This window comes from Leptinotarsa decemlineata, unplaced genomic scaffold (assembly GCF_025532065.1).
Source record: "Leptinotarsa decemlineata unplaced genomic scaffold, Ldec_3_MD MMD2_tig00026358_RagTag_RagTag, whole genome shotgun sequence".
NCBI classification, from domain to species: domain Eukaryota; kingdom Metazoa; phylum Arthropoda; class Insecta; order Coleoptera; family Chrysomelidae; genus Leptinotarsa; species Leptinotarsa decemlineata.
Genome location: NW_027412703.1, coordinates 2,760,047 through 3,336,762, shown reverse-complemented (window position 1 = coordinate 3,336,762; position 576,716 = coordinate 2,760,047). Strand labels below are relative to the sequence as shown.

General features: G+C 35.2%; 13 protein-coding genes and 4 long non-coding RNA genes across 27 annotated transcripts in view; 7 read left to right on the top strand and 10 right to left on the bottom strand.

Moving 5' to 3' along the window:
* Positions 1-182,850, bottom strand: part of LOC111515788 (uncharacterized) — a 221,525-nt gene extending 38,675 nt beyond the window's left edge. The window contains exons 1-3 of one of the 6 annotated variants that reach the window (XM_074184636.1): positions 182,718-182,850; positions 20,163-20,259; positions 8,418-9,010 (exon numbers count right to left, since the gene is read on the bottom strand). In XM_074184636.1, coding sequence (XP_074040737.1) covers positions 8,418-9,010; positions 20,163-20,259; positions 182,718-182,734 — 707 coding nt within the window. In that variant the 5' untranslated portion in view covers positions 182,735-182,850. Of the gene's footprint in view, positions 1-8,417; positions 9,011-20,162; positions 20,260-67,555; positions 67,600-88,442; positions 88,565-95,827; positions 95,971-182,717 lie in introns of those variants that run through there. The other 5 variants (XM_074184635.1, XM_074184637.1, XM_074184638.1 and 2 more) reach the window with 5 other exon arrangements.
* Positions 29,542-30,712, top strand: LOC141486518 (uncharacterized). The gene has a single exon (XM_074184648.1). It carries the CDS (start codon positions 29,903-29,905, stop codon positions 30,710-30,712), a length of 810 nt encoding a protein of 269 aa, XP_074040749.1. The 5' UTR covers positions 29,542-29,902.
* LOC141486516 (uncharacterized) lies at positions 41,865-47,961 on the bottom strand. Its single transcript, XR_012467903.1, has 2 exons — positions 47,565-47,961; positions 41,865-43,769 (listed from the first exon to the last, which is right to left on the bottom strand). It is a non-coding gene; the product is annotated as an uncharacterized lncRNA (long non-coding RNA).
* LOC141486514 (uncharacterized) lies at positions 67,468-205,556 on the top strand. Of its 4 annotated transcripts, none has more exons than XM_074184643.1 (2): positions 67,468-67,534; positions 205,260-205,556. In XM_074184643.1, the coding sequence occupies exons 1-2, from the start codon at positions 67,483-67,485 to the stop codon at positions 205,505-205,507; spliced, it is 300 nt and encodes a 99-aa protein (XP_074040744.1). In that variant the 5' UTR covers positions 67,468-67,482; the 3' UTR covers positions 205,508-205,556. The 4 variants fall into 4 exon arrangements, 2 of the variants coding, with proteins under 2 accessions (XP_074040744.1, XP_074040743.1); XR_012467901.1 differs by lacking the exon at positions 67,468-67,534 and adding an exon at positions 112,953-113,195; XM_074184642.1 differs by lacking the exon at positions 67,468-67,534 and adding an exon at positions 125,544-126,028.
* On the bottom strand, positions 117,497-127,550 carry LOC111513020 (uncharacterized). The gene is made up of 2 exons (XM_023169181.2): positions 126,178-127,550; positions 117,497-117,783 (listed from the first exon to the last, which is right to left on the bottom strand). The coding sequence occupies exons 1-2, from the start codon at positions 127,413-127,415 to the stop codon at positions 117,723-117,725; spliced, it is 1,299 nt and encodes a 432-aa protein (XP_023024949.2). The 5' UTR covers positions 127,416-127,550; the 3' UTR covers positions 117,497-117,722.
* A 7,408-nt stretch (positions 205,557-212,964) lies between the features above and the next one.
* On the top strand, positions 212,965-217,685 carry LOC111511462 (ankyrin repeat domain-containing protein 27). Its single transcript, XM_074184616.1, has one exon. The coding sequence runs from the start codon at positions 213,103-213,105 to the stop codon at positions 215,656-215,658; it is 2,556 nt and encodes an 851-aa protein (XP_074040717.1). The 5' UTR covers positions 212,965-213,102; the 3' UTR covers positions 215,659-217,685.
* A 3,560-nt stretch (positions 217,686-221,245) lies between these two features.
* On the top strand, positions 221,246-245,644 carry Sce (E3 ubiquitin-protein ligase Sce). Its single transcript, XM_074184647.1, has 5 exons — positions 221,246-221,935; positions 234,913-235,139; positions 235,194-235,379; positions 240,897-241,077; positions 245,084-245,644. Exons 1-5 carry the CDS (start codon positions 221,393-221,395, stop codon positions 245,147-245,149), a joined length of 1,203 nt encoding a protein of 400 aa, XP_074040748.1. The 5' UTR covers positions 221,246-221,392; the 3' UTR covers positions 245,150-245,644.
* Positions 245,645-253,331: 7,687 nt separating this feature from the next.
* On the top strand, positions 253,332-260,012 carry LOC111515261 (uncharacterized). The gene is made up of 2 exons (XR_002723503.2): positions 253,332-253,585; positions 259,579-260,012. It is a non-coding gene; the product is annotated as an uncharacterized lncRNA (long non-coding RNA).
* A 1,390-nt stretch (positions 260,013-261,402) lies between these two features.
* Positions 261,403-266,272, top strand: LOC111515262 (ankyrin repeat domain-containing protein 40). 3 transcript variants are annotated; one of them, XM_023171489.2, is made up of 4 exons: positions 261,403-261,420; positions 261,876-262,057; positions 262,115-262,410; positions 265,499-266,272. In XM_023171489.2, exons 2-4 carry the CDS (start codon positions 261,933-261,935, stop codon positions 265,804-265,806), a joined length of 729 nt encoding a protein of 242 aa, XP_023027257.2. In that variant the 5' UTR covers positions 261,403-261,420; positions 261,876-261,932; the 3' UTR covers positions 265,807-266,272. The 3 variants fall into 3 exon arrangements, with proteins under 3 accessions (XP_023027257.2, XP_023027256.2, XP_023027255.2); XM_023171488.2 differs by lacking the exon at positions 261,403-261,420 and adding an exon at positions 261,481-261,573; XM_023171487.2 differs by lacking the exon at positions 261,403-261,420 and having other exon boundaries at positions 261,658-262,057.
* Positions 266,273-273,875: 7,603 nt separating this feature from the next.
* On the bottom strand, positions 273,876-278,781 carry LOC111515260 (uncharacterized). Its single transcript, XM_074184767.1, has 2 exons — positions 277,386-278,781; positions 273,876-274,467 (listed from the first exon to the last, which is right to left on the bottom strand). Exons 1-2 carry the CDS (start codon positions 278,698-278,700, stop codon positions 274,016-274,018), a joined length of 1,767 nt encoding a protein of 588 aa, XP_074040868.1. The 5' UTR covers positions 278,701-278,781; the 3' UTR covers positions 273,876-274,015.
* A 5,524-nt stretch (positions 278,782-284,305) lies between these two features.
* tous (testes of unusual size) lies at positions 284,306-376,778 on the bottom strand. Its single transcript, XM_074184766.1, has 16 exons — positions 376,477-376,778; positions 349,273-349,549; positions 344,662-344,927; positions 332,521-332,811; positions 323,746-323,909; positions 320,682-320,886; positions 314,543-314,660; positions 309,203-309,497; positions 306,805-306,896; positions 303,271-303,582; positions 302,925-303,209; positions 294,260-294,718; positions 285,217-285,450; positions 284,844-284,972; positions 284,542-284,781; positions 284,306-284,452 (listed from the first exon to the last, which is right to left on the bottom strand). The coding sequence occupies exons 1-16, from the start codon at positions 376,680-376,682 to the stop codon at positions 284,351-284,353; spliced, it is 3,675 nt and encodes a 1,224-aa protein (XP_074040867.1). The 5' UTR covers positions 376,683-376,778; the 3' UTR covers positions 284,306-284,350.
* A 13,322-nt stretch (positions 376,779-390,100) lies between these two features.
* LOC141486580 (uncharacterized) lies at positions 390,101-563,136 on the top strand. Its single transcript, XM_074184768.1, has 2 exons — positions 390,101-390,375; positions 562,412-563,136. Exons 1-2 carry the CDS (start codon positions 390,362-390,364, stop codon positions 563,007-563,009), a joined length of 612 nt encoding a protein of 203 aa, XP_074040869.1. The 5' UTR covers positions 390,101-390,361; the 3' UTR covers positions 563,010-563,136.
* On the bottom strand, positions 404,858-413,094 carry LOC141486582 (uncharacterized). The gene is made up of 3 exons (XR_012467934.1): positions 412,916-413,094; positions 405,606-405,711; positions 404,858-405,413 (listed from the first exon to the last, which is right to left on the bottom strand). It is a non-coding gene; the product is annotated as an uncharacterized lncRNA (long non-coding RNA).
* Positions 444,871-445,220, bottom strand: LOC141486616 (uncharacterized). The gene is made up of 2 exons (XR_012467951.1): positions 445,174-445,220; positions 444,871-445,047 (listed from the first exon to the last, which is right to left on the bottom strand). It is a non-coding gene; the product is annotated as an uncharacterized lncRNA (long non-coding RNA).
* LOC141486605 (uncharacterized) lies at positions 465,134-466,751 on the bottom strand. The gene is made up of 3 exons (XM_074184833.1): positions 466,231-466,751; positions 465,950-466,171; positions 465,134-465,892 (listed from the first exon to the last, which is right to left on the bottom strand). Exons 1-3 carry the CDS (start codon positions 466,399-466,401, stop codon positions 465,491-465,493), a joined length of 795 nt encoding a protein of 264 aa, XP_074040934.1. The 5' UTR covers positions 466,402-466,751; the 3' UTR covers positions 465,134-465,490.
* Positions 516,445-517,967, bottom strand: LOC141486587 (uncharacterized). Its single transcript, XM_074184786.1, has 3 exons — positions 517,449-517,967; positions 517,168-517,389; positions 516,445-517,110 (listed from the first exon to the last, which is right to left on the bottom strand). Exons 1-3 carry the CDS (start codon positions 517,497-517,499, stop codon positions 516,463-516,465), a joined length of 921 nt encoding a protein of 306 aa, XP_074040887.1. The 5' UTR covers positions 517,500-517,967; the 3' UTR covers positions 516,445-516,462.
* Positions 563,137-564,314: 1,178 nt separating the features above from the next.
* On the bottom strand, positions 564,315-565,500 carry LOC141486581 (uncharacterized). The gene is made up of 2 exons (XM_074184769.1): positions 565,352-565,500; positions 564,315-565,295 (listed from the first exon to the last, which is right to left on the bottom strand). The coding sequence occupies exon 2, from the start codon at positions 565,281-565,283 to the stop codon at positions 564,720-564,722; it is 564 nt and encodes a 187-aa protein (XP_074040870.1). The 5' UTR covers positions 565,284-565,295; positions 565,352-565,500; the 3' UTR covers positions 564,315-564,719.
* Between the last annotated feature and the right edge of the window lie 11,216 nt (positions 565,501-576,716).

Sequence of the window (576,716 nt, the reverse complement as noted above, 5' to 3'; positions counted from 1 at the left end):
TTTGTTCACTCTGTGTATTATTTCAGTTTTGTTTTTTTGACAAACAGAAATCGAAGAAAATGATATTTGTTGGATATGATGGTTACAGTTCTAATTATAGACTTCTTGATCCCCAATCGAAGAAAATTTCAATTATGCGAAATGTTACCTTCAACGAAAATATAGTCGCAAAAACCGGCCCCAAATATGGATACCTAGAACTTCAAGGAAGAGACAGTACGAACCCTGCAGCAGAACGCAATGAAATGGAAACAGAATTTCATCAAGATCACGAGCAGGATGATTCAATCATTGATCCAATCCAATCCATCAAGTATTCAACTTCGAAATCGAGCCTCCATTAATATACCATTGAGATATCGTGAAAATTATGACATAGCAATGGTAGCTGTCATCGATGAACCAAAAACAACGTATTCAGAAGCAATGTCTAGTGCTTTCAAAACAGAATGGAGAAAAGCTATGGAAGAAGAAATTACCTCATTGGAACAAAACAACACCTGGTGTCTTGAGAAACTGCCCACAGATCAAACAGCTATTGGTTGCAAGTGGGTTTTTAGAGTCGAATATAAACCAGACGGCACTATTTTCAGATTCAAAGCAAGAATGTGCGCTAAAGGTTATTCACAAACAGCTGGAATCGACTACCACGAAACGTTTTCTCCAGTGATTAGATATGACTCAATACGAATTTTTCTTGCACTGGCGGCAGCTGAAAACATGGAAATGAAGCAGTTCAAGACGGCATTTTCAAATGGAGATCTTCAAGACAATATTTACACGTGTCAACTAGAAGGATTTGAAAGTAGTGATCCTTTCTTGGTCTGCAAGCTAATAAAAAGCCTATATGGTCTGAAGCAGAGTCCACGTTGCTGGAATAAAAAATTTGTAAAATTTATGACCATATTCTCGTTTGCATAACTGAATGCAGACAAATGTGTTTTTCGCGCAAAGTTTCAAGAAGAAGAGATATATATTGCTCTTTACGTAGACGATGGACTGATCTTATCGAAGTCAACTGAAATTATTGATATGGTATTGAAGGAACTTGCATTACAATTCAAAATAACTACCGGAAATGGAGATTACTTTGTGGGAATTGAAATACAGCGAGAAAGAGAACTAAACCAGATTTTCATTAGCCAGCAGGGATATTTATCAAGGATCCTAGAGAGGTTCAATATGTTCGACTGCAATCCGAATTCAACACCAGCAGATCCAAATGTAGTCCTGGAAATCGGACAACCACGACTAGTGAAGAACAGGAAATGGAGTCTATACCCTACAGAGAAGCAGTAGGATCTTTTTTGTTTTTGGCAACTGTAACAAGGCCAGACATTATGTATGCAGTAAGTCAAGTGAGCAGATTCTTGTCAAAGCCAAAAAAGGTACATTGGGTTGCTGGTAAACGAATATTTAGATATTTGAAAGGAAGTCGTGATGTTGGTATCAAATATGGAAAAGAAATAAAGAACTTGCAAGCCTTTTCTGTTGCAGATTTCACCGGGAATATTGATACTCGCAAATCAACTACGCAACTATGATGAATGGAGGTATCGTAACATGGTCTTCACATCAACAAAAATGTGTATCGAGATCAACAACCGAATCAGAATACATAGCAGCGTCTGATGCTGCTCAAAAAATTGTTTGGTTACGCTCATTTCTACATGAATTGAAAATTGTAGTAGAAGAATCGAAAATATTTTTCATCGATAATCAAGGTGCTATTAGTTTGGTTGAAAATCAAGAACATCACAGGAAAACCAAACATATCGACATAAAAGTTCATTACATAAGGGAACAAGTGGAGAATGGATTGCTATCTCTATCGTATGTCTGTTCAGAGGAACAACTTGCAGACATGTTCACCAAGCCACTTCCAAGAATGAAATTTATGAAAAATAGAAATGCATTATTCATCTCTTCAAGAACGTAAACAAAGAGTGGGAGTATTGGAAAACAGCTTTGTTCACTCTGTGTATTATTTCAGTTTTGTTTTTCCGACTCATTGAAATATGTCTTATGTTTTCATAGAAACGATATGCTATTGATTAAAAAAATAAAAAACAAGAAATTTAGGAAATTGTTTCAACTGATTTTTCAATTGCAAAACTTGTGTATTTCTGCTAAATCCAAAAGATACCACACACTTTCACTTTATTTTCTCTATTTTTCTTAATAATTGCAAGAAAGTTGCAAATTAGTCCATTAAGGTTATAAATTTTCTAAATGGCCTCCTCCTTGATCACGGCAAAGTTCAACAATTGTTGCGCGCATTACATTGATTAGCTATTATTCCTCAGTGATGTTCTGGAATGCCACCCTTACTTCATGCTTCAGTTCTTCACCTACACGAGTAGTTGATGTATTATAAACCTGATTCTCAATTGTTCCCCAGAGAAAAAATCTAGCGGAGTAAGATCTGGTGATTTAGAATATAAAAAAAAAGAATACATTCATGTAAAAATATGAAAACTCAAGAATGTACCCCGCAGGCCACTGAATATTTCCATGAATGCCAATCCACTTTTCTGGGAAGGTGTCATCCAGATATTCTCCTACGACTTGAGAATTATGAGGTGGCGCTCCATCTTGTTGAAAATAGATATCAACTTGGTTAGCCAGTGGCAAATCTTCAATGAAATCATTAATTTGATTTCTAAGGAACTGTAGATATCTTTCCGCAGTCAGTTCTCCGTCGAAGATTATTGGCCGATAATACCCATCCAGCAATTAACACCAAATCGCTCTTGAAAATTTCCTTCTTGCATCAGATGTTAATTTGTTTGAGACCAGTAACACCCAAGTTGGTGAATCGGGTGTCTTCTGAATAAATAATTTTAAATGGACAATGTACATCTTCTCTGTATTTAGTCAAAAACGAGTTGCAATAAGTCAATTTTCGGTTGTGATCGTTATCGTGAAGGTGTTGGTGTAGTTGGTTCTTGAACGATCGATAATTATATATGTGAAGAATTCTCCAAACGGACGAATAACTTATATCACACTCAGAAACAATTTGGCAAATTGACGCCCTACAATTCACTTCAAAATAGGCCAACACATCTACTTCTTTTTCTTCACTGACGATGAAGTTATTGGCACTGTCTTCTGGTTCATTTCGCATTTTTCTTTCTAGTTTTGGAAAATAATGCCAAGTGGGATGGCGACGATTAGGGAACCTCTGAACATAAATTCGAGCTGCATCAGTTGCATTCTGTTTTGTTTCTCCGTAAATCAGTAACATGTCAATTTTCTCGTTTCTAGTATAATTTGCCATATCTAATTAAGAACTATACTATAACAATTTTCAATTGAAGGTAACTTATATATATATATATATATATATATATATATATATATATATATATACAGGGTCCTGCAACAGTGGCGCGGTGTTCCATATCTCTATATAGGAAGCAGATAGGAATCTAATTTTCTATAATATTACCTTATTGGTCGAGCTCGACAAAATAAAAATATTGGCGGTCACACAGGGTGTTCGATTTTTTCTGGGCGGATCCCAACTGTGTCTTTTTAAATGGCAACCTATATTTTTTATCGCTTTTTCGGTTTCTTCATAGAAAATAAAATAAACTTTATGTATATCTGCACTTCGAAAATATTGATGGTTTTCGAGATATCTAGCATGACAGGTTTTTTTTTCCAATATTCGTCACTCAGAATATTTGAAATTATAAAGTGGTGCCAAGTCCAGTTGAAATTTTTTTTTGGTCGAATATTCTACATTGGTAACTCTCTCAAACGATATATCTGAAATCGACCTGTGATATACAGGGTATGAAAAACCGCTTGCCAAATATTGTAAATGAAAATTTGCAAAATCTTCCTTATATTAAATGGAACACCCTATATATTATTGATCCATAAGAAGCGCCAACGGAACCTCTACAAATTTCATTGAGTATTTCCTATGGCTAAGTTCAATAGTTTTTCTTAAATGAGCATTTCTTTCGAAAAATGGTCATTTTTTCAAAGCGAAATCCATTTGACGACTGATAAAAATATACGAAAGATATCTTGTTTCAATTTTGTACATTAGAAGGTGTCCAAACAAATATTTTTTTACGAAATAAATGTATGTACCTATCACTTTTTGCTAAACGGAAAATTATTTTTTCATTGGATGCAGAATTTCACTCATAAATCGTGCAATATCAAACCAAACAAGTTAAAAGAAAGAAACATTATTAATAACTATTTTTTTCATGTTACTATATTCATTCAGAGCTTGAGTTCTAGATATTCAAATTTGTCAACTGGCAAATTACAAAACTACAAAAGGGAGAGTTTAATTAAGGTTGATAATGAAACTTTTATAAAATATGTTCAACATGTCTTCCATTTTCTTGAATGCAGAGCTGAAGTCTATGTTTGAAAGACTGTTCTACCCTGCGCAAGACAGCTGGTGTAATGCTGCGAAAAGCATTCGTTATTCTAAGTCGCATATTTTCGAGAGAAGTTGGTGGCTCAACGTAAACCATATTTTTTATGTATCCCCATAAGAAAAAATCTAGTTTCGTCAAATCTGGTGATCTAGCGGGCCACCGTACAGGCCCATTCCGTCCTATCCATTTATTGGGAAATACTTCATTTAGATGATCTCTCACTTCTGCCGAATAGTGAGCAGGTGCACCATCATGTTGTAACCACATTCTATTGCGGAGGTCAAGAGGAATATCATCTAACAAACCTGGTAAATCATTTCGTAAGAAATTGAGATACATTGCACCATTCATATGTCCCTCAAAAAAGTATGGACCAATTACATATTCTCCAATGATGCCTCCCCAGACATTCATCGACCACCTATGTTGATAATCCACCTGTCTCAATGAGTGAGGATTTTCTGTCACATAATAATGGTAATTATGTCGATTTACAAATCCATTTTTATGGAATGTCGATTCATCCGACCATAAAATATTATTGAAAAAATATTCGTTTCGACGAATTTTGTTCATGGCCCAATTGCAAAATCTCACTCTTTTCTCGAAATCAGCATACAGTAGTTCTTGATGTAACTGAACGTGGTATGGATGCAAGCGATGTTTCTTCAATACTCGTTGCACTGATCTCTCACTTATATCCACTATTTCCCCAATTTGTCGTTGACTCCTACTAGGATCTTCTTCAACAGCAAGAAGAACTTGCAATTCATTATCTTCATTAGTAGCTGGCTTGATGCGCTCATGTTTGGAATAATTAATAGATCCAGTTTCAACGAATCGTCCCAAGACCTTTCGGAAAGATCTTTCATCTGGATGCCTTCTATCTGGATACCGTTGAGAATAAATTCTACTTGCCAATAAACAATTCCTGTCTGATTCACCTAATATGAAAATCATATCAATCAAATCACTTTTTGATAACAACATTCTGATGAAATTATACCGACAGTTCAACTTCACGATTGACTAAAAATTTCAATATTCATTTGCAGCCAAATATTTTGTTCTGTCATTTGCCAGACTACTTGATTTCCAATAAATATTTCATTCGCTGAAAGGTTGTTTTAGACCGAAAGAATATGGCACAAATTCCGAGATTTTTGAAATTATTGTAACTATTCAAGAACGTCCATTTTGTGGTGTAATTCGCAACTTGTTTATCTAGCAACAGGTAATTTTAGGAATGGGCGATATTTTAAGGAAAGGGTATTTTTTGTATATTCTTATCAGTCGTCAAATGGATTTCGCTTTGAAAAAATGACCATTTTTCGAAAGAAATGCTCATTTAAGAAAAACTATTGAACTTAGCCATAGGGAATACTTAATGAAATTTGTAGAGGTTCTGTTGGCGCTTCTTATGGATCAATAATATACAGGGTGTTCCATTTAATATAAGGAAGATTTTGCAAATTTTCATTTACAATATTTGGCAAGCGGTTTTTCATACCCTGTATATCACAGGTCGATTTCAGATATATCGTTTGAGAGAGTTACCAATGTAGAATATTCGACCAAAAAAAAATTTCAACTGGACTTGGCACCACTTTATAATTTCAAATATTCTGAGTGACGAATATTGGAAAAAAAAACCTGTCATGCTAGATATCTCGAAAACCATCAATATTTTCGAAGTGCAGATATACATAAAGTTTATTTTATTTTCTATGAAGAAACCGAAAAAACGATAAAAAATATAGGTTGCCATTTAAAAAGACACAGTTGGGATCCGCCCAGAAAAAATCGAACACCCTGTGTGACCGCCAATATTTTTATTTTGTCGAGCTCGAGCAATATGGTAATATTATAGAAAATTAGATTCCTATCTGCTTCCTATATAGAGATATGGAACACCGCGCCACTGTTGCAGGACCCTGTATACAAATTGAACTGAGAGCTAACGGCAACAATGTTAAATGTTAGAACTAAATTCTTACCGGGGTCATTTTCATTGTCTATGCATCGAAATTGTGAATAATTGAAAAGTAAGATGATTCCATAAAATTTGCCCCCCGTAACAAAATAGCTTCTGCATATCGATAGGATGTACGAGCGAATAAGTGAACCAGTTCGTTAAATACTTTGAAACATCGGTAAACTGATCAACACTTCGCAGGTCTATTATATTTGCGTCCTTAAAATTCCATAACTAGTCATTCGGTTTCTTCATTATCAAGCGTCCTCATCTGCATAGGCGTAGTGCGTTCTGTTTCTAGTGAAGGTGACTTTGTTTTGTATCTATTAAATATATTTTATTATATTTATTAAATAGTCTTTGAGGTATAGTTTTTGAAGTAAGTAAACAACCGACAAATAGCTGAATAATATCATTGAATTTTATTATGTAGCAGGCCCAAGTAATGTACAAAGAAAGCGGAAGTTTATGTCGTTAGAAGAAAAACAGAATGTCTGTGGAGTGTACGAAAATTTAAAAAATACACTCCGTACAGTGGAAGCTGTAGCCCATTGTTCATTTTTAACGGGAATATCCGTGTTGACAACTGAACGCATTGTACGTGAAAAAAGGTGACTGGGATTGTGCAAGCTCCAAAAGTACATTGTCGTGGTAAAAAAAATTGAATTGGACGAGTACCAAGAAAATTTGGTACGCTATACCAAATAAAAATAATGAAAGAAGATTTAAAATGTATATATGCCAAACGATCCCGTAAATTTGTCTTAATAGAAAGAGAAGATATAGTCTCATAGCAACGGAGATATCTTCGCTCTATTAGAGAAATGCGTTCTGCTCACAAAAATATTTATTATCTGGACGAAAAGTAGGTGAATGCTGGTCACATAGTATCTAAGATCTGGCAAGATACTACTGTAACAAGTTATCGTTAAGCATTTGTTGACGGTTTATCAACAAGGTTACGCGGACCAACGGGTAAAGGGCAACGAATAATTGTCGCCCATATAGGTAGCGAGGGTGGCTGTGTTGGAAAATGTAATCAGTTTTATCATTGACACCAGGTAGCGCCACCTACTATAACAATTTTTACGTAATTACCTATGTGTTTAAATTAATAAAAATATTATTTTGGTACGCTTCTGCAGAGTTGGTAAGAGGATTATCCGTTGGTCATTAGCCTATTTGTTTAGGTAGTCCCAGCAACAGCTTCAATAGTTTGTCACGGATAACTAGAATAACAGGCATGAGTAGGTATACCGAACACGTATTATTTGTTATTAGCTATGATCGTTTCTTGCAATTATTCAGAAGAATAGAGAAAATGAAGTGAAAGTGTGTGACTGTGAAATAATTCTTAAACCGACTGTGAAGTCATAAGCCTCAAAGTCATAGTTTTCCCATGTTACTTGATCAAGAATGAAACGATCTACACGATCCATGGCATTCTAGATCAAAACATTGAAATTGAAAAAAAAATATTTGTCAAATTTTGACAAATGAATTATTGTTGGATTTAGAATGGCATTCTCCATCGAAATAATTAAAAATATATAGGATGTTACATTTAAAAATCGAAAGTTGAGGTCATTTCCGGTCAAACCGGAAGTACGGCAAAGTAAATAAATATGCCAAAAAATGTAAATTGAACAATAATACACAACCCCCAAATTTCGTTTTTCTATTTCCAATAATAAAAAGTTATAAGGGTGAGCCACCTTAAAGATTCACCCGGTAAATTTATATACAATAAGAATATAACAATAAGAATATAACATATAAATATACTTGGTCAGTATTATATCCATTTCGTAGAAATAAATCAATCAATTTTTTCATTCCCATAAGAATATACAGTATCGGAAGTTATCAATTTAGGATGAATATGAAAGAATAAATGGATAAATAAATAATTGAAAAAATAAACAAATATAATCATGAACAGTGTAAAAACACAGAACAATCAAGTATCTCTGTGACGGACTGAATATCATTTCCATTTCTCTGTAACTCTACTGACAGTTCAATCTTACCCATTATATGGTTCAACAGATGGAGACTTCTGGGGAGGCGTTGGAGGTGATCTTGGACCAGGTGCTTGTTTTCCTCCTTGAGCAAACATTTTATCTACAAATGTATTTCGTGGTTGCGGCCCTCCCGTTTTTCTCAGCAAAGCCATTGGATTATCTGGAATAATTTTGGTCATATCTGGTCTTTCTAGAACTTGATCTCCTGCCTGGATTTTCTGGGTGGGTAATGGTCCTGTCGGTGGAGGAGGCGGTAGAGGTACGGTATTGTTTGGTGGTGGCGGTGGGGGAGGTACTCCTCCTCGCATTGGCGCCGGAGGAGGAGGTCCAGAAGGAAAAACTTGAACCTGGGGTTGGGGTCTCATAGCTGCTAATGTCGAAGGTGGAAGTGAATCGTAATTTTGGGTTTGCGGAGGTCGCGGCTTCGGAATGTCTCCGGCTCCTGCCAGGTTAGCATTCTGTTCTATCCTTCGAGCCATTCGAGGTGATCTCACATCAGATAAGTTGATACCTCCGGGAGTATAAGTGAATGGTTTTTTATCTTTAGTCATCATTGCGTTCTGTACACACGGTGGAGGATCCATGGTTCTATTTGATATCTAAAAAACAGTATTGAGTTAAGTACCAAATCCAAATATTTCCCAAATGTAGTTTTATGAGTAGAAGAACAACAAATTAGCACTTGTGCTAACTGAGTTGAACTTCGCCTTTTGTTATGTCAGCAACTAGCTCTCATATTTATTTAAATATTTGTATGTAACTACAGCTGGGTAACAATAAAGACGATTATTATTATTATTTTTTTTTCCCGTTGTGTGTGCTGGTCAGGCCCTATCTCCCGAAGCCCCGATACATTCAGGAGGACGCGCCAGCATTATCAACCAATGACCACTCCCCACACCGTGGGGTGAGTGATCATTGGGTCCGAGAATCATGTGCCCTGAGCAAGCGCAGTGAGCCAAGAATGACAGCCTTTTGCATCTGTGCGGCTAATATTTCTGTCTCAGTGCGGCAAGCCGGAATGATTTTGAGATTCGAGAGTAGAGAGGACATCATTCCACCAAGGACTCCAATAATCAGAACAACCATCTTGACAGAGTGATCTGGATGGAGTCTGCGGAGTTCGAAGAGAAAATCTCGATATTTTATCCGTTTTTCCTCCTCTTTTCTGACGATATTCGTCTCGCCAGGAGCTGAAAACTCCACGACACGTTTTGGTCTGGTGGTCGAGAAGTAAGGTGATCTCTGCGGCTTTTATCTGAGCTTTTTGCTGAACGGGTTCCAACTCGCTGACAGAGTTGTAGTCACCTCGTTCAGAGTCGAAAACTATACCGAGTTCATCAGCTGCTCGGGCAGCTGCCCTAAGAAGAAAAGCTCCAATGCCCGCTCTCTCATGGTCACGCACCATGCAGAAAAGGGGATCCGAACTCCTGACGACTTTACAGGCTGTATCCAGTACTATTCTGTCATATAGACACTCCAAAGTCAAAAGTCCACGGCCTCCCTGTTGTCGGGGGAAGTACAACCGTGGAACGGACGATTTGGGATGCAAACTCCTATAGAGATGCATCATTTTTCGGGTCTTTACGTCGAGTTGATACAGCTCCTCCTGAGTCCACTTCACTACTCCAAACGAGTAGAGTTTGGAGTAGCAACTTTGTTCTTCCCCGACAGTTCCGATGACCAGATCTGTCGAAGTTTGTACTGATACTTGCCGCGGAGACAGTTTTTGACTGCATTTACCTCATGTGAGTGGCGTTGTTCCACCCCGAGGTAAGTATACGTCTATCCGGCATGCAGATGGTGTAGGATGCTTGTATTTACGAGCTGCACATCCTCTCCGTAGTCCCCGCATCGTCCTCTTTTGAGATGAACCATTGCACATTTGTCTATCCCGAATTTCATACCGATAGCATGCGTGTACTCTTCCACCACCCTCAAGGACTGATGGAGATCCTTCTCTCCAGAGGCATAAAGTTTAAGGTCATCCATATGAAACAGATGGGTGACCTTGTGCCTCCGGTTTCCGGGGGTGCCACAGTTATACCCTCGAGTATTTCTGAGCGCAACGGATAATGGTAATAGTGAGATGCAGAATAGAAGGGGGCTGAGGGAATCACCCTGAAATACACCCCTTCTGAAAGTGACCCACCCTGTTTGAACTCTTGCTTGACCAGATGTTATGGTGAAGCGAGTTCGCCAAAGTGGTATCAGTTGTTCAATGCATCTCACTATGTTGTCGGGTACCGCAAGGCATCTGAGCAAATGCAAGATGAGCTCATGCGAAATTATATCAAATGCCTTACGGTAATCGATTCAGGCCATAGAGAGGTTACGCTTATATTGTATTGAGTCCTGCGTTATACATCTATCGATGAGCAGGTTCTCTTTACATCTAGTGACTCCTCTCTTCGACCCTCTCTGCTCATATATCCGTTCGAACACTCGGTCAACTGCGGTGAGTATTCGTGTGTATAAGATGCTTGTAAACAACTTATAACACGAATTCAAGCATGTTATCGGTCTGTAATTCTTAGGAATCGATAAATCTCCGCTTTTGGGGATGAGAACGGTCCGCCCCTCGACAAACCAATCCAGAATCGGCTGCTCTCCGTCCAGCCATGAGTTGAAAACTCTGGCCAGATGGCGGTGGGTACTTGGTAGTTTTTTCCACTAATAAGTATTCAGCCCATCTGGGCCTGGAGCAGCAAAGTTCTTGGAACCAACAAGGGCTTTTCGAACGTCATCCGGGGTTATCGGGTTGCGCAGTTCATTGGGCTCACGCTGTCGAAGCTCTCTGTTGAAATCTTCGAACTGCGCTAGGGCTGGAGTGTCTAAGTTGAGTGGCTGCGGGTGTTCATAGATATCCTTCCAGAAGGATTTCACCTGATCAGCGGTCGGCGGATTATCCACAACACGTGGAGGCTCTTAGAATAAGCGAGAAGGTTTCTTGCGGAACCTAAGGTTTTCCGCGATACTTCTCGCTCGCCTCACTAGTGACTTCTTAACAGCCACTAGCATTCGTATCCTATCAAGGCAGTGCTGTTTGGTGGTCAGCAGCACGCCTTGGCTTAAAGTGTGATGGATACGTCGTAGATTGGCGGCTATTCGCCGCACTGCGGGCGTGAAAGGACCCTAAGGTTTTGGGCATGCAGAGCATGCAGAGCATGCAATATCGCCATGTACCCTCTTCGTGCAGGCTCATTACTCTCGTAGCAATGCATAACGCTATCTCTTAGCTCATGCGTCCACTCAAAACGTCCGTTTTCATTGCCAGGGTTGTCATCAGTAGGCAAATCATCGTTATGGGCCCCACCATCTTGCCTCTGACCCCTCCGAGCGGATCGATTGTGGGGGCCCCTTCCTTGATTATTGGGAACCAAGTGTTGGGTCCATCGGGTGGTTAGCCCTGTGGACCCACGGCCGGCACCGGAGGGAGAATAGAGTTCTCCTTCCCGGGTGCGCCTGGGCTGCCGGTCCGGTTTTGCACCAGTTGTCGGGTAAGTGGTGTTAGTGGCCATCCCTGTTTATTATTATTATTATTATTATTATTACATGACAATATAATCAACTTGAAATTAGACTAGCGCATGATCATTAAAGTTCACATACGTTATATGGATTCTAGAAATTTGGTTCAATCATTCCAACAGTTCCTTTTTTGTCCTTCTAAATTGTTTATATCTGTTTTCGTTCAAAAATGTTACATTTTATCGAGTTCCTGTTTATTTGATGAATGAATTTTATTATTATTTTTAATTACCTATTCATTCTGAGATGGTTTTTTTCACTAAGAAAAGAAGTTTATTGGGCTTTAAACCTCCCGAAATCTTCCAAAAGCAAAATAAACTTCTCTGAAGAGGTGAAATCCTTGGTAGTATCCTCGACAGGAAGCTAACATGGAACTCTCACCTAGAGAGGAGAGCAAAAAGAGCATATGTGGTTTATGAGCAAAGGCGGGGGACAGTGGGACGGGCATGGGGTCTATCACCCCGTGGGGTCACCTGGATCTACACTGCAATAATAAGACCTATGTTTACGTACGGAGCCATTATATGGGGACCGAAAGTTCTACAAGCAACGGTCATGCAAAAGTTATATTAAATACAGCGACTGGCTTGTTTAAACATTACAGGAACCATGAGAAGAACACCAACCGCGGCAATGAAATTAATTACGAGGTCTGACTCCTCTGGACCTGTACGTTAACGAGGTTGCGTTAATGGCCATGGTACGATTACGCACGGCTGGTGTAAACCTCGAAGTAGGAATGGGTCGATTGCGCTGAGCCTATGGCGAGAAGCACTTACTGCGCAACCTCTGCTGCAAGCAGCCAGTAATGCAATTGAACCCAAGTTTGTGTTTATTAAAACCTACAAAATATAAATTGAACAGAACACAGAGTCAGATGCTACAAATGCAATATGCATATATTGCATTTGTAGCATCAGTGGGGAATGGGAAAAATACCAGCGTAGTTCAAACAAAACTGGCTGGTATCTCAATCGCCACAAAAGAAATAACCAGGATAGGAATTTCTGGCCTTTGTGAAGGAATTGACTTGGTGTCTTGACGTGTCATGTCCTAAAATAGGATAAATGTAAAACAAAAACAGAAAGTGAAAAAAAGTTGGGTTACGAGAGAAGTTAAGAATGAAAGCAGTCAGTTAAGAGAATTGCACAAAAGAATGATAGATGGAGAAGTGAGTGACGAGATTTACAGAAGGGAAAAAAGAGAATATACAAATAGAATAAAGAAGTTAAAAACAGGATATTACGCAAATCAAATAGAAACAGCTGAAAACAAACAGAAAGCTACATGGGATATTGTAAATAGTTTCAGAGGGAAAACCAAAATTGACAATAAAAGGGAGATTCATCTTTAAGCAAAAGGTATCCGGATCAATAATGGAACAGAAGTTGCCAATAATTTTGCCTGCCACTTTGCCAGAGCAGCCTCGGTAGCTCTGTTAAGACATGTAGGTCAGAACATGTCACTACCACATACGGTCTCGGAATTTAACAAAAACTCAATGTTTTTTGAAGAAGTGCTAGAACCTGAACTAGTTTCGACAATGACCGAACTAAAAAATAAAAAATCGAGTGGCCTAGACGATATAACGATGAAAGTTCTGAAATATGTCATTCCATCTATATCTGAAATTCTATTGAATCTTATGAATCACTCTATAATGGAAGGCGTGTTTCCGAGTGTTTTCAAAACAGCCAAAGTTACTCCTATTCATAAAAAGGGTTCACATGAAGATATAGATAACTATCTCCAAATGTCATTACTGAGTATTCCATCAAAACTTATTGAAAAAATAGTGGCAAATAGAATTATTACGTTTCTCGAAAAATACAAGATTCTAACCGATCATCAACATGGTTTTAGAAAAGCTAGATCATTTGAGACTGGCTATTGCTAGAAAATTCGAGTTTATCTACAATGAAATCGATAAGGGGAAGTACGTAGTTTCAATATCATTCGACTTGGCTAAGGCGTTTGATTCAGTAAATAGTGACATAATAGTTAGTAAGTTATATAACATTGGCATTAGAGGGTTCCTTCAGGCCCACTGCTCTTCTCTATCTATATAAATGATCTTCCGAAGTATATAAAACAAGGTTTCATTATCCTATTCGTAGATGACACTAACATAACAGTTTCTGGAAATACTGCGGAGGAGCTAGAAGACAACATTAATTCAGTTATGGATGACATGATTTCTTGGTGTGATAGAAAGTAACTAAAACTGAACGAAAGTAAAATAGTACATTTAAGCTTCGCGTTAAGGAAAACAGTGAACCTCAACAGCATCCAACTCTTGGAAATAGCCAAACTCCTTGGTATGTTTATAGATAAAACCTTGTCTTGGAAGCCCCATATCGATGATGTCTGCAAAAAATTTAATCGAGCGTTATTTGCAATACGACAGATCAAAGGCGTGCTTAGTTTAGATGGTATCAGGACTGTTTACTCTTCATTGGCGTACTCACATATGGCTCAAAATGTATTAATGTGGGGTTCTTCTGTGGGAGCAAAACGTGTTTTTATTGTTCATAAAAGAATAATTAGAACTATCTTTAATATTGCACCCAGGGATAGCTGTAGACCTGCTTTCTGTAAGAACAAGATGCTAACGTTACTGTGTATCTATATATATATATATATATATATATATATATAAAGCTCTGCTTCATGTGAAAAATAATGTACCCAATCTGAGAGATGAATCAATAGTTCATACCTATGCAACACGAAATATACATTTATTAACTATCCCAAAACATAAAACATCGACATTTAAGGAATCATTTACATATAATGGCATAATATTATTCAATACGTTGCCTCAAGATATTGAAGATTTGCATGTTATACCATTTAAAAAACAAATGAAGGAGCTATTAACTAATAAGGGATATTATAGCGTAGAAGAATTCTTATAACGGGATACTCTGTTATCATGATTATTGCTTTCACTGCATTCCTTTCATCCCAGTTAAAGATAAATTCACTTTTATTTATATTTATGTATATATATATATAGTGTATGTGTATGAGAGTTTGTTTTATTTTTTATATATGTATATAGTTAAGTAGCTGTTTCAAGTGTCCTATCTATGTTATACTGTGGACCGTTATTATTGTTTTATATAATTTTCATATTTTTATTTATGACATGTCTTAAATCATGTAAATGATCGAAAAGACGAATAAAATTATTATTATTATAAAACATAACAATCTGCACTGGTAGCAGACAAGCCCTATTAGCCTTGAACAGACAACGTGTTACCTCAGGGTTACTACTAGAGTGCCACCAAGAGCCAAAGCCTCGGTAGGTGATAACATTATCCTGAGGTGGAATGAAGGGCACGACATGCCGATTCTTTGGCCAAGGAAGCCGCTGGACTAAGAATTTTAGGACCCAGTGGCAGCTACGGCCTGATAACTTCGACAATCGCGGAACTAGCCAAAAGTCACACCCATGCTCAATTCCTAAAGACATGGGATGAAATCAAAGGATTCAAATTTGCCAGGATCACCCTGAGCGACCCTGGGAAGCTGGCGCCGAATAAATATCTGACTTGCAAGTTAGAGGTCTGAGATGAAAGTCAGAATTATAAAAATCGAAAAAAATATTTTTGTGTGGCCCTTCAACGCTTTCGTAATATCCGAAGTCCGAACTGATAAAATATTATTTACCTTCAAAAAAGCACTCGATCTATTAAAAAAGGCATATTCAAAGATTTTTGACAGGGACGTAGAAACTGTAATTGGTCTGTAATTAGACATTTCATTACTGACTTTGTTTTTATAGAAAGGGGTAACTTTACCAACCTTCAAACTATCAGGGAAACTTCTTGAACAAAATGAGAGATTGATGTTCATTTACACTATCATTGCCAAATGCCTCGTTAATTTTTTCGGCTGTTTCGTTATCGCTTTCGTTCAATTTGAATCCGTAGAGAAAAATTGTTCGAAAATCGCATAAAATCCGTAGAGAAAAATTGTTCGAAAATCGCATAACGATATCATATAACCTGACCTAACAAGAATTTATAATATGTGCATCATGAATGGAATATTTTGTATGAGCAATAAAACACTTACAGTAGCACTTGAATCAGTGTCTGCGTTTTTAGGGGTTCTAGTGGATTTTTAAGTACTGAGTGGTTCGTTTAATGAAAGTAGCGATTGAGTGCTTGTAATTAACAGAAAAAAGACATAACCATACGAGTAGAATAATCATTTATATTTTCAGCGGATATTATTCGCAAACATAATAAATAGTTATATTCAATACTTCATTCTTGTGTCCTAAAATAATGTAAAAATCTAACTGATTCTCACAGAAGTTTTGTCGGTTTCAATGTCATGTGTTTTTGTAGCTCTATATGTCAATAAATATTTATTCTACTGATGTGTCGTGATATACAATACTAATCGCTTGAGAATTTTATTGATGATGTTAATTATTTAATAAATTGAATTCTTTGCCTGTTTTCAGTGATTTTTTCAATCGATTTTTGACCAATTTCCGTCAACTAATTCAACCGGAGTGCTGCCGAGACAGTCCGAAAAATTAACCAGTCATTTGGCAATGATGGTGTGAATGAACGAACTATCCGACATTGGTTTGCAAAATTTCGTTCCACAGATTTTAACCTCGAAGACAAGCTCCGAAATGGTCGACCTTCAGTAATTTAGTATGAGGATTTATGGTTATTTGAGGACCCAACACAAACGGTGCGTGTGATGGCGGAAGAACTAGGCGTCAGCTCCCATGCGGTTTTTCATGTTTTAAAAAGTATTGGAGAGGTAAAAAAACTTTAAAAGTGGGTGCCTCCCCATTTGAACGATCGACAGAAGTTGATACGTTTCAAGGTCTGTTGTCTTTGCTTTTGTGTAACTAAAACGAACCTTTATTGGATCGTATCGTCACGTGTGATAGAAAGCGGATCCTCTACGACAACAAAATAATTGAACACTCCAAGAATAAACAAAAAGAAACATGGAATATTATTATGAATGAATTGAGAGGAAAGCATATGGCTGAGTCAAAAAAGTCAACTCTCAACTAAGATGAATTGAACTCATTCTGTTGTTCTGTGGCAACTAATCTGGCTGAAAAAATCATTGTGAAAAATGACCCGATATCATACTTGAAGAATATTGCAGTACCTTCTACTTTCTTCTTCACACCTGCAGATATCTATGAAATAAAAGAAATGTTTGGTGAAATCAAAAATAAAAAGTCGGTGGGATGGGATATCCTTGAAAATCCCATCGTGTCTGGAAATTAACACAATTATTCCTCTACATAAAGGAGGCGGTCTTGTCAACCCAGCTAATTCTAGGCCAATTGCTTTGCTACCCATCTTGTCTAAAGTTATAGAAAATCTGGCAAAAAAAAAACGGGTAATATCCTTCCTCGAGAAAAACAGTATAATAAATTTATTCCAGGTTGGCTTTCACAGGTACACAAGACGCCATATTTTCACTCCTGGGAAACTTGTACACCAATCTTAATGGAAGAGGATCCGCGGCGGCCATGTTTTGTAACCTAACCAAGGCCTTTGATTGTGTAGACCACATGCTACTTCTTTGCAAGCTAGAAGTTTACGGATTTAGAGGATCTGCATTACCTTGGTTCAAGACGTACCTTTCTCATCGGCGGCAGAATGTTCTATCAGATGGAATTTCATCAGAGGAACGTTTCATTGGCAGTGAGTCCCACAAGGTTCAGTTTTGGGAACGGTATTGTTTCTCATTTATGTCAATGACTTAGTCCATGTTGACTCAAGCGGTAAATTCACATGTTTCGCTGACGACACCACTATCTTTGGCATAGCAATACCGCCTCAAATTTACTTGATCAAATCATCGTCGACATAAGACATTCAACATCGACAAAATAAATGTGGTCACGTTTAGATGTAACATAGAGGAGGTACACTTTGAAAATGTAAAAATCGAAAATTTGGAAAAGAACAAATTTTTAGGACTCTTCATTGATGAAAATCTAAAATTTGATTCCTATGTCGACTACTTATGTAAAAGACTAGCAGCAGAATGTCATGCAGTGAGTTGTTGCAAGAGAGTTACATACTACTATTACAGTGGATTTGGCACAAATTAAGTCCTATTTACGTTATAGAATTTGTTTCTGGGGGAATTGTGCACAATTTCGTTCCAATATGGTATTCTCTCTACAAAAAAGATCCATCAGATATTTATGCAAGGCTAGCTACAGGGATTCACGCCACCCATCATTTGTGAAGCAAAAAATTCTGACCTCAGCATGTCTTTTTATTTTGGAAACAGTGTGTCTTATCCACAAAAAAATATAAAAACCAATTTAATACACCTCAACTTATAGTACACATCAGTCTCATTTCATTTCCCTTCCAACACCTATTCTAGCCCTTATAATATTGATATAATATAATATTAATATAATAAATAATATTATATTAAAATAATATAATATTATTTTTAATAGCAATTAATTTAGGGCAAATATATAATGAAAAGAAATTCAGAAAGAAAGTAAAAGAATTCCTTGTTGGGAGGCCCTATTACAGTATGCACGAATTCTACCAAGGCTGTATCGAGTAATTGGCATATAGCTACCAAGGCTGTATCGAGTAATTGGCATATAGCTTTGTGTAAATGAGTTACTGAAATAAACACAAAATGGCTATCAATGTTCATTACGTAGCATTATATATTTACATTTACTCAATATTCATGTACTCATATTTCTATATGTTCAGCTGGACTTAATATTGTTCTGTCCATATACTCTGCTCTTGTCTCTGAGCATTATTTTATAGCCTATATTTGTTAATTTAATCTCCCATATACACGTTTTAATTTACTGGACTCTGCCAATAAGATGTTCAGATCTTGGGTAATGCCGGGTCCAGACCAAGCAGACAGACAAGACAAGACGACAAGACGACAAGACGACAAGAACATTCATGTTTCGCGACAAAGTGGCGACAAATCCGATACATTTCTGCAACATTTTTGACTTATTTGGGTTTTGTTTCCAAATTCTGAGACTGTTGCAAGTCCCGTCGCCAGTCGGTAAAGATCAAAGGGTCTCTGTTTTGTCTGCATTTATCGGCGCAGTGTGAACGGTACGCGCTGACAAAATCAGGTGACCAGGTAGTAAATCAGTGAAAAATCACACAAATTTAGTTCGGTTGTGTTGTTGTGGCGTGTCTTTGCTAAAATGTCGGGGGAAAAGAAGTGGAACACGAAAAATACTTGCAAATTGATAGAATTGTACAGGGAGCATCCATTATAAAGACTACAAAAATCGTTACAAGAAAGCCGATGCACTGAAAGAGATTTCTTTAGAATTGAATATAAAGTCAGTGACTGATGTCGAAAAGAAAATAAGGAATATTAACAGCCAGTATACGAGAGAAAGAAGAAACTATAAGAAAATGAAGAAATCGGCTAGCAATAAATCTTCATTTTTTGAATTTTCCTCCTGGTGGAAACGCCACATGGTCAAACAACGAATTTCCATCAACTAAATTTTGTTGCACCTCTGTCGTTGTGGTGTGGACAGTTTGTCTCAATTTTGTCTTGTCTGAATACCTATATTTTGTTGCAATTTTGTCGTGTTTTTGTCTCAAAATCTTGTTCACTTTTTGTCTGCTTGGTCTGGACCCGGCATAACAAAGCAAAGGATACCGATGAGCCACACGGGCACTTCTCTGCAGCGAAAGCCCAATGGAAAAAAAAGCTTAGTATATAGTGGTTAGCGGCTGGTGACATTCACTATAACTTTTTGCAACTGGACCAATCCATCAAAGCAGAGTCCATTTGTGAGGAAATCGACGAAATGTGTCAAAAATTGCGTCAGCAGCACCTGGCACTGATCAACAAAATAGGTCCGATCCTGCTTTACGACAACGCCCGTGCGCACGTTTCATAAAACACCGTCCGAAAATTGAACGAATCGAGCGTCGTTACCATACTCCCCAGACCTCCTGCCCACCGACTGCCATATTTTTGAGCTTTCCCCAATTTTTATGCTAACGGAACCAATCGACTTATGTTACGTTGAATAATTATTCACGGATAAATTACTGTTCAAAGTAGACTCATAAAAACGGACAAAACCTTCGAAACAACCGATAATAATTCAAAATACACCAAATAAGAAATATTTCATAGCAGGTACACGTTATTTAGTCAAGAGCTGCTGAATTTACTGCTTACTTCTCTTTTAAGATATGCTGCAGGAATACGACCAACTGATGATGGGAGAGGGGATGATCCAAATCCTGAGCCTGTACCAGGGAGCTGTGAAGACAGTCTGTAAAAGAAGAAAAATAATGTTTTGAATATATGTTGACTTCAGACTAGTATTTTTGTGAATATTTTTTGGAGTATAAGAGAAACAACTGATCTGCCTCATAGAGAGAGGTCCAACGACAATTTTTTTGAGTACTGACAATTCAAAGGGAACTCCTAATATACGTATACTTTCATTCATAAAATGATATTCTGATGTTCTATTCCCTCTAAGTGTCAGCTATCTAATAATAATAATTTTGTTTGAAGGTGATTGACAATGTTTCATGATGAATTTCATTAGTTCGGACTTCCATTGTCTACTATATAAAATGATTTGAAATACCTGAAACAACTAAAAAAGAAGAATTGAAAATGAATAGCTGAAAATAACAATTATATTAACCAAAATAAACCTGAAATGGAATAATAGTGAAATAAAATACAAGTAAAAATAGAACAATTGAATAAATAAAAATGAAGACCGATCATCAGCTCCAGAGATTCGACTACTCAAAACTTGTCTAGATTTTTACTTCCCTTAATACAACCATTACAAGAAAAAATATCGTCTTTTGTGAAGAATTCAAGGCATTTTGTCGAACTACTAGGGTCAATTGAGGTCACACAGGAAGATCAACTAATTAGTTTCGACGTGGAAAGCCTTTACACCAACGTTCCGGTCGAAAAAGCACTCCAAATCATACAGAGAAAGCTATCCGAAAACGGGAACCTGAAAGAGAGAACGAATCTACCTATAGAAGTAATCATGGAATTACTAGAATGCTGTGTACGAAACTGTTATTTCCAACTGAAGGACGAATTCTTTACACAAGATGAGGAACTGCCAATGGGATCGCCACTTTCACCAGTCATAGATTTGAAACTCTGGCCATTGAAGAAGCCCACAAGAAACATCGAGTCTGGTTGAGATATGTTGACGACACCTTCATAATATGGAACCATGGGAATACTGAACTAGACGCCTTCCTGAAACACATCAACAGCGTGAGACCTTTCATCAATTCCACAATGGAGAAGGAAATCCACAATGAATTGCCATTCTTAGACATTTTGGTGATGAGGACCGACACTAAGTGGGAAACATCTGTATACCGAAAACCCACTCATACAGGACAGTATCTGAACCACGAATCCAACCACCATCAATCGACTAAAAGAGGAATCATCAAGACTCTATTAGACCGTGATTTTGGGCTTTGTAATACGAAGGAAGGTCTCCAGAAGGAACTAGACATCATCAAAAATGATCTTCAACGGAATGGCTACTCCAAAGCGATGATAGAAAAGACTTTGGCTAGAAGACAGCAGGAGCCTTGCAAGGAAGAGAAGCCGTCACAATCAGTGCTTGCACTTCCCTACATCAGAGGATTATCGGAGAGGATAAGAAGAATTGGTTCCAAGTACAACATCAGAACCTGCTTCAGATCCGTTAACACTATCCGTAGCAGCCTCACGAAAACCAGGCCACCAAACGCGCCTGCGATTCCAAGAATTGCATTTACCGGATACCCTGTGAGTGCGAAAAATCCTATATTGGTGAAACTAAGAGGCCATTGAATGTTCGCATTGACACACACACAGCGAGGGGAAACCAGCAAATCAGGAATAGCAAACCATGTTTGGACCCATCAACACAACATCGAGTGGTCCCAAGCTGGGATCTTGCAGAGAGAGGAACATTGGTTCAGGAGAAAATTCAAGGAAGCCGCATACATGTTGTCCAACAACGTATTCAGTCAAGCCAGCGTAGAAATACGCAACATATGGAAACCCATCACCAAGCGAAAAAAGGCCAACTCCCGCCAAAACGGCCATCTCCCACGGAACCAGTGAAGCGGAAAATGGAAAGCGGGGATAAGTGAAAGTACTCGAACGACCTATAAATAGTCATCTCTCGGAGGAATCAGTCCAGTCATCACCCGAAGACGATACTAACAAGTAGATACTAACAATCGAAACGTCGTGAACTAACGTGACTTGGAATCTCTCCACTTTTTATTTTTTTTTTTTTTTCATTTCTTTATTTTTATTTATTCAATTGTTCTATTTTAACTTGTATTTTATTTCACTATTATTTCATTTCAGGTTTATTTTGGTTAATATAATTGTTATTTTCAGCTATTCATTTTCAATTCTTTTTTTTTTAGTTGTTTCAGGGATTTCAAATCATTTTATATAGTAGACAATGGAAGTCCGAACTAGTGAAATAATAATTTTAATAATAATAACCCAATTCAGAGTAAAATCAAAATAAATAAAACTAAGAGGCTACATGATTGATCTGAATGAAATAATGTGGAGATAAGTGCAAGATTTTGTTTCTCAATAACAATGTACAGGTAAATTTACCTTTTCTTTTCTTTTCTCTCATTTTTATTTTTTGTATTTTATTAATTTTTGTACTATTATTTTTTTCAATTTTCACGGCTCAAAATTTCCCAACTTTTTCCCAAGTCGGAAAAGCAGGAGGGGGAGGCTCTTCCCCATCCCCACATGGCGACGGCCCTGGTTCTGTCCATTTGTTCATAACAGAAATAACACTACAAGTATTCAAGGTAGTATATTCATGAACTGTGCATCATATAATAGTAGTTTTTTGAGGGCGCGTATTCGTTATCTGCAACGGAAAATGATACCTTTGTTTTCAGTTTTCATCATGATTACTCAATAAATATTAGCGTCGAGCCTATTACTGAAATTGAAATTTTACAAGCTGGTGAGAAACTATAAAACAAATCAACTTCATTTCTGATAAAGGACTGCTTGATTGTATGGGCATCCACTACGAATTATTTTCAATTTCATTCTAAAGACGACAGTTTTTCCAGTTTCTAGTTTTCTTGAGGCGCAGGATCGTAACGTTTTCAAATTCATTTCTCAGTAACATTGCTGAGCTCTTGGAGGTACAACTGCATCAACTTGTCAACCAAACATATTATTTTCGATCATCATAATGGTTTCATGAAATATAGAATAACATCTAGTAACTTGGCTGTTTTTGATACACTTTTATGTGAAACACTGAATCATAGGAGGTAGGTTGATGTGGTGTACACTGACCTCTCTGAGGCTTTCGATGCAATTAGTCATGCGATTCTTATTCATAAACTTTTTGGTATGGGATTGTATGAAGTCTTTAAACGTCTTTCGAAATCATATCTTGATCTCCACTAGTGGAGTCCAGTGGAATGGAGTGGAATCCTTGAGGGACTCCACTAGTGGAGTCCCTCAAGGATCTAATCTTGGGTCATTACTTGCCTCACAATACATAAATGATTTATGCAGCTCATTATACTGCAATCGATCGATGTTTACAGATTTTATTGATTTAGATTGCAACAGCATTTGAACACTTTGAATGACTGGTGCCGCAAAAACCGTCTCAATTTAAATATCTTCAAGTGCCAAGTTGCGTAATTTACCATACATCATCGATTCAAATTTTTCAGATAGTACTATGTTTATTAGCGATATAGGTTATTGATAACTCTGCTTATCATGTCAGGTCGGGTTAGACAATTTCACTTTCTGCTTCGATAAGTTTGTTGGGGATTAGAATGGACACCAGTATGTCACAATCATGTCGCTGATATCACAAAGGCTGCTTCTCAAAAGTTTAGAACACTGTTCCGAACCAGAAAACTGTACACACCTCAGCCACTTTTGGTGTTTTATAAAGTTCAGATAGGACCTTCTTTGGAGAATTGTTCTCATGTATGGATCTCCATCCCTAATCATACCCTGAAGCTGCTAGATTCTATCCAGAGAAGAGCCATCCGCCTGATTGGAGACGCGAACATCACTTGCAACCTTGATAGTCTGGAACATCGAAGAAAGGTTGGAGATTTGTCTTTCACGGGAAGTGTTCAAGTGACTTGGCACATTTTATTCCACCAAGAGCGGTATATATTTTATCTTGTACTTCTTGAATGATGAGGAAACCAAGCATCTGTTTTTTTTCATAAGTTGTTAAATGGTATAATTGATTCTCCAGAATTAACTTTCTGCTATAGATTTTCTTATACCAAGATCAACATCTAGAAATAATACGACTTTTTTGTGCAAAAGAGCTCTAAACAATTTATTAGTGCTGTACTGCAGACCAGATGTCTACTTCATGTGATATCTTTGATTAACACGCTTTTATTAGTTTCACTTGTATGTTTGTTTGTAACCGACTCTTTTGGACTCGATTTTGACTAACTATGAAGAGATATATTCATTTTAAACTTTGTGCAGTTAACAATAATCGGTGACAGTACTATAACTTGATGAGTTTATCTCATTATCCTGATCAGGATTAAATGATTTCCTCTCACAGTCTCTGTGTGTATATACAGGGCTATTCAAATTCGTTTCTGTACATGGGGATCTCGTAAACGATAAGAGATAGAGTATCGGTTAAATTGTGGCAAAGTTGCGTATTTTAGAGACCTATTCAATGATGTGAAAAAATCGAGTATAACTTTCTTGTTTCTGGAGATATATTCGAAGACATATTGAAAATCTGTCTACATTTTGCTATTGGCACTTGATATGGGCTCTCAGAATATATCCATGAATCTTTTATACAGGGTGGCATCTGACATGAGCCACCCCTATCTTTGAATTTTTAAATACGGACCTGTATTTTTTGTTGTAGTTTTTGGATCGTAGACGTTCACTTCATACTGAGAAATTGAATTGAATTTTATATTCCGGAAGTTTTTGGTAATATTCGATTATAATTGTTTGAATTATTCCCTTTTAAATTACGGTCCTGGAAATTGGTTGACTGAGTTGAATAAAAACACAATAGCAACTTTCACGTCTCCCTATGTACCGTAGAGTTTTTCGAGAGTTTTTTTTTTCATTTTTAGGTACCTATTCATATTTTTTCCATTGCTCTGAGCGTTTTTTACAATGAACTTCGAATAAAAATTCTTTTTTGATTATTTGAAACATATCCACCTCAAAAATATATTATATTATATTATATGTGTTTTAATAAGCAGACAAAGAAATGATAGCAATAATAACATCCGAAACGAATACTATAATTATAATGAAAATTGAAATGAAGTAAGTAATTTATATACACAAAAAAATTTATTGTTCGAATTGGAGTCCTTCCATTTCGAGACAAATAATAGGACAATAAGATGGTCTGCAAGATCATCAGATCTTACTATTTTGGACTATTTTCTATGGGAGACAAAAATAGGATTTACGCTGGCAGAAAGAAAGGAAGACTCGAGATTGAGGATTTTGAATGATTTCGCAACAATGCAGCAAATAAGTGTATTGAGGGCAATAAATAATATGGAAAACCGAGTTTAAAAATGTCTCGAAATGGGAAGACTCCAATTCGAACATTTATTGCGCCAATAATTTTTTTGGGTACCTATATAAATTACTTCATTTCAATTTTCATTACAATTATAGTGTTCGTTTCGGATGCTATTATTGCTATCATTTCTTTTTCTGCTTATTAAAACACATATAATATATTTTTGAGGTGGATATGTTTCAAATAAATAATCATAAAAAGGTTTTCTTATTCGAAGTTCATTGTAGAAAACGCTCAGAGCAATGGAAAAAATATGAATAGGTACCTGAAAATGAAAAAAAACTCTCGAAAAACTCTACGATACATAGGGAGACGTGAGAGATGCTATTATGTTTTTATTCAACTCAGTCAACTAATTTTCAGGGCCGTAATTTAAAAGGGAATAGTTCACCCAATTATAATCAAATATTACCGAAACATCTCGAAATATAAAATAAAATTCAATTTCTCAGTATGAAGTGAACGTCTACGATCCGAAAACTACAACAAAAAATACAGGTCCGTATTTAAAAATTCAAAGATGGGGGTGGCCCAAGTCAGATGACACCCTGTATAAAAGATTCATGGACATATTCTGATAGCCCACATCAAGTGTCAATAGCAAAATGTTGAGAGATTTTCAATATGTCTTCGAATAAAGAAGATATAGGCCAGAACCAAAAGAGCTATATTCGATTTCTTTATGTCATTGAATATGTCTCTGAAATAAGCAACTTTGTCACAATTTAACCGACACTCTATCTCATATCGTTTACGAGATCGCCATGTACAGAAACGAATTTAAATAGCCCTGTATTTCATTTTAAAACAAGTGGGCTTGAAATAGCAAGCCAAAGTAAAAGGAGGAAAATGAATAATAGTTTGGAAAAAACTGAAAAAAACACGCTTTAATAGCAACACAAACTAAAAAATAAACTAATTCAAGATTGTGTTCAACATCAATAAAGAGTCCAACGGCTTGATGTAACTAATGACTTTAAATAAGTCTGAAATCAAAATAAATCTATTAACAAAAAATTTAATTTTGTTGTGAAAAAGCGTGAGATGCTGAATATCAATTGTTGTAAATACTTGGTTAGGAGCTGTTTGCCAGATTTCAGCCATAATAAAAAATAATTCAAAGCATCCCACGCTTTTTTACAAGAAAATTGATTTTTTCATGAATAGATCTATTCTGACTTCAGACTTATCAAAAGTCATTAGGTACATCAAGTCATAGGACTTGAAACTATTTTTTTGTAGTATAGACGGAATGAAAAATAAATTTCGTGCACTTTTGGAAAATATGAATGATTATTATCGATCTACAGTTCATTTTATTGTATTATGTGTAAATTATTTGCTTTTGCTTTTGTATCTGAATGAAATAGTGTCATCATTTCTATAAGTAATTGAATTAATAATTTTTACTCTATGAATGAAAAAAGGCGGGCAATAACGTCTATTATTTTTTTACCGTAGTAAGCCCCGATACATTCGAGAGAGCACGCCAGCATCAACCAACGACTACTCCCTACACCGTAAGGGGTAAGTGATCATTTTGTCCGAGAATCATGTGCTCTGAGCACGTGCAGTGAACCAAGAATGACAGCCTTCTGCATCCGTCTTGCTAACATTTCTGCCGTAGTGCGGCAAGCCGGTATGATTTTAAGATTCGAAAGTAGAGAGGGCATCATTCCGCCAAGGACTCCAATGATCAGAACAACCATTTTGGCAGAGTGGTCTGGATAGAGTCTGCGGAGTTCGAAGAGAAAATCTTCATATTTTATCCGTTTCTCCTTCTCTTTTCGGACGATATTCGTCTCGCCAGGAGCTGAAAACTCCACAACAAATATCGTCTTGCTCTGGTGGTCGAGAAGGACTACATCAGACTTATTAGCTTGTATGAGCCTGAGGGTGGGAAACCAATAAATTCGGCACTTCTCGTTCCCCACAACGGATTCAATATCCTCCGGAGCGTAGGGCTACACCGGTGTCTGGTCAATACCGTACGAGTGCCGTAGATGGTAATATAGCCCTCTTAGGGCCGCGTTATGTCGATAGATATAGGCCGATACCGCATATGAGGTAGAAGTTCTGGTTCATATTTTTTCAGTTCAGTGATTAATTCACTGAAGGTCTCCAAATGTTCAGATACCTATGAGCTCAATAGTCGAATACTAAAGGAAACCTCGTCTATTATAATCCAACCTCTTACTAAACTGATCAATTTATTCTTATGTACTGGTATCTTTCCAGATATCTTCAAGTCTTCTAAAGTAGTGCCCCTTTTAAAGAATGTGATGAAAAAGCCATTGATAACTACAGACCAGTAAGTATTATTTCAATATTCAGTAAATTGGTTGAAATTATAATTGAGACTCAGCTTTATGCCTACTTTGAGAATAATAAATTTTTTAGCAACTCACAATATGGTTTCAGAAAGTCGCGCTCAACAATAGATGCAGTGTTCGACGTCGCGTCTGGCGTGATTGAGGAACTTGAGCAGGAGAATCACACTGCGTTAATACTTTGTGACCTGTCGAAAGCGTTCGACTGCGTCTACCTCTATACCCATCACGCGATTGCGGTAGACTAAGGTGTTGAAGACACCATCCTGGCAAGCCATGATGAACCCGACTTCAGCCCACTCGACCTGGAGTCAGGCGCTTTGATGTTATTGAAGAAGACCCCATGCATTGGCTTATCGTTGTGTTTCCGCAGAAGTGCGGTGATCTCTGCAGCTTTTATATGAGCTGTTTACTGAACGGGTTCCAACTCGGTGACAGAGTTGAGGTCACCTTGTTCAGTGTCGAAAACTAAACTGATTTCATCAGGTTCTCGGGCAGCTGCCCTAAAGATAAATGCTCCAATTCCTGCTCTCTCATGGTCACGGACTATGCCGAGAAGGGCATCCGAACTGACTCAAAAGTCCACGGCCTTCCTGTTGTCGGGGGAAGAACAACCGTGGAACGGACGATTTGGGATGCAAACTCCTATAGACATGCATCATCTTTTGAGTCTTCACGTCGAGTTGATACAGTTCCTCCCGAGTCCACTTCACTACTCCAAACGAGAGAGTAAGATTGGAACGGTAAGTATATTTATTGCAGCAACTTTGTTTTTTCTCGACAGTTCCGATGACCAGATCTGTCGAAGTTTGTGCTGATACTTGCCGCGGACAGAGTTCTTCACTGCTGTTACCTCTTGTGAGTGGCGTTGTTCCACCTCGAGGTAAGTAAGCATCCAAATGGTGTAAGATGCTTCCATCTACGAGCTGCACATCCTCTCCGTAGTTCCCGCATCGTCCTCTTTTGAGATGGACCATTGCACATTTGTCTATACCGATTTTCATACCGATAGCATGCGTGTACTTTCCCACTATCCTCAAAGACTGATGGAGATCCTTCTCTCCAGAGGCATACAGTTCAAGATCATCCATATTAAACAAATGGGTGACCTTGTGCCTCCGGTTTCCGGGGGTGCCACAGTTATACCCTCGAGTATTTCTGAGCGCAACGGATAATGGTAATAGTGAGATGCAGAAGAGAAGGGAACTGAGGGAGTTGCCCTGAAATACACTCCTTCTGAAAGTAACCCACCCTGTTAGCACTCTATTATTATTATTATCATTATTATTATTATCATAATTATTTCCTCAAAAAAAAAGATCAGATTTTGAATACCTTTTGATCATTGCCTCATATTTCACAAAGTTTTCAATTCATTTAAAAAACAATTTTGTAACTGAAAACTGGTCTATTTAAATTTTTATTGGAATAATATCTTAATGAATATGGTGTGATTTTCTCACAATTTTATTGAAGACGATAGTAGTAACACCTAATTTCACTTCTATTTTCACTTTCCTTGCATCGAATGAAAATCATTGTTATTCAGCTATAACGAGATCTGATAATTGATTCATTAACCAGTCAATTAGATCTGTAATTATGTGTTACAATGAACTTGCATGGTTTTCTACCCAAGACAATTGAATCAGTTCATCGAGAGTGGGACTATTTTTTTTATATAAAAAAAGACAGCTTAGGAAAAGAACAACTAAGTATACTCCACATCTTACTATGAATATATGCTAACGATATGGGAACCCAGGTATGTTTTCTCTTTATAAACTGAAATATTTCTGATTTTTATTATTTACCTTCAGGTGTTAACAAGCGTATTTTGCATCTGTTTATTACCTTCATCATTTCAAGAGCGAAATGGAAAAATTTCGGAAGAAAACCCTATTTTATCAGAAGATAAGGAATTGAAACTGCACAACACCGTTCAAGGAATCGTGTCCGAATTACCGTTGGGAATTCCAACAATGGATCATCAACCTTATGATCTGCTTCTGTATAATTTGGAAGGATTGAACCAATATGGTGAAATAAAAGATATCCAGATGGTTCCAGGGGGTTTCCAAGGTACCTATTCCACCAACGGGGATTATGAACAGGAGGATTTTGAATCATCGGAAAATGATGACTATCTGGAGACTGATGACAAAACAGCAACCAGTACGAATTCAAAGAATCCACAACAGATTGAAACAATCCAGACCGTAACGACCCATAAGGAAGTTGAACCCTATCAAATTAACGATTTTCAGGAACACCAATTTTCCAAAGACGAACAAGAGCAAGCAGAGGTTCATTATCACCAACATAAGCATTTGCATAAACACAATCACGAACAAAATCACTTACACAAACATAGACAAGAACACAAACATGGCCACACACATGAGGCGCGTAGCCACCACGAACATAAACACGAGTCTCAACATGAACATAGCCATTATTCTCAAAATAATCATCACCACAAAAACGATCACGGGCACAGACACCATCAGGAACATAAGCATGTTCACCAAGCGTGGCATAAACATGATCACAAGCATCATCAAGATCATAAGCATGATCAACATCATGATCACAAACATGAACATCACGCCTCTCATAAACATTCTCATCACGATGAACACAGGCATGGTCATCATCACAGCCACAAGCACGAGACTGAACGCGAGCATAACCATCGTCATCATGGTTATCACAAACATCAGCATTCCAAGAAAGATAGGCAGCATCACCGAGGTCACCATAGCAGCAAGCGTTCGAATCCTAACGTCTAATGTAATTATTTCTGCATATTATTATATATATTTTTGTAAACAAAAGTGTATGTTTTTTTCTTCTATAGAACTTACTCGAAATTAAGGGAATATTACAGAACAATTTTGTTTGTGAAAATATTCACTTCTTTCTACAGATTGCTTGGAAAACTAGTAATACACAAAGAAGCTAAGATGTATCAGACTATGAGAAAGTGTGATGTTACTTCATACTCAAGATTCAAGATTCAAGATTTTATTTATAGGTCATCATTTTTACAGTTTTTACACTTTATATATATACAGTTTTATTACCCTCAGTGTGAGGATAGATGCACCTAAGTAACTAAATTACTTGTGTTGCGCTTTCCATCTACCACTCAAGGTATTCAATTAAATGTCATTAACTGTCTTATATCTACACACATCGGAAAAGTCTAGGGATATTCTTAAAAATGGCAATAATTTTTTTTTAGATCGCTTTAGGGAAAAAAAAGTTGACGGGTGATTATTAAACGAATGTAACTTACAACAAAATTTATTAAATGGTCAAAAATACTGAGTGCGCATATAAGCAAAACTAAAAAGAAATATGGCTCTTCTTTGGCACCCCGAAAAAAAATCATAATACAAAAAAAAATGGAATCAGTACAAAGTATGGCCTCCACGCTGGTTTATTACGGCCCTACATCTATCGTGCATCGACAAAATGAGATTGTCAATGTCTTGTTGAGGTACATTTGCCCATTCAGCGATTAAAAGCTCTCTCAATTGAAACGTTGTGTGAATGTTCCCCATATGCGGAGTAATTCTTCGTTGAAGCATGTCCCACACATGCTCAATAGGATTCAGGTCCGGTGATTGTGCTGGCCATGGCAATACATCAACTCCTTCGTTGGTGAGCCAGTCAGTCACTAGACGCGCGACATGTGGACGAGCATTATCGTGCATTAGGTGGAAGTTTTCACCAACAGCACCAGCAAACGGACGGTAGAAGAATGGTGTCGAGGTACTGTCAAGCTGTGAGGGAGCGATTTGGAAAAACGAGATCGGTTCTGCCGCCGATCATGATTCCACCCCATAGCATTACTGTACCACCTCTGTATGTGTGGACTTCCTGGACGTGTCTCAAACGTTCATTATTTCCAGGTCGTCTCCACAGTCTTACTCGACGAGAATCTGGATGAAATCTAAATCTGGATTCGTCTGTAAACAAAACTGTGGCCCAATCATTTGCATCCCTGTTTTGATGTTCTTGACACCACTCTAATCTTCTACTGCGATTGCCTCTCGACAAAGGTGGACATCTAAGTGGCCTTCTGTTGTGGAGATCTGCTTCATGCAGTCGATTTCTGACAGTATCACGACCAATGGTTACCTGGTGCGTCTACTGCAACACGTTAACCAACTCAGGTGTTGTGATTGTCGGTTGTCTTCTTGCGGTTAAGACCAAAAATCGGTCTTGAACTGCAGTTGTAGCGCGTCCTCGCACTGGATGTTGTTCGGCTGGACTGCCAGTTTCACGGAAACGCCGCCACAATCGACTGATAACACTTTGGGAGACCCCCAAACGAAGAGCTACATCATTTTGTCGCATGCCACCTTGAAGAAGCCCTACAGCTCTATTCATCTCAGCCAATAGTAAGTGATGGCGTTCCATGTTAAAGCACAATATTTCCAGTTTAATTGCTGAGCAAGAACTGCATAGAATGTACAAACTCGACACTTTCAGATTATTCATTTTAGCCGAAAACCTACAGTTTGTAAAAAACTTGATAAAAGATTAGTTACCGTTTTTGCAGGCTTTGTTCAACCCATAGAAATCTACAGGGTGGTCGAGTGTACCAATTTAATCGAAATTAAACGACCTCATGCATTTATTTTCATGATATTTAGTATGTTATAAAAATATCCCTAGACTTTTCCGATGTGTGTATATCTATATACATACATTTCGATTAATTAAATTACAGAATTGATGAATATTGGGAATGATAGAGAGCTTGCTCTCTCGGTATTTAAAATAATGAATGATTTGATTGATTTTTTGAACGTATTGAGAGAATTGTTTCTTATGTTAACTGGCAGAAGATTGAATAATTTTGGACCGTGATAGAGAATACATCTCTGTATGTGACTTTTATTAAATGTTGGTATGTTTATGGAAGAACTAGTAACGAATATTGTTTGTTTTTCTTTGTTTGTTGATTGAAGTGTAAGTTTGTTTGTGTACACCCAAGTTAAACATTGGTGGATATAGAGTTCTCTCGTTTTCAGTAACTACGTTTCCTTATACAGACATTCGGTAGAGTATAGTTAGTTTAGGTTTTTCGAATAATATTTTCAAGATCGTATTTTGAGATATTTGGAGGGTATTGAGAGAATTGTTAAATGTACCACCCTAGGCAGCAATACAGTATCTTATTACAGATTCTGCTAAAGATGTTGATAAAATTTTTGTATTCCAGAATATTTCTCAATTCATAGATTTTTTTTTGTTAAAAGTCTGAGCCGTTTTTAAACATAGTTTATGTGGTCATCCCACCTCATATGCCATTACACAATAACTCCCAGATATTTAATCATTTTCGTTCTTTCTATAACAGCACAATTGCAATTTGTTGTATTAGTACAGTCTCTGTCATGTATAAGGATTATGTTATTTCCAGGTTGATCGTTCTGTAATAGGGTGAATGTAATAGATTTTAGTTTTTTTCACATTCAGACTCAGAAGGTTGTGATCAAGCCATATCTGGATATCTTTCAGTCCCTTTTCTAATTTTTCAAATGCCTCCTACCAATTACTACCTTTGAATATGAATGCTGTGTCGCCCGCATATGACATGAGATGACCCCCAAAATTGTTGATGGAACAGATACTATTGATATAAATAAGAAATAATATGGGACCTTAAACTGTTCCCTGTGGTACTCCTGTTTTAACTTTCATTGCTTCACTCAGGCTATTATCAACCTTGAACTTTTGTGTCCTATGTGATAGATAGTCTTCCAAAATATTGTATGTTGGGCCACGTATACCATACCGATGTAATTTTTTTAATAGCATGTCGTGATCAACGGTGTCGAATGCTTTAGCTGGGTCTAGAAATGAAGCTAAATATTTTTTAATCTATCCAATGCCCCGATTATTTTTTGTACAAAACCTTGTACTGCTTTTTCGGTTTTGGAGTTGCAAATGAAACCGAACTGTCTGTTACTATTTTTTTGCATTGAGGTAATTTACAAGTCTACTGTATAAAAGAGAAGAAGAAACCGATAGTACTTGAAAGTGACACATGAGTTCATGTATTTATAAAGGAAAAGGGTACATTCGGATAACATTTCAATGAGAGATTTTCACTGCACTGTTGACAAATCCGCAATATACGTTTTTCGCGATATAATAGCTTGCTCAAGCAAGTAATAAACACGTGATGAGGTTATGTGAATTTTCCAATGAAAATATCACATCGAAGAGTTACTTGAATATCTGGATTCCTGGCCATACTGGCCTGGAAGGCAATGAAGCTGCTGACTCTCTTGCAAAGGAGGGTGCTGCAGGCAGTTTCATCGGACCAGAATCTGTCATCGGCATCGCTTTAGGCTTTGCCAAACAAACATTGAACACCTTGATGGCAAGAAGATATATGACCTTCTGGCAGAATCTTCCAGGATTTCCGTTTTCAGCACTTATAATTGAATTCCTATTTGAAAAAATCAAGGACTAACATGTGCACTTGCCTCCGTCCGTAAATCAAGAGCTAATCGTTCTTTGCTCTAAATCAAAAAAATATTAAGGATTAATGATACGGTATAAAAATTTGGCGCCCAAAGTGGGGCTTTTCCGGGCCACTGAACATAACCTCGTAGCACCTAATTACTTTTTTTTCTGGTTCCCAGTTAATTCTCGACGACAAAATTATTATTTTCTAATATAAACTAGAAAAATATTTTCACTTGTAATACCACTAGAGTTCAAATTATTTCCGGAAGTTTATTCGAGCTCATGGAATTTTCTAAAAATATTCATGAGCGAGAAAAAATTTCCGGATTTTAATTTGGCCTCGCGTGATATTCGGTAAGGAAATTCCACATCGAACTGTGGTGGGAAGAAATATTTTCAAAATTTATTTTTCCATTTTCAAAAATACCTGAAAACTGTTGATTTCTACTGATTGCAGTAGCTCAAAAGTGCCATTTAGGGACAAACTATATAATATTCTTTCAATTCATAGTTACTTGAGCTTACTACAAGTGGTAGGAAATTATAATTTCAGAGGTTTTTCAGGAAGTTGCATAAACCAATTCACAGCGCGTCATAACTTTGGCAGCAATTATTTAGGCCTTCAAATTGGTAATTCCTACTCATTGTAGTTGCATGGGAATACCATTTCAAGATAAAATAGTATATTCTCCAATTTTAAAAAAGTTTTGAGTAACTACAAGTGGTAGAAAATTATTTTTTTTGCGTTTTTATTAATGTTGGTTATGCGCACTTTAATGGTATGCAATTCATAACCAGCGTCAGCAAGCATCAATCATAGGAGGCTGTGATCATTATATTTTGACAGTTCTGAACATAAAAAAACTCATGTTTTGTTGCAATAAAGAATGTTGCACAGCCAGTAAAGCCAACAAATTTTTTTTTTTAAAAAAAGATTCGATTTGAAAATCATACTATATGCAAGATATGCGTTAAATTGTCTGATGTAATGATCAGCCATCGTACCATGATTTATTTACTCGCATTATAGAGGACTGTGGCTCCAACTTGAAGAAAGAAAATTTGTTCTGATTTGTCGACGAATATTTGCATTTAAACTACAAAACATTGAAACTACTGAATGGAAAAAAGGTGAAAAAATTTGTGTCTAAATGGTTATTGTAAACGTCAAAAAATTAGCACTATAATTCGCTGTTTGGTATCCCACGAGACAAAAATTTCCATTAAAATACCTCCATTGCCATGGTGATTTGTCAAAATAACGTATTTTGATTGGTTCAAAATTACAGACGTGGAAGTTTGCCCGAAATTTATTTGTAAATGATTTTAACACTTCAAACACATTATTTAGAGTAGAGTAATTGCCATAGCTGCATTGAAATTTTATGTCCTTATGTATCCTTACCTTATGTCTTCAGTTATAATATTTATGTAAAATTTGTGACCTGTAAAAATTGTAAATAATAAAATCATTATCCGCTAGGAAACGATGAGAATATGAGTGTAAAAAATATTAAGTATAGATATGTGAACAAAAAAGTAAAGTAACATAACATCAAGTGGGCTCAAGCTGAAATCATCCACAAGGAGGAACACTGGTTTGGAGAAAATTCTAAGAAGCCGCTTATATGTTGTCCAACAATGCATTTAGCCAAACTAGCATAGGGATACGCAACATATGGAAACCTCTAATCAAGCGGAACACGATCAACTCCCGCCAAACGGGTCAGCTCCCGCTAAAACCGATGAAGCGGAGAGAGGGGATAGGTGAAAGCACTCGGATGACCTATAAATAGTCAGATCCCGGAGAAATATCACCCGAAGACGATTGTGGATACTAACAATCGAAACGTCGTGATGTAACTTGGTTTGGAATCTTTTAATTTTTAATTTTCATTTCTTGTTGATATTTTTTCAATTTTAATCTCGTGTTAATAGTTCAATTTTTTGATTTTTTGGTTGTTGCTTGTTTTTATTTCATTTAGACTTCTCGATATATAATGTAAATCAACAAGATACATGTAAGAAATTAACAAAAAATAATTATTAATTACACAAAGAAACTTTCCCTTGGTTATCTTGAAGGTGCGATTTTGTTCCATCCTTTACATAAAAGAGAACGTATGCTTCTCCACTCACAAGCGATTTTGGTGAAATTAGTGACACGTGTGAATCGTTGTATTTGTACCATGCACCAGTATACGGGTGTCTGCTGTATGCTGTATAAAGCCCTCTGTTAGTAGTCCCACTGTGATTCAAAAGTGCATATAGATCATAACAACAAGTAGCCACATTTTCTGCTGAAACATTGTTTATATCCAATCCTTCTAGAGGAAATTCGATGACATCATTCAATTTGCCTCTACTTTCCGTTGGAGAGAATCTCTTTGAATGTATTACTAAAATATGGGGAAACTTGTGAATTGATAGGGACTTTGTGCATTTTCTCCTTTCCTTGTATTTCGAACACGTCGGTTTTATATTTCCATCCAAAGTTTCATCTCTTGTAAACGAATTCAAGCATTGCCACAAACTATGGAGAGAGACAAATCCCAGAAAGGATCAAATGTTACTGATGAGTGTCCACATTGTGTGCATTTCATCGTGGATTTCAATTGGCCAATAACATAACATAACATCAAGTTATGTTATGCAAAATCAATACCCCTGACCGCTCTGGACTGAATGATTCCGTAAAACCCATCTCGTCTTGTGTTTGTAAATCTTTTTCTGGAAAAATCCTCACTGGTTTACTTTGTGGTAAATGTTCAAGAAGTACCGAAAACTTATGAGAATTTCTGGAACTTCATCTAGCTTTTCCTAATACGACTAATACCCAGTCCGTGCAAAGCTTATTGTTAAATCATCTGAAAAAGAAAATTTTAACAGGTAATGATCGACTGTATTGTCAAACATGCGCCAAACTAACTGACTGTTATAAGGAAACAAGTATAGCTGAGGCTCCAGTCAATCTAATAATAACACTGATGATTTTCAAACAAGACTCAACCTCTAACGAAAGCAAGAAACTCTTTGGAAGGTTCGAAATAGATGAACATTTCAACCTAGCAGACCAGTATTATAATATTCATGCAGTCATTGTTCACTCTGGTTCTGGCGTTGAATTTGGTCATTATTACGCCTTGGTCAAAGAAGAAACGGACTGGTTTTGACGATAGTCATGTCACGAAGTGTTCTGGTGATGCATTGAATTTATTGGAGCCTCTGGAGACACCCTACATTTTGTTTTATAAGATAGAGGACATTGTTAGATCAAGATCTTCAGATGATGTGGTGCTGCAGGTTTTTCCGGGTTTTCCTGCAGCTGAAAAAGCAAATGCGCCACTGGAGTCAATGAAGTCGCCCCGGAGCGCCAATTAATTTTTATTGTTGTTTTTATTTTATTTTTACAGAGAATTGAAAAAAAATTGGCCAACAAAATTATCTACAATCTTAGAGTTATGCATCCTCAAATATGTGAGCCATGACTCTTGTGCACATCCGCTGTCGCTCAATTTTTCGTCAATCCCCGTTAAAATTGGTTTAGGTTTCTCATCAGTTATATTAACGTCTTCATGTAAACCTTCTAAAAGATAACAAAGAAACTCCTGGGCGTCTTGATGGGAATTACCCATGAATCGAGGAGCAAAACTTTGAATCAGATTTTTTAAGGAGGCTGTATTTACTACTTTATCAAATGAATCTTCTGACCACAACTCCTTGATGACTTCTGTAATTTCAGTTTTTTTGCTCAATATAATTGTTTTTTTCAAGCTAATTTTTTTAATTTTCCACAGATTCTTTCAGAGATTTCAAACCAATTTATATCATATTAGACAATGGAAGTCCGAACGCAAAAAAGTAGTATTCAACTGCAAAAAAGTAGAGATAACCAAGTATCAAGTTGGTATTGTGTGGAATTGTCTATATCTCTAAGGGACAAAATCAAGAGAACAATAAGTGATAGTGATATGATAACAGATTTTAAGAATTTTTTCTGTAAAAACAAATTTGTTGTATATGTACCTACCTACAATCAACTTCTATAATAGGTGGAATCACCACAACGATGTTTCCTACATCCGTTAATAAGAACAAATTGATAAATTTCCAAATAATTATTGGTTGACTAATTGATTCAGTGCAACGTGTGATTCAGAGAACACTCTTGTCTATTTTTATTGAAGTGTATCGAAGTAAGTGAATTGGCGTAATAGCCGACTATTATAAATCAAAGTAAAATTTCATTCAGGAAGAAAGTATATGTGATTTCAGGGACGTAACATTCGACATAACAGTGGCAAATTTAATCCACATATTTGAATTTTTGAAATTGTTTCAGCGTTAGCTAGCATTAGTTGTCTTTCCCTACTAAAAATCAGTACACTTGTATAACACATGGGGTGAGGAGTCCCGGGGATAACAAAGAGAACGCTTTTTGTTTGTTCAAAATTGGCTTTATTTACCAACGTAATCTCCATCAGGTTTAGCGTCGCTCTAACTGTAGAACGATTTATCTTTTGCCTCAAAATAGATCTCAGTTCCAGCAATAACCTCTTCATTAAAGCAAAATTTCTTACCGGTAAGCATTTTTTGAGGTCTGCGAAAAGGCAGTAGTCGCTGGGAGCCAAATCTGGTGAATACGGCGGATGTGGGGCAATTCGAAGTTCAATTCATGTAGTTTTGCCATTGTTTTGATTGACTTGTGACACGGCGCTTGTCTTGATTGAATAAATTCTTTTCTTCGCCATATGCGCTCGTTTCTTTGCATTTTTATCATTCAGACGCTCCACTAACGCTAAATAATATTCACTGTTGATGGAATATCTCATCACAAGATAGTCGATGAATATTACACCACGCACATCCCAAAAGCTTTCCAGCCGATGGTTGTGCTTTCGGGCCCTTTGAACGAGGTTCACCAGTTGCTCTCCAATAAGATGACGATCGTTTTGATTCCAGAGTGAAGCATGTTCCATCAATTTTCACATATCGACGCAAACACTGCTCAGAATCATCAGGACGTTCTTGTTTTTGGTCAACAGTGAGCTGGCGCAGCACCCACTTTGAACAGAGCTTTCTCATAGTCAAATGCTTATGCAATATAAAGCCAGCACGTTCTTTTGATATCTTTATAATATCAGCTAAGTCATGCAACTTGATTTTTTGATCATAGAGCTACCATCGGTGGCTCTACCACCACGTTGAAGTCTGTTCGTTCTCAAAATCTTCCTATGGAAATTATTATGTTTTTCAAGTGAATCCTAATTTTTCAGTATTCAGCCTAAAGTTGCCAGCTCTAAAATTTGTACAACAAAACAGATTGTGTTATGGCATCATTTTATTTCATGTATTGTTAACTAATCTTGTTAAACTTATTTAATTTTTCATTATTACCAATCGGGATTTTCCAGTTGGTCTTCTAATGTACGGGTCTTTTCTAACTTTTCGAACACTTATCCTCATAAAATTCAATATTTCCGAATATATTTTCCTAAACAAACCGAATATTCAAGCCTATTTCCACGTAAATATTGTAAAGTACAAATAGTTAGATTTTCAAATCTTTCGTTTCTTGTGTCCCTTATCCTGGGATTTGCCCGCTATTGTGACTCTTCCTACATATGTTAATCCAACCCTCTGTCATTCCTACAGTGACGAATCTGACCCCTTCTCTAACTACCGATGTGAATCATTGCATTTTGTAAAAGCATTCATTACGATTCAAACTTTGTAACAGTACAGTTAGAATTAAATCTTGTTTTGTCTACAGGACATCTTATCCTATCTTTTCACAAGAGTTATTGTAATTCTTGTGTGCATTGAGCATTCATACTCACGATAAAATAATCGTGAGTCAAAACAAAGTCAGCTAACCAAAGTTTAATAGTTGTTTCTGAAGGAGTGGAGTCCTAATAACACTTTTCAAGCCATTGCTTCGCTTAAACGGTATTTTTCCCATCAAAAAGCAATGTGTAATTAAAGCACGAAATTGTTTATGCTCCAATGTTTTGAAAATAACAAAAGTAGTGTCACTCTTAGCACAATAACTCATAAACTAGCGTTGTGTTGGGCCCGAGAGTTTTCAGCCCATGTAGTAAGTATAGCATGTAGTAATATCAAGCTATAAAATCTAATTCGCAGTGTATTATATTCGGTATCTAGAAGTTAATTTGTATGTTTCATATTTGCTCAGAGATGTTGCCATTTGCGTTAACTCCAAGAAAAAGTGCTCCAAAGAAGATTCCCAAAATATGTCAATCTATTCATTTTGAATAGAAGGCAAAAAATTCTCAGAGAAATGTAAAATTAGTGTGACAATAAGTGTATCCACCTGAAATATAGCCTGAATTGGTATTAACTCTCTCACTACTCAATCTTGCACAAACAAGAAACGACCATTCCATTTTTGGGAAAGAAATGTTTTGGCCTTTTACTTTTTCATCTTCATACAACAAAATACAGAAATTTTACAAAGAAAAAGAGGAAGCAACCAATTACAAAAAATCAACTCAATACAATCATGCAAAGAAGTACCTTTCAGACACAAACTGGAAGAAAATCTCTCTCGAAACAACTATTTTCCTATAAACATTGAATCAAATGAATAAAAAATATCTACTCTATTCAGTTTGTATTATAAACAATCCGTATGGAATTGCTACACAATATAGTGAATGAAAGAAGTGAAATTTAACTTGAATGGAACACTGTCATCGTCAATGGTGAACATTCGATGTTTCGGCATAGGACACTTGTCTCATCGCCTCTTCAGCACCAAATCTGGATGGCATTATAAAATGAATCACTCAATTCATTCGTAAAATTACGATTTTATTTCACGGATGAATTCAATCTACTCAGCAATGTTTTCTGATGTTCAATCGTATTCGAGCGTGTATTAAAAACGATTCGTAGTGACGTCAATAATAATAAGATTCGCCAGAATGGAATGATTCAATTTGTGTCAGATGTCAAATTCAGTAATGAAAACATGAAGGCAAGTTACTCGAAAATCCCTCAGATATTCTTGATGGTTCTGCAGATTTTTTCAGTGATTCTTATATAGTACCAACATCAAGTGACCATGCGAACAACAGTAGTGATATTCCCAGCCTAGTAATCAAAAACGTTAGTAGTGGAGATGTTTATCATACCCTGAAAAATTAAAGCCTAAATTTACTGCGGGACCTGATCATATTCGAACATTCATCATTGAAGATTGTGCCTCCGCTCTAGTTGAACAACTAACAATTCTAATCAATATATTCCTGAAAACATTAACTGTACTATCAATATAGGAAATTTCGGAAGTCTGTCCAATTTTCTAAAAAGGAGATAAAAAATTACAGACCAGTTTCTATCACATGCAACTTTTGTAAAGTGTTTTAGAGGCTTCTTGAGAAGAAGCAATATTATTGGCCAATTATGTTTTCCAAACAATGGAAAGACTTTTTAAAAACGTTTATTTACACTTATTCAATGAGCTTTAGGACAGAGCCTTCGGCTGCACAATAAATGGAGTCAACTTACTAACTGACTAATCTTGAGAATATCAGAGTTTATATATAAAAAGGAAAAGTGCATTAGATCATTAACATAAAAGCATTACATCGTTTAGTGTACTTATCTAAGTAACCTATGACATATTTATGAGATTAGTAGTACAATGCGTTATTCATAAGGCTACATAACTCCTCCCTTGCCAAGATCGGAAAATAAGGGTTCCTTGTTTTGCGATGATTGGGTTTGGTCTTTGGAACTTCTTTGCTTCCTTGGTTTGATGAATTTGAAGTACATCGTGGCAGCTATTCCGATTGAAAGTATTAATATCATGAGGCTGGTATTCGTCCACGCATGGCTATCGTTGATTGGTTGCAGATTTTCCACATGGAAATTCTGTGCGATCGTCTCAATATGTTTCAGTTCATTTCCGTCGATGGATTTTAGTTTCATTGGAGGCAAAGGCTGGTTGGATTCTTCTCTAGTGATGTTTAACTTAGGAAGTTCGAATACTAAACTATCATGTAGTGTTTCCTCCTGATTGAATGCTTTTCCATCTATTTCGACATGGCAATTTTCGAGAGTGATTATAGATGGTTGTGTGATTTGGTATATCCCATTCGATTCGCAGTTGGCTTGTAGAGTAACTGTTTGCACTGGTATCACAAGTACTTGATGTGCGTTTATCTGGGTTATTCTTGTTTCACTGAGAGTAACTGATATTCCTTTGCAAATATTTTTGCCTGATTTGATTATGTCGGCAATGCATGGTTGTGTTCTCTGAAGTTGGGAAGTTGTGCAGTAGTAGAGGTTCTCAATTTCCGGGCATCTTGTTGCAGTTGTCCAATACTCATTTGAGTTGAGCAAAAGGAAAGGTTGTTGAGGTAAAATCATGAGATTGGATATGGGGACAGGATACATTTGGAAATATTTGTAATTATTTGCTATTATAGGTGCATGAATTTTAAAAATTATGAAACCTTCTCGTATAATTACTTGAGTTGAAAATAAGTTGTAGTAGTTCATGAAGTTTTGCAACGTAGGAATTTGTCTAGTCTCGTAGATTTTGTTCAATTTTGTAATAAGTAATTTCAATCTCTGTGGTTCTATAATTGAACTATGCAATACGTTGAGTCTAGCAAAGGATATCGCATTTTCTATATTCAAAATCAAGTTTTGAATTGAGTTAAGTTGTATGATAAGATTGTCGATCGTATTTGCGAATGAGAAAGCTTGCTCTAAATTGATAAGTTCTTTCATTTCTTTTGATAAACCTTTTATTTGGCTCTGTAGTATATTTTGGTTGGTTACTAGTAAGTCAAAGTCTTTGGTATATTTAGTTGTCATTTCTTTGAGGATTGTGTTTTGATGTATGTCATTAGAAAGTAACTTTTGTTCATTTTTATGCAGTGCTTCTAGATATTTTGTGAAATACTTTTCGTCATCGGAGTCAAGAGTTCCGAATAACCATTTCGATAGTTTTCCAACTCCGTCAAAAAGTGATCTTTGTTTTCTAGAGTTTCGTGAAAATGTTTTTAGTTTACCTAATATTATTTCACCTAAATGTAAAGCATGATTTATTTTATTATTGATGATAATAGAATAATGATTATTACTAGTATTCAAAATTTGCTTAAGGTTATTTAATTCTAAGTTTATATTTGAAGTTAATTCTAAAGGTTGACTTAAATTAATATGATACAGGAATGAATGTTTTGAGGTAATAAGTTTAGCGTATCCTAGTTGAACTGGGAGTATTGGATTTTTTATTTCCATTATTTTTAAGGTGAGTAGCCCAGGTAGAAAGAGGAGAATCGTCGTTAGGGAGTTCATTTCTTTCTCTTGTCTGGTCTGTAACAAAACGTTGGGGTTTTAAAGATTGCAAATGATATAATTTGTTGTTGGTTTTAAATTTATTGTCTGATATCAATTCTATATTTTCTAGTTTTTTATAAGGTTGGGTAGCTTTATTCTGAGTTTTGTTTGGTGGTTTCATTTTATATGTCGATTTACTAGTATCAATGTTGATTTCCCTCTGTCTATGTCTATTTGCTCTTTCCAAGTTTTGTTTTTGAGTTTTTGTTAATTTATTATAAATGAGGTCTGAGAGAATTTCCAGATTTTTCGAATGTTCTTCTATATATTGAGTAATTCGTTCGTTTTCGTCCATTTCAAATGGGTTTTTATAGTCTAAACGTCCTCGCAATATTTGAAAAGGGGTGTATCCAGTAGACGTGTGGATACTATTGTTATAAGATAAGAGGGCATAATTCATTAAGTGATTTAATGGGAGGTCTGGTTTTTCTTCACGTAGCGTTCTAAGATTTTCAATTAGGCTTGAGTGGAATCTCTCAATGGGACTATTACTGTTGGGGTTATAAGCTGTAACATAATGTATATCAATTTGGTGTAGTAAACAAAAATCTTGAATAACATGATTTTTAAATTCCAGTCCATTGTCACATGTGATTTTATTTGGTATTCCATAATGACTGATATATTGAATTAGTTTATTGGTGGTTTCTATAGCTGTTAATGAATTAACAGGGTAGGCTTGTCCGAATTTTGAAAAACTATCAATTATTGTTATGAAATATTGACCGGCATATTTGAATGAGTCAATATATAAATGTTCGAGTGGACTTTGTCCTATTGGTGTGGGTTTGAAGACGAGCGCTGTGGGGTGACGTTCGTACTTCGATTTTTGACAGATGTCGCATGTATTAATGTAATTTCTCACGTCTTTATCCATATCAGGCCAATAAAAATGTTTTTTAAGTGCGGTGAGGTTTTCATTTATTCCTCTATGTGTTGTCTTTGTTTCGTGATAATATTTTAACTTTAGTTCTTTTTCCGATTCATCTGTGACGTCTGTTACCATTTTAGTAGAGATAATTAGGTTGAATGAATTGTTTTTGAAGTTTTCGGTAACTGATTGAATAAATGGTATTTTCAATTCTTCAGATTTAAAAAGCACGCAATATGTAGTGTTAGGTTTCAAATAGTTCTTAATCAAATTTAGGAAGATTTCATGAAAATTTGAGTCTTCTGGGATTTGCCAATGTATGCGGTTTTTATCAAATATCTTTTCGTGGTTTGATTTTACTTTAGCGATTTTGTTGAGCGAAATGATGATCTGATTTTTGTAGGTATTTATGGTTTTTTCAGTATAAGGTATTGTTAATGTGGGTTCTTCATGACTAGTATGTACCGTTTCGTTATCGCTTATGCCTTTCTCTTGACTATTCGCGGGTTTTATTATTATATCTGATAATATGTGTATCTTATCGTTCTCTTTGGTACTAATACTTTCTTGATTTTCTTTAGGATTGACCGATTTTGAAGTAGGTGATTCGTTGAATTCTGAAAGTTCTAAGTCAATAATTCTATCTATCTCTTCCGGAGATATTTCAGGGATTTCATCTATGTTATTCATTATAGAGATGTTATCTATGTCATCTAATATATCCAAGGGGTGAATTTCGACACGAGATAATGCGTCTGCATTCGTATTATGTTTACCTTTTTTATAAATTATATTATAATCATATTCTTCCAGTTTCAAGCGCCATCTTACAAGTTTAGAATTAGGTTCTTTTAAAGAAAATAACCATTGAAGTGGTTTATGATCGGTTATTATATTGAATTTTGTTCCGAAAAGGTAAGGTCTAAAATATTTAGTAGCCCATATTACAGCAAGGAGTTCTTTTTCAATTGTACTGTAATTACATTCTGCTGGATTCAGTGTCCGTGATGCATATGCAATTGGTAAATCACTACCGATGGGTCCTTGGGATAATATGGCCCCAATAGCGAAATTAGAAGCGTCCGTTGTGACATTGAAAGGTTTCGAGAAGTCCGGGTATTGTAAAATTGGATCATTCATTAAAATTCTTTTACAACTTTCGAAGCTTTCTATGAATTCGGGTGTTTGTTTAATTTGTTTGCCTTTCTTTAAACACTGAGTTAGAGGTTTTGTTATTTTCGCAAAGTTATTTATGAATTTTCGATAATAACCGATTAGTCCTAGGAATGATTTTATTTCTTTCGCTGTTTTAGGAAGTGGAAATTTTTGGATAGCCATTATTTTCTTTGGGTTTGGTTTAATGCCTTCTGAAGTTATTACATGACCTAAAAACTCTACGGTTTTACACAAAAATTCTGATTTATCTAGTTGAATTTTAAGTCCGGCTTCTTGTAATCTTTGGAATACTAAGTTTAGGTTACTAATATGTTCCTGTAATGAAGTAGAAAATATTATTATATCATCCATGTAAACAAGGCAAATTTTATTTTGTAGATCCTTCAGTATATTGTCCATGGCACGTTGAAATGTAGCTGGAGCATTTCTCAAACCAAAAGGCATTCTAGTAAACTCGTAGTGACCATTTTCTACATTAAATGCTGTTTTTGGGATGGAATCTGGGTGCATTTCGATTTGGTGAAATCCGGATGCCAAATCCAAGGTGGTAAAGTATTGACTTCTGCCAAGCTTGTCGAGAATGTCCGTTATGTTCGGGATGGGGTATCTATCTTCGATTGTTTTTTCGTTTACTTTTCTATAATCAACTACTACTCTCCATTTCTGCTTTCCGCTTGCGTCGATTTTCTTCGGTACGATCCAGATCGGTGAGCTCCACGGCGATTGGGATGGTCTGATGATTCCGTCTTCCAACATTTTGTTGATTTGCTTTTCTACTTCTGGTTTATGAATGTAAGGGTACCTATACGATTTTGTGTGAACTGGGATTTCGTCTGTTGTTTTTATTTCATGTTTCACTTTGTAAAAGATTTATCCTTTGTTCATTGTGAAAATATCTATAAACGACTTCGCTAGCTTGTGCTAAATTTTGTGGGTTTCTAATGTCAAGTAAAAGTCTAAGTTTGTCGTCTGAATTCGCCATTAAGACATCGAGAGCATTTCCTTCTGCTTGTTCCATCAATAAAACTTTACGAGGTTCGGGAACTGATGTATCTGACGTGATTTTAATTTCAAGTCGCGTTTTCATTTGTTTTATTTTTTCGAGAAAATCTAAAATATTTTCATTTTTGTTAATCGTTAGATGGAGAAAATCACGAGTTAGTGTTTGTCTGTCAATTCTATCTCCGTAATGTTCTCTTAAAGCTGTACGAACTAAAGGCCAGGTAGTCAAGTCAGGTCTACACATAAGAAAATTGAAAACGTCATCTTTCAATTTTGAGCAGATTGCATTAAACGTAAAGTCATTCAAATTATTGTCATTTGTACGACCATAATTATTGAAAAAATTATCACACCTTTTAATGAAGCTTTCTAATTGATAAGCATCACCTGAAAATATAGGTAAAAAGTCTGCGATAGCTTTTGCCGCTTGAATTGTGGGAGTTTGAATATTTACTTGTCCTGGTGTAATGGACATGTTTTCTAAGAGATTGGACAATTCTTCCGTTTTAGAGAATTAGTTTTAAACTTCAGTTAAATACGAGTAGAGCGTTTTGAAAAATGATTTTCGCGTTGAAAAGTCACTATAACGCTATGAAATGTTTCAATATTATTTTGTAAAAATATGATTTTATACGAAAAGTTTTCAAAAGTAATTCAAATTCAGCACTTTTTGCAAATATACAAGGTGAAATACAGGAAAATAAAGGAAACTCAACACTTACTCAGAGTACCTTCTTTGTCCTGGGATTTGTAGTGTTCTTGATTGGAGATGAATGGTTGGAACCAACGGTCAGGAACGGCGATTTTGCTTCAGTTCTGCCTTCTCCAATCCTACCGACTGCGCCAATTATGTTTTCCAAACAATGGAAAGACTTTTTAAAAACGTTTATTTACACTTATTCAATGAGCTTTAGGACAGAGCCTTCGGCTGCACAATAAATGGAGTCAACTTACTAACTGACTAATCTTGAGAATATCAGAGTTTATATATAAAAAGGAAAAGTGCATTAGATCATTAACATAAAAGCATTACATCGTTTAGTGTACTTATCTAAGTAACCTATGACATATTTATGAGATTAGTAGTACAATGCGTTATTCATAAGGCTACATAACTGGCCCCAATCAACACGGTTTCATGAAATGACGTTCAACCATCACCAATCTTGTAACAATCCCTCAATGTATTGCAGAGGGTATTCATTGTCAGTCTCAGACTGATGTCTTCCACACTGATTTTTCTAAAGCGTCCGACAGACTTGACCATAGTATCCTGCTCAACAAGCTTTCGACTTTTGGGTTATCCAATGACTTAATGACTCTCTTCGAATCGTATTTTTTCAGCCGTAAGCAGTATATCCAACTCAATGTCCTCAAGTCTGTCGAATATGTAGCCACATCTGGTGTACCACAAGGGTCAAACCTAGGACCCCTACTGTTCAATATATTCATCAATGATATCGGAGCTGAGATTGATGTCAGTTTCCTTTTATACGCAGATAACTTGAAACTCTATAACAATATAACATGTTCTAATGATTGCGAACGTCTCGCCCTGAATTTAAATCGTGTTGCTACATGGTGTCGTAAAAATAATCTATCTCTCAACATATACAAACATAATGTAAAGTCTCACTCACTGAAAACGAATCTGACATTACACAACTACATCATAAACAATCAAGTTCCGGAGCGTCGTGACACACTCACTGATCTAGTTGTTACTTTTGAGTCATTTCTCTCTTTTAATGAAGATATTGACATTACTCTGACAGCTGCTTATCGCATGTATGGATTCACAACACAACAAAGTTTTTGTTTCGGGGTTGAAATTAGAAGATTTTAATGTATTTCCACGTGTTAAAACCGATAGTGACCATAAAAATTATATATTAGCTCTTGTTTTCAAGATATAGTATCATTATATTATATATATGTATATTGAGTTTTCAACAAATGAAATATTTCATCACCAACAGTTGGTACACATGTTTGTTTACATAACACCCCTCTCATCAGCTGTTCTTGAGTAGTAAACATAACCTTTGTGATTTTGTCAATTGTACGCACGTGGTTGCTATTGAAATTATCGTGTGAAGTTGATTTTTAAATTAATTTAAGTGCTGATCTGAAATGCCTCGAAAGTGTGTGAATTCTGTCGATAGCTTTTGCTATATATGTGGTGAAATAACATTTAAGGCTCAGAAACGTAAAATGACACCTATCGTTAAGACAGCCTATGAACATTATTTTGGTGTGAAAGTTGGGGACCAAGATAAATCATGGGCTCCTCATATATGTTGTAATTCTTGTTCCGTCATATTGCGAGAGTGGCTGAAAAATAAAAACCGGGCAATGGCTTTTGCAGTACCTATGGTTTGGCGTGAGCCTACCAATCATACAGACGACTGTTATTTCTGCTTAACTCCTCCCATTAAGCAAGGTTTATCTATGAAGAAAAGAGGAACGGTTAAATACCCTAATCTCCCATCTGCTCTTCGGCCTGTACCACACTCAGACAATTTGCCAGTCCCTTCTCCACCCCAAAACTATGAAATTTTAGAGGAAGGTGATGAAGACTGTTTAGAAGGAGCAACCCATCCTTCTACATCCTATGACCCTGATTTTGAGGTAAGCGATAGGTCTAGTGATCCGCACAGAATTAGTCAAGCAGAGTTGAGTGACCTTATAAGAGATCTTCGCTTGTCTAAGGAAAAGGCTGAGCTGTTAGGGTCAAGACTACAACAGTGGAACCTTCTAAAACATGATGTGAAAATATCTCAGTACAGACAGCGTCAAAAAGATTTGATTCCTTTTTTTGAGAAAAAAGAAAACCTCGTAGTTTGTTCTGATGTTAATGGTTTGATGGACTGCTTGAATTTGGATCACACTCCATCTGAATGGAGACTGTTTATAGACTCTTCAAAACTAAGCTTAAAAGCTGTACTTCTGCATAATGGAAATCAGCTACCCTCTATTCCTATAGGTCATGCAGTTCACATGAAGGAAACGTATATAAATATGAAAACACTTCTCCAATCAATCAAATATGAAAAACACAAGTGGCACGTCTGTGGTGATCTGAAAGTCATTGCTATACTCCTAGGAATGTAATTAGGGTTCACCAAGTACTGTTGTTTTTTGTGTCTGTGGGACAGTCGGGATAGAAAATCTCACTATAAAAAAATGAACTGGCCTACATGAGACCTAAACCCTAATGAGAAAAATGTAGTTTACGAGCCTCTTGTAGATCCTAAGGATGTTCTCCTTCCCCCATTACATATTAAGTTGGGACTAATGAAAAACTTTGTGAAGGCCATGGACCAGGAAGGACAAGCTTTTAAGTACTTGAGAGCAAAGTTTCCCAGGTTGAGTGATGCTAAAGTCAAGGAAGGCATCTTTATTGGGCCTCAAATCCGTGAAATCGTGAATGATCCTGCTTTTGACATGATTTTAACAGGAAATGAAAAAAGAGCCTGGGAAGCCTTTAAGGGGGTTGTAAATGGGTTTTTAGGTAACAAAAGAGATGATAACTTCACAGCATTGGTTAAAGAGCTTCTTCAAGCTTACCACCAACTTGGATGCAACATGTCCTTAAAAATTCATTTTCTTCACTCTCATCTTAATTTCTTCCTACAAAACTGTGGAGCTGTGAGTGACGAACATGGAGAAAGATTCCATCAAGACATTGCCTTAATGGAACAGAGATATCAGGGCCGTTGGAATGAAGCAATGCTTGCAGACTACTGCTGGTCTGTGTGTAGGGATGCTCCAGAAGTGTTTTATAAAAGACAAGCTAAACGACAGCGATCTTACAATGAATCGGATGGACTTAATTGAAATTTGGTGGAACAAACTTCTTTTATTTGTCAAAACACTAAGAATAATGTTTTTTTTTATTAATTTTGTACTTAAAATATTCTAAAAGAAACATAACAATATTGTTTTATGTACTTTCACTTTTCAAGTATAGTAAAACTACTCTTTAAGATTAAGTACTGTGTATCTCAAAAACCAGAGCTAATAAAAATTTTTCATTGTTATTTTCGTTTTTATCACCCCAAAATTAGTAGAAATTGACTAATTTAGTGTAGGAAACATTCAAAAAATATTTTTTTGTTGTGTTGTGATTAGTCAGAAACACAAAAGACTTTGATAAAGCTTCAACATTGAAATTACTTTATTTCACTTCTGTTGGATCTAGGCTGGAATATGCATTTGTTGTGTGGAGTCCCTGTTTTCCATTTCTTTATGTAGATTCACAAATTATATTATGTAAGTACATATTTGTGAATGCCACTTCCTATTCTGTAATTGGGTTTATTCTGTAGAATATTGTATGAAATAAATATATGAATAAATAATTGAAACTTTTCAATTTTCTCCAACCTCACTTAGAATCGGATTGTGCAAATAATAATTTCCCAGCTTTATTTTGTAAATCCTAACAACATATTTGATAAAAAGTTTTCAGCACTTTGTGAACTATAACGATCAAAATAAAGTAGAAACTGACAACTGACGTAACGTAACGTTAAAGTCCGTCCCAAAATCATCATGAATACGTTTCAAATCATAGTTTACGCGACGTCATAGTTTCAACGCCAGAATGAATGTATTTGAATCACAGACGAATACGTTTCGGATACATGAGCGCCAGAAAACGCTGCACGTCATCGATTACACTACGTAATAACAATCATGGCTTTCTTTCTTTCTCCGGAATATTCCCGCTTTTTTGTATGAAGATGGAGAAGAGAAAGCCGAAACATTTTTTTCCCCAAAATCAATCTCTTCTAAAAATAAACCTTTTTTAACTCATTCCATTTCTGTTTCAAACATTCACTATTTTTCAAATCATGTTTTTGTTTAGATAAAGCACACTTTTTATAACAATATGTCAAAATTACATTTCCCATTTTTTTGTACATCGAAATTTCAATACGCAACTTTTTATAATTCTCTAGTCTATCCCAGCAGAAATATCACAACGGCCGTTTTTGTTTTATTTTTATTTCGGAATCTACCTCCATGACAGATACACTTATTCAGATTCCAACAGCCAGAAGTTTCTTTTCACGCATTTTTTTACACGCTTCATATTGGTTTCACCTGTATGTATGTATGTTTGTTTGTTTGTTTGTAACTCTCAAGCTCGAGATCTGTATTTGACAGAATTATCAACATTATTGCTCGATCTTATCGCCAAACCACTTTGTTCACATATTTTGTTTTAATTGTACTCTAATCTGTATACGTTGTGAATAAAGTTATTATTATTATGATTATTATCTATTCGCGGGCATATGGCGCTGTACGTAATCTCCTTGATATATAGACATTATTGCTTTATCTATTCGCGGGCAGATGGCACCCGCGATTAGATAAAGCGCCTGCTGCCTGATTTGTAACCCTCCTTTGCGCGCCTGCTGCCTTGGTTATAGCTGATTTTCAGGCTCCCTCTACGGATTCGGAAAATATCAATGCTCATTTTTCTAAATAATATACGGCTGATTGATTCCAAAGTTCAGATAAAATAAATATAGTTTAGAAAGACTAAAAAAAACTTTTTATAGCATACGAAACTAAAAAATGAAAAATAAATATAGTTTTAAAAACTAAAAACACGCTTTTAGAGAACATCGAATTAAAAAGTTAAAAATATTTTTTTTAAATAAGCTTGAAACAATAACCAACGAGAAATACTTGAATTTTATGAAAAAAGCGTGGGCGTTTTGTGTCATATTTTTTTATTATCAAGCGACCGTCGCTTTTCTCACAATAACACTAGTATTTTTCGTTCGTTATTCTTTTAAGCTTATTTAAAAAAAAAATTTTAACTTTTAAGTTCGATGTAATTTTAAAAGGGTGTTTTTTAGTTTTTTAAACTATATTTATTCGTTACTGCAGCGTTGTTTACTGTTGAACAATAATCATATCACCTCCATCCAGCATTCAACATAAATTGACAACAGAAAAGAATTGTATATGATACCAAAAATATTTTGCTGGCACTGTTTGAGGCAATTTTTAAATTCCCAATTTTCATTGCATCAAATTATTTCTGCAGCCTACGCTCATGAAGAAGAACGAATTTCTTTCTATAAATATATATAATAATCTCAGCTGAACGGCCATCAGACAATACTTAACAAAGCACTCGTAGAGGTGGACCAATTATTTTTATATGAAATATAAATGCTGTTAGTGATAACTCTCATCCACTCATAGCGTCGGTGGTGATGCTTGAGTTATACACCATGAGAGTTTGGGTGAGTATTTATTCTTGTAAAAATAAAAAGACACATTCCTTGTTTACTCTGTTATTCAATAATTATCTTTACATTCTCCGTTATTCAATAATTATCATACTTTTTTTCATCAATGACTGTTTTCTTATTTTCAGATACTGGCAACTTTACTCATGATTTACTGCATCGACCAAAGTAAATCATACTTGGTTACTGATGCTTCTATTGAAGAATTGGTCACAACTAGACCCGTTGGAAATAATAATAATACAGCGGTGAGAGATGAAATCGATAAAAGAGCTTTCAAACCTTCAAAACAGCTCTTCACCAATATATTGCTCCCAGACGACGAAAATGAAAAACTTCATAGATATAACAAGATGTATGATCCACTGAATTTAATTGCCAGTGTTTCCGAACAAACAGACCAAATCAATAAACCTGAACAAGGTTTCTACGAATTTCCAGAGAAAATACTAGATAATAATGAAGGAAAACAACCTCAAAATGTAAATATGTACTTGGAATCTGGAAAAGCATCATTTCACGAACCAGTTGACGTTGAGGACCAAACTGTCAGTCAAACACTTGTTAGCTACACTGATCCTGTTCCATATTCACCGGAAAAACAAGAGGTGAACGAGGTATTGAACCATCAAAAACGGAAGGAAATTCATTATCATCAACATGAACACCTCCACGAGCATGAGCACAAACAAGATCATCTACACAAGCATCGTCAAGAGCATTCACACGACCATGGACATTCCCATCAAGACAGCAGTAAGCATGACCATCATCATCTAGGACACCATGCTCATCACCACATTGGTGAACACTTCCACACCCATGAAGGTAGTCACCATCATGAACATCAAAATTTCCACCAGCATGATCATCAACAGGATCATAACCACGATCACTTCCATCAGCAGAAACATGATCATCGTGGGAGGCACAGTCATGGACACAACCATAGAGGAGAACATTCTCATGTTCACAGTGGTAATCAGAAACAGGATCATAAACATGGACATGAACACCATGATAAGCATCGTCATTCGCAACAAAACTGGAATGAACACTATCACCAATATAAACATGAAGATCATCATCTTTATGGACACCATAGCAAAAAAGACTCTAAGGCTAAAGTGGTTCATCAGAACATATACATTAAAAAAATTCATTAGTTCGTACATCTACCAGTGATGTGAATAAGTGAGTTTTTTTTTTCAAAGTGAGTATTCTTGTACTGGTTGAAGATGACTATAATGAAGAAATGTTTTTACCACTTTTATTTGTGACTAACGTTACTGCAGTTTCATTCTATACGGACATTTTCAAACTTATACAATAAAATAACAATGATAGGTACCCTGTAGGTACTAATAGAGGTAGTTGGCGTGATTGATCGTCTACATATCTGTACCAGAAATGAATATGTTTTCTACTCAAGTGGGAATTTACTATAGTGGTCTCCAAGTTGTTCATAAATATGTCTGCTAAAAGTGGACTGAGGGGTGAGCCCATTGGTAAACCTGAATCCTGTTTATAATATTTGTTGTTGAACTGTAGGTAGCTCTGATTTAGGCACACATAGAAAGCTGTTGAAACTTCAAAGGAAGTGATATGGTCTATTTTGGCTTGATCTAATATGTCTAAAATGAGGGGCTTACACTTGTTGTACGGTATGTTGGAGGACATACTCTTTACATCGAATGAAAGTAAAATTGGTTTGGTTCCTTATGTTATCTACTAAAGTCAGTGAATTTTCAATGCTCTGAGGTGGGGCGAAATTGGTAATATTTTTGAACAACTTGTTAAGACGTATTCCTAGTTCTCTTACCGGACTGTTTATATACGAAACTACCGGTCTTATGGGGTTATCCTCTTTATGTGTTTTTATCAGGCCATATAGTTTAGGGCAAGAGGGGTTCATGTTGGTGATTCTCCGTTTCTCTGATTCCGTGAAAATTATTTAGTATCTAAGAGGAAAATTTTCAGTTCATTTTGACTATTTTTCGTTGGGTCTTTCTTGATGACAATAAGGTTTTCATTTCAAATGACTGACTCAATTTTCTGAACATATGTTTCTCGTTCAAGAATAACAATGACATTCGATTTATCAGCTTTCGTGAAAACAAGATCATTATTTCTTATTTTTTGTTGTATAGTTTTTATTATGCATGTTTCTCTACTGCTTGATTCAGAACCATCCATTATCTTTACCAAGCAGATAGGTTATAATAATCGTTTCAACGTAGATACTATCCAGAAGTTTGTCAGGAAAAAAAGTCGAAAATTCACTTACAGATTAATATACCCTCAGGTCACACGACCAGAAATCAAGAAATGGGAAACGCTTACATATTTTGGAAAAAGAACAGAGATAATTGCGGGTTTCTTCAGAAAAAACAATGTAGAAGTGGCATTCAGTCTACATGCCAGGTTATCTCATTTCCTTTGCAATGCCAAAGATAAGGTGGACAAGTTGGAGAAATCTGAAGTTTATAAGCTTGAGTGTCCGGAGGTGAATAGTGTTTATGTGGGACAATCTGGCCGAAATTTCCAAAAACGGTATGCTGAACATGTAAGATCCTTAAGACTGGGAAAAAATGATTCGACGTTTTCAAATCATTCACTGGAATGCAACCACAAGTTTCCGAATCTAAACGATACGGAAATTTTTCACTAGGCATGGAAGGGTTACAAACTCAATTATTTAGAATCCTTGGAAATTCACAAGCATAAACATTGCGGGTGCGAGTGTGATCAATCGATTTACTTTACTCGCCGGTTTTTAAATTGGCAGATCCGTATTGTAAACTGTAAATTCAGGTACTCAATCAAGCCAAGTACCTCTATTAGTACCTACAGGGGTGGTATATAATGGTTAATGAAATGAATAATTGTTAGTTTATTGTATAAGTTTGAAAATGTCCGTATAGGACGAAACTGCAGTAACGGTAGTTACAAATAAAAGTGGAAAAAACAGAAAGTTTCATTTCTCTTTTTTCATTATGATTTCCTACCATGTAATAACGGCTACATCCATCAATTTAACGACTATAATAACTTCTTCAGCTCGCAAGCTGGTTCTCCACAGTATCCGTCTAATGAAGATGTCTAGCTTATCAAGACAAATCATTTGGAATATTTCCAAATGGGCAAATTTGAGCATTATCACTGAACGTTTGATGAATTAAAAAAAAATTTGTGATGAAAATTATGCAACTAGATGAAACAACAGATGAGAATTGTAAAACTCGTGATCGGCTACTATGAACTGAAATCTTATCAGCTACTCGACTGGATCACTGTTTTCAACTTTCAGACCCAGAATACAGAATACGGTGACATAAGTTCAAGATACGTAACACCACTTTCAAATTGTTGTTTACAACTCAACAATATGTATCACTTTATGGTGATAATTATCATCTCTACCCTTCTTTGTAACTCGGGAATGACATATCATACTCAGTTAAGTGTGTTTGTAATTTCTGTTTAACTACATATTTTCAAAGACTATTTATTCATTCACTATCGAACAGTTCTGTATCTCAAGGATATAATATTTGATCTTTAAGTTTCTGTTGATGTGAATGATGATTGATATCTGAAATTACTTCTTTGTTGCTAACATATATAACAACGAAGAGACATTTCTGAGGGGATATTGTAGGAAATGGATAATGGTGAATGTAAAAGTGCAATGGTAGATTATATAATTTACTGAAGTGAGCTGATTTCAATATGTGACCCATCCGATTTCAAAATGGTGAATTGTTCAGTGTAACTGTTAATTCAAAAATTGCTTCTTTGTGAGATTTTCATTAAACAGTTTTAGAAAAACACAGCATGTGTTTAGCTATAGAACAGTATTTTCAGACGAGTCTTTACTCGCCTTTTTTGTCGTGATATTTCGAAATAAATGTTGAACTAATTCAATATTGACGATTGATTTATATCCTCTATGAGTTATGTTTCTGGTGAAATAATAAGATAAAGATCATTTTGCAAATTCACTCACCACGAAAATAAAAAAAAATTGTCAGTGAATTTCGACAAGTTCACGAAAAAGAGGTTTGAAAGTAACTTCATGGTTTCATTGAATATTTTGCACCAATGGTATAACAAAAGTTTAAGTTTATAATCTAAAGAACGAATCTCAAATATATATATATATATATATATATATATATATATATATATATATATATATATATATATATATATATATATATATATATATTGTGATGAAAAAATGAGATTTGAAATTTTCTATGTTTTTTACCACTTTTATTTTTAACTAACGTTACTGCAGTTTCATGCTATAAAGACATTTTCAAACTTATATATTAAATTTAAAATAATTGATTACCTTCATTAGCCTTTATATAACGCCACTCTAGGTACCTAATAATAGAGGTACTTAACTCAATTGGGAACCTGAATTTTGTTTACTTGTGACAATGTGGATTCGCTAATTTGAAAACCGGTGAGAAAACTAAATCGATTTGATCATTTAACAGGTTGCAACCGCAATTTTATGCTTGTGAATTTCCAAGGATTCCAAATGATTGAGTTTGCAACCTTTCCTTGCATAGTTCAAAATTTCCGTATCGTTTAGATTCGGGAACTTGTGTTGCATGCCAAATAATGATTTTAAAACGTCGAATCATTGTCCTACATTGTCCCACATAAACACCCAGGTCGGGAAAAAACATATTCATTTTTGGTACAGATATATAGACGATATTTTTGCCTGTTGATGATAAGTAAAAATCAAAATGAAAGAATTAACATAAAAAACCCAAGCAAATGGATTTTGGACGGCTGCTCGATAATGCAGTTATGAAAAGTTAATTTCCTAACAAAAATGTATAATACAAAATAATCAATAAAGAAATAAAATGTTTCTAAAGTAAGTAGTTGTAGGAAAAACCCTACAATCCAAATAGCATTTACTGAGATATTACAGTTCAAAATTGACCCATAAAAACGGATGAAACTTTCGAGATAAAATAACTTGAATTCGTAAACTCCACAGAAAATATTGTCTTACTTCGATGATTGACAAGAACTGTATCTAGCTATCAGGGGAGTGGAAATCAGCAAAGGTCAGAGGGTTTGATAAAAAGATGTCGTCGATAATGTTAGAAACGTACAATTTTCTGTGTATGTTGCTTTGATATAAGCTTTATGATAGGTTCCTGATGAGTTTCGATCAACTCGTTCATTTCCAAGAACGAAGCTGAATTACAGTACACTCGGTTTCACTTCCTCATGGTCATACATCACTACGAAAAAGATCATCAAAATCATTTTTTATTAGTATACCAAGTATAAATTATTACGTAGATAAGGCATACAATACCTTTATTAAATAAAACAATATTTTTAAGCCACATAGAATTTAACTTAGTACTTATTTTATTTTGAATTTCTTAGCTAACCTGTTTTACAAGTACCTACAACTGATATGGTCTGATTAGTTTCCCATCTAGCCTGGCTAATTAGGCTAATTAAGAGCAAGTAACCTGCTTCTTGCAGAACTTAGATACGCAGAAAGCCAGAAAGAACTTTGAGTTCATAACAAACAAGAGCAATATGCTGGTTGTGGCTTTCCTGAAAGATATTTTGAAATATTTCAATGCGCTCAACACAGAGTTACAAGAAAATGTTAAATTAATATGTGATGTGATACAAAGAGTGTCTGCTTTTCATCGCACACTGGATATCTTTGAAAACGATATTGCAAAACAAAAATTCATTAATTTTCCGACAATTCTCGAATATAAAAAGAACTATCGAGAAGACATTGTTCAGTTATTGAGAATCTGGCCGATTTTAGGAACGATGTAGCGACAGAATGGACAGATGTGGTTGCAAAGTTGTTTAATCTGTCAAAGCCATCACTTCAAATAAAGGAAATCGGTTTTCAAGAAGGTATGTCTTTGCAAATGTATGAAACTGTATCCTAATGAGAATTGTGGACCAAACATGTCTCGGAAAAATATGAAAATTGTAAGAAACTGGCTATAAATTTGTATGTGAAACATCTTTCTCGAAGATGAATTTTTTGAAAAACAAATATCGTTCAAGATTAACGGAAGAACCTAAGTCTAAGTCTCTAAGCAAATTTTCAAAAATTATAGTGAAAGCAGCGGAAATATTCATCGGAAAGACAATCCATATCAATCACCATAAACCAGTACCATGGTGGAACGCTGAATGTGATCAAGCAATCAAATCGAGTAAAAGGGCCTTCAATAAATTCAAAAAGAACCCAAGCATGGACAATCGACTGGAGTATCAGAAACTGAGAGCTAAATCACGACTGATAATAAAAACCTCCAAACGTAAATCCTGGAACGACTATATCTCGACTATCAATAGCTCGACTTCCATGAATGAAATTTGGACAAAGGTTAGAAAGATTTCAGGATTGAATACATGCAGTAAAATAAAGCAACTCAGAACATCAGGAAAAATAGTTTATGATGACCATGAAATCGCAGAAGAGCTGGCTAAAACCTACAGAGAAAGATCTTTTGTAGATGCCTCACATGTACAAAACCAGGAAAAAAATGAACCAGAAAATAAAAAACTCGACGATATTGGAAAAAGATTCCTGAATTTACCAATCGCGGAGAATGAATACAAGGAAGCATTACTAACTTTTCGCGATACTAGCCCAGGACCAGACGACATTCCTGTACTATTCCTTAAAAATTTACCAGCTAGTGCCCACCAACACCTACTTCAACTCTTCAATATAATCTGGACGGAACGTAACTTCCCAACAATCTGGTCAAAATCAATCGTCATACCCATCTTGAAACCGAAGAAACCTAAAACGAACCCTGACTCATATAGACACATATCTCTAACATGCGCAATGAGCAAATTGTTAGAAAAAATCATTAATAAAAGATTATTGTGGACATTGGAAAAGTACAACTTAATCATACCAGAACAGAGCGGATTTAGAAAACAAAGATCAACAATGGATAACATAATAGACCTGGAAAGCGATATTGATGAGGCTATTGCTATGAAACAATCTTGCCTTGCAGTATTCTTCGATATCAAGAGAGCATTCGACACAGCACTGCGAGATCGAATTATCCATAAGCTCCAAATGTGGAACATTGAGGGAAACTGTTTATCACTCATCCAAAACTTCATTGGCAACAGATCTTTCAGAGTTAGAACAAACGGAGTATTATCTAATGAGATGATTCTTGAAAACGGCATACCTCAGGGTTCAGTCATTAGCCCCACCCTTTTCATCATTGCCATAAATGACATTCTCCAAAACCTAAAACTTCCTTCAAAGGCACGTATCTATGCAGATGATCTTGTGATATACACAAAAAGTAAAAATATAGGAAACCTATTCACCATGACACAAAAAGCTATCTCAGATCTGGAGCAATGGTCGAACATATCCGGCTTCACGTTTTCATCCGACAAAACTAGATACATATTATTTTCAAAGAAAAATACTGAAAATAGGGCAGCAGACCTTGTACTGAACCAGAGCTTGAAACAGGAAATTAGTATAACTTTTTTAGGTGTGACATTTGATCAAAAACTGGATTGGAAAAGCCACATCAGAGATCTCATCAACTCATGTTACCAAAGGCTCAATTTATTAAAAACCTTGACCTACAAAAATTGGAGCTCGGATCGACAAACATTACTAATGCTATATAGAACTCTTATACGATCAAAACTAGATTATGGTTCAATTGCTTACAGTTCTGCAAATAAATCACTACTGAAAAAACTTGATGTAATACATAATACTGCACTACGTATAGCATTGGGAGCTCATCACACAACACCTATAGAAAGTCTATACAGTGAGGCCGGTGAACCATCACTAGAAGACAGAAGGACATACTTGAGTCTCAAATATGCAGTGAAGCTGAAAACTCAACCAGCACATCCTACTTATGACAATACTATAGCTAGCAGATTCAGTCAGTGGTATGAGAGTAAACCAAGATCCCCAAAACCTTTCTACGAAAGAGTCAGACTCAATATCAACAAGCTGAATCTTACCCTCCCGGAATGTTACCCATATCCACTCAACCTTCCTCCCCCATGGACCTTACCTGAACCAACATGCCTCACAGAGCTTAGTCATCTCCCAAAATATGAAACTAACTCTACATTATTCAAAAACAATTTACGAGCTATATTGGAGAATCACCAAGGCTTTACACAAATATATACCGACGCCTCCAAAACAACTGTGGGAACAGGAGCAGCAGTTGTAGGACCACATTTCTTTCTCCAATTCAAACTACCTTCCACTAGCACGGTATACACTGGTGAACTCTATGCTATATTCCGAGCTCTCTTATTTATCAACTCAACTGAAGACAAAAATTGCAAATACCTTTTTCTGACAGATTCGCTGAGCTCACTGCAAAGTATACAAAAATTATATCCCCCCAATTCATTAGTAGCTGATGTAAAACTACAACTTCATGTAGCACAACAGAGAGAAACAGTTATTAAATTTATATGGATCCCATCACATATAGGAATAATAGGTAATGAAGAACCTGATAGAAATGCAAAAGAGGCTATAAATAGTAATAACGCAGAAATAGTTCATCAAGTAGCTCTGAGTGACTTACAGTATGCCATTAAAAAGAAGGTGGAAACGGCATGGCAAAATCGGTGGAGTGAATCAATTTCGAAACTTCGGGAAGTGAAATCATCGATAAAACCGTGGACAAATTTACCGAAAAAACGTAGAGATCAAATGATCATCACACGTCTACGTCTTGGTCATACACGATTAACCCATGATTATCTTTTTAAAAACACCAACCAACCGATGTGTGAAACCTGCAATGAACAACTCACTGTTAAACATATCCTGACAGAATGCCTAAACTTCGCCCCTCAAAGGAATCTGCACAGGCTGATAGGAACGCTAGAAACTCTTTTAGGAACAAATTGTAATACAGATAATGTACTTTCGTTCATAGAAGCTATTCATATCAAAAACAAATTGTAAATATGCTTGTAAAATACTGTTCGCTAATAACCAAAAGGTTGATGCGATTAAATAAAAAAAAAAAAAAATTAACGGAAGAACCACTTCGAATTTGCTGTTTCTCTCGAAAACCAAACGGGCTCAAGAACGTCGGTGTAGTTTCTCACGTTAATTTCAGGTCTTGTGCTCTATAATTCAGAATTTGATTTGGAACCAAAATAATACATAGCTAGCACCTCATTGTTATCAGTTGTTTTTTTTCTGAACCTTATTAAATTTTTTCCATAGTATCCGGACCCCACCTAAAACTACTTGCCGACCCCTGAGTTAGTTCTTCAAACCTCCAGTTTTACAGTTCTCAATAAGTGAATTTTCAGTGAACAACAGAACTAAATTGTTAGACTTCAAGCACTCGCACACTTCCAAATTAATGTTTCTTTTTCCAAATTTAGCAGGGCCACTGAACTGAACATGTCAAAATTTCAATCAATTTGTTAGTGAGGCGATTATTACTGAAGGCTAATATTAAATCTCTCCCAAGGAAAATTATAAACATAGCTTGTATTCGAACGACTAGTCAGTCCCAGACCGCGTGGGTTGGATAAAAATAAGAATTTGCGTGCAACAAACTTGCTCGTATTCTAATAAAGTTTCTGGAAGTATTAGTCACCTTTGAAAATAAAGAGCTGAATATAATTACTTGGTATATTCATGGTTATTGTGACTAATGCAGCCGTATGGACCGAGTAAATATTTAAATATTTGGTCTCTTTTTGAGAAACTTAGACGTCAGAGAGACTAAACACGTCGTTAAATGGATGATGAATTTGCGGATAAAACATGTAGAACTTTCCAAGTTTAGAATCTTGAAGGGCGTGGCTTTAGTTTAGAGGTTCTAGATGCATGTTGGGTTATTAGGTATGGTGTACCTAATAGCTCAAATACAGGGCGTTGCATAACTACGGTACGAAACTCCAGAGGGTTAGGTCGTTTTGAGAAAAATAGTTCCTACGAACATATATCCGGATTTGCTTCGTTTCTGAGATACAGGGCATATAAGTTAAAAAAAAACGGTATTCATAAAATATTATTTGCTATTTGGCACTGATCAGGAAGTGACCTCAGCAAAGAACATAATGACAATAAGGGTAGGAGGAGACAAGATTGAAGTGGCTGATTATTGTAAGAATCTTGGACTGATTATGGATAATAAGTTACGATTCAAACACCACATTACCCAAAAATTAAAAAATGCATATATGTCATTGAAACTTATTCACAGTCAAAGACATTTTCTGAACTACAAATTGAAAATCAAGCTGTGTGATAGTATGGTTCTCTCCCATTTCAATCATTGTGACGTAGTTTATGGACCTTGTATCGATAGTTCGGATATAAGAAAAGTACAGAAGGTTCAAAATTCTTGTATGAGAATGATATATGGAATACGGCGTCCTATGCGTATTTCACATAAATTAAAGGATGCTGGGTGGCTAAGTATGTTCAACCGTCGAAAGCATCATATGGTATGTTTTTTTTACAAAATTTTGAAAAATAAAATCCCCCAATACTTATATCAAAAAGTTGGATTTAGGACTGACGTGCATCATTTGAACTTGCGACGGAGGAACATGCTAACTATACCCAAGCATAAAAAAGAAGTATTCAAACGATCTTTCTCTTATAATATAGCGACTTTCGGCGATGTCCTGGATGTACCTAATTTTTCGTTGTCTTGTGATGCATTTAAATTTAGGTATAAACGAGTTCTATTTAGTCAACAATAGTTTGTTGCCTGTATCAGTGGATTATGTATGAAATCCTACTCAACAATCATAGTTGTTAACATAATATTTGGTTAGAGTTCGAAAATATATAGTTTACTTTTCTTATCGTGTATATGTATTTATTGGCTTCTCAAGGGGGCTGTGGAAGAATTGGCTGCAGAGTCTAACTGCTCTCCTTTTATTTACCTGCATTTGATACTTTTGTTTTGTAAAGTTATTTTGTATTATTTTTATGTACTGGTAAATAATAAATGTATTATTATTATTATTATTATTATAATTATTTGAAGTAATGAGGCGCTTATTTAGCAAATGAAAATGCGGACGAAACACGAAGAATTTACTAGGACAGATATCTCAACAGAGATATATGAAGCATATAGAAACGCTACATGCAAGATTATGAGAAACTGGGAGTTTTAATAACAGAAGAACAGAATCTGTAACAACGCCTGATCTAGAAGAAGTTATACTTGATGCGATAGAAGAAAATCCTTTGAATAGTATGGATAGTTCTAAAAAAACCTTCTATACCCATATCACACCCATATTCATCAAAAATTATTGTTTTGCAGGTGGTTGTTTCAATCGATGGCACACAATGATAATTTGTTACCAAATACTTTATTTACGGACAAAGCAAGTTTTTCACGAGATGCTATTATTATGAACTTTCACAATTACCATTTTTAGGTCGACGAAAATCCTCCTTACGTTATTAGAGAAAGTCATTTTCAGCAACAATTTTCGCTGAACGTTTGGGGAGGAATGATTGGTGACTATCTAATTGGCCTATTTTTTCTATCAGCAAGATCAACAGTTGATGAAAAGAGAAATGAAAATTTCTAACGTTACTGCAGTTTCGTCCTATATGGACATTCTCAAAGTGATACAATACAATACAATAATACAATAAATTAGTTTGTATTAGTTTGAAAAATAGAGAGCATGGGCCACATTACGCATCAATTAAATTCTTCAACCATTTACCCTTGAGTATGAAAGAAGATCAGACAGTACAAATTTTTAAAAAACGTTTTTTCCATCTGTTGTGTGACATTGAGAGCCATATTCATTACAAGAATTCATGGACAAATAACCATTTTCAGTCTGTAACAAATTTAAGCTTCCTAGTAACTTCAATATTACATATTACATTCTACTCATCAATCTTTATCTGTGATATTTACTTATTTGCTCCTGTCATTTTCATATACTTATTGTATTTACAAAATGAGAAAAAACCAAGAAAGTACTTGATAAAAATAGCTGCGTAAACGCAAGCGAAACATAAGTGGAACCACCTATTGGTGTGACACCCAAGTCAACTTGCCAAGTTTTTATGTCAGTGTTGGTGGTTTGACCAATCAACCGACAACTGCGGTAGCAGAAATTCGGAAGCTAACCTAAAATGTCATCGGAAAACGAATCCACATGTTTCTAGAAATTAAATAAAATCTAGAGAAGTTAATGCAGTCAAGCTGCTGGAAAATGATTCCATGAAAATCAAAAATAAATACATAAGTACTTTTTAATCATTCCCATATTGATTTCAATCTCAGAGCCACCGGTAGACAGTTGTTTCAGCCTATTGGGCACCGTCAGTACCGGGCAGGCGGTCCTCGATTGAAGAGAAAATGAGAATGCCATCATCGTCACTTCTTCCAGGTTTGGAGACCAGCTTCCCTACCCTTTTGGCTGATTATTGGCCTTGAGAGGGACCAATTGAGAAAAACCAAGAAAGTACTTGATAAAAATAGCTACGTAAACGCAAGCGAAACATAAGTGGAACCACCTATTGGTGTGACACCCAAGTCAACTTGCCAAGTTTTTATGTCAATGTTGGTGGTTTGACCAATCAACCGACGACCGCGGTAGCAGAAATTTGGGAAGCTAACCTAAAATGCCATCGGAAAACGAATCCATATGTTTCTATAAATGATATGAAATCGACAAAGGTTTGCAGTCAAGCTGCTGGAAAATAATTCCATGAAAATCAAAAGATAAATAGATAAGTACTCTCTGATCATTCACATATTGATTTCAATTTAAGAGCCACCGGTAAACAGCTGTTTCAGGCTATTGGGCATCGTCAGTACCGGGCAGGCGGTCTTCGATTGAATACAAAATGTGAAAAACCAGCTATTTTTATCAAGTACTTTTCTGGTTTTTCATATTTTGTATTCAATCGAGAACCGCCTGCCCGGTACTGACGATGCGACGATGCCCAATAGGCTGAAACAGCTGTCTCCCGGTGGCTCTTCAATTGAAGAATGATCAAAAAGTACTTATCTATTCATTTTTTGATTTTCATGGAATTATTTATATATATATATATATATATATATATATATATATATATATATATATATATATATATATATCTATATGAAATAATTCGTGAACACAACACTCAAAAAATAGGGGCAAACCGCGGACACCTGTTTCTGGCTATTGGCCTCATCAGCGCGGTGCAGCCAAGTGTAAAGATGGGCAACACTTGTTTGCCGAAAGCAGGAAACAACACATACGCACGGAGTCAACAACAGAAGCCAACCGCACATTTGTGGTTCCAGTTAGAAGACCTAGAATTCCTAGGCTAACTGAAACCAACCGCACATTTGTGGTTCCAGTTAGAAGACCTAGAATTCCTAGGCTAACTGTAACGACAAATGTGCGGTTGGCTTCTGTTGTTGACTCCGTGCGTATGTGTTGTTTCCTGCTTTCGGCAAACAAGTGTTGCCCATCTTTACACTTGGCTGCACCGCGCTGATGAGGCCAATAGCCAGAAACAGGTGTCCGCGGTTTGCCCCTACTTTTTGAGTGCCCCACACTCGATAAAATCTCTATCTATATATATATATATATATATATATATATATATATATATATATATATATATATATATATATATATATATATATATATATAATTGATATTACATGCCTGTCCTCATTGCCCACCCATTCACGCAAAAATAGCAATGAAATCCAATCAGAAATTATAAACTTCAAAACAACAAAATTTATGGATCGACTCCAGCCAAATATTTTTCAATTCTAAATATTACTTCTATTAAATGATGACACTGATACATCGAATCCAGCCATTTGGTGCGTTTTTTACGAATTCTTTCAGTTATTCATTTCATTTTCCATTATTTAATTTCAGATACAACATATGTGGTCAAAAATAGACAAAAAAATCGAAAGTACAGACACTTCTGCTATTCTTACTATTGTACGTATACTACGATATATTTTATAGGTTATTTTCACATACACGTGGAGAAATTCAATGAACCCAAACTTGTTACTTCGTTCAAATCTTTTCAATTGTGATGGTCAAAGAAAGGTTCACAAAAACCGCGTGTATAAATATATTTCAATTGAAATATTGGGAACACACTGAGCATTCAAAAATAGATGTGTTTGTTTGTACATGAATAATTTGCTATTATTAACTGGGTACAGAAAAATAGCTTCATTAGTTCAGTTTTAGATGTCGTTTAATATACAATTGTTAAAAGTTTAAGTGACCTAGAAATGTAAAAGTGAGATATCCAGTTAGTACAATGATAATAATAATAGTAATTGATTATCAAGAATTGCTGCCTAAGTCCTCTGGTGAGTTGCGTCATCACTTACCCCAACAACTGGTGCAAAACCGGACCGGCAGCCCAGACCCCTGTAGACCCACGGCATCGGCATCGCCGGCCGTGGGTCTACATATCTCACCACCCAGTAGATCTACAGTTCGGTTCTGTTAGTCGAGGAACGAGCAAAACAACCGACCCGCTCGATGGGATCAGAGACATGATGGTGGGGTTCATAACGATGATTTGTCTCCCAATCAAAACCCTATCGATGACAACAGACGTTTTGGTACAAGAGTAGTGAGTCCGCGAGAAGAGGGTACATAGCCCATTGTGGTACTGTGATATGAAATAAATCCGGAGCATGCCGAAGTGTCTACATGACAAAATGGTACCGGGGGCAGGTCGCTTATTCAACATGAGCCCAGAAATTGGGTAATTTCTCTTTAGGGCAGCTGCACGAGTGAGTTATGAACTTAATTTAGTTTTCCGCAGTGAAAGAGGTGATCACAACTCATATCACCGAGTTGGGACTCGTCCAGCGAAAGGCTCATAATAAAGCCGCAGAGATCACACAAGAATGAGCCAATGTACATGGTCTTCTTCAACAACAATGAAGACATTGGCTTATCGAAGTATCTAGCTTCCCTCAGGTCGAGTGGGCTGAGGTCGAAAACTGAAAGGTTTATCATAACCTGCCAGAATGGTGTCTTCAACACCTTAGTCTACCACAGCCACGTGATGGGTTTAGAGGTTCCTGACATGAGGTGCAGAGCCTGCCGCTGGGCCTCTGACACCCTAATGCACTTACTTGCTGTCAGCACATCCAGCTTATGCGGGCTTAGCCTATATTCATCGACACCGGTGTTGCCCTTCGCTAAGGTAGATATTGAATGCGTTGTATTTAATAGGAGGTACCAAATTCATTGGAATTATTCATTCACCACTCAAGCTTGATGAAGTTCAAGCAATCAGAGAAATTTTAAGACAATTGATACGCAGGAACCTAGCCGATGTATCTATGGTATAAATAAGGACAACATTGTATGTAGATTTAGTTTATTCTTCTTCTACAAGATTATCATTTGCTGATTGAAACACTTATCGAGGTGCAGAACAGTGGCATTCTTGGCTCACTGCGCCTGTTTGAGGCACATGATTCGCGGACCCATTGCTCACAATTACTCCACAGTGTGGAGAATGGTCATTGGTTGATAATGCTGGAGCGTCCATACAAATATATCGGGGCTTGGAAGATGGGGATCGACCAGCGCAAATAATAATAATACTCATAACTATAATTTTTTTGGGATGATTTCGGACGAAAAGAGATTGCATATTTGATTTACCTATTTACTACGGGAAGCAGTATCGGTCTTCGAGATTACCAACTGATACAATTTCTATTGCAGCTCCTGTACAATATTTCACAAAATAAAATCAACTATGTACATTGGGTAAGGTGAAACCCCGTTAGTCCTTAGCTCGCGCAAGTTTCGACTTCTGAGGGTTGTCGTTTGTATCGTAGGGGTGCGATGGCTGGTTAACGGAAAAACCGGTTTTTTTTAAACAGATGTACATTGGGAATGGAACTGGGAATGAAATCAGTAACTCCACATGTCGTCAGTTACTCAATTTTAAATAAAATTCTACTCTAGAAATTTTCATTGTCTCTTATAGGAAAGAAGTAAGTTCGGGTATTTCCCTCTAATTCGAAAATGGTGAGTAATATAATTATTTCTAAATATGTTATTTAAATTGAAGGGGTTATATTTTTTTGTAGTGATTAATTTTTGGGAAAGAAAGTTTTTGGCTTTTTTTTTTTGTATCAAGATGGAGTAGTAGAAAGCCAAAAACTTTCTTTCCCGAAAATGTTATTTAACTACCATGTATTGGAGGAAATCTGCAGCACCGCGGGCTTGAATAAGTCGAAGATATCTCTTGCCCATTGAAAGAAACAGCTATAATAATAAATATAGTTCAAAACACTGAAAAACCCGCTTCTAAAGAACATCGAACTAAAAAGTTAATTTTTTTTAATAAGGTTAAAAAAATAACGAACGAAAAATACTAGTATTATTGTGAAAAAAGCGACGAGCGCTTGATATACAAAAAATATGGCACCAACGCTTTTTTCATAATAAAACTAGTATTTTTCGTTCGTTATTGTTTTAAGGTTATTTGAATTTTTTTTAACTGTTTAGTTCGATATTACTGGAGTTTTTTCACAACACCAAATCGTTATTTTTACCATCTCGACACGTGTTTCGATCACCAAGTGATCATCTTCAAAGAGGAAACACCGTGTCGAGGTGTTAAAAATAACGATTTGGTGTTGGGAAAAAACTCCAGTAATATTTATTACTACACCAAAGGTTCCAAACAGTGCATCATAAGTTTTAGTTCTATGTTCTTCAAAAGCACGTTTTTTAGTTTTTTAATCTATATTTATTTTCATTTTCCAGTTTTATATGCTATAAAAGCGTGTTAGTCTCTTTAAACTATATTTATGTTATCTAAACTTTGGGTTCAATCAGCCGTATATTGTTTAGAAAAATAACTATTGATATTTTCCGATTCCGGAGAGGGAGTCTGAAAATCAACTACCAAGCCCAAGGCAGCAGGCGCGCAAATAAGGGTTACAAATGAGGCAGCAAGCGCGAGTGTTAATAAAAAAATACTTTTTTCAAGTGAGTTTGTAAAGTGAGTTTGAATTATATCAACGAGGTTACTACAGCGCCATCTGCCCGCGAATAGATCAAGCAATAATGTCGATAATTCTGAAGTTACAAACAAACTGACAAACAAACATGCATACGTACAGATGAAGCTAATATAAATCGTATAAAAAAAGGTGTGTAAAAGTGTGTAATGCGAGTCGTGCCAAAGGATAAATTTTGTCTGGACATTACCAAGTATCACCACCAGAGCATCTGGGATATCAGGTGACCTCTCAGAATACCTAACCTGCATCCATGGAACCTACTTGAATGGAAGGGGCCCCATGAACATGGACAATTCTTTCTCTATACTCTTGGCAACTGCATGGACCACAGTTATGAATAGGAGAGGGCATACAACAAAATATGCGGACTTTGGGTGTACTTACCCATATACAGGCTGATTCACGGTGGATGGCACATTAGACGTTTCTGGTGAACCAGACAACGGATCACTTTGAAAATTTAATGGGGGGCATATTCGGACATTCTCTAGCCAACTGAAATATTTTCGACAATGCGGTGTTGCCGCTTCTATTAGAAAGCAGTGGCAAGTTTCTTGGTGTTTTTAAAGTTGATCCAAATGCATTGAAATTGTTCTGAATTCGTATAAATTTCTTGAGGTTCATTGGCGGTAGATTCGGATACATTTCATTGAACTAATAAACAAATTCATAAGAACTTCGTTTGAATAGTTTTGTTCCATCGTTTTGAAGGTATTTGCAACTTCTGAAGTGACGAAAATGTCGATATTATTAGGAGAATGTCACAACGCTACTGTCAAATAGTAATCATGGCCTGCTTACCAAATGCCGAATGGAAATACCATTCTGAAGGGACATTTTCACAAATAAATGTTAATAAGTCCGAAACTTGACTAGTTAGGTATAGGTATGATATACATAGAAAGAAAGCAAATTTCAGCAGCTTTCCGAATTTTCAATAATATACAGGGTATTCCATTTAAAATAATCAAATTTCAGCAACTTTTTCAAGCAAACGAAAAAACTCTATTTTTTTACTACCCTGTATTGAAGTAACGGAGATTAGGCTGACGTGTGGGAAGTGTCCAAGTATCACCTAACTCCAAACCAAATTTCGATATCATAGTACTTCTTAACTAAAAGATATCGGCATTTTTAGAAGTCATGATTTTCGAAGAAAAAAATTGAAATTAATTTTTATTTCGAAAACGGTAACAGATAGGTATAGGGAAATATCAAGAAAAGTTGTCGGGCAATTGTTGGAGATTCCAAAAATAATATTATATACAGAGTGTTCCATTTGAAAAATCAAAGTTGCTACTGCTTTCTAATAGAAGCGGCAACACCGCATTGTCGAAAATATTTTAGTTGGCTAGAGAATGTCCGAATATGCCCTTCATTAAATTTTCAAAGTGATCCGTTGTCTGGTTCACCAGAAACGTCTAATGTGCCATCGACCGTGAATCAGCCTGTATGAGGACCCATGGGTTACAGGGGAAATATGGGATTTGGAAGGTGTATCACTGACACTTGCTTACGGGTTAAGTACATTATCATTCACACGTTTCGGAAAATGCAGAGTATGCTGGCGATATAGGCTGCAGATACATAGATGAAGAAAGATAAGTGTGAACAACCATTATGAGAGAAACAATAGTGGCACTGTTTCAAGTCCCTTCTGTTCAGGAAGCTTATAATGAACAGATGTCACGTCGACTAGACTAAATAGATAAACTATAATAGATAGATAATAGATGTACTAGGCTAGGCAGATAGTTAAGTTAAGCCGGAATTATATTATTGTGTCGTGGTGTGTTGTGATGCTCTCTGACGTAACGGCGAGTGTGTAGACTATTCTGTCGTGTCGAGGCGCGTTTTGACGTTATTTCGAGTCAATACAGTGGTTGCTTTTGGAGTAAACGCATGCGAGCATCTACAATGTGTTCTTCCGATTCGGATAGTGATATATTGAAAAAAACCTTGCTTGTCTGCAAATGTGAAGTTAACTTAAAAAGAGAAGAGAAAATATTGGGTTCATCCAGTAAATGATCTGAGAGGTAGTCGAAGCGAATATCATTTACTAGTGATGAAGAAAGATTTCATCAATATTTCAGAATGTCAAAAAATAAATTCGAGATATTACATTATATGGTAGAAAATTATATTAAAAAATGCAAACCCGTATTTTCTAACAAGTTCAATAAGTTCGTCCAACATCTTGTGCACAAATAAATGCAAACCACTATTCTCTAGCTATAGTAAAACCAATAATGATTGAGAGTAAAGCGCGTTGTCATATCTAAATTTTACGTTACCAGTTTATAGCAGAATCAAAATATAGTAAGCAGTAGAGTTGTAGGTTGTAGCAAATTATAGATAATACACACTACCAGTACGATTAAAAGGTATTATTTATGACAAAAATCAGTAATGAGCTTGTAATACTTATACATTTCCTGATTACTGATCAGTTAAAATTCATTATTTTCTGTATAGTGTTAGATATTTATTACAACTAGTGGCAACGCTGTACGCAACGATATTTCTGTGTTCGTCACTTTACTGTAGCTTCCATCTCATCGTTGCAGTCTTCACTAATGTACTTGCAGCCATGAGCGTATCATTGGTTTGTGAATTATACAGCGTGAATTGTACGTTTTACAGTTAAGTTAGTCAGCAATCGACATGTTGTGATAACAATTGGTGAAAATAATAGTGCTAATAAGTGTTTAAGCGTTACATAATTATATTTCTATACCGTTCTCAAACTTCTCAAAAAATGGGAGACATGGTCGGGCCTTCCACGTCGAAAACGGTAAAACGGTCGAAGTCTCGGTCAGTAAGAGAAAAACAAATTGAACTGCGAGTATTTCACTGTCTTGAAAGAGATCATCAGCCACCAAAAGATGACTTTGTGCTGTAATTCTACGTGTTTACCTCCGAATAACCAACCGGGCATTTCTACATCATTAAGTTCCACAATTACAAAAGATAAATTAGTTGATATGTGCTCTGATTATACCGGTGTACCAAAATCATCGATTTACAAAATACTAAGAGAAGCAGAAATTCATGGGGACGTACAAACGCCAAAAACTAGTAGCGGACGAAAAAAAATCACAGTTGATAAAGAAGCCAAAACCGGTATACGCAGAACTATTCACAGTTTCTTTTTCAAAAATGAGCTGCCCACACTACAAACAGTTCTGGAGGCACTTAGCGATCATGAATTGGTCCCAAAAATGGGTAAAGAAACTTTTAGGAAACTTGTACACGAAATGAAATTCACGTACAGAAAAGTTGACAGGAAAAGCATTCTCATTGAACGTCAAGAAAGGAGAAGAAACTATCTAGCATGGAGAAGAAACTATCTAAGAAAAATTGACGAATTTCGGAATCTCAAAAAAAATTGTACTTCATGGACGAGACATGGGTTAACCAAGGACATACGGTCAAAAAAGTATGGCAGGATGGTAATATAACAAGTGCACGACAAGCCTTTATTGGAGGTTTGTCAGTTGGGTTAAAACAGCCATCTGGAAAAGGTAGTCGTCTGATAGTTACGCATATAGGAAGCAACAGTGGATTTTTACCAAATGGTGAATTAATATTTAAATCTAAGAAAACAGGCGACTATCATGAAGAGATGAATGCGGAGGTGTTTGAAAAATGGTTTGAAGGCATCATTCAACTTGTGGAACCTGGGTCTGTCATCGTTATGGACAATGCCCCATACCATAGTCGATATTTAGAACCATTACCGAAACAATCATGGAAAAAAGCAGCAATTCAAGAATGGTTAATTAATAAGAACATCCAATATAACAAAGATAGTTTAAAAGCAGAACTACTTCGGCTAACAAAATTACACACAGACAAATATAAAAAATTCGCAGTGGATGAAATGGCGTTAAGTCGTGGAATTACAGTTTTAAGGTTACCACCATACCACTGCGAATTAAACCCAATAGAATTAATCTGGGCGCAAGTAAAAGGATATGTGGCACGAGAAAACATTTAAATTAGTGGACGTGCAACATCACCTACAAGAAGCTATTCGAACTGTTTCTGCAGAAGACTGGAAGAAATGCATGCAGCATGTTTTAAAAGGGGAGCAAAAAATGTGGGACGTAGACAACCGTATTGAACACAATATTGAACCAATCATAATTCACTTTGATGATAGCGGTAGCAACAGTATATATATATATATATATATATATATATATATATATATATATATATATATATATATATATATATATATATATTGTGTTATTTATTAATATTGTTAATTTATTTGGACCTACTATAATTACCACGATTATTACTCCGTTTTCATAAGGCCTACCTAATGACTACAACGATTAGGTAAATTACGATATTGCAAAGTTTTATTGAAATAAATAAAAAATGTGTATGAATATTTTAACTAATTGTACTAAGAATTTTTCTTTCATTCTTAACCCTCTCAAAAATTAATAAGCACGCCCCCGATTTGCTGTCAACTGGGCTTACTTCTACTCTCAATCATTATTGGTTTTAGTATAGTTAACGCGTCAGATTAGAAACATACTAGTGTGGAGTGTTCTGACGCATCAGAACCCCACCATTGTTCTGACGCCGATCGGGAATCGACCGATCGCCGTCACGACAGATCGCGTCCCGACACACTGCACTTTATGCACACAATAATATAATACCGGCTTTATAATAGTCCCGAACAAATTGAATAATATCGTGAGGAAACGTATACAACAAGATAGACCAGAGAAGAAGGGTTCAACTTACGCCCATCCAAATCGACCGTAATAGTATTTACTAGGACTAGGAGTTCCTAGAAAGGGAAAGACGAATACTCTGATGTGAAGAGATAAAACTAATGAGCAAGATTGAAGAGAACAAAATACGAATTGGTAGGCCTCAGTCCAATAGAAGTTCAATAGAATTATGTCTCGAAGTTTTGACTTAGTCCAGGTTAGTCAGAGATCGAATATCATCCGCAGATATTTAACTTTTTGAGTCAGTATAATAACATATAATTTCACGGCCGGAGTCACGATTAGAGAGAACAAAATCGGAGCTGATAGGTCGAAATTGAATTAGACTTGTTATACCAAACAGTAAAAAATGTCGAGTTGAGCTCTTCTTATATGCATACTTGAGAAGATGGGATGGGATGAAAGTTTTTGAATGTTTTTTATTATTTTTAATATAATTCATTCAAATGAAAAATGTTATAATTATCAAATTATATCATATATCAAGAAATTACCAATCATAAATTCGAAGATATCACTTGGAGTCAAGCTAATCCCCCAGTTAACTCTGGTGGTTTAGGTATTCGATTAGCCTCATCCCTCTCACTGCCAGCATTTCTTTCCTCTCATAACAGTTCTCGTCATTTGATCAACTCCATTCTTTCCAAATCTTTGTCTGGAATTTCTGATGCGTATGGTGAATGGTGAAAATAAATGGTTATCTCAAACGAAAAATACCCTTCCCGAAAATAAAAAGTGTCAGGAAGCCTGGCATTATCCAATGATCAATTTGGTTCACAATCAACTTCTTGAGTCAGTTGAGCGTTTCGATATTCAAATGGCTAGACTCAGAACTGTTATGTCCAAAGAATCTGGTGCCTGGCTGAATGATCTTCCCCTGGCGTCTTTGGGTACCCTCTTAGATGATGCATCTTTTAGGATTTCGATAGGTCTTCGGTTAGGTTCTTCAATTTGTGTTAGTCATAAATGCAGTTGTAAATTTAGTTCTGGCAGATTTTCAAGACATCATTTCATTAATGATCTTATAAAAAGAGCTCTAGCCACTGCAGAGGTTCCTTCAGTTCTTGAACCCCTTGGTGTTAGTCGAGATGATGGTAAGCGTTCAGACGGGATGAGTCTAATTCCTTGGGAATTTGGAAAACCTCTGGTTTGGGATTTCACCTGCGTGGATACAGTTGCAGCTTCACACTTTGCCGCTACGTCTGATTCCACTGGTGCAGCTGCTATGATTGCAGAAAAATCAAAATTTCGGAAATACTCCACTTTGCTAGATTCTTACTATTTCTTTCCTGTTGCTATTGAAACCTTTGGTATTTTTGGATCTCATGCTTATGAATTGTTGAAAGAAATTGGTAGAAGAATGATTAATTCTACCAATGACAACCGAGCCTATTTATTTTTGATTCAAGGAATCAGTATCGCCATTCAAAGTGGTAATGCCACATCGATTTTGGGTAGTCTTCTGTCTACTCAAAAATTAGATGGAATATTCCTGAACCCACAAATCGAATCAAAATTTCCTATGAACAACACAATATGGAGTGAGCAGACTGATCATTGCCCAATTGTCTCAGAAGATGCAGAGGAAAATGAACAAGTTTTGAAATTTTCTTTCTTTCACAAATTGGAAAAAACCACCATGAACATTTCTGATTCAATTTCAAGAAATTTGACTTCAAATTCCTTATTCTGTTTGTCCAATAATGGGAAGAATCATTACATCCGTGATTACTGGAATGAAAACAGCGGTGCGAACGTATCACCAACAGCCACAACATAATTGAATCAGTGAGACATTCCTCAGTCAAAACCCTTTTGCTTAATGGGTTGAAAAATATTGGCAACACCTGTTTCATGAACAGTGCAATCCAATGTTTATCAAATACGAGATGGTTACTGGAATATTTGGAAAAGGATGAGTACCTACATGAAAGATATCAATACTAATATTTCTAATAAGGAGGTGCTTCAATCAAAACTTTCGCAGAAGTTATCAAGGAATTGTGGTCAGAAGATTCATCTTAATTTCATTCTTAAAAAGTCATATTCAGAGGTTTGCCCCTCGATTCATGGGTCACGCGCATCAAAACGCCCATGAGTTCTTTCGTTATCTTTTAGAAGGCTTACATGATGACGTTAATAGAATTATTGAGAAACCTAAACCGACCTTAACGGAGATTAACGAAAAATTGAGCGACAGCGAAAAAGCGCAAGTGTCATGGCTGATTTATTTGAGTACATCTACTAAGATTGTAGATAATTTCGTTGGTCAATTAAAATCCACGATGAAGTGCACACATTGTGGAGACTCATCTGTAACCTTTGATCCTTGGGATTTGTCACTCCCCATACCACAAAGAACTGGCCAATTGAATTTATCACAGTGCTTGGATTTCTTCACAAGAGAGGAAACTTTGGATGGACATGAAAAACTGACATGTTCAAGTTGCAAGGAAAGAAGAAAATGCACAAAAGTTGAAAGATTTTCTCAAACAGAAAGATTTAGAGGCAAGTTAAATGTTGCCATCGAATTTCCTCTAGACGGATTAAACATGAACAATTATGCAGCAGAAAATGTGACTCTTCGTCGTTATAATCTATATGCACTTTCGAATCACAGTGGATCTACTTAGAGTGGACCTTATACAGCATTCTACAGACATCCTTGTACTGGCACGTGGCACGAATACAATGATTCACACGTGTCACCAATTCCACCAAAATCGCTTGTGAGTGGAGATGCATACATCCTCTTTTATGAAAAGGAGGAAACAAGTTCGCACCTTTGAGCGTTTAGAAATGTTATTTTTGTACTGTTGTTTTTAATGTTATAATGAATTAGTTATGTGAGATTTATGTTATATTATATGTAAAGTAATTATCAAAGAAATGTTTGTTTTATTCTAATGTCCTATGAGTTTGTTTATTTTGCCAATATGTGAACAACAGAAAAAAGTACGTCATAAAAAGAGGCAACATTTACCGATATTTCTGTTGAAGCAGGAAGATGATTTTTAACAATTTAATCCTTCCTTCTCGGAATCTGTTTTCTAAAAGAGGATATGTTGTTTTTCAACTTTACTTTGTGTATGAAATGCGAATTGAATGTCATGACTTTTTTCAGAATAGGTTGCCAAAAGGATTATTAGATGTCTTTGCTATTTTTTACGAAAGCACATATTTTGTTATGAATAGGATTTGAGTGTGACTTGGGCAAATTACAGGTTTTCCAGTACACTGAAAATTAAAAATAAGATAAATTCGAAAATATATTATTCCTCTCAGAATAAACTGAATGACTCGGGAATTCTGGAAGGCCTGGAGAAAATGATGACAATGAAACAAAAATTCCCACATGCTCGGCAGATGATAGGATGGAGAAGAAGAAAACAAGTAATACTTTTGTCCTTTGATAAATGAAAGATGTACCTACATTTTCACTCCATTTCAATTCAGATTGTAAGCATTATATAGCTAGTGGAAGAAGATACTGAAGAAAAATTACAGTATATTTACTCTTTTCGTCTCTACTTAAAATTTACTTTGAATAAGGTAATTAAAATAGATTTTAGATACAAGTATTCCATCTAATGAGTTCATAATCACAAAAGCAGGTGGATATTATTGATTGAAAATATTATTTATATGTGCAAACTATTATCAATTGTAATGTTTCAACTAATAAATTATACAAATTATCCATTGTTAATAATATTGCGGTCCATATGGACCGCAAGGATCCATTTGGGGCCCACTACTATTTATATTATATACATCACAATTTTCAAATTGTCTTCAATATTCATCTGCTACGCCGATGATACTCAAATCTACATAGAATGCGATAAAGATACTTTTGACATAACACAGAAAAAACCTAATGATGACTTATGTTCTCTGATGAAATTGTCAACCAAACATTGCTCAACTGTCAATCCCTCTAAGTCAGTAGTTATGCTCTTTGGAAGGACATTGTCACGTAAACGCAATCTTGACAAGGTTTCTATAACTGCAAACTGAGTCGAGTTACCTCTTAAGGATATTTATAAAAACTTAGGACTATACCTCGACAGTTTTTTAAGATTCACACGACATGTATCGCAAATTCTGAAACGAGGGTACAGCAATCTCAAAATGATATATTCCAATAGAACACTGTTGAACAAAAAAAACAATTTGACCTTCTGCGAATCTTTAGTGTTGTCACATGCTTATTTTGCGGACGTAGTATTCAAGCTAACCAGAATAGATTACAAAAGCTACATAATTCATGTGTGAGACTGATAACTGGAGCAAAAAGACGCGACCATATATCATTCTACATTCTACTGTCTTGTTTCATAAAATAATCAATGTCAAGAAACTAAGTTATATTGGCTATAGAAAAATCAGTTACAGGACGGACGTACATAACCTCAGTCTTCGATTCCGAAATCAGCGTACCACATCAAAACATAAAAGCTCACAATTCAGAGGCTCTTTTTAATTTTTTCTACCCTGGCTATATAACTGGTTACCGAATGGAAATATGCATATTTCTCCTGGTGCGCTGAAAAAAAAACTTAAGAGAGATATTTTACTGGGTATTTTCACTATATCTTGAGACATGTCAAGTAGGCATTTTAATATCTATATCATATCTGATATACTATATAGTTATAAATTGTTATTTATTCATTCTCACTCAATAATTATAATCTTCATTTGTATTTACGCATAATTATTATTTTTGAAATCAAATTGTAAATAGGAATAAGGTTGGATGAAAGAGCAAGTTTGGTCCATGTGTGAACATGGGCGAAAAATTAATTCTGCCATTTGATAAGAGCTATGTATGGACTGTATGAACTCATCAATAAAACCATTTATTATTATCATCAATTTATACAAGGTATTATTCAGTGAGATTCACGGTTGACCTTGTTTTACAGCGACTATGGGCGAGCGCTGCGGATTCTCTGCCCTCTACATCGAAAACGGTCGGGCGTATGGAAAAAAATTCCAAAGAAATTGATCGAAATTTCATGCTCTACAACTTTTATAATAAATGTGAAGCTACTGAAATCGAGATGATCGCCAAAAACTCATTTTTGTGACTCTGACCTTGAATAACTTTTTGCAAAAACACGGAATTTCATAAGACTTTTGAGACAACTTTTGAAACAACAAAATGAATATGTTTACGAGTTTATAGCTCATTATCTTTCATTCCGTGAAGAATTTCCTGATATGACTGGACTATTACTTCCAATAAGGTCAAGAACAGGTATGTTTTGTTAAAAAAATCCGTTTTTCCGCTAACGAGCTGTTGCCCCTCTACAAACGACAATTATCAAAAGTCCAAACTTGTGCGAGCTAAGGACTAACGGGGTCTTACCTTTTAACTTGTGATTCCTACCACGTATTTTCGTAATTCGAATTGACTGAAAAAATAAAAACGTAAAACTACTTCGATTGAATCGTGAATAATTGAAAAATGAAATGAAGAAGGAAAATGAGGTGATATTGTTTCCACAATGTCTGTTGTTTGTCTAAATAAGCGAATGCTGGAAACATTTTATTTTGTTTCTTGTCATACTTTTGTTGAATATCAGTTGTTTAACAGGAAATGTATATTTATAGAGTTTGTGGTCGAGTTGAAGGATTAACACATTGCCAGGAAACTTCAAACATCATTTACTTTCCTTGAATATAGGTATGTATGTCAGTATCTAGTCTATATTTATTCGTGATACACTATTTCTTCTACTTGAAGCAGGAATTTCAAACAAATATCATAAATAGGTTATTTTTCAGCTTTTCATTGAATAATACAGAGTTGCTAACTTGATTTATCTCTACTCATAGTAGAGCTTTCAAAACATCATTCGACTAACGTAAATGAAAAGTTTCAGCAAATCCCGAAAAGGTTTTTATTTATAAAATATGAAAAATGAATAAAAGTTTCAGATACGTCTAGAATTGATAATAATGTTTTTCACCAAAATGTTATGCAATTCATTTTTATTTTCAGTAAATTTCCATAAATGATGCATCATTTGCCTTCAAGAAAGCGCTAGCAACTTTTTTTCAAATGGAAGGAGGGGTTTAATGATGAATCATCTGATAGGTATTTCAATTTTCCATCCAACAATGTTTTTCTTTGAAAATTAGAGAAGGAGTTCATGGCTGATTTGAAAGTCATTATTCGTTTCAAAAATCTGCAAACAGATGATAAATATCATAAATTCAGGGAAAATAACTTTACTCACTCACAAATAAATTTTCAAAATGTTCACCATTTATTTCCAGCAGCAATGACGTTTGTTTACAAATTAATTTCTCAACAGTGCTCTATTTTTATCAAGTAGATAACGGGACAGTGTGGTCAAAATATTGTTTACGCTCTGGTATAATCTATTGGTTCTGAATGTCCGACAGAAAATTGAAACATGGGTTACAGAGAAATCCTGCTGAGCAGATATAAAGAAGAGGATATTCCCAAAATGGAGATCGTTATCAAAGAAGATTTCTGTATTCTAAACTATGAAATAACAATAGATTCACCCGATAGGTACATACCAAGGAAATTAACTGCAATGATAATATCTAACATTCTTGCTTTGAAATGAGTGTTTCAGAATTCCTTCCACGTTCATTCAAGTTGCTGTCAAAAGGAAACTTACTAGAACTAAACAAAACCCGCAGAAAAACAGTCACAACCTATGACGTAATAGAGGATAAATCATTATAGACGTATATGACATAGAAAATTGAAATATAATCAACATTAGATAGAGGAATCTAGAAAAATAATCTGTTTGCAAATCAGAAATTGATACAAAAGCTTCATAAAAACAAATTCTGAGGGATATATTTTTATCTATCATATTATTTATCAGATGACAATCTTGCTGAAGTACCTATCAGTAGTTTGGGGTCCACTTATAAGAGTGGATTCCAATGTTCTCCACTCAGGACACAGGACACTCAACCAGGGCGGGAAAAGGACCGTAATTTTTGTTATGGTGTTGAGAAACTGTTTTCAATATATTAACTTTATGCCAGAGCTTCCAGTACGAACTATCAAGTTGGAAATAGTTGTTCAGGGAGGGCTTTCTCTTCCAGTTTGTGTGTGGAAGTTTCTTCTTTGCATAATCTACACATTCCAAGATTTGGAAGCATACAGAAAACTGAAATGCATATATAAAAATAAAATAAAACAGTCTAAACTTGAAAGTAATTCGGAGTATATCAATCAATCTAAAAATAAACAGAAGGCTGCCTGGAATATAATAAATGCCAACAGAGCGACTAAAAGGACTAGCAACTACAAATCGGACGTGACTTCGGATGAATTTTCAGAATATTTTGTTAATATTATTGAAGAACTCTTAACAGATTTCGTTGGTGTAAATGATCAAGATTTTCAAAATTTCTTGAAGTTTGCCCCATTCACACAAAAATATTTTTTCCTATTTCCTGTTACTGTCAGTGAAACTAGAGATATTATTAGTAACCTCAAAAAATCACCAGCAATGGATGTGTTTAATTTGAACAGCATATTATTAAATCTGATAAGGGATTTTCTGATCGAGCCACTGACAAACCTGATGAATTCCTGTATAGAACAGGGTTTATTTCCAGAAATTTTCAAACTTTCTCAAATAACACCTATACATAAAAAGGGAAACTTTGAGGACACAAGCAGCTATAGACCAGTCTCAATCATTCCAATATCAGCAAAAATTTTTGAAATTATTTTAAAAAACAGACTTACAAATTATTTTGAAACAAATAGCTTGCTAACAAAATTCCAACACGGTTATAGGTCAAACAGATCGACAATTACTGCTTTGTGCGAAGCCTATGAAAAAATATTAGACTCATTCGAGAATCAACAATGTTGTATGGCAAATCTCTATGACCTTTCCCGCGCATTTGATACTGTAAATCATAAAATTTTGATAAATAAAATGGAGTACTATGGAGTGCGGGGAAACGAACTGGAATTATTTAAATCCTATCTTATGGATAGGAAATCAAGAGTCAAGTGGCAAGACAATATCTCGGATTTTGTTGTAATGAAACATGGAGTTCCGCAGGGCTCTGTTTTAGGTCCTCTACTTTTTATAATCTATGTTAATGATATGATGTTCAATTTGTCCAAACCAACTAATATACATGTAACTAGTTATGCTGACGATGTCTCCATCATACATTGTAACAGGGACAAATGTATTGTCGAACAAAATATAATGGAATCTGAAGAATTACTGAAAATATGGAACAAAAGCAACTACCTGACATTGAATCTGGACAAAACACAAAGAATCTCTTTCACACTAAACAATACGATAGCTAATAATGATATTAAGTTATTAGGAGTGCATCTAGACGTCAGTTTAAATTTTTTGTCACACATAAACCATTTATCCAAACGGTTATCAACGGCAACTTTTATTATTAGACAATTGAAGGGCAAGCTAACTGAAGAATTCATCAGGGTATCTTACTTTTCAATATTTCACGCAGCAATGACGTATGCTATAGTTGTTTGGGGTGCATCAAGTCATACAGCCAAAATTTTTGTCTTGCAGAAAAGAGTTCTAAGAATTATGGCAGGGGTTGATTATAATGATCATTGCAAACCACTATTTAAAAAATTTAAGATACTTACACTTCCCTTTTGTTTCATATGGAATATATAACATATATGAATGTTTGATTTATATAAAAAATAAAAATATTCGTGGTGATACCGTCAAATATGAGCAGGTACATGAATATTTCACAAGAGGAAAAAGTGATATAAGACTGCCAAAGCCTAGAACAACTAAGATCAAACAATCATCTCTGTATCTATCGATAAAATTTTTTAACGCTCTTCCTAAGAATCTGAAAAACGAAACGTTGAGTTTGAGCAACTTCAAAAAGAAAGTAAAGAGTATTCTGATCGAGGAATGTTTCTACTCCTTTGAAGAGTATTTCAATTACTTTTCATATCAGATACCCTATTTGTAATCAAGTAACTGAATTTATGTATTTATGAAGTATACAAAGCTATACATATTTGTGTTTGAATATGTTTTTATTGTCTGAAAAATGGTGTTGATTGTAATGGATTTTAAATAACTTAATTATTCGTTGTAATTTTCACATTTTTACTTTCTGTTGTAACTGTTTTATGTGACGTATGTATAAACACTTTTGTGTAACAACATGAATAAAGTATCTATCTATTTATCTATCATCTTTGTGATCATTTCATTTTGAAATTGATTACTTTCTCTCCCATTCAATTTAAACAAGATTTCTATAACTACCAGTGGGGATGACAGTGTCCCATTTGAGTGAAATTTTACTTCTTTCATATGCCATATTGTGTAGCAATCCTGTGAATGATAACTGATTCAACTCCATAACAAATGTTTGGAGTACAAACTGAATAGGAGAAAGTTTTTTTTTGTAAATTTCAATGTTCATTCAGAAGTAATGGATTTGAAAATGTTTTTCACTTCGTGTAATTTGTGTTTTCATAATTTATGTTCATGTCGATAACGTTTATAAGAAAGTAGTTGTTTGAGAGGGCCTGTTTTCTTCCAGTTTGTGTTTGAAAGTTACTCATTTGCATGATATCGGAATTAATTGCTTTCTGCATTCCTTTGAAAGATTCCCACATTTTTTTTTGTATAAAGATGAAGTAGTGGAAAGCCAAAACCTTTCTTTTGCTAAATAAACAATATTGAAAGGATTTTCATTTCGAATATTGATGATGTTAAATAATTTTGGTTTGAATAATGTCCTTTCAGTAACCTATTGAGGAGCCAATTTAAAAAAAACTTCTTTCAATTTTCCACCTTATGCATCACCATGTGTTCGTATTGAATAGGTTCACTCTATTTAAATTTTTTTCGCAAAGAAAATGGCCTACGTATATCTATTTACTTCATGCACTACTCTACAGGATGAACCAAATTATCGAATGGGGAGTAACAGTGTCATTTACAAATATCTACTTACATAATAGAATTTGTGAATCTATATGAAAAAAAATAAATAAAAACCGAACGGTCAGTTAGCTAAGAAATGTCTTTTGATCTGTATAATCTGGCAGTTGAATATATTTAGGACATGACTAACAGAATGATATGTATCGCACATTGTATAAATTTGAGATTTTTTCATTATATTTGTACACGGAGTGTTGGTATAAAATGTGACACTATTCCTAAATGACCGTTTAGGAACCCAAAAATATATGTAACAGTTGAGAGCAGGTGATGATATTATTTATGACCTTGAATTAAAAAAAATGAATAATGTTTACGCCTCACCTCGAGACTACAAACATTGTGACCGTCAAACAATTCATAATAGGGTACTCCTACAATAGGATACGTGCCTTCAATTTTAGGAAGCGCCTCTGTAGGGCTTAATTCATGTGAACCTGATAGTAGGGACTCCACACAACAGATGCATATTCCAGCCTAGATCGAAAAAAGTGAAATAAAGTAATTTCAATGTTGAAGCTTTTTCAAAGTCTTTTGTATTTCTAACTAAGAATCCATACATGCGATAAGCTGCTGTTAGAGTAGTGTCAATATGTTTATTGAAAGAGAGGGATGAATCAAAAGTCACACCTAGATCAGTGAGTGTGTCAGGAGGCTCCAGAACTTGATTGTTTATGACGTAGTAAGTCATCCGCGTATGACAGGAAATTGATATCAATCTGAACTCCGATATCATTAATGAACATATTGAACAGTGGGGGTCCTAGATTTGATCCTTGTGGTACACCAAATGTGGCTATATATTCGATAGATTTAATGCCATTGACTTGAACGTACTGCTTACGGTTGTAAAAATACGATTTGAAGAGGGTAATTAATGCATTGGATAACCCAGAAGTCGAAAGTTTGTTGAGCAGGATACTATGTGTTAGGAGATCGACTCCGTGTTTCAACCCTTTGGCAGAGTTGCCTGTTAATGCATATCAAAGGATAAAAAGTAGATGATTCACGAGTACGAACTGATAACTACGTTTATTATATATTGGTTGTGGTTGCGGGATATTTCTATTAAAATATTATAGTTAATAGCTTACTGTTATTTTTATTATTACTACAAGTCAGAAGTGGGATAGTGATATACGTGAGAGAAGGTAGCAAAGCTGTTAGAGGCCGAAAATTTACAATGCCGAAAGAAAAATAAAAAAAAAGGAACCGACGTATTTCCACATCATCATCCGGTGATTCTTCGTCGGAAGTAAGGAGGTTGAGAGAAAAGTTAATAACAACTCAAAGAAAATGGAACAGAAAAACTGTGAGTAGAAACATTTATAGTAGTCTGAGTATTGAAGAATCGTTGATTCCCGAATTCGATCCGGCATGCTAAGTCATTGACTTTATGAGTTTGATAGGAAAAGTTGATAAACTGAAAAATATATATCCGCCCGATATACATATATTGGGACAATATGTTAACTGTAAAATTAGCAACTAGCAGATTACGAGGGAATGCACGAAAATGGTACGATTCTTTAATACAAGAGTTTTCTTTGTGGGAGAATATGAAAACATCTCTTATCGAAACTTTTCCTAGTGATGTTGAATTCGGAAAATTGTTTATTGAAGCTACAAACTATTCACATGAGAAAGGATAAAAACTGAGTGATTATTGTTTCGATAAACTTGCCAAAATTAAAAAACTCAATTAAGATATCAACGAGACGAATATCATTGATTCGATTATTGAAGATATAGAAAATGAACACATCAAACTTTCCGCTAGGGCGGCTAAGTTTACATCTATAGGACATCTGGCTAATTACCTGGACCATGCAAATAGTATAGGTATCTGTGACTGTTGAGATGGGTACAATATATGTACAAGGCTCAATCACATATGAGATTGTGTGACTGTTGAGATGGGTACAATATATGTACAAGGCTCATTCACAGACGAGTAAGTGTGACTGTTGAGATGAGTACAGTATATATACAAGGCTCAATCACACATGAGAGTGTGTGACTGTTGAGATGGGTACAATATATGTACAAGGCTCATTCACAGACGAGTAAGTGTGACTGTTGAGATGGGTACAGTATACGTACAAGGCTCATTCACAGACGAGTAAGTGTAACTGTTGAGATGGATACAAGGCTCAATCACATATGAGAATGTGTGTCTGTTAAGATGGGTACAATATATGTACAAGGCTCATTCACAGACGAGTATGTGTGACTGTTGAGATGAGTACAATATATGTGCTCAATCACATATGAGAATGTGTGACTGTTGAGATGGGTACAATATATGTACAAGGCTCATTCACAGACGAGTAAGTGTGACTGTTGAGATGAGTACAGTATATATACAAGGCTCAATCACATATGAGAGTGTGTGACTGTTGAGATGGGTACAATATATGTACAAGGCTCATTCACAGACGAGTAAGTGTGACTGTTGAGATGGGTACAGTATACGTACAAGGCTCATTCACAGACGAGTAAGTGTAACTGTTGAGATGGATACAAGGCTCAATCACATATGAGAATGTGTGTCTGTTAAGATGGGTACAATATATGTACAAGGCTCATTCACAGACGAGTATGTGTGACTGTTGAGATGAGTACAATATATGTGCTCAATCACATATGAGAATGTGTGTCTGTTAAGATGGGTACAATATATGTACAAGGCTCATTCACAGACGAGTATGTGTGATTGTTGAGATGAGTACAATATATGTGCTCAATCACATATGAGAATGTGTGACTGTTGAGATGGGTAGAGTATACGTACAAGGCTCAATCAAATATGAGAATATGTGACTGTCGAGATGGGTAGAATATATGTACAAGGCTCTTTCACAGACGAGTAAGTGTAACTGTTGAGATGGGTACAGATTATGTACAAGGCTCAATCACATATGAGAATGTGTGACTATTGAGATGGGTACAATATATGTACAAGGCTCATTCACAGACGAGTATGTCTGACTGTTGAGATGGGTACAATATATGTACTAGGCTCATTCACAGACGAATATGTGTGACTGTTTCGATAGGCACTAGGCTCAATCACGATAAAAAAAAAGTAATTTCGTATAGATGAAACTACTGAGAGTTCGCCTGAGGACAGGCGAATGTTAGGAGATCGATTCCGTGTTTCTACCCTTTGGGAGAGTTGTCTGTTACGCTAATGCATATCAAAGGATAAAAAGTAAGTGATTCACGAGTACGAACTGATAAAAAAGGCTACGAGGCGACAATTGGAATTGGAGAGTGTGGTATGGTCGATCGTACTGAATACGTTTATCAGATATTGGTTGTGGTTGCGGGATATTTCTATTAAAATATTATAGTAAATAGCTTACTGTTATTTTCATTTTTACTACATATGGTCAAGTCTGCATATTACTGAGACCGCGACTTTCACTCAACATTTCAAACTTTTCGAAAAAAACATACCTTGTATTTCATGTGTTATTTAGATGATCATCTGGGCGGTTGCAATTCCTATCCAATAATTGTTTGTTTATTCATTGCATTAATTGAAGCACAAACTCGAACAACAACATGCCCATATATCACCAGTTGAAAAAATATTCAACGTTTTCTTCACAACACTCTTCTACGGCGCATTATCTGAATCTGGACTTGTTCAGAATCTTGCCGTTTTTTAAAACGGGCCTTGGCAACTTGAATATGTGTTTCCATATAAGGCCGAATCAAAGTCGAATAAAAAGTAACGCTGTTTATAATTGCATTGATGGGATCTTTTAGATTGATACTAATCGGAAATATATTATCAATGACCCTTTTACATTGAAGTTGTGCTGAATATGGTAGATGGAGGATTCAGTTTCTTGAAATGAGATTTTAATATTCATGACGTATTGAACTAATGGTGACTTATTCAGGACACACTCAGAGGGACAGGTAGGTTATAACCTTGCCGAGAAACTCAAAATTCAGAGGTGTTTCTGAAGAAATTGATAAATGTTGAACATACAGGCAGGGCCGTAGCGAATAGAAAAACCAGAGGGACAGGGAATCCAAATTTTCCCAACCCCACCAGCAAAATTTCCCAACTTTTGAAAAAATGAAAGCCGTGGGATTAGTTACTACTATAATATATTAAGTTTCTCACTTAGCTATCCAAAGATTGGCTAAATGCTTATGCCCGTTAGGTTATGCACAAACAAAAATAAATTTTGGTAATTATAAAAATAATAATGGGAATTATTATACTTTGGACCAAGGTCCTTGGTGTTCCACCATATCCACCATGTATAGGAATATTCAATACAAATGAAAGGAAACAACACTTAAAAAATATTGTGCTCATTGTTTTATACTATTATTTTTTCTATCTTCACAGCCCGAACTTTCCCAACTTTTCCAAGTCGAATAAACAGCGAAAAGTTGGGAATTTTGTAAAATTGTCACTTCAAAATTTATGGACTGTTCAACTGTTGGAAATTGCAACTCAGAATTTCAAAGTATGGAATCTCCAAGTTATGCATGTTGGGAAATCCCAACCTTGTCCTGGTTCTTTCTCTTTCCTTATTACCTCCTTTCATTTCTCTCATTTTCATGTTTTTAATTTTTATTCATGTTTTTACTATTATTTTCTTCTATCTTCACTTACCAACTTTTTCCCATGTCGAAAAAGCAGGGGGGAGGCTCCTCTCCACCCCCCATGGCGACGGCCCTGCATACAGGGTGTTTCAAATTCGATCCTCACCATTGGGATCTCAGAAACTATGAGAGATACGAAGATGGTTAAATCAGGGCAAAGTTGCGCCTTTACCTGACTAATATGCCGTTGAGAAAGTTTTGAAATTCCGAGTATATCCAGAGATATCCGGAAAAAACAAAAATTTAGGAGAATGGTTTTTATTTTTTTCTGGCTTTATTTTTCGAAGTATTCGAAAATGAATTGCACTTCTACATTGCCACTTTTTTCTGCTACATAATGGTGTTTTCAGATTTGCTATCCGACGTTTCGTCTTCCGGCCACCATCATCAATTTTTTTTCTCATGGGCGCTACATTGGATTCTTTCTGTTTTGGATAGAACCAGATTTTACCTTTTCGATGATGTATCATAAGTTATCATTCTTTTTCGAAAAATTGGAGATATGGGAAAAAAATAATTCTCATCATAATATGTTTCTAAATTTGACTTTCAATTTGTTACACTCAATGACATTTTGTTATTGTCCAAGTCATTGAATTTTTGGCGAAAAGTGGCTTTCACGAATGAAGAAAGAATCTACAAATTTATTACAAATACGATAGAAACAGTGTTAGGACATCGGAAATGTATTTGAACTTGTATCCCGAAGAGCAACAACCACATCAAACTATGTTCACGTTATTGGATCAAAATCGCACCGTTTGAAAAACCAATGAAAAAATACGGAGACAGAATTAACAATCAAAATTTGATAAATGATAAATTTGAACGAATAACAATAATTAACTAAATTGTAAAGACGAAAGTAAATCACAGCAAATGCTCAAAATTCTGGCCTTCTTCATGATAACACAACTGTGCCCTTCTTCGAATATTATTCACTGCACAATTAATTTCACTCCTCCTCAATCTTCCAAACTCTCTAACAATACTGTGTTGAAGGTCCTCAATATTTTGATATCCCCTCTGTTCATAAACTCTATTTTACAGTGTACCCCATAAGAATGTATCCATAAGACTTAAATCTGGAGATCTTGCTGGCCACTTCACCGGGCCATTATTCCCTATTCATTTATCACTATATCTCTCAGTTAGGTAATTAGATACTCATCTGGTAGTGTGCGGTGGAGCACCATCATGTTGAAGCCAGATGTTACAGTTAGCCGAAGATAGATCATCCAAATGGTCTTGGAAAACCGTTATCAAAAACTGGTGATAAGGTTTCTCTATTCAGAATTCCGTCAAATAAATCAGGACCCAAAATTCCATTTTTGTAAATTCCTGCTCACACGTTAATACTAAATCGCACTTGAGTTCGAATTTCTCGGAACTGCCTGGGGTTGTTTATGCCCCAAATGTGTTCGTTATTTCGGTTGAATATTCCACAATTCGTAAAAGTGCTTTCATCCGACCAAATTACATTTTCCAGGAAAACAGGAAAATCAGGTCTGCTTATTAGCCAATTACAAAATTCTAATCGCCTTTCGGGATCACCTGGATTCAATTTTTGAGATATGTGTATTTTGTAACATTTTCAAATGCTTTTTTTGAGATGTCTTCAAGCTTATATGACAAATATTCATTGCAGAGGAAATTTGACATGTAGATTTTCCCGGGTTCATGTTTATCTGGAACCTATCAATTTTTATTGAAAAGGACACAATGTCTAAGTTACCTCATACATACCTCATTTATCAAATTTTCTTTAGTATCCTGGTATATTCTGCCTCCGTATTTTTTCCTCGGCTTTTTAAATGAACCAAATTTGAAGAGATATGATCCAATAACTTGAACATAGTTCGATGTAGTTGTCGTCTTTCGGGAAACAACTTTAAATACATTTCCGATGTCCTAACACTGTTTTTCTATCGTAATTGTAATAAATTTGTATGAAACCTCTATTTTCTTCATTCCTGAAGACCATTTTTCGCAAAAAATTCAGTGGCTTGTACAATAACTGATGATAACATCACTGGAAAGGTAAAATCTGGTTCTATTCAAAACAGATATAATCCAATTTAGCGCCCATAAAAAAATAAGTTGATGATGGTGGCCGGAAGACGAAACGTCGGATAGCAAATATGAAAACACCATTATATAGCAGGGAAAAGTGGCAACGTGGAAGTGAAATTTATTTTCAAATCTTTCGAAAATAAAGCCAGAAAAAAATAAAAACCATATTCCGTAATTTCTGTTATTTCCGGATATGTCGGTAAATGCGCGGTAAATGCGGTAAATGTCAGGTAAACGCGGAACTTTACTCTTCGTATCTCGCATAGTTTCCGAGATTCCAATGGTGAGGATCGAATTTGAAATACCCTATATTTATATCTTTTTGAAGTGAACCTTCTTTGCGCGCGCTCGACTTGTGGAGTAAGCTGGCGAATGTATGACAAGAGCGTTACGAAAAGTGTGATCGGGCGAGACGAACGGAAGTTGAGAGGTATAAGTTAGTGAAGATAGAAATAGTTTCGTTTCGTATATTATTGTAGGGAAAAGAGAGAGAGGTGCGAGCATACATTTACGGTCGAATCCATTCTGAAGAATCGGGAGATTCCTATAACTGAAATCATAAGGAAGAAATTAAATACTTCCGGCCATAACGTGAGCTACTGTTACCAAACTTTTCAGAACTGGATAAAAAAACTAGGATTTAGATTTAAAATAATAAACAAACGTCAAGCAGTTATGGAAAGCAGAAGAAAAGTGGAATTGGGTAATAAATACTTAGAACATATAACTAAATATAGACAAGAACATATATTCTATTTGGGCGAAACAATTTGTATGACACTCACGACACAGTCACAGGGTAGACTGATGGTTCGAAAATGTGTACGCCTAACATGCCTGCAAACAAAGGATCGCGACTAATCATTGTGCATTGAGGAGGAAATAAAGGATGGGTTCCGAGTTCTTTGAAATTATGTGTAAAAAATTTGAGGACCGCAATGTTAACTATCATAAGAAGATGGAAACTAATACTTTCGAGAAATGGTTTGGAAAAGCATTGATCCCAAATTTTAATGCGAATCATTCGCGACAGCTCATCAAAGTACCGAATAAAAATTCGAGAAAAGATGAAATACAAAGTTTTTTAATGGATAACGATTTGTATTTTGAAGATTACTATACCAAAAAACAACTACTTGAAGTTTTACAGACAAAAACATTTGAAAAAGTGTATGCCCTTGAGAGTATTGCTGAAAAACAAATCATCAGGCGTAAAAATAATTTTTCAAAATTTGATAGGAAGGTAATAGAGCTAATTAAAAAAGAAGTATCTGATATTACTGAAGAAGACTATCATTTTAACTGTAAAAGTAATTTTACACTTCCATATTAATGGTGGAAAGAAATTCATTATTGATTTAAATGAGGACAGTGATAGTGAAACAGAGAATATGGAAGAAGAATTATCGGTGAGCTTTCGAAGAAAATTAGTGAAGTGTTTTTGGAGCGATCGATTGTATATACACATCGGAAAAGTCTAGGGATATTTTCATAACATACTAAATATCATAAAAATAAATGCATGAGGTCGTTTAATTTCGATTAAATTGGTACACTCGACCACCCTGTAGTTGAATTGGGTTGAACAAAGCCTGCAAAAATGGTAACTAATCGTTTATCAAGTTTTTTACAAACTGTAGGTTTTCGGCTAAAATGAATAATCTGAAAGTGTCGAGTTTATACATTCTATGCAGTTCTTGCTCAGCAATTAAACTGGAAATATTGTGCTTTAACATGGAACGCCATCACTTACCAATGGCTGAGATGAATAGAGCTGTAGGGCTTCTTCAAGGTGGCATGCTACAAAATGATGTAGCTCTTCGTTTGGGGGTCTCCCAAAGTGTTACCAGTCGATTGTGGTGGCGTTTCCGTGAAACTGGCAGTCCAGCCGAACAACATCCAGGGCGAGGACGCGCTACAACTGCAGTTTAAGACCGATTTTTGGCCTTAACCGCAAAAAGACAACCGACAATCACAGCACCTGAGTTGGTTAACGTGTTGCAGCAGACGCACCAGGTAACCATCGGTCGTGATACTGTCAGAAATCGACTGCATGAAGCAGATCTCCACAACAGAAGGCCACTTAGATGTCCACCTTTATCGAGAGGCAATCGCGGTAGAAGATTAGAGTGGTGTCAAGAACATCAAAACTGGGATGCAAATGATTGGGCCACAGTTTCGTTCACAGACGAATCCAGATTTGTATTTCATCCAGATTCTCGTCGAGTAAGACTGTGGAGACGACCTGGAAATAATGAACGTTTGAGACACGTCCAGGAAGTCCACACATACAGAGGTGGTACAGTAATGCTATGGGGCGGAATCATGATCGACGGCAGAACCGATCTCGTTTTTCCAAATCGCTCCCTAACAGCTCGACAGTACCTCGACACCATTCTTCTACCTATCGTCCGTCCGTTTGCTGGTGCTGTTGGTGAAAACTTCCACCTAATGCACGATAATGCTCGTCCACATGTCGCGCGTCTAGTGACTGACTGGCTCACCAACGAAGGAGTTGATGTATTGCCATGGCCAGCACAATCACCGGACCTGAATCCCATCGAGCATGTGTGGGACATGCTTCAACTAAGAATTACTTCGCATATGGAAAAAATTCACACAACGTTTCAATCGAGAGAGCTTTTAATCGCTGAATGGGCAAATGTACCTCAACAAGACATTGACAATCTCATTTTGTCAATGCACGATAGATGTAGGGCCGTAATAAACCAGTGTGGAGACCATACTTTGTACTGATTCCAATTTTTTTTGTATTATGATTTTTTTTCGGGGTGCCAAAGAAGAGCCATATTTTCGGAAATACATTTTTAAATGGTAAACAAATGATAAGGCAAAAAGTTACATTGGAAATAAATTTTAGGGGTTCCGTTTTCCACCCATTACAACCATGGGGTAAACCAAATAAATATCTGGCTAAGTGTCTGTTTGGTAGTACAAAACTTCAGGTTAATTTCAATATTGTAACTTTTTTAGTGCTTGTGAAAAAAATTGTTATACAAATTTTATGTACCCCCTTTAAGGGGATGTATCTTAACAAGGGATGCTCCAATGAAATTTCTTTATATGAAAGATCCTATATTTTTTTCGATGAGGAATCACCTCCCTAAATGTTTTACACTTATTCAGTTACACCCTGTATTATTAAAGGGAAACTGTTGGAAGGTAGTTGCACTTTATCATTTACTTGAACTATACAAGTATTCATGTAGACTATCGCATATATGACATCTGGACATTTCATTCTTTTGATGTATGTCAAAAGAATTAGTTATGTCAATTAATTATGTTAATTAATTATGTCAATTTAAGGCGAAACTTTTAGTAATTTTCAAGTTTTTAAAACGAAAAAAAAATCGTTTACCGTAACGTCAACCTTCAAAGAAAGCTAAGTATGAATATTTAATTTTTTCCAATTAATGTTTTCAATTTGTAGGCGAAATGTATGAATACGACAAATTACTGTCTAATTACACTCCTTCGTAGTTTAAATTACGCAGTAACTTTACGCAGTCACTTTTGGAGTGAACTTTTTAGTTGGCCCTTTATTACACATCAGCAGATTCTCTATTGATTTAGCTTTGTTCATTTTTCAAAATGTGGAAGGTTATAAACCCAAAAAACTATAGAAAATATTCATAACGTTTCAAACAAATATTTCAAAATCAACGTAAATATTATTTCGGGTATCAGTTTTACTACTGAAGAGAAGTGGAATATTAAAAAACACAATTTAATCTTTAAACCTATTTACCGAAGTAAATAATTGATTTGATCTTGATCTTGTTGGGTTATCAAGGCGTATGGAAAAGCAAATTAAATTCCTCCGAATCAATTGCAATTGAGATGATCAACAGACAATCAACCATCACAATTTTAGATTCAGTATATCAATAATATACTCAATAAAACCAACAGCATAAATTTATAATCGTGCCCGATCAAAGAGCTACACAAAATCGAAAAAAAAATGGCGGAGATGCAGGGACAATTACTGCGTCACACGTCCAACAAATTATCGTGATGTCCACTTGTCCAAATATTAGTTGCGTGAAAATGTAGATCACATTTTCTCAAGATGCCAGCAATAAAACGGTTAGATTGATAAGCCTGATACTCACTCAAAAAATAATTATGCCAGTGCAAAAAGTTTTAATCTTAAAACTAGACTTAAATTTACAAAACTGACAATATGAGTCAACGCTGCAATTCGGACCGAAGATTCCCGAATACATTTGAAACTCAAGCGTGTCTAAAAATGGACACAACTTCAGCGTCGGGACGCCAATTTTCATAATATGGAATATACGCAATCGGTACGTCACAAAATCAAAATTTGCCACAACGATCATTCCATCTATGTGAATAATTCTGGAACAACTGCACATTGCATTATTTTGTTATAAGTAATGTACGAGGGGTATTCAAATTTGTGCGAATTTTAACTTTATAATAATAACAGCATGCTCAAATTCGTGTTAAAATTTGTTTAGGACCATATTATACATACGAAAACTCACTGCAGCTGTGTATTTGAACGGATATACAGTTCATTTCTTTAATGCCTCTCCTCTTATTTTTTGAATGATTCAACTCAAAAAAAAGAAATTTGGGGTAATGGAATGAATGCATGAATACTTTATTTTCAAGATGGCGACTGGGAGCCATCTGGGGAAAAAATTAAATGGAAAGGAGGGACTAGTGATACATCATTTTGAAGCTCCTGACGAATACTTCACAACCCTAGAATATGAAGACAATATCTTTTACTTACTACAAAATGGCGGAACATTTAATAATTTCCTGAAGACAAACACATTGATATCGATATTTCTAGAAATATTTCTTTTTATCTGACATATGGCAATTCCAACAACCCGATAAGGTTTGTTAAGTTATTTTTTGTTTATAGAAACGACAAAAATGTCAGTACGACAATGAACATCGTTGTTCAGTTAGAATATTCTCATTTAGTTTTCGGTTTTACAAGTAGAAAGGTGACACGTCAACATTCTCTAAAATGCTCAATTCTCGTCCATTGGAAGAAAAAATTAATGCGATTTTTATTTACGGTGCGACGCGGTGTTCACGAGAACAAAATGATTTTCAATGAACGTTTTCCGAATCGTCCTATCTGTAGAAAATATTTGAGAAAGTTTATATCCAAATTCACAACTACCGGAAGTGTATATAACAAAAAGCACCCGGGTCATCCCCATGGATGATAGAATCACTTCCGTGACTTCAGAAGCACAAGTTGACGGATCTTTAGAGCTGAAACAAACATCTAGCCAGGGAAGATTTCGAAAATAGTCTTGAAGATCCTTCCATTAAGCTGAGCTGTAATGCCAAACTTTGGGCGGCTTAGATTTTTCCTAACATTCATCGGTAATTCTGTGATAAGCTCCCCTACTCACGGAGATATGGAAATTGTTCATCCTATATACAGCTTTTCACCGAAACGTTTGTCATGTTATTGTGTTTATAAGATATTTTTCAAAATCGTTCAAAATACTTTTTGAATTGTCAAAGTGTTTTTTGAAAAGTTGATAATCATAGGGGAGCCCAAGCGGGGATTTCAGGATTTACTAAAGCGCGGCGGATTATTATACAGGATACCTTGTATAAAAAAAATTGATCATCAGAAATTCTCGAGCGTGTCAGATTAAGGTAGGGTGAGTTAATTACATGCTAAAAAGTGTATATTCTAGTAATCTGACAATTTGAGAATGACGTAAAGGAAGGGGAGGGCATCAAAGTTTTAAAAAAATAACGTCATTTCAACATTCTCGAGCGTACCCAATTTTTTTTATTTCGAAGGAAATAACTCAAGGATAACGCAAAATATATTCAATCTGACGATTTCCGCAAGCTGAAATAACAAAAATTCGTCGATAAACTTTAATGCGTGCAGCTGTGTGATACCTATATTTCCCTCTCCGCGTTTCTATTCCTCTTTCACTTTTTCTCTATCTATTACTCTCTTTCTCCGTCCCCACTCTGAATTCTGCTGCCATGACGCCATCACAGCTGATCACAAAGACTCGTTAGTGATGAAGATGATGATTAATCAATCAATTGATTACATAAAATTGAATTTTTTTGAGCATATTTTTTTAATTATTTCCTTATGAATGCAAGTATTCTATTTGAAAAACATAAAATTATTCATTTGCATGCTATTTCCTGAGCTTTTCAATTGATTAAGTTCAATGATTTAAACATTTTTTTTTGACAGATTAGGCGAATCCCTCTAGATAATCGTTAGATTATGAAACAGCACGTCTAGAACATAAAGATGAACCATATATTATATCTTAATCTGATGCGCTTGAGTATTTCAAAATGACGAATTTTTTTGCACATTATAATAATGGCCGCGAGTTCGAAATCGAAATCGTCAGATTATTGAATGAGTGCTTCTTTTTGTTGCGCTTAACACCCCCTTAGAAAATCTGACGTACTCGATTATTTTTTTTTCTTTTCACTTTCAACCCTTACGTACAACCACCCGCATCATGCATACGATCAGATTAACATACGAATATTATTAAAAATACGTTGAACATTGATTCTATCAATATCTAACGCGCTCGAGTATGTCCATGCAACAGTATTTTTTTACATAGTCAAAAATATATAGCAGCTTGCCCCACCGATGAAAAGGTATATATTATATAATATTTTTTTCTTCTTATCTTCTGAGCTTTGCAACCTAATATGTCTTGTCTCTATAACGCTCAAATAAATCCCCATTTTGCATCGGGGGCCCCCTTACTATAAACAGTTCATTTGCATTCATATCACGCCTAAGTTTTTTCCATTTCTTACAAATAGTAACCATCCAAATAGTAACCATCTACGTGACAAACTCCCAATTACCGATACATGTAGTCATTTTTATCTAATTCTGAATGACGCACTCTGTAGAACTATTTATTTAGTATGCCACAGCGTGATATAATATGACTAATTGAGTATTTCCTGAATCATCACATTTTGCCTTGAAGAAGTGCACTTCAAACTCATTCCTTACGTCTAACATTTCTATTTTGATGTAAGAAATGGACAGTGCTTATCGATGTCGGAATTCTTTCATGTTTATATTCACTAGTAAGATGATAACTGTTTCGGTAATTTTAGAAATTTGTTTTTCATTGTACCATATAGGTACCCATTTTCATTGTTTTTCCATTACCGAGAAAGTGATGTTAAATTCATGAGAAATCTGTACCTCTTTTTATCCAGAAGTTTGAATAGTTGTTCTAAAAAAATATGAATCAGTTTCACCAATGAAAATTAGAAATTGGTAATTAATTTTTAATGATAGTAATCTTTCAGTTTAACATTCATTAAACTTTTTAAAGAGATACTTAGTTTTTATAATAACATAGATTGTTTGAATTGAAAGGGTTATATTTTTAGGAGTGATAAATTTTTTGGGAAAAAAGTTTTTGGCTTTCTATTACTCCATCTTGTTGTTTGAAATACAAACTGAGTAGAGAACAGTGTATATTTCAGTGTTCATATAAAACTATTTGTTTCGAAAGAAATTTTCTTTCGTGTAATTCAATGTTTACATAGAAGTAGCTGTCTAAAAGACCCTCAAAGGACAGCTCAACTTCCCGAACCTGAAATAATTGGGTTCAATGAGTCCCTGTTTCTAGCACCCTTTTCAGAACCTGAATTACTACAGTTGATGTCGATTAAATTGAAGAATAAAGCCTCGTCGGGGACAGATGAGATTCCGTCATTTATTTCGAAGAAAGTGTTACGTCACATTATTTCGCCTCTATCTTATCTAGTTAATCTTTCTTTCACTTGTGGATGTTTTCCATCTTTATTGAAAATCGGCAAAGTCATTCCAGTATACAAAAAGCAAAATCCAGCAAATCTTAAAAATTATAGGTCCATTACTGTCACATCCTGCTTTTCTAAGGTTTTTGAATATTCTTATCTCCGAAGACTTATTAATTTTGCATTAAGTCGTAGCATCTTCTCAGATAACCAACATGGTTTTCTGCCAGGACGCTCAACTCAGAGTTGATTTTATGACAAATTGATCAAAGCAATCGAATCAGGTGAGTGCCCTGTTGGAATCTTCTGTGATCTCAGCAGGGCATTTGACTGCGTTCAGCATGAGGTACTCTTGTCTAAATTATACAAATATGGTATTCGTGGAGTTCCACTCGACTGGATACGGAGTTTCTTAACACACAGAAAACAATTTGTTAGTATATCTTCCACTAAATCTGCATATCAAAATATCTCTATGGGCGTTCCCCAAGGCTCTGTTTTGGGGCCAATTTTATTTTTATTCTACACGAATGACATGGATAATATCGAATCTTCTGCCAGCTTTATTAGATATGCAGATGACACCAATATATTTGTCTCTGACAAATGTGAAACCTCATTTCATGATGTGATCAGAAGTGTCTCTATTTCAATAGTAATAAGACAAATATAATAACATTCCAAAACTACCAAAAACAATGTGAAACTGTAACAATAAAAACTGATGAAATCTTGATAGAGCCTACTTTATCAGTTAAATTTCTTGGAATTACTATAGACTCTGGTTTACCTAAACTGGAAAGAACATTGTACCAGCTTGATCTCAAAATTGAACTCGTTATGTTTTATGTTCCGAAATCTTAAGAACATTTTGTTACGTGAACAATTAATCGTAATATATCATGCACAAGTAGCCTCCCGATTACGATATGACATATGTTTCTGGGGTGTGTCCACTCGAACACCAGACGTATTTATTGTACAAAAACGCATTTTAAAAATTATTTGCGATACCTCAAGCAGAGCATCCTGTAGACCGATTTTTAAAGCATCAAAAATTTTAACCATGACGAGTATTTTCATTTTAGAAATGTGTATACGTATACACAAATAATAATAAGTTTACTAGAATCCAACAAATCCATAGTTATAATACGAGGAATTGCGCTGATTTCCACATTTCCTACTGTAAATATGTTGTATCTTCGAAATCTTCTGAATATTTGAGTCTGAGGATTTTTAATAAATTACCTGAAGAAATAGTTAGTCGCGCCAACATTTCTATTTTTAAAACTCGCTTGAGGAAATATTTACTCCACAATGCTTTTTATACATTGGATGAATTTTTTATTTTTAAGATCTTTAGATTATAAGTGACTATTCCCATATGTTTTATCATCTTTGGGAAAATAAATAATAATAATAATAATAATACGTTTATTGGTCCTTAATATGAGCATACAAGAAGCTATAGGGCAAGTCAAGGTATACAAAATTGTAGTAAAATATATTATTATAGGTATATATATATATATATATATATATATATATATATATATATATATATATATATATATATACATATATACACACACATACATACATATATATAAATATATATATATATATACATATATACATATATACATATATATACACATATACATACACATATAAGTGAATAAAATAAAATAAATAAATGCTAGTGGACAGCACAGTACATTTGAAGACATAACAAAACTAAATACTAGCATAAAATAAATATATGTATACAAGTGAATAAAATATGTAAATGCTAGCGGACCGCACAGTATATTTAAAGACATGACAAAAGTTAGCACTAGCAATTGCGACAATATTCAAAATACTCATTCAGATCGTACGGTGTAATATGAAGTAAGAAATCTTTAGTTTTTTTCCAAAAAATGTGTGCCTGATTTATTAACTTCAATTCATTGGGGAGGACGTTATATAGTCTCAATCCCATTACATTGATATTGTAACTATGAAAGTCAGTACTTGTGAGAAACGTGTTTTTCTTTTTATGAATATATGTTAAGACTTCCAAAATATAGAGGCCGTAAAAAGAAAGAATACCGAATTTCTTGAAGAGATTTCGACATGACTGCAGCTTCGGTGCATTTGTTATGCAACGAATTATTCGTTTTTGTGCAATAAATATATCTTTAGCGGCTGGAGATGTACCCCAGATACTGATTGCATAACTAATTCTGGATTGAACTTGAGCATAATAAAATAATAGTAGACCTTCAGTGTTCAATACAGTTTTTAACATTCTGATTTGATAGCATTTAGAGTTCAGTGAGGCGGTGAGACTTTTGCAGTGTTTTAAAAGTAAGGTCGTTGTCAAGAGAAATGCCCAAGAATTTAATAGTGGTACAGGGTTCGATAGAGATACCGCATAGGTTCAGGTTTAAGGCAGGCAAATTGAGGTTTTGACTGGTATGGAATGTCATGTAGTTTGTTTTGGAAGGATTGAGATATAGCGAGTTTTTACTTAACCAACCGTGTAGGACATCAGTGGTGTTAGATATTTTATTTTGGAGTTCTAATTTTGATTTATCTGAGAGGAGTAGAGTATTATTATTATTATTATTTATTATAGTGTTCAATATTTATTCACCTCCATCACGTTTATATTATACTCAATTTTATAACGCAACTAACCTTCAATAACCCAACCGGCAATGAGATCATAAACCCAGCAATGTCATCTGCAATTGAAGGTGTTTCTATATATGGAATAACAGTATTCAAAAAATATACTTCCTGGCCATAACATTTCAATTTATTTTCGTGATAACTGGAATGTTATAGGCGCCAGTGTAGATTACTCTCACCTTCGAAATTAACATTAACATTTTAATCAGCACAATCGGTTCATTTGATTAATTGAAACTTTTCATAAGATTGCTTCTTCATTTAATTGTTTCTTTTATTGAAATTCAAACCAGTTTTTTTAATGTTGTATCAATTTTGTTTCAGATTTTGATGAAATTAAATATGATAATTGACTCAACCTATAGAACGCCGTTTTACTTTTTATTGTCACGAACATTCATTCCTCAATTTATTCAACTAATAATTTATTTGTTTGAATTCAGTTGATTCATGCATTTGTTCGACACATTGAAAACGATTGTTCGCAAAATTTGTTCTATTTTAAATGACACTTGATTTGAAATGTTACATGAATAAAATTGTTATTTGAATGAAAAAGACTAATGAAATAACTTGAAGCTTTTATTGATTACGAAAAAAAATATTGTTTCAGAGTATTGGAAAATGGAACGCCAATTTACTATATATTATGCTTAAATATTACTGGAATTCTTTTCCAACACCAAATCGTTATTTTTAACACCTCGACACGTGTTTCGATCACCAAGTGAGCAATTTTTTACAGAGAGAGCAATTTATTTTTACAAATATATGTAGGACATACAAGAATAAACAACAGTAAATCACTTGTGTATATAAATAACTGTGAAATATGAAAGATTTGACGATTATTCAGTTACATGATTTGTTTCCGTGCGATGTACAATTCAAATGTCTTATCATATAACCATATATTACACACCATATATTACCATATATTACACACACCTAAGCTAGGCTTGTGTCGTGGCTACAGACTGATATAATGTGTGTTATATAATGTATAATAAAATAAATACAAAAAAAAGAAAAAACTAAAATAGGTCGTTTGGTTACATAATACTATCCACCTCACTAGGTTAAAAACCGCAGTTGGAGAATGATGGCTATAGTGAGGAAATAAGAAGAGAGAAAGAGAGAGCAGGTAATTTAGCTTAAACATTTTCAAAGATATCCTGCAATTGATCATAATGATTTCTGATGAAAACTTTCAGTTCCTTCTTCAATTTATGATAATTATTAATATTCTTCAAATGGAGTGGTAGCTTATTGTATAATTTCGGGCCAAAATATGTCACAAATTTCTGGTCATGACTCAATCTACAGCGTGGTATGGTAATTGCTTGGTTGGAGGTCATTCGCGTATTATATTTATGTGAAATGCTGTTAATGGGGTTCCTACAAATCCATAATAAACATTGATGAGCGTATAATTTTCTGACTTTGAACAAACCACTTTGTTCATAAAGTAACTCTGTAGAATATCTCCTATCCTTTTTCAATACGATTTTGATCAATGTATTTTGTATAACAACAAGATTATGTAGTGATGTTTTGAATAAGCCACCCCATACTAAGATGCAGTATCTAATCATCGACTCCACCAAGGCACCGTACACCGTCAGTATGACATCTCTACTTAGGATACTTCTTAGTTGGTAAAATTTCCGAATCAGTTTGCGGAGTTTTTTCACTATGTGATCTATGTGATCATTCCAGCGTAGAAATTGGTCGATCATGACACCTAAATATCTGATAGAATTTGTTTTATATATTCGGGAACATCCACAGTTTTGGTTTTCTGTACACGTAAATTTGTGAATCTTAATGAAGTTTTCGTCAGGTTGATCTTTTCTTGTTGAAGTGAAAGTTATAAATTAAGTTTTATCTATATTAAGACTCAATAGATTATTACTTAGCCAATTATATATCGATTTCATTCCTTTGTTTGCGTTTTCATATGTTTCATTCCAAGTTCGTCCCACAAATACTACCGCAGTATCATCGGCGTAGGATAATAGTTTTCCTTCAAAATTGCTGATATTAAAAATATTGTTTACATAAAGCAAAAATAAAATAGGGCCTAATACTGTTCCCTGAGGTACGCCCATGCTGACGGGTAGCGGATTACTATATGAATCATTAATTTTAACTATCTGAATTCTGTTAGATAAGTAATCTTTGAAAATTTCGAGAGGCATTCCTCTAACTCCAATGTCCTGTAACCGCTGGAAGAAGATATCATGATTGACGGTGTCGAATGCCTTGGCTAAGTCTAAAAATACAGTGATGCATTTTGCCTGATCCTGAAAACTATTGAAAACATTATTTGCCAATTCAAAAACTGCTCCTTCAGTCGATAAATTTTCTCTGAATCCATATTAGGATTTGGAGAGGATCCCATTTATGTTACAATAATCAACTAGTCTATTTTTTTAAATCTTTTCAAATATTTTAGCAAAGTTATTAATAACTGTTATTGGTCTGTAGTTATTTGTTTTATGTTTATCCCCAGATTTATAAATCGGAGTTGTGATAAAATCTTTGAAAGCGGAAGGAATTTTACCAGTCAAAAAAATTGAGTTGAAGATATGACATAATGGCTTTAATAGATAGATTTGAAATGTTTTTACGAAGAATACTGAAATTTTATCTGGACCAGGTGAAGTATTGTTTTTCAAACCAGAGATATATTCATTCATTGATCATCTTCAAGAGGAAGTGATCATCTTCCTTTTTTTTGAGGGCACCAATGGTGAGGTTTATCTAGATTTTTTGATTAATTTTTCGTGCCCACATTACAAATACATTTTCCTGATGTTATTCATCCATATGAGATAGATCGCACTATTTTCTACCAACAAGACGGAGCTCTATCGCATTTTGCACGTACAGTTAGAAATTATTTAAACGAGGATTTTCCCAATAGGTGGATTGGAAGACGTGGAACGATCGAATGGCCGGCTAGATCCCCCGATTTGACTTCTCTCGATTACTTCTTATGGGTTATTCAAATTCTGAAGTATATTTCAATATACCAAACATTATTGCTGATTTAAAAGTTAGGATAACGGAAGAAATTAACAAAATAACCCCCGAGGCCATACAAAATGTTGTACGAGAATTCCAAAATCGCCTCGGTTATTGTCAAGAAGTTGATGGTGGTCTTTTTGAACATTTAATTTAATTGTAGAGTACATTGAAAAATACATTCTAAATATTATTTGGCATTATTATCTTCATTCTAGGTAAAGTTTTGTGATACCTGGAGACATTATCAAAATTTTACATCCTAAAAATCAATTTTCTCAGTTATGACTGCACCAAACTTAAAAAACTTTATATTGCTGAACAGAGGACTTCAATCCCTTTCCAACAAGGTGCCACACGACCTTCTTTGCTATTTAAAATGTTCGAGGGGTTGCTTATATTTCAGAAGGGGTGTTGGAGGAGGATAATATTTTCATACTGTAAATTGTCATATTGAGAATAAAACTCGACATGTTTCAGGTTTTTTTTGACATAGTACATAAAAACGCTGAAAATGAATTTATTCAATATATATGGACTACACTGTATAATATATACAGTGTGTAAAAGCCAAATGAAATAAATTCATTATTTCGCTTAAGGTACATGTTTTAACAATATCCTGAAACACGTCAAATATAAATTATAATTTAACATACTTCAAAGGAAAAATGCTACCCCTACCTTCAACCCCCGGCGAATGACAAGTACAACCTCAATTTTTCAAATGGTATAGGCTTGTATAGGTATAGTATAGGCTTGTGATATATCTTTTGGTAGGTCTCTTCACTTTTTAATCAAGTTTCTCTTTCTCTTCAAGTTTATTGCAACAATTAAGATAAAATAAATAAAAATAATGTGGCAACCGAAATTTGATAAAATACACTCAAAACATATTGCAATATACTCAAAACTAAATTCATGTTGAGGTATTGATAATAAGAAAGTAAGCAAAAACAATAGCAATATTCTTTTTAGATGGTATTCTTTAAAAAAAACTGTAAATAATTTCCGTGACAACTTTAGTTTAAAACGCTTCGTCAACTTGTTTTGTATGTTACAACATTAGTTGTCGGTATTTTAATTTAAGTTCAAAGTTCGTTAACTTCAAGTCTGACAAATGGTGTTCTTCCTTACGAATCAGTAGAGAGTTGTCCTAAAAATCTACAGAAGAAAATTGGATTGGATAATTTAGGAAACACTTGTTACATGAATAGCATTTTACAAGTGTTGTTCATGACGAAGAATTTCAAGAACGAAGTTTTAATGATGAACGAGAACGGGAATGTTTCCTGCTTATTCATCAAACTCAAACAACTGTTCATGCAGCTGCAGTTTCGTAAGAAGGTATCATCTTTCCCTCCAACCGATTTCCTGGAGTCTTTGAAGTCCACTAAATACTCGTTAGGACAACAAGAGGATTGTTCCGAATTCTTGGGGTTCTTGTTGAATACTCTTCGTGAGCAAAACAATAGCAAAATCAATACTCCCAGCCGCTCTGGACTGAATGATTCCGTACAACCCATCTCGTCTTGTGTTTGTAAATCTTTTGCTGGAAAAATCCTCACTTGTTTACTTTGTGGTAAATGTTCAAGAAGTACTGAAAACTTATGTGAATTTCTGGAACTTCATCTAGCTTTTCCTAATACGACTAATTACCAGTCCGTGCAAAGCTTATTGTTAAATCATCTGAAAATGGAATTTTTAACAGGTGATGATCGACTGTATTGTCAAACATGCGCCAAACTAACTGACTGTTATAAGGAAACAAGTATAGCTGAGGCACCAGTCAATCTAATAATAACACTGATGATTTTCAAACAAGACTCAACCTCTAACGGAAGCAAGAAACTCTTTGGAAGGTTCGAAATAGATGAACATTTCAATCTAGCAGACCACTGTTATAATATTCATGCAGTCATTGTTCACTGTGGTTCTGGCGTTGAATGTGGTCATTATTACGCCTTGGTCAAAGAAGAAACGGACTGGTTTAAGTTTGACGATAGTCGTGTCACGAAGTGTTCTGGCGATGCATTGAATTTATTGGAGCCTCTGGAGACACCCTACATTTTGTTTTATGAGAGAGAGAGAGGACATTGTTGGATCAAGATCTTCAGATGGTGTGGTGCTGCAGGTTTTTCCGGGTTTTCCTGCAGCTGAAAAAGCAAATGCGCCACTGGAATCAATGAAGTCGCCCCGGAGCGCCAATTATTTTTTATTGTTGTATTTATTTTATTTTTATCGTTGTCTTGAAATTGTGTATGAGGTAAAAAGTACTTGTTATACTATATAATAATAACAAATGGTTAGATTAACGAATGATTGGTTACGGAGATTAAAACCTGAACACAACAGGAAGTAGCTCGCCTATTCCATGAAAAATTTCTTCATTTACCGCCCATATCTCAATGAACAATAAGCAAGTTTGCTCATGAGGGGAAGATAAAAAAAGCATCTGCCAATACAATGAGTGATGAACTCAAATTAAATGTGATGCTTGAGTTTGTCACTTTGTCCCTTAACGGTCATGCTGATCGGCAAAATTGCCGCTACTGGTCAACGGAAAATCTTCACTGGATGAGAGAAACACACGCAATACCCTCAAAAGGTTAATGTTTGAGCAGGCATTGTAGGAAACCATATCACTGATCCCTTTTTCGCAATTTGAGTGGCGATAATTATTTGGCACTATCTCAAAATGATGTCATTCCAAAATTAGCAAATTTATATCCTGATCCAGGGAACTCCTCAAATTCCAGTGAATACGATATGGTTTCAGCAGGATCAAACACCACCATTACCAAGTTAATGTCCGATGTAGGATGTTGAACATCTACTTTGTTAACATCCATAGTTCTTTTTCATATGCTACATGTAATTACGTTTTGCATTACATTTTAGTTTTTGAGTGTATTTTATCGAATTTTGGTAACCATAATATATGATTTTAAATGTATTTTATCTTAATTTTTGCAATAAACTTGAAAGCGATAACAATTTTGAACAGAGAATGAAGATGTTTTTAAAACTCGTCATCACAAACCTATACTTCCATTTTAAAAAAAATTAGGGGTAGTACCTGTCATTCAAAGGGGGTTGAAAGTAGGGATGGCATTTTCACGTTGAAGAATGTCAAATTATCATTTACATTTGACGTGTTTCAGATTTTTTTCAAATATGTACAGTAACCGAAATAATGAATTTATTCAATTTGACTTTTACACACTGCATATACTATATACATAAATATATGTCTTCAATTTTATTTGAAGTCACTCCATGTGTGCTCAACATGTTCGAAAATATTTATATACCTTTGAAAACAAACAAATACAAGTAACAGGTTTTCCCACTGGATTCAAAACAGATTTCTTTATAGTATAGTCAACGGAGATTTTTCATTGTCACAATCTAAGAGCTGCTCTTGATCGATCATATGTTCCTTTCTTCCGTAAAATAAAAACACTAATCATTTCGTATGACTCCCAGTGAAGTTATTCTGCTAAAAAGCTATACAAGTGGAATTGGCTGTAGTTGGCTACAACAGTATAATAATATAGGAGAAATTATGTACTGCAAAATCAACAAATAATACAGTACTTGACATTGGGATGAAACAAGACCAGTTTTCTCTTTGATACATTGCGTGTAGGTGAGGTATCCGTTATACAGTGCATTTCTTTAATGTGCCCCCTTTTATTTTTTGAACGAGTCAACTCAAAAAATTGAAATTTGGGATATTGAAATTAATGCTTGAATACTTTATTTTGAAGGGAAATTGAAATTTCAAGATGGCGACTGGGCGACTGAAAAAAAATTAAATGGAAAGCGGACTCTTGTGGCACATATTTTTGAAGCTCCTGACAAATGCTTCACTCCAGTGAAACTCCAGTATATTATGTCAATATCATCAAGTAGTACAAAATGGCGGAAATTTTAATAATTTGACATTTAACTACATACTATGAGGTAATAAGCTTGAGGTCAGTTCAGAAAATGCTCGAAATGGTTGCCTTGAAATTCTTGACATATGAACAGCCTATCCGACATTTCACGCCGAACATTTTCGAACACAGTAACGCCAAATCTCTACAAATATTTATTATTCTCTGCCGTATATCCAATATTGAAGCAGGTTCAGTTTCGTACACATTTTGCTTCAAATAGTCCCATGAAAAAGTCCAAAGGTGTCAAATCTGGCAAGCGGGCTGGCCATTCTGTAGGACCTCAACGACCGGGAAAAGTAGTATCCAAATAGTTTCTTACTTGTCTGGAGTAAATGTTGGTGCTTCATCTTGTTGGAATACAATATCCATATCGAATTCATTTGGATTCTCTTCGACGATTTCAGTGATCACAGGGTCAACAGTAGTTTCCAGCTTATTCAAATACAGTTTCCCTTGTACCTATTCCTCTTCCTATTCCTATTCCTATTCCCTTGCACCTATTCCTCTTCAAAATTATCCACACAGTAGAAGGAGACACCTCACAAACATCCGCTACGGAATAATTAGACTGTTCAGGATTTACTACCATCTCACCAATTATTTGCACTTGCTGTTTTTCCGGAATGGACGGATAACCTGGGTACACTACCGGTAGTTGTGAATTTGGATACAAGTTCCCTCAAATATTTTCTACAGATACGACGATTCGGAAAACGTTCATTGAAAATCCTTTCGGTCTAGTGAAAGATACGTGTCGCACCGTAAATAAAAATCGCTTCAATTCTGTCTTCCAAAGGACGATAATTGACCATTTTAGGGATTGTTGACGTGTTACTTTTCTAATAGTAAAACCGAAAACTAAATGAGAATATTCTAACTGAACAATGATGTTCATTGTCGTACTGACATTTTTTGTCGTTTTTTTAAACAAAAAATATCTTAACAAACCTCATCGGGTTGTTGGAATTGCCATATGGCAGATAAAAAGGAATATTTCCACAAATATCGATATTAATGTGTTTGTCTTCAGGAAAGTATTAAATGTTCCGCCATTTTGCCGTAGGTGAAAATATTGACTTCATATTCTAGGGTTATGAAGTATCCGTCAGAAGCTTCAAAATGATGTGTTACAAGAGCCCCCTTTTTATTCAATTTTTTTTCCTGATGGCGCCCAGTCACCATCTTGAAAGTTTCATCTCTCAATTTCACTTCAAAATGAAGTATTCATGCATTAATTTTATTATCCTAAATTTCTATTTTTGACTTGACCCGTTCAAAAAATAAAAGAGGGGGAAGACATTAAAGAAATGCACTGTATACACATAGTTCAAGTGCCCTCCAAATGAAAAGTGTTCAATAAGTAGCCCCTTCTAGTCACAACTGTAGTCGATAAAATAATATACAATATAGAAACATTTCTGCTCTGTTGAAGCAGTTCTTTCATCAGGTTCGCAATATTTTTCTCGTGTATGAATCTAATTGATTCTTCTTCTTGCTTCAAGGACAACACAAGTACTACAGGAAACTCCTTAAAGCATTCTAAGAGCGATGCCTGTGCGAAAATAGTGATTCACATTGGATTTGAATTGCTGGAGATTAGATCCATTTGGAAAAACGTTCTCAGGAAGTTTATTCCACATAAACGCAGTTCTCCAGATGAAAGAGTTTTCAAACAGTGAATTTCGAGGTGTACTGAGTTGAACCTCAAAACGATAAGCATCGACAGTTCGTCGCGTATATCTGATATGTACGGCTCTTGGTGGAATCAAATGTGCGAAGTCACTTGAACACTTCCCGTGAAAGTATCTATAGAAGAGAGACAAATCTCCAACCTTTCTTCGACGTTCCAGGCTATCAAGGTTGCACGTGATGTTCACGTCTCCAATCAAGCTCTTTTCTGGATGGAATCCTGCAACTTCAGGGTATTTTTGGGGGCAGAGCTCTATACATGATAACAACACTCCAAAGAAGGTCTGATCTGAGCTTTATAAAGCATGAAAAGTTGCTGAGGTGTGTACAGTTTTCCGGTTCGGAACAGTGTTCCAAGCTTTTGAGAAACAGCCTTTGCAATTCCAGCGACATGATTGTGCCAAGATATATTGGTGTCCATTTAAACCCCCAACAAACTTATCGAAGCAAAAAGTGGAATTGTCTGACCTGACATTAATATATCCAGTTCGGAGACATTTATCTTCTTGGAGACAACCGATGCCTGGGTTTTTGTGGCATTGAATAGAACCTGGTTACTTTCACCCCAATTCGAAATCACTTCTAGATCCTCAATAAGATATGCAACCTCCTGCTGCTGAATAACTTTTTTCGAGATCAATTGCCCTAACACCAAACTGATATTTTTGCACTCGACGCGCGTTTCGCCAACAAAGTTAACATCCTCAGGAGAAGAAAATTGATACCTAATCTAGTCTGGTTAGTCCTTATATACTAAAATTTGTTACCTGAGGTTGTATACCTGAAGTCCAATATGGAATTTCTCGGTAATTAACCTCCTGCAAGTTCTTAGTAATTATTCTCTTCCTAACAAAAGATTGAAAAGCGGGCTAAACGGGATGGGTCCTTTATCGCCATTCATGCTGTTTTTACATTCTGCAATTTCTAGACTCTCACATACATCGAGTAGCCTGGTGTCATGCACATGCTTAATCAGTTTCAGATTGTTTTCACCAATTCTGTGGTCCTTGTCTAGAGCATGTTGGGCGACACTGCATTTTTCTATCCTTTCGTATTTCATGTGTGCACAATGCTCCTTGAAGCGAGTTTCAATCGCTCGTCGGATCTGGCCGATGTATTTACTGTTGCAATCTTACTGCTTTCGTAAACCCAGACCTTTCTGTGTTTTCTAGTCTACCTTTTGGATTACCAAGAAGCTGTTGAAATTTATGAGAAGTTCTATATGCAACTTTCATATTTACTTTATCGAATATCTGTTGAAGCCCTCTCGTGTATTGGGGTTCATATGGGATTACTATAAACTTGTTATTACTCTCCTCTTTTTGAAACGTTGAAGATTTACGAAGCGCTCAGATTGTGCTATTTTCAGTTCTATCAGATAATAATTAAAAGAATCATATATTATGTACTTACTGAATACTATGTACAAAAAATTTCAAATTGTTTATTGTATTTATTTCCTAAAACAGTTAATTTTTTGTAACACGTGATGTGGTAACCAACAAAATCGAGTACTGCTTTCGTTAGTTCAGCTTCATGAAATTTACAGTTTTTTTTTAAGAAAAGCTAGCTTTAAAGAACAATTTTTAAAAGTTCCATCAGTAAAATCACTTAAAGAATCGTCCGAGCCACACAAAAAACACTTTTTTAGTCATTTTTTATCACAAAGATACAGAATAACACGTGTTTTCAAAGCAATATAATATTAAGTCATTAGCTACTCCAAAATAACGCGCACTGTGGTCCCATTCGAGGCGATACGATGTTGGGTCCTGTATCATTACACAGTATACTTACCTCGGATCTCTCTGTCAAATATTTCCACGCGCATTGAAATTCAAATCTTTAAAGTTTGCAAACCCCTAACAGGACCGAATTTTCTGGAGACAACCCTATATCAACGTGTTCGCAATGAAACAGCGCTTATGATGATATAATTTTTTTTTATTATCTAATCTAGTGAAAGTAACTGGCATGGATATACCTGTTTATACCTGACAAACCAGTAGGACAAAAATTTTCATATTCTCTTGATGTTGCAAAATTTAATTAAAAATCATTTGTCAAAAAATAATTAAAAATAGTCTGTCCATGATTTTTTAGCGAACCCATTTTTAACATATTTTCTAATATACAAAATTCATTATAAAATATATTTCATTCTATTATCAGCTCGGTGAAGGTTAATTTAGGTTCGGATCTTAGACTATCCCAAAATACTGATCTCTTCTAAAAATATTCTCTTTCCAATTCAATTTGACAAAAGTTGTGTACATGAATAAATGACTTTTTCTTTCACTGCGTAATTGAGTGGATGCAATTTACTTCAACAGTATACGATATGGTGAGCCAACGTTGGATTTAATTTGAAAACTTAAATTTCTTTTGGCATCTTCACTTGCGTTCTCTAAAATCCAATAATCCAGCTTCATGCGATAATTTGGCGTGCTTGGTTGTGTGAAATTTTGTTGGACTGAAATAGTTTTATTAACCTTTACCCGCACCCGGAACAGTAAGAAACTCATTTTAATACGTAACAGCCAGCCTTGTTCAAATTAGAATTCAAAGTGTTTCTTGCTGTTATTTGGGTGCATAACCTTCTACATTCTAAAAATAAACGAAGCAGAATCAGTAGAGAATCTGCTGAAGTGTAATAAAGGGTGAACTGAGAACTTCTTCCCGAAAGTCTCGAATATGTAGATTCAGTTAGTGAAGACACGTCTGAAGAAACACTTGACGAAACACGTGTTGCGTTTGCGATATCTTTCCTGTTTGGAATAGAAACCATGATGACCTGAACACTTTTTTGAGTTATATCAACGAGCGGGAATCAACAATGAAGTTCACAATAGAGATTGAACAAGATGGTCGACTCCCTTTCCTTGATGTAATGTTGGAGAAGTCACCAGATCAATTTGATAGAAATGTTTATCGTAAAAAAACACAAACAAATAGATATCTTCATTATACATCGAATCATCATGCGAGTGTAAAAAAAGGTATAATAAATTGTATTTACAACAGAGCCAAAACGATATGCAATTCAAACTGAAAATTTCAATAAAGAAATACCCTTAATTAAATCTGTTTTGAAAGATAACGCTTATCCAGATTCGTTCATAAATTCAACGATGAATGCGATAGAAAATAAAGAGTCAATTAAAAACTAAACGACCATACAAACAGCTTCACAAATTCAACAACATCAGGTGCTGTTTTTTTAGATCTTCAGAGGGCATTTGATACTGTTAACCGCTCTTTACTTATTAGAAAACTAGAAAGCTTTGGTATTATTGATGATGCTTTAAAATGGATGATGGAATATTTAGATAATAGAAAACAGAAATTAAAATTAAATAACATTTTATCTTCAGAAATTATAAACGAGTGTGGTGTACCGCAAGGTAGCGTGTTAGGTCCTCTTCTATTTTTATTGTATATCGATGATATTTCATTTATAATTGATAGATGCTTTGTTCATCTGTTTGCAGATGATACTTTAATATATTATGCATCAAATGATCTGCTTGATATAATTAATGTAATAAATGAGACACTAAAATCTGTATATAACTGGTGCTGCTTCATCTCGTTAAAAATTAATAAAAATAAAACAAAATTCATGATTATAGGAAATGACAATCAGTACCATGACTTCAAAAAATATAATTACGGTATTAAAATATCAAATGATAAAATTGAGTTAGTAAGAAAAATTAAATATTTGGGTGTAATTGTAGATAATAGAATATTTTTTAAGGAACATGCTTCATATATTATTAAAACAATAGCATTCAAAATTAATTACATAAGTAGGCAATCTAAGCACTTAAACCAATGGTCGCTTTTACTTTTGTATAATAGCTTGATTTTACCTCATTTTACTTATTGTGGAACCATCTTGTACTTACTAAACCAAAATGAAATTGGAAGACTTCAGAAACTTCAAAATAGAGGAATGAGAGTAATATTATCTTGTGATAGAAGAACACATATAACATTAATGTTGAATACATTAAAATGGTTATCAGTAAAAAATTACTTTCGTTATTTAGCATTAATATTTATTTTTAAAATTAAAACTGGTGATGTTCCTGTATATCTACGTGACAAATTAAAGTATAACTTTGAATATCATGAATACAATACAAGAAGTCGCAATAACTTTCATATACGTCAGACTAGTAATGTCAATTCAAATAATACAGTTTTCATTAAAGGAGTTCAAGCATTCAACGAACTACCGGAGGATATTAAGAATGCTACCTCTCTAAATATATTTAAAAGAAAATTAAAAGTGCACCTTTTAGACCTACAAAGTGTTTAGTATAGGAACCTGCTAATACAGTTTTTTTTTCTTCTTTTTATTTTATTTATTGTGCTGTTTTTATTTATATGTTTCAATGTACATGATTTTAAATTTTAAATTTTAATTGTGACATTTAAATTTTTAAATTAGATTAAGACTAATATTGTAACTGCATTAGCTTGTGCTAAATAAACGATACATAACATCCAACTCAACAATTACCGACTCAACATCCACCGACACCTTTCACAACTAACGTTATACTTTACATTCCAAGACTATCTGAAAAAATAAGACAAATTGGAAATAGGTATGATGTTAGAACTACTTTCAAAACAAAAAATACACTGAGATCTATACTCATACAGACAAAACACAAAAACACTGAAGAAAAAACAAAAAAATTGTATTTACGAGATACCTTGCTCTTGCGGTAAAACATACAGGTGACCTAGTGAATAAATGCTTGTGTTTTTAAATAGTTTATTTGGTGAAAAAGAAGGCTGAAAAGTTGCCCTTTTCTGAACTTTGAAGGGCCGTAACTTTTTAAATAAGGGAGTCAAAAAATTTTTCAAAATCGCCGGGTGTCCACAAAACGAAAATTTACCCTTTTTCCTATCTTTGGAAGATTTACACACTGTTTTTTTAATAAAAATAATGAATTGAAAAACCAAAACCTTTCTTCCCCCAAAAAATATATATCTTTCAACACAGGTCAAAAAAAATATAGCAGTTTTCCCTTCATAGGTACACTTCCCCAAATTTTCTATTGAGTTAGTTTTGTTCATTTTCTATACTGTGAACCATTAAACACTAAAAATAGCAAGAAACATTGACAAAAAGGGAATTCAAATATGATTACGGAATTAGCCAAGGAAACCACTGAAACGTGTATACTTGAAGTACCTAAAAAAATCCAAATTGTATTATCAGTACTACTAATTGTACTATCAGTAGTATAATTTGGTAGGACGGTAGCCTGGTGGTTTGACGTGGGTAATTTGCTCGACTGACTCGATCGAACTAATAGAATATTAAAAAGTATAATAATATTTTTCTACACCCGTACTCTAACAATATACTTATATGACCATAATCCGTTTCATAATGATATCCATTATCAGATTTTTCATAACGATACAGATTATCAACCAATAGAAACCCATAATTTTTCAATCAAGAATCCTGTTCCTTTGTTTGTCCTAGATTCTAACCTAAGTAACTAATTGCTTTATTTGTCAAAATCAGTTTTCATATTACCTACCTATATTATCAAAATGTCTGAAAACACTGATATAGAAGGAATACCATCGACTCCAATATTTTTAAAAGATCAGATTAATTACAGTTGTTATATTCAATATAGATATAATTAGAATCTTTATAGTTTTCATATATCCATGATAATACCATTAAGTTTGTGTTTTTTTTTTAAATATGAGTTAATCACTGTAAATGTGTTCAATACAAATATAATATTTATAGTTTTTCATTATTTATCGGGTTTAGAAAAAATAGCGTATGCAACTCTCATGTAATGGTTATTAATACACTCGCATATACCATACAAAACTCGCCTTCGGCTCGTTTCGTATCCCGGTTAATGCTCGTGTCTTAATAACCATCATTACATGATCGTTGCATAATATACTATTTTTGGGAAAAAAAGTTTTTGGCTTTCTACTACTCCATCTTGATACAAAAAAAAAAGAAAGATGAGGGAGTCTTCCAATATATATAATGTTATCCAATTTGGTACTGAAGAGCCTTAGGGCAAGTGTCTTAAGGCGGAACATCGGTATATACCAGTGAAGATGGCGGTGTAAGTGCAATTTATTACCATTCATTTAAAGTAGAACTCATGTGAATGGTATCTGATTTTTATTCCATAACGAATGTTTGGAATTCAAACTGAGTAGAGAAAAGTATCTTCTGTATAATTCAGTGTTCCTATAGAAGTATTTGTTTCGAAAGAATTTTTTCTTTCGTATAATTCAATGTTTATATGAAAGTAGCTGTTTCAGGAGGACTTTTTCAGTTTGTGTCTGAAAGTTACTTCTTTGCATGATCTACACATCCATGTATAGAGTTACTTCCTTCCTTTCTTTGGAAGACTCCCTCATCTTTTTTTTGTATCAAGATGGAGTAGTAGAAAGCCAAAAACTTTCTTTCCCAAAAATTAATCACTCCTAAAAAATATAACCCCTTCAATTCATATAATATGTGGTGATATATTGGGATAGATATTTATCATCACGAATCGTGATTTATATCTTCGATTCCATTCCAGAACACCACAAAGGCACGAAATAACAATGAAATTGAAAGTAGACGTGCATTATTTCAAAATAATATGGTTATATTACTACATCACGAACAGTCTCATTTATGTAAGCACTAAATCGAATGCACAACAATTTATGATAAAACACAGAGCTATTATAGTAATCACTTAAAAACAATGACTCATATACAAAATATTTCACTCCTAATTATATACAATTTTCATAGAAAATAAAAGTTAGGCCATGAAGAAGAATTCGCCATCGGAATTCTCAATCTCTATTCGGCATCAACTTTTGGATTTCCCCTACCAGTTAACTTTTCCAATCCACCTTGGGACCTGAAATTATATAAAAATTCATCATTTTCAAAAAAATATATTGAAATTGATATACTTATAACGTTCACAAAAATTTCGATAAAAATACTTCCAGATAAGGCATCTGCCGAGAAACCTATGCGACTGTATCTCAAGCGGAAATTTACGCTATTGAATTGTGTACAGAGAAATTTGAAGAATCCATCCTCATACACAAGTCAATAAACTATTTTTGGCCAATAAAGAGCGTTGGAAGCTCTTGGCTCCTACCGAGCAACTTCTAAATTGGTAGCAAATTGCCAAAAAAGACTCCTCGATAGGATGAATTAACAGATTGTCACTGGTCTGAGGCTGCTAACTCCTTTGCAAACCACTAGAATAATTTATCAAACCTCAATATATCCATATTGAAAGCCGCATCAATGAAAATGATGCTACTTCAATGTTACTTGAAGTACAGATTGAGAATCAATGTCATCCTTGACTGATATATTTTTGAAAACTAGAGCCCAAACACAGCGCATTTATGGTTCAACGCCAGACAGCGGTGTTTCGACCCGCCGTAGGTCTCATCAGTGGTACTAGGCTGAACCACTATTGCATTGCTAGACTCAACTGCCCTTGAAGAACAAACCTGAGTAAACAAGAGAGATGGAGACGCCATCTATACCACCGACAGGTAAAACTTGTTACATTACAGTGAAAGATACAGGACGAATTACATCCGAGGTCGATTTCAAAGCTTGGCTTTTCAACTGCCGCCTTGGGAAGCCTCGTTTTTTTGATATCGATCCCATAGACGGCGTTGTCGTGAGAAGATATGTCGCCCTTATTACAAAATATTTTGGTTTCTATTACACAGGACGTATTTTAAATGATGTGATTACTTTCAGGTGGTGATTTCTCGTCATATTTAATGAAAAACATTCACATGAACGTCTGTCCTAACTTGCTGTGTGTCCACTGTACTGTAGTGCTTGTGTTTTATCTTTTAAATAAAAACGTTACTGGGAAATGAAACAAGTTAGGACTCACGTTCATATGAACCTTTGCAGAAAATATGACAAGTAATCACCATCTGGAATAAATAACATCATTTAATATACACCCTCTACAACCTTATTTTTCACTGTTTTCGTTCTCGAAAAGCAAAGATAGAAATAAAAATAGAAAACCTATAAAGTAAGCACTACAAATCTGTTTTTTTTGACTGGAAACTTGATAAATACTTTACTATTGTTTCAATTTGTTTTTTGCCCAAAAACAAAACTGAATTCAAAATTCATACAGGATAAACTTCTTTTCATTAATATGAATCTGGTTGATCGTCGTATTTGAATTAGATGCCTACTGAAACTTATAATATTGAGGCAATCACTTCATTTTGATGTGTGGTCAGGTTACAGTATTTTTGTATTATACGAAATCTCTTCAAAAAATGAGGTGAATGTGAAATTTCACGGTTTAGGTACATTCGATACACTATTTCTTTATTATTTTACATTGATATACTCGTCTCAAACATATGTTCACATCTTACATATAGTCAGTGGGCATACTTGAAGACTGGCTAGTCTCAACTCCCTACACTGTAGGTTAACGGACTGACACCTATCAGAAAACAAATACCACCTAGCTAATACCACGAAGGGCATTGGATTATATCCGACAGGTGTCAGTGCAGGATTCTTCTCAGAAGTTATTCCTGCATATGCTGTTGGCGATTCAACTGCCGCAATAGATTTTCAATCATTAGAACACACTTGCAAACCGGTTTCGGACTGATAGACACTATCATGCACTGACGAGTGGCCAAAAACGGTGACGTTTTTGACCACTCGTCAACACCGTCAACACAGTGATCATGCTTCAGCCATCGTATTCACCAGATTTGCCCCACTACGACTTTTTCCTGTTCCTAAGATGTTTTGCGACGATTGAGGGGATAAAAACCGGGAAAATTAAATTTAACCTCATTTTTAAACAGATCTCGTATATTCCACTTCGCGTTATACGAATATTCGTATGACATCATTGCATATACTAATATACTGATATGTCTCAATTCCTATACATCAACAAACTGAAAGCTTTTTTATCATTGTAGTATCATGACAAAGTGATTTTTTTTAAATTTAAATACTTAACTGATTAAAATTCTTATCTTACGCTCCATTGAACAAAAACGATTTTCAAATTGAAACGGTTTTTTGAAGATGATATCTAATCTCAGATGATATGGACATGTACATCAACTGACGCTGAATCCTGAATAATATACGAGCTACCTTCCGAAATTTATACAGTTACTCAATTTTGGTATACAGGGTGTAACTGAATAAGTGTTAAACATTCAAGGAGGTGATTCCTCATCGAAAAAAAGGATCTTTCATACAAAGAAACTTCATTGGAGCACCCCTTGTTAAGATACAGCCCCTTAAAGGGGGTACATAAAATTTGTATAATAATTTTTTCACAAGCACTGAAAAAGTAACGATATTGAAATTAACCTGACGTTTTATACTACCAAAAAGACACTTAGCCAGAAATTTATTTGGTTTACCCCATGGTTGTAGGGGGTGGAAAACGCAACCCCTAAAGCTTATTTCCAACGTAACTTTTTGTCTTATTATTTGTTTACCATTCGAAAATTCATTTCGAATAGCCTGTTTCAATCTGAACAAAAAATATCTCTTGGGTTTTTTGCCCAAAATGAACCAGTTCGCAGAAAAAAATTATTTTACGAACAACTACAGAGATACATCGTCATGAATTCGAACTGGATTTATTGTTGTTTTGTAGTTAGTAAATTAAAAATTGAACGTATGCCTTACTATTCAATCGAGGAAGTATAAAATGAGGCCCAATTAAATCATCCCCAATAACTCCGAGCCACACGTGAAGAGAAAACTGTTCTTGATGGTTAGTTTCGACAATAGCGTGAGGGTTTTCATCAGCCCATATGTGGTAATTATGAAAATTAATAATGTTGTCCCAAAAAAACTACATTCATCTGTGAAGTCCATCGTCTTCAGAAAGTCACAATTTCTCTTCTAATCATTTTCAGCATCGAATTGCAAAATTCAAGACGGTTCGGAAAGTCTCGCGGTAACAGTGCCTGTACTCGTTGCAGATGGCATGGGTATAACAGTTGTTCCTTTGAAATTCGAAATATCATCATATGATCAACATTTAGCTGGAAAGCAATCTTTCTAGTACTGGTAGTAGGTTGTTCTTCAATCAAATTAAGTACTGCTTCCTCAAGCTGTGGCGTTCGTACTTCTCGATGGCGACCACAATCCTGCGTTCTTTTGTCGAATGAACCATATTCTCCTAATCGTTGATGAAGTCGAGCAAATATTCTATGTGAAGGACGCTGCCGTTGAGGATACATTTCAGCATATCTTCTAAAAGCTTCTAACCCATTCCCATGCGACAGACCGTTAACGTACCTAATGCTTATCAGCCATTTCCTCATTTGTGTATGCCATTTTAATAACAAGTGAATTATTGAAGTAACAAATTTAGAACAGAACAAAAACACACAATTAGTAATAATTCAATTTCGAAAATTCACAAACTGACAGCGTCATACCAATTTAATTGTCACTATCGCTAATAGCGACCTACTAGATAAATTATTTTCGCATTTCCGCATTTATGACGAAGTATGTCTGTAGTTGTTATACACCCTGTATAATAGATATGCATGTTCAATTCTGTTATTAACATTAATTTTCTATAACTTCACGACGGCGACGTTCAGATTGTTAGTAGGTATCCACAATCAAAACGTCTTAGGAGACTTGTTTTTTTCATTTTCCATAACTTTTTTTTGTATATACAGGGTGTGTACTAAACATGCGGCAAAAAATCAATAAACTATTCCTTGGACTATTCTAAGCATATTTTGATTTGGTTAAAATTTGCTACGAATTATATTGGAATTATGAGGACCAGTGGCGTCCCAGTGGGTACCACAGCCAACAATATTGAAAAACCATTTCAAAAAACTATCCCTGGACAACATAAAATAAAAACAAAAAGTAAATAATAAACAATTTAGACCTTGAAGAAAATGACCTTCTGATAAAATACACGACTGCAATCGATTTGTCATTGATTACCGAATACGTTGAAAAATACCTCAATCGATTTATCATTGATTATCGAATACGTTGAAAAATACCTGGAGTATTCCTTATGGCACTGCAATTGTCAATTATTCGATTCCTCAAGTCATTTACATCTAGTACAGGAGTTTTGTGAATAAGAGCCTTCAGATAACCCCAATTATATAAATCTAGAGGATTCATATCAGCAATGCGAGCTGGCCAATTTTGAGGTCCTGCACGTCTAATCCAGCCTTTAGGGTAGGTGATGTCGAGATGCTGACAAACGAGAACACTAAATTGAGCTGGAGTTTCGTCGTGCATAAACCACATGTTGCCTCTCACAAGTACCGACAATACTTCTAACAAAATGGGTACATGATCTCGCAAAAAGTCCGTGCAGGATTCACCTGTTGATCTTGCTGGTAGAAAAAATGGGCCAATTAGGTAGTCACCAATGATTCCCACTCAAACGTTCTGTCGAGAACGAGAGACGAGATTTGTTTAGTCTACTTAGAAATTTATCAAAGGCAGGACTTCTACGCAAGTCACTAAGTGGCCTCAATTATATTTTTAAATTAAATAAGTTTAATTTGTATCAATAAAAGGGAATAGACGCATGCTTTCATAAAGCAGTGTTTAATTTCAAGTCAAATAGCAATATTAGAAAAATTACGGACTCTAAAGTTCATCAAGTCAATACACGTTCAGCCAAAATTGTCAGTGTGAAAGTTCATAATAGCATATCATGAAAAATTTGTTTCGTCCGTAAATGAAGTAGTGAGTGCCATTGTATGAATCAACCACTTGTAAAACATCAATGTTTGGTGAAAATTCCGAGGCAGTACAGCTTGAACCCAGTGTATATGATAGGGCTATAGGAGTTTTCCTTTTAGAACTGTACACACGGTTTTTGGGCTGACTTCCAGCTGCAGTGCAATCTTCCTGGTACTATTTAAAGGTTCTTCTTCTATTCCGTGTTAGGAATCATACCTTAAAAGGTAAAACCTCGTTAGTCCTCAGCTCGCACAAGTTTCGACTTTTGAGAGTTGTCTTTCACCACCTGAAATTTATTCAAACTCCCAGTAACACATAATCCTGCATGATGTAGCGTTCTAAATGTTTTAGCACATGGAATTACTGTTTTTTTTTGTACCTTGGGAGCTGTCTGACTTGTCCATTTAGTCCAAGTCTCCAGAAAACACTACAGCCTCTTGGGCTTGATGCGTTTATTCTCCCATCTTCTCATGACACCCACTTCATCAATCTCGTTCCCTGTACTAGTTTGTACAGGTCCCGTGTTGGATGTTCGTAATTTTTTACGTCCATATATTGCCTGCCTCCTGTGATTCAGTGCCTCACATTCGCATTAGATGTGTGGAGCTGTTTCTATCCCTCCGTTACATAATCTGCAGCTGAGGTCTCCGTCGTACAGCCCCATTTTATTCAGGTGTCCTCTAAACAGACAATGATCGGTTAGTAACCGTGTAATTATTCTGAACCGATCCCTACTATATTGAAATAGCTCTTCGGTTCTTTTCTTGGACGGTTCCCTAATGAAGGTTCTACTGTGTTTGTTGCCAGGTACTTTTGTCCAGTACTCTGTGTGCTTCTTATTGGTCCATGTCCTAATCTGGTTTCGTACCAATGATTTTGGTACCCTCAGAGCTGGTTCAGGACCTATATATGAAGTTGATGATCCGCGTGTAGCGCATTCATCAGCTTTATCATTACCTGTGATTCCTGAATGCCCTGGCATCCAGTTCAAAGTTAATTTGTTCCTATTTGAAAGTTCATTCAGTTCTTCATGGCATTCCCAGACCAGTTTTGATGTCACCTTCAGGTTTGTTAGAGCCCCTACTGCGCTCTTGCTGTATGTTAAAATATTGATCCGCTCATTTCTTTGAGGTCTCAATTTAATAAGCCTTGCACACTGCAAGATAGCATACACTTCCGCCTGAAAGACGGATGTGTATAGTCCTAGCGGATAGCTGTAGTTTAGATTTCTATCCGCTCGGTATATTCCAGCTCCCGTTCCATGTTTGGTCTTCGATCCATCTGTATACCAGGTGTTTTTTTTTCAAACATGTTTTCGGGGTGACTAATGGTCTTTCACTCTTCACGGCTTATGATTTTGGCCGTGAAGTTTGTGTTAAAGGTGTACTTCGGTGTCATGTGGTCCGTGCACATATTCAATATGTGCTCCTCCACTTGTTCCGAAATTTCTATTCGGTCCAATTTTTGTAGTTCGGTGAGTTTTCCAGTCTGAATTGGTCCATCCTGGCCTCCCCCATTATCACAAAATTACTCTGTTAAGACATCTGTCCTGGTAAATTATCCGTGCTTCTTCCGCATTTCCATTTGCTAATCCATTAATCAAGTGCAGGTCAGCCATTCCAGCGTTAGTAAAATTATCCATGATGGAATCATTGCTAATTAACAACTCTGACATTTACTGATATGACAACACTATCACTGTCAACTGGTCTCAAAGCAGGTGTTTTTTTCTTGAAAACAAAGCTAGATATGAAGACAACACAAGTGACGATAAAGTTGTTATTTTTAGTCGATAAATCTAAAAAAATAAAAAACTACAACAACATGTCAGTGGCGTACTTTTTTCTTCCAGTTTTGTTGGCTGTGGTCCCCACTGAGACTCCACTGGACCTAATAATTTCAATCTTGTTGTGGCTAAATAAGCGCCTTATTACTTCAAATTTCAACCAAATTTGTAAAAGGATATTTACGATATTTACGACCTAACGAATCACTCTTTGAAGTTTCATGCCATAGTTGCGAAAGAACCTGAATATTAACGAATTATTAAATCATTCAAGAAATGAATAAATTAAACAAGAATCTGTTTTCAAAAATTATTATTTTTGTCAACGATTAAATTCCTAGTTTTTCAAACTCTTTTGAAATACGTATTAACTATAATTTTTGAAAAAATAGGCGTTGAAACTTGAAGAAATGTAATTATAAAGCTTTTATCAATGAGAAAACAAAATAATAATATTTTTAACCGGAAAAATAATTCTTTATTTTCAATTTTGTGCTATTTAAACAGTGGTTTCGAAAAGTGAAAAAAATTTCAGGTTTTTCATTCAAAAATCAACTTGCAATTTGCAAAAATCAACAAAAGCATGGTTGCTTAGTGGTGGAATTTTCATATGTCTGCATAATAATCATTTTTCGACCTAACGAATCACTCTCTGAAGTTTCATGTCATAGTTGGGAAACACCCTGTACATTAACGAATTATTTAATTATTACAGAAATGAATAGATTAAACAAGAATCTTTCTTCAAGAATTATCATTTTTGTCAACGATTGAATTCCTAGTTTTTCAAACTCTTTTGAAATACGTATTAACAATAGTTTTTTTTAAAATAGGCGTTGAAACTTGAAGAAATATAATTATAAAGCTTTTAACAATGAGAAAATAAAATAATAATATTTGTTACTGGAAAAATATCTCTTTATTTTCAATTTTGTGCTATTAAAACAGTGGTTTCGAAGAGTGAAAAAAATTTCAGGTTTTTCATTCAAAATTAACTTGCAATTTGCAAAAATCAACAAAAGCATAGTTGCTTGGTGGTAGAATTTTCATATGTCTGCATAATAATCATTTTTCAAGCCCAATTTTCACCTCCAAAGTAAAATTATAAATATTGTGGAAACAGATCCAGGAGGCGAACTTTTTTGCAGTAAGTTTTCTGCTTTTTGAGGATTCTTCTTCGAATCGCAGATATCTCAAATAGTTTTTGAGATACTTAAAAAACAATATTTGCCTTTCCCTTTTCAAAAGTGATAAAGTTGGGTAACAACTTTTTGATCATAATTTTCGGTTTCGGGGGTCAGGTTAATGGATAAAACGAACTTATAAACCAGACTATATTCTGATCTATCAGTATGCCCTTTTTTGTCTATAAGTTTTGTGAAGGCACTGAGGATAAATAGTTTTCTAGTGGGCCTTGAACAATGCTGTGGAATTTTTTCTTCATAAATCGAGACAAATTTGTTAAATTAACAAAGTGGTAATTTTTTATTTGAGTTGGACTAGCCTTGTAGAAATTGTCCCGAATAAATGTATCCTCATCAACAAAGTACGAGTCGTCAAAATTCCATTGACCCTACCCTTCGAAAACAAGGTAAGACAGTGACTGAATTCAGTGAAAAATATTTGTCATCCTATGATTTCATTGATCTCAAAACCCATTAGGTTCTTCCGCTGTCGTCACACTTTCTCTATTTGTTCGTTTAATCATGTAAATAACTAGTTAGGAATATATTTACTTACGCAATACTATTTATGATGCTGTCCAGCCCATTGTTTTTCTTCACTCGGTTTTTGGGAAGAGTAGCCAAATAATCGTTTGCTTTATCGTGGTAAGATCCGTACATTTCCCTCAAGGCACCATACACCAATTTTTTCACCCTGGGATCATTTTTATCCAATGTGGGGGCTGCACTCCCGTCCGTTGTGTCAGGTTGCCTAGTATTTTGCAGCTTTGGCATGGTACTATAAATATTTGGTGGAGCCTTCGAAGTGGAAAAAGGTTTGGGAGAAACCTTCAATTTTTGAGAAGAAAAGTTGGAAGCTGGTGGTGGTGGAGGTGGAGGAGGAATACCACATGAAACATTTTTCGGGGGTGGAGTGCCAGAAGAAATAATTTTTGAAGGTGATGGTGACCCCGTATCTGTGATAGATATTTCTGTCTGGAATTGATTTTGTTCACATTTAGTTGAGGTCATTGCGGCAAAGTCCACATCATTTCTGCATGGCTTTTGTTTGATATTATTATCGTTGCTTAGTATCTGAGCAGGCATTCCTTTATTGAAAACTGGTTTGGGGGATGGGCACACATTTTTCACTGGTGAAGTTGCTTTGGTTGCTGATTCGATTCTGTAGTCTGTTTTGTCATTCGCTGAATTTTTTTCGAAAAGCTTGGATTTCTCAGTAATGCTGGGTGTCTTTTTCAGTGGGTGCCTTTTTATTTCTTTAAAAGAAACGTTGTTTTCCATTTTTTTCTGAGGATTTTCATCGACACGAACTTTTCCTTGTAATAATTCAGTGCCTGTTTCAAACTGCAATATATGTTTTCCAATATTTTCCTGGCACTCTTCAGTGGAAACTTTACATGAGCTAACATTTCTATCCTGTATTCCATCGACGTTCAATTGAACAGTTTTGGATATTTGTTGTTTTGAATTTTGTTCGTTGTTGATTTCTATAAAAACCTCAGTTTTTACAATCTTTCCTTCTCCATTAGGGCTCGGTTTTTTCTTGAAATCGGTTTGAATTGGATTATACTTTTTATTGTTATAGTTTTCAAGGTACTGTTTAAAACTTTTCGTAGGCATTTCATTCAAATCGGAATTAATGCTTGTTGATGAATTATTAGACGGTGGAGAACAAAGGACTCCCTTCTCGCCATTCTCGTGTTTCTTTCCTTGTTTATAGTTTCCAAGAAAACTCACATAATCCTTATAAATCGGTTTTTTGTCTTCTTTGTTCGCTACGGCTGCAGACATCATGTACCGCGAGCACTTAAAACTTAGCACGGTGAGAACACTAACGTCAAACTTGGTCACTGGGTAACTCGAGAGACTATCCTCGACTTTGCAGTGTTGCAGTTCACTGTACTATGGTTTTGTCGGTAGACTCGGAATCTGTTTAGCAAGACCGGAATGATATCATCGTTCGTCAACGTGGAGGGGCGGTGAAATGTGAAATACTTGAATTGCATTAGGAGTGGAAATCTATCATAGTATAAAAGTATTATCAATCATCAAAAATATGGCTGCACTTGGAATATTAGAAACAATTTAAAACTCTGACAAGAATCGGTGAAAATTTTCAAAATACACTACACGTTTTGCCAAACTGCATGACACGAAACAGTATTTTTCTATAGTCCGTTCATAATTTGTTGATAGCTCATTGCAAGTTTGACCCTCATTAGAGAACTGAAATACAAAGAGGACAGCTAATATGATATAATAACAAAAACCAAACTAAAACTGGCAGTTTAAGATGTTTTCGACTAACCCACCTTGTATCTGAAGAAATACAATACAGCTATAAAAACTTTTAATCCGATTATGTAGGTATTTTGAGTGGAAATGAGTGACCAGTGTCGTAGAGTATATGATTAAAACATTAGTTACTTTAAATAAATAAATATATTAATATTCTTAAACTGTAGGTACCGTAAACTGTATTTTTATTTTAAAAAAATTTCTTTATTTTATTCAAAAATAATAAGTTACTTGCAATTTGTAAAAGATACATTTATTTAATTAATACCTATTTTTAAATGATATAAACTACGATTACTTACACTATTCAACTATTCAAATTCAAAATAAACAGGATCATCTTCGGAATCCGAGTTGTCTTGCAGGTTAATAATTAGCGGTTGTGTCTCTACAGTCGCATCAATTATATTGTCAAGATCCCACATTTTTTGTTCTTCTTCTATTGCATGTCTTACTGCATCTCGCCAATTTTGTTCTGTAATATGTTGTTGTCATATAACAATTCACGTACAGCTTGTATTTTATATGACGTATTTTTTCTAGCCACATAGCTTTTCATTTGTGCCCAAATGAGTTCAATTGGATTTAATTCGCAGTGGTAGGGTGGAAGTCTAAGGACTGTGATGTTTCGTCTTACCGCCATTTTGTCAACTACGTATTTCTTGAACTTAGATTTGTGTTGCCGGGCAATTTTTAAAAGTTCTGCTTTAACCATTCCATCTTCGTAAGGCAGGGACTTATTCCGCAGCCAGTCAATGATATCCTGTTTCTTCCACGCAGTCGTTGGAAGTCTTTCAACTAGTCGTGAATGATAAGGTGCATTATCTAATACCTGCTCAAAATACTCTTCGAAAACATCAGCTGTCATCTCCTCGTGATAGTCTTTTGTGCTTTTGGATTCAAATTCCAACAAACCATGCTTAGCAAATCCTTTTTCACTGCCAATGTGAGAAACTATTAATCTACTGCCTTTACCAGAGGGTGGGGAAATACCAGTAGACCAACCTTCCATAAAGGCTTGCCTGGAGCTTGATATATTTTTATCTGTCCAAATTTTTGTGAGAGTATGACCTGCGTTTACCCACGTTTCGTCCTGATAGTAAATTGGCCTTCCTTCAGCCCGAAATTTTCGTATAGATCTTAGATACTTTCTTCTCCAACATATCATCTCTTCCCGGTCAATCAAAAGTGATTTTCGGTCTGATTTCTCCCACCGGAAATTTAATTCTTTTAAAACTTGCCACAATTTGGTTCGTCCGACATGAGGCAAATCCGGGTCGTCTCTAACTTCTTGTAAAATTTTGTTTAAGTTGGGTATTTCTTTTTTGTAAAAACATTCGTGAATTTTCCTTCGAATACCATTTTGGCAAATTCATCAATTTCAATAGGTTTTCTCCCCCTCTTTAAGTATTCGTTTGTATTTGGGTTAGCTATACCTTTTTTTTTCTTTCTGATAGCAACCTATATATTGTTGACTCCCCTACGCCCGTCATGTTGGCACAACTCTTGATTATATTCTGAACAGTGTTTGTGGGATTCTGAGAAACCAGAGCATCGTGAACGTTCAAAACAATAGTCTTCTCTCTTGGTGAATAGACAGACTTACTGACTGTACGCAACAGTACCGGTGTAAAACTTGACGATGTTGATGATGGTGACGAAGCCATCGCAAGCAATCAAACAAAACAAGCAGGAACGAAAGGTACGTATATGTTTGTAGGAATATGAAAAAAAGTTACTCACGCACTGCACAAAATTCGCAAAATAAATATTAGAGACACCAACGAGCCGTAAATTAAATGCCATTAAAAAATGTACTAAACCAATAATTATTTTCGTTCGTAACAACTTCACCCTTTCAAGGCAAGTTTCGAATATAAACTGAAGCTTTATATTTAATGAATAAACACCTCAGGAACCTCCGCCTATGATTTTACGAGTTTTACGACTGTTTTATGACTTGGGCCCTCATTTTGTGCTATCGACAAATTATGAACGGACTATAGTCAGTTTGTAAACTGCGTCCTGAAAAAGATTCATTTATTCATTAATGTATTAATCAAACTGGCCTACGAGGCTTTAATTCATCAATAAAATATTTTAGATGTAAATCAACTTTGATACATTACATGGCTCAGAGTCTAATATCTAATACATCTAATCAGTGTACAAGGTGTGAAAAATCGATCAATAACACTAAAACAGGGTGTTCCTAAGGATCCATAATGGGACCACTTTTTTTATGCTTACGGTCTAAACTTATCTTTTCGAGTACATATAGTTGTATATGCAAACGGCACTAACCTTTTAATTAAAACAAATAATCCAATAGTACTTTTAGAAATAACTAAATTGGTCTATAAAAAAGTAACTACATGGGCTACTAAAAATCATCTACCACTTAACATCAATAGTACACGGAAGCGTAGAAGGGCCAAAGATTATTGGTTTATTTGATCCACCATAATTTCGACTTAAAAGTCGAAATTTCGAGTTTTATCTTGTAATTTCGACTTTCATCCCGTAATTTCGACTTTTATCTCGTAATTTCGACTTTTATCTCGTAATCCCTATAGTCAGCTCAAATGTTATCTATCCTCAATCATCAATTATTCAAATCAAATAAATAAAAAAACATCCTAGCAAATAGCCCAAACAGATTTCCACATGAATGCGCATGAGCAACGGGAACAGTTCTCAACAGTTCAGCTTCGAGAGCAAGGACGATTCGGGACGGTTCAAAACAGTTTAGGATCATTCCGCAGTCGAAACCAGAACAGTGGATTCATCAGTCCGAAATTATCATCAATAAACCAGAACGCTCTATATCAACTGCGCATGATCCTGACTTCCTAGAACCTGAATTTCGCAGAACCACAACAAACCTGATAAATGTGTCCGAACCGGATATGTCGGGTCAGACAATTTCTTTTTCTGCTTCGATAAGTTTGCTGGGGGGTTAAAATGGACACTAATATGTCTTGGCACAATAATATCGCTGGAATTGCAAAGGCTGCTTATCAAAAGCTTGGAACACTGTTTCGAACTAGAAAACTGTACACACCTCGCAAAATATGCTTTATTTAGTTTTTTACAGACACTATCGATGTGTTGATCCCAACTTAATGTTTGATCCAAAATTGTTCCTAAAAATTTAACTTCGTTTGCTGCAGTGATATTGATATTATCGCACTGAGCTAATTCACTTATGGTACCCCTACTTCTATTATAAAATCTCATCGATACCGACTTTGAGGTATTCAGAACTAGACGATTACGATCACACCAGCTTGTGAACTGGTCTATAATCAGTCTCACTCTTGTTAGCAAATTATCTGTAGTAGGTCCAGCGACTGTAATGGTGGTATCGTCAGCAAACATAGTTCAATAGCAATCACTCATATATTCCGACAGATCATTGACAAAAATTTAAAACAATAGGGGACCAAGAACAGAGCCTTGGGGAACCCCCAATCTAACCTCGCGTTCATCAGACATTGAATTTATTTGCTTTACAATTATGCTACGACCACTCAAGTAAGACTTAAACCATAGTACTATGTTATTAAGCAAACCAAGCACACTTAATTTGGTCAACACAAAATTAGTTGATACCGTGTCAAATGCTTTTGACAGGTCAAAATAAGAGAGTGTGTGTTTTGCGAATCTTGGCCTACACCTATAAAGGAGATGTCTCCTAGTGACCTGTCCACCTTCCTGGAAAGGACAGGATGGACGAAGACCTAGAAGGACAACTCCTCGGGAGGAATTGCAATGGGTCACATGTGACGTAAGTGCTGTGGGTTATACAGTCACCCTCCCTACTCTGCAGATACAGAACTGAATCAGATTTTGTGATAAGTAATAAGAAAACTCAAAGTTAGTGATCGAAAATGAACAGTAAGCCTGTTTTGGAAGTTAGAAGATGGGGATCTACGTTGAAGTTTACTCAACATTTTCCATCGTATTAAAAATATTCTCTTATGTGAGACTTCCACTTGAAAGTTCACAAAACTGCGATACTGACGTAGGTACTTATCGCGGTTTTATAAATTACTAGTACTATGTTGCTGTAACGCTGCTGTTCCAATTTTTTGACAGAATCAGAATCAAAGAACTTAGGCGTGCGCAGCGTTATAATAATAATAATAATGTTTATTTTCGATAAAACACAAATTACAACACGTTTATAAATTAAAACAATTTTTGAAAACAAACATACTAATCACTGAAGCAAAAATGCTTGTGCGTGATACATAAAAGTATAAGAAAATATATATAAATACAGAGAAGTAACTTTGTAACATAATCTAGGTGGGAAGTCCATATCGAGTAAAGGGTCACAATAAGATAAATGCGTCAAATTAGTGTAAATGTATCAATTCCGTGTTTCTAAGTCTATATTGGGTAAGTGTGACAATATCGGAACGTTTCAGCAAAAACAATCATAAGCTATTTCAAAAATTTCAGGTTGATAACATTGTTGAATATTATTCTACCAGTTCTGTTTATCCATGTTTTTACATGACGCTTGAAAGAAAAATAAGTTTTAATAACTTTTATTTCATCTGGTAGCAAATTAAATATTTTCGGAGCCAAGAATTCTACGGAACGTTGCCCAATATTCTTTTCACACAGTACTTTCAAAAAATTGTTCTACAGCGCATCTAGTGGCAAGTTACAGAAAAATTGATAGCCTAAAAACCTTCTCTATGAACATTTACTTATACATGTCAAGTTTCATCACGATCGGTTGAGCGATGTAGAAGTTTATCACTTAGCAACCAAGCAACCAACTAACCAACAAACATCCAGTTTTATATATCAGACTAGTCGTGGCCCGCGGCTTCGCCCGCGTAGAATTTGGTAATTGTAGTACTAATTAGTACTATGTTGCTGTATCGCTGCTGTTCCAATGTTTTGACAGAATCAGAATCAACGAACTTAGGCGTGCATAGCATTATAGAACAGTGCTTTCAAAAAAGTGTTCTACAGTGCCATCTAGTGGCGAGTTACAGAAAAATTGATAGCCTAATAACCTTCTCCATGAAAATTTACTAATACATGTCAAGTTTCATCACGATCGGTTGAGCGATGTAGAAGTTTATCACTTAGCAACCAACCAACCAACCAACCCACAAACATCCAGTTTTATATATTAGACTAGTCGTGGCCCGCGGCTTCGCCAGCGTAGAATTTGGTAATTGTAGTACTAATTAGTACTATGTTGCTGTATCGCTGCTGTTCCAATGTTTTGACAGAATCAGAATCAACGAACTTAGGCGTGCGTAGCATTATAGAACAGTGCTTTCAAAAAAGTGTTCTACAGTGCCATCTAGTGGCGAGTTACAGAAAAATTGATAGCCTAAAAACCTTTTCTATGAAAATTTACTTATATTTACATGTCAAGTTTCATCACGATCGGTTGAGCGATGTAGAAGTTTATCACTTAGCAACCAAGCAACCAACCAACCAACAAACATCCAGTTTTATATATCAGACTAGTCGTGGCCCGCGGCTTCGCCCGCGTAGAATTTGTTAATTGTAGTACTAATTAGTACTATGTTGCTGTATCGCTGCTGTTCCAATGTTTCGACAGAATCAACGAACTTAAGCGTGCGTAGCATTATAGAACAGTGCTTTCAAAAAAGTGTTCTACAGTGCCATCTAGTGGCGAGTTACAGAAAAATTGCTAGCCTAAAAACCTTCTCTATGAAAATTTACTTATACATGTCAAGTTTCATCACGATCGGTTGAGCGATGTAGAAGTTTATCACTTAGCAACCAACCAACCAACCAACCAACCCACAAACATCCATTTTTATATATTAGACTAGTCGTGGCCCGCGGCTTCGCCCGCGTAGAATTTGGTAATTGTAGTACTACTTAGTACTATGTTGCTGTATCGCTGCTGTTCCAATGTTTCGACAGAATCAGAATCAACGAACTTAGGCGTGCACAGCATTCTAGAACAGTGCTTTTAAAAAAGTTTTCTACAGTGCCATCTAGTGGCGAGTTACAGAAAAATTGATAGCCTAAAAATCTTCCCTATGAAAATTTACTCATACATGTCAAGTTTCATCACGATCGGTTTAGCGATGTAGAAGTTTATCACTTAGCAACCAACCAACCAACCAACAAACATCCATTTTTATATATTAGACTAAGTCGTGGCCCGCGGCTTCGCCCGCGTAGAATTTGATAGCTGTAGTACTAATTAGTACTATGTTGCTGTATCGCTGCTGTTCTAATCTTTTGACAGAATCAGAATCAACGAACTTAGGCGTGCGCAGCGTTATAGAACAGTGCTTTCAAAAAATAATTCTACAGCGCCATCTAGTGGCAAGTTACAGAAAAATTGATAGCCTAGAAACCTCTATGAAAAATTACTTATACATGTCAAGTTTCATCACGAACTGTAGAGAGATGTGGAAGTTTATCACTTACCAACCAACCAACCAACCAACAAACATCCATTTTTATATATTAGATTAAGTAGAAATCTTGTCATCAAGTATGGGTCAGTTTTATCATATTTTATTTAATTCACTGACATTGAAAGTTGTCTTGATTTGTCAATTTCGAAGTGAACGACCTGTAGCAGCCGCTTACTGTTCCAGAATCTACGTTTTGTTTATTTCGCGTTATCTCCGATTGGATTGTTTGAACTAATTACCGTATCCTATGAACCATGACTAATAAATTAATAACACATATTCATGGATCAAAAACAGATCGATTACTCTATTGTTTTTCCATGTGAAGTTTTATCTGTTATCAAACGTATCATTTTCATATCTCGTCAATATGAATTTTAACAAAATGCAAATATGTGTTTGTTTCCTGATAGTGTGAGATCAAATGGTTCAAATTAGTCATTAGGTTGAGTTTGAAATTGGTGTTTTCGCTAACCGCTGTCATTCCCAAACGATCGACAACATTGAAAGTCTAAACTTGGTGCGAACCAACGATTAACGACGTTAATGGACTGACACCCATCAGAAAACAACTAATCCCCTGGCTAATACCACGAAGGGTGTTGTATTTTATCCGACAGGTGTCAGTGCAGAATTATTCACTGAAGCTGTTTCTGCATAAGCTGTTGGCAATACAACTGCCGCAATAGATTTATTTAAACACACTTGCAGATCGGTTTCGGACTGTTTGGTGACTCGTCAGTGCAAGGTAGTGTCTATCTATATGAAGTCGATTATTTTCGATAATTGAAAATCTAATTTCTTCAGAATATCATTCCTCGAACTAGGACAACAAACAACAGGTTTATCATCGCCACATCTGCCTGTGAACGAGGTAAACAAATTTGCCCAATTCTGCAAGTGTGTTCCAATAATTGAAAAATCCGTTGCGGTAGTTGTTTCGCCAACAGCATATGCAGGAATAACTTCAGTGAAAAATCCTGCACTAACACCTGTCGAATATAATCCAACGCCCTTCGAGGTATGAGCCTGGGGAGTAGTTGTTTTCTGGTGGGTGTCAGTCCATTAGTCAGTCTTCAAGTATGCCCACTGACTATATGTGAGAAAATTAATAAGGTCTTAATTTTCAACGTGCAACGAACGGATATCCATCCCGCATTCACAATAGCAATTCAATGAGTAGAACTGAACCATTCACATTATTTGTTATTAGTATTCAACTTCAAATTCAGAATTTGAGATATCGAAAAGTTCTCAAAACATCACATCAATGTGCTGAATTTATTTGGGAATGCTGCCAAGCAACAATCACTTTATAAGAGTTTTTGTGATGTACTGTTTGGAACCTTTGGTGTAGAAATGAATATTACTGGAGTTTTTTCCCAACACCAAATCGTTATTTTTACACCTCGACACGTGTTTCGATCACTGAAGATGATCACTTGGTGATCGAAACACGTGTCGAGGTGTAAAAATAACGATTTGGTGTTGAGAAAAAACTCCAGTGATATACTTTATAAGAGAAAAATAAAAATTACAGAAATTTGAATATGAAAAATTACTCCTATTTGAGTCATGAAAAAATATAATGAATGATGATATTATGAAGTCATTGAATATCATGCAAAATGCATATACAAAATCAATATCTCAATTGATATTTCATATCATCTGAAAGAACAATTTGTTCAGGCCAGTCTCAACTTTCTACATTGTAGGTTAATGGGATTGAAAATACAAAAATGGGGGGGGAAGGCTCAGTATGGTGTGCCCATACTTTTCAGCAATACTCTCAAGGGCATACACTTTTGCAAATATTTTTGTCTGTTAAACTTCAAGTAGTTGGTTTTTTGTATATGATAGCAGCGGCGGCTCGTCAGAGGAGGCAAGAGAGGCTTAGCCTCCCCAAAAATTTGAGGCTATTCATCGCAATAAATTAAAAGATATTGACAAATAATTATGATTATTTTTTTCTAAAAATGCTTGGGTATCATTACTTCACCATAAATTTTCAATATAAATACATAATATGCTATCACTCACTACGTAGTACGTAACACACTGTATCCTGCATCAACAAACCTCAAACGCACTCCACACGAACGAATAACGTGCAAGAGAGCCAAGCCTTCGACCACTTTGAAAAACACAAGCCCCGCGAGACCGATCCAGCCAGCGACATACGTCCCGATTTGTAATTTTAGTTGCAAAAATTATTGCGTTAGAGGAGGCTAGCCTCCAGTTAGTCTTTGTTAGTGTACGACTGCGTTTGTTTTTGATTTAATCATTCGGACGGAATGCCATGACGGACCGACTGAAAAATATGTTGGTAAATCGTTTTAGTGTTTCTTGATAATATTTGTTATTTGTGTATAAAACAGGCAGTATTGTATTATAGCAGTGATTTTTGGTAATATTTTTAATGTGTTTTTAAGTGTTTTCTTTCAATTACAAGGTGTTTTCAGGTTTTCACCTGAAAACACCTTTTATTATGGATAAGTTGGGCGAAATTGAAAAATCTGACGATATAGTCGATTGGTTGCTGACAAATAATTTTAAGTCTTTATCTTATGATAATAAATTTTACATTATTAGAACTCTGGGAAGGCCTCAACCAAATTTGATTTCAATTAAATCGTCAGATAATCGACAAAATCGAGGATTTAATACTAGTTGGTATAATAAATGCGATTGGTTAACCGGCTCCATTGAACGAGAAAAACTTTTTTGTTGGCCCTGTGTTTTATTTTCTGTACAAACCGAATACCAAACGTGGTCTAAAATAGGATACTCCAATTTAAAAAAATTACCTCGTTCTACAGAAAGACATTTTAAATCAAAGGAGCATATAATTTCGTATTGTGAATTAAAATTATTTAGCAAACAAAATATAGCAACAGCTTTAGATAAAGCTCAAAAAGAGGCCATAAAATCTTTCAATAATCAGGTTAGGGAAAATCGGTCGAATTTAAAAAGACTTACTCTCACCTCTCCGTTGGTTCTTGCTGAACAATAAAATTTACTTTTAGACCTGTTTTTATAAGCATAATTAAGTACTTGTGCTTATGAAATATTTGTAGCAATTTTTAACAAAACTCCCTTTTTCCTTGTTTTTGTTTTTTTAATGGTCAGTTTTATACGTATAATTTTCGGCAATAGACAATTTTTGTTTGCATTTATGCGAATATTACGTATTTTGCTTTAAATAGGTGCGGTACCCCAAAAAATGTTCGTGCCATCGGCGGGCTTTTCTTTGTCTATATAGTCTTTATGACGTTAGCCTCCCCTGTTCTCCAATGCACGAGCCGTCACTGCACGAGCCGTCAACATTGCAGTCCTCAAGTTTTTTTCCACATAATTTCAAAAAATTCGGAACCACAATGCACAATGATTAGTCGCGATCCTTTATTTGCAGGCATGTTTGGCATACACATTTTGGAACCATCTGTCCACCCTTTCGAAACTGTGTCGTGAGTGTCGTACCAAGTTTCGTCCAAATAAAAAAATTGCCGTTGTTCTTGTCTATATTTAGTTATTTTGAGTATTTGTTACGCCATTCCACAATTCCACTATTCTTCTGCTTTCCATAACTGCTTGACGTTTGTTTATTATTTTAAATCCAAATCCTAGTTCCTTCATCCAATTCTGAAGAGTTTTGTCACAGCAGCTCACGTCATTACCGGAAGTATTCAATTTCTTTCTCAATTTCTTTCTCTCTCTGTAACAGTCGTATATTGTTTTTTTTCAATGATTTTATTAGATGAACATCTAAACGTTTAAGTTATCCTATATCACATCGCATCTTGCGCTAATAAGTTTTTGATTATTTTACGTACAGTTGAGAAAGGAATTTCGATCAAATCTAATGTTGCTTGTAATAGTTTGTGTAAAGTCTGCATTGTTATCACACTCGTTATTACTACTAATACTAGTTCAAGGACGACACATTTGAAACAGATAACAAAAACTTTGAGTAATTATAACTGCACCAATATCGAATTTCAACACTCAAATTGGAATCAGTTCCTGAACTGAACACGACGGCGATAACCATCCCTGCATTCCCCGATTTCTATTCGTCAGCGTAACATAACTTCAAATTCAATTTTATGTCTCTTCAGCCAATCATAAAACTCAGTTATGGTCCGTTCATAATTTGTTGATAGCTCACTGCAAGTTTGACCCTCATTAGAGAACTGAAATACAGAGAGGACAGCTAATATGATATAATAACAAAAACCAAACTAAAACTGGCAGTTTAAGATGTTTTCGACTAACCCACCTTGTATCTGAAGAAATACAATACAGCTATAAAACTTTTAATCCGATTATGTAGGTATTTTGAGTGGAAATGAGTGACCAGTGTCGTAGAGTATATGATTAAAACATTAGTTACTTTAAATAAATAAATATATTAATATTCTTAAACTGTAGGTACTGTAAACTGTATTTTTATTTTAAAAAAATGTCTTTATTTTATTCAAAAATAATAAGTTACTTGCAGTTTGTAAAAGATACATTTATTTAATTAATACCTATTTTTAAATGATATAAACTACGATTACTTACAAAACTATTCAAATTCAAAATAAACAGCGGTTGTGTCTCTACAGTCGCATCAATTATATTGTCAAGATCCCACATTTTTTGTTCTTCTTCTATTGCATGTCTTACTGCATCTCGCCAATTTTATTCTGTAATATGCTGTAAAGACTCATATAACAATTCACGTACAGCTTGTATTTTATATGACGTATTTTGTCTAGCCACATAGCTTTTCATTTGTGCCCAAATGAGTTCAATTGGATTTAATTCGCAGTGGTAGGGTGGAAGTCTAAGGACTGTGATGTTTCGTCTTTCCGCCATTTTGTCAACTACGTATTTCTTGAACTTAGATTTGTGTTGCCGGGCAATTTTTAAAAGTTCTGCTTTAACCATTCCATCTTCGTAAGGCAGGGACTTATTCCGCAGCCAGTCAATGATATCCTGTTTCTTCCACGCAGTCGTTGGAAGTCTTTCAACTAGTCGTGAATGATAAGGTGCATTATCTAATACTATAATTGAGTTTGGTGGTATATGTTCAATCATCTGCTCAAAATACTCTTCGAAAACATCAGCTGTCCTCTCCTCGTGATAGTCTTTAGTGCTTTTGGATTCAAATTTGCTAAACATTCACATGTTTAGCAAATCCTTTTTCACTGCCAATGTGAGAAACTATTAATCTACTGCCTTTACCAGAGGGTGGGGAAATACCAGTAGACCAACCTTCCATAAAGGCTTGCCTGGAGCTTGATATATTTTTATCTGTCCAAATTTTTGTGAGAGTATGACCTGCGTTTACCCACGTTTCGTCCTGATAGTAAATTGGCCTTCCTTCAGCCCGAAATTTTCGTATAGATCTTAGATACTTTCTTCTCCAACATATTATCTCTTCCCGGTCAATCAAAAGTGATTTTCGGTCTGATTTCTCCCGCCGGAAATTTAATTCTTTTAAAACTTGCCACAATTTGGTTCGTCCGACATGAGGCAAATCCGGGTCGTCTCTAACTTCTTGTAAAATTTTGTTTAAGTTGGGTATTTCTTTTTTGTAAAAAAAATTCGTGAATTTTCCTTCGAATACCATTTTTGGCAAATTCATCAATTTCAATAGGTTTTCTCCCCTCTTTGAGTATTCGTTTGTATTTGGGTTAGCTATACCTTTTTTTTCTTTCTGATAGGAACCTATATATTGTTGACTCCCCTACGCCCGTCATGTTGGCACAACTCTTGATTATGTTCTGAACAGTGTTTGTGGGATTCTGAGAAACCAGAGCATCGTGAACGTTCAAAACAAAAGTTTTCTCTCTTGGTGAATAGACAGACTTACTGACTGTACGCAACAGTACCGGTGTAAAACTTGATGATGTTGATGATGATGACGAAGCCATCGCAAGCAATCAAACAAAACAAGCAGGAACGAAAGGTACGTATATGTTTGTAGGAATATGAAAAAAAGTTACTCACGCACTGCACAAAATTCGCAAAATAAATATTAGAGACGTTAATTACAGCCGTAGACGCCGAAACACCAACGAGCCGTAAATTAAATGCGATTAAAAAATGTACTAAACCAAAAATTATTTTCGTTCGTAACAACTTCACCCTTTCAAGGCAAGTTTCGAATATAACTGAAGCTTTATATTTAATGAATAAACACCTCAGGAACCTCTGCCTATGATTTTACGAGTTTTACGACCGTTTTATGACTTGGGCCCTCATTTTGTGCTATCGACAAATTATGAACGGACTATAGTGAAAATTATCCAATACGAACAGATTTGTTTTCAGTAATTTAAGAGTGCCGCCAACTTCAGGAGTGCAGAATATCGTTTACTTCGACTATACTTTGATAACTTTCTCACCGGTAGATCCTTTACCAGTTAGTGCCAGGCAGAAACGGCCTTCGTCGACTTCATCGAATCACGAGAACACAATTTTTTGCTGACGGAATTAACCGACTTATGTTACGTTAACAAAAGTGCACTAATTCAAATGACGCTTAATGCGATTGAATTAAATGAGTATTAACTGAGATATTACAGTTTAAAAGAGACTCATTAAAACGGACAAAACTTTTCAAAACAACCTAATGCAAAGTACTACAATTTTAGAAATATCTTCTTTGAATATATGTAAATATGGTAAATGAATATCCAATACTTCAAGTCAATATTTTGTTTGGAACAAATGATTATTCATATACAATAATCACTCTAGCAAACAAACATGCATCCAATTTGTCCTTGTTTATCTCATATCAACCCAAAGTCATAAATTATTTGAATATTTTTATTCACTTGCAAAATTGTATGCAGTAATACACACTGATAAGGTTATATGGGTGTTATTTATTCTAGGTCAAAATATTTATTCCAGTCCAGAAAATGTATTGATCAAATTCTCTAAGTGAAATATCTCACTAAGGTTGCAAAGATCTCTTTCATTTTCACGTCTGTCTATCTGGAATTACTAAATTAAAATAATTTTGCTCTAATAATATTGTATTACACATGCAATTCAGTGACATTTTTGGTGAGATTCTAAGCTTTCTACTAGAAAAAAAAAGAGTAAAAAAATTTCATGTTGAACGATTTTTTTGCAAAAAAAAAGATAATAATGATTTAGATAATGTAGATAATTCGGAAGGTCCTAGGTGGCAATCATCACATCACCCCCCTGAGCAATCTACGCTATTGATCAGATTAAACCATAATAAAATCGTTGGCCCCTAGTATTTACATATTTACTCAGGTTACACTAAGCCCAACGATTTTATTATTTTTTTATCTGATCAATACCATAGATTGCTCAGGAGACTGGTGTAATGACTGCTACCTAGGACCTTTTGAATTATTTTTGAATTTTTAGTACATCATCTACAGGCTGATTCACGGTGGATGGCACATTAGACGTTTCTGGTGAACCAGACAACGGATGAGTTTGAAAATTTAATGGAGGGCATATTCGGACATTCTCTAGCCAATTAAAATATTTTCGACAATGCGGTGTTACCGCTTCTATTAGAAAGCAGTAGCAACTTTGATTTTTCAATTGGAACACTCCGTATATAATATTATTTTTGGAATCTCCAACAATTGCCCGACAACTTTTCTTGATATTTCTCTATACCTATCTGTTACCGTTTTCGAAATAAAAATTAATTTCAATTTTTTTCTTCGAAAATCATGACTTCTAAAAATGCCGATATCTTTTAGTTAAGAAGTACTATGATATCGAAATTTGGTTTCGAGTTAGGTGATACTTAGACACTTCCCACACGTCAGCCTAATCTCCGTTACTTCAATACAGGGAGGTAAAAAAATACAGTGTTTCGTTTGCTTGAAAAAGTTACTGAAATTTGATTATTTTAAATAGAACACCCTGTATATTATTGAAAATTTGGAAAGCTGCTGAAATTTGCTTTCTTTCTATGTATATCATACCTATACCTAACTAGTCAAGTTTCGGACTTATGAACATTTATTTGTGAAAATGTCCCTTCAGAATGGTATTTCCATTCGGTATTTGGTAAGCAGGCCATGATTACTATTTGACAGTAGCGTTGTGACATTCTCCTAATAATATCGACATTTTCGTCACTTCAGAAGTTGCAAATACCTTCAAAACGATGGAACAAAACTATTCAAACGAAGTTCTTATGAATTTGTTTATTATTTTTGGACAGTGTGACAAAATTATCAGCAGAACATGTAGAAAGTTCAATGAAATGTATCCGAATCTACCGCCAATGAACCTCAAGAAATTTATACGAATTCAGAACAATTTCAATGCATTTGGATCAACTTTAAAAGCACCAAGAAACTTGCCTCGACCCGTAACTTTCGAAGACAACCAGATTAATGTCTTAGCATATTTTCACGCATTTCCCGAGTCATCGATAAGAAGTGCTGAAGAATATTTGGGTATAAAATATTCATCGGTTCAAAGAATCTTGCGAAGACATAAAATGCATGATTATAAATTCACCAAAATTCAAACAATGAAGCCTCAAGATCCTCAACAGAGAGTAGAATTTTGTGAAATGTTGTTGACACGCATTCAAGAAGATCCACTTTTTTTAAATAAAATTATTTGGACTGATGAATCGAAATTTTCGAGAGAAGGGATTTTCAATAGAAAAAATCGTCATTATTGGTCCAGTGAAAATCCTCACGTCACAAAAGAAGCCGGATTTCAAGAAAAAATTAGTTTTAATGTCTTCTGCATGTTGATGGACAACAAATTGAGGTACGTGATATACGAGGAGTCATTAACATCCAGAAGCTACCTGAATATTTTGGAGAATACTGTAGACAGTTTCGTGGATAATCTGCCACTCGAAGATTATCGAAACTGTTGGTACCAACTAGACGGAGCTCCTGCACATTGCACAAGAGAAGTGAGCGCAGAACTGGATAGACTATTTGACGATCCGTGGATGAGGCGCTTGGGACCATGGAATTGGCCAGCGAGATCACTCGATCTTAATCCATTAGATTTTTATTTGTGGGGAATGTTTAAAGAAAAAGTTTACAAAATACCCGTGCGTTCGAGAGATGAATTGTTAGAAAGGATTGCCCAAACATTTGAAGATTTGGATCCCAATGAAATCAGATCTGCCACCACGAAAGCAGTCAACACCCGCATTTTAAAGTGCTTGGAAGTGAACGGCCAGCGATTCGAACATATTTTGAAATATTCCACATGATTGTTTTACTTTTTTATAATTATTCATATCAATATTTCCAATTTCAAGTTTCTTGGTGCTTTTTTAAAGTTTATCCAAACATATTGAAATTGTTCTGAATTCGTATAAATTTCTTGAGGTTCATTGGCGGTAGATTCGGATACATTTCATTGAACTTTCTACATGTTCTGCTGATAATTTTGTCACACTGTCCAAAAATAATAAACAAATTCATAAGAACTTCGTTTCAATAGTTTTGTTCCATCGTTTTGAAGGTATTTGCAACTTCTGAAGTGACGAAAATGTCGATATTATTAAGAGAATGTCACAACGCCTGCTTACCAAATACCGAATGGAAATACCATTCTGAAGGGACATTTTCACAAATAAATGTTCATAAGTCCGAAACTTGACTAGTTAGGTATAGGTATGATATACATAGAAAGAAAGCAAATTTCAGCAGCTTTCCGAATTTTCAAAAATATACAGGGTGTTCCATTCAAAATAATCAAATTTCAGCAACTTTTTCAAGCAAACGAAAAAACTGTATTTTTTTACCACCCTGTATTGAAATAACGGAGATTAGGCTGACGTGTGGAAAGTGTCCAAGTATCACCTAACTCCAAACCAAATTTCGATATCATAGTACTTCTTAACTAAAAGATATCGGCATTTTTAGAAGTCATGATTTTCGAAGAAAAAAATTGAAATTAATTTTTATTTCGAAAACGATAACAGATAGGTATAGGAAAATATCAAGAAAAGTTGTCGGGCAATTGTTGGAGATTCCAAAAATAATATTATATACAGAGTGTTCCATTTGAAAAATCAAAGTTGCTACTGCTTTCTAATAGAAGCGGCAACACCGCATTGTCGAAAATATTTTAGTTGTCTAGAGAATGTCCGAATATGCTCTCCATTAAATTTTCAAACTGATCCGTTGTCTGGTTCACCAGAAACGTCTAATGTGCCATCCACCGTGAATCAGCCTGTATACTATAACAATTTTCAATTGAAGGTGATTCATTAGCAACGTCGCACTTGAGGTGAGCAACGGATAATCCTCTTACCAACCCTGCAGAGGCGTACCAAACTAATATTTTTATTTATTCAAACACATTGGTAATTACGTAAAAATTGTTATAGTAGGGGGCCCTACCTGGTGTCAGTGGTAAAACTGATTACATTTTCTTATTATGCCTAATACAGTGCTTCAAAAAAACTGGAAAATTCACAAAATAATTATTATGTTCCTTTTATTTAGGAAGAGAACTTCAAAGCAAAGAAATAATTACCTATGTTATGGTTATGAAGTTTCAGAATCCATTGACATGCCGGAAGAGGAATCCCCAGTCACACTTAAATCCGTTCCATTGCGAGTTCTAATAAACGTTGAACATCAGAAATTCAATGTCAGGTTCTCACGAGCTACGTCACCCTTAATTTGAGCCCAGATTAATTCTACCGGGTTTAACTCGCAATGATAAAGAGGAAGTCTGAAAATGGTGATGCCTTCAGCACGAGCCATTGTATCCACCACATGCTGGCGATATCTGTCACGATGGTGTTCAATGACACTCATAAGATCGGCCTTTACCAGGTCCTCGAAAAATGGAATTCCTTTTTGTCTTAACCAACTCTGCATGTCTGCTTCTCTGGTGGTCATAGTTGGCAGCTGTTCTACTAATCGGCTGTGATAAGAAGCGTTATCCATTACTATTACCGAATTTGGCTCGACTCGTGAAAGAAAGGATTCAAACCATCCAAAGCATTGGGCGTCCATGTCTTCGTGATAATCCCCTGTTTTTTTGATGAAAAAATTAGTGCACTATCATCTAAAAAGCCACTCTCGCTACCTATATGGGTGACAATTAATCGTTGCCCTTTACCCGTTGGTCCACGTAACCCTGTTGATAAACCGTCCACAAATGCTTGACGATAACTAGTTACAGTAGTATCTTGCCAGATTTTAGATACTGTGTGACCAGCATTCACCCACGTTTCCTCCAGATAATAAATCTTTTTGTGAGCAGAACGCATTTCTCTAATAGAGCGAAGATATCTCCGTCGCCATGAAACTATATCTTCTCTTCCTATTAAGACAGATTTACGCAAACGTTTGGCATATATAAATTTTAAATCTTCTCTTATTATTTTCCTTAACTTCTCTTTGCTCATTTTTGGAATGAGATCATTATCCATTACCTTTGTCCTAATGAATTCGAGGGTTGGCGCTTTATTCTCAAAAAAGAAAGAATGAATGGTATAGCGTACAACATTTTTCTGGTACTCGTCCAATTCAATTTTTTTCTACCACGACAATGTACTTCAGGAGCTTGCACAATCCCAGTCACCTTTTTTTGTCTTGCTTCGTAACTCAATTCGTCTCATTCTGCTTAGTTTATTTAGTGCCTCAGTATTACAACGTAATATGTAAACCGTCATTTGATACCCATATTGGGGAATTGTGAAAAAATATGTAATTTGCCATTTTGTAGCTGCGCCCATCTTGAATTTGCATCTTTTTCAAAGTGTACTACTATTCTACTGTCATTTGATACCCATATTAAGAAAGTTGTGAAATTAAATATGAAATCCGCCATTTTGTAGCAGGGCCCATCTTGAATTTGCATCTTTTCCAAAGTGTATTACTATTCTACTAGTCATTTGATACCCATCCGCCATTTTCTATCTGCGGCCATCTTGGATTTATGATACAGAATATTGTCATCAAAACTGAATGTTTGTACCAAACTTCAGATCAACTAAATTTAACCCAAACAAATAAATAAACAAACAAAAGCGACAAGCTGAATTCAACCATTTAAAAATGAATGACCCATGAATCCACAGATATACGAATAAGAGCATTACGAAAAAGCATTATTTTTGTTAAATTAATATTGCAGCAACATTTTGAGAATGAACATCTGTTTTTATTTTTTACTGAAAAATAACCCCTCGTATACAGCGGTCTGTGCAGGTGAAATTAGTTCGGTTCAGACTGGGAGGTGATTCGGATGACTCATCCTTTACCATTATATTTGAACAAGTCCAGTATAGTTATGGTTTTTGATCCGATGGAACGTGCACATAAATTTTACAAAATGAAATTTCAGGAATGTTTGTCTTTTGTGTTTAAACTATTTTTATTGCGCAGAATGATAACAGTCTGGAAACCGTAAGATGAAAAGATTGAGATTCTCGAAATCGATCCATAAAGTCATAAATGCCATAAGAATTTGGTATTTGTCAAAAATTTGTCAATACAGTTTTATTCAAGGAGCCGTAGTCATTTTGAACAAATTTTATGAATACCTATAGCTGCGCTTTTGAAATGAAATGTTGCCATAACCACAGTATCCTTATACATAGTAATCCCACTTAGCGTCGGTCCCTTTGATGTTGGTGTCCAGGAGTTTCAGTTTTTACAATGCTGACGTATTTGACACTAATGACATTTCTCCCTGCTACAATCTCAACCAAAGCGTCTATACACTGCTCAACATAACAACTATTCATATAAACTGCTCAAAAAAATACAGTCGATGAAAACCATGTTGGGCACGTGAGAAAATTATACAAATGATAATTTTGCATTTGTGTAATATTCAAGTAACCCAGATCATTTGGACAATGATGAGCTATGTTTCAAGTAGATTTTAAAAATTCATGGGATTGGCAAATGTTCATATTTGGATGTGACAAAATATATTTTCATTTCAACAAGAAAAAAGACAAGATGAAGAACGAGTTTTGTTATTCATGAACCATGGTACGAATACATGCGAAATTTCTTTGTAGTGATTTTTTGGGCCAAATATAGCATAATCATTTATTGATTTGAGAATTCAAGATGGCGGACGAGTTTGCCGATTCGATTATTAAAAATATTCCTAATCGAATTCATCACTCAAGATTTAAGAATCTGTAGAGCCTAGCCTATTCTTTTTGAATTATGTAGTAAGTACTATGTAGGACTTTAAAAAGTAAAAAAGTAATTGTGTAGTGTTCAATCATACAAAAATAATTTTTTTGTATGTATGTACTAACTATGAATGTATGTGAGAGTTTTCGGAGTGGGAGTTGGAAGTTATGAATTATCTACACCATATGATAATTGATAGATTGTTTTGCTGTTTTCAGCTTTTATCCAAGTAAAAATTGACAATAAAATCACTAACAAGCCTGAATGCATTTTGACTATACTTTTATATATGTTTTCTGACAGAAAACAACTACTTCTTTAGCTAATAACTCGACATATGTTGAAAAATTTACAATTGATATTGGAATCTATACAAGTGTAGATGTCTAATCAATCCCGAAAAGTTGCTGCGTTGATTAAAAACAGTTATTCTAAATAAAACATGTCCTATTAGTCAGCAACTTCTTATATAATGTAAATTCAACTATCAAAAATACCTTACGACTGTTAACGTTTCGGAAACCAAGTCTCCTCAGACATAAGTGCAAAGATTCCCACTTTGGAGAAACAACTTTGCAAGAGCTCTCTAGGAAAAATAGTGGTACTTCGCCTGATTCGAACAAGGAACCAACTGCGGACCGTTTTGAAGTGTTCCTCATCAGTGCAGACCATGCTATCACGGTTGTATACACGCGAGTCGGTATTCCACTAGAGAGCTCTTTCAGAGTTGTTCCTTCAAAGAAAGGATCTTTGCACATATGTCCGAGATATAATTCAACATCTGTTGGGATAGTTGCCCGAGAAGTAATTGTTTTGTCAGACACATGCCACACAATGCATACAAAGGTATAGACATTTCCAAAATGAATGCTTGCGGCTGTTCTACAGTCCCTAAATAATTTTAAGAACGTTTTTCCTCCTGGTCAGACTGATAAGTACAGTAGAAAAAAATGAAACTGTATAGCCTATAGTGTATCTGGAAAAGCGTTAGTGGGGTTGCAGTCAGTGTGGTACTAGGTAGTGGTACTAGGTCAAGCAGACTCCTTATTTTCGTGAAGCTTTCGATAGTTCAATTCCACCTTCCTTAAATAAGAAACCACCTCAGGCTTTGAATACACTTTATTCAGAAAACAAACAAATTTTTCAGTAGGTTCGGTGAAACCCATGAAATTCGAAAACTATGGAAGAGTTGCGTGCTTGTCTCGAACTCGTCGTTTGCGCAGACCTGAGACTGCAAGTCTGGCAAATGTTTCTCGTTCATCCACCATCAGGATCAAATATTTCCTACACCTACAGTCCAGTTTCAAGATATTATCTCTCATCAGTGCAGGAGAGATCCAACCCAATCAGCAAAGTACCCGGGACTCGATTAATTTCAACGCGGCTTGACTGCTTGTATGAAACCTTTATCTAAGAGACAATCGTCTGAAGAACGGACAATACTAGGACATTGAAAAATGCCCTATAAACATGAACTTGCAATTTTCCACAAACCATCTTACACGGACATTATCCCACATAATTCCTCCACACACCCTTACTAGCATGAAGTTGCTGCATTCAATAGTATGCTTCACAGACTACTGAGTATTCCACTGTCTGAGAGTAATATCCAGAGAGAGCTGAGTTTGATCAAACAAATCGCCGTCAACAACGGTTATTCTTTCCAAAAAAACTACAAAAGCAAGTCATGGATCTGGTCTACCCATATTCAAGATGCGATGACGTCAGTTATAGGACATTGTCATATTTGGGTGAATCAACCAATAATATTGCTCATTTTTTGAAGAAAGAAAGCGTGAACGTACCTTACAGAACAAATAATAGTCTGAGTAAATTTTTTGAAAACAATAAAAACAAACCTTCGGTGTCAGATAGATCAGGAGTATATAAACTGACTTGTTGCTCTTGCTCAAAAATATTGGCCAAACAGGGAAAACATTTTCCCAAAGAATTGAAGAGCGTATAATTAGTTTTGTAAATAGAAAGACCAATCCCACATTTGCAAACCACCTTTTAGCAGAAGGACATGAGTTCAATCATGAATACGACGTGTTACATTTGGAAGCGAAGAGTTTGAAACTGAATCTTCTAGAATGTTTAGAAATCAATAGATTCAGGAATTCGGGTAATTTACTGAATTATCAATTAGAATTGAATAACTCTAAGTTACTGAATATTTTTTTAAATGTGAAAACTGGGACATGAGCTCAGGTAATTTAATTCATTACAAACTTAGATAAAACTCAGGTACTTGAAATATAGGTACTTCAAATGGTAAAATTAGGTATATGAAGCATTGAATATGTAGAATATAGTTAGTGAAGACACGACCGAAGAAGGCAGTATATGGCGAAACACGTGTTGCGTTTTTATGAAATTGTTTAGTGAAAATCTCAAAAAGTGTTTTTTTTTAATTTGTTATTTATAAATGTTCATCAAGTATCATCCAATTCCATCATATATCAAACAGTCAATAAACATTGAAACAAATGTCATCAATTGTAAACTAACATATTGGAGAGTATTTATATTTTCCACTTGGTAGAAACACTTTTACTCTTACCTAGCAAGAAATACATTAAATTACACAGAACAAATGAATTTCAATTCGTATTCTTACTCCAACTGGCTGTTATTAATAATCGCCCAGTGTATTACAAAACTTTCTATCACGACTGCCCCTCACCGACCAGACCTTGCAGATATTTGATTTGAAACATTATTTAAGATTTTCGAATGGTATTTGAAGAATGTCTATACCTGTATTACAGGATACCAGAGAAGCCGTTGAATATTATAAGTCGCTTCATCCTTTTGATAAGCAATCTTTTAGTTTGGCCAACCGTAATTTCTCCTTGAGTGCGTAAATTCCGGTTATTTCCGATTGATATTCATCTGCTTACTTGTGACTCATTTGGGGCGACTATGAGTAATAATGAATGGTCATTATTGTTTATGTGCCTCGAATAACTTTTCCAGGAGAATGTATTAAAATTATGAAATTATACAAGGAATATGAGAAAGCATTTGTCAACATGTTGTTTTCAGAAGTTCTGCTGACATCGAGAAAATTTCACTCAAATTAATAGGTATAATAACGATCAGCATTCATTCAATACATCTATCTATACTAATATTATAAATGTGAAAGTTTGTGAGGATGGATACATGTGTGTATGTATGTATGTTTGTGTGACGCCTAAACGGCTTATACTTCAGAATAACATATAGGCTAATATTTACAATTTTTTTGTGTGAATTTGGTCATAATGAAACACATGGATCAGCACACTCTAATGTGAATGCATTTGCAACACATTTCAGTGGTGTATATAGTCAAGATGACAAAGACACCAATTATGATACGTACAGTCAGATAAATCATCCGTACTTAAACTTAACAACAATTACAATTCAACAAATTATTGAAGCTACTAAAAAACTAGAAAAATAAGTTATCATGTGGTCCCGATGGAGTTCCAGCAAAGACAGTTAAATCATTAATAAGCAGCATTTCGGTGCCGCTAGAGATTATATATAACTCCATTATAAAAAAAATCTTCATTACCCTAAATACTGGAAATTATACTATTATACATGATTTTAGTAGATTGGACAAAGTTACGGAATCATACGCGTATTCACAGTATAAGGATATATTAACGACTCTTCTACTTCAAGTCACAAACGGTAATGAATCAATACTACATTTCCTATCCTATAACATAATGTATAGTCTATCCATTCCCAATTGGAACGGCAATAAAAATAAGTGTACATTCATAAACATTGCCCCTAGTCGCCCAGATAGTTAGTAAACGTGCTATCAAATGTATTTGAGGAATAAAGGCTTGGCTAGCTGGACTGGCTGAATACTAATTTTTTGTCCGTTTCACAATATTTCTTTATCAGTGCCGAGTGTTCGTGGTGTTAAGTGACGTAGTGAGTGGTTTTGCAAATCGTTTAAAACTTTTTCTAGAGATCAATTACTCTAACACCAAATTAATATTTTTGCACTCGACGCGCGTTTCGCTAACAAGGTTAGCATCTTCAGGAGAAGCAAATTGATACTGAATCTAAAGACAAGGGTTAGCTGTTTATATACCTAACGTTTTTTGGTCCGATGTGGACTTTGTTAAATGATAATTATCCCAATTGATTTTTCGTTAATTAACTAGTGGAACCACTACCTGCAAATTAATTTGTCGAAAATAGATTAAAAAGCCGACAAATTAATTTGCAGGTAGTGGTTACAAATTACCGAAAAATCAATTAGGATAATCATCATTTAACAGATAAAGTCCACATCGGAACAAAAAACTTTAGGTATATAAACAGCTAACCCTTGTCTTTAGATTCAGTATCAATTTGTTTCTCCTGAAGATGCTAACTTTGTCAGCGAAACGCGCGTCGAGTGCAAAAATTTCAGTTTGGTGTTAGGCTGATTGATCTCTAGAAAAAGTTTTCAACTTTTACACCAAAGGTTCCAATCTCATCGTTTAAACCGATTTTTGTGAAAATGTTACCTAGTGTTTTTGGGTACTTTCATCAATATGGCTTTCTGGAGACCTTTTGAAACAAATGATAACATTACGTGTGAGGAATCTGTGTCAATCGACAGGGATCCGGAATTTGAAAATAAGAACTTACATGTTCAAGTTCAGCGAGTAATTTTAAATATTCATGAATGCTTGAAGAAGGAAAACTGTCACATTTTACAGAATGCTATTGTGAATAGAATATGCGAGTTAACGAAACTATCTCGTTCGACAGTTCTTCGAGTCATTAAAATAGGGGATGTCATTGACCATGCAATAAAACGAAAACAAAAGAATAAAACATTCGGAAACGTTGACGGTGCTACAAAAGATGTGATTCGGCGAACAATTCATAATATATACCAAAAAAATGAAGTACCAACTTTGGAAATGATTTGGTATAAATTACTCGGCTATCCCAATTACAATTACAAATCTTTAGAAACTCTACGAGGTGTCTTATTGTCTTGCGGTTTCAAATATAAAAAATTGAACAATCGGATGGTCATAATGGAATCAACACGGATTGTTCAACTCCGACAAGAATATTTGAGGCGAATGAAAAGCTACCGACAATCCAGCAGACATATAATCTACCTCGACGAAACTTGGTTTGACATCCATGATGTTGTGAAATATTGCTGGGTAGACGAAACCAAGTATTGTGCTTTGAACACATCTTCTTCAAGGGGAAAACGTGTTATAATTTTGCATGCCGGAAATGAAAGTGGTTTCGTACCTAACGCTCTGCTTCTGTCGGCCAAAAATATAAAAGATTCGTCTGCTGATTACCACGAAGACTGCGGCTTTATTCGCAACCTGGTTCAGTGAGCAGATTCTCCCAAATATTCCTCCAAACTCGGGTATTGTTATGGATAACGCTTCGTATCATTCTCGGTTATTGACTACAATACCAAACAATAACACAAAAAAAGCAGATATTGTTGATTTCATGCGAAATCATGACATGGAAATACCCGAAAAGATTTCAACGAAAAAGGTATTACTGGCGACCATAAAACAACGTAATTTCAAAAAAGAGTATATTATTGATTCGATGTGTGAAACACGTGGTCATATTCTCTTACGTTTGCCTCCATACTATTGTGTGTTCAATCCAGTTGAAATGGTTTGGGTCACAATGAAAGAAAGCTTGCGGAAATGTAATCAGTCACCGACTTTGAATGCTGTAGTGCTTGACAATATAAGGCTAGTGGTGAATGAAATAGGTAATAGTGATGTGTGGAAGAACTGTGTGGCCTAAGTTATAAAAGAAGAGAACAAATGTTATGTGCAAAGTTCCATAAATCTAATCGTTATTCAACCCGATGATGATTCCACCTCATCCGAATATAGCGAAGAAGAATTTTGATTTTTCTAGCAATTTTGTTGGCCTCTATTATTTTGTAAATATAAGTTTGACGAGAATTCGGTGTAATTATTTGTGTTTTCATTGTATTTTAGAGTTTTCGACTCGGAAATCAACTACCTTGAATTCCGAAGTTTTTCATAATCACTCATGGTGGAAAAATTCCATTGAGATAACTTTTTCATGGGGTGATCAATTGCTATGATTGTGAGAATAAGTAACTGAAAAACTACCACTGAAAAATAATATGCCGACGCCTATGTCGAGGCGGGAATTCCTTCTCTGTGCTGTTCCTATTTGTATTGGAAATACTATAATCGGCACTGTCACACTCATCCCAGTGACTAATGCTTAGATAATATATAAATCACGCTGCTCCGTCACTATTTCCATAGGCGGGTACTGCATGATTTATAACCATGTCCGTTCCTCGCTGTCAATTTTTCAACATAGCTTCATCAAGGCTCGTGGTACTTAAACTAATCTCTGTACTTTCACTCAATTTAGCTCTGATGTACTTGATAACAAGCGTCAAGCGTTTGATCGAGTGTCACATCAACAGCTGCTGAGGAAACTGTCAAATTTTGGTACATCATCTAATATTCACTGGCTTCTGAAATCATATTTATCTGACCGACGTAGTTATGTTGAATGTGATGGTATAAAATCGTCCTGCTTTTTAGCGAATTCAGCTGTCCCACAAGGGTTTAATCTTGGACCGTTATTATTCATACTATTTATAAATGACATTGTCCATGATATCACTTATCATAAATTGATATTTGCAGATGACATGAAAATATCCAAGATGAAGCAAACTGTTTCGCTTTGCAGGAGGACATAATTTTTTTGACTAATTGGTGTATTCGTAATAAATTGCACAAATAAATGTAAAAGCATGATATTCACATATAAAATATTACCTAGATGTACTAGATGGTGAAAGTTTAACGCAAATCACGGAATCAAACGATCTGGGAGTTTTGTTTGATCAAAAACTTACTCACTTCCAATCATTTTCAGAATGTAATGTCAACTTCAATGAGAAATCTGGGTTTCTTGATATGCAACTGGAAAGAATTTAAGACCTTTCATTTTTTTAAAACAGTTTACTTAACACTGATAAGGAGTGAATTTTATTGCAGTGTCGTTTGAAATCTAGTTTAGAAAATGTTGAAAACAATTTTTTGAAATATGCATATTTCAAACAACATGGTGCTTATCTCGTGAGGGGATGAATTAGTTTTTTAAATCGCTGTCAAATACAGGATGTTTTATTAAATCGGTCCATATAAAAAAACAAAGCTGATAATGATTTCTAAAGAACGAAACGTCAGATTCAAAATCTGAGCCCTGAGTGTTGTAGAACGTAAAAAGTTGCAACAAGAAAGTGTCTTTTGCTTTGAATAGCGCTTTAAACAACGGCAGAAAAAATAAACCGCGCATCCTCGTTTTTTTCCGGATATTTCCGAAATTATTCGGAGTTTTAAACATCATTTTGGAGAGTTCCAAATTTCGTAACTTTGCCTCTATTAAACCGACCCTGATTCTTTTACGTTTTCCGAAATCCAAATGGTCACCTTCGAATTTAGGACACCCTGTACTTCAATTCTGAGGTTGTTTCATTCACTGTAGTTTTCACATGAACATTCAACTCAATGCGTTTATAATTTAACAAATGATTAACTGAAGAAATGTGACCATCTTGAATTTGAAATAATTGAAATTATGTGTACAACCGTATCCAATAACAAAATAATGAAAAGAAGGTTAAGTCAGAAACCGAAGAAACATAATCACAAAGTTAACGGATTGTGATTATACAATATTTATTTTTATGACCGTGATATAAGACCATCGTCTTGTCAGTCGACCGGAAACGGGGTATTTCCAGGGATTTGATTCGGTATCTTAGAAAGTCATCAATTATATACGATGATTTCCTGAATGTGGGAAAAGTAATTTTGTAAAATATAAATCATTACCTACGAAACAGTATATTCAAATTTCTGAACTATTGTGTCCAATTCAGAAAGAGTTTGAGTTCAAGAATTTGAACTGTTCACTTCTTTCATTCCGAACAAGCGTGTCATATTAAGTCAATTCACAAGAAAATCAGAGAAAGAAACACATTGGTAGATTGTCTGGGGAACTTTCATCAAAAATGCTACCAGATATAATAAAATAAATCACAATATAATGTTTGTTCTACTTTTATATGTTTAGAGGAAAAAAAATATTGACAAACATTTTATTTATTTATTTATTCAAAATTTGGGATACAAACAGGTAAATACCTATAGAAGCAAGCATCCATTAATAGTAGTGGTTACAGAGATAATCGGCGTCAGCAAATACAAAAAAAATAAAAATTAATGAATTAATAAATTTCGTACATACTAACCAATTATTCATTATTTTGGCTATGAGTTGAATATTCTTTTCATAGTTATTTTGAAGGAATTCGACGTAATAAAAAAACATCTACGTAACTACAGTATTTTTTTTAATAATTCGGCCGTTACTTGATGAAGATCCATAATAATTTCATAATCTACACCTCGCGATTTGATCTCCACAAACTTTATTTGAAAAATATATCACATGTTTCGCTAACACAGTAGCTTCTTCAACAGTAATTCAAATCACTGTTGAAGAAGCTACTATGTTAGCGAAACATGTCGTGTGTGAATCAGATCACTGTTGAAGAAACTACTATGTTAGCGAAACATGTCGTGTGTGAATCAAATCACTGTTGAAGAAGCTACTATGTTAGCGAAACATGTCGTGTATGATTCAAATCACTGCTGAAGAAGCTACTGTGTTAGGGAAACATGTCGTGTATGATTCAAATCACTGCTGAAGAAGCTACTGTGTTAGGGAAACATGTCGTGTGTGATTCAAATAACTGTTGAAGAAACTACTATGTTAGCGAAACATGTCGTGTGTGAATCAGATCACTGTTGAAGAAGCTACTTTGTTAGCGAAACATGTAGTGTATGATTCAAATTACTGCTGAAGAAGCTACTGTGTTAGGGAAACATGTCGTGTATGATTCAAATCACTGCTGAAGAAGCTACTGTGTTAGGGAAACATGTCGTGTGTGATTCAAATAACTGTTGAAGAAGCTACTGTGTTAGGGAAACATGTCGTGTATGATTCAAATCACTGCTGAAGAAGTTACTGTGTTAGGGAAACATGTCGTGTGTGACTCAAATAACTGTTGAAGAAACTACTATGTTAGCGAAACATGTCGTGTGTGAATTAAATCACTGTTGAACTGTTGAAGAAGCTACTATGTTAGCGAAACATGTCGTGTGTGAATCAAATCACTGTTGAAGAAGCTACTATGTTAGCGAAACGTCGTGTGTGAATCAGATCACTGTTGAAGAAGCTACTATGTTAGCGAAACATGTCGTGTGTGAATCAGATCACTGTTGAATAAACTACTATGTTAGCGAAACACGTCGTGTGTGAATCAAATCACTGTTGAAGAAGCTACTATGTTAGCGAAACATGTCATGTGTGATTCAAATCACTGCTGAAGATGCTAATGTGTTAGGGAAACATGTCATGTATGATTCAAATCACTGCTGAAGAAGCTACTGTGTTAGGGAAACATGTCGTGTGTGACTCAAATAACTGTTGAAGAAACTACTATGTTAGCGAAACATGTCGTGTGTGAATCAGATCACTTTTGAAGAAGCTACTATGTTAGCGAAACATGTCGTGTGGGATTCAAATCACTGTGGAAGAAGCTACTGTGTTAGGGAAACATGTCGTGTATGATTCAAATCACTGCTGAAGAAGCTACTGTGTTAGGGAAACATGTGTGACTCAAATAACTGTTGAAGAAACTACTATGTTAGCGAAACATGTCGTGTGTGAATCAAATCACTGTTGAAGAAGCTACTATGTTAGCGAAACATGTCGTGTGCGATTCAAATCACTGCTGAAGATGCTAATGTGTTAGGGAAACATGTCGTGTGTGACTCAAATAACTGTTGAAGAAACTACTATGTTAGCGAAACATGTCGTGTGTGAATCAGATCACTTTTGAAGAAGCTACTATGTTAGCGAAACATGTCGTGTGTGATTCAAATCACTGCTGAAGATGCTACTGTGTTAGGGAAACATGTCGTGTGTGACTCAAATAACTGTTGAAGAAACTACTATGTTAGCGAAACATGTCGTGTGTGAATCAAATCACTGTTGAAGAAGCTACTATGTTAGCGAAACATGTCGTGTGTGAATCAAATCACTGTTGAAGAAGCTACTATGTTAGCGAAACATGTCGTGTGTGATTCAAATCACTGCTGAAGAATCTACTGTGTTAGGGAAACATGTCGTGCGTGATTCAAATCACTGTTGAAGAAGCTACTGTGTTAGGGAAACATGTCGTGTGTGACTCAAATAACTGTTGAAGAAACTACTATGTTAGCGAAACATGTCGTGTGTGAATCAAATTACTGTTGAAGAAGCTACTATGTTAGCGAAACATGTCGTGTGTGAATCAAATCACTGTTGAAGAAGCTACTATGTTAGCGAAACATGTCGTGTGTGATTCAAATCACTGCTGAAGAATCTACTGTGTTAGGGAAACATGTCGTGCGTGATTCAAATCACTGTTGAAGAAGCTACTATGTTAGCGAAACATTGCGATAATTTTAATCTGAAAAAAGTCTACAGGGATTTGTTGAGTGATTCTTCACTGGATGAATCAGTTTCATTAGGATGGATGACAACTGGAATATTTTTTTCTGATAATGAGTCTGTGCGATCATCCAGATCCCACATCTCTGCTTCGATTCTGATTGTTTTAAGGATACATTTTTCCCAAGCTTTTTGGTCGACTACTTTCAGAGCACTGTATAGGTATTTCTTTGCTTCACACAGGTTGAAGGTCTTATCATTCCTTACGATGAATCCTTTATCTTGAGCCCAAACCGACTCTATTGGATTCAATTCAAAGTGATAAGGCGGCAACCGAAAAACCAACATGCCTTTAGTCTTCGCCATCTCATCGGTGACATACCTGACGAATTTTGACTTATGATGTTTAGCCAAGTTGAGGAGCTCCGATTTTAACATGGTCGATTCAAAAGGAATAACTTTCATTTGTAACCACTCAGTAATATCTGCTTTCTTCCAACACGATGTCGGCAGCTTTTCGACTCGTCTACTGTGGTAACTTGCGTTATCCATTACTATTACAGATCCGTGTGGAAGTTTTACAAGTATATTTTTAAACCATTCTTCTATTCAAACACCATCAATCCATCTTTCACTGTCACTGCTGCCTATGTGAGTGATGATAAGACGACGACCTTTTCCAACTGGAATTTTCAAACCAGTGGACCAACCTTCCATAAAGGCTTGTCTTCCACTTTTAGTGTTCTGATCTTGCCAAACCTTCGAGACGGTATGACCCTCATTGACCCATGTTTCATCCAAATAAAACATAGATTCACCTAGTGCTCTGGCTTTCTTTATTTCTCTTGAATAGTTTCTTCTCCATTCTACAATCTCTGATTTTTCATTTAACATGCTCTTTCTATCTTGCTTTCTAAAAGTGAAATTCAGCTCATATAAAATCTTCCATAATCGAGTTCTTCTTATATCAGGAAAAAACTGAACATAGTAGCACATTCTAGTAATTGGGGAGTTTTTGCCCAAATTTGTGGTGAAATTCGGACTGGTAAGAAATTTTCCGTTTCTAGTGTTTCTTTGAGGAAAATGATAAAAATCATTGATACTAGATTGGATGAGTCATAACGGTTTTCTATAATTTTATAAATAGAAACTAAGTCGGTTATTATTCTTCGTTGTTCTAGAACCTATATTTTGTAGTGAGATCAAATTTCGCTAATGCCAAGTGTTACATAAGTCTTAGTTATTTTGAAATGCAAGAACCTCACAAATCTGTTCCGAAGTCTTTCTAATCGTAATTTATGTGTATTTTAATGTGGGCTTCATATGACACTATCGAAATTGATTTTGCTATAAACAAATGCATAGTAAATAGATTTGATTGCTGCCTCGTTGTTGTCTTTGCATATTCTGCAGAAAAATCCCAAGGTTTTGCTGCAGGAATTTATTACATAATCTAAATGCGGAATGAAAGTCATTTTTGTATCAAAATAGATTCCAAGATCTTCAATTTGGTCTACTCTGTTAATAATATTATTGCCCAGGGAGTATTGAAAATCTATCGGTATATTGTTTCTGCAAAAAGATGAACATGCACATTTATTGATATAAGGTTTTAATTTATTGAGGTTACAGTATTCTTAAAAAGTATTGAGGTCTTCTTGAATCTCTAATCGTCGTTACTTTTCTGAAGATGTTTAAGTCATCAGCATATAATAGTACTTGTGAACGCTTGAAGCAATCTTTCAAATCATTCATAAATACTAGAAACATATCTCATTACATGAGGTTCGAGCAAAATTTCAAACCGTTGAGCATTTTTTCGAGGTCTACAAACAGAAAAAAGTCGCTGGAAGACATACCTAGAGAATACAGTGGATGCGGAAGCAATTCGAAGCCTAATTTATTCAATTTTGCCATTGTTTTGATAGACTCGTGACACGGTGCGTGGATATATAGCCAACACCTTCTTTTGATATCTTCACAATGATTTACAATGTCAGCTAACTCACGAAACTTCACTTTTCGAACATTCAAAACGATGTTGTTGATTTTTTTTGTTTTCTGCCACCTTTGGACATCCACCACATGCAATTGATGCAAGAGTTGCATTATTATGCAAATGAAAACCGCCATTCACAAACTCCACAAAAATTGAATGTCTAGGCCGGCATTCTTGGTGATCATATTGTTGAACCATTCTTCATTGATGGAGACATGGAGACACATACTCAAATCTATTACAAGATTGTGTAGTACCTATGATTACACAAATTTTAGAAAGTGATGACAATTTAGTAGAAAATGAAATAACATTCAAGTAGGATGGTGCACCCCCACATTTTCATGTTCAGGTGAGACAGTTTTGGGATGATCGTTTTCCAAGAAGAAGTCCAGTGGAATGGCCAGCTAGATCACCTGATCTTACACGGATGGACTTCTTTCTGTGGGGATACCTGAAGTCGAAAGTGTACTCTACTAAGCCTACAAATCTAGAAGACATGCGACAGAGAATTGTTCGGGAATGCCAATTGCTGACTCCAGACGTCTTGAATAATGTACGGAACGCTTTCGAGAGTAGACTGTATTATTGTAGACTGAGTGCAGGTCATTTTGAACAATTTATCCGTTGATTTTGTTTCTACTGATATTATTTGTTGTTGATTTCCTCATTAAAATCAACGACAGCAAATTTTCTGTTTTCTCCTAAATGAAACGTTCATTTAATTTCTCAATAACGAATGAACCAATTGCGAAAAAAACTACAGAGGTAATATAGGGACAAAAGACCTTTCAAATGATGTATCACTCGACCCCCCATGCCATTGAAATAAATAGGGGGGATAGTTGCTGACCGTAGGGGGTGAAGTTTCGGGTATGATTTCCATATCAGAATTAGACCCCTAGAAATAAAAATTGACGTGTTCTTTGACATTTTCGACAATACGTCTGTATCTGACTTACAGGGGGGTCAAGTTTTCGTTGGAAAGCCCTGTATTTTTATTGTCAAGCTCTCCAAAACGAAAAAGATGAGGATCTCATTAACTGTAATAATCTAATATCCAGTTGGTTGATATAATAAATCATGGTAGATTGATGAATGAGTAACATAATTTAATATTCAATACAATACAGTTGATAAGAACTAATGGACTCCAGAAGATATTTACATACTCGTATTCACAAATAATTTGATAAGTCGAACATTTCATTATCAGAAATATTAGCGTTGACAAATCGAGAAATACAAAAAAATATATCTTGGATTGAGAAACGTTTTTTGAATATCAAATTGATGTTGTAGTTTCTTTCAACAACACTGGAGTTCTCATTCAACGAAAAAGTGAATATTGAAATTATTTCCTCATAATCAGTTTCATAATTTAATGACTGTTCTTTATTATTCATTGAGCTCTCATCAATGAATTATTTATAATCATGCCGTTTCATTATATTACTCACCTCATTCCTCAACCTCATAACATTATTCAACAACGCGTTGAATACAATGATACATGTTTATACCGAAACCACAAATAATTGTTCTTCGTGCATATCACTGCACATACTGGAGACTAACACCCAAGAAAAATGAGAATATTGTCATTAGAGTAAGAGTAGGTACTTCGTTGAATAAGTGAAAGTAGAAATATGTTTCCTATATTAGGAAACCGTTTTTCAGGAGCAAGTGTTCCATTAGGTGCCTTCTTTGGTCAATGAAGTTGAAGTGGAAAGTTATGGACATTTCTACTTAATGTACGTTTTTGTCGAAAGAGATTGCTAGGCAGAAGACTATGAGATTTTACGAATTTCCGAGTGATTCATGTCTCATGCCGAAAATGTTAAGAACCATTTCTCAAAAACTGGACATTGATGAAGGAGTAAAAAGGCAGAAGTAATTCCCGAAAACTGATTTGAAAATAAACCTTCTCAAAAAAAACTGAAAAACTTACAGAAAGCGGTGTATTGCAGTCAAATTTTCATTGTATAAATTGAATTTTTATGATAAGACCTTGAAGACAACAAACAACATTTTTAGTTTATACAGTGTGACTCACGGTCGATGGTAGGTTAGACGTTTCTGGAAAACGCAAAGCATGATTTTTCTGAAAATTTCAATGCTCACATTTCCTTACCTGTTTTATCGATCTAAAATATTTTCAGCATTGCGGAGTTGCCACTTCTATCAGAAAGTCCTAGCAACTTAATTTTTTCAAATGGAACACCCCGTATATTAATACATTTTTGGAATCGCTCTGGTATTTTAATACTTTTTTGTTAATAATATTCTATACCTATCTCTATCTGTTTTCGAGATAAAAAATAAATTGTGCTAAATATGGTCCAAAACATAGCCTTAATTGAAATTAAGTACATCAGTACTCTCGATTCATGAAAAGTTGATATTTTCATGATAGTTTGGACAAACTCGAAATATTCAAATAACACCAAGAAATCGACTCCATATCATACAGGGCGTGCTAAAATTACTATTATTTCCATTGTGCATAAAAGTAGTCAAAAGTTCATTTTTTCAAATGAAACCCCCTGTATATTACTCGGTAAATTGAAAGATGGTGAAAAATGCTTCAAGATGATATATCATGTCCCTATAACTAAATCGTCAAGTTTTCTCAATAAAGTCGCTTCTTCTAGAAACATTATTTTTTTTAGAATTTGGATTTAGGTAGTAGTGGAATTATCAAGCTTACAGCAGTTCGGTTTCTTTATAAATAATTTACAAAAAGTTATCGACGGTGTTTCGAATCATCTTCCAAAATGAATGCAAATATTGATTATTCGAAGTTCTTATGAAATTATTTATTATACACATGAACAGAGTGATCACCCCATAAAACATACACCCCATAAAAAAAGTCAAGTGACGTGAGATCGGGTGATCTCGGTGGCCAATCCCATGGCCCTAAACGCTTAAACCAACGATCGTCGAAGAGTTCGTCAAGTTTCCTGGAAACTTCCTGGGTGGAATGAGCTGGCGCTCCGTCCAGTTGAAACCGCGAATTCCTATAATCCTCTAAAGGCAAATTTTCAAGAAAATCGGTTCCTGTCGTCCTTAATATTTGGAGATATCTCTCTGCATTCAATGTGTCTTCATAAATGAAAAAGCTAATTTTATTGTTCTTCAGAATACAGAAAACATTTAGGTCGAATTTTTCTTGAAAACCCATTTCTTTTGTAACATGAGGATTATGATCAGCCCAAAAATGTTTATTCCTTCTATTGAAAATACCATCCCTCGTAAATTTTGATTCGTCGCTCAAAATTATTTTTGACCAAAATTCCCGATCTTCCTGTCTATGAATCAAAAGCGATTCACAAAAATGCATTCTACGTTCGAAGTCTTCTGCTTTTAGAGCTTGAACTTTGGTAAATTTTTACGGATGCACTCCGTGATTTTTTAAAATTCGTTGTACTGAAGCATGTGTGTGATACACCTAAATCTTTTTCTGCACTGCGAATGGAAGCTTCTGGATATGCATAAAAATATGCCAAAACGTTAACAGTATTGTCTTCATTTGAAGTAACAGGTTTTGGTAATGTTGAAGGCGCTTTTAACATGGAGCCATAGTTAAGGAAATTATTTTGTAATCTTGCAAACTTCCTCTCGTTCATTGGTGTTAATTCAGGATACATTTGGTTGAATTTTCTACAAGTTCTGGCAATGATTTGATCACACTGTCCTTGTATAATGAATAATTTCATAAGAACTTCGTTTGAATAATCGATATTTGCATTCATTTTGGAAGATGATTCGAAAAACCGTCGATAACTCTTTGTAAATTACTTATAAAAGTAACTGAACTGCTATAAGCTTGATAATTCCACTGCTACCTAAATCCAAATTCTAAAAAAAATAATGTTTCTAGATTTTATTGAGAAAACTTGACGATTTAGGTATAGGGACATGATATATCATCTTGAGGCATTTTTCACCATCTTTCAATTTACCGAGTAATATACAGGGGGTTTCACTTGAAAAAATGAACTTTTGACTACTTTTATGCACAATGGAAATAATAGTAATTTTAGCACGCCCTGTATGATATGGAGTCGATTTCTTGGTGTTATTTGAATATTTCAAGTTTGTCCAAACTATCATCAGAATATCAACTTTCCATGAATTGAGAGTACTGATGTACTCAATTTCAATTAAGGCTATGTTTTGGACCATATTTAGCACAATTTATTTTTTATCTCGAAAACAGATAGAGATAGGTATAGGATATTATCAACAAAAAAGTATTAAAATACTAGAGCGATTACAAAAATGTATTAATACACGGGGTGTTCTATTTAAAAAAATAAAGTTGCTAGGACTTTTTGATGGAAGTGGCAACGCCGCAATCCTGAAAATATTTTAGATCCATAGAACAGGTAAGGAAATGTGAGTGGTGGAATTTTCAGAAAAATCATGCTTTGCATTTTCCAGAAACGTCTAACCTACCATCGACCGTGACTCACGCTGTATAATGGCGATAAGATTGAACCTTTGGGATTTATTAATTGAATACAAGGGAAAACTGGGCAACTTGAATTTTTATGTTATTGAAAATGGCGGACCTCCTTTACTGTGACGTGATTTTTTCAATTCGTTCGATCTGACAATTTTTAATATGGAGAATTCATCAAAATCACCTTTAGATTTGAGTTATTTGGGTGATAAATATAAGGACTTGTTTGCTCCAGGCATATGTAAATTTAACAAAGGGACAATATCAATTAGACTGAAATCAGGTATGGAAGTGAGTCCGAAATTTTTTAAAGCACGGCCTTTACCATTTTCGATGAAAGAGAAGGTGGAAAAGTAGTTAGATCGACTTAAAAATTTACAAGTTATAGAGCCAGTTGTTTTCTCTGTGTACCCGTACTGAAAGGGGACGGTTCAGTACGCATTTGCGGGGACTTCAAAGTTACGATAAATCCTTTCATAGAAATTGACCCTTATCCATTACCAAAAATTGAAAATTTGTTCAGTAAACTAGCTGGTGGTGTCCACTTTACTAAACTAGACATGTCCAATGCGTATCAGTAGATATGTTTACATGAGACTTCTAAAAAGTATGTTACCATTTCAACACACAAAGGCTTGTATCGATATAATCGTGCTCCATTTGGTATTTCAAGTATGCCATCCAATTTCCAAAAAATTTTAGATTCTCTATTATTAGATTTGGATGGAGTGTTTTGGACGACATTCTTATCACGGAAGAAACCAGAGAAGAACATCTTTTTCGTTTAGAAACAGTGCTTTCACGTTTACAAAAGGCGGGACTTGAATTATTTTTCAACAAATGTAGTTTTTTTGAATCCAAAATATCGTATCTTGGACATGACATTAGTAAAGAAGGTTTGCATGCTTCTGATTCTAAAATTTCCGCTGTTATTAATGCACCAACTTCATTCGATGTAACTTCATTACAATCTTTTTTAGGTTTAGTGAACTACTATGGCAAATTTATAAAAAATCTTTCCATTTTGTTACAACCACTTTACAATTTACTGAAGAAAATTACGGTATGGAAATGGACAAATTGTTGTCAAAAAGCGTTTGAGGAAGTGACAGAAAAATCAATTTCTCCTCCTGTTTACACCCAGAACTACCTATAAAGTTAGTTATTGATTGCCTAATGGCGTAGAAAGGGTTATAGCTTATGCTTCGCGTGGTCATTTCCCGCTAAAACTAATGAAGCGGAGAGAGGAAAGAGGGGATAGGTGAAAGCACTCGAATGATCTATATACCGGGTGTCCCACATTTTATGTGACAGGCAATATCTGGTTTGTTGAAGGAGATACACAAAAATGTTTCATACAAAAGTTTTAGGAGTTCATGAGAGCTATATTTTGATATAATTTTTAAATATCCAGGGTGTTTGGTGTAGGTGCTACAGACCAAACTTCCATTTTTTAAAATAAAACGCTCTGTATATCATTACATATTCAGATGCTACGTCAAATTCTGATATCATTTCATGTTTGGTTTTGGAAATTCGGTTACGGCGTTGTTGAGTTATTGCTTAAAATGTAAAGTCTTGAGAACGACTATTATTTTTAAAAATATCTCATACAATTATTCTCTCTGCATCGGATCACATGAAAATTAGTCAAAATTTTGGGTGTTCGAAGTAATGGTTTCAATTTTGAGTTGTGGAATTCAGTCAGGAATCATTTTGAATATGAAACAATTGCGAAATTGAAAGAGGTGTATTCGAAAACAAATCTTTAATTAACAACAATGAAAATAATATAACTTGATAAATCATTTCATAAGAATGGTAGGTACCTAAAAATAAGTCATAAAAATTGTTCAAAGTGATGCCCATTAGATATTATACAGGCTTCGAAACGTCGAATCACTTCTCTCGTACAAGTCGCTCTTATAATATCAGGCGTGATATCACTGCACGCTAGTCGAATTTTCATTTTCAGATCATCCACATTCAAAGGGGGAGTAGTGAAAACAATATCTTTCAAATAACCCCATAGGAAAAAATCAAGCGGTGATAAATCTGGGGAACGAGCCGGCCACCGAATTGGACCCTTATTACCAATCCATCTATTTGGGTACGTTCTATCCAGATATTCAGTAACAACCTGTGAATTGTGAGGAGGAGCACCATCTTGTTGCCACCAAATTCCTTGTCATTCTGCTATGGGAATATCTTCCATCAACTGGATCAAATCATTTTCTAGAAAATGTAAATATCGCAATCCATTGAGATTTTCATTGAAAAAGTAAGGTCCTATGATGCGGCCATTGAACAATCCACACCATACATTAATACCCCAAGTAGTTACTTTCGCGGACCCAGTGGGGATTTTCTTGAGACCAATAGTGACTGTTATGTCGATTCACAACTCCATTATTGTGGAATCGCGATTCATCGCTCCACAAAATTTGACTGAATATGTTAGGACTTTCATGTAATATTACCTGAATACAAGCAATGAATTCAAGTCGTCGTTCAAAGTCCGTGGGTTTCAAACCTTGTACCAACTGAATTTTGAATGGGTGGTATTTATTTTCTTTCAGAATTCTCTGTACATTAGATTTACTCACACCGACTTCTTCTGCAAGAGTACGGATAGAAACATGTGGATGACTAATAATATAAGCCAACACATTGATCTCTAAATCTTCAGTTCTAACAGATCTCGTATGATGACGATGCTTTATAGTAGAAGGAAATGACCCAGTTCGCAATTTTTCTACAACTCTCGAAAAAGTCATTCGTGACGGAATGGGTCTGTCTGGAAAACGTTCTTGGTATAGACGTTGTGCTTGACGGCAGTTTTTCTGACATTCCCCAAAAATTAATAACATATCAATGCAATCACTTGGACTAAACGCGAAAGGCATACTGGAGTTTTCGCACAAAGAACACAGTTACTGTTTTGCAAAGAATCACTGAATCGAACTGACAAGTAGATACAATTCAACAACATTTGTTACTATGGTATCAACAAGCATAAGCTACTTGATGAAATTGTGCAATATAAAGCAATTCACCCTCAAGTTAGTCACATTCTCAAGAATTTCAATATTATATTCAACTGATATCGATATCGTATCGTAGAGGTGAGAATAATGGTTTGTATTCAGTAGTAGTCTAGTTCAATTTAATAAAAGATATAGACTGGATTCGTGTACGAGTAAATAAGTTTTTTTGAAACTTTATATTTAAGGAAAAGTGCAACAACTCAACAACGCCGTAACCGAACCAAACACCCTGTATATTTAAAAATTATATCAAAATATAGCTCTCACGAACTCCTAAAACTTTTGTATGAAACATTTTTGTGTATCTCCTTCAACAAACCAGATATTGCCTGTCACATAAAATGTGGGACACCCGGTATAGTCAGATCACGGAGGAATAAGTCCAGTTATCACCCGAAGACGATTGTGGATACTAACAATCGAAACGTCGTGAGGTAACTTGGTTTGGAATCTTTTAATTTTAATTTTTCATTTTTTGTTAATAATAATTTTTAATTTTCAGCTTTTATTAATATTTCAATTTCTTGATTTTTTTGGTAGCTGCTTATATGTTATTTCTTTGCAATTTCAGTCTTTTGTTTTAATAAAATTGTTACTTTCGGTTAATCTTTTTAATTTTTTGGGGGGGATTTCAAATCAATTTATATTATATTAGACAATGGAAGTCCGAACTGATGAAATACACCACGTAACATTGTCAACCACCTTCAAACAAAGGTAGATATTGCTCTTCCATCGAAAGAGTGCTCTTTCATTCAATGTTCATAATCGAAAGTAGCTGTTTCGTATACATTTTTTCTTCCATTTTGTATCTGAATGAACTTGACCTTTTCATTTTTTGGATATAATTTGAAATAATGAATTAGAAAACTATTTGTGTCACTTTCTTTCAACTGTGAAGGAGGTGGTGACATAAATCGTTATTACAGTTGAGAATTTAAATAGTGATATTTTCAATGTGGTTTATTTTAATTCACAGTTGAAAGTGAAGGCCAGCGTGTGGAAGATATATAAACAAAGCAGATAAAATAAGTTGTCAAGTCTCAGCCAGAGAGAAAATAAATTTTGAATAATATAGAAATGAACATGGAGTTCAAATCTTTGTGACGCTTCTATTGAACTATTTTTGCGATATTTCAGAACACGTGCCTGACTTTTACTGACGGGTCTGATTGTTACGAGAGTTTTGCCGTTTCAATGTCGTGTGTTTTTGTAGCTCCATATCTCAATACGTATTTATTCTGGAGTACTTTGTATTCTATTCATCGACGCTGTTCATTTTTTCCATGTTTGATTTTATTTTTTCCCTCCTTCGATCCGGAGGTTTTAGCCTCGAAGATAAGCCCCAAAGTGGTCGACATACAGTTATCCAGAACGAGGATTTGAGGACCCTGGTGGAGACTGACCCATCACAAACAATGCGTGGGATAGCGGAAGAACTGGATGTCAGCCCCAATGTGATGATGGTTTAAAACGTATTGAAAAGGTCAAAAAGCTCAAAAAGTGGGTGTCTTCAGATTCAAACCAAGTCAGAAATTGTCACAGGTATATTCTTGTTTGCTTTTGCACAACCAAACTGATCCTTTTCTGGATTGGATCGTTACTTTTGATGAAAAGTGGATTCTCTACGACAACCGGAGACAGTGGACAGTGGTTGGACACTGATGAGTCACCCAGGCATTTTCCAAAAGCGAAAACCCACCAAAAAAGACTATGGTTACACCATGGTGGTCAGCGGGTGGAGTGATTCACTATTACTTTCTGCAACCGTAAGTTTTTAGGAGTCTACTTCAACTTGTAATATCTCAGTGGAAACTTTTTTTTTTTATTTGTAAGCATATAATTGGCCAGGAATAAGAATAGATCTGGTGTTATGGCCTACAAAGTATTCTTTGATTATTATAATCTTGTAGTTATTTTTATCAATACCATAATAACAAAATAATAAAATAAAAAGTATGTTTCATACAGACAAAAATTCAAAAATATAAAGATGGACTTTGAAAGTGAAAAATGAATAAAAAAATGAATGAAGAAAATAAAATAATAAAATAATGTTCCACAACTACATGTTGGTGTAACTCTTATTCAACATGGAAAAAATTATACTCAATCAGCCTACTTTCTAAACAGTTATCTGCATGTTCGAATACAATTTTTGTAAGCTTTTTCGAATTCAGTCATAGAAGCATCGTTTGTGAAGTCTACAGGAAGTTTATTGTATTGATGGATTTCTCTATAGATGGGTGTATCCTGATTTCTCTTTGTTGTCATGTATATTTGTTTCTATTACAGCATTTCTTGTATTGTGATTATGTGTATCTTCTTCTGTTTCCGTGCTGGTATTATACAGAGTGTACCTGAATAAGTATAAAACATTCAAGGAGGTGATTTCTCATCGAAAAAAAGATAGGATCTTTCATATAAAGAAACTTCATTGGAGCATCCCTTGTTAAGATACAGCCCCTTAAAGGGGGTACATAAAATTTGTATTACAATTTTTTTCACAAGAACTGAAAAAGTTACAATATTGAAATTGACCTGACGTTTTGTACTACCAAAAAGACACTCAGCCAGTAATTTATTTGGTTTACCCCATGATTGTAAGGGGTGGAAAATGCAACCGCTAAAATTTATTTCCAATGTAACTTTCTGTCTTATTATTTGTTTACCATTTAAAAATGTATTTCCGATAGCCTGTTTCATTATAAACAAAAAATGTCTCTTGGGGTTTTTTGCCCAAAATAAACCAGTTCGCAGCAGAAACTTATTTTACGAACAACTACAGAGATACATCGTCATAAATGCGAACTGGATTTATTGTTATTTTGTAGTTAGTACCTGCATTAAACGATCAAAGGGTAATGAAAAAAACTTATTTATTAATAACAAAACACACAACATGTAGAAATCATAGTAAATGTTCAATATGTCTACCTTCAGACATTACGCATGCGTCTAGACGTCGGTTCATTGAGCCACGTATTCGCTTAAATATTCCTGGAGTCCCTCTGATTACCCTGCACGTATCGATGATGCGGTTTCTTAAGTCCTCTACATCGCGAACAGAAGTACGACAAACCAAATTTTGTAAATGGCACCAAATAGAGATATCGAGAGGATTGAGATCCGGTGATCGAGCGGGCCAGTTCTGTGGTCCTCCTCGACCAATCCATTAATTTGCATATGTTTCAGTTAAATGCTGACGTGTTACTTGACTAAACTGGGCGGGAGCCCCATCATGCATAAAAAAACATATCCCTTCTGACGCCCAAAGGAACTTCCTCCAGCAGTACTGGATGCACTTCTCTTGAAAATTGAACGTATGCCTCACCATTCAATCGAGGAGGTAGAAAATGAGGCCCAATTAAATCATCCACAATAATTCCGAGCCATACGTTGAGAGAAAACTGTTCCTGATGGTTAGTTTCGACAAAAAAGTGAGGCTTTTCATCAGCCCATATGTGGTTATTATGAAACTTAATAATATTGTCCCGAGAAAAACTACATTCGTCTGTGAATTCTATCGTCTTCAGAAAGTCACAATTTCTTCTAATCATTTCCAGCATCCGATTGCAAAATTCAAGACGGTTCGGAAAGTCTCGCGGTAACAGTGCCTGTACTCGTTGCAGATGGTAGGGGTATAAGAGTTGTTCCTTCAAAATTCGAAATACAGTTATATGATCAACATTTAGCTGGAAAGCAATCTTTCTAGTACTGGTAGTAGGTTGTTCTTCAATTAAATTAAGTACTGCTTCCTCAAGTTGTGGTGTTCGTACTTCTCGATGGCGACCACAATCCTGCGTTCTTTTGTCGAATGAACCATATTCTCGTAATCGTTGATGAAGTCGAGCAAATATTCTATGTGAAGGATGCTGCCGTTGAGGATACTTTTCAGCATATCTTCTAGAAGCTTCTAACCCATTTCCCTGTGACAGACCGTAAACGTAATGCATATCAGCCATTTCCTCATTTGTGTATGCCATTTTAATAACAACTGAAGTAACAAATTAAGAACAGAACAACAACACACAATTAGTATTAATTCAATTACGAAAATTCACAAACTTACAGCGTCATACCAATTTAATTGTCACTATCGCTAATAGCGACCTACTAGATAGATTAGTTTCGTATTTTCGCATTCATGACGATGTATCTCTGTAGTTGTTCGTAAAATAATTTTTTGCTGCGAACTGGTTCATTTTGGGCAAAAAACCCAAGAGATATTTTTTGTTAAGAATAAAACAGGCTATTGGAAATAAATTTTCAAATGGTAAACAAATGATAAGGCAAAAAGTTACATTAGAAATAAATTTTAGGGGTTGCGTTTTCCACCCCTTACAATCATGGGGTAAACAAAATAAATTTCTGGCTAGGTGTCTTTTTGGTAGTACAAAACGTCATGTTAATTTCAATATTGTAACTTTTTTAGTGCTTGTGAAAAAATTTGTAATACAAATTTTATGTACCCCCTTTAAGGGGCTGTATCTTAACAAGGTATGCTCCAATGAAATTTCTTTATATGAAAGATCCTAACTTTTTTTGATGAGGAATCACCTCCTTGAATGTTTTACACTTATTTAGTTACACCCTGTATAAGATATATTTATTCAAGATTCCATGTATAAGTTTAACTTGTTCAAGAGTAATGATTTTTTCTATTTTCAGAAGTAAGTGCCATTTGATGCAGTGCACTTTTTGCAAAGATAACAGAAGTCGATCTGGAATCGATGAAATCGACGATGGCCGTTTATGCTTGGTCCTGATTGACGAAGGTTCTTCCGGTGAGAGACTTATCGAAGTGCTCGAAAAGATGATAGTCGGTTGGCGAGAGGTCTGGGGAGTATGGAGGGTGAGGCAAAACTTCGCGCTCAATTCTTTTAATTGTTGGACTGTGATTTGTGAAACGTGCGGACGGACGTTGTCGTGGAACAGAATCGGATTTTCTGTTGATCAGTGCCGGCTACTGCTGAAAGTTTTGATGTGGCAAGTTTTTTAAGAGATGCCATTATAAACTTTCATAACAATCATTCTTGGACCTAAGAGAATACCCATGCTACTGTAAAGAGAAAATTTCAGCAGGATGTTTTGGTGAATGTTTGGGCGGAAAGCTTTGATGATCACGTAGGGTCGCATTTTCTTCCTCTTCGACTCAATGGTATAAAGTATAGACAATGGGGAATGTTCCTCCTGACGAAATTTAAGTAATTTTCATGAAAGAGCTCTAATATGATGCATTTTAAACTTATCATTTCAACCTTTTTCTTAAAAAAATTATTTGAATACTTGAAAAATGGGAATGAAATAATGCATTCAACATTTAAAGGGATTCGATACTATTTCACCATTTGGCAACATCGGTTATAGCTAATAAAGGATAATGAATCTGTTACCTGTATGAGACAAACAAAGATGACATATTTCAGAGGCGTGCTGTTCTGTTTACTTATGTTCCGAGTTCCGAGACATTCTGTGACATATGACACTTTGTGCACTCTTTAAAAATTAAAACCCAACATTTGAAACATCAATTTGTATACTTTTCGAAGTGAATTTGAAAAACTCATAAATCAAACTCAACTTTATTTTGTTCAAACTTGCATTTGCTGTAATAACCCGAATTGAGGAACATTCCCTATTGCTAGAATTGATAGAGAATGTACCTACTGTTACTAGTGAAATTAAATATGTGGTTTATGCAGGACAGGGTACCAGCTAATTTCGGTGTAATCTCTCCACCGCAACCCGCAAGGGTTTATTGTGGCTCACACCTATTCATACTCTACCAAATGAACCCAGCTTTTTAACGAAGCCGATTAATTTGTATGGTGAGTGATCTTTCAGATCAGATAGTAAGAGGGTGGTTCTACGAGACTCTGAAAACCTGATTTGGTCCGCAGCGGGGCAGATACAAAGTATATGCTCTGCTGTTTCATCATTTCCCAAACAGAGGCAACACACACTGTCTTCCGACAGTCTGATTCTCTACATATGATTGTTCAGACGACAGTGACTTGTAAAAAGGCCTGTTAGACATCATAGTTCATCCCTACTTCAGTCCAATAATTGTTTGGTTTCAGGCTTCGAAGGATGAATGAACGCCTTGGAGTGAGAAAATCCTGAAAGATTTTGCCAGAAGTCTTTAAATCTTCTTGTCATCCAGGTGTTCAGTGTTTGTTTGGCAAAGTCGAAAGCGATGTCGATGACAGGTTCTGGTTCGATGAAGCTACTTGCAGCACTCTTCTTTGCAAGGGAGTCAGCAGCCTCATTGACTTCCAGCCGGTGTGGTCAGGAATGCAGACGAGAGACAATTGATCACGTCTTCCTATTGAGGAGAGTCGTTTTTGACAATTTGCCACCAATCTAGACGTTGCTCGGTACGAGCCAAGAACTTGCGACGCCGCTTAATTGTCCGAGAAAATTTGTATTGACTTGTGTGTGTGGTTAGATTCCACCAATCTTTCCGCAAACAATTTCCGCTTAAAATACAGTCGTTTGAATATCTTACTGATACTTTTGCTCATCAGTGAATAGGTCGTGAAGGACCTCAACCATGTCCACCTAGATCTCCAGATCTGTACCCTTTGGATTATTCCTTTTGACGATATATTGAATTGCTGGTTTTTGCAGCACCAAATGTCGAATAAAATAACTAGAAAAATATAATCACGCATTATTCCAATGTCATACGCAACACCCCAGGAATTTTTTAACGTGTGCGGCATTTGATCAGTAGAAGACTCAATGCTTGTATTGCAAGTCAAGGTTCTCATTTTGAGCATTGAATTTTCAAGAAGGCGACTGGAAAAAAAATTAAATGGAAAGGGGGTCTTGTGACACATCATTTTGAAGCTCCTGACAAATGCTTCACAACCCTAGAATATAATGTCAATATCTTCAACTACTACAAAATGGCGGAACTTTTAATAATTGCCTGAATACATTGACATTTAACTACATAATATTTAGTAATAAGCTCGAAGTCAGTTCAGAAGATGCTTGAAATGGTTGCCTTGAACTTCTTGACATATGAACAGTCTATCCGATATTTCACGCCGAACATTTTCGAACAATATCTCTTCAAATATTTATTATTATCTGCCGTATATTCAATACTGAAGCAGGTTTAGTTTCGTACACCTTCTGCTTCAAATAGCCCCATAAAAAAAGTCCAAAGGTGTCAAATCTGGCGAGCGAGCTGGACATTCTGTAGGACCTTGACGACCAAATCATCGACTGAGAAAAGTAGTATCCGAATAGTTTCTTACTTATCTGGAGTAATGTGGTGGTGCTTCATTTTGTTGGAATACAATATCCATTTCGAATTTATTAGGATTCGCTTCGACGATTTCAGTGATGAGAGGGTTAACAGTAGTGTCCAGCATATTCAAATACAGTTTCTCTTTTAAATTTTGATCAATAAATAGAGGTCCTACAATATGATTTCCCAATATTCCTGCTCAAACATAAATATTTTCTGGAAATGTGGGGGTTGGTGTCACTCCAATAACAGCAATTTTGTCTGTGAACATTGCCTTCAAAAAAAATGTACATTCGTCACTAAACCAAATATTGTGGAGATAGGTAGGATGCCTTGCAATGGTTTTCGATATGATATTCTGTTTTTCGACCAGGGTCTTCGTCAGTTAATTGGTGTACCATTTTGATTTTGTATGCATGATACCTTTTACTCTTCAAAAGTCTCCACACAGTAGAAGGAGACACCTCACAAACATTGAAGACGGAATAAGTAGACTGTTCAGGATTTACTACCATCTCACCAATTATTTGCATTTGCTGTTCTTCCGGAATGGATGGATGACCTGGAGGCTTTTTGTTATGTACACTTCCAATGGACGAGAATTGACCATTTTAGAGATTGTTGACGTAGTACCTTTCTACTAGTAAAACCGAAAACTAAATGAGAATATTCTAACTGAACAATGATGTTCATTGTCGTGCTGTTTTTATAAAAATAACTTAACAAACCTTATTGGGTTGTTGAAATTGCCATATGGCAGATAAAAAGGAATATTTCTAATAATATCGATATTAATGTGTTTGTCTTTAGGAAATTGTTAAATGTTTCGCCATTTTCTAGTAGGTGAAGATATTGATTCCATATTTTAGGGTTGTGAAGTATTAGTCAGGAGCTTCAAAATGGTGTGTCACAAGACCCCGTTTCCATTAAATTTTTTTTTCCAGATGGCGCCCAGTCGTCATCTTGAAAGTTTCACCTGTCAATTTCACTTCAGAATAAAGTTATCATGCATTAATTTCATTATTCCAAATTTCAATTTTTTAGTTGACCCCTTCAATGGAAAATTAAAGGGGGGGAACTGTAGAATATTTTTAGTGACACTGTGAGATTCTGTTACTAGGAAACGAAGCAAGTAAAGAGACACCATCACATGAACTTTTTATTCATAAATTATGCCATGTAATCACCACATGAAATTAACATCATCATTTGAGATGTACCCTGTATATATTCTTAAGTCTTTCATGTGACACACTGATCAATATTCCCTATAATAATTTTGATACGATGTTCCAATTTTAGTCCGCGGCTTATTTATATGTTGATTTTGTACGTTAACCACGGATTGATGCCAAGATATCATTATTTATCATGGGTACAAGGTAACGGAGAGGAAAAATGATACAAAAATAACTTATCACCTTGAATTAACACAACAATTGCTGCCCGAAAGTTGAAAGAGTAATTAAAAAAAATTGATTTCCTGAAAATTACACTATGGATTTGTAACCTTCCACAATATGAAGAATAAATAAATACGGGCCAACATGCAACTTTAAAATTTGAGCAGATTTTGTACCTCATTCAATTATTTTTGAAATTGTGGGAGGTTAGAGACCCAAAAAATATCAAAGGACATTAACTCCTTCACGAAAAATGATGCATTTCGAAGAATAATTCCACTAGGGCCTTTCCGAATAGAATATTGAAATATAATCATGACATATACGGAATCTGTTCGAAAAATAAGGTGAATGTTTCTCTGAGTACAGAGTATAATCACCGTATGCCACTGTCAACATTTCAAGTATTTTTATTCACTCACTTTCATCCTTTACACAAAATTTGATGCAAATTCTTTGATCCATTTCTATCGATAGCAGAATATCGCCGAACCCGCAAAACACCAACAAACTAAACATGCTTAACATCTGAAACGGTGGACATATCTTCGAGACGAGTGTAACAACATTAAAAATGAAAAATCGCTAATCGAATTCACGTAGCCCGCGAAATTTAAACATACACCTTATTATTTGAACAGCCGGCAACTTGAAGAACAGTAAAATGATGATTTGAAAGGGTTATATTTTTAGGAGTAAAATGATAACTTGAAGTTTGATTTCTACCGAAGTTTTAACTAAGTCTAGCTTTTTATCCAGGCTGGATTACTTCAATGAATCCTGAGAAACCTATTTTAGTTATTGAAAATATCCCAACACTCGGAATCCTAATGTCAATTCATTGTCGAATTTCAGTTTACTTCTTTTCTGGTATGAAAAAAAAACACATATAATCGTCTTTTTCCCACTTATAAATTTTCTTTTTAACAATACATATTTTTCATTTAATGATAAGATGTATAAACAAACTTTTGGTACTCCAATGGGAGCTAAGATTAGCCCCATTGTAGCAGCATTTGGTCTCACAGGTACTTTCCGTTAATCTCTTTTTTATACTAAAATATGTCGATGACATTATCATATCCCTTCCTCAAGATGGAATATCTAATATTGTGGACATCTTCAATAATTATAACCCTTACATACAGTTCACCATTGAAACTGAAAACAACAAACAATGGATTCCTTTCCTCGACACTAAGGTAATCATAACACCAGATAATACTCTACTCATAGATTGGTATCGTGAGCCTATCAGTTCTGATAGGTTATGAACTATTGGTCATACCATAAGCAGTCGTCGAAAATTAATTTGGTCAAGCGAATGAAGAACCGCATTCTGCAGATTTTAGATCCTTCTTTTCATAAAAAAATGTAAATATACGTTTCCAATTATTTACCAATAACTCTTACCCAGATCCTCTACTTGAGAAGATCTCATTTAGTACGTCAACCATTGACCTCCAAATCAACAATAACAACCAGCTGGATAAAAATCCTTTACAGTCTGAAAACGTCACAATTGGGGCTGATCCACCTTTAGTTCCTATACTCTTCTCTTCTTTACCATATATAAGCGACATGACACCTAAGTTATACAGAATTTTTTTAAATTTTAATGTAAAAATAGCTTTCAGAACCATATTAACCATCAATGAAGTATTTTCGAAACTTAAAGATAGAACTCCTATTAACTTTCAATCTCAATCAATCTATTCAATCCCATATTTGAATTGTGGTAGAGAATATTATTGGTTAAACGTGAAGACAGAATCAGTTCACATAAAAGTGTAATCATGTCTCCAAAGGAGGTCATATAATGAGCTTTAATTCAACTAAAATTTCATCAGTTGAAAGAAATATATCTAAAAGGTTGTTTTTGGAAATGTCATTCATATTACAATCAAATAATTTTCTGATTGATTCGGCCGTTACTTGATGAAGATCCATAGTAATTTCACAAACTACACCTAAACGATTTGATCTCCACAAACTTTATTGAAAAAATATATCACAACATGTTTCGCTAAACATTAGCTTTTTCAAGTGATTAATACGTCAAATTATCCTTACATTCTTAAATTATCCAAAATTCCTCCAACTCTATACAGAAAACTGATACTTAGGCCGATTCTTCATTCATTAGATGAAAGAAACAAATATCATTATTCAACATACAATAAATATCTTGAAGGTCCATAGAAAATTATCAGAATTGAATGTACTGACGGTGTAATCCATGTTATTTTTGGTTCTTTGGTAGTTGGTAGTTGGTGAAGTTCAGAAAACAGCTTCCATAAAAAATTCTGTGCATTGGAGAAATGATTTATAATATTTGAAAGTTAACAAAAGATGCCTCGCCAGCTGGCTGCTTTCTCTAAATAATCGACTAGCTTTGCCTTATGTTTCAGTGTCACTAACTATGAAAAATAAACAGTGATCATGCATTTTTTATCGAATAGAACACAGTTACAACTCAAAAAACATTTACATTAACAAAGTTCACACTTTTCAGGAATTTTTATAATTTTCAATTTCTCCACTTCAATATAGAGAATGGATGTCTTCAAAAAAATATTGGATGAAGACGGATGAATAGAAGATCGAATCATCGGAATACAACTGAAAAGTAGTCGAAAACGCAAACGTCCTGAACTCACGGTTAGGTATTATTCCAAATGACTGGAGGCTGAAAAGTCTCGGGACTAACACATTATAGATGGTGCTAGTCTTACTTCATTCACCGCTTTTTCAGTTAGTACTAACCTCCAAAGGAAAGCTTTTTTAATTTTACACTGTTTCTTGATGGAAAAAAAATACCGTTCAAGCGAAACAATGACTTGATAAGTGTTATAGGGACTCCGCTCCATGAGAAACAACAATTGTACGTTGGTTTCCTTACTTCAAACGTGGTTGTAAAGACACCGATGATGCAGAACGCAGTAGACGTCCATGAGGTAGTAACACCAGAAAACATGAAATCGTTTTGAATGATCGATAAGTGAAGTTGCGTGAGTTAGCTGACATTGTAAAGATATCAAAAGAACGTGTTGGCTTTATTTTGCATGATTATTTGACTCTGAGAAAGCTCTGTTCAAAGTTGGTTCAGCGCGAGCTCACTGTTGACCAAAAACAACGTCTTGCTGATTCTGAGCAGTGTTTGGCCTTGTTCAAATATAACAAACCGGAATTTTTGCGTCGATATGTGACAATGAATGCAACATTGATCCATCACTTCACTCCGGAATCAAAACGATCGTCATCTGAGTGAACCTCCTCGAAAGCGAGCAAAAGCACAATAATCGGCTAGAAAAGTTATGGCCTCGGTATGGTACGACCGCGTATGACAGCCATATGCCGTCATCATCAAGATAACGAGCCGTGTCACAATTCAATCAAAGCAATGACAAAACTACATGAATTGAACTTCGAATTGCTGCCACATCCACCTAATTCGGCAGATTTGGCTCCCAGCGACCACTGGCTGTTCGCAGATCTCAAAAAATTTGCTCAACGGTAAGAAATTTCGCTCGCATCGAGAGGTTTTTGCTGAAAACTGAGGTCTGTTTTGAGGCAAAAGATAAATGGTTCTACAAAAGTGGTATTGAAATGTTAGGGCGACACTGGAATGATTGTGTGGTTCTTGATGGAGATGACGTTGATAAATAAAGCCCATTTTGACAAAAAAAATGCCGTTTTCTTTCTTAGACCATGTTATGTAGGGAAACGTTGATTCGGATGGACCGCTCATTCATGACTATTTCTGAAGTAACCACTTTTATTGTGATTTTTGTCGATTCTCATCAAGCAACTTCAATTTTTTTATAGCCTATTATACGTATCAAAATAGACGTTGATACTGATTTTTTTTTAAATGAGCTAGTTTTCGGATAGAAAAACGATTGGAGTAAAACTAAATTCTTGAATACAATTAGGTTAATGATCACAGCACGCTGTACTGCAGCTATACAGGGTGATTCAAAAGTACTTTGACAAACTTCAGGAGGTGATTCCTCACAATATTCTAATGTGAATTGTCCAAATGAATAAATGTCCGGAAACGCTTCGTTTCCAAGATACAGGATGTTGAAGTTTTATTTTTATTTTCGTTTTTTTCAAATAACTTTTCAAAAACTGAACTCAATTAAACGAAACTTGGTAATAGGAGGTTTTTGAGGTGTCGAATTCGAACCTGATGTTCTTATTGCTCCTACTCGTAGGGGGAGCCACCTACACGTCTTTTTCTCTTTTAAAGATTCATAACTTTTTTGGGCGTACTTCTAGCACATTTTTCAGTAAAAAAATCGATTCCTCTATCATATCTACGTAAATAAGCTACCTTTGTTACTAGTCGCTGTGAGCAACCGTTTTCTAAATATTTGGACTTGAAAACTTCAAGTCGATTATTTGATAATCGACGCATGTTGAAGTTATTACGAATATTTTGCAGTTTTCACAAGAATGCTTTGGAAATAAATTTGACGTTTGTGAGTAGTTCTGGTAATTACATATTTTGTGACGTTTTGTTGAAGTTTTCGCAAGTAGAAGTAGAAAACACTTATTTTGAAAAAATGGATTATTTAAACAATAATGCTCATTTAGCCGATATGCATTTCGTTTATGGCAAGACGTATTTACCAGGAGCGATTTCCTAATCGAGTACTGCCTTCAGCTCCAACATTTGCTAGTCTCCACCGTCGTTTGGCAGAAACAGGTAGCTTTAAGAGGGCAGCTGATATTATTGGAAGACCACGAGCAGTCCGAACCCCAGAATTGGAAGAAGCTGTTTTGAACGCTCTCGAGGAGAATCCGAAACAAGCACAAGAGTAATTGCTGAAGCTGTCAATTCTACTCAGTCTACAGTTTGGAGAATTATCCACGATCAACAGTTTTATCTATACCATATTCAAAGGGTACACGCTCTTTTGCCACGAGACTTTCCCCAACGCATTACTATGTGTCAATGGTTTTTGAGAAAATTGGCTGGAAATCCTCAATATTTAAGATATGTACTCTTCACGGACGAGGCAAACATCTCCCGAAATGCTATCACAAACTTTCATAACAACCATGTTTGGGCTCTCGAAAATCCGCACGCATTAGTGAAAGGCATTATCAGTATCAATTTTCTGTAAATGTATGGGCGACAATAATTGATAATTACTTGATAGGTCCTTTCTTTCTTCCGCTCCGACTGAATGGCGCAACTTACAGACACTTTTTAGAAAATGAATTGCCGGGACTTCTTCAGAATGTACCATTAGAAATTCGTATCCGCATGTGGTTTATGCATGATGGGGCTCCGGCCCATTTTGGTGTTGTAGCCAGGGAATTCCTTAACACAGTCTATCTAAATCGATGGATCGGTAGGGGTGTAGAAGAACGTAATCAGGCGTGGGCACCAAGGTCCCCAGGTCTAAACCCGATAGATTTTTATTTTTGGGGACATTTGAAGTCACTAGTTTATAAGACTCCAGTAGTGAACGAGGAAGATCTAAGAAACCGAATAGTAGACGCCTGTGAAACAATAAGAAACACACCAATAATTTTTGAGCGGGTACGAGATTCAATGACTAGACGACTGACTGCCTGTATCTTCGCTGAAGGTGGACACTTCCAACAATTTATTTGAATACAATTTAGTTTTGTTTATTTTAGTTTATTCTACATATTCAAAATTTCCTGAAATAAAATGTTGACATTTCTTGCAAATTTTATTTAAACAAATACTGATTATGCACCCTTGATACAAAAATAAATATTTCGCTTAAGGATGTCATGAAGGAACGTACCCAACAGTAATGACCTCTTCAAACGAGTAAAACGTCAAATTCATTTCCAAAGAATTCTTGTGAAAATAACAAAATATCCGTAATAACTTCAACATGCATCGATTATCAAATAATCGACTTGAAGTTTTCAAGTCAAAATATTTAGAAAACGGTTGCTTACAGCGACTAGTAACAAGGGTAACTTATTTACGTAGATATGATAGAGGAATCGATTTTTTTACTGAAAAATGTGCTAGAAGTACGCCCAAAAAAGTTATGAATCTTTAAAAAAGAAAAAGACGTGTAGGTGACGCCCCCTACGAGTAATAAGAACATCAGGTTCGAATTCGACACCTCAAGCACCTCCTATTACCAAGTTTCGTTTAATTGAGTTCAGTATTTCAAAAGTTATTTGAAAAAAACGAAAATAAAAATAAAACTTCAACATCCTGTATCTTGGAAACGAAGCGTTTCCGGACATTTATTTATTTGGACAATTCAGATTAGAATATCGTGAGGAATCACCTCCTGAAGTTTGTCAAAGTACTTTTGAATCACCCTGTATATACTCAACAATACTTAAATTTTCTCGAGTAACTTCAGTTTGATCTATCGAGTACACGCAGGATTTCAGAAAGTGAATCAAAGTGATTTTCAGAATAATTTCAATTGAAGCAACATGTACATACCTCCAAGGTGCAGCCATACCAGTCGAAAAATAGTTATATAAACTTCCCCGAAAACATTAACGAACACTGAACCTTATGTCATAAAAAACACTTGCGAGACTTGCGAGTACCAGATGGAAAACTAGAGTTCATGCGGACGTTGCCTCACACAATCAGATCGCGACGGGCGAGTTGCCAAAAAAATCATATCCTAGATGCTAAACACCAATAAAAGGTCGTGCCAATTTTTCCAGATTTTTTTATAAACAGACAACTCATTTTATATCATTGAACTTATCACGTGGAAAATCGCAAATGCGTCTCAATATCTAAGGGAAATATGAAGAGCTGCTTGAAGAGAAACCAGTCGAATGATTGCTTGAGGTGAATGCGTTTTTATCTTATTGACAAATCCCAAGAATTACAATGTCGATAGAAAAAAAAAATTAAAAAATATATAAATGCAAATATAAAAAAGGTCTAAAAATGTATAGATAAAACACCACCATGTATAAGGTGATAGTACAAAGAATAAATTGTTAATTTATTGTTAAAAATATTCGCTAAAATACTCCAAATATACTCCAAATATTCCAAACTAAACTACTCAAAATGAATATAGAGACACATACTTAAAATCCAATAAGTAAAAAAATATGTATTATTTCATGATAAAAACTTCTGGTGTGTACTCCATACTAATTCTTATAATGTTCCATTCGGTTGTGGTTCACTTTTTTTATTTATTCAGGTAATTCAGGTAATTTATTCAGGTAATTCAGGTCATTTACAGAGAAAATTTTACAAAAAGAAGAAAGAGGTAATAAACCACTGTGAGTCACCTAAGCAAGCTTGTGATGTGATTCTCACAGCGGTATTACGATATATATATATATATATATATATATATATATAATATTTATATAGTACAGTACATATAGTTAGAGGCAACCCTGTGCAGGTCTAGAGGATTTGTTACAAAATCTACGTTGTTTAGGTCAATATGTATTTAGAAATAGGTCTTTTATTTTTTCATGATTTTGTTCTATAAAGCACTTTAGTTCTTTTTTCAACTTAGAGTTCTTAGTGATATTTTTTATATGTGGAGGCAACATATTAAAGAGTTTGGGACCGTAGTAACTCATAAATCTTTGAGTATGATTTTTTTTACATAATGGTACCACTGTGTTTCGCTTGGCTTTAGCACGAGTATTGTGAAAGTGTGGTAAAGCTGGTAATTGAGATTTCATCATCCATAGTAAGCAATGGTAGGTATATAGTTTTCTTACATCAAATAATCCTGTCTCCCTATAAATTGCTTCCGTGGAGTACCTCTTGTTTTTCTTAAGTAATATTTTTAATAACGTATTTTGCATGACTTGTTGGTTATGTAGATAAGTTTTGCTCAAGCCTCCCCATGCTGTAATGAAGTATCTAATAATTGATTCTGCTAAGGAATCGTATATTATTAATAAAAGTTTATTATTTAGTACATTTAATACAGTCTTTTAACGGTATAGTCAATGTGTCTATCCCAACGCAAATATTGATCCAGCATTACACCAAGATACTTTATGTAGCATGTTTTTTGTATGGTAGGACAGGAGCAACCAGGAAAATGATCACACTGGAATTTATGAATCACAATTTTATCACGGACTGGTTGGTCTTTTGAAGTTGTAGTGAATGCCACAAATTTAGTTTTACTGATATTCAGACTGAGACGGCTAGCATTTAGCCAGCAATATAGAATTTTTAAACTATTTTCTGCTGTTTCATAGACTGCATCCCATGTGTCACCAACAAAAAGTAGTGCCGTGTCATCAGCATAAGAAGTTATTTGTGCTTCAATATTTTCAATTTTAAATATGTTATTGATGTATATTAAAAAAAGTATGTTCCCTGAGGGACGCCAATGGCAACGGGTAGTGGATTACTAAATGAGTCGTTAATTTTCACTATTTGGTTTCTACCTGATAGATAATTTGAGAATAACTTTAATGCGATACCTCGAACTCCTATTTCTTCTAATCTATCTAACAAAATGTTGTGGTTGACAGTATCGAAAGCTTTCGCGCGGTCTAAAAATACTGCGATACTCTTTTTGTTCTGGTTACAATTTTCTATTATATCACCAACCAAGAGGTTAACGGCGTTTTCAGTACATAAGTTCTCGCGAAACCCGAATTGTCCTGAAGATACAATATTATATTTTTCAATAAACTGTATAAGTCTGCTTTTTAAACATTTTTCAAAAATTTTTGCGAAATTATTTATAATAGTTATTGGCCTATAGTTAGTTGCAAGTTTTTTGTCACCACTTTTGAAAATTGGTAGAGTAGTGGATTGTTTAAACAAATCAGGAATTGAACCTTCCATGAAACTAAGTTAATTATGTGGCAAAGCGGATCTAAGAAGAAAGTGTGAAATTGTTTTATCACGTCAACTGTAATTCCATCAGGTCCAGCAGAAGTGTTGGTTTTTAAGCTAGATACAGTTATAGTAATTTCATTTTTTGTTACCGGATGAAGAAATAATGATGTTTTCAAGTGAGGTTTATTTCTGTTGGAAATTTCGGGGGGTTTGGATGTATCAATGTGACTGGCCATAGCGGTTCCAATGTTTGCAAAAAAATTGTTGAAGTAATTAGCCTTTTGGGTATCAGATGTGAATTTTTTCCCCTTGTCATTTACAATATCATATTTCCTATTTTTAGATAAATTGTCTACATTATTGCTAATTTGATTAATTTGTTGCCAAATTTTCTTATAATTATTTTGAGCTTCCTCTATTTTATTTTTATAAAATTCGTTTTTTGTGTCTTTGATGAGTTTATTGAGTAAATTCCGATAGTTTACATATTCTTGCTTAGTTTCTTCAGTGATCGATTTGTTGTATTTTCGCTTTAGATAGTCCCTGTGCCTTATAGATTTTAGTAGACCTTGAATCATCCAAGGCTTGAGTTTAACTTAATATTTTTTGGAGATCTGTTTCGTTTCAGTGCTCTCTGATATTATCTTTAAAATTTTTGCAATGAAGATTTCGTAAGCAGCATTAGAATTATTACATTGAACAATTTGATCCCAGTTAGATTTTGTCAACAGTTCTCCTAATTTTTTTTTTGTTCAGAAAGCTCCGAGTCTTTATATCATTCTTATTTTCTTTGTTGCCTTTAAAACTAATATTTTTCATTGTTAGTAGAATGGTGTAGTGATCAGTCAAATTTGTTGTTATTATATAGGATTTAAAATCTAATTTCCTTAAACTTCTTTTTATACTTTTAGCTACAAAATATTATGAAGAATTCTGTATTTAGTTTCACTTTACTTTAGTTCGTGATAGGTATTGAATTTTAAAATTTAAATAATGAATGTTGATGTATTGGTAGAAGAAGAATGTGCAGACTTCAACAACGAAGCCGCAATTAAAACTATCTATTATGCATTTGTTTATAGCAAGTTGAATTTCGCTAGCATTATATGGAATCCTTGCTATAATACATTCAAATTGCGTTCAGAACGACTGCAAAATAGGTTTGTTAGACATCTTCATTACCGAATCACTAATGTATATGTAACTCACGGTATTAATCAAATCCGTAACTATTATAACATTCAGCCTCTAGAACAACGGAGAATCACTTCGGATCTAGTGTTTGGCTATAACATTTTAACGAATCTTATTGACTCGCCTGAGTTGATAGCAATGATGTCCTTTCATGTACCCCAGAATAAGGAATAAATATGTATTAGCTACTTCCTTATATAACACCAATGTGGGAAAAAACTCTCCAATAAATAGAATTACAGACTCATTCAACAGATACTGTTCCAATTTGGACGTTTTCTCCATGTCCTTACAAATGTATAAAAGTAACATATGGAAAATATTCAATTTTTAATCATTTGTGTTTTAGATTAAGCATTTAGATCATTTACCTGTTGAACGCCAGTTTTGTTGTTAGCACAATCTGTATTTTAGTGGATACTTGTTTGGGTTCTTTTACCTGTATGTGTCCCGAATTTAGAATAAATAAATAAATAAATAAATAAAATAAAAGAAGGATACGTAGGGTGTACCTCAACGAATTTCAAGTTGCTAGAGCAGTGGCATTGATTAAAGTAGGGTATTCAAGGCGTCGTGTAGCCCAAATGGTTAATGTGAGTCATTCTGCGGTTTCCAGAGCTTGGAATCGGCATAGTAAAAAGAGCCCCTTATCAAAGTCGACAAAGGGCAACAACCCGCAGAGAAGATCGGGTCGCACCGATTCGTCTTATAAAAGCTACGGAAACGCGAATTTCGAACCAAATGATACGAAACCGACTTCACGAAGTACAACTCCATGCAAGACGACCTGCTAGAGCTCCTAGATTAACTCCAGCTCATCGAAGAAATCGTAGAAACTTTTGTCAAGAGCATCGTAATTGGAATTTAGAGCAGTGGGCCAATGTAATGTATACAGTTGAAAAAAAATCATGTTATTGAACAATGGCGGACGTGTTCGGGTATGAAGACGTCCCGGTGAACGCTATTTGGATGACTATGTGCAAGAAATTGTTCCATTTGAAGGTGGATCGATAATGGTAGGGGCTGGTATAACTTTGACAGGACACACGGTCCTTGTGGTATTTCGAGAAGGGACTTCAACGGCTGTCCGTTACATAGAGGAGATATTGGAACCTCATGTCGTCCCATTTGCCCAAAATATGGGCGCTGGGTTCATTTTACAACAAGATAATGCCAGGCCACACGTAGCCAGGGTCGTGAGAAATTTCCTACAGGAGCACAATATTAATGTCATGACATGGCCAGCTATTAGTCCGGATTTAAATCCTATTGAGCAGCTCTGGGATGAACTGGAAAGACGTTTGAAGGATCATCAACCCTTTCAAAATCTGAACCAAGTTGCAGGTGCTCTTTTGACGATTTACGAGCAGTTACCACAACAAATAATTATAAATTTGGTGGAAAGCATGCCTCGTCGTTGTGCCGAACTTCTTAGAGCCAGGGGTGGACGTACATTTTTCTTAATTTGTTTCTGAAATAAAATTGTAAGTAAAATTTAATAAAGGCACCTACAAACTTTTCGGCACTTGTTTGTGCTTTAAATTTAACTTAAAATGATGCGGCCAACTGCGACCCACTGACGTTCAGTGTTTGCCAAATTCAACTATATTTTTGAAAAAAATTGAAAAAGTGCATTTCTAGATCGAATTCAATAAAAAGTTACTTGAAAAAGTTGTATCTACGGCAATTTTATATCCATATGCCAAATTTTATGCAACTAGAATAAAGTTAACGTTTTGCTTATTTTTGATAGATATCCACATTATTTTAAAAAACAATTTTGGTTAATTGTCATCAATTCATGTATTTATAACAAACTCATCATGGAGTTTAACTTTTCTGATAAATTTTAACTTATACGGACATTTTCAGAGAGAAATTAAAAATGTGCTATAAAAATTTTAACATGACTGGTGCAAAGTTTCAATCACTTGCTATTTTCTTAAACAAACGTCAGTACCTTCAATTTCGAAAAAAAAGTTTCCCATATGGTGCGCACTTTAATGGTGACACTGTATATGTTACTTGAAATGGGAGATAAAGGGGAACCCATAGCCATACCAAATTTTTTTCGAATACGAAAATTGTTAAATACGAAAAGTTACTGATAAATAGAAGATTTTTCGTTGTGAAAAATACTTTGATTTTTACGCAATAACTTATCGGGGTAAACTAAAAAGTTTGCCCTTCTACACTTGTGTATAGTTCTCCATTATAATTTTTATATTTTTCAGATTGTGGAAGGTAAAACATACCCAAAAAAGGTCGATAAAAACATATTATTATTATTATTGTTTGTCACCATTGCCAGTGGGATGGTGTTTTTAACGAACAAACGGATGCTTGGTACCGCGACCGTGACACTACATTGTTGGTTACGTTATGTTGATGACACATTTGTGGTATGGCAAGATATCTAAACTCTATCAACCAATTCATAATGGAACGAGAAACCCAAGGGACTACCTGATAAAGGGCCCGTCATCGTACTCAAAAAGTGTGCAAATGAACTCGCATCAGTATTTTTCAGACTTTCCAACCTGTCTTACAAGAAAGGGGTTTTTCCTTCTTGTTGGAAGATTGCTTGCGTTCAGCCTATTCCCAAAAAGGACAAGAACAATCTTCCAAATAACTATAGACCAGTCACTTTGCTCTCAGTGATATCAAAAATCATGGAGAAAGTCATAAACCACCATATTCTCAAATATTTGGAAGGCTTCAACATCCTGAGCGATTATCAATATGGCTTTCGGAAGTAAAGGAGACCTTCTATCGTATGTCACCCATATTTGGAATAACGCAATCGGGAAACATGAAGAATCAAGATTTGTTGCGCTTGATATGTCTAATGCCTTTGACCGCAAGTGGCCGTCGATGGATATCTCTCGAATACTTTCACCATTCACTCTGGTGTTCCCAGGGATTCATATTTTCTCCAGCCCTCTTTTTATTGTATATCAACGACTTACTGAAAAAAAACAAGAATCCAATATATCGCTTTGTTGACGACAGCATACTTGTTTCGTCATTTCATTTGGATTCCAGGACATCGGCTACGGAGGCACATCTTCACAGGCAGCAACAGGTTGCATATCTTAATGAGAATCTACAAGTAATTTTGAATTGGGGTGAAAGTAACCAGGTTCAATTCAATGCCACAAAAACCCAAGCATCGGATTTCTGCAAGAAGATAAACGTCTCCGAACCAGATATGATAATGTCAGGTCAGCCAATTCCGCTTTCTGCTTCGATAAGTTTGTTGGAAGTTGAAATGGATATCAATATGAATCGGCACAATTATGTTGCTGGAATTGCAAAAGTTGCTTCTCAAAAGCTTAGAACACGATTCCGAACCAGAAAACTGTATACATGTCAGCAAATTTTGATGCTTTGTAAAGCTCAGATCAGACCTTCTTTGGAATATTGTTCTAATGTATGGAGCTCTGCCCCCAAACATACCCTGAAGTTGCTGGATTCCATCCAGAAAAGAGCCATCCGCCTGATTGGAGACGCGAACACCACGTGCAACCTTGATAGCCTAGATTGGCCTAGAACATCGATCAAAGGTTAGAGATTCATCTCCCACTCACGGAAAGTGTTCAAGTGACTTGGCACATTTTATTCCACCAAAAGCGGTACATATCAGAAATACGCGACGAGCTGTAGCTGCTCATCGTTTTGAGGTTCAACTCGGTACACTTCGAACTTCACTGTTAAAGAACTCTTCCATCTGGAGAACTGCGTTTATGTTGATCTCCAGCGATTCAAATCCAATGTGAATCGATACTTTTGCATAGGCACCACTCTGAGAGAGCCTTAAGGATTTTCCTGTAGTGCTTGTGTTTTGTCCTAATAAAAGATGTACTTATGAATAGACGTGAAGATGGTACATTGAGCCAGAGAGTGTACAAGAAACCGACACACACAGACGGGTATCTGAACAAAAATTCTAACCACCAGCAACAACAAAAGGAAGGAATGATTAAAAGTTGGTTGAGAGAGCACGACGTATTTGTGAACCTGAAAGTCTTCCCGAGGAGCTCAATCACCTAAAAAATTTCTTAAAGGATATGGGTTTCAGCGACCCAGGAGGAAAAATGCCAAAGTAGCCCCAGCTAAGAGAAAAGCTTTCCTTTCCTACTGTTTTGAAGAAATCTATGATACCTATATACCTCTGAACATGTAGTTCATCCTAAATATTCTCAAAATAACAATCTCTTCGAATCGTATAATTAGTTTTTAACTCTCATTCACCCTGTAAACGAAGGAAATCGAATAAATATCTGGTGTTCAAGGATAAAAATCCTGTCTGTGAGTACGTACAATGATTTAAAATAATCTTGGGCTATATTTAGAATGGAGTGGCCATGCGGTTATATCTACTCCGGCCGATGCCATCATTTGGACAGCTGCTTGCCGAACGATGACCTTTCACAAAATGTGAATTTGCACCCACATCTAAGGTCTGTAGCATCCAGATATTGCATATTTGGGTTTCGAAACGTTTATCGAAATCTAGGTGTATTTGAACATGTATTCTTGTTTCTTTGTTTCTAGTATGACGATATACTGCAGTTGCTGTATAGTGGTCCATTCCTACAATAAATGAGGTACTCAATAATGATTAGGTAGATATTGATATATTATTCTAGTTCATTGAAAAGTTACATTCAGGGGTGTGTTTTTCAGGAAAGGCAATTTATTTTTTTTGGTTTGTAGGGAAGGTGAGTATAACCCTAAGTTCAAGTTTGTGGGGTCGCAACCCTTGTCCCCGGAAACCATCTTGGAAAAGGGGACGCAAAGCGTAAACTAGCAACCCTACAAATAATTTTGAGGGACACTATTTATAGCAACGTGAATTGTCTACAACTTCATTCCTATTACTTTTTATCGTAGAATAGAAAATAAAAAAATTATAAACAAAAATAACTGAAGATTTTTGAAGAATTTTTTTTTGGGCGTTATAACTTTTTTTTGGTCATTTTACAATAAAATAACATCAGAGCAATCTCAAAGAGAGTTTTTCAACTAATAATTTCCATTACAAATTCATTCAATTTCAATAATCTTTTAGGGTTTTACAACGCTACGAAGCTGCAGATGCCTTCCAGCAATATAATCTAGCGTATCTCTACGCTAACTTGAAAAAACACCAAGTCTATTTTTCGAACAAGGAAAGATCATCGCTAACACCACACCACAGTAAGCCCCCTCTCTTGTATGGATTACCCAAAATCCACAAGAAAGACGTTCCGCTTAGATCGATCATCAGCTCCAGAGATTCGGCTACTCAAAACTTGTCTAGATTTTTACTTCCCATAATACAACCATTACAAGGAAAAACATCGTCTTTTGTGAAGAATTCAAGGCATTTTGTCGAACTAATAAGGTCAATTGAAGTCACACAGGAAGATCAACTAATTAGCTTCGACGTGGAAAGCCTTTACACCAACGTTCCGGTCGAAGTAGCACTCCAAATCATATAGAGAAAGCTATCCGAAGGCGAGAACCTGAAAGAGAGAACGAATCTACCTATAGAAGTAATCATGGAATTACTAGGATGCTGTGTACGAAACACAGGCCGAAACTGAAGGCCGAATTCTTTACAAAAGATGAGGGACTGCCAATGGGATGGCCACTTTCACCAGTCATAGTCAAATATATGGACTGGTTTGAAACTCTGGCCATTGAAGAAGCCTACAAGAAACCTCGAGTCTGGTTGAGATATGTTGAAGACACCTTCATAATATGGAACCATGGGAATACTGAACTAGACGCCTTCCTGGAAAACATCAACAGCATGAGACATTCCATCACTTTCACAATGGAGAAGGAAATCCAAAACGAATTGCCATTCTCAGACGTTTTGGTGAAGAGGACCGACACTAAGTGGGAAACATCTGTATAACGAAAATCCACTCACACGGGACAGTATCTGAACCATGAATCCAACCACCATCAATAGACTGGAAGAGGAATCATCAAGACTCTATTACGAAAGAAGGTCTCGAGAAGGAACTAGACATCATCAAAAATGATCTTCAACGGAATGGCTACTCCAAAGCGATGGTAAAAAAGACCTTGGTTAAAAGACAGCAGGAGCCTCGCAAGGAAGAGAAGCCGTCACAACTAGTGCTTGCACTTCTCTACATCAGAGGATTATCGGAGAGGATAAGAAGAATTGGTTCCAAGTACAACATCAGAATCTGCTTCAGATCCGGTAACACTATCTGTAGCAGCCTCACGAAAACTAGGTCACCAAACGCGGACTGCGATTCCAAGAAGTGCATTTACCGGATACCCTGTGAGTGCGGAAAATCCTATATTGGTGAAACTAAGAGGCCATTGAATGTTCGCATTGCCGAGCACAAGAAACACACACAGCGAGGGAAAACCAGCAAATCAGGAATAGCAGACCATGTTTGGAACCATCAACACAACATCGATTGACCCCAAGCTGAGATCATACACAGAGAGGAACATTGATTTAGGAGAAAATTCATGTTGTCCAACAACGTATTCAGCCAAGCTAGCATAGAGATACACAACATGTGGAAACCCATCATCAAGAGAAAAATGGCCAACTCCCGCCAAACGGTCATCTCCCACTAAACCAGTTAAGCGGAAAAAATGGAAAGCGGGAATAAGTGAAAGTACTCGAACGACCTATAAATAGTCATCTCTCGGAGGAATCAATCCAGTCATCACCCGAAGACGATTGTAGATACTAACAATCTAAACGTCGTGAACTATTTATTTTTATTTTCATTTTTATTTCTTTATATTTTTTGTTCAATCGTTCTATTTTTACTTGTATTTTATTTCACTATTCTTTCATTTTAGGTTATTTTTGTTTAATATAATTGTTATTTTCAGCTATTCATTTTTATTTCCCTTTTTTTTTACAGTTGTTTCAGAGATTTCAAATCATTTTATATATTACAATGGAAGTCCGAACTAGTGAAATTCGGTTTTATGTTCATTTACTATCATTGTTACCATGTTATCCTCGAATGGTATACTTTTCAAACGCATCCAATCTTGAATTACAGTGTGGCTGAAGTAGGAATTTTTTCAGCTTTTCCGAAATGGTAAAGAGCGTTAGTAGCCAGGCGGTTCGACGTGGGTGCTTTGTTCACTCATTCGAATTGACTGCCGTGTTTGTCGGTGGTTCAAGCCCCAGTTCGAACGATCGATTTTCACTTGCTATCGTCCAACCCGTCTTAAGAATCACACGTTAAAGGTAAGACCTCATTAATCCTTAGCTAGCACAAGTTTCGACTTCTGAGGGTTGTCGTTCGTAGGGGTGCGACAGCTAGTTAACGGAAAAACAGATTTTTGTCTGAAACAATTACAAAATTCTCTTCTAGTTCCGGAACAATTTTCCTAAACCAATTTTCAAAAGATACGCCATCCATTTCCCTATGATAGTCGCCCGTTTTCTTCAACTAGAAGGCCCACAAGGTATCGGAGACAAAACCGGTTCCGCTTCCTATGTGACATATTTCTGAAAAGGGATTCATTTTGTTTTAGTTGAAACAGGAAAAGCGTTTCTTTTTATTCTAATAACTTCACAGGCAAAAGACAGGGACGTCTCGTCATGTTCCCGTCCTGTCGCAGTGTCCGACTTGCTTAAGACATCTGGGTATTTATTTGGAAAAACCGACCTGGAAAGTTCTTCAAAAAATCCGTTCTCCAAATGAGAGATTTCTTATATAACAAGTGTAATGCGAGGTGTATTTAGCTATCGAATATTTCCCTCCTCGTAGAAAGTAACAGTTTCTATGGGAATGAAACATCGCAATACTTTCTTATGATTATGAATATTGTAATACAAACAAACAATTTGAAGTCAAATTGCTATTTCATTCAATTATTTTCATTTCTAATTTTGTGAAGACAAAACCTGATTCTGACATTTGACAAAGCAAATGAATTTGGGGCAAAAATATCTATTGAAAAGAAAAATATGGAAAATATCTATTTAAAAATCATGGGCCGTGAAATTCATGATTTTCAATATATTGAGTTACGTCACGCACCATAAAATAATTTAATTGTAGCTAGTTCCCATCAAACGTTGAATTGGCAATATTTTCCAGTGTGGTTCGAGATAATGAAAACCGTCCCAATAGCTCAACGGTAAATTATTGAAAATCCTAAGAAAAACGACATTTCAATAAGTTTTCGAGTCTGATTTGTATAATCATAACTATATTATGAACTGGAAAATGGAAAAAGAAAGTAATTGCTGAATGAATTTCAAGCAGTCACAAATTTTAATGGAATCAGCGGTGGAAATTCAGAAAACATGATGAAAGAAGCTATAAATAAACTTTGACCCGTCATTTGATGAGAATAAATAATACTATCCATGATCTGTATCTGTATCTGTAGAGTAGGGAGGGTGAGTGTAAGCCCACGCACTTAGGCCACATGTGACCCATTGTACATCCGCCCGAGGAGCTGTCCTCCTAGGTGATCGTCCATCCTGTCCTTTTCAGTAAGGTGGACAGGTCGCTGGGAGACATCTCCTTTATATCGGCAGGTGTAGGCCAAGACTCGCCGAACACACACTCTCTTATTGACGATAACTCCGGGCACTCGCACAGGATATGCCTGACAGTCTCATCTTCCTGTTCACACATCCTGCATAGAGGTGTGTCCACTAGCCCCATATTATGTAGGTGTTTCCTTAGCTGACAGTGGCCAGTCAGAAATCCTACTGTAAGGCGTAGATTTTTCCTGGTCATCGCCAGATATTTCTTCGGCGCCAGCTTCCCAGGGTCGCCCAAGGTGATCCTGGCAAGATTACATCCTTTGATTTCATCCCATCTCTTTAAAGATTGAGCATGGGTGTAACATTTGTCTAGTTCCGCAATTGTCGATGTCATCAGGCCGTGGGTGCCACTTGGTCCTAAAATTCTTAGTCCAGCCGCTTCCTTGGCTAAAGAGTCGGCAATGCGATTACCTTTACTCCTTTCGTGCCCTTTAACCCACCTCAGGATAATGTTATTATCTACCGAGGCTTTGGCTAAATCTTGGTGGCACTCTAGTGCTAGCCCTGAAGTAACACGGTGTCTGTTCAAGGCTAATAGTACTTGTCTGCTGTCAGTGCAGATTGTTATGTTTTTGCCAGAAATTCTTTTCTTGGTTATTTCTTTTGTGGCGATTGAGATACCAGCCAGTTCTGTTTGGACCACGCTGGTATTTCTTCCCATTCCCCATTTAATCCTTAGGCTTAGTGATCTGGAGTACACTCCACATCCTGAACCTTCTTTGGTTTTTGAGCCATCTGTATAAATCCGTATTGCATTTGTAGCATCTGACTCTGTGTTCTGCTTAATTTGTATTTTGTAGGGTTTATTAAACACAAACCTGGGTTCAATTGCATCACTTGTTGCCTGCAGCAGAGGTTGCGCAGTAAGCGCTTCCCATGATAATAATTATATAATTTGTACACTATGAGTTTTATTCAAGATGCGTTTCACCACATCGCAGCTACATCAGTTGAACTGGTACTTTATGCATTTCTTCAATTTTTTATATAACAGTAGGTTAAAATCTGTTTTTCCGTTAACCGGCTGTCGCCCCCTTATGAACGACAACCATCAAAGCTGAGGATTGCAGAGGTGTCACCATTTCACGTGCGATTTCTAGCTAGGCTACGTAGTTACATAACCTAATTGGAGTTCTTCCGAAGTCAATACTGTTTCAACTTGCTTTGCTCAATTTTTGTGGAATAGGTGATATATCTTGTAAAATTCGATATGGGATGTGATCTGGATATTTACTGAACGAAGTCTCTTTTAAAGAGCTCGGGTGTAAAACATCTGACATAGTGGCAGTTTTCAGGGTGACTTCTGACTTTTTAGAAACAATTTCAGGGCTATAGTTTGTATTACTTCTCAGTTCAAAGAACCAGATATACCTAGGTTCCTTTTCATTATCCACAGCAGATGTTCGGTGGAAAAGCAGTTGAAAATATGCATTAACTTCTGATCTGATCATGGCGTTGACTCTAGCCAGATAAAGTCCATGTAACGTCCTTAGTGTAATATCAGTATTTCTGCTTAAGAATATCTACAACCAGTCATATCCTGCTTTCTGATTTCCTTTGTTGAATCTATGCTTTAATTTGACTGTTCGACTAATTCGTAAGCTATTTTTCTCACGTCATTCATCGTTAAAAAAAAACCTTTTTGGTTGTATTGTTTTGATATGAGTAACCAATTTCTTCTCGTTCTCTTCTCCAAATAAAGTAGGTGATCCCATAGGTCTTTTTTTGTCATTATTTTTATAATAATAATAATAATAATAATAATGTTGCTGCAACAAATATGCTTGCCGTTCCAATCTTACTCTACTCGTTTGGAGTAGAGAAGTGGACTCGGGAGGAGCTGTATCAACTCGACGTAAAGACTCGAAAAATGATGCATCTCTATAGGAGTTTGCATCCCAAATCGTCCGTTCCACGGTTATACTTCCCTCGACAACAGGGAGGCCGTGGACTTTTGAGTTTGGAGTGTCTACATGACAGAATGGTACTGGATACAGCCTGTAAAGTCGTCAGGAGTTCGGATCCCCTTCTCTGCATGGTCCGTGATCATAAGAGAGCAGGAATTGGAGCATTTCGCTTTAGGGCAGCTGCCCCAGCAGCTGATGAATTCGGTATAGTTTTCGATTCTGAACGAGATGACTACAACTCTGTCACCGAGTTGGAACCCGTTCAGCAAAAAGCTCAGATAAAATCCGCAGGGATCACCTTACTTCTGCGGAAATACAAGGATAAGCCAATGCATGGGGTCTTCTTCAATAACATTGGAGACCTTAGCTCATCAAAGCGCCTGAAGTTCGCTTTTCTCAGGTCGAGTGGGCTGAAGTCGGAAACTGAGGGGTTCATCATGGCTTGCCAGGATGGTGTCTTCAACACCTTAGTCTACCGCAGTCGCGTGATGGGTATAGAGGTTCCTGACACAAGGCGCAGGGCCTGCCGCGAGGCAACCTAGACCCTAATGCACTTGCTATCAGCATGTTCAGCATATGCGGTCTCGGCCTATATCCATCGACATAACGCGGCCCTAAGAGTGCTATATTAGCATCTACGGCAGTCTTACGGTATTGACGAGACACCGGTGTTGCCCTACGCTCCGGGGGATTTTGAATCCGTTGTGGGGAACGAGAAGTGCCGAATTTATTGGAAGTATTCGTTCCCCACCCTCAAGCTCATACAAGCTAATAAGCCTAATGTAGTCCTTCTCGACCACCAGACCAAAACGATATTTATCGTGGAGTTTTCATCTCCTGGCGAGACGAATATCATCAGAAAAGAGGAGGAAAAACGGGTAAAATATTGAGATTTTCTCTTCGAACTCCGCACACTCTATCCAGATCACTCTGTCAAGATGGTTGTTCTGATTATTGGAGTCCTTGGTGGAATGATGTCCTCTCTACTGTCGAATCTTGAAATCATACCGGCTTGCCGCACTAAGGCAGAAATCTTACCCGCACAGATGCAGAAGGCTGTCATTCTTGGCTCACTGCGCTTGCTCAGGGCACATGATTCTCGGACCCAATGATCACTTACCCCACGGTGTGGGGAGTGGTCATTGGTTGATAATGCTGTCGCGCCCTTCCGAATGTATCGGGGCTTCGAAGGATAAGGCCTGACCAGCGCACACTACGGTGGAAAAAGAAAATAATAATACATTTATTTATCCTTAAAAGATCATTCACATGATATAAGATATGTCATAAAATAGAACACATGAAACAGTGAAAACAATAACTAAGTAATATATAAGTGTTCCATTATTCGTTTCATTGTAGGGCAATAATCTCAAACATTGTAAAAACATGACTCTACTAAGTGTGATTTCAATTTGGCTTCCAATTTCATGAAGTTTGTTTCACCCTAAATGCTGATAGGAAGACAATTATAAAATTTAATGCCAGTAAAATTTGGATATTTCTCGTACAATGAGCTGGTATGTTTTGGGATCCTGAGGAGGTTACCGTTTCTAGTAGGGTAATGGTGCATATCGGAATTCAATTTGAATTTGTCAATATTTTGTTCAACATATAATAGTATTTTATATATATATAAATTGGTGGAAGTGTAAGAATTCTACTCTTTCTAAAGTGATTTCTACATGTTTCATTATGTGGAAGATTGTATATGAGTCGTATAATTTTTTTTTGCAATATAAATACTCTAGAAGCATCGACTGCTTTCCCCCAAAGCAATGCATTGTATGAGATATGACCATAAGCTATGGCATAGTAAACACTTAGTAATTGTTCTGCAGAAAGAATATTCTTTAGCTGTAGAATCGCATAGTAACTACTACGTAACTTTTTAATAACATAATTAATGTGGGTCTTTCAGCTCATGTCTTCATCGAGATATACTCCCAAAAACTTTGTATGTTCTGAAAACTCAATATTGGGAGAGGTGTTCAGTAGCTCATATGCCGTCACTCTATTGGAAAATTGAATACATACCGTTTTTTCGCAGTTTGGAGTTTATCCTCCAGTTCTTCGAGAGTGTTGGCCTCCGTAGCTATTGTCGTGTCATCCGTATATAGAATGATATTGTTGGAACTTACGAGACGTGGCATGTCATTTATATAGCAGAGAAAAATCAACGGCCCCAATATGGAACCCTGAGGAACACCTAGTTCTTCTTTATAATGTTTTTCTAGGTATTTGGTTCTGGAGACCTGCCGCGTGTACGGATACTCCATCATTTTTTACAGCAATAATAGCATCTTTCAGTGATTCTTCCAACCAGTTTTCTCGCACAGCCATTGCCTTTCCCTTGTATTTATTAGGCATCTAAAACAAATACAAAAAGTTATCAGTTATTTACATATTTACTATTACTATATTACTATTTCTGTACAATGGCACCATAGCTAACATGTACCGACTGCCATTGGCCATCTCTCATTTTTTCCAGAAGAGATTGCCACAATAAAAACTAAAACAAGGCATGACACGAAACAAATAATTTTGAGGTTAGAACGTAGCATTGTTCGTATACTTCGCAACAAATACAAATATCACCATCTGTTTAAGAAACTGACACCACAATTGTGTGAGACAATTGACATCAAAAAATTTTTTACAGTAGCTGAAACAAAAAACAAAGGATTCACTCACTTTTTTTCTTGCCAAATGGTTTGCCGTACCGTTGCTCTCACACTCGCCGCGCAGCGAACTAAACGCTAAACAGTGACATCTAGTGAACGAGTCCTTGAAATATTTTGATGGGCCATCTCTCCCATATGGCCATCTACCCCGGACTTAACCTACATATACGGTATTTTAAAGTTTGAAATTTTCAAAATATCAAGTACTAATAAGGCAGAAGAAACTGCTAATTTGTGTCCCTACACTCCACCTAAAAATTATCCTATATCCAGCCGCATATTATTGAAAAAATTCAGTCATTTCTTAGTGCGACTCTGTACAAGCAGCCTTGTCTGGGAAATTATGTGCACAATGCATGATAATATTCTGGAGCACTCAGTTGCTCAAATGCACAGTGATATTCGGTAACAGTATCATTATTGGATTTATTCTACACCACCAATTCTACCCTTTTGTCTTTCAGGTAACTATTCGATATGATTGATCTATGCCATGTCGACAAACAGAAACCGACCCTGAACGAAATTGGTATAACACTCGTTAAAATTATCAGTACGAAATTATCGAGTACTTCTATTCGCTTAACAACTTTTATCACATTTTTTCAGTTGAAACTTTAGTGGCACAATGAAGTTTTGTTTGATATTTGTTTCTATAATTTTTGCGTTAAATATGAATTTTGAAAAATGTGTAGGAGCTCCTAGGAAACCAATGGAAATAGAAGGTATATATTGAAAAGCAATGCTAAAAATGTTTTTACTCAGTAATTCTAGAGACAATATCCATAACATAATAGGTGTAACATACTCAAATATAAATCACACTTAGGTATATGATGTTGACTTGTAATTGTTGTTATTGATATGTATATTTTTCGGACTACAATCATCATTTACGTGTTCAAAAAACACACTTTGAATCTATTGAAAACACTTTCCCAACACTAGAACAAAAATTACGGTCGCTCGACGCGCGTTTCGCTAACCAAGTTAGCGTCCTCAGGAGATCATTATAACTCATTATGACGCATTTTGATTCATAAAGATCTTCTCTGAGGACGCTAACTTGGTAGCGCGCATCGAGAGACCGTAATTTTGGTTCTGGTGTTCCAGTCCGAACTATCAAAAACATACTTTGATGTGAAATTTCCACTTGAAAGTTTACAAAATCGCGACACATGTTTTGCTATACTTACAATATCATAATCAGGCGTCACAATACTGTTTGAACAAATTCTGTGTCGTGCATATATAGGGCGTTCCAACGAAAATTTGACCCCCCTGTAAGTCAGAAACGTACGTGTAATCGAAAATTTCAAAGAACACGTCAATTTTCATTTCTAGGAGGACTAATTCTGATACGGAAATCATACCCGAAACTTCACCCCATGTGGTCAGCCACTACCCCTTTATTTTTTTCAAAGTCATGGGGGGTTGAAGGATACATCATTTGAAAGGTCTTTTGTCCCTCTATTACTTCTGTAATTTTTTTAGGAATTGGTTCATTCGTTATTGAGAATTTGAATGTTGAACGTTTTATTCAAGGAAAAAACATTTCAATAATAATAATAATAATAATAATAGCTTTATTGTCCAGCAATTACCCATTTACAGGACAATATAAAGGCAACAGAGAAAAATTAGTTGTATATTCAAATTGTCATATCCGTAATAAGCCTTTGATTTTATTTTGTGCAAAATTGTTGAGACTTCTTCCTCTGTAGTTAGAGAGAGGTCAAGTATTGTAGTAACAGAATAGTATTCAAGGGTATTACTGGGAGGTATTCGATTATCTCGGGACTGATTCGCGAAATACTTGTTAATTTCGTTGACGTTCTTTAATGATGTTGGTAAATCTTTTTGGTTATTTTTTTCATATCCACTTTTTTTGAGTACCTACATTCCATTTTTCTTTGATATTACAACCACGTAATTTAAATTGTGAATAGGCTTTTTTCTCTCTTTTAATTGACGATAAAATAAAATTTCCGAGTTGCTTATAGTGTTCCTAATTGGAAAGTGATTTTGTTTTTTTATATTTATTCAATTCTTTATCTCTCAATTTATGCATAATTTCATTTCATGTCATTTCTATTTCATATCTGTTTCATGTCATGTCTATTTCATGTCAACTTGATGCCATTTTTGCATTTTAAAATTCTTCAATGTTATATTTTTGTTTCCAACTTATCACAAGTCTCGCAAATTTGTTTATCATTTATGACGTTGTTAAAAAAGTAGCATTTCTTATTAAACTTAATTGTCAATTATTATCAGTCATTTATAATATTTCAGGAAATAAGTTATATGATATTACGATAACTTCAAAAAGTCAACATTCAGTGGTTTATAAGCTGAAACTCTATAAAAGTTCGTGAAAGATAAAAGACATGGAAATGTATTAAATTAGGGAAGCCACAGATTATGCTGTAGATGACCCCTCCCGATATGGAAGGCCCCGACACTCTGTCGAATGAGGCCCTCATGTCCCCCGTTAACGGATGAATAACTTTTTCATCCATCCCACCCCAGCCAGGTAGGGGTATCCCGTGAAGGGCGGCACTGATGTCTAAGGACTTCATGCCGTCACCTATTCGGTCATGAACCCATTGGTCCCTCTCAAGACCAACAATCAGCCAAAATGGTAGGGGAGCTGGTCTCCAAACCTGGATGAACTGACGATGACATTCTGGACATGGAAATGTATTCTTAATATCAACACCACAAAAGAGCTATTTACGATAAGAGTATTGAGATTTTATTTAGTGAGTGAAAAAGTTCGCGAAACGAGCGTAGAGTTGAACAATTTCACAAAAAAAAATATAAAACTTACTTTTTGTACAACTGTCCCGTTTTCATAATAAAATAGATGCATTTAGTATTTCTATAAACACACTTTTTGACATCTCTTGTCATTTTTGGGAAAGAAAGTTTTTGGCTTTCTACTACTCCATCTTGATACAAAACAAAGAAAGAATGAGGGAATCTTCCAAAGAATGGAAGGAAGTAATCAATTTAATAATAAGTAACTCTATACATGGATGTGTAGATCATGCAGAGAAGTAACTTTCAGACACAAACTGAAAGAAAGTCCTCCTGAAACAGCTACTTCCATATAAACATTGAATTACACGAAAGAAAAAAATTCTTTTGAAACAAATACTTCTATATGAACACTGAATTATACAGAAGATACTTTCCTCTACTCAGTTTGTATTTCAAACATTCGTTGTGGAATGAAAATCAGATATCATTCACATGAGTTCTACTTTGGTAACAAATTGCACTTACATGGAACACTGTGATCCTCACTGGTATACATCGGTGTTTCGCCTTAAGACACTTGCCCTAAGGCTCTTCAGTACCAAATTGGATAACATTATAGAAAATACACACAATTCATTCAATGTCATTGAATAAGCTTGATCTGCTTATGTCATCGATGACATCGTAATGACATTCATTCACCTATTTGATTTAATCCCAGCCAAGAGGAATCTTATTTGAATTGAAGGGGTTATATATTTAGGAGTGATTAATTTTTGGGAAAGAAACAACCAATTCTTGGAATCGCAGTGCGCGTCTGGTGGCCTGATTTTCGTGGGGATACTACGGATAGTGTTCCCAGATCTGAAAAGGTTCTGATGTTGTACTTGGACCCAATTCTTCTTATCCTCTCCGATAATCCTCTAATGTAGGAAAGTGCAAGTAGTGATTGTGACGGCTTCTCTTCCTTACGAGGCTCCTGCTGTCTTTTAGCCAAAGTCTGTTCCACCATCGCTTTGGAGTAGCCATTTCGTTGAAGATCATTTTTGATAAAGTCTAGTTCCTTCTCGAGACCTTCCTTTGTATTACAGAGCCCGAAAGCAAGGTCTGATAGAGTCTTGATGTATCCTCTTTCAGTCGAATGATGATGGTTGGATTCGTTTCAGATACTGTCCCGAGTGAGTGGGTTTTCGGTATACAGATGTTTCCCATTCAGTGTCGGTCCTCTTCACCTCTACGTCTGAAAATGTCAATTCGTTGTGGACTTCCTTCTCCATTGTGAAAGTGATGGAAGGTCTTACGCAGTTGATGTGTTGCAGGAAGGCGTCTAGTTCAGTACTCCCATGGTTCCATATTATGAAGGTGTCGTCAACGTAACTCAACCAGACACGAGGTTTTTTGTGGGCTTCTTCAATGGCCAGAGTTTCAAACCACTCCATATATATGTTGGCTATGACATGTATGCTTGCACTTTCCTACATCAGAGGATTATCGGAAACGATAAGAAGAATTGGGTTCAAGTACAACATCAGAACCTGCTTCAGATCCGGAAACACTATCCGTAGCAGCCTCACGAAAACCAGGCCACCAAACGCGGACTGCGATTCCAAGAATTGCATTTACCGGATACCCTGCGAGTGCGGAGAATCATATATCGGTGAAACTAAGAGGCCATTGAATGTTCGCATTGCCAAGCATAAGAAACACACACAGCGAGGGGAAACCAGTAAATCAGGAATAGCAGAGCATGTTTGGACCTATCAACATAACATCGAGTGATCGCAAGATGAGATCATACACAGGGAGATACATTGGTTTAGGAGGAAATTCAAAGAAGCCTAATACATGTTGTCCAACAATGTATCCAGCCAAGCTAGCGTAGAGATACGCAACATATGGAAACCCATAATCAAACGAAAAATGACCAACTACCGCCAAACGGTCATCTCCTACTAAACTAGTGAAGCGGATAAAGGAAAGCGGAGATAAGTGAAAGTCTTTGGATGACCCATAAGTAGTCATCTCTCGGAGGTATTAGTCCAGTTATCACCCGAAGACGATTGTAGATACTAACAATCGAAACGTCGTGAAGTAACTTGGCTTGGAATCTCCCAATTTTTGATTTTTTGTTGAATTACTCTATTTTTACTTGTATTTTATTTCACTGTTATTGCATTTCAGGTTTTTTTGCTCAATATAATTGTTATTTTCAGCTATTCTTTTTTAATTCTTTTTTTTTAGTTTTTTGGGGATTTCAAATCATTTTCAAATCAGACAATGGAAGTCCGAACTAATGAAATGAAAATACTCATTTCTGTTTTGAACAACGTATCGATGTCGAGTAAATTTCTAAGTTTGAATAATTTAGTTGTTAGTTTTAGGACTGGCAAATTATGAATATACATTGTATCGCTTCATTTAGTAATGTTTTGAAGGTTTTCAAAGTAGATTTCAAGGCAGTGCCCCAAATAGAAATCAAATATTGGAGTTTTGAATAAATAAAACAGAAATAAATGTTTTTTATATATTTTAAAGATAAGAAAAATCTCAACTCATATAAAATTCCTTTAATTGAATAGTTTACGCTTGAGGAAGCTATTGTATATCGAAACAAGGGTGGCGCGGTTTTTGTAAAAACCTGTATATTCAAAATCATACAATAACTTGTATTAATTAGTTTTAAACTTCCTATTATTGGTGATATTCTCTTCCTCATATTTTGAATATGTGTAGTCCATGACAAAGTTTGATCTATGTATAATAGTAAAAATTTTGCAACTTTTGCAATTCCATAACTATTGTAAAAGATAGATGTACTTGTGTCGTCAGGCAATAATTTCTTGTCTATCTTATACATATAACTATATTTGTTTCAGTTTAGAATCAGTTCATGGGTAGGCCCAAGTGTATATCCTTGAGGTACGCCACATGAAATGCTTCCCATCTGTCATTTAGATTGAAAAATTTTTAGTTTTCGTTTACTTCTTTTGCTTCATATGAACCGAGGCTTATATTTTTGAAGCAATCGAAATTTCAATTGTGGAATAATAGGGTGATATTTCTTTTTATTTTTCAGAAAGAACGTCGATGTGGGAACAAATGACTGCCCTAACTCGTTTACCCGGTGACATGAACAGAAAAGACCTTATTGCAGTTTCACTGGATAGTTTGACTATGGTGCAAGCTCTACCTCTACCTTGGCCCATACCGATGATGATTGGTTTCATATACAGAGCTGTGAAACTTCTTCATCCAGCTTATTGGTGGCTCTTCCCAGGAACCAAACCTTCGAATTTGAAATGGTCCGATTCTAAAAAAAATTGAAGAAACATTGACATTTTCTTCTTGAAATCAGTAAAAGTATAAAATTGAATCCGTTACTTTTTTCAATACTACGTTTATTCGAAATGTTTTACTGTTGAACGTATTCGGATCATGGATTCGGTTCGAATTTTAAAATTCATCATAATTAATTTTGGGTCTCATCTTCATTGTACTGGTGATTTATTAATGAATAATAATGAAAATATTACCCCACTATTAAGTGATATTGAAAGTGTAAGTTTCAAACGCAAGCGAGACATAAGTGGAACCACCTATTGGTATGACACCCAAGTCAACTTGCCAAGTTTTTATGTCAGTGTTGGTGGTTTGACCAATTAAACGACAACTGCGGTGGCAGAAATTTAGGAAGCTAATCTGGAATGCCATCGGAAAACGAATCCACGTATTTCCAGAAATGATATGAAATCGTGAAAGGTTAATGAAGTCAAGCTGCTGGAAAATAATTCTATGAACATCCAAAGATAAATAGATAAGAACCTACTATTCTGATCATTCCCATTGATTTCAATCTGAGAGCCACCGGTAGACAGCTCAGCGAGGTGCAGCCAAGTGCTGATGAGGCCAATAGATAGCCAGAAACACGTGTCCGCGATTTGCCCCCCTTTTTGGAGTGTTGTGTCCACGAAGTGTTTCATTTTTGATTTCTGTATATATATATATATATATATATATATATATATATATATATATATATATATATATATATATATATATATATATATACAGAGTCCTGCAACAGTGGCGCGGTGTTCCATATCTCTATATAGGAAGCAGATAGGAATCTAATTTTCTATAATATTACCTTATTGCTCGAGCTCGACAAAATAAAAATATTGGCGGTCACACAGGGTGTTCGATTTTTTCTGGGCGGATCCCAACTGTGTCTTTTTAAATGGCAACCTATATTTTTTATCGCTTTTTCGGTTTCTTCATAGAAAATAAAATAAACTTTATGTTTAGCATGACAGGTTTTTTTTTCCAATATTCGTCACTCAGAATATTTGAAATTATAAAGTGGTGCCAAGTCCAGTTGAAATTTTTTTTTGGTCGAATATTCTACATTGGTAACTCTCTCAAACGATATATCTGAAATCGACCTGTGATATACAGGGTATGAAAAACCGCTTGCCAAATATTGTAAATGAAAATTTGCAAAATCTTCCTTATATTAAATGGAACACCCTGTATATTATTGATCCATAAGAAGCGCCAACGAAACCTCTACAAATTTCATTAAGTATTCCCTATGGCTAAGTTCAATAGTTTTTCTTAAATGAGCATTTCTTTCGAAAAATGGTCATTTTTTCAAAGCGAAATCCATTTGACGACTGATAAAAATATACGAAAGATATCTTGTTTCAATTTTGTACATTAGAAGGTGTCCAAACAAATATTTTTTAACGAAATAAATGTATGTACCTATCACTTTTTGCTAAATGGAAAATTATTTTTTCATTGGATGCAGAATTTCACTCATAAATCGTGCAATATCAAACCAAACAAGTTAAAAGAAAGAAACATTATAAATAACTATTTTTTTCATGTTATTATATTCATTCAGAGCTTGAGTTCTAGATATTCAAATTTGTCAACTGGCAAATTACAAAACTACAAAAGGGAGAGTTTAATTAAGGTTGATAACGAAACTTTTATAAAATACTGTTCTACCCTGCGCAAGACAGCTGGTGTAATGCTGCGAAAAGCATTCGTTATTCTAAGTCGCATATTTTCGGGAGAAGTTGGTGGCTCAACGTAAACCATATTTTTTATGTATCCCCATAAGAAAAAATCTAGTTTCGTCAAATCTGGTGATCTAGCGGGCCACCGTACAGGCCCATTCCGTCCTATCCATTTATTGGGAAATACTTCATTTAGATGATCTCTCACTTCTGCCGAATAGTGAGCAGGTGCACCATCATGTTGTAACCACATTCTATTGCGGAGGTCAAGAGGAATATCATCTAACAAACCTGGTAAATCATTTCGTAAGAAATTGAGATACATTGCACCATTCATATGTCCCTCAAAAAAGTATGGACCAATTACATATTCTCCAATGATGCCTCCCCAGACATTTATCGACCACCTATGTTGATAATCCACCTGTCTCAATAAGTGAGGATTTTCTGTCGCATAATAATGGTAATTATGTCGATTTACAAATCCATTTTTATGGAATGTCGATTCATCCGACCATAAAATATTATTGAAAAAATATTCGTTTCGACGAATTTTGTTCATGGCCCAATTGCAAAATCTCACTCTTTTCTCGAAATCAGCATACAGTAGTTCTTGATGTAACTGAACGTGGTATGGATGCAAGCGATGTTTCTTCAATACTCGTTGCACTGATCTCTCACTTATATCCACTATTTCCCCAATTTGTCGTTGACTCCTACTAGGATCTTCTTCAACAGCAAGAAGAACTTGCAATTCATTATCTTCATTAGTAGCTGGCTTGATGCGCTCATGTTTGGAATAATTAATAGATCCAGTTTCAACGAATCGTCCCAAGACCTTTCGGAAAGATCTTTCATCTGGATGCCTTCTATCTGGATACCGTTGAGAATAAATTCTACTTGCCAATAAACAATTCCTGTGTGATTCACCTAATATGAAAATCATATCAATCAAATCACTTTTTGATAACAACATTCTGATGAAATTATACCGACAGTTCAACTTCACGATTGACTAAAAATTTCAATATTCATTTGCAGCCAAATATTTTGTTCTGTCATTTGCCAGACTACTTGATTTCCAATAAATATTTCATTCGCTGAAAGGTTGTTTTAGACCGAAAGAATATGGCACAAATTCCGAGATTTTTGAAATTATTGTAACTATTCAAGAACGTCCATTTTGTGGTGTAATTCGCAACTTGTTTATCTAGCAACAGGTAATTTTAGGAATGGGCGATATTTTAAGGAAAGGGTATTTTTTGTATATTCTTATCAGTCGTCAAATGGATTTCGCTTTGAAAAAATGACCATTTTTCGAAAGAAATGCTCATTTAAGAAAAACTATTGAACTTAGCCATAGGGAATACTTAATGAAATTTGTAGAGGTTTCGTTGGCGCTTCTTATGGATCAATAATATACAGGGTGTTCCATTTAATATAAGGAAGATTTTGCAAATTTTCATTTACAATATTTGGCAAGCGGTTTTTCATACCCTGTATATCACAGGTCGATTTCAGATATATCGTTTGAGAGAGTTACCAATGTAGAATATTCGATCAAAAAAAAATTTCAACTGGACTTGGCACCACTTTATAATTTCAAATATTTTGAGTGACGAATATTGGAAAAAAAAACCTGTCATGCTAGATATCTCGAAAACCATCAATATTTTCGAAGTGCAGATATACATAAAGTTTATTTTATTTTCTATGAAGAAACCGAAAAAGCGATAAAAAATATAGGTTGCCATTTAAAAAGACACAGTTGGGATCCGCCCAGAAAAAATCGAACACCCTGTGTGACCGCCAATATTTTTATTTTGTCGAGCTCGAGCAATAAGGTAATATTATAGAAAATTAGATTCCTATCTGCTTCCTATATAGAGATATGGAACACCGCGCCACTGTTGCAGGACCCTGTATATATATATATATATATATATATATATATATATATATATATATATATATATATATATATATATGGATATATAGAACTAATTTCTGATTTTCATATATAGGAAATTACTTGTGACGAACCTTCCAAATGGAAGACGTTGCACAGATGCCTAGCCTAATGGTTTAACTTCAGCTTTCGGCGTGACATTAGCTGAGTTAGTTGCCGTTTTTCAGTCGGGTATCCGCCACACGTATTTACAAAGTCGTAGGTTCACATAAAAGGCAAGGGTATCGTGTTTTCACCTGAAATTAAGCATGCCAAATTGCATCTGCCCGTTATTGACGATGCTCAACAGGTTGAAATAGCTACCGGTGGCTCTTAAATTGAAATATTCCGGAGATATGCAATTTGGCATGCTTAATTTCAGGTAAAAACACCATACCCTTGCCTCTCATGTGAACCTACGACTTAGTAGATACTTGTGGCGGATACCCGACTGAAAAACGTCAACTTACTCGGCTAATGTCACGCCGAAAGCTGAAGTTAAACCATTAGGCACCTGTGCAACGTCTTCCATTTGGAAGATTCGTCGCAAGTAACTTCCTATATATGAAAAGCAGAAATCAATTTCATTTAGTAGGGACAACCACCAATAGACCGGTTTCGGAATACTTGCTCCTCGTCAGTAGCGGAAGGGTCATTTCAGACGGAGTGAACCGTCTGAGTATCCCGAACAAACAAAATTAATTCCAACTAGGCATGAGCTAGCTCTATCTGCATTTGATTCAGTAGAACTTACCACTGCGCCACATGCAGACAAAGCCCGGAAACAATTCCACAAACACATAGGTACTCCGGGATGGGAGTCAGAATGATGAATGGATATCATTCGGAGAGGTGCATGTGACATATGCTCAAGTTTTGGTGGAAACACCATATCCTTGCCTCTCATGTGAACCTACGACTTTGTAAGGTACGTGTGGCAGATAGCTGACGGAAAAACACCAACTATCCCAGCTAATACCGTGCAGAAAGCTGAAGTAAGACGATCAGGTACAATTACAAATTTGATAAATGAAGGCAACCACAAAAATTCTTGCCGCGAGACTGGCGTGAGGTCAGATCTCGTGATTCTTTCATTGTTCACACATCGCAGACAAGATGTTATTGAATTATACGACGAGGAGTTGATGTATCTTTTAAAGAAAGGAGGTTTGAGACCGACAATATTAAGGCGGACCGTATCAAGCGGTACTGTAGCCTAGTCAGAGCTGATTTTTTGTGTGTACCAACAGAAGGGCCAAAATATTCCGACGAGTAAGTTTAAAAAAATGCTCAAAAAAGTGGTAAAATAATGTAAACAATAAAAATTAGAATAAAATAGTGAAGATAAATGATGAAAAGATATCAGAAAATCGAAATGAAAATGAATATTTTCAATAATCAAACTACTTCAGGACTTTTCGATTGCTAGTACCCACAATTGCTCTCTTTTGATAACTGGTTTAGCTTCATTTTCATCTACATATTTTCGACCCATTGAATCATTCCATTTTATTTCAGGTCACAATAACTCAATATCTCTATATTTTTTATATTCCGCACTCATCGTTTATTTTCGATCTAATTTTTCAATAGGTTTTTTTTAACTCATCATATTTTTCTTAATTGATTTTTTTTCTTCTCAGACAAATTCCTTTCATAAATCGTGATCATTCGTGGTGAAATGTTTTTTGCACCTGATAAGCCTCGAAAGTGTGTGAATTCTGTCGATAGCTTTTGCTATATATGTGGTGAAATAACATTTAAGGCTCAGAAACGTAAAATGACACCTATCGTTAAGACAGCCTATGAACATTATTTTGGTGTGAAAGTTGGGGACCAAGATAAATCATGGGCTCCTCATATATGTTGTAATTCTTGTTCCGTCATATTGCGAGAGTTTCTGAAAAATAAAAACCGGGCAATGGCTTTTGCAGTACCTATGGTTTGGCGTGAGCCTACCAATCATACAGACGACTGTTATTTCTGCTTAACTCCTCCCATTAAGCAAGGTTTATCTATGAAGAAAAGAGGAACAGTTAAATACCCTAATCCGCCATCTGCTCTTCGGCCTGTACCACACTCAGACAATTTGCCAGTCCCTTCTCCACCCCAAAACTATGAAATTTTAGAGGAAGGTGATGAAGACTGTTTAGAAGGAGCAACCCATCCTTCTACATCCTATGACCCTGATTTTGAGGTAAGCGATAGGTCTAGTGATCCGCACAGAATTAAGTCAAGCAGAGTTGAGTGACCTTATAAGAGATCTTCGCTTGTCTAAGGAAAAGGCTGAGCTGTTAGGGTCAAGACTACAACAGTGGAATCTTCTAAAACATGATGTGAAAATATCTCAGTACAGACAGCGTCAAAAAGATTTGCTTCCTTTTTTTGAGAAAAAAGAAAACCTCGTAGTTTGTTCTGATGTTAATGGTTTGATGGACTGCTTGAATTTGGATCACACTCCATCTGAATGGAGACTGTTTATAGACTCTTCAAAACTAAACTTAAAAGCTGTACTTCTGCATAATGGAAATCAGCTACCCTCTATTCCTATAGGTCATGCAGTTCACATGAAGGAAACGTATATAAATATGAAAACACTTCTCCAATCAATCAAATATGAACAACACAAGTGGCACATCTGTGGTGATCTGAAAGTCATTGCTATACTCCTAGGAATGCAATTAGGGTTCACCAAGTACTGTTGTTTTTTGTGTCTGTGGGACAGTCGGGATAGAAAATCTCACTATAAAAAAATGAACTGGCCTACACGAGACCTAAACCCTAATGAGAAAAATGTAGTTTACGAGCCTCTTGTAGATCCTAAGGATGTTCTCCTTCCCCCATTACATATTAAGTTGGGACTAATGAAAAACTTTGTGAAGGCCATGGACCAGGAAGGACAAGCTTTTAAGTACTTGAGAGCAAAGTTTCCCAGATTGAGTGATGCTAAAGTCAAGGAAGGCATCTTTATTGGGCCTCAAATCCGTGAAATTGTAAATGATCCTGCTTTTGACATGATTTCAACAGGAAATGAAAAAAGAGCCTGGGAAGCCTTTAAGGGGGTTGTACATGGGTTTTTAGGTAACAAAAGAGATGATAACTTCACAGCATTGGTTAAAGAGCTTCTTCAAGCTTACCACCAACTTGGATGCAACATGTCCTTAAAAATTCATTTTCTTCACTCTCATCTTAATTTCTTCCCACAAAACTGTGGAGCTGTGAGTGACGAACATGGAGAAAGATTCCATCAAGACATTGCCTTAATGGAACAGAGATATCAGGGTCGTTGGAATGAAGCAATGCTTGCAGACTACTGCTGGTCTGTGTGTACGGATGCTCCAGAAGTGTTTTATAAAAGACAAGCTAAACGACAGCGATCTTACAATGAATCGGATGGACTTAATTGAAATTTGGTGGTACAAACTTCTTTTATTTGTCAAAACACTAAGAATAATGTTTTTTTTATTAATTTTGTACTTAAAATATTCTAAAAGAAACATAACAATATTGTTTTATGTACTTTCACTTTTCACGTATAATATAACTACTCTTCAAGATTAAGTACTGTGTATCTCAAAAACCAGAGCTAATAAAATTTTTTCATTGTTATTTTCGTTTTTATCACCCCAAAATTAGTAGAAATTGGCTAATTTAGTGTAGGAAACATTCAAAAAATATTTTTTTGTTGTGTTGTGTAATTTTAATATTGGTTAGTGTACTATTTCAAATTCTTTGGAGTAACACTGGATCTGGGCTAAAACTGAACGGGTTTATGGGTTTTGTCTTTTGACACAGAACACATAATACTGTGGTTTCCACTTTTGACATAAACTTCAATGTTTGTTATTGTTTTAGTTAGATTTTGGTGATGAGAAAAGAAGTTATTGAGGAAATGTATTTGTTAATGTCGATTTTGTATTATCAGGGATGATTTTTTTTCGAAAAGAATGGCTTCACAGTATGACGAAAATTTGAATCAGAACCCTCTCCTCAAATACATCCAAGAGAACCACGGTGACATTCTTGAGAAAGCATCATTAGAAAGTTGGATAATTTGTATTCCCCGCATTGGGACTTTTCAAACGTGTGATTTAACACCTGATAAAATATTAGATCAAATTTTAATTCCTGGATGTGACAAAGATGAAAATGTTTACTATACATTGAGCAGAAAAAAAATTCTTGTACAAAATAAACTCATCAACATTGATTCTGTGGAACTTTTCTCTAATGACATTGAAATTCTTTTTGAAGAGACATTTTACATTGAGAAGATTGCAAAGTATAAAATTTGGTGTATAGATAATCCACTGTTCCCTTCTTATAACTATTATCATTCACATTCTCATAAAGTATTGGTGAATGTTCATGACTGTATAGACTTTTTATGGTATGAAAGTTTTGGACATCACATACTGGACAATGTCAAACATGTCGTAACTCAGTTCACCTTAGGATGTGGAGAAATAGAAATTGAAGATCTACAAACGCAGAAAGAACTTATTGGAAAGTTATTTTCAGAATGCTTGAAAACTGGTCTGAAAAATGAAGTCATCAGGAAGAAGTGCATGTCAAGTAACCATTTTTTGGAAAATTTCAAAGTTGCTATTGAAACTTACATGCAGTTTTGTATGGGAACAAAATTATCTTTTTGTATCAGTACATTACAACATCAAAAGGATTCTCATTTGAATAAAATCTTGAGAAACTCTCATGCCTTACAGTACCAGGATTTGGAAATACCAGACAATTTTTCGGACACAATAACTGCTGCAAAATGTGAGATGAGTAAATTGAATAATTATCATACTGTGTTGGATAAAGTGGACTGTTTCAATAAAATATTCAATATTCTTTGTCAAAATAAGGTAAAAAGTGCATATGTTACAACAGATGATATTTTGCAAGTTTTAGCTTTTCTACTTGTGAAGGTTGAGATTAATAATTGGGTAGCGAATTTGACATTTCTGAAAGAATTCAGATTTAGTTCTTTGGAAATTTGTGATCAAACTACTTTTGTTATCACTACATTTGAGGCAGTTATTGAATTCTTGAGAAGTAATCAGTTTTTAGATTTACAGAAAAAAATCAATTCAGTTAGCTCTAATAATTGTGCTGTAAAGTATCTTCATGATGAAGTGACATCAACAGATATGAAATTGTCTTCGCTAATACCAATTGAAACTGCAACAGACAAAAAATTGTGCCACCCGTTATGTATTTGTTCAAAATGCCAGAGCATAAATGACAAGAATTCAAATTGGGTGAGTTCAAATTCTCCAAATTGTAATGAACTTGGTCAAAACTTACTGATATTAGCTGCTATTTCAGGAAAGTGTGAGGTGGTAGAATACCTTTTAAATCAGAGTTTCGATGTCAATTGGGCAGATTGTTTTGGTAAAACAAGTCTTCATTATGCAGCTGGCAAGGGATATCAAAATATTTTATTGCTATTAATAGGTCGAAAAGCAAATGTGAATGCTAGAGATAACGAAAAAAATTCTCCTCTTCACCTAGCATGTGCAAATGGACACGAAAGTTGTGTTAAAGCATTGATTTATTCTTCGTCAGAAGTTGAATTGAATATCGGTAATTTGTATGGTGACACTCCGTTACATTTAGCAACCACTTGGGGATTTTATGAAATTATTGAATCTTTACTAGAGAATGGAGCATCTGCAATTGTTAAAAGTAAAAAAAATCTCACCGCATTAGATATAGCCCCAAATTACTATATTCTCAAACTTTTTGAAAAGTTCGGGACATTCCAAAGCACTTCCTCAATAAAAACATCAACTGAAACTGAGAGTGTTTCAGTTCATGATATCCAACAAGGAGAAAGAAGTGAACATGGAGAACACCCAAAACACATAGAACAGTTTAGAAAAATTAACAGTTTGTTGAAGGCAATTGAATATAATGATTTTCCTCTAACATGTTTTTATTTAGGATTTTGCAATGAATCAAGAGTTGTTGACAGTGGTAAATGTCATCCACTGTGCTTCTGTGAGACTTGCAAAAAATTGCAAGAAGAAGAGAAAACAACATCTCAATTTTCTGAGGCAGTTAATGTCAATATATGCAATGTAGATGGTTACACTCCTTTGCATATTGCTGCAAAATTTGGTAGATCTGAATTATTGAGGTTGCTTTTAGATTCTGGAGCGTCAGTTAATGTGCAAACATATAAAACTCTTTATACACCCTTACATCTAGCGTGTCTCTTTCAAAGAATTCAAATAGTTCGAGAACTAGTGAAATGTGACTGTATCGTTGATCAGCCAGATTTCAAAGGTAACACGGCACTGCATTACGCTTCAATAAAAAACGATGTCAAAATTGTACAGATATTGTTGGATAATGGAGCAAACTGTAGAAAAAATAACTTTTTGGGTAGAAGTCCATTGCAAGAAAGTGAAGAGAATATGCATTATAGGATATTTAAATTGATGAGAACCAGTCTAGTGACCAATGCAAAAACGCTGAATGAAGTAGATTCATAATTAAAATGTGTAGTAATGAAACTTTCTGGAAGATATTTTGCCACCAATAGTGATGAACTGGAAGGCTAGCAGTATATTTAAGATATTGGAGACTGATAATGTTGGCAAAGTATACAAACTTATTGTGATGTTCAATTGCCTTTAAACTAAAATGATTGGACTTCACATATTCAAAGGCTACCATAGGCATGATACCAAGAATTGCAAATTACATTATCTAGTTTTAGGGTCTAGAATTGTATATGTATGGTTCATTTCAATTCAATTATTTCTAAAGGATGATAAAATGTAACTGTGTACCCTTGTAAGTACATAATTTAGGATTTGAAGTTGAAAACAATTAGATATGTCCTTGGTAGCTGCAAATTGGCGAAACACAATGAAATAGTTATTTTTGGTGCTCTTGTATTTTGGCCAACTCTTGAAATTTGTCATAAATAAATTTGATGGTACTGAAATGAGCAAAGTAATGGCCATTCTTAGAATTTCACACATCATTTAGCGGGTGGATATGGGGAGAATAATTTGTTACATCACATTATGCTTGGAATTTTTTATACATTACCTGATGTAATCCTCTTGACTTTTTCTGCATTAATGCTTTAATTTTTACATTGGCAGCATTTTTTAATTCACGGTTTTCTGAACCACTCATCATTAAGATATTCATTTAGGATACAACTTTCTGACGTTTTATATTAAGAATATACCAACTATGATTTGATCTATTGTTGAAAATACAATATAAAACGATGGCTACGGAGGAGTTAGAATTGCATTTTTTGCTCCTAACGAGTGTGAGTAGCAAAAATCTTGTATAGAATGCGTTACGAAATATCCATTTCATATGACTCCATCAATTAGATACTTATACACAATAAAACTTTGTATAACGTTTGATATTAAGAATATACCAACTATGATTTGATATATTGTTGAAAATACAATATAAACCAATGGGTATGGAGGAGTTGGAATTGAATTTTTTGCTCAAACCGAATGTCGGTAGCAAAAATCTTGTATAGGACACGTTACAAAACATTCATTTCATAATATGACTTCATCATTAAGATACTTATTTAGAATAAAATTTTGTATGACGTTTGATTTTAAGAAATCACCAACTATGATTTGATCTATTGTTGAAATTACTCACAACATAAAACAATGAGTATGGAGGTGTAGGAATTGTATTTTTTGCTCCTATCGAGTTTCAGTAGCAAAAATCATGTATAGAACGTGTTACGAAACATCTATTTCATAATATGACTCCATCATTTAGATACTTATACAGAATAAAACTTTGTATAACGTTTGATATTGAGAATATACCAATTATGATTTGATCTATTGGTGAAAATAGTCACAACATAAAACAATGGGTATGTAGGAGTTGGAATTTTATTTTTTGGTCCTACTGAATGTGTTACAAAACATCCATTTCATTTTTGGGAAAGAAAGTTTTTGACTTTCTACTACTCCATCTTGATATATATTAAGATGGAGTACTAGAAAGCCAAAAACTTTCCCAAAAATTAGTCACTCCTAAAAATATAACCCTTTCAAATTATCCATTTCATAATATGGTGTCTAAGTAAATATTTTCATTATAAATATTTCAATAGCTGCAACATAAACCTTATTTGCCTCATTATTTTTCCTCTGATTGTGATTTAAGTATGGCTGAAATATGGCTCATTGTGACCTATGAACTATATTCAGCATTCCTTAATGCATATCTATGTATGGAATAAACTTTTTTTATTTAAATTCAATTTGCTTTCTAGCTCATATTGGAAACCACATCCCAATTGTGTTTATAAAATTGTACCTATTAGACAAATAACTTTTAACCACTTAGCTGCTTCTTAACAAATATTGAAAATTTATATTAATAGTTAAACTATTATTCTCATTCCCTCCATATGTATAAAATACGCTTGTTTTTTAGTAAGAAAATGTAAATTTATATTTTGTTTTTATATATTACCATACAAACAAATAAACTTATTTTTGTTTTTTTTTAACGAATGTGTTTCTTTTATTATTCAGAAAAAATGAGATGAAAATTACTGTCTGAACAACATTCAACGTATCAGTGAAGAATCTCCAGTGAAGCATCACTCAACGAATCACTGTAGACTTTTTTCAAATTAAAATTATCGCAATGTCTTATTCCAAGTAAGTATTCCCATTAAATTCATAAAATTGTTTCTGAATCAACTATAAAATCCAATAAGGAATATGAATCTTCATTTCCAAACCAACAAGAATATATAAAGTGTATCTCTCAGTGCAGCCTCACTTTTCTACTTCCTGAAAATGTCGAAGCCGAAACGTCGAACAACGTAAAATTTTGAACACGGTTCATCTCGAAATCAGGTATTCAAATTTCTTACCACGGAAATCTATTCTATTTGTATACTTATCCGGTGATGTTTCGAATACTTTATCCATCTTCATTATCATACCGACGATCAATTTGATATTATCAGTGTCAATGATAATAATAATATCAAATTTATTCACATCAAAAGACGAATCATAACTACAAATTATAATGTTTTGATTTAAATAGGTTGGATAAAGAAAATGGATGGAGTCTTTAAAACGTCACCGGATGATACATATATTTCTTTTAAAATGCAAAATTTTTTAAATTCAAGTTAATGACAAATTTGATTTTTTTCCAAAAAGCTAACTTATCAAATGCAGTAACTTTTTGCCCTTTCTACATTTGTATTTATTTGTAAAATTAATATTCTGATTATTTTATAGATCTGTAGAAAGTAACATTTCTAAATAATAAAAAACTATTTAAAATATAAATTTTCCTTCCCAAAATAAAATATTCAAACAAAATTAGTTTTCACCATATTTTAATTATCTTCCCATCATACAGAATATATCATAGAAAATTGATAGTAATACCCCCAGTATCCGACGCCTATTAATATTATCCTTAACGTAATATCAGAAAAAAACTTCGGGCGATTCTTTTCGCGGTGTTTTCGCGTTCTTTGTCGCATATCCCTATTATAATGGCTCGTTAGCGGCGTCCTCAAGGGATATAGAGGGTAGACATATCTCAATGATTTTGTAGGTGAACTGCAGTGCTGTTTGCTTGAAACGACTATGTTGCTTTCTTTGATATAGCGACATGTTTGCATTCTTGAAATTCTTTCACTCAAAGACAATACTGAACAAACTATAGCGTTAGTTCCTCGAGGTTACCCTGTAATTTTCTTTTTCGTGTTTTGTTTGTCGATGTTGTTAATGGATTTCGTTATTGATAAACGCTGTATCCGTCTGATTAATAATTCACCTATCGCCAGTCCCGACATTGGTGACCCTGACGAGATCGTGTGTCTTTTTGTTTATGAGTGATAGTGATAGGAATAAGTTTTCCGCTCGTTTTCGAACATAGACAATATCGTCTTCGAGCAGCTGTACAAGTAACCGCCGCAATGACAAACGGTAGTTCCGAGTCCGCGTGTGTGGTGTGTGCGCATCTCAGATTACCGTACCTCCGACGACCTGGAGGTACGGTTCTAGCAGGTGAAGTGGCTTCTTGAAGATACCGACGTCAAAAGTAGCATCGTAAAGTTCCGCCAGTTCGTGAAGTCGTTCGACACCCAGGAGGCCACAAAGGTTCGCTGCTGCGACGCCTAAGGAAGTCACAGGAACACAAGACGCGCCAACTCTTGGAACGCGAGGACAGCGACGACCGGACGCCGTCCCACTTCCTGCGCCACTTACAGATGCTCGCAGGTCTCTCAGCAGTCAACATCATCAGGGCCATGTGGATGGACTGGATCAATCCGCTCGTCCACGCCAGTCTCGCCGTACAAGCAGCCCAACCAGGAGTCAGCCTTGACGACCTGGAGAGGATCGCCGATTGCGTTATAGATGGACTGGTTGGTTTTGAAACGGAATTTGATGTTATGTTACGTCAGTTGTCAGTTTTGATCGTTATAGTTTATGAAATGCTGAAATGTTTTTATCAAATATGTTGTAATGATGTACTAAATAATGCTGCAAAATCAAAACTTGCACAAATCCGATTCTGATTGAGGTTGAAGAAAATTGAAAAGTTTGTTTTTATTATTGAATTTGGCATCTGACACAAATTGAATCATTCCATTCTGGTGAATCTTATTATAAATGATTACACGCTTAAATACAATTAAACGCTAGAAAACAACTCTAATTAGCGATCTTCATGAATCAACAATCTATAAGTTGTGTGGTGTAAATCGGAATCGGGAATGGAGGGCGGGTGCTAGATTTGGGGGCTGGTGTTCGATGTCAACTTCACCGTAAGTTTTTTGTTCCGACTAGGCAAACACAACAAACATTTCAAACAAATTGAATCCTTTCAATATTAGCAATTACTTGTTTTTTTAGACTTCTAGAATTCTGGATACAGCATTTTTCGGACTTGTCTCATAAATTACTCGCTAGATTTGAATTATAAAATTTGCCAAAATTTTGATGGTTTTAAAAATTTCTATATTATTTTCTGCATCACTACTTGATGAAGACGATAAAAATAATTCTGTTTAAATCTGTTTAAAATCTGTTTTTCCGTTAATCAGCTGTCGCCCCCATACGAACGACAACTCTCAGAAGTTGAGAAACTTGTGCGAGCTAAGGACTAACGAGCTCTTACCTTTTAACGTGTGATTCAATATTTGCAGTTTCTCTCGTCCAGTCAAGCACTCAAGCCACACGACCTCGAATAGCTTGTAATGAAGACTTTTGAAATTTCTTCATGTGTTCATAATCTGATATGTCTCATCAATTAAGAGATAGGTAGTTATATATTCAGGTGACATTTTCTGATCAGATTCTGAAAATAAATTATAGTAAGATGATAGGTGTTATATTTATTTTTTCATGAGAATGTTTATATCATCATTTTGAAAATACCGCGTTACTTCATCAGCAATGAGCAGTTAACAAGTTAACACACAGTGTCCGGTCATGGATCATACTAAAGGGTTATAGGGGAAATTATTTTCAATCAAAAAGTGCATAAAACATAAATTCTGATTCCTTATGGTTTTCGACTGAGACAAATTTACATTTTAGATTAGTATAAGATACGTAGAAACCCTGGTGTTTTCACTAATTCGCTTTTTTTCGTCAAGAACACGAGACACGAGAACTGCGATTGACCCAACATTGAACATATTTTGATAGATGGGGCAAGATTCGAAATTTGTCGCACGTAATTTGTTCAGAACTTCGATTCACGAACCATATTGTGGAAAAATCTTTCACCTGAAATCAATTTATGCTCAAAAATAAATAACATTGAAAATTGAAGTGCCAACTCAACCAATCTGTGACTCTTGAGTTGAACTCAGCACCTTTATGAATGAAACGCTGAATTAATTGGATCTCTTTATCATTCCTTCACCAAAATTGTCATAGGTCGAGAGTTTTTGACAAAATATTCTACATGGGAAAAGGGTTCAGTAATCACACCAAGAATATTCTATACATCTTGCCTTGGTTAATGCACCAAGTGGCAAGGCCAAAAAATGTAGAAAAAGAGGAAGAATATATCATAACAGAAGAAAATAGTAATAGTGAAAAGTATGGAGTGAAAACAGAGTACGGTAGTACAGTATTTAATGAATTTGTATAACGGACGCTAGTCTTCAGAGTTATTTTATATTAATGTTCGCAAGAGCAGGTTGACAAAGAAATTATTATAAAGGTGACAATGACGACTTCAGAACAAATAGGTTTAAATAAGAATTGGGAGCTTTCTCTATATGAATTACACCGTACTCCACAAGAAACCATAACTGACAATACTGAAATTGCCGTTTCGCCTCGAAGTTTGCACAGTGAATTGATGTGTCCTATTTGCTTGGACATGTTGAAAAAAACTATGACGACTAAGGAATGTCTTCATAGGTTTTGTTCTGATTGTATCATCACCGCATTGCGTTCTGGAAATAAAGAATGCCCTACATGCCGAAAAAAGCTAGTTTCAAAAAGATCGTTGAGGCCCGACCCAAATTTTGACTTGTTGATTTCAAAAATTTATCCTAGTAGAGATGAGTATGAGGCTCACCAAGAAAGAGTTTTGGCAAAACTAAATAAGAGTCATTCGCGCGAAGCACTGGTTCAATCCATCAAAGAGGGAATAAAAATTCAGTCCCAGAATAGACCAAACAGAGGGAGAAAGACTAATGAGACAACCATTGCTGAAACTCAAGATGAAAATGCATCTAGTGTTGCAAATAATGCTGGAGAAGTGGTAAGAAAATGAAATTTATTATTGAACCATTGAGGATGGGTTTATTGGATGCATACCGTAACTTAATGAATAAGCATAACTTAAATGAAGAAAAATTACCTCCCTGCTGAAAACTGACACTTTTGTCCAATCACATTTTTTTTCATGAATATTGAAGATCATAAATAAAGATAAGTGGTAGTGATTTTTTTACTTTTTTTTCGCTTATTCATTAAGTTATGGCTTAAACATCTGATGAACAGACCCTTAATATGACATATATGCATGACGAGTCTGGTCTTCTCATTACCAGTAAAGTACATACAAATAATATTGAAGCAGTGCAGCATAGATTCCTCAGACTTGCTGCCTTGAAATCTTTCCTCACAGTTAGAGAGTATGATTATTTGAATATACTTGATATTGCAAGTCTTTACACTCTTTCTTTTTGTAGAACAAAATTATATCAGGTAACATTAATTGTGTAATGATCTATGTCGTGAAGTCTCATTCCAAGTACCTGTTCTTTCAACTACGAACAATGATCTTTTTACTATCCCTAATCATACTATGGTTACTTCTCACCCATGTCAAGTTTTATACGAGAAGCCAACCATTTTAATTGTGACATTACAGGAATTTCACCGAATACTTTCAAAAAACAGTGTAGCAATATAATTCAAAAGTTAACCAGCTAGGATGTTAATTTTAATTGAATTTTATGTATATACATTGATATATATCTACCTTTATACATACGTTAAGTTTGAGTTAATTTTAAGGTATTACTGAGTTTGTATATATTTTTTCCTCATAGGTATTTTACCCGTATACATGAATAAATAAATGTTGAAGTCTGCAGTTGTTACATTTTGATGGATGTTCATTTTGTGGTGTACCGTCGTGTGGTTGTTAAGAATTCAATAAAAATTGAAATTTGGTATAATGAATTTAATGCATGAATACTTTAATTTGAAGTGAAATTGACAGATGAAAAAATTAAATGGAAAGGGGGGTCTTGTGGTACATCATTTTGAAGCTCCTCACGAATACTTCACAAGCCTAGAATATGAAGTGAATATCTTCACCTACTGCAAAATGGAGGAAAATTTAATAATTTCCTGAAGACAAACACATTAATATCGATATTTCTAAAAATATTCGTGCTATATGGCAATTCCAACAACCCGATAAGGTTTGTTAAGTTATTTTTTGTTTATTAAAATGTCAAAAAATGTCAGTACGACAATGAACATCACTATTCAGTTATTCAACATTATTCAAGAGGAAGATCAAACTCCTCTACATAGACATAGACATTAAGATTAGTTAGACAAGTTAACAACAACAGGCATCTAGATACCTATGAGAGTGTAGAAATAAGTAAAAATAATAATACAGCTTGTAAAATAATATTTTAATTATTGGATAAGTTTGATCTTCCTCTTGAAGATGATCACTTGGTGATCGAAACAAGTGTCGAGGTGTTAAAATAACGGTTTGGAGTTGAGAAAAAACTCCAGTAATATTCATTACTACACCAAAGGTTCTAAACTGTGCATCAAATATCAACTACTTTATTTCTGTGTGTTGCATATAACTAATAAACAAATACAATGTATTACAAAGTAAAACAATAATTAGTATGGTGTTTTTTTATTAATTTTTCATTTTTATCAATTTTTTTATAGGGGTTATCCCCATTACATAATATTCATAGAGTGAAGTAACAATACAAATACAGTTGATCGATATATAAACTAGAGATAGTTAATTAAGTTCAAGAACAATAAATTAGTATACACAGGTAAATGTTATAATTCTGACCACAGACTACTTTTTAATGTAGATAACGTAATACCAGTAACCTCCAATTTTCTATCATTAATTTATGCCATAGTCGGTGGTATGGAAAGGCATGTGAAAGAGATCGGTATTTCTGAGAACTCTAGTGGGCACATGTAGATGGATTTTCTCTTGTCTCACCCGGTGAACTGAGGTTGAGAGCATTTGCAACAAAGTTATGGTTCTCTATATGCATGTTCATTTTATTTGCACAAAAATCTTAAGAATGTATTCTGAACCCTTTCTAATGTGGTGCGGTGATTCCCATAAAACGGTGACCATGTAATTGATCCATATTCTAACCGAGAGATTATTAATGCAAAGTAAATTAGTCATATAGATCAAACAGATAGGTGATTATAATTTCGTGAAATGAAACCTAATAGTTTTGAAATGTCGACTGCAATATATTTTACATGTTCTGCAAAACGTAGCTGCTCATCAATAAGGTCATCTAGGTCTTTAACTGAAGTCACATATGTTAATTGGTTTTTCTTGTCCAAGTGTGAAATTTCTTATTTGATTTGTAAAAACTGATATAACTACATTTATCAATGTTCATTTGCAAATTGTTTTCATTACACCATCTAACCAAGTTGTTCACATCTTGTTCAATTAATTTAACATCATCCAATCATCTTATTGGTCTGAAGAGCTTTAAGTCATCTGCAAATATTAAAAAGTCTGTGTTCTTAAAACATTCGGCTATATCAGGGGTCTCCAAACTTTGAAGCCTTCGGGCCATAATGATTTTTTCAGTTTGTTCCAAGGGCCAATTTCTGCCCTTAACTATATTTCTAGACTAGGATAGTCGCAAAGTGCGTGACCTAAGCAAACTTACGCTTTTTTTGCATATCAATTATCATTGTGTATTGTGACACTTAACGACATCTAGTGGCGAGTAGTGGTACTATGTACTATCTTTTTCAGCTACTCTAGGTGGCATTAGGCGTAATTAAATATTTGGAATTACCGTGTTGGTTCGAAAAAGTTCTGGTTCTAGCTAGTGTATTCTGATCACCTCGAGATGGCAGTAATAATTGCATATAAAAAGGCTAGCGGCGCAACTGCGAGTTAGTCTGCGTAGGAAAGGCGAAGGAAGCGAAACGGTCTATTGTGAAATAAAGTAACACCCGTCAATAAAAGTATTTTGATTTGACTTACGCAGAACGTTTCAAGAAAAATGGAACGTTCAGTATTTTGTGATTGAGTCCAGTAATAAGGCGCTATGTTTAATTTGTAATGAAACCATAGCTGTTCTCAAAGACTATAACATTAAACGACACTATGAATCGAAACATCTTCAAAGTTACTCCAAGTATACAGGAAGTTTGCAAGAGGAAAAATTTGAAGCTTTGAAACGCGGACTCAAATCGCAGCAATCTTTGTTTACCAAAGCGAATACCGAACAAGAGTTTGCAATTCGCGCCAGCTTTCGTGTGGCTCTTGAAATCGAAAAACGTGGCAAACCATTCACCGATAGAGAAATGATAAATGAATGCTTGATTGCAGTAGCCGAAGAAATATGCCCCGAAAAGGTAAATGTATTTAAAAGTGTCAGTTTATCAGCAAACACCGTGGCTCGGAGGGTGCAACATCGCAGAAAATATATCATCTCAACTGTCTGACAAAAATGAACTTCATGAGTGGTTTTCTCTAGCATTGGATGAGTCAACGGATGTGTCAGATACTGCTCAGGTGTTGATTTTTATTCTAGGAGTAGATAAAAGCTATGAAGTGTATAAAGAACTTCTTGATATTGATAGTATTCACGGCACGACAACTGGGGCAGATATTTTTAAGGGAGTTGAAAATGCCATTATTAAAAAAAACCTTCGATGGAGAAATTTGAAATCTATAACAACTGATGGAGGCAAAAATATGTATGGTAAAAATATAGGAGTGGTTGCACTTGTGTCAAAGGCTGTAGAAAATGATGGTGGTTCAAAACCATTAGTCTTACATTGTATCATTCATCAACAGTCCTTGTGCGGAAAATGTTTGGATATGTCTGAAGTTCTAAAACCAGTCATATCAGTTGTTAACTTCATCAGATCCACTGGGCTGAATCACCAACAAAGTATTGTCGGTGGAAAATCACAATTACATAAATCTCATTAGTGTTTTTGTTTTACCGTGATTCATTTCAATTATTTGTTAGTTATTAATATGCTCAAACTTAGATACTTAAGTTAAGTTTCTTTGTCATCATTTTTGTCGTTAAGTTTTACCTTGCAAGTAAATAAAACTGAGTAATTATCATTCTGTGTTTTCTTATTCAACTTATTACAGCAATAGTAACAACAATTAGGTAATCATTGGCTGTCGCGGGCCGGATTGATGACACTAGCGGGCCGGATTTGGCCCGCGGGCTATATCATTGACGAAAATGTTGAACAGGAGAGGTGCACAGGGTACCTTGTGGTACCCCTGATGAAACCTGGATTATATAAGATGTAGCATACCCTATCATGACTTGATTAGTACGGCCAATTAGGAAACTCTCAAACCATGATAGACTTTGGTCAAATAGTCCAAATGATTTTAGCTTGTGTTTTAAAATTTTATGATCTGCACGAAAAATAAATGTATACATCATTCATTTGATATTTGAAGTAAATTACAAGAATAATGCAATTATAAAGCAAGGAAGAGCAGAGAAGGAAGAGCTGGAGGTATTTCGGTATATATTTGTGAACATATTGATTTCAGTGTGATAGAAAAAGTTGATGGTTCTGATCAATATAATTTAATGGCGGTTTCGTTAAAATCTTTAAATCTGCAAATATATGGTAGTAATAGACCAGCTAAATTAAGTTTAGGGAATTTATTGATATGTTTCAGAATATATTATGCAACAAAAAGAATAAAACTATTGTACTGGGAGATATGAATGTCAATCTCGTGAATGCAGATTCAGAGGATACAAAAGAAAACATTGATGTGGTAACTATGAGTGGTTTTAGATTATGTAACATAGTTGACCAGAATAATGTGACTAGACAAACAAGCAAAAGGAATTCTCTACTGGATAATGTCCTGGTTAATAAAAATATTAAGTGTGATTACATCACACTTAATATACAATATCAATATACAATATCGCAAGGGGGAATGATTGGATGACCTATGGTCTATTGAACTTAATAAAAGAACGAGATAGTATGTATAAAAAAATAAATGGAACAAATCCAAATTCTGAAACTATGAATAAATTGTGGACGGACTTTAAAGTGTTCAAAAATAAAGTTGCCAATGAGATAAGGAAACAAAAATCAATTCATTTCAAACCAGAATGGCAAAAAGCAGGTAACAATGCAAAAAAACAATGGAGAGAAATAAACTTTATGATAAATATAAAGAAGAAAAAAAACGAGTCAATTAAATTAGTTACAATGATAGAACTATCACTGACCCTCAAGAGGTGGCAACAATGTTCAACAGGTATTTTACTAGCATAGGTCAATCAATCATTTCCAATATAGATATTAATATAGAAAGTGTAGATTTTGAGGAACTATCGTGTAGCCGCTCATTATTCCTCAAGGAAACCAATGCTAAAGAGGTATCTGAAGTCATAGTTGCACTCAATAAAAACTCTGCAGCAGGGCACGACAACATATCCGTTAAAGACATAATATTAATTGAAAAAAATGTCATTTCCATACTTGTTAATTTGATAAACGATATTTTCAAAGCGGGGGTGTCTCCTGAGATACTGAAGACTTACTGAATATTTAAGGGTGATGATAACAAAAACTTAGAAAATTATAGTCCTATAACAATTGTGTGCTCATTCTCTAAAATCATTGAAACTATAATAAAGACAAGAATAATGGATTTTGTTGATCGTTTTGTAGGATTTGATGAGTATCAGTATGGTTTTATCAAGGGTAGGATGCTCTCTAAGTGCCACAATAGATTTCATTCATAATATTACATCGGAATTGGATAAAAAAAGAATGGTTATTGCAGTGTTAATTGATTTAAGAAAGGCATTTGACGTTGTTGCATGGGTATAAGGGGCAAAACTTATTCTCTCATTGAGACATTTTAAAAGAAAAGATCCCAGTTTCTCGCTGTTGGTGAGAGCATGAGTGAGTATATACAAAATAATTGTGCCGTACCACAGGGATCCGTTTTGGGACCCCTGTTGTATACGCTAATGGTTCTCTCACTGAGACAGGCCGAGCTTAAGGGAAGGTATTTCACGTTCGTCGATGACACGGTCCTTTTGTACAGTGGATATGATTTACATTCACTGGAGAACACAGTCAATGAAGATCTCTCTAAATACTCAAATTGGCTTGCATATAATAAACTCAAGGTGAACTGTGCAAAAACCGTTTACATGCTATTTAAACAAAAAAATAGAATTTGTGGAAATATTGAATTAAGAATAAATAACTTACCCTTAATGAATGTTGCAAAAACCAAGTGTTTGGGACTCATATTAGATGATAAGTTAAACTGGTCAGGACACAGAACATATATTTAATAGAAAAACTTACATTCTATGGCATTAGAGGCACGCCGTTGAACCTGTTCAAGTCTTACTTAGAAAGTAGACAACAGTTTGTCCATCTTAACAACAGTTCTGATTCAGAACTGAAAATCATAAAACATGGAGTACCGCAATGTTCTGTTCTTGGACCCCCTGTTGTTTATCATCTACATTAAAGACCTATGTTTTCACATGAGGACGAAATGTCAAATTGTCCTATTTGCGGATGATACCTCTTTCATCAGTTCAAACAGCAACATTTCACGTCTTCTTGATAATGCTGAAACCTTGATGACTAAAGCGGAAGCTTGGTTCTCTGCCAATAACCTTCGACTGAATAAAGGGAAGACACAAAACCTCATAATTTCCTGTAATAATCAGATCACGTTAGGTAAGCATTGTAAATTGCTTGGGGTTGTTTTAGATGATCGTTTGAACTGGACTCCTCGTATAGATATATTGAGTAAGAGACTATCCAGTCTCTTATTTTTGCTTAGACAGCTCAGGTACTGCCTCAATTCGAGCATGTTAAAAAATGTTTATTTTGGATTATTTCATTCTGTGATCAGCTATGGTGCGATTCTGTGGGGTAATGCTGTTGATTCCTCAAAAATATTCAGGTTACAAAAACGCGCAATAAGACTTAGCTGGGGCTAGGTATAGAGACCACTGTCAACCACTGTTCAAAACAATGAGGATTCTACCACTCCCTTGTGTGTATATATACCAAAATTTACTAGAAATCCATTCAGAAAGGCAGAATATACAAAAAGTTTCTGGCCTGCATCATTACACTACCCGGGCTGCTACGGCTGATGATTTAGTATTGCCACGTTACAGGTTGTCCAAATCTGAGAAAAATTCATTAGATTTTAAACTATATAATAAATTGCCCTGCGAATTTAGATCCATGAACGAGAAATTGTTCAAAATTAAAGTAAAAAATTATCTTCTCGAACATTGTTTTTATTCTAGAGACGAGTTTATTCAGACAAAAATTCAATTTTGACGTGTATTACCCAATTTATGTGATTGTGATATATTTTATATTGTATACCTGAAGGCTTTTAGATAATGTTATTATATATTCATTCAATATGATATATTAATTGTGATTGACTTGCTATAAACCATATCATGTATGAGTTACATAGTTAAATAAATATCTATCTATCTATCTATCTATCTATCTATCTATCTATTAACCCATTAAGGACCCTGGGGTCGTTAACGACCCACTTCAGATTTTTATTGTCAAACCTAACTTCTTTTGCATAAACAAAAGATCAAAACTTATTTCCATATTAGCATTGTTTACCTTTTGCATGCCGGGCGCTTGTTTCAGGGTTTTTGTGATTTTCTGGCTTCAGAGAAATTGTTGAAAATAGTATTTTTTTTCTTGTGCGTGCAATGACTTCATATCGGAACTGGTAAGTACCTTTTTTAGTATTTCATTGCTTATTTTGGTAAATTAGTACAATTATAAAAGATGTCTCACAAGTAAGGTTATAAGAAATCAAACTTCGATTGCGTGGTTGCCAAACTGCATGTGTTTTTTTTAGTGGGTCGTTAACGACCCCTTGGGCCTCAGAAGTTCTTGAATATTTTTATTGGTTATTTTTTTAGGAAGCGCCCACTCACAGTTGCTGGGCTTTTAGAGCAGATAGAGAATTTAGAGGCAGATAATGTGATTCCAGGCGGAATTGTGATATTATCACCTAATGATGGTGATGAGAGTGCCGAAGATTCAGGAGACGAAGACTGTAGGGATCCGGACCGTCTTTGTGCAGCACAACTAAATGCTGAAGCAGAGTTCTTTTATGACAATTCCGACCCCTCAGAAGAAAGCAAAGAAGCCGCAGAAGTAATTCAGGAGACAATTCAACCCTCTACTTCTAAAAACTTAACTGTGAATCATAATATTGGAAACTTCATTTTTTCACAAACATTGCCAAAAATTGCAGATTTCAAATGGCAAGCATCAGGTGATTTCCAGAAAAATGAAACCAATACTGATTTTGAATTTTGTCAGCCCCTAACTGTTTCCAGGGAGAGTGATCCTTTAGATTTTTTTGAACTATTTTTGACCCCAAAAATTATTGAAAATTTAGTAAGATTCTCATGCTTGTATGCTGCGACAAGAAATAAAGCAGGATTTCAGTTGGATGTTGGCGATATGTACACCTACATAGGAATTCTCCTTTTGAGTGGATATGCTCCATTACCACGAAGAACAATGTATTGGGAAACAAACGAAGATGTTCATAATCCTCTGGTGGCCAAGTCTATGCGCAGAAATCGTTTTTTGAAATATCTTCTAATTTGCATGCAGCAGATAACGATAACTTGCCTCAAAACGATAAGTTTGCCAAAGTAAGGTATCTTATTGATGCACTAAATAATAACTTTTTGCGATATGCACCTGTTGAAAGCAACATATTCATTGATGAATCCATGATTCCTTACTATGGAAGGCATGGATGTAAACAATACATAAGACGTAAACCTATCCGTTTTGAATATAAGGCATGGGTTGCAGCACTAAAGTACGGATAATGTGTACAGTTTCAAGTATATCAAGGCAAAGATAAGAACATGGATATCGACAAAGGTATGGGACTGGGAGAATCAGTAGTATTTCATTTTGCAGAAATACTGAAAAAACATTACGATGATCAAAAATTCTCTCTTTATTTTGGTAATTTTTTCATTTCTGCAAAACTTATCACATTGTTGGGTCAAAAAGGTATAGGAGCAACAGGTACCACTAGAGAAAACAGAACTAGCAAATGCTAACTGATAGAAACTGCCACAATGAAGAAGCTTGATAGAGGCTCCATGTGTTCTGCACTTGATAACGATAATAATGTGGTTGGTGTTCGCTGGAAGGATAACAATATTGTCACACATACGTCTAATGAGTATGGGTTAGAACCAGTGGCCAAATGTAAAAGATATTCGGCAAAAGAAAGATCTGAAGTCAACATATCACAGCCTTACGTTGTAAATAGGTATAATACTTTCATGGGGGAAGTGGATCAGCTGGATAATCACGTCTCAAATTACCGAATTGCATTTAGAGGCAAAAAGTGGTACATTCCGCTAATTTTTTGGATGTTCGATGTATGTGTCACAAATGCATGGCTTTTAGCGCGTGAGTATGGATACAGTGAAGACAATCTTGCTTTCCGTCGTACAGTTACACAAGCACTCTTACTGAAATACGGAAAACGAAGCACATGTCCAGGACCGAAGAGGGCAAGCATTAGTACCCAAAAATTGCAGGCGGACAACACATAATCCTAACTGGACAAAGAAGACTCCGATGTGTGGTATGCAAAAATAAGACCAACAAGTCTTGTGATGCTTGTGAAGTTCCGCTACATGATAAATGCTTTCAAACCTATCATAGTTAATTTCAAATAATATAAAGTTAATAAACCACCTTATATCTCAAGTGTACATTTATTGCACTCCTAAGTCCCAAGGGGTCATTAACGACCCACTTCAAAAATCAAAAAGATAGCATTTTTTAAAGTATTTTTCTGAGTCATTTCTGACGTTCCTTGAATTGAAAAAGTTATCAGAATAACCAATTTCGGAAAAAAATAGTTCTGGGCCTTAATGGGTTAATGATAAAATTGTACCAATGCTAGGAGCTCTATATAGATACACAAAAATGTTTCATACAAAAGTTTTAGGAGTTCATGAGAGCTATATTTTGATATAATTTTTAAATATAGGTGTAGGTGCTACAGACCAAAATTCCATTTTTTAAAATAGAACGCCCTGTATATCATTGCATATTCAGATGCTACGTTAAATTCTGATATCATTTCATGTTTGGTTTTTGAAATTCGGTTACGGCGTTGTTGAGTTATTGCTTAAAATGTAAAGTCTTGAGAACGACTACTATTTTTTAAAATATCTCATACAATTATTCTCTCTGCATCAGATCACATGAAAATTAGTCAAAATTTTGGGTGTTCGAAGTAATGGTTTCAATTTTGAGTTGTGGAATTCAGTCAGGAATCATTTTGAATATGAAACAATTGCGAAATTGAAAGAGGTGTATTCGAAAACAAATCTTTAATTAGTAACAATGTAAATAATATAACTTGATAAATCATTTCATAAGAATGGTAGGTACCTAGAAATAAGTCATAAAAATTGTTCAAAGTGATGCCCATTAGATATTATACAGGCTTCGAAACGTCGAATCACTTCTCTCGTACAAGTCGCTCTTATAATATCAGGCGTAATATCACTGCACGCTAGTCGAATTTTCATTTACAGATCATCCACATTCAAAGGGGGAATAGTGAAAACAATATCTTTTAAATAACCTCATAGGAAAAAATCAAGCGGTGATAAATCTGGAGAACGAGCCGGCCACCGAATTGGACCCTTATTATCAATCCATCTATTTGGGTACGTTCTATCCAGATATTCAGTAACAACCTGTGAATTGTGAGGAGGAGGACCATCTTGTTGCCACCAAATTCCTTGTCGTTCTGCTATGGGAATATCTTCCATCAACTGGATCAAATCATTTTCTAGAAAATGTAAATATCGCAATCCATTGAGATTTTCATTGAAAAAGTAAGGTCCTATGATGCGGCCATTGAACAATCCACAGTATACATTAATACCCCAAGTAGTTTGAAAATTACTTTCGCGGACCCAGTGAGGATTTTCTTGAGACCAATAGTGACTGTTATGTCGATTCACAACTCCATTATTGTGGAATCGCGATTCATCGCTCCACAAAATTTGACTGAATATGTTAGGACTTTCATGTAATATTACCTGAATACAAGCAATGAATTCAAGTCGTCGTTCAAAGTCCGTGGGTTTCAAACCTTGTACCAACTGAATTTTGAATGGGTGGTATTTATTTTCTTTCAAAATTCTCTGTACATTAGATTTACTCACACCGACTTCTTCTGCAAGAGTACGGATAGAAACATGTGGATGAATAATAATATAAGCCAACACATTGATCTCTGAATCTTCAGTTCTAACAGATCTCGTATGATGACGATGCTTTATAGTAGAAGGAAATGACCCAGTTCGCAATTTTTCTACAACTCTCGAAAAAGTCATTCGTGACGGAATGGGTCTGTCTAGAAAACGTTCTTGGTATAGACGTCGTGCTTGACGGCAGTTTTTCTGACATTCCCCAAAAATTAATAACATATCAATGCAATCACTTGGACTAAACGCGAAAGGCATACTGGAGTTTTCGCACAAAGAACACAGTTACTGTTTTGCAAAGAATCACTGAATCGAACTGACAAGTAGATACAATTCAACAACATTTGTTACTATGGCATCAACAAGCATAAGCTACTTGATGAAATTGTGCAATATAAAGCAATTCACCCTCAAGTTAGTCACATTCTCAAGAATTTCAATATTATATTCAACTGATATCGATATCGTATCGTAGAGGTGAGAATAATGGTTTGTATTCAGTAGTAGTCTAGTTCAATTTAATAAAAGATATAGACTAGATTCGTGTACGAGTAAATAAGTTTTTTTGAAACTTTATATTTAAGGAAAAGTGCAATAACTCAACAAACGCCGTAACCGAATTTCAAAAACCAAACATGAAATGATATCAGAATTTAACGTAGCATCTGAATATGTAATGATATACAGGGCGTTCTATTTTAAAAAATGGAATTTTGGTCTGTAGCACTTAACCAAACACCCTATATATTTAAAAATTATATCAAAATATAGCTCTCATGAACTCCTAAAACTTTTGTATGAAACATTTTTGTGTATCTCCTTCAACAAACCAGATATTGCCTGTCACATAAAATGTGGGACACCCGGTATATTGGCGAATCTTAGGTATCTGTTAATCATATGGGATAATTGTGGCATTACTAATTTCAAAAAAATTAAAACGCTACAAAATAAATTAATAAAAAATTTTAAGTGGGAAACTGATATATTAAAGATTTGAAGGTTATTTAAAGAGTTAGCGAATCGAAGAGTTCTGGGAATAATGCTCTTGTATGAATATTTGAATCTGTGAAAAGAAACGTAAAACGTTTGCACCTGTCTAGTTGAACGACTGGGGACATGTAAGGATATTTTGGAGAGAAGCTCGGGACTGATACTCAGTCTGTTGATAATTTTGAATAGAAGTATTGAATCTCTATGTTTTCTGCGAGTCTCAAGAGAAGGTATGTTCAAACTGCATTCCAATGCAGTATAGTCATAGTATATACGCATCTTGAAGGCAATATATCGCAGGAAATTGTGCTGTATGGCCTCGAGTTTCTCTTTCTGTGTAACTTAATGAGAGGACCAAACTGTGGAACAATAATCGAGATGAGATTTAACCAGGGAAAAATAAAGTGATTCAATAGCAGTGATGTTAATGAAATCACAGGTGATTCTCTTCCTAAAGCCAAGCATCTTCATAGATTTTTGATTTACAGTGGAAATGTTTAATTTATAACTAAGTATGGAGTCTAGGATCACACCTAGATCTCTGGTTTGAATAGCAGAATGTAAGGTCTGATTATTTATAAAATATTCGAAAGGGATTGGGTGATGTGTTTGATGTTTTTTCTTCAAACACCAGCAGGTTAGTTAAAGTAGATGTTACAGATGGTATTAACTTTTATAGCCACCTCCAGAAGGAACTCCTGCAGCAGCTCAGGCCCCTCTGGTAAATTCCCCCACTTCTACTTCACCACCAACATTGGTCACCAACACAAACAGTGTGCCGCCACCTGCCAATACCAATGTACCGAGTCCGTCTCCATCGGGCCGTAGTACCCCTTCACAACCTCCCAGCCCGGTATCGTCAAGCGTGAGCTCCATCAGTAAGTCAATGGGTAAGCGCCCGAAGAGGTAATTGGTTTATCAAGCCTAGAAAATAAATATTTATAATTTGTTTTCGTTTAGTGTCTTGACATCAGAAAGAAGCGAAGAAAGTGAGTCGAGCGAGAGAACAGAGCAAACAGATACCGAAGGAGAAGGAACCTCGGAACCCATGACTCTCAATGAAATCGAGTTGGTGTTCAAACCACACCCTACTGAAATGTCGGGGGATAACCCTTTAGTCAAGGCCCTTAAGGAAAATTCTATCAGGTAAGTTTTTTTCACATTTGAAGTAAAATATCGGTGTTGCGATGGAAACAATTGAAACGTCGTAAAGTAACTTGACTTGAACTCTTAATTTTCAATTGTTCAATTTTTGCTTGATTTTTATTTTATTATAATTTCATTTTAGGTTTCTTTACTTAATATAATTGTTATGTTCAGCTATTTATTCAATTTTAATTGTTCTTTTGGGGGTTTTAAATCATATTAGACAATGGAAGTCTGAACTAATGAAATTCATCATGATCATCAAATAAAGATTATTTGAATGATTATATTTTGTCCTAATCAAAAGTTGTTATTAATTTTTAATAACTTCCTTATACCAGCATAATCCTGCCCGAAAGTTTTGTACCAGAGAGAGAGAAAAATACATTTATTGTCCTAAGAAAGAGTTCTTGTTGACAAACGATTATGAACTATGTCAAAGTAGTTTAAAAGTAATTCCTAAAAGCCCATTTATATAAAATAGGGTGTCAAACACATTTTTACGAAACAAAATAAATGCTATACAATTTAAAATTCAAAAAATTTCCTTAAAAAAATATGCTATATTATAGTGACATACAGTAGTAAACTATAATTCATAAAAAGCGTTGTCATTGTAAAATTCATCTAAACTATAATAGGCTTAATTTTTTCCTGAAAATATTCCAAGAATAACTCTTCAGGTATATGGGAATTTTGTTGTACATCTTTATTCCATTGTATATCAATGAGTCCTTCACCATTGTTGTTGTGGGCAGGGGAAGTCTGATCAAGTTAGCTTGACGTGTATTATAGTATACAGGCTGATTCACGGTGGATGGCACATTAGACGTTTCTGGTGAACCAGACAACGGATCACTTTGAAAATTTAATGGAAGGCATATTCGGACATTCTCTAGCCAACTAAAATATTTTCGACAATGCGGTGTTGCCGCTTCTATTAGAAAGCAGTAGCAACTTTGATTTTTCAAATGGAACACTCTGTATATAATATTATTTTTGGAATCTCCAACAATTGCCCGACAACTTTTCTTGATATTTCCCTATACCTATCTGTTACCGTTTTCGAAATAAAAATTAATTTCAATTTTTTTCTTCGAAAATCATGACTTCTAAAAATGCCGATATCTTTTAGTTAAGAAGTACTATGATATCGAAATTTGGTTTGGAGTTAGGTGATACTTGGACACTTCCCACACGTCAGCCTAATCTCCGTTACTTCAATACAGGGTGGTAAAAAAATACAGTTTTTTCGTTTGCTTGAAAAAGTTGCTGAAATTTGATCATTTTAAGTGTAACACCCTGTATATTATTGAAAATTCGGAAAGCTGCTGAAATTTGCTTTCTTTCTATGTATATCATACCTATACCTAACTAGTCAAGTTTCGGACTTATGAACATTTATTTGTGAAAATGTCCCTTCAGAATGGTATTTCCATTCGGTATTTGGTAAGCAGGCCATGATTACTATTTGACAGTAGCGTTGTGACATTCTCCTAATAATATCGACATTTTCGTCACTTCAGAAGTTGCAAATACCTTCAAAACGATGGAACAAAACTATTCAAACGAAGTTCTTATGAATTTGTTTATTATTTTTGGACAATGTGACAAAATTATCAGCAGAACATGTAGAAAGTTCAATGAAATGTATCCGAATTTACCGCCAATGAACCTTAAGAAATTTATACGAATTCAGAACAATTTCAATGCATTTGGATCAACTTTAAAAGCACCAAGAAACTTGCCTCGACCCGTAACTTTCGAAGACAACCAGATTAATGTCTTAGCATATTTTCACGCATTTCCCGAGTCATCGATAAGAAGTGCTGAAGAAGATTTGGGTATAAAATATTCATCGGTTCAAAGAATCTTGCGAAGACATAAAATACATGATTATAAATTCACCAAAATTCAAGCAATGAAGCCTCAAGATCCTCAACAGAGAGTAGAATTTTGTGAAATGTGTTGACACGCATTCAAGAAGATCCACTTTTTTTAAATAAAATTATTTGGACTGATGAATCGAAATTTTCGAGAGAAGGGATTTTCAATAGAAAAAATCGTCATTATTGGTCCAGTGAAAATCCTCACGTCACAAAAGAAGCCGGATTTCAAGAAAAATTTAGTTTTAATGTCTTCTGCATGTTGATGGACAACAAATTGAGGTACGTGATATACGAGGAGTCATTAACATCCAGAAGCTACCTGAATATTTTGGAGAATACTGTAGACAGTTTCGTGGATAATCTGCCACTCGAAGATTATCGAAACTGTTGGTACCAACTAGACGGAGCTCCTGCACATTGCACAAGAGAAGTGAGCGCAGAACTGGATAGACTATTTGACGATCGGTGGATGAGGCGCTTGGGACCATGGAATTGGCCAGCGAGATCACCCGATCTTAATCCATTAGATTTTTATTTGTGGGGAATGTTTAAAGAAAAAGTTTACAAAATACCCATGCGTTCGAGAGATGAATTGTTAGAAAGGATTGCCCAAACATTTGAAGATTTGGATCCCAATGAAATCAGATCTGCCACCACGAAAGCAGTCAACACCCGCATTTTAAAGTGCTTAGAAGTGAACGGCCAGCGATTCGAACATATTTTGAAATATTCCACATGATTGTTTTACTTTTTTATAATTATTCATATCAATATTTCCAATTTCAAGTTTCTTGGTGCTTTTTTAAAGTTTATCCAAACATATTGAAATTGTTTTGAATTCGTATAAATTTCTTGAGGTTCATTGGCGGTAGATTCGGATACATTTCATTGAACTTTCTACATGTTCTGCTGATAATTTTGTCACACTGTCCAAAAATAAATTCATAAGAACTTCATTTGAATAGTTTTGTTCCATCGTTTTGAAGGTATTTGCAACTTCTGAAGTGACGAAAATGTCGATATTATTAGGAGAATGTCACAACGCTACTGTCAAATAGTAATCATGACCTGCTTACCAAATACCGAATGGAAATACCATTCTGAAGGGACATTTTCACAAATAAATGTCATAAGTCCGAAACTTGACTAGTTAGGTATAGGTAAGATATACATAGAAAGAGAGCAAATTTCAGCAGTTTTCCGAATTTTCAATAATATACAGGGTGTTCCATTTAAAATAATCAAATTTCAGCAACTTTTTCAAGCAAACGAAAAAACTGTATTTTTTTACCACCCTGTATTGAAGTAACGAAGATTAGGCTGACGTGTGGGAAGTGTCCAAGTATCACCTAACTCCAAACCAAATTTCGATATCATAGTACTTCTTAACTAAAAGATATCGGCATTTTTAGAAGTCGTGATTTTCGAAGAAAAAAATTGAAATTAATTTTTATTTCGAAAACGGTAACAGATAGGTATAGGGAAATATCAAGAAAAGTTGTCGGGCAATTGTTGGAGATTCCAAAAATAATATTATATACAGAGTGTTCCATTTGAAAAATCAAAGTTGCTACTGCTTTCTAATAGAAGCGGCAACACCGCATTGCCGAAAATATTTTAGTTGGCTAGAGAATGTCCGAATATGCCCTCCATTAAATTTTCAAAGTGATCCGTTGTCTGGTTCACCAGAAACGTCTAATGTGCCATCCACCGTGAATCAGCCTGTAGAGAAAGTAAATTAGCTGCCTTTTTATGATTTTTTTCAATAATTTTGGATAAGGTCGGAACAAGTAATATAAGAGCGGAACCAAATAAATAAATAAAAAAAAGGCAATGTTCCTTGATATTTTTGGCCGTTCAGCCTTTCACAATCCAAAAATTTGTCAATCTGAAATCTACATAATAACGGTAGAATATTCCTATTGCTTTATGGTGGTTATAATTGTTTTTAAAGGTCATTGACATCCATATGAATATTTTTAAAAGTCGAGATTTCAACCTTTCTCTTTCAATATTTTATTCTGTTAATGTTTTTTCACTCAGATTCCACTTATTGCATAAAACTATTCAGTTACTAGATGCTTCCAGAAGCAGTTTTTTGTGAATAAGTAAAAATATTTTGATTAAATTGGGTTATCCCTAAAGTCATACGTTTATTTTTATCTATCTATATTATGAAATTAGAGGAGTAAGTCTTGATGTTGCTCTGCAATAATTCATAAATGTTAGGACTGGCCACAAAGTGAATGAAGCACATTGTTTCTGCAGTTTCGCTGCATTTTTATTTAAAATGAATTTCACTACCTGGGCTTGAAAAGTTTCGGCTCTAACACACAGATGGCGCTAGTGTTATTGCATTCACCTTCAAAAAAAATCTGTTGAAATTTCATGATATCCTGCTCATAAGTTTGTGAGTTATTGTGCTGAGAGTGACACTACTTTTGTTATTTTCAAAACAATGGATCAAAAACAATTTCGTGTTTTAATTCAACACTGCTTCTTGATGGGAAAAATACCTTTCAAGCGAAGCAATGCTCGAAAAGTGTTATAAAGATTCTTCTCTATCAGAAACAACTATTAAACGTTGCTTTGCTGATTTAAAACGTGATTGAAGAGACGCCGATGATATGCAGTGGACGTCCAAATGAGGCAGTAACACCAGAAAACATAAAAAAATGTACAAAATAATTTTGAACGATTAAGAAGTGAAGTTGCGTGAGTTAACTGATGGCTTTATATTGCTCATGCAATATAAAGCCATCTGAGCAGAATTTGGACATGTTTAAACGCAACAAACCGGAGTTTTTGCTTCGATATGTGATAATATGAAACATGGATCCATCACTTGACTGCGGAATCAAAACGATCGTCATCTGAGTGGAGAGCAATTAGTGAAGCTTGTCCAAAGTGCTCGAAAGCACAACAATGTGCTGGAAAGGTTATGGCATCGGTATTTTGGGATGTGCGTGGTGTAATATTCATCAACTGTCTTCAGAAGGGAAATACCATCAGCAATGAATATCATATTGCGTTATTGAAGCATTTGAAGGCCGAAATTGCAAGGAAACGACCGCATATGGCAAAGAAAAAAAATGTTGTTTCATCAAGACAATGCAGTGTCACAAGTCGTTCAAAACAATGGCAGAACTACATGAATTCAATTTTGAATTGCTCCCACATCCACTATATTCGCCAGATTTAACTCCCAGCGACTACTGGCTGAAGAAATTTCGCTGGAATGAAGAGGTTATTACTGAAACTGGGGCCTATGTCGAGGTAAAGGATAAATCGTTCTACAAAAGTGGTATTGAAATGTTAGAGGGGCGCTAGAATGATTGTTTGGCTCTTGATGCAGATTACATTGATGAATAAAGCCAATTTTGAACAGAAAAAACGCGTTTTTTTACTTAGGCCGGGACTTTTCATCCTATGTGTTGAGTGAAGTGAAGCTTCATAAGACTAAGTCAATTTCCAAAAATACAGTTGTGTTAGAGAACTGAAACATGTTTCATAAAAAGTTGCTGAATTTTCCTCCACTTTGATATCTTCATTGATTGAGGTACCAGCTTATTAACTTGAAAAATGTAGGAGTATGTTAATTTATGGTAACTTAATGAACTTTTTTCAGATACATCAAAACAACAGCAAATGCAACGGTGGATCATCTTCATAAATATCTCGCAATGCGTCTCACACTCGACCTTGATTCTCAGTTATCAACGACGCATACCTTACTCAACTTTTGTTTATACATTTCTCCAACAACAGGGCAGTATGTCCAGTTGAATGGCAACCAAACTCTGGGACAGGTTTGTAACAAATTATATTATGGTTTTACTGTTGATTAGTTTGAATACTGTATTTTGATTTCTGTCAGAGAGAACTGATACATGGGAATTTTCTTCTTTGCTTTGGGTTTTGTTCACGAGATGGAGCTGTTACATACATGCAGTCAAGCCGCGTTTGCTATTTGGGTCGGGTCTTTCCTACACTGATGAGAGGTTATACCTCAAAACTGGTCTGTAGGTGATCTACTCAAACAATTTCGGCATGGTCCTGCTGCTGGGTGATGGAGAAACATCAGCAAGGAAGAAGATGTGTTCCAGCAGGCATTTATTAGAACCTACGGTGTAGGTAGTTGGGAGAGATGAATATTTCGAGATTATATTTTGAAATCTTTATTTTCTTATAGGTTAATTAGGTATTTCTGTAGTGGTGACCAATGAAACATATGTAGCTATAGTAATCTTTAGTCAAGGCTTCAACTTCAGTAGGATGGATCTTTAGTTTCACATTCATAAATGATATTTATTGATAATAATAATAATAAAAATTTCACACATCAACCTCTTCACCTTCAAGTTTTTTTTTCAAGTGAACTGATTCTAACAGAAGTATTACTTTGCATTATAAATTCTAGTACTTTTTTAAAAATTTTATGATGTCTTTCTACCATAAGAGGTTTTTAAAAAGTGTTGAAATACAAATATATGTCAACGAACTGAAAAGGTATAATCTCACCTCTGTAATTTTTTATTTAACTCTAGGTTTCTGGTTTGAATTTTTTATTTGATAACAGATATTTTTAGATTACGTGCAATTATTGTAAAAGATATTTCCACACTTGTTCTGGAAATCTGTTCTATTCTTCAATTCAATATGTGTTTGTGAATATCGCTACAAAATTTGTAGCAATCGTGTTATGCTAACATATTTTTAAATGCGCCTTCATTTTCTGTCTTGAAAGATCCCCTCTCAACCTGTTTAAAATTGTGTACGAACCTCAATCTCAAATGTGACCTTTTGTCCTGTATGAACCTAACTTAACCCCAATCTCCAATGTAACCTTTAGTCCTGTATGATCTGATATATGAGTGATCAGTACTTCTGTGTGTACTAACATTAATCTCAAATGTGACCTTTTGTCCTGTGTGAACCTAACCTATCTCCAATGTGACCTTTAGTCCTGTATGATCTGATATACAGTGTCACCATTAAAGTGCGCACCATATGGGAAACTTTTTTTTCGAAAAGTTTCAATGAAGTTCAACTTCGGCACTTGTTTGTGCTTTAAATGTAACTTAAAATGATGCGGCCAATTGCGACCCACTGACTTTCAGTGTTTGTCAAATTCAACTTTTTTTTTTTTGAAAAAAATTGAAAAAGTGCATTTCTAGATCGAATTTAACAAAAAGTTACTTGAAAAAGTTGTGGCAATTTTATATCCATATGACAAATTTTATGCAACTAGGATAAAGTTAAAGTTTTCCTTATTTTTGACAGATATCCCCTTTATTTTAAAAACAAGTTCGGTTAATTGTCATCAATTCATGTATACATAACAAACTCATCATGGAGTTTAACTTTTCTGATAAATTTTTACTTATACGGACATTTTTAGAGAGAAATTAAAAATGTGCTATAAAAATTTTAACATGACTGGTGCAAAGTTTCAATCACTTGGATATTTTCTTAAACAAACGTCAGTACCTTCAATTTTGAAAAAGCAGACACAACTCAAAAACTGCAATAAGTATTAAAAAAATTACTAGAGTTGAAATTACATTAAAATTTCAATATTCAGTATTTACAGATTATTTATAAACACTAACTAGGGCGGTAAGGATGCTTAATCACGTTGAATAAAATTTTTAAGTGGGTCTTGACAAACAAAATGCATTCTATGGTAGTGTCAAGTTGTTGATTTACTTGTTAAATTTTTAACAGTTATTGTTGCAATAATGTTGTCTCTTCAGGAAAGAATAGAAATAGTTTGAATATGTGGTGAGAATACACCATACCGGCAAGTAGCTAACATTTTTAATGAACGGCATCCAGGAAAAAATGTTCAACATACTACTGTGTCAAGGATAAAGTCGAAATTCAGAGAAACAGGATCCGTAGCAAATCAATTTAAGAAAAAGCACACTCCAAGTAAATATGATGAGGAGGCCCAACTTAACATTTGTTTAAAAGAAATTGAATACGGTCAAACGAGCATAACCGATATTATAAAAAATACCAATTACAAGAGAGAAAGTGTTAGAATAATTTCATTAAAGAATAAATTTTGGCCTTACAAGCCAAAATTTATTAACACATTAAAAGAACAAAATTTTGATGTCCGTTTGGGGTTTTCATTCTGGTTTCAAGAAGAGAGAGAAGAAAATGTAAAGTTTCCGTATAAAATTTTATGGACAGATGAGGCAACGTTCTCTTCAAATGGAACGGTAAATTCTCAAAACTGCCGATGGTGGGCCTAAGAAAATCCCAATTTCACAGTTGAATGTGGTGATCAGTATTCCTTTAAAACTAATGTATGGTGTGGGATATTTAACGACCAAATAATTGGGCCATTTTTCTTTAAGGAAATTTATCATTCGTCGGTTATCTCAACCTATTAAATAATGAGGTGAGTGAAGTTTTAGATAATATGCCTTTAAATATTAAATACGACCTATGGTATCAGCTTGATGGCGCACCAATACATCACACGGTTGCTGTAAAACAGTCCCTCCAACAAATGTTCAGAGGTAAAGTTATTGGATGTAACTGGGAACATTATTGGCCACCTAGATCACCCGACTTGACGCCTTTAGACTTTTTCTTGTGGGGTTACCTGAAATAAAAAGTGTACCGAAGTAGACCATTTACTGACATACAACATCTGGAAAATACCATTCGCGAGTGCTGTGCAAATATAAATCCACGATTTATTAAAAACGCAGTTACAGATGTCAGTAGAAGGACCATGATTTGTATTGAACGTGGAGGACGACATACTGAAATGTAGGCTATAAGTGTTTGACAACCTCATTTAGATCAATAAGTAATTTTTTGTACCATTTGTATTTTCTATAATATTATTGTTGTTCAAAATTCATAATAATAATAATAGTTCTATCAAAATTATTTGCATTTTTTTTAGTTGCCTCTGCTTTTTCGAAATCAAAGGTTTGTTTAAGAAAATAGCCAAGTGATTGAAACTTAGCAAATTTTTAATTTCTCTCTAAAAATGTTCGTATAAGCAAAAATGTATCAGAAAAGTTAAACTCCATGATGAGTTTGTTATGTATACATGAATTGGTGACAATTAACCGAACTTGTTTTTTAAAATAAAGGGGATATCTGTCAAAAATAAGCAAAACGTTAACTTTATCCTAGTTGCATAAAATTTGGCATATGGATATAAAATTGCCGTAGACACAACTTTTTCAAGTAACTTTTTGTTAAATTCGATCTAGAAATGCACTTTTTCAAATTTTTTCAAAAAAATAAGTTGAATTTGACAAACACTGAACGTCAGTGGGTCGCAGTTGGCCGCATCATTTTAAGTTAAATTCAAAGCACAAACAAGTGACAAAGTTGAACTTCATTGAAACTTTTCGAAAAAAAAGTTTCCCATATGGTGCGCACTTTAATGGTGACACTGTATGAGTGATCATTATTTCTGTGTGTACTAACCTCAATCTCAAATGTGACCTTTTGTTCTGTGTGAACCTAACCTAACCCCAATCTCCAATGTGACCTTTAGTCCTGTATGTGATCGAAAATTCACTGTTTTATTAGATTGTCAATGAATTTTCACTTGGTGGCATTTTCATATGTTTTGTAGTATTGCAAACATCTTGTTCCTTTGAACTACTTTCTTTTGATTTAGGGCCTCTATTTCACTAGATATGAACTATTGAAGTTGATGCAAACCGCTACATGGTTCAGTATCACAACACAAAATTTTTGTATTTATTGTCAATATTCTGTGATTTAATTTTGAATGTTAAAAAACTCATCTAGTAAAATATCTTGTTTTTTCAGGTCTTTGACAAATACTGGAAAGTGAATAAGCCGTTGGAAATGTTCTATTCTTGGAAGAAGACATAGGGAATGCGTAAGGGGCCAAAGAAGGCTCCCTAAATGGGATCGATGAGTGAAGCCAGTTGAGAATCGTATTTAGTGAATTATATTTAATGTGAGTGATGATGCAGGTTAGGAATTTTGTGTGTTGGACTAATTTATTGAAAGGAAGGTGGGCAGAATAATAATGAAAATTTTTCGAAACCCTCTCAGTCCAAAACAAATCTAATTTGATTACTTTGGTCAAATCGAATAACAAAATTGCCCGAAGTATTCATAATGATAAATATTAATGGTAAGTTGGATTAGATGACTAAGGGGAGGGCATTTAAAAAATGAAACATTTTGCATATGTCAGACCCGTTTTTTGTATAAAATGTTTCCATTGTAATAGCTGTAAGTGTTCTTTTTCTTCAAAAGATTTTGCTGAGCAAAGTTGATAGCTTTACTATTTTGAAAGAATTGTAAACAAATAGCATTTTGTCAGCTCTGTAACCTAAATATTAAAGCTACATATTAAAACTCGTTTGTTTTTTATACTGTTTTTCGATATTTAATAAAATGATCAATACTTATTTGATAAAAAATAATAATAATAATCTTTATTTGAAGTAGAAATCCTAATATACAAAAATTTCAATAATAACTATTACATATACAGTGTGATCCATTTTTAATGTAAACACCCCCCTAAAATTTGAAGTTGTGAATCGATTTAAATTTTTTTTTTAAATGGCAAGTACTAAAATGTCTACCTTGGGACAAAATTTGAAATGTTCATTAAAGTTTCAGGGCATACTACAATATTTTTTTTTAGTCGAAAATCGGGATTTTTATTAGCGATTTTTTTATTGAAAAAAATCACTACGCCACTGGATTCAGAGTGTCTCTAAATAGGTGTGACCAAAATTTCATGAAAAGTATTCATTATTAACAATGTTATGATATTTCAAAAATTCGAAAACTCACACAGCTAACAGTCACAATATATAATTTTTTTATGAATTCAACAATAAAGTGCCGCCAGATGTGCCGCCGAATGTTTCTGATTACGTTCCTTAGTTCTTGAGGGCTAATATCTGCACATACTTGTCGAATTCTTGCACAAAGTTAATTTCTATCTCTTGAGCGGTTTTTGTAAACCTTTTGTGTGAGAAGTCCTCAGAGAAAAAAGTCCAAAACTGTGAGGTCTGGAGATCTGGGTGGCCACTCTATAAACGGTTTGGAAAATGTTCGTTAAGCCATTGCCTCACAGCTCTGGCATAATGAACTGAACACCCATCTAACTGGACAATTAAATTTGATCGTTCATTGATTGGCCAGCTCGTGAATAGCGTCCCAAAACTCTGTGTTTAAAAATTCTAGAAACCTCTGCGCAATAATGTTTTCCTCAAAAAAGAAAGGACCAATAATTCGTTCGTTCAATATCCCACACCAGACGTTGATTTTTTGGGAATACTGGCTTTTATAGTTTATTACCCAGTTAGGATTATCCGCTGCCCAATAGCGACAATTCTGTGATGACACTACTCCATTTGTAGTATATATTCGTATGTGTATATATTTGTATATATATTCGTCGGTATATAAAATATTTTTTAGGAAATTTCTATTGTTTAAATATTCTCCTTGGGCCCATAAACAATATTCCAGGCGTCTTGCTTCGTCGCCTTCTTGAAGTGTGTGTAAAAATTTTGGCTTGAAAGGTTTAATATTCTTCGCCTTGAGACATCTCCGAATAGTTTCTCGTGGAATATTCAAATCTAAAATGGCATTTCTTATACTGGCATTAGGATTATTTCCGAAATAATCTAAAATGATTTGATCATTCCTGTTTCGTCTTTGTACAAGATTACTTTTTAACATCATTTTTGATACTGCACCAGTTTCATTGAATATTTTATTTACCGTACCGCAGCTAATACGAGGACGATCTGGATGTCTCTCATTAAATACTCTACAGACCTCTCTAGCACTTCTAACGTCATCTCCCGAAAGGCATACAATTTCAATTTTCTCTCTTACGCTCAATCTTGCAGCCATGACACAAAATAATTCGAAGAACTGTAAGGTGAATATTGTTGACAATACTACACTTAAATCTTTCACAAGTGTCAAACTGTAATATCATTTCCATGGCAACTAAGATTTAAATTGAAATATTAGGTCTTAGTTTTAGTTAATTTGCGTGAAAACTTGAATGTAATTCCGTTATTTTAATTAAAAATATTTACGCTATTTGTTTTTTTTTCATCTGGCGGCACTTTATTGTTGAAATCATAAAAAAAATATTCTCATGGCTATATCTGTTGATATAGAGTGTTTTTTGTGACTATTAGCTGTGTGAGTTTTCGAATTTTTGAGTTGTCATAACTTTGTTAATAATGAATATTTCTTCATGAAATTTTGGTCACACCTGTTTAGACGCACTCTGAATCAAGTGGCGTAGTGATTTTTTCAATAAAAAAAATCGCTAATAAAAAATTCCGATTTTCGACTAAGAAAAATATCGTAGTATGCCCTGAAACTTTAATAAACATTTCAAATTTTGTCCCAAGGTAGACCTTTTAGTATTTGACATTTCAAAACAAAAATTATTAGAATCGGTTTACAACTCCAGTGTGACCCATTAAAAATGGGTCACACTGTATATTATTATATAATATATTGATATATTTATGTTATTTACGTTGATTTGGCTATATTTGTATTTTCAAGTTATTATCATGGCCTTGGTTTTGAGAGTATTTAATTTGAGCTTATTGATATTCAAAAAATTTGTGATAATTTCCAAACATTTGTTATTTTTTTTCTAAGGTCTCATCCAGGTTCAGACTGTTGACAGTTACTGACTGTATCATCAACAAACAAATTAATGAACTCATGCTCTTGGACAAAATTGATATAATTCAAATAAAGAATGAATAGCAAGGGTCCTAGGACACTGCCCTGGGGAATGCCGGTTGTTATATTTTTTACAGGAGATTACATCATTCACCTTGGTTATTTGAGAACGACCTTTCATGTAATCATCAAACCATTTTAGAACTTTTCCATGAATTCCATAATGCTGCAGTTTAATCAACAGGATATCGATATCAATTGTTTCGAAAGCTTGTTTAAAGTCCAAGAACATTGCAACTAGAAATTTATTTTCGTCTATCAAAGCGTCCACTTTGTTATTGTCAGTTGCAAAGCGGGCTTACAAGAATGATCTGATCTAAAACCTGATTGATAGTCCATACAGGGCTATTCAAATTCGTTTCTGTACATGGGGATCTTGTAAGCGATAAGAGATACAGTGTTGGTTAAATTGTGACAAAGTTGTGTATTTTAGAGACCTATTCAATGATGTAAAAAAATCGAATATAGTTCTTTTGGTCCTGAAAATATACAGGAAAAACCAAAAAATCTCATACTGAGAAATTAAATTTTATTTTGTATTTCGGGATGTTTTGGTAATATTTCATTATAATTGGGTGAATTATTTCCTTTTAAATTACGCTCCTGGAAATTCGTTGAACGAGTTAAACGAAAACACAATAGCAACTTTCACGTCTCTCTATGTACCGTAGAGTTTTTCGAAAGTTTCTTTTTCATTTCTAGGATACCTCTTCATATTTTTTCCTTTGCTCTGAGCGTTTTCTACAATGAACTTCGAATTAGAAAACCTTTTATGATTATCTGAAACATATCTACAACAAAAATATATTATATGTGTTTTAATAAGCAGAAAAACAATGATAGCAATAATAACATCCGAAATGAACACTATAATTGTAATGAAAATTGAAATGAAGTAATTCATATACAAAACAAATTAATGGCGCAATAAATGTTCAAATTGGAGTCCTTCCATTTCAAGACATTTTTGAACTCGGATATTCATATTATTTATTGCCCTCAATGCACTTATTTGCCGCATTGTTGCGAAATCATTAAAAATCCTCAATCCCGAGTGTTCCACAATTTCTATCTCTCTGCCAGTGTAAATCCTATTTTTCAATGTCTCCCATAGAAAATAGTCCAAAATAATAAGATCTGGTGATCTTGCAGGCCATTTTATTGGTCCATTATTTGTTTCGAAATAGAAGGACAATAAGGTCGGGTTCCTTGTAGAAGGGAACCAAATTCAATAGACTTTATATAAAATTTCGATAATTATTAATACAGGGTGTCCAAAAAAAAAGAATATAAATGAAATGTGGTAAAATTATTCCGAGGACATGTGAATTTGCGACCCGATTTCCAAAAAAAACCATCACTAAATACTGCCAAGAAAAATAATACAAAACTTCAAGAATTTTGTATCAATGCGAGCAAGAGTCCTGAAAAATAAACCAGTAGTTTTCAATGAAAATATTGAAATTGCAATTTTGGGATATTTTGTGGCATGCCTAAGAATATCTATCAGACTAGTAGGATTAGAATCGGGAATCTCTCAGGTATCAATACTAAGAATTTCACAAAACTACAAGTTTCATCCATATGTCTTTTCCAAATTTCAACATTTTAAAGAGACCGACTTTTCACGAAGAGTAGAATTCTGTGAATTAATTTTACTTCGATCTCAAGAAAATGTTTTTTGAATATTATCTGGACGGATGAAGCAAAGTTTACGAAAAATGGGATTTTCAATCGACGAAATTCCCGTTATTGGAGCGACACAAACATACAAATTCGAGAAATCAGGGGTATATAAATTGAAGTTTGGAACGTGCCCTAAGGTATATATTGGTCAAACTGGCGGAACCTTTAGGAATAGAATCCAGGAAGATGTCCAGGAGATGTCAAAATGCTCTGCAAGAAGTCCTCAAAGAATGTTATGTAAATATTTCAAAGTAAAATCTTACAAATAAATAAACATAGCTATTACTTTAAACAAGTATTTTTATTGAATACCCAAACTCAGGCTACTGCAAGCGATAAAACAACCCCAATGCTCATGAAATATTTTGTTTTGGATACCAAAGTAGGTTGATAGATAGATACATTTATTTCAGCAGAGTATTTTATAATCATTCACAGGAGTGGCAGAAAATTTTTGTCTGAGAAAAACGTCAAAAGGAAAATTGTAAAGATATCAAATATGTGTACATATAAATCTAAAAATGAAGCATTCAAAATGAATAGTTTCAAACACGATTACAAACATATTAAAATGTGCGTTATATTGCGCATGATTACTGAACGTTGAGATAATTTTTATAAATACATAGCGCAATTTTGAATAAAATTTGGTTCATAAATTTCCACAGGCCAGAAAATATTCATCAGTATTGTAGGGCTCTACATTACATAAGAATTTTCTTACAGATTTCAGAAATCTGTTAGCAACGACAATATCTTTTATGTTTTTCGGAAGATTATTATAAAATTTCATTCTAGCATAGATAGTGCTACGTTCATATAGGAATTTTGCATGGATGGGATATGAGAAGTCTTTTTTTGTTTTGTCTTGTAAATATGCGTTTTGCGATGTATGTCAAAATGACCTAGATGATTGATAATAAATTTTATTGATTCATATATATAGATTGCTGACACAGTAAGTAGTTTGTTGATCTTAGAGGCTCCTCTGCAGGAATCTCTTGTATTTATATTGAAGATTATTGTGATAATTTTTTTTACATAGTAAAACTCTATTGAATCCATGACATGAGCCCCAGATGAGTAACCCTTGACTCATAGCGGAGTAAAAATTCGCATAATATACTGTAACTAGTGTTTCAAGATCAACATTTTTTTTTTTAGAACTCTCATGGCGTATGTTACCGAGGATAGTTTATTGTAAAGGTTATCTATATGACTACTCCAACTTAAAGTGTCATCAATGTATATGCCTAGAAACTTCACTGAAGTATTACAAATGATTTTTTGATTGTGCATAATTATGTTTTGTGGTTTTTCTATACTGTTATTGACTTTGAACATGATAAAATTTGTTTTTCCATCGTTCAGAACTAACGTATTCTCTAAAAAATAATCTTTGAATTGTTCTATTATTTTGCTAGCCTTTTTTATAATATCAGGTAAGTTCGCACCTGTTAATATTGGTATCATCAGCATAATTGATCATGCGAGCAGTGTTTATATCTGCTATAACCTCATTAATATCGTTGATAAATATAATAAATAATATTGGACCGAGAATACTACCCTGTGGGACACCCATAGACACATCTAAAGCATCTGATCTTGCCGTTTTGTCTTTTTGATTGAGTTCTACTATTTGCTTTCTATTTTTCAAGTATGCATTGAACCAGTCATACGATTTTCCACGAATTCCATATTTATAGAGTTTCCATAATAAAATGTTATGATCTATGCAATCGAAGGCTTTAGATAAATCCATGAAACCTCCACATGATAGATCTCCTTTGTCCATTGCTTCTAGGACTTCATTGTTGAGATCATATCAAAGCAGTTTCAATTGACTTATTTTTCAGACAGCCATGCTGATTATTAGAAAACATTTTGAAGTTTGTAAAAAATTTTACTAATCAATTTACCATTGCTATTTCAAAAATTTTTGACGTGCATGTTAAAAGACTGATATTGGCCTGAAGTTGGAAATGTCCGACTTATTCCCTTTTTTGTGAAGTGGTTTCACTATCGCTATCTTCAGTTCATCCGGAAAAACTCCTTCCTCAAAAGATTTATTGATCAGGAAGGTCATACATACAGATATTATACATACAATCTCATGAGTACAGCTTTTCAGTAACTATGGGTACTTCATCAATACCTGTGCTTCTCTTGTTCTTCATTTTGTTTATTATTGAGAGTATCTCATCTTCTGTGACAGGGTTCAAGAACAGAGTGTTGCTGTAGATCTTTCAAAGCCACTCACCTTACCAATATCCTTCTGTGGTCCTGGTAAAGTATAATAAACCGGCCTATACCAGCTGTGGCAAATCATAATGAAATCTAAAAATTTCGTTTGAGAACTCGATAAGTATTTTGGAGAGGAAGGAAAAGTTGTCTTCAATTCTTGGAATTTCGGACCCTATTCTTTCACGAGGTCAAACGGCAGGACAAACTACTGCTAATACTGTTTTTAGCTATTTATCGGGCGCGTCCCCAGATGGCGTATAGGAAAACGGCCAGGGGGCTGGAGACCCTGTCCGGAAAGCCAATGTGGCCTTACGGACGAGGTCGCCGGACTCCTCAGTGGCCACCGTGGACCGGCCTACCCAAGCTACGGTATAAGGTATCGTGCCGACAGCTGAATTGCCGCAGGGTGATATGCGGTCACGAACGATCCCCTTGGGGAACTGGGAGAAACCTCATTGTAATCAGCCTACCTCTGGTAATGCGGAGCTTGCTACTCGTGGGAACACACATGAATGAAATAACAAAAACCAATTCCGAGGCTGGACAGAAGTGCTCACCTCAATCTTAGTCGGTGGCTGGGGATGAACAGAAATGTCCACCCCAATCTACCGCTTAGAATAAGGCTGAATATAGCAGATCGCCTCCAACAGCAAGGGCACTTTCTGCAGCAGGCGCCAAGAGCTCCGCCTTGAATAAAGGCAAGGAATCGGCTGCCCCTGCAGGAAAGCTCCCTCACAAATGCACCTCCACGGAGGAACACCAAAGAAGGTTGAAGAAGCCGCGCAACTACAGTAATATCGCTGCACCTTTCGAAACCTTCGCGGAGGCCACCGTGAGACACCTCAAGGTTGCCAAAGAGAGTGTGTGTTCCGGCGAGCCTTGGCCTACACCTGCCAATAATATACAATGGGTCACATGTGCCTAAGTGCTGTGGGTTTACACTCACCCTCCCTACTCTACAGATACAGATACAAATGCCTGAGAAACACCCGAAGAGAAAAAACGTGATGTTCATCAAAAAAATTATATCCCAAAGCGCTTTATGTTGAGGCATTTTGAGAAATTGACATATATTAAACTTCCGATCACTTGCAGAGAAACTGGAAAAAAAATCGAGTAGGTACCTACTTATCTATATAGCGTGATGATACATAATAGAAACTAATCAAATTGAATTGGTTGATCAGCCTCTTTAGTCATAAATGTACCTATTGTACTGGATATCAGTTTGATCCGTGAAGGATTCTAAAGAAATTATATCAAACGAACATTTTCGTTTCAATGCTACTCTATCTCATCATTAACTTCTGAAAAATGCAGCTAAATAGTTGTTTTTGTGATTGTTACGTGTTGCCATTATTTTTCAAACATGACGTACAATTAACTTGAGCATTTCAACTTTTTTAATTGTGATCGTAACTGATTAAAGTAGCCATTAAAATTATCTATACTAAAATTCCAGCTACCCATTTTTAATCAGTCACCGAGTTTTAGGAAAACTTTTTGGCAAGACTGAAGAAGCTCCAAATACAATGAAGTGTGTCTTAATATTCCTTTTAACATTCTTCGTTTTATGCACCAATTTTGAAGAATGCGGTGCCTCAACGGAAGTAATGAAAATAGAAGGTATGTAGAATGTAGGCCATTATTATATATAATCAGTTACCTACCTACCCGTAATACATTTGGTATCTTGTTTCCTTTCAATATAATTCTATATTACATTTGAATGTTCACATATTGAAAGTTTTCAATTGAAACAGTTGAGCCTCAAACATAATTTTTTTTTCTGTTCTGTAATATATATATATATATATATATATATATATATATATATATATATATATATATATATATATATGTGTGTGTGTGTATATATATATATATAAATATATATACATCGGAAAAGTCTAGGGATATTTTTTAAAATGGCAATAATTTTTTTTTAGATTGCTTTAGGGAAAAAAAAGTTGACGGGTGATTATTAAACGAATGTAACTCACAACAAAATTTATTAAATGGTCAAAAATACTGAGTGCGCTAATAAGCAAAACTAAAAAAAAATATGGCTCTTCTTTGGCACCCCGAAAAAAAATCATAATACAAAAAAAATTGGAATCACTACAAAGTATGGCCTCCACGCTGGTTTATTACGGCCCTACATCTATCGTGCATCGACAAAATGAGATTGTCAATGTCTTGTTGAGGTACATTTGCCCATTCAGCGATTAAAAGCTCTCTCAATTGAAACGTTGTGTGAATGTTCCCCATATGCGGAGTAATTCTTCGTTGAAGCATGTCCCACACATGTTCGATGGGATTCAGATTGTGCTGGCCATGGCAATACATCAACTCCTTCGTTGGTGAGCCAGTCAGTCACTAGACGCGCGACATGTGGACGAGCATAATCATGCATTAGGTGGAAGTTTTCACCAACAGCACCAGCAAACGGACGGACGATAGGTAGAAGAATGGTATCGAGGTACTGTCAAGCTGTGAGGGAGCGATTTGGAAAAACGAGATCGGTTCTGCCGCCGATCATGATTCCGCCCCATAGCATTACGGTACCACCTCTGTATGTGTGGACTTCCTGGACGTGTCTCAAACGTTCATTATTTCCAGGTCGTCTCCACAGTGTTACTCGACGAGAATCTGGATGAAATCCAACTCTGGATTCGTCTGTAAACAAAACTGTGGCCCAATCATTTGCATCCCAGTTTTGATGTTCTTGACACCACTCTAATCTTCTACCGCGATTGCCTCTCGACAAAGGTGGACATCTAAGTGGCCTTCTGTTGTGGAGATCTGCTTCATGCAGTCGATTTCTGATAGTATCACGACCAATGGTTACCTGGTGCGTCTGCTGCAACACGTTAACCAACTCAGGTGCTGTGATTGTCGGTTTTCTTGTTGTGGTCAAGACCAAAAATCGGTCTTGAACTGCAGTTGTAGCGCGTCCTCGCCCTGGATGTTGTTCGGCTGGACTGCCAGTTTCACGGAAACGCCGCCACAATCGACTGATAACACTTTGGGAGACCCCCAAACGAAGAGCTACATCATTTTGTCGCATGCCACCTTGAAGAAGCCCTTCAGCTCTATTCATCTCAGCCAATGGTAAGTGATGGCGTTCCATGTTAAAGCACAATATTTCCAGTTTAATTGCTGAGCAAGAACTGCATAGAATGTACAAACTCGACACTTTCAGATTATTCATTTTAGCCGAAAACCTACAGTTTGTAAAAAACTTGATAAAAGATTAGTTACCGTTTTTGCAGGCTTTAGTCAACCCATAGAAATCTAAAGGGTGGTCGAGTGTACCAATTTAATCGAAATTAAACGACCTCATGCATTTATTTTTATGATATTTAGTAGGTATGTTATAAAAATATCCCTAGACTTTTCCGATGTGTAGATATATATATATATATATATATATATATATATATATATATATATATATATATATATATATATATATATATATATATATATATATATATATATATATTATAATTGATTATATTGTTACATCACGACACACGTAAGAACTCAGTCACTCTATGTGGACAACTTAAGACTTGCTTCTCGATGACAATTGGATTATGTACACCATATCGTTTATCTTTTTGATTTCCAAGAGATTTTTGCCATGGTCTTTGCAATTTGGGACATAAACCTTTCCGACTTTGGGGTTGGTAGAGCCACACATATCGTCCTCCTTGAAGATCGCCGGCATCGACTTTTTGTTAAGTCTCATCTTCATCCCGTCGCTGAAAGGCTGCAATTTGGATCTGGCCAATTTGTGTATAATTTCCAGTCTCTCTTTCAGGTCATTCACATACTCTGTAGTCAGGTCATTCAAATACTCTGTATGTGAATGACCTTCGGTATGTCAATGGAAACAGAGGAAACAATTTGTTTTTAAAGACAAACATCGAGATGTAGTTATTTATGGTGCGATTATGCCTTTAGACTATTCATCGTGAAAAGCAGTTGCTCTTTTCTTCTTTATTCCCAACAAAATCAACATTTCCTTCCATGAATCCGATTCGAAGTTGCTGCCCTGATCCGAGTGTAATTCCTGGTGTACTCCTTGACTGGCAATTACGTTCTGCAACAGAGCTTCTGCCACGTTTCAACCTCTTGATTGGGTGAAGCTACTACTTCAGGTCATTTGGAGAAGTAGTCCATCACAACCATTATGTAGGCACCTGAAGTTTAGTATCTGATATGATGGTGGACAGACGTACCGATAACGACTGTTCCACAAAGAAGGTACGCGTACGCCATTGTTGGAGATGGAACTCAGTTGGTGTTGTGACTGTCCGCCGTTTTGAACGTGCCAACATCACATTGAATATGAAGAGCATTGTTAAACTTACGAGTTTTTTAAGTGTTTCAAGCGAAATAGCACCCTCATTCACTTCGGTTGAAGGCCGGGGTGGACCAGATGTTCACGTGGGAGTGCTAATGTGGAATTATATAACAAATACCCCCATTCACGCCGGTTGGAGGCCGGGGTGGACCGGATGTCCACGAAATTCTCATTGCGTAATAGCAGTGCTAGTCATAATAGTGCCGTAGAAGCTGGGGTCAATAAGCTAATGAAAGAAAAAGAACCATCATGTACTTGTTACCTTGTGAATTTTCAGCTGTAATGAAGATAGCGAACGACTAATAAAGTGGATGACTTCATATGTCTCACTAAACCAGCTTCAAGTATCAAAATCGTACTGGCTCGAAATAATGTTAACGTCTGAATCTAGAAGGAGGAGCAAATAAAGTCCTGTTCACTTTCAACAATATAGTCATTTCTTTCTATCGCGATTCTAATGTTACTAAAAGCAACGGATAGTATGATATACCTTATGTTTCATGTGCTCCAACATTTTTATTGTGTAGTGAAAGTGAAGTGGATCAGAATTCCTTATGGAAATAAGAAACCTAATATACGTATAAAAATGTTTCCAAATCATATCTTGTCACCTTGGCAAGATCCTCGTCGGAAAGGATAGCTTGTAATATCCTTCAAAACACGTTGGACGTTGTTGGTGCCTGAAGAAGCAGATGTCTGTGAACTCCAGCAAAACTGTGATAAGCCCCTTCACTAACAGAAGAAAACTGGACTATCTAACGCCACTTTTCCTCAATGGTGATGTCATTCCATTTGGAACGGAGGTGAAATATCTTGGCATTGTCCTTGATAAAATAACCTTGAACGCTAAAGTTTTACACAAAGCCAGACTGTCCCTATGGACATGTCGAAGGATTTGTGGTAAAACTTGGGGTTAAGGTCCCAAACAAATCCATTGGATTTATGTGATGATTGTTAGACCAATGTTCATTTATAGTGTAATTGCCTGGTGACAGAAGGCTTTATAGAAAACGGCCCAGGCGAAGCTCTCTGGCATACAGAGACAGGCTTGTCTGGCCATCAGTGGTGCCATCAGTACCACACCGTCAGCGGCCATGGATATCCTTCTAGATCTACCTCCCATCCATATTTTTCTGGAGAGAGAGGCTAGTTGGACTGCATACAGACTTGTGCACATTTCCAATTGCACAAATCAATTTAATGCAGAGTGCAACACACTGTTGGTTGACACTGGAAGTCACACTTTATGCCTCCAACTGTCAACTAGGAACAGCCTTATAAAGTACTGTTTCCAAGTAGAGAGGACTGGATCCTCTGGGAGAAGGAAATATTAAGAGCAGATAGTTGTTGGTTCACAAATGGATCAAAAACACCTTCCGGTTCTGGTACAGGTGTTTTCAATCGCAGACCCAGGACAGAGATATCTACCTGCCTAAGAACCTACGCGACTGTATTTCAAGCGGAAATTTACGCTATTGAATTGTGTGCGGAGAGATTTGAAGAATCCAACCTCATACACAAATCAATAAAAATATTCTCGGACAGTTATGCGGCGTTGGAAGCTCTCCTGGCTCTCCTGTAAAGAAGCAAGCTGCTTCATCGGACCAGAACCTGTCATTGGCATCGTTTTAGGCTTTGCCAAACAACCATTGAACACCTGGATGGAAAGAAGATTTATGGACTTCTGGCAGAATCTTCCAGGATTGGCTCACTCCAAGGCGTTTATTCATCCTTCGAAGCTTAATACCAAACAGTTGTTGGACTACAGTATGGATGAACTACGATGTCTACAGGCCTTTTTACAGGTCACTGTCATTTGAATCATCATATGTGCAGAGACTCGGACTGTCGGAAGACAGTGTGTGTCGCCTCTGTTTGGAAAATGATGAAATGGCAGAGCTCTGCATACCCACTCACTTTATACCTAACCTAACCTAATAATATTGATAAATAAAGATGTTGACTTTCTACTTCTCCGTCTTTACACAAAAAAAAATGTGGGAATGTATAGAGGTCATTTCGAAATGAACTGCTGTCTTCCTTTCTTTGGAAGATTATCCTATATTTTTTTGTATACAAATGGAGAAGTAGAAAGTCAAAACCTTTCTTTCCCAAAAATTAATATCTCCTAGAAATATATCCCTTTCAATATGTAACAATTTAGCCTTGAACAGACACCGTGTTACTTCAGGGCTAGCACTAGAGTGCCACGAAGATTTAGCCAAAGCCTCGATAGATAATAACATTATCCTGAGGTGGGTTAAAGGGCACAACAGGAGTAAAGGTAATCGCATTGCCGACTCTTAAGCCAAGGAAGCGGCTGGACTAAGAATTTTAGGACCAAGTGGCACCCACGGCCTGATGACTTCGACAATTGCGGAACTAGTCAAAAGTTACACCCATGCTCAATCTCTAAAGAGATGGGATGAAATCAAAGGATGTAATCTTGCCAGGATCACCTTGGGCGACCCTGGGAAGCTGGCGCCGAAGAAATATCTGGCGATGACCAGGAAAAATCTACGCCTTACAGTAGGATTTCTGACTGGCCACTGTCAGCTAAGGAAACACCTACATAATATGGGGCTAGTGGACACACCTCTATGCAGGATGTGTGAACAGGAAGATGAGACTGTCAGGCATGTCCTGTGCGAGTGCCCGGAGTTATCGTCAATAAGAGAGTGTGTGTTCGGCGAGTCTTGGCCTACACCTGCCGATATAAAGGAGATGTCTCCCAGCGACCTGTCCACCTTCCTGGAAAGGACAGGATGGACGACGACCTAGGAGGACAACTCCTCGGGAGGATGTACAATGGGTCACATGTGGCCTAAGTGCGTGGGCTTACACTCACCCTCCCTACTCTACAGATACAGAATACGTAACAATATTTTTATTGATGCTTTTCCCTGTCTACTGAAATTTTATTTAATAATAATAATAACAATTTATTTTCCCAATAAATATACAATGTTTTTGGCAGGGAAAAAAACAATAATTTAAAAAACTAACTATAACATAACTAAGTACGAACATAGCACAAAAAAGATAAGTCAGAACTGAAACTTGAAAAAATATAAATATACATACACATATATGTTTGAATATGATTATCAACATGAATGTATTCATCAGATAATATATCTTTATTACAATCGATTAAGAAGCCTTCATCAGTTGATATACAGAAATAATGCAATGATCATCGAGATGGTTTTTGATTAGTTGGTAATTTTTAATATTTTTTTAGAGAGGGTGACAGTATTCGACGAAATGAATGCATTAACTCGTCTACCTGGAGACATACTTAGAAGGGACATTTTTGGAGCTGCGATGGACGGCATAATTCTACTACAATTTCTGCCTTTCCCTTGGCCAATACCGTCTCTACTGAGCATTTGTTATACGATATTGAAATTTTTTCAACCTGCTTATTGGTGGCTTTTCCCAAGTACCAAACCAGCAAATGTCAAAGGGTACGGTTTCCAGAGTTTATTCTGATAAGAAATACTTATTTTCTTCATCAAGTGAATTGGAATGTATTATTATTTCAATTTCGAAGAAAGAAATTACGTGTTAGTGACAGAACATTGAGACTTCAGGCACTCATCTTCAGTCAATCATTTTCAACAGTTGACCTTGAATGTACTTAAATATATTTCTGAATAAAGCTATACAAATAAATGATTTTCTTCAGTCCAGTGTAAACATGGGAGTGGAACAGTGTTGAAAATCCATCCAATTCGTCGGTACTTTTTGATTAAAACTGTTTTTATTATGTATTTCTTAATTACTAGTATTGAAGTGGTTTGACCCCCCAAAATGTGCAAACTAGGGCGAATGCAACTGCAGGACGCAAGAAAAGATATACCAGATAATAGTAAAATACATGTAACGGTTATACTTTATTAGGAAAGTATTACTGGAGTTCGATCCCAACACCAAACCGTTATTTTTAACACCTCGACACGTGTTTCGATCACCTAGTGATAATCTTCAAGAGGAAGATTAAACTAAATCTATAGGTATACAATATTTTCCTTATTTATACCATAGATACCTCTGTAAGGTACCTGCATCTTGAAGTATTTATTTATTCAAAATATAGGATACAAATAGGTAAATACCCATAGAAGCATCCACTGATTGTAGTGGATGCTTCTATGGGTAGTGTAGGTAGTGTAGTGTAGTGTAGAGATACACGGTGTCAACAGATACAGGAAAAAATAAAAATTAATGAATTATTAAATTTCGTACATACTAACCAATTAATCATTATTTTTGCTATAAGTTGAATATTATTTTCATAGTTATTTTATAGTAATTCAATAAATAAAAACTAAATCGGTTATTATTCTTCGTTGTTCTAGAAGCTGTATTTTGTAGTGAGATCGAATTTCACTAATGTCATGTGTTACATAAGTCTTCCTTATTTTGAAATGCAAGAACCTTAGAAATCTGTTCTGGAGTCTTTTCTAATCGTAATTTATGTGTATTATAATGTGGGCTTCATATGACACTTCCGAAATTAAGTTTACTATAAATAAATGCATGGTAAATAGATTTGATTGCAGTCTCGTTTTTGAAGTCCTTGCATATTCTGCAGAAAAATCCCAAGGTTTTGCTGCAGGAATTTATTACATAATCCAAATGAGGATCAAAATAGGTTCCAAGATTTTCAATTTGGTGTACCCTGTTAATAATATTATTGCCCAGGGAGTATTACCTACAGTATTCTAAAAAAGCATTGAGGTCTTCCTGAATCTTTAAGCAATATCTAATCGTTGTTACTTTCCTGAAGATTTTCAAGTCATCAGTATATAATAGTACTTGTTAATGCTTGAAGCAATCTTTCAAATAATTTATTAATACTTGAAATATTAATGGACCCAGATGTGAACCTTGAGGGATTCCCGAGGTTACCACAAATGGAGTAGATCTGTATCAATTTACGCTCACTAGCTGACTACGATTGTGAAGGTAAGATGAAAGCCATCTAAGGAGATCTCCCTGTATTCCGATTCCAGCAAGTTTTGAAATAAGAAGGTTATGGTCTTGAAAAATTAATTTTACAATGTTATCTACTAAACAGGTAAATCTGATGATTAAACATATTATTTCAACAAGCTATTTAATATTTAACCCAAACAAACAGGAAACATGGCAAGCTAAATAAAACCGTTTAACAAAAACAAAGTCCGGTCCTGTTTCCATATATTCTTGTGGTTTCTTGTCCTTCCCGAGGGTAAAATAATTTATTTCACCTATTCATCACTTTTTTATATCTACAATAAACGCACCAAAAAACATTACTCTCACAAATATATAATTAAAAGAGTCAAAACACAAAAAACCTCAAAGCAACGAACATAACCTAAGTTTAACATTCAGTTATTCTGATCAGCTGTTTGAGTAGCGCCATCATCTGTATAAATTCTTCCCTGAGATTAAATTCAATTTCAGTAATGCTAAACTTTTAGCCTTATGCTTGTGGTTTCAGTATTCCACATTTTGTTATTCAATTATATTCACCAATTACCAATGTAGGTAAAGAAGTAAACAAACGGTGCATTCACTAAAGAAGATGATTGAACGAGCCCTAAAATGAAAATGGCCGGTATTCTAGAAGAAAAACTGAGAGAAGCGGCTTGTGTAGGTGATTCAGAAGCTGTAATCAATCTTTTAACCCAGAACATAGATATCAATTCCCAGAATTCTGTGAATGGATGGTAAGTATTTTGAACTGAAGATTGAAGTACTTAAGAATAGTGATTAAAAAACTGCAGGACTGCATTGCATTGGGCATGTAAACGTGGTAACGATGACATAGCAAAGATTTTGATTGAAAATGGAGCTGATCAAAGCATAAGAAACTTCAAGGGATTGACACCCAGTGAAGTCTGTTATCCAGAATCCGAACAAGTCGGGAATCAGCTAGATCAGACTTGCCTTAGATACACCCCGAATTATTTGAAGAATCCTTCCATAAACTCTCAAGTCGATATAGGAAGTAGAGTTCGAACAAAACATAGTGACCTTGCAAAGATGCCCACTACCTCATTGCCCACATCGCAATCTGACGGTGAGTATCATTCCTTAAAGTTAAACTGTAAATAAAACTTCAACGAATGTGTTATATGTTCAAGATATCACGAGTTCATTTTTCACCATTATTAACTTCAATCCTAAAGATTGAAAGGATGCCTCAAGACGATAAGTGTTTCTTTTAATAGCTCGCACTAGTTTTTGTTTACTGGAATTTCGTAATTCTGTCCGCTGATATGAATCTGGAGTAAACTGGAGCATCAAGTTTTCACCTCAGTCATGATCAGCAGATACAAATATGTAAGCCCTACAAAAAAAATGTCAAAAACTAGCACAAGCTGGTAAAACGTATAACTACGTCCAACTCTAAATAAAATTCCTAAGGTTTGCAGGTAGATTGTCATCTCAAATGGGATGAACACAAACTACACAGAATTTAAACTTTTATGACCGGAGATGAGACTCAATAGATCTCTAGAATTAAAATCTCCCTCTTGGAAGGCAACATTCAAAAACACAAACAATTTCAACCGCAAGAAAGAGGAAATTACCAATAATAAAATCTAGCTACGTGCACTTAATTTCTCTTATATCAGTTCATTTAATTCAACAAATAGGGACAAGTCCACTACCAATGGAATACAACCCAAACCAATTCTATAGTATCTGCCTAAAATGAAATACCAACTAAATTACTGAAACATGTAGCATATGAGATATGTGAACTTATTGTCCACATAATCAACTTATCATTTTTGACAGGTATTTCTGATAATCTTAAAATTATGCATGTCAAAGCTATCTTTAAAAAGGAAAATAAACATGAAATAATCAACTATAAGCCCATTGCAATACTGTCAAATGTTAGTAAAATCTTTGAAAAAATAATATACAATCAATTGGTCACGTATCTAGAGAATAATAATCTTCTAAGTGATATGCAGAATGGATTTAGAAGAAAGAAATCGACTAGTGGGGCTAACTATCAGCTCTATGTAAGGTAATTGAATCTATCGATAGTAAAAAAAGCTTAACAGTTGTCAATCTGGACTTGACAGTGTCAACCCTAGGCTACTGATCACAAAACTGTCATTCTATGGTACCAGAGGGCTACCACTTGAACTAATTACGTCCTATTTGAAAAATAGACAGCAATGTGTCACTGAAAGGAATACTGATGGAAATCTAATGAAATCAGAAATGCTATGTATTGTGAGAGGTTTATCCCAGGGGTCAGTGATGAGCCCACTACTATACATTCTTTACACTAGCAATGTGCCTGAAGTTGTCGATGAATACATGGTTCAGTATGCCGATGACTGTTTTGTGGTTTTCGGTTCAACCGATCACAACTACCTACAGGCAAATATCTTTTTTAAGCTAAAGATTCTGGAGGAGTACTTTACATCACACAACGGCACAAATAATGCTTTAAGTGATGGTGTAACTACTTTAGAATCAGTGACCCAACTTTTCTTTCTTGGAATTATAATTGACTCAAAGCTGTACTGGAAAAGCCACATAGATAAAGTGGCAACACAAATGTTATGCCCTGAAAATAATTACACAAAATATATCCACTGAGGCTGCAATTGTAGCATATAATGGTTATAATCAGAGTCACATTAGATATGGCATTATGTTCTGGGGAATGTCTGCACATACACAACAAATATTCATATTTCAAAAACGGTGTCTCAGAAAAATATTCAACCTTTTTTAGAGAGAAAGCTGTAAAAAATATTCGTAGAGAAAAAAATATTAACACTAACAGGTCTCTATATTTATGAATCTGTGGTATTTGTCAAAGAAAATATATCTTTTTTTGCGAGTCATGATAGGAACCATAACCCACAACACACGAAACAAAAATGACCTTTTGAATATAAAGACACATTCGACCTATCTTCAGAAAAATATACCTTCTTCAATCATTAATATTTATAACAAAACTTTGCTTCTGTCCAAAGCTTATTATTTGCTGGAAGAATTCTTCAACGATAATTTAAACTGATGTTGTTCACTTTGAATATTTCATGTCTTATCATTCTGCATTGTGATGTAGTTTAGTCTTTTTTGAACTCTACATATAAATGTATATGTTCGTGTTCTGTATCTAATATAATAATATTGCATTAAGTATATTGACTGTGATAACCTTGTTATTCGTACATTTGTGTCCATTTATATTCTTAACCAATATTAATGATACTGCCTCATGATTTTCTACTACTTCCATGTTCGGAAAACCGGCATTTCAATTCTCAGTTCGATGTCTTTATCGCGAGACCGAGCATTCAAAGTTTTTTGTTTATGGTTTTTTTCATGACTTACAAAGAAAGAAGATTGAGTGTGTTGTGAATGATTTTGAAGTTGAATCGCAACCGTTTTGAAAACGATATAATCAGTTCGTTCGCTATCTCCTCGATATACCGCTATTTATCCCTTTTGTGAATGTTGTGTCAACGAGTATATGCATCAACAGTTGAGTTAGTTGGAAACCATTCTAAGGAGCTCCTGAGAAAACCCATTGCAGCTTATGCAAGAGGAAAACTTCAACTATCAGGTAACTTTGATGCTCTCGTATCGAAATTATATGCAATTAAAATTACAGTCCACTGATAACGCCATTTATGTACTTTCGCTATATCATTTGTATTTTTAATGTATATATAATGTAACTATAATGTTTCATGTAATTGACATGTTCTACACCTAAAAAGGTTTTTTTATTACAAAGAACTAATAAAGGATATCTATCTATCAAAGAGATAAATACCTTGCCCTTTGTCACATAACCTTCACTTTCATTAAAGTCTTCCACACTAGTAGTAGACGTCAGGCATAAAAAAACTGCAGACTATAACTGGAAAAGTGCACTGATTCAAATGGAGCTCATTTCGACTATATTGAATAAGTATATTACAGTTTAAAGTAGACTCATAAGTAGGGACAAAACTTTTGAAACAACCTAATATGATTATATTTTTTGACTTCTTGAATCAGAATGTTGAATGAAATTTTCAGTAAACACCTAATTCATCTGCAGTTTTTCAAGATATAAATGTTTTTATATAATTCTTTGCCATTTGTACCTTTTCAAAATGATCCCAACAATTTTTCAGATCTCGTCCTGAAAGTTCGGATACACGGATCAAGTGATCCTGATTTCATTGAAGTGGAGATTCCCAGATGGAAATTAACTTTTGGTAGTTTGCTGAAAATTTGTTGTGCCGAGCTAGACATTCCGGAGAATCAAGTAGAAAGAATAAGAAAACTTCCGGATACTCGTTTGAGGAGGGACAGCGATGTCAAAAGACTGAAGGACAATCAAGCATTGGAAGTAGTATTGAAGTCACCTGCAAACGGTGATAAATCAGTGAATTGTTATCAGAGCATTTCAACATGTAAAAATCAGACTATACTGTATTGAGTAAAAACCCATGCACTATTGACAAATATAACTATCACACAACCGCTCTTAATAATTTACTGGAATGTTGAAGCAGTCCATGAAGCAGATGTATAGTTGATTGGCAAATTTCGTTTGAAAAGTCAGGAGCACTTGCAAAAAGAAAAAAAGGACTTGGCTTTTTATTGATCTTATTTGAACATGCTTTGAATTTTATGACACGCATTGAATCCGTAGAAAATCATTTTGATCTCTTGAGATTACTCAAGAATTATCGTAACTTTCAAGACAATTTGTCGTGACTTTACCACCTTTTGGGAGCGGATAATTCTTCAGAGAATAGTTGTAATTAATGATTCTATAGGGTAACTTTATAACAAGTAATAAATCAGACTCATTATCTTGAAACTGTATGAGAACATGTTTGTATACTTTTTCATAACTGGCACTATTTTATTATCTGAATAAATTGGAATAAGTACATTTATTATTACGGTTTTATTATGCCTCTCACAAATTACATCAACGTCCAACACGGTTCCCGTAGAAGAAATGTGAGTCTATGAAAGTGTAGAATACTTTGCTGGTTTTATTGTCTTTAAATCTCAAATTCATAACAAAAGGAAATACAGGACAACTTCATTTACCAAAATACAATTTTACTAAGTCAATGAAATCATTATTTTATAAGGGTTTGAAAGAATACAATGAACTACCTAATCATATTGAAGATGTGAAAACAATGAATTTAAAACTAGTCTTGTTATGCATATAAGATCTAATTACTAATATTTGATCCAATATTATCATTATATATAGATTCATATTTACAAACCTATGTACATGTTAATATAGGTGTTTCTCAGAGAAATTAACTGAAAATGACTTTAATAATTTTTTCTCAAGTATAACCGCCAATATCGTAAAATCTCTACCTAATCTGCCTATCTCTGAATTAGTGAACTTTAGAAATTATCCTTCTCCTGGCTCTTCATTTTTTTTAACTCCTGTTACATGTGATGAAGTACAAAAAATCATTACATCTTTGAAAAATTCAGCTTGTCTGGATATCAATGGAATAAATAGTCGAATTATTAAGGAAACTCAGGATATTATTCTTGCTCCATTTACCAATTTGATAAATCTAATTTTCAAATCAGGTAATTTTCCTAACATCTTCAAATATTCAAAAGGGATACCTCTCCACAAGAAAGGCAACAAAGAGATTGTCGATAACTACAGACCTATTTCTATTATAAGTATCTTTTCAAAAATCATTGAAAAATTAATTAAGAAAAGACTCACCAAATATTTCGAAATCAACAATTTTTTTTTGGTTTTCGTGAAAACTGCTCTACCACCGATGCTACTATGAGTGTTGTCAGAGGCATAGTTGAGGAACTTGAGTCCGGGTCACACTATTGGACCTGTCAAATGCCTTTGACTGTGTTTCCCACTGCATTTTACTCGAAAAACTGTTATATTATGGTGTAAGAGGTACTCCTTTGGGCTTGATTGAAACTTACCTGAATAATCGTTTCCAGAGAGTTTTTTATAACAATATATTTTCTGAGCTGAAGCCGATTGACCTAGGTGTGCCGCAGGGATCGGTTTTGGGCCCACTTTTGTTCGTTATTTACATCAATGATTTTTACAACTATATGAAGCCATGTCACAGTGTACTGTTTGCTGACGATACATCCTTGATATACTCTTCTAGGAATTATTCAGCTCTTGTTGATAAGTCTATGGAAATACAAGAAAAAGCGAAGCACTGGTTCAGTGTCAATAAACTCATGATGAATAAGGAAAAATCACAAAACATGATTGTTTCTATGGCTCTGCCATTAACTGAGTTCCAGTGTGTCAAATTATTGGGTTTTACTCTGGACAATAGGCTAAATTGGTCAAGTCACAATATTTTGCTCGCTCATACAGTCTCAAATTTCTCACCGTATTCTACTTTGGGGAAATTCTAGTGATGCCCAATGTATTTTTAATATAAAAGAAAAAGCTCTGAGAATTCTTGCTGGAATCGGTTTTAATGATTCTTGCCGTGAATCATTCATCACTCATGAAATTATGTCGGTGCCTTCTTTGTATGGTTACTCAAGCCTATTAGATATTCACAAAAGAGCCCCCTTGTTTCCCAAGTAATCAAGTTTACACAATCATGATACACGTAACAGCAATTTTATTAGACCTCAACGTTTCAGGCTGATGAAATCACAAAAAAACTCCTATGATTTTGAATTGTATAATGTACTTCCTGCCAATATTAAAAATATGAATATGTTTTGTTTTAAAAAAGTTATAAAAAAATATTAAAAAAAAACAGTTTTTATTCCACTTCAGAATATTTAGAACATGTGCGTAGACACACTTTTGATCCAAGGAAGATGCTATATATAGCATATATATATATAGATATATATATATAGCATATATATATATATATATATATATATATATATATATATATATATATATATATATATATATATATATATATATATATATCAGATGGAGTAGTAGAAAGCCAAAAACTTTCTTTCCCAAAAAATTAATCACTCCTAAAAATATAACCCCTTCAATTCAAGGGTTATATTTTTAGGAGTGACTAATTTTTGGGTAGACCACTATTATAATTTTGCTTTCTACTACTCCATCTTGAAACAAAAAAATGTGGGAATCTTCCAAAGAAAGGAAGGAAGTAATCAATTTTAAAATAAGTAACTCTAGACAAGGATGTATAGATCATGCAAAGAAGTAACTTTTAGACACAAACAGTAAGAAAAAGCCCTCCCGAAACAGCTTCTTTCATATAAAAATTGAATTACACGAAAGCAAAATTCTTTCGAAACAAATACTTTTATATGAACACTGAATTATACAGAAGACACTACTCTCTACTCAGTTTGTATTCCAAACATTCGTTATGGAATAAAAACCGGTATCTTTCACAGGAGTTCTACACTAAATGAATGGTAAAAAATTACATTTACATACATTTACGATTTTCAATTGTGAGTATAGTATGATAAGTTTCCTATAATAATAATATGCTTCATTGCCCAAAGAACGTTAGGTCTTATTGACAAAGCTGCAAATTTTCATCACTCATCATAAACATAAACATATATACATATATATTAACTCGAAGATTCTCACGGATAAAGTATGATGAGCTGTTTTCTCGGGTTTTGCTCCGTGTTCTGTGTATTTTATCCTCATAAGGATTATTCTCGCAACGTTTCGGCAAAGTCTGATTTGCCATCTTCTGGTGATGTCTGGACCAAGCATCTTCAATTCAGTCAGGTTGGACCCTAGCTCCCTTACCCTTGTGGTCGATTTTTGTCAGAAGGACAAATAGGTTCACTACCGCCCTTCGCGGTGTACCTCTGCTTGGCTGGAGTGGGAGGGATGAAAAATTTGTTCGTTCGGGGGGACATGAGGGTCTCATTCGATAGAGTGTCGGGGCCTCCTATATCGGGAAAGGTCGCCTACAGTATAATCTATAGCTTCCCTAACTAACGGATTTTCGTGAGTTTCCGCGCTATCAAAAACTCGCCGATTCCTCGACTGAATGGAAGGCAGCTGCAAATCTCTGCGGATACTTCAAAAACGATATGTAGCTGACCTACTTGATCGATTTCAGCATGGTACTGCTGCTGGATGAATGAGAAACATCTGCGGGACTAATCTCGGTGAAGTATCTTGCATGAATGTCTGTTGCATATTACTCAATGTCGAGCGTGTTATAAGCCAGGGAAGTAGTTGTTTTCCGGCAGGCATTTAGCAGAACCTACTGTGTAGGTACGTTGGGGGAAATGAATATTTTTTTCCGTGTTTGAGTTACTTTTTGTTTGATCAACACATCTTTGTAAAGAGTTTATTTTGGAATTATTTGCTTTTTTCAGAAGATTCCCAGGTTTTTTTGTATAAACACATCGTTTGTGATAATATAAAGATTCCTTTAAAACAAGTGATTATCAATGAACAGCACGGATTTAGTGAAGGTAAATCTACGAATACTAATTACTGTTGTACACCCAGTATATTTTGAATGCTCTGGAAAATAAACAAGTGTACGTAATTCACACCGATTTTTCAAAAGCATTTGACATTGTGAACCATAAAGTTCTTTGTGAAAAATTAAAAGCAATTTTTGAGAGTTTGTTGGACTGGTTCTCAAGTTATCTTTGTGATAGATCACAGTTTGCAAAAATTAAAGGATTTATCTCTCACGAGATATCTGTTACCTCAGGAGTACCTCAAGGGAGTCACTTGGGACCTTTTCTCTTCAATATCTTTGTGAATGATATCAAAGAAAAAATTACTCACTGTGAAGTACTGATGTTTGCAGACGATTTAAAAATTTTTAGAGCAATAGATTCATTGGCATGATTGTGCGAAAATTCAAATGGACCTTAAATCTTTTTCTGATTGGTGTAAGATGAATTATATGGATGTCAATGTGGCAAAATGTAAAAGTATTTCCTTTTCAAAGTCATTGAACCTTTATACGGCTGGTTATAGTATTGCAGGGAAGAAGTTGGAATGTGTACAATCTATACGAGATCTGGGTGTTATGATGGAGGACAAGATGGACACATATCTAACAAAGCGATGAAAATATTAGGATTCATATTCATATGCAGATCAACTGAAGATTTTACCAATATTTTTTCTATCAAAATACTGTACTTTGCATTAGTTAGATCAGTGATTGTGTATTGCACTTGTATCTGGTCTCCAACTTACTTCAAGCACAGTTATGATATTGAGAAAGTTCAGAATAAATTTCTTAGATATGTTGCTTACAAAATGAACATGCCAGCTAGAAGTCACTCGCTCTTTGGAATTTGCTCTACTATTGGATTGCTCAAACTCAGTGCAAGACGGACACATGCAGACATAATATTCCTACATAAATTATTGAATAACGAAATTAATTGCCCAACTCTTCTGTCAGGTCAATCTGCATGTTCCCCCGAAGACACGTAATAACCAAACTTTCAGTCTCGACTTTCATAGATGTAATTATGGAAAACATTCCCCTGTGTCCAGAATTCTATCAAATGCCAATGAGACCAATATTGATTCTTTCACATCTCTCAGAGCACTCTTAAATATACTCTACGTGGTATATATTTATAGGACAATTTTTTTATAACAATTTTATTTTAATGTTCTCTATGTAGGTTGATTTATTAGGTATATAGATACTAGAATAGTTAACTTTCTAAGGTTAATACATTGTATAAAAATTGGGGGTTACTTGTTGAAGAAATGAATAAATAAATAAAAATGGAGAAGTAGAAAGTAAAACATTTCTTTCCCAAAAATACATTCTAAAATTATTTAACTTTTTTTTTGATAGGCCACCTCATTAAATACAAGTTACTGATAAAGAAGTTTGCTCTTCCTACACCAGCATAAAGTTCTCTATTACTAATATGATGCCTCATATAACTTCATCTATGTATTTTATGGACTACTTCTGGCATGAATATCACTGGGAGTTTTATTTCAACACCTCAACACGTGTTTCGAGCACCAAGTGATCTTCAAGAGCAAGAAGGTTAATCTCCCCCTTGAAGATGATCACTTAGTCATCGAAATACGTGTCGAGGTGTTAAAATAACGGTTTGGTAAGTAAGTATTTTATTTAACCACTTTATATACAGTTGCATATTTGTAGAAAGTCACAAAAGTTTGTTCATTGGATAAAAACTTTAAGTAGATATAAAACTGGACATATACCACAATAGAATATAAACAGAATATACATATAAGAGTAAATAATTTAGAGATAATGTCTGAGTGAGCATAAATCAAATTATTCCACCTTGTTTCACCTTTTCTTCATATTCGTCTAGTGTATAAAATGAATTTTCAATTAAGAAAAGTTTGATAATTTTTTTTGGAACAGAACATGTTGGCCTTTTTTAGATCATCTGGAAGTATATATAAGCTAAAATTTAAAGAATTATCTGCCGATTTGGTAAGCCTATATCTGGGTATTCTATATCTGGTATGTTGATGAATATCAGACTGTTTAAGTTTGGCAGATTCTTATGGATATGGTGTTGTAATATTCATTACTACAGCAAAGTTTCCAAACAGTGCATCACAAGTACTTCTGGCATGGTTGAAAAAGATATACGAGAATAACTGTTATTTACTCATATACCTTTCGGCCTCAGGGTTTGTACCCCTCTCCCACATAGCAGTCGATTGAATGAATAGTAGTAACCCCTTAAATCAAATAAACTGGATGATTACTCATGGTCATCCCTAAAAGAAACAATCTCAGGTGTACCGCAGGGAAGTATTTTAGGACCCTTGACGTTTTCAGTGTTTATTTTTGATTACCCCACTTTTTATCACATTGTCAAGTACATCTATACGCAGATGATATACGGTTATATTTGTCTTCTCATAACACCGATACAAAAAGTTGCGTGGCCAATATAAACACAGATTTGCAGAAAACATTCCTATACTCGGAGAATCATGGTCTGAAAATCAATCCAAATAAAACTTTGGCCTTATGCACAGGGTCTCAAAGACTGATAGTAGAAAGTCAGTGTAACTTTAGGCTCACTCTCGATAACGCAGACATTGACTGGGTAGACAGTGCTAAAAATCTTGGCGTAACCATAGATAGATCTTTGCCTTTACATGAACATGTGACAAACATTTTCAAAGTATCACTTTTCAAACTCAAATCGCTATACAAATTCTAGTATCACTTATCAGAAGAAAGGAAATTCAGGTCAGTTGAAACTCTTATTAACCCCCAAATCGAGTATTGTTATTACAATTTTTTGCCGCAATATAACAAGCAGAAGTTACAGCGTATATAAAATGCTTGCATGCGATTCGTATACCATATGGTGAATATGTCACAACATTTTTGTTAAAAATGAAGTTGCTGAACGTGAGGTACAGAGTCCAATATTTGATAAAAATTTCTTTGTTTAAGTTGCTTCAAACTAAAACACCTAGTTATTCATATAGTTTATTAAGCAGGCATTCTGACATACATATGGTCAATTTGGGAATTAACTCAATCAACATACCTAGGCACCGTACTTCCAAATTTCAAGGATTTTCTTATATAGCCCCTTTCTTATCTGAATGAAATTTTACCCCCTTCAAATCATAATATTCATTTGAATTGAAGGGGTTATATTTTTAGGAGTGATTAATTTTTGGGAAAGAAGTTTTTGGCTTTCTACTACTCCATCTTGATACAAAAAACAAGGACGAGGGAATCTTCCAAGGAAAGGAAGGAAGTAATCAATTTTAAAATAAGTAACTCTATACATGGATGTGTAGATCATGCAAAGAAGTAACTTCAGACACAAACTGAAAGAAAGTCCTCCTGAAACAGCTACTTTCATATAAACATTGAATATCACGAAAGAAAAAAATTCTTTCGAAACAAATACTTCTATATGAACACTGAATTATACAGAAGATACATTTCTCTACTCAGTTTATATTTCAAACATTCGTTGTGGAATAAAAATCAGATATCATTCACATGAGTTCTACTTTAAATGAATGGTAATAAATTGCACTTACATGAAACACTGTCACCCTCACTGGTATACTTTCAAATATCATTCACTCATGTGAAGATTCCCTCATCCTTGTTTTTTGTATCAAGATGGAGTAGTAGAAAGTCAAAAACTTTCCCAAAAGATATTATTATTATTATATAAAAAAATTATTGATTTTTTTGGAATAAATTTATGTATCAGAGAAATACATTTTATTTGTGGATTCAACTGTCTTATTTTATATGCCTTTTTGATATCAGGAAACACTTTCATTCATGGATTTGAATTTTGGCACAAATAAAAATTTGATATTGGAAATTTTGTGAATTGAAAAGTGTTGTTCTAGCAAGTGGAAACAGACTTTCAAATTTATATGGACCCTGGGGCCGCATGACTGATTTTTACCTAGTATCATCAAACCCGGGCCAGGAATCGCATTTGAAGAGGTAGGACCTCGTTAATTCTTAGTTTCCACTTTCGAGAGAGGAGGGCGACAGCTGGTTGACAAAAAACAGATTTCAACAAAAACAGATATTACTTTTATTTTAATATCGACATTTAATATGTTTACTTAAAAAATATAAGTATATTAACTAATTACATTTCATTAAATGATTATATTAAAATACCTAATCATTAATATCTGTTGCTCCTAACTAACACTTCTGCTGAAGTTTCTTGATCTTTTTCAATTTATTCTTTTTATTTAAAATGACATTTTTTCTCTTGTCAGTATCAGCTTTTTTGGTGATATCTTTATTTTTCAGTGACTTTTTGGTGGGTTTATTTTCCTTATCAATTTTCTTCTGCTTAGCACCATCTTCAGTCAATACATCATCTTCTTTGACTTTTCTTTTTTTACTTTGTTTTGAAGTTTCCCTATTGTCAGCCTCTTCCTTATTTGCTTTGATAATATCCTCATCTGTTATATTTTCAGATGTTATATTTTCAGATGCCTCACGATCACTAGATATTTTTTTGACAATAACTTCGCCTGTAGGTCTCACAGTGACATTGGCATTGGGCAATGTTGATAATTCTCCAGTTTGTGTTTTGAACGTTTTCGTTTTTGGAGTCTTCACTCTCACCTTTTTATCTGTCGGAGGTTCTGAAAAAATAAAACTTAATTTAGAACACAGTGCGTTAAGAGAGATCGGTTGGCATCATGAATTGCTCAAAAGTGATGGTATAAGATTCAACAGATCTGTTAAAAAAAATAAGGTAAATATTAAAATTTCACGGGTTACGTACATTCGATTAGAGTTTTTTTAAATCTTGGTACACTAGTCTTGAACAGCTTCAGCTGTTTAGCATGTTTAGTTTGTTATAAGAGGCATAAAAGTTAGAATTGCGTCTTCACCGATTTTGTTATAGAAAAAATGTATCAAAGAATTGGCATCAAATTTTGTGTAAAATATGGAATTAAGTGCTCAAAAACACTTGATATGTTGACTGTGGCATACGGTGATTTTACTCTGAGTCAGAAAAATGTTTACAAGTGATACAAGCTTTTTACAGAAGGAAGAGAAGATGTGAATGAAAGTTTAGATTTGATAGGTATCAAATCTTGAGCAAGTCAATCAAACTAAATAGGGCTGTTCATTTGGACCACTTTTCCTTTTAATTTATGCTAACAATATCATGATAGATATATAGATAGATATTCATTTATTTCTACAGAGTATATATATGTAAATCTTGTAAAAAAGTTAAAAGAAATACTTTGTCCGAGAAATACGTCAGTGAACAAAATTACAAAAGAGTAATACGATACAAAATTCGAATACAACACCTCACATACACATATAAGTATAGAGTTGATAAAATAAAATTTAACATAAACTGTTAAAATAGTCATCTATAGTATAAGGCTCTATATTGCATAAACATTCTTTCACAGACTTCAGAAAACCGCTGGCCATCCCAATGTCTCTTATATCCCGTGGGGGAGAATTAAAAAATTTTATCGCACTGTAGACAGTACTTCTTTCATATAGAGATTTTTTATGTATCGGATACAAAAAATCATCCCTAAATCTTGTTTCATACTTATGTGTTTTATGATGCTTTCCAAAGTAGCTTGGTTGATTTACTAAAATTTTAATGACTCAAAAATGTATATTGCTGGTACTGTTGATAATTTGTTCATTTTAAAGATTCCTCTACATGAGTCTTTGACCTTCATACAAAAAAGTATTCTGATTACCTTTTTTTGGCAGAGAAATACTCTGTTCAGCTCATGACTGGAGCCCCAAATGATAATACCAAACTTTATTGCATAGTAAAAAGTAGCGTAAGTTGTGAATGAGTAGTATTTGATTTGATGTATGTATTAATACCACTTCATAATGAATATGTGACTTCTCTTTGTGATCTTTTTAATTGACATCTGTTTTGACAACTTGATAATAATTTCGACTAATGATATAACGGGTGTACCAAATATATAAATACATGTAATACACAACAGCATAGTAGACAGTCATCAGAAATTCACTGTCAACATTTTTTTTGAGAATTCTCATAGCATATGTAGTTGAAGAAAGTTTTCTGCAGAGATTGTCTATTTGATTTACCCAACTTAAGGTGTCATCGATATATATATATATACCCAAAAACTTCACAGACGTGTTGCAGGTCACTCTAAAATCATTGAAAGTGATACTCTTCGGTGTCTCCATGCTGTTATCAATTTTGAACATGATGCAATCTGTTTTTTCATCATTTAAAATCAATTTATTTTCTAGAAAAAAGTGTTTTGTCCTTTCTTACAATACTATCATGTTTTATTATGTGTGGTAAGTTTGCACCTGTCAACAATAGGTTAGTATCATCAGCATAATTAACTATGAGAGCGGAATTTGAATTTACCACGATGTTTATGTCATTTGTAAATATAAAGAAGAGTATTGGGCCCAATATACTACCCTGTGGAACTCCCATAGACGTCTCCAAAGCCTCTGATCACGCTGCTGTTCTACGATTCAGTTCTACGATTTGCTTTCTGTTTTTTAGATACGACTTGAATCAGTCATAGGAGTTCCCTCAAATTCCATATTTGTAAAGTTTGCCTAGTAGAAGATCATGATCTATACAATCAAAGGTTTTGGATAAGTCCATGAAAATCCCACAGGATAGATCCCCTCTTTCCATTGCTTCCAGAATTTCATTACTAAAATAAACAAGAGCTGTCTCAATGGATTTCTTTTTCAAATAGGTAAGTTGGTGACTAGAAAACATATTAAAGTTTGAGAAGAAAGATGTTAGTCTTGTGGCCATTGCGTTTTCAAATAGTTTTGATATACATGTCAGAAGACTAATTGGTCTGAAATTATTAATGTCTGACCAACTTTCTTTCCTATGTAGTGGTTTTACAAAAGCCGTCTTCAAATCATCAGGAAAAATTCCTTGCTCGAATGACATATTTATCAGATGAGTTAAAACACTATTTCATATATACAACTTTTAATGATAAGTATTGGAACATCATCAATTCCACAGCTCTTTTTGTTTTTCATATTTTTTACATTGCCATTAAATCATTTTCTGTGAGTGGACTCAAAAATAAGGTGTGACTATTGGAGGCTAATGACTTCTCAAAACCGCTCACTTTACCGATTTTATTGAAGTATCTTCATATCCTTACAGTATTACTTGTGTTGCATATGCAAATACTAATTTTTTTATAAAATCAAGTACTTGCAGAAATAACTGAAAAGGTCTACAAAAATGTTATTACATGGGCTACTGAAAATCATCCCATTCAACGTAAACAAAATAATATTGATGCAATATTAATGAAATCAACCAACTGAAATCTGGCAAATAAAAAAGCTTTTTTTTTCTGATTGATTCGGTCGTTACTTGATGAAGATCCATAGTAATTTCCTAAACTACACCTCACGATTTGATTTCCACACACTTTGTTTGTGGAGATCAAAGCTTGAGGTGTAGTTAATGAATAAAAAAACATGTGTAGTCATAATTTATACCCAGATGAAAAATAAACTTTCATGACAAACTTACCCGTTGAGATATATATGGGAATAGAGGGAGTTCTTGGAGCAAAAACATGAAGTCCTTTGATATTTTCAAATCCACCAGGGAATTGATTTTCCAAAAATTCAAATGCAGAGCACAGATTTTCTACAAGTTGTTCAGTACTCATTTTATTGTGACCAAACTGAAACGTGTAACTATCTCCTTTCAAATGCAGGTGGAAAAATACTTTGGATAACATTTTATTCACATGATCTTTCAAATTGCTAGATTGCAATTTAACAGGAATAGGAATCTTACGTTTTTTATAAAATATTTTCCCACAATTTTTAACTACTTTTCCACTGATTTTACCACACACTAAAAACATATCATATAAATCAACAAGTCTGGATTTCTGCTCAAAAGTCTCGTATTCAGTTCTTAGTTCATGCATTGTCATTATCCTCTTCACATTAGTTACGCCTTTAGTCTTTAGGAGGTTTTCATAGTGTTCAATATGTTTCTCATGTTCCTTGTTACCAATTCCTTTCACTTCTGAAACAATCAGGCATATTTCATCCTCAGGATTCAGAATACAGTTTTTCATGGGTATTCTCATTAGTTTTGGGTGGCCCAAAGGCACTTGGTGGCAGTTCACTTGTAGAAATAGTGGAAAACTTTCATTGAATAACTGGTTTTTCAATTTAGGATTGCTTGCTCGAAATTCCACAATACCATTTATTGCCGAATTTACATCTTTCACTTTGATGTTGTAATTTTTTAGTATGGTTTCAGTAGAATTATTCTGCTTGGATTTCTTATGTGAATCATTCTTCTTTAATTTTGAATCACTCTGTATATGAAAATTGTCTGGTGCACTGGAACTAGAAATAATTTTCTTTTTATCAGCAGTTGGATTGAGTGCTTTTCTGGTAGTAGGTTTTGTCACTTTTGAAATGTTCGAATTCTGATTTACATCTTTCACTTTAATGTTATATTTTTGTGTTATGGTATCACTAGCATTATTCTGCTTGGATTTCTTATGTGAACCATTCTTCTTCAACTTTGCATCACGCTGCATATGGAAATTATCTGGTTCATTCAAGAAAGAAATAATTTTCTTTTTATTAGCAGTTGGATTGGGTTCTTTTCTGGTAGTACGTTTTGTCACTTTTGAAATGTTAGAATTCTGAATTGAGGTTTCTTCAACATGCCAAACACCTTTGCTTTTTCGCGATTTTACTGAAACTGGTGAAACGCTTACTGATGTCTTCTTACGGCTTTGTGGCAGCTTCGCAACATTTGAACTCACATTCGAAAATTCCTTGGAAGGATTGGAAGGTTTTTTAATTTTTCCCATTTTATAAATTGTACTTTAACAAGCGGCTACCAAAATATTAAGGTTAGAAACGTGTTTGTGCTTTGTGGTTAATCGTTATATTTCTTCTTCTTATTAATACTTTTTGACACTTGGGTCTTTGGTGCATTAGCCAAGGATGCAGAATAGAGATGTGAAATCGTCTGAGATCATTTACTCACCTCACATCTATTCATTAATTTCTATATACTATTTCTTTTTGTGCGTTGGTATGTTATGTTCAAGTAGGTAATAACTCTTTTCGCTTCGGAACAGTGGCGAATTGGATAAATTTAAACAGAATTTTTGGTTTGTTTCATTTATAATTTAATGTTATTATTTTCTGGAAGTTTGATTGGAATATTTGTAACAGATGTTTTGATATTTTGTGAAATACTGGGTATATTCATTAGCACCAATATAGAAATAAATCTTAACTTCTGAACGAAACAAGATATAAACGTCGGGAAAAATTTGTGTAAATTGGTACCAATTTTAGTACTTTTTGGATGCCACTCAACATCAGGTGATTCAGTGGGCTGAAACACCACGTCTGCCTGTCTACATTTATCGTTTACTGGTGGAAACTTTTTCAGCTAAATCCGCACTCGAAATTAGTGATGGGCATAATGGAATTCTTTGTAAATGAATTGTTTGAATAATCGAATTATCATTCGAATCATAAATTACTTGAATGAGCAGGAGAATCACTTAATAGACATCGATAATACAGTAGTTGTTCAGTATGTGAATGTATCTTATTAGATTAAACTGTGATTTTTACTGTGAACTAAAAACAATTTTCACTCCATTTTTATATATTGAGAATTCATTTTGAGTTCATTGAGTTCTATATATTTTAATTTTGAAACAACGTTTCATCTTATTGATTTTTAAGAATAATCATTGCTGAGCGTTTTCAATTGGCATTGGTACTAGGTGTATTTTTTTCCATTAATATTATTTCAGATTGGGTCATTTCCGCCAAAAGTTATTTGCAGAATAACTGTTGTCAGAAATATCCCAATCTAGAATGGAATTGGTGCCAACAGAAGCACCTACTATCAGCAGTCGAACAATAGTGATTCGAGAACATCTATATTCTGTTCTGCGATGCAAATAAACTCAAATTAATTTAAATTATGGTCAAATGTGCTTGAATAATGAAGCAACGACTAAATAATTAAAAGAAGAAAAATAAATTCGAGTTATCTTGATACTCGATTAGATATCTCTAATTGTTATGATACTCGAATTATCGGTTATTTTTGTTTCGAATTAGCCCATCACTAGTTGAGATGGTTCTCCTCACCTCTACCAGTGCTACCAATCCTACTGCTTTAACAGTAGATTATCTGTTTTTTTATTGATGCCCCTGTTTTCTGTTTTATTCCTAATTTTTGTTTTTCAATTAGCCTACAGCGTCACCTATTACACTATGCATCACAATGTAATAAAACGCAATGACACTAGATGGCAGTGTCTACTCTTCTCAAGATTCGAAGAGAGAATTTCCCAACCACTGTCTATGTGATTCACAGTCATATTTTCACGTACGGAAAAAAGCATATTGTTGTGTAATGTGTGGTGGCTACAGTATTCAAGTTTTGAATTATTGAAATATATGTAATCCCGCTGTTTACATTAAATAACATTATTTATAACGTGTTCGATAAAATGGACAGTGAATCATCGACAGAGAAAAGTCGTGGTTAAATGATGATACTTTCAAGGGCTCGTTAAGGAAAAGGACTAAAGGTGGGACCAATTTTTTTTCGTACCGCGTGTAATTGTGACCGAAAATGTGGTATACACGAACTGTTACAACACAAAGATTCAACAAAACATGCGAAGAAATATTTGAAATTACGAAAGCAATAAAAACTGACATCGATGTTTGCGTCAGCTTCCAATTCACAAGATATATGATGTAATTGGCCGATACTTGATGAAAATCCATAACTAACGTATTGAAAAAACATTTTACTGCAGTAAAAACACACCCGAAGAAGCCATTGTGTGGCGAAACACGTGCTGCGTTTTTGTAAAACTGTTTGGTGAAAATCTCAGTGTTTTCTGAATACAGGTGAAGTAAAAGTGGCCTGATTCATTACTGAACATAATATGTCTTTTAATATCGCATCTTATTTGAATAAATTGATTGGCGCTGTATGTCCAGATTCGCAAATTGCGGAAAAATTATCAATGAGCCGCACAAAAGGTAGAGCTGAATTTTCATTTGATCGGACTTCCATTGTCTGATATTATGTAAAATGATTTGAAATCCCTGAAAGAACTAAAAAAGAAGAATACAAAATTAATAGCTGAAAAAACAATTAGGTATATTAGGCAAAAAAACTTGAAATGAAATAATAGTGAAATACAATACAAGTAAAAATAGAACATTTGAACAAAAAATAAAAATAAATGAGTTAAGAGATTGGACTAATTCCTCCGAGAGATTTGACTATTTATGGGCCATTCGAGTACTTTTACTTATCTCCGCTTTCGTTTTTCCGCTTCACTGCTTAAGTGGATGACTGTTTGGCGGGGGTTGGCCATTTTTCGCTTGATTATGGGTTTCCATATGTACCGTATCTCTATGCTAGCTTGGTTGAATACATTGTTGAACAACATGTATGCAGCTTCTTTGAATTTCCTCCTAAACCAATGTTCATCTCTGTGTATGATCTCAGCTTGGGACCACTCGATGTTCTGTTGATGGATCCAAATATGCTCTGCTATTCCTGATTTGCTGGTTTACCCTCGCTGGTTGTGACGGCTTATCTACGTTGCGAGGCTCCTGCTGTCTTTTAGCCAAAGTCTATGGAGTAACCATTCCGTTGAAGATCATTTTTGATGATGTCTAGTTCCTTCTCGACACCTTCCTTCGTATTACAGAGCCCGAAAGTATGGTCTAATAGAGTCTTGATGATTCCTTTTTTAGTCGATTGATGGTGGGTGGTTCCTTTAGATGTTCATCTAATAAAATCATTGAAAAAAACAATATACGACTGTTACAAAAGAAATGAGATTCCTACAACTGAAACCATAAGGAAGAAATTGAAAACTTCCTGCCACAACGTGAGCTGCAGTGACAAAACTTTTCAGAATTGGATAAAGAGACTATGATTTAGATTTAAAATAATAAACAAACGTCAAGCAGTTATGGAAATCGGAAGAATAGTGGAATTGCGTAACAAATACTTAGAACAAACAACTAAATATAGACAAGAACAACAACAAATTTTCAATTTGGACGAATCTTGGTATGTCACTCACAACAGAGTTACGAAAGGGTGGACTGATGGTTCGATAATGTGTTCGCCTAAAGACGAGTGCACGCTCATGCTTGCTCGTGCTCGCTTTTTTGGTAAATACACACCTTCAGATTTTAATGTTGTGAACTCCATTCTGGGAAGATATTGTGTGGAAATCGTGAATTCAGTTTCATTTTAGTCGTTGAGTGGGACTTTAACTGGGTTGCTAATGATCAAAGTAGAATATTAAGGTGCGTATTCACCAAAAAAGCGAGCATGAGCGAGCATTCGTGTATGTTTGCTCGTGTTCGCTCAAGTTCGCTCGTGCTCGCTTTTTTTGTGAATACGCACCTTAACATGTCTGCAATCAAAGGATCGCGACTAATCACTGTGCATTGCGGAAATTATGCGGAAATTATCAAAGTACCGAATAAATATTCGAGGAAAAATGAAATACGAAGTTTTTTGATGGATAACAATTTTGCAGATTACTAGGTATACCAAAAACCAACTACTTGAAGTTTTACAGACAAAAACATTTGAAAAAGGGTATGCCCTTGAGAGTATTGCTGAAAAGTATGGACACACCATACTGAGACTTCCCTCCTATTTTTGTGTTTTCAATCCCATCGAGTTGATTTGGGAAAAATTGAAACAAAGTATCAGGCGTAAAAATAATGTTCCAAAATTTGATAAGAAGGTAATAGAGCTAATTAAAGCAGTATCTAATATTACCGAAGAAGACTGGCAGAAAAGGAATAAAAAAAGGAATTTTAGTTGAAAAAGACTATATGGAGATTGAACACTTCCATATTAATCGTATCTGCGTAAAGTTTGGGTCGGTATATGACAAAGAAAGTATTAGGAATAAAGGTATAGAAACTTCTGTTTGCAATTTTACGTAGTACGAATTGAGTGTAAACAATAAATGGATATTTAAATGTCAATTGGGTTCTTTTAGATATATATAAAGAGCAGAGAGGGACTTGGGACTTCTCATCGGCATTGACTCAGTCCAGCATTTATAGTAAACAGGGTTCTGGAACAACTATCAGCGATAAAATTAAATTTTCAAGCTGTAGATAGATTACTTTCTGCGCCTCTCCAAGGCTGTCGAACCGACAACGGAGTTTTTAAAATTTGCATTGCCTGTATTTACAAAGCTCAATGAAGAAATGGATTCCGAGACTCCAAAATATATTTACTATACGATAACATACTGACTGCATACACAACTATTTTGGAATGCTTTGAACAAACTGAATATTTGGATTTGACTGAAAAGGAAAAACATGAAGCACGAAATATTTTAGATGCAAAAGAAACTAAAATATTAAACCTCGACTTTTCGAATGAGTAGAAACATTAACCGCTGCAAGAAATATACGTCAGTGGAATGGTGCCAAATCTGATCGAAAGTAAGAGATAAATTGAAGAACTAGAGTAAGAATAGCTGAAAAATTTGTACATAAGTGTAAGGAGTTTTATATCGAGACTGCAAAACAGATATTAAGAATGTTTTCTTTCAACGACAAAGACGGTCAATCATTAAAATGTCTAAAGATGCTAAATCCCAAAGCAGTTCTGGGTCCTGTAATGAAAAAGAAATTCCCTTCTATTGCAGAATTACATCATTTCTTCCCAAATATTTATCCAAATGATAAAACGGAACTAGATAGAGAATGGCGAATGTTAAGAAATGAAGAAATGTCAATTTATCTTTTGACCAGAAGAAAATTTCCGAAATTATCGACTTTTGGAAACATGTACACGAATTGAAAAATGGAGACGGGTCTCAACATTTCCCACATTGTGTGAATTGGTGAAGAAAACTTTTGTGCCTATTACATAGCAGCGCCACCGTGGAAATTTATTTTCAGCTATGAATATTATGAAAACTAAATTTCGCTTCAGAATATAGACGACAACTATTAAAGGTGCATTACACACTAAATCCAATCTAACCGATTGCTACTCATTTGAAACAGCCACAGAAATGCACATGAAGAAATTTAACAAAAATATGTTTGATTTTATAAATGGAAATGAGTTTGAAAATACTGAAGATGAGGCAATTGAGGATGAAAGTGGGAAATAATTTTACTTTGTTTTTTATTGTGATATGATCAATATTATAATATAACAATGTATGTGAGTTCTGGTAACTAATAAAAGTAGGCGATTGTTGTTTTTGAGTTTCTTGGTGTTGGCAACACTGACCACTGCCCTCCATAGTCTGTATATTTATTATAATTCTTCATATATCTAGCAGCTCAATAGTTATATGTCCATTAGTCATTAGACTATTGTTTCACAGTAAATGAAAAGTCAAGACTTATTCGTTCGAATAATATGAAATAAATATCTATTAAAAATATATTAACATAGACCGTTTATTCAGGAGGATTTTCTTTCTCGGTGTAATCCATCTCTGCAATTTTGTTGAGTAACCTTTTATTTTCTTCCTTCATTGCATTCAAGGACTTTTCGTTGTTCTGAAAAATGAATTTGCCTCTAAGTTCTGTTTTTGTTGTTTCATTAAATATGAAGATCGAAACAGAATAAAACCGAGGCAGCTACTAACCGATAATTCTTCTCTGTACGTGTCATGAATTTCTTTATTAGTTGCTGCAGCTAAATTAACTTTCTGTTGAGCCATCTTTGGTGTTATGTATGACAGACCAACCAGGGAATTTAATTTTCTATTTTGATGGATTTCTGCTTGTAAATGTTTTCGTAGCTGATTAGTTTCGACCAGAAGAGAGGCATTTTCGTCCACTAATCTTACTTTATCGTAACTCAACAAATTGGTATTTTTTGTAGCCTAAAATAAAAATGGTAGGTACATTCTTTTGATCGAACTGTTTACAAAAATAAATTCTCTACCTGATAATGCAGAGTAGACACTGTTCTTTCTAAAAAGTCTCGCTGGCGTAAAAATTCGCTTTTTGCTTCTGTATCCTCTGCTTGAGTTACTTCAAAGTCTTTATCAGCGTTATACTTGTGATACATATCCTGAAATATTTGGATTTAAAAAAGTCATTAAGGTGAATTTTCAAACTGTAGAATAAAGATCTTCAGACAATCGCGATGTGGTGCTGCAGGTTTTTCCGGGTTTTCCTGCAGCTGAAAAAGCAAATGCGCCACTGGAATCAATGAAGTCTCCCCGGAGCGCCAATTAATTTTTATTGTTGCTTTCATTTTTATCGTTGTTTTATAATTTCACAAATAAAAAATATATTTATCTGTAGGTACCAACCTTAACAGATTTTTGCAACATTGGTATATTCTGTATGAATCCACTAGCATGGTGGATGTCTATTCTGATATCCTGTAAAGCCTTCTTCATTCTTCGATTTTTCTCAATTTCTCTTTTAACTTCGTTGTTTGATGCTCCAAGCTTTTCTCTAAGTTCGGCTAGTTGTAGGTCTAAACTGAGAATTACTTTTTGTAAATTTTCCAGTTCTCTGACCATTTCATTTATTTGTGTAACCTAACAAAATATATGCAAGAATAAATATAATTTACTAACAAGTTTTTTTCCAATTGATTCGGCCGTTACTTGATGAAGATCCATAGTAATTTATAAACTATCCCTTATGATTTGATCTTCACAAACTTTATTATCAAAAATGTATCACAAGTTTTGCAATCATAGTAGCTTTTTTGTAGTAAATGACATACCTACTGAAAGTTAAATCTGATATACAGGGTGTCCCTGGACTTCCTCTTTTCCTCTCGGGAATGTATAGATGGGGTCAAAATATCACCAGTACTTCATATAACTTTTTTTCCTAAAAGTCTTCGTAACCAAGTTACGGGCCCTCGAAGTTACAAAATGAAAAATGTTTTTCTTTGATAACTTTTCAAGTGAATATTCAAAATCATCCAAATTTTGGTAATTGACTAAACAAATGAATTCCTTCGATGAGCTTTCATGCAGGAGTCAGTTGTTTTGCTACAAAGTCAGGAACGGACTACCCCCGGACTAACGAGTCTTTATAAAAATGTAGTTCTACTCGAAGACATCAAACCCGCTCGTCCACCATTATTTGAAATGAATAATTATCAAAGCAGAAATAATAATGATAACGTTAATTCAACAACATTTATAACAGGAATAATACAAAGTATGCTAAAATGAAGTCGTAAACAAAAAGTACAGTACCTATATGGAAGTTTAAGTCACAATTGTGATAGCAGATATTTTTTCAAAAGAAATATCAAGTTCTGTAGATTCGTGGTGTTTTTAAACTAACAAGCTACTTTACTATGAAATATCGAATTCATTCCATATTTTGTATGTACATAATACGTGTGGAATATGATGATCAGTTATCTGAATCTCATGAAACACAACATTCGAATGTTTCAAATTCTTCTTCACAGCTAAACTGTTGAGGAGTTTCACTGATAATTATAATTTTATGGGAGACATTCTTTAACACGAATCTAAATTTAGCTGAAAAAACGCACATCGGAAAAAATATTTACTATACTAATAAAAAGCAAACGAATGAACTACAAAAACGGCTGCACATGATCAGGTGAAAAATATCCAGGGAATAATATTTCTTTCACAGATGTTGACAAAAAAACCTTTTAGAAAGTTTTGATAAAAAATGAGAAACTGGAATGCGATTTTGTTTTGTTGAGTGGTGCGTTGTCATATGACTATCATTGTATTGTCAATATTCTATAGGATATTTTGAATTTTTTTGATATGGCCGAACAGTTTACATTCAATGAATATGCAGATATGCATGTATTTTATGGACGAGCATTTTGTAATGCTGCAGAAGCTCGTCGTCTGTATTCCGAGCATTTTCCCAATAGAACGGTACCGTCAAGAGAAACATTCGAGCGTGTCGATCGCAGTTCGAGGGAGACAGGTATGTAATAATTGATAATTAATTTGAGCACGTTGTTTTATTTCGATATTATTGTAGGTACAGTTTTGCCAAAACGAGGTGGTGAGGGCGCTCCTAGGACTGTACGTACCGTTGTATTGGAGGAAAATATTTTGGAAGCCGTCGCTGATGATCCTTCAATGAGCATCAGAAATCTATCAGAACAGTTCCATACATCCAAGTCCACTATTCATAGAATAATTAGGGAACAACTGCTCCACCCATTTCACATCCAGAAGGTACATGCCATGACACCTCAAGATTTTCCAGCACGACTGGAATATGCCAATTGGTTCATGGATAGGCAAAGAGAGGATATGACTTTTATTAATCGAGTTTTATTCACTGATGAAGCAGGTTTCAGTAGAGATGGAGTTATCAACTCTCATAATCTCCATATATGGGCCGAAGAAAATCCCCATGGGATATTGCAAACCAAACACCAACGGAAATTCAACGTGAATGTTTGGGCTGGTATCATAGGAAACCATCTTATAGGACCATTCGTTCTACAGGACCGATTGAATGGAGAACGTTATTTGGAGTTCATTCAGAACGATTTGAATGGACTTTTGGAACATGTTCCATTGCAAACCCGAAGAGATATGTGGTTTAAGCATGATGGCGCTCCTCCTCATTTTAGTTTGATTGTGCGTGACCATCTGAACCATATTTTCCACAATAGATGGATTGGTAGAGGTGGGCCATATTCATGGCCATCGCGGTCTCCGGATTTAAATCCATTGGATTTCTTTCTGTGGGGGCATCTAAAAAGCCTTGTTTACGCTACACCTATTCACACAAGAGATGCAATGTTGAATAGAATAACATTACATTGTGAAGCCATACGAAACGACCCTGGAATGCTATTTCAAGTACAGAGAGGGTGTCTTCGCAGACTAAGAAAATGTATAGAGAGAGAAGGTGGTCATATCGAGCAGTTTCTGTAGCGGATTTTTCATTTCTGTTTGCTCTTGAGGCTCTTGAGTTTCGTTAGTTAAACGTGTTTGCATTATAAAAATTCGTTATGAACATTTTACCTATCATTTCCATTTTCCTTTAAAACTAATATTTTCGAATAATGGTAGACATCTCAGGATAAATGTTGTTGAATTAACGTTATCATTATTATTTCTGCTTTGATAATTATTCATTTCAAATAATGGTGGACGAGCGGGTTTGATGTCGAGTGAAACTACATTTTTATCAAGACTCGTTGCTCCGATCGACTTTCCACACGAGTACTTTTATTCATAAAATTGTCCAAGTAACCTTAATTTGTTGAAAAATATTGAAAAATATCTGTCATTTCAAAGTTTTGGGGTGTGGACCATCGGGGGTAGTCCGTTCCTGACTTTGTAGCAAAACAACTGACTCCTGCATGAAAGCTCATCGAAGGAATTCATTTGTTTAGTCAATTACCAAAATTTGGATGATTTTGAATATTCACTTGAAAAGTTATCAAAGAAAAACATTTTTCATTTTGTAACTTCGAGGGCCCGTTACTTGGTAACGAAGGATTTTAGGAAAAAAAGTTATATGAAGTACTGGTGATATTTTGACCCCATCTATACATTCACGAGAGGAAAAGAGGAAGTCCAGGGACACCCTGTGTACTTTAATCATAAGTGAGAGATACCTAAGAAAGACTTAATTTACTTTATGACAAAATAATTTGTATAGTCAATGTCCTAAAAGGAAAAATGATAAGTACCTAGCCTAAATTCGTGTCTACAACATTCATATCACAAAAGAGGAAATACATACAGTGCATTCCATTTGAAACGAGCCACCCTGCATAACTTTTGGTACAATGATTTTCAGGAAAAATAAAAAAATACGTTAACAATAGTATACAGGGAGACACATTTTGAAATATTTACATTTGATGTTACTTCCCCTATCGCAACTCCAGAGCATGTCACCACGTTTTTTAAATGGTTCACCCTATATTGTTTCGCATTATCAGATGCTCCATGATGAGCAGATTTCAACAAAATATAAAACTTATGATCTGAAGCTTATGATTTGGGAGTTACACATTATATGAGTTGAAAACAAGCTTAAATAACTTAAGAGAACTCGACCGGAACGTGGGAAGATGCATGAGGGTAGACGTCGTTGACGTTTATGTTAGTTTCAATAATTCGATTCTCGAAGCTATTCATTACGTAGTGCAGTTGACAGCTACCGAAACTAGAATCTTGAAATATGCAGGGAGGTTCTTTGTATAGCGTAAATAGGCATCAAGGGGATCAGGAATTTCCACCCCAACATTCAAAGCAATAAAAATACGCACGATGCCATCTTTTCATTTCTTTATGATATTTATTCAAAGTTTGATTCTAGTAATGTAGGAGCTGCGGTCTTTTGTGATCTTTCTAAGGCGTTTGATTGCGTCGATCATAAGATCTTGCTATGAAAAATTCACCAATACGGCTGCAGAGAAATGACACTCAAATGGTTTGAATCTTACTTCTCAGGAAGGAATCAAATGGTAAGAACAACAGGACTTTCAGAAAAAAAAGGGGAAATTTTGTGTGGTGTTCCTGAAGGATCAGTTTTAGGACCCATCTTATTCTTATTATATGTCAATGACATTGCAAATTTGAGCATTTTTGGAAATTTCACTCTTTTCGCTGATGACACGACGATATTGTGGAACAACAAAAACTCAAATGATTTACACAATGCAATATCTACTAATATGAAAAAAATCAAGGAATGGTGTGATGCTAATTTGCTATTCTTCAATATAACTAAAACAAACTTTTCATCATTCAAATGTGCTCTTGATGACCTGTCATTTGGTGATATCTTAATGATCAATAACGAGATCCATCTAAATTTCTAGGTATTCACATTGACAATAAACTCAAATTTATTGAACATGTCAAACAACTCAAAAGTAAAATTTGTTCTGGATGTCATGCAGTGAGAGTAACTTCAATAAATCTAGGAAACATAACTGCCAGAACGGTGTATTAAGGCCCTCGTTGAATCCCACCTATGTTATGGAATACCGTTTTGGGGTATACTACAGAACTTCTGTCTGTATTAGTACTGCAGAAACGGGCTAACAGGTATATGTGTAAGATTAAACCTCGTGATTCGTGCAGACACAAATTCGTCGAGCAAAATATTTTAACAGTGATTAATTTGTTTATTTAGGAATCGGTTTGCCTTATTTACAAAAATATCTCCCTATTTGAGGCTTCATCACCCGTTCCACCGCGTTGAAATTGCCAATTCGCTTAACAAATTTGGTCAGGAATTCTACTTATTACAATGGGGTCAAGATTGCCCTCAGATATAAGACAGGCAAATTTGACCAACAATATGTTTAGAATAAGAGTAAAAACATTTTGGGCTGATAGCCCCTATTATAACTTGCAAGAGTGCTATAATGATAAATTTACGTGACAAAATGTGCATATTTGATTTTAGGTTATATAAGATTTTTGTTTATATTCTTCTTTGGATATAAATGTTTGATTATCTGGTGCAATGGGTGTGTTTATTTATGTGACATTATATATAAGTATATATGTTTATATGTCTATTATATAAGCGTTGATTAAATTTTGTATCAACCATGTTGATACAAAATTTCGGCGTTGAACTATGGTATATGTATGTATGTTCTAACTTTTTTGTAGGTGTTTTTATATTCACATTATACAGGATGTTCCTTAAACACATGCTAATATTTAAGGAGGTGATTCTTAGACCCATTTTAAGAAAAAAAACTTTCTATGGACGTATGTCCTAAACGCCTTAACTTTTGAGATACAGGGTGGCAAAGTTTTCAAAAATAATCAGTTTTTTGATAATAACTGAGATAATTTTGTAGACATATTTGGCATATTTAGTACATATGTTCCATGCCTCAAGGCGCATTTTCTGATGTACACAAATTTGTATTTTTTCAAACAGTGGCATCCCTACGGGTTTCGCATTGAATATTTTTGGGAAAAAAGTACTACGCCAATGCTTTCTTTTCAAAATAAAATTATTTTTAAAATCCTCATTTATTTTTGAGAAAATTTGATCTCTTGGTATTTCTTTGTCCGACGCATGATTTTCACTCAAAAAAATAAAAATCGACAGAAAGCAAATTAAGAAATTAGATCAATTCTAAAATGAATGAGAATCTGAAAATTGCTTCATAACGCATTACCAATTCCCTAATAACATTTGAAAACATAATCTGCAAAAAAATAAATTTTTCACAAAAACGAGTTTTATTTTATTTTGTGACAGTAAGTCTAAACGAATAGCACAAATTTGTTAATTAGTAATAATACCGAAACTGATTATAAAAATTGGAAGTGGCCACCTGCACTTAGTATGCATGCTTCCGCCCTTCTACGCATGGAATTACGCACCCGTTCAAATATTCCCGGCGTATTTCGTATAGTTTCACACGAGGCAACTATTCGCTCTCTTAAATCTTCTAAAGTATTAACGGGAGTTTTATACACAAGAGTTTTAAGGTGACCCCATAAAAAAAATCTAAACTGTTGAGATCGGGGGATCTTGCTGGCCATTACTGAGGTCCTCCGCGACCTATCCAACGATTAGGATAAACTGTATTTAAATGGTTTCGGACAATTACACTGAAATGAGCAGGGGCGCCATCGTGCATGTACCATATTCGATTCCTTAACGCAAGTGGCACATCTTCCAATAACCCAGGTGAGTCTTTTTCGAGAAAGTGTAAATAAGAACGACCATCAAGGCGTCCTGGTAGAAAAAATGGGCCTATTAGATGATAATTCCTGCCCATACATTAACCGAAAATTGGTGTTGGAAATGGGTTTCGGTTATTGCATGGGGATTTTCTTCAGCCCACACATGATTGTTATGGAAATTTTGAATGGCATTCCGAGAAGAATTTGCTTCGTCTGTGAAGAAAATTTGTGTGTCAAACTGCGGATTTAGTGCAATACTTTGTAGATACCACTGACTGAAGTTCACACGCTGTGGAAAATCTCTGGGGAGTAATGCCTGCACTCTTGAAATATGGTATGGGTATAACAAAAAATCAACCAAAATACGCCAAACAATTTGATAACAAATATCCAGAGATCTAGCGATCTTCCTCGTACTCGTCTCAGGATGTTTCTCAATTTCTTGCAGCACCGCTTCCTCAATTTCAGGAGTTCTCACTACACGAGGTCTACCTTCCGGAGTCCCTTTCTTGAAACTACCAGTTTCCCCAAGTCGACGATGAATATTTGAAAAGGTTCGGCTATCTGGTAAGGCACGATTAGGATATCTTTCCTGATAAATGCGTCTGGCTTCTGTTGCATTACCATCGGCAAGGCCATATACGTAATGCATTTGCGCCATTTCCGCATTCGTATAATTTACCATATTTACTGATATTCAGAAAAACACCGGACTACCAAAATAACTTCAATAACACTTCAAAATCAATCAAAACGCGCTGTGACAGTTTTTAACACCAACACCTTACTTTAAACCAACATTAATATTAGCTACTGATGTTTGTACATACAGGAGAATTCGTTTTTTATTGCTATGGTGGGTACGCTGTTTTTCTGCTTTTAATCTTTAAAAGAAATCACATATCGACAAACTCCATATTTCCAAGAGGTGCAGTAAATAAATTCTGCTACACGTCATTTATTCCAGGATAACTAAATTTATGTTTTCAAAAATTATTAAGCGGTGCTGCGTTATGACGTAATTTTAATTGAGAACAGTGCATCTGACAACAAACAAATACCTTTTACATCCTCAATTATTTTGCAATTATCTCTTAGTTTGCTTTCAGTCGATGCACATCCGCATAAGATTTTTAAGGAATTTATCCTCAAGTAAAGCGATTTTTAATTTTTTGAGCGAAAACCATGCATCGGACAAAGAAAACTCAACAAATCAAATGTGCTCAAAAATATATGGTGATTTTAAAAATAATTTTTAATTCAAGATAAAGCAGTGGCGTAGTATTTTTTTCGCCAAAAATATACATTTCAAAACTCGTACGTACGCCACTGGCAGAGGAAATTAAGAAAATTATACATCAGAAAATGCGCCTTGAGGCATGGAACATATGTACCAAATATGCAAAAGATGTCTACAAAATTATCTCAGTTATTATCAAAAAACTGATTATTTTTGAAAACTTTGCCACCCTGTATCTCAAAAGTTAAGGCGTTTAGGACATACGTCCATAGGACATTTTTTTCTTAAAATGGGTCTAAGAATTACCTCCTTAAATATTAGCATGTGTTTAAGGAACACCCTGTATATTTCTATACTTACATTTGTATATATTTTTCACAAGTTTTGTCCACAAGATTTATTTTTAATGACAATGAAGTATATTTTTTTTCCGAAGTAGGTATGCGCTGGTCTGGCCCAATCCCCCGAAGCCCCGATACATCCGGGAGGGCGCGCCAACATTATCAACCAGCGACCACTCCCCACACCGTGAGGAAAGTGACCATTGGATCCGAGAATCATGTGCCCTGATCAAGCGCAGTGCCTTCTGCATCTGTACGGCTAAGATTTCTGCCTTAGTGCGGCAAACCAGTATGATTTTAAGATTCGAGAGTAGAGAGGACATCATTCCACCAAGGACTCCAATAATCAGAACAACCATTTTGACAGACTGATCTGGATAGAGTCTGCGGAGTTCGAAGAGAAAATCTCGATATTTAATCCGTTTTTCCTCCTCTTTTCTGACGATATTCGTCTCACCACGAGCTGAAAACTCCACGACAAATATCGTTTTGCTCTGGTGGTCGAGAAGGACTACATTAGGCTTATTAGCTTGTAGGAGCCTGAGGGTGGGGAACGAATAGTTCCAATAAATTCGGCACTTCTCGTTCCACACAGCGGATTCAATATCCCCTGGAGCGTAGGGCAACACCGGTGTCTCGTCAATACCGTAAGAGTGCTGTAGATGGTAATATAGCACTCTTAGGGCCGCGTTATGTCGATGGATATAGGTCGAGACCGCATATGCTGGACTTGCTGGTAACATGCATTAGGGTCTTGGGCGCCTCGCAGCAGGCCCTGCAGCTTGTGTCAGGAACCTCAATACCCATCACGCGACTGCGGTAAACTAAGGTGTTGAAGACACCATCCTGGCAAGCCATGATGAAGGATAAACCCCTCAGTTTCCGAGTTCAGCCCCCTCGACCTGAGAAAAGCGAACGTCAGGCGCTTGAATTATTATTACTATTATTATTATTGTTAGAGTATATAATAGTATCAACTTTCAGTATGTCATTCAATACGAAAAAGCTACTGTGATCGCGAAACGTGTCGTGATATATTTTTGACAATAAATTTTGTGAATAGGAAATCGTAAGGTGTAGTTTATATGAAATTATAAACAAGTATTCAAGAGTTTACCTGTTCTTGAATAGTTCTCTCACGTGGCTCAATCTGCGATTTCAGCTCTTTTATTTTGAAATCCAGAATGAATTTAAACTTTTCTAACTCTTGGTTTTTACTCTTCAACTGAAATATTCGTTTTTCTTTCTCTTCTATCGTTTGATCTCTTTCTTGAATCTCTTTCTTCGTGTCCATTATATCTTTTTCTAAATTAAATATCATCGCTTTGAATTTTATATGCTCATTTTCCATAGAAAATACATTATGTTTTAAATCTTCACTCTCCTTCTGGGCTGCAAGAAATTTCTTTTTGACTACAGCTGCTTCACCTCTCAGCCTTACGTTGAGATCTTGCTCTTCTTTCAACTCCTTCTCGTGGTTTTCCTTCAATTCGTATATTTCTCTATCTGCATCGTCCTCTATCTGTTGTTTTATGAGTTCGTGTTCCTTCGTTTGATTCTGAGAGATTTCTTTCAACTGAAAAAAAAATACTGTGAGAATAACGTTATACCAATTTTGAAAAGATTTTGCGCAGGTTGGTTTTTCCGTAAACAAGCTAACAGTATCATGCGATACATCTTCAAGAGGAAGATAAAACTTCCTCTTGAAGTTGATCACTTGGTGATCAAAACACGTGTCGAGGTGCAAAAATAACGATTTGGTGTTGTTGTTGGTGTCAATTAATTAATATTACTCCAGTAATATTAATTAATTGATTAATTAATCATCATCTTCATCTTCATCACGAACGAGTCTCCGTGATCAGCTGTGATGGCGTCATGGCAACAAAATTCAGAGTGGGGACGGAGTGAGAGAGTAATAGACCGAGAAAAAGTGAAAAAGGAATAGAAACGCGGAGAGGAAAATATAGGCATCACGCAGCTGCACGCATTAAATTTTCTCGACGAATTGTTGCTATTTCGGTTTGCGGAAATCGTCAGATTATATATTTTTCGATATCCTTGAATTATTTTCTTCAAAATAAAAAAAAATTAGCTACGCTCGAGAATGTCGAAATGACGTTTTTTTACAACTTTGCTGCCCTCCCCTTTCTTTACGTTACTTTCAAATTGTCAGATTATTAGAATATACACTTTTCAGCACGTAATTAACTCACCCTACCTTAATCTGACGCGCTCGAGAATTTCTGATGATCAATTTTTTTTTACTAATCTGATCCTTTATCCTTCACGGGCGGCCTTATATATGGTGGAGGTACTTAACTTGTATATTAATCTGCTGCGCTTCAGTAAATCCCGAAATCCCCGCTTGGGTTCCCCTATTATTAGTTTTCATTGAAATTCAAAATATCGGTTAATGTCTCAAAGTTACTTTCTCAAAGTAAAAAACCGTATAAAATACACTGTGTCCAAGATAAGAATGAACAACATGGGAATATCGGAAACGGTAAGTGATACGGGGTCGATTGAATAACAGAAAAGTAGCGTATTTATGTGCCTAATAATATGCCATTTATAAGTTCTAATATTCCGAGTGGTTTTGGAGATATCCGAGAAAAACCGAAATTTGAGAATTTCGTTTTTATTTTCTCCTAGCTTCATTTTCAAAGGAAATGTAAACCAAATAACACTTTGCCATGGCCACTTTTTAAGGAATAGACGATAAAGTAAGCAGAATTTTTCTGCGACGTTCGTCTTTTAGAAAACATCATCAACTTTGTATTTTTATATAGGCCGAAACTGAAGTGTACCCTGTATAAGACTCCATTTTCCATTGTGAATAAAGCAAAGTATCACACAATATGATTTCACAACTATTTTTCGTACAAAATGAAAAGTGATTACTGCTTTTCTTCAATTTTAGTTAGTACGCGCTGGAAAAAATGATACGTAATGTTCTGACATATTACCGGTCCTACTTTTATATCTTGTTATCTACCTAACTATAGTCCGTTCATAATTTGTTGATAGCTCACTGCAAGTTTGACCCTCATTAGAGAACTGAAATACAGAGAGGACAGCTAATATGATATAATAACAAAAACCAAACTAAAACTGGCAGTTTAAGATGTTTTCGACTAACCCACCTTGTATCTGAAGAAATACAATACAGCTATAAAACTTTTAATCCGATTATGTAGGTATTTTGAGTGGAAATGAGTGACCAGTGTCGTAGAGTATATGATTAAAACATTAGTTACTTTAAATAAATAAATATATTAATATTCTTAAACTGTAGGTACTGTAAACTGTATTTTTATTTTAAAAAAATTTCTTTATTTTATTCAAAAATAATAAGTTACTTGCAATTTGTAAAAGATACATTTATTTAATTAATACCTATTTTTAAATGATATAAACTACGATTACTTACAAAACTATTCAAATTCAAAATAAACAGGATCATCTTCGGAATCCGAGTCGTCTTGCAGGTTAATAATTAGCGGTTGTGTCTCTACAGTCGCATCAATTATATTGTCAAGATCCCACATTTTTTGTTCTTCTTCTATTGCATGTCTTACTGCATCTCGCCAATTTTGTTCTGTAATATGTTGTAAGGACTCATATAACAATTCACGTACAGCTTGTATTTTATATGGCGTATTTTTTCTAGCCTCATAGCTTTTCATTTGTGCCCAAATGAGTTCAATTGGATTTAATTCGCAGTGGTAGGGTGGAAGTCTAAGGACTGTGATGTTTCGTCTTTCCACCATTTTGCCAACTACGTATTTCTTGAACTTAGATTTGTGTTGCCGGGCAATTTTTAAAAGTTCTGCTTTAACCATTCCATCTTCGTAATGCAGGGACTTATTCCGCAGCCAGTCAATGATATCCTGTTTCTTCCACGCAGTCGTTGGAAGTCTTTCAACTAGTCGTGAATGATAAGGTGCATTATCTAATACTATAATTGAGTTTGGTGGTATATGTTCAATCATCTGCTCAAAATACTCTTCGAAAACATCAGCTGTCATCTCCTCGTGATAGTCTTTTGTGCTTTTGGATTCAAATTCCAACAAACCATGCTTAGCAAATCCTTTTTCACTGCCAATGTGAGAAACTATTAATCTACTGCCTTTACCAGAGGGTGGGGAAATACCAGTAGACCAACCTTCCATAAAGGCTTGCCTGGAGCTTGATATATTTTTATCTGTCCAAATTTTTGTGAGAGTATGACCTGCGTTTACCCACGTTTCGTCCTGATAGTAAATTGGCCTTCCTTCAGCCCGAAATTTTCGTATAGATCTTAGATACTTTCTTCTCCAACATATTATCTCTTCCCGGTCAATCAAAAGTGATTTTCGGTCTGATTTCTCCCACCGGAAATTCAATTCTTTTAAAACTTGCCACAATTTGGTTCGTCCGACATGAGGCAAATCCGGGTCGTCTCTAACTTCTTGTAAAATTTTGTTCAAGTTGGGTATTTCTTTTTTGTAAAAAAATTCGTGAATTTTCCTTCGAATAGCATTTTTGGCAAATTCATCAATTTCAATAGGTTTTCTCCCGCTCTTTAAGTATTCGTTTGTATTTGGGTTAGCTATACCTTTTTTTTTCTTTCTGATAGGAACCTATATATTGTTGACTCCCCTACGCCCGTCATGTTGGCACAACTCTTGATTATGTTCTAAACAGTGTTTGTGGGATTCTGAGAAACCAGAGCATCGTGAACGTTCAAAACAATAGTCTTCTCTCTTGGTGAATAGACAGACTTACTGACTGTACGCAACAGTACCGGTGTAAAACTTGATGATGTTGATGATGATGACGAAGCCATCGCAAGCAATCAAACAAAACAAGCAGGAACGAAAGGTACGTATATGTTTGTAGGAATATAAAAAAAAGTTACTCACGCATTGCACAAAATTCGCAAAATAAATATTAGAGACGTTAATTACTGCCGTAGACGCCGAAACACCAACGAGCCGTAAATTAAATGCGATTAAAAAATGTACTAAACCAAAAATTATTTTCGTTCGTAACAACTTCACCCTTTCAAGGCAAGTTTCGAATATAAACTGAAGCTTTATATTTAATGAATAAACAGCTCAGGAACCTCCGCCTATGATTTTACGAGTTTTACGACCGTTTTATGACTTGGGCCCTCATTTTGTGCTATCGACAAATTATGAACGGACTATAGTGTTAAAAATGAAAAACGGCAGCTTTTCGAATAATGAAAAATTTGGTATGTTTCATGTTAAATTTTGTTCCAAAGAAATTGTGTTGATGCTGAACGTGCTCCAATAATTATCCAGAGAGGCGACAACCTGGTAAACCAATATTTATAAGTTTACTTCTTAATTTAAAAGAATACGGATCATTTAAAAAACCTGTGGTTTTCCAACAAAAGCAATCTAATGAAGAAAGTCAGCGTGACGTATTACAGGTCGTTGTTGAAAATCCTGAGATATCCACTCGCACCATTGAACATAATATCATCCATATAAATTTAGGTCTCACCTGGTCTGAGGTGGACTCAGACCAGGTGACGATACAAGGTGAATAACCTTTTGTGAAAATGCCAAGACGATGAAAATTTCCCTTTCAAAATTATTTGATCTGATGAAACTAAGATCACCAACAATGGCATTTTCAATAGGCGGAATGTTCATTATTGGTCACAACAAAATCCGCGTGTATCAAAGTGTCCAGACACCAACATTGTCTCGATTTTAATATGTGGGTTGGGATTCTCGGTACGAATGTAATTGGGCCTTTTTTTCTACCAAAATAAATTAAACAAAAGAGCGGCATTTAAATTTGTTAGTAAATGATTTGGAAGACGCTCTAGATAATTTGTTTTTAGCCGTTACTCACAGCTGCTGGTTTCAACAAGATGGTGCTCCAGTACATAACACTAGAATTGTTTGTGATTATTTGAACTGTCGCTTACCAGGACAGTGGATTGATACTCATAGTGATACATCCTGGCCTGCAAGGTCCCCCGACCCAACCTCACTAGACTTTTTCCTTTGGAGATATATCAAGAATCAAGTGTACTCTCATAATTTTCAAAAGAAGATGCGATAAGAGTGGTTACTGCATCCTTTAACAATATTGTTCCGAATATGTTAACTCAAGTTTCAAATTCGTCTGTGAGACGAGCGGACTTGTGCTTAGAAAATAATGGCAAGTTACACTTGTTTTATGTTTCTGTTTATTTCCTATAATACATATTAGCTCATTGTTATTACATCACAATTACATTTTATAAAGTAAACTTTTGATATTGCGACTTATATCTGTATTCAACAACGCAAAAATTCCGGCAACTGGTACGTTAAAAGTTATTATAAATAAGACTGATCAATTTACTTCATGCATTAATAATAATAATAATAATAAATCGGCTTTATTGATAATACAAAAAAAACAATACAAAGATATATTTGAAAATGAAAATAGTTTACAGAAGATTCTGGTACTCCTTGGCGAAGTCTAGCTCAAAGCTACTCTAACTCAACCAACAAGCACCACTCCATAATGCACGCAAACATACAAAAATAAAAGCAATTAACAGTGATGGTACCACGAAATGAGAACCGTAAATAAAATAATAATTTGTGATTACCTTCTAAAGATAGTTGATAAATAATTTAATTGAATTGATCTGTTGTCTAAAAAGTAAAAGTTGACATTACTGACTATCATAGATATAATTTTTATATTTGTATTTGAATTTCCTGATATTGAATCTCTTCAATTGCTCAGGCAATGAATTATAAAGTTTTACAGCACCAAAAAGAAATGATCTCTGGAACTGTGCAGTGCGATGTTGTGGCATAGTTAATTTGTTTTTATGTCTAATGTTTCTTGAGTGAATATTTTCACGCAGAATTAGTTTTTGTATTAAAAGAGGAGAATGGGGAAGGGTGATCAATTTATGGACAAAACAACCCAAATGATGAATCATACGGTTTTTCATATTGAGCCAGCGGGAGTTTTTGAAGGCTTCAGAAATTGAATCATACTTACGAAGTCCATAAATTAGGCGGCAACAAGAATTTTGCACTTTTTGTATTCTTTTTTTATCTGAATCATATAAGTATGGCCCATATATGAAGTCACAGTAGTTGAAATGGCTTAGCACCAACCTATCACAGAGCATTCTTTTTAGAGGTTGGCTCAAAATAAAACGATTACAGTATAACAGTTTCAATGACATATAAGCTTTTTTCATTAAATTTTTAACATGACTAGTAAATCTAAGATCAGCGTCAAGCATGACCCCTAAGTTTTTAGCTGTATTGACAGGAGTCAAGATAGTATGACCTAGTTCTAAACGGAAATTGTTTTCTGCAAATTTACGATTCTTCTGCGATCCAAAGTGCATCATCATTGTTTTATTAGGATTAATTTTCAAATCATGTTCACTTGATAGCCCATTGATCAAATCAAGATCAGTGTTGAAGAGATTTTGAGCCTCAGCACACTCATCGATTTTAAAGTGCATGTATAATTGTATGTCATCAGCATACGCCTGTATTTTACATTTCTTGATGGACGAGATAATGTCAGGAGTATAAATGATGAACAATAAAGGTCCCAAAATGGAACCCTGTGGTACTCCTGATAGAATATCAAGAGGTAAGGAGTGATGACCATCAACAACAACTTTTTGAGATCGACCAAGTAAATAAGACCAGATGAGAAATAAGGCAGCACTATCAAAACCATAATATTTGAGTTTCATGCAAATCAGCTCATGATTGATGGTATCGAATGCTTTCGAAAAATCTAGTAGTACCAGAGTGCTAATCATTCCCTTATCAAATCCCTCAACAATGTCTTGTGTAACAGTAGCAAGAGCTGTAGCCGTGCTAAAACCCTGCCTAAAACCACATTGCGATGGTGATAATAGATAATTGTTATTGAAATATTCATTAATTTGCAAATAAATAACTCTTTCAAAAATTTTACTCATGGTTGAAAGTATACTGATAATTCTGAGATCAGAATAACTAGCTGGATCATTATTCTTGGGAATGGGTTTCCCAATGACCATTTTCCACAAGTCTGGAAAATATGAACATTCAAAACAACACTTGATGATATGCGTAATATATTTATCTATAAACGGGCTACAAAGTTTCAACATTCTGATTGAAATATTATCAACCCCTGAAGCTTGACTTTCAATATCATTCAGGATTTCATGAATAGCTTCTTCAGTAGCGAATCGAAATGAGAAGTTATCTTGCCTGATTAAATAATTATTGCTATAAAATTCAATATTTTCATCACAATTAATAGAAACGTTTTGTACGAATTGGGCAAAATAGTTGTTTATTTCATCGGGATTCGAGAGGTGATTGGGTAATGAATATTGTTTTTTTGAACGAACATTGAGGTTAGAAAGAGCATTCCAGGACTTGAGATATGTCCTTTTTTCAGTTCTAACTATTGACAAGGTATAATTTCTCAATTCTTTATACCTCATACGATCATTAACAGATTTAGTTTTTTTGAATTTTTGAAAGGCTTTATCACGTTCTTTCATAAGAAGTCTGAGATTTTGAGTGAGCCAAGGCGCGGGTGGTTTGGTAATTCTAACTTTTTTAAGAGGGGCGTGTCTGTCAAAAGTAGATATTAAAAATGAATTGAAATTATACAATTTATTATCAATATCATTTTCACTTATAATTTCGAACCACGGCAACTGGTATAAATCTGATAAAAAAGTATGCAAAGTGAAATTGTCGAAACAGCGGTATGTTACAAGTTTGGGTTCTATTTTGAATTTCTTTGTTAAATATTCAACGTAAACTAGCCTGTGATCTGAAATGCCTTGGGATGATAAAGTACCAGATCTTACAACATGATTATTATTACTAACGAAAATCGGGTCAATGAGCGTGCTAGAAATGTTGGTGATTCTAGTAGGCTCATTAAGAATTTGTTCCAAATTATAACATTCAAAGCAGTTGAGTAGTAAAATATGTAATTTTTTCCAGCACGTACTTTCTAAAATTGAAGAAAAGTAGGTTAAGTAATCACTTTCCATTTTGCGCGAGAAATGGTCATGAAATCATATTGTGCGATACGTTGCTGTATTCACAATGAAAAATGGAGTTATAGACAGGGTATAATTTAGTTTCGGCCCATATGAAAATACAAAGTTGATGATGTTTTCTGAAAGACGAAACGTCGCAGAAAAACTCTGCTTGTGTTATCGTATAGTCCTCAAAAAGTGGCCATGGCAAGGTGCTATTTGTTTTACATTTTATTTGAGAATAAAGCTGGGAGAAAATTAAGACGAAATTCTCAAATTTCGGTTTTTCTCGGATATCTCCGAAACTATTTGGAATATTAAAACTTTCTCAATGGCATATAAATGCCCTACTTTTCTCTAATTCAATCAACCCCGTATCACTTACTGTTTCCAATATCCCCATGCTGTTCATTCTTATCTTGGACACAGTGTATACGAAGTCAATTCAAATGGCATAAAAACTAAGTAGTTACCGAGCATCGGCAGTTTCTTAGTATGGCATTGGCGGCGTTTGGTATAATTTTTTTGTCTTACCATTATTTTTATGTGGAATGTTTTATATGATATTAACTAGTAAATTTATCAGACGCGGTACATTAGTCATTTATTTAGCTGTTTGGATTGACTTCGTATTTATAATATGACAGTACACATCTATTTCACAGATTTCTCTACAGAAATATTTAGTAGAGATCAATGTGTCTGCAAAACGGTTAACAAGTAGAAATCTCACCTCAGCGTATCTGGTTTCATGTTCTTTTAATTTTTCCCTGAATTCAAGGTTTAACGCCTCTTCTGATTCTTCTTTAGCTTTCTTCAATATCTGATATCGAACTTCAGCTTCTTTGAACATATGATCCATTTTCGTTTCAAAATTGACGAATTTATTATATTCTACAATGAGCTTCTCATTGTAGCTTGCTTCTAATTTTTGCACGAACAGTTCGTGATCAGCTTTCATTTTGCTTATTTGGGCATTGATATTATTTATTTCTTGGATATGCTCTCCTTCCATTTGCTGCAAATTATAATTGATGAAGTGTAGTTGTATTGGAATGAATGAAACTGAGTTATTTCACCTCATTCTTGATTTTGAGTTCTTCTATAGCGTTACAGTATCCTGCGTGAATATCTTTCATTTTTAAAGAATGTAATGCGTCATTTTGTCTCATTTGGTAGGAATGTTCGGTCTCCAACTCTTTCATTCGGAGCTGTAAGTTCTTTATTTGTTCTATTTTATCTTCCAAAATCTGCCGTGATATCAAAATTTCATTGGAAGACGAGAGATCATATTTGATTGCTTTGTCTTCTATATTCAGCAGCTTCCAGAAACAAAGGCATCCGTCCTCGGTACCAGTGATCAGATATCTATCATCACTTGTTAAACATATCTGAAATGTAATATGAATTTTTATTTTGTTGCCATAATCACCTGTAGTAATTAAATCATTCAAAGGAACAATTTGTTCAGACCGGTCTTCACTTAATTACACAGTATGTTAATGGACTGACATCTATCGAAAACAACTACTTTCCTGGCTAATACGACGAAGAGCGTTGGATTATATCCGACAGGTGGATCGGGAAACCACCTATTGGTGTGACACCCAAGTCAACTTGCTAAGTTTTTATGTTAGTGTTGGTGGTTTGCGTTTACGCAGTTAGGTACTTTACTTGGTTATTCACATTTTGTCTTCAATCGAGGACCGCCTGCCCGGTACTGACGATGCCCAATAGGCTGAAACAGCTGTCTATCAGTGGCTCTTAAATTGAAATCAATATTGGAGTGATCAGAATGGTACTTATTTATTCATCTTTTGATTTTCATGGAATTATTTTCCAGCAGCTTGACTGCATTAACCTTTCTCGATTTCATATCATTTCTAGAAACATGTGGATTCGTTTTTCGATGACATTCTAGATTAGCTTCCCAAATTTCTGCCACCGCAGTTGTCGGTTGATTAGTCAATCCACCAACACTGACATAAAAACTTGGCAAATTGACTTGGATGTCACACCAATAGGTGGTTCCACTTATGTCTCGCTTGTGTATACGCAGGTATTTTTATTGAGTACTTTACTTGGTTATTCACATTTTGTCTTCAATCGAGGATCGCCTGCCCGGTACTGACGATGCCCAATAGGCTGAAATAGCTGTCTACCGGTGGCTCTTAAATTGAAATCAATATGGGAATGATCAGAATGATATATATATATATATATATATATATATATATATATATATATATATATATATATATATATATATATATATATATATATATATCTGATATATCATATATATATATATATATATATATATATATATATATATATATATATATATATAATCGAGAAAGGTTAATACAGTCAAGCTACTGGAAAATAATTCCATGAAAATCAAAAGATATATAAATAAGTACCATTCTGATCACTCCCATATTTATTTCATTTTAAGAGTCACCGGTAGAGAGCTGTTTCAGCCTATTGGGCATCGTCAGTACCGGGCAGGCGGTCCTCGGTTGAAGACATATTTATATATATATATATATATATATATATATATATATATATATATATATATATATATATATTTATGGATATTTTTATAACATACTAAATATCATGAAAATAAATGCATGAGGTCGTTTAATTTCGATTAAATTGGTACACTCGACCACCCTGTAGATTTCTATGGGTTGAACAAAGCCTGCAAAAACGGTAACTAATCTTTTATCAAGTTTTTTACAAACTGTAGGTTTTCGGCTAAAATGAATAATCTGAAAGTGTCGAGTTTGTACATTCTATGCAGTTCTTGCTCAGCAATTAAACTGGAAATATTGTGCTTTAACATGGAACGCCATCACTTACCATTGGCTGAGATGAATAGAGCTGTAGGGCTTCTTCGAGGTGGCATGCGACAAAATGATGTAACTCTTCGTTTGGGGGTCTCCCAAAGTGTTATCAGTCGATTGTGGCGCGTTTCCGTGAAACTGGCAGTCCAGCCGAACAACATCCACGACGAGGACGCGCTACAACTGCAGTTTAAGACCGATTTTTGGTCTTAACCGCAAGAAGACAACAGACAATCACAGCACTTGAGTTGCTTAACGTGTTGCAGCAGGCGCACCAGGTAACCATTGGTCGTGATACTGTCAGAAATCGACTGCATGAAGCAGATCTCCACAACAGAAGGCCACTTAGATGTCTACCTTTGTCGAGAGGCAATCGCGGTAGAAGATTAGAGTGGTGTCAAGATCATCAAAACTGGGATGCAAATGATTGGGCCACAGTTTTGTTTACAGACGAATCCAGATTTGGATTTCATCCAGATTCTCGTTGAGTAAGACTGTGGAGACGACCTGGAAATAATGAACGTTCGAGACACGTCCAGGAAGTCCACACATACAGAGGTGGTACAGTAATGCTATGGGGCGGAATCATGATCGGCGGCAGAACCGATCTAGTTTTTCCAAATCGCTCCCTCATAGCTCGACAGTACCTCGACACCATTCTTCTACCTATCGTCCGTCCGTTTGCTGGTGCTGTTGGTGAAAACTTCCACCTAATGCACGATAATGGTCGTCCACATGTTGCGCGTCTAGTGACTGACTGGCTCACCAACGAAGGAGTTGATGTATTGCCATGGCCAGCACAATCACCGGACCTGAATCCCATCGAGCATGTGTGGGACATGCTTCAACGAAAAATTACTCCGCATATGGGGAACATTCACACAACGTTTCAATCGAGAGAGCTTTTAATCGTTGAATGGGCAAATGTACCTCAACAAGACATTGACAATCTCATTTTGTCGATGCACGATAGATGTAGGGCCGTAATAAACCAGCGTGGGGGCCATACTTTGTACTGATTCCAATTTTTTTTGTATTATGATTTTTTTCGGGGTGCCAAAGAAGAGCCATATTTTTTTTAGTTTTGCTTATATGCGCACTCGGTATTTTTGACCATTTAATAAATTTTGTTGTAAGTTACATTCGTTTAATAATCACCCGTCAACTATTTTTTCCCTAAAGCGATCTAAAAAAAATTATTGCCATTTTTAAAAATATAACTAGACTTTTCCGATGTGTGTATATATATATATATATATATATATATATATAGAACCAACAAATAATGTGGCTGAGCAGCAAATGAAAGAGTACTCTTTAAAGTTTGTCCAAGCTTTCGGAAATTTATTAAATTGTTTCCATCATTAAATTTCCGAAAGCTTGGACAAACTTTAAAGAGTACTCTTTCATTTGCTGCTCAGCCCCATTATTTGTTGGTTCCATTCCTAACTAGTCAGCAACGATTACCTTCTCCTCTATATATATATATATATATATATATATATATATATATATATATATATATATATATTCATCTTCATGGCTCTAGTCAAACCGAATGTTTTATCTTCTTGTTTGTTTTTTTTACACGGATAGAATGCAATTGAAGTAAATTTCAAATGATCAAATTCAAAATCTTGCTATTTTGGGATCGTGAAAAAACTGCCCAATAGCTACTTAATTAGATGAACTGAATTAAATATTATTTTTTGCGCGAATGTATAAATATACGAAGCTACTGATACACAAAAAAAATACCTTGGAAATTATCACATTATGCATTGTGTACTCCATATATTCAGCCTTTTCCAGTAACGGAAGTTTAACCACAAATACGCTGCCATAGTTACCTAAAAATATTTTAATTATCAAATGCTTCATAATACTAATATTTATATATTACTTGGTTCAGTGATCATCCAACATTTTTTCCAAGAAGGATTAAATGGGTAACAGAATCGATTTTCATTTAAAAAAATAATTGTTTTCTTTCCAACGTTTCGAATTTGAATAAATAGTTCCTGAGAAGAATGTATTCCAGAAACGCTTCATTGTTAGAGTTCCATTAAACAGTTTTTCAAAAACGTAACACCTGTTTCGCCCTTCTAATGGCTTCTTCAGGCGTGTCTTTACTAACTCAATCTACATATTAAATACTCTATATATATTTTTAGAATTTGGAGTGCCTACATTTCGAGTAACTTCGTTTAACGTAGCCAATTTACGCTAAATGTGTACCTCAGTTTCTAAAGAATAAAATGACCTGTGCCTATATATAGAGTGGGCCAAATTGGACACTATATTTATGCATATTTCAATAGCATGTTTCAATGTAGCATACTTGATGTTTTGTAGAGTCATCTTTGGAATAGGAAATTTGGTTTGGAGTTAGGTAATACTTGGATGTTTCCCACACTTTAGCGTAATCTCCGTTACTTGATCAAGTTCTAAACTCGCATACATTTCTTGACGTTTCTTGAGGGTGATGCGAATACCTTTTGTTGAACTTTCTATATGTTCTGCTGATAATTTCATGACACTGTCCAAAGATAATAAACAAATTCATGAGAATTTCATTGGAATAGTTTTGTTCCATCGTTTTGGAGGTATTTGAAACTTCTGAAGTGACGAAAATGTCAATATTATTATCAGAATGTCACAACGTTACTGTCAGATAGTCATCATGGCTTGCCTACAAAATAGCGAATAGTAATACGAGGTTTGCCTTTTATATATTAAATATTAATAATTGAAAATCACTTTATTGTTTTTCAAAATATTTCCCATGAAGATCTATACACTTTTGCATGTGTTTGAACCAATTATTGTCGAACCACTCTGATTGAAAGATCTCCAAAACATGCATTCTGAATGCACCAATCGCTTCTTCAGGTGTCGCAAAACGTTGAACTCTCAATTTGTTTTTTACGTGCGGGAATAAAAAGAAGTCATTCAGTACTAAGTCAGGACTATGCGGCGGATGACTCATCAAATCGATGTTTTGGGTGCTCAAAAATGCAGTTGTTTGAGCCGATGTGTGAGAGCTCGCATTGTCGTGGTGAAGAGTGATCCATCTTCGGCGGTTGGTTTTCCTGATTTCTTGGAAGACAACTGGCAAACAAATGGTTGTGTATCACTCAGAATTGACATGTCGCAACCACTCGGTTGCCATACTGCAACACTAGGGATGCCAAATCCCGAAACATAAAAGGCAACCCTCGTACTATTGTGAAGGGACATTTTCACAAATAAATGCTGAAAAGTCCGAAACTTGACTAGTTATATACGCATGATACACATAGAAAGAAAGCAAATTTAAAGAAGCTTTCGGAATTTGTAATAATACGCAGGGTGTTTCGTTTGAAAAAATCAACTTTCAGTCACTTTTTCAAGCAAACGAAAAATCTGTATTTTTTAACCACCCTGTATTGAAGTAACGGAGATTACGCTAAAGTGTGGGAAGCCTCCAAGTATCACCTAACTCCAAACCAAATTTCGATACCACAGGATTCCTTAACTCAAAGATATCATCATTTTAAGAAAAAATTAAAGTTAATTAATATTTCTAAACCACAGATAGGTATAGGAAAATAACAGAAGAAAATTGTCGGGTAATTGTTTTAGATTCCAAAAATAATATTATATACAGGGTGTTCCATTTGAAAAATCAAAGTTGCCGTTACTTTCTAATGGAAGTGGCAACACAGCATTGTCACAAATATTTTAGTTGGGTAGAGAATGTCTGAACTCACTCTATATTGAATTTTCGAAGTCATCCGGTGTCTGGTTCACCAGAAACGTCTCATGTGCCATCCATGTTGAATCGGCCTGTAGAATCACAACCTTGGCAATAATGATATCGTTTCAATGGAATAATATTTCTGAGAATTTAGTGCCTACTGTTATGGAATTGTAATTGATAGGTATTATTTACACTAAATCGCGGCTTGAAATTAGTTTTGAATTAATTTTAAAAGCATTTCTGAAATTTTTATGGTAGGAGCCGTTACAAACGACATCACAATGAAGTGTTTCTTGAATACGTTATGCATTTTCATCACGTATTGGCCGATTCCATCAAATATCTTCAGATAATTGTTGCTGTTGCTGTTACTCAACTCACCCTTCTTGGAAAACAATCAAGATTCATATTTACCCGATACAAAAAGCATTGTGTCCAGTGCGGATAAAGACAGACCATCTAGTGGAGCGGTCGATAGTACAACATCCCTTTGAATATTTGAGTTGACTAGTTCCCTGATGTGTCCGTCAATTCCGACAGCGAAGATATTTTTTCCATCTCTAGTGACTGATACTCCTTTGAAAGGATTAGATTTTATTATAGTTTCGGTGAGTCGATTGGATTTTATAACATCCCAACCATATACAGCACCCTCGCTGCCACAAGTTGCCAGAATGCTGTCATCATGAGACCAAGACATACCTCTTATCTGGAATAAAGCCTTACAGTAAATAAATTATCAAAAATTAAGAAAGAACTTGGATACTAATCTACAGGGTGTTCCTTAAACACATGCTTATATTTAAGGAGGTAATTCTTAGACCCATTTTAAGGAAAAAACGTCCTATGGACGTATGTCCTAAACGCTTTAACTTTTGAGATACAGGGTGGCAAAGTTTTCAAAAATAATCAGTTTTTTAATAATAACTGAGATAATTTTGTAGACATCTTTGGCATATTTGGTACATATGTTCCATGCCTCCAGGCGCATTTTCTGATGTACAATTTTCTTAATTTTCTCTGCCAGTGGCGTACGAACGAGTTTTGAAATGTATATTTTTGGCGAAAAAAATACTACGCCACTGCCATTTGATTTGCTGGGTTTTCTTTGTCCGACGCATGGTTTTCGCTCAAAAAATTAAAAATCGCTTTACTTAAGGATAAATTCCTTAAAAATCTTATGCGGATGTGCATCGACTGAAAGCAAACTAAGAGATCAGATTTGTTGCAAAATAATTGAAGATCTAAAAGGTATTTGTTTGTTGTCAGATGCACTGTTCTCAATTGAAATTACGTCATAACGCAGCACCGCTTAATAATGTTTGAAAACATAAATTTAGTTATCCTGGAATAAATGACGTGTAGCAGAATTTATTTACTGCACCTCTTGAAATATGGAGTTTGTCGATATGTGATTTCTTTTAAAGATTAAAAGCAGAAAAAACAGCGTACCCACCATAGCAATAAAAAACGAATTCTCTGTATGTACAAACGTCAGTAGCTAATATCGATGTTGGTTTAAAGTAAGGTGTTGGTGTTGAAAACTGTCACAGCGCGTTTTGATTGATTTTGAAGTGTTATTGAAGTTATTTTGGTAGTCCGCTGTTTTTCTGAATATCAGTAAATATGGTAAATTATACTAATGCGGAAATGGCGCAAACGCATTACGTATACGGCCTTGCCGGTGGTAATGCAACAGAAGCCAGGTGAATTTATCAGGAAAGATATTCTAATCGTGCCTTACCAGATAGCCGAACCTTTTCAAATATTCATCGTTGACTTGGGGAAACTGGTAGTTTCAAGGGACTCCGGAAGGTAGACCTCGTGTAGTAAGAACTCCTGAAATTGAGGAAGCGGTGCTGCAAGAAATTGAGGAACATCCTGAGACGAGTACGAGGAAGATCGCTAGAACTCTGGATATTTGTCATCAAATTGTTTGGCGTATTTTGGTTGATTTTTTGTTATACCCATACCATATTTCAAGAGTGCAGGCATTACTCCCCAGAGATTTTCCACAGCGTGTGAACTTCAGTCAGTGGTATCTACAAAGTATTGCACTGAATCCGCAGTTCGAGACACAAATTTTGTTCACAGACGAAGCAAATTTTTCTCGGAATGCCATTCAAAATTTCCATAACAATCATGTGTGGGCTGAAGAAAATCCCCATGCAATAATCGAAACCCATTTCCAACACCAATTTTTTGGTTAATGTATGGGCAGGAATTATAGGTGATCATCTAATAGGCCCATTTTTTCTACCAGGACGCCTTGATGGTCGTTCTTATTTACACTTTCTCGAAGAAGACTTACCTGGGTTATTGGAAGATGTGCACTTGCGTTAAGGAATCGAATATGGTACATGCACGATGGCGCCCCTGCTCATTTCAGTGTAATTGTCCGAAAACATTTAAATACAGTTTATCCTAATCGTTGGATAGGTCGCGGAGGACCTCAGCAATGGCCAGCAAGATCCCCCGATCTCAACAGTTTAGATTTTTTTTATGGGGTCACCTTAAAACTTTTGTTTATAAAACTCCCGTTAATACTTTAGAAGATTTAAGAGAGCGAATAGTTGCCTCGTGTGAAACTATACGAAATACGCCGGGAATATTTGAACGGGTGCGTAATTCCATGCGTAGAAGGGCGGAAGCATGCATACTAAGTGCAGGTGGCCACTTCCAACAATTTTTATAATCAGTTTTGGTATTATTACTAATTAACAAATTTGTGCTATTCGTTTAGACTTACTGTCACAAAATAAAATAAAACTCGTTTTTGTGAAAAATTTATTTTTTTGCAGATTATGTTTTCAAATGTTATTAGGGAATTGGTAATGCGTTATGAAGCAATTTTCAGATTCTCATTCATTTTAGAATTGATCTAATTTCTTAATTTGCTTTCTGTCGATTTTTATTTTTTTGAGTGAAAATCATGCGTCGGACAAAGAAATACCAGGAGATCAAATTTTCTCAAAAATATATGAGGATTTTAAAAGTGATTTTATTTTGAAAAGAAAGCATTGGCGTAGTACTTTTTCGCCAAAAATATTCAATGCGAAACCCGTAGGGATGCCACTGTTTGAAAAAATACAAATTTGTGTACATCAGAAAATGCGCCTTGAGGCATGGAACATACGTACCAAATATACCAAAGATGTCTTAAAATGGGTCTAAGAATTACCTCCTTAAATATTAGCATGTGTTTAAGGAACACCCTGTATAATCATCTCAGTATTTTGCTGTTGATAATATCATTAGAACTGATTGGTTTATCAGGTTATTTCTTTTTTCTTAAGGACAAAACACAAGCACTACAGGAAAATACTCATGAAGATCCAATAGCGGTGTCTGTGCGAAAGTAGCGATTCACATTAGATTTGAATCGTTGGAGATTAAATGGATTCCATTGAACAGCTTCAGGGTATACTTGTGTGTGTATAAACCCAGAGATTCATGTAGAGAACTCTTTAAAACCAATAAAATATTAACTGTGATAGCAACGTTCATCTTAGAGACGGTGTGCTTAGTGTTCGTAAATAAATCAAAATTCACTTCAGTAACCACTCCATATTCGACTCGAAGTAGTGAGTTTACTTTTAGGCTCCCTATCCCCACCTCAAGTTTAGTAAAAGATTCGATAATTTATAATGGAGCCAAATTATATAATCATCTGCCAGTTGACATAAGGTCTACTACTAACTTATCTATCAGGGTTTTTAGAAGGACCGTAAAAAAATTCCTTGTAGATAGACCGTATTACAGCTTACAGGAATATTTTAATGACTCCTTTTAAAAGTTTTGCTTTGATGTGCATATTGAAAGAAAGATCTATTTACCGGCATATTTTATTGTAGATTGTATTAGTTATTTTGACATTTGACATTTGACGTTAAGTTATCGAAGTATTTGATAATTTATAGTTTTATTTTATAAGGTGTTGTAATTGAATATATGTATCTTGCTTTGTCAACAAGTTTTTCTTATGACAATAAAGCATATTTATTATTATTATTATTATTATTATAAAAGTGAGAGATACGTGTGACGTAATCGATACAAAGAGATAGAGATAGTATCGAGGTGATCAGTCGCTACTGCAAGCATGACAGGTTCGGTGTTGCCGGTTGTAAAACAAATCGTTGTTTATGGAGCTATGTATCATTTGAAGCGTTGCCGGTTTCAAAATGAAGTATGAAGGTTTAAGAATACGACTCGATAAAAATTGCATATTGGAAGCGCGAAAGTGATATAATAATAATGAATTACAAATCAGCTTGAAGATAAAAAACGTGTCTTAAAATACATGATTGAAGAAAAAAACATGGCGTCAATGTATACAAGGTGTGGCAAAATACATCATTCAAGGGAAACTACGCTCTTTGAATCTCTCCGACACTCATTCCATCCTCCTCTGCATCGATTTAGTCACATGTGTCTCTCTCCCTTTCTCCAAAACACTCCCAATTCGAGTTGGGTGTTCCACAAGGTTCCGATCGGATATCATGAAAATTGCGGAAAAGGTTAGCTCCATAAGAAAATTCATGAGATTTTGGGCCAGAACATACATTGTTCATCTACTGATTTTGAATTTCCAGCTGTACGCGCGGTAGCTTCTGATTGGTCGACCTATGATGGCAAAAGTTTCGATTAAGTCACACGTTTCTCTCTCCCAGTCTCCGAAACACACCTACCTCGAGTTGGGTGTTCCATAAGATTCCGATCGGATATCTTGAAAATTTCAAAAAGTTCAGCTACATAAGAAAATATATTTTGGGCCAGAACATACATTGTTCATCTACTGATTTGAATTTCCCGTTGTACGCGCGGTAGCTTCTGATTGGTCGACTGTATGATATTTATATAGGTTAGGTTAGGTCAAAAGTGAGTGGCCTATCCAACCTTCCACCGCAACCCACAAGGGTTTATTGTGGCTCACACCTATTCAAACTCGACCAAATAAACTCAACTTCTTGATGAAGCCGACTTGTTTATATGGTGAGTGATCTTTCAGGTCAGATGGTAAAAGTGTGGTTCTACCAAACTCTAAAAACCTGATTCAGTCCGCAGCGACTCAGGCACAAAGTGTAAGCTGTGCTGTTTCGTCATTTTCCAAATAGAGGCGACACACATTGTCTTCCGATAGTTCTAGTCTCTGCAAATGACGATTCAAACGACAGTGACATGTAAGGAGGCCAGATACAATTTGTTGAGTCTTCCTATTGAGGAGAGTCGGTTTTGGCAATTTGCTACCAACTCAGACGTTGCCCGGTATAAGCCAAGAGCATCCAAAGCCGGTTGACTGTCCGAGAATATTTTTATTGACTTGTGAGTGAGGTTGGATTGATCCAATCTCTCCGCATACAATTCAATAGCGTAAGTTTCTGCTTGAAATACAGTCGCTTAGGTCCCTAGGCAGGTTGATATCTCTGTCCTGGGTCTGTAACTGAAAATATTTACACCAAATCCATCTGTGAACCGGAGGATCCATAATATTTCTTTCTCCCGGAGGATCCAGTCCCCTCTACTCGGGAAAAATACTGTATAAGGCAGTTCTTAGTTGACAGTTGCAAGCATAATGTCAGAGGTCATTCCTAGAATGCTGTGATTACCCATACAACGCTATCGAATGTCTGATAAATATGAATTCATGGTATTAGATTTGGATTTTAAAGCTCCCATACAAGAAAACATTCAAAAGAATTTCAACTGCAACAACTGCAGACAGTCAATCTAAAAAATTAATTGTTAACTTACTTTTCCATTATGACCTTTCAAAATGTACATCTGCTCAAAATTTATGGTTGAGAAAACTTGAATAATATTGCCGTTACTTGCTGCGAACATATGACCCATATTACTGAAACTTGTCATTCTGCAAAAAAATCATTATTCGATCGATGAAACTAATTTAACTAATAATGTAGGTATCGAAGATAGACATTTGTTTAAATATATCCCGAATTCACTAAGATGAATCGGTTATAATGTGTTTAAGTCCATAAATTTATCACCAAATGACGTTAGTGTATTGTGGAATGAAAGGTTCGCAGGCTAACACATAGATGGCGGCACAAGAATTGAATTCATATGATTTCAGTTCTAACCTACAAAATACACGTATACGAATTTCACAGCTGTCGGACTATAAGTTTGTGGGATAGAACATTTTGAGAGAAGCAACTTTTGTTAGTTTGAAGAAAATTGATAAAAATAAATTTCGTGTGTTAATAAAGCATTGTTGTTTGGCGAAAAAAACTATTGAAGCCAAGGTTTGGATTGATAAACATTGTGACATGTTACACCGAATTCTTCAGAAGTGCCCATCCGCGACTTTTTCCTGTTCTAAGACCACAAGGGAATGTTCGCTGGAAAATAATTTAGCGCTGCTGAAGAGATAATCGTCGAAACTGAAGAACTGAATAGTATAAAATTTTGTCAAAAAACTTTTTCTTTGTCAGCCTACGAAATTTTCAGCCCAACTGTATACCAGGAGGATTTATGAATATGTGAAGCGGTTTGGTAAATCGTTACTGAGGCTCATTTGCAGAAATTTTCTATTTCAGATACCTTGACAGAAGTAAACCTTAGGAAGATATATCAAGTGATCTTGTGGGCCATTTGATAACATCCTCAACTGAACATTATATGTACCAGTGAGACATATGAATATAAAAAAATATTTCTTTATAACTGTATATCGTTATCCTCCCACTGCTTGCATGAAACGTATTCTATAATAGTAGGCATTAAATTCTCAGAAATATTGCATTGAGACGAAAACACTATTGTCAAGGTCTTGATTCTATAAATTTTATCATAATTTTTTTTTTCATCTGTTTATTATAATTTCCTTACGTCACTGCAAGAGACAGATTAAGGCAAAAACTTTAGTCACTTCAGAGAATTCAGTGCCAACTATTTTTGAATTATAGTATGGTACCTAACCTTTTCCTATTAATTATAGTATTTCCAATACCAATTGGAGCAGCAAAAAATAATATGCCGACATATTATTTTTCAGTGGTAGTTTTTCAGTTACTTATTCTTACAATCATAGCAATTGATCACCCTATGAAAAAGTTATCTCAACTGAATTTTTCCACCATGGGTGATTATGAAAAACTTCAAAATTCAAGGTAGTTAATTTCCGAGTCGAATTCTCTAAAATAGGTACAATGAAAACACAAATAATCACACCGAATTCTCGTCAAACATATATTTACAAACTAATAGAGGCCAACAAAATTGCTAGAAAAATCAAAATTTTTCTTCGCTATATACGGATGAGGTGGAATCATCATCAGGTTGAATAACGATCGGATTTATGGAACTTTGCACATAATATTTGTTCTCTTTTTTTTATAACGTGAGCCACACAGTTCTTCCACACATCACTATTACCTACTTCATTCATCACTCGCCTTATATTGTCAAGCACTACAGCATTCAAAGTCGTTGACTGATTACATTTCCGCAAGCTTTCTTTCATTGTGGCCCAAACCATCTCAATTGGATTGAACACACAATAGTATGGAGGCAAACGTAAGAGAGTATGACCACATGTTTCACACATCGAATCAATAATATACTCTTTTTTGAAATTACGTTGTCTTATGGTCGCCAGTAATACATTTTTCGTTGGAATCTTTTCGGGTATTTCCATGTCATGATTTCGCATGAAATCAACAAAATCTGCTTTTTTTGTGTTATTGTTTGGTATTGTAGTCAATAACCGAGAATGATACGAAGCGTTATCCATAACAATAACCGAGTTTGGAGGAATATTTGGGAGAAGCTGTTCACTGAACCAGGTTTCGAATAAAGCCGCAGTCATATCTTCGTGGTAATCAGCAGACGAATCTTTTATATTTTTGGCCGACAGAAGCAAAGCCTTAGGTACGAAACCACTTTCATTCTCGGCATTCAAAATTATAACACGTTTTCCCCTTGAAGAAGGTGTGTTCAAAGCACAATACTTGGTTTCTTCTACCCAGCCATATTTGACATCATGGGTGTCAAACCAAGTTTCGTCGAGGTAGATTATATGTCTGCTGGATTCTCGGTAGCTTTTCATTCGCCTCAAATATTCTTGTCGGAGTTGAACAATGCGTGTCGATTCCATTATGACCATCCGTTTGTTCAATTTTTTATATTTGAAACCTCAAGACACCTCGTAGAGTTTCTAAAGGTTTATAATTGTAATCGGGATATTCGAGTAATTTACATCAAAACATTTCCATGGTTGGTACTTCATTTTTTTTGGTATATACCATAAATTGTTCGCCGAATCATATCTTTTGTAGCACCATCAACGTTTGCGAATTTTTTATTCCTTTGTTTTCGTTTCATTGCATGGTCAATGACATCCCCTATTTTAATGACTCGAAGAACTGTCGAACGAGATAGTTTCGTTAACTCGCATATTCTATTTACAATAGTATTCTACGGAAGCGCAGAAGGCCACATATTTTTATTATTTGTTTCTTGGAAATTACGACTTCAAATCTCGAAATTTCGACTTTTATCTCGAAATTTCGACTTTAATCTCGAAATTTCGACTTTAAACTCGAAATTTCGACTTTAATCTCGAAATTTCGACTTTAAACTCGAAATTTCGACTTTAATCTCAAAATTTCGACTTTAAACTCGAAATTTCGACTTTAATCTCGAAATTTCGACTTTAATCTCGAAATTTCGACTTTAAACTCGTAATTCCGAAATTACGACTTCAAATTCGAAATGTCGACTTTTTTTTCTGTATTGCGATGGTGAACCACCCAATAAATTTCACTAGTTCGGACTTCCATTGTCTACTATATAAAATGATTTGAAATCCCTGAAACAAGTAAAAAAGAATAATTAAAAAAGAATAGTTGAAAATAACAATTATATTAAGCAACAATAAACCTGAAATGAAATGATAGTGAAATAACCTACAAGTAAAAATATAATAATTGAATAAATAAAAATTAAAGGAATGAAAAAAGGAAATAATAAAAAATAAAAAAGTGTAGAGATTCCAAGTCACGTTAGTTCACGACGTTTCGATTGTTGGTATCTACAATCGTCTTCGGGTGATGACTGGACTGATTCCTCCGAGAGATGACTATTTTATAGGTCGTTGAAATACTTTCACTTTCTCTACTTTCCATTTTCCGCTTCACTAATTCCGTGAGAGATGACCGTTTTGGCGGGAGTTGGTCATTTCAACGACCTATAAAATAGTCATCTCTCGGAGGAATCAGTCCAGTCATCACCCGAAGACGATTGTAGATACCAACAATCGAAACGTCGTGAACTAACGTGACTTGGAATCTCTACACTTTTTTATTTTTTATTATTTCCTTTTTTCATTCCTTTAATTTTTATTTATTCAATTATTATATTTTTACTTGTAGGTTATTTCACTATCATTTCATTTCAGGTTTATTGTTGCCTAATATAATTGTTATTTTTAACTATTCTTTTTTAATTATTCTTTTTTACTTGTTTCAGGGATTTCAAATCATTTTATATAGTAGACAATGGAAGTCCGAACTAGTGAAATTTATTGGGTGGTTCACCATCGCAATACAGAAAAAAAAGTCGACATTTCGAGTTTGAAGTCGTAATTTCGGAATTACGAGTTTAAAGTCGAAATTTCGAGATTAAAGTCGAAATTTCGAGTTTAAAGTCGAAATTTCGAGATTAAAGTCGAAATTTCGAGTTTAAAGTCGTAATTTCGAGATTAAAGTCGCAATTTTGAGTTTAAAGTTGAAATTTCGAGATTAAAGTCGAAATTTCGAGATAAAAGTCCAAATTTCGAGATTGAAAGTCGTAATTTCCAAGAAACAAATAATAAAAATATGTGGCCCTTCTGCGCTTCCGTAGTATTCTGTGAAGTATGACAGTTTTCCTTCTTCAAGCATTCATGAATATTTAAAATTACTCGCTGAAATTGAACATGTAAGTCCTTATTTTCAAATTCCGGATCCCTGTCGATTGACACAGATTCCTCACACGTAATGTTATCATTTGTTTCAAAAGGTCTCCAGAAAGCCATATCTATTGTTGACAAATTAATTTGTATATTTAGGTATATAAACAGCTAACCCTTGTCTTTAGATTCAGTATCAATTTGCTTCTCCTGAAGATGCTAACCTTATTAGCGAAACGCGCGTCGAGTGCAAAAATCTCAGTTTGGTGTCAGGGTAATTGATCTCTAGATCAATTACCCTGGTTTGCAAAACCACTCACTACCTCACTACCCCACGAACACACGGCACTGATAAAGAAATATTGTGAAACGACAAAAAATTAGTATTCAGCCAATCCAGCTAGCCGAGCCTTTTCTCCTCAACTACATTTGACAGGACGTTTACTAATTATTTGGGCAACTAGGGGCCACAGGCAAGAAATGTTTATGACTGTACTCATCTTTTTATTGCCGTTCCAATTGGGAATGGATAGACTATACATTGATGTATAAACCGTGTTAGAATGTTGATATGTAAATGAATCATTGTTTCATCAAAGTAGAGTAGGTAAAGTTCAAATTTGTATTCAAAAGTAACAGTGAACGTTATCCTACTATCGTTATCTGTCACCTTCACCTTCTCTGTCTGTATTATTGTAGTCATCGTCAGTCATTCTCCTACCGTATAATTGAAGTTCATAGTTGTTATTTATTGATACAGTTATTGATATGAATAGTTTGCACAAATGATGCTTTACCTTATTCAAGTAAATACCCAAAATGATTTTAGATTCGATGTTCTGAATCAAAATAAAAAAAGAATACGAGGTTTGTGGAAACATCAATGAAAAAGAATCATCATCAGCAGCAGTGTTCTTGACAGCCTAAACTTTAGATTGCATATTTTACAGAAAACTGCTAAAAAATTCTAACACAATGGCATCCGTAGAATTACTCATAAATGGTTCAATAATTATCTCACAGGGAGAAGTCAGAATGTGAAAACCTCATCATCCTCATCATAAGGCGAAAAAAAGGCGTACCACAAGGTTCAATACTGGAACCGATACTTTTCTTGTTATACATGAACGATTTAACATATATCGATATAGAAGGAAACTGTACCTTATTCTCCAATGATTGCACAATATTATAGCTTAAAAAACTTAATATTATTCCGCTCCTTTATTGATGGCATACCATTAACAATGAAGGATGCAGACAGGATGATTGAAAACAGATCTAGTTCTGAATTTTTGAGGGTAATAACTGACAATAAAGTAAAATTTGATGATCACATTGTAACACTCTATGAAGATTTAGCTTCAGGGTGTTTTGCAGTGAGAATAACCTATAAGAAATTTGTTTTGTCCGCCGCTAAATCGGCTTATTTCTCACTCATCGATTCTCATTTAAGATATAGAAATCCTTTTTGGGGAGTGAGTATGTTATAAAACTCAATTGCAGACTGTTTTCATTATTCAGAAAAGAGCTACTTATGTGCAATGCCAAAAATTGAGACTTCTGCAAACCCTTATTTGAACTACATAAAATTTTGACAGTCTTTGGGATCTTTATTTTAGAAACTGTGTTTTTGATTAACATACTAAGATTATTCATACCAGTGGATCACTGTAAATTTCAAAAATCAGTAAAATATTTATTATGTGGTAGACTCCATTAGTTTAGAAGAGTTCTATGAGTATATGTATAAATTGTATGTGTTAGGATAAAATTGTTGAATGTAGGGTTATATTTGTGCAGACATATCTTTACTCTGTATTTAAGCTATTTCAATATGATTTTTACTCTATATGTATGTATATGTGTATATATGCATATGTATAAATCACATTATTATCATTAATTTGTGTTGCTTTCTTTAAAATCTTCTTAGGTTTCAAAACCCGAAAGTATTTAATAAACTGTTGAACATACTCGCAATTTCGGATGCCAAATTCTTTCGTTGTTATTATATCATCTATCATAATTGTCATGAATCTAAGTTTATCTGAGAATCCCACTACTGCATAGAGTCCGGTAGGATGTAAGGAAACAGCGTAAATGTCATCTTCGAAATTTTGAACCAGTTCCACTTCGTCCGTTTCATAGTTCCATATTTTTATAGACCTATCTCGATAACCTGAAAGAATAAGTTTTATTAAGATAGGCTAATAGCTGGGTTCTCATTATTTCCTCAATTACTTCATTATTTTATTATCGGATATGTTTCAATATCCTCGAAATATAAGTTTAAAACTTCATCAAAAATTCCATTTTCATTTTCAGGGAATTTTTAAAAAGGAGAGTGGTTGATGTAGTAATAGGTTGTTTTAGAAGTTTTGTCCGTTTTAATGTCATGAGTTTTTGTAGCTCCACACCTCAATCGTGGTATCGTACTAATCGATAGAGAACTCTGTTTTTCATACATTGATTTATTTTATTTTTATTATTTGCCTCTCCAGATTATTACTATGAAATCATTGAGCCATTTTCAGACAATTTTTCTTCATACATTCAAATTGAATCAAATTGTTACCGAAACGGCCAGAAAAATTATTGGCGACATAATTACATACCCCAAGGATCAATACTTGGACCTGTTTCGTTTCTTATATATTTAAATTCTTTGGCTACAGTAAATTTATTTGGTAAGTCAGAAATGTGTGCTGATGACACCACTTTAATTTTCAATGAAATTTTCAAGAAATCAAAATTAATATTTCGAAAGATCTTGATCAAATTTCTTTATTGCTTCAATGCCATAAAATGACACTGACTTTTCAGAAATCTTCATATATGTTCATATCAAAAAGGTCTATATCAATTGATTCAAAAGATCCAATAAAATTTTATAATGAAAATATTAAATACTCTCCTAGTGATAAATTTCTTGGTCTGATTTTAGATGAAAATGTATCATGGAGAAAACACATTGAAACAATAAGAAAAAAAAAACAGCTCCAAAAATTGAAATTTTATTCAAAATAAGAAATGTGGTACCCCTAAAATACCTTAAATTGATTTATTTTTCATTAGTGTATTTCAAAATTCAATACCTTATATCAGTGTGTGGAATAGCAATAAATTATTTATTGAAACCAATGAAAAAACTCCAGAGCAAAATTATAAGGTGTATATACAAGTTGGACTACAAGGAGCCTACATTCAATTTGTATAAACCAAAAAACTATTAGATTTGTCATTCTAACACAAATTCAAATTATGTGCCTTTATTCATTTGCCCAAAAATTAGCTCAAACATTTAAATCTGACAAGATATTCAGGCAATCTGAAATTAATGGAAATGAAAAATATTGGGCAACATTCTATTTATTATAAAGGTATCAAATTTTACAATGAGCTACCGAATGCTTTAACAAAAATAAATAAACAAAAATTCCATTAGTAGAGATTGATAATATATATATATATATATATATATATATATATATATATATATATATATATATATATATATATATATATATATATATATAGTTATTGTGATTCTTACATAATCAGAAATGATTACTGAATAACGAATTTAGTTAGCTTCCTAAGTATATTATTGAAGGGGAGCTGTTGAAGGGTTGTTGCACTATATTATTTACTTGAACTTTACAGGTATAAGCACACCAACCTGCCTGAATCATCATAAATACGCGTTACGGATCCGTAACATTCAGTCATCGGAGATACTAACCCAGGATGTATAAACTTCTGAAGAAGCTATCCACTCGTGTCAACAAAACGTCAGGAAGAAATTCCAAAAATCGACGACTTTCAAACCAGTATAAAAATAGTGACATTGAAAACCTCGGCCTTGAAAGCCTCAGCCATTTTGTCAAACACGATTGATTTTATTTCGACTGGTGATGAGGATGACTATCTGAATTTATGACCACGTATTGTTACGATATTTACTTGGGGTTTGTTTTTAAAACAACAACAATAATAATACTTAGACAACTTTTATTTACTTAATACACAACTGCTGCACTGATTATAATTACCAGTTGAAAGGAGAAGGGAGCCAGGCTTCAACCCGAATGAACTCAAGATGGATTACGTCGTTGATTATAATTCACTTAGAATAATCGCTTGCTTGAGACTTCGAACACTCTCTTACTACTACTCTTGCCGAAGGAACTCGCTCTTTTATAGTAAGATCGATGCATCTAGAATTTCTAGAAATTCCATATCCATCGCGATGTTTCGCTCTCAGGATCGACGTTGGAATTCTTTTCGAGACTTTTCCAGTTACCGCCTAGGCACAGTATTTTGTATACAGTAATTTCATAAAGGCTGATTTGTGGTTTGAATTTTCCTACGCGCAGACCCACGCGTCGATGTCTTAGGTCTGCGCAAACGACGAGTTTAAGACAGGCATGCAAACCTTCCATAGTTGTCGAATTTCATGGGTTTCACCCAACCTACTGAAACTATTTTCAGTGAACATTTTCCAAACTTATCGATAGAAACTGGTGTTGGAACATAGTTCATCATTGTCCAAATGATCTGGGTTACTTCAATATTACACAAATGCAAAATTATCATTTGTACAATTTTCTCAGGTGCCCAACATGGTTTTCATAGACTGTTTTTTTTGAGCAGTTTATATGAATAGTTGTTATGTTGAGCAGTGTATACACGCTTTGGTTGAGATTGTAGTAGGGAGAAATGTCATTAGTGTCAAATACGTCATCATTATAAAAAATGAAACTCCTGGACACCGACATCAAAGGGACCGACGCTGAGTGAAACTACTGTATACAGAAATACTGTGGTCTAGGGAGGCAACGCGCGTGTGACGTCATGCTCAGGTAGAGGTCCCTTCGTCGAATTGGGTGACTGTAGTCAGTGGCGGCGTTAGGGATTTTGTAACAGTATCATTTTTAAACTCACTGTGATTAGTTTGCTGATTCATATGGAGAGTGAGGGAGAGCGACAACAATTTTTGGTAATACTTTTACTTTTGTAGAAAAATCACAATCCTTACCGGATGTTAACACAATCGGCTTCCAGCGACAGATGGCTAAACTTCCAATAGGACCAAGGTGCATAGGGTAACCGAAATCTCGTAATATTATTTCGCTGCCATTGGCATCATGGGACCATAATCTTCCAGTCCATGTTTGCATTTCTCCACAAGTGGCTATCAACCTACGGGATAAGTTTTTTCATAGGAAAAATTATCAAATATGACAGGTTACTGATAAATAGAACATTTTTTTGTGAAAATACTTTGAATTTACGCAGTAACTTATCGGGATGAACTGAAAAGTTTCAGTTTTTTTATTTGATTTATAATACTTGAGAACGAATGTTGTCGTCATTTCATACATGACCATATCTGGCACGAACCAATCTATCTCATACACATCACGGCCGGACTATTTTATCAACGAGTACATTAGGAGTCTTCAAGTTCACTTTTGTTAGAAATTTCATTTGTCACGCTTGGGGTGATCTTTGCTGTCCATTTACTCTTTGCTTTGCTGTCTGATGAGGATGATGAACCCCTTTTAGGTGTTGAATTACCTGTGGATGGTAATTTTGGAGAAACTCCCTTAGACGATGATTTTGCCAGTATCATGAATCGAGAATTTGATGACTTTGATTCTTCAGATGATAATATACCCATATCAACAATACAAAAACGACTTGAAAAAAAGAAAAAGAGAAAAGAAGTATACAATTGTGTAGAAGGAAATCTCGAAAAATCTGAAGAAGAGATAAAATTTACTGGTTCCCAGGGCTTATGGACCCGATAACCACCATTAAAAAATGTTCAAAATATGTTTTTCCGTTAATCAGCTATCGCACCCCTATGAACGATAACCCTCAGAAATCGAAACTTGTGCGAGCTAAGAACTATCGAGGTCTTACCTTTTAACGTGTGATTCTTAACACGGGTTGAACGATGGCCAGTGAATATTGAGCGTTCATCCTGGGGCTTGAACCATCGACTCACACATCGCCCGTCGGTCGGTAGCCGTGCGGTTCTACGTGGATGCTTTGTTCACTCCGTCAATCGGCCGATGTGTGAGTCGATGGTTAAAGCCCCAGGCTGAACGCTCAATATTCACTTGTCATCGTCCAACCCGTGTTAGGAATCACACGTTAAAAGGTAAGACCTCTTTAGTTTTAGCTCGCACAAGTTTCAATTTCTGAGGGTTATCGTTCGTAGGGGTGCGACAGCTGGTTAACGGTAAAAACATATTTGAAACATTTTTTTATTGGTGGTTATAGGGTCCATGGCGGTTATCGGGTCCATAAACCCCATATGAATTTTGGAATCTAGATTTACTATCAATATCTAATGAGCACCTAATTATCACTTTATTCTGATACCGTTACTTATCGAGGAACGTACTGTAAGAACTCAGTCCATCAGTCATAATGGTTTTCCATAATGCCCCATAGGCATTATGGAATCTAGGTTTACTATTATTCATCTAGTGAGCACCTAATTAGCACTTTAATTTCTTGCCCTCATTAATTAAATAACGTATTTTGCACTTTATTACCACGCTTAGTTTATACCTGATAGAGCATTCGTCCTCGTTTTCGAGAGACCTGATTGTTAGATCTGTTGCTTAGCGAAATTGGAAGCTTTTGTTTATTAATTAGAAAATTTAACGATCCTCACCGTTTAGCACTTAATTAGCACCTAATAGTGTTCCCTTAACATTCATTATTTTATTATTATTTTCATTGCGTTGCTGGCATCACATAATGCTAGCAATGCAACTTTGAGTATTAAGTTGCGGTGTAAGTTACAGAACACTTAATTTTTGACTTCGGTACCTAAAAAGCACCTAGAAAGTACCTAATTTTGACATTTTCTAAATGCGATTTCCGTACTTGGCGTTGCTGGCGTAACAGAGCTGAACTAACGTTAGAAGAGTTTTGAAAAACCCAAATTCAAGTCATACAGAACCAGAAGAGTTCATCAACTCAGACTAGAAGATTTTGAACGCCGCATGGGTTTTTGCCAGTGGTTTCTGGAAAGTTGTGATTTATCTTGGAATTGTATTTGGACAGACGAAGCTAATGTGGGCAGTGCAGGCATTTTCAACCACTACAATTCTTATAATAATAATAATATAATAATATATGTGTATTATCGCATACACTGATATACATTACATAGAGTGTAACGGGTTAAATTTACGGTAAATGTTTTCTCCTTGAAACTCTGAGTAAATAATATCGTATTCTGAAATCACGCTTCAATTATCAATTTGACCATATCATCTCACCCAGTAAGTATTCGAAGAAACCAATTCTTAGTATAGAAAATCTTATTTTACAGCTAACCTATAATACTTGAGGATATATGATACCCTGATTTGTTAAAAACATTTCCTAATTTATATTGAACATGGTTTCGAATGTTTTCTTTTGTACTAATTTACCTGGACTATGGTAATTAGTTGGATTGATGAATTTTCGATTTTCGTTCTCGGATTGGCCAACGGGCTACTTAAGTGTCAGAGGGGCATGCGCGCTTATCACTAGACTTTTTCAAAATAGGCAAGAACGCAATTCCTTCTCCCGGTCGAGGTCAAAATTCCTTGTTCTCGAAGATCGTAGCTGGGAGCCATTGAAAAAAAATTTAAAGGGCTCGTGGAATAAAAAAGGTTTGTGATAACAACTCCGTTGGAGGATTATATTCCTGGGCCCGAGATTAGTGGAAATTATGCCCTATATTGAACTTATGATATTGTTGGTTGTGGAATTCCACTCTCTTATTGAGGATTAGAAAATTTTCATGTGAGTCGGCATTTCTTTTATTTCATCATGTTCACTTATTCACCAGGAAATGGGATTTCATATAATTTATTTCTCGTAGAGTTCTGAATTCATTCTTGAAATTCCAACTCAGAAGGAACGTTGAACTATGAAAAATAAACCATTTCGTTGTTGTGCAGATTTAATCATATAATTTCTTTTGGCTATTATCAATGACTTGTAAATAAAATCTATCTATATATATATATATATATATATATATATATATATATATATATATATATATATATATATATATATATATATGTGTGTGTGTGGAGACACTAGAAAAGTCCGTAATGAGATTTGATTTTTCAGAAACAAAATATAGCAAATGTTACCTAATGTTTTTGTGGCGTATTTTTATGTTTCTTTTTACTTCCAGTCGAAATACTGAATTTCGACTCGGAAGAAATTAATTCAAACGAGTTGGCTCTATAATTTCTTGGATCTCTGGAATGTTCTCATGGATAATTTTTTTATTGTAATGTTGTAGATAGTTTTTTAATTCGTCTTCTAATTAGGAAGCAAGGAAAACTGAACGTGATACTGACAATCAAAGAGAACGATATAGGTGGTTTCTTTTTCAAATAATTTATCAAGTATTGGTGCCACGTCCTGAGAGGAAAAAACATTAAAACCGTCATGTAAATACAGGGTGAATAAGCTTGAAAAAACGTTTAGAAAGGATGATAGAAACTTTTCTTGTTTTTTCAATTGTGCTAATCGTCTCATAGTTTTTTCTTCTTTTATAATAGGATGGTACATACGGGTTGTCCCACCTTGAATTAAACTGATGATGATTTTGTTGTACACATTTAACAATGAAGATAGCTGAAATTAGTTTATTCATGTGCTACCTAGAGTTATCCATACGGAGATTAAATAGTAAAGAATACCGGAATATCGTCCAAGTTTTGTTCTTGACAGATGATTCTTTTCCTAGGATTTTTTTTGTGTGGAACTTCAACTCAGAGTTTTCAACGTTTTGGTAATCGAAGATCAATCCAGATACGGGGTGATCGAATAGTTAGTCTCACCTTCATACAGAACGGTTCATGGTCATCAGCACCAATTCAAGAACATTTTGCTCACCTACAACCACCCTGGGAATTCACGCAAGTTATTGCTTCTTTCTGTTGATTTATTTTAATGCTTTCTTTTTTTGGTAAATTTTCGTTATGTGGACACCCGGCGATTTTGAAAAAATGTTTGACTGTACTTACGTATTTTGATGCGTAGATTACGAATCCGAAAGAAAAAAGCGGCGCTCTCCCTTCTTGAACTTCAAAGTTCAGAGAAGGGCAACTATTCAGCCTTCTTTTTCACTAAATAAACTATTTAAAAACACAAGCATTTATTCACTAGGTCACCTTTACACCTTATTCCTCCTTCTTTAACACTTTTCACTTCAATAATCAACATTTTTATTATAAAAATGTTGATGGTTACATATCACTCTATTTTACGTTTTTAAGATTAATGATATGGTTGGTACGACTGATGCAGTCCATATTCCTGAAACAATTCAAATGTTTTTTACCTTCATTCTTTAGATCGTAAATTGGTTTTTGGTGGTGTATTACGAATTTGAAATAGTAGGCGACGGCAAATACCAACCGCTTTTTTCTGAAATGTCACTAGTAACTAACCTAAAAATAGAATAATGTCACCAGGAGAAGCATTCGTTTTTAAATTAAGTTTTTTATAAGAAAAATGTTGATTATTGAAGTGAAAAGTATTAAAGAAGGAGGAATAAGGTGTAAAGGTGGCCTACTGAATAAATGCTTGTGTTTTTAAATAGTTTATTTAGTGAAAAAGAAGGCTGAAAAGTTGCCCTTTTCTGAACTTTGAAGGGCCGTAACTTTTTAAATAAGGGAGAGCGCCGCTTTTTTCTTTCGGATTCGTAATCTACGCATCAAAATACGTAAGTACAGTCAAAAATTTTTTCAAAATCGCCGGGTGTCCACTTAACGAAAATTTACCCTTTTTATTTATTGTAAGGCGGAAATTTAATGTTTTTTTTTATGATTTTTGAATTGCGCATACGCTTGAGCTCTCGCGACGCATTATAACTTATTGGCGACATTTGAATTTCTGCATCAAATTCGGGTTGATGTGTTATTTTGAATAGGTGGTGATACATACCCTTATTTTTTTTGCTGAATCCATATTCATTTACCGATCGTTTCTAACCTTGGTACCTACTGTTTGGTGCTTATATGTATACAGGGTGTCCCTGGACTTCCTCTTTTCCTTTCGGGAATGTATAGATGGGGTCAAAATATCACCAGTACTTCATATAACTTTTTTTCCTAAAAGTCTTCGTAACCAAGTTACGGGCCCTCGAAGTTACAAAATGAAAAATGTTTTTCTTTGATAACTTTTCAAGTGAATATTCAAAATCATCCAAATTTTGGTAATTGACTAAACAAATGAATTCCGTCGATGAGCTTTCATGCAGGAGTCAGTTGTTTTGCTACAAAGTCAGGAACGGACTACCCCCGATGGTCCACACCCCAAAACTTTGAAATGACAGATATTTTTCAATATTTTTCAACAAAATAAGGTTACTTGGACAATTTTATGAATAAAAGTACTCGTGTGGAAAGTCGATCGGAGCAACGAATCTTGATAAAAATGTAGTTCTACTCGACGACATCAAACCCGCTCGTCCACCATTATTTGAAATGAATAATTATCAAAGCAGAAATAATAATGATAACGTTAATTCAACAACATTTATCCTGTTTTTAAGGAAAATGGAAATGATAGGTAAAATGTTCATAACGAATTTTTATAATGCAAACACGTTTAACTAACGAAACTCAAGAGCCTCAAAAGCAAACAGAAATGAAAAATCCGCTACAGAAACTGCTCGATATGACCACCTTCTCTCTCTATACATTTTCTTAGTCTGCGAAGACACCCTCTCTGTACTTGAAATAGCATTCCAGGGTCGTTTCGTATGGCTTCACAATGTAATATTATTCTATTCAACAATGCATCTCTTGTGTGAATAGGTGTAGCGTAAACAAGGCTTTTTAGATGCCCACACAGAAAGAAATCCAATGGATTTAAATCCGGAGACCGCGATGGCCATGAATATGGCCCACCTCTACCAATCCATTTATAACAGGAATAATACAAAGTATGCTAAAATGAAGTCGTAAACAAAAAGTACAGTACTTATATGGAAGTTTGAGTCACAATTGTGATAGCAGATATTTTTTCAAAAGAAATATCAAGTTCTGTAGATTCGTGGTGTTTTTAAACTAACAAGCTACTCTACTATGAAATATCGAATTCATTCCATATTTTGTATGTACATAATACGTGTGGAATAATCACGTTTCGTGTTGATCAGTTATCTGAATCTCATGAAACTCAACATTCGAATGTTTCAAATTCTTCTTCACAGCTAAACTGTTGAGGAGTTTCACTGATAATTATAATTTTATGGGAGAAATTCTTTAACACGAATCTAAATTTAGCTGAAAAAACGTACATCGGAAAAAATATTTACTATACTAATAAAAAGCAAACGAATGAACTACAAAAACGGCTGCACATAATCAGGTGAAAAATATCCAGGGAATAATTATGTTCCATTTCTTTCACAGATGTTGACAAAAAAACCTTTTAGAAAGTTTTGATAAAAAATGAGAAACTGGAATGCGATTTTGTTTTGTTGAGTGGTGCGTTGTTATATGACTATCATTGTATTGTCAATATTCTATAGGATATTTTGAATTTTTTTGATATGGCCGAACAGTTTACATTCAATGAATATGCAGATATGCATGTATTTTATGGACGAGCATTTTGTAATGCTGCAGAAGCTCGTCGTCTGTATTCCGAGCATTTTCCCAATCGAACGGTACCGTCAAGAGAAACATTCGAGCGTGTCGATCGCAGCTTGAGGGAGACAGGTATGTAATAATTGATAATTAATTTGAGCACGTTGTTTTATTTCGATATTATTGTAGGTACAGTTTTGCCAAAACGAGGTGGTGAGGGAGCTCCTAGGACTGTACGTACCGTTGTATTGGAGGAAAATATTTATAGAATAATTAGGGAACAACTGCTCCACCCATTTCACATCCAGAAGGTACATGCCATGACACCTCAAGATTTTCCAGCACGACTGGAATATGTCAATTGGTTCATGGATAGGCAAAGAGAGGATATGACTTTTATTAATCGAGTTTTATTCACTGATGAAGCAGGTTTCAGTAGAGATGGAGTTATCAACTCTCATAATCTCCACCAACGGAAATTCAACGTGAATGTTTGGGCTGGTATCATAGGAAACCATCTTATAGGACCATTCGTTCTACAGGACCGATTGAATGGAGAACGTTATTTGGAGTTCATTCAGAACGATTTGAATGGACTTTTGGAACATGTTCCATTGCAAACCCGAAGAGATATGTGGTTTATGCATGATGGCGCTCCTCCTCATTTTAGTTTGGTTGTGCGTGACCATCTGAACCATATTTTCCACAATAGATGGATTGGTAGAGGTGGGCCATATTCATGGCCATCGCGGTCTCCGGATTTAAATCCATTGGATTTCTTTCTATGGGAGCATCTAAAAAGCCTTGTTTACGCTACACCTATTCACACAAGAAATGCATTGTTGAATAGAATAAAATTACATTGTGAAGCCATACGAAACGACCCTGGAATGCTATTTCAAGTACAGAGAGGGTGTCTTCGCAGACTAAGAAAATGTATAGAGAGAGAAGGTGGTCATATCGAGCAGCTTCTGTAGCGGATTTTTCATTTCTGTTTGCTCTTGAGGCTCTTGAGTTTCGTTAGTTAAACGTGTTTGCATTATAAAAATTCGTTATGAACATTTTACCTATCATTTCCATTTTCCTTAAAAACTAATATTTTCGAATAATGGTAGACATCTCAGGATAAATGTTGTTGAATTAACGTTATCATTATTATTTCTGCTTTGATAATTATTCATTTCAAATAATGGTGGACGAGCGGGTTTGATGTCGTCGAGTGAAACTACATTTTTATCAAGACTCGTTGCTCCGATCGACTTTCCACACGAGTACTTTTATTCATAAAATTGTCCAAGTAACCTTATTTTGTTGAAAAATATTGAAAAATATCTGTCATTTCAAAGTTTTGGGGTGTAGACCATCGGGGGTAGTCCGTTCCTGACTTTTTAGCAAAACAACTGACTCCTGCATGAAAGCTCATCGAAGGAATTAATTTGTTTAGTCAATTACCAAAATTTGGATGATTTTGAATATTCACTTGAAAAGTTATCAAAGAAAAACAATTTTCATTTTGTAACTTCGAGGGCCCGTTACTTGGTAACGAAGGATTTTAGGAAAAAAAGTTATATGCAGTACTGGTGATATTTTGACCCCATCTATACATTCCCGAGAGGAAAAGAGGAAGTCCAGGGACACCCTGTATATGTTCTTGTCTATTTTACAATCCCGAAAAATAATTATTGATCTACGATTCCTTCCTTTGCCGGGTCCTGATTGGCGAAGGTTCTACCAGTGACAAATCTTTCACTTTTTTTCTTACGTTGTTGATCTGGGATTCATTTTTATGAATTGGGAATTTCCAAGAATTCATTCTGTAGGTAACATCATCTACCTTTTCAAAATGAAATATTGGATATATTTGAAAGACATAAAACCTCAAACATTGAATAAGATCCACAGGATTTTAAAAACCAAAATAATGTGAAGACAAATTGGTTTCATTTGGATCGGAAATGATTACCCTTAAGAGCTTCTTTGGAATACCCTTTGGTACTCGCATAATATTAATATATTTTTCATACAATAACAAAATATAATTCGAACTGATGAGCAAAGGCGAATTATTTTTAAATTGTTTTTCAACCTAACCTTTGCCAGTATATCTGCACTGCACACAAAAAATCAATGACGAGAAATGAATTTAATTTTCACCAAAAATCACTAGAGGTATTTACCTGTCCTCGGATGGATTTATAGCGATGGTATTGACGGTTGTAATAACTTCTGGTTCCTCTTCGTATTCTCTACGGATTGTTCTATCCGGTATTCTGAATACACCTCTCTTTCTGAATTTGTTGGGGGTTTCTCTTTCATAAATATGGATTTTACCATTCAAATAACCGAAAGCAAAGCCTCTTGAGAAGTTCACAATGGTCCTGATTTCAAAATTTTCTGAATCTGTTGATCCTATGCCAAAGGTGTCGTAGAGGGTTGTTTCTACGCTAATTTCCGAAGAATCTTCTAATCTATTGGGAAGTTAATGTTAAAATTAAATATTTGGATATCCAGAAACTCATGTAGTATTAGTTGATAGATGATTTTTCTGTTCAGGTTTCGAAAGAAAAATATGTAGCCAATATGTAAATATTGGTTCAAAACTATCATCCACCAACGTGACTACTGAGAGAATAAGAAGAATAAGTTATCCACAATCAATTTGTTTGAAGCTAGTAGCTTATGATGGAATAGAAGAAAAAATTGATGATTTAAGTACAGAAAAAGCCTCTGGATTTGATGATAATACAACCAAAATTATAAAGAGAGTCAAAACAGAATGGCAACCTCTGCTCCAAAAACTCTTCAATATTTCATTTGATTTGTTACAGATTATTACAGATTATTGAAATATTTGGAATCCATTTATTTCTTGTATCAATATGGCTTTCGAAGATATAGTGGCTTTGGATAGGATATCTAATATTCAGTTAGATTTAGATGTGGGCTCCTGTCATTGGACCTCTGTAAAGCTTTCGATACTGTTAATTTTGTTGAACTAATTATATTGTAATGAATCTGAAGCCGGCCCTGACCGGTTTCCCAGTCAGCAAAGGCATGACGCATCGCGAAATAGCGCGAAATATCCGGATGGGTCCCGAAATCCGCAGAGGGATCCGGAACGTTCGTTGACGATATAGAAACGTCGCTCTCCGTCCCGAGTAGTAGTCTGTACCAAGAAAGCGAATCGAGCGGTTAACAAACGGTGAAGATAAATTAAGCGTTAGTTACTGAGTGGTGTAAATAAATTAGTTGTGATAGTGAAGTATTGTCAAAGTAAATTTGTTTAAGACAGTTAATTCTTTAATTCGTTACAATATTATATTGGTATTTGAGATAATGCATTTTTATGCTCTCAAAATTATTCAAGTGATAGGAAGCAATCTTTATCTTTGTATAATAAAAAAAAAGTTCATAAAGAAAACATTGTTTATGGAGTACCGCAGAGATCTATGATAGGACCTTTACTTTTACAATTAATACACCAACAAAAGGAAGCCGATTCAAAATAAATAGGTATTGGGCTTAACATATACAAATTGACAGTATTAGATTTTTTTATCTCTTCAGAAATTGTATTATATATTATAATTCAATCATGATAAATCGATTCCTGTCCAAAATTAGATTTGAAAGAACTAATTGATAATAATTTTGTTTGTCAAGTGTTATGACTGTGACTATTATTGATTTCTGATAAATTTGTGTTAGAAATTTTGTATTTATTCGTGAATGGATGGAACAACAAATTTTTCCTTTGTATAGTGTTTTCAAATCCAATAAATTTTCATGTTTATACAAATTCACTGTTGTTTCTGAGTACGTTTATATACGCATTCAATAGTTTTATTTTGGAAATATTTCAATTGTTTTATTGTGGATTTATTGGCTGATCCCCGAATGAAAATAAGATAATATAATTGTCGTTGGATTATACAGTTTTTATTTTATGAATCCAATCAAGATTAATTGAAGAACTATTTTTAACGTTGTCACAATACAATTGACGTTTCTAACTGTTCAACTGGCATTAACAGTGAATATGTCGGTCGGTCGGTAGCCAAGCGGTTCGGCCTTAGTGCTTTGTTCACTCACTCGAATTGACTGCCGTGTTGGTCGGTGGTTCAAGCCCTAGTCTGAACGATCGATCTTCACTTGCTATCGTCCAACCCGTGTTAGGAATCACACGTTTAAAGGTAAGACCTCGTTAATCCTTAGCTCGCACAAGTTTATACTTCTGAGGGTTGTCGTTCGTAGGGGTGCGACAGCTGGTTAACGGAAAAAACAGATTTTAAACAGATTTTTTAAACAGACATGTCATAATTATTTTAAACAGTTGTAAGTATATAAGATTGAGATGAATATAATTCAAAAATTCTAGGAAAATAGAGTTCCTTATTTTGAATAGGATAACAATGAGGAGTGCTACTATTTTTCGAAAAAATCCAATATATTTTGTCCTCAATATATAATCCTAGGAATTCAATAGAGTTCGTATAACTTATTGAATTGTTATCAATTATTATAGGACTGGCACAACTGTTAAATATATTTTTTGAAATATTCATATACGAAGATTTTTGGAAATTCAAAGTCAATTTATTTTCTTATAGCCAACCTGAAATTGTTTTCATGTCTGTTTTTATATCAATAATTCTGTCGTAATCATCCGAAGATTATATAATTGTGGTATAATCGGCAAATAATTTAACTGATTCCTTCAAAGGTGAATTTGTTAATGGGTTATTGTATGACTTAAAGGAGTGGACTAAGAATAGATCCTTGCGGTACTGCAAAAATTATTTGCCTTATGGAACTTCTTTGATTTTCTATGCAAACGTATTGTTGCCTTTAACTGATATATTTCACAAACTAATGGAGGACACTCCCTCTAATACCAAAATTGTTTTGTTTTGGGATCAATATATCATGTTGCTTCACACAAATTTAAAGACAAGAGGCAAGATTTTTTATTATTTTCAGTTTCAGATTGAATTTTTAAAATGACTTCCATTGCTGCTGCCTCTGTATCTCTAGACCTGCGATAAACATACTGAGTACTACATAAAAGATGATTGTTTTCCAAATAATCGGTTAATCTTTTATGCATCAATCGGTCTAAGATTTTGGAAAAAACAGATAATACCGAGGTCGGGCAGTAGTTGTGAGAATCATATTTTTTGCCATTCTTATAAACAGGTTTAACTTTTGCAATTTCCATACTGTTAGGTATTATACCATTTTCAAAAGATTTCGAAAAAATGAAGAACAAATTTGCTGAGAATTCAGTTTCGACTGCTTTAACAATATTCGTACTAATATCATCATATCCAGAAGCTGTTCTTCGATTGAAATACTCTTTCATGTTTTCAATTTCAATTGAACTCAATGACCTGGAAAACATAGATGAGACTCGAATGTTTTCAGGTCGTTTTGAAATATTTGGAATGGCAGAAGTAATTTTTTCCAATTGCAACAAAGTGATCATTCATTATTCCGCAAATTTCAGATAAATCTTCAGTGATGATTAATCAAACATACATTGTCTATTTTATTATCGTCATTGATTTCACTTCTGTTGTGTAACTAAAAGGAAGAAAATATAGAAATTCAACTGAAATGTTCTGATTGTCTCAATTATATTTTTTTGGGAATGACATGATTTTCTGAATTTTATAAAATTCTGAAGAACGTCTGTTTTGATATTCAAAATACTTCACACTGGTAAAATGTTAAGTACCTGTGCATCGAAAATAACTGTGCGGGAAAACCTTTATACAGTGTGACCAATTTTTAATGGAAACACCCTCCTAAAATTTGAAGTTGTAGACCGATTTTAATAATTTTTTTTAAATATCAAGTACTAAAAGGTCTACCTTGGGACAAAGTTTGAAATATTTATTAAAGTTTCAGGGCATACTACGATATTTTTTCTTAGTCGAAAATCTATTTTTTATTAACGATATTTTTATTGAAAAAATCACTACGCCACTGGATTCAGAGTGCCTCTAAACGGGTGTGACCAAAATTTCAATAAAAAATATTCATTATTAACAAAGTTATGACAACTCAAAAATTCGAAAACTCACACAGCTAACACTCACAATATATATATTTTTTTATGATTTCAACAATAAAGTGTCGCCAGATGAAAAAAACAAATAGCGTAAATATTTTAAATGAAAATAACAGAATAACATTCACACAATTCAACTAACAATGAAGCAAAAAATTTTAATAAACGTAACTGATAACTAATTATTGAAATGTTTCGATTCAGTACAACAATTAATTCTAACTCATATTCTAGTAGCCTCTACTAATCCACCACGTATTTCGATACATGTGTCGTAGCGCTAACGAACGTTTCTGATTACGTTCCTTAGTTCTTATGGGCTAATATCTGCACATACCTGTCGAATTCTTGCACAAAGTTCATTTCTACCTCTTTAGCGGTTTTTGTAAACCTTTTGTGTGAGAAGTCCTCAGAGAAAAAAGTCCAAAACTGTGAGGTCTGGAGATCAGGATGGCCACTCTATCAACGGACTACCACGGCCTATCCATCGCTTTGGAAAATGTTCGATAAGCCATTGCCTCACAGCTCTGGCTTAATGAACTGAACACCCATCTAACTGGACAATTAAATGTGATCGTTCATTGATTGACAGCTCGTGAATAGCATCCCAAAACTCTGTGTTTAAAAATTCTAGAAACCTCTGCGCATTAATGTTTTCCACAAAAAAGAAAGGACCAATAATTCGTTCGTTCAATATCCCACACCTGACGTTAATTTTTTGGGAATGGTGGCTTTTACAGTTTATTACCCAGTTAGGATTATCCGCTGCCGAATAGCGACAATTCTGTGATGACACTACTCCATTTGTAGTGAAAGTGGCTTCGTCGGTATATAAAATATTTTTTAGGAAATTTCTATTGTTTAAATATTCTTGGGTCCATAAATAATATTCCAGGCGTCTTGCTTCGTCGCCTTCTTGAAGTGTATGTAAAAATTTTGGCTTGAAAGGTTTAATATTCTTCGCCTTGAGACATCTCCGAATAGTTTCTCTTGGAATATTCAAATCTAAAGTGGCATTCCTTATACTGGCATTAGGATTATTTCCGAAATAATCTAAAATGATTTGATCATTCCTGTTTCGTCTTTGCACAGGATTATTTTTTAACATCATTTTTGATACTGCACCAGTTTCATTGAATATTTTATTTATTTTATTTACCGTACCGCAGCTAATACGAGGACGATCTGGATGTCTCTCATTAAATACTCTACAAACCTCTCTAGCACTTCTAACGTCATCTCCCGAAAGGCGTACAATTTCAATTTTCTCTCTTACGCTCAATCTTGCAGCCATGACACAAAATAATTCGAAGAACTGTAAGGTGAATATTGTTGAAATCTTTCACAAGTGGCAAAATGTAATATCATTTCCATGGCAACTAAGATTTAAATTGAAATATTAGGTCTTAGTTTTAGTTAATTTGCGTGAAAATTTGAATGTAATTCCGTTATTTTCATTAAAAATATTTACGCTTTTTGTTTTTTTTTTCATCTGGCGGCACTTTATTGTTGAAATCATAAAAAAAAATATTCTCATGGCTATATCTGTTGATATAGGGTGTTTCTTGTGACTGTTAGCTGCGTGAGTTTTCGAATTTTTGAGTTGTCATAACTTTGTTAATAATGAATATTTTTTCATGAAATTTTGGTCACACCTGTTTAGAGGCACTCTGAATCCAGTGGAGTAGTGATTTTTTCAATAAAAATATCGTTGATGAAAAATCCCGATTTTCGACTAAGAAAAAATATCGTAGTATGCCCTGAAACTTTAATAAACATTTCAAACTTTGTCCCAAGGTAGACCTTTTAGTACTTGATATTTCAAAAAAAAATTATTAAAATCGGTTTACAACTTCAAATTTTAGGGGGGTGTTTCCATTAAAAATTGGTCACACTGTAAATAAACCATTTGAAAAAAAAAAAACTGAAAACTGCTTTAACAGTGCAAGAATCGTATCATATCAATTATAGGGTTACTCACTGAACATTGTCTATTTGAAAGACACTTGAACAAAATAGGGATCTAACAAAGACCTCAATTTTGAACGAGCTCTCTTTAAAGTTGTATATTTATAAATAAATATTACTTGTATACATTCCTTGTATAAACCATTGAAGTTTCTTAGGAAAAAATAAATAATTGTTTATATATTGATCTCGAAGAAGAATTTTTATACTGTAACATAACAACAAAAATATGCATGCACTTTTTCTATTAGTATTCAGATACAGAGCAATATGTTCAACAAACCTTTTTCCTTTTTTCTTCCTGTGATAGCGTGAAAATAAGATGATTGTGTGATTGAAATAAATCGAAAAGATGATGTTACTGGATATCATAAAGTTGGTTACATCGATCGATATTATTACAGTGGCTGAACATATTTTGATAAATTTTACGAAGGTTTCTTTTGGAAAATTTATTTTCGTTTCATGAATGAAAATGGTCAGGTGATATAAAATTCAAATTTTTTAGTTTTTCTTGTGGAAAGACAACTCAGGTATTAAAAGTGAATGACTGAGGCGTTATATGGACTACCAGAATGAATGTACAAGCTTTTCGCAGAAGGTTGAGAAGATATGAATGACGACGCTCGTGCTGGATGCCACAGCACATTAACAACCGATGAACATGTTGAGAAACTGAAGAAAATTTTTATGGATGATCGTTGAATCACTATTAGAGGAGTTGCCGAGGTTGTCGGCATTCGGAAATTTTGGACATGGAACGCTCCAAAATTGCTGAAGTTTGACTAAAAAAACCGTTTCATGAGCATCGTTCAGAAATTATTGAATGACGTCAACGGTGATTCAGATTTGCTTTAAAGGGCCATAGGCTAGGTCCAAAGTGAGTGATGGGCCTATTCTGGGACCATCAAAAGTTTATTGTGGATCACACCTACTCACACTCCATCAAATAAACCCAGCTTCTTGACGAAGCCGATTAGTTTGTATGATGAGTGGTCTTTCAGGTCAGATATTAAGAGTACGGCTCTACCGAACTCTAAAATACGATTCGGTTCCAAGCGGGGCAGGCACAAAGTTTGTGCTCTGTTGTTTCATAATTTTCCAAACAGAAGCGACACACTTCGTCTTCCGACAGTCCGAGTCTCTGCTTATGATGATTCAAATGACAGTGACCTGTAAGAAGGCCTATTAGACATCGTAGTGCATCTCTACTGTAATCCAACAACTATTTGGTATCATGTTTCGAAAGGAGAATAAATGCCTTGGAGTGAGCCAATCGTGTTTAATCTTTTTCTGGCAAAGCCTAAAGCGATGTCAATGACAGGTTCTGGTCCGATGAAGCTGCTTGCAGCACCCTCCTTTGCAAGAGAGTCAGCAGCCTCATTGCCAGCCTCATTGCCTCAGGCCAGTATAGCCAGGTATCTAGATCAGAGACAATCTGTTAATTCATTCTATCGAGGAGAGTCGTTTTCGGCAGTTTGCTACCAATTTACACGTTGCTCGGTGGGAGCCACGAGCTTCCAACGCCGCTTGACTGTCCGAGAATATTTTCATTGATTTATGTATGAGGTTGGATTCTTCCAATCTCTCCGCACACAATTCAATAGCGTAAATTTCCGCTTGAAATACAGTCGCGTAGGTTCTTAGGCAGGTAGATATCTCTGTCCTGGATATGCCACTGAAAGCACCTGCATCAGAACCGGAAGGTGTTTCTGATCCATCTGTGAACCAAAATCTATCTGCGCCTAGTATTTCCTTTTCCCGAAGGATCCAGTCCTCTCCACTAGGGAACAGTACTTTATAAGGCAGTTCGTATTTGACAGTTGAAGGCATGAAGTCAGAGGTCATTTCCAGAATGGTGTGACTTCCAGTGTCAACCGGCAGTCTGTTGCAATTGGCAATGTGCAATTGGCAATGTGCAAAAGGTCATATGCAGTCCATCTAGCCTCTCTCTGCAGAAAAATGTGGAGAGGAGGTAGATCCAGCAGGATCTCCATGACCACTGACGGTGTGGTACTGATGGCATCACTGATGGCCAGACAAGCCTGTTTCTGTAAGCCAGAGACCTTCGCCTGGGCCGTTTTCTGTAAAGCATTCGGCATCATTGGTCAAAGGGCCATAACTGGTGACGAGTCATAGGTGTATGGTTATGACATCGAAACCAAAGTTCAATGGTCTCAATGGAAGAGCATAGGAGAGCCCAGATCTGAAAAAACATGCTAAGTTAGCAAATTTCAAGGTTTTGCTCACTGTTTCTTACGATAACAGTAGCGAAGTGCATCGGAAATTTTTGCCACATGGTCGTACGGTCACTAGGAAGTATTATCTTGATGTTATGCGCCTCTTGCGAGAAGCAATACGAAGAAAACGTCTGGAATCGTGGAAAAATATATGATGGATTTTGCATGACGATAATGCACCTGCTCACTCGTCATTGCTTGTTAGTAATTTTGTTACGAAAAACAACACCGTAGTCATGTATTAGCCAAAGTATTCACCAGATTTGGGGACCTCCTCCCAAGATTGAAGAGACATGAAAAAAGGCGTATTGCGACGATTGAGGAGATAGAAACCGAATCGCTGAGAGAGCTCAATGATATATCAAAAAGTGCATATGAGAATTACTTCGAGGATTGGGAAAAATGCTGGCACAAGTGTTTTATATCTGGGAGGACTTACTTTGAAGGGGACAAAATGGATATTGAATAATAAATAAGTAAAAACTAATTAATACAGTTTATTGTATGATTTTTAATATATAGGGTTTCAGAAAAACCGCGACACGTGTTTCGCTATACAATAGCTTCCTCAAACGTGAACTTTTGAAACCGCGACACGTGTTTCGCTATACAATAGGTTCCTCCAGCGTATACTCAGTTAACGCTTGTGGAAGTTATTGTATAGCGAAACACGTGTTACTGTTTTTGTAAGACTCTTTATAGTGAAAATCATACAATAAACTATATTAATAAGTTTTGAAATGGATTTTTCTCAAGTATCGGCCAGTTCTATTCAATTGATGAATAAGTATTCATGAGGAAATGTCAATATTTCAGAATGGTTTCCATGTTTGTTTGAAGGTGATTGACAATGTTTCATGATGAATTTCACTAGTTCGGACTTCCATTGTTTATTATATAAAATGATTTGAAACCCCTGAAACAACTAAAAAAGAAGAATTTAAAATGAATAGCTGAAAATAACAATTATATTAAGCAAAATAAACCTGAATAAAAATAAAGAAATGAAAAAAGAAAATAAAAATAAAAAGTTGAGAGATTCCAAATCGCGTTAGTTCACGATGTTTCGATTGCTAGTATGTACAATCGTCTTCGGGTGATGACTGGAATGATTCCTCCGAGAGATGATTATTTATAGGTCGTTCGAGTACTTTCACTTATCCCCGCTTTCCATTTTCTGCTTCACTGGTTCCGTGGGAGATGACCGTTTGGCGGGAGTTGGCCATTTTTCGCTTGATGATGGGTTTCCATATGTTGCGTATTTCTACGCTAGCTTGGCTGAATATGTTGTTGGACAACATGTAAGCGGCTTCCTTGAATTTTCTCGTAAACCAATGTTCCTCTCTGTGCAAGATCTCAGCTTGGGACCACTCGATGTTGTGTTGATGGGTCCAAACATGGTCAGCTATTTCTGATTTGCTGGTTTCCCCTCGCTGTGTGTTTCTTGTGCTCGGCAATGTGAACATTCAATGACCTCTTAGTTTCACCAATATAGGATTTTCCGCACTCACAGGGTATCCGGTAAATGCAATTCTTGGAATCGCAGTCCGCGTTTGGTGGCCTGGTTTTCGTGAGGCTGCTACGGATAGTGTTACCGGATCTGAAGCAGATTCTGAAGTTGTACTTGGAACCAATTCTTCTTATCCTCTCCGATAATCCTCTGATATAGAAAAGTGCAAGTTCTGGTTGTGACGGTTTCTCTTCCTTGCGAGGCTCCTGCTGTTTTTTAGCCAAGGTCTTTTCTACCATCGCTTTGGAGTAGCCATTCTGTTGAAGATCATTTTTGATGATTTTTAGTTCTCGAGACCTTCCTTCGTGTTACAGAGCCCAAAAGCACGGTCTAATAGAGTCTTGATGATTCCTCTTTCAGTTGATTGATCTGTAGACCGTGCTTTCAGGCTCTGTAACACGAAGGAAGGTCTCGAGAAGGAACTAGACATCATCAAAAATGATCTTCAACGGAATGGCTACTCCAAAGCGATGGTAAAAAAGACCTTGGTTAGAAGACAGCAGGAGCCTCGCAAGGAAGAGAAGCCGTCACAACTAGTGCTTGCACTTCTCTACATCAGAGGATTATCGGAGAGGATAAGAAGAATTGGTTCCAAGTACAACATCAGAATCTGCTTCAGATCCGGTAACACTATCCGTAGCAGCCTCACGAAAACTAGGTCACCAAACGCGGACTGCGATTCCAAGAATTGCATTTACCGGATACCCTGTGAGTGCGGAAAATCCTATATTGGTAAAACTAAGAGGCCATTGAATGTTCGTATTGCCCCGAGCACAAGAAACACACACAGCGAGGGAAAACCAGCAAATCAGTTTGGACCCATCAACACAACATCGAGTGGTCCCAAGCTGAGATCTTGCACAGAGAGGAACATTGGTTTAGGAGAAAATTCAATTCAACGTATTCAGCCAAGCCAGCGTAGAAATACGCAACATATGGAAACCCATCATCAAGCGAAAAATGGCCAACTCACGCCAAACGGTCAACTCCCACGGAACCAGTGAAGCGGAACATGGAAAGTGGGGATAAGTAAAAGTACTCGACCTATAAATAGTCATCTCTCGGAGGAATCAGTCCAGTCATCACCCGAAGACGATTGTAGATACTAACAATCGAAACGTCGTGAACTAACGTGAATAGGAATCTCTCAACTTTTTATTTTTATTTTCTTTTTTCATTTCTTTATTTTCATTTATTTTTATTCAATTGTTCTATTTTAACAAAATGGTTTAGACTTTCACAGCTGAGGTTTTCAGTGTCGTTGCTTTTCGAGTTTGAAAGCCGTAGGTTTTTGGAATTCCTTCCTGACGTTTCGCTGGCGCGAGTGGCTAGCTTCTTCAGAGGTTTAACCATCATGCTGTCATCGTGCAGCAAGCCGTGATGGTTAAACATATGAAGAAGCTAGCCACTCGCGCCAGCGAAACGTCAGCAAGAAATTCCAAAAACCCACGGCTTTCAAACTCGAAAAACAACGACACTGTTCTATTTTACTTGTATTTTATTTCACTATTATTTCATTTCAGGTTTATTTTGCTTAATATAATTGTTATTTTCAGCTATTCATTTTTAATTCTTCTTTTTTAGTTGTTTCAGGGATTTCAAATCATTTTATATATTAGACAATGGAAGTCCGAACTATTGAATTCATTGGCGTTAAAATAAAAACGTATACTCCGATCACTGCTTTTTTATAGTCACGGGCGATGCAGAAGATATGATCTAGATGACGTTACATATTTCAATCAAAACCATTTTTGTTGCGGGTTGAAATGGATACTAACATGTCTTGGCACAATCATGTCGCTAGAATGGCAAAGGCTGCTTCTCAAAAGCTTGGAACACTGTTCCAAACCAGAAAACTGTACACACCTCAGCAACTTTTGATACTTTATAAAGCTCAAATTAGACCTATTTTGGAGTATTGCACTCATTTATGTAGTTCTGCCCCCAAAAATAACCTGAAGTTGCTGGATTCCATCCAGAAAAGAGCTGCTCATCGTTTTGAGGTTTAACTCAGTACCCTCAAACTGAACTGATTGAGAACAGGAAGTTTATTCACAGAACGTTTTTCCAAATGGATTTAATCTCTAGCGCTCAGGCACCGCTCTAAGAGCGCCTTAACGATTTTTCTGTAGTGTTTGTGGTTTGCCCTTGAAGAAAAGTGGATACTCCAAACTTGATAGGCTACGGCTCTCCATAACGGATAAAAACAGAATGCAAATTCTTATAATATTTTTCACGTTTTTCTTCGAGTCCATTACCCCAAAAAACTAGAGTGAGATTGTATCCATTATTTTACAAGAAATTCAATGAGATATCTGCCATACATCAGAAATCTAACACTCTTTTTGATGCGTTTCACAAACCAAGGTGGTGTCATCCGGAGATGACTTAGAAAAAAGTGTTACAGTGTTCTAGTTCCATACCTTCAAGTGGGGTTGAATTATTTACCACTGAGCTGAAATTCGCATTGTATGATAAAACCTGGTGATTCAATTGCAACTACCGATAGCTAACAGCAACTTACTCATCCTTCAATTTCATGTTTATGAAAGGTAAATCAGATGCGTGGAAAACTGCTCTCAATTCGCCGGTCTCTAGAATCATGATTTTTCCTCTACTGCTTCCCACAATCAGTCGGTCTTGAGACAACCAACAACAACTTGTGTAAACAACCGTATCTAGTTTGTTATAACCAAACTGCCTCCAAGTGAATTCTTGACATCCTAGACATCTCAGAACCGAATCGCCCACGACGGCTAATTGATTCGAATCGTTTGGGTTACACGCCACCTGAAACATTTTTATTCAACATTATGTTGGATAAAAGGTTCAGCGAATACAGCGAGAAATCAGATACTTAAGGCGCGTTTTCACGAGTTCAGTTCGGTTGATTAAAAAACGTTTCTATTGAGTGGATGAACAAATATTTTATTGTTGTTTTTTGTCTTAATTATCCCAAGAAAAATTAAATGTTTATGAATAGTAATCAACTGAACTAACTAAAGATACAAAATACAAAATCACGAGTAAAATAGTTAAAATGGGCAAACAGTCAAATGGTGAAATTTTCCATAATTAGCATGAAAATTATTTGGAAGATTTTGGCTATATGAAAACCATTTAGCCCTGTATTTTTAATTAGTTTCATTTAATACTTTTTCAATTGATTTTGAGTGGACCAAGAAATACTCCAAATTTTTCTCATGAAACTTTCTTGATTCTTTATGCAAACGTATTGTTTTCTATCTCTCATATCATTTACAAACCAATTAAGGATATTCCCTCTAATGCCAAAATTGTTCAGTTATGAGATCAATATATCATGATGTACAGTATATTACTGAATCTTCTGGACGATATGGGAATCAGAGGTATAGCGAATAGTCTTTTCAAAAGTTATCTTTACAATAGAGACGAAAAGGTAAAAGTGGGCAATCATATAAGTGGAGAGGAAATTATTACATGTGGTGTGCCCCAGGGGACGGTGTTAGGAACACTCCTATTCAATATTTACTTGAACAACTTTTTTCTACAAGACATCAACCCTAACATTCTGAGTTTCGCGAAGACGAAAACTGGTTTAATTTGAAACACAAATTAGAACATGACCTTCATCAAATCAAATTGTGGTTCGACCACAGGCTCTTATCTACTAACTTTGAGAAAACCTATTATGTACCATTCAGTAGTTATGACAACTCTCTACCAGAATATGAAATCAAAATCTCTAATACGGAAATCATCCCATAAAAACCCATAAAAAAAATAAAATAGTTTGGAATAATTTTAGACAGCAAACTCAGATGGAACCAGCACATAGACCACATAGCTAAAAAAAATTACGTTGCATACTTCACAAATTCAAACGGATAGCAAACATACTCAATTAAAAAACAGAATTACTGCTCTCTCATGGTCACGGACCATGCAGAAGAAGGGATCCGAACTCCTGACGACTTTACAGGCCCTGTTGCCGGGGGAAGTACAATCGTGCAACGGACGGTTTGGGATGCAAACTCCTATAGAGATGCTTCATTTTCCGGGTCTTTACGTCGAGTTGATACAGCTCCTCGCGAGTCCACTTCACTACCCTAAACGAGTAGAGTAAGATTGGAACGGCAAGCACAATTGTTGCTGCAACTTTGTTCCTCCCCGACAGTTCCGATGACGAGATCTGTCGAAGTTTGTGCTGATACTTGCAGCGGAGAGAGGTTTTCACTGCTGTTACCTCTTGTGAGTGGCGTTGTTCCACCCCGAGGTTAGTATACGTCTCTCCGGCATCCAGATGGTGTAGGATGCTTCCATCTATGAGCTGCACATCCTCTCCGTAGTCCCCGCACCGTCCTCTTTCGAGATGGACCATTGCACATTTGTCTGTCCCGAATTTCATACCGATAGCATGCGTGTACTCTTCCACCACCCTCAAGGACTGATGGAGATTCTTCTCTCCAGAGGCATAAAGTTTAAGATCATCCATATAAAACAAATGGGTGACCTCGAGTGTTTCTGAGCGCAACGGATAATGGCAATAGTGAGATGCAGAAGAGAAGGGGACTGAGGGAATCACCCTGAAATACACCCCTTCTGAAAGTGACCCACCCTATTTGAACTCTTGCTGGACCAGATGTTATGGTGAAGCTAGTTCGCCAAAGTGGTATCAGTTGTTCAATGCATCTCACTATTTTGTCGGGTACCGCAAGGCATCTCAGTAAATGCAAGATGATCTCATGCGAAATTGTACCAAATGCCTTAGGGTAATCGATCCAGGCCGTAGAGAGGTTACGCTTATATTGTATCGAGTCCTGCTTTACACATCTATCGATGAGCAGGTTCTCTTTAAATTCAGCGACTTCTCTCTTCGACCCTCTCTGATCATATATCCGTTCGAACACTCGGTCAACTGCGGTGAGTATTCGTATGTATGAGATGCTTGTAAACAACTTATAACACGAATTCAAGCATGTTATTGGTCTGTAATTCCTAGGAATCGACAAATCTCCGCTTTTGGGGATAAGAACGGTCCGCCCCTCGACAAATCAATCCAGAATCGGCTGCTCTCCGTCCAGCCATGAGTTGAAAATTCTGGCCAGATGGCGGTGCGTGCTTGGTAGTTTTTTCCACCAATAAGTGTTCAGCTCATCTGGGCCTGGAGCAGCAAAGTTCTTGGAACCCACAAGGGCTCTTCGAACGTCATCCGGGGTTATCGGGTGGCGCAGTTCATTGAGCTCAGGCTCTCGAAGCTCTCTGTTGAAAGCTTCGAACTGCGCTAGGGCTGGAGTGTCTAAGTTGAGTGGCTGCGGGTGTTCATAGATATCCTTCCAGAAGGATTCCACCTGATCAGCGGTCGGCGGATTATCCACAATACGTGGAAGCTCTTGGAATAGCGAGGTTTCTCGCGGAACCTAAGGTTTTCCGCGATACTGCTCGCTCGCCTCACTAGTGACTTCTTAGCAGCCACTAGCATTCGTATACTATCAAGGCAGTGATGTTTGGTGGTCAGCAGCACGCCTTGACTCAAAGTGTGATGGATACGTCGTAGATTGGCTGCTATTCGCCGCTATGCGGGCGTAAAAGGCCTGTTGGCCGCCCTGTAATACATCACACATTAGATAAGAGACGCGTGTTGTCTCGTCGACGGGATCTTAGCCTCCATCTTATGTATACGCCGTTTAATCTTCTGAACCGCAAGGCCGGGATTTCGTCCTTCCGATTCGGAAAGCGATTGGACAACGCTATACACAGCTATTAATTATTATTATTATTATTATTATCAAATGCTTTACACAAATCTAAAGATTGTGGTATAATAGAACGCACTCTACTGACAGGTGTCACTTAACACAGTTGACACTTGACATTGAGGGTGGTGCTAAAATGAATGACAAATAAAATGGTGTACAGAACCACACGTCCAAGTCTCTAATAAATGTAAAATTTAATAGGCGCTGTTTCCTATTAGTCGTAATTTTCACTGAATGAACCTCGAAGCATTCCGATTAGGCTAGAACCCACAGACAATACAAAGACAAAAGGCAACATTTTTCATTTTTGTCAATTTCAGTTTGAATTTTTGAAATGACACCTATGTTGAGCAGTGAGGGAAATGAGAATACAACAACCACACTTGTTTGCTGTTCGATCTCGACTACACTTCATTTAATAAAAAACAGGAAGCGTACATTGTTGCCAATATAGCAGTTCAATATTGTCAACGACATAAATTATTACAGTTTGATGTCAGAAACCGACAATCTATTGCTGCTGCCTCTGTATCTCTAGACCTACGAAAACCATACCGATCACTTTATAAAGATAATTGTTTTCCAAATAATCGTTAAATTTTTTAAGCAACAATCGTTCTGAAATTTTGAAAAAAAACTTATAATACCGAAATTGGCCGAAATTGTCTTTTCTACACAAAATTTTTTTGGGCATGATAAATCTGGTGAAACAAATTGCAGGAAATATGGTGTACATTTTTTGGGGTATTTTTACTTTCCTACAGGATTGGCTGAAACGTTTGTAGGCCAACACACAGTATTGAATTCATATGATTTTAGTTAAATCTAACCTTCAAAAGACACTACAAATTGCATAGCTATCGGACTATTAGTTTGTGAGATAAAAATTGAATAATTTCAGCAATATTTGAATGAGTATTTACTGAGATATTCCAGTTTAAATTAGACCTATAAAAACGGACAAAACTTTTGGAACAGCCCAGTAGTTAATCAAGTATTCTGCCGCTTCTATGGATATCGTTTTCGTAAGGAAAAACTTCACTCCTTCGATAAATAATTCTTTTAATAGCTACCAGGATTTGTATTATACGATATGGAAATTGCGAAATAATTTTGGCTTTAGACAAGTGGGAACCTAAGGAGTTTTAAATTCTTGAAAGAAGCACCGATTCACATAATTGTTTGTTGAAAATCATTGGTGAATGAAGTTGTATTCGTTCTGTTCGGGGTTGTTGGTAATGAAATATAATTTATCATTCTTTGATTCAAAATTGTGAAATTGTTTGCAAAATTTGATTTGTGAAGCAAACAAATGTGATCGACACACAGTATTCGACCGAAATGATACTCTAATAGTTATGACTAAATAACAAACCGATTGACTGACTCTTTACCTTCAATATGGTACCTGTTCCATTGGCATTATTGGCTCTGGCGAAACTCTCTAACCTCCCCTTGTCGCATTTGAAACAATATAAACTCCAGTCTGGTTCTCCAGTCACACAAATAATGGATTTTGAATCGAATGTGAAATCGACACTCACATATCTGTTCGTTATAATATCTTTATCGACAGGTAGTGTCAGAGTCTTCTTTTTCTTGAATAATACCGGGCACCATAGAGTGACAATTGGATATTTATCAGTAGTTTCAACAACTGCTATCAGTTTCCTAGAAAAATGAAATAGAAAAGATCATTTCGAAATTGAATTTTACCGCGCTGTACAGCATGTTGTATGTATAGTGGACTGTTTAATTCGAATTTCGCGGGCTACCTACGTACTTTCGATTAGGGATTTTTTAATTTTTCGTGTTGGTACGCTCGTTTCGAATATATGTTCACAGTTTGAGCTGTTTAGCGTGTTTATTTGTTGGTGAGAGGCATAAACGTTAGGAGTGGATCCAAGAATTTTGATAAAATTTTGTGTAAAAAATGGAATAGGTTGCTCAAAAAACAATTGAAATATTGACAGTGGCATAAAGTGATTAAACTCGTGATTCAAAAAAATGAAATGTTCACAAATGGTAGGGGAAGGTGAGGTATAATGATCCCCTTAAGGGAAAAACGTAACTGTGGCTAAAGTTGAAGGCAAAATCGCAAGAACTTTATTGCTGGAGGTAGTGAATTTACTTAACTTTGTAACTGCATACTTATTTTTTACTATATGCATGTAGTTTTCTTGTATTAGAGGTTTTTGTTAAAGTTTGGTAAAGGATCATTTTATACATACCTATGTATAAAATGATCCCTGGGGTACGGGTAAAATAATCCCAGGGATCATTTTATATCAAAAGTTATTAAACATTAATGAAATGAAAAACTCAGCTGTTTATCTTAATCATGTATTGTTCATAACAATTTAAGTAAGTTACACAAAACTTTTGCTGTCTTCTAGTGTCATTAGAGATCTTTTTTTGTAATTATCTACTACTCAATCAATAAAACTAAACAATAAAACATTGCAACAAACTCTTGAAAGGTTTGCAAAATTAACAACATACCTAGTCAAGCAATAGGTAATCAAATAAACTCTTCTTCTAAATAAGAAAAAACAAAAATAATACTCATCCCTATCAAAGGTACTTATCAATGTCTGAATGCAACAGAGAAATCAACTCTTCGTCCAAAAAATAATAATGTTCTTATCAGGAAAGAAATGAAAAAAGACCTTCAGCCCTAATTTTTTTCAAACTTTCAAATTGATTACTAGAGAGGCAAATATCGCAAGTAAAGTCGCCTTCATCGTCACTATCTACTCCCGCACAAGCCTCATGTCCCCATTTAAGACATACAACGCACCTAATCCACCCTTTGCCTTTACTGTCTTTGGAATAGCTTTCAGTACAGAAGAAGCATTCGGTATCACTCTCCTCTTCAGAAGAATCTGATCCGTTTTGCTTTTTTTGTCTTTTCCCTTTACTTTTCCTTTCCCGCCTCCCTTTCCTTTATCGTTCTGTTTGTTGGTCACCGTAGTTTTTATTTTATTCTTTTCCCTGAAGGTTTTTTTCTTCTATATCTGTTTTCTTTTTGGCTTCCTCTTCAAGGTATTTTTGCTGGTCAATACTGATTTGTCTACTCTTATTCGTCTTGCACTCGCTCTTTTTCCAACTATCTTTGGTGTTGGTCGTACTTCTCGGGGTGTATTAACACCAAAAGATGTGGATGGAAGACCAGCAGCCAAAGCTGGAGGTTATCTTTCGGAAAATTCAGACGTTGAGACATTTTTTTGGAAGGACGGTGCTTGCCGCGATGACTGAGGAGCTTGTGGAGATGTTTGAGTCACCATTGGAGTCGAAATTTGAAGTGGAGACAGCTGAGGTGTTGAATGAAGGGATTCTTGTACATCCATTTGCACGGTTTCTGCTAATGGAAGATTGGACGTCTCAAGGATCGGAATGGGAGGTTCTACCGTGTCATTATCAACATCCATTTCAGTTGTTTCAGCTGCAATGAAGTCCACATTAGTGAAAATGTCAGGGTTGAACGGATATATTCCTGTTTTGCTGAATCCATTCATACTATTCAGTGGAACTGCTGCTTTTAGATATCAATCAATCAATCAAACTGTACTTTATTGTCCAAGAATAATTATTCTTATTGACAAAGTGAATAAATAACAATGAAGTGGATATCCACTGTGTCCAATACATATGAGACAAAAAATATGAAAATATAAAATGTAAAGATGAATAATTATTTATATACACATATATACACATATATATACACACACATATACATACACATACACATATATACAGTGTGTCCAAGATAAGGATCCTAAGCATGGGAATCTCAGTACCTGTTGGAGATACAGCTTAGGTTAAATTAGGAAAAAGTTGTGTTCTTTAAAGCTTATTTACATGCCGTTTAGAAACTTGAAGAATTTTCATGGCCTGCTGAGATATTTGGGAAAAACGAGAATTTGACAATATCAATTTTATTTTTTTCTGACTTCATTTGAAAAGATATCAAAAAACGAATAATACTTTTTCATTGGCACTTTTAAGGTACTACACGATGGTATTTTTAGTTTTTATATCCGACGTTTCGTTTTCAAAAAACCATCATCAACTTTATTTTTTTAAATAGCCCGAAAAAAAAGTACACCCTGTATCTGAATCCATTTTTTATTACGAATTCAAGGATGTAACACATGCCATTTTTTTCTTTTTAGTTTAAGGGAAAATTGCATTTTTTCTATTTTTAAAATGTATTTTTAAGTAGGTTAATAATGATTTTTTTAAAGTAATGAAAACAGCAAAGAAATTAACGCATTTTTTTATTTAATTCAAAGGAGGTGTTCAAACAGGTTTCCGTTATTTTCCAAACATAAGTATGATCTTCTAACTGTAGAACTTAAAACATCACGTAACATCTCTGGTGTAATACTGTTAAATGCGACAGTTACACATTCTCGTAACTGCTGTTCAGTTTCAAAAGAATGTTGGTGAACCCCGTTTTTAACAAAACCCCATATGAAGAAGTCCAGAGGAGTTAAGTCAGGGTATCGCGCTGGCCAAGACACTTCACTAAAGGTTCCAATCAACCTTCCAGGAAATCGCTGCGAAAGATACTCTCGAACTTGTCTAGAATTATGTGCAGGAGCACCGTCTTGTTGAAACCAACAGTTATTGACCTGTGCCAGAGGTAAATTATCTAAACAGTCTTCTACATAGTTTTGCAATAAATGATGGTATCGTTCGGCGGTCAAAGAATTATAGTAAAAAAACGGACCTAGTATTTTAGTTCCTAAAATTGCACACCACATATTAAACCCAAAACGTTCTTGATGTCTTGATATTTTCTTAACACGCGGATTTTGCTGAGCCCAGTAATGCGTATTGCGGCGGTTGAAGATACCAGTATTAGTAACCATACTTTCGTCGAACCATATTATTTTTGAAGGGAAATTATAATCTTCTTCACACGCGCGTGTATACCATTCGCAAAAATTTCGGCGCCGTTCGAAATCCCCTGGTTTAAGTCCTTGGCAAATCCTAAATTTATAGGGGTGATATCTATTTTTACGCAAAATAAATTGAGCTGTGGATTTGGCTACTCCTACATTATTTTCGATTTGCCTAGTTGATATTTCAGGGTTCTCAACAACTGCTTGTAAAACATTATTTTGGGCTTCTTCTGAAGATTCCTTTTTTCGAGATAAAACAGGCTTTTTAAATGAACCATATTCTTTTAAATTTCAAGCCAGCTCTAAGAAAATGGACTTACATGGCTGCTTTCTTTCTGGATATGTATTAAGATACATTGCTGCTGTATTTACAGTATTTTTGTGGCACAAAATGTAGCACGTTAGCATGTCAAACTTTTCTTCATGGCTATAATGATCACCCGGCATATTCGACGATAATAACACAATATTATCTATTCAACAATAAACAATAATAACGACAACAGTAACAATAACTCTAAAAACAACAACTCGACAAACAGGCGCTAACAACAACGACAATTACTATTTTATCGTGTAATTAAATAATATTTGACAGGCTCGGTGACAGGTATTTACGTCAAAGCATTTGTTTGCAACGCCTACTTGAGGATTGTTTTAAAAATAGAAAAAATGTAATTTTCCTTTAAACTAAAAAGAAAACAATGGCATGTGATACATCGTTGAATTCGTAATAAAAAATGGAATCATATACAGGGTGTACTTTTGTTTCGGGTCATATAAAAAAATAGAGTTGATGATGGTTTCTTGAAAACGAAACGTCGGATATAAAATCTAAAAATACCATCTTGTAGTACCTTAAAAGTGCCAATGAAAAAGTGTTATTCGTTTTTTGATATCTTTTCAAATAAAGTCAGAAAAAAATAAAATTGATATTGTCAAATTCTCGTTTTTCCCAAATATCTCAGCAGGCCATAAAAATTCTTCAAGTTTCTAAACGGCATGTAAATAAGCTTTAAAGAACACAACTTTTTCCTAATTTAACCTAAGCTGTATCTCCAACAGGTACTGAGATTCCCATGCTTAGGATCCTTATCTTGGACACACTGTATACACACATATGTATAAATAAAATGTCCATATAAAATGTCCATATAAATAAGCACAACCATGACAAATAGAATGATGACATTCACTCACATATATTCGAAACTAATTACAAAACAATATCTAGACATGAATTTGATACCTATATCTTTATGCAAATATAAATGATTAAAAATGGTCATTGTAATATTCCTGCAGGTCATAATACGCTTTTGAAATGAGAAATACTTTTATCTCCTTCCTGTATTTTTTTTATTTCCGATTGCTTTAAAATGTTCAGGCAAATGATTGTACATTTTTTTGCTTTCGTATATTATTGAATTTTTAATTTGAGTCGACCTAGGTATTGGCAGGGAGATATGGCAGTTATTTCTGGTGTGCCTGGGATTTAATGGGTTATCATTTGATAAATGTCGGTTGTGAATCAAGCATACAGTCTCCATAATGAAAAGGCATGTAAGCGTAAGAATTTGATGCTTGATGAATAGTGGTCTACAGTGATCCCTTGCTTTGGCCTTGTACAAATAACGGATTGCTCTCTTTTGTAGAATGAACACAGAATTCCATAAGGTTTTCCTACAAAAACCCCAAAAGGGTAGTCCGTATCTAATATGGGATTCTATGAGTGAAAAATATGTGTTTCTGCCAATAGCTGTACCAAGCTCGTTTGTCACTACTCTAATAGCATAACAGCCCGATGCTAGTCTTTTTTTCAAGGACGTTATATGTTCCACAAACCCTAACTTTCTGTCAATGTGTATACCCAGGAATTTAGTGCTCGTTTTGTTTTCTACTTGATGTGTTCCTAAGACCAAGTTTTCGAATTCGAATTTGAAGGTAATTATATTAGTTTTTCCACATTGAAACAAAGATTATTTGAGTTACACCAAGATTCGATTTCGCAGAGTTCATTGGAAATAACTGTTTTTAGAAAATCCACATTTTTTCCATGCCATAGGATAGTGGTATCGTCCGCAAATAATGTGAATCGTCCTGTGATTGGTAAATATGTTAGATCATTAAGGTATAATAGAAACAATATTGGTCCGAGTACCGATCCCTGAGGAACTCCTGATTTGACAGGAGAATAATCCGAACACTTCCCGGAAATCTTCACAATTTGTTTCCTGTCACTAAGATATGATTCGAACCATTTGTAGACAATTCCCCTGAATCCATAATGATGCAGTTTACTCAGCAGTACTCTGTGATTCACGCAATCAAATGCTTTTGAAAAATCACAGAATACCGCTGCAACTACCTCGCTGTGATTCAGGCTGAGATAGACATTTTCAAGAAAAGAAAATATAGCGTCAGTAGTGCTTTTCGAATTTTGAAAACCGAATTGACATTGCGACAATATGTTATATTTCTGTAAGAACTTCATCATTCTCTGTTTAACGAGTTTTTCTATGATCTTCGATAGTGTAGATAAAAGGGAAATTGGACGGTAATTTGATGGATCGTCATTTGCACCACCTTTGTGAAGTGGGATTACTAATGCTTCTTTCAAAAAGGATGGAAAAATCCCCAATTCGAAGGACTTATTTATACATTCTGCCAGGATATGTAGTGCAGTATCAGGTAAACTTTCGAATATATTCACGGAGATTTCATCTATTCCTCCCGATTTCTTATTTTTTAATTGTTTGAATGTTTCTCTCAGTTCGTGAATATCAGTTGGCCCCATGAAAAAGTTATATGGAAGTTCATTTTGAAGGTAATTTAAAGGATCAGTATGATTATCCAAGTTTTCGGTGATTTTTTCAGCTATTGTGCAGTAATAATTGTTGAGAAAATCTGGGTCAATATTAATAGGAGGTGATAAAGAATTATGTTTTCCCCTCAAGTCATTTACTATTTCCCAGTGTTCTCTTGGTGTGTTTCGGCTTTTTTCGAATCTGGATTTATAGTATTTTTCTTTAGCGCTTTTGATAACATCTCTATAAGTTCTTCTATACTTGTTGAAATATGTCGAGAGAAATTCACTATTATTATATTTCCTGAGCATATGCAATGATCTCAAGTTTTTGGCTGATATTCGGATACCGTTGGTAATCCACGGTTTTTTGCATGATTTTTTTAATTTTCGCATCGGGAAACTGTCATTGAAAAGCTGAATCAATTGTCTATGAAACATCGATAGAGCTTCAGTCGAATTAGGAGTAATCCTCCAGTGTGTATTCTCACAACTATTTTGGAAATTATTGAAATTTTCCTTGCTATATATTCTGCCATATTTTTTTTAGAGCTTCCTTTGTGGGTATTCAATGAAATGGAGAAAGTAACAGCCTCATGATCAGAAAGACCTGCAGGAATAACTGAAGCAGTGACATCGTCAATGAAGTTACTTCATACATAGTCAATTGTACTAGCTGAATATTGAGACACTCTAGTAGGTTTTTTTACATGCATCGAAAAGTTAAATGATAGGAGTAAGTTGTTTAAATCATGAAATTCTCTTGATTTTGTATAAGAATAATTTATATTAAAGTCGCCAGCTACTATAATTTTGGCATGAATAGATAATTGCGATAATAGATTTTCGAGACTGTCCAAAAAAGCTTTTAAATCAGTGCCAGGTGCTCTGTAGATGCATACAATATAGAGATTATTTGAACTGTTATAAACAATGGAAAACTCGAATATTTTTTCTATGAGCAAGTAGTTGAATTTAGATATGTTTTCAAGTGGAAATATATCAGTAACTTTTTTGTTTACCAATATCATGGTACCTCCATGTGTAGTAATCTGGCGGTTGAATCTGGATGCAACAATATAGTTAGGTACGAAACAGGGTTCCTCCATATTCAGCCAGTGTTCAGTGACCAGGACCAGGTTTGGCCAATTTAGAGATTCAGCGAATATAAGAAGTTCGTCAATTTTATTCCTTATTGACTGGATGTTTAGTAGGAGAAGTGAAAATATAAGGTTGTCTTTCTTGTCAGTTTAATTGTTTTTGTTTCACTCAACCGCACACTATTAACATTTGTTTCTTCTATCAATCTTTGGGAGCTACTTGACTTAGGCGGGGATATAAAAAATGCTGTTCCTTTTTTAAGTCGAAAAAAATGTATTCACCACAGGCTTATTAAAAGCTCGCTCTCGAGCAGAAGACGTTGATTCTGGGGCACGCATCGTAATGTCCTCCATTAGACTTAAGAAGACAACTGCTCAGTAACAAATTTGTGACAAGAATCAAAGCAAAATCTTCAAATTTGGTTCCCAAACTTCATCAACTTACAATTTTCACACTCACTCATCGATACTGGCAGATAAAGAAAACGAATTTGTTGGTAGAAAGTTTCACCAGATCGTCTTCTTATGACAAAACGATCTACAAAACCGATAACCTTCCATACTATACAGAAGATTACGACATAATATCCCACGAGTTTAAAGTACATTATTTGGAAAGAAATAATATAAGTTGTGGGGGAGAGTTTTCAGAAACAATCAAGAGGCTGTGGCCAAATGCAGATTATATCTACACAGATGGATCAAAAATATCAGAGAAAACAGGCTTCGCATTCTATCATTCAAATACCAAATATTTCGAAATGTATATACTTCCCAATGAAGCATCCATCTACACTGCAGAATTGAAAGCCATACTTTTGGCAATGCAATATATTCTGACACAAAACAGCATTCATTCAATAATTTTCACTGATAGCAAGAGTGCCGTGGATCGACTGAAAAATTTCCGAAATCTTAATCTATTTTCTGAATTGGAAATAGAAATCGCCAGAGCCCATAAATCAATTCTCTTACAAAATAGGAAGATATCTATAATTTGGATAAAAGGACATTCCGGAATAAAAGGAATTGAGGTAGTAGATAGATTAGCAAAGCAAGCCACTGAAACAGGAGAAGAGTCCATTCACACCTTTATTCCACATACCGATTTGAATCGAATTTACAAGAAAGATTTGAATGAAATTTGGCAAAATCAATTCAATGAATCTTGGACAGGCAAAAACTTCAAACAGCTCTTCCCAAAGATTATTGGAAAGAGATGGTTTGAACAAGAGAGCGACAGAAAATACATAAATACAATAAACCGTTTACGATCAAATCACGCTATCTGCCCAGCTTACAAATTCAAAATTGGATTAACAGATAATCCTCTATGCTCATGTGGACGTTATGGCGATCTCAATCACATCATGTTGGAGTGTTTGCACCACATCCACAGTATAAATACCCTTTACTCTGAATTGAAATTTCATAATATCTTTTTTCCAATGAACTTAAATTGTATGTTAACTTCAAACAACAGAAATATATAGAAATTATTATACAATCATCTAATAAGATGCAAAATTAAAGTATGAATGATTGATTGTAAATATAGTTATAGTACTACTAACAATATATTCAAATGTGAACAGAAATTGAATCATATTATGTACAAACGCATTGAAAAAAATATATATTAACAAAAAAATAATAATAAGGGAACCAAAAATATAAAACAAAAAAAAAACACTTATTTGAAAAAAAATAAACAAAAATCAAAATGCAAAAACAAAAAGAAAAGAAAAAAAAAATACAAAAACAAACAGAAATGAAAATTCAAAAAGCAAAAAACGAGGGAAAAATCTATGTTTGAGTTACTACTCAATGTTACTTTCAAATAGTTTTTCATTAAAACAGTCTGGCTAATTGGTTCTCCCAAAGCCAAAAAATTTTAAACCACACACACACACACGAGCAGAAGACGTTGATTCTGGGGCACGCATCGTAATGTTCGGATGTCTACGTCTAAATTCACGAAGCTATTCAAGTCCAGCTATTCCACTCCAGAGTGGAGTGGAGTGGAGTGGAGTGAAGTGGATGATAAAACCAAAACGTTAGATTTCTCAACTAAGAAAAATATAAATAATAATCAACCAGTCAAGCTTCCGGAGTGTATTTTCATTCATTTCTGAATTTCTTTTCACATATTCACAAATTATCAAAGCGACTATCCACGTGTATATACATGATAAGACAACTTATCAAAAACGGACTGTTTAAGAGTAGCTTATTTCGCCATTTTTCACAGAATAATGACATATGGACTAATAGTTTGGGGTTCATCATGTCATCTAGATATTATATTTAAACTACAAAAAAGTAGTAAGAATTATGGCACAGGTTGAATACAACGATTATTGTAAACCTCTTATCAAAAATCTCCGTATATTAACTCTGCGATCTTGCTTCATATATAAATGTCTGTTTTTTTGAAAAGAAAGTTTTTGGCTTTCTACTACTCCATCTGATACAAAAAAAGGGGATGAGAGAATCTTCCAAAGAAAGAAAGGAAGTAATCAATTTGAAACTCTATACATGAATGTGTAGATCATGCAAAGAAGTAACTTTCAGACACAAACTGAAAGAAAGTCCTCCTGAAACAGCTACTTTCATATAAACATTGAATTACACGAAAGAAAATAATTCTTTCCAAACAAATACTTCTATATGAACACTGAATTATACAGAAGACACTTTTCTCTACTCAGTTTGTATTTCAAACATTTGTTGTGGAATACAAATCAGATAACATTCACATGAATTCTACTTTAAATGAATGATAATAAATTGCACTTACATAGAACACCGCCATCTTCACTGGTATACACCGATGTTTCGCCTCAAGACACTTGCCCCAAGGCTCTTCAGTACCAAATTGGATAACATTATAGAAAATACACACACTTCATTCATGAATTACGATTTTGAATGTCACGGAATAAGCTTGATCTGCTTATGTCATCGATGACATCGTAATCACATTCATTCACCTATTTGATTTAATCCCAGCCAAGAGGAATCTTATTTGAATTGAAGGGGTTATATTTTTAGGAGTGATTTATTTTTTTGGAAGATTCTCTCATTCCCTTTTTTTGTATCAGATGGAGTAGTAGAAAGCCAAAAACTTTCTTTCCCAAAAAATAAATCACTCCTAAAAATATAACCCCTTCAATTTAAATGTCTGTGTTATATTAAAAATTGAATAGGTGAAAATAAATTGACTAAGCAGGAGGACATACACTACCATGATACCAGGGCCAAAACAAATGTAAGGCTACCCAAATATAGATTAGGGAAATCGCAAAACTCTTATTTATATATATCTCTGACATTTTTCAACGTGTTACCGTATAAATTTCAGACTTTACACATGAGTGTGAACACTTTTAAAGTGAAAATTGAGAATATATATGATGGAATCGGCCGATACTTGATGAAAATCCATAACTAACGTATTCCAAAAACACTTTATTGTGAGATTTTCACTAAATTGTTTTACAAAAACGCAACACGTGTTTCGCCATACAATGGCTTCATCTGGCGTGTCTTTCAACTAATTCTACACATTCAATACTAAATATATATATAGTTTATGGAGTACCTGAAATCAAAGTACCTGTAAACGAAGTACCTGAATTTTAAGTAGCTGATATTTTACCTGAGTTTCTAACGAATTAAATTACCTGCACTTATGATCCATTTTCACATTTGAAAAAATATATTCAGTAACGGAGAGTTATTGAGTTCTAATTGATCATTCAGTAAATTACCCGAATTCCTGAATCTATTGATTTCTAAACATTCTAGATGATTAAGTTTCAAACTCTTCTCTTCTAAATGTAACACCTCGTACTCATGATTGAACTCGTGTCCTTCTGCTAAAAGATGGTTTGCAAATGTGGAATTGGTCTTTCTATTTACAAAACTACTCCTATGTTCTTTAATTCGTTGGAAAAATGTTCTTCCTGTTTGCCCAATATACAGTTTTGGACAGGAGCTACAAGTCAGCTTATATACTCCTGATCTATCCGACACCAAAGTTTTGTCCTTATTGTTTTTAATAAATTTACTTAGGTTATTATTCGTTCTATAAGCTACGTTTACGCCTTCTTTCTTCAAAAAACGGGCAATATTCCTGTTTGATTCCCCCACATATGTCAATGTCTTATAACTCACGTTATCGCATCTTGAATATGGGTAGACCAGATCCATGGCTTGCTTTTGTCGTTTTTTGGAAAGAATGGAGCTTACAATATCTACCTTATAACCGTTATTAATCGCGATTTGTTTGATCAAATTCAGCTCTTTCTGGAAATCCCTATCAGACAGTGGAATATTCAATAATCTGTGAATCATACTATTGAAAGTAATACATTCTGAATTATTATTCAGATTACATTATATAGAATTCCAAACTTTGGACACAGATGCTCGGGAAAAAGTTAATGATATAATTCATAAAAAGTATCTGATACAAAAGAATAAACTCCAACGATTGATTCAGTTTCAACTTACCGAGAAACAGGCCCAAAGTTTGGAAAACTATTCTAATCATAAGTTTTTCGACAGACTTGTAAATCTATCCGACACAAAATTTGCATTGAAGGAAACGAGATTATTGGAAAAAGGTCTCAGTCATAACATAAAACCGTATATTAATTCTACGATCATAGAATGTTTAGGTATAGAAACAGAGCTGGCTCTGAGAGGTACCTGTAGTTATAATAAATATGTTGCGGCAAACATTTTGAAATCTGAACCGGTTGATCAAATTCAGTCTGATAGAGAAAGTAAAATTGCAAAATCAATTAAGCAAAAAGTTAAAGATAATGAAGTGATTTTTACAAGAGCAGATAAAGGTCGAACGGTTATTGCATTAAATAAAAAGGACTACATAGGAAAAACTCTAGATTTCCTTAATTCAGGAAGCTACGAGATTCTGAGGAATGATCCGACAACTATGTACCAGAAAAAGGTTAAGGAAACTCTCAAAACAATAGAATTGGTTATGAATGGAAAGGATAAATGTAGAGCATTGATCATGAATCCACAACCACCAAAACTGTATTCTCTTATTGAATTACATAAAACCAATTTCCCGATTAGACCTGTGGTATCGTTCGTAACGGCACCTACTGTTAAAATCTCAGAAATCCTGATTAAATTGATTCAAACCTATACCAATTTCAAGCCTAAATTTAGTATAAATAATTCTTATCAATTAGTGGAAAATATTAAAGACGTAATCCTCCCAGATAACTCAAAATTAATATCGTTCGATGTCCAAAATTTATTTCCCAGTATCCCGCCAACTGAAACAATTGGACTAGTGGAGTGTCTCTTAGACAAAAACCATGTGAATCCACTGATAAAACAGGAGATTGTTGATTTACTCACCATTTGTGTGTCTCAAAATTATTTCCAGTTTGACGGAGAATTCTTTTCATGCAAGGAAGGATTAATAATGGGGAATCCTTTTTGTCCCTTACTGGCGGAAATTTTCATGGATAACATAGAGTATGAAATCCATAATAATCAGTTAGCCAACAATTTTTTGTACTGGTACAGATACGTAGATGATATCTTAGTATGTTTTACTGGTACAGATAGGCAATTAGGCAAGTTCATTGAATATGCCAATTCCATCCACCCGTCAATAAAATTCACCACTGAGAGGGAGGTAAATAATTCAATAAATTACCTGGACTTAACCATTACAAAAAATAACAATAAACATGAGTTTGCAATTTTCCACAAACCATCGTACACGGACATTATCATACATAATTCCTCCACACACCCGTACCAGCATAAAGTTGCTGCATTCAATAGTATGATTCACAGATTATTGAATATTCCACTGTCTGATAGGGATTTCCAGAAAGAGCTGAATTTGATCAAACAAATCGCGATTAATAACGGTTATAAGGTAGATATTGTAAGCTCCATTCTTTCCAAAAAACGACAAAAGCAAGCCACGGATCTGGTCTACCCATATTCAAGATGCGATAACGTGAGTTATAAGACATTGACATATGTGGGGGAATCAAACAGGAATATTGCCCGTTTTTTGAAGAAAGAAGGCGTAAACGTAGCTTATAGAACGAATAATAACCTAAGTAAATTTATTAAAAACAATAAGGACAAAACTTTGGTGTCGGATAGATCAGGAGTATATAAGCTGACTTGTGGCTCCTGTCCAAAACTGTATATTGGGCAAACAGGAAGAACATTTTTCCAACGAATTAAAGAACATAGGAGTAGTTTTGTAAATAGAAAGATCAATTCCACATTTGCAAACCATCTTTTAGCAGAAGGACACGAGTTCAATCATGAGTACGAGGTGTTACATTTAGAAGAGAAGAGTTTGAAACTTAATCATCTAGAATGTTTAGAAATCAATAGATTCAGGAATTCGGGTAATTTACTGAATGATCAATTAGAACTCAATAACTCTCCGTTACTGAATATATTTTTTCAAATGTGAAAATGGATCATAAGTGCAGGTAATTTAATTCGTTAGAAACTCAGGTAAAATATCAGCTACTTAAAATTCAGGTACTTCGTTTACAGGTACTTTGATTTCAGGTACTCCATAAACTATATATATATTTAGTATTGAATGTGTAGAATTAGTTGAAAGACACGCCAGATGAAGCCATTGTATGGCGAAACACGTGTTGCGTTTTTGTAAAACAATTTAGTGAAAATCTCACAATAAAGTGTTTTTGGAATACGTTAATTGAGAATATTCTTTTACAGAATGCAATATACATTGCACGAATACATTCTACTCTACTCTACTCTACTCTACTCTACTCCATGATAACTTCCATTCACACCTTCGATATGGCATTCTCAACTGGGGTATGAGTGCTTCTGTTAAAAAGAAATATGCAGTTAGAATAATAGCTAAGCTAGGGTACCGTGATTCATGTAGAGATGCTTTTAAACAGCTAAAAATTCTTACAGCTGCCAGCACCTACAAACTAGAGGCTAGTACATACGTTTTCAAAAATTAATCCAATTTTCAGTCCTCTCTTCCAAATCATAACCACAATACTCTTTCGAAAGATTTAATCGTACCAAACACTCACAGAACTTCTTTGTATGAAAAACGCGAAGAGAACAGTGGGTTTAATTTATACAATATGCTTCCAATAGCTCTTAAGAATTCCCAAAATATTAATGTGTTCAAAAGTTAGCTGAAAAAAATGCTACTTCAAAGGACTTGTTACACCATTCAAGAATTCACCAATCAACTAACCTGAGATATTGAGCTTTAGCACATTTGGTTGAAGTGTTTACTTTCAATACTTGAGAAATACTTGAAATTGAATTTATTGGAGCCTCTGGAGACACCCTACATTTTGTTTTATGAGAGAGAGGACATTGTTAGATCAAGATCTTCAGATGATGTGGTGCTGCAGGTTTTTCCGGGTTTTCCTGCAGTTGAAAAAGCAAATGCGCCACTGGAATCGATGAAGTCGCCCCGAAGCGCCAATTAATTTTTATTGTTGTATTTATTTTATTTTTATCGTTGTTTTAACACATTGTAATAATTTTGAGTTTGTGTTATTCGGTACATGAATTTGTTAATCTTGTGAGAAATGCACAATTTCACTCTTGAAAAATTGTGTGTTGATTATATTCTATTGGCTTTTTTATAGTCTGTAACTAGTTACATTTATATGTTACTTTTATTACTTGAGGATGTTTATCACTGTTTGTGTTATTGTGTTGTTTATTATATTTTGATTGACTTATAATATGGTTACATATTATTTGGACAGACTTTTATAATATAGTTACATGTAGTTATTTACATTTATATGTTTTTACATTTACTTTTATAATTGACATTTTCTTTGTTTATTGTGCATTGATTTCTGTACTTTGCAAGCAAAGAAATAATAATAATAATAATAATTATTATTTAAAAAAATCATTTTGTATAGACGAAAAATTTCCTACTCCACTCCACTCCGATCCACTTCGCTCCCCCCTACCCTTCCCCCCACCCTTCCCCTCTCTCCCCCCCTCCCCTCCCCCCCCCCCCTCACCTACCCTCCCTAACCTAACCCAACCTAACCTAACCTAACCTACCTAGCCTCAGGGCTAGTAGGTACTCTAGTACTAGACGAAAAATTTCCTACTCCACTCCACTCCGATCCACTCCGCTCCCCTCTCCCCTTCCCCTCCCCGCCCTTCCCCCCTTCCCCCATCCCCTCCGCTCCCCTCCCATCCCCTCCCTCCCCTCCCCTCCCCCACCACTCCTCTCCCCTCCCCTGCCCCTCCCCTCCCCTCAACCTCCCCTACCCCCTCACCGACTCTCCCTAACCTAACCCAACCTAACCTAACCTAACCTACCTAGCCTCAGGGCTAGTACTCTAGTACTAGCCCTGAGATAACACGTTGTCTGTTTATAGCTAATAGGGCTTGTCTGATATCAGTACGGATTGTTATATTTTTGCCAGAAATTCCTTTCCTGGCTATTTCTTTTGTGGCGATTGAGATACCAGCCAGTTCTGTTTGAACCACGCTGGTATTTTTTCCCATTCCCCACTTAATCCTTAGGCTTAATGATCTGGAGTACACTCCATACCCTGAGCCTTCTTTGGTTTTTGAGCCGTCTGTATTTATGCGAATTGCATTTATAGCATCTGACTCTGTGCTCTGTTTTATTTATATTTTGTAGGGTTCATTATGAATGTTGACTTAAGAGTAATAAATCCTGAAGACAACACTCTGAAACATGCAAAGTTTTTGGTGAACGAAAGTAAATGTTAATGAATTCCGCAAACTAATGGATAGTTGTTATTTTGGAAAGTTCAGAATAGCGACCACGGTTTGTGTGGAAGATCGAGAGTTGCCCTAATTTTTTTTTGAAAATTAGTTGGCAATTCTCGTTACAGGCCTTTGAATACTCAATGAACATTGGGAGAGGGGTGTAATTTACCTGTTTTCACGAATACTTTGATGTATCGCGACATGTTGATGCAAGAGGAAAAATCAAGAGCAACTTTTCAATTGCTATTTGTGTTTTACTTTGACAGCAGCAATTGGGTTCTCATAAGAAACATTTTTGTTATTAAAATGATGCTTGACTAAAGTTACCAGTATGTGGTTGGCCTAAATATTGAAGTTAATACAGATTATAAACTATCAGTTCCAATCTTGATCTATTCACTGGTTGCTTGCAATTAAATTTCAAACCAGGATGTAATAAAATAAGACCAACTGAAATTCTTTCTCAAGAGTCTTCCAAAAGAAACGTTTAATTTGGAGTATTGGCTCTTCTCCAAAATGTTCATACAAGAAACACTTGTTCCAACACTAATAATTTACTTGACGAAAGTAAATCTTGATGAATTCCGCAAACTAGTGAATAGTTGTTCTTACGGAATGCTCAAAATAACAACCACGGTTTGTGTGGAGGATCGAGATTTGCCACAATTTTTTTTTGATCAATTGGCCATCGTCGTTACATGCCTTCAAATACTCAGTGAGCATTGAGACAAGTTTATTTCCCAAAAATAATTGAACATATTTTTGAATGATTTTTAACGAATTACAAAATTATAGGACGTGATTAGAAAAAGGAAATGTTGAATAAAACATTCATTCTAAAATTTTTGTCTTTCTTGAAATTCACACAAGTTATTGTTCTATATAATGAGTTTCAAGAAGTTTGCATCGTATGGGAAACTTTGTTATTATCCATTTTTTAGAAAATTTTATTCCTGATAAAAATTGGTGCATTGCGAGAAACATAGATTCGAGTTGTCAAATTTGTGAACTTATGAACGTTGTACAGGGGAGAACAAAAAATATAAATTCTGATCAAGTGTAAACTCTCTTATTTTTGACATTATTGAAAAACTTCATTCGAAAAAGTTGTTCAAATTTGAAAACAATATTCAGATTTGAAATAACACCTACGAATAAATGATATTCTCTCCTCTCCTCTACTCTCCTCTCCGACAACTCTACTCTCCGACAACTCTACTCTCCGACAACTCTACTCTCCGACAACTCTTCTCTCCGACAACTCTACTCTCCGACAAATCTACTCTCCGACAACTCTACTCTCCGACAACTCTACTCTCCGACTACTCTACTCTCCGACTACTCTACTCTCCGACAACTCTACTCTCCGACAACTCTACTCTCCGACTACTCTACTCTCCGACTACTCTACTCTCCGACAACTCTACTCTCCGACAACTCTACTCTCCGACTACTCTACTCTCCGACTACTCTACTCTCCGACTACTCTCCGACAACTCTACTCTCCGACAACTCTACTCTCCGACAACTCTACTCTCCGACAACTCTACTCTCCGACAACTCTACTCTCCGACAACTCTACTCTCCGACTCTACTCTCCGACTACTCTACTCTCCGACTACTCTACTCTCCGACTACTCTACTCTCCGACTACTCTACTCTCCGACAACTCTACTCTCCGACTACTCTACTCTTCGACAACTCTACTCTCCGACAACTCTACTCTCCGACAACTCTACTCTCCGACAACTCTACTCTCCGACAACTCTACTCTCCGACTACTCTACTCTCCGACTACTCTACTCTCCGACTACTCTACTCTCCGACTACTCTACTCTCCGACAACTCTACTCTCCGACAACTCTACTCTCCGACTAAAACTCCGCCAAAAACTTTCTTTCCCAAAAAATAAATCACTCCTAAAAATATAACCCCTTCAATTTGAATGTCTGTGTTATGTTAAAAATTGAATGGGTGAAAATAAATTGACTAAGCAGGAGGACATACACTACCATGATACCAGGGCCAAAACAAATGTAAGGCTACCCAAATATAGATTAGGGAAATCGCAAAACTCTCATTTATATATATCTCTGACATTTTTCAACGTGTTACCGTATGAATTTCAGACTTTACACATGAGTGTGAACACTTTTAAAGTGAAAATTGAGAATATTCTTTTACAGAATGCTTTTTACACATTCGAAGAATATTTTAATTATTTCGTGCAATATACATTGCACGAATACATTCTACTCTACTCTACTCTACTCTACTCTACTCCATGATAACTTCCATTCACACCTTCGATATAGCATTCTCAACTGGGGTATGAGTGCTTCTGTTAAAAAGAAATATGCAGTTAGAATAATAGCTAAGCTAGGGTACCGTGATTCATGTAGAGATGCTTTTAAACAGCTAAAAATTCTTACAGCTGCCAGCACCTACAAACTAGAGGCTAGTACATACGTTTTCAAAAATTAATCCAATTTTCAGTCCTCTCTTCCAAATCATAACCACAATACTCTTTCGAAAGATTTAATCGTACCAAACACTCACAGAACTTCTTTGTATGAAAAACGCGAAGAGAACAGTGGATTTAAATTATACAATATGCTTCCAATAGCTCTTAAGAATTCCCCAAATATTAATGTGTTCAAAAGTCAGCTGAAAAAAATGCTACTTCAAAGGGCTTGTTACACCATTCAAGAATTCACCAATCAACTAACCTGAGATATTGAGCTTTAGCACATTTGGTTGAAGTGTTTACTTTCAATACTTGAGAAATACTTGAAATTGAATTTATTGGAGCCTCTGGAGACACCCTACATTTTGTTTTATGAGAGAGAGGACATTGTTAGATCAAGATCTTCAGATGATGTGGTGCTGCAGGTTTTTCCGGGTTTTCCTGCAGTTGAAAAAGCAAATGCGCCACTGGAATCGATGAAGTCGCCCCGAAGCGCCAACTAATTTTTATTGTTGTATTTATTTTATTTTTATCGTTGTTTTAACACATTGTAATAATTTTGAGTTTGTGTTATTCGGTACATGAATTTGTTAATCTTGTGAGAAATGCACAATTTCACTCTTGAAAAATTGTGTGTTGATTATATTCTATTGGCTTTTTTATAGTCTGTAACTAGTTACATTTATATGTTACTTTTATTACTTGAGGATGTTTATCACTGTTTGTGTTATTGTGTTGTTTATTATATTTTGATTGACTTATAATATGGTTACATATTATTTGGACAGACTTTTATAATATAGTTACATGTAGTTATTTACATTTATATGTTTTTACATTTTCTTTTATAATTGACATTTTCTTTGTTTATTGTGCATTGATTTCTGTACTTTGCAAGCAAAGAAATAATAATAATAATAATAATTATTATTTAAAAAAATCATTTTGTATAGACGAAAAATTTCCTACTCCACTCCACTCCGATCCACTTCGCTCCCCCCTACCCTTCCCCCCTCCCTTCCCCTCTCCCCCCCTCCCCTCCTCTCCCCTCCCCTCCCCCCCCTCACCTACCCTCCCTAACCTAACCCAACCTAACCTAACCTAACCTACCTAGCCTCAGGGCTAGTAGGTACTCTAGTACTAGACGAAAAATTTCCTACTCCACTCCACTCCGATCCACTCCGCTCCCCCCTCCCCTTCCCCTCCCCGCCCTTCCCCCTTCTCCCCCTTCCCCCCCCCCCCCCCACTCTCCTCCTCTCCACTCCCCTCCGCTCCCCTCCGCTCCCCTCCCCTCCCCTCCCCCACCACTCCTCTCCCCTCCCCTGCCCCTCCCCTCCCCTCAACCTCCCCTACCCCCTCACCGACTCTCCCTAACCTAACCCAACCTAACCTAACCTAACCTACCTAGCCTCAGGGCTAGTACTCTAGTACTAGCCCTGAGATAACACGTTGTCTGTTTAAGGCTAATAGGGCTTGTCTGATATCAGTACGGATTGTTATATTTTTGCCAGAAATTCCTTTCCTGGCTATTTCTTTTGTGGCGATTGAGATACCAGCCAGTTCTGTTTGAACCACGCTGGTATTTTTTCCCATTCCCCACTTAATCCTTAGGCTTAATGATCTGGAGTACACTCCATACCCTGAGCCTTCTTTGGTTTTTGAGCCGTCTGTATTTATGCGAATTGCATTTATAGCATCTGACTCTGTGCTCTGTTTTATTTATATTTTGTAGGGTTCATTATGAATGTTGACTTAAGAGTAATAAATCCTGAAGACAACACTCTGAAACATGCAAAGTTTTTGGTGAACGAAAGTAAATGTTAATGAATTCCGCAAACTAATGGATAGTTGTTATTTTGGAAAGTTCAGAATAGCGACCACGGTTTGTGTGGAAGATCGAGAGTTGCCCTAATTTTTTTTTTTAAATAAGTTGGCAATCCTCGTTACAGGCCTTTGAATACTCAATGAACATTGGGAGAGGGGTGTAATTTACCTGTTTTCACGAATACTTTGATGTATCGCGACATGTTGATGCAAGAGGAAAAATCAAGAGCAACTTTTCAATTGCTATTTGTGTTTTACTTTGACAGCAGCAATTGGGTTCTCATAAGAAACATTTTTGTTATTAAAATGATGCTTGACTAAAGTTACCAGTATGTGGTTGGCCTGAATATTGAAGTTAATACAGATTATAAACTATCAGTTCCAATCTTGATCTATTCACTGGTTGCTTGCAATTAAATTTCAAACCAGGATGTAATAAAATAAGACCAACTGAAATTCTTTCTCAAGAGTCTTCCAAAAGAAACGTTTAATTTGGAGTATTGGCTCTTCTCCAAAATGTTCATAAAAGAAACACTTGTTCCAACACTAATAATTTACTTGACGAAAGTAAATCTTGATGAATTCCGCAAACTAGTGAATAGTTGTTCTTACGGAATGCTCAAAATAACAACCACGGTTTGTGTGGAGGATCGAGATTTGCCACAATTTTTTTTTGATCAATTGGCCATCGTCGTTACATGCCTTCAAATACTCAGTGAGCATTGAGACAAGTTTATTTCCCAAAAATAATTGAACATATTTTTGAATGATTTTTAACGAATAACAAAATTATAGGACGTGATTAGAAAAAGGAAATGTTGAATAAAACATTCATTCTAAAATTTTTGTCTTTCTTGAAATTCACACAAGTTATTGCTCTATATAATGAGTTTCAAGGAGTTTGCATCGTATGGGAAACTTTGTTATTATCCATTTTTTAGAAAATTTTATTCCTGATAAAAATTGGTGCATTGCGAGAAACATGGATTCGAGTTGTCAAATTTGTGAACTTATGAACGTTGTACAGGGGAGAACAAAAAATATAAATTCTGATCAAGTGTAAACTCTCTTATTTTTGACATTATTGAAAAACTTCATTCGAAAAAGTTGTTCAAATTTGAAAACAATATTCAGATTTGAAATAACACCTACGAATAAATGATATTCTCTCCTCTCCGACAACTCTACTCTCCGACAACTCTACTCTCCGACAACTCTACTCTCCGACAACTCTACTCTCCGACAACTCTACTCTCCGACAACTCTACTCTCCGACTACTCTACTCTCCGACAACTCTACTCTCCGACAACTCTACTCTCCGACAACTCTACTCTCCGACAACTCTACTCTCCGACAACTCTACTCTCCGACAACTCTACTCTCCGACAACTCTACTCTCCGACAACTCTACTCTCCGACAACTCTACTCTCCGACAACTCTACTCTCCGACAACTCTACTCTCCGACAACTCTACTCTCCGACAACTCTACTCTCCGACAACTCTACTCTCCGACAACTCTACTCTCCGACAACTCTACTCTCCGACAACTCTACTCTCCGACAACTCTACTCTCCGACAACTCTACTCTCCGACAACTCTACTCTCCGACAACTCTACTCTCCGACAACTCTACTCTCCGACAACTCTACTCTCCGACAACTCTACTCTCCGACAACTCTACTCTCCGACAACTCTACTCTCCGACAACTCTACTCTCCGACAACTCTACTCTCCGACAACTCTACTCTCCGACAACTCTACTCTCCGACAACTCTACTCTCCGACAACTCTACTCTCCGACAACTCTACTCTCCGACAACTCTACTCTCCGACAACTCTACTCTCCGACAACTCTACTCTCCGACAACTCTACTCTCCGACAACTCTACTCTCCGACAACTCTACTCTCCGACAACTCTACTCTCCGACAACTCTACTCTCCGACAACTCTACTCTCCGACTACTCTACTCTCCGACAACTCTACTCTCCGACTACTCTACTCTCCGACTACTCTACTCTCCGACTACTCTACTCTCCGACTACTCTACTCTCCGACAACTCTACTCTCCGACAACTCTACTCTCCGACAACTCTACTCTCCGACAACTCTACTCTCCGACAACTCTACTCTCCGACAACTCTACTCTCCGACAACTCTACTCTCCGACAACTCTACTCTCCGACAACTCTACTCTCCGACAACTCTACTCTCCGACAACTCTACTCTCCGACAACTCTACTCTCCGACAACTCTACTCTCCGACAACTCTACTCTCCGACAACTCTACTCTCCGACAACTCTACTCTCCGACTACTCTACTCTCCGACTACTCTACTCTCCGACTACTCTACTCTCCGACTACTCTACTCTCCGACAACTCTACTCTCCGACAACTCTACTCTCCGACAACTCTACTCTCCGACAACTCTACTCTCCGACAACTCTACTCTCCGACTACTCTACTCTCCGACTACTCTACTCTCCGACTGCTCTACTCTCCGACTGCTCTACTCTCCGACTGCTCTACTCTCCGACTACTCTACTCTCCGACAACTCTACTCTCCGACAACTCTACTCTCCGACAACTCTACTCTCCGACTACTCTACTCTCCGACTACTACTCTCCGACAACTCTACTCTCCGACTACTCTACTCTCCGACTCTACTCTCCGACAACTCTACTACTCTCGGCTACTCTACTCTCCGACTACTCTACTCTCCGACAACTCTACTCTCCGACAACTCTACTCTCCGACAACTCTACTCTCCGACAACTCTACTCTCGACACTACTCTACTCTCCGACTACTCTACTCTCCGACTACTCTACTCTCCGACTACTCTACCCTACTCTACTCTACTCTACTCTACTCTACTCTACTCTACTCTACTCTACTCTACTCTACTCTACTCTACTCTACTCTACTCTACTCTACTCTACTCTACTCTACTCTACTCTACTCTACTCTACTCTACTCTACTCTACTCTACTCTACTACTACTCTACTCTACTCTACTCTACTCTACTCTACTCTACTCTACTCTACTCTACTCTACTCTACTCTACTCTACTCTACTCTACTCTACTCTACTCTACTCTACTCTACTCTACTCTACTCTACTCTACTCTACTCTACTCTACTACTCTACTCTACTCTACTCTACTCTACTCTACTCTACTCTACTCTACTCTACTCTACTCTACTACTCTACTCTACTCTACTCTACTCTACTCTACTCTACTCTACTCTACTCTACTCTACTCTACTCTACTCTACTCTACTCTACTCTACTCTACTCTACTCTACTCTACTCTACTCTACTCTACTCTACTCTACTCTCTCTACTCTACTCTACTACTCTACTCTCTACTACTCTACTCTACTCTACTCTACTCTACTCTCTCTCTACTCTACTCTACTCTACTCTACTCTACTCTACTCTACTCTACTCTACTCTACTCTACTCTACTCTACTCTACTCTACTCTACTCTACTCTACTCTACTCTACTCTACTCTACTCTACTCTACTCTACTCTACTCTACTCTACTCTACTCTACTCTACTCTACTCTACTCTACTCTACTCTACTCTACTCTACTCTACTCTACTCTACTCTACTCTACTCTACTCTACTCTACTCTACTCTACTCTACTCTACTCTACTCTACTCTACTCTACTCTACTCTACTCTACTCTACTCTACTCTACTCTACTCTACTCTACTCTACTCTACTCTACTCTACTCTACTCTACTCTACTCTACTCTACTCTACTCTACTCTACTCTACTCTACTCTACTCTACTCTACTCTACTCTACTCTACTCTACTCTACTCTACTCTACTCTACTCTACTCTACTCTACTCTACTCTACTCTACTCTACTCTACTCTACTCTACTCTACTCTACTACTCTACTCTACTCTACTCTACTCTACTACTCTACTCTACTCTACTCTACTCTACTCCACTCTACTCCACTCCACTCCACTCCACTCACTCCACTCCACTCACTCCACTCCACACACCACTCCACTCCACTCCACTCCACTCCACTCCACTCCACTCCACTCCACTCCACTCCACTCCACTCCACTCTACTCCACTCTACTCCACTCTACTCTACTCTACTCTACTCTACTCTACTCTACTCTACTCTACTCTACTCTACTCTACTCTACTCTACTCTACTCTACTCTACTCTACTCTACTCTACTCTACTCTACTCTACTCTACTCTACTCTACTCTACTCTACTCCACTCCACTCCACTCCACTCCACTCCACTCTACTCCACTCTACTCCACTCTACTCCACTCTACTCCACTCTACTCCACTCTACTCCACTCTACTCCACTCTACTCCACTCTACTCCACTCCACTCCACTCCACTCTACTCCACTCTACTCCACTCTACTCCACTCCACTCCACTCCACTCCACTCCACTCCACTCCACTCCACTCCACTCCACTCCACTCCACTCCACTCCACTCCACTCCACTCCACTCCACTCCACTCCACTCCACTCCACTCCACTCCACTCCACTCCACTCCACTCCACTCCACTCCACTCCACTCCACTCCACTCCACTCCACTCCACTCCACTCCACTCCACTCCACTCACTCCACTCCACTCCACTCCACTCCACTCCACTCCACTCCACTCCACTCCACTCCACTCCACTCCACTCCACTCCACTCCACTCCACTCCACTCCACTCCACTCCACTCCACTCCACTCCACTCCACTCCACTCCACTCCACTCCACTCCACTCCACTCTACTCTACTCTACTCTACTCTACTCTACTCTACTCTACTCTACTCTACTCTACTCTACTCTACTCTACTCTACTCTACTCTACTCTACTCTACTCTACTCTACTCTACTCTACTCTACTCTACTCTACTCCACTCTACTCCACTCCACTCTACTCCACTCCACTCTACTCCTCTCTACTCTACTCTACTCTACTCTACTCTACTCTACTGTACTCTACTCTACTCTACTCTACTCTACTCCACTCCACTCCACTCCACTCCACTCCCCTCCCCTCCCTCCGCTCCGCTCCGCTCCGCTCCGCTCCGCTCCACTCCACTCCACTCTACTCCACTCTACTCCACTCTACTCTACTCTACTCTACTCTACTCCACTCCACTCCACTCCACCCTACTCCACTCCACTCCACTTCACTCCACTCCACTCCACTCCACTCCACTTCACTCTACTCCACTCTACTCCACTCCACTCTACTCCACTCTACTCCACTCCACTCTACTCCACTCTACTCCACTCTACTCCACTCTACTCTACTCTACTCTACTCTACTCTACTCCACTCTACTCCACTCCACTCTACTCCACTCTACTCCACTCCACTCTACTCCACTCTACTCCACTCCACTCCACTCCACTCCACTCCACTCCAACCTAACCTAACCTAACCTAACCTAACGTAACCTAACCTAACCTAACCTAACCTAACCTAACCGGTTAGGCCTCCACCTAACCTAACCTAACCTTTCCATTTCCATTCCTTCTGATTTTAAGTACAGATTGTGTATCATTTCTTTAAATATTAGTTTGCAATAATTGTATATGTACAATGTATATATAGGGGAAAAGAGGCCTCAACCTAACCCAACGTAACCGGTTAGGTGGAGGCCTCTTTTCCTTTAAAGAAATGGTACACAATCTGTACTTAAAATCAGAAGGAATGGAAAACAAAACAAAAATTGTGATATCTACAGGATTCCTATTGGTTTTATGTATTAGTGAAATGTTGTGCAATTGGTCGCGCTGGTAGTGCGCCCAACTCACGATCGGAAAACCGTGGGTTCGATTCCTGCCTCGACCAGATATTTTTCTCGAGAGAATTCATCTGGTTGAAACTGGGATGATTCTGCAACCGTGTTAACCTGCACGTTAAAAGGTAAGACTTCTTTAGTCCTTAGTCGCACAAGTTTCTCAACTTCTGAGAGTTGTCGTTCGTATGGGGGCGACAGCTGATTAACGGAAAAAACAGATTTTAAACAGATTTTTAAACAGATATTGATTTTTTTTTAAGCGAAACTAGAATATATATGAGGAAGATGGGTTTTGGCGTTCTACTTCTCCTTTCCTGAAAATATACCCGTTTCAATTTATAGGATATATTTCTATAAATTGGCATCTTCACCGATGCCATCGATATTCCAGACTACCGACCACACCCGGCTCCAAAGGGTGCAATGCTGATACTAAATATAAATTTACCCACCGAAAATTTTAAGAGCATGATGTGATGAAAAGGTAACTTTATTTTATGAACGCGTCTCTTTTCTTCGCGGTTAGCGTCCCATTTGGAATATTCAGAAATCCTTTCTTATTGCACATCTACAACATAAAGCGACCCTACTTACAAAATTTCAGCCTCCGACAATAAAGCTGTACGCAGAAACAGTGATGAAAAAGTAACTTCATGTTATGAACGCGCCTTTTCCCCCGCCGCTGGCGCCCCAGTTGAAATATTTGAAAATCCCTTCTTATTGCACATCAACAATTTAAAACGAACCTACATACAAAATTTCAGCCTCCGAAAATATAGCAGTATAGAGAACAGTGATGAAAAGGTAAACAAAGATGAATGGGTGAGTGTTCAGTAAGTGACTTTCGCATTTATGAGTATAGATTTCAATTCTATTCACTTACTTGTTAGGGCTGACAGCTAGATGAGTTAAATGTTTTCCTTTTTCGGATAGTTTGATGAATCTTTGTTTCCTAACACCGAAATTGTGGACTGCAATGACCGATCCAACAGGGTATACCAGCTCATCATCTGAGAGAAAATGTACGTTATTTCTGATTTTAGTTTCCAATCCTAGAAGAAGTTGTGGTTGTAATATTGGTAAACTCATCAGTGTAGAATTAATTCTACGACATCAGACACGCACTTCAAAATTGTATATAATGCGAATACAATTGTTGGTTCGATGTCAGAATTTACATGGTTGCTTAGGAATGTGACGCATGATCAGTTTCGTTTTACCATACAGGAGGTAATGGGGAATGTTCCTCAATTTGGGTTATTACAGCAAATGCAAGTTTGAACAAAATAAAGTTGAGTTTAATTCATCAGTTTTTCAAATTCACTTCGAAAAGTATTCAAATTAATGTTTCAAATGTTGGGTTTTAATTTTTAAAGGGATTTGTTTCTAATTAACATATTGGCAACGGCGCCTAATCAAGTTGAAATAATTAATACGTACCTAGATATTCTACTTTAAAAAAGGAAAATTATCTTTATAAATCAGTAATCAAGGCAAAATATAAATTATAGTTCAATGCCACCTCCACAAGCCACATAACAGTTGTTTTGTTATTTATTTATATAGAGAAAGATAGGTTAGGCGCACAAAATGTCATATGTCACAGAATGTCTCGGAACTCGGAACATAAGTAAACAGAACAGCACGCCTCTGACATATGTCATCTTTGTTTGTCTCATACAGGTAACAGATTCATTGTCCTTTATTAGCTATAACCGATGTTGTCAAATGGTGAAATAGAAATGAATCCCTTTAAATGTTGAATGCATTATTTCATTCCTCTTTTTTAAGTATTTAAATATTTTTTCAAAGAAGAAGGTTGAAATGATAAGTTTAAAATGCGTTTTGTTAGAGCTCTTTTATGAAAACTACTTGATTTTCGTCAGGAGGAACATTCCCCATTGAATCTGGGATCCTCAAGTTTGCATTAGCACGTATTCAGGGCCTATGGTATTATCAAACGAAAACAATTACCCTTTATTAATTATAATGAATGACAGTCGGTCAGTCAGTCAGAATGGTCAGTCGGTAGCCAAGCGGTTCGGCGTGGGTGCTTTGTTCACTCACTCGAATTGACTGCCGTGTTGGTCGGTGGTTCAAGCCCTAGTCTGAACGATCGATCTTCACTTGCTACCGTCCAACCCGTGTTAGGAATCACACGTTAAAAGGTAAGACCTCATTAATCCTCAGCTCGCACAAGTTTCGACTTCTGAGGGTTGTCGTTCGTAGGGGTGCGACAGCTGGTTAACGGAAAAACAGATTTTAAACAGATTTTTAAACAGACAGTCTTTTTTTGTGGAGGAAAATCAGATTTTTGTCGACCTTTTTGGGTACATTCTCCTTCCACAATCTGAAAAACTATGAAAATTGAGATGGAGAACAGGTGTAGAAAGGGCAAACATTTCAGTTTATCCCAATAAGTTACTGCGTACCTAGGAGAAGTAACCACCCACTATTTCCACATTAGAATCCACAATGCCGTAAATTACTTCTTGACAGCGTCTAGTCAGACGTCTGGCCCTGATGAAGTGCCCGTCATCGTACTTAAAAAGTACGCAAATAAACTCGCACCAGTATTAAATACTGGTTTCTGTAAAATTTTTACAGATTTTTCAATTTGTCTTACAAGAAAGGGTCACCTTTCTGCGGTCAGCAACTACCCCTATTTTTCCTAAGGTATGGGGGATCGAGTGATACATAATTTGGAAGGTCCTTTATCCCTCTATTACTTCTGTAATTTTTTTCGAAATTGGTTCATTCGGTATTGAAAAATTAAATGTTGAATGTTTCATTCAAGAAAAAGCAGAAAATTCCAAATTCCCTGCCGCTCAATTTGTTGAGGAAATCAACAAAAGTAATACCAATGGCAATACAATCAATGGATAAAGTGTTCAAAATGATTTCCATCTAGTTCCATACAATAATAGTCTACTTTCGAAAGCGTTTCTTACATTACTGAAGATGTCCGGTGTCAGAAATCGGCATTCCCGAACACTTCTATGTCGCAGATCTTCTAGATTTGTAGAATTTATTTAATTAGTACCTAGTAAACGTTTTGAAATGGACGACACTGTTAGTTTTTTCTGCACTGGTAGTTTCTGTTGAATCTAGTTGTCGCAGAACAAAAAGTAGGTAGTTGGCCACTGTCGCTTCCTCACGAATTATTATTCAGTCATTCTTGTTCACTGTGTTCCAACGTGGTTTATTCTACTGAAGAAAGAATAGAAATTATTGCCAGCTACTATCGAAATAATGTGCTGAAGCTGCTGCAAGAATTTATAATACGAATCATCCAGACCACAACGTGAGCCGTCAATACGTTAAACAGTTAATGGATAAGTTCCGAACTTCAGGTTCAGAAAACATGAAGTATCCCGTCCTGTCAGAAATGACGGAGTTCAAGTTGCAGTTTTGGGATATGTACAAATGGATAATCGACAATCTATCAGATAAGTAGCTAGAGCGTATGGTGTATCAGCTACCAGTGTTTTTCGAATTTTGAAAGCCTACAAACTCCATCTTTTCAAAATAGAACTAGTTCAGGAATTAAACGAGGGCGATCCTGATCGTCGACTTCAGTTTTGGGAGGTCTTCAGCGAGAAATTGTTATTATACAATACGTGTTTTTCAGACGAAAGTTCTTTCATGTTAAATGGTGAAGTGAATAGACCTAATTGTCGTTACTGGAGCGATGTGAATCCTCATTTGGTGATGGAAACATCAACACAAACTCCACAAAAATGGAATGTCTTGGCCGGCATTTTCGGTAATCATATTGTTGGACCATTCTGTTGTTCGGGTGCGAGTTTTTGGAGGAACGTTTTCCAAGGGGTCCAGTAGAGTGGCCAGCCACATCACCTAATCTCACACCGATGGACTTCTTTATGTTAAGACACCTGAAGTCGAAAGTGTACTCCACTAAGCCTAGAAGACTTGCGACAGGGAATTGTTTCGAAGAAAATCACAGAGTAATAGAGGGATAAAATACCTTTCAAATGATGAATCATTCGACCTCTATGCCATTAAAAAAATAGGGGGTATTTGCTGACCCCAAGGGGGTGAAGTTTCGATTACATGTCCGGGAAGGTCAAGTTTTTGTTGGAACACCCTGTATAATTCTTTCGCGATTACTCTTCTTCGAACATTCAATTATAATCGCATGAAAAATTGTGTGAACTAAACATTTGGCTTTAACGTAATTGTTGTTCAAACAACGACGAGAGTTTACACTATAAATTCGACGGATTAAACAAAGGATTAATTCGTGAACATCAATGAATAGGTGCCACTTATATTTGTTTAGGGTTAACAGTTTTTGTCATCTTTATTGAGATTCCATGATACTTCCTTTAATTGATTACCTCTTTATTTGCTATGATGATTGGTTTCTTGCGTATATTCAAAACTTTGTCCTCAAATGGAAAAATAAAGTAATTCAACGATAATCGTAAATATTTAAATGCACCAAGGGACCAATCGTTGATCAGCATTACAATTTTTCTAAGGACAGTTCACTGCCATTGACAAACGTTATTGAAGAGGCACCCAGATCTTTAGGATGGTGGGGGATACATTACACGTTATTACTGGGTATCATATGAAATCACAAATGAATTATATGAATTTGAAAATAAAACGTGTAAGGTATTTTGAACATTTTATTTGTGATGATTGCTATATCCCGGCTTGGAGAGAACTCAGAAAAAGAATAACCAGTTGCTAACAGCAGTTAGTATATTGGGAGAGCAGTGGTCGTGGGTTTTTCATTTTATTTTGTGGAACAACCTTCTTTGTATGAAGCGTCATTTGATTTGATTTTTCTAAATTCAAGAAATAAAAAAAATAGGTATGGGTCAACAAGTTATTTAATAGTTACTTCAGACTAAGACAAAACTGATCCAAAGGTACGAGTAACACAAAAAGGCATACCTAAACCCAATAATATATAAATGAAACCTCGCAACACACGCCATACAAAACAAACATAACTTTCCCCCACCAGAGAACATAAAACTCATAAAACAAGGAATCCGTATGGACATCTGGGAAAACTTAAACATCCATAAATTCAACAGTCATAATTCACATATCGAGAAACAAATACAAATCAAAACACAACAAGACCTCACATTCAATATACTACACAAAACAATACACATTCCTACAAACAGTGAACTTGTCAAATATATATAAACCTTCTTAGATTGGTCGTGACTGGCCGGTTGAAAAAAGAACTTCGAAACCACTGTGTGATTTCTGTTGATGAGGTTGCAGTCAATTTTGAGGATGCCAGGGAATAAGAAAAAACTCTTTGGTATTACGTCAAGCTTTCGAAAATGTTTATTTCCTTCTTCAGGACTTTTATCGTGAGTTTGAGAAAAACTAGTACTTTATAACAGTCAAAGGATATCGGTCATCTTATGCAGATATACAGGGTGTTCCTTAAACACATGCTAATATTTAAGGAGGTAAAAAAAATAAATTTTTCACAAAAACGAGTTTTATTTTATTTTGTGACAGTAAGTCTAAACGAATAGCACAAATTTGTTAATTAGTAATAATACCAAAACTGATTATAAAAATTGTTGGAAGTGGCCACCTGCACTTAGTATGCATGCTTCCGCCCTTCTACGCATGGAATTACGCACCCGTTCAAATATTTCCGGCGTATTTCGTATAGTTTCACACGAGGCAACTATTCGCTCTCTTAAATCTTCTAAAGTATTAACGGGAGTTTTATACACAAGAGTTTTAAGGTGACCCCATAAAAAAAACATCGGGGGATCTTGCTGGCCATTGCTGAGGTCCTCCGCGACCTATCCAACGATTAGGATAAACTGTATTTAAATGGTTTCGGACAATTACACTGAAATGAGCAGGGGCGCCATCGTGCATGTACCATATTCGATTCCTTAACGCAAGTGGCACATCTTCCAATAACCCAGGTAAGTCTTCTTCGAGAAAGTGTAAATAAGAACGACCATCAAGGCGTCCTGGTAGAAAAAATGGGCCTATTAGATGATCACCTATAATTCCTGCCCATACATTAACCGAAAATTGGTGTTGGAAATGGGTTTCGGTTATTGCATGGGGATTTTCTTCAGCCCACACATGATTGTTATGGAAATTTTGAATGGCATTCCGAGAAAAATTTGCTTCGTCTGTGAACAAAATTTGTGTCTCAAACTGCGGATTTACTGCAATACTTTGTATATACCACTGACTGAAGTTCACACGCTGTGGAAAATCTCTGGGGAGTAATGCCTGCACTCTTGAAATATGGTATGGGTATAACAAAAAATCAACCAAAACACGCCAAACAATTTGATGACAAATATACAGAGTTCTAGCGATCTTTCTTGTACTCGTCTCAGGATGTTCCTCAATTTCTTGCAGCAGCGCTTCCTCAATTTCAGGAATTCTTACTACACGAGGTCTACCTTCCGGAGTCCCTTTCTTGAAACTACCAGTTTCCCCAAGTCGACGATGAATATTTGAAAGGGTTCGGCTATCTGGTAAGGCACAATTAAGATATCTTTCCTGATAAACGCGCCTGGCTTTTGTTGCATTACCATCAGCAAGGCCATATACGTAATGCATTTGCACCATTTCCGCATTCGTATAATTTACCATATTTACTGATATTCAGAAAAACAGCGGACTACCAAAATAACTTCAATAACACTTCAAAATCAATCAAAACCCGCTGTGACAGTTTTTAACACCAACACCTTACTTTAAACCAACATAAATATTAGCTACTGACGTTTGTACATACAGAGAATTCGTTTTTTATTGCTATGGTGGGTACGCTGTTTTTTCTGCTTTTAATCTTTAAAAGAAATCACATATCAACGAACTCCATATTTCCAAGAGGTGCAGTAAATAAATTCTGCTACACGTCCTTTATTCCAGGATAACTAAATTTATGTTTTCAAAAATTATTAAGCGGTGCTGCGTTATGACGTAATTTTAATTGAGAACAGTGCCTCTGACAACAAACAAATACCTTTTAGATCCTCAATTATTTTGCAACAAGTCTGATCTCTTAGTTTGCTTTCAGTCGATGCACGATACCGCATCAGATTTTTAAGGAATTTATCCTTAAGTAAAGCGATTTTAAATTTTTTGAGCGAAAACCATGCGTCGGACAAAAATATACATTTCTAAACTCGTACGTACGCCACTGGCAGAGAAAATTAAGAAATTTGTACATCAGAAAATGCGCCTTGAGGCATGGAACATATGTACCAAATATGCCAAAGATGTCTACAAAATTATCTCAGTTATTATTAAAAAACTGATTATTTTTGAAAACTTTGCCACTCTGTATCTCAAAAGTTAAGGCGTTTAGGACATACGTCCATGGGACGTTTTTTCCTTAAAATGGGTCTAAGAATTACCTCCTTGAATATTAGCATGTGTTTAAGGAACACCCTGTATAGTGTAGGCAATTACCTGTTGATTGAAATCTTAATTGTACCAGACAGCATGGTTCCATCAACATGTAAATGCCTACACTATATATTTGCATAAGATGGCCGATAACCTTTGACTGTTATGAAGGAACTAGTTTTTCTCAAACTCACGATATAAGTCCTGAAGAAGGAAATGAACATTTCCGAAAGCTTGACGTAATACCAAAGGAAAAACTACAAAAGTTGTATGATAATAGTACAATATTATAAAATTATTTTTTTCAAAGATGAAACACAAGCACTTCAGGAAAATCCTTATGGCGCTCTAAGCCCCAGCTGTTGGTGAGGATGTCCGTGTCGAAAAGAATGTTACGTTTAAACAATTGAAACATGTCAATACAGTCTAACAAGTCACTACATTAAAAAAGTTGACTCCTCACTGATATAAAGAAGATTATACAAATTTACCTAATAAAAATCGTTTATGTTTTAAAATTATAATTCACCGGTAAAAGCCATGTGGTTCAAGACCAAACAGAGAGACAAAAACAATTGACACTGACAGATGTCATGTGATTAAGTTTTGAAACGATGTGTTTGTTTGTCTATGGTGAAAATATGGAACAATTGAGAACAGTTTTGGTACAAGTGTGATCAGAGTCATCTGCTGTTACATAAGCCTATCAATGAGAAAACCCAATGTCAAATGCATCAACTTTTGATTTAATTGATTGCAAAACACACATATTACTTTTGTGGATGAAACTTAATGGAGGAGTGTTATTAACTGAATGTTTTACGTTCAGTTACAGTTACATTCTATAGTAGATATCCACGGTAGTGCATATTCGAAATAAACGGTATTGTGCACACTTAAAGTTGTCGGCAGTCTCAAAAGCAAAAAAAACCAATACATATAAGTAAATGAAGAAACTAGGATTTAGATTCAAAATAATAAACAAACGTCAAACAGTTATGTAAAGCAGAAGAATAGTGGAATTGCGTAACATACTTAGAACAAATAACTAAGTATAGACAAGAACAACGACAAATTTTCTATTTGGACGAATATTGGTATGACACTCACGACACAGTTACGAAAGGGTGGACTGATGGTTCGAGAATGTGTACGCCTAACATGTCTGTAAACAAAGGATCGCGACTAATCACTGGGCATTGCGGAGGAAGTAAAGGCTAGGTTCCGAATTTTTTGAAATTATGTGGAAAAAACTTGGAGACTATAATATTGACAATCATAGGAGCATGGAAGCTAATATTTCCAAGAAATGGTACAGACAAAAACAATTGAAAAAGTGTATGCCCTTGAGAGTATTGCTGAAAAGTATGGACACACCATTCTGAGACATCTCCCCTATGTTTGTGTTTTCAATCCCATCGAGATGATTTGGGGAAAATTGAAACAAAGCATCAGGCGCAAAAATAATTTTCCAAAATTTGATAAGAAGGTATTAGAGGTAATTAAAGAAGTATTATCTAATATTACCGAAGAAGACTGGTGGAAAAAGATTAAAAAAGCAATTTTAGTTAAATTCATTATTCATTCAAATGACGACAGTGATAGTGAAACAGGTAATATGGAGGAGGAATTATCAGAAGCTTTTGACGAAAGTTACTGAAGTGATTTTGAAGCGATCGATTGTATACAGAGTGGTCCAACGAAAAGTATGCACCTTGCTTTTCTCCTTTTTTTGTAACTTAACGCAAAAATGCTCAGACAAGTCAATTTTGCTTTTGAGGGGGACACATTTCCGATGTATTTTTCTACCTGTGCCTTCAACCCCCAGCGAGGGTGAGTAACAACCCTAAAATTTTAAATGGAAAGTGGGGTCGAGTGATATATCATTTGAAAGGGCACAAAATTATCTTTCCAATGATACCTAATTTGTTCTATTTCACTCAAACATGTAGGTATTATGAAGAAAAACAACTACAACCCAGTACTTTGAAATGTGTAATTGACTCAGTAGAATTCTACTTCAGCAAGTGCTGAAAATGTGACCCATTTGCTTCCATACCATAATACAGATTTTGTTCAAATCTATTCCTAACATTCTGTAGCATATCAGGTGTTATACTTTTGCACTCTGCTGTAATTCGTTGGCGAAGATCTTCTATGGACTCGGGCTGCGTAGCAAAACATTTATTTTTCAAGTGTCCCCAAAGGAAAAAGTCTAAAGGCGATAAATCAGGTGACCTGGCAGGCCATTCGATGGGGCCTCTTCTTCCAATCCACCGTCCAGGAAACCGGTCATCTAAAAACTCTCTTACCGGAGCAACATAGTGAGGAGGTGCTCCATCTTGCTGGAAATGAAGCCGATCATCATTATGATTTTGGTCATTTTCAATTATCTCTGTTATGAGAGGATCAATTGTATCATCAAGCATGTTCAGGTAGACCTCATCAGCTAAATTCCCAGGAATAAAAAGTGGCCCTACGATATGACTACCAAATATGCCACACCAGACATTGATTTTTTGAGGGTACTGGGTATGGACCTCTCGGAATAAGTGTGGGTTACTGTCATCCCAGTAACGGCAATTATGCCTATTCACAGCTCCATTCAAAAAAATGTACTCTCATCGGAAAAGCACGTGTTGAATGATAGGTGCGGATCATCAATTAGTAGCTGGCTCAGTTGTTCAAAAAATTGCAGCCTTCTATCAGGATCATCTTCATTGAGTTCCTGTACTAATTTAATTTTGTACGGATGAAACTTATAGGCTTTTAATATCCGTATTATGGACGAACGGGAGACACCTGAGGCTGCAGCAAGCTGACGGGTACTTTGAGTATGATCCAATTCAACATGTCCCAAAACAGCGACTTTCACTGCTTCATTTCTGATCGATTTCCGTGGCTGGTGTTTCACATTACAGACAGATCCGGTATCGACAAACTTTTGGGCTAACTTGGCAACGTACGAATCATTCACATTTTTCCCGGGATGACTGTTATTAAAGAGGCGAGCAGTAAGTCTAGCATAACTATTATGTTGATAATAAAATTTAACAATTTCAACTCGTTCAGGAATGGAATAAACCATTTTTACAGTAAAGTTGAAATAATTTCAAAAGCAACCGAACTGAATCAATGAACGTTTGCCTAAATTCTTTTTGTACACTTATCTGCTGTTGTTATTTGAACCAAAAAACACACGAGAGAAATTAAGGAACGTAGTAGTGATAAAAATGCCGTTTTTCCGCATTTTCATCAACACCAAAAATATCGACTAAATGTTTTTGCTTTTTTTATAACTATTCAAGTAAATACAACAAATTAGGTATCATTGGAAAGAGAATTTTGTGCCCTTTCAACTGATATATCCCTCGACCCCACTTTCCATTTAAAATTTTAGGGTTGTTACTCACCCTCGCTAGGGGGTTGAAGGCACAGGTAGAAAAATACATCTAAAATGTGTCCTCCTCAAAAGCAAAATTGCCCTATCCGGGTATTTTTGCTTCAAGTTACAAAAAAAGGAGAAAAGCAAGGTGCTTACTTTTCGTTGGACCACTCGATATACAGGGTGTCCCTGGACTTCCTCTTTTCCCTTCGGGAATGTATAGATGGGTTCAAAATATCACCAGTACTTCATACAACTTTTTTTCCTAAAATCCTTCGTTACCAAGAAACGTGCCCTCGAAGTTACAAAATGAAAAATGTTTTTCTTTGATAACTTTTCAAGTGAATATTCACAATCATCCAAATTTTGGTAATTGACTAAATAAATGAATTCCTTCGATGAGCTTTCATGCAGGAGTCAGTTGTTTTGCTACAAAGTCAATAACGGACTACCCCCGATGGTCCACACCCAAAACTTCGAAATGACAGATATTTTTCAACAAATTAAGGTTACTTGGACAATTTTATGAATAAAAGTACTCGTGTGGAAAGTCGATCGGAGCAACGAGTCTTGATAAAAATGTAGTTTCACTCGACGACATCAAACCCGCTCGTCCACCATTATTTGAAATGAATAATTATCAAAGCAGAAATAATAATGATAACGTTAATTCAACAACATTTATCCTGAGATGTCTACCATTATTCGAAAATATTAGTTTTTAAGGAAAATGGAAATGATAGGTAAAATGTTCATAACGAATTTTTATAATGCAAACACGTTTAACTAACGAAACTCAAGAGCCTCAAGAGCAAACAGAAATGAAAAATCCGCTACAGAAACTGCTCGATATGACCACCTTCTCTCTCTATACATTTTCTTAGTCTGCGAAGACACCCTCTCTGTACTTGAAATAGCATTCCAGGGTCGTTTCGTATGGCTTCACAATGTAATGTTATTCTATTCAACAATGCATCTCTTGTGTGAATAGGTGTAGCGTAAACAAGGCTTTTTAGATGCCCCCACAGAAAGAAATCCAATGGATTTAAATCCGGAGACCGCGATGGCCATGAATATGGCCCACCTCTACCAATCCATCTATTGTGGAAAATATGGTTCAGATGATCACGCACAATCAAACTAAAATGAGGAGGAGCGCCATTATGCATAAACCACATATCTCTTCGGGTTTGCAATGGAACATGTTCCAAAAGTCCATTCAAATCGTTCTGAATGAACTCCAAATAACGTTCTCCATTCAATCGGTCCTGTAGAACGAATGGTCCTATAAGATGGTTTCCTATGATACCAGCCCAAACATTCACGTTGAATTTCCGTTGGTGTTTGGTTTGCAATATCCCCCGTGGGAATTTCTTCGGCCCATATATGGAGATTATGGGAGTTGATAACTCCATACTGCTACTGAAACCTGCTTCATCAGTGAATAAAACTCGATAAATAAAAGTCATATCCTCTCTTTGCCTATCCATAAACCAATTGGCATATTTCAGTCGTGCTGGAAAATCTTGAGGTGTCATGGCATGTACCTTCTGGATGTGAAATGGGTGGAGCAGTTGTTCCCTAATTATTCTATGAATAGTGGACTTGGATGTATGAAACTGTTCTGATAGATTTCTGATGCTCATTGAAGGATCATCAGCGACGGCTTCCAAAATATTTTCCTCCAATACAACGGTACGTACAGTCCTAGGAGCGCCCTCACCACCTCGTTTTGGCAAAACTGTACCTACAATAATATCGAAATAAAACAACGTGCTCAAATTAATTATCAATTATTACATACCTGTCTCCCTCGAACTGCGATCGACACGCTCGAATGTTTCTCTTGACGGTACCGTACGATTGGGAAAATGCTCGGAATACAGACGACGAGCTTCTGCAGCATTACAAAATGCTCGTCCATAAAATACATGCATATCTGCATATTCATTGAATGTAAACTGTTCGACCATATCAAAAAAATTCAAAATATCCTATAGAATATTGACAATACAATGATAGTCATATGACAACGCACCACTCAACAAAACAAAATCGCATTCCAGTTTCTCATTTTTTATCAAAACTTTCTAAAAGGTTTTTTTGTCAACATCTGTGAAAGAAATGGAACATAATTATTCCCTGGATATTTTTCACCTGATCATGTGCAGCCGTTTTTGTAGTTCATTCGTTTGCTTTTTATTAGTATAGTAAATATTTTTTCCGATGTGCGTTTTTTCAGCTAAATTTAGATTCGTGTTAAAGAATTTCTCCCATAAAATTATAATTATCAGTGAAACTCCTCAACAGTTTAGCTGTGAAGAAGAATTTGAAACATTCGAATGTTGAGTTTCATGAGATTCAGATAACTGATCAACACGAAACGTGATTATTCCACACGTATTATGTACATACAAAATATGGAATGAATTCGATATTTCATAGTAGAGTAGCTTGTTAGTTTAAAAACACCACGAATCTACAGAACTTGATATTTCTTTTGAAAAAATATCTGCTATCACAATTGTGACTTAAACTTCCATATAGGTACTGTACTTTTTGTTTACGACTTCATTTCAGCATACTTTGTATTATTCCTGTTATAAATGTTGTTGAATTAACGTTATCATTATTATTTCTGCTTTGATAATCATTCATTTCAAATAATGGTGGACGAGCGGGTTTGATGTCGTCGAGTAGAACTACATTTTTATCAAGACTCGTTGCTCCGATCGACTTTCCACACGAGTACTTTTATTCATAAAATTGTCCAAGTAACCTTATTTTGTTGAAAAATATTGAAAAATATCTGTCATTTCAAAGTTTTGGGGTGTGGACCATCGGGGGTAGTCCGTTCCTGACTTTGTAGCAAAACAACTGACTCCTGCATGAAAGCTCATCGACGGAATTCATTTGTTTAGTCAATTACCAAAATTTGGATGATTTTGAATATTCACTTGAAAAGTTATCAAAGAAAAATATTTTTCATTTTGTAACTTCGAGGGCCCGTAACTTGGTTACGAAGACTTTTAGGAAAAAAAGTTATATGAAGTACTGGTGATATTTTGACCCCATCTATACATTCCCGAGAGGAAAAGAGAAAGTCCAGGGACACCCTGTATATACGTGAGTAAGTAGTATTCTGAAGAATTTTCAATTATCACCCTGTTATTTGAATCCCTACTTTCCCACTCACCTATACAAACGAAATATTCATTATATATGCTATTATCTATATTTTTCTTATATAATCAGAAACGATTATTGAACAACGAAATTAGTTAGCTTCCTAACTATATTTTCAAAAGGGAGCTGCTGGAAGGTAGGTTGCACTATATCGTTTACTTGAACTATACCTGAGATGACAGTCATTACCCTTACTTGCAAGTTTATAACTAATGAAAATGAGACATTTGGGTAAACCAAATTGGCAGAACCAACATTATTTTTTATTCTCAAGTTCATATCATGTTCAAATAACCGTGAAAAGAAAATGAAAACCCATCTTTCTCAGTTAGTTTGTTGATATTCATTTACTTCTTGATCTTCCTTCTGGGGCAGTTTATCACTCAACTAACACATTTTCGAATCTCATAGAATTATACATTTATTTTCAAATAGCGATAATCATCGGTAATTTGAACCGCTGGTATTCAGCTCAGCAAACAATATCAGTTCTGTTTTCTGCCTTGTCCTCCAGCATTCTTCATCAGACTGTATAGCGAAGACCTGTCAGACGAAATTCTGGAGACAAGTCTTCGGCCGTAGCAGTACATGCCGAACGCAGTGTAGGAAGCAAGAGGTTTTATTATCGAGATTTGCCGTTTGGCGTTTATTTCACGTTAGTCGTTGGTGAGGGTCGCACGTGCATCTGTTTCGAAACTAGTCGTGCTTAATTCACGAACTTTAGTGGAAATTTGAGTGCGTTTTATTGTTGGAGTTGGGAGTTCAATGAAATTTGTTCTGGTTCATCAGGTCTACTGAGGAAATGATGTTGTACAGGTGAGATTTTTTAGAATAACGAAGTTATACAGTTGTTGAGTCGGGGAATGCCAAAGTGCACTTGCCTAACCCCTAACCCCTAACTTTTCAGACATCCAGAAAAACTAATTAAGTTAAGTGAAAACGGAAAACTTCCATGTGAAATGAAATAAGGCACGGTATTAGTCACCGTATGTTATATTATGTTGGTTCATCAGCTTAATACTTATTTCTATATTGAGGATCGAGACTGATCACTATTAATCACTGAATTTTGTAATCCGATCAAGTTTACTTTAAAAATGTATTGGATTATCAGCGGCTGACTTGAAATAATAACATTTTTTATTCAACTCGTTTAGAAATATGGAATAATGTTTATTATTAACAGAAGCAGTAATTACTCTAATACTCGTAACTTGTTTATTAGAAATACTTATCCTTTATCTCCAAAAAGTTAGGTAAATATTCGTTTTGAGGGCACCTGGCGATTTTGAAAAAAAATTGAGTGTGCTTACGTATTTTGATGAGTAGATTACGAATCCGAAAGTAAAAGCGGCGCTCTCCCTTATTTACAAAGTTACGGCCCTCCAAAGTTCAGAAAAGGGCCACTTTTCAGCCTTCTTTTTCACAAGACAAACTATCTAAAAACAAGCATTTTTCACTAGGTTACCTTTACACCTTATTCCTCCTTCTTTGATACTTCGCTTCAACAATCAACATTTTTCCAATAAAAATGTTAAAAAATATATGTATGGAGCTGCTTTTTGGTTATATATCTCTGTATTTTAAGTTTTTAAGGTTAATGTCTAGTGAATAAATGCTTGTGTTTTTAAATAGTTTATCTTGTAAAAAAAGGCTGAAAAGTTGCCCTTTTCTGAACTTTGAAGGCCGTAACTTTGTGAATAATGGGGAGCTCCGTTTTTTACTTTCGCATTCGTAATCTACGCATCAAAATACGTAAGTACACTCAAAATCGCCGGTTGCCCTCAAAACAAATATTTAATAATAGTTATTCACTAGATATTATTATTTTTATTCAATTCTATGAACCGTTCTTATTGAAGTAAATACTTAAATTAGTGAAAGTAAAAGATTAACTATAGCAAATAAACAACCGGTACTTTTGTGAGTGTCAATCTTTGTTTATATTATCATCATTACTAAGTAATGCATTCTGACGATTTTAGTTTTTCCACGAAAACATTCGAATGATCATTTCTTGTATCTGAATACCGTGGTAACTGTAAGGGGAAATCCCACTGTGTTTTCTTTTCAGTATGTCAAATATTTCAGATGAAAAAGTTTGAACGTCAATATGGGGAATGGTTTCAAAAGAAACAATCAGATGTGGGATTTCCCTGGGGATTTCCTATTGAATTAGACCCTCCTTGAAAAATAATAAAGATTGGCATTTGTTTGCTTTAAGTTCCATCTACTTCTCGGCTTTCAAACTTTTATGTCTAGGTCACAAACGATGTGCTTGGGAACTTTTTTGATTTGAAAGAATATTTTGCGTTGAGTGTTTTCATTGTTCTTGAGTTTTTTTTGTGATTGAAAATTTTGGAGAACATCAAGATAAATAGGGCTTTAGGTTGCTCTCCTTTGAATATTGTCAATTCTGTTTTTCAAAAGGTATTTCTTCTGAAGGAGTCAATGTGTTTTCTTTATTATTTTCATTATTTCAGTATTTACCATATTTAATATTTCAATTATTGGTATAAAGTTCCATTAGTGTGAAGCTATCCACAAATTTTCAACCACAACTTCTGATGTAGAGACAACCTATGGTGGGATAGAACTACATTATTACGCAGTATTGCCAAGTCTCTAAGAGTTCCACCTGCATGAAAATTTTAATATAAGAATTCTGGCTATATAATTTCAACATGAGTTCATCAATTCTTATTAGAGTGAAAAAAATTATTTCATGAAAGGTTCGTAACAATTGAAATAACTGATTGGTGGATGTTTTTTCTCGACATCTAATGCAAAATAATAACCAATATATAGTTGGTAAAACAAAAATATGTTTAAAAACACAAATTTGTAGAGAACGCTTTTTGACGATCATGAATTTATGAAAATAATTTTTCCCAAATTTGAATTATTTGTTTATTACGAGGATATTTTTTCGGGGGCTGGGGTTGGTTACCACCCTTACATTTTAGGTAAATTGAGTGGCACCTCCTTATGAAGGTTGCCTTTTGACGTAGATATTTTATGCTTCTGATAAAAAAGTGAATCATACTAAAAACTTACCTACACAACGAATACAACCTGCTGATTTCCTTGAATGCTGATGACACAGAAAAGTTCAAAAAACTTTAGGGTTAATAAATCCCAATAATTGTTTTTAAAGCACACACAAAAAAAGTAGCACCTAATAAGGGTAACTCACATAGGAAATTTAGAGTAAATGTTCAAAATGTGCGCCATTTTGCTCCATGCAACAATAAAGATTTTGTTCGAATTTTGCTCTTACGTTATTCAACATCTCAGGAGTTATATATAGCTCGGCATTCATCAATAATTCTACGACGTAATTCATCCAAATTGGCTGGCTGTGTAGCATAAACTTTAGACTTCAACTATCCCCACAAAAAGTAGTTCAGTGGTTTTTGGTTTTCCCCGTATAACTCGAGAAGGGCGAGATTCCCCGTAAATTTTCTTCGACCATTGTATTGTTCCCATTTAATCGTCTTCGTATCTGATAGGGTTCAGAATATATCTATGTTACCACATGATAAAAAACGACCTGTATTGAGTATTAGCCCACCATCGTTATTTATATCTAATATTATTAAGTATGTTGACTTATTTCTAAGATCTCATGAGTATCTAGTTGCATATTGTTGTTAACTTGTCTAACTAATCTTAATTAACTAATCAAAACATGATGGGCGACTGCTAATTTTACTGGTCTTTCATATTTTAAGTGTGCTAAGTGTTTCTTATATCTTATTTTAATAGACCTTTTTGTCTGTCCATAATATTTTGCATCGCAGATTTAAATACCACCTTCATACCTAGATTTTCAAGGAACTAGGTGTGTTTTGCAACAAAATCATCCCATAGACTTTAGTTCATTAAGATTAGCTAGACAAGTTAACAATAACAACATAACCTGACTAGTGGTCGTTCGGTAGCCAAGCGGTTCGGCGTGGGTGCTTTGTTCACTCACTCGAATTGACTGCCGTGTTGGTCGGTGGTTCAAGCCCTAGTCTGAACGATCGATCTTCACTTGCTACCGTCCAACCCGTGTTAGGAATCACACGTTAAAAAGTAAGACCTCGTTAATCCTTAGCTTGCACAAGTTTCGACTTCTGAGGGTTGTCGTTCGTAGGGGTGCGACAGCTGGTTAACGGAAAAACAGATTTTAAACAGATAAGGTAATATTGGCAGGTACCTAGCAGAGGTATCTATTTAGTTTAATTTTTCTCTTGAAGATGATCACTTGTTGTTTGAAACTCGTAACGAGGTGTTAAAAATATCGGTAATATTCTATTTATAATGATTATATTTTTAATTTATGTTTATTGTTTTGTCAAACATTTGTAGAATATTTATATTTACCTACAAAAATGAAATATCCATGATTGCCTTCCATTTAGTTGAAAACGAGAGTCGAACTGAAAACCTGGTTCAAGTTGAAATAAAGTGAAGCCACGTTTTCAGGGGAGTTATAATATGAAAAGTCAACTGAGCACCATAATATGTACATATTTTGTGTGCATCTTAACTAACTTAGTAATGGTGTGAAAACAGAGAGTCGGTGACAAATGCTTGGATAAGGGCGCTAGCTCGACCGTCAAAGGAATCGTGCCTGAAATGCATTTCTACGAATTGTTGAGATGTTTACTTAGATGGATATGTATGTTCGAGTTAGCCCTGAAATACGTGAATGAATTTTATTTTTACTGAACAGATACTGAGAGAAACTATTCATCAAAGCCGACAGAAACAATGAACATAAATATTGAATTTTAACAAGAAATTATTCACAAAAGTTAGAATGACAACATCCGAGGAATTTAACGATAGCGTGAAAAGGCAATTGATGCGTTAGGGAAATGTCATTTTATGGAATCAATATGCTCCCAGCACCCCTGAAAAATATCAACATTCTTCCCAAATAAAAAAAAAAGTAAAATTATACTTCGCTGAAAATACAACAATATTTAACATTATTGTAGTAGATAATGATAAATAAAATAGTAGCTGTTTTTCTTGATCTAAAGAGGGCGTTTGAAACAATTGATCGTAATATTCTTCTAATAAAATTAAGAGGTTATGGCATTGTTGGTGATGTTTATCAATGGTTATCTGACTATTTATCCCATAGAAAGCAAAAAGTCAGAGCTCACAGTAATTGGATATACACATAGGTGTGCCTCAGGGTAGCCTTTTAGGACCTCTGCTTTTTATCTTATACTTAAATGACATAAACTTGTTTATAAATGTTGATTTTATAAGTTTATTTGCAGATGATACACTATTGGCATGCTACGATACAAGCTTAGATAAAGCTATTGATAAAATGAACGACGCATTAAAGGATGTAAATGAGTACCTCATGACAAGTAAATTAAAACTCAATGAAATGAAAACTGAAGGGAAGATTATTACAACAAAATTTAAATGGAATAACCTTGGTTTAAATGAAATAAATCTACAAATCGATAATGAAAACATGGAAATTGTTTCATGTATCAAATATCTTGGATTCCAGTTAGATAATTTATTACTTTTTGGCAATCATTTCGACTATATATGTGAAAAAATATCTGAAAAACTTATATTTCTGTGCAAGAATTTCTGGTAATTTCTCCACTCAGTCTAAAATTACTGTGTACAATGCGATTATCCAACCACATTTTGATTACTGTGCTTCTATTATTCTCTTGTATAATCTAAATCAAACATCTCAATTACGAAAACTTCAAAATTGCGGTATGCGAATTGTTCTAATAGTGAATAGATTCACTGAAATCGGAAATATGTTACAAACTTTGCGGTGGCTACCAGTTTCTTTACGGTTGTATTACGTAACTATGACATTTATATATAAAATTCTGAATAACTTATCACCTTCATATTTTTCTGAATTTGTTAGTTTGAATTCAGAAGTGCATAAATATGCCCTAAGAAATCATACTAATTTGCATTTATGCAGAACAATTCTTTATTTTTCAAAGGGTTTGATGCATACAATAAATTACCAAATGAAATAAAATCTAGCCCATCATTGAGTATTTTTATAAAACAGTTATTGAAATCCATCCATAATGCTAGATAGAATAATACTTGCTAAGATAATATTAATAAATATAGTATTTGTATGTTGTTTTCTGCTTTTTATCATTGTATTGGAGCTGCAGCTATATTGCAATGTATTTTTAATAGCATATGTTGTTATTTTTCAAACTAAAAATTTTTATTTTCAATTTTGAACTATATTTACATTTTAAGTTTTTTTTACATAATTATTTTCAATTTTTATGTTAGTAATATATAATATTGTGTATTAGGATTACCTATTTTAATAAATATTTTCTTCTTCTTCTTCATGTAATGTAATTATTTTACTGAATGTTGATTGAGTTGATTCATAATTAATAATCTATTCTGTCTGTTTGATTGTAGCAAATGTAAGATGTGTAAAAAATATTTATTTTTGATTTAGTAAACATAAAATCAAAATAAAATAAAAATAAATAACAAGTTTCTGTGCTATACTGAATCAACAAGAGCCAAATTTATCTTTTTCAGTGGGTACTGACACATAGTTGATCCAAGATGCATACAAATTAAGAATCTCTATGTTAATTAGACATCAACTTCCATTGTCCGACGACAACAACTTATCAAAACAACTCTGAGTTGAATAATATACATCTAATTGCGTGCGTCAACCCTGTATTAGTTGCAAGCGAGTTAATATACTTTTCAATTATGTCTTCATATATTTGACCATAATACCATAGTTAATTAGGGTCATTTAGGTTATTGAAATTGGGATAAGTGTTGGACGTGGGTGGATGAAACGGTCCTGTATGTCCGCAATTTAATTGGTGGTATGTATGCAGCATTTAATACAAATTCCAAGAAGACTTTAAAATGTTTAATACGTACATTTTCAGAGGTACCTTATTCACTGTTGTGCTGATAAATAATTTTAACTAATCGCTTTATATTTTTACACGCTTTATATTATCTTCACCTGTATGTAAGTATGTATGTAAGGTAAATGTACATAATTACGGAGTATTAAGGCGTCTATCATATTTAGGAAGATTTGCACCTATACAAGAAAGTTGAGCGATATAGAAATTTTACAGAAGATGAAAAGGTGTTTATAGATTGGAAATATACATAACTGAACTATACTGTATTATTTTTTTAAATGATTCTTGATATTTTTTGGAACATCCTGTTTGTCCATTATTGCGTAACAAAATTTCGCTTTGAACTTAATTTTGTGAATGATTGCGCCTAATTACGGGATATTCATGAATCAAGTACTTCTGTATCTACGAACAAGAAAGTAACTGGGTTTATGCGTAAAAATAGACCAAACGAAATGTACTTTCAAAATAATCTATTTATTCAAATTTTTTTCCAAATAAAGGAGTGATTTCATTTATAATACTGAGTAATTACAGTAATTTTCCCTAAAAACATTTCATACAACTTAGTCGAAGTCAGAAAAACAAAAGACACCTCTTTTGTTGACAGGAACAGGACAATCAATTTTCTTCATTACTTCTTCAGCATCATATGCTTTTCAGACCAACACCAACTAATACGTTCATTGAGATGATCACTGACGCCACTAGTGTTCAAATTCAGTAAATTTGTGGTTTCCTAAATGTTTTCAAATACGTCAGTAAATTCAATGGATTTTTTGAAGATTTGCTGTAACTGTGTCTGCGAAGAGACATTGACATTACTTTTTCCAGCTTATAAATCTGATGCATTAGTAGAAGACTTCAATACTTTTGCATAATCCACAGCATTTTCATTGAATGGATATAGTCCAGTCTTGCGAAAACCACTTTTGATTATATTCGGTTATTCAAAAATTGCAGATACTTTGATCTCATGAAAAAATGAGTGAAACTCAATTTTTTCAAATGGAACACCCTGTATATTTCAACATTTTTGAGCTCTACATCCAATTTTAGATTAACTTTGTATAGATAATACTATTTCTATTTTGAACCGTTTTCGAGATAAACTGTTTCAAACGGAAGCTGACGTGGTTTTCTTGCTCGTTTTTTTGAATTCATCACTTATTTTGGATATTCAACATTTTTTTTTATACTCAGTAATATTTCTTTTTGATCCAGTTTTTTAACTGTCTCAGATCAGTCAATTCGAAATTGGTTTGTACCTACTTTAGAAAAAGTTACAATTTGTATACATTGAGGTATTGGTCTCTAACGTACAGCAGTACGCTTTAATATTTTTTAATAGTGTGCTTTGGAAAAATAAAAAAACCAATTATTCAACGTCAGACTTTCGTTGGTGGTTTTGACTGATTGTGATAGCTACCAATTAAAATAGAATAATGTCAAGATTAGGTTACAGATTAAGTTAGGTTAATGAAGATTTCTTGAATTTATTAATAATTCATGGTGAGTGCAATAGAATTGCAAGTAGAACATGCCGAGTATTTCATGAAAGATATCTACAACTTCCGAAGCCGAATAATAATGTGATAAATCGACTACTGAAAAACTGTAGGTTGAATAGAACCTTCCGTCCAAAAATCATTCGTAAAAAGACTAAAGTGGATGATGATGACAATGGTATAACAGTTTTGGGATACTTTCATCCCAGAGAAGCATTTCCAAATGCTTCTCTGCACGAGGCTGAAAGGGAAATAGGTATACCCTACGTGAAAATTTGTCGAATTCTTAATAAGCATAAATAGCATCCCTATAAGTTCTAGTGTGTCCAACATTTGAAAGAGACTGATTTACCTCGTAGAGTGGAATTCTTTGAATGGTTACTTGTCAAGACTCAAGAGGATGAACATTTCCTTGACAATATCATATGGACAGATGAGGCCAAGTTCACAAAAAATGGAGTTTTCAATAGACACAACAGTCATCATTGGGCGCCAGAAAATCCCCATGTTGTCCGCCAAAGGGGTTTTCAAGAAAGATGGCAATTCAATGCATTTTGTGCCATAAAGAATGAGTCAATTTTTCATATCGAGTTTTATGATGATAATTTGAATGCATCAAAATATGAAGATTTACTGAGGAATGGAATTCAAATGATTTCAAATAATAGACCAGGAAGAGAACGTGTATGGTACCAAATGGATGGTGCTCCACCCCATAATTCTCATTCAGTCAGCGAAGCTTTAACCGAAATCTTCGAAGACAGATGGATTGGTAATAATGGACCTTTTCGTTGGCCTTCTAGAACACCAGATGGCAATCCATTGGATTATTTCGTGTGGGGTTTCATTAAAAATATGGTTTACTCTACTCTAATACTCAACAATGGAAGATATGAAATCGAGAGTAACAACTGCTTTCAATAGTTTGACTCCAAACTTGATGAGAAGCGCTACACATGACAATCTTTTGAAGAGATTACATGTTTGTTTAAGTAGAGGTGGAGATGTGTTTGAACATATTCTGAAATACACTGACGATTAAATTAACTCATTAATTTATGGGTTTATTATTTTCGATTCGTGTTTCAGCGTTGAAAAACTATTGTTTGAAGAGAAGTTACATTCGATGGTTGAGGAGTATTTTAATAATTATCTTTCCATTGTATTATCTGTGACTAATTGAGAAACATCAAACGAAATCTGTTTTACAAAAATGAGTGATGAACACGGAATCCATGTCAATTTCCGTTTGAAACAGTTTATCTCGAAAACGTTTCAAAATAGAAATAGGATTATCTGAACAAAGTTAATCTAAAATTGGATGTAGAGCTCAAAAATTTTGAAATATACAGGGTGTTCCATTTGAAAAAATTGAGTTCCACTCATTTTTTCATGAGATCAAAGTATCTGCATTTTTTGAAGACCCTGTATGAGGCAAATGAAAATATGACTCGGAGTGAAGATCCTCATAGTATCACTCCACTCCATTTCAAATTTGATCGTTTCAGTGCAAGAGAGTTCAAGATTATCAGCATTTATAAAAGTTCATGTTTGGTAAATAAAATATCGAAATTAATTTATATCTTCTAAACGGTAATAGATAGGTATAGGGAAATAGTACATGAATTTGTTGACAAAGTGATAATGAATCATAATATGATATTATATACGGGGTGTTCCATTTGAAAAATCAAAGAAGCCGCTACTTTATAGTAGAAGCGACAACGCCGCTTCGTCTAAAATACTTTAGGCGTGTAGGTCATATTGACTTATGCATACTGTGGAATTTTCAGGTTGATCTGTTGAATAGTTTGCCAGAAACGGCTAATTAACGCTCATCATGAAAAGCCCTGTATCAACCAGGCACGGGTTTTTTCCAAAAACATAAGTTTTCGGACCAGATATAATAATGTCAGTACAGACAATTCCGCTTTCTGCTTCGATAAGTTTGTTGAGGGTTGAAATCAACACCAATATGTCTTGGCACAATCATATCGCTGGAATTACAAAAGCTGCTTCTCAAAAGCTTAGAACAGTGTTCCGAATCAGAAAATTGTACACACCTCAACAACTTCTGATGCTTTATAAAGCTTTATGAAGCTCGGATCAGACCTTTTCTGAAGTCTTGTTCTCATGTATAGAGCTCTGTCCCCAAACATATCCTGAAGTTGCTGGATTCCATCCAGAAAAGAGCCCTCCGCCTAATTGGAGACACGAACATTACTTGCAATCTTGATAGTCTGGAGATATGTCTCTCTTCTATAGATACTCTCACGAGAGGTGACTTGGCACATTTGATTCTACCAAGAGCGTTACATATCAGAAATACGCGACGAACTGTAGCTGCTCATAGTTTTGAGGTTCAACTCAGTACACCTCGAACTTCACTGTTTGAGAACTTTTTCACTTAGAGAAATGCGTTTTTATGGAAAAAATTTCCTGGGAAAGTTTTTTGAAATGGGTTTAATTTTCAGCGATTCAAATCTAATGTGAATCGCTACCTCCGCACAGGCACCGCCCTTAGAGTGACTTGCGGGTTTTCCTGAGGTGTATGTGTTTTCTCCTCAAGAAAAAAGGGCGAGCGTTGTCATTTACATCTTCTCGACCTTCTGTGAAATATTTTTAACACTTGTAATAATTTTTCTGGCTGTTTTAAAAAAAATCTGTTTAAAATCTGTTTTTCCGTTAATCAGCTGCCGCCCCCATACGAACGACAACTCTCAGAAGTTGAGAAACTTGTGCGAGCTAAGGACTAATGAGGTCTTACCTTTTAACGTGTGATTCCTAACACTCGAGAGTACGATCACGGTATGCAACTGTCAACGTTTCAAGTATTTTTGAACTATTGTGTTATTTTCTATTTCGAATCCTATTTATATTCTATTTGAAATTGATGCACACTTTTTATAGAGTCTGTTTATTTCAGCTGACTTCTTCATTGCTATTTCGGAAACGGTAACACCTTGAAAGTCGGGTAAATTGGACAAGAGTTTCATATTTTGGGGAAATCGAGAATATCTGTGGTTGTTTTTGAAATACGACTATTCGCCAAAAACTGGAATTGTTGAATTTCTTTTTTTTTTGCTCTACCGCCACCTTTTTGAATGATATAAAAAAAGCAAAGGAACTTTCGATACTGTTTTATATTTGCCATAATCTGATATGAACCAATTTGCAGTGCGACGTTTCGTTAATTATACTTCATCATCAACTTCATCATTTTGAATACAGACCTCTAGTTATGTTCATCGATTTCTGTAGCCACTGTTATAACAAACTCAGCTGTTGAACATAACAAAAAATTGAAACTGTGCTATTTATGTAGGTATGTAACTGTTTCATATTTTATTTTAGGTTCAATAAAATACCTTTACCTGATTTTTCATCTGCTCGTGATTAATTGGCCCCTAGTCTTCCATCGTGACTGATTCTACGCCTTGTTACGTCGTTTCTTTCTTTTTGTTTTGCATACCGCTGGGTTAAACGGGGTGGGATGAGCAATAACATAAATGTGTAATTTATATGCCTACCTGTAATCATCAGGATAAACTATTATAATAGTACGAGTGTATTATTCAACGAGCGAGAAATCTGGTGGGAATGTAGTTTATCGACGCGAGCCGAAGGCGAGCACCGTAAATCATTGGAGCGAGTAATGAAAATTTTTCGCGAGTAGAATACTATACTTTTTCTGTGACTTATATCAGGAATGCAACTACCGACAAAAACAACGCCAAATTTCCCTAAATGGTGCTATACGATCGCCGAATTAATGTCAGGGAGATAGCAGAGGTTATGAGCATGTCAAAAGAACGCGTTTGTCACATAATAATCAACATTTAGGCACGAGAAAGCTGTTCGCGCATTGGGTGCCGCGTTTGCTCACGTTAGACCAAAAACGTGTTCGAATGAACATTTCCAACATGCTGTTTGGTACAGTTTGGGCGCAATGAATCCGAGATTTGGTGCCGTTTAATAACTGTACATGAAACTTAACTTGGATACATTATTATACGCCCAAAATACAGCCTAAACAGTGGACTGCAAAGGGGAAACCGGCTTCAAAAATGCAAAAACTGTTTTTTCAACTGGAAAACTGATCACTGCAAAAATTGATCTTGTGAAATCACATAATATTACGTTGGCCTTTTTGTAACCAACGTAAAATCATATGATATCACAGGGATTTATGTGAACGTCATATTACCAAATGAATTCGGTGGAAACTGTAGAGAAGGGAGGGTGAGCGTAGGCCCACAGCACTTAGACCACATTTGACCCATGGTACATCCTCCTGAGGAGTTGTCCTCCTAGGTCATCGTCCATCCTGTCCTTTCCAGGTAGGTGGATACGTTACGAATGCTTTCACCTGTCCCCTCTCTCCGCTTCATTGGTTTTAGCGGGAGATGACCGTTTGGTGGGAGTTGGTCGTTTTTCGCTTGATTAGAGGTTTCCATATGTAACGTATCTCTACGCTAGCTTGACTAAATGCATTGTTGGACAATATATACGCGGCTTCTTTGAATTTTCTCCTAAACCAGTGTTTCTCTATGTGGATGATTTCAGCTTGAGCCCACTTGTTGTTATGTTGATGAGTCCAAACATGCTCTGCTATTCCGGATTTGCTGGTTTCTCCTCGCTGTGTGTGTTTCTTATGCTCAGCAATGCGAACTTTCAATGGCCTCTTAGTTTCATCGATGTATGATTCTCCGTACTCGCAAGGTATCCGGTAAATGCAATTCTTGGAATCGCAGTCCGCGTTTGGTTTGGACCCCAAGTATACTTGGGGTCCAAGTATACTTGGGGTCCAAATCACACACATCCACAAAGAGGAAAAAGAGGTTTAGGAGAAAATTCAAAGAAGCCGCGTATATTTTGTCCAACAACGCATTTAGTCAAGCTAGCGTAGAGATACGTAACATATGGAAACCTCTAATCAAGCGAAAAACGACCAACTCCCGCCAATTGGTCATGTCCCGCTAAAACCAATGAAGCGGAGAGAGGGAAGAGGGAAGAGGCATTCGAATGACCTAAAAATAGTCAGATCTCGGAGGAATAAGTCCAGTTGTCACCTGAAGACGATTGTGGACACTAATAATCGAATCATAGTGACGTAACTTAGTTTGAAATCTCTTAATTTTTCTTTTTCATTTTTTCTTAATAATATTTGTTAATTTTTTAATTTTCAGCTTTTAACGTATTCCAAAAACACTTTATTGTGAGATTTTCACTAAATTGTTTTACAATTTTCAATAAGCTGACTTGTGGCTCTTGTCCAAAACTGTATATTGGCCAAACAGGAAGAACATTTTTCCAACGAATTAAAGAACATAGGAGTAGTTTTGTAAATAGAAAGACCAATTCCACATTTGCAAACCGTCTTTTAGCAGAAGGACATGAGTTCAATGATGAGTACGAGGTGTTACATTTAGAAGAGAAGAGTTTGAAACTTCATCTTCTAGAATGTTTAGAAATCAATAGATTCAGGAATTCGGGTAAATTACTGAATGATCAATTAGAACTCAATAATTCTCCGTTACTGAATATATTTTTTCAAATGTGAAAATGGAACATAAGTGCAGGTAATTTAGTTCGTTAGAAACTCAGGTAAAATATCAGCTACTTAAAATTCAGGTACTTCGTTTACAGGTACTTTGATTTCAGGTACTCCATAAACTATATATATATATTTAGTATTGAATGTGTAGAATTAGTTGAAAGACACGCCAGATGAAGCCATTGTATGGCGAAACACGTGTTGCGTTTTTGTAAAACAATTTGGTGAAAATCTCACAATAAAGTGTTTTTGGAATACGTTAGTTATGGATTTTCATCAAGTATCGGCCGATTCCATCATATATTTTTCAGCTTTTATAATATTTCAATTTTTTTTTTTGGTTGTTGCTTGTATGTTATTTCTTTGTAATTTGAATTGTTATTTTCGGTTAATCTTTTTATTTTTTTTCAGGGATTTCAAATCAATTTTATATTATATTAGACAATGGAAGTCCGAACTGATGATATTTCACAATCTCCACAGGGAATCACATGACTTATTATGAATGTATTACAGTATTTATAATGTAGAAATCTATATTCACTTCTAATTGTCATTTGTAATATCACATAAAATAAACCCCAATTCACGTGAGTTATTATGTATGAATCACATCGTCAGTTGTGTGATTGCAGTATGCTTAATTATATTGTACTTCACAATGAAATATTATTTTCAGCTAAAATATCCCAAGGACATTGATAACTAACGAAATAATTTTATCACAGTTTTCGAAAGTACGTTATTTGGTAACATCCCGACGCCGAAGGCGGAGGGATGTTACCTAAAATAACGTGCTTGAGGAAGTTGTGATAAAGTTATGAGTTATTTATCAATGTCCGAGGGATATTCGGTGAGAAATTTTTTTGCAATTCGAACAAAATTATTTATTGAACACATAGTTATTAAAAGAACAATTCGTATAATGATATTCCGAACTCCATAAATATTTTCCAAGTGTATTTTTTACTATTGACAGTATTTTTTGGTGTATTTTCTTCAATGATTTTGTCAATTGCCGCATCATTTTGAACACCAAAGCGAGGAAGTGACAGTTTCGAAATAAATTGAATTACTGAAATGTCGAACAACTTTATTGTGTTGGTTGCTTAGCAATGTCATGACATGAGTGATAACTACCCGTGAAAACTATCCATGGGTAGTTATCAGTGTAATGATGGTTTCATTGGTTTTTTCGACACACATGACTAGAAATGGACAAATTTGATAGGATAATTTTTTTGGCAAAAAATTTTCATTGTAATTATTTCACTACGTTTTTAAAACCCCAAATATTAATAGGAAGAAAATTGGTTACAAGGGTGATTAAGAATTCAACTCTGTACAGTCTTGAAAAAAATTAAGAAATTAGGAAATTATGTTCTTTCATTAGACAAGTTGAAAATATTCTGTTAATAATCACTATTCCCATTTTGAAAATATATATGCCCTGTTTTCAAATTGAGGATCTGCAAAATATGGTGGACACTACAAAATATAATATATTTCGAAGTAAGAAGAAGATCTGAAATGTAAGGAATAAAGTTACACATGAGATGTGTATCATGTAGCACAGAAAGGTTTATCAGCTTGAAAAAAAATAATTCTTATCTTATTGTGTCATTAATTAATTCATGAAGTTGAATAGTTTTTTCTCACACAGAACATTTTTTTTAACTTTGATCCTGTATCCGGATGTATCTTCAAAAAAATTATCTGAAGAAATTCCAATGAAGTTTCTAAGGCCTTTGGGTACTTTGCATTCATGATGAAATACAAAGAGAAAGCTACTTTGAAAGCTTTCATATCCATCGTTAATATTTTCCGTTTCAAAAAACACATGGTAAATTGACACACCTCCAGAAGCTGAAAAAAATATATAGATTATTTTATATTCCCACCCCAATGCTAATGTAAGAACTGCACAAATCGAAATTACACAGAATGAAAACATACAAATGTTACCTATAACTATATAGATTCTTAAATTTGTTTACCTACATTCCCAAGCATCACACTTTCTACAACGCATATTTGAAAACTGATTTAGATACTTACTTGGCTTCAAAGGGATTCAAGTCAGCGCGGCGTCACAGTATATACTCAGGGCTTTTCATGATGAGCGTTAATTAGCCGTTTCTGGCAAACTATTCAACGGATCAACCTGAAAATTCCACAGTATGCATAAGTCAATATGACCTACACGCCTAAAATATTTTAAACGAAGCGCCGTTGTCTAAAGTAGCGGCTTCTTTGATTTTTCAAATGGAACACCCCGTATATAATATCATATTATGATTCATTATCACTTTGTCAACAAATTCATATACTATTTCCCTATACCTATCTATTACCGTTTAGAAGATATAAATTAATTTCGATATTTGTTTTACCAAACATGAACTTTTATAAATGCTGATAATCTTGAACTCTCTTGCACTAAAACGATCAAATTTGAAATGGAGTGGAGTGATACTATGAGGATCTTCACTCCGATTCATATTTTCATTTGCCTCATACAGGGTCTTCAAAAAATGCAGATACTTTGATCTCATGAAAAAATGAGTGGAACTCAATTTTTCCAAATGGAACACCCTGTATATTTCAACATTTTTGAGCTCTACATCCAATTTTAGATCAACTTTGTTCAGATAATACTATTTCTATTCTGAACCGTTTTCGAGATAAACTGTTTCAAACGGAAATTGAAATGGTTTCCTTGTTCATCACTCATTTTTGTAAAACAGATTTCGTTTGATGTTTCCCAATTAGTCACAGATGATACAATGAAAAGATAATTATTAAAATACTTCTCAACCATCGAATGAAACTTCTCTTCAAACAATAGTTTTATTAACGCTGAAACACGAACTGAAAATAATAAACCCATAAATTAATGAGTTAATTTAATCGTCAGTGTATTTCAGAATATGTTCAAACACATCTCCACCTCTGCTTAAACAAACATGTAATCTCTTCAAAAGATTGTCATGTGTAGCGCTTCTGATCAAGTCTGGAGTCAAACTTTTGAAAGCAGTTGTAACTCTCGATTTCATATCTTCCATTGTTGTTATTGGAGTAGAGTAAACTATATTTTTAATGAAACCTCACACGAAATAATCTAATGGATTACCATCTGGTGTTCTAGGAGGCCAACGAAAAGGTCCATTATTACCATTCCATCTGTCTTCGAAGATTTCGGTTAAAGCTTCGCTGACTGAATGAGAATTATGGTGTGGAGCACCATCCATTTGGTACCATACACGTTCTCTTCCTGGTCTATTATTTAAAATCATTTGAATTCCATTCCTCAGTAAATCTTCATATTTTGATGCATTCAAATTATCATCATAAAACTCGATAAAAAAAATTCACTCATTGTTTATGGCACAAAATACATTGAATTGCCATCTTTCTTGAAAACCCCTTTGGCGGACAACATGGGGATTTTCTGGCGCCCAATAATGACTGTTGTGTCTATTGAAAACTCCATTTTTTGTGAACTTGGCCTCATCTGTCCATATGATATTGTCAAGGAAATGTTCATCCTCTTGAGTCTTGACAAGTAACCATTCAAAGAATTCCACTCTACGAGGTAAATTAGTCTCTTTCAAATGTTGGACACAGTACAACTTATAGGAATGTCATTTATGCTTATTAAGAATTCGACAAATTGTCACGTAGGGTATACCTATCTCCCTTTCAGCCTCGTGCAGAGAAGCATTTGGAAATTCATGAAAGTATCCCAAAACTGTTATACCATTGTCATCATCATCCACTTCAGTCTTCTTACGAATGATTTTTGGACGGAAGAATAGGCAAAAAGAATAGGCTCTACAGATTCTCAAATCTTGAGTGATGAATTCGATAAGGAATATTTTTAATAATTGGCCCTTAATATAATCGAATCGGCAAACTCGTCCGCCATCTTGAATTCTCAAATCAATGAATTAATATGCTATATTTGGCCCCATAAATCACTACAAAGAAATTTCGCATGGATTCGTACCATGGTTCATGAATAACAAAACTCATTCTTCATATTGTTTTTTTTCTTGTTGAAATGAAAATATATTTTGTCACATCCGAATATGAACATCTGCCGATCCCATGAATGTTTAAAATCTACTTGAAACATAGTTCATCATTGTCCAAATGATCTGGGTTACTTGAATATTACACACATGCAAAATTATCATTTGTACAATTTTCTCGGGTTCCCAAACATGGTTTTCATCGACTGTATTTTGAACAGTTTATATGAATAGTTGTTATGTTGAGCAGTGTTTAGACGCTTTGGTTGAGATTGTAGTAGGGACAAATGTCATTAGTGTTAAATACGTTAGCATTGTAAAAACTAAAACTCCTGGACACCAACATCAAAGGGACCGACGCTAAGTGGGACTACTGTATAAAAGTATACTGTGGCGGCGTTCTGAAAATGGAAGGTCACTGATGTACCACGTGTTTTGGAGGGGATTTCACAAAACATATCACGTAAATTGAACTTCACATGGAATCTTCTCTGATTTATTTAATTTCACAACGTATTTCCACACAACTCTTTGGTTCACATATGATATTCTGTGAATTCCATTATCACGGTTTTTATTGTGTAAAATTGAAGTTACCCTATAAATATTTAGAAAATTACAGTTTATATCTATGTTTTTCAAAATCATTTTTGGCGATTGTTTTTGGGATAGTCATGGAGTTATTTTAATCGATTATCTCCAAAAAGGAAAAACCATAACAGGAGCATACCTACTACGCATCGTTACTTGACAAGCAGAACTTGTCGAAAAATAGGCCACGTTTGCAGAAAAAAATCCTGATTCACCAAGACAAGGCATCGTGTCACACCTCAGCGGTTGCCATGGTGAAAATCCAGATATTACGGTTTGAACTGCTTGACCATCCGCCTCACTCACCAGATCTAGCCCCGAGCGACTTTTTTTTGTTTCATCTTGAAATTGCAGGACATAGATTTTCGTCAAATGAAGAGGTAATCACCCTTGTGAACAATCATTTTACAGAGTATAAAGAAGACTATGTTGAAAAATAAACTGAAAAAATGTCTTGTAACTATGTTAGCTCGGAAACTTTTCAGGCCATCTTCGTATATTTTCAAATCTTATCAGATGAGGATAGATCACCGTCGTGATAAATCAACGAAGTCACAAGAACAATGTATTAAAAAATGTTTTATTAGGTAATAAAATTTTATCAAGCATGAAATAGCAATAAAGTTGGAACAATGCATCTTTCTTCCTTTTATCGCACAATAACTGAGGCATTTATAAGATAATCACTTCTATGATGAGAAAATAACAATAAATAATTATTGCTAACATGTCTTGGGCATTGCTGTTATAATACATTTCTACCATTTTACCTCGTGTTCTATGATTACTAATCTTTCAACATGTTTGTTCGTTTTTATCGAGAATCAATTTAAGGTTGAAAGCTATTGAAAAATGTATTTAGTAAACCACTTACATTTACATGTATGTTTATGAACATGTACGCTGTCTGTGAATTCGTTCTTCTCAAAAAGTCATCAATTTCTATTTTATTCCCTTCGAGTAATCCCCCTTCAATCATCTTGAAAGGTCGTCCTTTCATGGGCCTCTTCAATCTTGAGAACAGAAAAAGTCGCAGGCGGCCAAGTCTGGTGAATACGGTGGCTGAAGCATGATTAAGGTTTTGTTGTTTACCAAAAAATCACGAACAATCATTGAGTATCTACTAAATTTTTAATTTATTAATAAGTATATTCACTTGAGTCGAATTCATACTTGCCATAATTTGGTTTTCAGGGCTTTCATATTTCAATACCATCCCCAAGAATTCAATATCTTTAAATTAGCTTATAGGTTCTCTCCCCAAAAGTCCCAGTTGTGTACTCATTTCATCATATGCCACACTTATTTCAAAATAACGAATATAACCAGATATCAGTTGAAAAAGTATGAATTGTGAAAAAACATTGCTTATTTATATTATTACAAGACTCAGGTGATAATTTCATCATAAAAAACTACTAACTTGCAAATTCTTTTGAAATTCTTCGAAATATTTGTATTTACTGGGTTGTTTCAAAAGGTTGGCCCGTTTGAAAGTCGTGTGTTTTTGAAGCTCTATATCCCAATAAATATTTATTTTACTGTGTCGTGGTATATACTGATCGATGAAGAATTTTGTACTCTACAGGCAGTTTTTTTATCATGTGGTAACAGTGCTATATCCCGAACCGTAACAGATACGAAGACGATAACCTGAATGGGAAAAAAAGTTAACTGTCATCGGGAACAATACAATGGTCGAAGAAAATTTACGGGACTCTCGCCCTTCTCGAGTTATACGGGGAAAACAAAAACTGCTGTTTTTTTTCGAATGGAATTGTTATTTTGAAGAATATCAAAAAATGGAAAAAGAAAATGTTATTGTGTTCGAAGTGTACTATGACGATGTAATAATAAATATTTGGTAAAACGTTTAACGTGTCAACATGGCCACCATCAACTTATTTTTTAACACGGACCTATCTTTTTCATTACAGATATTGATGAAGCAATAAATTCATAGTCTAAGGGTATATCACATTTGATATTTTTATAGCGTTTCATTTGAAATAACTACCATCATCAGTGACAACAATTTTAAATTACGGTCCTGTCGTTATTTCTTTTCTAAATCGTTTCGATTTCTGCAGAATATAATTCAGACAACCCAATAAATTCGACAGGTATATACCTCAACACAATGAAAATTCGTACTTTTTCGATTTGGAAATTTTTGTGTTGCCGTAATCCTTCTTTCAAGGCTTATTTCTCCCTAACCAATTGTAATTAGTGATATTTTTATAATTCTTAATCCTGGAAGTAATTAATTCAATCAAAATTCGATTGTGGTATAATTTGGTATGATCAAATTCTATCTCAATTAATTTACCATCTTAAACGCGTATGCTTTGCTTGGTTTCTATGGCAGGAAAAATTAATGCGTTGTTGATATCTGTTGACAACTGTCAGACGTCTATGACCATATCAAAGAGAAAGGACTGATGTGCTATTTAGTTATGCAAAATAGAATAGAAATCTTCTTTTGGCAAGGAATATGTATATTGAGCTATACCCGAATCGTCGTATTCCAAACATCCAAATGTTTAGACGATTGGAAAGAAATTTGAGGGACTATGGTGCATTCGACAGAAAGAAAACAAGAAAATGTGTGGTTACTGGAAGTGTGAGGAATTGAATGAATATTATGGGTTATTATCTGTTACGGTTTAGAATATAGCAATTTTACCACACGATAAAAGAAACAGCCTGTATAGTTGTCCATCATATTCCCCAGATCTCTCGCCAACAGACTACTATCTTTACAAGTGCTTCGATAACTTTCTCACCAGTGAAACATTCACCAATCAGGACCAGGCAAAAACGGCCTTCGTTGACTTTATCGAATTCCGAGCACCCAATATTTATGCACTGTAGTAGACTCATAAAAACGGATAAAACTTTTCAACAACCTAATGTTGAAAAGTTTACCTGCTTTTCCATAGGTATCTGTTTCGAGTTTAATGTTTTACACACAACGGCAATGTTCACAAATCTAGAATGTATTATAATCATTTATCAATTTTGTTCGATTCTTACATCCCTCTAAAGTTTATACCCTATAATTATAAAATTGAACTGCCCGATAGCCAAAATGGGGACGGCACAAGATATATAGATAAAGTTTATTTCAGATTAACCCAGTAGAATTAGCTCAAAAAAGAGGCCAGTAACGCAAACATTTTTACCGGCAATTTCCTTTCGGAATTATTTACCAGGAGTCGCAGGCAGTATAAATTTAAGTTCCTGGGGTACAGGATCCGTTGCGTCATCCGCCATCTTGAATTTAAGAGTTGATTCTTGTTTATTGAATAACTCGTTTATTTTCAATTTTACACGAGAAACAGTAATTACGAAAGTTGTTTGAAATTAAATTTTCTACAATTTTCGTATCTAACGATTTTTTATTAGGATCGATAATTTACGATTTATAACCGAAAAGAGGGGGTGAATTTTTGTTTATTGAACAACTCGTTTACTTTTGGACCTCATCAATTTTTTTCGTGAGATCGATATTTTTCGATTCATACCCGAGAAAAAGGGGGTATCATTGTATCATCACGTTTATTTTCAATTTTACGAGAAAAATTGTAATCAACAAAGTTGTATAAAATTGAATTTTCTACAATTTTGGTCCTTATCAATATACCCGAGAAAAAGATGGGGTGAAATTTCATCATTGTATTATCAATTGACTGTACTAAAAACAAAATAAAAATTCATTTTTTCAATTTCAAAAGTTATACCTGTCGAGAAACTGATTATTTACATTCCTTTTTTCCTTTTTCGTAATTGTTAGTACCAAAAATATGAATCATAAAAAAATAATTGTAGCTTACATGATCTAAACATTAAATTTTCATCAAATTTTCATAATCATTCAACAAAAAAACAAAAAAAGTAATAATATATAAACTTCAATTATGAACGGGATAATAGAATACTTAGGTTCACTTCCACATCTTCTCAGGTGTAAATAGAAAAATAACGATCCTATGAAAAAATCGACGTTCGAAATTGTAGGAAATTTGATTTAATGTAACTTTGTTTTTCAAAATTTTTCTCGTAAAATTGAAAATTAACGTGAAAATTTTTTGCCAAAAAAATTATCCTATCAAATTTGTCTATTTCTAGTCATGTGTGTCGAAATAACCAATGAAACCATCATTGATAACTACCCATGGATAGTTTTCACGGGTAGTTATCACTTATGTCATGACATTGCTAAGCAACCAACACAATAAAGTTGTTTGACATTTCAGTAATTCAATTTATTTCGAAAATGTCACTTCCTCGCTTTGGTGTTCAAAATGATGCGGCAATTGACAAAATCATTGAAGAAAATACACCAAAAAATACTGTCAATAGTAAAAAATACACTTGGAAAATATTTATGGAATTTTGTGACGCCAGAAAATATGAATTGGATGGAAATCGTACTCTCGAAGAGCTTGCATTAATACTCAAGGATTGGGCGATTAATATGAGAAAAAAGGATAGCACAGAGTTTAAGGAGGCTACTGTTAAAACCGTATGGAATATAACAAGCAAATTATTACAAGAAAAGTATTACAAGGAGTATAATATCATGCTAGACCCCTTAAAAAGTGTTGCATTCAAACAAGCGCGGAATGCACGCGACGCAGCACGAAGAAATTTACAACGGAGTATCATTATACGAATTGTTCTTTTAATAACTGTGTGTTCAATAAATAATTTTGTTCGAATTGCAAAAAATTTTCTCACCGAATATCCCTCGAACATTGATAAATAACTCATAATTTTATCACAACTTCCTCAAGCCCGTTATTTTAGGTAACATCCCTCCGCCTTCGGCGTCGGGATGTTACCAAATAACGTGCTTTCGAAAACTGTGATAAAATTATTTCGTTAGTTATCAATGTCCTTGGGATATTATAGCTGATAATACAATGATTAGATTTTACCCCCTCATCTCGGGTATAAATCGAAAAATATCGATCCTAGGAAAATATTGATGAAAAATGAAATTTTAGGAAATTTAATTTCGAACAAGTTTCGTGATAACAATTTTTTGTGTAAAATTGAAAATAAACGAGTTATTCAATAAACAAAAATCAACCGCTACTGACCCCTCCAAAAAACTCCAAACTAGTAGAAATTTTTGCATTGTCAAATCCTAATTCGACTGGGCTAGATTCCAAAGTGCAAGGCCTCCTGCAAATGTTGGTGTTGGAAATAAAATTTCACCTAGATTTTATGAAGATCAGGTAGTAAAACACGAAAAACCACTGTTATTACTATTTTCTGTTGAAAACAGATAATAAATATATGTTGGAAATGTGGGTCATTCACCTCAATGTATTTTTGTTATTCTTTGGTATTCTATGTCTTTGTAAAACCAAGCCGGTTCTATGTATAACCCAGTTTTGAAATCGACCTCCGAATGAGGAATCGCTCTCAGTCTTCCTCTGTAGTTTTCACTGCAAGCAGGTAACTAGAAACCAGAGCCCAAAAAACTTTTCATTATTGAATTCATTTCAGAATTTTCAAAAAATTATTCTTTACCGCTGATTATAAAAGGGTTATCAATCTGGTTCTTTAATATGAATTAACCCGAAAGAAAATCGTAAATGTAAATAGTACCTGCACTGGAACAAAAAAATTTGAATGCAACTGAATGCATGTTTAACGAACTTTTTTAAGGAATTAACGGCCATTCAGTAGAGAAAGTACTCAAGACGGAAATGAAGGTCGTAAAAACAGCCGAGAATGATAAAAAGCTCATAAGAAACTGAAAGCAACGATAATCATCTTGAAATTGATACAGAAAATAATTCAAGTGCCATTGAAGTCTCCGACTAATTGATCATTTTATCGGGCTCAGTTCAAGGAGTTGAGAAAATGATTGGTAAGATAGTTGGGAGGGTTGTTTTTTAATTTCCAACAAAGATCTATATACGGAAGAATTTCTACCGATGCTCAAACAGCTGATCGGAGTAATTGTATGTTAAACATAGGTTATGTTTATCGTCTCCAGGTTTCTGTTTTTTGAGTTATTCAATTGTGAATTTAATATATTCCATTCGGTATTAACTGAGAGTGAAAGAATTTCAAAAATACAAACATGGCGGTACATCCAAGAAGGAACATAGTCGTCTCAAACAAGTGGTACTGCAATTCATCCACAAAGTCACTGAGATATTTCTACCTGCTATGCCCCTTAAGGACGCCGCTAACGAACCATCAAAATAGTGACTTGCGACAAACAACGACGAAAGAGGCGGCCGCCGCTTTTGATTATATTGTGTTAAAAATAGTATCAATAGGCGTTGGAGTGGGGCTATTAATATAAATATTACAATGATATATCCTGTATAATGCGAAGATAATTGAAGTATAGTGAAAACTAATTTTTTTAAATATTTCATTTCGAGAAGGACAATTTATATTTAAAAACGGTTTTTATTTAGAATATACGTTACTTCAGCGAGACAGACGTCTCAACACACCAACCAGGTTGCCTGCCAGCTCGCAAGGCAGACAAACCACCCAGTCAACCAAATTGTCACGTGGTGTCATGTCACCCAGCAGTGAACCAATGACAGTGCACCAAATTGTCACGTAGCCTCCCCAAACTGTCACAATTAATCTATAATTCTCCAGTTGCCAACTTGGGTTCAGTAAAATTTTCAGAAAAATTTTGAATAAGCCGAAAGAGAAAATGAAGGTTCCAGAGGAGTTTTTGATAAATTGACACTGGGCCATCTGTCAGATGGCACAAGGGTCTTGATTTTTCTAGTTCAGTTCGACAAAGATAGTCTCCATTCTGTCTCAGTTATGAAATAAATAAAAATAAAACTAAATAGTATATTGTGTAACAAGTGCGTGAAATCGACTTTTTTACACAAGCGTGGAATTTGCGACACGAGCCCTCAGGCGACGCAAACAACGCGAGTGTAAAAAAGTCTTCACGCACATGTTGCACACTATACTTTTTCTACGACCATACAGAGAAAATTAAGCACCATTAGTTTAAAGAGCTTTATTGAATTTCAGAATAATTAGTAAGTACCTATATTATAAAATTAACAATTAATTCTTATACTGAGATTATTATTTTTGGTTTTGATTCTGATGTGGAATAATAATGATTATTAATAGTAATATTGGAACCTGTGACCATTCCAAAACTTACACCTGCAGCATTTGATTTTTCTACTAGTGTGTTTCTTGACTTGGAAGTTGAGATGATAGAAGTACTGGCGATAGGGGCTGAGGAAATTTGATTTTGAGGAATTTATTTGCCACATTAATTTTCTGAGTAATTGAGTTTTCTATATAATGCTCTGCCACTGCAGAGGATTTCCAACCTCCATGTTTTTTTAAGGTAACAAATCGCCTTCAGCTTCTACTAATAACGTGGCGGATGACCGCCTAAAACAGTGGCCTGTATATTGTTCAGCATGAGGTAAATTTAGGTATTTTGCGATTACCGAAGGAACTTTACCGATTTTATTTATACCAACGATCTGGCAGGTACATTTTCCACCTTGATAATTAATAAATAATTTTTTTTCTGCGTATTTTTGCGGACGGAGTGCCGTATATTTTCGGTATAATTCAAGATGTTCCGTGATGGTAAATTTTCTTGAGATTTTGGTTTTTGTATCATGGACGTTTACTATGAGTATTGTACCTAAATCTTCAATATCATCTAATTTCAGTTTATATAGTTCATCTCTTCTAAGAGCTCCAGCAAGTCTAAATATTAGTATAACCTAAAAGAAAAAGAAATTACAATATAGAAACTAAAAAAAGATTATGGCTGTCAGAAATCGAACCCAGGTCCTTGGGCGCGCGAGGCCGACGCACTACCGCTGAACCATTCGTATTTACAAATATATGTGTGAAAACGCGATTCTCAACGCCCAATTTAAAATAATTTAGAAGATCATAGTTAGATATCACATTAACATAGTTTTAGATAATATATCTGATATAATGTCTCACTACCGTCAGACATTAAACTTATCTTGGTCAATAAAAATTTTTCGTCAGGAGCTTCTTGTATAAACTTCAGTATTTGTTCTTTCTCCAAAACTCTGGATTTTTTGGGAACGTATCCCTCACTTTTCTTTTTAAAAAAGCACGTACCTTAGGATAGTCAATATTTATGTTTTTTTTAATGCTGATGGTACTTTTTAGCATTGAGAAATTACTCGAAAGTGTTGCTGCCTTAAAGTTCTTGGATAATTCTGACAAATACGCCAAAATTACGTTTTCAGAAAATGAATTGATATTCTTTGTTTTCCTCCATGCCATGAATTTCTCGGACGTATTTTCATACACGCTCAATGATTTTTGGGGTAATAAAGTCTTACTAGCCTCATTGGCTGCATCCATAACATCTGGCGGGGTACTTCGTATATCTGAATGATCAGAATCCACGCACAAGGGCGTGAAATTACATTTTACGATTCGTGAACGGTGTGTGAAAGTACTATTTCACGTACAGGAGTAGAAAAATACATTTATTTGGCTGAAAGACTGACAATAATAAGTCGTCCAAAGTAGACACATAGTACAAAGACAAACTTAAATATACTCGTATTCATTCAGCGAATACAAACTTTCGTCTCAAAGAAAATCCTTAATTTATCCTTAATTTTTTTAAATATTCATATTTTCACAGTCTCTAACGTGACTTGGCAATGCGTTAAGTAGCTTCAGACCTAAACAACTTGGCACACAAGACGTTAATTTCGTTCTAGAAAATGGTATGAAAAAAATGTTCCATTCGTCTTGTGTTGAAAGACTGATATTCATCAACATGAATGAATTCTGTTAAAAAAAAATGTGTTTTTTCGTTAACCAGCTGTCGCACCCCTACGAACGACAACCCTCAGAAATCGAAACTTGTGCGAGCTAAAGGATTAACGAGGTCTTACGTGTGATTCCTATTTTTGAAAGCATATAAGCACATTTCGAAGGCGTACAGAGAAACAACAGTTGAAATTTTATGTTTCAATTCCTAAAAATTTAATGTTATTTGTTCTATCTGAGCATTTCAAGATAAATATCGTTTACCTTTTCTGCCTGGCCTGTTATGAAAACATAGAATATTGGTTTTTGTGAATTACGCAGCAGTAAGTTTCGAAAAACCAGTTATTCACCATCGAAACTACCCTATTACATTTGTTTCCCAAGTCGATCTCCAATATGTCTGATATAATTGCAGATGTGATATGGACTTATTGTGTAATGGGAAGGGCTGATGTTGATGAATTGATTTCATTTACATACAAGGGAAATAACACAGGACACAAAATAGAGCCCTGTGGGACTACTAAAATTTGATTTCACTGTTCTCAGTCTTCCATTCTCACAAAAGTTCAGACTGACAAACTGTTGTCGATCAACATACTTCAAGTTACTTATGTAACTTCAGACTTTTTGGTTAAAGATCAGATGTGAGTCATGAAATTATTTTGAAGTTTTGAGTCGTTTTTCGAATGGAATACCAACTTAAATCTTCTTGTTTAAAGACTTTTTTAAACCTGTTTTTCAATAGGTTTGAAGAAAACTAGTTGCTTTCAGTTATTTTTCCATTATTGTTCATCAACATCAATTTTTTTCAGTGGTAATTTGTATAGTAATCAAAGTAAACAAAGTCAATATTCAATGAAGACGAATTTATTTTTGGGTAAATGCATTATTGTACCTATATCTGCAACATTGTTATATTCGTTACATTGCTCGAGACTTTCTACATACTCAATCAAAGGAATGCCAAGAAATGTTTGTTTTATTCATTGGTGTAATATATACAACTGATTTTGATTTCTTGAAGTATATATAACAATGTAGAACAGAAGAAAACTATGATGAAATCGTTTTTCACGTTATTCACATCAGTTACGTCGTTCCTCTATCAATCAAACATTGACAAGTTAATGAAATTGATAAATTATTAATGGCACATTGAAGACAAGTTCCATTTTGAACTCGTTCAAGAAGATGTCTTATGTTCTTTTACTGGAAATAAAAAAATATTAACCCAGAAACAGAAGATCCAGTACTCGCACGGTCATCGCTCCGTTTTAATTATTATTATTCCTAATGAGTTCAGAAGTGGTGACCGAATTTTTTGAGAATGTATGTAAGTACTATAGTTTTCTTTCATCCATTTCAAATTTAATTTTTTTTTTGAAGGTTGAGTTCAAAAACAGCTTTGCTCAATTTTTTTTTTAATATTATGTATGCTCTTACTTTAGGTGAATAAAGAGGTTTTATTTTTTTTCCCGTAGTGTGCGCTGGTCAGGCCCTATTTCCGGAAGCCCCTATACATTCGATAGGGCGTGCGAGTAGCATCAACCAATGACCACACCCCACACCGTGGGGTAAGTGATCATTGGGCCCTGAGCAAGCGCAGTGAGCCAAGAATGACAGCCTTCTGCATCTGTGCGGCTAAGATTTCTGCCTTAGTACGGCAAGCCGGTATGATTTTAAGATTCGAGAGTAGAGAGGACATAATTCCACCAAGGACTCCAATAATCGGAACAACCATCTTGACAGAGTGATCTGGATAGAGTCGGCGGAGTTCGAAAAGAAAATCTCGACATCTTATCCGTTTTTCCTCCGTTCTGACGATATTCGTCTCGCCAGGAGCTGCAAACATATTTGTTGCAGCAACTTTGTTCTTCCCCGACAGTTTCGATGACCAGATCTGTCGAAGTTTGTGCTGATACTTGCCGCGGAAAGAGTTTTTCACTGCAGTTACTTACCTCTTGTGAGTGGCGTTGTTCCACCCCGAGGTAAGTATACGTCTCTCCAGCATCCAGATGGTGTAGGATGCTTCCATCTACGAGCTGCACATCCTCTCTGTAGTCCCCGCATCGTCCTCTTTTGAGATGAACCATTGCACATTTGTCTATCCCGAATTTCATACCGATAGCATGCGTGTACTCTTCCACCACCCTCAAGGACTGATGGAGATCCTTCTCTCCAGAGGCATGAAGTTTAAGATCATCCATATAAAACAGATGCGTGACCTTGTGCCTCCGGTTTCCGGGGGTGCCACAGTTATACCCTCGAGTATTTCTGAGCGCAACGGATAATGGCAATAGTGAGATGCAGAATAGAAGGGGACTGAGGGAATCACCCTAAAATACACCTCTTCTGAAAGTGACCCACCCTGTTTGGACTCTTGCTTGACCAGATGTTATGGTGAAGCGAGTTCGCCAAAGTGGTATCAGTTGTTCAATGCATCTCACTATGTTGTACCGCAAGGCATCTGAGCAAATGCAAGATGAGCTCATGCGAAATTGTATCAAATGCCTTACGGTAATCGATCCAGACCATAGAGAGGTTACGCTTATATTGTATCGAGTCCTGCGTTACACATCTATCGCTGAGCAGGTTCTCTTTACATCCAGCGACTCCTCTCTTCGACCCTCTCTGCTCATATATCCATTCAAACACTCGGTCAACTGCGGTGAGTATTCGTGTGTATAAGATGCTTGTAAACAACTTATAACACGAATTCAAGCATGTTATCGGTCTGTAATTCTTAGGAATCCACAAATCTCCGCTTTTTGGGATAAGAACGGTCCGCCCCTCGACAAACCAATCCGGAATCGGCTGCTCTCCATCCAGCCATGAGTTGAAAACTCTGGCCAGATGGCGGTGGGTACTTGGTAGTTTTTTCCACCAATAAGTGTTCAGCCCATCTGGGCCTGGAGTAGCAAAGTTCTTGGAACCAACAAGGGCCCTTCGAACGTCATCCGGGGTTATCGGGTTGCGCAGTTCATTGGGCTCAGGCTGTCAAAGCTCTCTGTTGAAAGTTTCGAACTGACCTAGGGCTGGAGTCTCTAAGTTGAGTGGCTGCGGGTGTTCATAGATATCCTTCCAGAAGGATTCCATCTGAACAGCGGTTGGGGGATTATTCACGAGACATGGAGGCTCTTGGAATAAGCGAGAAGGTTTCTCGCAGAAACTAAGGTTTTCCGCGATACTTCTCGCTCGCCTCACTAGTGTCCTATCAAGGTAGTGCTGTTTGGTGGTCAGCAGCACGCCTTGGCTTAAAATGTGATAGATACGTCGTAGATTGGCGGCTATTCGCCGCACTGCGGGTGTGAAAGGCCTGTTGGCCGCCCTGTAATCCATCACACATTGGATACGAGACGCGTGTTGTCTCGCCGACGTGATCTTAGCCTCCATCTTGTGTACACGCCGTTCAATCTTCCGAACCGCAAGGCCGGGATTTCGTCCTTCCGATTCGGAAAGCGATTGGACGACGTTATACACGGCGGTGTTGATTTGCCAGATGTCAGCCTCTTCTGTTAGAGCACTATGAACCTCCGCATCCAAACGAGCCAGTTCTTGTGGCTTCAGGGGCTTAATCCTGTGGGGCGCCCTGCCTGTTCTGATTGTCGTCTCCATTGGTGGTATGATGCGAGTCTCCTCTCCAGCCGTGCCAACGGTTGGTAGAACTGTCACTTCTACCACTTCGTTAGCAGGCTGGGAAGGAGCTAAATAGCCCTGCCGCCGAAGATAAGATACATAATCCCTAAGGTTTTGGGGTTTTATTATTATTATTATATCTCAAGGGGATTCTGTTTGAAAAAAATATTTTTCTGTTAATCAACTGTCGCACAAGTTTCGACAACCCTCAAAAGTCGAAACTTGTGCTAGCTAAGGACTAACGAGGCCTTACCTTTTAACGTGTGGTTCTTAGCGCTGGTTGGATATAATAGGAAAAGAAAATCGATCGTCCGGCCTTGCGGTTCAAACCACCGGTCGAGTTAGTGAGTGGAACAAACCACCCACGCCAACCCAACCGTCTTACCAATTAGGCAGCGTTTTCGGCGAAAGCCGAATCGAGGCGGCATTGTCGCCTCGATTTCTCTCGGTTACCACCTTCTTTTATCAATCAATTCATACAAAACATTGATAAAGTATACGCATCAACTGTGTTGATGCTTTGTGACCTGTCGAAAGCGTTTGACTGCGTCTCACATGAAATTCTGTTAGAAAAATTAAACTATTACGGAGTTAGAGGTATTCCGCTTCACTTAATGAGAACCTATCTTTATCTTAGTAATCGTCAACAAGCAGTGATGCTCAACGGTACCTTATCATACTATCAAGCATGGCGTTCCGCAAGGGTCAGTTTTAGGTCCGTTAATATTTGTCATTTATGTGAATGATTTATGCAAATATATGATGCCGTTCAAATTGGTTCTCTTTGCGGACGACACAACTTTCATTCTGTCGGATGAAAATAATGAAATGTTACAGTTTCATCTCGACGAGGTATCTAATTGTGCTAATCAGTGGTTTCTATCTAATAAGCTGAAACTGAATTGTCAGAAAACACAGTACATCCAGATTTCTGCTGATAATAAAATTATCTCTAATTGTGAAACTAATGAAGTTAAATTACTGGGCATTACATTAGATAATAGACAGAACTGGTCTGCACATATTTCTCAACTGAAGAGAAAACTCTCGGGTTCTCTATTTGCTCTTCGCCAATTGAAATACGTCACTAGTGCAAATCTAATATATAAAAATGGATGTTTGTTGGTTGGTTGGTTGATAGGTGGTAAACTTCTATATCGCTCACCCGATCGTAATGAAACTTGACATGTATAAGTAATTTTTCATATAGAAGGTTTTTAGGCTGTCAATTTTTCTGTAACTCGCCACTAGATGGTGCTGTAGAACAAATTTGGAAGCACTGTTTTATAACGCTGCGCACGCGTCAAAACATTGGAACAGCAGCGATACAGCAACATAGTACTAGTATATTATAAACCTCATATTTTTTACTGTTTCACTCTTATATTACAACTTTGGGGGAATTCATGGCATTCCATTCAAATATTTAGGATGCAAAAGAAGGCATTGAGAGTGTTGGCTAATATTGAATACCGGGATCACTGTCAAGATTATTTAAAAAAACTCGAAATTATGCCATTGCCAACTTTATTTCTTTATTTCGTTTTCATTGAAATCCATAAGAAGAAACCATCCTTGGCGAAACGAACATAACACACGAAACGCTCACCACATTAGAATAAATCGATTTCGTCTTCACTTATCGCGAAAAAATTCCATAGATTACTCTCTGTACAATATTTTACCCTAAGATTTCAAAGAACTCGGTATGAACACTCACCAGAGAATATTGAAAAATTATTTGTTGAGGCATTGCTTCTATTCTGTCGATGAATTCAGAACACATTTTTGTAGTAACACACAAGTCACTACTTCTTTTTGATTTCCAAAGTTTTTACATATGTGATTGTTGTTATTTGTGTGTAAATTTTAACTTGTAAATTTTAAATATAAAGCCAAACATATTGTACTATGTAACGTAGTCAAATAAATATTATTATTATTATAAAAATCTATTCGATAGTTTTTGAGTTTATCGTTTTCAGACATACAGACAGACAGGCACGGCGGGGGACTTCAATTCATAATATGTATTGATGTACTGAAAAAAGACAAATAAATGAACACATTTCAATTGAAAAAATATTATGTGGGTGGTCGAAATTTACTCGTAAATAGCACGTAGGCCACTTTCCCTATTAAATTATCGGGTTTCATGAAACTCCTGTAACGTATCTCCCTCATTGCTGTCACTACCGGACACTCGTCAAGTATGTAACTCTAAACACCATCTGTAGATTGTTTGCAATGAGACTGAAGACACCAGATATACAGTGTGATACACTATATTTTAGTCATTTTTGAAAGCAGAGATTTGATTTTTGGTACAGAGATAGACCTTCATGGGCCGCACTTTTAGCAATATGACTGAGGACGATTTATAATTCGAGGACTGGCAACATTAATGTCAATAGGTAAAATGTAGCAACATCATAATGGAGAATATTACTGGAGTTTTATCCCAACACCAAACCGTTATTTTTACCACCTCGACGCGTGTTTCAATCACCAAGTGATCATCTTCAAGAAAATTCCCTCATCCTTTTTTTTGTATCAAGATGGAGTAGTAGAAAGCCAAAAACTTTCTTTCCCAAAAATTGGTCACTCCTAAAAATATAACCCCTTCAATTCAAATAAGATTAAATAGTTTAACTTCAGTAATATTCATTACACCGAAGGTTCCAAACAGTGCATCAGAAGTACCATCATTTTTTAGCATAAACGTACCTACAACGTTTTGATGTAGAGTGCTATTTGTGTTGTTTACAGTGTGTTAGTAAAATTAATTTGAACAAAAATAGTGATTACACCTACATACGGAATTTCAGCCTCGGAAAATATAGCGGTATGGAGAAACATTGATGAAGCGATAGTTATAATATATAAACGCACCCTTTTTACCCCTAAGGAGACGCCTCGGTTGGAAAATTTGAAAATTCAAAAACCTTCTTTATTGCACATCTGCAATATACATACAACATTCCATCCTCCGAAAATATAGAGTTACGGAAAAATAGTGATTAGAAGGTAATTTTCATATGTAAACGCGTGCCTATCATCTCCAGTGGGAGCGTCTCACATGGAATATTCAAAATTTCTTCTTATTGCACATGTTCAATATGAAACGAACCTTCATACAGAATTTCAGCCTTCGAAAATAAAGAGTTACGGAAAAATAGTGGTTATAAGGTAATTTTCAAATGTAAACGCGTACCTTTCGTCTTCAGTGGGAGCGGCTCACAAGGAATATTAAAAAATTTCTTATTATTGCACATGTTCAACATGAAACGAACCTGCATACAGAATTTCAGCCTCCAAAAATATAGCGGTATAGAGAAACAGCGATGAAAAACTAATTTTCATATGTGAACGCGCTCCTTTTATCCCCATTGGGGGTTGGAATATTTTAAAATTCAAAAACCTTCTTTATTGCACGTTCACAACATACATACAAATTTTCATCCTTCGAAAATATAGAGTTACGGAGAAATAGTGGTTATAAGGTAATTTTCATATGTAAATGCGTACCTTTCATCTCCAGTGGGAGCGGCTCACATGGAATATTAAAAAACTTCTTATTATTGCACATGTTCAACATGAAACGAACCTACATACAGAATTTCAGCCTCCAAAAATATAGCGGTATAGAGAAACAGCGATGAAAAAGTAATTTTCATATGTGAACGCGCTCCTTTTATCCCCATTGGGGGTTGGAATATTTTAAAATTCAAAAACCTTCTTTATTGCACGTTCACAACATACATACAAATTTTCATCCTTCGAAAATATAGAGTTACGGAGAAATAGTGGTTATAAGGTAATTTTCATATGTAAATGCGTACCTTTCATCTCCAGTGGGAGCGGCTCACATGGAATATTAAAAAACTTCTTATTATTGCACATGTTCAACATGAAACGAACCTACATACAGAATTTCAGCTTCCAAAAATATAGCGGTATAGAGAAACAGCGATGAAAAAGTAATTTTCATATGTGAACGCGCTCCTTTTATCCCCATTGGGGGTTGGAATATTTTAAAATTCAAAAAACTTCTTTATTGCACATTTACAACATACATACAAAATTGCATCCTTCGAAAATATAGAGTTACGGAGAAATAGTGGTTAGAAGGTAATTTTCATATGTAAACGCGTGCCTTCCATCTCCAGTGGGAGTGTCTCACATACAATATTCAAAAATTCCTTCTTATTGCACATGTTCAACATGTAACGAACAGAATTTCAGCCTCCGAAAATATAGCGGTATAGAGAAACAGTCATGAAAAAATAATTTTCATATGTGACCGCACTCTTTTTATCCCCGTTGGGAGTCGAAATATTCAAAAATATTTTTTTATTGCACATTTACAACATAAAACAAACCTACATACGGAATTTCATCCTCCAAAAATATAGCTATATGGAGAAGCAGTGATGAAGAGGTAATTATAATATGTAAACGCACCCTTTTTACCCCCAAGGGGACGCCTCGGTTGTAATATTTGATAATTCAAAAACTTCTTTATTGCATATCTACAACATACATACAAAATTTCATCCTCCGAAAACATAGAGTTACGGAGGATGAGAGTGATTAGAAGGTAATTTTCATATGTAAACGCGTGCCTTTTATCTCCAGTGGGAGCGTCTCACATGGAATATTCAAAAATTTCTCCTTATCGCACATGTTCAACATGAAAAGAACCTACATACAGAATTTCAACCTCCGAAAATATAGCGATATAGAGAAACAGTGATGAAAAAGTAATGTTCATATGTAAACGCGCTCCTTTCATCCCCATTGGGAGTTGAATACTCAAAAATATTTTTTATTGCACATTCACAACATAAAACAAACCTACATACGAAATTTTATCCTCCAAAAATATAGCGATATGGAGAAACAGTGATGAAGAGGTAATTATAATATGTGAACGCACCCTTTTTACTACCCAAAAAGATGCCTCGGTTAGAATATTTGAAAATTCAAAAACCTTCTTTATTGCACATCTACAACATACATAGAAAATTTCATCCTCCGAAAATATAGAGTTACGGAAAAATAGTGGTTATAAGGTAATTTTCATATGTAAACGCGTACCTTTCATCTCCAGTGGGAGCGGCTCACATGGAATATTAAAAAATTTCTTCTTATTGCACATGTTCAACATGAAACGAACCTACATACAGAATTTCAGCCTCCGAAAATATAGCGATACGGAGAAACAGTGAAGAAAAAGTAATTTCCATATGTACCTAAACGCGCTCCTTTTATTCCCAGTAGGGACGCACCGGTTGGAAAATTCCAAAATACTTTTTTAGTGCGCATCTAAGACCTAACAAAGATGAATGAGTGAGTGACTTTTGCATTTATAAGTATATATTTGTTTTGAATGCATTTTTAGACATTTTCAACCATATTAAAAAAAACTGCCCTAGTGTTATAAGACGTTATGACGTTTTTTGTTAATTATAACATCAGCCAGCTAATTCGTTTTGTAATGTTAATGAAAGCAGCCGGACAAAGAATAAGAGAACTGGATATTAGCACAGCATGAACATCAAATCAGTTTGTAACTGCCCACGCTTGCAATTTCACAATTTGATCTACATACATTTATACTGCACTGCACATCTTGTTTTAAGAGGATGTGTGGGAAGTTATTGTGATAAATGAGTTTGAAAAATCATTTCAATTGCTTTCCTGTCATATTAAATTTTATGAACTAACATACAAATGTAGCAATAAGCCGGTGATTGATCTCGCTTATACAACTAGCCCAGCATTAGCTCGATTGCTAAAGCTTTTAGAATATTTTGTTGTTTTCAGTCATGGATTGCTCTTTCTGAAGTAAAAAGGGTCGAAGGGTGGTAATCCTTGCTTACGGAACCTCAAGGAAAATTGAAGTTGATGACACACAGTAACGAAACATTTGACACAAACACAATGAGTGGTACTGTTGTGGATGGAATTTTGTGAAATTCTAAATACGCTGACTGTTTCAAAAATAAGGCGAATTTTAATTTTTCTCATAGAATATTTATTTAATCAACGGATTCAAAAAACAATTTATTGTGAGATTTTCACTGAACGATTTTACAAAAACGCAACACGTGTTTCGCCATACAATGAAACGACCTTCTAACGGCAAACCTTAGTTCAACAAAAATTGCGAATAAGCTGCCGCCTCCAAAAATCACGCCTACCGTGGTGAAAATCCCAGTGCTGACTGAAAAAAAAAATTAAACTTTCTATGTTTTTACCACTTCTATTTTATTACACTTTTTATAAAAGTGGTAAAAAAACATAGAAAGTTTTGACAAAATGTTTTAGACTTTCACGGCTGAGGTTTTCAGTGACGTTGCTTTTCGAGTTTGAAAGCCGTGGGTTTTTGGAATTTCTTCCTGACGTTTCGCTGGTGCGAGTGCCTAGCTTCTTCAGAGGTTTAACCATCATTGCTTGCTTTAGGCTTCGTAAAGCGTATTTATGCCTTGTCATAACCAGTCGGTTATGGTATCCCTGGTTGGGGGTAATACCATAACCGACTGGTACGGGAGGCAATAGAGATCCACAAACACACGGATAATTTTAACAGAAAAGAAGAAGCGGTGAACCTCAATCAAATATGAAACCCCATTTTAAAGAATTCGAGAATAACGAACAGGACAACAGGTAGCAAGATTGTTAATGTTCCAGGTTCAAGTGCAGGTACGAATACAGGTACAAATTCAGGTACAAATACAACTGATTACCTGACAAGGCATAAATACGCTTTACGAAGCGTAAAAGGGTAGTCATCGGACAGCAAGCCATGATGGTTAAACCTCTGAAGAAGCTAGCTACTCGCGCCAGCGAAACGTCAGGAAGAAATTCCAAAAACCCACGGCTTTCAAACTCGAAAAGCAACGACACTGATAGAAAGTTTTATTTATCTTTTCTTCATTATGATTTCCTACCACGTAGTAACGGCCAAATCCATCAATTTATTGAACTAGTTGTGTTAATGCTCGCAACTTAGGATAAATGAAAGCAAAAAACTTCACAATCAGAGAATTAGGGATAAACTGTCAATCCCAACGGGTATAGATCCTTCTGGTCGGTAGCTAAAGCTGTTAATCAGAACTTTACGGAATCCACAATTCCACCACTAACAAAAGCGGATGGTTCAATCGCAACAACAGCCATAGAAAAAGCAAATCTACTAGCTGAACCATTTGCGTCCCACTCCACAGTCGATTTTCTGGAAAAGGCACTACCCACAATTCACAAACTAGAATCCACAATGCCGGAAACAAGTTTTCGACAGCGGTTAATCTGGCGAATTTTGAAACAGCCCAATATCAACATGGAGTCCCTGACGAAGTGCCCGTCATCGTACATAAAAAGTCTGCAAATGAACTCGCACCAGTATTTTGCATAGTTTTCAACCTGTCCTACAAAAAAGGAGTTTTTCCTTCTTGTTGGAAGATTGCTCGCGTTTAGTCTATTTCCAAAGAGGGCAACAAATCCAAGTAACTATAGACCAATTGCTTTGCTATCAGTGATATCAAAAATGTGGAGAAAGTCGTAAACCACCATATCCTCAAATATTTGGAAGGCTTCAACATCTGGAGCGATCATCAATATAGTTTTCGGAAAGAGCTGTTGCGCTTGATATTTCTGAGGTCTTTGACCGTGTGTGGTATGAGGCTTTGCTGGCCAAACTTCGATGCTATGGTTTGTCGGATCATGTCTTTGTACGGCTTTACAGCTTCCTGGACGACATTCTCTGCAAGTGGGCGTCGATGGATATCTCACGAATACTTTCACCATCCACTCTGGTGTTCCCAGGGGTCCATATTGTCTCCAACCCTCTTTTTATTGTATATCACCAACTTATTGGAAAAAACCAATAATTCAATATATTGCTTTGCTGACGACAGCGAACTTGTCTCGTCATTCCATTTGAATTCCAGATCATCGGCTACGGAGGCATATCTTCACCGGCAGCAAAGGTTGCGTATCTTGATTTCGAATTGGGGTGAGAGTAACCAGATTCAATTTAAAGGCTACAAAAACCCGGGCATCGATTTCCTCCAAGAAGATTAATGTCTCCGAACCGGATATAATAATGTTACGTCAGACAATTCAGCTTTCTGCTTCGATAAGTTTGTCGGGGGTTGAAATGAACACCAATATGTCTTGGCACAATCATGTCACTGGTATTGCAAAAGCTCCTTCTCATAAGCTTGGAACACTGTTCCGAATCAGAAAACTGTACACACCTCAGCAATTTTGATGCTTCATAAAGCTCAGATCAGACCGTCTTTGGAGTATTGTTCTCATGGATGGAGCTCCGCTTATCAGCATACCCTGAAGCCGCCGGATTCCATCCAGAAAAGAGCCATCTGCCTGAGAGACATGAACATCACTTGCGGCTTTGATAGCCTGGAACATCGTCTCTCTTCTATAGATACTTTCACGGGAAGTGTTCAAGTGACTAGGCACATTTGATTCCACCAAGGTTCAACTCAGTATACTTCGAATGTCAGTGTTTAAGAACTCTTCAATATGGAGAACTGCGTTTATGTGAAGTTAACTTTCTGAGAATGTTTTTTCCAAATAAATGTAATCTCCAGCGATTCAAATCCAATGCGAATCGCTACTTTCGCACAGGCACCACTTATAGACGCCCTAATGATTTCCCTGTAGTGCTTGTGTTTTGTCCTTAAAAAAAATAACTGTGAATCAGTTGTCCAGGGATAACTCTAAGTTTTCTTTCAGAATATTGTTTTAAAATTGACTACATGGGGAATATTATCGTTGAGAAGGAACCTGTTTACCTAAATAAGCAGAACTTACCGATTCCTCAAAAACGTGTTGAGCAATCGCTGAATATACAGGGTGTTCCTTAAACACATGCTAATATTAAAGGAGGTAATTCTTAGACCCATTTTAAGAAAAAAACTTCCTATGGATGTATGTCCTAAACGCCTTAACTTTTGAGATACAGGGTGGCAAAATTTTCAAAAATAATCAGTTTTTTAATAATAACTGAGATAATTTTGTAGACATCTTTGGCATATTTGGTACATATGTTCCATGCCTCAAGACGTATTTTCTGATGTACACAAATTTGTATTTTCTCAAACAGTGGCATCCCTACGGGTTTCGCATTGAATATTTTTGGGGAAAAAGTACTACGCCAATGCTTTCTTTTCAAAATAAAATCATTTTTAAAATTCTCATTTATTTTTGAGAAAATTTGATCTCCTGGTATTTCTTTGTCCGACGCATGATTTTCACTCAAAAAAATAAAAATCGACAGAAAGCAAATTAAGAAATTAGATCAATTCTAAAATGAATGAGAATCTGAAAAATGCTTCATAACGCATTACCAATTCCTTAATAATATTTGAAAACATAATATGCAAAAAACTAAATTTTTCACAAAAACGAGTTTTATTTTATTTTGTGACAGTAAGTCTAAACGAATAGCACAAATTTTTTAATTAGTAATAATACCAAAACTGATTATAAAAATTGTTGGAAGTGGCCACCTGCACTTAGTATGCATGCTTCCGCCCTTCTACGCATGGAATTACGCACCCGTTCAAATATTCCCGGCGTATTTCGTATAGTTTCACACGAGGCAACTATTCGCTTTCTTAAATCTTCTAAAGTATTAACGGGAGTTTTATACACGAGAGTTTTAAGGTGACCCCATAAAAAAAAATCTAAACTGTTGAGATCGGGGATCTTGCTGGCCATTGCTGAGGTCCTCCGCGACCTATCCAACGATTAGGATAAACTTCATTTAAATGGTTTCGGACAATTACACTGAAATGAGCAGGGGCGCCATCGTGCATGTACCATATTCGATTCCTTAACGCAAGTGGCACATCTTCCAATAACCCAGGTAAGTCTTCTTCGAGAAAGTGTAAATAAGAACGACCATCAAGGCGTCCTGGTAGAAAAAATAGGCCTATTAGTTGATCACCTATAATTCCTGCCCATACATTAACCGAAAATTGGTGTTGGAAATGGGTTTCGGTTATTGCATGGGGATTTTCTTCAGCCCACACATGATTATTATGGAAATTTCGAATGGAGAAAAACATTCCGAGAAAAATTTGCTTCGTCTGTGAACAAAATTTGTGTCTCAAACTGCGGATTTAGTGCAATACTTTGTAGATACCACTGACTGAAGTTCACACGCTGTGGAAAATCTCTGGGGAGTAATGCCTGCACTCTTGAAATATGGTATGGGTATAACAAAAAATCAACCAAAATACGCCAAACAAATATCCAGAGTTCTAGCGATCTTCCTCGTACTCGTCTCAGGATGTTCCTCAATTTCTTGCAGCACCGCTTCCTCAATTTCAGGAGTTCTTACTACACGAGGTCTACCTTCCGGAGTCCCTTTCTTGAAACTACCAGTTTCCCCAAGTCGACGATGAATATTTGAAAAGGTTCGGCTATCTGGTGAGGCACGATTAGGATATTTCCTGATAAATGCGCCTGGCTTCTGTTGCATTACCATCGGCAAGGCCAAATACGTAATGCATTTGCGCCATTTCTGCCATATTTTACCATATTTACTGATACTCAGAAAAACAGCGGACTACCAAAATAACTTCAATAACACTTCAAAATCAATCAAAACGCGCTGTGACAGTTTTTAACACCAACACCTTACTTTAAACCAACATCAATATTAGCTACTGACGTTTGTACATACAGAGAATCCGTTTTTTATTGCTATGGTGGGTACGCTGTTTTTTTGCTTTTAATCCTTAAAAGAAATCACATATCGACAAACTCTATATTTCCAAGAGGTGCAGTAAATAAATTCTGCTACACGTCATTTATTCCAGGATAACTAAATTTATGTTTTCAAAAATTATTAAGCGGTGCTGCGTTATGACGTAATTTTAATTGAGAACAGTGCATCTGACAACAAACAAATACCTTTTGGATCCTCAATTATTTTGCAACAAATCTGATCTCTTAGTTTGCTTTCAGTCGATGCACGATACCGCATCAGATTTTTAAGGAATTTATCCTTAAGTAAAGCGATTTTTAATTTTTTGAGCGAAAACCATGCGTCGGACAAAGAAAACCCAACGAATCAAATGTGCTCAAAAATAATAATAATAATAATAATAATAATACTTTATTCACGAATAAAAAAAATGAATAAATAGTACACACAATTGCAAAGTAATTGAATAAAGTAAGGCAAACGATAAGTGATGCATCACTTGTTTCGTTAATAAATAGAGAATAACAAACGATTTTTTTCTGGAAAATAACAGGTATGTAAAATAATATAATAAAATAAAGTAGTAATAGTATATACATAACAATAATGGTATAAAACGATATATCCGTTTGTCACAATTAATTTAAAATTGACATGTAAACAATATAAAATATAAAATTGATGAATAAGTGACATAAAACAAAAGACAACAGAGATTAAGTCTATATAGATACTAAGATATACATTTCAGTATTTTTTTTTTTTTTTTTTTTTTTTTTTTTTTTTTTTTTTTTTTTTTCTTTCCTATGTAACATAAATTGTACTTTCATGAGACATACAATATGAATCGTGACATGATTTCAAATTAAGTGTGGTTTATTAGTAGCTTTTTGTGGATTTCAATGTTTTTCTATTAATGAATTGATTTTACATCGATCGTTTTCCAGTATGAATTCTTTAAGTTTCTTTTTAAACTTCCATTTGCTAGGAATATTTATAATTGTTTCAGGTAGGCTGTTATAACATTTGATGGAAATGTATGAATATGCTCTTTGGCACAGTGATTTCGTTACAAGCGGGAGAGGGTGACTATTTTTATTACGGGTATTATAATTATGCTCAGGCAGTTCTACTCGATATTTATCATTGAAATGATACTTGAGATTCACACGAAAGTAGAATAGTTGGCGGATGTCCATTACTTGACAATCTTTGAATAATTGATTGGAGGAGTACCTGCCATTATTAGATGTAATCAATTTCAATATTCTTTTTTGAAGGATCTCTAACGGATTGATGTGGATCCGAAGTGCGCCACCCCATACTAACATGCCATATCGCACATGACTCTCTACAAGGCCATAATACAGGATTTTCAATTGCGTATATGGCAGGCATTTTTTGAGGATTTTAAATTTATATATGATGCACTGTAATTTTTTAACCACATAATTGATGTGGAGGTTCCATCTAAGATGTCCGTCAATAATCAACCCCAAGTATTTCATTTTATCAACAGATTGAATAGTCAGCATACCGTCACTAGTTTCTATTTCTAATTGTTGAAAAGTTGGCATGCCCGACTTTGTAGCACTAAAAGGTAGATAGTGGGTTTTCCCAAAATTCATGGTTAGTAGAAGGTGGTCGAAATGCTTTTTTATGAAAGCGAAATCTTTCTGTACTTTGAGTTTCAATTCTGCCCATGTTTCGCCCCTGTAGAAAATTGCTGTGTCGTCCGCATAACCTGTAAATTCCCCTTCGCATTTAAGTGAGAATATGCTATTGATGTATAGATTAAACAAAATAGGACCCAGGACTGTGCCCTGAGGAACACCATATTCAATCTCTTTTTGATTGCTCAGCACGTTAGCCACTCTAACGACCTGTGTTCTCTTGCTGAGATAGCTCTTGAATATTTTCAAACAGTTTCCTCTTATACCTAGATCCTCCAAAGTTTGTAGAAGTCGCGGATGACTGACTGTATCGAATGCTTTGGTTAAGTCGATAAACAAGCATATGCATGGTTTTCCTTCATCTAAGGCTTTATAAATTTTATTAGTCAGACTTAGAATGGCATCTTCGGTAGATGTGTTTTCTTTAAATCCAAATTGATTTGGAGAAAGGAGTTTGTATTTTTTTATGAAAGATGTTAACCTATTCTTAAGCAATTTTTCAAATATTTTTGATAAATGCGTGATAAGGGAAATTGGTCTGTAGTTATTTACCAAATTTTTATCGCCTTTTTTGAAAATAGGAACCACAATAGTGTTTTTGAATGCCTCAGGCCACACCCCCTTTTCAAGGCAATGATTTATAATATGTGTAAACGGCTGTGTGATTTGAGCTGTGATCGACTTGATCACTTCAGCTGAAACGTCATCGCTTCCCGTAGCTTTCTTGTATTTCAGTTCTTTTATTATTGCGTATATTTCCTCTTTATACGTAGGCATTAAGACTAGTGAGTTGGTTGAAATTGTTCTTGTTGGCGCATAGTTAGGGACCGCTTTTATTCGGCTAGCTAGAATTTTTCCCGTTTCAGCAAATGTTTCATTGAAATGATTTGCTATCTCCTTGTTATTCGTTAATAACTCACCATTATTGTTCTTTATCGATAGAATGTCGTTCTTTTTTTTCTCGGTACCAGTCAGTTCTTTAACAACGTCCCACATTTTATTTGAATTATTCGCGTTTGTCTCAATTTGATTTTTATAATATTTATGTTTAGTCAAATCAATCAAATTGCTTAGTTTATTTTTATACCTTTTGTATTCATTTTTCAACCTGATATCATTAGGACTTTCCAAAGATTTTTTAAACATATAATTTTTTTTATTAATTGATTTTAATAAGCCGTTTGTGAGCCATGGTGCAAATTTGGACTCCTTTCTTATAACTTTCATAACTTTTTTGCATGCGTCCAACGATCTAATAAGAATATCTATGAAGTTGTTCATTGCAGCGTTAGGATCAGTTGTTGAATATATAAATTCCCATTTTTCTTCCTGCAATACTTGTTGTAGTTTTGAATGGTTTATAATTATTTTCTGTCTTTGTTTATTATTATTATTATTATTATTATTGGAATCGTTTTTAGTTTCTATGACTACTTGTAACAGAGTTGAATAGTGGTCTGTTATATTATTTTTCACGACAATCGGTATAACTAAGTTTGAGATGTTTAGTTTTGATTTTATAAAAATGTGATCCAGACAGGAAGTCATTCTTGTAGGGTTATTTATGGTGGATATGTAACCAAATTCACTCAGTGTGTTTAAGTATTCTAAACTATTCTCATTTTGCTCTAATATATTGATGTTAATATCACCAACGAAAAAATAATAACAATAGTTGTTAATTTTAATACTTTCGAAATATCTTTGTAATATCTCTGTAAAATGAGGAATATTTGTTGAGGGTGACCTGTAGCAAGCTGTAACTAGTACACTTTTGTGATTATCGAGAATTATTTTCGCTTCGAGAACATTTACGTCTTCTATCTGTATAATATTATATTCATAGTTATGGTCATTATTTATGTACATAACTACTCCATCGTTTTGGTTAAAGTCCCCCTGATTGTAAATAGCGCTATATCCTGGTAATTTGTAAGAATTTATATCTGGTATTAACCAAGTTTCCGTGAGTACTATACAGTCAAATTTTGTATTTAAATTATTTAAGAAGATTGTAAACTCATCAAAATTTTTATGGATACTTCTTATGTTTTGTTCTATGATTTTGAAGCTCATGTTTTGTCTGTTAACTTCTAATATGTCTTTACATTCATAATCATAATTCAGAGAGTATGTCTCGATTGGGTTTATTTGGAATTCTCGGATATATCGATCCATTTCTTTGAAATATAAAAAGCCTAATATCTATGTTAGTGTTATAAAAAGAAATAAGCGTAGTGATAATTTGAATATGTTAGTAGTACAAGCGCATATGCTAATATTTGTAATTCAGAGCAGTGAAAATTTACTTGTGTGAATTCGACCGGGTCCATATTTTGACAATTTTAATTTGTAAACATATAAGCAAAAATAAATTCAAATAATCATGAATAATTTCAGTTGAATATAAATTATTTGTTGCGTGGTAGTTGTTTCCTAGATGATTTCTTGATATTTTCTTCTCTTTGAATGTCCGCTGGTGATGTCTGCCCTTTTTTAGGATAATTTCTAAGTAGTTTGATAGTGTTCGTATTTGTCCCTTCTTTAGTTATAGGATTTGTCTCACTCTCTACGCTGAAATCATCGCCTACTTCTCTTTGCCCTCCTTGGACTAGATCTTGGTAACTGTAGCCTACTCCTTCAATGAACAATATTTTACGAAATATGTGAGCTTTTTTTGTTTTTGTTCCTAGCTTCTACCAAATATTTAATCAATATCTTTCTTTCTGCTCTTTCTTCTTCAGATAAGTCTTCAACAATGGACAATTTTTTTCCTTTCAACTTTTTACAGTTTTTCAGAATGTTATGTTTCACTAGGTATCTTGAAAATTTCACGAGTATGATTTTATTAAGATCACTCTTTCCTATAATATAAACGTTACTAATTTCTTGTTCTGTTAGCTGCACTTCCAAATTGGTATTAAGCAAATCTAAAGTAAACCTTGTTAGATCCCCTTGTACGTATCCAGAATTGAATATTAATATATTATTTTCTCTCACTGCTTTTTCAAGTATTTGATTTTTAGTTTTCAAATCATCAACCTCCTCTTCTAATTTTTCAAACTTTTTTGCATTTACACTAATAGTATTTTTGAGGTCTGTGATTTGTGCTGACAACTTTTCTGACAAAATCTTATTCTGCTCAGCTATGAATGATTTCAGTTCTTCCAAACTCATTTGGAAATGATTTCGTTAAATTGCCCACAGACTATATCTGAGAAATTCGTTATCTCTATATTGATAAAAAGTGGATTTACCTTGTGATTCTCACTCTTGGTTCTCGTACTGTTATTTTTGAGTACTTCTACGGAAATATTTTGATTTCTGATGTAACCTTACGAATCAGCAGCTTGTATTGCATGTACAGTCAAAAATTCACAATTTTTGAAGAACTTTTACACACTTCAGACGGGTTTTTCACACGGAGCACGAAACACTACACATGCATGTTGGTTTGGCATATTGTATGGAGATTTTAAAAATAATTTTTAATTCAAGATATAGCAGTGGCGTAGTATTTTTTTCGCCAAAAATATACATTTCAAAACTCGTACGTACGCCACTGGCAGAGGAAATCAAGAAAATGGTACATCAGAAAATGCCCCTTAAGGCATGGAATATATGTACCAAATATGCCAAAGATGTCTACAAAATTATCTCAGTTATTATTAAAAAACTGATTATTTTGGAAAACTTTGCCACCCTGTATCTCAAAAGTTAATGCGTTTAAGACATACGTCCATAGGACGTTTTTTCCTTAAAATGGTTCTAAGAATTACCTCCTTAAATATTAGCATGTGTTTAAGGAACACCCTGTATTTTGTGCAGCTTTAGTATACAGAGAAAGCATATTTTGGTAGGTTCATTCTTTCCTAGATCTCAATGACACAATAAAGAGAAAACAATAGCAAATCATTATAGGCGAAAAACATCAGGCAAATTTTCTTAAATCAAACAAATACTCTAGACAGCTTGTGTCAAAAAAGGGCAGTTTGCGGAAAGTTTTGCAATTGTTTTTAAATGTGGTTCTATATGGTATTTTGGGCTGCTGAACACGAATCTGAGTTTTTACACGGGAAATATGATGTTTTTTTGCAAAAAATGTGAAAAAATCGACTTTGTTTTGGTTTTTGCAAATAACCACGCATTCCTAATCAAAAAGAAAGAAGATAAAATTTCCTACATTTTATGTCAGTTTTTTCTACGGTCAACCATTAAGCCATGGGAGAACGCTAAAAGTGAGGGAAAACCCCCAAAACTCCCAAAATCGGGATTTTCGGTGATTTGACACGGGAATGCAATATTGAAGGAATTATTCGTTAAACTCACACAAGTTGTCTTGCAGAAAAAATCTTCATTCCTATCACAACTGTTGGTAACTGCTTAAGTAAAATTCAATACATTTCAAAGGATTTCCTGACTTAAAAATCACTTGCCTTTTACAAGGTACTGAAACCCTTTTCTATGCAACAATCTGCTAATTTATCCAGTAGGCAAATGACCTTCACTGAATAATTTCAAGGTGAAAGCAATAAAAACTAATGGAAAATTCCTGAATGGAACGATTTGTTTTCAAAGCGGGTGCGATAAGACGTCTGTCCTCTTCAGGCAAGGAAAGATGAACTTTTTAAATACGCTTGTGAAGAACCCCAGCCTCGCCAACGTGATCAATAAAAAAATCTAAAACAAAAGCCCTCCTAGAGATTTTAGAAAGCATAGTCGAGGGTTTGGAGAGACATGGTCATTCAGTACTTACCATGTGTGATCTCTCCAAAGCTTTTGATTGTGTTTCACACGAACTTTTAATAGAAAAACTTACATTCTATGGCATTAGAGGCACGCCGTTGAACCTGTTCAAGTCTTACTTAGAAGGTAGACAACAGTTTGTCCATCTTAACAACAGTTCTGATTCAGAACTGAAAATTATAAAACGGAGTACCGCAAGGTTCTGTTCTTGGACCCCTGTTGTTTATCATCTACATTAATGACCTATGTTTTCACATGAGGACGAAATGTCAAATTGTCCTATTTGCGGATGATACCTCTTTCATCAGTTCAAACAGCAACATTTCACGTCTTCTTGATAATGCTAAAACCTTGATGACTAAAGCGGAAGCTTGGTTCTCTGCCAATAACCTTCGACTGAATAAAGGGAAGACACAAAACCTCATAATTTCCTGTAATAATCAGATCACGTTAGGTAAGCATTGTAAATTGCTTGGGGTTGTTTTAGATGATCGTTTGAACTGGACTCCTCATATAGATATATTGAGTAAGAGACTATCCAGTCTCTTATTTTTGCTTAGACAGCTCAGGTACTGCCTCAATTCGAGCATGTTAAAAAATGTTTATTTTGGATTATTTCATTCTGTGATCAGCTATGCTGGGGCTACATATAGGGACCACTGTCAACCACTGTTCAAAACAATGAGGATTCTACCACTCCCTTGTGTGTATATATACCAAAATTTACTAGAAATCCATTCAGAAAGGCAGAATATACAAAAAGTTTCTGGTCTGCATCATTACACTACCCGGGCTGCTACGGCTGATGATTTAGTATTGCCACGTTACAGGTTGTCCAAATCTGAGAAAAATTCATTAAATTTTAAACTATATAATGAATTGCCCAGCGAATTTAGATCCATGAACGAGAAATTGTTCAAAATTAATGTAAACAATTATTTTCTCGAACATTGTTTTTATTCTAGAGACGAGTTTATTCAGACAAAAATTCAATTTTGACGTGCATTACCCAATTTATGTGATTGTGATATATTTTATATTGTATACCTGAAGGCTTTTAGATAATGTTATTATATATTCATTCAATATGATATATTAATTGTGATTGACTCGCTATAAACCATATCATGTATGAGTTACATAGTTGAATAAATATCTATCTATCTATCTATCTATCTTCAAAAACCCCAACGCCTCTCAAGAAGTAGGAATCACCGCAGAAGAACGTTTTCTGTACGGTTACACAGGGAAAACCACACCCACACTCAACTCCTTCAGCAACTCATCTCCTTCAGCAAGGCAGCGTTCACGCTCAGCTCAAACGTAGCAGCTTTACAACCTTGTGCTGCTGTAGCAGGGTCTACTACCAGGTTCAGCACTGGCTTGGTGTGGAAAAACACCCTGAGGAGTAGGGATGGAAAAAATCGATCTCAGGCATAGAGACAGTGATCACGCTTGCTCCCCTAGCTTCCCATGCGCTTCTAAAGCTGATTTCGTGCAAGTGCAAAACTAAGTCGAATTTTTTCACAATTTTTGCAAAAAAAACATATTTCCTGTGAAAAATTCTGTTGGCAAACCTCAGATTCGTGTTAAGCAGCCCAAAATACTATTTAGGACCAATTTTCAAAACTCTTGCAAAACTCCGCAAAAAAAAACAAGCTGCTTAGACTAAAATGTATACTGTGGATCAAGTGTTCAAGCTTAGCGCTTAGTGTTCTTTCAAATAACATTGACTTACTAGGGGATGTTACTAATGACAGAGAATCTTTTAAGGTACAGTAATATAACCTTTACATTTTTATTATTCAAACGGTTTTACTCAGTTTGTTTGGGTCAAATTTAGTAATTGAAGTTGGACTCGTTTCCTGTTGACAGATTTACCTGAAATTTGTTACACAAATTTAGTTTTGATGACGATACAATTTAATAAATTCTGTATCATTGTCAATCCGAAATGGCGGCAGGTACAAAATGGCGGATTACATATTATTTCACAACCACCTCAATATGGGTATCAAATGACAGGGCTTGACTATTGGATTAGTAGTACACTTTGAAAAAGATGCAATTTCAAGATGGCCACTGCCATTACATATTTTTTCACAACTACCTCAATAAGGGTATCAAAGAATCCACCCTGGCTATATTCATAGATATCGAGGGAATGTTTGATAAAACAACCTTTCCAACAATTACCTAGCAACTACACTCCAGGAATGTACCCCTGGTAGTAGGAGAATGGATACTCAAGATGATCTCTGGTAGAGCAATAAGTATCAATGTAGAAGACATCACAGTAAAAGGACGGGTCATGAAGGGATGTTCACAGGGAGGGGTCTTATCACCCCTTCTCTGGAACATAGTTCTGGATACCCTGATTAATCACCTGAACAATAATGGATTCTACACAATGGTTTCCGCCCTGGCCTATCTACCGAAACAGCCATAACAGAACTTGTCCAACACATTAATGATCTGATGGACAAAAATGAGTATGTAGTTGTCATATCGTTTGACCTAACGCGGGCATTCGACACGGTTAATCGTAATTTCGTCTCCGAAAAAATCAACAACCTAGGTCTACGTGGCCCAGTGAACGACTGGATAACGTCCTTTCTTGAAGATCGGAAGATCATCGTGAGAATCGGTGAAACCAAATCGAAAGAATACGATTTAGATCTTGGAACACCGCAGGGAAGTGTCATGGGTCCCTTGATCTTCCTTACCTATGTCAATGACTTGCCTCATAACATAAAGGACGGTAGAGTTTTCATGTATGCTGATGACACATCTATTGTGGTGCCTGACACTGATCGCCAAAGACTACAGCAGAAAACTGACTCAGTTTTGAAAGATTTTGCGGATTACTGTATGCAGAATACACTAATAATGAATCAAAGTGAGACAGTAATAATTGAGTTTCACACAAAACATGAAATACCTTCTAATTTCACCTTCAAAGTCAATAATAATATTGTTGAAACCTCCACTTCATCTAAATTCTTAGGAACGCTCATAGATTGTAACCTAACATGGGAAGATCAAATACAAATAGTATGTAAAAAAATCAACAAATTTCCTACAATATTATAGTATGGGGTCAGGCATCAGACATAACAAGAATTTTTGTTGCTCAGAAAAGAATTATAAGGCTTATCTTTAACATTAGTAGTCGCCAATCATGCAGACAGGTTTTCAAAACTAAACGGATCCTCACGGTTACATCAATTTATTTAATGAAACTATTATCATATATTTTCAATAACAAACATTCATTTCCCATTAATAGTGATTCACATTCTTACAATACCAGAAATAAAAATGATATCAAATTGAACAAGCCTAAACACTCCTATTACAAAAAATCTCCCATCAATGCAGGCTGCCGTTTTTTTAACTGTCTTCCGAACGAAATAAAATACGCGGGATCCCCGGCGGTTTTTAAGTATAGACTTAGGGAACTCCTTATCAGAGAGTGTTTCTACAGGGTGTCCCTGGACTTCCTCCTTTCCTCTCGGGAATGTATAGATGGGGTCAAAATACTCGTGTGGAAAGTCGATCGAAGCAACGAGTCTTGATAAAAATGTAGTTTCACTCGACGACATCAAACCCGCTCGTCCACCATTATTTGAAATGAATAATTATCAAAGCAGAAATAATAATGATAACGTTAATTCAACAACATTTATCCTGAGATGTCTACCATTATTCGAAAATATTAGTTTTTAAGGAAAATGGAAATGATAGGTAAAATGTTCATAACGAATTTTTATAATGCAAACACGTTTAACTAACGAAACTCAAGAGCCTCAAGAGCAAACAGAAATGAAAAATCCGCTACAGAAACTGCTCGATATGACCACCTTCTCTCTCTATACATTTTCTTAGTCTGCGAAGACACCCTCTCTGTACTTGAAATAGCATTCCAGGGTCGTTTCGTATGGCTTCACAATGTAATGTTATTCTATTCAACAATGCATCTCTTGTGTGAATAGGTGTAGCGTAAACAAGGCTTTTTAGATGCCCCCACAGGAAGAAATCCAATGGATTTAAATCCGGAGACCGCGATGGCCATGAATATGGCCCACCTCTACCAATCCATCTATTGTGGAAAATATGATTCAGATGGTCACGCACAATCAAACTAAAATGAGGAGGAGCGCCATCATGCATAAACCACATATCTCTTCGGGTTTGCAATGGAACATGTTCCAAAAGTCCATTCAAATCGTTCTGAATGAACTCCAAATAACGTTCTCCATTCAATCGGTCCTGTAGAACGAATGGTCCTATAAGATGGTTTCCTATGATACCAGCCCAAACATTCACGTTGAATTTCCGTTGGTGTTTGGTTTGCAATATCCCATGGGGATTTTCTTCGGCCCATATATGGAGATTATGAGAGTTGATAACTCCATCTCTACTGAAACCTGCTTCATCAGTGAATAAAACTCGATTAATAAAAGTCATATCCTCTCTTTGCCTATCCATGAACCAATTGGCATATTCCAGTCGTGCTGGAAAATCTTGAGGTGTCATGGCATGTACCTTCTGGATGTGAAATGGGTAGAGCAGTTGTTCCCTAATTATTCTATGAATAGTGGACTTGGATGTATGGAACTGTTCTGATAGATTTCTGATACTCATTGAAGGATCATCAGCGACGGCTTCCAAAATATTTTCCTCCAATACAACGGTACGTACAGTCCTAGGAGCGCCCTCACCATTTCGTTTTGGCAAAACTGTACCTACAATAATATCGAAATAAAACAACGTGCTCAAATTAATTATCAATTATTACATACCTGTCTCCCTCAAGCTGCGATCGACACGCTCGAATGTTTCTCTTGACGGTACCGTTCGATTGGGAAAATGCTCGGAATACAGACGACGAGCTTCTGCAGCATTACAAAATGCTCGTCCATAAAATACATGCATATCTGCATATTCATTGAATGTAAACTGTTCGGCCATATCAAAAAAATTCAAAATATCCTATAGAATATTGACAATACAATGATAGTCATATGACAACGCACCACTCAACAAAACAAAATCGCATTCCAGTTTCTCATTTTTTATCAAAACTTTCTAAAAGGTTTTTTTGTCAACATCTGTGAAAGAAATGGAACATAATTATTCCCTGGATATTTTTCACCTGATCATGTGCAGCCGTTTTTGTAGTTCATTCGTTTGCTTTGTATTAGTATAGTAAATATTTTTTCCGATGTGCGTTTTTTTCAGCTAAATTTAGATTCGTGTTGAAGAATTTCTCCCATAAAATTATAATTATCAGTGAAACTCCTCAACAGTTCAGCTGTGAAGAAGAATTTGAAACATTCGAATGTTGAGTTTCATGAGATTCAGATAACTGATCAACACGAAACGTGATTATTCCACACGTATTATGTACATACAAAATATGGAATGAATTCGATATTTCATAGTAGAGTAGCTTGTTAGTTTAAAAACACCACGAATCTACAGAACTTGATATTTCTTTTGAAAAAATATCTGCTGTCACAATTGTGACTTAAACTTCCATATAGGTACTGTACTTTTTGTTTACGACTTCATTTTAGCATACTTTGTATTATTCCTGTTATAAATGTTGTTGAATTAACGTTATCATTATTATTTCTGCTTTGATAATTATTCATTTCAAATAATGGTGGACGAGCGGGTTTGATGTCGTCGAGTAGAACTACATTTTTATCAAGACTCGTTGCTCCGATCGACTTTCCACACGAACACTTTTATTCATAAAATTGTCCAAGTAACCTTATTTTGTTGAAAAATATTGTCATTTCAAAGTTTTGGGGTGTGGACCATCGGGGGTAGTCCGTTCCTGACTTTGTAGCAAAACAACTGACTCCTGCATGAAAGCTCATCGACGGAATACATTTGTTTAGTCAATTACCAAAATTTGGATGATTTTGAATATTCACTTGAAAAGTTATCAAAGAAAAACATTTTTCATTTTGTAACTTCGAGGGCCCGTAACTTGGTTACGAAGACTTTTAGGAAAAAAAGTTACATGAAGTACTGGTGATATTTTGACCCCATCTATACATTCCCGAGAGGAAAAGAGGAAGTCCAGGGACACCCTGTATACTGTTGAGGAATTTGAATTATACTTTTCAATTTTGAGATGGTATCGAAGTGTATTTTACATAGTCTATGTTAGTCATCATTGTGCTTGTTTCGTCCTGTTTGTCAATTAAAACTTAATGGCACTGTTTTTGACTTATCCTATCTATTGTTAACAATAGTTGAAAGGATTAATAAATATTTTATTTATTTACAATTGCATATGCAGATGACATAGTTATCTTGCAGACCGGCAAATTTGTCAACACACTGTACGATAGAGCGTAGGATGGGCTCAAATTAATAGGAACATGGTGTAAGAAACACTCACTGTCGATCAATTCCAAGAAGACTGAGATGGTCCTTTTCACCAGGAAAAGAAGTTTAACGGGCTCAAAACTTCCCGAAATCTTCAAAAGCGAACTAAACTTCTCCGAAGAGGTGAAATACCTTGGTACTACCCTCGACGGGAAGCTACTTACCTACAGAGTAGAGCAAAAAGAGTATATGTGGCGTATGAGCAATTTCGGAGGACAGTGGTACGCGCATGGGGTCTCTCACCCAGTGTGGTCACCTGGATCTACACTGCAGTAATAAGACCTATGTTAACGTACGGAGCCATTGTATGGGGACCGAAAGTTTTACAACCCAGATAGCACAAATACGTCTTATGGACGTTTTTAAAACGTCCCGCTTGAACATTCAGGACATCCTCAAAACGTCCATTTTACGGACGTGGACATCTTATGGACGTCTTTGTAACGTCCATTGTTAATAATCAGGATGTTTTCAGGACGTCCATGATAGGACATTACAGGTCTTCAAATGGACATTTAAAGGATGTCTTTAGGACGTCCATTTGAGAACATTCCATAAACATAATCAGAAGCTCAAAAAGATATTCATAGGATGTTCTATTTATTTCTGTCATGTGTTTTTGTAGGCTAAAAATTATTTATTTTTTATTCATTAGGTCAGATTGCCTCGAGAAAATAAAGAAAATATACATTTCAAAATCTTTCATTTGAAACATCCATTGAAAATAATATAAAATAAATGATTATGTTGAAACTTTTTCGTAGATTTCACGTCCTTCCTTTTCTTCGCCCTTTTCAGCCAAGCCTTAATCGACGGTTCCGTTTCCTGTCGTGATTTGGCCATGTTTTCCTTCTCAGCTGAACCTGAAAATAATTCAAATTTCTTATTTCAAATGAATGGCAGATGATCAATATGAAAATCCAATCTGTATTAAATTATTATAGATATCTAATGTAGGCGGTGTCTAAATAATATACGAGTATACTCACTTATGATATGAGCTGCATTTTCCTTCACTTCTTCGTACTGAAAACTATAGTCTATTTCAAAAGAGTGTAGAGTAATAAATCATGAAGTGTCATAAAATTTGCCTGAATTTCGTTGTCGTCCATGGGCGTAGGCAAATCTTAGGATTATTAAACTTAATAATTAAAGTAAATTAAAAATTACAGACATAGATAATAATAAAAGGCCATTTTTGGGAAGTAATTTGGTCTAAAACTAAGTACCTACATGTATTTAGGTAAGTAAAATTTCTTAAAAAAAGATTAAGATTAGTTTTAGTGGTTCTTGTAAACTTATTTAATATGCAATTTGGGTTCATATACTTGAGCATGATTTCTCAAAAAAGGGTTAACACTTAGTTCCGAGGTGCCATGTCATTATAATAATCCCTTTTTGACCCTGCCCACCAATCATGCAATACCTATTAAACCCAGGTAATTAAGAAAAAGGGTTTAAATATATTGTAATGTAATGGTGTATAGTGGCTTCAACACATTTGGCTGTTTGTTCTCATGATGAAGCTGCGGACGACGGGATGAGTGTATAGGGAACAGATTGCGAATGCCGTTTAGCACGCAATAATGTTTGTTTAAGTTTGACCTAGACATTATGAATTCACTAACCTTTTAGCTTTTTAGTATTCAGTAAGATAAAGTGCAAACGTTAATAAGTCGATCATAATCACTAAAACAGTCGAGTACGAGAAACACGAATGACAATGACAGTCACGCGTCACACACAACAACACAGAACGGCAGGTACGGAACCAACTGTTCACAACTATTAGATCGTGTATGCTACGCTATATTATTATTCCTCGCAAACATTCGCTATATATGATTTAAAACTGAACTGATAGTTTTAGTTCAGTCGGTTTTAGTCATTGATTAATGGACAGTTTAGTGATCTGAACTGCATTATTTACCTTTTTTTGTCATTACTTTCAGAAAATGTCGACATTGAATAAATTAAAATATCAAAAAAGCAATGCAACCAAAGGTAAAGAATGTAATAATCAAAATCGACCAGACTTCCGTACAGCCGACAATAAAATGCAACAAGACGCGTTCTGTGGTTGGTGACTCTGATGGCGGGAAGTTTAAAATTGTTATTTTAAACGGTCGCATGCAAATTGAGTTAGAAATCTGTTTAAAATCTGTTTTTTCCGTTAACCAGCTGTCGCACCCCTACGAACGACAACCCAGAAATGCCTACGAACCCCTACGAACGACAACGCAGAAATGCGTTAATTATTGGCCAACCCTAATTCCTAGTTCCTTGGCAACTGAACCAACACAGTTCAGTAGTTCGTAAAATTGCATATTATACAAGTTATATTATACAAGTTATTACCTATATAAAGTCCAAAACTCCACAATTTGAAATCAGTCTTGCGCGTGCGCACATGTTACGCATGACTTCGTGTTTTATGTATCAATTTGGAAATTGAAAATCATATAATATAATTCCTAAAACTCCATTCTCGAGATATCAATGTTTGAAATTGTTCTTTGATATGACCTATTATATGACCTTGATATTGGATAACTTCATACACAGTTGGCATTACCTTCAAATGTTCTACTGCTCATTGATGATTTAATAATGTTATAATAACGTCTTGCTGAATGAGACGTTTTTTATGTAATAAACATATATATATACGCCGTCTTTTATAATCATTTCATTATAATATATCCTGATTTTTCAATGTTTCTCATGAAATAATACAATGTGAACGTGAATCCAATGGAAATATAATAAAGTACCTAGAATGGACGTTCTACGGACATATATTTCTGGACGTCCCGAGGATTTACTAAACTGGACAAACTTAAAACGTCCAGACTTGGTCCTGGACATTCAGACGATAAATGGACATGTAATGGACGTCTTTAAAACGTCCTGTGCTATCTGGGAATCAACGGCCATCCAAAAATGATATCAAATACAGCGACTAGCTTGTTTGAACATCACAGGAGCCATGATAACAACACCAACCGCGGCAATGGAATTAATTACGGGTCTGACCTTTCTGGACGTTAAGGAGGTTGCGTTAATGGCCATGTTACGATTGCGCATGGCTGGTGTAAATTCCGAAGTAGGAATGGATCAATTGAGGCTGAGCCTTTGGCGAGAAGCGTTCACTGCGCAACCTCTGCTGCAGGCAACCAGTGATGCAATTAAACCCAGGTTTGTGTTGAATAAACCCTACAAAACACAAATAAAACAGAATGTAATACGCATATATACAGATGGCTCAAAAACCGAAGAAGGATGTGGAGCGTACTCCAGATCACTAAGTCTAAGGATTAAATAGGGAATGGGAAAAATACCAGTGTGGTCCAAACAGAACTGGCTGGTATCTCAATCGCCACAAAAGAAATACCCACCAAGATTTAGCCGAAGCCTTGGTAGATAATAAAATCATCCTGAGGTGGGTTAAAGGGCACGACAGGGGTAAAGATAATCGCATTGCCGACTCTTTAGCCAAGGAAGCGGCTGGACTAAGAATTTCAGAACCCAGTGGCTCCTATGGCCTGATGACTTCGATAATTGCGGAACTAGCCAAACATCACACCCATGCTCAATTCCTAAAGAAATGGAATGACATCAAAGAATGTAATCTTACCAAGATCACCCTGGGCGACCCTGGAAATCTGGCACCGAGGAAATATCTGGCGATGGCCAGGAAAAATCTATGCTTAACAGTAGGATTTCTGACTGGCCACTGTCAATTAAGGAAACAACTCCATAATATGGGGCTAGTGGACACACCTTCATACAGGATGTGTGAACAGGAAGATGAGACTGTCAGGCATGTCCTATGCGATTTCCCGGAGTTATCGTCACCCATACAACAACGGATATCTTATGGATGTACGATGGATATCCATTATATATCCAATTTATATCCAAAGGATATCTCATGGACATCCATAAGATATCCTCAGTCCACCAACTTGGACGTCCATAAGATATCCGTGAAAGACGACCATAATATATCCGCAAAGGACGTCTTTAAGATATCTGCCATGGACATCCATAGGGTATTCGTGAGTTAAGTCCATAAGATATAATAATAATAATAATAATAATAATAATCGTCTTTATTGTTACCCAGCTGTAGTTACATACAAATATTTATATAAATTAGAGAGCTAGTTGCTGACATAACAAAAGGCGAAGTTCAATTTAGTTAGCACAAGTGCTACTGAGTTGTTCTTCCACTCAACCTCATTACGGACGTCCATGAGATGTTCTCCGTGGACATTTATAAGATATCCTTCATGGACGTGTATATTTTATATTGTTATAATTGATTTTGGTCGACATGTGTGGGACAATAGGTGACGAGTGTTTCCTAATAGATTAAAACATTTTGGGATGTTATTCGACAGTAAATTTTAGTACGAAAAGCTCATACATAAATATCTGCTATCAGTAGCAGTTAAAAAGAACAATATATAATGTTGATTCAAGTGTATTTGTGTTAACATTTCATTTAAACTGTCAGTTCAACAAGCTCAGTATTCTATATAGTATTGAATAACGCAAACATATTACTTCAATATTGGAGATATAAAATAGTTAAAAAAATATAATGGTTCATTTTTTTTTCGAGGACCTAGTATACCATAATTTGTAGAGCAACTGAATAAAAAAGAATTAGTGTAAATAATTTGTAATGAACATATCCAATGATTCCTAATATAAAAAATTTAACTATTCAACTAAATTTTTAAGGAGCTGTAGCTGCCTAAGAAATCATTTTGTGATTTTCAACATTATAAAACATCTTTTATATGATGGTTTCAAGTTTTTCAAAAAAAAAAAACTTATCCAAAAATATCAGTCTGTATTCTTCAGTACAAAATAATATTAGTCTGCATATTATTCAGCACAAACAAAATCCATTTGAAAAATGATATACTAACAAAAACTCGTTTTGAAAACAGTAGCATGGAAATGAAGAAATTATCCTATCTAATAAAGAACATTGAAAAGAAAATGACGAAAAATAATTGAAAAAACTAATAAAACTTTGGTAAACAGTATCACTGAAATAACTTTAGAAACTCATTATATTTTTGTTATGGGTAGAATAAAACACTGTTTTGGGTTTCTTCTACACTAACATTTTTCTTCAGTGATGAAATATGTCTCTCCTTAGCTCTTCTCAGCCATGCTTTGATAGCATCTTCTGTAGATTTTTTGTTTTCTGATACGCAACAAATGTCAGCAGCTTCTGCAAAAAAATATTTCCCAATAAAAAAAAGGATACAGCATAATTTTAATATGCTCAATTAAACATTCCCTCAACTTCATTAGTTAACAAATTAATATGTGTTACAGTGATTAATTGTTTACAGCCTTTTCTTCACCAAACAGTTTGGAAAATCAAAAAAAACCGATTCCATAAAAGAAGAATTACCAAAAACATAGACAAAACCTTTGATGACAAACAGTCAGTTAGAAGTTAGAAGGGGTAATTATAATGCCTTGGGTATTTGCCTCATCAATTCTGACAGACAATACATCATCACTAGGTTGGGCATCAGTGATATCATCACTACTCGAAGTGGAGGAAACTGAACTGGAATATTCACGAGGTCTTATATTGGAAAATGATGAATCATTGGTGTCGGTAGTCTCCAAACAGGTGGATGATCCTGCATTTTTTTTTCTTTTAACATTTTGTTTTTCCATCTTTCAATACTATTCAAAATGCGTTTTCGTATAAAAATTTGATTATATAGCTATGTCAGGTTATAAAATATTTAATGGAATATTTACCTGCTTGGACTGCTTTTAATAAGATTTACAAATCAAACACCGATTCAACTAAACTGGGATCATAACAACTAATAAAAACACTAGGTACTTCACAAACTACGGACCACACGTGTCTCTTTTCCCAGTCTTTGACGTTTGACCAGGCAATTCAACATGCAACATGAAACGTCAAACGGCATGCTCAGTTGCACTTACAGTGTTGCTACAGCTGTTTGACAAGAACTGCATGGTAGATCAGTGGTTTTTGAGCAGAGAATTGGTAAATATTGGTGAAAAGTACATACCAGAAAAATAATAATAAGTCCTTTAGATAATATCCAGTCATGTCTGGGAGGATATCCAGTTTTTCAATATTTTATGGATATTCAATTTTGGATATCTTATGGTTATCTGTTTTGGATATCTTATGGATGTCAAAAATATGTCCTCGGGAGAATATCCAGTTTTTGGATATCTTATGGATATTCAATTTTGGATATCTTATGGTTATCTGTTTTGGATATCTTATGGATATTCAATTTTGGATATCTTATGGTTATCTGTTTTGGATATCTTATGGATGTCAAAAATATGTCCTCGGAGAATATCCAGTTTTTGGATATCTTATGGATATTCAATTTTGGATATCTTATGGTTATCTGTTTTGGATATCTTATAGATGTCAAAAATATGTCCTCGGGAGAATATCCAGTTTTTGGATATCTTATGGATATTCAATTTTGGATATCTTATGGTTATCTGTTTTGGATATCTTATGGATGACCAAAATATGTCCTCGGGAGAATATCCAGTTTTTGGATATCTTATGGATATTCAATTTTGGATATCTTATGGTTATCTGTTTTGAATATCTTATGGATGTCCAAAATAGGTTCCCGGGAGAATATCCAGTTTTTGGATATCTTATGGATATCCAAAATAGGTCCAAAGATATTCCGACTTGATTTGGACATAAATTGGATATCCATAAGATATCCAGTGTTATCTGGGCAATAAGAGAGTGTTTGTTCGTCGAGTCTTGGCCTAAACCTGCCGATATAAAGGAAATGTCTCCCAGCGATCTGTCCTCCTTCCTGGAAAGGACAGGATGGACGATGACCTAGGACAACTCCTCCGGAGGAGTTGTCCTCTTACACTCACCCTTACACTTACACTCACCCTCCCTACTCTACAGATACAGAAGGGTATCAATTGATAGAGCTTGACTAGTAGAATAGTAGTACACTTTGAAAAATATGCAAATTCGAAATGACCGCAGCTACAAAACTTGAAAACAAAATAAGTCGAAAATAATGTCTATGTTAAACGGTTTTATTAAAAAAAAAGAATAATGATGTAGATAATGATGATTCGGAAGGTCCTAGGTAGCAGTCATCACACCACTCTCCTCAGCAATCTGCGATATTGATCAGATAAAAAAATAATAAAATTGTTGGGCGTAGTATTCACATATTTACTCAGGTTACGTTATGCACAACGATATTATTATTTTTTCATCTGATCAATATCGTAGATTGCTGAGGATAACGGTGTTATGACTGCTACCTAGCACCTTCCGAATTATTTTTCAGTTTTTAGTGGCTTATCTACATCAGTGCTATCTTTTTTCAAATGAAACCGTTTAACCTTTTTTTACTCATTTTATTATTTTTGGTTCCATAAAATTTATTGGTAACGATGTTTATTAGTGTCAACGACTGGATTGTCTATAACTGAGATAAAAACCTTGAAATTGATTGTTGTATTGGTTTTTACGACGGTGTGTAATGATCCATCCATTCTCGAATTCAATATACCAGTCTGTCTGCCTCTGATTTGTTTGTGGTTTGAAACGATTTGTTGAACATTTTTTTTACGCGTAGTTTCTTTCTACTTAATTTGAGTATGAATTACAAAAGCATCCGCACTAATATGCTGTTAGTTTTTTTGTAAAAATTCTGGTGTGATCCCGGTTGAGCCGGGCGGGTTCGAATTCAACTCTAATATCACGTGATACATTGTGGCATGCAACGTAACGTTTCAATTTATTTTTTCTTGATGATATAAAACCGAACAGAGAGAGAATAAATAATGTACGTTGTTGAGAACTCAAATATCTTATATCTGTAATTGGTTGAAATTATACAGAAAAACTAAAAAATTTTAGATATGGTTTTTCAATGAAAAGCAAAGATTGTTTAATTGAATTGAAACTACATTCGTCTGTGAATACTATCGTCTTCAGAAAGTCACAATTTCTTTTGATCATTTTCAGCATCCAATTGCAAAATTCAAGACGTTTCGGAAAGTCTCGCGGTAACAGTGCCTGTACTCGTTGCAGATGGTAAGGGTATAAGAGTTGTTCCTTTAAAATTCGAAATACCGTCATATGATCAACATTTAACTGGAAAGCAATCTTTCTAGTACTGGTAGTAGGTTGTTCTTCAATCAAATTAAGTAATGCTTCCTCAAGCTGTGGTGTTCGTATTTCTCGATGGCGACCACAATCCTGCGTTCTTTTGTCGAATGAACCATATTCTCGTAATCGTTGATGAAGTCGAGCAAATATTCTATGTGAAGGATGCTGTCGTTGAGGATACATTTCAGCATATCTTCTAGAAGCTTCTAACCCATTCCCCTGCAACAGACCGTAAACGTAATGCATATCAGCCATTTCCTCATTTGTGTATGCCATTTTAATAATAAGTGAATTATTAAAGTAACAAATTAAGAACAGAACACCAACACACAATGACTATTAATTCAATTTCGAAAATTCACAAACTGACAGCGTTAGACCAATTTATTTGTCACTATCGCTAATAGCGACCTACTAGATAGATTAGTTTCGTATTTTCGCATTTATGACGATGTATCTCTGTAGTTGTTCGTAAAATAATTTTTTGCTGCGAACTGGTTTATTTTGGGCAAAAAACCCAAGATACATTTTTTTGTTTAGAATGAAACAGGCTATCGGAAATAAATTTTTTAATGGTAAACAAATAATAAGACAAAAAGATGCATTGAAAATAAATTTTAGGGGTTGCTTTTTCCATCCCTTACAACCATGGGGTGAACCAAATAAATTTCTGGATAAGTGTCTTTTTGGTAGTACAAAACGTCAGGTCAATTTCAATATTGTAACTTTTTTAGTGCTTGTGAAAAAAATTGTTATATAAATTTTATGTACCCCCTTAAGGGGCTGTATCTTAACAAGGGATGCTCCAATGAAATTTCTTCATATGAAAGATCCTATCTTTTTTTCGACGAGGAATCACGTCCTTAAATGTTTCACACTTATTTAGTTACACTCTGTATATGTAGTAGATGAAATGGCTTAGCACCAAACTATCAGAGCATTCATTTTAGAGTTTGGCTTAAAATAAAACGATTACGGTATTACAGTTTCAATAACATATAAGCTTTTTTCAATAAATTTTTAACATGACTACTGAATCTAAGTTCAGTGTCAAGCATCACCCCTAAGTTTTTACCTGTATTGACAGGCGTCAAGATAGTATGACCTAGTTCTAAATGGAAATTGTTTTCTGCAAATTTACGATTCTTCTGCGATCCAAAATGCATCATCATTGCTTTATTAGAATTAACTTTCGACTCATGTTCACTTGATAGCCCATCGATCAAATTAAGATCATTGTTGAAGAGATTTTGTGTCTCAGCATACTCATCGATTTTAAAGTTCATGTATAATTGTATGTTATCAGCATAGTCCTGTATTTTACATTTCTTGATGGACGAGATAATGTCAATATCAAGAGGTAAGGAATGATGACCATCAACAACAACTTGTTGAGATCGATCAAGTAAATAAGACCAGATGAGAAATAAGACAGCACTATCAAAATCATAATATTTGAGTTTCATGCAAATCAGCTCGTGATTGATGGTATCGAATGCTTTCGAAAAATCTAGAAGAACCAGAGTGCTAATCATTTCTTTATCAAGTTCCTCAATAATGTCTGGTGTAACAGTAGCAAGAGCTGTAGCTGTACTAAAACCCTGTCTAAAACCACATTGCGATGGTGATAACAGATTATTGGTATTGAAATATTTATCAATTTGTAAATAAATAACTCTTTCAAAAATAAACGGGCTACAAAGTTTCAACATTCTGACTGAAATATTATCAACTCCTGAAGCTTGACTTTTAATATCATTCAGAATTTCATGAATAGCTTCTTCAGTAGCAAATCGAAATGAGAAGTTATCTTGCCTGATTATTGCCTGATTATAATTATTGCTATAAAATTCAATATCGGGATTCGAGAGGTGATTGGGTAATGAATATTGTTTTTTTGAACGAACATTGACGTTAGAGAGAGCATTCCAGGTTTTGCGTGGTATTTTTTCAGAACAGACAGACTTGAGAAATGTCGTTTTGTCAGGTCTAACTATTGACAAGGTATAATTTCTCAATTCTTTATACTTTAGAGTATCATTATCAGATTTTGTTTTTTAAATTTTTGAAATACTTTATCACGTTCTTTCATAACAAGTCTGAGATTTTGAGTGAGCCACAGAGCAGGAGGATTGGTAATTCTAACTTTTTTAAGAGGGGCATGTCTGTCAAAAGTAGAGATTGAAAATGAATTTAAATTGTACAATTTACTATAAATATCATTTTCACTTATAATTTCGAACCACGGCAACTAGTATAAATCTGATAAAAAAGTACGGCAAGTGAAATTGTCGAAACAGCATACTATTTTTTTTTACTTCTTTACCGATATTCAATTTTTATTTATAAAAAATATAAATATAAAAAAAGTAATACAAATTATGAAATTATGATAAAACAAAAATTTATTGGCGCTACGGGGCGACTTGATTTGATTCCAGTGACGTATTTGCTTTTTCAGCTGCAGAAAACCCGGAAAAGCCTGCAGCACCACGTCATCTGAAGATTTAGATCTGCCAATGTCCTCTCTCTCATAAAACAAAATGTAGGGTGTATCCTGCGGCTCCAATAAATTCAAGATATCGCCAGAATATTTAGTGACACGACTATCGTCAAATTTAATCCAGTCCATTTCGTTTTTGACCAATGCGTAATAATGACCAGATTCAACGCCAGAACCACAGTGAACAATGACTGCATGAAGATTATAACAGTGTTCTGCTGGATTGAATTATTAATGTATTTCGAACCTTCGTAAGAGTTTGATGCTTCTGTCAGAGACTGAGTCATGTTTGAAGATCATCAGTGTTATCTGATTGACTGGTGCCTCACCGATACTTGTTGTCTTATAATAGTTAGTTAGTTTGGCGCCTGTTTGGCAATACAGTTGATCGGCACCCGTTAAAAGTTTCATTTTCAGATAATTTAACAATAAGCTTTGCACGGGCTGGTTATCATTCATATTAGGAAACGCCAGTTGAAGTTCCAGAAAATCAGATACGTTTTTGCTACCTCTTGAAGATTTACTACAAAGTGAACTAGTGAGGATTTTTCCAGCAAACACAACAGGAAATAGACTGTACGGAATCATTCAATCCAGAGCGGTGAGGAGTATTGAATCTGCTATTTTCCTGCTCACGAAGAATATTCAATAAGAACCCCAAGAATTCGGAACAATCCTCTTGATGCCTAATGAGTATCTGGTGGACTTCAAAGACTCTAGGAAATCGGTTGGTGGAAAAGATTATACATTCTTACGAAACTGCAGCTACGTGAACAGGTGTTTGAGTTTGATGGATAAGTAGGAAACATTCTCGTTCTCATTAATCGTTAAAACCTCATTCTTGGAGTTCTTCGTCATGAACAACACTTGTAAAATGCTATTCATGTAGCAAGTGTTTCCTGAATTATTGAATCCAATTTTCTTCGCAAGATTTTAATGACAACTGTTTACGGATTCGTAAGGAAGAGCATGTTCCACAGAATCTGCATCAGAACCATTTCTCAAGCTGCAATCGATCCTTCCAAACGATGGAGGATTTCGTAGAGGGATCGATTCGGATTGCTCCATGAAGCTCTTCCACTGAAAGTGAAACAAAAACACGAGGACTGCAGCTTATATTTGGGTGGCAAGAAAGTCCATTGACCGCACTAAAAAAGAAGAAAGTGTGTCAATCACTTGAGAATTAACCTTGATAAGAGACTGATGAATACACACATATCCCAGCTTGTTTCGAAGAGAGTTTAGTTCCGTACTGAAATAAGGACAATGCATGATCTCATCAAAATTGAATAGTTTTACTAATTATTTCTATCAAAAAAGAAGTAGGACGGTAATCTTTTGTTGCTTGGTCTAATCTCTTTTCAAAAAACAGAAACTCTAGGCCGTAAACACCAAAAGTTTCAACCGCTACTAGACGGAATAGATAGTTATTACCAATAAATTGGTAAATTTTCGTTTAAGTTTTTCGCAAGACAATGCTGCGGTTCTAGCAGACTTCTAACTTTCAGTTATATGGGAAGCCGCGACCGTGTCAACGCAAGTGAAGTCCCATACCACAGGCTTACCGTATTTCTATGGTATGAGATACATTACATCCGGTCGTTTGCCATCACCACCACTGGTACGTAGGGGGTCCAGAATTGCAGGAACATCCGCTGACACCATAGTCCGTTTCAATATGTCATTCACCAATAAGTAAATCTAACAAATTCTTTACATTTTTTCGCGGATTATTGATTGGAAAAGTGTCCAGTGAAGATCTATTGATATATTCAAATGATTAAATAACTTGGTTAGAGATATTATTGTTGCTTTCAATGCGGTACTTATGGCTGCCCACATAGCAATAGATATTCCAGGTATATTTCATGAATATACATTTGAGGATATTGTATTATGCTATGAATATGCCATGGATATATACATCTTCTGGAGAATATTCCCTGGAAGTGTTCCTGGCGAACCTTTGATATATTTTAAGAATATTCCTTGGGAATATTCTTGGAATATCTTATAATATTCTTAGAATGTCTAAGGTATATTCTATTAAGAATATTCCAGGAATAGAACCCGAGGAACGTTCATAAATATTCAGTATATTCTTAGTTTATTGTAGGAATATACAATAGAGAAACACCATAGAATATTCTTTAAATATATTTTATGAATATTCTAGGAATATTTGGAATATTCCAAGAATGTGACGAGTAACCGCTATTAGGCATGTATATATTGCATTTTGATAAAAGATTCACACAAGTAATAAAACACATAATATTTATAAACAAATATATTTTAAAAACAATATACACTGAAATATTTGACGTTTCAAACAATATTAAAAATAAAAAATCTAATTCAAAATATTTATTCACTGAATAAAATATTCCTGAATACTGTCATATTAAAAATATTACAAATGTATTCAAATTAGGATGTTCCTACTCTCAAACAAATGTATACTAAAATAACAACTCTGTGAATTCATCAGCACTAATTAAAAAATAATAAATATATCATTTCATTGAAAAAGAAAAAGTGTATTACATCAAGAAATAGGTTAGGTTAGGTTTCTCACTTAAAAAAATAAACCCACAAATGAAGTATTTAAAATGAGTGGTATGATGGGTTCTTCAATGAATTTCACTTACTTAAAGTTATCCAAACTTTGCTAACCAGAATAGTTTTCCTTATATTTGTCCAACAATGCATCAGCCAGTGTTTCAATAGTAATACCTGGAACAAAATGTACATTAACGTTCATTATCACTATTTGAAAGTGGCACAATAAAACTGGAATAAAAATCAAATAGATATTTTTCGCATAGGTTACTCATGAACATTTACAACATTTTATGACTTGGAGAGCAACTTGCATTGTTTTGTTGAAAAGTACTCATTACGTTTTCAGTTCCTTGGCGCACCTGCCTGTACCAGGTACCACTCTGTTTCCTTTTGGGCAAATTGATACTATCTTGAAAAGGAGTGATAAAAATTATGAAAACAAATGATACAAAAGAATGTGTCATTCACTTACTTTTCTCTTACTTTTCTCTATTGAAGATACACAACTGAAATCACTCTAGTTCAAACATGTACTTAGTCAAACCAACAATTCCCACACACCAACTCTCCTCGAACCTAAAATGAGGTATAGGTTAATCACCATGACTTTACTATCGATAGATACTATTGCATTTTACTTACTTTTCTTGAAGACTGAATATATGCAACTCTCTTGTTTGAAGATCCAAAATCAAACTATTCGCTGTCCTGCAAATTGGACAACCCCAAATTATAAATGGTACACTGAACGTGACAGAATTATACTTTGATAATAACACCAACACACCATGCATTACACACGCGAACCTACCACGTCAACCGCCATGTTGAATCAAATGTCAAATTTAACGCAAATGTACCATGCATTAAGGGACAGCCGCTTTCACAGAGCTTATTCGACTGTCGCGCGCTACACTTCAATTGACCAATGAGAAACGTTTACTCCAATTCTTCACTTCCCCATTTCTCTGTTTCCAGGATATTTCGCTTTGTAATTAAATAATTTCAAATACAAAAAGGCAAAGAGGATGAGAATTAACCAATTTATTGATGCAATTGGTTCATTTATTGGCCCATTCAATTTTTTTTGTCGTTTCCAACAGTTGCTGTTGGAGCAATTCATCCAGAATCTTCGCGTTGAGTTCAAAAACTGGTTAACACTATCAGGGTTATATACATTAGGTTATGCATTCGATTAAGATCTTCAAATATTTTTGTTTTTAATAATATTGAATTATTTGAATACGTTATTATAAGATAATTCAAAATTCCATTGTATAGAATATTCCCAAATATACCGTGGGGATATATTCCAAGAATATACCATATGGTATATTCGATCGACAATATTCTTAGAATATTCAAGGGAGAATAATCCATTTATAGACATTCTATGCACATTCTTTTGGGAATAATCCTGCCATATTCATTCAAGCATATTCTATGAATATTCTAAAGGCATGTATATATTCCAAGAATATTCTATGAATATTTAGAATATATACGTTCGTTTTATGATATACAGGGAATATTCCATGAATATCTAGTGCTGTGTGGGTGGTATATTGAACATGAGCGAAAATCGGATGTGACGAGTAGGATTCCAAATAATTGCTTGCATAGCAAGCTTGAATAGCCAACCCTTGCTTGCATAGTGCAAAATTTCCGTATCGTTTAGATTCGGGAACTTGTAATTGCATTCCAAGGAATGGGTTGAAAATATCGAATCATGTTTGTCTAGTCTGAAGGACATTTCATGTTCAGCATACCGTTTTAAGAAATTTCTGTCACAATGCCTCACATCCGGACACTTGAGCATATAAACTCCAGATTTCTCCATCTTGTTCACTTTATCATTGACATTAAAAAGAAAATTAGATAACCTGGCATGTGGTCTGAATGCCATTTTCACATTGTTTCTTCTGGAAAATCCTGCAATTGTCTCTGTTCCTTCATCAAAATATGTTAAAGTTACAAATTTCTTCATTTCTAGTTGTTTGATCTTGGCGTATATTTCAGGCTCTGTTTTCTGACTAACTTCTGGATTGTATCTGCGTTGAAACATCATTATGTCCTATCTGTATAATTATTTTAATTTCCTTATCTAGATTGTTAGCAGACAAAGGTAACGAGAATGTTCTGTGTAACACTGAATTGTGAGCTGCTAATTTATGAGTGTCGGGATGGAAATAATCACTTGGGATTGTAATGTCTGTGTAGCTCGGTTTTCTGAATCAATACATTGAACTCAAATTTATTATGATAATGTGTGATGGTCAGAAATTATTCCGTTTCTCTATCTCTGTTTCGTTTGTGAACTGTTTCTATTAAGATTATTCATAAATGTCATAAATTGGTTCGGCTGTCGTGTACCACCTCTGAAACAGACGAAAATATCGTTTACATATTTGCACCAAAAATGAATGTGTTTTTTACTCAGATCGGAATTTACTATAGTGGTCTCCAAGCTGTTCATAAATATGTCTGATAAAAGTGGACTAATAATGGGTGGGCCCATTGGTAAACCTGAATACTGTTCATAAAATTTGTTATTGAACTGTGAGAAATTCTAATTTAGGCATACATCGAAAGCTGTCGAAATTTCAAAACACGTGACAATGTTTACTTTGGCTCGATATAATATCGTTGAAATGAGAAATTTATATTCGTTCAAATTAAAATGTCCTCATAGAACGAAACTGCATTAACGTCTGTTACAAATACAAGTGGTAAAAACCTAAGAAGTTTCATTTCTCATTTTTCACCTTATCATCGTTTTATTGAATTGTCTTATTGGAGGGCTTCATAACACAACTGTGCCCTTCTTCGCATAATTAGAGGGCCGTTTGCTACTTTCACTGCACTTAATTTCCCTCCTACTCAATCTTCAAAACTCTGCAAAAATGCTATGTTGAAGGTCCTCAATATTTTGATATTCTCTCTGACAATAAACTATTTTTCAGTGTTCCCCATAAGAATGTATCCATAACATTTATGTCTGGAGACCTTGCTGGCCACCTCACCGGCCTATTATTTCCCATCCATTTATCACCAAACCTTTCAGTCGGGTAATTAGATACTCATCTGGTAGTGTGCGATGGAGCATCATGATGTTGAAATCAGATGTTGTTATAGTTAGCCAAAGGTAGATCATACAAATAGTCTTCGAAAATTGACATTAAAAACTGGTGATAGGTTTCTCCACTCAGAGGAGAAACCTATCACGTCATATATATATATATATATATATATATATATATATATATATATATATATATATATATATATATATATATACATATATATATATATGGTAAAATGGATTAACAGGGTCTCTCAGTCAAAAAATCAAAAATCAAACTCTGCTTTACTTTGCCAAGCTTTCGCTTCTAATGGGAAGCTTCTTCAGGGCAGTAAAAATGAGTGAAAAACAATAAATTGAAGATAGAATTGACATAAAAGTTAACATGTATACGATTTTTTTTGTGTTAACATGTTATGTATACATGTTAACTTTTATGTCAATTCTATCTTCAATTTATTGTTTTTCACTCATTTTTACTGCCCTGAAGAAGCTTCCCATTAGAAGCGAAAGCTTGGCAAAGTAAAGCAGAGTTTGATTTTTGATTTTTTGACTGAGAGACCCTGTTAATCCATTTTACCATACATTTCTCCAGTCGTTAACATTATCCAATTTATATATATATATATATATATATATATATATATATATATATATATATATATATATATATATATATATATATATATATATATATATATATATATATATATATATATATAGAATAGTAGTTTTTCGGGGATTCGGTCTGATTAGAATAAATATTTACTCTTTTTAGCTGCCCGAGCTTTCGCTAATGTTTATTAGCTTTATCGAGGGCTGTGCTATGTGAGAATATTCAATTTAGAAATTTCAATTTTGAAAGAAGTCTTCAACATCAAAATGACAACATATTTTATATATATATATATATATATATATATATATATATATATATATATATATATATATAATATGAAAATATCAAACAGAAGTATGAAAAAATATGAACAGTTGCGTTTGAACACTAATACTATTCAATATGGAAGTTGAGAATATAAATACACTCCTACTATCTCCACTAATATTATAAATAATGCGAATGTAAGTTTATTTGTTACGGTTTCACGGGAAAACGACTCAACCGATCATCATGAAATTTTGTACACATGTTCTCGGAGGTATTAAAAGTAACATAGGATACTTTATATCAAAAAAATTCATTCATTTGTCATTTTTATTTTTAGGTTAGGTTAGGTAAGGTTATGTTAGGTTAGATTATGTTAGGCTAGGTAAGGTTATGTTAGGTTAGATTATGTTAGGTTAGGTAAGGTAAGGTAATCCAACAGTATATAAATCAAACCTTGCAGCACACGCCATACAAAACAAACATAATTTCCCCCCACCAGAGAACATAAAACTCATAAAACAAGTCAACAAGGGAAACCGCATGGACATTTGGGAAAACTTGAACATCCATAAATTTAACAGTCATAAATCACTTATCGAGGAACAAATACAAATCAAAACACAACAAGACCTCACATTCAATATATTAAACAAAACCATACACATTCCTAGAGAAGATCTAACACGAAGAAGAGTACCTGATGCAGAACAAATACAGACAAATTCACCTAAAGTACCTGAAATACCTGAGTTAAGACGCTCTGACCGTATAAAGAGGCAGACAACAGGATGACCAGTTCAGTTTGTATATATATATATATATATATATATATATATATATATATATATATATATATATATATATATATATTTATATATATATATATATATATATATATATATATATATATATAAATTGATTTCCTATAAAAATCAAGGGTCAAACCACGCCAAATAGCAAGAGTACTTCATAATAATACAATCCCTGGAGTACTTTCGTTTTATTCACCCTTCGGGTGATTGAATTCGTATGTTCTAATGAAACTGTTTGGTTAAATATGTACCCATTAAAAAATGCCATTAATCTCTAGAAATACTCCATATGTACTCTATTCGATATGATTAAAGTCAATCAGTTTGATAATGATCTACCACTTGTCCTCAAGCATCTACATATGCTTTCTGTTATTTCTTGAACTTCTGCCCTGCCTTAATTCCTTCGGAAAAGAAGATAGAGTTCAATGTTCTGCGGCAGTGTCACAACCGGTCAGCACATAACATACTCATCGCCATGTATTCAATGGGGCTTTACTGAGTCATTTTTATTTCGCTACTTTGTGCGAATTATTCAGTCTACCGTGAAAATTAGTATGTGCTTGACTGAAATGAATAAACATTTTTTAAATTTCCTGTTATTTGCTGAACAATTTGCCAAGAACATATCTTTTCATTTCAAAAATGTGTGCTTTTTCATCGTAACGAGAGCTTTTTTTGTCAATACTCCATGTTTGGTCGGATTCACAAGTTCAATATTTAATATGTTATACAGTGTGTAAAAATCAAATGGAATACATTCATTATTTCGATTACTGTACATATTAAAAAATATCCCGAAACACATCAAATGTAAATTACAATTTGACATTCTTCAACGTAAAAATTCAACCCCCTTCGAATGACGGATACAACCCCCAATTTTTTAAATGGGAAGTATAGGTTTGTGATATATCGTTTGAAAGGTATCTTCATTCTCTATTCAGAAATGGTACCGCTTTCAAGTTTATTGCAACAATTAAGATAAAATAAATTAAAATCATGTTATTACCGAAATTCAATAAAATACACTCAAAAGTAGAGGTTCAAAATGTCTACCGCGAACGTCTTGGCAACATCCTAATCTCAAATAAAACTGTATTCTATCATTATTTAACAATTTAACATATCAGCTTCCTTTCGCAAATTTTTCATCAAAACTCAATTCCCTTGTCCTAAATGAAGGAGATATATTTCTTCTTTGTGGTGATTTTAATTTAAGTACAACAAATTGGACTAATGCGAACAACTTCTTGATAGCGTCAAATGTAGATAGAAAATATTCGGATTTAATTGATACCTGTTCATTTAAAAATCTTATGCAATTTAACTCAGTTCGAAATTTGAACGGTAAACTTTTGGATTTGATTCTTTGCAATAAATTTAATATTTCTAATTTACAACAATGCTCTTGTCCACTCGTAAAAGAGGACACTCATCATCCTTGCATAGAATTTTTATTTGAAGTTTCATATTCTAGGCAATTGAAACCGGTATCGTCGTTATTCTTAAATTTTAAAAAAGCGAACTATACTCGAATCAACGACTCTCTTGCTGATATTTCTTGGGAAGATATCTTAAATAACGGTTCAGTTGATTCCTCCGTTCAGAAATTCAACTGTATTGTAAATAAATTAATTGATCAAAACGTTCCAAAAATTTTTAAAAGTAGACAGTTTCCTTCATACAATTCTGCCTCAACTATTAAAGTAATAAAAGAAAAAAATAAGTTTCACAAAAAATGGAAAATGTATAAAAACTTAAATGATTTAAATTCATTCACGCTTCTCCCTGCTAGATCAAAAGCATTAATAAAGAGAGATTTCGACAATTACATTTTAAATGTTGAGGCTGACGTAGTTAATAATCCCAAACGTTTTTGGAACTTTTCATCAATTAAAAAGCACTCGGTCAGCAAGATTCCCCACGAAATGCAGTTAAATAATCATGAAGCAAAAAATGGTCATGAGATAGCAAATTTATTTTCAAAATTCTTCAAAAGCGTCTTTGTTGATAAACAAAATGCATTTTGTCTGGACCAATTTACTGAAACAGACAATAATTCTAATTTATCACAAATTATTTTAAGCAAAAAGGAAGTAGAACAAGGCTTAGTAGAATTAGATGTTAATGAAGGCTCAGGACCTGATCAAATACCTGCAATCTTCTGCAAAAACTGTGCTCATACTTTATGTACTCCTCTAACAATTCTTTTTAATATGTCACTTTGTTGTGGATATTTTCCTGTCAGTTGGAAAGTTGCGAGAGTAATACCCATTTTTAAAAACGGAAGGAAAGATAATATTGAAAATTATCGTCCTATAAGTAAAATATCAATAATACCAAAACTATTCGAACGCTTAATTTATAAATATATATTTCATTTAATTAAAAACATTATTATACCTGAGCAACATGGCTTTTTTAAAAATCGATCTCTTGAATCGAACCTATTTTGTTACTCTGAATTTTTACATGATAATTTGGATAATAAAATTCAAGTTGACACTATTTACACAGATTTCAGCAAGGCCTTTGACAAAATTAGTCATAATACAATACTTCGGAGACTTGCTGAAGTCGGTGTAAGTGGTGCGATGCTAAAATGAATCGAATCATATTTAAAAAACAGAACTCAATATATCTATATAGACGGTTATTCATCTGAACCTTATCCAACACCTTCTGGAGTGCCACAAGGGTCCCATCTAGGGCCCTTATTCTTTATTATCTATATTAATAACATTAAACAATGTTTTAAAAATGCCAAATTCTTAATGTATGCTGATGATCTGAAAATTTATCTTCAAATAAAATCATTGTCAGATTGCTTGAGAATTCAGAGTGACATAAATAATTTTATTTCTGACCGGGATATTATGAGCTTATATCGTCATAGTTACGCTATCAATAAAGAGGGTCATAACTCTCTTGGGACATTATAGATTTTATAATTCCCTCTACCTTTCACAAGTAAAAATAAATAGAAATGAAAACTGAACCATATTTTATTTATTCACGTCATTACAAATAATAAATGTACAATTTTGAAATGTTCCCTGAAAATTACTTCCGCCACTGTAAACAATTTCTTCTTTTGTATGGCTGGAGCTTCTGTTCACTACAGTCGAGGTACCTGCCTCTTCTGATGACAAAGTAGACAACATACGCGCCGTTTTATTTCTCAATTCGATGCTATCCTCCAAATGCCCCTCCGCCACCGTGGAACTTTTCCAACCTCCGTGTCTTTTTAAGTTAGTCATAGTTGCTCCTGCATTGGCTAGAGCAGTAGCAGAAGTGCGACGAAGGCAATGTCCCGTATAGGAAGATGAGTTTGGCAATCCTAAATACATTGCGATTTTGCTGGGGATTTTCCCAAACATGTTTTTTTTCAATTGGCTGAGATGTACATTTATTTTGTCGGAAGCTCAAAAAAAATCGTTCAATACCTTTAGGACGCAAAGACATATAAAGTCTTAATAAAGGCAAAGCGGAGAACTCTTTTTCATCCACAACTGTAAATTTCTTCGATACACCAGTTTTACTTTCCGGTACGTTCACTACCATAACGGAATCCCGGTCCTCTATATCCGATATCTTCATATTCAAAAATTCCTGACTTCTGCATCCTCCAAAATAACCCATAATCAAAACAACCTATAACAAAAAAAAGGAAATAAATACACACAAAAAGGAAAATAAGAAAAAAATTACCTTATGCAATAAATGAATATCATTAGGAGCGTCCTTTAGGAATCTGATAACATCTTTAGGAGATAAAACAGCAGACTTTTTCGGCTTATAACTCTTACTCTTCCGTTTCAAAAAAGCCTGTAGTTCATTGAACTTGGTGATATCTCGTTTCTCATGTATAGTCACCATCGATTTTAGCATTGACCATTTAGTCCATAAAGAATTCGGATTATACGTTTCTGACTGAAACGAATAAACACAATTACTACCAAATCTACCGAAAAACATAGAAAATTCCTTACCAGTTCTTGAAAATATGCCAGAAATACAGTTTCAGTGACATCTTTTGGCATAACATTTTTCCGTGTCAGCCAGTCCAGATATATCTTGTATTCTTTTTGGTATACGGCTTCACTTTTCGATGGAATTAATGATTCTCTTGCTTGTTCAGCTTTTTTCAAAATATCCTCCATTATATTTGGGGTAGAAAACACGTTTTCACCGCAAACACAGCTTGATAACAAAGTTCTGTTTATAAACAAGTAACATAGCAACAACCTAGCAACAAGAAAACTCTACTATAATCAACGGTACCTGATTCAAATATACCGGGAAGGTAATTAATTGGTACATTTTTCCGTTTCAAAAATGAACAAAATTTTATTGAAATCGGTCAGAAATAAAATTATCTATGTACCACGGGAATTAATGAGCCTTAATAACCTCAGGCAATTGCTGTCCCTCGGGCCAGAGGCCCTCGGGACGCAAACTTTGCCATCGGTAATTAAGGCCCTCCTAATTCCCTTGATACATAAATAACTATATTTGAATTTTGTAAACAAAACGAATTATATCTCAATTTTTCCAAATGTAGTTGTATATCATTCACCCGCAACAAAAATATTCTTACATATTCATATCACATAAATAATATCTCGCTGTAACGAGTTAATACATTTAGAGATTTAGGAGTTATTTTTGACTCCAAACTTATTTTCGATAAACATATAGATTATGTTATAAATAAGAGCAGTAGAGCTCTGGGATATGTCAAGAGAAAATGTAAATTCTTCAATCAAACAAAATCAATACAAAATCTCTATAATGCTTTTGTATTAAGTAAGTTAATGTTTGCATCAACCATCTGGAGTCCACAGTATAATATGTACACATCGATCGATTAGAACGTATTCAAAATCGATTTTTAAAACTCGTTGCTTACAAACAAGGTATTCGAATTACTGAAAACAGTGATACTTTGCGAATTAGACGAGATCTCCAGTTAGTATCGTTGGAACATAGGCGCAACATATCAGATATTTTATTTTTACAAAAAATAATAACAAACAAAATAAATTGTCCATCGTTATTATCAATTATTTACTTAAATGTTCCAAATAGAACAATGAGAGCACATGCATTATTTAATTTACCTTTCAAGAGAACAAACTGTTCGCAGAACTCTCCTCTATGTCGATGCGTTAAATGGGGTAATTCTCTCGCAAACTACTTCGATATTTTCAATACTTCTTTGTTACTGCCGAAAAAATATTGAAAGATTATTTTCATAAATCATAATTAACACATTTCGTTAATAACTATTAATCAGTTTTTATTGTTATTGTATTTGATTTTAATTCATCCCTTACTTTAGACACTGTGTACATGTGTAGTATAAATATTACTCTAATTTGATATTAATTTAATTATGTGGATACTGTAGTGGATTTTTTTCTGTTTGTATCCCGAATATATAAATGAATAAATAAATAAAATAAATATCAGGCGTGACCGACCTAGTCGTAAGCGTTATTCGTTCTTTTAAGTCATTCAAATCTGAAGGTTTACTTTTGTACACATTGCTCCTTACATATCCACAGTAAAAGAAATCTAATGCTGAAAGATCAGGTTATCGCGCTGGCCATTCAATCAATCCTCGCCTCCCTATCCATCGATTGGGAAATGTTGTATCGAAGTATTGCCGAACAACAACTTGGTAATGTGGTGGTGCTAGATTCTGCTGAAACCATATCGAATTCACTGGAACTTAAGGGTTTGCTGAATTCCTGCAAAACTTAGAATGACATCATTTTGAAGTAGTGCCAAATAATTGTCGCCATTCTAGTTGCCCTCAATGAAAAAGGGACCAATGATATGGTTTCCTACAATCCCTGCCCAAAGAATAACCTTTTGAGGGTATTGCGTGTGTTCTTCTCTCATCCATTGAGGATTTTCCGTTGACCTGTAGCGGCAATTTTGCCGATTAGCATGACCGTTAAGAAACAAAGTACACTCATCAGAAAACATAACGTCTTCTAATTGGATAATATTGTTATCCAACATGTCCATCATTTGCTGACAAAAATAAGTTTTTCTATCAAAATCGTTTTCCATGAGCTCCTGAGTAGATATCATTTTATAGGGATGCATTTTATTGTCTTTTAATATGTTTGCTATCGATGTATGGCTAACTGTTATTTCCTGCATTTCCGTTGATCTAACCATTTGTCAGACTTGAAGTTAACGAACTTCAAACTTAAATTGAAATACTAACAAGTAATGTTGTAACATACAAAAAAAGTGACAAGGCATTTTAAACTGACGTTGACACTGAAATTATTTACTGTTTTTCAAAGGATACCATCTAATAAAGTAATGATAAAAAACTTTTAAAACAAGCTTTTATTTAACTGCCCTAAAAAGATAAAAATAAAATTTTAAATCACATCAATCACATTCATTTATGACTTTACAGAATTGAAATTGTAATAGAAGCTTGTCGTGATAATTTCAATTTGTAATTAGGTAGGCACCTACTGAACTTGTAAGCAATTCATAATGTTTGTAATTAAATAAAAGTGCCGTGAATGCTCAAAATGTGGAACTTTAATTTTGAATAACTTTTTTGCACACATAGGATTTATCGAGTTTGAAATTTAAAATTTTATTTGAATTTCATCTTACTGAATATGCATAGATTTCTTCTAGGCATCGGGACAAGCTTTTATTATAATTTCAATTGTGTAAAGTCATAAATGAATGTGGTTAATGTGATTTAAAATTTTATTTAGCTTGTTATAAAAGTTTTTTATCATTATTTGATTTTATATTTTTTAGTTTCAATATATAGTTATCGATCAATACGAAAGTCCATCTATAAAACGGAGAGTCCTTCAACAGAAAAACTTAAGGAACGGGGAAAAGTGTTATTAGGATAAACTATATTCTAGAGAAGTACCTACTCCTCCGGCATACCTTATAGAAGAATTAGCTTGTTATATTTCTTAGTCTATTAATTTTATTGATGGCGGCGTCATTATTACATGGCCGAGTCCCAGTTAATTTCGAAATGTCTAATTCTTCTATCAGGAGGCCTTCTATTGATGGCAGCCTACTTAAAGCCACGTACGCTTGGCCGTCGAGAGTTGGGAAGTAGGTATTTAAAGATAAAAGCTTGATTTAATTTTTTTTTAATTTTTTTTTTATTGAAGCCAACCCTAGATGTGGCATCTATTTCATGGTGGGCCTACCAACTGCCTATCATAAACTAATGCGTATACAAAATTTCGTGTCCCTTCTATTTACCGCTGAGGAGATCTCTCGTACGGAACCGATCCTGGCAGCAGCATCAGGTCACGTTTATGATTGACATGCATTGTCATCGGTTCTGGGCCAGCATGCAAAATTTCAGGTCAATCGGATCGGAAGTGGGTCAAATTAAACTTGCAAGATTTATTAACATACATACAAGTCAAGTTAAATAAAAGCTTTTGAAAAGAACATTGCTACGGTATTTGCTTACTTTCTAATTATCAATTAAGTGTTAAGTGTGTTTGCCTAATTTTTAATCTAGATAGAACTGAATCATGTAGGCCCTCATTTAAACAAAATAAAATTATGACTTTCCCAACAATTTATATCTATGGTTGTTTGGTCTATACGTAGAAAAATATGAATGACTACGAGTCCAATTCTCCGTGTCATCGATATCCCACAAGATCAGGAAATTTAATTAAAATTAAACAACATAGGACTTCAACCTATGAAAAGTCTCCCTTTTTGGCCGGAGACAAACTTTTCAATTGTCTACCTACTACTCTAAAAAATTTCTCTGATATCAAAAAGTTTAAAATGAACTTCAAAGAGTTTTAAATTGATCGGACTATTTATTCAGTGGAAGACTTCTATAAAAATGACCGTACATAATGTGTGTATTATTTATATGTATTTGAATGTATATTGTATGTAATAATTTTTCTTTACTCAATGTAATTTCGTTATATTGTAATCTGTATATTGTTGTTTTAATATACTTGTACTAGTACTATGTTGCTGTATCGCTGCTGTTCCAATGCTTTGACAGACTCAAAATCAACGAACTAAGGCGTGCGCAGCATTATAGAACAGTGCTTTTAAAAAAATGTTCTGCAGTGCCATCTAGTGGCGATTTAGAGAAAATTTGATAACCAGTAGTCTCTCTTACCACGTGATCCGCTTGAGTTGCCGGGGACCTTCAACCGCTCTTAGGATGAGAATCTCATCCAACGCATTCGGTGCTGTAGTATCGAAGGATTCGACGGTACCACGGGCATCGGGTTAGTTATAATAAACGGTTGGAAATTGATATTGTGTTTAGTTTTTGTAGTTGGTTATAAGTAATTTACCACAAAATATTCTATAATAACCTTAAATTTCTTTTTATATGAGCGCACGTCTATGGTAAAAGAACGAAATTGGCTCCACACTTCGTTTCGAGGTCACCGAGAACTTTGTCAAGTTATGAATGAAAGTAGTGGGAGTGGTTGACTTTCACTATGAGAAGAGTTTCACCGCCGCGTGGCTTTTTGCCAGTGGTCCCTGGAAAGTTATAACCAAGTACATGATTTTTCTTAAGTTGTATTTGGACAGACGGGGCTTATGTAAGCAGTGCCGGAGTTTTCAACCGCTACAATTCTTATACTTGGGCACAACAAAATCCTCATTCAATGGTGGAGCAGAGAAGTTAAGAAGATTTGGATTTAGTATGTAGGCAGGTGTTTTTAGGGGTAAAATTGTTGGCCTGTTCATTTATGACGACACTCCCACATCTCAGACGTATTTAGAAATTTCAAGGCAAAATATTGAACCCCTTGTTGATGAATTTACCACTAATGGAGCTTAGAAAAATATACTTTCAACAAGATGGGGCTTCACTTTATAACACTGCAATTGTCACCAATTGCAGTGTTGCAATCATCACCAGGACTCAACCGTTGGCCGGCCAGGTCACTGGACCTAACGTCTATGGACCACTTCTAGATACGAATTGGTGAAGCAGTGATATAAAGTTTCGCTTCTTTCACTCCTATTGAACTAAATAATTCTGCAGAAAACGATCAGAAGAGGTGTCGCCTGGGTGTAGGAGAAGCTGGTAGACATTTTGAACACCTCTGAAGAAATATTTTTCATGTTTTGTTCTTTATCAATATTATTAATATTGTTTAAGTTTCATTTATTAGTAGTAAATATAGTATAAAATGATTTATTTATGTAATTATTCATTCAACGGCAAAGTCAATTAACAAAAACATATTCAACAAAGTGTAAGGAACTACGGAGTATTTTGAATGCTCATGTCCGATGTCTACATTACAATTTACAATTTTTACAAAAAATTTAGCGAAGTGTGAAATACAAAATATTACTTTTTGGGAAAGAAAGTTTTTGGCTTTCTACTACTCCATCTTGATACAAAAAACAAGGATGAGGGAATCTTCCAAGGAAAGGAAGGAAGTAATCAATTCTAAATTAAGTAACTCTATACATGGATGTGTAGATAGAAGTAACTTTCAGACACAAACTGAAAGAAAGTCCTTCTGAAACAGCTACTTTCATATAAACATTGAATTACACGAAAGAAAAAAATTCTTTCGAAACAAATACTTCTATATGAACACTGAATTATACAGAAGATACTTTTATCTACTCACTTGGTATTCCAAACATTCGTTGTGGAATACAAATCAGATAACATTCACATGAATTCTACTTTAAATGAATGGTAATAAATTGCACTTACATGGAACACTGTCACCCTCACTGGTATACACCGATGTTTCGCCTTAAGACACTTGCCCCAAGGCTCTTCAGTACCAAATTGGATAACATTATAGAAAATACACACAGTTCATTCATGAATTACGATTTTTAATGTCACGGAATAAGCTTGATCTGCTTATGTCATCGATGACATCGTAATGTCATTCATTCATCTATTTGATTTAATCCCAGCCAAGAGGAATCTTATTCAAATTGAATGGGTTATATATTTAGGAGTGATTAATTTTTGGGAAAGAAAGTTTTTGGCTTTCTACTACTCCATCTTGATACAAAAAACAAGGATGAGGGAATCTTCCAAGGAAAGGAAGGAAGTAATCAATTCTAAATTAGGTAACTCTATACATGGATGTGTAGATCATGTTTCGCCTTAAGACACTTGCCCCAAGGCTCTTCTTACTGACACGGTGTATACCAGTGAGGGTGACAGTGTTTCATGTAAGTGCAATTTATTACCATTCCTTTGAAGTAGAATTCATGTGAATGTTATCTGATTTGTATTCCACAACGAATGTTTGAAATACAAACTGAGTAGAGAAAAATATCTTCTGTATAATTCAGTGTTCATATAGAAGTATTTGTTTCGAAAGAATTTTTTTCTTTCGTGTAATTCAATGTTTATATGAAAGTAGCTGTTTCAGGAGGACTTTCTTTCAGTTTGTGTCTGAAAGTTACTTCTTTGGATGATCTACACATCCATGTATAGAGTTACTTAATTTAGAATTGATTACTTCCTTCCTTTCCTTGGAAGATTCCCTCATCCTTGTTTTTTGTATCAAGATAGAGTAGTAGAAAGCCAAAAACTTTCTTTCCAAAAATTAATCACTCCTAAAAATATAACCCCTTCAATTCGAACAAAATATTAATAAATCCTTATGTCTAGTGACTACATTACTAAAAGAAAATGGTGAGGTAAAGAAAAGCTTAGAAAACGCTATAGCCTTTTCAATTGATTTTTAAAGACCTGAAGTGATACATTAAACAGATCTAAGTTAATATGATATTGATTTCCCAGCTTCAGAATACGAGGAATCGGGCTGTTCAAAGCATAATTGGAATAGAAAAAATGTATATGAAAAATTTCAACATTTCTCGTATCTTTTTGTTTAATATGAAAAGTTGTCACTTGAAGTAGTTCTGGTCAGTTTATCTAACTATTTATTAATTTGAAGAGAGAACTCAAGTTCATAGGAATTCTTCTTCCAATGATTTTATATTTGACTTGGTTGAGAGTTGACTGTACTCATATTCATTTCGTTGAATACCTAAGTGAAAAGCACAATTCCTTTAAAATTTCTATTAAACATTCTCAATCAAATCGATATTTACATTATAGTATGGGTCCCATATAACCGAACAATATTCAAGAATGGATCTTACGAAAGCACAATATAAAATCTTTTTTGTTTTAATTGAAAAATCAGTAGAAAGTCCCAATACAAAACCCAGCATTTTGAGATTTTTGTCACAATTCCTGATACTTGAAGATCAACATAAATTTCGCCATCAAATTTAATTCCCAGATCGCGGATGAATGTTTCTCTTTTAAGAGCTATATTATTCAATGTATATTCGAAGAATATTGGACTGGTAATTTTAGCGAACGTAATGATTTGACACTTATCAATGTTTACCTATAACAAATTTCTACACCACATGAAAAAGGCTTGGAAATCTTTCTGAACTAATTCAGCATCTTTCCGACAAATAATTAATCGATAAAGTTTGAGATCATCAGCAAACATAAGGAATCCTGAATATTTTAAAACAAAGTTTATGACAGATACAAACAAGTTGACCAACAGTGGGCCCATATGGGATCCCTGCGGTACCCCTGATGGCACCTGAATGGGCGTAGAGGTTGTATCTCCGTATCTTAAGACAGAGTTCTACCAGTTAGGAAGCTATTGATTACTTGCAAAACATTCCCGCAAAGGCTTTGGAAAAGCCAGTATAGACAGAGCCAACCTGTAGCCTCCTCTCAAGATTTTCAGTTGAGTAGTTTGTGTAAAGAGCAAGGTTGGTACAAGTGGATTCACCTTCTGAGAAACCGTGTTGTTGGGAATTGAGTAAAGACTTACAGTCCCAGGAAAGTTTCTTTGCAAGCATCAAACATCTTAGCCATCTCTGATTGATTGCAAACTGCTCTATAATTCCTAATATTTTTCTCATCTCCCAGTTTATGTATGGGTTTCAGGAAGTTATGTTTCCAATAATCTGGAAAGGTGCCTAGAGAAAAAATTTGATTGAAGATGTGTATAGACATTTGTGTATAAAAAATAAAGGTATCCCATCAGGTCCCATTCTTATCAGTTTCATTGAAACTATTCGTTGTAATCATTGCTGTGAAAAGCTTTCTAAATATTTGATAGCTACTACTGAACAATTTCTTTTTGCTTCATCGCCGCGTAGTCCAAAGCCTACTTGATCAAAGTGTGCGTTTCAATATCTACCTGAAAAAACCTAAAAACCCTGTATTTCAAAGATGATTCTAGCAAAACATCAAGTGTGCTACATTCTAGGAAACGTCATTTTAAGCTCTATTGAAATAATCAGGAATATATAGGGTGTGTTATTGAAAAAAAATTAGTTAATAACTATTGATATCTCATTTCAAAAATAAGAGTTTTACACCATTGAATTCTATGTACTTCGGAAATGGTTTCCATGTGAACAAATAATTTCTCATAGCAAAAAAGTTACAGCAACATTTCAAAAATGCACGTTTTCGAAAAAACATTCTGTAACTCAGAAAATAAGATAGATATCGATATGCGGTTTTCAGCAAGTGTTCAATTTGGCCCATTCTGTACCTATCTCACTGAGTGTTGAATGTAATGTCCACTGAGCAATAAAACCTATTTTCAGAAACCATATCTTCCACTCATTTTGTTCAATAGCAAGAATTTTGGTTGAATTATAATCCACTAGATGTCCTTTATGAGAAATATGGTTACTGACAGCACATCTCTCAGGATGTAATCTGTTATACAGGGTGTCCCTGGACTTCCTCTTTTCCTCTCGGGAATGTATAGATGGGGTCAAAATATCACCAGTACTTCATATAACTTTTTTTCCTAAAAGTCTTCGTAACCAAGTTACGGGCCCTCGAAGTTACAAAATGAAAAATGTTTTTCTTTGATAACTTTTCAAGTGAATATTCAAAATCATCCAAATTTTGGTAATTGACTAAACAAATGAATTCCGTCGATGAGCTTTCATGCAGGAGTCAGTTGTTTTGCTACAAAGTCAGGAACGGACTACCCCCGATGGTCCACACACCAAAACTTTGAAATGACAGATATTTTTCAATATTTTTCAACAAAATAAGGTTACTTGGACAATTTTATGAATAAAAGTACTCGTGTGGAAAGTCGATCGGAGCAACGAGTCTTGATAAAAATGTAGTTCTACTCGACGACATCAAACCCGCTCGTCCACCATTATTTGAAATGAATAATTATCAAAGCAGAAATAATAATGATAACGTTAATTCAACAACATTTATAACAGGAATAATACAAAGTATGCTAAAATGAAGTCGTAAACAAAAAGTACAGTACCTATAAGGAAGTTTAAGTCACAATTGTGATAGCAGATATTTTTTCAAAAGAAATATCAAGTTCTGTAGATTCGTGGTGTTTTTAAACTAACAAGCTACTCTACTATGAAATATCGAATTCATTCCATATTTTGTATGTACATAATACGTGTGGAATAATCACGTTTCGTGTTGATCAGTTATCTGAATCTCATGAAACTCAACATTCGAATGTTTCAAATTCTTCTTCACAGCTAAACTGTTGAGGAGTTTCACTGATAATTATAATTTTATGGGAGAAATTCTCTAACACGAATCTAAATTTAGCTGAAAAAACGAACATCGGAAAAAATATTTACTATACTAATAAAAAGCAAACGAATGAACTACAAAAACGGCTGCACATGATCAGGTGAAAAATATCCAGGGAATAATTATGTTCCATTTCTTTCATAGATGTTGACAAAAAAACCTTTTAGAGAATTTTGATAAAAAATGAGAAACTGGAGTGCGATTTTGTTTTGTTGAGTGGTGCGTTGTCATATGACTATCATTGTATTGTCAATATTCTATAGGATATTTTGAATTTTTTTGATATGGCCGAACAGTTTACATTCAATGAATATGCAGATATGCATGTATTTTATGGACGAGCATTTTGTAATGCTGCAGAAGCTCGTCGTCTGTATTCCGAGCATTTTCCCAATCGAACGGTACCGTCAAGAGAAACATTCGAGCGTGTCGATCGCAGCTTGAGGGAGACAGGTATGTAATAATTGATAATTAATTTGAGCACATTGTTTTATTTCGATATTATTGTAGGTACAGTTTTGCCAAAACGAGGTGGTGAGGGCGCTCGTAGGACTGTACGTACCGTTGTATTGGAGGAAAATATTTTGGAAGCCGTCGCTGATGATCCTTCAATGAGCATCAGAAATCTATCAGAACAGTTCCATACATCCAAGTCCACTATTCATAGAATAATTAGGGAACAACTGCTCCACCCATTTCACATCCAGAAGGTACATGCCATGACACCTCAAGATTTTCCAGCACGACTGGAATATGCCAATTGGTTCGAGTTCGAGTTTTATTCACTGATGAAGCAGGTTTCAGTAGAGATGGAGTTATCAACTCTCATAATCTCCATATATGGGCCGAAGAAAATCCCCATGGGATATTGCAAACCAAACACCAACGGAAATTCAACGTGAATGTTTGGGCTGGTATCATAGGAAACCATCTTATAGGACCATTCGTTCTATAGGACCGATTGAATGGAGAACGTTATTTGGAGTTCATTCAGAACGATTTGAATGGACTTTTGGAACATGTTCCATTGCAAACTCGAAGAGATATGTGGTTTATGCATGATGGCGCTCTTTCTCATTTTAGTTTGATTGTGCGTGACCATCTGAACCATATTTTCCACAATAGATGGATTGGTAGAGGTGGGCCATATTCATGGCCATCGCGGTCTCCGGATTTAAATCCATTGGATTTCTTTCTGTGGGGGCATCTAAAAAGCCTTGTTTACGCTACACCTATTCACACAAGAGATGCATTGTTGAATAGAATAACATTACATTGTGAAGCCATACGAAACGACCCTGGAATGCTATTTCAAGTACAGAGAGGGTGTCTTCGCAGACTAAGAAAATGTATAGAGAGAGAAGGTGGTCATATCGAGCAGTTTCTGTAGCGGATTTTTCATTTCTGTTTGCTCTTGAGGCTCTTGAGTTTCGTTAGTTACACGTGTTTGCATTATAAAAATTCGTTATGAACATTTTACCTATCATTTCCATTTTCCTTAAAAACTAATATTTTCGAATAATGGTAGACATCTCAGGATAAATGTTGTTGAATTAACGTTATCATTATTATTTCTGCTTTGATAATTATTCATTTCAAATAATGGTGGACGAGCGGGTTTGATGTCGTCGAGTGAAACTACATTTTTATCAAGACTCGTTGCTCCGATCGACTTTCCACACGAGTACTTTTATTCATAAAATTGTCCAAGTGACCTTAATTTGTTGAAAAATATTGAAAAATATCTGTCATTTCAAAGTTTTGGGGTGTGGACCATCGGGGGTAGTCTGTTCCTGACTTTGTAGCAAAACAAGTGGCTCCTGCATGAAAGCTCATCGAAGGAATTCATTTGTTTAGTCAATTACCAAAATTTGGATGATTTTGAATATTCACTTGAAAAGTTATCAAAGAAAAACATTTTTCATTTTGTAACTTCGAGGGCCCGTTACTTGGAAACGAAGGATTTTAGGAAAAAAAGTTATATGAAGTACTGGTGATATTTTGACCCCATCTATACATTCCCGAGAGGAAAAGAGGAAGTCCAGGGACACCCTGTATTATAAGTTTGATGAGCCGATATACGGTTTTTGAGGAATCTCGACGTTTGACCAGTTGAAGTTGTTGCATGAAATTTGATAAACTAATTTACATTGCATATTGATATGAATTTTATCTTTCAGTTTTGAGAGAAAATTTGTTATTGAAGTTTTATAATTTGAAATAAAAAAAAATCTAGAAATTCTGTGTGTAACTTCATTGATGAACAGTAAAGGGGTGAACGATACGGTAATTTGAGGTGGATCAGTCTCATTTGTAGTAATATTAGAGTTCAATTATTATAATTATTCAATTATTTAATGATCTTGTGTGACTTCATTCATTATGGGAAATGAAAAAAAAAAAACGTTGGGAGAAAAGAATTCACTTCAACATAAGTAATTTTCTCGGGGAAAAATAACCACATCTGTTGGAAACTAGGGGAAAACTGGTATCAAATGATTCATCGAAACTGCCCTCATGAATTATTACTGCTCCTATGAGTATTAGGTGGTTGTGGATTATGGAGTTTACTGTATACCGACTAAATAATTCTGTGTTCTAACGGACATTTTTCTGTTCTGGTATCGATCAGATAAAAGCTGCAGTGGGTATTTCAATGTAAATTATGGGCATTCTTGTGAAAGATAAAGGCAGTTGGAATTCTAGTTTCCACTTGTTGATTAATTAATGAATTGGTTTATTTTCGTCGATATAGTCAACGAGACGTTACATAATTTCAAATTCGTGTGTCACAACAGACGAATTGTATGCGCAAACACATTATAAAGACGGAGTACATAGTTACATACACATTGATATATTTATTCTGTGTAACAAATTTGAAGCATTGTTCAGCAACTGTCACTGCTGAAATAGTTGTTTCGAATCTCTAAGCTATAATAACAAATGAATATTGAGGACGGCGTGATATAACTACGTGGACTGTTCAAAAACAGCTGTTCACTGCTTCAGCTACTCAGCATGTTCAGTTTGTTTTTAAGGAACATGAAATTCAGAAGTGTTTTAAGTGATCGGCGATTTTTTGCTACCAAAAAAAAATTGATCAAAGAATTCGCATCAAATTTTGTGAAAAACAATGACAGTGGCATATGGTTATGGTACTCTGAGTCAGAAAAATGTTCACAAGTGGTATGGTCGAAGTAACCGGTATAGAGCATAGTTGAAGCTGTCGGCGAGCTAAAAGGCCACAAAAACCAATACAAAGAAATAAAGCCGCTGCCAACTAGTCCACGTGGACTGAAGACTTGGCGGTTCGTATCGGATGATTTTTATTAACCTAGTTTTATGATTGGCTGAAGAGTCATAAAATTAAATTTGAACTCATATTACGGTGACGAATAGAATGCGAGCCGTCGTGTTGTCAATGTTCAGTTTAGGAACTGATCGCTATTTGAGTGTTGAAATTTGATATTGGTGCAGTTATAATTACTTGAAATTTCTGTTATCTGTTTAAAATGTGGCGTCCTTGGACAAGTACTAATAGTAATAACGAGTGTGTTAACAACGCAGACTTTTTCCTGTGTAGTGATTCCAATAGCTATGGTGAGCAATGCGAAAATGAGATACCAATGATTAGGATTCGTATGCATTTAAATAGTGAAACACAGAGAGAATGTTTCAACGTTTATAAGAATCTACATCTCAAGTTTGGTTTCGAGGGACACAAACTATCACAAACAATATGAGATTTGACCGAAATTTCTTTCTCAACTAATAAAATCATTAAAAAAATAATATACGACTATTACAGAAGCAATGGGATTCCTATAACTGAAATCATAAGGAAGAAATTGAATATTTCCGGTCATAACGTGAGCTGATGTGACAAAACTCTTCAGAATTGGATAAAGAAACTAGGATTTGAATTTAAAATAATAAACAAACGTCCAGCAGTTATGGAAAGCAGAAGAATAGTGGAATTTTGTAACAAATACTCATAACAAATAACCAAATATAGAGAAGAAAAACGGCAAATTTTCTATTTGGACGAAACTTGGTGTGACACTCACGACACAGTTACGAAAAGGTTTGAGAATGTGTACGCCTAACATGCCTGCAAACAAAATCTGATAAAAATAATAATATCTTTATTCGTTTCAAGAAACACAAGGTTTATAGACATGTCAAAACAAATGACGCAATTACAATCAGGCTATATACATCTTAAGATTCCACAATCAATGGTGGTCATGAATTGAGAAAAAAAAATACGAAGACATACTCATTAAAACAAATCAACATACTCATTAAAACAAATTACATTGCATGATTGAATTTGAGAACTAGATGGTAATCATAAGGTTGAAAAAATGATATTGTGATCATCAAGAATATCAAGATCGTTAAGAAGTTCAGTACAAACATTTGATTCAAATTACAATACACATACATATTAGTCAACTGGGAACACACCTATTACTTAGGTGTCCACATTGGAGCCATCTCTATTCAATTGGACACTTCCATAAAATTCATTGATATCATACAGAAGATTTTTAGTTAAGAAAAACTTCAGAAAGTACTTGAATCTATTGAATGACAAATTGCGAAAGTCTAGTGGTAAAGTATTGTTTAGCTTAAGACCAATATTGTCAGTCCTTTCCAGTCTATTTGCTTGCATGACGAGGTCTGAATTATTTCTAGTATCATGATGGTGTATGTATGTATGATAGGTATAATTATTTATATTTAGTCGAATATGTAATAGGTTTTCATAAACAATGACTGAATACAGTGTCATTATTTTGAGATTTTTAAATATTGGACGGCAAGTTTGATCCCATCTGGTGGAAGTTATACCTCTTACAGCGAATTTCTGCAGGATAACCACTTTTTCCAGATAGATGACATTTTGACTCACTGCCCCGGGATATTATTCCATTCCTTAGAACTGAGTGAAAAAGAGAATGATATGTAGTGATGGCTACATTCTGGTTCACAGATCTTTTAATTACTCTAATTGCGTATGTTGACCTACTCAGCTTGATACATATGTTATTTATATATTCTACCCACGATAAATTTGTGTCAATATAAACCTCTGAAAATTTAACTGCAGTTTTATTAGCTTGGTTTGAGTTTCTTGTTTCAAAAGTTAGTACTTCTGTTTTTTGTTCATTTAAAATCAGTTCATTTGATCCAAACCAAGATCGTTCTTTGTCCAGGATATTATTTAGGGTATGTTGAGGAGTTTTAAGTTCGCCCACTGCTCTGCTCAAGGTTGCATCATCCGCATACATGGTAGTCTTAATATCTGATGAATTCAAGAAATGTGGTAGGTCATTAATACATATAAGAAAGAGAAGTGGTCCTAATATGGAGCCCTGAGGAACTCCTTTCATCAATTTACTTGGAGTTACACGCAGATAATATACCGTAACACTGTTCATTTTAAATAGTTCTGAATAAAAGTCCGCGATAGTATCTACCTCTTATGTGGTAACCACTATATGCAAAATACTAGATTCTTTTTTACAATACACATTTTAAAATATCTGTTGAATTCTTATTAAAATTGATACAATTGTCGTTTTAAGTATTTGTCTTTTACACTAAGTGATTTGGACGAATCTTTTGAAAGTTATCACGATAAGATTAACTTGACGCAACTTAGTAAGCCATTACGCGTCGCGTCTACTGTAAGATGACGGGGGGAAGTGTGTGGGGGTAGAGGAGTGGTCTAAGTAATGAAGCGCTATTGCCGAGAACTCGACCCGAACGCGGACAGACGTATGAGGGCAGACGTCGCGTCGTTGACGGTTGTGTGTTTCTGTATAAGTAACATAATTCGATTCTCGAAGCTTTTCTTTACTTAGTGCAGTTGACATATTTGTTTAGTTACGGTATTTTTGAAGTGACAATATGAATTTATTTAAAATGGTCTGTCGCGGAACTTAATGTGACAAACTAAAGTGATTTGGAATCATCACACTTCGAATATAACTGCTGATAATTACACTCCATTACCTCCATGTAAAAAAACAATGTACTTACAGCTTCTGCAAATCATAAATTCTGAATGAATAGTTTTTTGTTCGATTTCTGAAGAAACCGGACGTTTTGATTACTATTCAAAAGGTACTTTCCTACGTGTCTACGATTTAACCGGTAAACGTTGCATATTGCGTTATATCCTGGAACCTTCACTTATTGGTATTATTATATTTGAAAACATCAATTTTTAATATAACAGTAAAACTGAAGAATTCGTAGGCTAACTTAGTTGCATTTGAGGGCAACGTAACGATTATAGCGGTTAAACAATTTTTCCATACCATTTTCATAATACGATTCGTCTTTCGCCTCAAATAGGCTTTAGTTTCGACGATTGTCTCTTTATCGGCGCTGAATTTCTTTCCAGCGAGCTTTCTCTTGAGGTCTGAGGACAGGAAAAAGTCACTGGGGGCCAGATTTGAAGAATACGATGGATGCGGAAGCAATTTGAAGCCATATTCAGGCAATTTTGCCATCTTTTTAATTGATTTTTGACACTATGCCCTGTCTTAATGAAACAGCACTTTCTTTTTTTCCAAATGGAGCCGTTTTTTTCATTAACTGTTGCGTCTCTGCACCCCTTGGAGTCGGTTCACCAACTGCAGTTCACTCCGATGGGGATCGTTTTGATTCTGGTATGAAATGAGGGGAATATGATGCTATGTTCCATCCACTCCATCCACGATGCATAAATTCGGGTTTATTATGGTAGACCCGTTTCAAATTTTTTAAAAGTAGGTGACAAGTAGAATTATCAAATTGTTTTAGTGTGCAAACACGATTGTATCAGTACATACTACCAAGTAAATACTCGTATGAACAACTCTGTATTAGCAGAAATGCATTTCGTTTATATACTAGCAGATGGAAATGCTGCAGAAGTCCATCGACTCTATCGAGAGATAGAGATGTTCAATAACTTTCACCAGATAACACGCTGAACTGCGCGAGACTGAAACTTTAAACAAATCTAAACGTCCTGGTGGGCACAATTAGACGAAGAAATTTTTGATGACGTATCTAGAAGATACATTGTCAAAACTGTTAAAGTAAAAATGTGGTTTATGCACGACAGGACATCTGCTCATTTCAGTGTAACCGCTTGTGAATATCTCGGTGATACTTTTGCTCATCAGTGAATAGATCGTGGGGACCTTAATCATGGTCACCTAGATCTCCAGACTTGAACCCCTTGGATTATTTCTTTTGGAGATATTTCAAATCGCTTGTTTATACGACACTAGTTGTCGATGAAAATGACTTGAGAAATATAATTATGCATAATTCTGATGTTATACGTGACATCCCAGTTTTTTTAACGCGTGCGGCACTCGATGAGGAAAAGACTAGATGCTTGGATAGCAAGTCAAGATTCCCATTCAGAGTATCTGATACAATTATTTTTCATTATTACCTTTCGGAGGAGTTAGGCAAAGTGGTTTACACCTTTTTGGATCTAAGCAAGGCATTTGATCTTGTCAACAATGAACTTCTTTTAACATAACTACAACTGTACGGTTTCAGAGGAGTGATTGGCTAAAAAGTTATCTGACAAACAGGATGCAGTATGTTCAAGCAAACAATCACACTTCGTTGAAAACAATAAATGATGTAGGGGTTCCCCAGGGTTCTGTTTTAGGTCCCCTGTGATATACGTGAATTACATTTCCGATGAAAGTTGTATAATGTATGCAGACACCACATCCCTCATAACTACAGAGAACAATGTAGAGCAAACAGTCTTGAGGGCCAATGAAGAAATCAAAATATCTGAGGAATGGTTCTCTTCGAATGGATTAGTTTTGAACGTGGAGAAGAAAACGTTCATAAGGTTTAGTCACTCAAATAATAAACTCGACCACAGCTTGTTGCTAAAATCTAATGACAGATCTATCACATAAGCACCTTCTACGAAGTTCCTTGGACTGCATGTGAATGAACATGGACTACCCATATAAATGAAGTGTACAAAAAACTTACTCTAAAGTGTTATCTCCTATACCAACCCAGGAAGACCGTCGAAAAATCTGTTTTGATGATAATATATTTTGCACACTTTCAGTCAGTAATGACATATGGAATCATAGTATGAGGAGTAAAACAGGAGGTCGATGGGCTACTCAAACTCCAGGAAAGAGCAGTTAGAAATACCACTGGAGTGGCCAGGAGATAAAGCTGAAATAATATATTTGTACAGCTGAAATCCTGACTTTACATTATCTGTATGTCATGCCAACAGAATTGGCCTCATTCAGAGCGCTGGGAAACAGTAGACGATCTTGCGAGATTCAGAGATCAATCAAAAGTCACCATTTTAGTACTCCTTGGTCAAAGTAAAGCTTTCGATTTAGTTAATTTCGATTCACTCATCAGCAAGCTCAAGTTCATAGGATTCGATGACATTTCTCTTTGCTGATGATACTCTATTGGCATGTAGCGATGTGAACCTTACGATGGCTATACAAAAAATGAATAATACTCTAGCAAGTGTCAACAAGTATTTAAAAATTAATAAACTCAAGCTGAATGTGATGAAAACTAAAGCGATGATAATCACCACCAAGTTTAAATACAGCCAAATATACTCTAAAACTATTAATCTCAACATTGATGATGACAAAATTGAAATAGTGAATTCAACTAAATATCTGGGATTCTAGATAGATAACACTCTATCGTTTGATGAACATTTTGAGTATATTCATAAAAAAATTTCAAAGAAATTATTCTTTTTTTCTAGAATTGCCAATAATCTTTCAACGGAGTCAAGTATCACAGTTTACAAGTCAATTGTTCAGCCACACTTCGAATATTGTTCCTCTATCCTATATCTATTCAATCAGAATAAATTGTCTCAACTCCAAAAACTTCAGAATCGTGGTATGAGAATCATTTTGAAGTGCCGTAGAGATACTCTTATCACTATTATGCTCAATGTTTTAAATTGGCAATCCATTTCCCAAAGACTGCTATACTTCACAATTATCTTCGTATACAAAATATTGAACAATTTAGGACCATCTTATTTTAATCAGTATATTGTCTTTCATCACGATATTCACCACCACTTCACTCGAAATAATAATAACTTATATATTAACAGAACAAAAAACAAAAATACTATGAACTCATTGTTTTTCAAGGGTTTTGATCGGTTCAACAAATTACCTAATGCAGTTAAAAATAGCCCATCTCTGAACATGTTCAAAAATGAACTGAAGAAATTTGTTTTAAATGAACAAATATGATATGTATTATGTCTTTGTTACCTGTAGCTGTAATTTGTATAATTCCTTTCATCTAATGTTCGTTATATATTTCAAATAATTATGTAATTTATCTTTCTACATGTTGCATTGAAATTTTTCGAATGTATAATGTTGCTGTTTTTGTAGTAATGTCTTTAAAAATATTTTATTGAACTTATGTTTGTCATACATTTAAGTCATTTCTAGATGTAACACATACCTTTTTTTTATTTCTACCATTTTAGTTGATTTGTATATTATTAGGATATCCTATTTAAATAAAGATCTATCTATCTATCTTAAATGGATGACCAGCTATCTCACAGGCCGATCAAAAAGAGTCAAACTGGATGATTACTCATGGTCATCCCTAAAAGAAACAATCACAGGTGTACCGCAGGGAAGTATTTTAGGACCGTTTTCATTATCTCACTTTCTTATCAGATTGTCAGGTACATCTATACGCAGATGATATACAGTTATATTTGTCTTCTCATAATACCGATAAAAAAGTTGCGTGGCCAATATAAACACAGATTTGCACAAAACATTCCTATACTCGGAGAATTATGGACTGAAAATCAATCCAAATAAAACCTTGGCCTTATGCATAGGGTCTCAAAGACAAGTAGTAGAAACTCAGTCAACTTTAAACTCACTCTCGATAACGCAGACATTGACTGGGTAGACAGTGCTAAAAATCTTGGCGTAACCATGAATATGTGATAAACATTTTCAAAGTATCATTCTTCAAACTCAAATCGCTATATAAATTCAAGTATCAGTTATCAGAAGAAATGAAACTAAGGTTAGTTAAAACTCTTTTTTACCCCCATATCGAGTATTGTTGTTCTGTGTATTACAATTTTTTGCCGCAATATAACAAACGGAAGTTACAACGTATACAAAATGCTTGCATGTGATTCATATGCTGGGTACCATATGGCAGGGGTTCCCAAACTTTTTTGTACCACGCCCCCTCTGGTTATTTGGAGACCCCCCCACGCCCCCCTACACATATCAATAATTGTACGTATGGTGAAAATTTAAACAAGTATTACATAAAAAACGAATATAATAACTGATACAAAATTTAACATTATAACACAGATACATTTTCAATTTAAGGAAGGTGAAACAATAGGCCTACCTACTTGCAAAAACAAAACATAAAATGTAATTTAGTGAGATGGGTGCGCTTGCATGTTCTGGATAAGCTGACAGATCCTGGGTTGAGTTTCAGACAAAGCACAGCGTAGGTCACTTTCGACATCAAGTTTGTTGCGGTACTTGGTTTTGATCGCCACAAGAGTTGAAAACGCTTTTTCGCACATGTATGTTGTTGAAAAAGGCAAGTACATCCGAACAGCTTTCCCTGAAACACTGGGGTAAACTTTTAAGTACTTTAACCAAAATGAGGGCTTGTCCATTTTGTCAAAATCGTATCTTGCAGCAGAGTCATTTTTTATTTCTATTTCCTCCTCTTGCAACTCTTCTGGCAGCAACTGTATGTCCATGTTGAACGGGTCAGTTGATAGTTTGTACAACTCCTCTGACAAGTTAGGAAAGTACCTGCTGAACTCCTCCTTGAGGTTCTTCAAATGGTCAATTATCAAGTTTTTCAAAAGCGGTCCTTCAAAAACGTCCTCAAAACATACTTCTTCTGAGACTGACACTACTTTGCTGAAACTTGAATAGTTGCTGGGGTTCATTGACACTTTACGTATCCAAAGTTGTAGTTTCTCAACGTACATCTTGATGGCATCCCGATGTGTTACTATATTCGAGTCTGCACCTTGCAGTCTCAAGTTTAGGTTATTTAACATGTCAAAAAAGTCTGATAAATAGGCCAAAATCACTTGGTTCCAGGGTTTTTTGAACTATGCACTAAGCTCGTTTTGTTTCTGCTGCGCCAAAAACGTTATCACTTCATCACGGAGTTCAAATAGTCTTCCCAACATATTGCCTTTTGATAGCCATCGTACTTCTGTATGAAATAGCAGCGTTTTGTGATCACTTCCTAAATCTTCACACAGAATTTTAAACAGTCGAGTATTTAATGCACTGTTCTTAACGTAGTTGACTACTTTAATACAAAGCTTTAAAACAGCATTGAGTTCGTTAGGAAGAGTTTTTGCTGCCAAGGCTTGGCGGTGAATAAAACAATGAATCCCAACCACATCAGCATTCTTCTCTTCGACCAACTGCACAAAGCCTGAACGAGAACCCAGCATTGAAGGAGCACCATCTGTGCATACACCAATAAGTTTTTGCCAAGAAAGTTCGTGTTTCTTAAAAAAGTCTGATACTGCTTCCATCACATCTACAGCTTTAGTAGTGGTCAACAGCTCAGTAGAAAACATCAGTTCATCCTTCATTCTTTCATTTTCAATGTAACGAACATATACAAGCAAATGAGAGCATTGTGCTATGTCTGTACTCTCGTCAAGCTGGATAGCAAAAAACGGTGATTTTTTATTGCATCAACCACCTGGTTTTTAATGTCCTTGGCCATATCATCAATGCGGCGTTTTACGGTGTTGTCTGAAAGTGGTATTTGTGATAGCTTTTGCCTACTATCAGTTCCAAGGACAACATCAGCTGAACATGTCACCCCAGTTTTGTTAAAAATGAAGAAGCTGAATGTGAGGTACAGAGTCCAATATTTGATAAAAAATGTTTTTGTTCAAGTTGCTTCAAACTGAAACACCCAGTTATTCATATAGTTTATTAAGCAGGCATTCTGACATACATATGGTCAATTTGAGAATTAACTCATACAACATACCTAGGCACCGTACTTCCAAATTTCAAGGATGTTTTTCTTATATAGCCCCTTCTTATCTGAATGAAATTTCAACCCTTTTAAATCATAATATTCATCAATTCAAGAAAGAAATCACAGATGCTTAGTACTCAGTGCTAATTTAAAAAATTAAAAATTCAATGTATGGTATTGCAATGAAATTGTTGAATTGACCAAAATAATGTTAAGAATATTAAGAGTTATTAGCAACTATATGATGTATCATTTTTTTATCTTCTCTATCATTGTTATGATAGTAAATGAGTATGTTTATAAATATTTTCTTATACTCACTGTATAATTTTTGGAAGATAGCCTTTGGCTAACCCTTTTCCTTTTATGTATGCTTAATGAACGATATTATTATTATTATTATATCACCCAAGAAATGCAGCTATCCTGAAAGTGCCAAATCACCAATTCCAAAAAACAGAACGTTGCCCAAAATACATAGCAATAACCTTGTTTAATCATCTACCAAACTGCTACAATATCTTCCTTTGAATAAATTCAAAATAGTCAAAAATGTCTTAGAAAAAAAGCGTACTGATTTTATATTTTATGTATGCATGCATATTTTCATATTTTATATTAAAATAAAACCATTTGTTTTAGATGTTTTTATGTATGATCTGTAAACAAACTATTCCTGACACCTGACTTGTTCTGTATTATGTAAGAAATAGTAATAAGAACCAATATTACAAATAATTAACCACCAATACTATTATTATATTGAGTTCTTTTACATGTTTTCATTTTTCATGCACTTAGTTACATTAATAACTATATTAATTATATTGACTACAATTTGTGTAAAATGTTTTCAATATTAATTTATCTTTTTATTTTTAATGAACTAATACTGTACTATACTGACCTGATCTATATTTTGCTAGACATAATCTAAAGAACTAATAAACCAAAGTATGCTCTGGTCAGGCCCTATCCCCCGAAGCCCCGATACATTCGGGAGCATTATCAACCAATGACCCCTCCCCATACCGTGGGGTAAGTGATCATTGGGTCCGAGAATTATGTGCCCCGAGCAAACGCAGTGAGCCAAGAATGACAGCCTTCTGCATCTGTCCGGCTAAGATGTCTGCCTTAGTGCGGCAAGCCGGTATGATTTTAAGCTTCGACACTAGAGAGGGTATGATTCCATCAATGACTCCAATAATCAGAACAACCATCTTGACAGAGTGATCTGGATAGAGTCTGCGGAGTTTGAAGAGAAAATCTCGATAATATATGTGTCTTCGGTGTGTTAGACCATTCTCTAACCGGTCGTAGCAAATAATTAACTTAGTAGAAAATAGACAAAATTAATAAGTCATCAATCGAACAAATAAATGCAAGAACTATATTTTTAGTGAAACTCTGATATCCCTTTACTCGGAAGAGAAGCGCACATTGATATCAACTTTATTTCATAAAATATGACAAGTTATCACCACCTGAAATTATTGACATCATTTAAGATACACCCTGTATATAATTTCATACATCACAAACAAGCAAGTATACAAAAAACCAACTCAATTATCAATTTGAATTCAGGCTGTAACTTCAAACATTTTTCCGGCTGCTTAAATTCAAACAAAGAAAAGTCTAGTTCCTAATTATCTAAGTATTAGACGAGCTTGCTTTTCCAAACGTTGAATAAATTCTCGGAATTGATTCACTTGTTGACTGACTATCGAAGAATGTTTTTCAGGACCGGACAAGATCATTTGCGACATGAAATAATTGGAAGTGATCAGATTGGTTTGAAAATTTATGTAAGGAAACGGGCAATTCATTACTTTTACTTGTTACACACATTTCATACCATTAATCAATGACTGTATACAGATAATTCTTCGATAATGATCTCACGAGGCAGCTTTTGGTTTTACTCTCATTTCTTCAACACAGTCTCGATAAATATCATGACATTGTACACACCTATTTCATATTTTCCATAAATGTGAGGCGTGCATATAAAGTACGAGAAAGAAATTAATGGTTTTTCAACTGATGACTTGGAAATATAATAGGAATTTGTAGAGAAGTATAAATTATATTGAATATTGATTCATCATAGTTTAAGTATCGACTGCTAAATCTCTATGACAAAAGTTTCTTTTTCGACAGTTAGTAAAGGACACGAAGAGAACAGAACTTACCTCTTCAGACCAGTGTCAATAATTTTTGAAACCAAAGCAAAACTACAAGTCTTATGGAAAAAAGTTAGATGGCAAAGTTGTAGCTAGTAAAAAGATCTAGAATTTTGGTATTTACAATTTTTTCGCACCTCAAAATTTATGTGAAAAAATAACTATGTTTTTGGTTTTTATTCTTTGTGTGTGTGATTTATTTGATTTGAAATATTTATTTTCTCACCTAATTTTGACTTTATGTCAAAAAAGTACTCCAATTGTCAATCAAAAATTCTCGCTTGAAAATATCAGCTTTTTTCAAAAAGTCGGTGTGCCTTTTGTTCATTGAAATCTCTACTTTCTGATGGAATAAAAAAATACATTACTATAGTAAATATTCTGAGAAAATGCAAAAAATCGGAAAAAACCCGAATCCGAAATGCTTTTTTGATTATTATATACAATTTCCTCAAAAAAATGGGATTGCTGCAATTCTATTCAGTTGAAAAGTTTATTTATTAAATTCTAATTACATTCATGTCATAGAAAATCTAATAAAATATAAATATACATGTAAATCGTACTATTGAATTTAGATACTTCATTCTGATTCCGTTATCAATTATAATATTTTTAAAAACGTTAATCTTGTTATTTATAATAGATTCGACAAATCTTTCAAATTCTAGTTGATCTTTGAAATCTTCAGAACTATCACATTCTTCGTCTCCAATATTATTTCCAGTCAGTTCTTCATGCACAATTTCATCTGAATCATCAACTGGCTCCTAGGTTTTTTCTTCCACATTTGAGCAATTTTCAGAACCATGACAATATGAGCATAAATTTGTGTATTTTAAACCATGTCTTCGACAGCCACATTTTAAACTGTTACATCCAGTTTCACAGCTGCAGCAAATAGTTTTGAGCAATAATTCCGGAATTAATTCCTTTCCTATAAATTTGGGCATAAAGCCACGTTGATGTTGCTTCCAGCCCCAATCTGTTGCTTTCAGTTCGTTACCCAACCAAGTTTGAAGCTGATAATATGCCCTGTAACAATGTTATTCTGATGTTCCTTCTGTGGGTGGGAGGTTCGCCAAAATGAAATATGATTTAATTTTGCCAATTGATATTTTTAAAATCTTAATTGATTCAGTGTTATTTTTTCATTTTTACATTTATAAATAGATCTGATTAATTGTAATCCATTTTTTATATCTTCTTTACTTTCTTATAAAAAACATTGGCCAAGTTTGACAAATTTTCAGCATCTAATAATGAATTTACGATAATTTTCTTTCCTTTTCCGACAAATCCAGATGTTGAATCGCAACCGGAAAAACAATGCAGAAATGCAACAATATTTTGGAAGGAATCATATTTGAAACTATTAGACGTGGAAAATAGATCCTTTACATTTCCAGAACCTGTTTTGAGAAAATAAATGTCATGATTATTTGAATTTAATTGATTTAAAAGGACCAAAAGATCAATTTCTTGACCCACAACAATGACATCTCTCGCAATTTCTATCAGGGTCTTAATTATGTCAGCATCAGCATCTTCTTCTACTTGTTTACAGGAGAAACCTTGTGACTGTAATCTTGTCATTAAGTTTTTATTATGTTATCCTTGTTTTTCTCGTTAGATAAAATTTTTTCTTGCAATCAGGTATATAAATTATTTTAAAACAGCATCTACAAATAGTATTTAAAGAAGGTTCTATAACCTTCCCAAAATATATTATATGTCTTATTAAATATCAACCTTGTTTGTTATTTGTAGTAGTATATTATTTCAATTTGCAATTTTTTCGTTTATCAATGTAACATGGAATCTTACGTTTTTTGATAACTAGCCTAAAATTGTACATAATGATTTTAAAAAAATTGAATTCGAGTTTTTTTTTATTTTTTGCATTTTCTGAGAAAATTTACTATAGTAATGTATATTTTTTTACACCATCGGAAAGTAGAGATTTCAACAAACAAAAACCACACCGACTTTTTGAAAAAAACTGATATTTTGACGCGAGAATTTTCGACTGAAAATTAGGGTGCTTTTTTCATATAAAGTTTAAATAAATATTGTAATTCAAATAAATTACAATGTATTTGAGACATAAAAAGGTGAAATTCTGAAATCTATTCATTACTTAGTGCAGTTGACATATTTTTCCAGTTGCAGTATTTTTAAAGTGAAAATATAAAGTACTAGTTTTTGCCCACTCTTATATTATCGTTCAGCCGAAGCTGCTGAACCTAGAATCTTGAAATATGCAGGAAGGTTCTTTGTATAGTGTAAATAAGCACCAAGAAAGGAAATCAGGGGAAAAATGGGGGCTCAAAGATTGTATTGAATTTCGTCAATTTTGAAGTTGGAAATCTGAAGTTTTGTGTTGATAAAAAAAATATTGTAACTATTTGGTCAAAATAGTATGTCACGAAACTTAATGTGACAAATCAAATTCTACGAGGGTGAAGCTGCGCGGGCAACAACTAGTCAAACATGAAAGTAGCTTGAATTGAAGGGGTTATATTTTTAGGAGTGATTAATTTTTGGGAAAGAAAAAAGAAGAACTGGTGTACATCGATGTTTCGCCTATTGAGGATGACAGTGTTCTATGTAAGTGCAATTTGTTACCATTCATTTCAAGTAGAACTCATGTGACTGATATCGTATTCTTATTTCACAATGAATGTTTGAAATACAAACTGAGTAGATAAAAGTATCTTCTGTATAATTCAGTGTTCATATAGTAGCATTTGTTTCGAAAGAATTTTTTTCTTTCGTGTAATTCAATGTTTATATGAAAGTATCTGTTTCAGGAGGACTTTCTTTCAGTTTGTGTCTGAAAGTCACTTATTTGCATGATCTACACATCCATGTATAGAGTTACTTATTTTCAAATTGATTACTTCCTTCCTTTCTTTGGAAGATTCCCTCATCCTTTTTTTGTATCAACAAGGAGTAGTAGAAAGCCAAAAACTTTCTTTCCCATGAAAGTAGCCTTCAAAACTATGTTGAATTGGAGAAAAAAGACAGCATAATGGAAACGAAGAAGTCTTCGATTTACGAATTGAGCTATGAGGACTACAAGAAGTATTTTGGCCAAATTAGTTCCTCATTCCTACTCTGAACCATTGAAATGAATGTTGCATGTGTTGGAGGAATTTAGCACCGCTGCATATAATGCCTTTCTGTCTTTAGATCTTTTTGTACGTTTTTCGTATCGGTGAATCTCCTCTTTACGCCTCATTACTCATTCGAAACATGCAATGACTAATGCGCTGGTAATTCACGAAGAGCCATTTCACGTACCAAATCAGGTAGACGTCGTGTTTTGGATCTTTTCCAGACATTTTGATAGGCAGGTTGAATTTAAATATCTTGATAAATGCTCGATTTTCATCTATAATTACTTGAAAGATCAGACTGAAGTAAATGATACCTACATGTAATTACGCCGTCACCATTATTTGTATTATTTTCATTCAAAAAAATTAATCAACAATCTACTGATATGATCCGATCCTATGAAATGAACTTCTCAGGAATGTGTTACAGATAACCGCCAAGAACCATGGAATCCAAAACTAGAAAAAAATATTTTATGGTGTATATGGTGTTTTCTTGGGTAAGACGAAACATGAAATGGAGAAGTCACAAAAGAAGCCTAGAGAAAACTACTGTCATGAAAACTCAATTATAATTTTTTCATTATGGTTATATCCATTTCATGCTTGTTCGTTTCGGATTGAGATGGTAATAAAGATAGTAACTATAGAGTGTCTCATATAAAACTCCGCGGGCAAATATCTAAAAAATGAAAAAGAATATACATATTTCGTGAAAGCAGATAATTTTCGTGTCAAAGGGTTCTCCAATTAAAGTAGAGATCCAGCACTAGGCGTCATTTGTTAGGGCGTCGCGACACCGACGCCAGTTTTTTTAAATGGTAACCCAGTATTTTAAATTGGTTTTTGAATTCTGCATCAAATTCTGAATTCAGCCATATAGCACGCTTGTAGTTTTCCTTGAATACTGAAGAGAAAAGGCAATTTTATTGCGTATTATAAAGAGGACCATGAATAAGTCAAAATAAATGCAATAATGTATTTATCGATCTGTCAGGAGACCTGTCAGATTTGACGAAAGTGTATTCAGTTTTGTGTTGGTTTTTCGTAAAATTGAAAAATGGTTCAATTTTCAAATGCAGAAAAGTTGGATATGATATGTATTTATGGCGAAGCAAGAAGGAATTCATAAGTAGCAGTGAGAATATACGCTAATCGGTATGCTGACAGAAAATTACCGTCAGACAAAACATTCGCTTGCTTAGCCAAATCTTTGGCACTAAATAGATGGTTACTGATGAGAATCACAGTGTTGCAGTGCTAGGTCAAATGGTGTTGGAACCATATAGTTCCACCAGGCAAGTAGCAATGAATTGTGACATTTCGAAATCGTCAATACAACATATTTTGTCAAAAAACAAATTCCATCCATACAAAATACATTTGGTTCAAGGACTACATCCAGGTAATAATCTTCTTGTTTCATTTTTAATAACTACAATATATTCCCATATTCAGGAGATGCTGAGAGAAGATTGAATTTCATTGCATGGTTGTCCACTCGTATTCATGATGATCAGTTTCTGAAAAAAATATTATGGAGTGATGAAAGCCGTTTCCATAACAACAGTATAATAATCAAACATAATTGTCACTATTGGTCTGACGTGAACCCTCATTGGGTGCAAGAAACGAGATTTCAATCTGTGTGGGGGGGGTTAATGTTTGGTGCGGAATCATTGATGGTTATTTGATAGCACCTCATGTTTTCGAAAGAATTCTCAATGGGGAGAGGTACTTGGTTTTTCTACAACATGTGTGGCCGAATCTCTAGGAGAATTTACCAATACAAACTCGACTGAATATGTGGTTTCAACAAGATGGGGCACCTCCACATAATAATAGAATAGTTACCCAATATTTGGATGATACTTTAATGAGAAATGGATTGGAAATAAGGGTCCAATACCATGACCAGCTCGAAGTCCAAATATTACTCCACTAGATTTGTTTTTGTGGAGATATATCAAAGACTCAGTTTATATGCGACGTCCACAAAATGTAGAGGATTTGAAAAAGAGTATCACAAATGTTTGTGCTTTTATAACGCGAGAGACGTTTTTAGCTGTCACGAATCGGGAATTACTAAAAAGATGCAATATGTGTATTCTAGGTGAAAGGAGGCAGTTCGAACACTTACTAAAATGATTCTTGTTATCACTAATTGATTTCGTTATCATCATGTTATTCGAGTTATGGTCAAAGTAACAGAAATCATAACTGATCATTCATTTTATTAAACTCGTATTATTGGATTTATTTTGACTTATTCATGGCCCTCTTTAAAATACGCAATTCAGATTTTGATGCAGAATTCAGAAACCAATTGAAAACACTGGGTTTCCATTTAAAAAAATTGGCTTCGGTGTCACGACGCCCTAACGGATGACACCTAGCGCTGGATCTCTACGTGAATAAGAGGACCCTTTGACACCAAAATTATCCGCTTTCGAAAAATATAGATATTTTTTTTCATTTGCCCTCATTTGCCCTCGGAGTTTTATATGAGACACCCTGTATATACATATATATATATATATATATATATATATATATATATATATATATATATATATATATATATATATGTATACAATCAATCACTTCAAAAACACTTCACTAACTTTCTTCGAAAGCTTCTGATAATCACTATCACTATCACTGTCGTCATTTAAATGAATAATGAATTTATTTCCACCATTAATATGGAAGTGTCCAATCTTCATATAGTTTTTTCAACTCAAATCACTTTTTTAATCCTTTTCTTCGGTAATATTAGATACTTCTCCTTTGATGAGCTCTATTACCTTGTTATCAAATTTTGAAAAATTATTTTTACGCTTGATGCTTTGTTCCAATTTTCCCCAAATCAACTCGATGGGATGGAAAACACAAAAATAGGGTTAAAGTCTCAATATGGTGTGTCCATACTTTTCAGCAATACTTCCAAGGGCATACAATTTTTCAAATGTTTTTGTATGTAAAACTTCAAGTAGTTGGTTTTTGGTATAGTATTCTTCAAAATACGAATTGTTATCCATTAAAAAACTTTGTATTTCATCTTTCCTCGAATTTTTATTCGGTACTTTGATGAGCTGCCGCGAATGATAGGAAGCGTTGTCAAGAACAATTACACTATTCGCAGCCAAATTTGGGATCAATGTGTTTTCAAACTATTCCTCTTATGATAGTCAACATTGCAGTCCTCAAGTTTTTTTCCACATCATTTCAAAGAATTCGGAACTCATCCTTTACTGCCTCCGCAATGCACAATGATTAATCGCGATCCTTTGTTTGCAGGCATTTTAGGCGTACACATTCTCGAACCATCAGTCCACCCTTTCGTAACTGTGTTGTGAGTGTCATACCAAGATTCGTACAAATAGAAAATTTGTCGTTGTTCTTGTCTATATTTAGTTATTTGTTCTAAGTATTTGTTACGCAATTCCACTATTCTTCTGCTTTCCATTACTGTTTGACGTTTGTTCATTAAATTAAATCCAAATCTTAATTTCACTATCCAATTCTGAAGAGTTTTGTCACAGCAGCTCACGTTATGGCCGGAAGTATTCAATGTGTTCCTCATGATTTCAGTTGTAAGAATCTCATTGCTTTCGTAACAGCCGTGTTAGGAATCACACGTTAGAAGGTAAGATCTCGTTGATCCTTAGCTCGCAGAAGTTTGGTTTTCTGAAGGTTGTCGTTCGTAGGAGTGCGACAGGTGGTTAACGGAAAAACAGATTTTAAACAGATTAAACAGATATTGTTTTTTCAATGATTTCATCAGATGAACATCTAAAGGTTTTCGTAATCCTGTATCACATCGCGTCTTACGTTCATAAGGTTTGTTTTTGACAATGTTACGTACAGTTGAGAAAGGAATTTCGGTCAAATCTGATGTTTCTTGTAATATTTTGTTTCTCTCGAAACCAAACTTGAGATGTAGAGTCTTATATACATTGAAACAATATTTAACTGCATCCGAATCTTATTCACTGGTATCTTTTTTTCGTATTGTTCACCATCGCTATTGGAATCACTACACTGGAAAAAGTCTGCGTTGTTATCACACTCATTATTACTATTAGTACTTGTCCAAGCGCCATATTTCAAACAGATAACAAAAATTTTGAGTAATTATAAAAGCACCAATATCGAATTTCAATACTCAAATCGCAATCAGTGTCTGAACTGAACACGTCGGCGATAACCTTTCCCGATTTCTATTCCCCGATTTCTATTCGTCACCGTAACATGACTTCAAAACTTGGTTAGTAAAAATTATCCAATACGAACCGCCAATTTTACAGTCCACGTGGACTAGTTCGCTGCCGGTTAATTTCTATGTATTGGTTTTTTGGCCATTGAGAGAGCCGTCAACTTTAAGAGTGCACAATATCGTTTACTTCGACTATACCTACCAGAGATATCTATGGTATAAATAAGGACAACATTGTGTGTAAGAGGTCTTGAAAATAACGGTTTGGTGTTGAGATAGAACTTCAGTAATACTCAGGTACTAACAGCTGTGACGCTAGAACAAGTAGAAAACAAAGTGAGTTGTACGATGTCAAAAATCACCAAGAGTTAGCTGAGGTCTTATCTTTTGAAGTGTGATTCCAAGCATGGCCGAAGATATTACACAGAAAGTTCCAAATAGTGACTCCGTTGCTGTCCACTTTCGACAAAAACAAAAATGAAGATGAGTTGGAAATGTTTATCTTCATTAGTTACTTTTCGAAATACGTTTAACAAGATTTCACTAACATTCAATCTGTAAACAATCATGCACGATTGAGAAACTTCCAGAAGAAGAACATTCCGCCAACTGAGTAGGTATCACCAAAATGAAATTGAAATCTATCAGTGTGACCCATTTTTAATGGAAACACCCCCCTGAAATTTGAAGTTTGAACCGATTTTAATAATTTTTTTTTGAAATGTCAAGTACTAAAAGGTCTACCTTGGGACAAAATTTGAAATGTTTATCAAAGTTTCAGGACATACTACGATATTTTTTCCTAGTCGAAAATCGGGATTTTTTATTAGCGATTTTTTTATTGAAAAAATCACTACGCCACTGGATTCAGAGTGCCTCTAAATAGGTGTGACCAAAATTTCATGAACAAATATTCATTATTAACAAAGTTATGACAACTCAAATATTCGAAAACTCACACAGCTAACAGTTACAAAAAACACCCTATATCAACAGATATAGCCATGAGAATATTTTTTTTATGATTTCAACAATAAAGTACCGCCATATGAAAAAAAAAGACAAATAGCGTAAATATTTTTAATGAAAATAACTGAATTACATTCAAGTTTTCACGCAAATTAACTAAAACTAAAACCTAATATTCCAATTTGAATCTTAGTTGCCATGGAAATGATATTACAGTTTGACACTTTTGAAAGATTCAAGTGTACTATTGTCAACAATATTCACCTTACAGTTCTTCGAATTATTTTGTGACATGGCTGCAAGATTGAGCGTAAGAGAGAAAATTGAAATTGTACGCCTTTCGGGAGATGATGTTAGAAGTGCTAGAGAGGTTTGTAGAGTATTTAATGAGAGACATCCAGATCGTTCTCGTATTAGCTGCGTTACGGTAAATGAAATAAATAAAATATTCAATGAAACTAGTGCAGTATCAAAAATGATGTTAAAAAGTAATCCTGTACAAAGACGAAACAGGAATGACAGGAATGATCAAATCATTTTAGATTATTTCGGAAATACTTCTAATGCCAGTATAAGGAATGCAACTTTAGATTTGAATATTCCACGTAAAACTATTCGGAGATGTCTCAAGGCGAAGAATATGAAACCTTTCAAGCCAAAATTTTTACACACACCTCAAGAAGGCGACGAAGCGAAACGCCTGGAATATTGTTTATGGGCCCAAGGCGAATATTTAAAAAATAGAAATTTCCTAAAAAATATTTTATATACCGACGAAGCTACTTTCACTACAAATGGAGTAGTGTCATCACAGAATTGTCGCTATTGGGCAGCGGATAATCCTAACTGGGTAATAAACTGTAAAAGCCAGTATTCCCAAAAAATCAACGTCTGGCGTGGGATTTTGAACGAACGAATTATTGGTCGTTTCTTTTTTGAGAAAAACATTAATGCGCAGAGTTTTCTACAATTTTTAAACACAGAGTTTTGGGATGCTATTCACGAGCTGCCAATCAATGAACGATCAAATTTAATTGTTCACTTAGATGGGTGTTCAGTTCATTATGCCAGAGCTGTGAGGCAATGGCTTAACGAACATTTTCCAAACGGATGGATAGGCCGTGGTAGTCCGTTTATAGAGTGGCCACGCAGATCTCCAGACCTCACAGTTTTGGACTTTTTTCTCTGGGGACTTCTCACACAAAAGCTTCACAAAAACCGCTCAAAAGATAGAAATGAACTTTGTGCAAGAATTCGACAGGTATGTGCAGTTATTAGCCCTCAAGAACTGAGGAACGTAATCAGAAACATTCGTAAGCGCTACGACACATGTATCGAAATACGTGGTGGATTAGTTGAGGCTACTAGAATATGAGTTAGAATCAATTGTTGTAGTGAATCGAAACATTTCAATAATTAGTTATTAGTTACGTTTATTAAAATTTTTTGCTTCATTGTTAGTTGAATTGTGTGAATGTAATTCCGTTATTTTCATTAAAAATATTTACGCTATTTTTTTTTTTTAAATCTGGCGGCATTTTATTATTGAAATCATAAAAAAAATATATATATTGTGACTGTTAGCTGTGAGTTTTCGAATTTTTGAGTTATCATAACTTTGTTAATAATGAATATTTCTTCATGAAATTTTGGTCACACCTGTTTAGAGGCACTCTGAATCCAGTGGCGTAGTGATTTTTTCAATAAAAAAATCGCTAATAAAAAATCCCGATTTTCGACTAAAAAAATATCGTAGTATGCCCTGAAACTTTAATAAACATTTCAGATTTTGTCCCAAGGTAGACCTCTTAGTACTTGACATTTCAAAAAATAAATTAATGAAATCAATTCACAACTTCAAATTTTAGGGGGGTATTTCCATCAAAAATGGGTCACACTGTATTTGACATGATTCCGAATGTCAATATTTTCAGGTAAATTTGCGCTAGATAGCTTCATAACTTGCAACTAAGAGTTTGTAGCAAATGTTTCTTACGATGCTAATTAATGAAGATTCATAATCGAATTAATGGTTACTCATCTACAGTTGACAGACATTGGTATTGGAATCTTCAGTGCCATTGTACCCAATTCCCATGCCATTGAAAAGTTATGTTCAATTCATCTTCTGGAGATATGAATAGAATAGATTTCTCCCTGCATTAAATGAAGAATGGCCACTGATATTTGACAATAGATTTATCTTGACAGACATCTTCATGGAGGAGTTAAGTTAATGAAATATTATCTTGTTGTATAAACATAAGCATATGAATATGAATTGATTGAATTTGCTTTTCTGGAGCGTTTGGATTCATTTTTGTTCGCAAGCCACCAGTTTGAATAAAGATAATTATTTGGATAATTTTTAACAATACATTGATTGAAAACCCTTAATTTCATTTTCTATCATGGTAGTTTCACTCTATTGTTCTGTGAGACCTCACTGGCAAAACTGTACTGGTCATGATATGAAGTTTATGTGATAATAATGATAATATGGTTGATAATGCTGGCGTGCCCTCCCGAATGTATCGGGGCTTCAGGGAATGGAGGATATAAATATGTATACAGCGTGACTCACGGTCGATGGTAAGTTAGACGTTTCTGGAAAACGCAAAGCATAATTTTTTTGAAATATCTGTTTTCGAGATAAAAAATAAATTGTGCTAAATATGGTCCAAAACATAGCCTTAATTGAATTTAAGTACATCAGTACTCTCAATTCATGAAAAGTTGATATTTTGATGGTAGTTTGGACAAACTCGAAATATTCGAATAACACCAAGAAATCGACTCCATATCATACAGGGCGTGCTAAAATTACTATCATTTCCATTGTGCATAAAAGTAGTCAAAAAATCATTTTTTCAAATGAAACCCCCTGTATATTAATCGGTAAATTGAAAGATTGTGAAAAATGCTTCAAGATGATTTATCATGTCCCTATATCAAAATCGTCAAGTTTTCTCAATAAAGTCGCTTCTTCTAGAAACATTATTTTTTTTTTAGAATTTGTATTTAGGTAGCAGTGGAATTATCAAGCTTATAGCAGTTCAGTTACTTTTATAAGTAATATACAAAGAGTTATTGACGGTGTTTCGAATCATCTTCCAAAATAAATGCAAATATCGATTATTCAAACGAAGTTCTTATGAAATTATTTATTATACACATGAACAAAGTGATCAAATCATTGTCAGAACGTGTAAAAAATTCAACCAAATGTATCCTGAATTAACACCAATGAACGAGAGGAAGTTTGTAAGGTTACAAAATAACTTCCTTAACTATGGCTCAAAGTTTCCAGGGAATAACTGTACCAAAAATCAGTCATTTCTAGGTAGAAAGTGAGATTTTGTGGGCTAAAACATGTGAAAGTAGAGACAATAACAGAATAGGATGATTCAAAATAACAAAATTGTAAACAAAATATCACATTTTCACAATAAATGCTGAAAATGTTATCCATTACATTCTAAACACTTTAAAATGGGGATCCCAAGGAAATGGGGATCTGGATCCCCAGGAAATGGGGATCTGGATCCCCAGGAAATGGGAATCCAGATCTTCAATACTCCGCACTATTCGCCGTCGCAATTCTTCTTTGGTAGGCACTGGAGTACTGTATACCCTTTCTTTTAAAACACCCCATAAAAAGTCGAGTGGCGTGAGATCGGGTGATCTCGGTGGCCAATCCCACTAGCCCTAAACGCCTAAACCAACGATCGTCGAAGAGTTCGTCAAGTTTCCTGGAAACTTCCTGGGTGGAATGAGCTGGCCCTCCGTCCAGTTAAAACCACGAATTCCTATATTCTTCTAAAGGCAAATTTTCAAGAAAATCGGTTACAGTCGTCCTTAATATTTGGAGATATCTCTCTGCATTCAGTGTGTCTTCATAAATAAAAAAGCTAATTTTATTGTTCTCCAGAATACAGAAAACATTCAGGTCAAATTTTTCTTGAAAACCCATTTCTTTTGTAACATGAGGATTATGATCAGCCCAAAAATGTTTATTCCTCCTATTGAAAATATCATCCCTCGTAAATTTTGATTCGTCGCTCCAAATTACTTTTGACAAAATTCCATATCTTCCTGTGTATGAATCAAAAGGGATTCACAAAAATGCTTTCTACGTTCGAAGTCTTCTGCTTTTAGAGCTTGAACTTTGGTAAATTTATACGGATGCATTCCGTGATTTTTCAAAATTCGTTGTACTGAAGCATGTGATACACCTAAATCTTTCTCTGCACTGCTAATGGAAGCTTCTGGATATGCATAAAAATATGCCAAAACGTTAACAGTATTGTCCTCATTTGAAGTAACAGGTTTTGGTAATGTTGAAGGCGCTTTCAACATGGAGCCATAGTTAAGGAAATTATTTTGTAGTCTTACAAACTTCCTCTCGTTCATTGGTGTTAATTCAGGATACATTTGGTTGAATTTTCTACAAGTTCTGGCAATGATTTGATCACACTGTCCGTGTATAATAAATAATTTCATAAGAACTTCGTTTGAATAATCAATATTTGCATTCATTTTTGGCGATTTTTTGAAACACCGTCAATAACCATTTATCAATTACTTATAAAAGTCACCAAACTGTCATAAGCTTGATATTTCCACGGCTACCTAGAAATCAAATTCTTTAAAAATTATTTTTTCTAAACTGTTATTGAAAATCTCTTTGATAGAAACACTTCAATCGGAACACCTACCAAAAAATCATTTAGAAAAGTTCACACATGCAGTTCGTGCTATTGGTAATATTAAATCCCTGTGAAGTTACTGACGATGACGAAGTAGTATTTAGTCCAACTGTAAAAAGTCCTTCATGACTAACCAATATTTCTCCTTAAAATAACGTGAGTAGGCGTATGTAGTTGTAACATATGCCTTGTAATCCAAAGATCGTGTGTTGAAATCCCATGGACCCTATAATTTTTTATTATCAGCAGTAACGTTATACAAAAAAATTGTTTGATACATTTGTTAAAAGTGATTTTATTTTGCTCGTGAGTTTGCTCCGCTTGCTGACGCTCGTTTTGCAAAAAATCCCCACTCACAAAATAACTTTCAACACTTGTAGGTAAAACGTAAATAACTATTTTTCCACAAAAACGGCTTTATTAAGAAAACTTGACGATTTAGGTATAAGGACATAAATATCATCTTGAAGCATTTTTTACCATCTTCCAATTTATCGAGTAATATACAGGGGGTTTCATTTGAAAAAATGAACTTTCGACTACTTTTATGCACAATGGAAATAATAGTAATTTTAGTACGCCCTGTATGATATGGAGTCGATTTCTTGGTGTTATTTGAATATTTCGAGTTTGTCCAAACTATCATCAAAATATCAACATTTCATGAATTGAGAGTACTGATGTACTTAATTTCAATTAAGGCTATGTTTTGGAGCATATTTAGCACAATTTATTTTTTATCTCGAAAACAGATACAGATAGGTGTAGGACATTCTCAACAAAAAAGTATTAAAATACCAGAGCGATTCCAAAAATGTATTAATATACGGGGTGTTCCGTTTAAAAAAATATAATTGCTAGGACTTTTTGATTGAAGTGGCAACGCCGCAATGCTGGAAATATTTTAGATCGATAGAACAGGTAAGGAAATGTGAGAGTTGAAATTTTCAGAAAAATCATGCTTTGCGTTTTCCAGAAACGTCTAACCTACCATCGACCGTGAGTCACGCTGTATATAAAAGAGTAAAAGTCAAGTTTATAAAAGGGTAGACATAAAAAGTAAAAGGAAATCACCTGAAAAAGCTAATGTCTTGGCGAAACATGTTGTGATATATTTTTCAAATAAAGTTTCTGCAGATCAAATCGTGAGGTGTAGTTTTTGAAATTACTATGGATCTTCATCAAGTAACGGCCGAATCAATCAGAAAAATGAAAAGTAACAACTTAGGAGCTCCTTAATAAGTAAAGACAAAAAATATTCGTAAGTCAGTTCCCAAAGTATAATTGACTAACTTCCTGAATTGAAAGTCATTTAAATTGGCAGATCTTATATCCATAAGCAAATGATTGTACATTTTTCCACCGTTGTAAAATATGGAGTCTCTGGTAATGTTTTTAGTTGGCACAGTGAGTTTCAGAGTGTGTCTGCAGTTTTGGGTGTTAAAATGGGAAGAGGATGCAGCAAAATTCAATATATGCTTGTTTATTAAACACACAGATTCCAGTATAAATAATGCAGTTACCGTTAGAATATTGTGTTTTTTAAAGAAGGTTCAACAGAAGTCTCTTGGTTTAAGGCTTCCTATATACCTTATTGCCCTTTACTTTCAAATTAGTAGACTTTTGAATGAAATTGGACTGCATGCTCCCCAAAATGGCATTCCGTAGCGTAAGTGAGAATCTATGAGTGCATAGTAACGCCATATTTGCAGTGCTGAACCCCAATTCTTTATAAATCACTCTAACCGCATAACAACCAGAGGAGACTTCTCTAGTGAGTTGTTTAACATGATCCATTCTGTCAAAATTCATCTGCCATAATGTCGGACAACCTGTTGACCTCGACGCTCAGTTTTCATGTTTCAAAGTAATCACCTCATCGTATAAAGGCCGACTCACGGTGAATCGCACATCAGACGTTTCTGGCGAACCAGACACCGAATCACTTTGAAAATTCAATGAAGAGTATATTTGGACATTCTCTACGCATCTGAAATATTTTCGACAATACGGTGTTGTCGCTTCCATTAGAAAAAGTATCAAATTTGATTTTTCAAATGGAGCACCCTGTATGTAATATAATGCATTTGAATCGCTAGAGATTGAATCCACGTGAAAAAACGTTCTCTTACATAAACGCAGTTCTCGAAATGAAAGAGATCTTGAACGGTGAAGTTCGAGGTGTACTGAATTGAACCTCAACCACAGTCCGTTGCGTATTCCTGATATGTACCGCTATTGATGGAATCAAATGTGCTCAGCCACTTGAACATCTCCCGGGAAAGTATCTATAAAAGAGAGACAAATCTCCAACTTTTCTTCGATGTTCCAGACTATCAAGATTGCAAATGATGTTCGCGTCTCCAATCAGGCGGGTGGCTCTTTTCTGGATGGAATATAGCAGCTTCAGGGCATGCTTAAGGGCGGAGTCCCATACATGAGAACAATACTCCAAAGAAGGTCTGATCTGAGCTTTATGAAGCATCAAAAGTTGCTGAGGTGTGTACAGTTTTTTGGTTCGGAACAGTGTTCCAAGCTTTTGAAAAGTGACTTTTGCAATTCCAACAACATGATTGTGCCAAGATATATTTGGTGTCCATTTTAACTCCCCAACAAACTTACCGAAGCAGAAAGCGGACTTGTCTGACCTGATATTATTATATCAGGTTCGGAGACATTTATTTTCTTAGAGAAAAACGATGCCTGGGTTTTTGTGGCATTCAATTGAACCTGGTTACTTTTACCTCAATTTGAAATCACTTCTAGATCCTCATTAGGATATGCAACCTCCTGCTGCTAGTGAAGATGTGCCTCTGTAGCTGATGCCCTGGAATCAGAAGGGAATAACGAAACAAGTGTGCTGTCGTTGTCGTTGATATATAATAGAAAGAGGGTTGGATAAAGAAAAATAGATCCCTGGGGAACACCAGCTTTGATGGTAAAAGTATTCGAGAGATATCCGTCGACGACGGCCACTTGCAGAAAACATTCTTTCAGGGAGGTAGAGAGCTATATAGAGAAATGATTTGACAATCCATAACATCGAAGATTGGCCAGCAAACCCTCATGCCACACACGGTCAAATGCCTTAGAAATATCAAGCGCAACAGCTCTTCTCTTCATGTTTCTTGATTGGTGTATTCCAAATATGGGTGACATAAGATAGAAGGTCGCCTGTTGATCTTGGTTTTCGAAAGGCATATTGATGATCGCTCAAGATGTTGAAGCCTTCCAAATATTCAAGGATATGATTTTTGATATCACTGATAGCAAAGCGACTGATCTATAGTTATTTGGAAGATTTTTCTTGCCCTTTTTGCGAATAGGCTGAACGCGAGCAATCTTTCAACAAGAAAGAAAAACCCCCTTCTTGTAAGACAGGTTGAAAAGGCTGCAAACACTGGTGAAGATCAATTTGCACACTCTTTAAGTAGGATGAGGGGCACTTCATCAAGACCAGGCGCCTTTTTGATATTGAGCTGTTTCAAAATTCGCCTGACTGAACGTTGTCTAAAAGTAATTATCGGCATTGTGGATTCTAGTGGGGGAATAGTGGGTGGTGTCTCTCCCAGAAAATCGACTGTGGAGTGGAACGCACCTTGTTCAGCTACTAGATTTGCTTTTTATATAGCTGTTGTTGCAATTGAAGCAACCGCTTGTGTTAGTGATGGAATTGTGGATTTGATTAACAGCTTCAGCTACCGACCAGAAGGATTGACAAGTAGTTTATTCCTAATTCTCTGATTGTGAAGTTCTTTGCTTTCATTTATCGTAAGTTTGCAGCTATTGCGAGCATTAACGAATCTGCCACTCGAAGAATATCGAAAATGTTGACCAACTAGAACTAGACGGATCTCCTGCACATTGTACAAGAGAATTGAGCGCAAAATTCTAACTGTGCCCAGTATTTCAATTTTTGACTTGCGCTTGTCCGTTTTTGAGAATAGAAATGAGTTGTTTGTACCAAATAAATGTAAGCATAATATTGATACAAGACAAAAAACACTGTTTTTGTACCATTTGCAAAAACCAAATTAGTTTTTGAATCACCCTATCAGATGGCTCCACGTGCCTATAATTTGCTGCCAGATATTATGAAAAAATCCAAAACCATGCATATCTTCAAAAGAAAACTCAAGGATTCTCTTGTTGATAACTGTTATTATCGTTTTGAAAAATGTATGTGTATAGGTAGGTAGTTTGAATTATCGTTTTTCGAAAACTTCCAGTCTCCGACCTCTTTTTTAACGATACCTATACAAATTTCATAACTTTTTCAAAAAGGAAAATAAAGATTCATCATTATAAATAATTGTTACAAACTGGGGATACAATTCTTATATACAACAATAGTAGGTATAGTAGTCGAAGTAACCTTTATTGTGAATAGTTAAAGCTGTCGGCATATCAAAGGCCAAAAAAAATACAGAGAAATAACGCCGCTACCAACTAGTCTACGTGGACTGAAGAATTGGCGGTTCGTATTGGATAATTTTAAGTAACCGAGTTTTTCGATTGGCTGAAGAGTCATAAAATCAAATTTGGAGTCATATTACGGTGACGAATAGAATGCGAGGATAGTTAGAAGAGTCGTGTTGTCAATGTTCAGTTCAGGAACTGATCGCGATTTAAGTGTTAAAATTCGATATTGGTGCAGTTATAATTATTTAAAATTTTTGTTATCTGTTTAAAATGTGGCGTCCTTGGACAAGTACTAATAGCAATAACGAGTATAACGCAGACTTTTTCCTGTGTAGTGATTCCAATAGCGATGGTGAACAATGCGAAAAAGAGATATCAGTAAATAAGATTCGGATGCATTTGAATATTGAAACACAGAGAGTATGTTTCAATGTATATAAGAATCTACATCTCATGTTTGGTTTCGAGAGAAACAAACTATCACAAGCAACATCAGATTTGACCGAAATTTCTTTCTCAACCGTACGTAAAATAGTCAAAAACAAACCTTATGAGCGGAAACGCGATGTGATACGGGATTACCAAAACTTTTAGATGTTCATCTAATAAAATCATTGAAATAAAACAATATATGACTGCTACTACTGAAATCATAAGGAAGAAATTGAATACTTCCGGCCATAACGTGAACTGCTGTGACAAAACTCTTCAGAATTGGATAAAGAAAGTAGGATTTATATTTATAATGATAAACAAACGTCAAGCAGCTATGGAAAGCAGAAGAATAGTGGAATTGCGTAACAAATAATTAGAACAAATAACTAAATATAGACAAGAACAACGGAAAATTTTCTATTTGGACGAAACTTGATATGACACTCACGACACAGTTACGAAACGGTGGACTGATGGTTGGAGAATGTGTACGCCTAACATGCCTGCAAACAAAGGATCGCGACTAATCATTGTACATTGCGGAGGAAGTAAAGGATAGGTTTGAAATTATGTGGAAAAAAACTTGAAGACTGCAATGTTGACTCTCATATGAACATGGAAGCTTATATTTTTGAGGAATGGTTTGAAAACACACTGATCCCAAATTTGGATGCGAATAGTGTAATAGTTCATGATAACTCTTCCTATCATTCGCGACAGCTCATCAAAGTACCGAATAAAAATTCGAGGAAAGAAGAAATACAAAATTTTATAATGGATAACAATTTGTATTTTGCAGATAACTATACCAAAAACCAACTACTTGAAGTTTCACAGAGAAAAACATTTGAAAAAGTGTATGCCCTTGAGAGTATTGCTAAAAAGTATGAACACGCCATACTGAGGCTTCCCCCTATTTTTGTGTTTTCAATCCCATCGAGTTGATTTGGGGAAAATTGAATCATCATGAAATTTTGTACACATGTTCTTGGAGGTATAGAAGTAACGCAGGATACTTTTCATTGAAAAAAAAATTTGTATGCAAGATAAAAAAATTGTTTGTCAAAGAAATCTCAAAATATAGCTACTTTATGTTAGTTTAGGTTAGGTTAGGTAAGGATAGGTTAGGATAGGTCAGGTTAGGTTAGGTTATGTTAGGTTAGAGTAGGTTAGGTTAGGTTAGGTAATAATTTTTAAAAATTGATAATCCCAGCCAAGCATTAAAATATAGTTCTCATATTGATTCATTTCTATGGTACTGAAACTTATTTAATGGCATAAATGCGAGCGAAGCCACGGATAAAAGCTTGATCACCAATATTATTAAAAAAGATCACCTTACAATCCTACATTAATTCAGATTTCATTTCATCTAAACAAAAATTGAAAATAGATTCAGTTACAATCCCAGTAAAAATACAAATCATCAATAAAAACAATATCATTCCTTCGTTACTACGATCCTAGCAATTTCTTAACCATCTAAACGTAGTTCACTAGATCAGTGATTCTGTAAGCATCAATCAAGTTGTTACCTATTTCATCATAACTATTATTTCTTAAATGAATACTGCCGCACTATGCTCGGCAAATCTGGAAATTGTGCGAAAATGTATTTACCGGTATTACAAATTATTGGGTGGATATGAAGTAACTGCATTTCACTACAGGATCGGTCTCTGCAAAAAAATGTGTATTCAATACATTGGAGAAAATGATTCTCTTCTGTATACCGTTTTTGTACTTTTGATTCCAAAATACTTTACTTGTTTTGAATGGATCGAAATGATATTCTTACGTATGATTTGTCATTCTCTGATCTCAAAAACTCCACTGAATGAACTCCGTTCATGCGTTTTTCCGTTGTGATAACAACAGTGGTTTTGTTGTCCTAGATATAAGATTGATTTTGGGTGTATTTATACTCACAATTCATGAAATTATCAATGGTTTTGTAAGATTAGGTCTCGTTTCCTTTTAAATATTTATTTTCATTTTACATTACAAAAATTCGAAAACAAGAAACAAAATAACAGATATATTTATAATCTCAGTTTTATTTGGAAAAAAATAAGTAAATTGAAGTAAATAGAGAGGGAAATTTCGAAAACATGTTATATTTCCATGAAACGCCTTTTAAGAGCTTTTCTTTTATAATTTTTCAGAGAACAATCTCTTTTTAAAGACCATCAGTAATCGGCCATCATGTGACAATCCCATCGACCCTGATATCTTTCTTCCATTACTTTTAGATTCTGGTGGAACCACTCTTCCTGCTCCTCACTATAATTTCCTAAATTATCTGGAAATTTATCCAAATGGTTGCGAAGATAGTGTAACTTGATATTCATATTTGCTCCTAGAATCTGAAAGTTTGTCAGCATATTTCGTACAATTTCTTCATAATTTGGTAATTTATGGTTACCCAGAAAATTTTCGACTACCAACACAAAACTTTCCCAAGCTTTACTTTCCGGAACAGTCATAACTTTAATAAAATCAGTGTCTTTCATCAATTGTCGTATTTGAGGACCATCAAATATTCCATCTTTCAACTTTTCCATACTAAGTTTTGAAAATTTTCTACAAATATATTTAAAACAATTTCCTTCCTTGTCCAAAGCTTTTAAGAATTGCTTTATCATTCCTAACTTAATATGCAATGGTGGAAGTATAATTTTGTCTCTGCTCACCAACGGCTCTCTTATTACATTAGCTTTACCGACAGTTAAAGAATTTCTTTCAGGCCAAACATCTTGTTCCCAATGACGTTGCTTTGCTCTACTGTTCCAAATACAAAAGCAAGGGTATTTCATGTATCCACTTTGTTGACCAAGTAAAAAATTAACCATTTTTAAATCCACAGAGATCGACCATTGATGCTCCGAGTAATTGATTTTTCCTAAAACTAATTTGACATTTGACAGTAAGACACATTTTAAACTCCTTTTACAGCTATCAATAAAAAGACGCAACTCAGTATGTTTGTATTCTTTCAAACCCATGTCCAGAAGCAGCTTCGCAATATTATTACAGTATACCAATCCTTCATTTTCATCAAAAAATTGTAATAGCTCACTTTCTCGCGTTCTGTACGTTGTAATTGTAACTGTCGATGCCAATAATTTTTTTTCTTTCAATCTTGAAGCTAACAGTTCTGATCCTTGTTTTGATAAATTTAGATCACGTATTAAATCACTGAGTTCATTTTGAGAAAACAACTTTGGCGTAGATGTTTCACCCTCCCATTCACTTCCACTGGTAGACTGATTCGATTTCTGTGAATTTGGCAACATCATTGTTTCTGAAGGCATGCGAATCACTTTTGAAACATAAATAGGCCGAGGGAGATTTTCACTGTGTAAAACAGGACATTTTGTAAACTGTAAGTCTGGATACCTCCACGTTTGATTTCGATTAAAACCTTTAGCGTCTACTACGCAAAAGTAACCATCATCGAAATGATTCTTGGGCTCCATCCAGATCATAGGAATACCAAAGTCTAATCCAGAATGTTCTCCTTTTTTCCACAACCGCAAATACTCAACGCAAGACTTGCAAACTTTATTAAGAACCCATGATTTATCTAATTTGTCCATTTTAAAACCGAAATATTCAGCATAAGTTTCCTTAACAAAGTCTGTAATATTTCTTTTTTGTTTTTTTGATATATAAATACCACAAATATAACAGAATGAATCACTACTATATTCGCACTTCCTTCGTGACAAACTCATGTTTAAAAAGACAAGATAAGTATACTAGAACGGACACTCAACAATTAAAACAAAATATTAACATATAACAACTTATCCAGATTTCCGTGTTAGTACTTCAATATTATCAAATAACCGAGTTCTCAGCTGTTTTGCAGAGCAAGGAGCCCGAGAAGTGGGGATCACGTGATGTTTGTACGCGCAAAAAAGTTGCGCAGAAGCCTAATCATGACTGAGAAAATAATTTTTTTTACTAACAAGCCGATTATTATTAAAAATAGAAGATACGTAAAAATCATAAAAAATAGAGCACATTCAGTAATTTCATAAATATATTCGTGATTTAGGCACTCGAAAACATAAAAATTTGCAAAAATATCCAGGGCAACACAAAAAAATTTTTTTCTGTAGAGCTGTGTAATTATTGGATAACCCAAGAAAGTCTTTCCGATCATTGCATAATAATTCACTCAGCAATTTCATGAGATAAAATAAAATCTAAAGCACTGTGAGTGTGGATTAAGGATTAAGAAACTTGATACCAACCAGTTGTTGGACTATAGTAGGGATGAACTACGATGTCTAACAGGCCTTCTTACAGGTCACTGTCATTTGAATCATCATATGCCTCTGTTTGGAAAATAATGAAATGTCAGAGCACATACGTTAATTCAATATTTGATTGATTTTCAGATAATGTCAATCAACATTCACATATTTCCGTATTAGCAAAATCGTTTCAAATTGCACTAATAGATTCACCCTCACTTCCGAATAGAATACTCGAAATATGCTGCATGGGATTGGACATTTTCGAGAAACTAATAACTCGGTCTTCGTCTCGACTTCTCATTGTAATGTATTCTGAGATCCAGTTTTGCGTCAGATTGAAGTTTTTTTCAAAACTATGTCCAACATAAGAACCATCACGATTCGTTAAATTTGAGTGGAATATACAATACTCCATATCTCAATATATTAAAGAAGAAAGTAAGAACAAATCATTAAATTATGAAACAACAATAAAAATTGTGCCAGAGAAACAATTTTAAAACTATTAGATAGCGTTCTTCATGCTGGTATAAGAATAGCATATGGAGCGTTTCGGACTAGCCCAGTGGAAAGCTTGTACATTGAATCAGGAGAACTCCCATTACAACTGAGAAGAAACTATCTCAGTATGACCTATGCTTCAAGAATTTCATCCAATCCTGAAAATTCTACCCATAGTCGCATTTTTCCCAAGCATATAAATGAAATATACCAACAAAAGACTCATACATACCCGCATCCGCAGAATACCTGTCACTATCAACCTCTCATCTACCTATTCCATTTCCTTAAATACTCCTCCTCCATGGTTAATCGATATTCCACCCTGTAACACAGAACTGCTTATATTCCCGAAAGATGTAACTCCTGCTGCACTGATGCGAAAATCATTCCAGGCCATTTCTTCTGAGTTCTCTAACTTCAATCACATCTATACCGATGCTTCTAAATCAGAAAAAGGTGTGGGAGCAGCCGTATTCAGCAAACATGAGAGTAAAAGTTACAAACTACCCAGCGTCAGCAGTATTTACCCTGGAGAGGTTTATGCCATCGCACAGGCAATCATACATGCGAGACAAGTAAATGAAAACTCTGTAATATTCAAATATGTCAAACGAATCCATATATTTAATTCAATTTAATGTATACCGATATACTGTATCTCATATATACCGCCGCTAATAACCCTAAGTGGTTGATGCGGTTTGAAATCTAAATAAAAAAAAAAATAGTTGGCGCTCCGGGGCGACTTGATTGATTCCAGTGGCGCATTTGCTTTTTCAGCTGCCGGAAAACCCAGAAAAACCTGCAGCACCACATCATCTGAAGATCTTGATCTAACAATGTCCTCTCTCTTATAAAACAAAATGTAGGGTGTCTCCAAAGGTTCCAATGAATTCAAGACATCGCCAGAACACTCAGTAACACGACTATCGTCAAACTTAATTAAACCAGTCCGTTTGGTCTTTGGCCAAAGCGTAATAATGACCAGAGTCAACGCCAGAACGACAATGAACATTGACTGCATGAAGATTATAATAATGGTCTGCTAGATTGTTGAAACTGTCAGAGGTTGAGTCATGTTTGAAGATCATCGGTATTATTATTAGATTGAATGGTTCCTCAGCTATACTTGTCTCATAATAGTCAGTTAGTTTGGCGCATGTTTGGCAATACAGTTGATCGTCACCCGTTAAAAGTTCCATTTTCAGATGATTTGACAACAAGCTTTGCACGGACTGGTTATCAGTCATATTAGTTACTACAAAGTTAACAAGTGAGGATTTTGCCATCAAAAGATCTACAGACACAACACGAAATAGACTGTACGGAATCATTCAATCCAGAACGGTCAGTCAATCAAAAAAATCAAAATTTATTCAATTCAGATTAATATAAAATATAAACCGTTACAACTTACATCTATGAAGGATCGTGGCTATCTAAGCCAAGCTTGTGTTACAGCCACGAATCCAATACCAACAATACATTTACAAACTAAGATGAACCAACTAAATAGTTCTGGAGAGTCCTAGAAGGACGACCAAAATGATGAGCAGACTTTTATCATAACTAGAGCATCAAATACGAAAGGAGAAACAGAAACAACAGCTTGTGACATTGTTTTGAGTGATTGCAGTATGGTTAATTAGTCAACTATCCAGTATTGTTTCCAATCTGTGGTAGTTGTGATTGATAAATGTTTTCAGTTCTATTTTCAATTTAGTATAATTTTTGATACATTTTAGTGACGGCGGTAAAGAATTGTAGAGTTTTGGTCCAATGTATGTGATAAATTTTTGATTGTAAGTCGGCATCGTGGAACCTTTGCAATCTGTGAAGTGTGTAAACGAGTATTATATATATTCTGAACAAATGAACTCGTAACATTGGCTGTCCATAATATACAACGGAAAGTATACAGTTTTCTTACACTATATATTCCACTCTCTTCATATAATGCTTGAGTATTATAGAATTTATTCTTTTTGAACATAATTTTTATGAGTGAGTTTTGGATCATTTCTAAATTACGTAAGGAAGATTTGAATATTCCGCCCCATATTATTAGACAATACCGTAAAATTGACTCGGCCAGGGCATCATATACAGTAAGCAACATTTTTCTATTGACTATATTTCTGAGTTGATAAAATTTGTAAATGAGCTTACGTAATATTTTTACCGTATAGTCAATATGATCATTCCAACGAAGGCACTGATCCACTAGGACCCCTAAGTATTTTATTGTATCAGTTTTTTCTATGAAGGGACGAGTGCAAGAGAGTCTATCGTTTTGGCAAGTAAGTTTATGGATTTTAATCTCTGTAATAGTGGGCTGATTTTTCTTTGTTGAGGAGAATGTAATGAATTAGTATTGATTCTGCTATTTTCCTGCTCAAAAAGAGTATTCAACAAGAACCCCAAGAATTCGGAGCAATCCTCTTGTTGTCCTAACGAGTATCTCAATGAATATTTATTCTACTGTGTCGTAGTATATACTGCTCTATTCATTGATGCTGTTTATTTTTTCCAAATCTCAATTTTTTTGCCTCTTTTTTGCCTCTAACTATACGACCAATTTTTCTCTACGAATTAAATCAAAGTTCTGCCGATACATTCCGAAAAATCAATTAATTAGGCATTTGGCAATGATAGTGTTAACGAACGCATGCGTTCGACGTTGGTTTGCGAAATTTCATTCATTCGTTTAGCCTCGAATATGAGCCCCAAAGTGATCGACCCACAGTAATCCAGGATTTGAGGACTCTGGTGAAGACTGGCCCATCACAAATGGTGAGTTGGATGGCGGGAAAACTGGGCGTCAGCTCCCATGCGGTTTTTGATGGTTTAAAACCCACGACAAGTGGGTGCCCCACCAATGATTTGCTTAGAAAATCGTTTGGGACTCTCAAACTGATTTATTCAAATAGATATTTTTTCAGTCGACCAATCAGGAAACTTCTCACTGAGTCGTTGGTCTTATCACGGTTCAACTATGGTGACATTGTGTACAGCAATCTTTTAAGTAAATTTGATTTAAATCGGAAACAGAAAGTACTGAACTTCTGTTGTAGACTTGTCTATTCTTTAAGAAAATTCGATCATGTCTCGAGTAAAATCAAAGAATTAAATTGGCTGACAATGATCAATCGTACTAATTATAATCTTTGCAATTTTGTGTACAAAGTATTGAGTTACAAAATTCCCACATCACTTTACAATAAACTGATTCCTAGGTCTATGCTACATTCATTGGATGTAAGATCAAAAAATAAACTGCATGTCCCTCGTCACTGTTTCAGAGGTCGTTCACTTATCTCTCCATCAAATTCTACAACTCACTGTTATACAATTGTATGCAACTTTCGAAAGGAGAGTTAAGACTCATTCTGAAAAAACACTTTCTGAAAAAAACTTCCTGAATACCAACAGGAACTTGAGTGCCGTGTCCTGAATTTACCTTTAACCTTTACTTACATTGTCACAATATGTCATCTAGATACCTATGATATAAATTATTATTATTTCTGACCGGGATATTATAAGCTTATATCGTCATAGTTACGCTATCAATAAAGAGGGTCATAACTCCCTTGGGACATTATAGATTTTATAATTCCCTCTACCTTTCACAAGTAAAAATAAATAGAAATGAAAAATGAATCATATTTTATTTATTCACGTCATTACAAATAATAAATGTACAATTTTGAAATGTTCCCTGAAAATTACTTCCGCCACTGGAAACAATTTCTTCTTTTGTATGGCTGGAGCTTCTGTTCACTACAGTCGAAGTACCTGCCTCTTCTGATGACAAAGTAGACAACATACGCGCCGTTTTATTTTTCAATTCGATGATATCCTCCAAATACCCCTCCACCACCGTGGAACTTTTCCAACCTCCGTGTCTTTTTAAGTTAGTCATAGTTGCTCCTGCATTGGCTAGAGCAGTAGCAGAAGTGCGACGAAGGCAATGTCCCGTATAGGAAGATGAGTTTGGCAATCCTAAATACATTGCGATTTTGCTGGGGATTTTCCCAAACATGTTTTTTCCAATTGGCTGAGATGTACATTTATTTTGTCGGAAGCTCAAAAAAAATCGTTCAATACCTTTAGGACGCAAAGACATATAAAGTCTTAATAAAGGCAAAGCGGAGAACTCTTTTTCATCCACAACTGTAAATTTCTTCGATACACCAGTTTTACTTTCCGGTACGTTCACTACCATAACGGAATCCCGGTCCTCTATATCCGATATCTTCATATTCAAAAGTTCCTGACTTCTGCATCCTCCAAAATAACCCATAATCAAAACAACCTATAACAAAAAAAAGGAAATAAATACACACAAAAAGGAAAATAAGAAAAAAATTACCTTATGCAATAAATGAATATCATTAGGAGCGTCCTTTAGGAATCTGATAACATCTTTAGGAGATAAAACAGCAGACTTTTTCGGCTTATAACTCTTACTCTTCCGTTTCAAAAAAGCCTGTAGTTCATTGAACTTGGTGATATCTCGTTTCTCATGTATAGTCACCATCGATTTTAGCATTGACCATTTAGTCCATAAAGAATTCGGACTATACGTTTCTGACTGAAACGAATAAACACAATTACTACCAAATCTACCGAAAAACATAGAAAATTCCTTACCAGTTCTTGAAAATATGCCAGAAATACAGTTTCAGTGACATCTTTTGGCATAACATTTTTCCGTGTCAGCCAGTCCAGATATATCTTGTATTCTTTTTGGTATACGGCTTCACTTTTCGATGGAATTAATGATTCTCTTGCTTGTTCAGCTTTTTTCAAAATATCCTCCACTATATTTGGGGTAGAAAACACGTTTTCACCGCAAACACAGCTTGATAACAAAGTTCTGTTTATAAACAAGTAACAGCAACAACCTAGCAACAAGAAAACTCTACTATAATCAACGGTACCTGATTCAAATATACCGGGAAGGTAATGAATTGGTACATTTTTCCGTTTCAAAAATGAACAAAATTTTATTGAAATCGGTCAGAAATAAAATTATCTATGTACCACGGGAATTAATGAGCCTTAATAACCTCAGGCAATTGCTGTCCCTCGGGCCAGAGGCCCTCGGGACGCAAACTTTGCCATCGGTAATTAAGGCCCTCCTAATTCCCTTGATACATAAATAACTATTATGTGATGCGTTTTTTTCATCGTGCCGTTCTCTCTATTTATCATTTTAGTTGATTAGAATTGTACATTTTAGGTTAAGTGTTAGAGTAGCCTTTGGCTAAACTGCGCCTATTTTGTACCTTCACCAATAAAGACGATTTATTATTATTTGAACAAATGGTGGTCTTTGCTTCCGCGCAACCAAAACGATCCTTTTTTGGATCGGATCGTCACGTCATGTGAGAGGTAAAAAATTCAGAAATGTTTTGCGTCTTCAGCGATTTTTTGCTATCGAAACAAATAGATCAGAAAATTTGCCTAAAATTTTGTGTAAAAATGGAATTAGGTGCCCAAAAACACTATTTATGTTGACAGTGGCTTACGGTGACTGTTCTCTGAGTCAGAAAAATGTCTACAAGTTGTACAAGCTTTCCTCAGAAGGTCGAGAAGATGTAAATGACGACGCTCGCTCTGGACGCCCCAGCACATCAACAACCGATGAAAATGTTGAGAAAGTGAAGAAAATTGTTATGGAGAATCATTGAATCACTATTAAGAAGTTGCTGAGGATGTCGGTATATCAGTTGGCTCATGTCATGCAATTCCTTCGGGAATTTTGTCCAAGAAGCGTGTGGCAGCGAAGTCTGTTCCAAAATTGCTGGATTTTAACCAAACAAACCGTCGCATGAGCATCGCTCAGGAACTCTTGAATAACGTCAACGGCGATCCAGATTTGCTTCAAAGCAGTGGCGGATCTAGGGGGGGCACTTGTCCCCTTCAGAGGATTGAGAGTACATTAGATATAATTTGGTGACATTTTGGGGCAATTTGGGACATAAGCTCAGGCCATTTCATTCGTTACAAACTCGGCTACACATAAATTATTAATTAGCCAGGTATAACTCAGGTACTTCAAATTGTAAAATATACTTAAATATAAATCATTGGATATGTAGAATTCAGTCAGTATAGACACACCCGAAAATCAATAAAAGTCTCACAATGAAATGTTTTGTGAACAGGTGTTTCATTATAGTTGAACCGTTTTGTTTATTGTGAAAAAGTAAAAAGTGTCTCTAGTCGAATCTTGTAGTTTGTGTTGATACGAAATGAGTGGCAGTGGAGTAAAGAGAAGGCAAGCAGGCCTACAATAATTCTCTTTCAAGAAACCAAAGGTAAGCTTGACGACATATTCTCATACTACTCCATCTTGTTACAAAAAAAAGGATGAGGGAGTCTTCCAAAGAAAGGAAGGAAGTAACTCTATACATGGATGTGTAGATCATGCAAAGAAGTAACTTTCAGACACAAACTGAAAGAAAGTCCTCCTGAAACAGCTATTTTCATGTAAACATTGAATTATACGAAAGAAAAAATTCTTTCGAAACAAATACTTCTATATGAACACTGAATTATACAGAAGATACTTTTCTCTACTCAGTTTGTATTTCAAACATTTGTTGTGGAATAAGAATCAGATATCATTCACATGAGTTCTACTTTGAATGAATGGTAATAAATTGTACTCACATAGAACACTGTCACCCTCACTGGTATGCACCGATGTTTCGCCTCAAGACACTTGCCCTAAGGCTCTTCAGTACCAAATTGGATAACATTATAGAAATACACACGATTAATACATGAATTACGATTTTTAATGTCACGGAATAAGCTTGATCTGCTTATGTCATCGATGACATCGTAATGACATTCATTCACCTATTTGATTTAATCCCAGCCAAGAGGAATCTCATTTGAATTGAAGGGGTTATATTTTTTAGGAGTGATTAATTTTTGGGAAAGAAAGTTTTTGGCTTTCTACTACTCCATCTTGATACAAAAAAAAGGATGAGGGAGTATTCCAAAGAAAGGAAGGAAGTAACTCAATACATGGATGTGTAGATCATGCAAAGAAGTAACTTTCAGACACCAACTGAAAGAAAGTCCTCCTGAAACAGCTATTTTCATATAAACATTGAATTATACGAAAGAAAAAATTCTTTCGAAACAAATACTTCTATATGAACACTGAATTATACAGAAGATACTTTTCTCTACTCAGTTTGTATTTCAAACATTCGTTGTGGAATAAAAATCAGATATCATTCACATCAGTTCTACTTTAAATGAATGGTAACAAATTGCACTTACATGGAACACTGTCACCCTCACTGGTATACACCGATGTTTCGCCTTGAGACACTTGCCCTAAGGCTCTTCAGTACCAAATTGGATAACATTATAGAAAATACACACGATTCATTCATGAATTACGATTTTTTAATGTCACGGAATAAGCTTGATCTGCTAATGTCATCGATGACATCGTAATGACATTCCTTCACCTATTTGATTCAATCCCAGCCAAGAGGAATCTTATTTGAATTGAAGGGGTTATATTTTTTAGGAGTGATTAATTTTTGGGAAAGAAAAATTAATCACTCCTAAAAAATATAACTCCTCCAATTCAAATATTCTCATACTTACTTAATATTTTCGTTTTTCTTTACCGATTTTTTGTGTTCTCGATAGATCATTGAGAGTTTATTATTTTCATCACAATGTACGAAAATTGTTTTGTTTCCCTTCAAACAAGTAAAACCCTTGATAAATTGTTTAAGAGTGCCAAAGGATGAAATAAAACGAAGAAGTGGTTGAATTTCCATCTAAAAATGTATAAACCATGTTAACAAAGGCCTATCTAAGCTAACTGAATCAATTTTCAGCTTGGTTTTTCATACCTTTGTCTTTTTTCAGGTAAACCCGTCGCATTCTGAACAAGAGAAGCAGTTCCAGTTTTAGGTACTGTCTGAAAAAACATCTGCTTAACAAATAATAATACGCGAATATCTTGCAGGCACTAGCTGAAATATTTAGAGTATCTTTATGTTTTTATCGATATCCGCCTCGTCTCCCGTCTTTAGTTGAATGAAATGATGTACCTGCTATCAAAATTCCAATTTGAGCCCTTTGTTTTTCCGTTTTTCATCTTTTTCATCTTTTTTTTGTAAGATGCAAGAGGAAGAATGAACTCTGTTCAATCTTGCATCCTATTGACAAATTTGTGATTTTTCTCTGTATTGTAACATGTTTTTTGTGCTGTCAATAAATTTATCATTATACTCTGGTTTGTAAACTGTGCCTCCCAAATGATTTTTTGGATCCGCCACTTGAAAGTATCATAACTGGGTATATGATTATGACATCGAAAACAATGTCCACTCGACCCAATGAAAGAGCCCAGGAGAACCAAGACCGAAGAAAGCACGCAAAAAGTTCCATCAAATGTCAAGGATTTTTTCACTGCTTTTTCCGATTACCTTGGCGGAAGCTCTTTCGCATGGTCGGACGGTCAATAAGGAGTATTCATTTCGAAGTGATGCGCCGCTTGCGGGAAGCAATGTGGAAAATAATTTAGGGCATTTGCATCACGATAATACACATCAGCCACCGTATTCACCATATTTGCCCCCCTGCGACTTTTTACTCTGTTTTCGAAATTGAAGAAACCCATGAAAGGATGACGTTTTGCGACGGTTGTGGAGTTGAAAACCGAATCGTTGAGAGAACTCAAGAAAATACCAAAAAGGGCATATCAAAACTGCTTCAAGGATTAGATTAAGTCTGAGGTGGTCTACTTCGAAGGGGACCTAATAGAATTTGATGAATTATTAAATATTCTATTCTTTGAGAAAAATTAAAATTCTCGTCATTTTTTCAACAGATCTCGTATGTGAGGAATATATATAGGAAAATGTGAAGCATAACTTAGTAAAGTTATCGCATTTCCATTATTTTTTTTCACTGATAACGTTCGTTTCAAGAAATTAATTTCAAGGAAATCACAAATAGCAACATTAATGAATCTATTTGTGTCCGAAAACACTACGCCATATGTCCGGAAATACTTAGCAATATATTAGTCACCGGCTTTGAAAATATTCAATCCCTGATGTTTGAAAAAGTTAAATTGACCTTAAAGTTAATTTTGACGATAGTTAACTTCAAAAAACTGGCCACCCAAAGTTTCATTTAAATTAATTTCACACTTCAGTTAGTATTCCGGCTACAAAGATTTCCAACATATCACGTGGATTTTCCTAGTGTTTTTTTATTTTCCTGAGTATAGATATATTCAGTGAAATCCTTTATTGAAGTGGTATCACAACTCAAATTCTTGTAGTTGTAAAATTCTTAAAAAAACGTATCTAAAAAACACACAAAGTTGACTTATTAGGTTTCATTTCATAACCCTTTTTTTTGCAAAATATCATGAATTGTTTATAGATTGTTTTAAAGGTTTCCATTGTATCAACTGGAATACTATTTAATACTATTTTTCAAAATTAGTTGTAACTAACTCGAAAATATTGTGTCGACAGCTTGCGTCATAAGCACCGATTTCTTGATAGTATGTCTCATTCCGAATTGTGTTCATTTTAACAGGTTAAACAGGTCTAGTGCAAATAATTGCTGTGAAACACTATAAAAGCTGCCTAGCATTGAGGGAGATTATCAGTTTTATATAATTTTTATTCTCTAGTCTTTTTCTTATGCTGAAAGTATCCACAACTCACATAGGTGGAATTATAAGATGTTATTCAAAATGCTGGATCTAAAGACTTATGAGTGACCTCTTGGTTGCTTTATTGTATTTTGAATTAGGGTCTGTCTTAAATTTGGATAGCAACGGCTATCCAAAAATTATATCAAATACAGCGACCAAGAGAGTGCCACCAAGATTTAGACAAAGCCTCGGTAGAATTGGATGCCATTGAAAATTCTGGATCTAAAGATTTGAGTCACCTTTTGGTTGCTTCGTTGTATTATTATACATTATATACAGAAGATACTTTTCTCTACTTAGTTTGTATTTCAAACATTCGTTGGGTAATATAAAACTCATATAACCCTTCAATTCAAATAAGATTCCTCTTGGTTGGGATTAAATCAAATAGGTGAATGAATGTCATTACGATGTCATCGATGACATGAGCAGATCAAGCTTATTCCGTGACATTAAAAAATCGTAATTCATGAATGAATCATGTGTATTTTCTATAATGTTATCCAATTTAGTACTGAAGAGCCTTAGGGCAAGTGTCCTTAGGCGAAACATCGATGTATACCAGTGAGGGTGACAGTGTTCCATGTAAGTGTAATTTGTTACCATTCATTTAAAGTAGAACTCATGTGAATGATATCTGATTTTTATTCCACAACGAATGTTTGAAATACAAACTGTGTTCATATAGAAGTATTTGTTTCGAAAGAATTTTTTTCTTTCGTGTAATTCAATGTTCATTTGAAAGTAGCTGTTTCAGGAGGACTTTCTTTCAGTTTGTGTCTGAAAGTTACTTCTTTGCATGATCTACACATCCATGTATAGAGTTACTTATTTTCAAATTGATTACTTCCTTCCTTTCTTTGGAAGATTCCCTCATCCTTTTTTGTATCAAGATGGGGTAGTAGAAAGCTAAAAACTTTCTTTCCCAAGAATTTATTCATTTTCCGACAATTCTTGAATTTAAAAAGGAGACCTCTGAAGAAGATATTGCAGAGTTTGTAAAATTTCTGGCCGATCTTAAAAACGACTTTGCTGTAAGATTCCAAGACTTTGCAGAGATACGCAAGCTATCTCCGTTTATTAAATCTCCATTTGAAATTGATGCAGCGCAAAATGGACAGATGTGGCCGCCAAGTTGTTCAATCTGTCGGAGCCCATCACTTCAAATGGAGATAATTGATTTGCAAGAAGATGTGTCTTTGCAAATGTATAGAACGGTATCCACTGAAGAATTTTGGGCCAAACATGTCTCAGAAAAATATGAAAATTGTAAAAGACTAGCTACCAATTTGGCCACTATGTTTGGCTCGACATACATATGTGAAACATCTTTCTCAAAGATGCATTTTTTGAAAAACAAATATCGTTCGAAATTAACAGACGCTCACCTAAAAAACACACTTCAAATTTGCTGTTTCTCTCGAGAACCAAACTATAAAAACTGGCTTAAGACCGTCGGTGTAGTTTCTCAGATTAATAAGAGGTCTTGTATTTCTTTTATAATTCAGAATGTGATTTAAAACCTAAATAATATGTAGCACTTTATTTTTAATATTTGTTTTATTTCTGGACCCCGTTAAAATTTTTTCACAGTATCCGGACCCCACCTAAAACTACATGCCGACCCCTGCACTAGAATATCTATACATTTATTATCTACACATGAAGTATCCCATGGGTTTTGATTATAATGATTTATTTATAAATTACTGAGTCCATTTTTTTCCATATGGCACAATTTTTTATTTAATTGCGCAACTTTCATTAATCCATTTCTGATTACCCTTTCAAAATAGACGTACCATTGTTTTCAACATATTTAATCACAATCTTGTATCGTGCCTTTGCAGACATAGCACTCTCAAGTAGAAGGTATGCCCTTTTCTAGGTTTCTCTGAATTTAGCTTGAACCGGTCGTCGTTGACGACTGTGAATCTTTAGGGCATATGTATTTTATGTTGGTGTTTGCTGTTGGAAAGCAATTTCCTCAGATGTGAAGCGCAGAATAAGGAAGTAATATGTTACGACTCTTTTTTCTTGTTTAGATAGGACTCCGGCAAATATTGACCGTGCGGATTCTTGAGCTGGTGCTGGTCCTAATGCCAGTTGATAAATATTATTCAACTGAATTTTTTTAGAAAAGCTGGTTGTTTTAACAAGTATACAGAGTGTATCTCAAATGATGTCTTTAATTTCAGGTGGTGATTACTTGTCATATTTTATTAAAAAAAAAATCATACGAACGTGTGTACTAATTTGCTTCTTTTCGGAGTAACGAGGTGTCAAAGTTTTACTAAAAATATGTTTCTTTCATCGATAACTCAAAAGTCTTTCTCACGATTTTAATGAAACTAGGTGTGTTTGTTGGCAGTAACAAGGAGCTCATTTCCATGAAATTAGAATACGGATAATAATTCCAGTGGCGTCACAGAGGGCTGCCTGTAGATATTTATGGTCTATAACAACGGTCAGCGAAAAGTCGAACCTTGGACCGCCAGGTATACCAAGTATAAATTTTCACGTAGGTAAGGCATACAATACCTTAATTAAATTAAAAAAAATATTTTTAAGCCACATAGAATTTAACTTAGTATTCATTTTATTTTGAGTTTCCTAGCTAACCTGTCTTACAAGTACCTACAACTGATATGGTTTGATTCATTTCCCATCTAGCCTGGCTAATTGAAGAATAAGTAACCTTGTTGTTGCAAACTTAGATACGCAGAAAGCACTTTGAGTTCATAAAAAACAAGCGCTGGTTGTGGCTTTCCTGAAAGATATTTTGAAATATTTCAATGCGCTCAACACAGAGTTACAAGGAAATGTTGAATTAATATGTGCTCTGATACAAAGAGTGTCTGCTTTTCGTCGCAAGCTGGATATCTTTGAAAACGATATTGCAAAACAAAAATTCATTCATTTTCAGACAATTCTTGAATATAAAAAGAACTGTCAACTTGTTCAATCTGGCAAAGCCATCACTTCAAATAGAGAAAATTGATTTTCAAGATGTGTCTTTGCAAATGTATGAAACGGTATCTTAATGAGAATTTTGGAACAAACATATCTCGGAAAAATATGAACATTACCAGAAACTAGCTATAAATTTGGACACTATGTTTGGTTCGACATACGTATGTGAGGCATCTTTCTCAAAAATGAATTTTTTGAAAAATAAATGTCGTTCAAAATTAACGGACGCACAATAGAAGACTTACTTGGAATTTGCTGTTCCTCTCGAGAACCAAACTGGCTCAAGAGCGTCGGTCTAGCGTCCCACATTAATTTCAGGTCTTGTGTTCTATAATTCAGAATTAGATTTGAAACCAAAATAATACATAGGTAGCTTCTCATTGTTATCAGTTGTTTTTTTTTTCAGGGCCTCATTAAAATTTTCCCACAGTATCCGAACTCCACCTAAAACTACTTGCCCCTGGTCTATAAAAATGTATATTGTATGCCACTGTCTTTCTCCAAGTTTCATATTTTCATCAAGTTGAACATTTAATGAAAAAAAACAGATAAGTTTGTATACGCATGTAGATCAAACAATGAAATGAATTAGTTTTTTTACTTTTAGTGCATTTGTATGAAAGCCTCCATTCAAAAATGTTTCTTTTCGATTTTAATTCTTGAAATTTTCGAATCCAAGTATAAACCGAATATGTATTAAAATATGGGATACAAATTTTTTACTTTTGATTCAATTACCTGTCACACCCAGCAAAGTTGAAATGACTTTAATTTTAAAATTGAAAGGGGTATATTTTTAGGAGAAATTAAGTTTTGGGAAAGAAAGGTTTCAACATCTTTATCACTACATAGTATAAAACAAACTATCTTCCCGCTGTCTGTCCCTACGTAGGTATGCTTAGATCCTTATCCAATCAAATATTTTGAATAGACCAATATGGCCCTTCATAGAATGTAATTTAAATGAATATTTTCGAAGATGTTACAGATTTAAAATGCAGGGGCATTGCAGTTGCGGCTATACCGGCCGGGGGACTGGCGGCCCGTGCCCAGCACTTTATGATTAGCAGGGATCGCACGCGTCTATATGTATATTTGGTATCAGCATTGCACCCGTACAGAGCCGGGGCGGCTCGCTAATACCAAATAATGTGGAAATTTTTCAAAGAAACGAAGAAAGCTTGTAACTTAATAATGATAATAATTTATGATGCACTGTTTGGAACCTTTGGTGAAGTAATATTACTGGAGTTTTTTTTCACAACACGAAATCGTTATTTTTATCACCTCGGCACGTGTTTCGATCACCAAGTGATCATCTTCAAAGAGGAAAATTAAAACTGAAGATGATCATTTGGTGATCGAAACACGTATCGAGGTGTTATAAATAACGATTTGGTGTTGGGAAAAAACTCCAGTAATATTCATTTAATAATAATAATAATGATAATAATACAACAATAAGCAGGGATGGCCGCTAACACCCTTGGCATTTTGTGAATTGCGTCACCACTTACCAGAGCAACTAGTGCAAAACCGGACCGGCAGCCCAGGCGCACCTCCGGTGCGCGGTGTTCCTAGCAATCGAGGGAGGGGCCTCCACAATCGACCCGCTCGGAGGGGTCAGAGGCAATGTGGTGGTTAACGATGGTTTGCTTACCGATGACAACCCTGGCAACGACAACGGACGCTTTGAGTGGACGCATGAGCTGAGAGATTATGTATTGCTACGAGAGTAGTGAGCCAGCGCAAAGAGGATACATGGCGAGATTTCATCTCCAGCCGTTGGCACGGCTGGAGATGAGACTCGCATCATGCCACCAATGGAGTCAATCAGAACACGCAGGGCGCTCCACAGAATTAGGTCCCTGAAGCCACAAGAACTGGCTTGTTTGGATGCGGAGGTTGATAGTGTTCTAACAGAAGAGGCAGACATCTGGGAGAACAACAACGCCGTGTATAGCTTCATCCAATCGCTTTCCGAAACGAAAGGACGAAATCCGACCTTGCGGTTCGGAATATTACGTGTACACAAGATGGAGGCTAAGATCACGTCGGCGAGACAACACGCATCTCGTATCCAATGTGTGATGGATTACAGGGCGGCCAACAGGCCCTTCACGCCCGCAGTGAGGCGAATAGCCGCCAATCTACGACGTCAAGGCGTGCTGCTGAGTACCAATCAGCACTGTCTTGATAGGATACGAATGCTAGTGGCTGCTAAGAAGTCACTAGTGAGGTGAGCGAGAAGTATCGCGAAAAACCTTAGGTTCCGCGAGAAACCTTCTCGCTTATTTCAAGAGCATCCACGTGTTGTAGATAATCTACCGACCGCTGATCAGGTGGAATCCTTCTAGAAGGATATCTACGAACACCCGCAGCAACTCAACTTAGACACTCCAGCCCTAGCGCAGTTCGAAGCTTTCAACAGAGAGCATCTTATACACACGAATAACCACCGCAGTTGAGTGTTCGAACGGATATATGAGCAGATAGGGTCACTGAATTTAAAGAGAACCTGCTCATCGATAGATGTGTAGAGCAGAACTCGATACAATATAAGCGTAACCTCTCTATGTCCTGGATCGATTACCGCAAGGCATTTGATACAATATCGCATTTGCTCAGATGCCTTGCAGTACCCGACAAAATAGTGAGATGTATTGAACAACTGATACTACTTTGGCGAACTCGCTTCACCATAACATCTGGTCAAGCAAGAGTCCAAACAGGGTGGGTCACTTTCAGGAGGGGTATATTTCAGGGCGATTCCCTCAGTCCCCTTCTCTTCTGCATCTCACTATTACCATTATCCGTTGCGCTCAGAAATACTCAAGTGTATAACTGTGGCACCCCCGGAAACCGAAGGCGGAGGCACAAGGTCACCCATTTGTTTTATATGGATGATCTTGAACTTTATGCCTCTGGAGAAAAGGATCTCCATCAGTCTTTGAGGGTGGTGGAAGAGTACACGCATGCTGTCGGTATAAAATTCAGGATAGACAAATGTGCAATGGTCCATCCCAAAAGACGACGATGCGGGGACTACGGAGAGGATATGCAGTTCGTAGATAGAAGTATCCTATACCATTTGGATGCCGGAGAGACGCCACTCACAAGAGGTAACAGCAGAGAAGAACTCTCTCCGCGGCAAGTGACAACACAAACTTCGACAGATCTGGTTATCGGAACTGTCGGGAAAGAACAAAGTTGCTGCAACGAATATGCTTCCAATCCTCTTCTCCAATCTTCTCTACTCGTTTGGAGTAGTGAAGGGGACTCGGAAGGAGTCCGTTCCACGGTTTTACTTCCCCCGACAACAGGAAGGCCGTGGACTTTTGAGTCTGGAGTGTCAACATGACAGGATCTGCATGGTTGGCGACCATGAGAGATCACGAATTGGAGCATTTCTCTTCAGGGCAGCTGCCCGTGCAGCTGATAAACTCTGTTTAGTTTTCGACACTGAACGAGATTATCCCAACTCTGCCACCGAAATGGAACCCGTTTAGCAAAAGCTCATATAAAAGCCGCAGAGATCACCTCACTCTTGCGGAAACACAAGGATAAGCCAATGCATGGGGTCTTCTTCAATAATATTGAAGACCTTGGCTTATCAAAGCGCTTGACTTTCGCTTGCCTCTGGTCGAGTGGGCTGAAGTCGGAAACTGTGGGGTTCATCATGGCTTGTCAAGATGGTGTCTTCAACACCTTAGTCTACCGCAGTCGCGTGATGAGTATAGAGGTTCCTGACACATGGTGCAGGGCCTGCCGCGAGGCGTCCGAGACCCTAATGCACGTGCTATCAGTATGTCCAGCATATGCAGTTCGGGCCGACATAACGCGGTTCTGAGAGTGCTATATTACCATCTACGGAACTCTTACGGTATTGACGAGACACCGGTGTCGCCCTACGCTCCGGGGGATATTGAATCCGTTGTGGGGAACGAGAAGTGCCGAATTTATTGGAACTATTCGTTCCCCACCCTCAAGCTCATACAAGCTAATAAGCCTGATGTAATCCTTCTCCATCACCAGAGCAAAACGATATTTGTCGTGGAGTTTTCTGCTCCTGGCAAGACGAATATCGTCCAAAAAGGGGAGAAAAACGCATAAAATATCGAAATTTTCTCTTCGAATTCCGCAGACTTTATCTAGACTACTCTGTCAAGATGGTTGTTCTGATTATTGGAGTCCTTGGTGGAATGATGCCCTTTCTACTTTCGAATCATACCGGCTTGCCGCACTAAGGCAGAAATCTTTGCCGGACAGATGCAGAAGGCTGTCATTCTTGGTTCACTGCGCTTGTTCAGGGCACATGATTCTCGAACCCAATAATCACTTACCCCATGGTGTGGGGAGTGGTCGTTGGTTGATCATGCTGGCGCGACCTCCCAAATGCATCGGGGCTTCGGGGAATAAGGCTTGACCAGCGCATACTGCGGTAAAAAAATGAAAATAATGATAATCGTCTTACAAGATTGACTAAATATATTCATAGAATAATTTTGGAAATAAAGGGCGAAGTACAGTTCAGTTCCTGAATAAATTCAACAGCTGAAATGTTCTTCCAAGTTACTTCCTCACAGTTACTTTTTGAAATTGATTGCTTTCGCCCTTTCTGTGGAATATTTTCACATTTTTTGTATAAAGATGGATAACCTTTTCTTTCTCAACACGTGAACCGACACGAAATTCCTTTATATCCATTTATTTACATATGGAAATTAGATTTTTTCATAAAATTTTACTTTCTACAAATATTTCATTTTCCGGATTATTTTTGTGTATGGCTCTTCAGTTTCCTGAAAGAACGTTCCCTGTAAGTGGCCGTCAATGGATATCTCTCGAATACTTTCACCATCAACGCTGGTGTTCCCCAGGGATCCATATTGTCTCCAACCCTCTTTTTATGATATATCAACGACGTATTGGAAGAAACCAAGAATCCAATATATTGCTTTGCTGACGACAGCACACTTGTCTCGACCATACAATTTGGATTCCAGGACATCGTCTACGGAGGCACATCTTCACCGGCAGCAGGAGGTTGTATATCTTAATGAGGACACCAATATGTCTTGGCACAATCATGTCGCTGGAATTGCAAAGGCTGTTTCTCAAAAGCTTGGAACACGGTTCTGAACCAGAAAACTGTACACACCTCAGCAACTGTCGTTGCTTTGTAAAGCTCAGATCAGAACTTCTTCGGAGTATTGTTCTCATGTATGGAGCTCTGCCGCCAAAAATACCCTGAATTGGCTGGATTCCATCCAGAAAAGATTGGAGACGTGAACATCACGTGCAACCTTGATAGCCTAGAACATCGAAGAAAGGTTGGAGATTGGTCTCTTATAGATACTTTCACGGGAAGTATTCAAGTGTCTTAGCACATTCGATTTTACCAACAACGGCACATACGCGACGGACTGTAGCTGCTCATCGTTTTGAGGTTCAACTCAGTACGCCTTGAACTCTACTGTTTGAGAACTCTTTCATCTGTAGGACTGCGTTTATTTGGAATGAACTTCCTGAGAGCATTTTTCCAAATGAATTTAACCTCCAGCGATTCAAATCCAATATGAATCGTTACTTCCGCACAAGCACCGCTCTGAGAGCGCCTTAAGAATTTTTCTGTAATGCTTGTGTTTTGTCCTTGAAAAAATGACGATATGATTTTGTGATTACAATTTAATTCAAAATTCACGAAATGGTTAGGTTAGGTCTGAAGTGAGTAGGTCTATTCGACCCTCCACCGCAACCCGCATCGTTAATGAGGTAGTTGGATAGTCGAGGTAAAAGATTCTCACCTTGATACCCGCGACAACCATTCCATATGAGGTTTTTTGCACGTCAGCTACACCTGACGATGCCTTAGATTTAACCGTGCAGGGCTTTTTTGCCTCTGGTTTTGGTGAATCATCGCTTGAGCGTAAACGTTTGCTAACCTGCTCATGGGGGACTTGTTTCTCCACCTGAGACAGATTCTGCATACGCCGCTCAAGAAATCGGTGCAAGGCGGTTCTATACGGTACCCCGCTCTTGACGAAACGACTCAGTCATTCCGTGGCTGCACCACCAAACTTTTTTTTAGGTTCAGTTATTGGATCATGAGTTGGAGAGTTGAGAAGCTCTCGCTCCTGAACTGAATTTACAAGGAGGTCAGTTGGAGTCGTAAACTCGACATCCATCTCTTCTGTAGACTCGCTCCTGGATTAAATTTACAGGGAGGTTAGTTGGAGTCGTAAACTCGACATCCATCTCCTCTGTAGACTCGCTCCTGATCTAAGTTTACAGGGAGGTCAGTTGGAGTCGTAGGCTCGACATCCATCTCCTCTATAGACTCACCGTCAGAAAGAATGTTTAAGTTTACTCTGTCCATAAAAGTTCCACGAGTAGCTAGGAAAAAAAGGTCAATAACGGCAGAGCCCCGCATTAACGTGACAAGGCGATGTTACGACGAGAGGGCGCCCGGTATCTCGAAAATTCCGTGGAGACAGCTGATAGGCTCAGTGTCATTCATCCTCTCGGCACGGAAACACACACTTTAGGATTGATCCATTGTTGGAATGCCATTCAGTTAGGGAATAACAGAACCCTAAGTGATTCTGTCATTCCCGTAGCCAGCGGGGCTACGTGGTAGCAGGCATCCGATGGCCGATTTGCTCAACCCCCACATCCCAAGCCGATGCACTCGCCAAAAACAGCATGCACAGTAGTTCAGGCAGTGAAAGATGAACAAGGACAACCAACACGCCTTTTACTTTAACATGGTAGAGCCCCCCGTATAGTTAGGAAAAAAAAACTGCTTGTCGTTTTTTTTCCCCAACACTTTCAATTCTTTTAATTCTGATGTTCGAATGAAAATTTCACCTTTACCATCCCTGAACTTATACAGAATAACAGTAAACAATAGCTGTGTGTTCTCTAAAAACCGGAAAGAAATAACTGGTCCGTTAATTCAGTAATTAGAATTAATTTTAGGTTCTTAATTGGCTGAATCCACCGACCTCAAAAGCAGCAGTGCAAAGAAGTGTGCTCTGGTATGATTTACTTTGATCTTTCGGTCACCAATAGTTGCATTTCGACGCGATTGCTTACTGAGGTTTCGTATATAGTCCAGTCATCTTAGTAAGTTCACCTCGGAATTTGAGATATCCAGCTATGAACTCAGATAAACTTGTATTTCGACGTCCTGAAAGTGGTTTCAAAACCTGCGTATGGTAGGGTGTAAGCGATTATTAAAATCTAAGGTCAAAGTTCAGAAAAATCGAATTTTTGACCATTTTTTTCAAATATCACGTTCAATATGGATTTTTCACGGTTTGTATTTATTATCAATATTTTAGAGGGTTGAATTCCTTACAACTTCTGTTACAACATTTTTTGTATGCGTTGAGTCGGTTTCGAGATAGAGGGCGGAGAGCGAGCGATTAGAGCATCATTTAAGGTCAACCGGTAGTCCCGGCCAAAAACACGCCATGTAGACTTTATTAACTATTGATAAACACATAATTGATGATGAGTTTTATCTCTTATTAACTGTAAAATTTCATTCAATAATTATTTTACTAACATGTCTAATTGTCTGGTCCAATCCTCCTGGGGGTTGATCATCGATTTCTATTAATTTCTATCAATTCTTATTTCTTACTGAAAGGAATAATAGTATTTTTTTTCACCTACATTCGTGGTTGTGTCCAGATCTAAGAAAATACGCAACACAAGCCTTGCTTATGCATTTCCCACGAACTGAACACCACCATTAGATTTATTGTTATTTATTTAAACGTTCTTTAATTCACTGTAATTATATGTAACGCCATTCTAGACAAAAATATACATCTGAATTGAATAAATTGATTGATTGATCGAAAATTGAACATTACTATTTTTGAGTATCGATTTATTTAAAAACAATTACCTGCCCGTGTAGTTATACAATTGTTAAGGATAATATTTGAATCATATTTCAATTCTGATGTAATTTAGATTCAAATTTTCTATTTTTAATTGAGTATCAATTTATTTAAAAACAATTACCTGCCCCTGTAGTTATAGAATTGTTAAGGAAAATATTTGAATCATATTTCAATTCTGATGTAATTTAGATTCGAATAAATGGAAAAAAAGGAAGAAATTCCTAATTTATGTTTTTTTATTTCATGCATTTCATTTGCAAATGGAGTTGATAGATCTTCAAGAAAAAATTGAAGAGGTTAACGCTTTTTTATCTCTTATACACAATATTTCAAGATCTTTCGGGATACAAGTTTAAATATATTTCCGATGTCCTAACACTGTTTCTCTCGTATTTGTAATAAATTTGTATCATATCTCTTTTTTCTTCATTCGTGAAAGCCATTTTTCGCCAAAAATTCAATGACTCGTACAATAACGAAATGCCATTGAGTGTAACAAATTGAAAGTTGAATTTAGGAACATCAAAGTCTAAGCCTATTATGATAAGAAATAATTTTTTCAATATTTCCAATTTTTGGAAAAAGAATGATAAGTTATGATACATCATTGAAAAGATGAAATCTGAAATCTATTCAAAACAGAAAGAATCCAAAACAGCGCCCATAAAAGGAAAAATAAATTTGATGATGGTGACCGGAAGACAAAACGTTGGATAGCAACTCTAAAAATATCATTATGTAACAGGGAAAAAGTGGCAATGTGGAAGTGCAATTTTTTTTCGAATCCTTCGAAAAATAACGGAGGAAAAAAAATTAAAACGGTTTCCGAAATTTCTGTTTTTTTCCGGATATCTCCGGATATACTCGAAATTTCAGAACTTTCTCGACGGCATATTCTTAGTGAGGTAAATGCACAACTTTGTCCCAATTTAACCATCTTCTTATCTCTCATAGTTTCTGAGATTCTAATCGTGAGGATTGAATTTGAAACACCCCGTATAATTGCATAAATAAGAAGTTATAATAATTCGGTAGATTTTTTTTATTTGAATCTGGTCCGTCTACACATTCTAAACTTAGTATACAGGGTGTAACATAAGTACGTTGAAATATTCAAGTGACGTATTCCTGAACAATTTTAAGAAAAAATGTCTATATAAACTTGTGTCCGAAAATGCTGTTGGTACTTTTCATGAAAAAACCTAATTCCCACAGCTTTTCCAAGTAAAAAAGGTACATTTCCTCAACAACACTGGAGGTGATCGTTTTCGAGATATTTACAATTTTCTATATCGATGCATATTACTTTATAGCCAAATTTGATTTCAATAATTTTTGTCACTCTCCGCTTGCAAATCAAGTTAATTAATCGAGTAGGCTATGAAAGATTGCTTATAAAAATAGAAGTTCGCTATGACATTTTCAACTATTGATTGACAAATTCACAGTTCGGAGTTTATAAAGTGATTTTTTGGTACCGTGCCCGACTTTACGAATGCTGAAATAGCTGATATGGTTTTTGCATACGGCTTGGCTGGCGGAAATTCAAGCGAGGCCAGACGCATCTATCAGGAAATGTATCCCCAACGCGTGAATCCTTGCGACATTTACGAATGTTTTCCGGCGACTTTTCGAATCTGTAAGCTTGGAAACAAATTCTGCAGTAGGACGGCCACGGACTACAAGAACTGAAGAAATTGGAGGAGGCGGTTTTCGAAGAAATTAGTGAACATCCAGAGACAAGTACAAAAAAAATTAATCAAACTTCAAATGTGAGTCACATGCGAGCTTACAGAATTTTAAAGAAACATCAATTATATCCTTATCATATTCAGCGTGTCCAGGAACTTACGCTACGTGATTTCCAACCACGTATCGAATTTGCTTGATGGCTTCAAAGAAAAGTCGAACAACATCCGCAAATTTTATCGAAAATCCTCTTTACAGATGAGGCTAATTTTTCAAGAAATGGTATCATGAACTTCCATAACAACTACATCTGGGCGGAAGATAACCCACATGCGATAACGCAAACTCATTTCCAAGACAGATCCTCTTTTAATGTATGGTCAGGCATACTTGAGGATTATTTAATTGGGCCCTATTTTCTCCCCTTACGTTTGAATGAAGATGCTTACCTACATTTTTTGGAACACGAGCTTCCCCAACTTATGGAAGATGTTCCCATTGGTCTCCGAAATCACTCTTGGCTTATGCACGATGGAGCTCCTGCTCATTTTAGTGTGATAGCAAGAAATTTTTTAGACGTAGCATATCCCCAACGATGGATAGGAAGAGGGAGGCACTGAGCATTTGCCCTCGAGTTCTCCGGACCTCAATCCCGTCGATTTTTTCTCTTGGGGACACCTAAAATCACTAGTTTATGCTAGCCCCATTGAAAACGAGGAACTGTTGAGGGATCGCATCATAGCTTGCTGCGAAACAATAAGAAACACTCCGGGCATTTTTCAACGGGTGCGGAATTCTTTGATGAGGAGAGCAGAAGCTTGTATTACTGTTGGGGGTCGTCACTTTGAACAGTTGTTGTAATAGTTGTTTCGTTCAATTCTTATATGTTTATCCTTTCTTAGGGGATGCCTACGTCATAGTAGCATTATGCATGAAAAGTCTCAGCCCGATCGGTTTAAAATTGACCAAGTTTCATACAAACTTTCATCCCCTATTTCATCCCCTTGGGGGTAGAATTGATCAAAATCCTTTCTTAGCGGATGCCTACGTCATAACATCTACCTGCATGGCAAATTTCAGCCTGATGCGTCCAGTGGTTTGGGCTGTGCGTTGATAGATCACTATGTCAGTTAGTCATTCATCTTTGAGTTATACCTATATATTTAGATTCTGCTAATTAATAACATAGTACTTCTCCGAATTGTTTTTTTTACAAACTCCGAAATGTAGCACTTTCTAATTGAATAATTAAACCTGACAATTTTTTTTCATTTGGATTGAATAAGCAGTTCGATAATGCTCAGTTTAGAAAAAGTCTGTACGGGTATACTGCGTATAAAGTTTGATGAAAATATAACTAAAATTGCAAAAAACTTATGACAAAAACCTACCATGTTTTGAAAAACTTCAACAATCTGTATTTCGAAAACGAATCATTCTTTGTTAAACATTTTATAGAAAAAAGTTGTTTATTTGACGAGATCCACCACATACTCAGTTTTTGTAATGTTCTCAGCAACTTCACTTAGCGCCCTAGGAACAAAGTAATATGCGTCGATATAGAAAATTGTGAATATCTCGAAAACGATCACCTCCAGCGCAGTTGAGGAGGAGTACCTTTTTTACTTGGAAAAGGTGTGGGAATTAGGTTTTTTTATGAAAAGTACCAAAAGTTTACTGTCAAAAAAGTTAGGGCAATTTGAAATAAATAATGACAGCGTACGCAGCGCCCTCTAGATGTTACATGAAAATTAATACGAAATTATGGTTTCCCATGACAAAAAAACCCGAAGTAGCGAATTTCGTGCAAATAACTCATTTTTTGAAAGAGTTATTTTCAAAAAGCCAACAAAAAATTCAATTTCAACACCCCGTATCTCCGAAACGAAGCATTTTCTGACACAAGTTCATATAGACTTTTTTTCTTAAAAACTTTTTTTCTTAAAATTGTCCCAGGAATACGTCATTTGAATATTTTAACGTACTTATGTTACACACTTTGTAGCCCTCTGCAAAATTAAGTTTGACACCTCTGCTCTACGATATTGGTAAAATGGATACAATAGCGAAAAACCCATAGGAAACGAGCTATTTGCAAAAAAAATGCGAAAATTTGATTTTTGTGACCAATGACCTCAAATTTTAATAGTCGCCTACACCCTACCTTATGAAGGTTTTGGTACAACTTTTAGGATGTCAAAATGCAAGATTATATGAGTTTATAGCTGAGTATCTCAAATTCCGGGATACCTACCCAATTGCGACTAAGATGACTGTAGTAATAATTAATTTTCTCTCTTCGCCTATAGAAAAAAGTAACCGCACGATCGCTCTTTTCACGGCGAATTTGACTCGTAAACTTGCTTAATGCTTCATAAATAGACTTCACAACGTATAATTCATCTCGGATTCTCTTTTCGAACACGAACCACTTAAAAATAGTCTCGGGGTCTACAAACTACATAGTACCGAGTCAACGCTTCCACGTGATTTTTTTAGTACTTGTGAATTAGTCGCGTATAATGTCGAGAATTCCCCGCTGCATTCAACTTGTGTCCAGTTCTTGCTGAAGATGTTCATGGTAGCCTCAGGGTCTAACATTACCATAAGTTCATTCCAGGTCACACATGGTACCCAACTTTGCTTTTATAGTACGAGCGTTCAAAGGCAAACCGCTGCCAAATTATCCTGAAGAATGTGTGTACGTGCGTGACTTATTTATTTTTTACCGCACCTACTCTTTTCTCCATCTACTTTTACTGATCCTTTCTTAGAAAAACCGCGCCGTCTGTTTTATTCCATACAACAAAAATCGTAGCCCAGTCAAATTAGGATTTGACAACGCAAACATTTTTTCTGTCAATTTTCTTCCGGAATTCTTTGGGGTGGTGGTCAGTCGCAGTCTAAAATTAAGTTCCCGGGGTACCAGACCTGTTGCGTCATCCGCCATCTTGAATTTAGGGTTGATTTTTGTTTATGGAATACCTCGTTCATTTTTAATTTTACACGAAAAACAATTATTACAAAAGTTGTTTGAATATCAATTTCCTACAATTTCTGTCCTCATAAATTTTTTCGTAGGATCGATATTTTTCGATTTATACCTGAAAAGATGTGGTGATTTTTTTATTTCATTCACGAGAAATATTGTTTATAACAATATTGTTTGAAGTCAAATTTTCTACATGTTTTGGTCTTCATCAATTTTTTCGTATGATCGTTAATTTTCGATTCATACCCGAAAAGGGGGGGGAGTGAATATTTTTCATTTTATTCTACGAAAAAAGTTGTGGAAATCAATATTTGTTTGAAATCCAATTTTCTACAAGATTGGTTTTCATAAATTTTTTCGTAGGATCATTATTTTTCGATTTACACCCGTGAAAAGAAGGAGGTGAAATATTATCATTGTATTATCAAGTTTATTTCCAATTTCACAGAGACCCCCCCCTACAAAAAGAATTCCGAAAGAAAATTGCTATTAAAAATATTTGCATCAATAAATAATAATTGATGTTTATTCAACAAAAAGAAAATAACAAAAAGCAATTGAACATTACATAAATACACTAAATACCAACATAGGTCCTCACAGAAGCAAGTGATACGGTTTTTTTATAATCTAGAAATTAATCATTATAGGTCAGCCATGCTGAGTTTTTCACATTCTGGAAGTTTTTTTTCGGTACCTTGGGAGCTATCTGACTTGGCCATTTAGTCCTAGTCTCCAGAAAACACTGCAGACTCTTGGGCTTATTGCGTTTATTCTCTCATCTTCTCATGACACCCATTTCATCAGTCTCGTTCCCTGTACTAGTTTGTACAGGTTCCGTGTTGGATGTTCGTCATATTCTTCTGGACGTAATTTCGTACGTCCATATATTGCCTGCCTCCTGTGATTCAGTGCCTCACATTCGCATAAGATGTGTAGAGCTGTTTCTATCCCTTCGTTGCATAATCTGCAGCTGAGGTCTCCGTTGTACAGCCCCATTTTATTCAGGTGTCCTCTAAGCGATCAATGACCGGTTAGTAACCCCGTAATTATTCTGAGCCGATCCCTACTATATTGAAATAGTACTTCGGTTCTTTTCTCGGACGGTTCCCTAATGAAGGTTCTATAATGTTTGTTGCCAGGTACTTTTGTCCAGTACTCTGTATGCTTCTTATTGGTCTAAGTCCTAATCTGGTTTCGTACTAATGATTTTGGTACCCTCAAAGCTGGTTCAGGACCTATACAGGGTGTTCCTTAAACACATGCTAATATTTAAGGAGGTAATTCTTAGACCCATTTTAAGGAAAAAACGTCCTATGGACGTATGTCCCAAACGCCTTAACTTTTGAGATACAGGGTGGCAAAGTTTTCAAAAATTATCAGTTTTTTAATAATAACTCAGATAATTTTGTAGACATCTTTGGCATATTTGATACATATATTCCATGCCTCAAGGAGCATTTTCTGATGTACAATTTTCTTAAATTTCTCTGCCAGTGGCGTGCGTACGAGTTTTGAAATGTATATTTTTGGCGAAAAAAATACTACGCCACTGCTTTATCTTGAATTAAGAATTATTTTTAAAATCTCCATACATTTTTGAGCACATTTGATTTGCTGGGTTTTCTTTGTCCGACGCATGGTTTTCGCTCAAAAAATTAAAAATCGCTTTACTTAAGGATAAAATCCTTAAAAATCTGATGCGGTATCGTGCATCGACTGAAAGCAAACTAATAGATCAGATTTGTTGCAAAATAATCGAGGATCTAAAAAGTATTTGTTTGTTGTCAGATGCACTGTTCTCAATTAAAATTACGTCATAACGCAGCACGGCTTAATAATTTTTGCAAACATAAATTTAGTTATCCTGGAATAAATGACGTGTAGCAGAATTTATTTACTGCACCTCTTGGAAATATGGAGTTTGTCAATATGTGATTTCTTTTAAAGATTAAAAGCAGAAAAAACAGCGTACCCACCATAGCAATAAAAAACGAATTCTCTGTATGTACAAACGTCAGTAGCTAATATTGATGTTGGTTTAAAGTAAGGTGTTGGTGTTAAAAACTGTCACAGCGCGTTTTGATTGATTTTGAAATGTTATTGAAGTTATTTTGATAGTCCGCTGTTTTTCTGAATATCAGTAAATATGGTAAATTATACAAATGCGGAAATGGCACAAATGCATTACACGTAAATGGCCTTGCCGATGGTAATGCAACAGAAGCCAGGCGCATTTATCAGGAAAGATATCCTAATCGTGCCTTACCAGATAGCCGAACCTTTTCAAATATTCATCATCATCTTGGGGAAACTGGTAGTTTCAATAAAAGGACTCCGGAAGGTAGACCTCGTGTAGTAAGAACTCCTGAAATTGAGGAAGCGGTGCTGCAAGAAATTGAGGAACATCCTGAGACGAGTACGAGGAAGATCGCTAGAACTCTGGATATTCGTCATCAAATTGTTTGGCGTATTTCAAGAGTGCAGGCATTACTCCCTAGAGATTTTCCACAGCGTGTGAACTTAGTCAGTGGTATCTACAAAGTATTGCACTAAATCCGCAGTTTGAGACACAAATTTTGTTCACAGACGAAGCAAATTTTTCTCGGAATGCCATTCAAAATTTCCATAACAATCATGTGTGGGCTGAAGAAAATCCCCATGCAATAACTGAAACTCATTTCCAACACCAATTTTCGGTTAATGTATGGGCAGGAATTATAGGTGATCATCTAATAGGCCCATTTTTTCTACCAGGACGCCTTGATGGTCGTTCTTATTTACACTTTCTCGAAAAGAAGACTTACCTGGGTTATTGGAAGATGTGCCACTTGCGTTAAGGAATCGAATATGGTACATGCACGATGGCGCCCCTGCTCATTTCAGTGTAATTGTCCGAAACCATTCAAATACAGTTTATCCTAATCGTTGGATAGGTCGCGGAGGACCTCAGCAATGGCCAGCAGGATCCCCCGATCTCAACAGTTTAGATTTTTTTATGGGGTCACCTCAAAACTCTTGTGTATAAAACTCCCGTTAATACTTTAGAAGATTTAAGAGAGCGAATAGTTGCCTCGTGTGAAACTATACGAAATACGCCGGGAATATTTGAACGGGTGCGTAATTCCATGCGTAGAAGGGCGGAAGCATGCATACTAAGTGCAGGTGGCCTCTTCCAACAATTTTTATAATCAGTTTTGGTATTATTACTAATTAACAATTTTGTGCTATTCGTTTAGACTTACTGTCACAAAATAAAATAAAACTCGTTTTTGTGAAAAATGTATTTTTTTGCAGATTATGTTTTCAAATATTATTAGGGAATTGGTAATGTGTTATGAAGCAATTTTCAGATTCTCATTCATTTTAGAATTGATCTAATTTCTTAATTTGCTTTCTGTCGATTTTTATTTTTTTGAGTGAAAATCATGCGTCGAACAAAGAAATACCAGGAGATCAAATTTTCTCAAAAATAAATGAGAATTTTAAAAATGATTATATTTTGAAAAGAAAGCATTGGCGTAGTACTTTTTCCCCAAAAATATTCAATGCGAAACCCGTAGGGATGCCACTGTTTGAAAAAATACAAATTTGTGTACATCAGAAAATGCGCCTTGAGGCATGGAACATATGTACCAAATAAGCCAAAGATGTCTACAAAATTATCTCAGTTATTATTAAAAAACTGACTATTTTTGAAAACTTTGCCACCCTGTATCTCAAAAGTTAAGGCATTTAGGACATACGTCCATAGGAAGTTTTTTTCTTAAAATGGGTCTAAGAATTACCTCCTTGAATATTAGCATGTGTTTAAGGAACACCCTGTATATGAAGTTGATGATCCGCGCCTAGCGAATTCATCAGCTTTATCATTACCTGTGATTCCTGAATGCCCTGGCACCCAGTAAAAAGTTGATTTGTTCCTGTTTGCAAGTTCATTCAGTTCTTCATGGCGTTCCCAGACCAGTTTTGATGTCACCTTCAGGTTTGTTAGAGCCCCTACTGCGCTCTTGATGTCTGTTAAAATATTGATCCGCTCATTTCTTTGAGGTCTCAATTTAATGAGCCTTACACACTGCAAGATAGCATACACTTCCGCCTGAAAGACGGATGTGTATAGTCCTAGCGGATAGCTGTAGTTTAAACTTCTATTCGCTTGGTATATTCCAGCTCCCGTTCCATGCTTGGTCTTCGATCCATCTGTATACCAGGTGTTTTTTCCAAACATGTTTGCGGGATGACTAATGGTCTTCCATCCTTCACGGCTTACGATTTTGGCCGTGAAGTTTGTGTTAAAGGTGTACTTTGGTGTCATGTGGTCCGTGCACATATTCAATATGTGCTCCTCCACTTGTTCCGAAACTTCTGTTCGGTCCGATCTTTTGTAGTTCAGTGAGTTTTCCAGTCTCAATTGGCCCATCCCGGCGTCCCCCATTATCACAAAGGGTAAAGGAGGTAGATTCAGGAGTGTCTCCAATGCAGCTGTTGGGGTAGTTCTCATTGCTCCCGTCATTCAAAAACATGCAAGTCTTTGCACCTTGCCTAGTTCGTTGATGGCGGTCGCCTGCTTCCTCTTTGGCCAACAGACCAGAGATGCGTTTGTTATCATGGGTTTAACCACCATCTGGAAGTTAGTCATAATATGTGTATTATTTTCACTATCGGTACTTGTGTCAGAGTCGGAAAATGGTGGTTTTTTATTATTAACTACATTTTATTGTTCACTAGGTCACTAAAGAATATCCTATTTGTATTAAGAATACATTCTTTAAAATTATATTCAAATTAATTTTCATTACCTATCAATTCCAATTGTGGAGGTAAGTTGTTATATAATTTGGGGCCTGGATACAACACACTCCTTTGTCTAATATTTCTGTCACATTTTGGGATCTTCACCATTTATGTTTAACCATGAGTGGCGTAATTATGTTCTATAGGTTTGAGCTCAATTAATGATCGGTGAATACTCAGTATAACTGTCTTATGTCGAGTATTTTACTCAATGAAAAAAGGTCATCACAGGAAAAGGTGACATTTTTATTCTGGATGATTCTCAAAACCCATCTTTGTAAAACTAGGTGACAGTCAAGAATACCTCCTCCACCCAGGATACCATAAGATAAGTGGGACTGACTAAGTTCCCTAAATAGCTGAGTCTACCAATCAGTCCTCTATTTTTTTTGTCATAGAATTAGCATGAAGGTCCCCCGTAAATGCCTTTTCATAATAATGTCTATACCAAACTTAACGAACTCGATTTCTTCTATTTGAGTATTTTAATCAATTTTTAGATTTCCTAGTTGAGGCAAATTATGTTTATATGAAGCCATTTTGTAATTGTCCTAAAATCAGTCTCTGCTTCATGTTGTAAGTCTTCCCAGTTATCTGCAGTATAAATAATTGCTATATCATCAGCAAAACTGAGAACTGCGCCTTTTCATTTAAGACCTAGTAGGCTATTTAGGTTTAACGTGAACAAAAACGGGCCTAACACCGTGCCCTGTGGTACGCCAAAGGTGATTGTTCTGAGTTCACTTGTGCAGTTATTGTTGACCCCTTTTTTGACCTAATTCGACTGGGCTATCGGGGGAATTGATAAATGACATGTGGCTGCGCAGGCCGTAATCTGCTTACTTTGTTTGCATTTATTTTTATTTTATTGACAACAAAACCGAATTAGGGAGGAAGTTTTAGTGTTAATTTATGCGTAGGGCTCGTGACCGAGAGGCCACGGGTTTGACTTGACAATAAAACCCACCTGATACATATTTCCCTTCAACAATTCAGAAATTTTTTCCAACACGTATAGGTAAATTATATTTACGAACATTTATGAGATATTTTCAGGCCGTGGTCTGAAGGTTTTTGAGCCTGATTTTTCGTCGAACAAATCAAGTAGTTTTCAACGCAGAAACTATAAGGTCTTCCATTAGGTACTTCCTATATTCAAATTTAAATAAAACAAAGTGTGTGTAAGATCTCATCGAAATTTTTAATTCGTTTGAAAAACCTATTTATTTATTTATTTATTTATTTATTTATTCACATCCAACAGACTAAGGCCCAATAAAAGGAATATACAATCTCTATAGATTTCATCAACTTGACATCTATTATCCAAAGAGTTGGATATGAATTGAGTAAATGTGTAGAGATTCGACATAGTTCCCCTCATTTTCATGAAGCCATGTTGAAATTCTGATATCGAATTTCTCACATGTGCATAAATCAAATCGAATAAAATAATCTCAAAAAGTTTGGGAAACACAGAGATTAGTGCAATCGGTCGATAGTTTGAGATTTCTGATTTATTTCCTGATTTGTGTACCGGGCAAATCCGTGATACTTTCCACTCCTCTGGATAAACCTCTTTTTTCAGTATAGCGTTGAAGATAATGAGTGAAGGATACTTCGAAATATTGATATGTTTTTGACAAGTTGGCAAGGTATATTATCCGGGCCACATATTAATTTATTTTTGAATTTAGAGGCTGCATTTTCTTCCGATATCTCATCAATGATCAATAAATTATTCAATTTGAGGATATTACTCTTATTATAATCATTACAGTCGGTAGAATGAACACTTAAATGATTCGCAAACGCATCGACAATTGACTGGCTACAAGAGGTTTTTCACCACTTGTAAACGTACCAGGAATTCTTGTTTTATTTTTCTTAGACTGTACGTATGACCAGAATCCTTGCGGATTACTTTTCAAGTTTGTTTCAGAACTTCTAATAATGTTTTCATAATCCTCATCAATTCCTTTTTTGATGGCACGTCTCAAATTCTTGAACCTTTCCAAGTGAAAGAGTGATTTGTTTTTTTTTTTAAATTTGAGATGAGAATATATTTTTTTAATATTGTCGATAAAGGTTCTAGAGCCTATTGATGCCATTATGAGTGAAATATCGTTCAGATGTCCGCCACTGCTTCTCCGGCTGGAGCGCATCTGGAACGTCCAATTTTCTATGACCCTGGCTTATAAATCAGGCTGAATTTGACCGATGCCATGGGTTTTGGTGGCTTTGATGACCGCTGCGGTCAAAAGAGGTCAAATAAAAGAGACCATGGCCTCATATCGCTCGTGCAGAATATCCAATGTGGCCACAAAGTAACCCCAACTTCACACCCATTGAGGGAAAAGATTTTCCGCCCTGTTGAAAATGTTACACACGGGATGGGAGAATCCTAGAAAAACACGACGTGAAACCAATGTTTGAGCCAACGGAAACTATCAGAGAAAACTCTATGATAGTTTTTTACAATGTCTACAAGGAAACCGGTATATCCGGAGTATACCGGGTCGATCTACTTCAGAACCACGAAAAGAAGTATAGGTTCCCATCTCTCTGAACACAAGAGAAATTGTCGCCTCGGACATGCTCTAAACAATTTGCAAAATATTTGGTACCAACAGAATGAAGCACCACCTCATAATTTCGGGACCGTAGACGTATTACTCGATCAGTTATTTTATGATAGGTGGATTGTCAGTAATAGGCCGTACCTTTGACCAGCACGATCTCCCCATCTGATTCCTATGGAGTATTATGTATAGATCATATTAAACATATTGCAAGAAGTAATGAGAATATAGTCCGAAATGTTTTACAAGCATGGAACTCTCTGAAAGATGCCGAAGAAATCAGTCGTGCTGTAAGTAACAAATTGATAGAGTGAGTTAATAAATGCCTGGAAGTTAACGGAAATGTCTTCGAACATGTTTTGAAATAGTTTTTATATTTTGTGTGAAAAGACAATGCAATATCATAACACATAGAAAAAACATTTGGTCCATGTTAATATCTCAGAATTAGTCATCAATTCCGAAAACCGTGTGAAACATTTCATGTAACATTTTATGAATCAGTAAAAGCTTATGTATTTTACCAAACTTCAGAATTTTATGGGGGAATCAGTCGAGAGCTGAATACCTAGTTTTTTTTGAGTAAACAAATGAATAACCTCGAGAACGGTTCATTTTTGGATTAGGGTGTATCACCTAAACTCACACCAAGCCGGGAACAGACATGCGGTATTCATCAAATCCCGAATACCAATTATTTGATGTTCGGCAATGTTTTTGCCATTCCTCGGAAGTGATTTGATCAAACTCATACTCTGCCAGTTTCCTCACATCTTCCAACTCGAAAGTTACATTCTTTTGGGACACGCTGTTTTTGACAGTAGCCCAAATGAGTTCAATGGGATTCAAATCCAGATGGTAGGGTGGAAGTTGCAAAACGTTATGTCCGTGTTCAAGCAGAACCCCATGAAATTTGTATCTGATATGATGTTTCTTTTACCTTGATCAGCTCGTATGATTCGGGTTTGAGCACGTTAGGGGTGAACATAATGCTTTTTTCGTGCAGCCACTTCACTATGTCAGCCTTCCTAGAATTTGTGTTGTGTTGGGGGCTGGATTTATTTAAATATTATGATAAATTCCACAGGTGAATTTGGGATTAACTTTTCTTGTAACCATTTACCATAATTTTCCAGAAATCATTTCTGAATGATAATCCCCTGATGTTTTGCCTCATTTAAATATAAGCCGGCAATTAGGTATAAAGCCCATGTCACCCCCTGCATGAACAATAATTAGCCCTGATCCCTCTGCAATATTTTTAAATAACCTTTTGGTTGATTCATCCGCCAGTTCTTGAAAAATGTATGTCTACTATGAAGGTATGTTTCATTAATAAACACAATTGGTCGCTGTTGGCTACGAACATAATTCATTTTTTGTACTCACCATTTTCTCTATTAAAATGTTTCTATCATTTTCAGTGCTTTTCCAGTTGAAACCTATTTTCTTCAAAATACTACGAAGAGATGTTTCGGAAGCCACAATTGTGTTGGGACTTTTTACCATAATACGACACCCTTCCCTCTTACGAAAGTCGTAAATAATTCCTCTAACATTGTTATACTCATACTCGGGAATATCAGTTACTGGTGCTCTTCTAGGCCTCTTCTTTCTTGGGGTGGAAAGTTTTACTTTTCCGTTATTCTCTTTCAATGGTTCTTATTGAAATACCTTATACAAAATAAAGATTTGTGTTGAAATAGTTATTTAAAAAAACATTTTTTAATGTTACCTGTAGCACAAAACGTTTTATTTTTCCCATTTGATAACGTATCCGACTCACATTTAACACTTTGAAAATAATTGAACACTTGAAAAATTATTTCAAATGCCTGACTCTTGATGGCTGGTTTTTTGTTAGGCGATGACATTTTTTCAGAAACAACACATATTATTCAATGGAGAACAAGTAATAATACGCCTCTGTACAGAGCATTTGTATGTTTTGCAAGAGCAGTAGTGGGATTTCAAATAAAAATGTATATTACTTACTGGCAGATGCATGGCCATGACAAAATTCTACAGAGCAATTGTAAACCTTTTTTTCTAGTGGTTGCCCATTTCCAAAAGATTCAACGAAGGGATTCTATACATTCTTGTTGAGCAAGGCCTTTTGTAAAATAAAAAACAATCATCCAGCAATAATCTGCACAAGTGAATTACATTTTTCAACACTTTTGCTTTTTTAAACACTTTTGTACTGTCTACTGTGAGTTTATGAACTGCAGCTAATTATAAAGTAGAGAAAGGCGAATTTTACCATAATTTTCAAAAAAAAACAATGATATAAATTCAAAAATTTCAGTTTCAAAACCCAAAAAGTTTGAGAATAAATCAAAACAAACTCCACTGCTTATATTTTTGCTTTATTTCCAGAACTATGACTTCCAATTGCGTTATATGCAAACACTAGTCCTAAGATAAAGATCGATATGTTCCTAACAGTATAAGCTTATAGAAACAATTCTTTGACTTTTATGGTGGTCAGTATTTTCTTGACACTCCCGGCATATAGCGGTTTCAGTCCATTTCAGAGCGCGCCACTATTGATTTATGAGCTTCTGCCAAGAAGTCTGTAATTGTTAGATGCGATAAAGTGTGAAAGTGCCGCAAATTGGACGCACTCGAGTTTATTTTGCAATCAGTATTCACAAAAATATTGTTTGTGACTTCAAGTGACAGAAAGCTGAATAAATGACTTGACTTCGAATATATTCATTCGGCGAAACATGATCTAGTGGTTGCAGGGCCGGATTTGGAAGTATGGAGGCCCTGGAGCAACGAAGGAGTGGCGGCCTCTAATTATTAATTTTTCTTTGGATTTTTTTCACATATTTTATTTCTATTCAAGTCATGGGTACGAATTACAAATAACACATTTATAAAAAGTATTGCTACTGAAATGCTAGATCAAATCAAAAATTGATAGTAAATGGAAACTTGCAGTCAGGGCTTTCTGATATATCGGTAACAATATTACTATGTTTGTGCAAGCAGTAGCCCCGCCTCTCCCCTACATCCGGCCCTGAGTGGTGGCATGTAATTATTTCCAATAGATTTCTCGTATGTCAAATGCGGAGAACTTCAACAGAACTAAGACTACTATACTATAATTCCAAAATAGTGATCACTTATTTCACTAGTTCGGACTTCCATTGTCTACTATATAAAATGATTTGAAATCCCTGAAACAAGTAAAAAAGAATAAATTAAAAAAGAATAGTTGAAAATAACATCAACACAACATCGAGTGGTCCCAAGCTGAGATCTTGCACAGAGAGGAACATTGGTTCAGGAGAAAATTTAAGGAAGCCGCATACATGTTGTCCAACAACGTATTCAGCCAGGCCAGCGTAGACGAAACATATGGAAACCCATCATCAAACGAAAAATGACTAACTCCCGCCAAAACGGTCATCTCTCACGGAAGCGGAAAATGGAAAGTAGAGAAAGTGAAAGTATTTCAACGGCCTATAAAATAGTCATCTCTCGGAGGAATCAGTCCAGTCATCACCCGAAGACGATTGTAGATACCAACAATCGAAACGTCGTGAACTAACGTGACTTGGAATCTCTACACTTTTTTATTTTTATTATTTTCTTTTTTCATTCCTTTAATTTTTATTTATTCAATTATTATATTTTTACTTGTAGGCTATTTCACTATCATTTCATTTCAGGTTTATTGTTGCTTAATATAATTGTTATTTTCAACTATGCTTTTTTACTTGTTTCAGGGATTTCAAATCATTTTATATAGTAGACAATGGAAGTCCGAACTAGTGAAATTCATCACGAAACATTGTCAATCACCTTCAAACAAAGTGATCACTTAATTCTCAGAAATGACTCGTTTTTGCCTTGATCTGTCTCTTACAGTGGCGTATGTAATTTTTACTAAACAGATTTGAAAAAATGATGATAAAATATATAGTATCACAATCTTGACAACAATGATTTCGTTTTAATGCAATGGTATTTCTAAGAATTTGGTGCCTACTATTATGAAAGTACAGTTACTTACTTTTCATTCCGTTTAAGGGTGCTTCAACTTGTACCGCTGGTTTAGTAATTTTATGTAGAATATTACAAAAGAAGAACGTTCAAAAATCTTAATTTATTTCGAACTGAATAATAACTGAATAATCAAACTCAACTATATTTCACTTCAAATTCAACAAAACACTTCAACTTAAACTCCAACTATTCCTTGAATGTCTATCGCCTTACTAGATAACTTCACGTAACGCACTGTAACGTCCACTTGATTGTGTCGATATCATCGTGGCTAGCCTTCAAATATCGTAATCGCATGCACTTGAAATTTCGCAAAATTTCCGTCAAAATCGGTAAAATTATTCACGCTGCTTCTAGAGTGGCGGGGAATTATCATACATTCGCGCGCTGGTGGAAACTCCATGTTTGACAATAACGTTCTGCAACAGGACTTCTGCCACCGCTTTAGCCTCTTGGTCAGGCTACTACTTCAAGCGATTTGGAGAAGTAGTCCACCACAACCATAAGGTACTTGTTACCGGATATGATCATAGCGAGTGGTCCCAAAATATCGACTGCGATTCTCTCGAAAAGGCACCCACTGAGCTTCTGCTTTAACTTTCCTCTCTGCATTGTCTTGAGACCCTTTTTCAAAGAGCACAGGTCACAACGCTTACACCACTCTTCCACATTTCGACGGCATTTGATCCAATATTACCTCTCACGCACTCTCGCTAGAGTTCTATTTACTCCAAAATGCCCTCCAATGCGACCATCGTGAAGCTGTTCGAGGACACTCGGGATACATGTCTTAGGAAGGATCATCTGGAATCTGTGGGTTCTTCCAACCGGGCTTTCCCATTTCCAAGTGAGTAGGTTATCTCGAATGCTCGTGGAGTCCCAGTGGAGCCAGTAACCCTTTTTCTGCTGACCGTGCTTGGAAATCTCTTGCCATTCCAGTCTCGCTCCTTTGGCAATCCATTCTCGTACAGTTTTCAAGGCGGAATCCTCCTTTTACGCTACGTCAGGTAGTGTCACCCTCACAGGCTGTTAACGACCGTACCACACCATGGTCGGGTGATTCCTCAACTTGTCTGTCCGTATCCCTGGACAAGGGACCCTTACAGGCTGCTACCCTCCGGGTCAGAGGGAACCCGAAGCGGCGGGAGGTAGGGGAGATTATCTCTCTATCAGAGCTATCCATAAAGGAGTCTCTGTCCGCTGCCTCATCACGTCTGATGGAAAGTTCTATTTCTGGTAGCTGGGTATCCTTGCCCTGCTGGCGTTGGCAAAATTTGCATCCGGATGTCAGGCATGATCTTCTTGAGAGGCTATCTTCGTTACTGTCACTTTTTCCCGCCTGAAGTTTCCGGAAAACTTCTTCAAATTTTTTTTCGACTCCTTCAAGATTCTTTTCAAATTTCTTTCCGACAACTTCAAGCTCCTTTTCAAGTTTCCTTTCAATTCCATCAAACTTCTCATCGACTAATTATTCCAGTCCCTCCTTTTTTTCCTGAAATACTTTTTGAAATTCTTCCTGAATTAATTCCTGTACCTCTCCTTTACTCACTTAGGAAGATTTCAAATCTTCAAATAAATGAAGGTACATCTTATTGTGTTTTTCTTGTTTCATCTGAATATTTACTAATAATTTCGATATTTCTCTTGTTTTTCGAGAATATCTAGTAGTAATTCACGGCGTAATAATTCTTTCTCTCTTTTGTGTTCATCTTCCTCTCTTCTGCGATTCTCATTCTCCGTCAGGCTCACTTGCGAAGCCTTGAACATTTTCTTAAGCTCTTTCAACTCGTCGTAATTGACACTCCTTGTTTTCACCATAAAACAAAAAACTTTCAGTCAATTATTCCACTTCCGTCACCAAATGTTACGTTTTTTACCAGTGAGTTGACCAATATTTGATTACACTGAATAGTCAAACTTAACTATACTTCACTTCAAATTCAACAAAACACTTTAACTCAAACTTCAACTATTATTTGCTACTAGATCACTTCGCGTACCGCACTGTAACGTCCACTTGACTGTGTCTATATCCTCGTGGCTAGCTTTTAAATATCGTAATTGAATTCCGTAGAAATTTCACCGAAGTTCGGCAGCATTATTCTCGCTGCTTCTAGAGTGGCGGGGAATCATCGTACATTCGCGCGCTCTTAGCTACGTCACGTTTGGTTTATGGTTACCAGTGGCGGCCGACGTTATTTTCTTTCGGGCATGATTTACAACAATAAGGTTGTTTCAGAAGTTTTGAGCCTACTTCAAACTGTTATTGCTGAGTGAATACTAATTCAATTCGAATCAGTGCAGTTTTGTCACCCCCAAGTTGATTAATTTCGTCAGCAGCGGTCTTTTGACGCGCGTGTCGCAAACCAAGTTAGCATCCTCAAGAGATAATGATGTCCTGAAGAAGCTAAATTGTTCATATGTTATTCTGCTTGTGTTTTATTAGGTTCAGTTGTTTTTTTTTATTCTTTGAGTTTTGTTAATTGGTCTAGTTTTCGCTTTCATTATGCCACATGCAAAATTCAGTTACGTTGAACCTTTCACCTTATTTTGGATATGTAGGTTTACTCTACTTAGATTACTTTGCTAGTAAATTCACAACACAACAAACAATATTTTTTGAATGTTTCCTAAACTAAATTAGTCAATTTCTACTAATTTTGGGGTGATAAAAACGAAAATAACAATGAAAAATTTTTATTAGCTCTGGTTTTTGAGATACACAGTACTTAATCTTAAAGAGTAGTTATACTATACGTGAAAAGTGAAAGTACATAAAACAATATTGTTATACGTTTCTTTAAGAATATTTTAAGTACAAAATTAATAAAAAAAAACATTATTCTTAGTGTTTTGACAAATAAAAGAAGTTTGTACCACCAAATTTCAATTAAGTCCATCCGATTCATTGTAAGATCGCTGTCGTTTAGCTTGTCTTTTATAAAACACTTCTGGAGCATCCCTACACACAGACCAGCAGTAGTCTGCAAGCATTGCTTCATTCCAACGGCCCTGATATCTCTGTTCCATTAAGGCAATGTCTTGATGGAATCTTTCTCCATGTTCGTCATTCACAGCTCCACAGTTTTGTGGGAAGAAATTAAGATGAGAGTGAAGAAAATGAATTTTTAAGGACATGTTGCATCCAAGTTGGTGGTAAGCTTGAAGAAGCTCTTTAACCAATGCTGTGAAGTTATCATCTCTTTTGTTACCTAAAAACCCATGTACAACCCCCTTAAAGGCTTCCCAGGCTCTTTTTTCATTTCCTGTTAAAATCATGTCAAAAGCAGGATCATTTACGATTTCACGGATTTGAGGCCCAATAAAGATGCCTTCCTTGACTTTAGCATCACTCAACCTGGGAAACTTTGCTCTCAAGTACTTAAAAGGTTGTCCTTCCTGGTCCATGGCCTTCACAAAGTTTTTCATTAGTCCCAACTACAAGGATCTACAAGAGGCTCGTAAACTACATTTTTCTCATTAGGGTTTAGGTCTCGTGTAGGCCAATTCATTTTTTTATAGTGAGATTTTCTATCACGACTGTCCCACAGACACAAAAAACAACAGTACTTGGTGAACCCTAATTGCATTCCTAGGAGTATAGCAATGACTTTCAGATCACCACAGATGTGCCACTTGTGTTGTTCATATTTGATTGATTGGAGAAGTGTTTTCATATTTATATACGTTTCCTTAATGTGAACTGCATGACCTATAGGATTAGAGGGTAGCTGATTTCCATTATGCAGAAGTACAGCTTTTAAGCTTAGTTTTGAAGAGTCTATAAACAGTCTCCATTCAGATGGAGTGTGATTCAAATTCAAGCAGTCCAGCAAACCATTAACATCAGAACAAACTACGAGGTTTTCTTTTTTCTCAAAAAAAGGAAGCAAATCTTTTTGACGCTGTCTGTACTGAGATATTTTCACATCATGTTTTAGAAGATTCCACTGTTGTAGTCTTGACCCTAACAGCTCAGCCTTTTCCTTAGACAAGCGAAGATCTCTTATAAGGTCACTCAACTCTGCTTGAATAATTCTGTGCAGGTCACTAGACCTATCGCTTACCTCAAAATCAGGGTCATAGGATGTAGAAGGATGGGTTGCTCCTTCTAAACAGTCTTCATCACCTTCCTCTAAAATTTCATAGTTTTGGGGTGGAGAAGGGACTGGCAAATTGTCTGAGTGTGGTACAGGCCGAAGAGCAGATGGGAGATTAGGGTATTTAACCGTTCCTCTTTTCTTCATAGATAAACCTTGCTTAATGGGAGGAGTTAAGCAGAAATAATGTTTACTACTTAAGAACAGCTGATGAGAGGGGTGTTATGTAAACAAACATGTGTACCAACTGTTGGTGATGAAATATTTCATTTGTTGAAAACTCAATATATATATATATATATATATATATATATATATATATATATATAATGATACTATATCTTGAAAACAAGAGCTAATATATAATTTTTATGGTCACTTTCGGTTTTAACACGTGGAAATACATTAAAATCATCTAATTTCAACCCCGAAACAAAAACTTTGTTGTGTTGTGATTATCACAGTCCTAGTAATCGTAACTGAAACTGGTTGAGCACTATTTGACATGAAAATATACACAAAGTGACTAATAAATAATATTCATACATACTCGTAAATGTATATAATCGTTATAAAGCATCAAATTCATTACTTTCAACGTAATGTTGAAACTATTTCTTGCTTCAATCGCTTGCGTGAGGAATTTTATCTGCTACGGAGCATAAACCCTAATAGACACTTCTTACATTGCTAGTAGACAAGTCACTCAATTAAGTTATTCGATAAATTAAGTACACCTCAAAAGTACACCTCTTAACACTCTCGACATCAACCAACACGCCCAATCCATGTAAGTCATTATTCCCGTCGTGCAATAACTGAGAAATAATAAATTCCTCCTCTCAAATAAGGGATTCTTACAATAACCGTAATCTTGTCGCATATAGATTAGGTTTAAACACTTTCCCTTGCAGTGAAGTTTCATGAATTAGTCGATTGCTCTCACACTTTAGGTACGTTGCCAGTTACAACAGATGTATTTCCAAAATGTACAAAGTGAGCCAAATTGGACACTTTATACTGTTCTAATCTAAAGCAAATGAACTTCAAACGTTCAGGCCAGTTTCCATATACCTACACAGTAGGTTTAATGGACTGACGCCTATCAGAAAATAACTACTTCCCTGGCTAATACCACGAAGGGCGTTGGATTATATCCGACAGGCGTCAGCGCAGGAATCTTCACAGAAAATTTCCTGCATATGCAATTGCCAATACAACTGAAAGAGTCGACCCTCAATTTTGGAACGGGCACACTTGCAGACCTGTTTCGGGCTCATTAGCCACTCGTCAGTGCAAGATAGTGACCATCATCGACCTAAAGTCAATGATATTTCAGAATTGAAAATCGGAATTTTTTCAGAGTATTTCATTCCTCTTCCGAAGTTGGAGCGAACATCACAAAATGTCACTCCATCTAGTGGACGAGGTACTAACCAACTGCATATCCGTAGTTTGCCCGATTCCTTTGAATAAGGAAGAAAAACTTTCTTATTAGTCAATGGGCTATGCTTTACACTGTTTTCATTCTAGATAGATGAAAACTGAAGTTTCCATATAGCTTAAAATTACCTTTCCAAAAATGTAGCACACTTGATGTTTTGCTAGAGTAGACTTTGAAACGCACACTTTGATCAAATAGGCTTTGGACGACGCGGTGTAGTTATCAAATGTTGAGAAAGCTTTTCACAGCAGTAATTGAAACGTTTAGTTTCAATAAAACTGATAACAGTTTGTACTATATTCACTACTAATGAATGAAACTTCATGAAAACGATGATAAACAACAAACAATAAAATATATTTCTTCAGAGAAGGTGTTCGGAATGTCTACCACCTTCTTCCACACACAGGCGACACATATCGTGCTAAATATGGTCCAAAACATAGCCTTAATTGAAATGAAGTACATCAGTACTCTCAATTCATGATAAGTTGATATTTTGATGATAGTTTGGACAAACTCGAAATATTCAAATAACACCAAGAAATCTAATCCATATCATACAGGGCGTGCCAAAATTACTATTATTTCCATTGTGCATAAAAGTAGTCGAAAGTTCATTTTTTCAAATGAAACCCCCTGTATATTACTCGATAAATTGAAAGATGGTAAAAAATGCTTCAAGATGATATACATGTCCCTATACCTAAATAGTCAAGGTTTCTTAATAAAGCCGTTTTTGTGGAAAAATAGTTATTCACGTTTTACCTACAAGTGTTGAAAGTGGCATTTTATTTTGTGAGTGGGGATTATTGCAAAACGAGCGTCAGCAAGTTGGCAAACTCACGAGCAAAATAAAATCACTTTTAACAAATGTATCATACAAATTTTTTTGTATAACGTTACTGCTGATAATAAAAAAATTATAGGGTCCATGGGATTTGAACACACGATCTTTGGATTACAAGGCATACGTTACAACTACATACGCCAACTCACGTTATTTTAAGGAGGATTATTGGTTAGTCATGAAGGACTTTCTACAGTTGGACTGAATACTACTTCGTCATCGTCAGTAACTTCACCGGGATTTAATATTACCAATAGCACGAAATGCATGTGTGAACTTTTCTAAATGATTTTTTGGTAGGTGCTGAAGTGTTGAAGTGTTTCTATCAAAGAGATTTTCAATAACAGTTGTACAAAAAATAATTTTTAAAAAATTTGATTTCTAGGTAGCCGTGAAAATATCAAGTTTATGACAGTTTGGTGACTTTTATAAGTAATTGATAAATAGTTATTGACGGTATTTCAAAAAATCGCCAAAAGTAAATGCAAATTTGCCTTTAGAGGAATATAGGAATTCGTGGCTCATTCCACCCAGGAAGTTTCCAGGAAACTTGACGAACTCTTCGACGATCGTTGGTTTAGGCGTTTAGGGACGTGGGATTGGCCATCGAGATCACCCGATCTCACGCCACTTGACTTTTTTTATGAGGTGTTTCAAAAGAAAGGGTATACAGTACTCCAGTGCCTACCAAAGAAGAATTGCGACGGCGAATAGTGCGGAGTATTGAAGATCTGGATCCCCAGGAAATTGAAAAAGCAACCACCAATCGCGTACAAAAAAACATTTCGAAGTGTTTATGTAATGGACAACATTTTCAGCATTTATTGTGAAAAAGTGATATTTTGTTTACAATTTTGTTATTTTGAATCATCCTATTCTGTTATTGTCTGTACTTTCACACAAAATCTCACTTTTTTCCTAGAAATGACTGATTTTTGGTACGGTTGTTCCCTGGAAACTTTGAGTCATAGTTAAGGAAATTATTTTGTAACATTACAAACTTCCTCTCGTTCATTGGTGTTAATTCAGGATACATTTGGTTGAATTTTTTACACGTTCTGACAATGATTTGATCACTTTGTTCGTGTGTATAATAAATAATTTCATAAGAACTTCGTTTGAATAATCGATATTTGCATTCATTTTGGAAGATGATTCGAAACACCGTCGATAACTCTTTGTAAATTACTTATAAAAGTGACCGAACTGCTATAAGCTTGATAATTTCACTGCTACCTAAATCCAAATTCTAAAAAAAAATAATGTTTCTAGAACACGACTTTATTGAAAAAACTTGACGATTTAGGTATAGGGACATGATATATCATCTTGAAGCATTTTTTACCATCTTTCAATTTACCGAGTAATATACAGGGGGTTTCATTTGAAAAAAATGAACTTTTGACTACTTTTATGCATAATGGAAATAATAGTAGTTTTAGCACGCCCTGTATGATATGGAGTCGATTTCTTGGTGTTATTTGAATATTTCGAGTTTGTCCAAACTATCATCAAAATATCAACTTTTCATGAATTGAGAGTACTGATGTACCTAATTTCAATTAAGGCTATGTTTTGGACCATATTTAGCACAATTTATTTTTTATCTCGAAAACAGATAGAGATAGGTATAGGACATTATCAACAAAAAAGTATTAAAATACCAGAGCGATTCCAAAAATGTATTAATATACGGGGTGTTCCATTTAAAAAAATAAAGTTGCTAGGACTTTTTGATGGAAGTGGCAACGCCGCAATGCTGAAAATATCTTAGATCGATAGAACAAGTAAGGAAATGTGAGAGGTGAAATTTTCAGGAGAAGTATGCTTTGCGTTTTCCAGAAAAGTCTAACCTACCATCGACCGTGAGTCACGTTGTATAGCACCCCTGTAGGTAATAATAGAGGTACCAATTTTGTCCCACCTCACAGCATTCAAAATTCATTGACTTCAGTAGAAAACATAAGGCACCAAACCACACCACATAATTCAATTTCAGTTCAGTAAAGAGTATATTCTCCTACATACCGTATAACGAGTGTAAGCCCCTCACTTCAGACATATTAGATATTTAAGAGGTACTACACGACAGCTGAACCAATTTATGACATTCATGAATTATCTCAAAAGCAATGTTCAGTTCACACTCGAAACAGAGATAGAGAAACAGATAAATTTCTTAGACCTGACCATTACACAGAATCAGAATAAATTTGAGTTCCATGTTTTCAGAAAACCTAGCTATACAGATATTACCATCCCAAGCGATTCTTTCCATCCAGACAGTCATAAATTAGCAGCCTACAATTCAATGCTGCACAGAGCATTCTCACTGCCTTTGTCTGCAGACAATCTAGCTAGGGAAATTGATACAGTTACAAACGGTTTCAACGCAGATACTCTCCAGAAGTTAGTCAGGAAACAAAGCCGGAAATTCACTCACAGATTAATATACCCTCAGGTCAAACAACCAGAAATCAATAAATGGGTAACTCTAACATATTTTGGAAAAAGAACAGTGATAATTGCGGGTTTCTTCAGAAAAAACAATGTGGAAGTAGCATTCAGACCACATGCCAGGTTATCTGATTTCCTTTTCAATGCCAAAGATAAGGTAGACAAGTTGGAGAAAACTGGAGTTTATAAGCTCAAGTGTCCGGAGTCGTAAGTGTTTATGTGGGACAATGTGGTCGAAATTTCCAAAAACTTTATGCTGAACATGAAAGGTCCTTCAGACTAGTAAAAAATGATTCGACGTTTTCAAACCATTCCTTGACATGCAACCACAAGTTCCCGAATCTGAACAATATGGAAATTTTTCACTATGCAAGGAAGGGTTACAAACTCAATTATTTGAAATCCTTGGAAAGTTACAAGCATAAACATTGCGGGTGCAACCTGTTAAATGATCAAATCGATTTAGTTCACTCAGCGGTTTTCAAATTAGCATAACCGCATTGTAAATTGTAAATTCAGGTACTCAATCAAGCCAAGTACCTCTATTATTAATTACAGGGGTGCTATATAAGGGATAATGTAATAAACCATCGTTAGTTTAATGTATAAGTTTGAAAATGTCCTTATTGGACGAAAATGCAGTAACGTTAGTTACAAATAAAAGTGGTAAAAAACATAGAGTGTTTCAATTCTCTTTTCTTAACTATTTTTAATGGGGCACCCTGTATATTCTTGCATTTTTCAATAGAGCTTAAAATTACCTTTCCAAAAATGTAGATTTTGAAACACATACTGGGATCAAGTAGGCTTTGAACGATGCGGCGATAAAACAGAAAGAAATTGTTCAGTAGAAGCTATCAAATGTTGAGAAAGCTTCTCGCAGCAGTAATCAAGACGCACAGTTTCAATAAAACTGATAACCATTTATACTATATTCACAACTAATAAATGAAACTTCATCAATAATAATAATGATGATAAACAACAAACAGTGAAATATATTTCCTCGGAGATGGTGTTCAAAATGTCTACCAGCTTCTTCCACACACACAGGCGACACCTTTTCTGAATGTTTTTTTCGGAATTAATTACTTCAATAAGAGTGAGAGAAGCAAAACATTGCATCACTGCCGTTTCCAATTCGTATCTAGAATTGGTCGGAAATTTAAAAAAAAGATTTTTCAACCTTTCCCAGAGGTAAAAGTTCATAGGCGTTAAGTCCGGTGACCTAAACGGCCAGCTAGTAATGGAATCTCTCTGCAGTTGATTCAGTGGGATGTACACTGTGCTACCTGCAGACAGGTCGTGATATTCAGACGGTTCACACCGTTGTGAAGAGACCATTCCCGGTACTGATGATGGGGCAAACACCCCGAAACCGGTATATCGGTTGGTCGGATCGACCAAACGTAATGAATTTTTGCTTTTTATAGTGGGAAATAACTTGCGACGGATCTTCCAAGTCGAAGACGTTGCACGGCTGCCTGATGGTTTTACTTCAACTCTCTACGCGGCATTAGCTGGGTTAGTTGTTGTTTTTCCGTTGGATATCTGTCACACGTAACTCAAAGTCGTAGGACTGCATGAGAGGAAAGGGGAAACCGTGAGCATGTCATAATGCACCTCTCCGGTGGTTTTTGCTCTAATTATCTTCAAAATCCATTAAGAAACTTTGTATTTCATCTTTCCTCGAATTTTTATTCCGTACTTTGATGAGCTGTCGCGAATGACAGAAAGCGTTGTCAAGCACTATTACACTATTCGCGTCCAAATTTGGGATCGATGTGTTTTCAAACCATTCCTCGAAAATTCTACCTTCCATGTTCCTGTGATAGTCAACATTGCAGTTCTCAAGTTTTCTTCCACATAATTTCAAAGAATTTGAAACCCATCCTTTACTTCCTCCGCAATGCAGAATGATTAGTCGCGATACTTTGTTTGCAGGCGTGTTAGGCGTACACATTCTCGAACCATCAGTCCACACTTTCGTATTTATGTCATGAGTGTCATATGAAGTTTTGTCCAAATAGAAAATTTGCCGTTGTTCTTGTCTATATTCAGTTATTTGTTCTAAGTATCTATTACGCAATTCCACTATTCTTCTGCTTTCTATAACTGCTTGACGTTTGTTTATTATTTCAGATCTATATCCTACTTCCTTTATCCAATTCTGAAGAGTTTTGTCACAGCAGCTCACGTTCCTTATGATTTCAGTTGTAGGAATCTCATTGCTTTTGGAACAATCGTATATTGTTTTTTACACTGATTTTATTAGAACATCTGAAGTCTTTCACGTATAGTCAGTGGGCATACTTGAAGACTGGCTATAAATCAAATCATCTAAAAGAACAATTCGTTCAGGCCAGCCTCAACACCCTACACAGTAGGTTAATGGACTGACACCTATCAGTCTGATAGGTGTCAGTCCATTAACCTACTGTGTAGGGTGTTGAGGCTGGCCTGAACGAATTGTTCTTTTAGATGATTTGATTTATAGCCAGTCTTCAAGTATGCCCACTGACTATACGTGAAAGATTTCTTTCCTTTTACGAGGAATTGGGCAAATTTGGATATGCAGTTGGTTACCTCGTTCACAGGCAGATGGAGCGACGACAAACCTGTTGTTTGTTGTAGTCTTCAGCTTAGTTCGAGGAATGATACTCTGACGGAATTCGATTTTCAATTATCGGAAATCATCGACTTTATGTTGATGATATACACTACCTTGCACTGACGAGTGGCCAAACAGCCCGAAACCGGTCTGCAAGTGTGTTCCAATAATTGAAAATCTATTGCGGCAGTTGTATCGCCAACAGCATATGCAGGAATAACTTCAGTGAAGAATCCTGCACTGACACCTGTCGGATATAATCCAACGCCCTTCGTGGTATTAGCCAGGGGAGTAGTTGTTTTCTGATAGGTGTCAGTCCATTAACCTACTGTGTAGGGTGTTGAGGCTGGCCTGAACGAATTGTTCTTTTAGATGATTTGAACATCTGAAGGTTTTGATAATACTGTATCACATCGCGTCTTGCGTTCATAAGATCTGTTTGTGACTATTTTGCGTACAGTTGAGAAAGGAATTTCGGTCAAATCTGATTTTGCTTGTAATAGTTTGTTTCCTTTGAAACCAAACTTGAGATGTAGATTATCATATACATTGAAACATACTCTCTATATTTCAATATTCAAATGCATCCGAATCTTATTTACTGTTATCTCATTACACTGGAAAAAGTCTGCGTTGTTATCACACTCGTTATTACTATCAGTACTTGTCCAAGGACGCCACATGTTGAAGAGATAACAAAAATTTTAAGTAATTATAACTGCACCAATATCGAATTTCAATACTCAAATCACGATCAGTTCCTGAACTGATCACGACGGCGATAACCAAGGCCGTATTCCCCGATTTCTATTCGTCACCGCAACATGACTTCAAATTTTATTTTATGACTCTTCAGCCATTCATGAAACTCGGTTAGTAAAAATTATCCAATACGAACCGCCAAGTCTACAATCCACGTGGACTAGTTTGCTGCCGGTTCATTTCTATGTATTGGTTTTTTGGCCTTTGAGAGTGCCGACAACTTTGAGAATGCACAATATCGTTTACTTCGACTATAACTTTTGGTTTTTCCACAAATATTTTCAATATCTTACAATATATTACAAAAGTTTGGAAAAATTCTGGAAAATTTTAACCTGCTCATAACATTTTCATCAACAATAATTATTTTTGTTGAGATGATTACAAGCTGTCATTTATTTATGAATATACTTTGAAATAAAATCGACTATGGTTTTCAACTATTGATATTACGAGTTGTTGAAGCGATCGACAAATAACTAATCTATTTTCATCGACTGATTCTGTCAAATAGAACATAAAAATTAGAAAGGTAAACTACATCGATGTCAATTATAATCAATCAAATACAATAGAGGATACGATATTGCATATTATGGTTTCAGTTAAAGAAAATGACCTATACCAAGATATAAAAATGATTTTCATTAATCATCATCATATTTGGGCATTATATATTTTCAACATCGTTTTCTTTTTCAGATATCTCTCTCTGACGGCCGCCATCATCTTCATCTGCTTCACATTGTCGGATTCCAAACCAGCTTCTACAGCCAAAAATCATGAATTACTGAAAAAACTAGGCCTACAGAAAATCAGAGGACCAAATAGTCACCACAGAAAACGACTGGCTGTAGAGTCCCGGCATAATAGCCGATCGGACGACTCCCATATGTTCATCGTGAAACTACCCCCAAATCCACATTATTACGTTCACAATAAACCAAACACTATCGAAGATATTCACAGCCAAAGCAAAAATTTGCCAGTTGGGTTCAAAAATAATGGAAAACCAGCAAAAATATATCACTGGAATATGCCTCTTCTGAAGAAAATCGTTTCTAAACACCCTAAATCCAAATTCAACGAGTACTCTGCTAACTTCGGTCATTCTGAGAGATGGAATGATGTATTGGATAAGCCAGAGAGAGACAGAAAGCCGCACAAACCGTCTTACTACGTTCCTGCTAAGACTAAAAAATCTGGCTTCACGAAGTATTTTCCTGGTAACGGAAAACCGCATTCCTTCTACGTTATAGAAAAAAGTAGGAAAGCGCATTATCACCGACTACTGCCGTAGTCTATATTATGAAAGGACTTTGTGCAACGGAGGAGTTTTATCAATTAGACTGAATCTGAGCTATATTAATTTTATATATTTTATTTAACTAAGTAATTGGTTTTCAATAAATAGTACATAAGGATAATTTGTTTTCTAGTTGTTGAAGTGGATGAATGATATATCACGCATATCGATAGATTTAAATATACTTGTTCCTTATAAAGTTTTGATGCTTATGCACTCTCGTAATTTTTTTACTTGTCAATTTCTCTCTAATACACCCGACTTTTTCAAAAATAACCTACCAATCATTTCTCAGATTTCGAATTTAATCCTATTTTTTAAAAGAACCTTTTTCTGAGAATTGTACAATAAACAAAGAAGTTAGATAATGATAATAACAATATTTATTTTCCATTTGACATAGATAACATGTATTGGAATCATCAAAGTACGCATAAAGCCACACACTCAAAATTGACAGAGTGAGCAACACCGTTGTTATTGAAGCAACAACAACAAAATTAAAATAATAGTTATTTATGTATCAAGGGAATTAGGAGGGCCTTAATTACCGATGGCAAAGTTTGCGTCCCGAGGGCCTCTGGCCCGAGGGACAGCTATTGCCTGAGGTTATTAAGGCTCATTAATTCCCGTGGTACATAGATAATTTTATTTCTGACCGATTTCACTAAAATTTTGTTCATTTTTGAAACGGAAAAATGTACCAATTCATTACCTTCCCGGTATATTTGAATCAGGTACCGTTGATTATAGTAGAGTTTTCTTGTTGCTAGGTTGTTGCTATGTTACTTGTTTATAAACAGAACTTTGTTATCAAGCTGTGTTTGCGGTGAAAACGTGTTTTCTACCCCAAATATAATGGAGGATATTTTGAAAAAAGCTGAACAAGCAAGAGAATCATTAATTCCATCGAAAAGTGAAGCCGTATACCAAAAAGAATACAAGATATATCTGGACTGGCTGACACGGAAAAATGTTATGCCAAAAGATGTCACTGAAACTGTATTTCTGGTATATTTTCAAGAAATGGTAAGGAATTTTCTATGAGAAATAAAACGGCGCGTATGTTGTCTACTTTGTCATCAGAAGAGGCAGGTACCTCGACTGTAGTGAACAGAAGCTCCAGCCATACAAAAGAAGAAATTGTTTCCAGTGGCGGAAGTAATTTTCAGGGAACATTTCAAAATTGTATATTTATTATTTGTAATGACGTGAATAAATGAAATATGGTTCAGTTTTTATTTCTATTTATTTTTACTTGTCAAAGGTAGAGGAAATTATAAAATCTATAATGTCCCGAGGGAGTTATGACCCTCTTTATTGATAGCGTAACTATGACGATATAAGCTTATAATATCCCGGTCAGAAATAAAATATAATACAGCACAAAAACACTTACATATTACGAATCGTAAAATTCTTGCAAATTATAAAAACAATTCTCAACCAAGTCATTCTTCAGCAGGTTACTGAATTTATTGAGATTTGTTATATCTTTTATTTCTGACCGGGATATTATAAACTTATATCGTCATAGTTACGCTATCAATAAAGAGGGTCATAACTCCCTTGGGACATTATAGATTTTATAATTCCCTCTACCTTTCACAAGTAAAAATAAATAGAAATGAAAACTGAACCATATTTTATTTATTCACGTCATTACAAATAATAAATGTACAATTTTGAAATGTTCCCTGAAAATTACTTCCGCCACTGGAAACAATTTCTTCTTTTGTATGGCTGGAGCTTCTGTTCACTACAGTCGAGGTACCTGCCTCTTCTGATGACAAAGTAGACATCATTTCTCAATTCGAGGCTATCCTCCAAATACCCCTCCGCCACCGTGGAACTTTTCCAACCTCCAGGTCTTTTTAAGTTAGTCATAGTTGCTCCTGCATTGGCTAGAGCAGTAGCAGAAGTGCGACGAAGGCAATGTCCCGTATAGGAAGATGAGTTTGGCAATCCTAAATACATTGCGATTTTGCTGGGGATTTTCCCAAACATGTTTTTTCCAATTGGCTGAGATGTACATTTATTTTGTCGGAAGCTCAAAAAAAATCGTTCAATACCTTTAGGACGCAAAGACATATAAAGTCTTAATAAAGGCAAAGCGGAGAACTCTTTTTCATCCACAACTGTAAATTTCTTCGATACACCAGTTTTACTTTCCGGTACGTTCACTACTATAACGGAATCCCGGTCCTCTATATCCGATATGTTCATATTCAAAAGTTCCTGACTTCTGCATCCTCCAAAATAACCCATAATCAAAACAACCTATAACAAAAAAAAGGAAATAAATACACACAAAAAGGAAAATAAGAAAAATTTACCTTATGCAATAAATGAATATCATTAGGAGCGTCCTTTAGGAATCTGATAACATCTTTAGGAGATAAAACAGCAGACTTTTTCGGCTTGTAACTCTTACTCTTCCGTTTCAAAAAAGCCTGTAGTTCATTGAACTTGGTGATATCTCGTTTCTCATTTTAGCATTGACCATTTAGTCCATAAAGAATTCGGACTATACGTTTCTGACTGAAACGAATAAACACAATTACTACCAAATCTACCGAAAAACATAGAAAATTCCTTACCAGTTCTTGAAAATATGCCAGAAATACAGTTTCAGTGACATCTTTTGGCATAACAACAAGGTTGCAACAACCTAGCAACAAGAAAACTCTACTATAATCAACGGTACCTGATTCAAATATACCGGGAAGGTAATGAATTGGTACATTTTTCCGTTTCAAAAATGAACAAAATTTTATTGAAATCGGTCAGAAATAAAATTATCTATGTACCACGGGAATTAATGAGCCTTAATAACCTCAGGCAATTGCTGTCCCTCGGGCCAGAGGCCCTCGGAACGCAAACTTTGCCATCGGTAATTAAGGCCCTCCTAATTCCCTTGATACATAAATAACTATTAAACACCTAGGGAGCTTAGTGAAAATAGTAAGACCTACCACTGATGGACAATTTAGTGTTGTTTTATATTGACGAAACGGAACATGATCACGTTTTTGATTGATGTTCATAATGTGAACATTTCCATTTGAAGGAAATCTATTCTTTCTTTCAAAAACGTAGATTGACAGTTCAAAAATGTACATACAGGATAGGGTTAAAATTCTAAATTTTCGAAATGTATCCCTGCAAGAAAATGTACTAGGAACTTCTGCTACTATACGAATATTTCTTTTCTGTACAATAAACACATCTGAAGTGTAGAGTTACCCCATATACATTGCCATATCGCAACCTTGACGCAACTTGCGCGTGATATAATGATCATAGTTGTTGTTCTGTCAAAATGTTTGACAGAACAACCGAGGTTTCTGAAAAGGTAACACAATATATCAATTTGTTCATCACGAGGGTGCAGTGTTTTTTACAAGTCAGACACGCATCCATGGTTACCCCCAGAAAAGCTGTATCATCTGAACTGTTGAGTGTTTGATCATTTATTTGAATTTGTACTTTTTCGCACTGTCTTTGATGATTGTGGAATCTCACCAACTGAGTTTTTTGAGCATTGAGGTACAAGGAAATGTTTCCGCACCAATTCACAACTGACTTCAGAGTACTTTCACACTTCTCAAATAGCAGATGATCCAAATTACTGGACACCACCAAAGATGTGTCACCAGCGTACATCGTTATGAATAAATCTGTGATGAAGTTATCGATTTCATTCATATAAAGAAGGAATAATATTGGACTCAGCACAGATCCTTGTGGTACACCCATCGTGACGTCCAAGCGCTCAGAATCAAAGGTAGTCGTGGTAGACTCACTATGATGTTTCAAGCTAACAAACTGCTGTCTAATCTTCCGAAAAGATTAAGTCCAGTCATAGGCAACACCATACGAATAAAGCTATTGAATAAAAGTCATTTTAATGTTAGTAATCACAATTTAATCTTTCTCAATAAAAAAAATTATAAAATAGGACTCAACAAAGGGTAGAAGAGGAAATACAGTCCACCTCAAAATGTTAACGCGAAAACCAAGTTATTTGTCTCAGGTTACTATTCCATACCATATTTTTTCTTAACAAAAGTGTATTAGAAGGTATCGATGAAACGTGACATAGTCTTTTTCCAAAACAAACACTACTCATAAAGGCGGGTTTTCACCAAACAGACAAAACCATGACAAAACAGCCACTGTGTTGCTGGCGACTGTTTTTCTCAGCAACGAAATGTTTCGGTATTTTGTCTGTGTTTTTGTAAACTAAGTTCGCTATATGTAAATGGTCGGCGACAACAATAAGCAACTTTTCAGATATAAAACATCTTTAATTTTTATTCTGTTTGAAAACTTTTGGTCCCAGTACATTCAATAAATTATCAAATTCGTGATTGGATAGTCTTAGAAAATTATGAAACGATGATCTGAGTTCCATTCCTTCTTAGAACATCACTTTGTTTCTGTTCCTGAGTCCGTTAGGTGAAAATCTGCCTTAACATAACAACTTAGGCTTTCACTGCCGAAGTAACGACTAGAGAAAACGAAATCCGGATTGATAGATCGTGGTTGAAAGGAACTTGTTATGGAAAAGAAAGTTTTTGGCTTTCTATTCCATCTTGGTCAAAAATGTGGGAATCTTCCAAGGAAGGAAGCAATCAATTTTAAAAGAAGTAACTATATACATAGATGTTTGTTTGAAGGTGATTGACAATGTTTCATGATGAATTTCACTAGTTCGGACTTCCATTATCTATTATATAAAATGATTTGAAATCTCTGAAACAAATAAAAAGAAGAATTGAAAATGAATGGCTGAAAATAACAATTATATTAACCAAAATAAACCTGAAATGAAATAATAGTGAAATAAAATACAAGTAAATAAATTAAATGTTTGAATGTTTGGAATACAAACTGAGAAGAGAAAGGTGTTTTTTGTATGATTCAGAATTCATATAAAAGTATTTGTTTCGAAAAGATTTTCCTTTCGTGTAATTCAATGTTTATATGAAAATAGCTGTTTCGAGTGGACTTTTTCTTCCATGTTGTGTCTGAAAGTTACTTTTTTGCATGATCCACACATCTATGTATATAAATTTCAATAGTTCGGACTTCCATTGTCTATTATATAAAATGATTTGAAATCCCTGAAATAAATAAAAAAAAGAATTGAAAATGAATGGCTGAAAATAACTATTATATTAACCAAAATAAACCTGAAATGAAATAATAGTGAAATAAAATACAAGTAAATAAATTAAAGAAATGAAAAAAGAAAATAAAAATAAAAAGTGAAGAGATTCTAAATCACGTTAGTTCACGACGTTCCAATTGTTAGTATCTACAATCGTCATCGGGGGATGACTCGACTGATATTTCCGAGAGATAACTATTTATAGGTCGTTCGAGTACTTTCACTTATCCCCGCTTTCCATTTTCCGCTTCACTGGTTCCGTGGGAGATGACCGTTTTGGCGGGAGTTGGCCATTTTTCGCTTGATGATGGGTTTCCATATGTTGCGTATTTCTACGCTGGCTTGGCTGAATACGTTGTTGGACAACATGTATGCGGCTTCCTTGAATTTTCTCCTAAACCAATGTTCCTCTCTGTGCAAGATCTCAGCTTGGGACCACTCGATGTTGTGTTGATGCGTCCAAACATGATCTGCTATTCCTGATTTGCTGGTTTCCCCTCGCTGTGTGTGTTTCTTGTGCTCGGCAATGCGAACATTCAATGGCCTCTTAGTTTCACCAATATAGGATTCTCCACACTCACAGGGTATCCGGTAAATGCAATTCTTGGAATCGCAGTCCGCGTTTGGTGGCCTGGTTTTCGTGAAGCTGCTACGGATAGTGTTACCGGATCTGAAGCAGGTTCTGATGTTGTACTTGGAACCAATTCTTCTTATCCTCTCCGATAATCCTCTGATGTAGGGAAGTGCAAGCACTGGTTGTGGTGGCTTCTCTTCCTTGCGAGGCTCCTGCTGTCTTCTAGCCAAAGTCTTTTCTACCATCGCTTTGGAGTAGCCATTCCGTTGAAGATCATTTTTGATGATGTCTAGTTCCTTCTCTAGACCTTCCTTCGTATTACAGAGCCCAAAAGCACGGTCTAATAGAGTCTTGATAATTCCTCTTTTAGTCGATTGATGGTGGTTGGATTCGTGGTTCAGATACTGTCCCGTATGAGTGGGTTTTCGGTATCCAGATGTTTCCCACTTAGTGTCGGTCCTCTTCACCAAAACGTCTAAGAATGGCAATTCGTTGTGGATTTCCTTCTCCATTGTGAAAGTGATGGAAGGTCTCACGCTGTTGATGTGTTTCAGGAAGGCGTCTAGTTCAGTATTTATCTCTCGGAGGAATCAGTCCAGTCATCACCCGAAGACGATTGTAGATACTAATAATCGAAACGTCGTGAACTAACGTGACTTGGAATCTCTCCACTTTTTATTTTTATTTTGTTTTTTCATTTCTTTATTTTAATTTATTCAATTGTTCTATTTTTACTTGTATTTTATTTCACTATTATTTCATTTCAGGTTTATTTTGGTTAATATAATTGTTATTTTCAGCCATTCATTTTCAATTCTTCTTTTTATTTGTTTCAGGGATTTCAAATCATTTTATATAATAGACAATGGAAGTCCGAACTAGTGAAATTTATATACATAGATGTGTGGATCATGCAAAAAAGTAACTTTCAGACACAAAATGGAAGAAAAAGCCCACTTGAAACAGCTATTTTCATATAAACATTGAATTACACGAAAGAAAAATCTTTTCGAAACAAATACTTTTATATGAACACTGAATCATACAAAAAACACTTTTCTCTTCTCAGTTTGTATTCCAAACATTCGTTATAGAATCAAATCAGATATCATTCACAGGATTTCTGTACAATATACTGAAAGACACTTGCCTTGGAGCTCTTCAGTATCAATCTGGATAACAACAAAAGAAAAAACACACAATTCATGTGTGAGGATGACAGTGACACCTTTCATTTAGTATAATGTATAGGAATCCTGTGAATGATATATGATTCAATTCCATAACGAATGTTTGAAATACAAACTGAGTAGAGAATAGTGTCTTCTGTATAATTCAGTGTTCATATAAAAGTATTTGTTTTGAAAGAATTTTTCTTTCGTGTAATTCAATGTTTATATGAAAGTAGATGTTTCAGTAGGGCTTTTTTTTCTTCCAGTTTGTGTCTGAAAGGTACTTCTTTCCATGATCTACACATCTATGTATAGAGTTACTTCTTTTGAAATTATTTGCTCACTTCCTTTCTTTGGAAGATTCCTACATTTTTTTGTATCAAGATGGAGTAGTAGAAAACCAAAAACGTTTTTTCCCAAAAATTAATCACTCTTGAAAATTTGAACTTATGGTTGTTACGAAAGTTTTCTCCGTTTTAGTATCATTCAGTCTGTTCGAATTATTCATTCATATGCTTCCACATTTACTTCACTTAAGTTCACTTTGTGTGAACTTAACAATTTTTCTGATTGATTCGGGAGTTATTTGATGAAGATCCATAGTAATTTCACAAACTACATCGTAAATGATTTTATCTTCACGGTGTTAGGTTAGGTTAGAGTGTCCAACCACTGCCCTGAAAATAGGGGATTCACTTTCCATCACGTTTGACGATCACTTCCAAAAAAATATAGTTTTGGTTGCGCAAAAATTGCCACCTCGTGGCAATTTCTGTCGATCGTTCAAATAGTGGGGCACCCACTTCCTGAGCTCTGTGATCTTTCCAATACGTTTTAAACCATAAAAAAACGCATGGGAGCTGACGCCCAGTTCTTTAGACATTCCAAGCACCGTTTGTGATGGGTCAGTTTCTACCAGGGTCCTCAAATCGTCGTCCTGGATTACTGTAGGTCGACCACATCCGGAGTCATCTTCGAAGCTATCATTAACAGTATCATTGCCAGACGCCTGGTTGATTTTTCGGGCTGTTTCGGCACTGCTTTGTTTCAATTTGAATTCGTAGAGAAAAATGGGACGAAAATCTCTTAACGACATCATATAATAATTAGACATATAATTAAAACTTAGAAAAAATTAACAGCATCAATATATAGAGTACAAAAATCTATCGATCAGTATATAATATACCTATCACTCCAGAATAAATATTTAATGAGATATGGAGCTACAAAAACACATGACATTAAAACGAACAAAACTTTTGAAACAACCTAATATTCATTTATAAAATCTTTACAAACCGCTATGATTCATTCGCTTTTAGAATCAAATATTTGTCATCATGTACTCCAACGATCTACCAGAAATGGGCAGTTACTCGCTAGTACAAGTTATAATACTAATTCGAGTATGAATTCTCCAATTATTAGAATGTGTGATTATTTTTTTATTTGCCATCAAACATATATAAAATTACAATAACAATTATTCAATCTAATTCAGCAAATAGATCGGTTTGTGGCTCATAAAAGGTATAACCTTGTGCATGAGCAAGTTAACTAATCAATCAATGAACGTTGTAAAGTTGGAGATATAAAATTTGAAATGTATAAATTTAATATAGTAATATCAAGAGACACATAAATATAAATTTTAAAATGTATAAATATAGAATGTTAATATCTAAAGATGTAAAAATATAAAATTTTAAAAACTGTAAAATATGTGTATGGAGGTAAACATGTAAAATTGAAGAAATATGAAAGTGAAATTATATCTTGACCTAATAAGTACATAATATATAATATGAAAAGAATGACTAAATATCTGTAAAGTGTGCATTCAATATTGTTTGGACCCAGGTACACCTCCTTTATAACTAATGGGAAATGTTCCTCAATTAGGGTTATTACAGCAAATGCAAGTTTGAACAAAATAAAGTTGGGTTTAATTCATGAGTTTTTCAAATTCACTTCGAAAAGTATTCAAATGGATGTTTCAAATGTTGGGTTTTAATTTTTAAAGGGATTTGTTTCTAATTCACATATTGGCAACAGCGCCTATATCAAGTTGACATAATTTATACGTACCTAGATATTTTACTTTAAAAAAGGAAAATTATCTTTATAAATCGACAATTAAAGCGAAATATAAACTATAGTTCAATACCACCTCCACAAGCCACATAAACAACAGTTGTTTTGTTATTTATTTATATAGAGGAAGATAGGTTAGGCGCACAAAATGTCATATGTCACAGAATGTCTCGGAACTCAGAACATAAGTAAACAGAACAGCACGCCTCTGAAATATGTCATCTTTGTTTGTATCATACCTGTATGAGAACAGATTCATTGTCCTTTATCAGCTATAACCGATGTTGCCAAATGGTGAAATAGAAGAATCCCTTTAAATGTTGAAGGCATTATTTCATTCCTCTTTTTTAAGTATTTAATTAATTTTTTAAAGAAAAAGGTTGAAATGATAAGTTTAAAATTCGTTGTTTTAGAGCTCTTTTATGAAAACTACTCGATTTTTGTCAGGAGGTACATTCCCCATTGAACGATTTTGAAAATAGAATAGTTTCTATAATTATATCCAATGGATTTTGAGCTCTCGATACTCAACTCACTGTTCGAGGTAACTATTAAGTATACCCTTCTTTCAATAAAAGTTACTGCAGGTACTGCTTGAAGCCACTTTTTGATTTTTTTTTCTGAATATTTCTTGGTTGCGGGCGTTTCTTAACCCAGTGGGTATTTCAGCATAGACACTTGGACTCAGATAAGACAAAAACTTTTGGTGTTGCCCCTTTGGGTATTTTGTTGTTTTATTTTTGTTTGAATCTTGTGTCATAATTGTGTTCGATGGTAGCCATAAATTGTTTGTTATTGTGGTGGTGAATAGCTAGATTCATGAAATATGTGTCTACAAGTAAAGGTTTGTGACTCTTCAAATAGTTTCTGTGGCGCATATGTGTATGTTTCGTTATATATAATTTTCAACAGCCATTTCTATGCCACTTCAATAATATTCAGATAGTTACTCGTTATCCCTCCCCACACAGTAATTGCATAATTTATATGGGTTAGGACCAAACTGAGGTGTAACTGCGTCAGAAATAATATTTTTTTGTAAAACTTGAAATTATTCAATAAGGATATTGAATTCTTTGCGACGTATTCAGCATGTTTGTTCCAATGCAGGTTTTTGTCTATGATTTATCCCAGGTATTTGATATATGGTTTCATAATTAGGTATTTCAATAATGGCCCCACCGTCATTGAATGCGAGTGTATCATACTTGGGTAGATTATTGTTGTAGTTTTTTTTTTTATTTATTTATTATCAAATATTTCACTTGTTGAAAGGTACAATGGAAAAAGATGAAAAAACATATCTTCCAATACCGGGTGTCCCACATTTTATGTGACAGGCTATATCTGGTTTGTTGAAGGAGATACACAAAAATGTTTCATACAAAAGTTTTAGGAGTTCATGAGAGCTATATTTTGATATAATTTTTAAATATACAGGGTGTGTGGTGTAGGTGCTACGGACCAAAATTCCATTTTTTAAAATAGAACGCCCTGTATATCATTACATATTCAGATGCTACGTTAAATTCTGATATCATTTCATGTTTGGTTTTTGAAATTCGGTTACGGCGTTGTTGAGTTATTGCACTTTTCCTTAAATATAAATTTTCAAAAAAACTTATTTACTCGTACACGAATCCAGTCTATATCTTTTATTAAATTGAACTAGACTACTACTGAATACAAACCATTATTCTCACCTCTACGATACGATATCGATATCAGTTGAATATAATATTGAAATTCTTGAGAATGTGACTAACTTGAGGGTGAATTGCTTTATATTGCACAATTTCATCAAGTAGCTTATGCTTGTTGATGCCATAGTAACAAATGTTGTTGAATTGTATCTACTTGTCAGTTCGATTCAGTGATTCTTTGCAAAACAGTAACTGTGTTCTTTGTGCGAAAACTCCAGTATGCCTTTCGCGTTTAGTCCAAGTGATTGCATTGATATGTTATTAATTTTTGGGGAATGTCAGAAAAACTGCCGTCAAGCACAACGTCTATACCAAGAACGTTTTCCAGACAGACCCATTCCGTCACGAATGACTTTTTCGAGAGTTGTAGAAAAATTGCGAACTGGGTCATTTCCTTCTACTATAAAGCATCGTCATCATACGAGATCTGTTAGAACTGAAGATTTAGAGATCAATGTGTTGGCTTATATTATTATTCATCCACATGTTTCTATCCGTACTCTTGCAGAAGAAGTCGGTGTGAGTAAATCTAATATACAGAGAATTCTAAAAGAAAATAAATACCACCCATTCAAAATTCAGTTGGTACAAGGTTTGAAACCTACGTTCTTTGAACGACGACTTGAATTCATTGCTTGTATTCAGGTAATATTACATGAAAGTCCTAACATATTCAGTCAAATTTTGTGGAGCGATGAATCGCGATTCCACAATAATGGAGTTGTGAATCGACATAACAGTCACTATTGGTCTCAAGAAAATCCCCACTGGGTCCGCGAAAGTAATTTTCAAACTACTTGGGGTATTAATGTATGGTGTGGATTGTTCAATGGCCGCATCATAGGACCTTACTTTTTCAATGAAAATCTCAATGGATTGCGATATTTACATTTTCTAGAAAATGATTTGATCCAGTTGATGGAAGATATTCCAATAGCAGAACGACAAGGAATTTGGTGGCAACAAGATGGTGCTCCTCCTCACAATTCACAGGTTGTTACTGAATATCTGGATAGAACGTACCCAAATAGATGGATTGGTAATAAGGGTCCAATTCGGTGGCCGGCTCGTTCCCCAGATTTATCACCGCTTGATTTTTTCCTATGGGGTTATTTAAAAGATATTGTTTTCACTACTCCCCCTTTGAATGTGGATGATCTGAAAATGAAAATTCGACTAGCGTGCAGTGATATTACGCCTGATATTATAAGAGCGACTTGTACGAGAGAAGTGATTCGACGTTTCGAAGCCTGTATAATATCTAATGGGCATCACTTTGAACAATTTTTATGACTTATTTCTAGGTACCTACCATTCTTATGAAATGATTTATCAAGTTAAATTATTTACATTGTTATTAATTAAAGATTTGTTTTCGAATACACCTCTTTCAATTTCGCAATTGTTTCATATTCAAAATGATTCCTGACTGAATTCCACAACTCAAAATTGAAAGCATTACTTCGAACACCCAAAATTTTGACTTATTTTCATGTGATCTGATGCAGAGAGAATAATTGTATGAGATATTTTTAAAAATAATAGTCGTTCTCAAGACTTTACATTTTAAGCAATAACTCAACAACGCCGTAACCGAATTTCAAAAACCAAACATGAAATGATATCAGAATTTAACGTAGCATCTGAATATGTAATGATATACAGGGCGTTCTATTTAAAAAAAATGGAATTTTGGTCTGTAGCACCTACACCAAACACCCTGTATATTTAAAAATTATATCAAAATATAGCTCTCATGAACTCCTAAAACTTTTGTATGAAACATTTTTGTGTATCTCCTTCAACAAACCAGATATTGCCTGTCACATAAAATGTGGGACACCCGGTATACAATAACAAGGAAAACGTCAGCTTACAAAAAGAAAAAAACTATTTACATTTACAAATGATTTGCCAACTGAAAAAGAAACACAAAATAACATGGAGAGGAATAAAATCATCGATAAAATTCATCCAAAGAGTAGCAATTTTTTTCAATTAAAAAAGTTTTCAATTTAAAAATATTCATATTAGGGGCTGCCTTTATATTTACGTCTAATTTGTTGAAAATTTTCGGTCCAAGATAAATATGGCTTTTCTGGTAGAGGGCTGTTCGATGTGATCGAGGTACTAGCAAATTTCCAGAGCGAGTTGGATAATCATGAGTTTGCTTGTTCGATAAAAAACTTGATTGGTCATTATAAACAAAAATACATAATTCATAAATATATATCCCAACAACCGTAAGAAGTTTCTGGTTTTTGAAAGAGCTCCTGCATGACTCTCTCCATCCCAGTTTAGCAATTATTCGGACAGCCGACTTTTGTAATATAAAAATCCTTTCCACGGACGATCCCGTACCCCAATTCAAAATCCCGTATCGCAAATGACAATGAATAGTGGCATAGTATAGACTCAGCAAGATTTCAGCATTACAGTAGTTAGACAAGAATCTTAACGCATAACAATTTTTACGTAGTTTTTCACAAAGTGAGTCGATATGTGGTGTCCAAGTGAGTCTGTAATCAACTGTGATGCCTAATAATTTAGTTTCTTTAGAGGATTCTACATGAAAATCATCATCCTCATATATACTGAAAATCTCGGACTCATTTGTAACCATAGTAAATTTCATCAGCACAGTTTTAGTTATATTGATTTTCAGGTGATTTTTACTTGCCCATGTTATAATTTGCTGGTATACCTTTCCAGTAATGTCTGATAGAGTTGCCAAGTCTTTCTCTGTCAAAAGGAAATTTGTATCATCCGCATATGTTACCACGTGTACTGACGAAAGTTGTTGAAAATAGTGAAACAAGTCATTCGCAAAAATGATGAAGAAAAGTGGTCCAAGTATAGATCCTCGAGGGACACCTTGCTCTATTTTTCGTGGTTCACTCACAGTGTCGTCAACAATCACTCGTTGAATTCTGCCATGCAGATATGATTTAATTAACTTTTGAGCAGTCCCTCTCACGC

Coding starts and splice junctions, on each gene's coding strand:
- LOC111511462 (XM_074184616.1), top strand. CDS start 213,103: ATGGCTTCACAGTATGACGAAAATTTGAATCAGAACCCTCTCCTCAAA.
- LOC111513020 (XM_023169181.2), bottom strand. CDS start 127,415: ATGATGTCTGCAGCCGTAGCGAACAAAGAAGACAAAAAACCGATTTAT. Junction 117,784..126,177: donor AGCATCATAAATAGTATTGC/GTAAGTAAATAT, acceptor ATATAATTTCAG/GTCCCAAGGTGGATTGGAAA.
- LOC141486518 (XM_074184648.1), top strand. CDS start 29,903: ATGGATCATCAACCTTATGATCTGCTTCTGTATAATTTGGAAGGATTG.
- LOC111515260 (XM_074184767.1), bottom strand. CDS start 278,700: ATGGGAAAAATTAAAAAACCTTCCAATCCTTCCAAGGAATTTTCGAAT. Junction 274,468..277,385: donor TCCCATATATATCTCAACGG/GTAAGTTTGTCA, acceptor TTATTTTTTCAG/AACCTCCGACAGATAAAAAG.
- LOC141486514 (XM_074184642.1), top strand. CDS start 125,965: ATGTATCCTCATCAACAAAGTACGAGTCGTCAAAATTCCATTGACCCT. Junction 126,029..205,259: donor CCCTACCCTTCGAAAACAAG/GTAAGACAGTGA, acceptor TTTATTTTTCAG/AAAGAACGTCGATGTGGGAA.
- LOC141486581 (XM_074184769.1), bottom strand. CDS start 565,283: ATGGGTTATTTTGGAGGATGCAGAAGTCAGGAACTTTTGAATATGAAC.
- LOC141486605 (XM_074184833.1), bottom strand. CDS start 466,401: ATGGAGGATATTTTGAAAAAAGCTGAACAAGCAAGAGAATCATTAATT. Junction 466,172..466,230: donor TGGCATATTTTCAAGAACTG/GTAAGGAATTTT, acceptor TATTCGTTTCAG/TCAGAAACGTATAATCCGAA. Junction 465,893..465,949: donor ATATTCATTTATTGCATAAG/GTAATTTTTTTC, acceptor TTTTTGTTATAG/GTTGTTTTGATTATGGGTTA.
- Sce (XM_074184647.1), top strand. CDS start 221,393: ATGACGACTTCAGAACAAATAGGTTTAAATAAGAATTGGGAGCTTTCT. Junction 235,140..235,193: donor ATGGGTAAGCGCCCGAAGAG/GTAATTGGTTTA, acceptor GTTTTCGTTTAG/TGTCTTGACATCAGAAAGAA. Junction 241,078..245,083: donor GCAACCAAACTCTGGGACAG/GTTTGTAACAAA, acceptor TTGTTTTTTCAG/GTCTTTGACAAATACTGGAA.
- tous (XM_074184766.1), bottom strand. CDS start 376,682: ATGAGTTTACCAATATTACAACCACAACTTCTTCTAGGATTGGAAACT. Junction 320,887..323,745: donor GCCGATTGTGTTAACATCCG/GTAAGGATTGTG, acceptor TTATTCTTTCAG/GTTATCGAGATAGGTCTATA. Junction 284,453..284,541: donor CGTACAGAGAAGAATTATCG/GTTAGTAGCTGC, acceptor TTCATTTTTCAG/AACAACGAAAAGTCCTTGAA.
- LOC111515262 (XM_023171489.2), top strand. CDS start 261,933: ATGAAAATGGCCGGTATTCTAGAAGAAAAACTGAGAGAAGCGGCTTGT. Junction 262,058..262,114: donor CAGAATTCTGTGAATGGATG/GTAAGTATTTTG, acceptor AAAAAACTGCAG/GACTGCATTGCATTGGGCAT. Junction 262,411..265,498: donor GCCCACATCGCAATCTGACG/GTGAGTATCATT, acceptor ACAATTTTTCAG/ATCTCGTCCTGAAAGTTCGG.
- LOC141486587 (XM_074184786.1), bottom strand. CDS start 517,499: ATGCCAAAAGATGTCACTGAAACTGTATTTCTGGCATATTTTCAAGAA. Junction 517,390..517,448: donor TGGCATATTTTCAAGAACTG/GTAAGGAATTTT, acceptor TATTCGTTTCAG/TCAGAAACGTATAGTCCGAA. Junction 517,111..517,167: donor ATATTCATTTATTGCATAAG/GTAATTTTTTTC, acceptor TTTTTGTTATAG/GTTGTTTTGATTATGGGTTA.